The 490,679-nt window shown below is 33.1% G+C and overlaps 36 protein-coding genes, 2 long non-coding RNA genes, 2 other non-coding genes and 2 pseudogenes across 61 annotated transcripts in view; 20 read left to right on the top strand and 22 right to left on the bottom strand.

Annotated features, from left to right (window-relative positions):
• The window catches only part of LOC128166395 (transcription factor AP-2-epsilon-like), a 26,860-nt gene extending 21,385 nt beyond the window's left edge, over positions 1-5,475 (bottom strand). Inside the window, exons 1-2 of one of the 2 annotated variants that reach the window (XM_052831526.1) lie at positions 5,337-5,475; positions 3,969-4,250 (exon numbers count right to left, since the gene is read on the bottom strand). In XM_052831526.1, coding sequence (XP_052687486.1) covers positions 3,969-4,007 — 39 coding nt within the window. In that variant the 5' untranslated portion in view covers positions 4,008-4,250; positions 5,337-5,475. Of the gene's footprint in view, positions 1-3,968; positions 4,303-5,336 lie in introns of those variants that run through there. The other variant, XM_052831527.1, reaches the window with a different exon arrangement.
• Positions 5,476-5,523: 48 nt separating this feature from the next.
• On the top strand, positions 5,524-10,223 carry LOC128166396 (uncharacterized). Its single transcript, XR_008241152.1, has 3 exons — positions 5,524-5,720; positions 7,698-8,052; positions 9,065-10,223. It is a non-coding gene; the product is annotated as an uncharacterized LOC128166396 (long non-coding RNA).
• Positions 10,224-33,709: 23,486 nt separating this feature from the next.
• Positions 33,710-35,202, bottom strand: LOC128166667 (uncharacterized). Of its 2 annotated transcripts, none has more exons than XM_052831969.1 (3): positions 35,064-35,202; positions 34,220-34,405; positions 33,710-33,963 (listed from the first exon to the last, which is right to left on the bottom strand). In XM_052831969.1, exons 2-3 carry the CDS (start codon positions 34,399-34,401, stop codon positions 33,765-33,767), a joined length of 381 nt encoding a protein of 126 aa, XP_052687929.1. In that variant the 5' UTR covers positions 34,402-34,405; positions 35,064-35,202; the 3' UTR covers positions 33,710-33,764. The 2 variants fall into 2 exon arrangements, with proteins under 2 accessions (XP_052687929.1, XP_052687928.1); XM_052831968.1 differs by lacking the exon at positions 35,064-35,202 and adding an exon at positions 34,857-34,941.
• On the top strand, positions 35,200-35,271 carry Trnae-uuc (transfer RNA glutamic acid (anticodon UUC)). Its single transcript has one exon. It is a non-coding gene; the product is annotated as a tRNA-Glu (tRNA).
• A 26-nt stretch (positions 35,272-35,297) lies between these two features.
• LOC128164481 (uncharacterized) lies at positions 35,298-36,070 on the bottom strand. Its single transcript, XM_052828325.1, has 2 exons — positions 35,865-36,070; positions 35,298-35,671 (listed from the first exon to the last, which is right to left on the bottom strand). The coding sequence occupies exons 1-2, from the start codon at positions 36,017-36,019 to the stop codon at positions 35,476-35,478; spliced, it is 351 nt and encodes a 116-aa protein (XP_052684285.1). The 5' UTR covers positions 36,020-36,070; the 3' UTR covers positions 35,298-35,475.
• A 3,266-nt stretch (positions 36,071-39,336) lies between these two features.
• On the bottom strand, positions 39,337-41,110 carry LOC128165645 (uncharacterized). Its single transcript, XM_052830375.1, has 3 exons — positions 40,898-41,110; positions 40,297-40,486; positions 39,337-39,566 (listed from the first exon to the last, which is right to left on the bottom strand). The coding sequence occupies exons 2-3, from the start codon at positions 40,476-40,478 to the stop codon at positions 39,371-39,373; spliced, it is 378 nt and encodes a 125-aa protein (XP_052686335.1). The 5' UTR covers positions 40,479-40,486; positions 40,898-41,110; the 3' UTR covers positions 39,337-39,370.
• Positions 41,111-41,300: 190 nt separating this feature from the next.
• LOC128165641 (solute carrier family 17 member 9-like) lies at positions 41,301-56,107 on the bottom strand. Its single transcript, XM_052830370.1, has 12 exons — positions 56,003-56,107; positions 52,543-52,669; positions 51,709-51,928; positions 50,018-50,117; positions 46,828-46,901; positions 46,219-46,393; positions 45,945-46,041; positions 45,639-45,726; positions 45,432-45,466; positions 44,963-45,134; positions 44,506-44,535; positions 41,301-44,174 (listed from the first exon to the last, which is right to left on the bottom strand). The coding sequence occupies exons 1-12, from the start codon at positions 56,083-56,085 to the stop codon at positions 44,035-44,037; spliced, it is 1,341 nt and encodes a 446-aa protein (XP_052686330.1). The 5' UTR covers positions 56,086-56,107; the 3' UTR covers positions 41,301-44,034.
• Positions 56,108-57,711: 1,604 nt separating this feature from the next.
• LOC128165642 (ATP synthase mitochondrial F1 complex assembly factor 1-like) lies at positions 57,712-61,089 on the bottom strand. Of its 2 annotated transcripts, none has more exons than XM_052830371.1 (9): positions 60,964-61,089; positions 60,012-60,309; positions 59,695-59,860; positions 59,539-59,601; positions 59,091-59,141; positions 58,766-58,813; positions 58,300-58,462; positions 58,079-58,119; positions 57,712-57,928 (listed from the first exon to the last, which is right to left on the bottom strand). In XM_052830371.1, the coding sequence occupies exons 2-9, from the start codon at positions 60,290-60,292 to the stop codon at positions 57,752-57,754; spliced, it is 990 nt and encodes a 329-aa protein (XP_052686331.1). In that variant the 5' UTR covers positions 60,293-60,309; positions 60,964-61,089; the 3' UTR covers positions 57,712-57,751. The 2 variants fall into 2 exon arrangements, with proteins under 2 accessions (XP_052686331.1, XP_052686332.1); XM_052830372.1 differs by lacking the exon at positions 60,964-61,089 and adding an exon at positions 60,724-60,844.
• A 132-nt stretch (positions 61,090-61,221) lies between these two features.
• Positions 61,222-64,613, top strand: LOC128165643 (uncharacterized). Of its 2 annotated transcripts, none has more exons than XM_052830374.1 (4): positions 61,222-61,362; positions 62,161-62,838; positions 63,638-63,701; positions 63,822-64,613. In XM_052830374.1, exons 1-3 carry the CDS (start codon positions 61,293-61,295, stop codon positions 63,652-63,654), a joined length of 765 nt encoding a protein of 254 aa, XP_052686334.1. In that variant the 5' UTR covers positions 61,222-61,292; the 3' UTR covers positions 63,655-63,701; positions 63,822-64,613. The 2 variants fall into 2 exon arrangements, with proteins under 2 accessions (XP_052686334.1, XP_052686333.1); XM_052830373.1 differs by having other exon boundaries at positions 61,229-61,362; positions 62,158-62,838.
• Positions 64,614-67,732: 3,119 nt separating this feature from the next.
• Positions 67,733-71,776, bottom strand: LOC128168145 (protein IMPACT homolog). Its single transcript, XM_052834257.1, has one exon. It carries the CDS (start codon positions 71,476-71,478, stop codon positions 70,636-70,638), a length of 843 nt encoding a protein of 280 aa, XP_052690217.1. The 5' UTR covers positions 71,479-71,776; the 3' UTR covers positions 67,733-70,635.
• Positions 71,777-72,423: 647 nt separating this feature from the next.
• LOC128166856 (substance-K receptor-like) lies at positions 72,424-86,564 on the bottom strand. Its single transcript, XM_052832286.1, has 3 exons — positions 85,227-86,564; positions 74,526-74,729; positions 72,424-74,073 (listed from the first exon to the last, which is right to left on the bottom strand). Exons 1-3 carry the CDS (start codon positions 85,968-85,970, stop codon positions 73,768-73,770), a joined length of 1,254 nt encoding a protein of 417 aa, XP_052688246.1. The 5' UTR covers positions 85,971-86,564; the 3' UTR covers positions 72,424-73,767.
• Positions 86,565-96,315: 9,751 nt separating this feature from the next.
• LOC128166330 (uncharacterized) lies at positions 96,316-110,451 on the top strand (the record flags this gene model as incomplete). The annotated part of the gene is made up of 4 exons (XM_052831430.1): positions 96,316-96,435; positions 106,177-106,288; positions 109,559-109,688; positions 109,790-110,451. Coding segments are annotated over 4 exons (714 nt in total), but the record flags the coding sequence as incomplete, so codon positions are not given.
• A 126-nt stretch (positions 110,452-110,577) lies between these two features.
• LOC128166328 (uncharacterized) lies at positions 110,578-144,709 on the top strand. 2 transcript variants are annotated; one of them, XM_052831426.1, is made up of 51 exons: positions 110,578-110,686; positions 118,481-118,537; positions 118,627-118,683; positions 119,024-119,307; positions 119,537-119,702; positions 119,967-120,095; positions 120,366-120,475; positions 120,598-120,736; positions 121,168-121,276; positions 121,531-121,674; positions 121,939-122,095; positions 122,180-122,243; positions 122,352-122,439; positions 122,815-122,987; positions 123,384-123,560; positions 123,743-124,068; positions 124,456-124,624; positions 124,761-124,966; positions 125,185-125,350; positions 126,102-126,221; positions 127,108-127,183; positions 127,451-127,484; positions 127,699-127,946; positions 128,081-128,239; positions 128,605-128,761; positions 128,981-129,044; positions 129,162-129,249; positions 129,435-129,610; positions 130,098-130,286; positions 130,379-130,499; positions 130,833-130,910; positions 130,999-131,131; positions 131,964-132,117; positions 132,251-132,453; positions 132,844-133,009; positions 133,131-133,250; positions 133,544-133,619; positions 133,733-133,766; positions 134,466-134,607; positions 137,340-137,448; positions 137,749-137,898; positions 138,084-138,240; positions 138,581-138,656; positions 138,830-138,917; positions 139,397-139,596; positions 139,955-140,155; positions 140,763-140,901; positions 141,243-141,320; positions 142,024-142,150; positions 142,298-142,418; positions 143,972-144,709. In XM_052831426.1, the coding sequence occupies exons 1-51, from the start codon at positions 110,654-110,656 to the stop codon at positions 144,107-144,109; spliced, it is 6,876 nt and encodes a 2,291-aa protein (XP_052687386.1). In that variant the 5' UTR covers positions 110,578-110,653; the 3' UTR covers positions 144,110-144,709. The 2 variants fall into 2 exon arrangements, with proteins under 2 accessions (XP_052687386.1, XP_052687388.1); XM_052831428.1 differs by lacking the exon at positions 110,578-110,686 and adding an exon at positions 114,700-114,760.
• Trnas-aga (transfer RNA serine (anticodon AGA)) lies at positions 125,498-125,572 on the bottom strand. Its single transcript has one exon. It is a non-coding gene; the product is annotated as a tRNA-Ser (tRNA).
• LOC128166329 (FMRFamide receptor-like) lies at positions 134,617-137,310 on the bottom strand. The gene has a single exon (XM_052831429.1). The coding sequence runs from the start codon at positions 136,453-136,455 to the stop codon at positions 135,259-135,261; it is 1,197 nt and encodes a 398-aa protein (XP_052687389.1). The 5' UTR covers positions 136,456-137,310; the 3' UTR covers positions 134,617-135,258.
• A 4,637-nt stretch (positions 144,710-149,346) lies between the features above and the next one.
• On the top strand, positions 149,347-163,444 carry LOC128167412 (uncharacterized). Of its 7 annotated transcripts, none has more exons than XM_052833122.1 (19): positions 149,347-149,513; positions 149,896-149,959; positions 150,362-150,524; positions 151,528-151,617; positions 152,036-152,104; positions 152,236-152,364; positions 152,459-152,539; positions 153,560-153,682; positions 154,486-154,545; positions 154,776-154,889; positions 158,415-158,537; positions 159,137-159,281; positions 159,367-159,519; positions 159,888-160,091; positions 160,171-160,268; positions 160,616-161,743; positions 161,832-161,871; positions 161,960-162,157; positions 162,429-163,444. In XM_052833122.1, the coding sequence occupies exons 3-19, from the start codon at positions 150,387-150,389 to the stop codon at positions 163,085-163,087; spliced, it is 3,552 nt and encodes a 1,183-aa protein (XP_052689082.1). In that variant the 5' UTR covers positions 149,347-149,513; positions 149,896-149,959; positions 150,362-150,386; the 3' UTR covers positions 163,088-163,444. The 7 variants fall into 7 exon arrangements, with proteins under 7 accessions (XP_052689082.1, XP_052689080.1, XP_052689081.1 ...); XM_052833120.1 differs by having other exon boundaries at positions 152,036-152,152; positions 159,370-159,519; XM_052833121.1 differs by having other exon boundaries at positions 152,036-152,152; positions 159,367-159,510.
• Positions 163,445-165,893: 2,449 nt separating this feature from the next.
• On the bottom strand, positions 165,894-172,152 carry LOC128165048 (RING finger protein 11-like). Its single transcript, XM_052829246.1, has 3 exons — positions 171,906-172,152; positions 170,547-170,722; positions 165,894-168,941 (listed from the first exon to the last, which is right to left on the bottom strand). Exons 1-3 carry the CDS (start codon positions 172,008-172,010, stop codon positions 168,770-168,772), a joined length of 453 nt encoding a protein of 150 aa, XP_052685206.1. The 5' UTR covers positions 172,011-172,152; the 3' UTR covers positions 165,894-168,769.
• Positions 172,153-172,250: 98 nt separating this feature from the next.
• Positions 172,251-183,996, top strand: LOC128165034 (uncharacterized). 2 transcript variants are annotated; one of them, XM_052829231.1, is made up of 23 exons: positions 172,251-172,606; positions 172,869-173,003; positions 173,732-173,820; positions 175,631-175,759; positions 175,879-176,008; positions 176,392-176,457; positions 176,901-177,018; positions 177,144-177,192; positions 177,283-177,384; positions 178,638-178,791; positions 179,253-179,367; positions 179,754-179,855; positions 180,031-180,150; positions 180,320-180,522; positions 180,639-180,750; positions 181,546-181,706; positions 182,033-182,158; positions 182,358-182,478; positions 182,610-182,766; positions 182,854-182,891; positions 183,212-183,355; positions 183,459-183,510; positions 183,816-183,996. In XM_052829231.1, the coding sequence occupies exons 1-23, from the start codon at positions 172,527-172,529 to the stop codon at positions 183,962-183,964; spliced, it is 2,652 nt and encodes an 883-aa protein (XP_052685191.1). In that variant the 5' UTR covers positions 172,251-172,526; the 3' UTR covers positions 183,965-183,996. The 2 variants fall into 2 exon arrangements, with proteins under 2 accessions (XP_052685191.1, XP_052685192.1); XM_052829232.1 differs by lacking the exon at positions 173,732-173,820 and having other exon boundaries at positions 172,599-172,606.
• Positions 183,997-184,042: 46 nt separating this feature from the next.
• LOC128165044 (uncharacterized) lies at positions 184,043-187,313 on the bottom strand. The gene is made up of 7 exons (XM_052829242.1): positions 187,155-187,313; positions 186,833-186,974; positions 185,854-186,062; positions 185,444-185,752; positions 185,037-185,117; positions 184,580-184,683; positions 184,043-184,317 (listed from the first exon to the last, which is right to left on the bottom strand). The coding sequence occupies exons 1-7, from the start codon at positions 187,246-187,248 to the stop codon at positions 184,138-184,140; spliced, it is 1,119 nt and encodes a 372-aa protein (XP_052685202.1). The 5' UTR covers positions 187,249-187,313; the 3' UTR covers positions 184,043-184,137.
• A 2,267-nt stretch (positions 187,314-189,580) lies between these two features.
• Positions 189,581-201,499, top strand: LOC128165032 (protein qui-1-like). 3 transcript variants are annotated; one of them, XM_052829225.1, is made up of 25 exons: positions 189,581-189,841; positions 189,948-189,981; positions 190,176-190,336; positions 191,321-191,523; positions 191,947-192,046; positions 192,163-192,265; positions 192,399-192,550; positions 192,694-192,768; positions 192,905-194,239; positions 194,320-194,622; positions 195,782-196,015; positions 196,436-196,693; positions 196,785-196,908; positions 197,042-197,229; positions 197,433-197,558; positions 197,787-197,866; positions 198,104-198,283; positions 198,571-198,688; positions 199,152-199,342; positions 199,597-199,790; positions 199,878-200,040; positions 200,165-200,360; positions 200,632-200,862; positions 201,004-201,131; positions 201,295-201,499. In XM_052829225.1, the coding sequence occupies exons 3-25, from the start codon at positions 190,210-190,212 to the stop codon at positions 201,421-201,423; spliced, it is 4,938 nt and encodes a 1,645-aa protein (XP_052685185.1). In that variant the 5' UTR covers positions 189,581-189,841; positions 189,948-189,981; positions 190,176-190,209; the 3' UTR covers positions 201,424-201,499. The 3 variants fall into 3 exon arrangements, with proteins under 3 accessions (XP_052685185.1, XP_052685186.1, XP_052685187.1); XM_052829226.1 differs by lacking the exon at positions 197,433-197,558 and having other exon boundaries at positions 189,581-189,981; XM_052829227.1 differs by lacking the exons at positions 201,004-201,131; positions 201,295-201,499 and adding an exon at positions 200,402-200,477 and having other exon boundaries at positions 189,581-189,981; positions 200,165-200,266; positions 200,632-200,767.
• A 10-nt stretch (positions 201,500-201,509) lies between these two features.
• Positions 201,510-205,991, bottom strand: LOC128165039 (alpha-(1,3)-fucosyltransferase 10-like). Its single transcript, XM_052829237.1, has 9 exons — positions 205,889-205,991; positions 205,296-205,371; positions 204,927-204,960; positions 204,711-204,790; positions 204,071-204,261; positions 203,576-203,797; positions 202,593-202,783; positions 202,242-202,428; positions 201,510-202,107 (listed from the first exon to the last, which is right to left on the bottom strand). The coding sequence occupies exons 2-9, from the start codon at positions 205,369-205,371 to the stop codon at positions 201,574-201,576; spliced, it is 1,515 nt and encodes a 504-aa protein (XP_052685197.1). The 5' UTR covers positions 205,889-205,991; the 3' UTR covers positions 201,510-201,573.
• Positions 205,992-208,987: 2,996 nt separating this feature from the next.
• LOC128165042 (alpha-(1,3)-fucosyltransferase 10-like) lies at positions 208,988-213,128 on the top strand. The gene is made up of 6 exons (XM_052829239.1): positions 208,988-209,164; positions 209,466-209,511; positions 209,707-209,882; positions 210,132-210,541; positions 211,039-211,213; positions 211,502-213,128. The coding sequence occupies exons 1-6, from the start codon at positions 209,072-209,074 to the stop codon at positions 212,018-212,020; spliced, it is 1,419 nt and encodes a 472-aa protein (XP_052685199.1). The 5' UTR covers positions 208,988-209,071; the 3' UTR covers positions 212,021-213,128.
• Positions 213,129-213,354: 226 nt separating this feature from the next.
• Positions 213,355-217,426, top strand: LOC128165043 (alpha-(1,3)-fucosyltransferase 10-like). Its single transcript, XM_052829240.1, has 6 exons — positions 213,355-213,666; positions 213,779-213,821; positions 214,645-214,787; positions 214,939-215,348; positions 215,687-215,861; positions 216,475-217,426. Exons 1-6 carry the CDS (start codon positions 213,574-213,576, stop codon positions 217,009-217,011), a joined length of 1,401 nt encoding a protein of 466 aa, XP_052685200.1. The 5' UTR covers positions 213,355-213,573; the 3' UTR covers positions 217,012-217,426.
• A 2,141-nt stretch (positions 217,427-219,567) lies between these two features.
• Positions 219,568-226,008, bottom strand: LOC128165031 (uncharacterized). Its single transcript, XM_052829224.1, has one exon. It carries the CDS (start codon positions 225,850-225,852, stop codon positions 220,222-220,224), a length of 5,631 nt encoding a protein of 1,876 aa, XP_052685184.1. The 5' UTR covers positions 225,853-226,008; the 3' UTR covers positions 219,568-220,221.
• Positions 226,009-228,048: 2,040 nt separating this feature from the next.
• LOC128165041 (carbohydrate sulfotransferase 10-like) lies at positions 228,049-233,231 on the top strand. The gene is made up of 3 exons (XM_052829238.1): positions 228,049-228,769; positions 230,547-230,719; positions 230,965-233,231. Exons 1-3 carry the CDS (start codon positions 228,676-228,678, stop codon positions 232,132-232,134), a joined length of 1,437 nt encoding a protein of 478 aa, XP_052685198.1. The 5' UTR covers positions 228,049-228,675; the 3' UTR covers positions 232,135-233,231.
• A 5,787-nt stretch (positions 233,232-239,018) lies between these two features.
• LOC128165047 (tachykinin-like peptides receptor 99D) lies at positions 239,019-246,501 on the bottom strand. Its single transcript, XM_052829245.1, has 4 exons — positions 245,582-246,501; positions 241,552-241,652; positions 241,320-241,410; positions 239,019-239,858 (listed from the first exon to the last, which is right to left on the bottom strand). Exons 1-4 carry the CDS (start codon positions 246,359-246,361, stop codon positions 239,628-239,630), a joined length of 1,203 nt encoding a protein of 400 aa, XP_052685205.1. The 5' UTR covers positions 246,362-246,501; the 3' UTR covers positions 239,019-239,627.
• A 985-nt stretch (positions 246,502-247,486) lies between these two features.
• LOC128165046 (uncharacterized) lies at positions 247,487-249,846 on the top strand. Its single transcript, XM_052829244.1, has 4 exons — positions 247,487-247,672; positions 248,035-248,418; positions 248,966-249,166; positions 249,485-249,846. Exons 1-4 carry the CDS (start codon positions 247,606-247,608, stop codon positions 249,619-249,621), a joined length of 789 nt encoding a protein of 262 aa, XP_052685204.1. The 5' UTR covers positions 247,487-247,605; the 3' UTR covers positions 249,622-249,846.
• A 3,227-nt stretch (positions 249,847-253,073) lies between these two features.
• On the top strand, positions 253,074-259,343 carry LOC128165036 (mucin-5AC-like). Its single transcript, XM_052829234.1, has 7 exons — positions 253,074-253,423; positions 256,366-256,749; positions 256,863-256,910; positions 257,003-257,392; positions 257,639-257,836; positions 258,001-259,060; positions 259,217-259,343. The coding sequence occupies exons 1-6, from the start codon at positions 253,363-253,365 to the stop codon at positions 259,026-259,028; spliced, it is 2,109 nt and encodes a 702-aa protein (XP_052685194.1). The 5' UTR covers positions 253,074-253,362; the 3' UTR covers positions 259,029-259,060; positions 259,217-259,343.
• Positions 259,217-265,312, bottom strand: LOC128165035 (inactive rhomboid protein 1-like). The gene is made up of 15 exons (XM_052829233.1): positions 265,195-265,312; positions 264,770-264,870; positions 264,135-264,465; positions 263,788-263,892; positions 263,501-263,616; positions 263,163-263,396; positions 262,925-263,036; positions 262,688-262,762; positions 262,341-262,502; positions 261,981-262,072; positions 261,748-261,814; positions 261,414-261,596; positions 261,203-261,303; positions 260,884-261,037; positions 259,217-260,218 (listed from the first exon to the last, which is right to left on the bottom strand). Exons 2-15 carry the CDS (start codon positions 264,862-264,864, stop codon positions 259,775-259,777), a joined length of 2,271 nt encoding a protein of 756 aa, XP_052685193.1. The 5' UTR covers positions 264,865-264,870; positions 265,195-265,312; the 3' UTR covers positions 259,217-259,774.
• A 2,072-nt stretch (positions 265,313-267,384) lies between these two features.
• Positions 267,385-271,970, bottom strand: LOC128165038 (zinc finger CCHC domain-containing protein 7-like). The gene is made up of 8 exons (XM_052829236.1): positions 271,277-271,970; positions 270,825-270,976; positions 270,332-270,502; positions 270,084-270,119; positions 269,875-269,964; positions 269,515-269,623; positions 269,153-269,206; positions 267,385-269,034 (listed from the first exon to the last, which is right to left on the bottom strand). Exons 1-8 carry the CDS (start codon positions 271,935-271,937, stop codon positions 268,529-268,531), a joined length of 1,779 nt encoding a protein of 592 aa, XP_052685196.1. The 5' UTR covers positions 271,938-271,970; the 3' UTR covers positions 267,385-268,528.
• Positions 271,971-273,339: 1,369 nt separating this feature from the next.
• LOC128165037 (tetratricopeptide repeat protein 30A-like) lies at positions 273,340-293,973 on the top strand. The gene is made up of 16 exons (XM_052829235.1): positions 273,340-273,483; positions 275,964-276,029; positions 277,465-277,674; positions 278,346-278,402; positions 278,538-278,606; positions 278,763-278,934; positions 284,310-284,438; positions 285,639-285,841; positions 285,930-285,995; positions 286,151-286,270; positions 288,323-288,399; positions 290,632-290,842; positions 291,310-291,381; positions 292,397-292,500; positions 292,676-292,884; positions 293,746-293,973. Exons 1-16 carry the CDS (start codon positions 273,430-273,432, stop codon positions 293,868-293,870), a joined length of 1,944 nt encoding a protein of 647 aa, XP_052685195.1. The 5' UTR covers positions 273,340-273,429; the 3' UTR covers positions 293,871-293,973.
• A 46-nt stretch (positions 293,974-294,019) lies between these two features.
• LOC128165049 (uncharacterized) lies at positions 294,020-302,180 on the bottom strand. Its single transcript, XR_008241014.1, has 2 exons — positions 300,562-302,180; positions 294,020-294,400 (listed from the first exon to the last, which is right to left on the bottom strand). It is a non-coding gene; the product is annotated as an uncharacterized LOC128165049 (long non-coding RNA).
• Positions 295,117-317,996, top strand: LOC128165033 (A disintegrin and metalloproteinase with thrombospondin motifs 3-like). 2 transcript variants are annotated; one of them, XM_052829228.1, is made up of 24 exons: positions 295,117-295,538; positions 303,655-303,685; positions 303,945-303,975; positions 304,130-304,485; positions 305,683-305,797; positions 305,962-306,125; positions 306,211-306,294; positions 306,416-306,569; positions 307,551-307,656; positions 307,995-308,138; positions 309,285-309,411; positions 309,675-309,791; positions 310,848-310,990; positions 311,072-311,135; positions 311,215-311,320; positions 311,539-311,675; positions 311,772-311,892; positions 312,047-312,136; positions 312,233-312,393; positions 312,475-312,613; positions 312,734-312,866; positions 313,004-314,567; positions 315,537-315,675; positions 317,577-317,996. In XM_052829228.1, exons 1-24 carry the CDS (start codon positions 295,477-295,479, stop codon positions 317,687-317,689), a joined length of 4,401 nt encoding a protein of 1,466 aa, XP_052685188.1. In that variant the 5' UTR covers positions 295,117-295,476; the 3' UTR covers positions 317,690-317,996. The 2 variants fall into 2 exon arrangements, with proteins under 2 accessions (XP_052685188.1, XP_052685189.1); XM_052829229.1 differs by lacking the exon at positions 303,655-303,685 and having other exon boundaries at positions 295,391-295,538.
• On the bottom strand, positions 317,992-328,232 carry LOC128165045 (uncharacterized). Its single transcript, XM_052829243.1, has 4 exons — positions 327,061-328,232; positions 319,764-319,877; positions 319,359-319,496; positions 317,992-318,823 (listed from the first exon to the last, which is right to left on the bottom strand). Exons 1-4 carry the CDS (start codon positions 327,461-327,463, stop codon positions 318,534-318,536), a joined length of 945 nt encoding a protein of 314 aa, XP_052685203.1. The 5' UTR covers positions 327,464-328,232; the 3' UTR covers positions 317,992-318,533.
• Positions 328,233-351,653: 23,421 nt separating this feature from the next.
• LOC128165030 (cytochrome P450 3A11-like) lies at positions 351,654-359,211 on the bottom strand. Of its 2 annotated transcripts, none has more exons than XM_052829223.1 (15): positions 358,928-359,211; positions 358,683-358,787; positions 358,423-358,519; positions 358,204-358,256; positions 357,896-357,992; positions 357,660-357,776; positions 357,369-357,457; positions 356,437-356,582; positions 356,030-356,157; positions 355,510-355,618; positions 355,259-355,416; positions 355,082-355,170; positions 354,852-354,972; positions 352,032-352,202; positions 351,654-351,902 (listed from the first exon to the last, which is right to left on the bottom strand). In XM_052829223.1, exons 2-15 carry the CDS (start codon positions 358,754-358,756, stop codon positions 351,819-351,821), a joined length of 1,533 nt encoding a protein of 510 aa, XP_052685183.1. In that variant the 5' UTR covers positions 358,757-358,787; positions 358,928-359,211; the 3' UTR covers positions 351,654-351,818. The 2 variants fall into 2 exon arrangements, with proteins under 2 accessions (XP_052685183.1, XP_052685182.1); XM_052829222.1 differs by having other exon boundaries at positions 352,032-352,194; positions 354,835-354,972; positions 358,928-359,179.
• Positions 359,212-364,778: 5,567 nt separating this feature from the next.
• LOC128165897 (uncharacterized) lies at positions 364,779-377,730 on the top strand. Of its 2 annotated transcripts, XM_052830836.1 has the most exons (7): positions 364,779-364,936; positions 365,881-366,165; positions 368,399-368,563; positions 372,285-372,467; positions 375,101-375,184; positions 375,362-375,437; positions 375,798-377,730. In XM_052830836.1, the coding sequence occupies exons 1-7, from the start codon at positions 364,882-364,884 to the stop codon at positions 376,483-376,485; spliced, it is 1,536 nt and encodes a 511-aa protein (XP_052686796.1). In that variant the 5' UTR covers positions 364,779-364,881; the 3' UTR covers positions 376,486-377,730. The 2 variants fall into 2 exon arrangements, with proteins under 2 accessions (XP_052686796.1, XP_052686798.1); XM_052830838.1 differs by lacking the exon at positions 372,285-372,467.
• Positions 377,731-379,042: 1,312 nt separating this feature from the next.
• Positions 379,043-381,689, top strand: LOC128165898 (uncharacterized). The gene is made up of 2 exons (XM_052830839.1): positions 379,043-379,141; positions 380,578-381,689. Exons 1-2 carry the CDS (start codon positions 379,094-379,096, stop codon positions 381,487-381,489), a joined length of 960 nt encoding a protein of 319 aa, XP_052686799.1. The 5' UTR covers positions 379,043-379,093; the 3' UTR covers positions 381,490-381,689.
• A 5,664-nt stretch (positions 381,690-387,353) lies between these two features.
• On the top strand, positions 387,354-392,700 carry LOC128164962 (uncharacterized; annotated as a pseudogene).
• Positions 392,701-392,704: 4 nt separating this feature from the next.
• On the bottom strand, positions 392,705-394,520 carry LOC128168013 (uncharacterized). Its single transcript, XM_052834062.1, has 2 exons — positions 393,712-394,520; positions 392,705-393,362 (listed from the first exon to the last, which is right to left on the bottom strand). Exons 1-2 carry the CDS (start codon positions 393,855-393,857, stop codon positions 392,837-392,839), a joined length of 672 nt encoding a protein of 223 aa, XP_052690022.1. The 5' UTR covers positions 393,858-394,520; the 3' UTR covers positions 392,705-392,836.
• A 7,634-nt stretch (positions 394,521-402,154) lies between these two features.
• LOC128164786 (uncharacterized) lies at positions 402,155-404,062 on the bottom strand (annotated as a pseudogene).
• Positions 404,063-428,086: 24,024 nt separating this feature from the next.
• Positions 428,087-449,237, top strand: LOC128167291 (uncharacterized). 5 transcript variants are annotated; one of them, XM_052832913.1, is made up of 4 exons: positions 428,087-428,217; positions 432,411-432,582; positions 442,607-442,768; positions 448,280-449,237. In XM_052832913.1, the coding sequence occupies exons 2-4, from the start codon at positions 432,525-432,527 to the stop codon at positions 448,510-448,512; spliced, it is 453 nt and encodes a 150-aa protein (XP_052688873.1). In that variant the 5' UTR covers positions 428,087-428,217; positions 432,411-432,524; the 3' UTR covers positions 448,513-449,237. The 5 variants fall into 5 exon arrangements, with proteins under 5 accessions (XP_052688873.1, XP_052688874.1, XP_052688872.1 ...); XM_052832914.1 differs by lacking the exon at positions 428,087-428,217 and adding an exon at positions 431,959-431,975; XM_052832912.1 differs by lacking the exon at positions 428,087-428,217 and adding an exon at positions 431,970-432,095.
• A 47-nt stretch (positions 449,238-449,284) lies between these two features.
• Positions 449,285-463,761, top strand: LOC128167289 (chitinase-3-like protein 1). The gene is made up of 9 exons (XM_052832909.1): positions 449,285-450,560; positions 461,011-461,182; positions 461,322-461,580; positions 462,176-462,300; positions 462,390-462,507; positions 462,600-462,785; positions 462,896-463,024; positions 463,145-463,343; positions 463,554-463,761. The coding sequence occupies exons 1-9, from the start codon at positions 450,446-450,448 to the stop codon at positions 463,715-463,717; spliced, it is 1,467 nt and encodes a 488-aa protein (XP_052688869.1). The 5' UTR covers positions 449,285-450,445; the 3' UTR covers positions 463,718-463,761.
• Positions 463,762-490,679: the final 26,918 nt, after the last annotated feature.

The raw sequence follows: 490,679 nt of genomic DNA, 5'->3' as shown, positions 1-490,679 counted from the left end.
TTATCGTTCTAGATGTGTGCCATGTGTCCGTACTTTGAGGAAAATTTCACCGACTTTCATTACTCCGTAGAAATGGCGTGACATGCGCCATTAAATGGACCAAATTGAAGCGAGGAACACGTAACCCTAAGTACTGAGAGGTTGGATGGAGATTTTATTGTCGTTCATTTGTCTCTAATCTTTTATATCCTATAATTTACAGAAAGAGTAGCGTTTAATATGTAATATCTCAAATATTTTTCCTTCTGTTTATTACAATTTGATTTCACAAAGATAAACTGACGGTCGGTCCGGCACGTTCCAGAGCTGGTGTATCCATACATTAGACAAGTCGCGCACCGGTTGTCTCGGGATTAGACGCTTCCACAATCAGTCATCAAAACCGATCGTCGCATAATAAAAATCTGTTACCTTCAAAATTAGCCCAGGTAAAAGCATTGTCTTTTCTGCCATAACGATTATAAAAAAATCAAATGCGTTGAACAAAATTATTTTTTTTTCTCCGAAGAATTCCGAATTCAACCAGATATTTCCTTTAGCTCAAAATATAAATGATTTTCACAAAATTATATTTCTTGTATTATATTGGTTATATTGGCCTGTTTTTAATGTGATTGCCACAATAATTTAAATATTCTATCATTAATAATAGCAAAATTACTTTTTAATTTTTGCCCACTTAACCAACGTACCATTTCTGCTAATTCCCCCTTTTACTTACAATAATAAAGATGTGGCAACTGACCGGGATTAATACAAAGCATAAATAATTTTAACGATATTGGAGCATCATTTCAGAAACATATTTAAAACCTAAATTCGGAAACCAAAATATCTTTGGGCATCCCGAACAAGATTTGTCAACAAATCTTAACAAATAGACAACCAAAGTGAAATTTGATCAGGTTTATTTACAATGAAAATTAAGCCATCAATACAACACTGATAGAAAGCTTGGTGCCGATGGCCTGGGGAGGATTGGGCCCTCTTGTCAACAGTTTATAAACCATATTGATTTATCCAGCCATTACCCTGGCTTTTTAGTCAACTAGTAGCTCTTTTATTTAATTGTCAGAGAAATGAAACGCTGGATCGTGGAAAAATTACATTAATAAACTACAAAATACGTGATAGGATGAAAAAGATGGCATTAAGATAAGACAAAGCGCGGGTAACCGTTAGTTTTTATAATTCGCGAACTTGTTTAGCTCTAGGTGTTAATTAATGAACGGGTTAAGTGTTACAGATAGGCCTCTAAGTCTTTTCTTGGATGCTGTTCCGCACTGTGCTTGTTTGTCCAATCGCTGAATTTATCATTCTACAATTGACGGGAATTTCTTTTCATGTCGCATCTTTATCGTAACAATTACATAATCTTGAAATAAAATAATTGTTAGATTATTTTGATAGAAAATAAATACCGTTTCCACAGAATAAAGTAAATGCTAGTAATGATGATTATTGAAAAGGGTAAACAGCAAATTTATATTATTTTTGATTGTGAAAGACAAGAGGGTTAAAATGCACGAATTTCTGAAACTTAAAAGAGGTTTTTCCACACGGGTTCTAAAACCGTGTTCAGAAAATGTGTAAAATTAGGCGGTTTTTTTTTTTGATCATGTCATATCTACATCTATATACAGTGATGTTTTGTCTTGTACAATATTATAGAGATTTATCAAATCATGATTAATTAGTCGAAAGCTGCGTATCGCCGCAACAAAGAGAGAAAACACATGTACTACACGGGTCGAGATAGTCATCAAAAAAGTCTAAAACGCGAAAGACAACCATCTGTTGAATTTCGAGAGTTTTGGGATGTCCATTCAAAAGGCTTGTTACTGCAGGGTATGGAGTGACAGGGTCATCGTTACACGTGTCATAATTGGTTGTAAGCTGACAGAATTATACAGTGTGTCTTCATCACACAGACAGAACGATCAGTAATGGTGACAAAGTTAACTGTTTTGCCAGCTTCAAATACACAGCAAGGAGATAAGACGGACCAAAACATATGATCTCCCCAAATCTAAACAAAGACCTACATCAACTTGGAGCTTGAAGCACAAACTCAAAGATGGACCACGTAGACATGCGTTTTCTTTCTCCGGCTTCTTTAAAATGTCTAAATTAATTTTATTTCATTATTCTAAAGGTAAAAACTATGATAGCACTGGTGGTAGTAATGATATTTATGACAAATATAAGAGATCTTGTCACATACGTATTTTATTGCCATTGTATTAACTCCCACTCAGAATTTATATGAAATTTTTCGGGAAGGAAATTTTAATATTTATGCAAACATTCAAACAGCTGGCAATTGAGGAATTCAATATTCGGTTTAATTGCCACAGCCTCTTGTTAATTGTTTAGAATTTGATGTTTTGTAAATGAACAGAGTCACCTAATTAATGAAATGACAAGACAGAGTTAAGACAAAGGTCGCTGTTCCTTTGTGCCGCTGCTTGTTAAACACTTGTAATCAATCAACTTCAGTTTTCAAGCATTTACGATATTGGCTCCTTTTTTGTTTTTTCTTTATTTCAATTCTTTTATAGACGTTTCTACTGCAAAAAGGATAATATATTATTATTCAGACTCTAAAAGGGTTAAATATTTAATTAAAAGGGTCGCTACAATATTTTATTATTATTATTTTTTTTTTTTTACAAAATTACCAGGTATATCATATTACTACAATTTCTTTCGAGTACTTATTGTGTAAAATCATTGTTTTATATTTTACCAGACATCAGAATTTGATTAAAAAGAAAATAATTTAGAAGACGATTTAACATATGTATGTATCATATATAAGAAAATACTTTCTAAAGAAGAGCACCTTTTCTTGTTTAGATATAAATTTCTAAAAGAGAGGATGGAGATTAACGTGCTTTTATTCCAGGGGCAAAGAAAACATCTAGTGTATCTTGTCCGGAAAAATTCTCTAATTCAAATATTTATCCAAAGGATAAGAAATTGTTGAAAATCACAGGTCGCTAGATTTTTGAAATTGAACACCGGTCATGCCATACCGAATTTGTTTTTTGTTCTGCTGAAGTACGAAGCTTTTGAATAATTCGGAATAGTCCAATATGAATCTGGTTAAACATTATCTTTTCAATATCATTCTTTATAACTGTTTGAATAAGGAATTTTGTCTCATTGAAGGGCTCCTAATCTCTTCGTCGACAATTTAGAAAAACATAAACAGAAGAACGGCGCGAAATTTCACCACAGGCGATGAGTAGGAAATCGTTTAAAATAGCAAAGTTAATTCCTTAAATAAAAAATTGTCCATATTCCGGCCGGACTAAGATGATTGAAATTCGTAATGTGCTCGGATTTTCACACTATACCAGACATTGAAAAGCCACAGAATCGTGTATTTGGTTTTTTTGGTCGGGTTCTGATCTATTTAATCGGTCCTTGATTTATCAAAGTTTTTACATTCACGCATCACAAAGGGAGGCATTTATTTTCATGTCAAGGGTTAAAACTATACAGCTTCATCTTGTATTACAATAAAATCGCTTAAGGTCACATAATAGAGAATATGAACCGTGATTGAATTTTTCATTGGTTATTTAATCTTGAATATTACACGAGATCTTTTGATCGCATTAACGGTGACCTATGGGCAAAGAGAAAACAAAATCCTAAATAAAACCACTTTTGCTTAGTGCACCGATATTTGTGTTATGACTGCCCATACATATTAATCTTTCGATAACATTTATTGATTTCGCAGGGGGAAAAAAAGTATGCATAAGTTCCGATTTCCAAATTGAACCCGTATGACAAGAAATATAGAAGTACTCTTCCATGTCTCCTAAATGAACATTTAGAGACACACAAAAAACACAATAATTTCTAAATATTTCCATCTTACTTAGGGTGTTAACCTCACATATATCTGTACAACATTACATGCTAAAGGTGAAAAAACTGAAAACATGACCTACCTGCCAAGGGGAATTGGACTCGATAGCCAAAAATGACATCTTTCTCTGTATCCCTGAAGTTACTCTTCACAAGTCTCACAAACCGATCCTCGAGGTGTACTCAAAACGGCCAATCAACGGATATAGTTAAACCTTAGGATACAGTTGGAGTTTGGGCGCAGGAACGTTCATCTAGATGCGGTTATGTGCAGACGCTAGGAGCAAAACTTGTCTCTGTCGATGTCAGACAACGATTCTTGTGTCGAGCTTGAAACTGAACAAGACAGCCTCCAGAAAATGCTCCTAAAACCAAAAAAGCTGTATTGTTTAAACTAACCTAAAGCATATATCTAAACTTTGTTATCACCATTAATTGAATGTGATTATAATTCAAATTTTATTTTTTGCTGCCTCTCTGTGCTGCGCGCTGATTGGTTGAACGGGTATTTCTCGCATAATGTGGGTGTCACCTATTCGTTCGACTCCATGTATAAATATCATCGTAATGTATAATAAATCTCTCTCCCGTAAAAACCAAAGGGTTCACTCAGCCGTCGCAATTTGCTACACGATTAGTTTTAAGTAACGTGGTCTATACATTAATACACACGTATTAATGCGTTTGACCAACCAAAGGTATAGTGGTTACATACCACAGTAATTGTGCTAATTTGCCTTTTACTACTCTTCATCAGTTTGTCTCGCCCTCAAAATTTGAAAATTAAATAAAACAGAATCTATCAAACACCGAATAAAGAATTCCGAGTATTACAAAAAGAACTATTTAACGGCCGAATTCCCCCTTTCAATCCATTTCTATTGCTTTAATAGTCGAGCTGTCTTTTAAAACGCTGCAAGTTTGTTTTCCCCTCAAATTACCAAAGGATAACAGTAGAAATTTCCTGTCTCCCGTTGTCCAGAACAGAGCGAGGGATGATAATAGGTATGGTCAGTTCAACCGATACTCCACTATGGCAGAAACTTCTGCCTCTCTGCACAAACTCCGGACTTTTGTCACATCAGGGAATGAAAGCAAAACTCTCACCTTTCATCGCGCCCGTGACAGTTAATAATTCCAGAATTGTAATTGGAAACGAAAATGGTAATTTGGAATTTCATGAATACGTCAACTATGAAATGTACATCCAAAATTCTTTGAAACATGATCGAAATACAAATGTTTGTAAAACCCAAACACGTCAATGTTGCCATCTGACAAAAATTCTAGAATTTTAAGAATTGAATCAAAAGATTCAGAGCCAGTGTTAAAGAAACGACGTCGCAGTCGTTCTTGAGCGCAAAGAACGCAATGATGTCGGCTTTTCTTCTGACAGCTTTAGACTGATAATAAATTGTTTCAAAAGAAAAACGATTAGAAAACGATTTTACCTTATGGGGAAAAACTTTGCGGAATCACACCTTTTGTCTGTTCAGGCCCGGGGACACGTGCTAGCTTCTCGTCTGCTTTTGCAAATACTGGGAGCCGTAGGGAGAGAAAATTGTTTGTATATTTTTGGGCTGGGCGTCACTTGTAATCCCTAGCTATCAGCAGACTGGCAATGATAGCGAGCTTATGTATGATCTTTCATCAACATTTGCTTAAGTACAATGGATGGCTATGATTCTCAATGGCAGTTAACCGTTGTGTACATATCTGCCATTGCGCATCATATTGTAATATTAGTAACATATTCAAATATGTTTTACAGTTATATCATGGAAATTAGTTTGGGTAACCTTGTTGCATATATTTATGGGTTAAACATCGACAAGGTAAGATTTATTCTTTTTCTTAGTTGATGTGCTATTACTGTCATATTCAATTAGAAAATTATTTAATATGACATTGATTTATACCTACCAATTATTATTTTTACAGTAATTTTCTCAAAAAATCTTAGGGAAATAATATATAATGTTATATAATGCATACATATCACTTAAAATCAGAAACAATCATTTACAATTTAATTATCAAAAATGACATTGAAAAGACATTGGTTTTCAACTTGGAATTTCTGAATTTGTTGTATTTTAGATATAAAAGATTTTTCCATGTAAAATTAAATTCAAAACTAAACTTGTTAAATACATGTACATATGCATTTTTAACTTAGTTTTGTAAATTATGCATTGTAATTTCGAATTGAAACAGTAATATCGACATTTTTCCTTTTAAATTTATTTTTTTAAAATGAAAGAAAAAAAATGATCCGCCAAGTGCATACCAAAAGGTGTCACAGCTTCCACTTGAATGGAGAGCTGACAACAATGAGATAGGAAGTAGCTGATCAAAAATAAAGTATCAGCCTACGAACCAAGTAATGGAGAACAATAACCTAATCTGGAAACAGAGCGATGAGAAGACATCAGTTGACTCGAGAAATTGGAAATTGTATGGCCAAGTCCTTTGATTATATGAGAGAAAAAAGAGACAAATTGTCTCTCAGAGAACGAAAGTGACAAGAAAATAATTGAAACAACGAGAAACAAAAAAGGGCAGGTGCTTGGAAAATTTATAGGAATTAGTAAATAATAAATGCTGTAGTTAATTCGTTTGTCTCCAATTAATTTTGCTTTTAATTAACCTCTTATTAAGTCATTTTTTTTCTTGAATATTTTTTGCAAGAATCTGATTATTTGGAATATAAGTATAATAGACATGAATATTAAGAATCATCACGTTCTGAAAGTATAGACAGTATTACACTGAACACCGTATTTAGTGCCTTTTGCAATTTGTAGGACAAATAAATTTGTGTATCGTCTCTGAATTCATTTATAACGATCATCAATCTTCCCTGTTGCACCATACAAAGTTTTCCATTAAACGAAAAAGAAAATGATAAGGTTACATGAATTTCTATCACATATATAAAAGACGCTAGAAGTATGTTTATTTACACATAGTTAAAGAGTTACGGCACACGGTGACGAATTTTTTGATTTCCGAGTACAAAAAACAGAGATCAAATTACCGATGCCTTACCGATCGGCCTCAGATGTCGCTTCAGTGGAAGAAACAATAATTAACTCGCCTTTCACACGATGTTACCCATGAAACTTATATGTTTGAAAACCCTTTTGTAATACAAAATTTTCTTAAAAATTAAAATTTTGGCTTTCAGAGCAAGAATAGAAGGGGGTTGGTATTTTTTTGCAAAGCTAATATTGAATTTTGCAATGATAAGTGAACAAAGAGATCGGTAATTGAAGGAAGAAGGCGAATACATTTCAAACGGCAGGGTGTCACTTTTGAATGACGGGCTTTTTCACGAAACAAGACACTGGTTCTTGCAACAACAACGAAAGTGACATCCGATTGTGTTTCCAACAAAAACATTGCTCTGATTGATTGTGTTAACAAATGCAACTTGTTGCAACATATTAATCATAAACACGTGTACCTGTAGTTTAGTAAATTTAAACACAAAAGAAACTATGAAGTAGACAAGAATAAAAATAAAAGTATCAAGTCATCACCTTCAGATTTGTAATGTCATTTCACAGTAATTCTAAACATTTTTATGCCGTTTCATCAAAGGAAAAATGTACATTGGACAGAGAAGAAAAGAAATTCAAAATCAAGTGATTTATGGAAAAGTCTTCGTACAAAACAAAACAATGTCTCCACAGGGATGGGGAATACTGTCTCATCAGTTAACTACATTTTTAACCCTTTAACATTTAAAGTTGTAAAGCTAAATCTGAAGATTTGAATTCTAATCTTTATTTTTTATAAACGTTCAGGTCCTGGAGGGTAAATTCTGGACAATTCAAAGGGACGATAAGAAAGTTGATACTCTCCGCAGACCCCCTCGGGTCCCTGTTTAAGGGCTGATCCCGAAGCGCCATGCAGTACTTCTTTCACAGTCTGTGTTAATTAGACAATCTTGGAGTCGTTCGCCGCAAAGCTTTTAAAGAAATATGCAAAAGAATAAAACAGATTACACAAAGAGATCGGCAAATCTGAAGCGCTTGGTTATGGATATGAGCTAGAAAGAAGATTGTCTCTGCAAGACACCCTCTGTCCTGAGGCTTGGATCTGGGCATTTGAAAGCCAAGCACGTGGCCCTGCATCGGTGACAGGACGTTGTCCAGTAAGGTTGGTATTCGTGTGTTCTATGCTGGGGCTAGACACCGTCAAAGTATTTAAATCTAATTCCTACATTGTTTAGAAGTACCAGTCATCTTTATAAACACATTACACAAAACCACCGTATTTACACAAAATCTCGAAGGAATCCACGTCAAAATATTTTACAAATTTAAGTTTACCCCCCCCCCCCCCCTTCATATATCGTAAATGTTTTCAATGCCGTATTATTTTCATAATATCATTTTTTTTATATATATTTTTCATCGGTTCTGAAAATGGAAAAGTATATGCTACTTATGATATTTAAAATTCTTTTTCAATTTGGTAAATAAGCAGCTAAAATTATAGAATACATTTCAACAATAAAGTTGATGTGCTGTATAAAATATCAAAGAACTATTTTCATCATTATTTTTTTTCAATACAAAATCGATTTCTAGTATAAGAACTATTTGATATACACTTGAACTAGAAACGTGCCCTGTAAGTCAGTTTGTTTATTAATGATGCATGTACTTTAAGCAACAAAGCGTTTATTACTACTCTCATATACTTATTATCTGTTGCTGCATAATATTTTTAATGCAAGATAAACTTTTATTTTATATGTGAACTTCAGAATCTACAATAAAACATATTTCACAATAATTATTTTAATCTTCCTTGTATTTATTATTTATTTATTTACTCAATCATTACTCATTTATTAATTTTTGAATTTTAAATTTATATTTTGTTGATATTTTAATATTGTAAACATAACAGATTATCTGAACAAATGTTATTTTTAGAAATTAAATACAACTCAGGGGAAAAGGCAGGTTTAAAAAAAAAAAATTAAAAAAAGTATGTCTTATTGAAGTGAAAAATTGCATCTATATTCAGAAGACAAGAAAAAATTAAGAAAATGCGAAAAAGAGATATAAAACTACCCTTGTGTAATTAATCTAGATTTACAGGTTTGACTTGTTTACCTTGAACACCGAATTTATCATAAGATTTCTTTCTTTTTTTTCAGTCGGTATACTACAGTGATGGTCTCTGACATTCTGTTTAGACAAATCTATTTATTTAACACGTGTTGTGGTGGGTCCCCGTTTGACTTCTTCTCTTCCAAATGCTCACCTAATGGAAGGCTACTTTTAGTGCATTTGTCTTTCTCTCTCTATTTACTTAAAACAAAACTTCAAAGGGCGACGAGATTTAAAATAATGATCCGTGCATACACATTCCCTGTACTGCGGGATATGTTGGGTATTTTTAGACAAGGTTTCATATAGTGAAGTGACTGGTACGAAGTTTCACTCTCGCTGTAGAAGCAAATATATTTTTCCTGTTAACAGACTCCTCATCGGAAGCAACAACAATAAAAAGAAAGGACGACATTACCTGATTTTCTGGCCTTCCTGGATCTGTTCCTTCTAACGGAAATGCAGCCAAAAAAAAATCAAAAACTTTATAACTCATGATACTGATACAAAACTGACTTTTTATTTTCTTTTTATGAATTGGTACACTTAGCTTTTAGATTGGGTTTTTCATAATTGTCTGTTCAAAACTTGGTCACGGATTTTTAAAATTGATATTGTTTTGTAAAAGATTGTTGATATTCTTTTTATATTTGTGATGTAATCAGATAGGTTTGCAGTTATTAATTAAAATTCTATTTGGAAATTATATGTAAAAGTGTTAATAATTGTTTGAAATGTGACAATATTTGTATTTATTATTTGTTTAATGATAAAGAAATGTTCATTACCATGAAAAGTTTTATTTTTCTTTCTTCTATTGATTTTACCCGAAAATTGTGGAATTTTGCAAAATACAAAATACCTTGTCATCTCATTTATCACTTGTCATATCATTTCCATTAGGATATAAACGGAGTGTTGTTCCAATTTTGGTTTTCAATTTTTTGTAATAACTACGCTATATTATAGGGAACAAAAAGAGGTATTAGTCACTTTAATAATAGCTTAATAATCAAAATATAAGAAATTATTTGAAAAATGAAAGAAGAAAAAATAGTCTTATGAGTGGTCACAATTATATACATGGTATCAAAGAAAATTAAAGAAAAGAAAATTATGTACATAAAATTACAATGAAGAAGTTCTCAAGAAGTATTTACATGTTAGACATTTCTTTCTTGAATAATGTATTAACGTCGAAAAAAAAATTGTACGGGTAGTATGCATTAAAAATGTTATTTGAGTTAAATAAGGCATAACTGATGTAGTTTAACCTGTTATATTGTTGAACATTACGGTTATTTTGATTCGGATCGCACAACAAAGAGACATCAACAACGCATAAAATTTTCACCCTTTTGTAAAAGCATATTACACCCTATTACAGCAATTAAAAGGTCAGTAGCTTCATTACAGCATGTATTAAAACCGCACTTTCAAATTCGACATGTAGGATACCCTTGAGTCAAATTTGTACTTTCAACGCTAATTCATAGTTTTGAAAAAGACTTTATTTCGTCGAACGTTTGTTATCTTTGTTCCGAATGGAAAAATTCTGTCATTTTTACACTGAATCGGAAGGTATGAATTCTTCTTTCATCACCACGGTGACTGCATCTATGCTACACATCGGTAAAACAAATCCCCTGCAGTCATTTTTTCTTGTTTGATAAATACTTTGTAAATAAATGAAAACGTTTTGTTTTAACTGTTAATTTGCGAACAAAAACAAACCCATAAAAGGAAGAACTCGATCGGTAATACACTGTACAAATAGATTGAAGCTTTTGAAGTCTCCTTGACGATGAATATTTCCGGAAGGCATTTTATTATGAAGTAGTTATCAGAGGAAACCTGTCCAGAACTTTTAATATTATTGTAGGATCTAATAACTATAGTTTCATGCCAAAGTTAATGAATCAGGCTGCGTATTGGAATAGGTAGACCAATCTATAGCTGTTGTAGGAGGCCACGTGGCCCATGCTATGATGTTTCCCCGTGTCTCTTCTTGGATATTGCAGATTATACATAGAGTTATCAGATATCGTTTCATCAGATTTCTGTGATGATGACTGGATTTTTGTTTCCTTATGAAATGCTGTGTTATAAAATCTGTGTAAAGTAAATTGGATTTTAGCGTTACTATTTTTCTTTCCGCTTTTCTTCCGAAGGCCTAATTTAGTTGAATTTGGAATTAGAAGTCAATGAGTAAAATTGTCGTCTTTTGGGGTTTTTTTCTAAGAAAGGTTGTAAATTGGTTATTCATAAATTTCCTTGTACAGCTTAATTTTTTCGTGTTTTCACAAACTTATTAGCTTTTTTTGTAACAAAACGCTTTGTTTTCTCCTATTTGTCTTTGTAAACAGCCTTTGTGAACATTCAAGTTATACTTTGATTTGAAAGCATTTGAAGCAAAAAAATCAATTATCAAAGGAGATTTTCTCTCCTCTCAAGTCTTGAAAAATAAATAGCACATTTCATGTTATTTTTATTTCTTTTTAAAGAAAGAAAATGTTATAGTTAATAGAAATCGAAACATTACAGAGCCTATAAGAAATCAGACGAATAACCCTGTAAATCTGTTTTATCTTATTATGGCTAAGTTAGTGTCGATGTTATCATCTTTTATCCTCACAGTGATAATGAACAACAATATATCAAACAGCAGCGTGAGTGGTCAGCGAAATCTCTCTCAGCGAGATCTCCCCGATACAAATTACAGGGCGATTTGTATAACTAGATGTGCTATACCGAGAGACGCCAAGTGGCAATCTCCCGCCCTCAGGGGAGATAAATCCAGCATTGCAACGCTGATGCCTACTGCGCAAGACAGCAAGAAGTCAAGTGGATTAATCTTATTGCTAAACTGTACAGAGATTTGGTTTTGCCATAGTAACAAACAAAATTTTAGAACTCATGTATTTGAATCAAATAAAAAAGTCCATTTAAAGATTAAAGCTATATTTCTAAAGTGTTTGAAAGATATATATCATCACATTAAGATATATTCAGGAATCGTTCAATATGGATGAAATGTGTTTAAAAAAAAACTCCAGCAACAATTCAACAACACTCTTATTTTTAATTATTTACTTGAAATAAGTTTTTCAATTTGATTCAAGGAATATGAAATAAAGCTTTATTTTAATTGTTCATTTTACTGAAAATCAGATTATAACTATAACCACAGTAAGTCCTTTGAATGAATTCGAATCAAAGATTTTCCTCATTTTTTTTTTTTTTTTTTTTTTTGATTTATAATGGTATTGTGTGCACAACATGCACTAGTAGTAGTCTGTAAATTACCAATGGAGACGGAGTATATTCATTATATTTGTCCCAATAACTTACCATAATGTAAGTTTTAATACCTGAATAACTTCAGTCGAAATTCAGAGGTCAATTTATAATTACCTTATTTATCACATGAATATCATTTCTACCAAACTAGGTGTACTGAGTATATGAAAACAATTTAATGTGCGTTTTGTCGAAAAAAGTGTCATAAATGACCGCGTAGTTGACTTATTTGACACCTATTTAATAACGAATAATACTATTCTATTCAAATGAAAAGGCAACCGTTGACATTTATAAAGATAAATTTGCAAACGAATCGTCTAAATCTCAAGTACCAAAAATCAACGACAGTGCAGCCACTTAATTACATTACATGAACAGCGACATCAAAGAAGGATTATATATTTTTGATCGTTTAATTGTTTCTATCGTACCAATTACTCTTGTAGCAAAGTGGCCCCTGGACATCTCTCTTTTAACGAGTTTCCCGACGATTGCTGCTGCATGTTGCCTTATCGTGATTATCGGGTATTCTAAAAAAAAATCTGAAACGGAATTACTGGCGAACAGTAACAACGGTGTTGCTTTTTCCGGAAGGTAAATTTGAAACTCTATAAATTGCCGTTAATTGTGGCGTAATAACACATGTTTTTCATCAGAGAAGACAAAATAAATGTGAAAGAATAATGTGAATATGTTAATATCATGAGAATTATTTTACCTATTATAAACTAATATTCGCTGAACCTTTTCCACCAAGGTTTTTTGATTGGTCTCCGTCGAGATGAATCATAAGGCTATGGTTTCCTATTGTAACAATGTCTAATGTCTCGGTATTACCGATGGTATTTTTTTTATCTACGATCTTCACATGAGTTAAAACGTTATATTGTTAAGCTCTCTCTAAATTGACAATAATTGATATTAATGAAGATATCTTAGATGGCTTTTGATCATAAAACTGTAGAGCCATTGCGTTTCTCGCCCAAACTGTCAGGCCAAACAGTTTACTTGTCAGTAAAAATAACCTTATTAATAATGTCAACTTAATTGGTGTTGCTTTTTACACGGTCTCTTTCATGCCTTGCTAATGCATCTGACAGGAGATTCATATTTGCCCTGGGTCAAAAAGACAAAAGCACACTCCACTTTTTGAAACTAACGTTGGGTAGCATACTCTCAGGAGGGAAGCACAGCAAACAGTAACCAAGGCCTACATTATCCACCTAATATCTCGCCGATCCCTCCTCCTCAGCTTTACAAAGTATTAAAATGGTGTACCGTAATTGAAATTTAATATGGCATTGCATTGAATCATTTCAAAGAGCTTTCGGACTTCGATATGTATGGGCTTCATCATTTCGTATTCTATCGTAAATTATTTATAGTAATTCTTTTTTGGAAATCACATGAGACAACTCATTATTGCGTAATAGTCTGATAAATATGAATTAAAAACTTGGAGAGTTTGGAACAGACTCCCCAGACAAATGAAGATGGTCTATTATTTACTTGATTAAATAAAAATCTGCATTGCAGACATATGAAATTATCGATCCAATCCGCAAACAAACTTAAAAAACGCATAACCTTTGATAAACATCTTCTGAACTTTATTTGTAGAAAGGGCTTGTATGATTGACTTTTATCCTGTCTGGTCCCGTTTGGAGATGAAACTCACGCTAGAAAATAATATGTAAATTACAGAGATAATCCTGTTATACGGATTTGCCAAATCTCACAAGAGCTTAATATATCATTCAAAACAAAGATAAAAAATTGTCTTTGACAACTCGAGAATTAAAATAGAATCTTGTGCAAGATGGTCAAGCAAATTTTGCAAGGTGGTTGTGTTGATATACTGGAACTCCGACCGAGCATCCAAAGATTTTATAGTACAAATTAAATAAAAATATCACATCGTATCTCTTTTCTTGAATTTTATTTTGCCTTCATACATTTTCTATTCCTCTATCAGGCATCATATATTGCATTAAAACGAGTATGGGTCTTCATCTTTTATTTGTCCAGTGCAAAAATAACTACATGAATAGCCAGTAACCTTTTAATTTTTTTTTTATTAAGAATTATTTATCTATTTCATGGAAATATTGCGGTACATTGGATACTAGTATTTTTGGTATAAAAAATGCATGTTTTTAATTTGAAATACCTGTTATGAAATACCTATTATGGGCGAATGATCAAAGTTTGAAAACTTTTCACTTTGACAAATCGCACGGAAATCCTTAAGTCGTTGTGGTGTGAAACATTCAAATTCTATGCTAACGACCTTCCAAATTTTAAAATCTTTAGGTGTCTCTAATGACTTTCAGACTAGGTATTAGTCTTCAACCCTACTCGACTCGGATTAGCGAAATAATTTTTACAAAAACTGACCCCGAAGCAAATCTAGCTCCTGTTCAACCGATCTTAAATCAACTGGATAAGGTGGAGATTATAAATTGTATTTTGGATATAATGGGCCAATTACAGTTAAACTTTGCATTGATTTCTGCATTTCAATTTTGCTTACTTTTCCAGTGTTTAAGCCGATTATAGCAAATTTAGCATTCAGTAACATATATTGCGTACACATTTATAACTTTGATTTATCAGGAATAAGAATGCGACGACTTAATAAAAGTTAAGAATTTGCAACCAATTATACTTAATAGGATTTCCTATTTTAAAAGGTAAATAAAGTCTTGGAATGTTAAATACCAATTAAATAAAGATTACTTTGAGTATCAGAAATACATGGATATTCGCATCTTGTAAAATAATTTTATATCAATTCTTTTCATTTCTCATATATGACTTGTATATGTTCTGCAGTCCAATTTTATGCCAAATTCTGATTCCAGGAGCAAGTTAGTCTTTAATATCAAATAACTCTCCAGAAATAATTATGCCAGGTCTTTTTCAGCACAAGAACACTTACAAGAAAATCACCCACACTCACCAAAAGCTCAACGTTCTCACAACAGATTCTTAAACATGAAAAGCTATAGTTTTTTCGATAAATGCCCGGAAGCCCTGAATATAATTGCGCAGACATGGAGGTTCCACAATAGAAGGAAGAGGGAAGGTTTGGTTCCGAAATCAATCCCATTCTTAATTAAACCAAAACCTAAAAAGCTATATAATTGGAGGAATCGCCGAGACCTCTTGTTTGGACGCCGTAAAAGCAGAGAAACGGATGCTTTTTTTGTTCTAAACAACGAAGCCAAACCATGCGCTACTTCAAATTTCCCTGAAGACACTTTATAAAAAAAAAATTAATTGAGACATTTTTGCTATAGATTTTCTATGAGAGATTTTTAAAAAGATAGTTAAAATGTTATACATCTTTCAAAATTTCAATAACAAATTTTCATTTTTTAAAAATTTCAGCATTATATGCAAACACTAATAAAGAACCAGCGGGAGAAATACAGTATACAGAATACTATTCTTGTCCGCATATTTCCCCTTGGTGCAAAATGGTACTACAAAATTATTTTTGAACGTGATTTGATTCAATCATGCAATTGAGATTCATGAAACGGTGTACTTTCAAAAACTAAGAGAACCTATCTTAGACGATAAATGTTGTCATTGATTACTTTTTTATATGCAATATATCAGAATTTTAATACTTAATTTGACAACTCTAGATTATACCCTGTATGTTCAGCTATAAATCATAGAATTGCAAAACAGAAATTAAAAGAACATTGTACCAAGATATCACAGACTTCAGGGCAGGCTTTCACTGGCTTCTTCCGGAACTATTTTTCACAGCTTCCATTCGGCTTGCAAGAACCAACAGAAGACGGTTGGTCCAAGGTTTATAGCAGTGCATAACTCTGCAAAAAATAAGTCGTTTAAAAGATATTAAGTCTTAGGTTGATTGCAGGAAGTGGGAGAATGGTGTGGACAGAAAGGAAATGAATTTTGAATTCTAAAAATTTTCCAGAAAGAATTTATTATTTTCATATGAAATATTGACATTTAAGACCTCTTTTTTATTTGGATTATTTGAACGCTGACGTCTCTTTTGACGAAAAGTACTACGTAGAATGAAAATGCGTAGGTTTTGTAACACGAAGCTTTGTTGCTTAATATGTTTTGAACAAAACATTTATGTGGCAACAATGTTATTTCAACAGCTACCTTTAACATAAGTGTAGTTAATTTAAATCAATTCAATTTATTGTATGCAATTGGAAAATAAGACAAAAAAAGTTATTGTATGCAATCGTATGCAAAGAAATCTGCAAAACTGTAGAAAAAAAATAGAAAGCTTTAAGCTCTATCTTTGAAGTACCTGCTTGTACTTGTAGAAGCATAAAGTCAGAACAGTTCCTGCGAAAATCTCCAATATATCACTGTTATTGGAGAACAAAGTAATGTGAAAAATGTCCTCGAAGGTACCCATGTTTGATTTTAATTTGCAAAATGATACAAGTATGTGACTTTCTATATATATTAGTTTAGCTTCCAGTTATCAGAAAAACCATTAAATACCTTGCACACGGTATTTTAATATCCAAACATAAAACTCGACTTGCACAGATGACAGATCCTTCAATGGTAACAAAATGTTTTAAGGTTAGTAGGCTTTGTAATTTATTTGAGTTGTATTCGCGACGGATATTTTTTTCCTATAATTCACTACATAGGTAAGTAGTTTTTAAATTCCCCAGAAAGAGATTTTTACTAAACTGTGTTCATTTTTAAAAAAGTGTTATATTTTTATGGGAAATATAGTGTTATTACTGTATTCATTTTTGGTTTGAATTGTATGAAGATACAAAATGAACATGCTGCATAATTTTGAACCATGCAAGATTTATGAATGTCTGTTATCCTTGTTTTGATTATAAAATACATTTTGCGTAGAACAATCTGTGACAAAGATTTAAATCGATGTTTTCTGTTTAACATGTCAACGAAATAGTCAGTAGGAAAAAATCAATATGTTGTCTTATACATATCTTTTAAATATAAATAGTATGAATATGTCAAATAACTATGGTTATGATAATAATAATTCTTTATGTCATATGATATGCAAGATTATATCCAATAATATATTAATTTATATATTTGTAAATTTTACATAATGATGCTTTTAAACTAAACGAAATTGTCATTTTTCTTCATCAAAAATTGCAGATCGTTTTTCCTAAAAAATATTTTTCAAAGTTGTTTTTAAATTTAGATCAGTACAAGGTAGGTACATGTATATATCGAAAGTAACTATTCCCAAAGGCATTGTGGATAAGTACATATTTGATAAGTTTATTTTAGTTTGATTAGCATACGTAACTTTTTGTGAACTTGGGTTTTTTTTTGCTATCATGTAGGTAGTATATTTTGCTGAATTTATTGCTGTAGTTTTTATTCAGATGGCATCCACTAGCTATACGTACTAAAATATAATAAAAATTTGTCAATTTCACATTTTTTCCATGAATTTTTAACTTCAAATCATTTTTGACGATAAACCGTTTAACATGTTCAACACATGTTTCCGCCGTTTCGCCATTAAGTCTGCTGTATATCATTTCACCGCTACTTGGACCAGATATATAAGTAGAAATATACCACACCTAGCCCGCGGACCCCTATCAGTGAAGACCTCTCCATCAACCACATGAGTGTACCTACACACCTTTACAGACCCCCGGGGCCACTGGAATCTGGTCCCTGAAATGACTAAAACAATCATCCAAATGTTCCTGACGATCATCACAACAATGATATTGTGACAGTGCTCCTTAGGGTAGAGGTTTGATAAGGATTTATGGGACCTGGTTTGTCGGCCGTACGCTGTGTGTAGGACCCACCTGAGATAGTTACCTCTCTGTATCCACTCTACAATCTAATCATCTAATGACTCTTGTCTATGTCATTGTCTCGGGCGATGTGATATAACTCCCAGTTTCAAGAACCAATAGAGCTACACAAAATCCTGTGATTTTTATCTTAGCCACTTTCCCACATTTATGCTAAACGAAGCTAAAAGATAATATGTATATGATTCACGCTGTATTTGTTTTATTTGCAACATGTAAACTTTATAGGAATACACTTTTATTAGTAAATTCTGGGTCTTGTTGGCATTCCTCTAATAGTGTTGTTTAGGTAGTGATAATACATTGTACATCATTTTATTTTATTCCTGATTTGAAATAGAATTTTATATAAAAAACACAAACTGTTTTTGTGATAAATTTTGCATAGATAAGTCGTTAGAAATGTACAAAATCATACTTGTTAAAGTTTGGTTTTCTTTGCTTGTTTGCTATGTAGTTGTTGTTGTTTTTGTTTTGCTTTGTTTTTGTTTTGGTTTTTTTTTCCATTTTTAATTCATAAAAAAATATTTTTTAAATTCAATTTTACCTTAACAAATGATGTTGCCTTGGCAAATATATAAGCTTAGCTAAAGAATACAATCCAAATATTTGTATTTATGGTAATAACATGTTAGATGAAATGATGTTAACAATAATGTTTACTTTAAATTTGACCATAATTTTAGTTTTATAAAATTTTAAAATCCAATTTTTTTAAACAAAAATTTGAGTAATTATGCTGTTTGTTTAAATAAGAATGAAGGAACATTGACATAACATTAAGCTATCATTACAATAAATAAAAAATATTTATTCAGATATAAAATTTTTTATGATAACCAAAACAGTTTCCCCCCAGAATTATTTAAAGCGAACAAAAACTCTTAGCATTATAATCTTTAAAATTAATTGGACACTTTATTTTTTTTTTACTTTGTCGTATTATTTGTCCGTGGGAAATAAAGTTTTTGACAATGCACAAACAAAAAAGAGTTGAAACCAATCCAGTGACAAATTAATACGTTTGATAACCAGAGCGCTACCTCGCTTGATTGATAAAATGTCACATTCAACTGTTGTTTCAATATTTGATTTTTTTAGCTCTCGATTTATTTTTAATGATTTTCCATCAAATGTAATGTTCACATTATAATATAGTTTTCTTCAGGGGGACTTTTCTCAACATGTGACTTCAAAATTGATTTGACAACAAGGTGTTGTTGACAGATTAAAACAGTATTCAACATTTCAATAGCTTTCAGATGACTGTTATATGGTTTGAGCAATTTTATAAAATCGTAGCAAAGAATGGATTTTTTCTTATTCTACAAAACTGGAGAATAGACACTGCTTTTTTTAACGCATAGAAAATATTTGTGATTATGAGGTAGACCTACCAGTTTATGTGTTTGGTTAGTTTACAACTCTTCTTCTGGTCATTTTATGTTAAAAATATATCATTAAAGCGAGGAGAAAAAAAATCAAAGTCACGATTTTATGTGTATATTGTGGAGTGCCCTTATTCGTGTAATGAGACAAAACTATTTCACTTGATTGTGTATTTTATAACATATTCTTGTATCGCTTGTGAATTATTGTTAAAATTGGTTTTATAATAAAATGTATATTTACTAATAAACTATTGTGACGATAAATCATTGAAACATTCATTGATTTAGTTGTGTGTGTGTTTTGTTATTTTTGTCTGTGTTTATATTTTTTAGTTTTTAGTTTTTTTAAAGGAGGTGGGTAGGGAAAAATTATATTATTATATATACACAAAATTATATGAATAATTACGCACACTTGTTTTAGTTCATATTCAAAGACAAAAAAAAGGAGGTAAATATAAATAAATATAAATAAAATGGAGCTAAATTGGCATTTTAAGATTGATATCAGAACAATGTAAAATTTTCGTTAACATTGTGATTCATTCCACAATTGTGGTTTGCTAAAATAAAATACGTTCACATTGGTAACAAATTACCAAACCGTGAAAATCTCAAAATTACTGATTATATCGAAGCAAAATATTGACTAAAAATTCTAAAATGAATCTTTCTCTAATTTAATGGGACAAAATGACATTTCCTTGAACCTATAAAAAAATGGGCATCTATAAAAAGTTTTTAATAAAACATATAACCATTCAAAAATATGTAGCCAATACAATACCAAAAGGATTTTTATTTTTTCTAGTTAATTCCCACCAAGAAATCTAAACGTGGAATTACCTGATCTATGCTGAATGAAAAGTTTTCGTTTAAGCTTATTAGAACTCTTCAGTTAATCATAAAAATCTTATCCCTTTTAGGAACATATTTTAAATATAAAATTAAAAAGATACATAAATTAAAAAAGATTGATATAAATATATGTAAATTCTGTATTTATAAAGTTGAAAATTTTAAAAGCTGGGTTGGCTGGTATGTCAACAAGTCAAACCATCAGACCTGCCTGAAACTTTTAAATATGATATTTTGGGCCATCAATTATTACTTAGAAAAGAAAAAATCCAAAAATTTTAGCTTTAAAATTTGAACATTATTCTATATGTCTTAATACAAAGAAGGTAAATATAGCCTGAAAGTGGTCAAGATCGTCCAGCCCTGTTAATTACTTTCTAATGGAAAATGAACTAAGCAAGATATTAAATAAACTATTGATATTATCACAGTAACTATTTATTCATGTATTATTCATGTACTGAACAAATTCACATTTATGATAAAAATTACTTTTAAGATGTTTATTCATATTATCGTCTAATGTTAAAAGGGCATGGTCACGATTTTGGTCAAATTTTATATTTCTGTTTTAGTGTATATAATTCTTCAGTAATGCATTTTAATAGTCATCCATTCCAGTATCAGTAGTTGCGTTGTAAGTGAGATACAGAGCTCACAACCCTTGGTTATGTTAACAAAGCTTATGTAAACAAACCTTTTCGAATGTTAAAAATTCCAGGTTTAGACCTGAAATGAATGTGACAAACGCTAAAAACTGTGTATTTAAGTTCAAAACGAATTAGCACAGGCACGTAGCATCGTTTTGTATTATTCCTTCAATTTCATTGTTCATTTTCTCATTTTCTCTTCAAGATTTTACATGGTCCCAAAAAGGGGGGAGGATAACTTCATTATAATTAACATTCTTATATGTAAATTAAAGAAAAATGGGATGGGGGCCCTCTGGTCCCCCTGATGTTACGTGCCTGTATCAGATAGAAAAATCAGCTTATAAAAAGCTTTTATTGGTAGATTGAACCATTGTAAACAAGTCTTGAATTGTAAGCTCTGTGTTTTGTTTATAACTCAACGACTTACACTTAAATGTTGATTATAAGAAATACATGACTAAAGTATTGTTAATCAATAAAAATAGAAAAATAAAGTTTAACCAAAATCGTGACCATATTCCTTTTAATCAGCAAATAGCAAAAAGCACCATACATTTTTTTTTTTAAAAATATGAATTATAATAACAAATGCAAGATTTGTGCAAGGTAAACATTTTCGTTGAATGTCTTAATTACTTCCATAATTACAGGGGTAAACGAAGATGAAACTTCAAGTTGAAGTTTTTTTTTATTCCAAGAGACAAATATCTCATAGGTTATACATATTTTACATGTAAACATACATATTAAATACAATAGGATAGAAAATATACAAAGTGTACATAATCAATTTTTATTATTCACATTAAGAGTTCGGTGCTTGTTTGCATAATATAGATATTTGGACTTGGACTTTTAATTTAAAGTATTTTCATTAATTAAATTCAATAGCAGTTAATAAATAGGCATAGGCTTTAAATACCATATATTTGAATAAAATAGATAAAAATACAGAATAATGAATGCTTATTCATAATAATATATGATAATTCAGATAAAATAGTTGGAGTTGATTTACATAATACGTATGTTTTTAGTGAATTGCAAAATTCGTAATACTTGTCGTTATTTTTTGTGATATTAAATATTTCAAGATATTTTGACCACCAATAATATATATATATATATATATATATATATATATATATATATATATATATATATATATATATATATATATATATATATATATATATATACAGCAAAACTCGTTTATAACGAATTTGAAGGGACCATAGAAAAAACTTCGTTATAGCCTTAATTCGCTATACGTTTATAACGAATTCGTAAAAACGATTATAACGAATTTGTTATAAAATAATTAAGTTTTTTTCCGGCTAACAGTTTTCTAAACTATCTTAAGTTATAAAATTAGTATTACCGTCATTTACAAAAAATGTCAATATAACCATTTCATTTCAATTTTTAAAAAAAATCCGTATACTATTTGAATTTGAGTATTTTATATATGCATCTTGAAATTGCATGTTTCTTCAATGAAATTTGAAATGGAAGAAATTCGTTATAAAAATGATAAAATACGTTAAAATTTTGCCATCGGTGGTCTTAAAATTACTTCGTTATAGCCGTAAATTCGTTATAGCCGTGTTTGTTATATACATCAATTTTCTTAAGGTTTAAATAAGAAATTTGCCGGGACATGAATAATAATTCGTTATAGCCGTAAATTCGCTATATCCGTGTTCGTTATATTCGAGTTTTGCTGTATATATATATATATATATATATATATATATATATATATATATATATATATATATATATATATATATATATATATATATAAAATCTTTAAAACGAATACATGTAGAGTTTTAAACATCAAAAATATTATTATACTGAACAGCAACTAAACATTTTTTCATACAGTCCTGGTAATAATTAATTATTGTACAAAATGCTGTTTCAATGAAATGTAATGACATGTATTTCGACTGTTGGCACAAATTCTCGGGAAACGTAGTAACACGATAGAAGCCTGGTTTACTTCGAAGTGTCTTGCAGCATATTGAAAACGATGTCACTTTTAAATTGCTACAAAAGGAGGGTATGAAATTAAATGCAAACAAGGGTATTTACAGTTTTATGGATCCCTAATTGTTTCAATAGTGATAAATATACTTTCCTCTCATGACTTTTATATTCATTTGTTAAGCGTAACCACTCTAGTATTCAGAAGCAATAATTGTCCATTATTTTGTTACTAAACACATTGTTTTACCTTCGAAAAAGTTACATTTGCATTTAATTTGCAGAATTGATAACTACATTTTAAATGTGCTGTCTTCTGACATGAAAGCAGTCAGGTTTGGCTTTAGGCAGATCATTGCGATCAGGAATTCTACAGAAACTCCACATCAGATAAGACGAAGTGTGGGTTAAGGATGAAAGGAATAAAGATGTCCCCCCTTCCTTCCACGGAAATTCAAAATGTTCATAATTAAGCATAAATTTTGTCTGCTAAAGTAAAAAAGTTAGGAATTAATAGATAATCATCTAAATGATTTTTAGGAAGAATAGCTATAATTTTCTGATCATACGCTTATTATTCGACGACACATCTTTTTAAGATGTCGTGGAAATGAATCGAAGTTTTATCATTTAGAAATCAATTATTGCGCGTCTTTGTCAAGTTTGCTGTCAATTCTACATGACCCTACCGCACTCTCTCTCTTTCTCTCTCTCTCTCTCTCTCTCTCTCTCTCTCAATTTTAGCTCCAAAATGCATATATCTATACAACTTTATTAATTTTAAAAACCTCGTAAATTGAAGGTTTATATAATTAAAAAGTTACTAATTCAAAAATCTTTAATATATTTCAAGGAATATGCACGTGTTTATTGTGAATTTATAAGAATCGAAGAAATATATGCAAATTTATTTTCCACTTTTTGTAATACAAATGTATCATCAACACATCGCTTATTTAAATTGTAAATATGAAAGCGAATAAAGAAAAAATCTATTATCTTTGAATTGCAATCAGTTCAAACTATTCCTATTAATTCTGTGTAATTAATTGCAGATTATAAAACATTAAGTATTAACATTTCACTGAAAAACCTAACACCAAGAAGGGGACAACTTAACAGGTTTACGCGCTTTACATGCCATTTGTTTTGTAAAAGGTAACAACGCGAGTGATTGGATTACAAAAGTGTGTCAAAATTAGGAATTAAACAATAGCTCCAAATCTTTGGTAAGAATAAATAAGAAGGTGTAACAAAATTCTCCAATTGATTAATTTCGGATTATGAAAAGTGTTACTAATCTAGCCATTAGATTAAACTTGTACTATTTCAGTGAGACGTCAAGAGTCAAGATGTACCGCTTATTAAACGGTTATTTTGTGGATTAAAGGCTGAGGGCAGTTGGTAATCTCGTAATCTGTAGTTTATCTTTTAAATACGAGTTTGCACCGCGTGCACAATACTAGACAAGTGAGTAATATGTAAATTGCGTGTGGGTCAGGAATGTGACTTTATCGCCTCAGACGACGCAGTTATATCTAACACGTACTTGTATTTGTCTTATAATATTTACGTCAAATTGGGTGTCCTGCCCCCTTTTAAAAAAGTGTGGGTAGGGGGTGATTAAATGAGTTTGTTCACTTTAAAAGATAGTAGATAGATGATAGAAGACGAGACAGAGATAATATTAAGGTGTATAAAAGTACTAATTCGTTTTTGCACTGTACATCATAATCAAAATATAATCTATATTGTACAATTTTCAAATTATACAATATTTTAACATAAAATGCATTTTAGATATATAAGAAGAAAGATAAAAATTAATAAAACCTATACTTAATTCCTAACATATAACTTTCAGATTAGTAGCAGAATCTTGCTATACGCTATTATTGGTAGTTTCGAATGAAGGTACATGTACGTCACAATATGGATGTGCCCAATAATCTTTAAGAAGGTATGGGATGTTCCTATTACAAACAATAAATTAACTATAGAACCATTTTAACAAGACCTTTGAGTTTCAGTAGGATGTAAAGATCTATTTCTTGTGTCAAAACAAGTTAAAATGATGCTAGTTTCAAGCGAAATATACACCGATTGCGTAGTCTTCGCTCAAAGGCCAGACAAATCCTGTTGATATCATAAAGCCATAGCTGAGTGGCCAACAATGAAATAGACAGACCTACGTGAAATTGCCGTTTGACTCAACTACCGAAAATCCAAGCTCTTGTTAAAATGGTTCTAATCTTATATAGTTTTCCTTTTGCTCTCCTGATACTTCACAATCTAGTGCAATATCAAATTAAGTTTCAAGTCATTAGGTCGAAATTTGTACTGAGAATTTCTGAATATTGGACGATTTGACTATTTCATAATGGTGATTACATTTTAAATATGATGTACACTTATCAATATCTTGATTAAGGTGGTTCATACAACTATATGAAACTCAGCGGCACTGTCAAAAAGATACGAATCGTCACTACTTTTGAGAATTCTCATCCGTAAGTGTTTTATTATATCTTGGTAAAAAAAATATCAAACACCCCCCCCCCCAAATAAAAAAAAACCAAACAAACAAACAAACAAAAAACAAAAATAAATAATAAAAATATATGATAGATAAACAAGACCATGAAAGCATTATAACTTGAAAAATCGATATAAAAAAAAGAAAAGAAAAGCTCCTTAAAACAAAATAATTATAGTATGGAATTGTGTGAATCTTAGCATAAGTGAAAATTACACGGCAGTTGAAGCGTTGAAATTGGTAGCTGATATAGAAAGCAGAGGAGAATACGGTACCTTAGGCTGTTTCCAGAGAAACAAAGAAATTATTCGAATTGTTTTCTAGGAGTTGTCGCTAGTTTGGGGCTACTGAAAGCCCGAGTCTCTTTTTAGGTTTTCAGTTCAAACAATAGTTGCTTTAGCCGGTGTAAATATTCAAGAAACCATTAATTTATTTTTGGTACAGAAACAACAAATATAGCATTTCTATTCATCGTTTTTAATAATAGTATGCAAAAATATTTTACACTGCGTGATTCAGGGTGTTTAAAGATAGTACAAATTTAATGTTTTAACAATTCGATGTCATCTACATTCTACAGTAAGAATAAAAGCTATAGGGTGCTCAAGTGGACTTAAGATTCCACAAATACATATGTAAATTCTAAACCAAAATGAACATAATAAACAATTACCCTATAAAGTAATTGATAAAAATCCTAAAAATTAAAAGAAAAAAATCAGAAAAACCTAAATCAAAGTGATTCAAAATATTGAAACATTTTTTTATTTTTATTGCAGCCGGGGGATGAGGGTAAGAAGTATTAAATCTGATTTTTCTGGAGGACCGTTTTAAGCTAGAGAGTGGTGGTGGGGTGTTAGGCTTGCATTTCCTTTCTTGCGTTTGGCTCATCATGTGTAAACCCGGCCGATTCTTTCATGAAATCCCGCAACAACAAAAAAATCACCCCCGATCATGTTGTAAAAAATCTCTTGTTTTTTTTGTTTTTGTTTCTTTTGTTGTTGTTATTTGTTTGCTTTTTTGTTGATATTCTATTTTTAGATTCGGTATCAATATCATATGAGCTCAAAAATACATGATATCTTGTCATCAATGTATATACATGTATTGTGTTTGATATATCTCTATTTTATGAAAATCTTGGATGATGTTAAAAAAATATATCATTTATGTAAATGACATGAAAATATGTATGGTAAATACAATCAGAAGAAGGTGAACAGGAACACAAAACAACCCACAATTAGGTAGTAAATGCAGCTACTTTGAGATCATTGACACCCATTAACAATAAAGTTGCTTGTGTTCATCTATATTATTATATATCTCAAGCAATTTCGGTGCTTATAACTTGTTATGTAACTTCGAAAATTCATTTGAATTTAAGATGCGAAAAATGAATTCTATTTTAATTTTATTATTTGAAGACAACCATATCTGGCATTTTTACTGTAGAACAAGAATCAAATAATTGCGTATTTTATAACATCGGAGATATGAAGTAAAAATAAATATGGTAATAAAAGTTCGAAAGAAAAGATCACGAGGCCAATTTATCGATGGAACCAACTAAGTTTAGAACATTCATCAGTCGAAACACGTGCTGGATATCTATTGCAACAACAACAAAAAACCCGATCAAATGAGAGAACCTGCAGTAGCTCGTTCCTGAACCGTATGAATATCACTCTATCTTTTTGAAATAATTGAATTCGAGCGCCATGCTCTTTCTCATTAGGCTTAGGTTTTTGCTTGCCTGGAGGTCTTCGTCGCAATAGCTACCAAAGTTTAGGCTTGACTTCAGAAAGATATTGAAAATTAATTCAATAAAATACAACTTGGCAGAAAAATATGAGTAATGACATCAGTCAAATTTTCACTGTTGCATGAAACCAATCTCGGGGTGGAATGATTACATTCTACATTTCCTCGATGACTTGAACTCAGTGTAATAAACAGGGTCCTCGATCTGATTAGATATATATATATATACTTTTATTGACTAGAAAAGTTCTTACCACCAAGCTTTGTCTCTATTCTTAAAAGACATAATGATATTTCTATTGTTATGAAAAACATTGATCAATGAAGGAAGAAAAATAGCATATCACCCCCCCCCCCACCAACCCATTCCACTGTCTTCATTGTTTGATAATTTGTTAATCTTCTAAAGATACACCCCCTCAAGAGAAGAGATAAAAGAAATTCAAATTGAAATTTAACATTAAGTGAAATTTTAATTGAACCGAAAGATTCAATTTTACGTCAAATGGTACAGGTGACAACGAGTTATGATATCTAATAGCCAATATAATCAGAGCATTTAAAGTACAAACATAATTTACAGAATCATTTATTTCTATCATCAGAATATACATTTTTCCCCAAGAAAAGGAAATTCTTGATTATTTTTCAGAGTTTTATTGTTCAATCAAGAATATTCAGATCGTCTTGTATTTGTTTGAAAAATCATATAAACTATTTTTCTATTCATTATGATTGCTAATTTTTTGCACAACTAAGAAAACCAAAACTCATACAGCAACTTCTTCTTTTTCACGTTTTTTTTTTCACGAATCCAGAACTGTCGATGAGGCTGTGACTAGCACTTATGTATGTTTTATCATTAGCCATGCATTTTATCTATGTATCGCTATTGAATATACATACACCTACTCATTCAAAACACGGCAGTCTTTATCAACATCTATCAGATTTTCTGCTAAGAAAAATATTTTCGCAGTTTCTGCTTTTTCTTTAGTGATATATCCATGAAACTATTTAGGTAAATATGCACTGCGCATGTCAAGATGGTGAAATAAACAAAATGTACTCATACACAAGCATCTCACAAGCTTCTGGCTATTTCAAATAAAAATCTTTTAATTCTATTTGAAAGAAAAGAATTTCTCACGACATTTATCACAGTGGATATAAAAGCGCGATAAGAGATAAAATATACCCTGGAAAATGAATAATTCATTAATGTTTACACCTAATAGTTTACCAATGCTGGTCACTTGTAATTGATGAGAGAGAGAGAGAGAGAGAGAGAGAGATTCATTCATCTTTTCGATTTTGTCTCGTTTCAACTCTATTCAGTCAATTCTACCAAAAGTTTTCGACATCTGGAAATGATGTGATAATTTTTTCCATATGTAATAATTTTCTTATCGTCGACAGAAGAATGATACAGACCACTTCCCCACCTGGGTACCGGGGGACAGGTAAAAGCGGTCTGGGCACGAGGCTCTTGAAACTTGACAGACGTTCAATGCACAGAGGCCTCTCATCTAGAAATTAATGTGGAGAACTGTATTAATCTAAACGGTCTCCCGAGACTGCACGGAAGGAGGAAGGTTTTAGAATTTTTATTCAAAATGAATTGCCAGCGGTGTTTTCATTAGTAAAATGTTTATGAATAATTTCTCTCGATGTTTCTTTTGTTTCAATTTTGATAATTGACCTTCCAACATCCGACGCATAATTTTGGAAGCGTGATAATGCAGTTTTCCTCATTAGTATATATGCAATACGCGGTGTGATGATATTTCCCACACAACTGATGCTGATACTAATCTGGATGAATTGAGTTGAGTGTTTAGAGAAGCAACAAAAAATTCGTCAAATTGTTTTACCTTCTGTCATCAATTTTTTTATTCCTCGGCTACTTTTTAATGAAGTTTCATATACTTTTTATATTACCTTTCCCAATGGTTTTCAGAAAATAGTCGTAATACATGTATATCTGGTTTGACCAAATTGGAATTATAGTTGATTGCATGCAAGTCAGAATTGAATTTATGGGATAGAAATCAATTTTGTCCCGTGTTTTTAACTAAAACCACAAAACCATATCTGTTTATAACTTTATATTTATCAATATATAGGATTTAAACTTGCAAAAAAAAATAACTTTGAACGAAAATGACAACACTGTTGTCCTTTTGACAAAATGAATAGACTCCACATTAGATTTAGACTATTTTGAAAATTCTGTAGTTTCCGCTTTCGGTGAAAACTAATCAATTTTTCTATGGCTTTTGTAATATATTCTATAGAGAGAGATATACATTAGATAAATGCGGTTTTTAAGTCATGGGATGAACAAAATTTTCTTATAAATATTTTATGCTACTTTTATCCTTCCGATGACGAATTCTTAAAGAAGTGACCATTTCCTGATTTTAATCTCACTATAGAGGAGGGGTGGACCATTTAACTTTAATGTCCATTTTGTTGTCCGCAAATATTTGGCCTTGTACCTGTGTGAGTCAGAATTAAAAGTCGGAGAATTCCATTGAACGTCAATTAAACAAATTATTGAACAATGTCAACATAGGAAAATAATTCAAAAACATTAACGCTGAAAATGCTTTCATTGTCTTTCTAAATTAACCTCTTTAAAAATAAAATAGCTGTCTTTCGCCGCCCTCCCCATCAAAATATAATAAAAATGTATATATATTTTTAAATTAATACATGCTTTTGTCCTGTTGTATGTATACTGAAAATATATTTTTATATAATTTACTTGAGAATGAAAATTACGGATTTAATCTACAGAATAAATTTAAAGGATTTAAATATTAGTTATTTAAACAGCTAAAATATGTTTTTCTATCGTTTCACAATGATTGAGAGGACCCTTAAAGAACTCCCAACCCCTGTAAGACCCCAGAAATAACAAATCGAGAAAAGGAGACCCAACCATAGACCTCTCAATTTATTTTCAATTACACCTGCCATCTTTTGAATCAACACTTTAAACATTTTGCAAATGTAACAAAAACAAAAACAGAAAACGAAATCTGCAAAGGACGTTTAGTTCCGGTTATCTAATGGAGGACTAGTGCTCTGTCCTCGCAGCGCCCCCGGGCGGCTTTTGACGACTATGTGAGGGGATTACGACCCACAGAATTCGGACACGTATACAGTATTACATGTGTCACTCCGACCGGTCAGCTTTTGTCTCCTGCCTAATCCAATATCGTGCACATGGCTGCCTCTCTGTAAACACCCACTGTACCGTCTGCTGGTCAATGTATACAGGCCGGGCTTCGGACCTTTGGTTAACAAACCTTACATCAAATAAAAATGGTACATTCTTCTTTTTGTCAAAAACTTCTCCTTATTTTGTCATTAACTGTGCGTCTGTGCGCACAAACAGGAATTTAAATTACTGGTGGTACAGTATATGTATCCATAAATTTAAAACGAATTTAACTAAATACATGTATCTTAAAAGGAAAAACACACACGTCCATACGGAAAACCAGTTCACAGCGGAAGCGGATACATAGACCTTACAAGGTTTATAAAGTTATAAAGTAAAAAAAAAACCATAATATGATTTAGTGGTAAAGAATTATTCTTAGAAAGTATATATTTTTCTGGTATGGGGTTTAAGCATGTAAGTCTATGGCCTAACACCCTCCAATGAAAACAAAACTAAAAATTCAAGTAAATTTACACATCGCAAATTAAAAAAAAATATCACATGATAACAATAATATGTATTTGATATTTATTAGTATAAGATTATTCCGGGGGGGGGGGGGTTAAAAATCGAAGTAACGAAATTCATCCGGGAAATTCATTAGTAGATTAACTACAGAGTAACACCGAGTAAAAAATATTATAGACATAACGCAATAGGATTATAATGCATCAATGATCTACCATTTGTTGGTGTTGGTGATATATCGAAAACGTTGACTTGTCTTCGATAAAAGTTTTTTTTAATAAAAAAAACTTCTTCGGTGTTCTGTCCTGTTGTAAATTTGGAATCTACAGGGTGCGTGTAAATACAAAATTTTCCACAATAATGGCTATAGGACTGAAAAGGGTAAATTGTTTTGGTGAATAATGCTGAACAACTTCATGAAGATACACGATGCTTATAAGAAATAAATGAAAGAAAGCAGAGTACTTTCTTCATCTATTTTTTTTTAAAAGAGGGAAACTCAATACCAGAAATTCCATACTTTCCCTTCATTACCTAAAAAACAACTAAGTGGCTTTATCAGTTGTTTTCTTCTCTTAGTGACGTATTCCGTCTTGCATTTCAACCGCAATTATTTTTTCCATGAAAATTTGTTAAACATAACACGTATTCACATATCAAAACATTTGTAAATAGGTATGAAAACTGTGTGAAGTAGGAGGTGAATTGGGGATAGGCTCACGCCGGCGTGCGTCTGCAGGTGGCGATAAAACCGATTATCTTCTGCCGTATTATCCTTTAATTCACATGTAGGTGGATTGTTGATGCTAAGTCAGCAGCATTTGTGTATATATTTTGTCATATGTCAGATAGGTAAAACGAGCTAAGGGAGATAACTCTAATAGTTTGATAGGCACCATTTCTAATCTAATAGTGCGAAGACTAGGAGGACGAAGAAATGCATGCCAGAGTATTACTTGATTATTTCATTTCATAAAATTTATACATGTATATCAATTATTGTAACGCAGATAATTTATGTGTTTATTAAATAGAACCCTCGACAAGATAAGATCTTCCAGGATAATTTTTGCGCAATCCTTCTAAGTAAGAAAAAAGCCATCATATTACATTCATTCTTAGAACCGTGTAGCTTTATGTGACTCTTGTATCGAGTCATTCGGCAAAGACATAGACCAATGTACACACAGACAGTGGCGAATTTCAATTCTTGTGCACAATGTTATCTCGTACAAAAACATACCCATGAACTTCATGCGAACTTTTAGTTTAATAATTCTCACTCCCCACGAATTCTTGTTAAAGATTTTGCGCTGAAGTCTTACTTTCAGCACTTTTTAAAAACGAATCTTGCCAACGTTTCAAGCCACGGTCCAAAGTCTGCAGAGAGGATTTCATATTGGTCGTGGTTTGCTGGGAATTCAATTGCATGTGAAAATTACATTTAAAGATCGTAAAATGTTAAAAAAATCTATAAGTGTGTTTTAATAAACATTCCATGTTAAGGCTAGTTAAATAAATGCAACTACACTTAGTACATGTTTCTTTTAATCGTATATTTGTTTGCCATGGGTACCGGTATTCGTTCCACTCCGCTCAACAAAAACGGAACGGAACGGAATAACTGAACGTATACACGTATATATTTACATTCTACTGTGTTTTTCCATTAAATTCCGGGACGTTTAAATGCCTCTAAATGCAACACCTATTCACTGCGTATGAATTTACGTGTAATTTACATAAGTAGTTCTCAAACAGTGATTTCTATGTTATTTGTTAAAAAATATATTTCATGAATGTTGTAAAAACACCATGTTTTATAATTATTCAACAAAAAAGTTGACTTTATTGTTTAAAGCACCATTTCAAGAGTTATTTATCACGGATTATATTTTCATGCTCGTCGATCTCATCTCAACAGTCTATGTGAAAACCAGTTTAAACCGGTTTTACAAAACAGCTGTTCCTGCTGTTACTTATTCACTCCCTCCGTGATCTGCACTTTATATCGATTTATTTAAGTAAACAATTGATTTCTTCAGTAAGGGAATGTAAATATAAGCATTAAATGATTCATTTTTGACGTCGTCGTGTCAATAACTGCCGTCAGGTGAGCAGACAAATTATCATAACGCGCTAACGCGCGTTATTCAATTTGTCTGCTCACCTGACGGCAGTTATTGACACGACGACGTCAAAAATGAATCATTCAATGCTATAACAACATACATAAACCCGTCTGTATTTCATTGACAACAAAACGATCTTTTCTTAACAACATTTAATACATATTTCTATATGTGATAGCAGATAACTATGATATACAACTACATTACCCGTTATATCATGAGAATTTGATATAAAGTAAGTACAAAAAAGATAATATAAATTGTAAAAATTGCGTGGAAATGTGCACAATTTAAAATAATGAGATACATATGAAACTTTTATAGAATATATATCATTAAGAGTATTAAGAATTATGTAGAATAGTGAATACAATTATCATATCAACAAAATAAAGATTTCTTTTGATATGGTTATCAAAAGAATTGTAATAGGTGAACAAATCGATTGTCGGATAAAGGTAAGAGTTTTAGGGAGTACACTACAAGTCCCATTCACTAATGGCATTCTAATTTCTTAAAGCTAAATGCACAGTATGAGGTAAATAAATCATGCATTGACTGCAAAGATCTAGTTATCCAAGGTAACTGAAGTAAACCAAGGCCATGGCTATGACAAATACCACCAGGAACTTGTGGACGGTATGGAAGAAAAACCACGAGAAGCTCCGAGAGTCGTGAACCATGTGAGGTCCTTCCAGACACCCGAAGATTGCCGCCAACGTGAGTGCGAGGACAAAGGCGTCCTCCCAGCGGCTGACGGACCAAAAGGAGCTGAAATAGAGTCAAAAACGTGTATAAACTCACCACCTTGCAAAGTGTTGACGTTGTAACAAGATGGGGTCAATAGAATATGAAGTTTTATATAAAGAATAAAAATCCTTTCTACAGTGAAAATATTGATATAAAATTGTTAAAAAGAAAATACATGTTTATCTTTTTTTGTATCAATGAAAACTGGTAAAAAGGCTTAAAATGTTTACATATGTTTAGGGGTACCAACAATACAGCAGTGGGTAACTGGACTTACTCCATAATGAACTTGACAGCAATAACCAGCCCGGCGTCACAGACAATGGCTGCCAGCATGTAGCGGTCCCCGGAGCGGCGCCCCCACGGGGAGTGGTGATTGTACCAAAACACACTGACCACCTCTGCCAGGATGCCTGCTATAATCATAGACAGACTGAACTGGATTCTGAGCTCGGCCATGATTCTGGAAAGATTTATAAAAGTTTCCTATAATATGATCATAATCGAACTTTAGTTCGAATTATCTGCGTTTTCCTTGGCTTTTATTTGACGGACACGTCAAATATCAAAATCGTTAAAAATTCAAGAAAAAAGGGGGGAAAAGTGACTAGTTTTCATGGCTTATTAAAAATTCTTCATAACATTACACATGTTATATATACCGACTTCTAAAAAAACCTTTACTCGTTAGTTTTCTGCATGACAAGCGAGATAACTCAGAAAATAAAATGTACATTGTAAACAAGTGCGCATTGGCCACGATTGGGCGGGGTATTGCACATGATGCAGAGGGTGCATCTCATATCAACTGATAACCTTTACTGTATAGGAATACATGAGTTCAATATCTGTGACTTTTTAAATTCAAAACCTGTAACCGATAAAATATTAACGAAACGACAGTATTTACTTACATGATCAATGGTTCTGTTTACAAACCACTCTGTACACAATAGGTTATAGTTCAAATGTGGATCAATTGACATGATTGGAGACCACAATAAACTATAAAAAAGGACCATCAACTTTAAAGTGCAGAATTAAACACGCACCAAATTTATGTTATTGCCTACTTTAATACTATCATCTGAAAGTTACTAGATAATGATTGTCCTGCTTACCTTGTGAAATTTGTATTCAGCGTGACCTAGATTTACTGGTAATGAAAACCAATGAAAGGTTAGCGTGGGCGTTACGAAGTGGAGGTCACTGCTTCTCAGGCGCTTATTTTATATAAATCGTTAGAGGTGTAACAGCTCCGATGTGGTCTAGTGGTTAGGATTCCTGGTTTTCACCCAGGCGGCCCGGGTTCGATTCCCGGCATCGGAACGACATTTTTTCCTTTTAAATTTTATTAATAGCCATTTATTACATCTACATATTTATAATTTCAAGACAAGACAAAATGTATAGTACAATTTAGTTTTATTCAAATTGATTTCCTTGTGATTCCAGTGCTAAAAATTCACAAAAGTCAACTTTAATAACCCAGACACACAGTAAAAAAATTTTTATATGAACGTGTATGATTTTTTAAAATCGAACTTTATCTAACACCACAACAATAACCAAACTGACGAGGAACTTCTGGGAGACACTGATCAGAAAGAACACCGTGCTAAGGACACCACCGCTGACCTCGTGTGGTGCCTGAAGGCCCACATACAGAGTGGTCACATACAGCGACAGAAGGGCGGAGTCCTTCAGTCCACGCGCCCACCACAGAGTCCTGAAACGTGAATATCAGCTTATTAAACACGGTTTAAAATATTTATAATTATAAGTACATTATTATACAGTATTATAACATACAGTGTATCATACTTTTTTTAAACACACAAAAACATACAAATGAAAAATGATCATGCATACTTTTAAAGCCATCATAAGGAAATACAATGTATATTAAGATATTGCCTTACTCTTTAGTGTATTTCAATACACAGGCCAGTGCACAATTTGCTAAAACCCCGGTGTAAAAAGTTCTGGTCAGGTACCACTGCCATCCCCAGCTGATAACTTCAGCAGCCACCACCGCCACCACCATGGAACCACTTAAAAACTGGGATGTTTTCATGATGGCGGATATCTACATGAACCGGATGTTTCCCTCTGGTGCTGTCTCCAAACACCTGAAGAATTCTGCTGACGTAGTTGTATCAAGGTTTGTTTGCTTGTATGATGAACCCATTTGTAATGTAAGTACTAGTACAAGTAAAATGTACAGGTTTCAGAGTAACGATATACCCGGCAATCAGACACGGCAATTTAAGCAGAATTCTCTGGCAATGTCAATTTATTTTTATTTTTAAAGACTTTGCAATTTTCGATATGCCAGCCTGTGAAGCAAAGGTATCTAAAACGTTAGATATATAATGTTCTGTTAACAAAAAAAAAACCAATAGACTGGTATATAATAGGTGTTCAAGTTAAGATGTATTTTTATGTAAATAAATAAAAACACGGCGTCCAATCACCGTGTACTTAACACAGGATGAATGACCATCTTTAAGTTCTCCTTAAAGACAGTTAAAGGTGCTTAAAGGTAGCTTAAAGACGATCTGTAAACCACCTTTAAGCTACATGTGTTGCCTAAAGGTGACTTAAAAAAGCGTAACGAGGGCTTAAAGGCAGCTTAAAGACTATTTTAAAACACCTTTAAGGACAACTTATACATGTAGGTCCTTAAAGTCCAAACTTCTATAAGCCACCTTTAAGTCACCTTTTAAGTCATCTTTAAGTCATCTTTAAGCCACCCATAATTTAGCAACAAAATGTATAAACTTTATGAAAGAAAAGGTATTAAGGCCGGGTATGCGACATATTTACCCTTATACATTTACATGTATTTAAATAATTAACCCCTATTTATGATCACCGGTACAGTAATTAATTAGCCTCTAGATTTTACTCTTACATACATCTTTAATTTGTAGACGTAACATTTTTAAATCCCAGAGTTAGGAAGTCATACTTTGAGAATGAATTACAAATGCAAATAAACTTTCATTCACTAGACTTTTCGTATACACTTTGATACTGAGATTTCAACGCCATTAGAAACCCTGACGTGCACCTGGGCACACGACACACCTGTTGTGTATATCTTGTATAGGTTTGTTCCCGTTTTGCACACATTTGAAAATTATGTATCAAAAAGATGTGTGCGAAACGGGAATTTGACCAGGTGAGATTATTGCTTAATTGCTATAGTCTATATCACAATTCCTGAGGGCTATTGACAATGAAATAAATAAAACATATGTACTCCCAACTGATGTTTACATCTATTTTATGTTACAATATGAATTGCATAAAAGCACATTTACATAACAATTGACCTGCATGTTTTTTAATTTAATTTCAAACATTCCTATAGTAATTTAGTCATGAACAATTTCATTAATATATTTAAACAAGAAAGATTATTGCAAACATGTTGTATATGAAATGCTTTTCTATAGGAAGTACATATACATGTACATGTTTGACTTTGAAAAGAAAATATATTTTAATAATCAATCATAATTGCTTTTGCTGACACAAAGTGAGGAAATGTGTCTAGTGAAAACGCTGCAAAATATTTCTCATTTATGCTGTGGATTGAATAATCAATGGAAATAGACAAACTTTATGATGATAAAACGGCAATTTTATATGCTTCAAAAACTGTAAAACCTATCAAATGAAGACATAAACCTTCTTCAGATTGAAGTATATCGAATCAATATTCAGATTATTATTTTTGTTAGAATTTTTTGTGTCTATGTATTTAGCTACTGGTTTGAAAAAAAAAAACCCAGAAAATGTACCGCAATGTAAACTAAAGCGGTGACGTCACAAGAACTTATTGAATCAATAATAGAATTATTATTTTTGTCAAAAATTTTTGTGCTTCGTGTATTCAGCTACTGATTTGAAAAATCAGAAAGTGGTCCGCAATTATAAAATGTAATTTATACTAAAGCGGTGATGTCGTAAGAACTACTGTCAAAGCCGCTACTTCGAAGATTGAAATATTTTGTGATAAAGAACTGTTTTTCCTTTCATAATATTCTTTCTGTTGATACCAACCAACCAATTATAAACAAGCATTTTACATACTTCGCAACCAAGTTGTAAAAAGAGACACGGAGTACCCCATCATCTTCACAACGTCTTGACCTGAGTGGAAATTTAGGACAAAAAATATCATTATCTTTATTTTTTTAAATGAAAAAAAAATGGTGATAGTTATTAGTTGTTAGACCTAAAACCCAACAAAATTTCTGAATTCTTCTTGTTTTATCGTTAAGGCTCTGATGAATGAATGATAAAACACAGGTAAAAATCCAGATAAACTCTTTGACTGAAAGCTGACTATAATTGCTATCACAACACAAATCATACCTATTGTTCTATATCCAATTATCAAATGTGTGCAAAACGGACCCTTGTATATTCTGTGTTAGTTCCAGGGGTTTTCTTACGTTGGACAAACAATAGGCTCTAATTAGATATACACAAACGAACAAAACTATGTCTAGACAAACAAAGCAGTACTATCCCACCCGATATAACAACGGCAGTTGAGAGTCTTTTCATCTTTAACATGTGTCTAGCAGATCTAGAATTAGACCTAAAAATAATTAAAATTGAAAAAAAATACATATCTTAAACCGATTATAAAATCAAATCATGCATTATTCGTTCATATTCTATTAATTCGTAATAGGAAACAAGCATACTTTAATATAATATCATGCGCAGATTTAGATATAGAGACTGCGCTCACCCCTACAATAATTTTGAACCCCCCCCCCCCCAAAAAAAAGACTTTAATAACGGTAATCTGTGTCCATTGGAGCGGTGTTGATGATAGCGACCCGTGTTCAATTCAATGGAGCGACAATTAAAACCGCCTGGAACACCCCCCCCCCACCCTTCCTTGGAAATTATATCATCACTCGGATAACCCCCTCCCATTCCTATAAAAGAGCTTTTGCATTTAATTTATGTATTCAAGATGAATCTGTTCAGCTTGATCAAACTTGACTTAAAGGAACCTTAAAGATGGTGTAAAGACAACTTAAAAGGAGCGTAAATGCTTAAAGGTGGCTTAAAGATGGCTTAAAGGTGACTTAAAGAAGTTTGGACATTAATTAAGGACCTATAAGCTCAGCTTAAAGGTGACTTAAAGATTGTATATTCTTTAAGCCACCTTTTAGGACTTGCTAAAAGATTGTTTTTCGCCCTGTGTATATTATGAAAAAAAACTAGTTATATGTCGCAGATTTCTCTGAGCTTGGAACCTGAGGTCGTAAATTGAATAACACCTACCAATTTGTAAGTACTACCTATACATGTACAGCTATAATATTATAGTGCATCTTGTAAAGAAAAACAACAAAAAGCTGCAAATTACTACAGTAAGTATTAATTTATTGAACTAATATCGTTTAAATCTCTCCATTACAAACAACATGACGAAGGTGATGGCGAACTTGTGGACCACGTGGACAAAGAAGTAGGTGAAGCTGTGAGTATTGTGAACCACGTGGGGCATCTGGTACCCCAGATACAGCAGGGCCAGCCACATGCTTAGTACTGCAGTATCCTCCCAGTTCTTGGGGTCCCAGAAGTTCCTATTCAAAAAGAGAAAAGGTACAGACTTTGAAATAGCAACAAAACATTAACAGTATTCATATAGTCTAATTTTTCTCTCATACGTGTTTGCTATATAACCAAAATATTCTTTGAATCCATTGTTTAAAAAAGTTGGTTTTCATGCATGCTTCAAATGACATACGACTTCACATAGGACTAGAAAGTGTAACCATGTCGTAAGAATAGGACTCATTCTACAAAGACAAGCATGTACGACTGTAGACTTATTCAAGGAATTTAATTCCTACGACAGGCGTGGATCCAGAATTTGTTGATGTTCATAGGGTTCAAGGGAGGAATTTATATTATGGGGATGGGGGTATCGCCTTTTTTATGGGAGTTGGGGTCTCGTCTTTTTTATCTGCAACTTTACTGTCTGAATTTAAGGAGGCTGGGTGGTCAACATATTAAGCACCAGATCTACCTCATATTTAAAAGAATTACTTGTTAATAGCTACATGTATATATAAACTATTAATTAGTACAGAAAATTTTAAAATATTTTCACTGTAGAATTTGAATGTTTTTCTTTATATAACTCTTTTTTAAAAGGGAGATTTATAAAGTCTAAAAATGACAACGACCATCAAGCCTCCTTAATTAATCTGCATTTTTAATGTGTGTGTGGGTGGGTGGATGGGGGAAGGAGGATCCTATCTACCCCTTTCAATCCGCGCAAAGACACGAAATCGTCTAATGATCACTTACTCTTTGATGAGTTTCAGTATGTAGACGAGAACACAGTCGGCGATGATGGCGGCGATGATGTTGCGGTGACCCAGGGAGTGATACCAGGGGGAGTAGTGTGTGTACATGACCACACTCACGATCTCCGCGGCCAGCACCGCCAGCACCATGGCGATGTTAAACTTCACCCGTATCTCGGCCATCCTTCAGTCTACAAATGAAATATTAATATAGAAGTCGATTTAAATACAGTAAAGCTGCATTTAGTTATGAGATTCAACATAAAATTATGTACTAAAATATTCGTGATTCGTTTGTAAACGGCACTTGTTGTCAAGATGAGCCAAGAGTGGACAGGATATCTCCTCCTCTGTTTCCTGCTTAACAAACTAGTACTGACAGACAAGTGAAACTCAGCATAGATAACATAGACCACCATAATGTTTATCAGGTAAATCATAAATGCTAGTTCTTTGTTACAAATATGCTAACTTGTGTTACCCTACATTTTCAAGAAAATTGCAATCGCTCGGCTGTTTAGATGATAAAACATACATTAATGCACAAAAATCTTATCAATGCAAAACTTAAGAGGTACCAGATATATGAAGTAAATACTTGCCTCTGTGGTTTGGGTGGAGTATTCTTTTTTTCTCGGGTGTCAACTGGTTTTAAATCGTAGGCGGTATTCTCTGTGAGTATTTGCACTTCGCAAATCTAGGTCATCGAATTCCTATACAATCAATTACTGGGATGACCATTCAGCTCAACAGCGTTTGGTCAGCTTGTGTTTACTTTAGCTCGATGATGTTAACACAGAACTCTCTTTCAGGAATAATACCACATCTTCAATAATCGTCATGGGTCATGGTTTCCCGTCAAAAATGTTTTTTCTGCGGATCATTCAACTATGCAGACCTCGAAAGCACTCAACATACCCTTCTCAAATTAAATTACCCCCCCCCCCAAAAAAAAAAAACACCTTCATTTTGAACATTTTAAAAACACACAAAAGAAAGACAAAGTTGTTAGGATATTCCTTTTATTTTTTTATTTCATTAATATTAGAACAACAATAAAACTACCCAGAATCAGAATTGCCATATACATGTACTAGTGAATCCCCAGATACAAGTACAAAGACATGTACAGATACGGCAAGATTCTCGTTCCAATGGCCTTCCAAATAGTGCAGGGCTTTAACGCCCTTATTTCTCGTACACGGTACGCATGATCGCAATAATTCACATATAACAAAAAGAACAGTTCAAACATTTGATAAGATTTCTTTGAAGCAAAAAGACGTTTAAATGAGTAGGAAAAAGTACATTAATAGACGTTTGACATTAAGATATTTCTGTAACTCGCTAAATGTTATCTTACAGCATTAAAATATAAATACCTTTAAAAAGGTAAATGCAATCGTATTTGAAATATACATGTAGAACGTTTCATAACATTCAAAGGGTGAAAAAAAATCCAGAGATTAAAAGGACGCTAAAATTTAACTACGTTAGATGTTAATTCTTTTAGAGAACCGATATACCAATTAGATTTCTAACCATGTCCAGGAAAACCCGCATTTTTTCCCGAGAATACCGCACTGATATACATGAAGGAATTTAGGCATAAAGAAAATGCTACACAAGCGTAGTCATGTGATATCGCATAGGCGTCGGACCCCCCCCCCCCCCATGTTTTTTGGGTTTTTTTGCAAAGTTAGACAACCATACCTATGATCCTTTTTTTTCTTGCAAAGATTTCTGATATGTCTCACCCCCTCACCCCATTTTCAATTTTCTTCCGACGCTACTGTATTGTTACCTATTTATTCAATAAATAAATCCAAAACATGTAAAACCCATTCTATCAATGGTAATCCCAAACCTTACGTAATGATAACGTCTAAGACGGTCTTTGGACGGTTTACAACATTGTACACAGTTACATTTATGAGTGGAATCTTTCCCTCAGTTATTCATACACATTTACACTGAAGGATGAACTGGAAACTTGCAAACATAAATGAAACCATTTTCCCAAGTCAATTGTTTTTGATCCGCGACTTGTGAGCAGTGAAGCGGATCAGAAACCCTTGACTTTGGAAGATGAAATGAAACAGCAAACAGCCACCTTCCAATCTAAAGTCTTATCATTAGGTACAGATTCGTTGCACCCTTTATTTGCTGCCTAAACATAGTGGGTTTGAGGTGAAACTTTTTGAAACTAAAATCTTGAGCAATGAAGAATTATTGAACATTGTATATTAAGGAGGCTAGATGCATGGTCAACAACCAAACAAAAACCCCATCAGATCTGCCATAAAACTTCAAAAATGATATTTTAGGCCTTGAACTATTATTTAATAAAGGAAAAATCTGAATATTTTAGCTTTCAAAATTAAACAGGTTCCTATATCCTCATACAGAGCTCTTCATCTAAAGGAGGTAAAAATAGCCCAAAAATGGCCACAGCCATCTAGACGTACCTCTTAAATGCAGTATTTGTGATTGAGAAACAGACATAAAAAAATCCAGATAAAGTTTTATACATGTATGTAGTAAATCCCTTGCATTTGCATTTACAAAATACAGTAAAGCAATTGTATTTGCAAGTCCAACTTTGTCTTGTAAAAGCAATTTTTAATGTGACTGAAGCTAATCATAGGCAAAACATCAGACAAGATCAAAATATTTTTTGTATAGACCAGGTTAAAATTCAAATACATACCCCCCCCCCCCCACAACAACAATTTTGCAGAGTTGGAAACTGAAAAGTGACTAAGATCTTATACAGGTAATAGATCAGACTTGGTTGATGACAGTAAACCATATCTCATAATAATTATTCTGAAGTTTGGGGGAAAGGTTGAGGACAGAAAAGTACACAAAAAAACCCTCCCAAAATCTTAAATCTTGGGGCAAAAAATGCAAGTTTTATATTATATAAATGTATGACATATATGTTATTAAACATTAAAAAATTAATAATATACATATTTAAATAATATTAATAAAAAAAGAAATCAAATAATTGCACTCATAACAATTGTATCATACCGGTATACATATATCAAACATTTCAAACAGAATTACAAGATAGTGTACACAATTTTCATGTGAAATAAATTAGGTAATCAGTATCATGTTTTGATAAACACATTCATGCATATTATACAGTATAGACTTGTAATTTAGATCAAGGAATTATATAATCTTTGCTAATACTTGTATTTAATGTACCTAACTCTTGGCCACGAAAACATAAACACCCAACAATACTCATAATTTTCACTTTTTTACTTCAACGCTTATTTAACAAGTTTTAACTACCCTGCACAATTAAGTATCACATTTAATGCAAGTCTTTCATTAAATTTGCACTAAATTCTCAAGACTTAACTGATACATAACACCAGTATATGATTTAATTAAGTTGATTTCATTAAGTTTCTAAAAAGATTGTCTTTTTTAAAAAAAATAAAGTTAATAAATGCATATAAGTTTGTATGACATATATTACAAGTACACATTCTCACAAAAATCACAGATCTTGTAATAATATTAAACAGCTATTTTTTAACATTATCAATTTATCACAGTTGTACAAGAATGAAATCAGCACTGCGCTAAACTTGCCCTCTTTTTCTTTCCTCAGTCTCACTTTCTTACATTACATTATAAATACAAACCACATATTATTATGACCCAATGATTTCAATGATTTTGTAGTGTATGTGAACATGATGGCAGCTTCATCTCAAACAATTTGCTTTCCTGTACCAAAGATCATGTAGACCAGCCATCCAAACATGCACACCCCCGCCGTCTGATTAAATACTGCACTCCAGCTCTTGGTGGCTTCAAGTATATGGCCAGCCATGTACACCCCCACAAAGCCTAGGAGATGATAGACCATCGAAAATGAAGTTCATATACACAAAATCAAATTCTATAGTAAAAAAATTAAAGTCATGCAAAAACAGCCTTAGAAATTTTGCAATTAAGGAAATTTACATTATTTGTACCAAGTATTTCAAAACTTTATTTGCCGCTTTTAAAGGAAAATTCTGATAATACATACACGTTTAATTATTACATTTAATTCCGTGAGAAAATTCCTGATGTATTATTTTCAGTGTTTATGAGATAATCATGACAATTTATTTTCCAACAAAATACATATTGATTGTGAAAATCTAAACAAAGAAAATGAATTATTTCAACATACCAGGAACAGCACCTGCCATATTCATGATACCTGGAGAGAGGAAATAAACAAATTGTTAACATGTACATGTATAATCAAGTCTAACATAGTGATCTTTATTAAAAGGTATTAATTTTGCTTAATACATGTACAGTATATCTTATATACAAAATGTCTACACCAAATACTGTAGATTCCTTATTTTACACGAGTACTTAATTCCTTGATTCAACCGTTTTACTCCAAATCACGAGAATATAAAATCGCGAACTCTGACTCTTTGTCATAGTTTTGTTAAGTTTATATCTGTTTGAAAAATAAAAGCGATGTTTTAAAATCAGCAAGATATGCTTCTCGCGAGTTTATGCATGTATAAATTCCTCGCGTTCAAATAGGAATCTACAGTAACTATATATCAAAATCTATTACATGTATATGACATATTTTCACATTTATATTGCTAGATAAGACTGCTTACCAAAGACGGAGCCAGCGTGTGTGGGAGCGATGTCCTGGGGGTTGACCAGGATCCCACTGTTGTGGAAGCCACAGCACATGACTGCTATAGCCATCAGTACCAGGGCCGACCCATAAGTACTGGTGTAGGACAGGAATACGAGTGCTGAGGCTGTACCACACAGGGCAATGGACTGAAAATAAAGCAGGTCATGAGGGACTCCATCAAGTTTTGTGGAAGCCTGTTTCGTACACAATATGCCAGTAGTCTTGTTAGCAATATTTAGGATCTACTGGTACATGTAACTCCAAGAAATTTCAACCTTTCTTGAACATTCCTTTTATTTCCCAAAATTTTTTTTTTCGAAATACAACAAATAAATTTAAAGAAAAATTCAGAAATCATTAACTTTATGTTCATGAACAGTTCAGACAAAGTTGCATGTTTAGCCATCAGTTTTATTCACAATCTAAGAGCAAGAAAATCTTACCTCCATGAACTTCCTTACAAATGTTACACTCCATCCTGAAGATACAATCAACAAGAAATTGTAAAGCAGGGAGATACATGTAATAACATCTGCAAATGCTCAATAGTTAAGTGAAGATATGCGGAAAAAGTTTCCAGGAATCAGTAATTAAATTATTTTATTTTCAATAGTAAAACTTTTGCACAGTACAGTGTTAATGATACTGACCTTTGGACAACATGTGGTCAGCGAGCCAGCCGCTGAAGACAGAACTAAACATGGTAACCACCCATGGCACCACATTGAACACCCAGCCCTGAAAAAGAAACAAAATCTTAACATACATCCCCCAGGACATACCAACAAAATCTTTCATGAATAGATACATGCATCATCACAAATACAAAGACTGGTAAATGCTAAGTAAAATAAACTAAGGTAAGGTAATAATGATGATGTTTTTAAAAAAAATAGTAATCAACAAAAAATTAAAAATTACACTGACACACAATTACACTGAAAGAATTCTATTACCTTAGCATCTGGAAAATTTTCATGAAAATAAGTGGGTAACCATGACAATAGGATGTAAAAGGCATTGTTTTCACAAAAATGTCCAACTAGGAGAGACCTAAAATCAAAAACACACTTTTTCGGTGGTGGTAAACTTTACATGAATATACAAACCAAATTTACTTTTGCATTTTTACAGAGGCACTTTAACCTAAAGTGTATATCAAAAATCAAATCATTTTACAGTTATCTCAATAAATGAGTACCTGGTATACTGAAACATAAGATGGCTTACCAGAATGCTGGTTTAACAAACAGCATCAGCCATGGCACTGCTTTCTTCTCGGGGAACTTTTCTGCCAGTATCGTGTTGTCACTGACTGAGACAGATGGGGGCTGAGCATACTTCCTCCTGTGTCTCTCTATCACAAGGTACCTCATACACAACATCCACACTATACTACACAGCCCTGAAATTCATAACGCATCTAGTTAGGAATCTACAGTATTAAGTGTATGGTTTATTTGGCAGGAATTAATTTTCCAGCAAGTTGGTCATCTTTGCAGGTCAAGGGTTTATGATCTACCATACTCTGCTCCTCTACAGGCAGAGTGGACTGAAAAACCCTTGGCTAGCGAAGATGCAAGTTGGTGTACCTTTGATTATGTATCTTGTTTTATTTGTGCATGGCAATATAAATTCTTTAAAACAGAAAACAGTTTGTTAAAATTAAGAGAGGTGGGGAAAAATACAAAATCACAAATACCATTACTGAACCAATATACGCTGAAAGACTGAGCAAAGAATGAATGTTTTGCCAATGTGATGCACAATTGATAGAGTGCAAAATGATGAATGCTGAACATGGTGAGAAAACTGAATATTTCACATCTTTGAACTTACCAACAAAATAAAACACACTCTGCCAACCAAATGTTTCCAACAAAATAGATCCAACACTTCCACACAATAGAGTACTGAAAATGAATTTTCATTTGATTTTATGCATCTTAGGTACAGCATATAAATAATATCATTAAAAAATAAAATTAAGATATCATCTTCCATTTAATTATGAATGAAACACAAAAATAAGCTTCATGCTTAGTTAAACAAATTTAATGTAGGGTGTATTTATTTTGTAATGATATGTCATTGTGACAATTGTAACATTGTATTACCCACACATCTCCAATATACTAGTACATGTATATTCATTTTTCACATGTACATGTTTAGACGTGCTTGTATATAGCTGATACATGGTTAGGCCAAAATAAAATTATTGTTTGTTTGGAATTGCCTCCCCCCTATTAGACCCGATAAAATCTATTATCAAAAGAACAAGAGGCCAATTGGCCTTAACGGTCACCTGAGTAGCATCTATGCATCTAATTAATTAGGTTTCATACTGGAGTAGAAAAATTATAAATTTGTAATGACGACCACATTTCAAAAAGAACCGTGAAACCTATAATTTTGGTGAAAAACTAAAAGATCTGGTCTACAAAATCATGAATTCAGTTTTCCTTTCAGATGTGTGGGAGTAAAGAAGATAATTTTTTAACGTTATATGCATTAACATCTATACATCCATTTTGGCCCTGCCCTAGAGTCAAAACCAATCCTTGAGGGGACATGAAAATTAAAATTTCAGTAGTGGACTTCCTGGTAAACATAATTATTAGTCAGATTTTTTATACAGATGTGTGAGAATATAGAAGAAAATTTTTACACATTTATTTATATGCATTAACAATATATTGCCATATTGCGCCCCCCCCCCCCCCCACCCCTCTTCATGTCATGAACCCCTGACCAAGGGGCCATGAATTTCACTATTTAGGTAAAGGAGATTGTGGATATCATAACCATGTATTCAGTTTTTTGCCCACATGTGTGGGAGTAGAGAAGAAGATTTTTTAAGATTTAAAACAGTATTACTATATGGCCATATTGGCCCAACCCTAGAGCATGAACACCTAATGAAAGGGTCATGAATTTCACAACTTTAGTAGAAGCCCTCATGGACATCATAACCATGTATTCAGTTTTTTGCTCACATGTGTGGGAGTAGAGAAGAAGATTTTTTAAGATTTAAAAAAGTTTTACTATATGGCCATATTGGCCCCACCCTAGAGCCTGAACACCTAATAAAGGGGTCATGAATTTCACAATTTTAGTAGAGGCCCTCATGGACATCATAACCATGTATTCAGTTTTTTGCCCACATGTGTGGGAGTAGAGAAGAAGATTTTTTAAGATTTAAAACAGTTTTACTATATGGCCATATTGGCCCCACCCAAGAGCCTGAACACCTAACAAAGGGGTCATGAATTTCACAATTTTGGTAGAGAGCCTCATGGACATCATAACCATGCATTTAGTTTTTAACAAATATATATGGGAGTAGAGGAGAAGATTTTCTAAGATTTAATACATTTTTACTATATGGCCATATTGGCCCCACCCTAGAGCCTGAACCCCTGACCCAAGGGTCATGAATTTCACAATTTTGATAGAAGGCTTAATGGACATCATAATCATGCATTTAGTTTTTAACAAATATATATGGGAGTAGAAAAGATGATTTTCTAAGATTTAATACATTTTTACTATATGGCCATATTGGCCCCACCCTAGAGGCTGAACCCCTGACCAAGGGGCCATGAATTTCACAATTTAGGTTGAGGGCCTCATGGACATCATAATCATGCATTTAGTTTTTAACAAATATATATCGGAGTAGAGGAGAAGAATTTCTAAGATTTAATACATTTTTACTATTTGGCCATATTGGCCCCACCCTAGATCCTGAACCCCTGATCCAGGGGTCATGAATTTCACAATTTAGGTAGAGGGCTTCATGGACATCATAATCATGCATTTAGTTTTTAAAAAAACATATATGGTAGTAAAGAAGAAGATTTTCTAAGATTTAATACATTTTTACTATATGGCCATATTGGCCCCACTCTAGAGCCAGAACCCCTGACCCTGGGGCCATAAATTTCACAATTTTGGTAGAGGGCTTCATGAACATCATAACCATGCAACCAGTTTTTTCCTCACATGCGTGGGAGTAGAGAAGAAGATTTTTGAAAATTTGGCTTTTTTTGCATATTTGGCCCCGCCTGTGGCACCCAAGGGGTGGTAGAGCCATGAATTTCACAATTTAGATTCTCCTTACCATAGAGATGCTTCACACCAAAAATGGTAACAATTGGCCTAGTAGTTTTCAAGAAGAAGTAAAAAATGTAAAATTGTTAACGCACGACGCACGACGCACAGACGCACGACGACGGACGAAGACCAATTGCAATAGGTCACCTGAGTGACTCAGGTGACCTAAAAATTCAGAACTTTCTTTTTTAATATGGTGATTTTTATTTTTTCACAAATTCAGTTTACACTTCAAGTTTGAAAAATATGGCCTTTTACTATTTTTTTAATAATATTTGGTATATATATACTAATAAACAACACTTTTACACCAAAAGTAAACGGGATGTATCATTCAATGTAAAATTTTAAGTGTTTTAGCTTTCAAACTTTGATCTAAAATATATATGTATGTGTTTTATCATCTATATATAGCTAGATGTACCGTACATGTTATCACAAAATTGTGTATATTGTTTCATGATTTAAAAAAAAACCCCATCATACTGGGTACATAAAAAAACACCCCAAAATTACACCTTAGGAGAAAAATTACCCACTAAAGAAAGATATTTACCAGTATATATATGTACATCAAATATATCTTCAATGTAATACATGTACATGTAATGAACTTTTCATGCAAAAAAAAAGGAGGAGAAAATGGTGATAAAGAAAACCACAGGCTGCTCCAACTAGCTAAGCTTTGCTTTCCTCCTAAAAACTTTTCCAGGAGTTTTCACATCTTTTAAAATTATCATTAATCATTTGTAATATGGTCAAATACTTATTCATTTATCACACATATTATTGTGCATGATTCTAAAAAATATAATCAGATTCTCATGAAGTACATAAATGTGATTTGCAAAATTAATGTCCAATAAATGTAAACACAATTAATACATGTACAACAGGTGCTGCTATTTACCCTAAATGAGATCCTGAGCATATAAAACTATAAGTGAAGGATCGCTCCTGCTCAGAAACTTTCCTGGATATAATGGAGCTAAAACTGGGATAATGGAAACCTGTCAACAAGAAAAGCATGGTAAGAAAGGCAAGCATAGCACTACATGATAAACAAGATCAAGGTCTCTATCACACAGAAAAGTGAAAATAAACAGCTAATAAATCAGAATACACAGAAATGTACTAAATGTTGTGTCATCCAGATTGTCCCAATTATCAGACATGTCTTGAGTTAAATGTGCTTCAGATGTACTGGTATAACTTAAACGTGGGTAGCTTTGAAATCTATCCTCTAATCAATCTCAGACTGCATTATAGAACTGGTTTCAGGGTACAGTGTACAGTGTACCCTGCTAGTATTAATACATGTACATGTAGTTATGTAACTTAATGAGTATTGTGTATTCTTAATACATGTACATATGCTGCTAAAAATATTTCTGAATATTCTCGTTCTTCCTTTTGATTTAAATTTGAATATAAAAATGATCATCATTGGCTGGCTGGTATGACTTGTCTGATCATTGTAGTTAAGTAGACTACTGAAATATAGTTATATGTACTACTAAAGTCTGTCCCAAGGTATTGCTTCCATCACTTTTTGATGATTTTTAATTAAAATACACATACCAGTGAAAGGAATATATCTGATATTGATAAAAAGGGAAAATATTCAAGATATCTTCATTGACACATTATCATTAGTTCACTGAAACGAAAACAAATTTGATTAATAATGGGAAATGTTCATCGTTATCATCAGGCTATTTCATGGCTGATGCAATGCAAAATCCCAGTAGACTTTCTATTTTAAGTTATGTACTGAAACCTGAAGCAATAAAGGGGATTTTCAAAACAGATAATCTGGACATTTTTCATATTAGTGGATGAACGTAGTTTGGGCAAGAAGGTATTTATTATTATCAAAATATCAAGTGAAAAGTGACGGAAGCAAAAACTCGGAACAGAGTATAGGAGATCAGATGAGTATATAGCATGACGTAACATGAAGCATTGGACGACCCTCCACGACCTACCCTGCATACTGTCCCGCTGTAATCAGACCACTGTAATAAGACCTGCTGGGGCTCTGAATGAACTGACCCAGCAGACTTATGGAGCTGGGCATGTAACCACCTGTGCATGATGATTAGCATATATGTTGTGTAGTCTTTTTGAATATATATGCATGTAATACCATGTTTAATCTTTGGAAACTAAATGTTGGTAATTTATCTCATTATTCTATAACTTTTGCAATCCATACAAAATCTTTGGAAATATTTTGTAGTTGTAATCTTTAATTTTATATAATGATGCATGCATTTTTTCAAACTGAGACACATTTGTTAAAAGATAAGTTTGCTTTGAAAAAAAGGAAAGAAATATCTATCATGATGCTAACCATGGATCTTTCATGTTAATTTTGAAAGGTACATGTATATTAATTGAGGAAGCATTGTCGTGGTGCTAATCAGAAACATGTTGTTCTATGCACCATTGTGCACCTATTTTACTACACAAAAAAGTACCGATATCAGACAAAATTAATACTGTTAATAAAAAAAAGAAAGAAACTATGTTTCAGTTACTATCAAGAACTGAAATATGGATTACCTACAATACAAAACACAAAATTTAACATCATACCTTGAAACATGCCAAGAAAAACTCGAGATAATACAATGAACTGAATGGTGAGGTATTTGTCTGTTGATAAGTGAGCCAATTGCGGCGTCCAGAATGTTATCATGGACCAGAACACCGCTACTATTGGTAAAATGACGTCTCCTCCAATTCGGTCAGCCAAGTAGCCACCAAGAAACTGGGTCATTGTGTAGCCCCAGAAAAAAGAAGAAAGAACTGACCCCTACGGAATGAAAATTAAGAACATAAGAATTACAAGGATAGAATTTAATATTCTTAAGATTAGGTACAGTGGTGAAAAGAAAATCATTTTGAAAAACTGAAATAAACAATTAATGAAACATATTACTAAAGGAAAAAGGAATTTTAAACCCAAATACACACAAGATATAGAGTAAGCATGGAACATTGACCTCCTGCTAGGTAATCAATTTTGTTTCTTTATTGCACTTAACAACTTTCCCACTCACAAACACGCTTTAAGCACAATTCATATTCCTCCAAAAGACAATAATGCAAAACAAACAACTAATTTTTATCAACACACTAAGTCAACCTTATGGCAAGGATACGTTTTCACCAGCCGTTACGTTTTCTTCAGTGTACGTATTTTCCTGATATGTCTTTGCATGCCATTGTAGCATCAATTCAGTGAATGACTATTGTTTTGCATCTGTGATCATTTTGTTTGCATCGCTGCCTGTTGATTTTGTTTTAAGCTTGTCTGGACGTATTTCACTATATTTTTAAAAATTAGCTGTTCGTTTTGCATTAACGTCTTTTTACCCTTTCCACGCCCCTAGATAATTCAGTAACAAGTATTTAAAGACAACTTACTGACTGAGTTTTATCCCACCCCATTTCTTTGGCCATGGCTGCCACACATAATGGAGTCACAGTTCGACAAGCATACAGGACTGCACATCCTGTAAATAAACCTGCTGCCCACTGTTTTCTCTCTGCCCTAAATAGAATAGGAACAAATTCTATGTTATAGGTTTCAACCAATAGTGTGTAGTAGATAGCTGTCATTTATGAGCAAGATTTAAGATGATTGTAACAAAAATATATAGCAATCCAACAAATCCATGATTCACAGAATATAGATTCTCCTTTCTAAAATAAATTGATTGGTAAACTTACATTTAATATTGAAATACTGCATAAATTTAGTTCTAGAGAATTGATTAATAACAGAGATTGACGTTTCTTTAAATCTTTCTTGTGGACCACATCATATAATATTTTTCAAATCTCCTACTACATGTATTTAAATCAATAAACATTTTTCCTGCGAAACATTTTTTAAATCACTTAATGTTATACAATATCAGCAATTCCTTTTAGGTGTGACTTTTCCTCCTGCGCCATGATTAATTAGACAACAGAACTGTACATACTAGTAAACAATCCAACCTTAATTCTTAACAAAATCAAATTCACAATCATTGATTAGTTGATAGGTGATATCAACAGACACATAAAACTGTATGAACTACAGAAATGTTCATTTTATTTTATCTGAAATTGCTGTAAATGTACATTTACATATAAAGCACTTCATGTACTTGTAATTTCAGTAAATGCCAGAGTCTCATCTTACAGAAAAAATGGTGATTATAGTGATACATCAATACAAAATCTATAAGTAATTTTTCAAATGTACATACTGTTTCTCCACTTATATTGAAATCGCTTATTTTGAAATTCCGCTTATATATAGTAAGTAGAAATAAATCCCCCGTTTTAGCCTCTCATATTCTTTGCGCAAAATTAACGGTTATAATGAAATCGGCTATTTTGAAATATTGCTTTTAATAAAGTCACTGATCGGTCCCCAGAGGTGATAATGAGTTGTTTTCATAAAGGTTATACAAATGTTTTGAATCAGAAGTACTCCCTGACGGCTGTCATCACGGTTGGTGACAGTAATTATGCCGGACTGACCGGTTGATATATAAAGGTGTGAACTGATAACTTCTCACTTTACGTGTTTTTATGCTCTTTTAAAAATAAAATTTATTCACTGTTGAATTTTATGTTTTTACCTATACGGATGTATTTTTGTTAGACGTAATATAGAAACCCCACAGAAAAAAACGTATCTCTGGACACTAATTGTGAACAACTAGTAAGGCGATGGATAAAAAGACAAAGCTTTGACTCGAAAGAACTAAGGATTTTAATATTAATCCGAGTAGACCTACGATGATAAACAAGCAGTGTTCAGCAGTAATTGAAGCGTTCGAGTCTGGTGATTTTTCATTAAAACGTTAAAAAAAAATGTGATTAAGCATTTTGTTGAATGAGGTTAAACATGTTAAAGATTGTAACAAAATGAAACTTACAAAACTCACTGATATTTAATTTCAACTTTTAAGGACTAATATTTCATGTTATCTGTTCACTGTAATTCATAAACGATGACCTATAATAATTTGTTCGGGTTTGTTCTTCTTTATTTTAGATCGGGATTGAATTTTATAAAAATGGTGGCTTCACGTCAGTTGATTTCGCTTTCATCAGTCTGGGCGGACTCCGAAAACCGAGTAAACGGAAGTGATTTCTCAAAAGAAAAAATACTCCGAAAAAGGAGTTCGGCGCATGCGCAGTTAATCAAAATATCCCATTTTTACGTGAAAACAGGGCACTCAGGAAAATTGATTGTGCAAAGCGGATTATTCATATGCAGGTCTGAAAATACGTTTAAATGCTTTATAAGACATGTTTCAACAGAATGTATTTGGCAAAAATATACGTTCGTTGGGCAAAATAAGTTTTAATTGCTGTCAAAGTTTGTCAATTCTGTTTCCAATGACGAAGCCAATAAAGTGAATAAATTAATGTTTTTTCCATGATTTCACTATTATAAAAGATAATTTATGTGCTAGGGTGTGAAATACACTATTACTGTTAGTTTTTATATCCCGTTTGTAGTCATTACACCGTTCTTTTGATCACGCGCTGACTCGCCAAGTCGGCACTTCTTAAACCCTTGTATACATCGTAATTTTGTCGTATTTAAAAAAAAAAACATCATCTATATTAAAGGCTTGAATACTTACATTAGTGCAACAATTAATTCTCAATTTCCATACTTCCAAGTCTTAATTTGAAGTCCGATTTTCTTATCTTATAAGTCCTGGTCGACCACGTATGAGTTTTAATATTTGTATGTATTTTTCCTGCTGTTTATCAAACATTTCCACTTTTTTTTAAAAGTATTTTTTTAAGATTACTCATTTCTGAGTCGTTTCCATATTTTTTTTCACGCTTCTGAAGGATTTCAATCTATTTTTCAATCACGTTTTTACGGGAATGGGAGGCAACTCTCCATTATTTACATTAGCTACAAAACGGAAGTTGAGAAAATCGCAATGCATGACGGTGCCAAATACTCCGTTTTCGGAGTTTACTCCTTTTTCGGAGTCCGCCCAGACTGTTCATTGAATTACGGATATATTGAAATAATTTGCATGGTCCCCTGAATTTCAATATATCCAGAGTAGGCTGTATACAGTATTTTTTGTCACCATTGTCATAAAATGTCAAGTGAACAAACAGTAGAGGGCACTATACGTTAGTTTATGTAGCCGCAGGTCTGTAGCTTCCGGTATGAAAAAAAATAAGATGGATGACCTGGGAGTTACAGTGCAACCCATTGAAAAAGCTTGTTTTGGACTGATTAACATTATCAATACACAAATTCTGTAAAAACAATTAGTACCATTAAATTCTTCAATTTGCGTATAAATAATGTTAATCAGTCCAAAACAAGTGCACATTTCCAATGGGTGGCATTGAAGCTCCCAGGTCGTCCATCAATTTTTTTTTAGATTGGGGGAGCTACAGACCTGCAGCTATGGTTTATGCTACCTTTTCACGAACAATTAGAGATGTAATATACGAAATTTAATGTTGCTATGAATAAGCATTTGATGCCTACAACACCTTAAAGTTTCTAAATTATCAACATGAAAATTCATTATTCCATCTGTCGAAATACATACGTCTTTACATAGTACATGTACATGTAAATGGGTCGATATGCAGTGGATCATACCCAAGGCATATTTGTAAAATTTACATGTCTTATATCACAATGTAAAAAAAGAGGAAATACAACTTTAAATTTCTTATGATCCATTAAATGCGCTAAGTTATGAAAACATATATGATATGCCTAGTTTACGAGGAAATTCGAGTTAAAACATGTAACATCAATTCTTTTTCAGTTCCGATTGTTTTTACACATTATTCGTGCTCAATATAAAGCAATAGCCGAGTAACACTCTACCTGGTCCAATGTTTGCCCTCCACTGGCTTTAAATCGGATCTTTTCGTGACTAGAGGGATGTAAACGTCATCTTTGATCGCCATGTCATCTTTGTCGTGAAGACGCTTGATCTTCTAACACTGACGTTTGTCAATGTATGGTGTGCCGTTTGGTCACTAATCAAATAAAAGTCTCAATAATCTGCTGTTCAGTGTATTTTGGATGTTGGTTATAAGAATTCAAATAATTGACAAGCATTTAAAAAAAAATATGATAGTCCTTATATGCTAACTAACCTGCTGATACCTCCATCTCTCTAACGTTATATCTAGTCAATATCAATCTAAGATTTTGTTAATGCCTTTTTTAATGATTACATTTAAACAAACTATATAATAAATAATCATATAAACACAAAGGTCTTATATACCCCCTCCCCATATCAACCATTGTATCAAAATTCGATTTTTAAAAGTTCAATCAAGTTTTCACAATGTAATGGGTTGTTTTCAATAGAGACAATTTTTTTTAAACCATGAACCATAGTTTGACCCCTTGACCTTATCTTCAACATTTGAATTTAACATCAATTCCAGGAGCTCTCTATTACTTAAACGTCCTGGTCAATGTCTATCAAGCAGAGGGTTCTTAAATTAATTAAGAGGACAATGTTTTCAAATGTTCAAACTTAACCCTTAACCTTCTGATGTCAAAGTTAAACGAGGTCATGAACTATTAAGGGGGGGGGGGGGCTTAATGTATGTGCCAAGTTTCAAGTTCAAGTTCTTTTTTCAGTTTAATACATGTCTGTCCAGTAAAGGATTCTTAAAATATTGATTGCACAATTAACATTAACAGTTTACTGGCCTATATGTTCTAGCTGATTACCGTATATTGACCCTGGACCTTCTGACTGAAAAATCGTAAAATCAATAGGGTGTCCTTCTAATTTTTTAGATATACATGGCCCTGCTAACCAAGTTTGAAATCTGTTCAGCACTGGATTAAAATTCCTATACATGCATGTACAAATAAAATATTTTGTCTGGACAAAATTTGGTCAAATGATCGAAGCAAATGACATGAGCAAAATTAACCTTCTCCCCAACCTTACAACACAGGAGAAAATGTCATTTATTCTTTGCTGGAACTGAAACAATGAACACCTGTGTGAGCTTTATAACAGTATACAAACTCATTATACAAATAACTCAGGTACATGTACATACATGTTCTAGTAGAATAGTATTCATCACATTATTGCACATATAACTAGCTTGAATATATCATTAAAAAACATTGATCAAATTTTTTAACAATTGATGACAAAATATTCTCAAGATATTAATCTTTTAAGGTCAAAGTAAATTACATTAACAGTGAAACAAATTTTCTATACCATGCATCATTATTTACATATTAATATAAGGGTTATTTGCCTGGAAATAAAACTAAAAGGTTTATTACGGTAAGTGTGTTTTCTCAAACTGCCAATTAAATGATTTGAATTGAATATGTCCTTTGATCATCACTATAGGGGTTTTAAAGAAGCTGTGGCGACTTCAAAATTACCGGTACATTATTTTCAGATTTATACGTAGATCATACTGCAGTACAGCACACTATATCTGGCATTGAATAACTGATATGTAATGGCCATTACATGAATATTTAATCTTTTTTTCTTCTATAACTGTCTAAATGATGCACAAAGAAAGATAACGCTGACATCTGATGTTATTTATGTGTTATTTTAATGACAAAACTCAATCATGTATAATATTCTTCCAAGTCTTCCTTCATGAATTTATAATTTTCTATTAAGTCCAGATGATTGAATTTTTCTGGTAGATGATTGAAGACTCTGACAGCATTATATTTATCTGTAGAGGACTTCCCATAGTATATCGACATCTGCTTCATTAAATTCAAAGACTCATTCTTAGTCTGTAAATACAAATTACATTTGTCCTTGTATTGATCAGTAAAAAAGTTGAAAAAAATGTTTTAGAAAATACTTATATGATCATAAAGTGATGTAATTCAATCTACTTGAAAGTTGGCAATGAAATTTCGAATTTCATCAATCATACTCACCAATATCTTCTCATCATATTGTCCAGCCATTAAAACTATTCCTATTACCATAAAAAAAGATATCAATTTCATACTGTTATGCATAAACCTTTGTCGTAATTTCTCAATCATATTCCAAATATTCCCAATCCCCTCTAAATTTCATTTTTAGTTGTTATAACTTCATCTGAAATCTGTTACATCAATTTCCATTAAATTTTGTGTACAATATTTCATTTCACCTTTGTCCTCTTTGAATTCAGTGAAGTGTGCGACTGTCAAACATGGAGGAGAGTTCTCCTTCAGTGTCTGGTACACAACTAAGGGAGTAAAGTAGATGACATTCCCATCAAACTGGGAAAGAATAAACTCATATCCATCACCTCTTGGTAAGGGGTAAATAAACTACAAAATGAATATACATTGTATTAATTAAAGTACACTTCATATATATGAGCATATAAAAAAGATACAATTTTTTTATGCAAACGAAAATCACAGTAACAAATATCACTGCATCCAAGTCTCACGTACATGTAAGATAAAGAAGGATCTGAGTATATATATAAAAAAAAATTGATAGTCATAAGAAAGGTAACCTTTAGAATTGCTTTCCTTTAATAATGGTATCACTTTAAACAATGCAAATTCATTAAAACTTTTCTCAATTAAATTCCACAAGACAACGGAAACCGTTGAAAAACTTACAAGAGGACACAGTTTAGCCTTGAGCTTCACATCATCAAAATCACCTTGCTGGAAAGAAAACATTATATAGTTATATAGCAAAATATAGTACATGTACCAGTAGCCTAAGCTGTAACATATGCCAGAGAAACAATGTTAAATCTGATGGAAAAAACTGTTATCAAGAGTTGAAAAGGATAGCTGATAAATGTATTTGTAAGAACATGTATAGGAATGAGACTTTTGATTGTTAGCCCCTTATGTAAAAAATTGGATAGCAGAAAACTCTGCAAATATCACAATTATATAATTGCATACATTATTGAATTTAAGGGGGTAAAAGTACCTGTATTACACCAAATATACAATCTTTGGTTACATGATGCTCGTTCCAAATCTACAATAAAAACATGGAAAACCCTAAATGTATAAATATATACTACAGAAATATCAAGCAGTAATGTGTACATTGCAACCGTGCACTATAGTAGAGCTTTCAAAGCAACATAAAGTAAATTCAGTTGGATTATGACTCAAGCTTGGCAAAATTCATATCATATCTATAGACAGTTTTAACTTCCTTCTTCTTACAATCAAACAAAATCAGATTCCTAGAAAAATTGTTATATAATCTTTTTTTTCGCAAGTGCTAGTTCCAGAGAGAGAGAGAGAGAGAGAGATATTTTAGACAAAACCGCTCTCTTCTATCAAAAATTGTACTAGAACATAGAAAATAATGTTATAAATGTACATGTATCTGGAAAAAAGTTAATTCAAAGCCATAAATTACCTACCTGTTCAATTTTGGCAGCTGTTTTGTCTTTAATTAAATCGACTTTCATTATTTCATTTAGGCTCTGAAACAATAAAGATGAAGTACATTCTCTATGTATACAACAACTTTAAATTGAGTTATGCCCACAGATATTAAGTCTATGACAAAATTCAACCTTTGGGGGCCAGGAACCACTAAACTTTTCATCATCTCCATCCCCATCCAAAGCTTCCTTATCAATTTTGGGAGGTGTAGATAAGTCTTTTTTCATCTGTTGTAATTTTTCTTTTTCTTTATTCTCAATTTCTTTTATTTTGGCAGCATACTTTTGTGGATCTGATCTAAAAGGAACAATATAATTAAATTTATAAAAAGAGAAATGTCATACAAGTATTTTCTTTGTATTGTTAAATGAATTGAAATACAAGTGTAAAAGTAAAATTAGTATGTGTGAAGGCTGATATTTTAAAACAATAAATAAATAATGATTACTGTTTGAGTGACTCTAATTTTGCTTTGTATTTATCAAAGTAAGGATTTTCTTCCACTTTGAATCCTGTGTCTGATTCTGATGAGGTGCAATACTGTCTATGCATAGCTGTGATCCAGCGTAATCCACAGGTCTTTGAGCAGGTTACCATAGGAACCCTGAAGCCCCTATTCCACCACTCAGCTGGTACCCTAGCACAGGAAGGCAATGGAGACCAACATGAAAGACAAATCCTGAAGAAACTGTAGCGAGGTAGCATGGCGGTATCTATGTGGTAGTTCATTCAGTTCTCTTTATTTCCTATAAGTTAAAGAATCGTGTATACTGGCAATTAAACGACCAATTCTCACCAAGGACCATTACCCGCAAGATCATTGTTACGTCATTTTATCAACACATTAACTTAAATACGAAAAATGATCCTTGACGAGAATAGGTCACACTTTAGTAGTGTACACACTATATACATAAATTGGCCACATTGTACGGCTTATCCATAATAATAATTTTACCTGTGTCTTAAGACATATGAGTCTGTAAGGCAATTTTAAATGTTCTATCTAGGTACAAGTTCAAATTTCCATAATATCTCAGTTTTTAATAACAAGCATGCAAGATCAGATCGTATGTAAAGCATAGTAGAGTAGAGGGTAGCAGGGTAAAACATTCTTTTGTAAAAGGTATTCAAATTAATTTATATAATCTTACACATACATCATGTATTCGATACTTGATTGCAGCAAATCAAATTGAGTATATGAATAACACCGCAATCTTACAGTTGTTTTCGATGTGAGGAATGTAGTGCTAGGGCATGTCAACCCGAATTTTCTCGGAAAACTACACAGATCTGCAGTTATTTCTGTTCTTCTTAAAAGAAGTTAATATAAAATTTAATATGAAATTACAAATTGTACCATTCCATCGATGGATTATTAATGTTATATAGCCTACCTTATCTAATCATGATCCAATTTCAAAGTTAGACGTAACTGTAAACTAACCACTATTTCGTTCAAAGGAAATTCGAGCTTAAGTCAGAGTGAAAATACGCCTTCAACACTGAAGAGTTATTTGAAAATGAAAGTAAACACGCAGAATCAATATTTTTGAGACGTAGAAATTTGGTAAATAAGGGTAAAGCACGTATTATTACAATTCGAGATTTCAGAAACATAATTTTAATATATTCCCAGATGTCTTTTTAAATTGTGATTACCTGGCCAATGTTCAACCAAGAAATTAAGTGTACTTTAAAACCGACAAGAGATTGATCAGTTGATATGAAACTGAGTAAATGTGTCAGCATTTTAGTGATCTACTCCTATGTCTTATTAGGTGTAGTACAGTCAGGTATGTACTAAAATTTGTAAATTAACACGTTAATAAACATGATCTAGAAACTTATTTAATTTGCATTGCACATGAAATACTTTTCTTTTTGCTGATGTATCTGTATTAATAATTTAAGGTATTTGTGGTTTTACATGTACCGTACTGTAATCAACATGTACTTGATTCATTATTTCATCCAGTTGTCAATGAGTAGATATTTCTTTTTGTGAAGAGTTGGTGTTTTCTGAAAATCTACTTTTAAATTATCATGATGTACGTTCTCTCAAGCCATAGTCTTGAGTCTGTATATTGCCAAGAGCTGCTTCATCACAAAGTACTGTAAAGCTGAATATTCACGTGTCATCTGTTACGCTAAGTTTAAACTTGTTTTAATTTTACACACAGCGTGCTGTTACTGCATCAGCATTAAGCAACATGTCTTACGTAAACTGCGATTTGATGATCAATGAGGTCGCATCTATTCTAAGGTCATTTCGTTCTCCACCTATCCTTTACTCACTTTGGTCAATAGTTTAAAGAACTAAGAGATATTCTAAGACTTGTATCATACAACCATGGCCAGATGGGAGAGGATCGTACATATGGGTATTGGTTTATGATGATGGATGCTCTCATACAAATGTTTTGCAGACAATACAGTAAAAGTATAAAGAAGAGGATTTGGGGCACTTATGCTGTGTATGAGTTAATCACAAATGATTTAATTTAATGTTTCATTTGATTAATTATATGAACATACACGTACCATGTACACATGTACTATTATATTTCTTGAATTGGACTTTCTTTTAGAAGATCTGGCTCTTAGCCTTGAACCAACCACATTGTCATCACTGGAATCTCTGTCTTTAGACAAATCACCAGGGGAAGTAACTGCTGCTCAATATGTCCCTCTTCTATACCCGTCCAGTGATCAGTCTCAGATAGACCCATCTGTCATACAACCATCTTTTACAGAGTCATTTAGTGGAACAGAGAATATCAATCAAGCAACATTAAACAGAAGTATTTACCCCTCCCGAACCAAAAATGCTGCTCAAGACCCTTATCAAACCACTGGGGAGGATTATGATTTAACTAAACTTCTTGGATCCTCAAAAACCGCTCATCAAAAGACATCTGCCATTGAAATCAGTTCAAGTTCACCAATATCGCTCACATTACAACCTCATGTTTCATTGTCTCAAGACCCTGTCTCATCTAAAACCTCTGCTCAAGGCACAGAACCATTGCATTCCGTAGAATGGACTTTGTATGACACTATGCTCAAAACTCAGGACTCTCATGAAATTCAGAGCCAACTTGCAGCCATGACTATTACCAGCTCAGTATTTAGTTCTACTAGTACCTCTGTGATGAATACAACAAAAACCAGCAAGGGAAACAATTCATGTATACCAAGGCCATGTCCATTGTCAACAGATATATGTACACCACTAAAAGGAGGAAAGTTCCACTGCTCGTGCAGACAAGGTTTGGAAATTAATTATACATTTTAATTTGTCAATATGTACATGTATGTATTTGCCCCTTTTCTTCTTTCGATGCTTTTTGCAGCAATTTTAAAATGAGAAAAAAGTATGTGGGATGAGAATTGTAAGAACCTACATGTAATTACAACATGTCTGATCAAAGAAATTCATGCTAAGGTATAGGGCCAAAATAAAGTTATTGTTTGATTGGAATTGCCTCCTGCCTCATTGAAATTCACCAATTCACCCTGCTGATAAAATTTTAATGGCCAAAAATTAAGAACTTTTTATTTTTTATATGGAGATTTTTATTTTTTAACAATTTTTAATAAGTTAAACTTCAAGGTAGAAAAAAAAATTCACCCCCTCCCTTCTGGGTCTAGAAACCCCAAGCTACAATATCAAATTTTTTTTTAAGGTTGGCCTTATACCACAGGAGAAGCAAAAACTCTTTAAATGTCTACATGTAAAATATATTCACCATATTGCTAACAAAACTGATTTCTTAAAAAGAACAAAAACTTTTGTGATGTGATACAAAAACAATCTCTGCCCATGTTTTGTAGTAAGCATTTACATGCATGTTGGAATAAAGCACTGAAATATCCTTTATTTAGAGCATAGGGATCTTTCTAATACTTCTTGTTGTCATATTTCTGTCTTTACCCCTCTCTCTCTTTGAACTTATTAGAAATTATTCCCCCATATTTACAAAAATTCACCTGTAAATCGGAAAAGATATTGAATATGTATGCGTGACATTTTGAGTTACTGTAATGATTTGTGTGATTATTTTACAGTTTATGGAAGAAGATGAATACAGCCCATTTATTGTGGAAAACAGATCTCATAAACAGTGAAAATGAAAGCAACTGTTAGTAGAAATAGGTTACATATCAGTATCATATACTAATTAAAAAACAACATATTAGTCTTTTTAATATCAAATATACTTTGTTCTGATATATTATCTATTTTTTCCAGAGACAATGTTCTTTAAGAAAAAACAACTTAACAAGATTTACAAAAGACGGGTGCTACACAAATTTCATACCAACGGAAATTGATAGAATGTTATCAGTTGATATGTGGTATTTTTATCTATTCCTTTTCAGTGTTGAACAATTGTCTTGTTGTTAAAGTCACCGTTAAGATACGGAAATTTAATTTACTTGTTTTAGAGAAAATACTGTTATTGTGTAGCTATAGTTTGACTTTAAAGCTGTAGGTATTAGCATCGCACAGTTATTGATATATTTAAGGAATAAGGAATCAGAAATCATTCTTTGAGTTGTATTAGGTGATCAAATACGGGTGTGATCATATCCAATAACGCCGGAAGGGCTTTTATAATTATGATAAATTTGATCACGCCCAACGTATATGGTCACGTCATGTCATTCAAAAACTGATTCCCTATTACATGTACTTATATTTATATAATTTTCAGGTATTGTTCAAATATTAAATAATTGACATATTTATGGTAATTTTATTTCGTATTATTATGCAAATCAGGCGTGCGCTTCAGAACTCTTGGACTATACGTTACAGAATCGATTTGCAGTGTTATCGCTAAGACTAAGATGCTGAAAAATGTAAATACTCCAAAAGAAAAGGTTATAAATATTTACAAACCACACATTGGATATTTTGCTGTAAAGGTTTATTTTTAATCTGTGTTGTAATTTTCACCCAATCACACTAACAATGTTTCTAAAGGACAAGAAACATGAATGTATATCAATTTTGATTAAATAATAAAATTTATCATAGTTTGTTGGTCTATTTGAAGACACAAATACATTACTAGTATATAGACAAGATTTACGTCATCTTTTTGAGACACATGCGAAACTCTTTATATCTCTTATGGAACAACAAAATATATTCCATTGTTTATACATGTATGTACATGTATATCTGAATTATTCAAATCAGGGACGTGTATACGTCCCTGTTTAAATTGAGTAAAATTACACTTTTGACTTTTGACACATTACTATAATTTTTCACGTAATGCATGCAGTTGTTTCACTGATTTTTTAAATCGAGTTTAAATCAGCTTAAACCATATCTATCTATTTTTGATCATACATCCAGTGTTTTGAGTGATTTTATTGTCTTAAGGTCATTTATTTATATTAATAGGTGTAAATATATATTTAAACAGTAAAAAAATACAGGCTGTGAGGTACATGTAATAATTATCGAAGAAAAAACTCCAAAGGAAACCAATTTCATTGACGCCGTACGTGTTATTTTTACTGCAATGCCCGCTACCTTAATATGTATACTGGAAAGAACGTTTATAGTTTTTAAGGCGTCGAGCTAATGCTCGGCAGCCTTCTAGCGATCGTCTGGATTGGCAATCGTCCAAAAATTCACGCTCTGCACCGCCTTTTAAATGCGCATAAGAAATAAGTTCCTTAAAGTATTAAACGTATTACAAGATTTTTTTCTTCCATTTATTCAACTAAATTGTGTACAAAAAACCCAACTTTGCCTCCCTGGTGATTATGATGAGTTATTGTATTAAAAAAGCACCACTACCTATTTTATTAGAACATATACTGATTTTTGTTTTTAAAGCAGCAGAAAACATAATTCATATATTTTTCTATTCCAAGTCTAATATCATTTGATATGACTATTAGTACTGAAATTCAAATTATTGGTATCATTCTATATAAAAGAAAAAAATGTCAGCTCGACGCCTTCGTGGCCGTTCCGGCCTTTGATTTCAATAACTACTTTTAGCCAGGCCAAGGTAGGATCAAACAGTTCCATTTAAAATTATTGACGTTAATTTAATACTGTACAAGATAAAGCTTACAAAACATTCCATTTAATTAGCAGTATGCCTACAATTATGATCGATTAAAGAATGCTTCATTTTTTTATCACTCTTTTTCTAACACAAGTTTTATAAACACAAAATTATATTTCTCTATATATTCAGATTAAAAAGGCAAACAACTGTATATAGCAGCATGAAATAACGTTTGAAAACTGAACTGACTAAAATGGTTCCAAATATTATGTATAGTTTCGTGCATATTTTTTTTTTTTTTTTTTTTTTTTTTTTTTTTTTTTTTTTTTTTTTTTTTTTTTTGTGAGTGAATATTTTATTGGCTCAACAATTATGGTACATATATTTTTAGAACATAATTCAAAACGTTTCACAATAGAATAAATGATAAATAGCATGGAAACAGATCAATATACGAGTACTTTGGACATGGAGCTAAAATATTAACATGGATCTAAAATATACATGCATCTTAGTTTTTAACATGGTAGAAAGCATTGATCAGCAATCTTCAAACAATCAAGACAATCCATATAATACTGAAAGACTACAGTTTATAAGTTAACTAATATTGGCTGCCATAATTCGTAAAAAATGTGCATTTGATTCTTCGAACAAAGATAATTTTCTTTCGCATGAAGTTTGTTTCTTAGAAAATTTTTAAAAGCAATGAACTCAATTTGTTTGCCAGGAGATTTTGAATGAATTAGATGTATAAAGCATTTTCCAAGTAAAATACAATAATTTAGTGGAACATTTTTTACTTTGTAAATACCAAATATGACATCTTGCATTGTTAAGTGATTGACATTTTCTATATGTTGTTGCCACCAATAAATTAGATCTTTCCAGAAAATTTGTATGCTTTTACATTGGAAATATCTATGATGTATAGTGTCAATTTCATTACAGTTGTCTGTGTTACAGTTCGGACTTGGAATCAATTTCATATTAAAAAGCGACTTGTTGTGTACTATGATTCTGTGTAATATTTTGAGCTGAAGAGATTGTGCGTTAGTTTGTGTGCAACACTGAAAAGGTAAATTAAATATCTTTTTATAATCAGAGACTGGAATTTCTACTTCAAATATTTCTGACCATTTTTGAATACAGAGAGTAATTTCCTTACAACTGTTAATTAAAATCCAATATGCATCTTTACATTTTAATTCACTTAATGGTATAAGTTTTCCTTGAACAGACAAGGAGTGCATTATATTCCCTTCGCTATGGGGAGGATGTGTTTTGTCTTTGACATGTTTTTTCCAGTTATTTGGGATAGAGGAAAGAAGACTGTTGTATTGAAGAAAAGAGGGTTTAAATTTAAATTTTTCGTAAAACTCATCTAAGGTTAAGAAAGAACCATCATTGTTAATAATATCTTTAAAAAACATTATACCATTTTTATACCATTCAGAAAAAAAGATTGATTTATTGTCGATGCATATAAAATTGTTAAACCACAAGCATTCTGTAAAAATGGGTGGGTTTATACTGATTTCATTCATACAATTTCTAAATATTTTCCAAGAAGTAATTATATTATAATAAAAGGTAGGTAACTTTGCTGGAAAACTTGGCAGGCTACATCTTGTTAAGAGAAGATCAGTAATTTCTATTTTACTAAAAAAAGCATTTATTAATTTTTTCCATTTTGCATCACTCTCACTAAAAAATCTTTTGATCCAATTTATTTGAAGTGATTTAACTTGAATTTCAAAATTTGGAGCTTTTAGTCCACCATCAGCTAACTTTTGACAGCTAATAGTATATTTTATTTTAGGGATCTCCGAATTCCATATAAATTTATTTATTTCTTTTTGTACTACATTAATTATGTTTTCTGGTATTGGAATGACAGAGGCTAGGAATACAAGTTTTGACAATGCTAATGTTTTCACAATTAAAATTTTCCCTAAAAGTGATAGATTACGCATTTTCCAAAGATTAAGGGTTACTTTTAAATCCTCTAATTTGGTTTTTAAATTTTTGTCGACAGCGTTATTTTCATTTTCACTATTGAACCAAACACCTAAGGAGAAAAATTCCCCTCTGGACCATTTTACTGGCAGAGTGCCTGGTTTATAATTTCTTTTCGATCCTATCCAGATTGCTTCTGTTTTATTCAAATTTATTTTTAGTCCAGATAATTTATAAAACCTTTGCATAATGTTGAGAACTTCATAACCTGACTCTTCATCACTAAGAAAACAAGTTGTATCATCAGCAAGTTGACTGATTTTAAATTCAGTTTCACCTATTTTGATACCTCTTATGTTTTTATTTTGTCTTATTGCTATTGCTAAAATTTCTACACATAATACGAATAAGTATGGTGATAGAGGGCAGCCTTGTCTTACTCCTCTACTTAAATTGAAAAAATTTGAGGTGTATCCATCATTAATTATACAGCTAGAAATATCAGTATATAAAATTTTGACCCATGACTTAAAACTATTTCCAAACCCAAATATACTAAGAACTTTTTCTAAGTAATACCACTCAACTGTATCAAAAGCTTTTTCAAAGTCTACTAGTAAAATCAAGCCTGGGATATTTTTCAAATTTGTATATGCAATAAGGTCTGAAATAGTTCTGATATTTTCACCAATAAACCTTTCTTTTATATAACCTGTTTGATCAGGATCAATTAATTTTGGTAAACTGTCAATGATTCTGTTAGCTAACACCTTTGCCACTAATTTATAGTCAAAATTTAGAAGGGATATAGGCCTCCAGTTTTTTAAATTAGTTCTGTCTTTATCCTTTTTGGGTACTAGAGTGATGACACCCTTTCTTTGATCATATGACATACACTTTTTTTTAATGGAGAAATTTATACTTTCAAGAACTAAGTCTTTGATATCACTCCAAAAATATTTATAAAACTCTACCTGAAAGCCATCGGTTCCTGGGGTTTTATTAAGTTTGAAGTCGGATAGAATTTTAAGACATTCTGATTCCTTAATTTCACCTTCACATTTCTTTGTCTCTTGTTCAGATATTCTAGGAATATTTAAATTATTGAAAAAGGTTAATTCATTTTTAGTTACATTTATTTCAGATGATTTATATAAATTCTGATAATAAGTTTTTTCTTCTTCTAGTATAACTTTTATATCTGTCAGAATTGTATTGTTTACTACAAGTTTATCTATACGCTTATTTTTATAATTTCTTTTCTCAAGGGATAGAAAATATTTTGTTGATTTTTCTCCTTCTTCGCACCATTTTGCATGAGATCTTAACATGATACCTTTAGTTTTACTGTTATATATCTCTTCTAATTCATTTTTCCATTCTTGGTACTGATTGAGATTTTTAGGTGAGGGTTGTAAAACAATCAACTGCGTTTGTGATTCAAGTTTTTTATTTAGTTCTTTTTCCCTTTCTCTTTCTTTCCCAGCTTTTATTTTTGAGTATTTAATTATAATTCCTCGGAGTTCACATTTTATAGAATCCCATTTAAGATGTTTATCTTCCGTGTCTTTATATTTTTGCTTTAGAGTATTTATATTTTCATGCATGTGATTTACAAAAACATTATCTTCCAGTAAGGAGGCATTAAATTTCCAAAAGCCTGGCCCTCTCTTAGAATTTGAAGCACTATTAATTTGCAATAAGATAAGACTATGATCTGATCTAATTGAGTGTTTAATGTCTGCTTTTATAAAAGGGGATAAGAAAGATGGAACTAGCCAAAAATCTATTCTTGATAAAATAATCGGTTTCTTTTGAAAATAGGTAAATAACTTAGCATCATGATGCTGGCTTCTCCAGATGTCTACTAAATCGTGCGTGTCCATAAAACCTTTTAGATTTTCTCTATAAGTAGAATGTGGTTCACTGGTACCTCCTTTTTTGTCAAATTCTGGGTTTAAAGTGATATTAAAGTCTCCTCCTATTAAAATATTTTCATCACAAATTTCAGACAAATGATTCAACATGAAATCAAGAAACTGATTTTGTTTAGTTTTATGATCTTTAGTTGGTGCATATATATTGATAAAATAAAAGAGGGTCTCATTGATGTTTGTAGTTAGTTTTAAAAATCGTCCTTCCTCATCAGTGAATGTATCCGTAACTTTAAAATCTAAATTTTGAGGTGTTAAGATTGCTACACCACATTTATTTGATAAACCATGTGAGAACAATATTCTGGAACCCCACTCTTTTTCCCACGTGGGGACAACACTTGGTGTGGTATGGGTTTCTTGTAAAAAAACAAAATGATTTTTGTAGTTTAACTTTAACCAATTAAAGACACAGTTTCTTTTTAAGGTAGCTCCTAGACCATTGACATTTAAAGAAAGTAGAGAAAAATTAAGATTCTGATTCATAGATATTGTTGTGTGTTTTCTTTACTAAAAAATATTGAATAAATGCATAAATGTTGAGGATAATATGTCTACATACCAGACATTGAACCAATACAAACAAAAACGGAAAGGGGGTGCAAAAAGAGATGGAAAGAAAAATTAACAAGAAGAGAATATTTACAACAAAATGTATATGACACATTTTAAATGTAGCTCTGCGACTTACTTGATAATGTCGTGTTGAATATTTATTTGAGCTTTACCAATTCAATATTCCTGATAAATGTGTATGCCGTTACAGAAAACAAAACATGTGTATACTCAATATCGGAAACATCAACATGACTATAAAAAAAAACCAAAAATAGAAGCTCGGATATCCGAAAAGGCGGACCGAGTAGGTATAGATGGGGAACTAAAAATCCCGGATTAATGATAAACTTAAATAAATGATACCTGTATCGATACAAGATTATGTATATATATGTATATATATACATATAAATAATATAAGTATGTAAATAAAATAATAAATAAATAAGATTTAAATATCAGCACGAGGCATTCGAAGTCTGGTTTGTGCAATAGAAGTGCATGTGAATACAATTAAGTAGACAAAAATAAAGTAATAGTTTTGTCAGTATCTCACCCAAGTAAAGTATACCAATTAATCACTCAGTTTGCGCAGTGCATCAATCGCTACATTTTCCATAATGGAGAAGCGCCGCAATCCAACGTGTTTTGCAAAGAGTCTAGTGACAACGACGGCCGCGTTCTCTATGTTGTTGTCGCGCAAGGCACCGAGTATTTTGCGACCAGCGCCGTATTCGCCATCATCCTGGTAGTCCTCGTGGATCAGGCCAGATTTATCTCGAAATCGGTACACAAGAATGTTGTGATCCGCTCTGGCGCAGTCTGGGACGCTCACTACTTTCTTGTAGAAGGCTCGGATGTTCGCGTAAGTATTGACTGCGGCAGCTGTTGCGGTGAATTTGTTACCTGCTTCAGTAACCGGATCACTACTCACGACTTCTAGGGACTCGGTCTTCTGTTTCTCGTCATCGTCTATCAGGAGGATGTCTTCTGCTCTTGGTTTCATGACTTTGTCTCGATAGACTGTTCCGTTTTGGAAAACAAGTTTATTTCCCAGGATACGTGTGCGGACGTTATCTTCTTTGTACTTGTTACTCACCTCGATCAACTTTTTGCGGTTTTCAGTTATTTGAATGGGTTGTTGTGGGGTTATGAAAAATGGCAGTTTGGGGGTTCTGTCTTTCCTCTCTCGTTGTGCGCTCAAAATTTTCTCTTTATCAGAAAAGTTAATGAGTTTGCCTGTGATAGAGCGTGGCTTGTCTTGTCTTGTCTTGTCTTGTTTGTTCCAACCATTCCTGTGGATGTTGCTGAATTCGGTATTTATTCCAAAGTGTTCTTTTATTAGTTTTGGTATTTTGACAAAGAGGTTCTCTCCGTCTTCCTCTGCTAAATTGTGGATCATGAGGTTGTATTTCATGGATCTTGACTTCAAATCGACAATGTCGTTTTGGTTTTGAGATACTTTGCGATCTAAACTTATGACTATAGATTTGAGTAGTTGTACCTCTTCTCGGAGCTGAGCGTTCTCCTTACGTAGGGATTCCAAATCGTCAGCGTTTTCGACGTAAGTTTGCGCTAGACAGGATAACCTGTCATGGAAACCGTCCTGTTCATAAAGGTCATCTTGGATTTGCGCAACGTTTTTGGTTAAAGAAGCTGCTATCTCTTCGAGGGGGTTCGCGTCCTGGCTTTCATCATTGTCGTTCCTGAGAGAATCATTTCCCATTCTACGACTACGACCACAACCGTTTGATAGACTACGACCGGAGGGTAGACCACGACCGTTAGACAGACCTCGACCGTTAGGTAGGCCTTTGTATTGTGCCCACTCAGGTATAACGCTTTCCCTAGTGGACTCATGTTTACCAGAGCGTTCCAACGGTGAACAGTTTTTACGGTTGCTTTGTTGTCTTGTTTTCATACCTGACATAATGCAATGTTAAACAAAATCCAGAAATCCACAAAAATCCCACAAACTTGAACGAATACACTTTAGAATAGTTTCATACCACACTACACCTCACTCTTTAGAAAAAGTTTCCGATCACAAACGGCATTTTATGCTCAAAACATTCTGGTCAAGGAGCTTTTTTAAAACATGACCACCTACGTCAACGCATGCGCAAACAAATTATTCAAATCAGGGACGTGTATACGTCCCTGTTTAAATTGAGTAAAATTACACTTTTGACTTTTGACACATTACTATAATTTTTCACGTAATGCATGCAGTTGTTTCACTGATTTTTTAAATCGAGTTTAAATCAGCTTAAACCATATCTATCTATTTTTGATCATACATCCAGTGTTTTGAGTGATTTTATTGTCTTAAGGTCATTTATTTATATTAATAGGTGTAAATATATATTTAAACAGTAAAAAAATACAGGCTGTGAGGTACATGTAATAATTATCGAAGAAAAAACTCCAAAGGAAACCAATTTCATTGACGCCGTACGTGTTATTTTTACTGCAATGCCCGCTACCTTAATATGTATACTGGAAAGAACGTTTATAGTTTTTAAGGCGTCGAGCTAATGCTCGGCAGCCTTCTAGCGATCGTCTGGATTGGCAATCGTCCAAAAATTCACGCTCTGCACCGCCTTTTAAATGCGCATAAGAAATAAGTTCCTTAAAGTATTAAACGTATTACAAGATTTTTTTCTTCCATTTATTCAACTAAATTGTGTACAAAAAACCCAACTTTGCCTCCCTGGTGATTATGATGAGTTATTGTATTAAAAAAGCACCACTACCTATTTTATTAGAACATATACTGATTTTTGTTTTTAAAGCAGCAGAAAACATAATTCATATATTTTTCTATTCCAAGTCTAATATCATTTGATATGACTATTAGTACTGAAATTCAAATTATTGGTATCATTCTATATAAAAGAAAAAAATGTCAGCTCGACGCCTTCGTGGCCGTTCCGGCCTTTGATTTCAATAACTACTTTTAGCCAGGCCAAGGTAGGATCAAACAGTTCCATTTAAAATTATTGACGTTAATTTAATACTGTACAAGATAAAGCTTACAAAACATTCCATTTAATTAGCAGTATGCCTACAATTATGATCGATTAAAGAATGCTTCATTTTTTTATCACTCTTTTTCTAACACAAGTTTTATAAACACAAAATTATATTTCTCTATATATTCAGATTAAAAAGGCAAACAACTGTATATAGCAGCATGAAATAACGTTTGAAAACTGAACTGACTAAAATGGTTCCAAATATTATGTATAGTTTCGTGCATATTGCTATTTTCAGAATTTTTGCAAGTTATTGTACTTGTTTTTCCAAGAATAATGTTGCATTCAGTGATTTTATTTGTGGGGTGTACTCGATAGCTCTCTGATGAGATCTGTATCTGCTATATAATGCAGCAAGCATCCAATAGCTTTGTGTAATATGAGGACCTTTTCACATATGAAATGTCAGTTGTTATTTGTTTAGAGATTCGGAATATTTGAGAGAAAAGGGACAAGATTTAATTAAAGGAGGAATGAATAGATCGTAATTGTGCCATCTATTTTATGATTAGTGACGCCTTCTGTTCTTGATTGCATTAGCCAGATTTTAAGAAATAAATCATTACGGGAAGAGCATTTCATGATCCACTACATTTATTTACTAATAATTACTTAATTCATAAACATTAGACGCAATATTGCCAATAAGCCACACGAAGCCTTGGGTATCACTGGTCGTTGGAAGCCTGCACAGAGCCGAGTTCTGAGACGTTGTCGACAAACAGTTTACACACTAACTCCAGCTGCTCCTCGTCACACGTCATATTGCGACTTCCGGAACATCCGGGCTTTTTCTCTACTATTAACAACTTCTTCTGCAATTTGTCTCTGTGGTTAGAGTTCGTCTTTTTCGGTTTGCTCTGGTGACGTATTAGGTAGCTCTCTTTAGTGACGACACTGTAAGTTCGATTGATCATACCTTTGAGACAGGTGCAGCAGGGAAACCACATGTAGAACAAAGTCAGAAGATCTGCCTGGAAACGATAAAAAGAATGGTTCATATTGTACAGATGGTGTGCCACGATCGATGTAGAAACATTCCCATATTGAAGGTTACAACCTTCAAAATAAACTGTGTTCTACATTTTGCAGGCCTCTAAAGATACTCTGATGGTAAAATACCAAAGTCAACTTTAGCAAACATTAATAGAGACATAATTTGTGTTCTAAATGGTTTATCTTGTAAACCATTGTATATATATAACTTTATGTGTCTCGTTTCTTTATTTTGACGATAAACTACATAAAAGAAAGCAGCTATATAAAGGAAATGCAGTTCATTAGTTGCCGAGATTACTATTATAGAATTTATTGAATTAAGGTAATATTAACAGTCTGCATTGTCCAAATGCTTTTAGGTTGGTAATAATTGCAAAATACGTTATTGAATCAATCAAATTCCATAGAATTCGACAACTAGCCCTACCCTAAAGCTGTCGTTTGTGAAGCTGTAGATGATTGGATTAGCGAAGCTATTGGACATAGCCAGCCAATGAACACCGAGATAAATGCCCAGCTCCAGTTTGTCATGGTGGGGGGAGGGATGGAAGTCACGGACCAGCATGAAGGTGTGGAGGGGCAGCCAGCACACCCCGAACATTGTCACCACGATCACCAGCATCTTCACCACCTGTCAATGGAACACCAATTTGAACGAGACATCAACTAAAATGGACCAACATTTAAGACTTATGTTGTTTAGTAGTTGTTAAGTTTAGTTATGAGCGTATTTTCGAAAATACGTTGTAGTTTGATTATAACATCAATCTTCTTAACTTTTTGTCACCAATCAAAGAAACTTGGTTTTGTCTATAACGTTTTTCTAACATTATCATTAAGAATTATCGTGAATGTGCAACGGTTGTAAGGCATATTGTCAAGGTAGTTGGTTAAGTAGGAATGAAACACATTCACTGAATTTTGGGATACCAATATCCGATATGATGACTAGGTTATGATCTGGTTTGATTATGAAATAATGAAAATACATGTAGTGTGTTGTGTTTTCAATATCTTCTTTATCATATAACCAAAAAGCATGGTGGCAATTTATTTAAGAAATGAACTCAATGTCTACCCAAGTTATACTCGTATAACCTGGGTTGGGGCAATTTACGCTTTATAATCCGCGAAGCGGATTATAAAAAAGCGTAAATTGCTTCAACCCAGGTTATACGACTGCAACTTGGGTAGATATTGAGTTCATTCCTTATAATTTAATTTTCTGTAATTTGCTGTACAAATTGAGTTGTACTTTTAAAAATGATATTAATCTGTTCAAAATTCAAACGTAACGTCAAGCGGATTAGTACGTTTTTGACGTTGGTGCATTGTGACGTGCCTTTTGACGTGCAAACCAGGTTATACAAATTTAACTAAATTTTTCTTTTCAATCAAATGCCGCGTTACAACCAGAATTAAATTATAAAACTAAGTATTTATAATATTAATGGATGCAAGATTATGTGAATTCAATAACTCAACATTTAATTATACTGTACCCCCTTAAGTTTGAGAGAGTTTGCTGTTCGGAGATTGGAATTAGCTACTTCAGTCAGTTGGACATCATTGCAGGTGAGTGGTGTGGCCCATGGACCTCATGTTTCATTTGTTATGTAATAGTTATGGCATGTTTTATTGTTTGTGTATGGGTATTTAAAAAATCGGAAATCGTGGAGTGCTTATCTCTTGATAAGTCGTCCCTGAGTATTTCAAGGATAGTAACACCAAAGTTTGTCTATTGCAGTGTTCTTATCTAATTGTATCACTTAATCACTCGTTTAATTCGCAAACAATTACGGGTAGTTTAATTTGCACATTGATTGCTTATTATTTGCGTGTAGTCTTGTTTTGAAGAAAAAAACTTAATCTATCTCTCTCAAAACATCAAAATTGCATTAAAATTCACATGTACATATTGATTAATCGATGCCACACCCTGTAGGGAATTTCCGATAGCTTTCAAATTCGCCACATAAATTATTCGATGAAATCTAGTCGTAAAGGTTTTGTAATCTTCTTATAAAAATTGGGTTACCGCATATTGATCCACGGCCTTGATCTAATTTTTCTAGAATTCCCCCTGAAAGAGATGATCCTTTTGAACAGCTCGAAAATTGTTTCGGCGGAAATACCGAACATTAAATGCATAATGAACAAAGAAAATAGCCTTAGTATACACAAACTTTCGATGATTCATATTTCCCCTAAAATTCTTTATGATATTCATGATTGGACTCTTCTTGATACAGTTCAACGTTTCAGAGAGAGAGAGAGAGAGAGAGAGAGAGAGAGAGAGAGAGAGAGAGAGAGAGAGAGAGAGAGTAAAATCAACGTTTTAGGAACCACAAATAATATAGAACTTGATATAGATTAAACGAACGATACATTCACTTAAAGGATAGCTTGACATTTTCCTTGTTTCGTTAGGGACTTGGACACGATTTGAGATCAAACATTTTATTTTTATTTTTATGTATAAAATGGTTTATTGGTGCATTTTAAATGATTGACCAAAATATTAAATGTTAAAGTCAAGTTACAAGCGAGATACAGAGGTAAGAGTTGATAGTTATGTAAACAAAGCTCGAGTCTTATAGTTGTTTACATAAAATGTAATGTAGAGAATTATAGACAAAATGACATGTAAAAAACAATTTAAACTTATTCAGTATCTTCTTAAATACTATTATCAACAAAAGAAAGTTACATTTGATGGACATTTACACCAATACAACGAATATGTAAAAAATGACAATATTCGAGCTTTGTTTACAAAACAAAGAATTATAAACTCTGTATCTTGCTTATAACTTGATATTTGAGTTTCAAATTTTGACATAGCATTATAAACTTATAGATTTATCATTATTTGCATTGAAAATTGAAAAATAAAATTTGAAAATTTTAAGTCAAATCGTGTCCAAGTCCCTTTATATTTTCAAATAAAAAAATATTTTAGTTATGTAGATATACCAATTTTCTAAAACAGCTTCAGAGTCACTCATATATATTCATCTTATTATGTGAATTATTGGGAACTTGGACCATATATCAACAAACAGCTTTGTCTACACAGAAGCATACAATAAAATAGTATGCTAAATCGCAGACATATTCCATTTATCATTGCTGAGCCTGACAGCGTACTTCTACCAAAATCTGCAGCAAATAATCTTCATGGTTTGCTGACTGGAACGCGTTCCGAGTTGACGTTGATGGAAATGCATTAAAGTGTCCCAAAAAGCGTTATTTGCTCTAGGAATGGGTGAATTTATCAGCAGATCAGCGAGTCGTTCTATTGCTATCAAATCTGATCGAATTCCCATCATATATCTCTCAGAAGAACAGAATTGTGTAACATCATCATAGCCAGTCTACGAATGACCTAACTTTGCAACCTTGTCAAGAAAATGAGTCTATATTGATTCACCAGTCCCTATTTGCAACACTTTTGGGAAAGCATTCCTTTACTTTCGCAATACGTTAAGTTACAGTTCAAACAACCTTTCATATTTCATATACGTACATGTCCATTAATTGTACAACATGAATTAAACGTTAATTTGAAGTTCTCGAATTGATATTCTAATATTGATCACAAGGTTACTAGTATCTCAATGTTACACTGTCTCCGGTATGTTTATTTTCACCATTTCGATATTGTTTATAAAGGTGATCTATATAATTGTGTCCTTTTTAAATTGTTTCCCAACAAATATCTAATTTGATCCCACTAATAACACGACTAGGGCTAACAAGTATAGTCATCATTCTGTAAACAACAACACAGTTATTCAATATACCCCCGCATCTTTGACGAGTGCTTTCGATTAATTGAAAGCCAAAATAGATTTCTGAAATTGTTTGCACATGTATTCTAGGATAATTGGGAATATAGCGCTGAGTATAAACTATGTTGTTTGAGGCTAGTGAGAACGGAATCGATGACAAGTTAATTAGGACACGGTATCAGCAATCAGTGCTTGTCTCGTACATCCTTCGTACATCAACTATAGGATTGCCTTCTCTAAGATTTCAATTTATTGGCGACTTGTGCCTTTTTAAACCAGTAAATGGGAGAAAGTTACAAATCTATCAGTAAGCGTTGAAGAAAAGGATAGGAGAAAAGCTTAATGTTGAGTTTTACCGATCGAATTTTCTGAACTATTAGGGAAAAAACGAGAAATCAAAATGACTTTATAAATTATGTATTTAATTTACAAAACCTTCAGTTAGCTAAAGATTTCTGAATCGATAGTTACATGAGAGATTAAGATATAACCCTTCCAAATTGACGTGGAAAGGGGTCTTCCGTATGATCGAGATTCTTAAAGAGGTTACGTGTCATTTGTCGCATCAAGAAAAACTATTTTTAATTTTATAGAGATAAATGTACACATTGTTTAATTTAAATTGACCGAATCGAACTATATATTGCAATTAAGTGTAACGCCTTTTCAGAATAGTTCTCTAATGAGTGATAATCCAATGCAAATATGTATAGCATATCTTTTACGATCAAAATACTTTATATCATTTCAATACATACGTAAATATAGAACTTGAATTTCAACCAATTACACATTTGAACTTAATCGCTTTACAATTTTTTTTCCGATTCGAAAAAACAAAATAAATGCTTCAAGATATAACTCTGCCTATAATTGTTCACGTGATTCTAATTAAGGATTATCAACAACATTCAAAGATTGTTTTCAAGTGTATATTTTATTGAATGATCATCTCATCAAGAATATCGTAGAGAAAAGAATGCTAACACACTTGTTCCATTGCTGTTCTCCCCTCGCTCAGGTGCAGCAGTGTTGAATCGTCATGTTTCGTTCAAATTATTGAAACTATCATGGATATTTGTAGTTGAATGCCGTGAACAATTATCAAAATTCACAATCGGTGAAAAGTTTAGTTTTCATATTCATTACACGTGACGTATGTGCAATCAAACCCACATTATTCCTTTAAATAGACAGACAATGTTGTAATTAAGCATCATTGTTCATCAGCATGAAGCTGTTTGCCTTATTCATAAAACTGAATACCAAGTTCGAATTGAGTGAAATATATGATTGCATATCGGTTTTATAATAAAAAGTTCATTTACAGGTGTTTATAAATCTCTTAGTAATTTTCACTTCGGCATTGTTTTCATTTACTTGTTATTATGAACAATTCAAAAATGTTTTTGATCGATATATTGGTACCATACCCCTGGAAATAATTTTTATCTGCCGTCTCTCGCTGCAGTAGTTTCATTTTCCTGTCCACTGTCCTTAGAATTATACGGGTTCAACACAAGCTCTCTTTATTATCACCCGTAAAATATGAACTTACTTGTCAGAAAAGAACATAAACCAAGTAAAGAAAGTTAATTATCAAGTATACGGGGTCGCTGGCCAAAGTTTCTTTTTAGTGAATGATTACTTTTTTTTCTTTTACGACAGAGCCTCGAATCGTAAAGCTGTCTGATGCTTAGCGATTTCTTAAAGGATATTAATGAAGGGGACAGATCGAGTCTGGGGGAGGAAAAGTAGGGCGATAGGGTCGTAAAATAGGGTTGTCTTCATCTTACCGAGACTCTTTTAAGGTTCTTCATCAATGGAATTGCGTCTTATAAATCGCCAAAAAGAATTTTTTTGGTTAATGATGCAATTTATTTAAATTAAGAAATGTCTTAGTATTTTGACAAGCTCCATTCCTTAATAAAAATTTCCATAAGATTGTGTACATGTACATGTATTTAAGAATTTTCTTTCAACTTTTCGATTTTAACCTCTTGATTTCAAAAGGTTTTCAGTTGAATGTATAGTTCAAAATGTAAATTTTCTTAAACCTTCGGAAATCATGTTATGTATTTATAAAGCTTTAAAAAACTCAAAATGGCATACGGTCCTATATCGGCTGATTTAATAAAATTCTATAGCTCATCATTATTTTATCGAAATTAACTGAAAAGTAACATTTGACGTTTTAACGTCAATGAGTTATAGTTTTAACGTCAATGAGTTATAGGATAAATGAGAGCGCTACTTCAGTCTCACAGTATGTATATATGATGTGGAATTTTTAATAACTTCAAAAGGTGTCATAGTAAAGGTTACAGTTTCAGTCACAGAGGGAAATGACTAAATATTTCCCTATAAATAACGAGTTGAATAAATATGAACAGATATCGACAATAATTTTGATATCGTCAATAACGTTGGCAACGTATAATCACATTTCCACATCAAGTGTAGCCTGCTTTAATGGTCTGTTTGCATGCGTCTGGTCGTGTCTTTGATCAAAGATATGCACGGTCGTGCAAATTTCCATATTCTGATAGGAAAAAATTGTACAGCTTAATGGGAAATCCAATGATAAATTTCATAATTGCCTGCAGTGGGTAAATTTTAACTTTAAAATCTGAGAGAGTTTCATATTTAACATTAACTTACTAGTATCTTTACATATTCGTGTATTATTTTGAATCTGTTATTTTCGTATAAAAGAGTTTGAGTAAATTGTCATCACACAGGACAATGAACCTCCAAAACCAACTGATGGAATACAATCGATTCACAAAGTAGACTAATTAAAACGTAACAAACTGATCAAATATTTACAATACTGAAAGTCAATTAATTATCTCATTTATGTTCCCTGTCTTCAACCAAGATATGGACAGAGTTATTGGATTGTATTGGATAATTGAACATCTTTTCATTTTGCAAGATAAAAGCAAATCTCTCTCTCTCTCTCTCTCTCTCTCTCTCTCTCTCTCTCTCTCTCTCTCTCTCTCTCTCTCTCTCTCTCTCTGTGTGTGTGTGAGTGTTTGAGTGAATGATCACCGACTCAGAGGTACTGCATGCAGTTTCGCTCCCTTCATAGCAGATCGTTCATAGTAGAAAAAAAAAGATGGCTCCAAAATTGCAAAATGAGGATTGATAAACAGTTAACAGTTTGAGATGAAAGGTGTTTCTGGATCAGGCTTTGTACGCCGGATGGCCTTTGTTTGGACGCTAGAAAAAGGAACCTTAACGAATGCATAACTATTAAAGATACAAAACGACTATGTGCTCAGCATCCCTAACAGCCTGTATAAACATTGATTCAACTTTACAAGAAAGAATTAAGTAAGAAATGTGTAGCCTTTCACTCAAGGGTTATTTTTGGGGTGGGTGTGAATCTTATGTTTTTCCACTGACCAGCTCTGACGTCATTTGAGGTTATAAATTAACATTTTATAATGCTGCTCAGGTTTTTTTTTACACAACGTCGGCACTGTGATTCTTTGGGTTTTAAAAAGGAGCTCTGAAATTGTCTAACATTATTAGATATACCCAACCCGTGTGCCTATATTTTTTTCTTGTCGACGTGTTCCGCATGAATTGCATCATGACCTGAATAACCTTGCGGTGATTCTCTTCAATTAACAGCTTAAACAAAACAACATACGTCGAATTGACCAAATATTGTTTTGACTTAGAATTTAAAATACTACGGGGCCAAATTTAAAAAGATTTTATTATATGTTTGATATAATGGCATAAAAGTAATTTACACCGAATTATTTTTAGACACAAGGGACAGTGAACCTTAAGCGTTGCCAGTAGCGTCATAGTAATCAATTCATAAATGAAAGGGGCTTCCGATAGAAAATTAAACTTGCGCAGGGAAGAAGATAAAAGGGACACGACTTCATTTATTTCCATTTGTGCGGGAATCCCAAGTTGGGAAACGTAAGGCGACATGTTGTATGTATTCTCCTGATGTGGAGTTTGTATTAGTTTCATAGGTTTCATAGATTCGTTGGCTTTGAACAAGTCTATAATTGTCATATATTTATTAGTAAACCAACTTTGTCACCGTTTTCAATGGCAATGAGTGCTTTTCTGTAAAGTGGAAGATATGAACTTGAAGCAACTTCAAGAAAGAATATCCAGCTCAAAGAAGTATATAATCATTCTAATGAAAATGTCTAAATACACATGGAATTGCATTAACAGTTTGAATTTTTTCCAGATTTCTATGGTAATCAATACGAGATACAGATGACATATATTGTTATCAGATCATAAAAGTTTTTCTGTTCTTGGCAAAATATTTCAGTAATTGTTGTGCGGTAATAAATTGTGGGTAAATAATTTGGTTAATCGGAATTTTATGCATTACATATGCAGTCTCTCTTTCATCGTTTAGTAAGAATAAAACCTGACTATGTTCTTTCATTTAGACTTTAAGCGATATTCAAAGAAACAGGATTCTCCTGCACAAGAAAATTTTTTCTACTCTCTAAAAATTCTTTCACAAACCTTGAAAGTATTTACCTTGGTTATTTTTTCAAAGTTTAAAGTGATTGCAAAGATTTATCGATCTGTCAACTCAAATACAGCAAAGACCGATTTCATGATTGACCATGTCGATACACATCAAATGGTCACTGGAACTACAATAATTCCCGCCCGGAATCTTAGCTTGGTTCTTTCCGGAAGTGAGCCGTCTGAGAATGAATTGAGTTTGTATGTAGATTACAAAGGATGATTGGTATCCAAGTCCTTCAAATCCCTTGAACATTTGTTTCCTGCATGCCTCATTACCATGAAAAATTGCATTTTTGTTTGTTAGATCTCAACAGCTTATCTTTCTCTGATGTCGCGGAACAATTTTGTTTAAGACATTATGCGTATGATTGAATGCTTTTTTAATTTATTAATGTAATCAGTATGTATAAGTTTTATATCATATTACAAATTGAAAAGATATAAACCGTGGAAACACATTCTTGCCCTTTCAATGGAAGCCTTTTCAATTCAGTCTCAGTGAATTCTTTAAGTGATATCTAGAGTATTTATTTGTATGATACCACTGATATCTAGACAACAGTAACGTCTTAATTCTCGTTAAAATTTTTTATTTCGGTGGTCAGGTATTGAACATCACGTTTGAGATAAAATGTAAATGTTAACGCCAAGAACTCAGACCTGAAATAAATTCATAATTTTAAATTCTATATACCAAGCCAGTCAAGCCAAAAGATTTGTGAATGCGGGTAAGCGTATATTTGGAGTAGTGTGATATAGTTTTGAAACTGATAAGTGTCAACCTGAGTTAGTGCGCACTTCCTGAGTTTGAGTGCTATTTTATGCCATCGGCGCGATGAAATTAAAACAGCTAAATTTCATACCTATCATTGATTTTTCTTTGACTATTCAAAAGTGAGAAGTGATAGAAAGGTTAATTGAACTCTCTTTCGTTAATCTTTATTCATTAATATGTTGATCATGAGATTCTGAAATTAAACTGATTCACTTAGCTTGTATATGTGACGGTTCTTTGCATGATAGCAAATAATAAATCTACGAAATAAATTCTTGTACTCAAATTCACAAGCATTATTTATACGTATTCCGGAAGACAACGTAGGCTATTCTAAAGTACATCATCGGCATACATCTTACTTTGGGACTTAAAAAAGGATAATACTACCTTAAGGGTATCCGTTCTTTAGATCTCTGGATGGTAAAGTGTTATCTCTCTAGAGGCTGTGTATATCTATTTACGATGGTTTTCAGGTGTTTAACTAAGTTATACTAGTATTACTTATCTCAAATGTATGGGGAATTGAAAGGGAAGCGGAGATGTATGCAAAATTATGAATGACGGACTGAAAGGCTGGGGAAGGGGTGGACTTACAAAAAGGGTCGTGCCTATCGTGCTGTAAACGTACTATATTGCGATATTTGGCGGAATTTGATTTTTCAACAAGTTAGCGTGGATTTGTTTTAGCGCATTTCTGAATGTACTTGTTTATCTTGCATATTTCGCATTTGGCGATCGATATACTTGATTTAGCGGACGCCGTTTTCCGTCAAAAACGCTAAATAGAATGCACAACCAAATGTAATACGTTTACAGTATGTCTGCATGGAACTACACGTAAATCAGTTATTTATGAGACACGTCATGTAATAAATACATGTGTATCGTTAGACCTTCCACAACTACACTAAAGTCTGTCCCAAGTTATTGCTTCCATCACTATTTGATGATTTTTAATAAAATTATACATACATGTGAAAGAAATACATTTTCGATGAAAGGGAATATATCCAAGATATCTTCATTGAACAATTATCCCTTTTCACTCATAAAATTTCACAGGAACGAAAACAATTTTCTTACGGAGATTTATAACGGGAAATGTTTACATCGTTTCTCCATTCGGAATACACTCGGAATACACCGCGTAATTTTTTAACGTTATCATCCGGGCTTAGTAATGGCTGATGCAATGCAAAATCTCCGTAGACTTTAAATTTTTGGATGTGTATCGAAACCTGAAGCGGTAGAGGGAGTGTTTCAAAACAGATAATCTGGACATTTTTCATATTAGTGGATGAACGTAGTTTGAGCACAAAGGTATTTACTATTATTGAAATATCAAGCAAAAAGTGGAGGAAGCAAAAACTCGGGACAGAGTTTAGACTGTAAGTGTAACTGGAGAAGGCAGAAGCCGAGTGAAACTATTAAAGAGTATTGAACTTGTTTTTGGACAATGACCTTAAACATGAAACAGCGTTAATTCATTTTCCATTGAAATACTTCATTTACAAAGTTTAAAAAATGTAAGTTAATAATAATTATGGTGGCAATAGTTCTAATGTTACAAGTTTATAACTTTGAAAATAAAAAACAAACCGTATTTCAGTCAATATGCTTTATAACATTAAGTTGTTTGACCTTATTGAATATTGTAAGTTGAGTAATATAAACTGAAAAATATCAATATATTTTGTATCAAGAAATAATGCTAAACTGATTTTCTTATCTCAGGCATCCTAAATATTATTTAAGTTATTATTGGTAATTTATAATTTTGAAATGGAATGAGTAGAAGTGTAAAAAGAATAGACAATAGTCAACTTGGATAAAAAACATAATATTCTGAAGTGATTTTCATGCATCTATTATATAATATTACCTGTGTTGATATTTATTGTAAACCTTAATATATTTTTCATTTAGATAAGTGGTTTACATTCAAGTTTTTTTTAATCATAGGTTGATATTTTTACGTTTAGTTGCTTCGTTTCAAAGTGGATCTGTTTGTTCATTACCATACATTTACCTTTATTTTCGATCTCCACTGTAGGAAGTCTCTGAAGTGGTCCTTATTCCCAGGCGGTGTCCTCTTCCATAGTAAGAAACTCACCACAACGTACGCCACTGAAATGATCAGTAACGGCACGATGTAGGTACACAGTAACACAGTGATGGTGTAAATCTTTCTGGACCTTTTAGACGGCCATATCTCGTCACACACAAGGTGTCCGCTGTCCACGTCTATGTGGGCACGCCCCACAAAGAACTGTACAGATGACAAAGCCGTCGCCGCTGTCCATATCACGAGAATGACGTACTTAGAACGTTCTTGTGTAAAGCGATGTTTCAGTGGATATGTTACCACGAGAAAGCGGTCCACTGCTATGGCCATATTTGTAAAAACGCTTGCTGCAACTGAAATAATCTGAATAGATAAAACTATGGGACATACAGGCTCAGAAAAAATCCACATGTTGTGTATAGCATCTGCAAAGGTAAAAGGCATACAGAATAATCCCATTAATAAATCTGCAATTGCTAAATTAATAAGAAAATGACGCAAGTCCGTCCTTGACCTCTTTCCTCTTATAAAAACCACGATCACGAAAAGGTTGCCGACTATGGCTAAAAAAGTCGTAAATGCATACAAAACGGTAAGACCAATGAAAGTTTCTCCCGATAAATTCAAATTGGTCTGCTCTGACTTATTTGTCTTGTTTTCAAGACTGTTGTTCCAAATTTCATGGAATTGGTAGCGAGAGGAAGCCATTTTTGGACTTTCTTAAAGTTAGGTTGACCAATCAAATTTCACACATCGATAAAATGGAACGAATTCCTCAGCCTTCCTCATACCTTGTAGTGAAACATAAGGAGCACAGCGCCAGTGTGATTGGCTTCAATTGGAAAGCTTAAGCGACTGATCGGCTCGTCAAATTGAACAGGGATTTAAATAAACCTGTCCGCCGCATCGACGTTATCACCAATATTGTCATAAGAGCAAAGTGTGCTCTCTATAAAGCAAGGCATGGCGATCTCCCGCCAACGTTTAACGCAGACGACTGGTGATGATGAAGATGCCGTTACTCATTGTAAGTGATCTTAGCCTTTGGTAGCGTTTATCCACGGCATATAGAACCTGTTATCTCTGCAATATAAACAAGCGTCAAGATATTCTCCAATAACTCTTACATTAAACTCTTCATGGTTATACAACTGCAAAGGCGTAATGGTGCTTCGGGTTCCAAGAAAACATATTTTTAATTTGATTAAAACCTGCCGAACAATAGTTCAACATAATTTAGCTTTTTGTGTTGCCGCGTAAAACATAATTAATACCAATGGGTTCATACTCAGTGTTCACCAGCAATTCTATTCATCGCGAAGTAATTAAAATATTATCCCAAGAGTGCGCTATAGCTTTACAAGCAACGAGATATTGGGCGATTGCTCTATTGAGCTAGCCGCGTCAGTGGACTTCATATCATCTCTGACCATCTCAAGAGTTCGCTACAAGTATTTGTTCTCTTGAATGTGTTGACAACCCCATTACCATGTAGACATCTGTAGTAAGGGTATTACACTGTACATAAACAATATCAGATATGGATTCACAAGCTTTTTAAGACTCTCCACGAAAAATTGCTTATTAGTTATTTAGTATAAACATGTCGTGCAAGTAATGTTTAAAACTATTTGTAGCCAATTTGCTTTATTCCTCAGCATTATGTAAGATATAAAATCAATGCGCTTGGGGAGAAAAAAAAAACGACCAAGGGCCAAAAACATTGAAAACTGAATAGCGTGCACGGACAATTTTCCTTTATACCTGTTTATCAACCCATACACAATTTCAGATGTGAGAGAAATTGGAAACCATTCTCTCGCTAAAGAATATTTTTGAAACCAAAGTAATTAAATGAAACATGTAAAACCAATCACTTTAATAATCAGAAATGAATGTGATAAATTTTTCCTTTAAAAATGTCTTTCCTCGCTGGATTACAAAGTAGATTAATTTTCGAACAATCCACAAGTTCCAAATTGAAAGCAATGTGACTGGAACATTTATGACTAACTTCCGAAAGCGCTATAAAACCTTGATGCGTTTGCCTTCCCTGATAGAAGTCTCACTGCCAGTATGTTTTAGTATCGATTCAAATGTCGTGCCAACCCAACGTATTAAGGCTGTCTGCGCTGTCCTCCCTTTGGTTTGATACCCATCCTCCACGGAAAATAATTAAACAAAACAACAAGATTTTAAAATAAGATAATCCATATAAATACTTTTCAGTTTGTTAGAACATGTTAAATATAACACTTTTGAAAATGATAAAATGGAATTATTTAACAATTTCAAAAAGAACGATATCCAGAAGGAAAAAAAAACCATTCAAAATTTCTATTTTATTCAAGCTGAATACATGTATGGTCACTAGAGGTAGAAAACTTAATTTTGATGTACTGGTACTGTACCAGTTATCGGCTAAGACCAGTTATCGGCTAAAGTGAGAGTTCGGGTTAATAGCACGCGACAATCAAAGATTTTCTAATTCAGTCGTCTTTTTCGAATAAAGAAATGTAAGTTTGCTTGAAAACTTTCTTGAATATGTTTTATACATGAGCTTAAATGATCATTGTTTACCGCTGATTTTACATCTTTTCACTTTCAGCAGTGGGGGAAGTGACGTAATAAGTTAAAATAGAATATTACCTCTTTGTGATACGTTATTATATGTCTTCTTTGATTTGACATATAAAATAAATACATTTAACATGTATAAACAAAAGGAATTCACAAATTTCCGAGAGATTTGTAGCGCAATTGAACGCCTGATTGCACAATTATGTATTGAATAGTATACAATTTGGTGTATTACCGTATGATAATAAACGAATTATTTTATGAGTTTTGTTTATAATGTATCATGACCCCGATTACTTTAGTCTGACCCCACAAGGGGCATAATTCAAACTACATTTAGCAGAGTATAAAATCAACATGAACACGGATTTTACTATGTTATTATCACGAAGCCGATAACTGGTACAAATTCGGGGCGTGCTTAAAAGCACAAAACAAGATGTTTTGGGTTCTAAATAATGATTTAAACTAAAAGATTAATAAATAAGGAGTTCACTTTTTAAAGTATGTCAATTTTTTTCCAAAAATATCAAGAAATAAGGAATTACGAAAAGAAAACGTTAAATTTTAGCCGATAACTGGTACAGTGCCAGTACCACGGTGGATTTAATTTACTTGGTATGACTGTGTGAAATTTGAGGCTGCTTTGGAATCCCTATTCTATTTTCACGCTACAAGATAACTGAAAAACAAACATTAAAATCCCCATTAATCCCTGCGGCCTCTCGCTCCTTCGAACACCTCCAACAAGTTATACTCACTATATAAAACAATCTCTCACTGATTTGTTGAATTATAAATGAGACATTCAACGATTTCATCTTAATCTCAGCGAGTTCGTTCATTTGTTGTACGGAACAAAAATACCAGCTAATGGTTTCTGAAAAAAAACTAAACAATCGACTTTCACACTTTGATAAACAATGGAGGTGGAATTCTTTGTTAGCATTGACAGTGTTATGGCAAACAGTGCTGTTTTCACTCGATGTGTGACGTTTTCCCTTCCACAAACATCGTGTACTCTAGGCGTTTTTACACAAGGTTTTGCTACGATATCTATATTTCATTTAAGATGGATAATTTTTATTAGACGTTTTATACACGTGTAACAATATCCAAAACACGGCAAAGCTTTGAGAATTTAAACGCACCAAGAGCTGTTAATTCAATCATATTCGACAATGAATTTTAGGAACAAACCTCTCGCATACTAGTACTAACGTTTGGTTCATGAAATAATTTTGCCCCTAAGATTTCTACATGTATATATAATTATCACAGTATATATATTACCATAATATCAAAGAATAAAAGCACGAGTGTGTTGCTCAGAACTTATGACCAACACGTGGGAAATATATCTCAAACTCACACTTTTTGTATCGGATTTTCAATACCTGATTCGTTCGTGAGCACGTGCACCTATGAAAAGCAGCTAAGATATTTCAACGCAACTGCACACTTCAAAGAATTTGTGTTAACTGCATTCCAGGATTCTGTTATATAATTGAGCTTGAATATGCCAATTGTTAGTCCAATCCACGTTTAGTTAAGTTTGACATCGAATTTTAAAATTAACTGCTAGAAAAAATGCGGCATTGACTGCTAGAAAAAAATGCGGCATTGAAAGAACCTTGAACAAATTGCACGGTTTTGAAACACTTTTTATAAAATTTCACGTCAAAGAATAATAGAAAAAATTACTCAATTTACAATTAAATGTTTTTAAAAAGGAATTTTGCATGTTTATCATTAAAACAGTTATATATTTACTGCTCCGTTGTTGACAGTGCATTTATTCTTAAAAATGGTCAAGATCTACGACACCTATTTTTTAGAAAGCGAGTTAATTTATCATGAAAACGTGGAGACTTTTTTAAAAGAAAAAAACTCACATGAAGTGAATTGTTCATCTTTCATCATTGTAACTGCGCCTCATCTGTCATGAACAGGATAGCTTGTAATTAGATCGGACAGGTTACAGCGGGCATATAATTACAACATGACGTCATCTATTGTAATCGCGGAAATTGCTTCTCTCATTCTTATTTCATCTATAAAACAAGGCTGCATTTCTACGACGATTTATTTTGAATTTCCTCTAATTCCGCATGTAGTACCCAAATTATGAATCACAGTGCATTTTTTTTAACTAACCTGATCCACGGGCTTGAGTCGGTGTTTTATCTCGCGGCTGTTGTTATCGCCACCATCGCCTGCTTTCTCAATACCTTACAAATGATATCTATATCGAAAAAAATCAACCAACCAACCAATCAATCAATCAATCGATTGAAATTACATTGTAATTACTTTATAATCAATTACCATGCACGTGTTACTATTTATTAACGTTATAATCGAAAAAAAGTTTATATCAAAAATTGTAAGGATTACTTTTTGCCATTATTATTATCATGATTGAGAGTATTGTTGTTTTTATCCATGTTTCTTGTTTCCTATCCCAAAACCATCCATGCCGAATATCTGTCTTTCGAAAGAAGAAACGTACATTATATAGATTTTCATGTATCTCACAAAATGCATTTTGAAATGTATATTTAGAGAGAAAAAATATCAAACCTGTGTGTAACATATTTTGTTTGTATTTTTTCGTGTTTTTCTAATTATTATCATTACTAGTAACTACAAATTATAATATTATAATAATAAGTATTATTATACCTATTGTAATTTTTGGTCATATAATTCAAATATACATATATGCGTATATTTATCAATATAATATCTATTGTAATATTATTGTCAATATTGTATGGCACTAAATCTTGTATATATGATCTTGACCTTGTTTGTCGGAGAGAATTATATAGGCAATGCTTGCTATGTAGTTGAGCAATGCAGGTCAAGGGCCTTTTAATCACAATAATTTCATTTGTTTTCCCTTGGACTGAAATGTCACATTTTCATTGGTTTAAACATAGCACGTGATTGCCTCATATATCTCTATATTTGTTCTGTGAGAAATAATATTAGGCAATATGGCCGTCATTGGTCGACGCTTCGCTTATTCATTTCGACATTTCGTAGTATTTTATACATAAACTGCATGCCGTAAGTTCTTAAAGTATTTGGAGTAGTTGCCCCTCCTTAGAATATTGACGTCACATTGTTTTGTCTGGAGCAGAACAAAATGGCAGCGTCGAAATTTGCTCAAATCTCTGCAGAAGAAAGGGAGAAAACATTTAAAATTCAATAGCAACAAAACATTGTAAGTAAACATGGGTGAAGCAAAGATTTTGAAAGAGTATTTGTAAGGTGAGATTGAAAATTTTGAAGAGTTTAAATGAGATAAATTGGACGAAATGTAAGGCATCTTGTACATGGCTTTGCGTAGATCATCGCTATTTGTGAATAAATATGTCGCTTGAAAGTCCTCGAGAAAACAAAACACTTATTAGGTTAGTTACTGACTCACTACGGAAATATATTGGGTTGATCAATCTCATAGAAGGCTCGGCTTCGCCTCGCCATCTATGAGATTGATCAACCCAATATATTTCCATAGTGAGTCAGTAACTAACCTAATAAGTAATAATATTAAATAAATAGACAAGAACTGTGGCTGTATTTTGTGTACTTTTAAAGTCCATAGTTCTTATCATACATCATCTTGCAGACTGAATTCGACATGGCTATTCACACAACATTATTGTCGACTAAACATTAAACTAGAATCATTCACTCCAAGAAACCGATGGCCAATAATGTACATGTACACTTCAACTTTATTGGTTTGAAATAACTTGATAGGGTCATCACAGAGACATTGAAGGGTAATAATGACAATGACATTGTAATAAGAAATGTACTTTTATTGAAGTTTTTTTGATTGTTTGAGAGAGAGAGTGATTGTTTGAGAGAGAGAGAGAGAGAGAGAGAGAGAGAGAGAGAGAGAGAGTGTATGTGCAAGTCAAATCCAACTATTCAAAACGTATCAATTAAATTTAAAAAACATGATAGATTAAATATGAAATACAAATTTTAGTGGCCGTATCTTTATGATGAGGATTGTAAACATTTCTTATAATCATCTTAAACACAGCAATTAAAGTTCTTAACAGTGGTAAAATCAATTGATGTGTACCGTAATAATAAATCGAAGAACTATATACGATATAAGTCAAATTAGGCCCCCATAATTCGCCATTTTTTAAAGTGTTTCGCGTAAAATAAATTGTTATGATATTTTATAGCAGAGTTGTTATAAAATACATTTTTCACCCATTTATTCGATTTATTTGAACTCTGTGGCACTATATGACGTCAGAAGTGACGCTATTTTTCTTTTCATGAATTAATCAAAATCAGTCTTAAACAAGGAAAATTTTTCTGTCACTTATAGGTCTTGGCTAGGTACATCTCTGATTAAGGTCAGACGACACGTTCCTCAATTTTATATAACTTTTTCCAGGAATTTGTTGATGGTTTACTACTATTTTGACAGGCTTTCTTGCAAAAAATTAGGGTACCTTACCAGGCATTTCTGCAAAATACTAGAGTATGCAATTTCCTATACAATCTTCTTGAAAATACGCTTGAATTGCTGATATAAAAATAAACACATATACAGCACTAGCTGCAATAATGTAGCCCTCTCCGATTTTTTATATCTGATGTTTACTGGAGAGGGCTACAATTCCACAGGATCTCCGTAATGGTGCAAAATTAATTTTTTAATGCGGCTGACTTCGGTCTGAAAAGATCGATTTTATATTTGACTTCCTTTAGATAAAATGATTTTTTAATTCAGGTTGAACAATTTAACCGTATAAAAACCAAAACCAGATAAAACACATCCGCATGTTTACCAGTCGTCTTTTTCAGCAGCCATGACAGTTCTCGCGTGATTTTATGGGATGTACGCTTGGAGTTTTGATGGGCTTGATAACGTGAATGTCAGTGTAAATAATCGATCTTACCTCGTTATATCACTAAAACATCATTTAAGGAAATGGTATATAATGGAAAATTCATATTTACCGCGTTAATTATGTTTAAAATAGGGGAATTCCTATATTCAGTTCAAGATCCGCTCCTGAATTCTCATTGGCTGTCCAAAAATAAAACTGGTCAAGGTCGGTAAACATGGCGGACAAATTCAACTTTCGTTGTTGACATACACGAAAAATAACCGATATATGGACTATACTTGATATTTTTGGATTAATTTATGCCATAGACATCTACAACGTTTGAGTTCAGGTAAGAAATGCAAATGTTATTGTCATTTATAAACGATTTGACACGAAATCGTTGCGGGAGTGAATCACTCCCGCACTTGCACCATTACGGAGATCCTATGGAGTTGTAGCCCTCTCCCCAAAAAAAAAAACAAAAAAAATTCGGGAGAGGGCTACATTATTGCAGCTAATACAGCACAGCAAAATTCACTACTTTATCTCGGTCGGGGCGGGGATTCGAACTCATGACCTCTAGAACCCATACGCTTCTGGCAGAGAGCGGCCACGGTTCTAGCCACTCGGCCATGTAGACCCATTACCACATTGACTTAAATTTTAATCATTTTTAAAATAATTGTAAAATTAATATTTTTTTATTGGAACTCTTTATTACGAGGAGATACTAAAAAGATTTTCGAGGAACGTGTTAAAATATTTTGTTTGTTCAATCAAGCACTCTGTTTTTTGAAAGAAAAACAGCCTAAAAACAAGCCGTTTTATCATAATGCTAAATTGCAAAAATGGCGGGAAAATTTTATCTTTACGATGTCATACATGTATTTCTAATTGTGGGCACTTAAATCAAAATGAAAATTATGACAAAAAGTCACGCATATATCTGTACAAAGAAAACAAAGAACTATAGTAAAAAGATGTTCATTTTAGGGGGGCCGTTTTAGGCCCATATCATATGTAACAGGTTTGTCCGTTGATGTAAAGAAGAATGTGCATTCTGTAATTAATTATATAACTATTACACTATCATAAAAGTAGTTTTAATTAAAACACATTTAGGGAGACTTCAGTTATAACTATTTTAACTTTAACTTATTATTTCAAAAGTCTCTCTCTCACTATTCATTCAATCAGAGAAAGTGCAACAGAATTATAAATATGATTAAATACTGATTTGACATTTAGTAGAAATATTATAAATGATATCAATATTAGCGATATTAGATTAACCTACCAAGAAGAGATGTAATTTGTCAAAAACGTCTGTACACTTTTTTTACAGTCTGCTTTCTTCAAACTCTTGACAATGATTAAACTAAAACCCATAGAACTTTTGGAGGGAAATCGACCAACCAATAGACAAACAAGAAACAAACTAAAACACCAATGAGATTAAACGACACAACTTAACTTTGACCAAAATATAATTACTGCCCTAAAGGCAACTCTGGACCTTTCTACAAATTAAGTTGTCATGACTGAATGCACACTAATGTATTTTAATATCAAATAATTTAATTCTGGTTGTAACGCGCTTTCTGATTGGCTAAAAAATTATTTTATATCGTATAAAGAATGTTGCCTACGTCATAGTAAGACTAACGTCAAAAACGTATCAATACGCCTGACGTTACGTTTGAATTTTGTACAATTTTACGTCATTTTAAAGGTCAAATGACCGGTTTTATCTACAACGAAGAATAAAAAAAATTAAATTATAAGCAATGAATTCAATATTTATTAGTTTTATACGATATAAAATGGTTTGAAACAGTTTACGCTTTTTTATAAACCGCTTCGCGGTTTATAAAGCGTAAACTGCCCCAAACCATTTTATATCGTATAAAACAAATAAATATTGAATTCATTCCTTAATTAGATAATTATAGAATCCAATATATATGCATTCAAAAAATCATAAAAATATCAAAATGAAATGATGCATACGTAATATACATGTACTAGTAATTAAATCATAAAATATGAGACTGCTACACATATAATGATATGTAGTACATAATATTTCATTTTGTGCCTCATACGAGCTTTTTTCGACAAGTTTCGCTCCATATCTGCAGTTGAAACCATGACATCATTGCAAAAACGAAGCAAGAAAGATGACGTCACAATGCATTTGAACGTCGGCTCAGTGGACAAGGCTATATTGGGGCATTGGCCGAAAATAGCTGTGGTTTATTGGTTTACCTTTTTCGGTTAATCCAAGGGGTAGTTGCAGGATAAATGTATTTATCCCATGTTTATCTCAATATACGGTATATATCACTCATTTGATAAATTTTTGATATTCCACTGAGTGTTCTTACGCCACGTGACGTCATAGTTAATCATTACGTAGGTTTAGATGGTTGATTGACGTAGAATGAAAAAGTAAATAATTAATTCAGTTGAGGGGTGTTGAGATATAAATTTGAAACATTTTATGCTGTTTCAGTTATTTGTCAGGAATTCATAAAAAAAATGTTCGAAAATGAATGTCTGTTTGTTAAACTTCAAGGAACTTTTTTCAATGCGTAACGTTGTTGACGTGTTGTAAATAATGTGTTGTGCGGCTCACAATCACAATTTTTACAGGAAAAGTTTGGATTATCAAAATACTTGGTAAAACATGTGATAAAAAGAATCTCTCATGATTTGCAATGGTATATGATTTTTATCCAACGAGTTGTGTGTTTTCTATCCCCGAGCCTATATACCATCGCAAATCATGAGAGATCCTATATTTATCCCATGTTTATCTCAATATACGGTATATATCACTCATTTGATAAATTTTTGATATTCCACTGTGTGTTCTTACGCCATGTTACGTCATAGTTAAACATTACGTAAGTTGAGGCGGATGATTGACGTAAAATGAAAAAGTACAAAAATAATTAATTTTAGTTGAAAAGTGTTGAGTTGGACATTAAACGGCGTTTAATGTCAATTTATTTATTTCTTTCATAATATGTTCGAAAAAGAAATGTTAACGTTTCTTTGAAACGCCAAGGCTCGGGGATAGAAAACACACAACACGTTGGATAAAAATCATATACCATCGCAAATCAAGAGAGATCCTATATATATATTTACATTTTCCAGTGTCTTTGCCTGTGATAACACTACGTATTGATTTTGTACTATATAACCCATAATACAAATGACGCTAAATTGAGGCGCAAGCTGGGTTTGCTTATTTTTATTTAAATATTTAATCGTACGACGGCTTAAATTTATATAAATATAAGTAATAAGGAATCATTCTTTAAATATTATGAGGTGATAATTTCGGTCGGGGGGATGATCAAATCTATCATAAAGCCCTTCGGGCTTTATTGGATTTGATCACGCCCCGACCGAAATTATCACCTCATAATACTCAAAGAATGATTCCTTATTCCTTATATCAAACCATTTAGGTTTAGCACTAAGATCTTGAGAACAAAATCCATTATGATAATTATGACGTCATAAAGGAACTAGCACATCAAATTTTATGACGTCATAATGCCTGATACACTGTGACGACACAATGTTGTGGATTCCATGTTTGCGTTATGCTTGTTGGACAGTCTATAAGGAGAAGCAACATTGATCTACCGATCATCTTTAATCGGAGTAACAGGAAATATGATGGAAATCATATGTTTAAGGTGAATATCTCCATTTATTTTAAGTTAAGCTAGCTCACAATATTTGTAACATTAAGGACGTTGTTTACTCAGGGTTTGGGTGCTCAAATTCGGATTGTAATTATTAATAAGTTAAATGTCATGAGTAAAATTTGTTTTAAACATACAATTTTTTTATGAAATGAATTGTCATTGACAAAACATTCGATATTTTTACTATAATATGGAATTAGGCTCAGACAAAGTTGACAAAACAGAAGAAATTCGGACTAAATTTTTCAGATTTGGTTTTTCAATGAAATACTTATAATAGTACTGTAATATTCAAAGTTAAGATTTTATTTCTTAGTCATATAATTTTGCATATAATCTTTTGATTTTATCTCACTTTTTTATTTAGATAATCGAATGGCACACACTACAAAAAAATTGAAAAAGGCTAAAAAACGATAAAAGACCATATCTCAAAATTTTTATCATTGACCTCATATAAATTTTATGCCAGCAGAGTAAGGCCAATATAATTAAATCAATATTATAAATGTTTTAGTAATATGTAAACGGTGTGACCGTTGGACCGAGCGCAGATTTAACACAGTGCAGTTTGATTTTTGTATAATAAAATCTATTTAAAACGCACACAGTAGGATCCGCCAGCATGATTGCCTTCTCAAATCATTCGTCAGAGTTAAACTAAATGTCGCGTGCTCAGTCTACATTATGACGTCATAATTCAGACGTAAAACGTCTTCGGAAATAGCCGAAGAGACTTACGTGATTCGGAATTTGTTTTTAATTCTTCTTTCATTGTTCATCAATTTAATTCATATGAATGCCAATGTAATAAAATTGAATACTTGATTCAGAATCTTAAAGATCAGTTCCTTGGCGTTAATGTTTTCATTTTCCATCTGATAATTTGATAAGAAATACATAGAACAAGTCGTGTTTCTTGATTGAAGCACTATTAAAACTTATTTGTTTTCTTTTTTAATTTCTTTTAATTCAAATTACCTTCTATTGAAACATTGGAACTTATTAAATCGAGTTTAGGGGCAATAAACATCGATAAGTACCAGTCAATCAATGATCGAACTAACTTTTCAAAAACAAAATGGCGGCCAATATGGCGGCGCCCATGGCTGGAAGAAAATTTTTTGGGCCTTAGTACCCCTGATTCAACTTTCTTTTTTCACTGATTTTCTTATATATACGTGTTACCATTAATCCTCGCTTCGCTAAGGCGGGCTTCGCCCGCCTCTCGCTGCGCTCGGTAATATGTAAATGCAGATTTAATACAGTGCAGTTTGATTTTTGTAGAATAAAATTTATTTGAAACGCACACAGTAGGATCCGCCTGGTTGCCTATTCAAACTATTAGCCAAAATTTAACTAAACGTCGCGTGCTCAGTCTACATTATGACGTCATATTTTAGACGTAAAACGTTCAAGTTTTGTCTTCGGAAATAGCCGAAGAGAGTTACGTTATTCCGAACTTTTTTTTTATTTCTTCCTCCATTGTTCATCAATTTAATTCATATGAATGCCGCTGTAATAAAATTAAATACTTTATTCAGTATCTAAAAGATCAGTTCATTGACCTTAATGTTTTTATTTTTCATCTGATAATTTGATAAGACATACATAGAACAAGTCGTGTTTCTTGATTAAAGCAGTATTGAAAATTATCTGGTTTCCTTTTTAATTTCTTTTAATTCAAATTACCTTCAAATGAAACATTGAAACTTATCTAATCGAGTTCAGGAGCAATAAACATCGATAAGTACCAGTCAATCAATGATCGAACTAACTTTTTAAAAACAAAATGGCTGCCAATATGGCGGCGCCCAGGGCTGGAAGAAAATTTTTTTGGCCTTAGTACCCCTGATTCAACTTTTATTTTTCACTGATTTTCATATATATACGTGTTACCATTAATCCTCGCTTCGCGAGGCGGGCTTCGCCCGCCTCTCGCTGCGCTCGGTATTAATTTATCATAATTCAGTTTTTTGTTAAATTGAATTAAAAATGGTCCGGATTTGAAAACTGATAGAGGAAATTCGAACCGGAATATTTATAAAAATTGTGAATAAAAACTTAATGCTTTGTTTCTCTTCAGTGTCACTGCCATTCATAAACTGTATTTAAATTTTAAAAGAGTTTAGCTGTTTGTATTTTTTAACGATTAAGAAATCTCCATCATAGTGTAAAATTTTTAGGGCTTTTGCTTAAGGTCAGACGACACGTTCCTAAACTTTATATAACTTTTTCCAGGAATTTTTTGATGTTTTACTACTATTTTGACAGGCTTTCTTGCAAAAAATTAGGGTACCTTACCAGGCATTTCTGCAAAATACTAGAGTATGCAATTTCCTATACAATCTTCTTGAAAATACACTTGAATTGCTGATATAAAAATAAATACATATACAGCACAGCAAAATTGGCTTCCTGATGTTCGCGCATGTTTTAATGGGAGCTCTTGAGGGAGTTGAGGATACACTCTAATTTATCACTTTTATTAATTATTTCTGAAACTTGACATTAAATATCGATTGCAGAGCTTAGGAGTTTGAAAAACTGGTTGAGTTGAATGTATAGAAGACGTTGTTGTTAGAATCTAGAATGAATTTTATATTACTTTGTGCCTTGTATTATACATGTATGTTGTAAAACATGGTATTTTAGAGTTGATTCTGAACTTTTAAAACTGAACTAAACACCCGTTCAGGAAATCTTAACATTAAAAAACCTCAACTTGAGAGGAATTTTATGTAAACATGTACATAAGTAAAGGAACGCAGTGCCTTCTATATGTTTTAATTTTAATTTGGTGTAAGAATTTACCAACGCAGATTAAAGTCAGCATTATTGACCACGACAGCTAGTACAGGCAATATTATCACGAGGGCAGATCCATCTATGACTGTGTTGTTAAACTCTGATTCCAAATCACATGAAAGGCAGTACAATAAAAAGACCGTGATCGGTCACAATCTCTCTGGGTAAATCAAAGTACTGAGAGTACTGAAAGGCGGGGTCTTGAAAGTGTATACGTTTTCCTCCATTATGTTAATTCCAAAAATTATGAGTTTGAATTAGTTGTTTCAATCTACATGTAGTATGCTAAGTTCGGATTTTTGTAATTGCCTGATACTTTGTCATAATTTTGCTAAATCCCGACCGGGACTGTTCTTCATAATTGTAGAAAATTGACACAACGGTATATTATGTGAAATAAGACCCCAAGAAAATTTTTAAAAAACTACAACTAACTGGGAAAATCAAAACAAATATATATAGGTATATAATTGAAATCATTATATTTATTTATTTTGTAATCAAAGGGAAAATCTATAAGTCGGACGGTATCTGTTATACAAGGTAAGGTGGCATATCTCTGTCCCTTGTATGCAAGTTATTTTTCTATTAATTATGTCGACATGCAAGATAAAGATGTTGACATGCAAGATAGTTATGTCAACATACGACATAACTATGTTGACAAGCAAAAAAAATCTGCAATCAAATAAGAGTTATAAAAAATATCAAGTATCGCCAACATGTGACATCCAAGATGCTAGATACGCTACCTATTGATGTCAACATGCAACTTATTTATGTTAAAATCGAAATTCTTTATGTAGACATGCAACTTCTTTATGTCGAAATACAACTTAGTTATGTTAAGATGCAAGATAAATATGTTAACATGCAACATCTTGACTTATAAGTTGCATGTCAACATATTTATCTCGCATGTAAACATAACTAAGTTGGATGTCAACATATTCATGTTAACATACGTAAGTTTCATGTTAACATAAATAAGTTGCATGTCGACATAGATAAGTTGCATGTTGAAATAAATAAGTTGCATGTCAGTATATTTATCTTGCATGTTAACATAAATAAGTTGCATGTTGACATAAAAAGGTAGCATCTAGCATCTTGGATGTCACAGGTAGGCAATATTTGAGATTTTTTGAGATTTTGTGTAATTCTTATCTGATTGCAATTTTCTTGCATGTCAACATAGTAATGTTGCATGTTGACATAATTATCTTGCATGTCAACATATTTATCTTTCGTGTGGGACATATTTGAAAGAAAAATAAATTGCACAACAAGGGGCAGAGATATGCCACCATAACAAGGTTTATGAAAACTCTCTAACTGTTGAATTACCGAACAAAGTTAACATTTGTATACCGATAACAAACACAGGCATCTGACGTTAGAATTATTTCTTTTTTACAATAAGATTATTCCAAGTACTATAACAATAAAAAAAAGTTTATCGCGGTAGCCATTTTGATTTTTTAGACCTTCTTACCTGTCATGATTTTCTTGCAGCGATTCATATAAAATAAATAGGTAAAAAATAAATTCGTTCGCCACTTACAACTATTTTGTGTAAACTCTTGCATAATTTACACGAATCACGATATAACCGTTTCTGAAATTTTATTAAAAATCATACTCCAAATCATCGAGTCATCTGCTTTTCAAATCGATAAAACTAGAAAATGGAGACCAAAAGTGAATGAATCACGTCATATTTTATATATTTATTTCCTGATTGGCTGTTATATATGAAAATTGTTAATTGTTAATTTTAGCTATTAATTCAGATTTATTTGATTTTAAAATTTCTAAAAATATGCAAAGTTTACGCTTTTAACAGTAAAATTAACAAATGTTGTAGGACATTGTCATTTCAGGGATCTTTGTCCTTTCAATACACTCTCGTTTATTAAACGCACAATTTAATGCGTGTCTTGGAAAAATGAACTTAATTTCTAAAGCGATTTAATTTCAAATTTTTCAAGGAGCTACAATAAAGGATTTGTAAATCAGATTTTAAAACTACGATAAAAACTTACTTTTTATCTTTTTAAAACTGAAATAAGTCCTATTCATTTACATGTACAACCACACGATAAATTAAAAATTTAAAACATAACAACCATGCATTATCTCTGAATTCATAGATCTAATATTGGTGCGAGATATTTATCAATGGGAGAAAGATCAGCTGAGTTTCTGATGAGAGGCATTAAGATATTGATAAAGAATTCTTTTAAATCATGAATATGACTGGTTTTGTCCGTTATAAAGTTTAGAAAATGTCTCATAACATTAAAAAAAATTACATGATTGTATATTCCAACTAAGCCGGACAACTTGAACATTAACATTTAACTTGGTTCTTCAATCGATAAGATTGTATATATCAATTAATCTATTGGTCACCCAAAATGTATAATCTATATAGATTTTGCTTACAATGTATTGTTCAAAATCTAAATTCAGTTTAATTAACTAAAGAGTCAATGAACGAGAAGGCAAATTCAGACTTGTTTTTATTTTCTATGTACAACTTGTTTTTAAGAGACGAACAGCAGTCATAACGGGTGTTAACTGGAAGCCAATGAAACACCTATTTAATATGTAGGACATCTGTGTATTTTAACCTCGGCCCGCGCATGAAGTTCGGTTATGATGGCATATTTCTGCCCCTTGTGTGCAAGTTATTTTTCTATCAAATATGTCGACATGCAAGATAAATATGTTGACATGCAAGATAGTTATGTCAACATGCAACATAACTATGTTGACATGCAAGAAATTGCAATCTGATCGCCCACCTGTGACATCCAAGATGCTAGATGCTATCTTTCTATGTCGACATGCAACTTATTTATGTTAACATGCAAGATATATATGCTGACATGCAACTTATTTATGTCAACATGCAACATATTTATGTCGATATGCAAGTTATTTATGTCGACATGCGAGATGAATATGTCAACATGCAACTTAGTTATGTTTACATGGGAGATAAATATGTTGACATGCAACTTAAAAGTTGCATGTCAACATAACTAAGTTGCATGTTGAAATAAATATTTTGCATGTCAACATATTTATCTTTCTTAACATAACTAAATTGCATGTTGACATAAATAAGTTGCATGTCGACATAAAGAAGTTGCATGTTAGCATAAATAAGTTGCATGTTGACATCAATAGGTAGCGTATCTAGCATCTTGGATGTCACATGTTGACGATATTTGAGATTTAACTCTTATTTGATTGCAGTTTTCTTGCATGTCAACATAGTTATGTTGCATGTTGACATAACTATCTTGCATGTCAACATATTTATCTTGAATGTAAACATAATTATTAGAAAAATAACTTGCACACAGGTGGCAGAGATATTCCACCATATACTTGGAATAATTTTATTGTATTAAAAAAGAAATATTTCTAACGTTAGATGCCTGTGTTTGTTATCGGTATACAAATGTTAACTTTGTTCGGTAATTGAACAGTTTGAGAGTTTTCGGAGTTTCCATAAACCTTGTATAACAGATACCGTCCGACTTATAGATTTTCCCTTTGATCACAAAATAAATAAATATAACGATTTAAATTATATACCTAAATATAGTTGTTTTGATTTTCCCGGTTAGTTGTAGTTTTTTAAAATTTTTCTTGGGGTCTTATTTCACATAATATACCGTTGTGTCAATTTTCTACAATTATGAAGAACAGTCCCGGTCGGAATTTAACAAAATTATGACAAAGTATCAGGCAATTGCAAAAATCCGAACTTTAGCATACTACATGTAGATTGAAACAACTAATTCAAACTCATAATTTTTGGAATTAACATAATGGAGGAAAACGTGAACAATTACAAATTCAAACTTTAAAGACCCCGCCTTTCAGTACTCTCAGTACTTTGATTTACCCAGAGAGACTGTGGCCGATCTCGGTCTTTTTATTGTACTGCCTTTCATGTGATTTGGAATAAGAGTTTAACTACACAGTCATAGATGGATCTGCTCTCGTGATAATATTGCCTGTACTAGCTGTCGTGGTCAATAAAGCTGACTTTAATCTGCGTTGGTAAATTCTTATACCAAAATTAAAATATATAGAAGGCAGTGCGTTCCTCTACTTATGTACATGTTTAAATAAAATTCCTCTCAAGTTAAGGTTTTTTAATGTTAAGATTTCCTGAACGGGCATAGGCGTCGGAACCGGGGGGGGGGGGGGGCTTGCGGGGGCTGAGCCCCCCCCCCCCCCCCCACTTTTTTTGCAAAGCTATACCTAACCATTAGGCACATAGCAGGATAGAGTTTCAGCCCCCCAGGAAAGGTTTTTGTTTTTAAATTTACTTTGAAAGGTTGAAAAGTTGGATTGAGAAGCATACTAGCTACCCCCCCCCCCCCCCCCCACGGATTAGGAATTTCATGATTCCATGATTCGGGAAAAGAAATTTTTTTTTGGTAGATAAGGTTTTTTTTTTTTTTTGGAAATATAGGTACCCCCCCCCCCCCCCCCCGGATTAGGATTTCCATGATTCTGGGAAATACTTTTTTCCTCAATATTTCTGAGGATTAGTCTAGCCCCCCCCCCCCCCCCCACTTTCAATTTGCTTCCGACGCCAGTGACGGGTGTTTAGTTCAGTTTTAAAAGTTCAGTATCAACTCTAAAATACCATGTTTTACAACATACATGTATAATACAAGGCACAAAGGAATATAAAATTCATTCTGGATTCTAACAACAAAGTCTTCTATACATTCAACTCAACCGGTTTTTCAAAATCCTAAGCTCTGCAATTGATATTTAATGTCAAGTTTCAGAAATAATTAATAAAAGTAATAAATTAGAGTGTATCCACAACTCCCTATGAAAAGCTCCCATTAAAACATGTGCGCGCATCAGGAAGCCAGGTTTTATCTGGCGGCCGCCAAATAATTATGTGGCGGCCGCCAGAAAACCCTGCTGGCGCCTCAATTTGGCGTCATTTGTATGATGGGTTATAAAGTACAAAATCGATACGTAGTGTTTTCACAGGCAAAGACACTGGAAAATGTAAATATAACGGAATAAAATAGTCTGGTGTTCCTTTGTCAAATTTATGTATAGTAATCAAGACCAACCAAATAGAATAGAATGTGCGCGATGAAAAACGACACTATTGCTCAACATACTATTTTTTTTTAGCTAAACTACCAGGTGTATCCATAATATCAAAATGATTGTGCAGCTTTTGAAAATTTGTTCGTTTTGCAGGAACTATATACACATTGACAGTCATTAATTAATATTTACATTCACTTTCTTTCCCCCTATTAAATTGCATTGATTGATTTGAGTGATATTTACGCATTTTTACAGGGGAAGACCCAATTACCAAATTTGGCGCGTATGAATACATTCAGTCCTCCTTTATTATTTCCCGGAAAACGTGACCGACTCTCTTCGCGATTTCAAACCGGATCACGACCTGATATTATGCATACACTGATTGACATTTCATTGGTGTAAATATATAACAGATAAATGAATTCAATTGATTAATTTCTTAGTATGCCAAATGTAAATTCATAAAAATACATACTTAAAAGTAGAATTGTGTCACTATAATTTAAAACGCTGTGGACTTTTTTTGTCAGCATATTTCCGTTAATTGCTCATTACTCGTTGAAAATGACAGAGATTTTTAAAAATAAATCATATTTGCGGGAAGGAAATAAATATTAAAAAACATAAATATATGAGACCACATCTTTAAAAAAAATAATGACTCAATGCTTAAATAAACATTTGGCGCCACTGTGATGAGGTCATTCATTATAGCCTAGGTATAAATAATATGATGTAAAAAAAAAAAAACCCACCAATGAGTAGACTCTAAGTCGTAGACAAAAATGTCTAATCTTCTGGCCGTTTTCGGACTTCCACCAAATATTTTCCAAATAAAAGATACACCTTGAAAATGCAAGGTCATAGCTGGTTCACTTGGTCGTCAATTTGAAACAAACTTAAATTTTCGGTTCTGCATTGGTCTTTGGGATGAATAACACTAAAATGAAAAACCACTTAACATGAATTGCAGGTTTCTGTACATGTATTTCCGATTTGTTTTACCATGCAATTGGAGCATTTGAAAAGGCGCGCATGTAAACATGCACAAATTGATTTTTAATGTGATTTTAAGCTTAAAGTTTGAGTATTTAAAGGATGTTAAGGGGAATACAGATTCTAGAACTTTGGTTCTAATGTTGTGTTTTCCTATGAAAGAAAGACAACTACGCATTATAATCCTCGGATACATGTACAGTTTTGACACAATTCATACAAAATTTCTATGACTCCAAGAAATTATCACTTTTAATCAAGTAAGAGATAACGAGTTTGGTCCCTTTACGTTAGTTGTCAAGACCCTCTACATCAAACTTGAAATATTCAAGCACTGCTCATGTCTGGTTGGCACACTTGGTATTTTTTGTACCTGGAACAATATAAGAGTTCTGGTTCTGGAATTAAGAATAACACAATACAAGTAGATTATACCGGTATTGCGTATATTACAATCTTAAATGCAAAACAAATCAATCACAGTTTTTTTCATCTGACCTAACAACTGTCTTTAGAAATAAATAGCGACCAATTCCTTGTTTATGGAAAACAACCCAGTTGTTGCTTTGTTGAACCGATGGACTATAGAACGCTAAGGTTTGCAGAAAATTAATATATAATACATGTATATGTTCATCTAATGAATGAAAGCGGCATACGCTAGACAACAGAAAGCGAGAGATCGTTACACTTGCATTGCTAGGTAACTAATCTTTGTCTACTCAGTAAGGACATGCGCTGCAGCATAAGGATCAGGGAAGAAACAATATTAATATCAATAAATTAACTGAGTGTTTGTTTCTTATCTTTCAGGGATCTAGCTTACGTCGTCTGTACCATAGACTAACTGAACCTACACAGCCGGTGTCGGTGGTTCGAGCCCGATACATTGCACACCGTGGAGCATGGACCCAATTATACCAAGGTACATTTTAAAAAGGCCAAGACTTGCTAATAAAAATATAAAATTCGTTAATGGAAATGTATAAATCTGTAGAACTCACACTTTAAAGTGTAAAATTCACACTTTAATCTGCAAAATTTACACTATAGTCTGTAAATTTTACACTTTAATCTGTATAATTCACTATTTAAAGTGTAAAATTTACATTTTAACTGTAAAATTCACACTTAATCTAAAAATGTTGCACATTTATCTGTGAAAATAACACATTAATCTGTAAAATACTGTGCAAATACCGGCTTAAAAAATAAACATTGCATTCAACAACGAGATTTTATTACCAGTATTTGATTTTCCAAAAAGTGAAACAGTGATGATTAAATACTCTTAGACTAAATGTTTCAATTCCGCATGACCAAAAATAAAAATGTTCAACGCTAAGCGCTTTTTATAATACAAGCCGTTTCACTCACTGGCTATGATTTGCAAATTTAAAAGATGACTTTGTTCGTCAAACATTGCGACTGCCACATAAAATGTAGAGTTCTCTGTAACCATTTTTGTGGATTTTGACTATTTGTTTACTTTTATGCAAACATACAATCTAAAAGCCTGCCATAATAAATGTATATCAGACGTCAACTTTTACTGTAAATTTTACAGATTAAAGTATGAATTTTACATTTTAAAGTGTAAAATTCATAGATTAAAGTGTAAAATTTACAGATTAAAGTGTGAATTTTACAGATTAAAGAGTAAATTGTACAGACTAAAGTGTAAAATTTACAGTAAAAGTGTGATCTTTACAGTGTAAAATTTACAGATTAACGTGTGAATTTTACAGATTAAAGTGAACAATTTTCAGATTAAAGTGTAAATAAAATTTACAGATTAAAGTCACTGTATGAATTTTACAGATTAAAGCATGAATTTTACAGATTAAAGTGTAAAATTTACAGATTATATGTATTTTACAGATTAAGTGACAAAAAGTTCGTTCTTGTTCAAAGAGTCACTCTATATTTCCCATTCGAAAAAAGATAAGTAATATATCAATTTTTGACTGATTTGGATTGAATAATAAAAATACTGTCATTTCTGCAAGTGAGTGCATATAAATTCTAATAAACAGCTGAAGAACACATTTTATATAAACTCTTCTAAAAAATAAAACAACAAATTAATGTACCTGAAACACTAAAAAATGGCGAGTTATGAGGGCCAAAGACTAATATCATATATAGTTCTTTGCACTTCAAAGAGTGAATTTTACAGATTAAAGTGTAAATTTTACAGATGAATGTCTAAATTTTACACTTCAAAGTGCAAATTTTGCAGATTAAAGTGTAGAAAATTTTAAAAAATGTGAAGTGCAAATGTTGCACTAATACGCTTCTGTAAATTATAAGAAACATGAAAAACTATAATTTCATTTTATTTATAATACTCATTATACACAAGCTCTTTTAATTTCAACAAAGGCATTTTACAACGGGTGTTTGTTATCATGTATAAAGGAAAAAAATCAGGCTGTTGAAAAGTAGTCCTTGATCAATTGTCAACATTAAAAAATGACCACTGGGTCAAATTTTAACCCGGGTCAATATTATTTTCACTCACCGTTTAAGGTTCAAGAAACAACAATTGGCAAGCAATATATTTTCTGCGCATGCGTTAAAACTTGTTCTTGATTCATTGTGTTATATTTTTAAAAAAGGATAAATAGGTATCCAGAAGAACTTTTTTCATAAACCAGTTGTCTGCAAGTTACCTTAAATCAGCGCGAAATATAGCTGAAACTCCAGATACCTATCTTACTGAGATGGTACACGTACGTCATCATTTCTATTCAATGTTGCAGAGTTAATATATATATATATATATATATATATATATATATATATATATATATATATATATATATATATATATATATATATATATATATATATATATATCACTGAATAGAATCAACAACACTAGGCATCTTTAAAGTGTCGGATCTAATATATAGATACTAAGCCAGTAAACTGAATATAAAAAGCACTAAAAATGGCTAACGACACGAATAAAAGAAAATGTCAAATTTTCGGGACAACCAGTCCCTTCTTCAGGACCAAAAAATAAATTACATGAGTACAAAACAAAGAAAACAAAATCTTAAGCTACTACTAAACTACTTAAGAAACTATAAAAAAGAACAGCTACATTATAAACATTTGTTCACATTCTTAAAGAAGGTGTTATACATATATATATATATATAGAGTGAGAGAGAGAGAGAGAGAGAGAGAGAGAGAGTACATACCTTGTTCCATATCACAGCCAGTATCAGCCCGAGACTCCAATATCAGCCCGAGGGCCGAGGGCTGATGCAGGCTGTGATATGGAAAAAAGGTATCTATTATTATATTTATTACATACTTAGTAATAAATTTTTAAAAAATATCAACTTGAACAAATTGATTTAAGTATTATTTGAAAGTAGTCTGTACCTGTATTAAATAAAAATCTGAGATCTTATTGTTTTACCAAACATATAGGTACATAACCGGAATTTCCTTAATTTTTAAAATTAACTTCTCTAAAATATTTACTAGCATTTGAAGTTTTCAACTGCACTTAGAAATGTCGACTGTAAGAAATGTTTTATTTTTTCGTCTGTAAACATGCACAAATGCTGAAACGAAAAAAAAGGCAGAGGAGTTCCGCAAGGGTTGTGATACGGATCCGTATCAGCCCTCGGGCTGATAACCTGTATCAGCCCCGGAGGCCGATACGAGTTTTGTGATGTCATCTGTATCACATATGCAAAACACCTGTATTTATTACTAAGTATGTAATATATATTTTTTTATTTTTGCTGGTGAATTTTGTAATACTCTGTAGATTTCAACACCAGGCATTTTAACTGCAACTCAAAGAATACCTATGATCCCCAAAATGAGAGCACAAATCTCACTATGAGGTCGATAAATAAAAAACCATATCAATTGACATCTCTTTTGTGAAAGGCTTATATGTTTGCATTGCACATTTTATAGGTCTGTTTTGTTGTCGGTTAACTAATTTTATATAGCCTTGGAATGTAACGTAACGGTAACCATTGAGTTTTCAAAGTATAGAGGAAAAAAACCCAGGAGTAGACAGGGATTACCAGGCACTTGTTACTGCTATGAAAGTTACTCCATTGCTTAATGCGATGATATAAGTAAAATTGGGTATTTCATCACAAAATTCTATATTTTTATATATTTTTTTTTTTTATTTAAACAAGATTTTTTTTTATAGATACCAACTCAAAAAATTATGAAAATCCAAGATGCGCTTGTTATGGAAAAACAAATAGGGATCGAGAATTGTGCATATTTACTCCACAACCTCAAAGGTTCACCAAAGATGGCCAACTAGATCCAGTAAGGTATGTAAGGCTAGAGTGAGAGATGAGCTCTGAAGAATCTTAGATACTAACTATACGAACGTGATGTTGTGTATAGACGAGTTTACTCGTTTTTCTTTCAGATTGTTCAAACAAGACAACCTGAATAAAAGATTACAACTCCCATTATCAACCCTGGTCGTCAGATGGCAACCAAAAAGACACGTGTGTGGGTACACTCTTTCGGATCTTCTCTCCGTCTTTTCTCAGTTTGGAAGCATTCAGCAACTTCGTCTGCTAAGCCTCAATAGCGCCCTGCTCGTGTTTGAAGAAATTGCGTCTGCGTGTAGAGTAATGCAATATCCATATTTAGGAGATGTCTGCAATAAAATATGTTCTAGTTGGTGGCACAGATGTATGGAGAATAAGTATGTTAGGATGTCTGAGCGAGGAATCAAAATCAAAACTGACCGATTTGTCAAAATCTTATTGTGAAAATGTCATAATATATGTGCGTCTGCAGTTCCCAGAAAGTTTCAGTTGTTAAAATGTCCTTTCGTTTGTTTGTTTGTTTGTTTGTTTTTATTCCTTAATTGAATCAAGTTGCAATAATAAACACTTTTAGAGTATCTTGGATATCGTCTATTATTTTTTTCACTAAAACTGAAAAGATTCTTATGAATGACACAAACATGAGAGTGTTAATGATGAGAGCAGGTCTGATAAATATGAATGTGAGAGGGACAGACAAACATGCAAACAAAGACAGTGCAAAAACATTTTGCAAGATTTACGAAGTAAACATAGAATTACGGATGGTATCTAAACCCATAAATTGAGCTTTCAGCAGCGAGTTTTCTTTTGGGGAATAACATTTGTCATTTTGGTGTCAATAGTACTTGATGATACTGGAATTCTGGTGAAGTGTTCGGTTATACGACGTTACCCCCAGATAACAGGGTGCGTTCCGTTCGCTAAATGCATGGGATATAGCATGTTGTAAAATTATGTCGGGGACCAAATACAACTTCGTTTTACAGGTAGGTCAGAAAAATGGCTATTTATATTTATTTTGTGCATTTTTCCTGCAGATAAATTAAAATTGCAAATTTTAATTTTGTTTTTGGTCTCGCTTTAATATTTTGTCATTTTTTCCCTCTTGTTATGAAATTTTGACCCGTATTGATAAAATTTACCGTGGAAGAAATGATATGACCTGAACTTTTCCACTGATAATTAGCACAGGTTAAACCATCCAAACAGATTATGTTTACTTAACGGAGAGGATGACAAACAATCAAAGTTTTATCACGGTGAACAAGGAGATAGATTATGCATAAATGAATTTTCTTCAGTTAAATTCTTCTTTAAAAAAGAGGTTAATAAGACAGAAAATTAATCAAATAATTGTCTGGTAGTTATATGATGAAATCCGGATTTCAAATCATTTTCTTTAAAGTGAAAGATTACAGGTACACATGGTACATGTTTAAACATAAGTTTGATAGGTAAAGATGCCCAATTTTTCAAATAAGACAAGGACTGCTGCAAATTTGGAAGCAACTGGTATTCAGGGGATATCTTGGCATCTACAAAAATGCGCAGAAAACTGTTTTGTTTGACCTTCGTGCGAGCAAAGGGTAGAAAACAAACGCGGTATACTTTATTCAAATGCTTGTGCGAGTTTTCGTAACAGGGTTCTTACTACACGAAGTATATCGTTTATCAGTATGATTGAATGTTTAGTTAATCTGTAGGAAAATACGCAGTTAGCTTAAGATATCAGTAGGCTATCAACAACTTATGGAGGGATTTTTTTTTTACTAAAACGGTTAAAGGTTGGTCATTATGATTTTGAAATGAAAATGGAATGAGTTCTTTGAATTTGATTTTACCACATTCGGGTGATATTTGCTAAATATTTTTCCATTATTTTAATTAATTTACGTTTTGCGAAGAGGGTAAATATGCCAGAAATAACAGTTCAATGAAAGTACTGGTTGAGGATCAGGGAACCCGGTAAAATTCCCATAGGAGGATCTACTTCTGTCATTTACACCTCAGGGAAACTGTTCCACTCCACCCCCACCCCCCCCCCAAAAAAAAATCATGGTTCGCGATCCATCCAATTACTGTTCATATTTGCCATGTTCAATAAACAAAATATTGTTTACAAACACAGGCACCTTACGTTATTTGTATTTCTTGTTATGAAAAAAATTATTCTCACCTAAAAATGTAAAAAGATGTTTATTTTTTTTCATGAGAGAAAAATAGATAATGTTATGCCTGCTTTAAAAGTAATTTTGCATTTTTTTTTTTTACTTTAATAGCTTTAATGAGGGCAATATTAAAATCATTTATTGGATAATGAATGCAACTGATAGTTGTAAGGTATAAAGAGCAGGGTGCAAATAAGATTTAGTAACGAGTCTATGATTTAGATGCACAGCTATATGCCCGAAACAGGCTTGTTTGGGAAGATAGATATACTTCATAATAAAAAGTACAACTACATGCACACAGTTTATCATTTCCTTTAACTGATGACGTTTACATACAACTTACTATAGTGTTTATAACATAAAAAAATAATAGTAAAGGAATCGAATGCTAGGCAAAGATGTCCTAATTCTTATATATGTTTCTGTGTTAATCGACTACTCATCAATAACCCCGAAATTTATGTTCAATTAGAGACCTGTAGGTAACCTGTAAGTAAATGGTCTTACAGGCCTATCCTATCAACATTCACAGATAACGGTGCTAACCGTCTACCACCTTGGTTTCCCTGAGGTCTCCTAAACCTTAAATTGCATGTCACAATACTAGTATTTGCTGTGCAGGAGGTTGGATTTGTTAAGAGAGAGAGAGAGAGAGAGAGAGAGAGAGAGAGAGAGAGAGAGAGAGAGAGAGAGAGAGTTTCTATATACTATTTATGCGATAGGCATCTTTCATCTAATTGAAGGGGCAAGCTTATTATTTACGAGTATTTGTCACATTTTTTGTGACCAAGAAGAGGCAGACGACATTTCTAGTTCTTTATTAGAGTGTCAAAAAGGTGTCAGGAAAACAATCTGTAGATAACATAAACAGGAACACAATAAGTGATACAGCTATATATAATTACACAAGGTACATATTTATACTTATCAATTAAGACATGTTGCCAATAAACTAAAACAACCCTGCACTAGAGTAACTGCTTACACCTTTGGTATTTCATCACGTATTTCATAATATGTTCGTAAGCTATAATTGAATTTTACCTGATAAGTAATTATGGTAAAATTAATTAAAAACTTAATTTCATTTCGATAAACCAGCCCGAATTAGCAAAAATGAGAGTAAGGTGGTGGACACGCTTTAGCAAAAATTGTGTTAATACCTCTTATAGGCGTCGGAACCGGGGGGGGGGGCAAAGTTAGACCTAGTCATTGGGCACATAGTATTAGAGAGCCCCCCCCCCCCCCCGACTTTTTCTGGCAGCAAACATAATTGTTCCTAAATTTACCAGGAAAAGATTGAAATGTTGAGACGTTGGAGTCATAGGTATACTAGCCCCCCCCCCCCCCTACGGATTAGGAATTTAATGATTTGGGAGAAAATTATTTGTTTTGGTAGGTAAGAATTTCTGGAACTATAGGTATAGCCCCCCCCCCCCCCCCCCCCACACACACACGGATTTTGAATTTCATGAATTGGGAAACCAATTTTTTTTGGTAGGTAAGAATTTTTTTGGAACCAGAGGTATACCCCCCACCCCGGAATAGAATTTTCATGATTTTGAGATATAGGGGTTTTTTTTTTTGCTTGTCAAGATATCTTAGGATAAGTCTAGCCCCCCCCCCACTTTCAATTTGCTTCCGACGCCACTGCCTCTAGTATATCTATATGAATAAATTATGTAAGCATAAAACGGAGACGTTGTATCGAGGTATGGGGGTGAATTTCATTTTAGATTTTATTCCCATCCGCTCCTTTAATATCCAGCCATTCGATTTTAAATTCCAATTTTGAAAAAATAGGTTGAGAAAATAAATTTAAGAAAAAATTCGGACACAGTATAAAAAATGAAGAAAAAAAAATCTTTCAACATACAAATTCAATAAATATGTAAACCGCTATTTCCCGCGCTTGCGCGGGATATTATTTAGTATCTTCATAAATGAACATAATTAAGTGATAATCTGTACAATAAAATATCTTTATGACATTCACTATAGAAACAAGTTTCACTTAAGAATTTCTTGTAAAGTGTACAACCATAATAAATAATCTAATCGCTGATCTAATGGCATTGAACATACCCATAATACATTTGCACAAAATGATGGGTTACTTAATGAAGTGCACACAAATGTACAAAATATCATATTACACATTAAATTATAAAAGTGGGGGACCAACTCCATGATAATTCAATTTTTACTATGTTATTTTAAGAAAATTAGTTGCTGCGAGAAAAAGTGGGGGGGGGGGGAGCAGTCCCCCCTGCCCCCCCCCCCCCCCCAACTAATGCTACGTGCCTGCAATGTATGGCGGTCTTGAAGTTTCTGGCAAGTAGTTGATCAAGTTCATTTATTTCCAAACAGTGAAATATCATATAACATGTAAATTTAATTATGGAATTACAAAGTTGAAAATCTTCACATTGGGGAGATAAGATTATATACACTCAAAACATAAATTATATTACATGAGGTACAGAAAAGAAATATTTACAAAAGGGTACACAATTTAGTTCCGCAGGGGTATAAAGTAAAGTAGCACATGTACTTTAAAGCAGGTTCCAGTGTATTGTTGTTAATACTAAATAGGATGCAGTAAATCCGGAATACACTCGTGTATTATAGACATACTAGTATTTAGTACTTAAAAGTGACTCGCTTTTAATTGTACAGAATGCATTGTGTCTATCTATGCATGTTATGCCGAACAGCTAAGCCGGTGTCACACCTATTTGATTTCTTTTTGTAAACATGACTTCTGTTTACTGGTACGGCATGGAAGTAAAAATATAATAACAAACCATCCTTAGTCATTCATTTTCCATAATACCACGGGCTTGTAAAACTGCCTAAAACATGAGCTCGTACAGCTTTATGGTACAGGTAAGTTCTGGACAGATTTGCATATTCATTTAAAAATAATTTACCTTGTTCAACTTAAACTGTTCTCAAAATATTCAAACTGATAATGAAGATATAATTATTCCGTTATAGAGATACATGTATAAATAATTAAACAATCTTGTACAAATTACGCAATGCCGTTGTTTACATTTTTGAGAGACAGGTCGCCTTCTGTAAACTGAGAAATATGAGTTCCGCTCTGACAAACATGATGTTCATTCGTTTTGAAATACAAGTACATTGGAACCATGAATTAGGGCAATGTGCAGTGACATCGTTTGTGTGTGTGTGTGTGGGGGGGGGGGGGGGGGGGTCGACATTTTTATCTCAATTTTGGCTACGGTACTTAAAAATAGAATTTAATGTTATTCTGATAATAAGATGCACACTCGCGATCTTTGCTATCAAATTCTAAAATTAAAATGCTACCTTGCCATCATTTTTACGTTATTTCAACAAATAAAATAGCACTTACTTTTTTTTTTTTTTATCTCTCTGCTATATGTAAATTAAGTAAGTATTACATGTAACACACAAGTAATAGTGCGTTAACGGCATGCAAAGGCAACAATAGAAATTACATGTAATAGCCTGTCTGTTACCTGTAGTTTATTTAGGACACATGTCAAAATTTCTGCTGACATTGGCGGTCATTTTGAAGCCGAATACATATGATGGCCCTATGTGCCGCAAAATTTTAAAATTCCGATAATATTGATTGGGTCCTTGATAATAAAAACGGTTGGTCAATATTAGTTTTGTATATCAGGACACCATACTCTATAGCCACCAATTCTTTGTAAAGATTTACAAATTTTATACATAATGTAAGATCAACCGTCTTAAGTAAGATATCATAATCATAATATAAAGATTGATGATTGTCCCCTACAAAATAAACATAAAAGATGATTATCATTAAAAATCTGAATTCAATAAAATCTTATACTGAAATTTTTAAAATTAACGTCAAATTAATGTCCAGTTCTAACAATTAATAAGATCACTTTTTGAGACCGCGCTTTTCATTGCTATGTCGGCTCAAATTTTTTTTTAACTTTCCTCGATCTGATTTGATTTTAAGGCAGGCTACTAATATCCATAATGTTTCAAACATATTTTATTCTGTACTTAACATAATTGGATTAGGTCGCACGTATTTCCATTATTAGCTCTCTGCAATGATTCCTATCTATCAGCTTTATCAGTAAATTAATGTTGAAATAAAAACTTCATCCATTGTAATGTTCGAAATGCCAAACTTAAATCAGCTGGAATCGCGGTATGCAATGAATAATCTCGAAATGAATCCACTAATGAATTTTGCATCTCAAGCTATTGATTACTTCGTACAAGCATGCGGGGAAAAGAATCAAATCATTTTTACTCATGTTGAAAAGCAAAATTCAAGATTCGGCATCTCCCTGAATCTGCTCCCTTCACTTTCTCTAACCCGAATAAGGAGCCTGGGTGGTCAACAAATTACATGTAATTAAAACATCGGAACAAGTTTGAATTTTTAAAAACGATTTGGTTATAGCCATCGGAAAAAGTTTGAATTTTTAAAAACGATTTGGTTATAGCCATCGGAAAAAGTTTGAATTTTTAACAACGATTTGGTTATAGCCATCGGAAAAAGTTTGAATTTTTAACAACGATTTGGTTATATAGCCATGAACTATTACATGTGTATTTAGTAAAGAAAAAAATCATATATTTTTAATTTTAAAATCGAATGTTTCATATATCTTTATAAGGAGACCCTTCATAAGGAGATCTATAAATATGGTCTAAAAATAGTCACGGCTTATCCAGTCCTCTTAACCTAGCTTAGCGATCGCTTTAAAAGTTTAAAGATGTACCCATATCACATGTTTACCTGAACACTAATAAAATAAATGGCCAAGTAGTAATGTTAAAAATGAATTTCACGGAAGTTTTTTTCTCGATCCCCCATTTCATTAACTTTTCCTAGAAATAAGAGATATTGTATATTGACTACAGATACTACTGAAGATGAAGATATGTGTATTTAAATATCCTCTTTATAGCCAAATGCGAAGTGAATATATGTGCACTTTTCCTAATATATATAGGCCTATAATTTAACATTTTTCACACCATCCATTTATGAATTTATTTTATATGCTAAATATTAATTTTTAAAATACGCACTCGATTTTGCGGTGAAGTTCCCATCACCTGTGATTAAAGGGCAGATCACTCTATATCAGAAACTGTACAAAAATACCACGGCTCTTCAGCATTGTAGAAGCTAGGTGTTCATAAGCAGTGCTAGGCAGAAATTGGTACGTGTATATTAAAAAATAATAGCTTTAGGTATGTTTTATGAAAATTTTTGCTGAGATACATGTATGTATTGGATTAACGATGTACACGTGAAGTAATTAAGTTATCTCCCATTAGGCTTATACTTCAAAAGGCATTACAATTTTATGGAACGCCAAATTAACATATATTCAAATATTTCTACCTATCTTCAAATAATTGTACCTATCTTCAATTAATTGTACCTATCTTCAAATCATTTGAAGATAGGTACAATTGAATTAAAGATAGGTACAATTGAATTAAAGATAGGTACAATTGAATTGAAGATAGGTGTAAATAATTATACCTATCTCTAAATAATTATACCTAGGTACAAATGAATTATACCTAGGTACAAATGAATTATACCTATCTTCAATTCAATTAAAGATAGGTTCAATTGAATTCTACCTATCTCTAATTCATTTGAAGATAGGTAAAATTCATTTAAAGATAGGTACAATTGAGTTGAAGATAGGTTCAATTCAGACATATCTTCAAAGGATTTGAAGATAGGTACAATTCAATTATACCTAGGTTCAATTCGTTTTGTGTATTGTTGAAAATAATGAACGCTCCCTTGAAGACATTTCAACATGGAGGGAAACGAGGGAAGCACCAACAACCCCTCTATTTGATGGGGTATTAAGTGCCTATAGAAATTGTTGAAAATAAAGATAAAAAATATTAAAATCATGCATTATGACTGTATTTTGATCTAAACGTTCTACATAAAACAATTAATTTAAGAAATGAAGATAATTTTTCTATTGATCGACGTATCGCATTGATGAAAAAGTTTTCCGGTCAATTTTTTCTTTGATACGTCGATCAACAGAAAAATTATTATCTTCATTTCTTATCATTTAATAAAACATTTTCAAATCAAAAACTTTGAAGTGTCATTGATCAAAAATGTAAATAATGTAAATGAAGCGTCGCGTATGAATACAAAACAACAACAGCAACAATATTTAAAATGGATGCGTCATCATACAGGGAGTATTCATTATTGCTAATATTTTAGTAATTGAAGATAGGTTCAATTCAATTGTACCTATCTTTAATTCAATTGTACCTATCTTCAATTCACTGCATTTGTACCTATCTTCAAATCAATTGTACCTATCTTCAAATGAATTAAAGATAGGTATAATTGAATTGTACCTATCTCTAATTCAATTTGAAGATAGGTACAATTGAATTGAAGATAGGTACAATTGAATTGAAGATAGGTACAATTGAATTGAAGATAGGTACAATTATTTGAAGATAGGTACAAATATTTGAATATATGTTAATTTGGCGTTCCATACAATTTACAGCGGCACGGTGCAATACATGTGATGTTTTGTTACTATTTTGTAGGACTCGGATAACGAAGCCAGCTCGTCAAGTTTTGTTGTCAACACATCCACCACAGAGGTGCATAATTCTTTAGACATACTTTTGATCGATTTCTTCATATGATCTTTAAAATAATGATGATCTCAAATGAATTCTTATCATTTCAGTTATTTGAGGGTGCCAGAAGAAAGAAAAAATCAAGATATATCATCTATGCTGTTGTTGTAAGGAGAGAGAGAGAGAGAGAGAGAGAGAGAGAGAGAGAGAGAGAGAGAGAGAGAGAGAGAGAGAGAGAGAGAGAGATGTAACTAAATAAATGATGTTGACCCTGATAGTTGATGTAGTAATGACAACACTAGCTATAGTATATTAATCGTTAAGGTCAGTTGGTAGAGCTTTAGTTTTTTAAAAACTTAAGGATATTAAGTTTGAGCCTACATGTATATGGGTCATCCTCCCTATCTGTTATGATATCATGTTTTATGAATTAGCCAATACAGTGATTGAATATAGTTAAATTTAAAGTTTCTTTTAGAAGATGATAATGTTAACTTTATTTTTTAGTTGATAATTGGGATTGCTGTCAGCCTTGGTGTAGGGTTAGGTGTAGGACTGAGGAAGGACAAGGATGGGTCCTCTGACTCCCAGACTGACACTGATGCCCACAAACAAACTACTGCAGTCCCTACATCCACCATCTCCACCCATCCATCCAGTGGATCCACATCATCAGCAACCTCATCCACTAATTCATCTGTTCCATCATCCACTACATCTCCACCGCTAAATAACTGGATAGATGAGCCATGTATACCACATGACGCCAAACCAAACACATGTCCATGGAGGTTTGTCTCTCTTTAGAATTTGCTTCATTAGTTCAAATGATTTGATATTATTAAAATATATTGGTTAAAACATTAAGAGCAGTTGGTGAGATATTAAATGAAAAGGGTGATTATAGGAAAAAATCCTCTTTTATGACAGATACTGTTTATAGCTTGATAAACAAATACAAGTTATACCTGTAATTATTCTGAAATACATGTATGTGACATGTGTATGAACTAATTTCAGTACTCCTCCGCTGCTGTTGGTCTCAATGGACGGCTTCAGGGCCGATTACCTCACCAGAAACCTCACCCCCACCATTCAGAAGCTGGGTCAGTGTGGGGTCCACACGCCCTACATGAGATCTGTTTATCCAACTCTGACATTCCCAAACCATTACAGCATTGTCACAGTATGTCTATCTTTTGTTTACAAAGTTTATAAATCATGTATGTGGCTGTACTCATTTTATGTTAAAAAAAAATTAGAAGTACCTGTATATATCAAATAAGATATCAATATTCTTACTGGTAACCTTTGATGAAAAAAAAATGCATCAAAACTCACAATTTATACCATTGTATAATGTGATCGAAGCTTCACATGCATAATTTATTTTGGAGAGTTTTACAATTTGATAAATACTATGGGCATGATTATCGCATGTTAATTTCAGGGTCTGTATCCAGAATCTCATGGAATTGTTGACAACAACATGTATGATGAAAAAATCAATGAAACCTTCATGTTATATGGTGGCAAACCTGAGGTCAGGAGCAACCCAGCCTGGTGGGGAGGGGAACCAGTAAGTAAAGACGGAATCTTTTATAAATTACCAAACATGCTGTTTATTAAGTTTATTAACTACAGGAGAAAAATGCCTTGAAACGAGACAGACTAAAAGCCAAAGATATATTTTTGAATCATAACTTAGGAGGATACAGTATAGTTTTTCTTCTGCTTAATATGAAACAATTTAAAAACATTTTTCATTCATTATGATATTTAAAAAAATGCTGCAATAATATTGCCTGTACATTCTGATATAAAAATTGAATCCTTTTGTTGAGAATAGTTGTGGATTACTGCTCGCAAGCAAGGGAAAAAGAGCGCTGCATACTTCTGGGTTGGATCTGATGTTAACATAAGCGGCCATTACCCTGATATATGGAAACATTATGATGGGTAAATATTTATTGTTTAATCTTTTAAAATTTGAATTGAAATTAATCTTTTCATAACTTAATAAGGTAAGCCCTAACTCTAGAAATTTTGAAGGAGAACCTCACCAATAACGTTTGTTACAGGGATATTCCTTATGAAGAGAGAGTGGACACTGTGATAGACTGGCTCAGTTTGCCTGACGGTGACCGGCCAGACTTCCTGATGTTGTACTTTGATGAACCAGACCACACAGGACATAACGTAGGACCGGACGGACCGGAGGTTAGAGCAGTCTCACAGTTCAGGCTTCAGCATTGCTCCTGTGTCTTTATTTTTAGAACCATTTTAACAAGGTGATGGACTTTAGGTAGGACGTAACTGTCTATTTCTTGTCACAAAACAAGTTAAAAATGACTCAGGTTTCAAGTGAAATATGCACCGATTGCGTAGTCTTAGCTCAAAAGCCAGACAAATCTTGTTAATTTCAAGGAGCCATGGCTGAGTGGCCTGTAATGAAATAGACAGGCCCAGGTCACATTGCCGTTTGAAACAACTACCCAAAGTCCAAGCTCTTGTTAAAATGGTTCTATATTTTTGAACCATAGTTGAGCACATACATGTAGTAGTTACAAGACTTTTAAGTAATAAATATAAATATAGACATAAAGTACAAAAGGTGAATAAGTTTTCATTTTAATAATTTCTTGTGACAGGTGAATGAAATGCTGAGGAAGATGGACAACATTATTGCTTACCTTATGAACAGACTATATAGAAAACAAATCCACAACTGTGTCAATTTGATTGTTTTAGCTGACCATGGTATGAAATAAGGATTATGTAGTAGTAATTTTAGTAATAAAGCTTTAATATGAATTGATTGTAAATTATTATTTTTGGAAAAAGCATGCATACAAAGCAAAGCCCTGCAGGGAAATAAATTCATCTTCATATGCAATTACACGAAGTTGCATGATTTTAAACCTTGAAGTTACATGTAAATACATGTAAGTATGATAACCAAATTGACTGCTGATGAGTAGTTATTCAGTTTTACCAGTTGTGTTTATTTGCAGGAATGGAGAAGACATCCTGCTCTCGCCGAGTGTTCTTGGATAAATACATTAAACCAGACGACTATCTGATATTTGATGGAATCATTGGCAGCCTCCACAAAGACTTCTACATGAAAGACAATGTGGTGAAGAAAAAGGAGACCCGTAAGTTTCCTCTTTTAGAAGTCCGGTTAGGTCTGTTGAACTTTTACATCAGTTCATCTTTGATATCTTACACGTTGATATTTCAAATATTGAGTACCAATGTTAAAGTGAGTTGGAAGTCCTACCCAATGTTTTTTCTATGTATACTAACCTCTATATATCTCAAATCATTGGACATATTTTAGAAATATTTTATTAAGTGTTGCAGAGGTACATGTATTATCGTGTTTTGCCTGCATGCACTGGATCTTTGCTATTTTTCAGCAACACCCTTGGAGGATGTGATGGGTTTATTAACCTGTAAGAGCGGACATCTACAAATGTTCTCCAAGTCTGATATCCCTGCGAGACACCATTACACCAACAATAGGAGGATAGGAGATATCATCATAGATGTGCAGGCCCAGTGGATGGTGGGAAAGTAAGTGTGGTTTGTTCACTCCACAACTACGTAATATTAAGTATAATATTAATTCACTTCTGAAACATTATTCTTCTCTTCCAGAGATAAACATGTATACTGCATAAAAGGAAACCATGGATATGATAACTTATATCGAAGCATGCAGGTGTGTATCATCTACAATATCATAATACATGTACATTTATCTCTAATTTGCATACATACTGGTATGTGTATATCAAGAATAATCTTGTTTTTTTAACACTATTCGCAGGCTTTGTTTTTGGCTCATGGTCCAGGCTTCAAACAAAATTACAGTTCTCAGCCATTTGAAAATATTGAGTTATATAATCTTATGTCAGGTATGTTCTTATTCTGTTTGTTTGTTTTTTTTTGCAAGCTAACTCTCTTAGATTGTTAGTTTTCAAATCTTTTTCTTCTGTTGAATGGTAATTAAAATCCAAAATTAAGAAATACTCCCGATACAATGTACTAGTAACTGTCATATTTTTTTTTGTTAACAATTGGCATGTGATAAACTTTGGATTTTTGCAAATTACAAAATTGTTCTAAAAAATTTAAAACAGAAAGAATCATTTTGAATAAGTAAGATTTCAAGAAAATCAATGGAAAAAATATAATCCGTCTAGAAAAGATTCAAAAGTAAGAAATACACTTACTAAAACAGTTCAGTAAAGGATCAGTTAAAATTTAAATTTGGAAACAATTTTTACCAGAGCTGATTGGGATACGTCCAGCGCCCAACAATGGGACACTGGGAGCTCTCCATGACATCATGCACCGCCCTCCATCCTTAGGTGCAATGGTTCCTACAGTCAACTACAAGAACTGTCCTGCTGTTCCAACAGTGAGGGCCTCTAATCCAAAGAACAACTGTAGCTGTGATGCGGTAATGCAATTTGTGATACAGGATTAAACTTGTTGTGATGATGTGACCTTGAGTCATATAATGTACCCAGTATATAAAAGATGCAAAATTTGTATGCATGTATCTAAACCTTCAGCATACTGTAACAAAAATTATAAGATATATTTAGTTTTGTTAAATGCCGGTACATGTATAGAGTGTCTGATTTAGTGATTGATGCACTGTGATACTGTCCTATATTATTGTAAGCTGGTGATTATTACTACAGTTTTAAGTTTACATTGTAAATGTAATTTACAGATATGAACGTATACCTTATTGAATACTGCTATCTTGTTTTTTATGTACAACAGTTGTGTAAATTCACTTTGAAATTTGATACCCTCCCACATACATTGTCCATTTTGTTGCATGCAGAGTTCTGCTGTACAGTATCCTCAGCAGGTTGATGAGAGCCACTCCCTGCCCCTGGGGGTGGTACAACAGACCGAGGACCATGAAGCCTGTGTCCTCCACAACACTGACTATTCCACAGCCTATAGCCACAAGTACAACATGCCTGTGTGGACATCTTATGTACTGAGGGACGGTCAGGTACCCACCAAGCAAAGTGTTGCTCCGCAAATCATCATATGCAATTAATAAATCTCAAGTCATTTGAAGAAAATTACTGATTATAAAGATTTGATGAAAGAAATGGTGTACAGGTATTATATTTGTATTGGTATGCATTGTACTGTACTTGTATTTATACCCTATATAATTTTCTTTTACAGAATGTCAGTTTGGTTGACAACTGTGTCACCACTGATGGAAGAATTCCAGCCAACAACAGATTCCCATGTACTATGTACCAGACAGAAAATATAACATTTGCCTCCTTGTTTAATGATGGATTCAAGTCTCAGAGTGGGAGCCCTGAACCAAGCTTCAGTTCCAACATCATGCCCATGTATCAGGGCTTCAAATCAGGGATTTGGACCTACTTGTGGAGAATCATATCTGATTTTGCTGGACAGCCTGGAGACCTTAGTGTGACCCTTGGCCCTGCCTTTGACTATAAACAAGATGGACTTTATGAAGGAATCATTGACCAAACAAAGTAGGCTGATTAAGTTTTCCCATACATTGTTATATCTTTATGGACAATATTAAACCTAATACAACTGTAGCTCTGGATCTAGTTGAATTTAAACTGGAATGCAATTTATATACGGTATGAGGGATACATGCATTTTATGCCTGGAAATTTTTTTGCATTTTTCAGGTTTATAGTAGCCACAAAATATTTTCACAAAAAATATTATGTTTTGTTGTTATAAACTGAAAAAGTTAAAATTGGTACTTATTTTGGAATAAAAACTCATAAATTTGCACCTGCAGAATAAAAGGAATTTGTTTTTCTTCTCTTGTCTTCTTATCTGCTCTTACTTCACTAAAATACTAATTTAAAAGTTACAGATATTTAAACTGATTTTATGTTCTCCAGGTTTGTTGATAATGATACAAGGAAGATACCCCTCCCTACACATTTCTACTTGATTTTGATCCGCTGCAAAAACTCATCTCACCAATCTCCTCTAACAAATTGTCCCATAGAAGATCTGGATACCATATCCTTCATTCTTCCAAACATACCATCTATTCCAAATTGTATGGTAAGTGTTATATTTTATGCAGTACATGAAAAAATGTCTGAAAGTCTTTGACCCAATGACGGTTTTAATGTGTATATGTATACATTGCTTTTATGCCTAGACATTTCATTATGAAAATGTAGTAAATTTTTATTAGCCAGAAGAGGAATATTTGCGTGAAAATGTGGCAAGAATCCGAGACATTGAGCTGTTGACAGGACTGAGGTTACTTTCAAAGTTCAATGAGGAGACCTCAGCTCGCCCAAGAACACACCTAACCACAGCACTCTGGCCCACTCAGAATATTGCCTACAAATGGAGTGATCTCCCTTGTGATGCCAAGAGCCAGAACACTTGTCCAGGGTATCACTCAGTGTTACATATTATTTACTTAGAATTGTTGAAAAAATATTTCATCAGCAAGATTGACAAAATAAGACTGATTTCTCTGTAACACAAGACTATAAGTAGATTAATCAGTGTGCCTCATATTTTAAGATTAACATTCAAGACATTAATGACTGAGTTTAAAGAATGCCATTAGTACATTAGAGATATTTGTCTCTCTTTGAACCTTGCAGTAAGATACCCCTGTTGCTGATATCACTGGATGGATTTCGAGCGGATTATCTGAAGCAGAGGCTGACCCCTGTGATTCAGAAGATGAGGGAGTGTGGGGTCCACGCTCCGTACATGAGGTCTGTGTACCCCACTGTGACATTCCCCAACCACTACACGATTGTCACCGTAAGTTAAACTCAGAAAGTTGATTTATATGTTTTGATATAATACAGATGGAAAAAACTTGAGTTTTGGATTCAGTTCTTTCTTACTAAAGAGCCGAACTCCATTTTTATCCATTATACAATGTGTAACAGGATGGGAGAAATAATGACGGACCAGACCGGGATTCGAACCCGGGCCCCCTGAATCTCTAGTCAGGTGCTCTACCAACTGAGCTATCTGGCGCCGGTATTCGAACCGGTCTGACCGTCACATTCCCCCCCCCCCCCCAAAATGATCTTCGTCTCCGAAGATCACCCCAGGCTCTTCCCCTGGCAGGAGTTCACCTGTCAGTTCCAGGGGTTGGTCATGGCACCAAATGTAATGGGATGGGAGAAATAATGATGGACCAGACCGCGTTTCGAACCCGGGCCCCCTGAATCTCTAGTCAGGTGCTCTACCAACTGAGCTATCTGGCGCCGGTATTCGAACCGGTCTGACTGTCACATTCCCCCCCCCCCCCCCCCCCCCAAAATGATCTTCGTCTCCGAAGATCACCCCAGGCTCTTCCCCTGGCAGGAGTTCACCTGTCAGTTCCAGGGGTTGGTCATGGCACCAAATGTAATGGGATGGGAGAAATAATGACGGACCAGACCGCGTTTCGAACCCGGGCCCCCTGAATCTCTAGTCAGGTGCTCTACCAACTGAGCTATCTGGCGCCGGTATTCGAACCGGTCTGACCGTCACAAATGTATGTGGATATGTTTATCTATAGGGCCTGTATCCTGAATCCCATGGTATAATATCCAACAACATGTATGATGCTGAGATAGGAGAGGTGTTCTCTCTGTCCAGTAAAACCAAGGCTGATCCGCGATGGTGGGGAGGTGAACCGGTAATTCAACCTACTATAATACTCACAGTCAAAATTTATGCATTTCGTTCAAATTATTTATCAACTCTTTATCGAATACATGTAAATGCATTTCATGAGGATTCTCAATTATAAATTTACTAAAGGACTATATATGATAAGGGCCTAAAACGGCCCCCTAAAATGAACATCATCATTTTACTGTAAATCTTTGTTTTCTTTGTACAGATATATATTTGATGTTTATACATTATGTTCATTTTGATTCAAGTGCCCACAATTTAGAAATATGGTATCACGAAGACAGTCTTTTCCCGCCATTTTTGCATTTTTAGCATAAACCAGCTTGTTTTCAAGCAGTTTTTCTTTCAAAAAACATAGAGCACACGCTTGAACAAACAACATATTTTAATCAGAGATGTAACTAGCCAAGACTAATAACTGACAAAAAAATTTTCCTTGTTTAAGCATGCGCTCTATATTTCCCATTCGTTTAAAGATAAGAAAAATGTCAATTTTTGACTGATTTTGATTGAATTATAGAAATAGCGTCACTTCTGACGTCATATACTGCAAGTGAGTGCAAGTAAATCAAATATAAAGGTGAAAAATATATTTTATATGAACTCCTCTAAAAAATAACATAACATTTTAATATTCCCGAAACACTTTAAAAATGGCAAATTATGGGGGCAAAATTCAACTCATATCATATATAGTTCTTTAAGAATATTATGGTATATGCATTCTTTTCGCAACAGCTTGATAACTTACATCGTCAGAAACCCATGTTCAGTCTGGCTTCTCTTATCTTGAGGTAAGTGAAGCGAGACCGACCGTGGGTTTCCGACAATAGATAACTTAACGTGTATTTTAATTTGAAGTGTCAATTCTTTTAATTTGAAAGCTTTGGATAACAGCAAAAAAGCATAACAAGAAGACTGCTACATTCTTCTGGCCAGGATCTGATGTCAACATATCAGGTTTGTCGTGTCTTCACATTGATATGGCGATTAAGTAATGTACAAATGTGGGACTTGTGTACAGATATATATTGATTTTAAAGAATTTAGTTTAAGATGCATAGCTGTTTCTTTAACAACAATTATAATTGTATATCAAATCCATTTTTGATGAGATTAATCTTTATAACAATTGAGGAGGAAACCCATTTAAGATGAAAAAGATTTATGCCAATTTTTTAACTGATTTCTAGAACATCTTTAAATTATTTCTTATTCTACTTGCAGGGATTTATCCAGATATATGGAAAATGTATGATGGGTAAGCACTTATGCTTTAGCTTAGTTCTCCAATGCAAATGGTAAATGATGACTGTTTCTAGACATGATAAAAGACTTTCTGCCTGGGGTTTTAATGGAATTCAGACTCAGTCTCATTGAATTTTCCTGTTAATTCTATTAACCTGATACTTGTTAAAAGCATTTAATCTTTAAAATCAAACATATGTTAATTCTTTATCATTTTTTTCTAACAGTAAGGTAGGGTTCCCGGAGAGAGTGTATGAAGTCATCAGTTGGCTGACTTTACCCGAGGAAGAGAAGCCCGATTTCATCACCTTGTATTTTGATGAGCCAGACCACGCTGGACATGGGGGTGGGCCAGAGAGTGAGGGAGTCAGCGATCAGCTGAAAAACGTGGACGATATGCTGTCCCGATTAATGGACACATTGTACCATAAAGGCCTCCACAACTGTGTCAACATAGTGGTCATTGCTGACCATGGTAGGGCATTTTCCAATTTTTCTTTTCTAAATACCATTGCTTCTTCATGAATATGTACATGTATAACCAGTAGTGTTTTAAAAATAAAACTTGTATATGTGAGTTTTGTTATCTGTTCCAATACTCTTTTTTAGGAATGGATGATGTTAGCTGCTCACAAGTTGTGAAGCTTCCTGACTACATGCATGACCTCATTCCTGACCTTGCCATCTTTGGTGGGACGTTTGGGAGAGTGGAGACAAAGTACCACAAAAAGTCAAAGTACAAAATTTTTCCAAATGATCAGAACAGTAGTAAGTTTTAAATTCATCTTCATTTTTATAGAACTTGTAGACAGGTGTTTCAGTGCTTCGTGCAGATTCCTTATTAAATGTAAGGAATTCATATTGTGAAATCACGATAGGCAATCCTTTAGGATTGATACAAAGCTGCAGAGTCGGGGAGTTAAGTACTTGTGTAAAATAAGGAATCTCCAGTTTAGATGCATGAATGTTTACATCAGTTTGCAGCATTGTCATTTTCAAGTTGTTTGTCATGATTTACAATTTTTTTTATCAATTTCACAAACACATTTCAAATTTATACAATGTCATGTCAAAATCTGTGTAATCCTGTTACCAGAGTGTGCTTATGATGTATGTTGCCCTTGCTGTTTAAGCTAAACCAGTTAGTGAAGTGACAGGTAAGATCATGTGCCAGCACCCCAAGATGAAGGTATTCACAGGGGACACAATCCCCAAGCGCTTCCACTACTACAACAACCCAAGGATGGGAGAGATTCTACTGGATATGCAGGACCAGTGGCTGGTTACTGAGTAAGCTATGCTTTGGGACAAGTCTAAAATATATTGTATAAGTCCATGTAAAATTTCAGTTTGATTCCCTTGATAGTAATTAGTTCTTTAATACATGTAGATCACAGATCTAAGAAATTGTTAAGAAATTAAGATTCTCTATTTTTTTATGTTTTGATCAATACATATTGCTAATTGATTAAATTTATGAATTTGATTTTGACTATTGTGATCTTGCAGTTCAAATTACTTTTACTGCAATGGTGGAAACCATGGATGGGACAATTTGTATAAATCAATGCACGTAAGTAAAAGCCTTCTCCGACAATTTTATATTCATGACAAATGCTAACTATGTGAATTTGAATCTGTGGTCCACTATGGTAATATACTTATTAAGTGACTTGTTTTCACATTTTAGGCTTTATTTCTTGCTCATGGCCCAGGCTTTAAGGAAAAGCTGCAGATAGAGCCATTTGAAAACATTGAGTTATACAACATGATGAGTGGTAACTTTGTTTATATATCGTATATCAATTTGGTATAAAGATTACTCTAAGAAAGTTAGTATCGAGACTTCTTTTATATTGACTACAATTTAATATGTGCTTACATTTAGAATAAAATGTTGACAGTTCTGCATGCTAAGTCTCAGGTAAATACACCAAGTTTAACCTGATAATTCAATCTACAGAGCTGTTGGGAATAACGCCAGCTCCAAACAATGGAACTCTGGGATCCTTACACCACATCCTGAGGAATCCCGCACCCCTGACAGACACCACCCAGACAGTGGACCACAAGTACTGCCCTGTATCTGGTAACACCGGCAGTGCATGGGTCCCTGTGTGTGGCTGTACCAACCAGAAGGTACCACTCTCTGTCATGCTAGTACTATGGACTGCGTGTTAATTAAAAAAGAACTTGCAACAAAGTCATAAATATTTTCGGTATCATGGAATGATCTTTGATGAGCAAAGTTTATATTAAAGCATTATGTCCTTATTTTGATCCCTATAATTATATTTTGCAGCCATTAAATTCAAATATTGATCAGTTGGTGACTATAAGCATTCATTAATTTTGTTGTAAGTCGGTGTATGTTCTTTTGTAAAATGTAGCCCTGTAACTTTTGTTGATTTAACTTTATTATTGGATTGTGATTTTTCTGATCTCTGCAAGCTGTGCAACATTACTGAATTTACAAGTTGAAGCTTATAATAAACCAATAAATACAAATAATGATGTCATAATTTCCTTATTGAAACAAAGAGTACAAATTTTAGAACAATAATTTTCAGGAAGTAAAGTGAAATATTGATCTAATGATAAAATTATGAATTTCCATTTATTGTAGAACCAATCAGTGAATGACTTGATGTCAGAACATTTAACCTCCTCTCCTGACTTGTCCTCTCCCCTTGGTCACCCTGTGGGGTCAGGGAACCTGTCCATGTGTGTCCTGAACTACACCTCCATGTTGACTGGCTTCAATACTGACCTCCAGACCCCAGCATGGACACAAATGGTGCTGTCTCCCAAACAGGTAACATTTTTAAAAATGTAATATGCTATCAAATGAATTCTATGTAAAATTGCATGCAGTTTGAAAATGTTAAACTTATATCACAATTTTAGAATGCAATGAGTCAAAACCAGACCAGTTGCATTGTAAATGATCCCAGAATTCCACAAGGGTCTTGTGATGACTTCACTGATGATTCCAGAAACATTACCATGGGTTTCTTATATGATACTGGTAAACTTATTTTTTCATAATTTGTATTATAACTTTATATTATGACTAACATCATATCTGATTATAATACTGATCTTTACAGAAACACAAAACACAGAGAGATCTCACTTTGCACTTATGTAGAAATATCTTGTTAATATCTCTGAAAACTCACTCTCCATACTTTCAAAACTTTGATAAAAAAAAGATACAAAGAGGGTTATTGAAAATTATGATAGATGTTTTAAAATAAAGGAATAGCTGAATTAATAATATCTTTTATTCAAAAACAGGAATATTGTATGGTAACATGAAACTGTACCATTACAAAAAGACTTTTTTTTCTAATTTCAGAAACCTTTTATCCTGGTAGTGTGGGAAATTTTCATTACAGATCTAATGCTCTTCCAATGTATAAAGGCTTCAAATTAGGTACAGTTTAATTTAGTTTGATGATTGAAAATAGAAAAAAAAGAAGATTTTAATAGTTTCCTTCATTTGTTTATGAACTTAATTTCAGGAATCTGGAAGATGACATGGAAGCTGGCAAAGGATTATGCCGTGAAATTTAATAACAGTGTCAGTGTAATGGCCGGACCAGCTTATGATTACAACAAGGATGGACTAGCTGATCAGTCGTTTAATGAGTCAAGGTGCCTTGCAAAATGTTTTGTGATTTTTTTCAAAAATTCAAACACTAACTGTTATCAACTAACTTGTTACAAAGGCAGTAAGGCTCCTTCGTTATCATTATTGTAAATATTAAATCGGTATCTGGAAACATTTATTTCTAAAATTCATAAAACTTTTAACTTAATAATTATACCCCCACTCCGAAGGAGAGGGGGTATACTGTTTTACCCTTGTGTGTCTGTCTGTCTGTCCGTCCGTAACAAAAATTTCTGTCGCATTTATCTCAGCAACTATTTATCGCAGATGCTTATAATTTTTACACAGTGTTTGTTAAGGCATGCCATATCGTGGGATAAATGTTAAATGACGACTTTGCTTTTGTTTTAACCAAAATTTTCAAACAAATTTTCCTCAAAGATTTCTCAGCAGCTAGTTATTGCAGATGCTTGAAATTTTAACACACTATTTGTTTAGGCATGCCATATTGTGGGATATATTTCTTTGCTTATTTTGCATATTCACATCAGAGCGGGGGTATCACTAGTGAGCATTGGCTCACAGATATCTTGTTGAGCTTTGTCAATATTGTACTTAAAAAAAATATCTTTAAAATCATAGCATAAATTGTTAAGAAGTATGTAGGGGTGTTGCTCCTATAAAAATGATAACTTCAAAGAGGATCAATTTGCAACCCAGTATTTTACTACTGGTACCTAGAAAAATTGTTCCGATATAAGATTTTTTTTCTAGCAAAATCATCAGTGATTAATTACAAAATATTGAAAATAAACCCTGATATATCCTAAACAGCTTTGAGTTTAAATTTAATATTATTTCCTTGGCATTTGACAGCTACATTAAGAATGGCAGCTCTATTGTGCTCCCCACTCACTTCTTCATGACCCTGGTGAAGTGTAAGAACCCCAGTGACAAGTTTCCTTGTGGAGATGACTTTGATGTGATGTCATTTATTCTGCCTCATGTGGATACAATTCCAAACTGTTTGGTAAGAGTGTCATTTTTAGAAAAACAGATCTGGTTTTTGTTGACATTTGTTTTATATAACGGTACTTTTTTCCCATTTATGGAGAGAATAATATCCTATTCCATCAAAAATGTTGTTTGCATTCTTTATCCAGACAGAGGAAGAATATCTTACAGACAACGTGGCTCGAGTTCGTGACATTGAGTTGTTGACAGGACTCAAGTTGTTCTCCTCATACAACACCTCCACTCGGGCCAGATTATCCACCTTCCTTCCTGTGAGCTTGTGGCCGTCACTGAGTCAAAAGTGGATTGACACTGAATGTGGATCCCCCACAACAGAGACTTGCAACTCTCAGTAAGTGAAACATAGTACAAACAGCTCATTATTTTACATGTGTGATTTAAATATTGTAAACCAACTTTTATTCGCAAGCGAGAAAATTTTTGTGAGGTTTGTGAGAGCCCCGTTGTCGCAAATATTTCTCGCTGCGAACCAGCCTTTGACGTTTGGTTGTGATAACAACACGAGTTTGGATACGACAAATTGTGAACATTAGTTATCACGAACCTGTTTATTTTCAGAGAATTGCAAAAGTATGTCGTCATGAATAAAAGTTGGTTTACAGTAGTAGTTTATACTTAATGATGTAAGTTACTGTGCTTCCATAAAAAACTTGAATTTAAAAAAAATGATCTGAGAAAGAGAATAGTGAATGGCTGTAATGACATTCTATTTTGTGAACAGATATCGGCCTCTTGTGTTAATCTCCCTGGATGGCTTCCGAGCAGATTACCTCATCCGTAATTTCACTCCAAACATCCGACGGCTGAGTCAGTGTGGTGTTCATGCTCCGTACATGAGATCAGTGTACCCGACCAAGACATTCCCCAATCATTACTCCATTGTCACTGTAAGCATCTAATGCAACCTCAAAATGTTATAATTGATTTCGGCAAAGATATCTAATGTGTTGGAAGTAAATGTTAAATGACATTTTGCCAAAAATGATACGTGACGTATTCTTTCTTCAGGGTCTGTATCCTGAGTCACATGGTATTGTGGATAACAACATGTATGACACCGAAATCACAGAAAAATTCAGCCTCAGTTCGCCAAATGCGACTGACCCGCGATGGTGGGGTGGGGAACCAGTAAGTACAACGATCATATTTTCAGATTGTATACCTATATAAATAATGAATAATTATGTATGTTTATCTATCTTGAACATTTTTTCAAAATATACACAATTAAACCTCGTTATCTCGAATTAGATGGGACTTGTTAAAAACTTCAAGATATCCAAGTATTTGAGATATCAAGGGTAAATTACTTAAACTATAAGTGGGTGGGACTTACAAATCACTTCGACATATCCATTGTACTTGAGATATCAGTTTCAAGATATCTAAGTTCAACTGTACATATTTTTAAATTTAATTAGATATGGAATACTGTGAAAAAGCACAACAAGACATCTGCAACTTACTTCTGGCCCGGATCTGAAGTAGAAATAGAAGGTTTGTAACTCATAGGCATGCTAAACCAAAATACAAATATTATTTTTGAGAAGAAGACAGATGAAAAAAAAAACCACATAACAGTTGCTGTACCCTGACTTGTTTATTTTCAGGCATGCGTCCAGATTTTTACAGGGACTATGATGGGTATGATCATTTTTTTTCAGTGTAGTTAGATTTTGTGTGGTACTGTGATTTCATATACACAACTTTGTTGGCATCAAGTTATTTTGATGGATTTAAAAAAATTTACAGTTCGTTCTTGATCATTGTATATACCAATTAAATAATTGACTTGTTTCTTACTTTGATTAACAATTACTGTAAATTCCTTATTTTATATGAGTACTCAATTTCACAAACCCGCAGATTTATATCAAATTGTGAAGTGGAACTTCTCTCTTTTTTTCTTTATATAATAATATCTCAACTCTCAGAAAATAATGGCAAGATTTTAAAATCCCCAAAGAGTCCTTCTCACCATTTTACACCGATATTATTTCCTCTCGTTTAAGTAGGAATGTACAGGTAATTTTGTTATCACATGTAGATTAATAAATGAAGTTCCTATTAGTGTTCTATAATTAATGATATGATAAATAATAATAAAATCATGGTACCCATTTGTACAATGTATATTACAATACTTTTTTTTATAGCTTTTAATTTTAAACACATCCTTTCAATTTGATTCCAAGTTGAGAGGAATACATGCATTTATTTCAATCGCTAGTACTGGTCCAGCATTTAAATTCAAATTAGATATGTACAGGCTAAACTATATAGTCAAAGATTTCTCTCAATGCACCGCATTGAAACACCATATGTTCTTATTTCTCCTTGTAGTAAAGTTCCGTTTTTAAAGAGGGTTGATACCGTTTTGTCCTGGATGGATTTGCCGGCCAATGAACGGCCTGATTTTATCACACTGTATTTTGATGAACCTGACCATGCTGGGCATTCATACGGCCCTGATGACATTGTGAAGGTAATCTAAGAAACTAGGCAGTCAATTCATAGCTTCTTATTTAATCTGGCTTTTATATATTAACTATACATGATATTTTTTAACCAACAAAAAAATATATTTTCTCCCTTGATGCATGAAGATAGGAGATTTTCTTGATTTAGAGAGTATTAGATGGAGGCTAGCTAAATAAATGAAGTTTGATTGACAATTTATTAAAATACAGATGAATTAGTAATAACATACATTTCCAATTTTTTGCACCAACAGATAGACAAACATGAAAATTGATTCTTGAGGTTTTATAAAAGCAGACAGAAATTAGTTATCATTCCATTTCAATAACCACTTATAATTAAAATAGTGAATTTTTATCATACTGGAAATTTAGCTGTCAATATGATTAAAATTTTAGTAGTGTGTATCAGAGATACCAAAAACTACTGACAATAACTAAATTCATTCTAATTTGACCATTAGTACCTTAATTATTCTGATCATAGAATATGTAGTCATATATTACAGTAATAAGTTTATCTCTCAAATCAACTGTAAGACACCAGATAAAGATTCAATGATTGTTGATCAATTGTTGTTGGTTGCATGGTCTCTTAAAATTTAAATTATGCACTTATAAATGTATCAGGATACACCAGCTATGTATCAGCTATACTATCTAGCAATGCTGGAGATGACTTCTGTAGTTGTGTCCCTTGGACGGTTATGATAGGAGTAGCTAGGCACGATGCGATTATTGCGCTTCTTTTTACACTTTTCACACAGAATAAGTCTCTTTAACTCCCTGCGAAACTTAGTTCCAACAACACAGTAGACAATGAAGTTTATGCAGCTGTTAAATACGTTCAGGATCTCGCCAATTACTTCCAACACATCATACAGTTTTGTGGTTTTCGAGAGAAGTCCCTGGGTCTCGTGTGTACAGACATCGTTGTCCATTGTGTGATGGACCAGGTTATAGAAAACGATGATGCAGTTTGGGAAGTTGCAGATCAGAAATAACACCACAATCATAATGATGAGGAGTGTCAGGTTCCTGTTGGGGTTGGGTGTGGCTGGAATGTCGACACGGATTTTACTGGATTTGCGGACATTCTTGGAGAGCAGAGTGCTAAACACAGCAAGCATGATCCACGGTAAAATGTACCATAGGAACGGAATGAGATAGCTGTGGTACACACAGTGGTACAGGGTCTTCTTGCCCATCTCTGTCAGCATGGCTACTGCCACATAGGATTTATTGTCTCTTAAAAACATCCCCACTCTGTAGGCAAAGAAGTTGGGAATGCTTATGATGAGGACTGTGGTCATTATGCCTATTATGACTGCTCTGACTACCTGAAGAGTACAGGTGCGCTTAATTCTGATTGGATACCTGACGGCCAGGTATCTCTCCATAGACAGAGCCAGTGTGGTGAAGCTGGACACTCCTAGTGCCATCCAGTGAATAGGCTCCACATAAACCTGTACATAAGGGTCAAAGTAATATATGGACCACTTTTCTCCCTCATCATCGAAGAAAAGTTTGTAGCTTCTGTAACGGAAAATAGCCGTTAGTAGGACAAAAAAGTCAGCCATCGCTAAGCAGCGGAGGTAGATGGAGATGGTGGTGGACCTCACTGCTTTTCTGGTCAGAGTGGCCAGGGATAGAACATTTCCAATGATTCCAAACAGACAAAGTGGAAAGAGTATATATCCATGCGAAATCTGCCAGAGTTTGATCCGAAAAAGAATTTTGTCCAAAACTGATGGATCAATGATAATAGGAGTCCAGTCTGTGGAATTAACGGTATTATTTCCAGTTAGGAAAGTCATGTTATTAAATGACAGATAGTTCCCCAAAGCAGGCATGCTGACCAGTTATGAATGAATTCAATTGTGAGGAAATATTTTCCCAATTAAATGGCCAATGATCGAGAGGTAGTAAATTTTATGAGCTGGCATTTATTTGACCAGGAGTGCAATTTGTCAGGTCATTTGGTACTCTAGAGTTGTAATGCACCCTTAATCAAGAAATTTCCTTTGGAAGATTGATTATAATTTGAGGGATTGTTTTTATATTGTCTAACCTTTCTTAGTTTCTTTATAATTATACATTATAAATCTTTCAGAGTTTTACTAATTTGACATTATACAGGACAATGTTAACAAAAGCTTAGACAGTTAAATGCTAACTTTTCTAATTAGAATGTTGCAAATTAAGCAAGCAGAGAGATGATAGTATGTTCTTTATTTAAATGACAAGTTCTGAGATCTAAATTAAATAAATATTCAAAGAGATTATATCCAAGTAAGGAGGGCATTTAATGATTCTCACATATCCAATAATATGGTGTGTTTGTGTCTGATAAATAATCTCACCTTGATCAACATAGTAATCTGGATATGTCGTAAAATATTGAATATGAGAATTACAATGGTAGTTTATGACCAAAATTATCTCAAACAAAACCTGGTAAACATCTGTGTCTAGTTAAGAGATCAAGAAATGTGATGAACTAAATGAAAAATTTGATGCCAATTGTTAGTCAGTTTCCAATGAAAAAAAAATAGAATTTTGTTTTAATATTGTACATGCAGTTATGTAATAACATCTTAAATAAAACAATGAAAATGAATGAAGCAATGTGTGTAATTTCTTTAACAATATGCCAGGTATTTTGAAGGAATTACTGTAAATAAATGCACTCAAAATTTAGCAAGGATGTCATCACATGTATCATTTTCTCCTTTAGATCGGGCAAGCCCTGACCAGAGTGGATGAGGCTGTTGGTCGACTGATGGAAGGACTTTACAAGAGAAACATGCACAATTGTGCCAACATAATCATCATTGCTGATCATGGTATTAGAATTTAGATTACATTTTTTGAAGAAAAAAAATATCAGATTAGTAAGTTTTTGTGTCAGTTTCTATTAAATGTAATGATTGTTGTTACACTGGAATAGAAAAATAAAACACTTTGGCCCCTCAGTGGATTTGAATGTATTATTTAATTGAGAAGTTAAAAATAATACCTTAATTAACATAGCACATGAACAAATTCTATTGAAATAAACATTTCTTTAAGGATTAAGTTTTGTTGATGAATGTTAATTGCCTTAGTGAATATTTCAGCTTTCATTGTAAATCTTCCTTTTTTAGGCATGGCTGATAACAACTGTGACAGACTGATTAGTTTTAGGGATTACATCACCAATGTGAACAACATGTACATATATGAGGGAGCCTTCAGCAGGATAGATCCACTCCACAAGTATTCTAGCTCAGGACTCCATCCAGTTACCCATCCCTGTATGTACAGTTCTGCCACATGCTTTAATTAACATTTAATTAGTTACCATAATGTACATGTATTTATCACATAAGACTTAAGTACTACTAATATTTGTTCTTATGATAACTTTGATATATTAACTTTACTAAGACTTGGATTGCGCATGTTATATCTAATTGATATACTCGTGTTTTATTTCCAGACTCTGTGTCCAGTATTTTGGCCAATCTAACCTGTAAGTCTCCCCACTTTAAGGCATTTGATAAGAATCTCCTACCTGTCCGACATCACTATGTCAACAACAAGAGGATTGAACCAGTGGTTGTTGACGTGGAGGACAAGTGGTTGGTGACCTTCAGGTGGGTCAAAGTTCATGTCATACATAATTAGTTATCATTTATAACTAATGTAGGGACAAATTTGAAGAAAATTTTCAAATCTACATGTACATGTATATACTTTATGCTACAAGATGTGATGTTTCTAAGCAAATATATAGCCTAGATTAGAATAGAGTCAAATTGGGGGGGGGGACCAATGTGGGACATTGGCCTCTAATGGAGTGTGTTTGTGTGTGTGTTTTTGGTTTTTTTAGGGGGGGGTTGTTTTTCAGATAAAAATACTATTTATAAGCTTCAACTTTAATGAAGCATGAATAAATGTAGTTTTTACCATTTCAAACTTTTGCAATTGTTAAAGGTCTCTGCATGGTTACAACAAGAAGTACTGCCAGGGAGGTAACCATGGTTACGACAATATGTACAAGTCTATGCAGGTGGGTGGAGGGTCCTAGCCCAGTCTCTATCATTCATTTATTCATCTTCTAAATTGATTGGACAAAAATATGAGAAATTAATGGTAAATATGAATAACAAATCTGTTATCTTACTTATGATCAACACATTCAGGTGTTAAAGTTGATCTAATTCTTCACTGATCATTTTACAGGCCCTTTTCCTGGCCCATGGACCAGCTTTCAAGCAGAATATGACAACATATCCCTTTGAGAACATTGAGCTTTATAATATGATGTCTGGTGAGTCTTTTCAAATTCAGTTGTTGTTTATTTTTTATAGCAGCAATTTATAGATGACTAATTCAGAGTTAGATAAGACACTGTGATTGGTTAAATATACCTTGTAGTCTATAAAATATGATTTGCTCTTGTTTGTCTGCAATGAGAGTGCAATTATTTGCTATTTAACTGGAAGCTTTTATTAAAATATATGTTTATTTAATATCCCTCTAGATCTACAAGGTGCAGAAAAAAATTATGGATCTTTTAGAATTCAATTGGGGTCAATTTTTGTTGATTTCTTGGGTACCTCTAAGCCATGAATTATCATCCGCAACAAATCATGAAACTGTCTTTAATCAGTACAATGTACACGTACAAGTGTATCCGCAAAAGTACATCCAATTGAAAAATTGGCAAGCCATGGCCCACTATCTGTTTTAGCTAAATAAATTGTTGCAAAGGAATAAAATATTAAAGAAATCATTGTTTATCATTAGTAATTTTGAATCTCACCTCCCCTGCTCCAAACAATGGATCCTTTGGAGCCCTGCATCACATACTGAGAAATCCTAGCACTGTCGCCAGGGTTCAGGGCAATAAGAATGATGGAAACACAACCAAAGTGAAGGCCTCCGAGTTTGTCAAAGCTGTGGACAATGCTGCATGTCACAAACTGTGCTCTTTCCTGCCAGAAAAGGTAATGCGCAATACTTCTGAAAGATGTACAAACAAGAACTCAAAATCATTTATTCCATATTTTTAAGATATTCTGCCATTTAATATTTCTAAGCATGCTCTGGTTCATTGTCAGTCTCATTTCTCTTACCTAAGAGAAGTGAAACCAACATGGGTTTATGACGATGGCTGTGGGTCCACCATCACCAACTTTACTCAAGTCCATACTCAGCCTCAAGTCTTCTTCCAAAGATAAGAGTTAAGGATTTGAAAATTTTGGTGATGGTGAGACCAAATGGTGCTCAAGGATAAGATTTTTATAATGTATATCATTGTTTTTCCTGTGCATACTGTTGATGGTATTTTGATGATATGTACAGATGCAGACTGTGGGGAGATACCTTGCTCTCACCTCAATGATCACAGACATGGATGTATCCGAACAGCTTCCGTATGGATACCCCTCTGTTCAACACTCTGGAGTGTTCTCTAAAATACTTTACCAGGACAAATTCATCACTGGCTACAGTGAACATCTAAAGCGCCCCCTGTGGATTGCTTATTCCTTGAATCAAGCTCAGGTACAATTAAAATAAATGTACTTCTTTATTTTAATCTTTAAAGTACATTATTTTCAAGGATATTCAATTAGAAGAGCCTTCATGCATTTATGAACCTGAAGGAATTATCTTGTTTTATTATACTTTCATGTTAAATACTGAAATCTGATTGGTTTAGACGCAGTTGGTAATCCGTTCTATTACCCTCAGCGTTAGCAACACACTTGGCAACGGGTAACACAATGAATTGTTACATGGGCGTAAACTTTGCGCCTACGGTTCGCCGTAGAATTCACGTTATTTCTATATAAAAGCAGTAAAAAATTCTCTAAAATTAAGACATTCAGTATAATAAAATAAATAGTGCCTGTTTGGGAGGATAACAGTTGAAAATGATACCCCTCGAAAAAAGCGTTGTCAACCTCCGCTTCGCGTCGGTTGACAATGGTTTCCTCTTGGTGTCAATTTCAACTGTTACTCATCCAAACAGGCACTATTTATATACTGCTACATCGTATATGCATCTACTTTTTTTAATGCATGCTTGTTTTAAATGATTTTTATAAAATGCCTCAGCTAGTTACTAGAAGTATACAAATTAACAAAATGTTATCTTATTATCTTCTAGGTTAGGGAGGTTGGTAGTGATGACTCCGCCTGTGTGGTCCCTGACCAGAGAGTGTCGGGTCAGTTTGAGGGGGTGGGGTCCTGTAACACCAGTGGTTCCTTAGACAGCCAGTACAGATGGACCTCACTCATTGGCCAGGGTAGGCTATAGATTTCATACACAGCAGTGGTTAGAATCATTATCTGAAATAATTTATCCTTAAAATATTGACCATAAAATATCAATACCAAACAGTATTTTGTTGCATAATGAATGAAATTTTATAACTATTTGAGAGTTTGTTTTGCATATGCACAGCATTTTAAAAGAGATTGCTAGAAATAAAATCATATAATCTTACATTTACATAATTACAATGTATGCAGATTAATTGTGGACACTGTTTTCATTAGCATTTCCAACTTGTCTAATTTTTTTTCTTAAATTGATATACAGAATGAATTACAGTATTGTAAATGCTAATGTTTGTGTCCATTGTAGTTCCTTCATCAATGAGTCAGTCTGAACTGAGTTCCTTCTCATCTATCTATGTGCCGATGTTGAATGCATTTAGAAATGGTAAGTAACTTAAATAGATCTGAGAAATTCACAATATGATTTCTCTTAGTTTGAAGTGGAGACATACCATAATTGTAAGCGCAGTCTCTCCACATTTCAATTGTGAATTAATGAATATAGAAAAAAATAGTTTCCAAACTAATTGTGTGTGTGCCTGTTGATAGAATCCTTTCACATTAGTTGCTTACTTTTTTCATATGCGAGAAAGAGAGATTCATAAAAAAGGACTGACTTATGGAAGAGTCAGACAACTTCATTAAAATGTGCAGTTTTGATGTCTTGTTGCAATTATATATATATATAATTCCTCTTAACTTTTGCATAAATAGGAAGCACATTTTGGAATTTGAAATACCAAGGAGTAATCTTTCTCTTTTAGTTGAGCCCCTTTAATTCCACATATTCAGCTTAATATTGTGTGCGTCTGAATTTGAATAATAAAGTTACCTACAATACCTGATGTGACTGACATAAGATTTTAGTTCAATAATACTTTACAGACATCTTCCATTTTACTAATTAAAATAGCCTGTACTACTGTAGTTTCATAAATATTGATTTTGTTGAATGTTTTATATGGATTTTGTTGTTGAGTTGATAAATAAACATTTTTTAATAATAAATGTTCACTGGAGTGCATCCATTTATTTTTTATTGATATTATCTTAAATGGCCATTTACATCATTTTGACTTTCTCAACAGGAATATGGAAGACCTTGCATAAGAAAGTTGAAAAATGGACCACTCTATATAGCAACATAAATGTAATCACTGGGCCAGTGTTTGATTGGAATCACGATGGACTGCCAGATCAGTTCAACCAGTCCCAGTAAGCTTTAGCTCACTAAATATATATTTGGATGAAATAAATATTCAGACTCAGTGTTGTATTACTGTAACTAGTCTTAGTATAATGTACATGTATCTCTATTTGGGTAAACAGTGACTATGAAAACTGTATATAATTATCTTACAGGCCAGTTCCCAGTCATATCTACATGGTCCTCTCCCGCTGCCCGACCTCTGTCTGGCCCTGTGAGTCTCCTGTCACTCTGTCGTTCATCCTACCCCACATAGAGAAGGACACCAACTGTCTGGTAAGACAACATCCTAAATTAAATTGTTGGAAATGTGTTTACTGTATAAAGGGAAATATTTGCCACCATTTAATTTTGTTCCTTTTGTCCTCATTGTCAATGGGCGAATTTAAGACTTGGCGAAAAAAATATATAAAAAAGAGCATCGTGGCCAATTTTCATAGTTGAAATTGAATTGCATAATTCTACCAGAACGCCAAAGATCTAGAAATGCGTCGCTAGTGTGTGGCGACTATCCTTGCTTCACGCTCTACATGATATATATTATCTTCAAAAAAATTCATCATAATGCATTAAAATTTTCAGGTCTGAATTGAATTAGGTAGATATCTCTATGTCATGTCAAATGTTGCAATATACAATCTTTTCCATTTGTATTTTATAGATATTCATTTGTATTGTATCATTTTTTATTTGCATTGTATAATTTTCCATTTTTATTCTATAATTTTCCATTTGCATTGTATAAAGTTCATTTGTATTGTATAATTTTCAATTTGTATTATATATAAATTTTCAACTTGTATTGTTTAATTTTCCATTTGTATTCTATGATTTTCTATTTGCATTGTATGAATTTCATAAGTATTGTATGATTTTTTATTTGGATTCTATAATTTTCTATTTGAATTCTATAATTTTCATTTGTATTCTATAATTTTCAATTAGTTTTGTTTAATTATAGAACACAAATAGAAAATAATACAATACAATTATTATACAATTCAAATGGGAAATTACAGAATACAAATGGAAAATTATAGAATACAAATAGAAAATCATACAATACAAATGAAAAATTATACAATACAAATGAATATTTATACAATACAAATGGAAAATTATAGAATACAAATGGAAAATTATAGAATACAAATTGAAAATTATTGAAAACAAAAGAAAATTATACAATACAAATGAAAAGTTATACAATTCAAATAAAAATTATACCATACAAATAGAAATTAATAGAATAAAAATAGAAAAAAATCATACAATAAAAATGGAAAATTATACAAAACAGATAAAAATTATACAATACAAATGGAAAATTATACAATACAAATGGAAAATTATAGGATGCAAATGGAAAACTAGAGAATACAAAATACAATACAAATGAAAATTATACAATACAATATGAAATTTATAGAAAATCGTACAATCCTAATGTTTGATATGCCATATATCTCAAAGCACAAGTTTTTTGTCACTTTACGCGGATTTTTTCACGATTTTATCGCATCTGTGACGTTTCATTTGGATCAACCCTCGTACAACTTGCCTGGGCAAATTCAAGATGGGGCGAAACTGTCTGCAAGTGTAGAAGGGCGATAATAACAGGGACAAAATAATCTTGTATACAATATTACTCAAAACTCATTGATAGAAGGTCTACTTAATCTTTGATTAGAATGGACACCTTATTAGTGTTTGAGCTACTTCAATTAAAGAATACGGTAGCTTTAGAACTAATGTCAAAATTGTTTCGATGATCACTATATGTATGAACAAGTATGATTGTTGAGAATGATGGAGTACTTTTATTACAGTCACCTGACGACTATCTGAGTGACAATGAGGCCCGAGTGAGGGATGTGGAGATTGTAACTGGACTAGAGTTCTTTACCGGCATAGCTTTTGACAGTGCAATAAGGACTAGGACATACCTACCTAGTGGTGTGTGGTGATCAATAGGATTCTGTGATCTGTGTAAAACTGAAGGCTATTGTATAATTATTACACATACAAAAATAACTGAGTGGATGAACATTGATGTTTGAATGCCTTGATGGTGCGAAATGACTAAATATGTTATCAATTAAAATTATATTTTGATAAGAAGAAGAGAATGTGATACATGTATATGCATGTTTTGTTAACACATAAAAATCATTAATGATACAGAATACATACGTTGAAAACTTGTTCCTTTTAAATGCTGTGTTGTCCTTTAAAATCTCAGATGGTCAATGCGATCAAATCTGAATTAGGATTCAAATCATATTTTCTTCTCAACTTCAAGATTCAGGATTCAAATTATTGTGCTTCGTCTTTGAGATTTAAATGTCTATCATATTTGTATACAAAGGCAGTCTTGCAGGAGACTACGGCAAAACCTGAAAATCTCCCCATGGAACCTGTTTCCTTTTCGCAAGACAAAACTCATATAACCTCTACCACTAAGCTAGTGAACTGTCTTTTTTTAATAATGTTGATTTAAGGTGGTATTGGACACCTCTATGTTGTGACGCATTGTTTATCGAAATAAACAAGAAAATGAAGTGTAATTAAGCATTTTTTTTCTATATTGTCACCTAATAGCGTAGCACAGTGGGTTAGAGGGTTTACTACAAATCTGCAAGTCATCGGAAACCGCTGAGGGTTTTACATTTTTTACCTCTCCGAAAATTTTCAAAATTCTAAACCGGTGAAAGTATTCAAATGTTAATGTTCTTTAATTCACAATTATATCGACAGATGTCCCATACCATCTTTTAAATTACTCGTGTACTAAGTTAATTGACTGTAAAATATAGTATATGGTCCATAAATTATAACTAAATATTCGTAGACTAAAGTTTTTATCCGTAATAATGTAACTTTAGAATAATAATCTAAGTTTATCTCTCTCTAAATTAAAAAACTTTAAATATAATTTACTGAAAACTAGATTCAAAATTGCCACTAGGCAAGTTAGTTAAAATCAACTACTATTGTTAACTAAAATTTTCATCTGTAATATTATACCGATATTAACTTTAGAATATTAATCTAAGTTAACCTAATAGATTCACTTTATTTTTTTACAAACTTGAATTTACACTATCTGAGGATACTTGCACACGAGTGATGGTCAAATGATTTTTTAGAAGAAATTTTTTAAAGATTTTCTGAATATATTCCTATGTTACAGTTACCCTCCCCCCCCCCATTGTGGCCCCACCCTACCCCCAGGGACCACGATTTGAACAAACGAAACTTCCCTACCTAAGAATGCTTTCACACAGGTTTCAGCTTTTCTGGACAAATTGTTTTGAGAGGAAGATTTTCGAAAATCCAACAAATTTTCCGTAATTCTAAATTAAGGTCTTTCGATTGTCGCATGACGTCATTGGGAGCATTCTGGAATATTTTACCGTTATCGGTTATAATATTAGAGTTATGTGGTGTATGGTTTTGCCAATATTTCTTAATTTAACTTGAGTTTTACACATTTTAAGCTGTGAAAAGTGTAATTATACTTATGTTTAATACTTTATAGAGGGTAGTTTGAGTTAAAATCGCTGAATTCAATAAACCGTACTTAGGAAAAGTTGACAGAGACTAAAATTCATTATTTTTCACCTGGCAAGGTAAACATTGCTTTGCAGATTTCGATAGGATATACAATCAGTTATAAATGTCCAATTTTCAGTGAGTTTGCACCATTATTTCAAAAGTTATAGACGTTTTATTTTGCTAAACTGTACTTATTCATGGTTGAAAAATTGTATCAAAATTCACTCTAAATGTGATGGCTTTTATAATGGCCTTTAAGGTGTAATGTCCCTCTGATAAGAGAGATAACTCCTGCAGAAAAATTCTCATTTTGTTTCTGTTAACTCACAATTAATAAAGCATGTAGCAACAAGGGAGGCGGTGCTGGGCCCTAATTTACGTTTGAATGCGAATGGAAAAGTTTTATTTCTTTATTTATAGCTTGTTCACATAGGTGAATGAATTATAATTGGGAAAAGTGTGACCAAGACAAATGCAAACATTAGACTTAGTAACATATCATCATTTAAAACTTATAACATTTCATTTGTTTAAAATTGAATATTGGGGTTTCTATTCTGAGAGAGCAGATATGGGAAAACAAAATTTAAAAAACAATTTACATTTTATTCAAGACAATATATCACTATATTGAGATGATTCCAATTACTGGAAGACCATTCATTTGATCTCCTTTTGTGTTATAACAAAATGCTTTGGTTTACATTTTAAGCATTTTTAAAACATAATGATATGGATCTATTTACTATTATGTTATCCAAACTTAAAAACAGAAAATCTTTTCTGAAAAATTAGAACCTGTGGCAAATTACCATGTACTGTATGTAAAATGCGTATGTAAAACCTTCAATAGTCTATGATAAAGAAAGGTAACTCTAGCTGCTTGAAGCAATTTTTGTTACAAACCTATACAATAAAATGCTATTCTGATCTAAAAAGCAGCGCTTCACTATATTAGGTAATATGAATTGACATTGTATATAACCGTATATTATTTTCATATAAATTTAATATTTTTAATTTTATGCTGCAATAGTAAAATTTTGCTTTCTGTAACCACTATGTCTAGTTTTCTTCATATCATGATTTGACATATTATCAATTTTTGAAAAATCTAGCAGCGCTTCATCACATCAACGTTGTTTCATCTGAATCTATTGATATTGACTTTATTGAAAATCAATATGAAAATTTTTTAAAAATATATAGTGAAATTAATAGCAGAGGGATATTACACCTTAAATGTTAAAATACATAAAATAAAGGATTGCGATTAATTTATTTTAAAAATTGCTTTATTATATAGAAATCAGTAAAAAAGATGTGATGTTTGATTGGAGAGTAGTCGTCGCTATAATTGCCTTGATAGTGTACCTGTGTTAGCTCCTACAGCATGAACAAAATATTTGCAACATACCAATATTTAAGTTCAATTTAAATGTTATCATATTAATCTTCAAATTAAAAAAAAATATTTCACGGATTTAACCATAAAAACATCAAGGGTGGAGAAACCATAAATTTACTTTAAAGAGGGAGTTACCATTCATTTGAACGAACTGGAATTCCCCTCACCAAACGATGCTCTGTGCCAAGTTAAAATTGGCCAAGTGGTTCGATCTGAAGAAAAGGACGAAAATGTGAAAAATATACGACAATGAAGACTACAGACAACGGACTTTTGATTAAATAAGCTCACTTGATCCTTCGGCTCTGGTGAGCTATGAAGAACGTGTCACAAAATATAAACTATAATTATCACTAAAAATAAACAGCTACCATTGCAAAGAATTTTAACTGATAATGGCGGTTTTATGGTTTGCATTCTACCATTTTATTATTTCACTATATAGTTAACGAATGCTAATAATAGTGTAGCAAATCATAGTTTATGGACATTTTGAACTCAGAATTCACAAAATGTAAAAAACAAAATATCGAGAAACAATAATTCAAAACTCTAAACTAAATGTATAATAACCTGTGTAAGGAAGAATTGGATTTAAATTGACCGGGGGTCATTTTTTGAACGTTGAATCTTGAGACGAAATTTGTCGAAATAGACCAACACCCGTTAAAAATTGACCTGCATTGTGAGATTTCGATCATGAAACCGGTTTTAAATTTAACAACAAATAAACGAACATAATGACTTGATATTTGATAAATTGATTTATTCAATCGAAAAATTACATTTTTCGTATCTTTTCTTTAGATATATACATGCATGTTTACCTGAGTGTCTTCAATTTTAAATAAAAAATCTGTCGAATTTTTATGATTAGTGTCTACTATTATCTTATTAACCCCAAAAATGTTTTACTTTTTTTTCATGGTGAACTTTTTACGTATAGTCGTGCTGTTTTATGTGATATTTATTTTAAATATTTTTGTCTATGATAAGAATATTGGTATACATTGTTTAATATTCGATAAAGATGTACATAACTCTTTACATGTTGTTATATTTGTTGAATTGTTTGGTGTAATTACAAAATTTATAATTTGTCATATTGTTAAATTTAGTATCTACAGTTAACCAGTTATTTGAAATTGTAGTTTTGTAAATTGTAAATGTTTTTGGTGGGTGTAAATAAAAAATATTACGATACGATATATATTTTGAAATTTTCTCTGACATTTTAAATGTAATGTTTCCTATAGTGATATTTATAGTTTACACTTGTGACACGTTCATTGTGGTTTAAAGATTGGATATATTGATTAACTATAGTTCACAGTAAATAAACCCAGTTATAGTCCCACTAAACGTTCGCAAATTAATCGCACGTATGTAAATATACTTTTTAGCTCACCTGAGCCGAAGAATCAAGTGAGCCTTTTTAATCCAAGTCCGTTGTCTGTATTCGTCATTGTCGTAAACTTTTCGCATTTTCTTCTTCTTCTTCTCCAGAACCAATGGGCCAATTTTAAACCAATTTGGCACAAAACATCGTTTGGTGAATGGGTTCTAGTTCGTTCAAATGAATCCTTTAAAGAGGATTTAATTTAGAATTACTGAAAATTTGTTGACATTTTTAAAAAATTTCTTCTAAAAACCCATTTCACCAGAATAGCTGAAACTTGTGTGGAAGCATCCTCAGGTATTGTTGATTCAAGTTTCTTCAAAACACGATCCCCAGGGGTAGGGTGGGCCCACAGTGGGGGGGGGGGGGGGGCAAATTCTTACGTTGGAATCTTTAAGTATCTTCTCAAAAACTATTGAGCCAGAAAAACTGAAAGTTGCGTGGAAGCATCATCAGGTAGTGAACCAGAAAGTCACATTATTTTGGTTATTTTTAGCATCATCACCAAATCTTTAGAATCAAACGCAATTTATTCAGTTGCAAACTATGAATATTTTCTCGATTCTACTTACAGACGTTCAATGCTAGTATTTTTGCATACGAGCTACCTTTTCAATTGACCGTCGTCAAAATAGACTTATAGGCCCTATGGTGATACCATATATAACTATATATTATGCTATATAATTATATATTGTAGATTTAGTTAGTAAATGTCCAAAATTGGCAAACTATCTTTATTGATTGCAGAGTTTGTTTTACCACTCGCATTCTTTGATTAATTACATATTATTAATTATTATGTAACATCTGAAAAGTGCAACTGAATACTACCACGGGGTTTCATACACAAATATGGTAGCCTCGTTCTCAACTTTTCTGGTTTACCATGAATTTATTTTATTTTACTTTTAGTTTTTCGTATTCTGGATTATATAATACTTCTTAACATTATGTGCAAAGTGATGGATAATCTGCCTACTTAAAACTTATTAGTGACAGAAAGGTAATTATCCAGTGTTAATTCAGTTGAATTCACATTCATCAATATTTAGGCTAATTGTTACCTATAACAACGGAACTTCCTATAAATAGAGCGTTTCATTCTTAAGAGTTCCAGTTAAAGGCTTGATGAATAGTAATTATAATGTGATATGCGAGTTAAGAAGGTTTTAAATTACCATCGTTAACAATTAAAGGCATTTTGTTTAAAATCTATTTTTGTCAAAAAGTCACCATTTTGGAAATTTTGCGACACTATTTATAGACCAATGTATATAATTATAGAATTATTAAATCAATTAGAAAATTCTAAAAAAATTATCTCATGATTTCAAATCAGTAAACTTGTATGCAAGTAATAAAAATAATTGTTTTGAACTTGAAAGGTTTGAAATATCCATGCAAGGTCACCATCGGAACCTACGATATGACCTTCATCTTACTTCAAAAGTAACTTGTTTTATATCATTAATTATATACTTATATTTTTTTCTATGATTTATTTATCATTAAATTATATTATTATTTTTTTTTTACGATAAATTACTCAATAATGTTACCTTTTTGATCTGCGATTATTTTTTACAGCTCTTGTGATATTTTTAATGAAGTGATATAGGCCTATATAGCTATAGGCTACTTTGTAGTCAGATTCAAAAGATATGTACTTTATCTGTAATTGAATCGTTAAAATCATATTATTTTCTAATTTTTGTTTAGTCAGCAAGTGTGTGATTTTGTGAATCAAAATAATTTGGCCATTTGAATATACTTTATTTTTTTGAAAAAAAAAATCAAAAACATTGTGATTTGTGGTGTTAAACAAGGAAATCTTTGAACATTTGCATATAGATTCATAAACTTTTGAAAGTTTAAAATGGACAACAGAGAGAAGAGGCCTATTTTTGATTTAAAGAAATCAAATTCGTTGATCTCAAGTATATCAATAAAGGATCCGAAAACTGGAAGAAATGTCTTGGATGAAATTTTACAAGAACCTGCTGAAAACTATAAGGTAGGCCTAATTTAATCTTTTACACACACTACATGTAACACACACACACACACACACACACACACACACACACACACACACACACACACACACACACAATTGATTGTTTTTAAAATGAAAATGCTAATGATTGACACGTGCTTTTATTGGTCAAATAGTATTTACACTAGACTACTTTTATATGCATTGAAAACCATTTTAATCTTTTTTGATCGATATTTGGGAAACAATGTTGTTATTTATGATTAAACAGACATTCTTATTTGATTTATATGGCTGAGTTGAAAGTTAAAGGTTGTAAACGACACGTAACCATATGCACGATAAATACTTTTAATAAAAAATATATTTTTATTTTCTAAGGTCAGACGACACGTTCCTCGGGCATCTGTTTTGTATCTCCTCGTAATAAAGAGTTCCAATAAAAAATATTTATGTTATAATTATTTTTAAAATGATAAAAATTTACTTATGTATGGTTTTATTTCTCGATGGCCAAGTGGTTAGATCCGTGGCCGCTCACTGCCAGAAGCGCATAGGTTCTATAAAGTAGTGAGTTCGAAGCCCTGCCCCGGCCGAGATAGAGTCCCAATATAGTGAACTTCGCTGTGATGTATATTTATTCATTTTTTATATCAGCATATCAAATGAATTTTCAAGGAGATTATATAGGAAATTGCATTCTCTAGTATTTTGCAGAAATGCCTGGTAAGGTACCTTAATTTTTTTGCAAGAAAGCTTGTCAAAGTAGTAGTAAACCATTAAGAAATTCCTGGAAAAAGTTATATAAAATTGAGGAACGTGTCGTCTGACCTTAAATTGGTTATACATTTATCAGGAAAATGCTATTTTTGTCAATACTGCACAAAGATTTGTGTATTATAATATATTTGTTTTTAAATGCCTCTTGTTAATACATCTTGTACATCAAATTTTATTCTTTTACAATAAATAAAAAAAAGAATGTTGTGTGATCCTAAAGCATGACTTTTGGTAAAACTAGGAACAACTTGCTAGGCGTACCCGCTCAGCTTTCAAGGAGCAAGTATTAGCAAGGTTGTCGGAAGGAAGCTTTTTTGAAAGTACACAACAGGTAACGCATGATTAGTTTTCGATTTAGCATATCATACCACATCTTATCAGAAACAATTTTTTTTTTATTCATTCTAAGGCGCTTAATATCTGTCTTATAGTGATAAAGAAACTGTAAGAATTTCACACTGTTGAATTAAGTAAATATACGGTTAAACGGAAAATTTTCTTTGTAATTTTTATATTTGGTTAAAATATAATTGACAAGAACAGAACACTATTAACTCTATTCTACAACAATTGACAACCAAGTTTTAGAACTTATATTTATAATTGTAGTTACAGTTATAAATAGAACGGAAAATACTACCCAATTTTTCCATAATAGAAATTTTTGTTTTTATTTCCTTTTAATCAATTCGTTCCTTTGTACATTAGTCTGACACACTTATATGTAGTTTAATCTTCTTTTTTTTTAGATTGAACACATTCAAGACTCTAAAGATGTTTTACCTTTAAGTATAGTCGATCCGAATACGGGAAAGGATGTATTGTCTGATATTCTGAAGACTTCCAAAATTAACAAAAATCAAAAGGTTTTTCGTTGATTGTAAATTCGAAATCGATAGTTGATGTATATTTTGATGTCTTTTAAAGATTTTTCTCTTTTTTTCCCCAGGTCTTGTTTGATGATATAACCAGCTGTGAAGAAAGAATACATCAAAGGGCAAGCATTGTGGATCCTTCAACAGGAGATGACAAGTGGATTGACTTATTTAAGAACGAAAATATCAAGAAAAATGCACAGGTGTTCAACCTTCATACATGAACTATTACCATATGCTTGAAATTTTTATATCGGAAATGTGCATATTAATTCAAATATCTGTATCATTTTTCAGGAGTTAGAAAACAAACGAAAAAGGAACAAATTTATAGAAGGAGTTAGGCAGAAGATGTTACACAGTCGTAGTGATGAAGAGGTAATTCTCTAGGGGTGCTCTTCACCAATATTAAAGTTTCGCTTTTTCTGATATAACAATAGCACTGGTTTTTTGTATATCATTGTATATCGTTATGAAAAGTATATGTGGAATGACATTTGATATATTAGGTAAAATGCATTTGTAAATTAAATAATCTTTTTAAAATCAAGATTGATTTTTATAGAGTTTTAAACAATCATTGCACAAACAAAGTTCTTGATTAAGGTCGTTGTTGTAGTTGTCCGCCACGTTAACAAAAATTCACTTATTTTCTCAACCATTGAACCAGATTTAATGAAAGGGAGATCATTATGAAAATTGTAAAAATGTCATGATACGTTTTTGAAATTTTGTTACAAACAATATATCTTATATCTAAATTTTGCTTGAACTTCTTTAACCATGTAATTATGCATGGTCGTTTCAAGTTTGGTCAAACCACGTCCTAGTAGGACAGAAAGGATGCTAATATTTGGGTTTATGTCATAGTTATTATACAAGTTTATACAAATCTCTGAAGAACAGAGAGTTCATAAGTTAATTTATTAATCAATGTGATAGTAAGCTTGCATATAGAAGTTTTGAATTTGCGTGATCCAGAGCTCAAGGTGTCTGAGAGTGGAGAGTGGCATTTCAGAAACTAGGAAAGGGGGGTTAATCTAACAATTAGTTTTAAAGAAAATTGTTTAGCAGCATATAGAAAGTGTAATACGTTAACCCCATTTGTCAGAAAGAGAAAACGACGGAGTGGAAGGGTGGTTGTTTAAAATATATCAATAAAAAACAAACCATACTGTAATATCCTGATATAGAACACGGACGGTATGTTGGTGGTAGCTTTTTGAATCATATATGGCATTTCAAATCAGTTAGTGCTTAGGTGATCGCATAAAAACAATTATCATGAATAACTAATGTAATATAAATACCTTATATAAACAGTTAAACACATATTAACTGTATATCCATACGATCATAAATAAAACTTTGCATGACATTTTTTAAAATCATTAGCAGTTTCAGTCTTGGAATGACTATGTGTACCAAGATAATGAAGAAGAAAACTCAGACGCTTCATTTTCAAGTGATTGGGGTCAATATGAATACCAAGATATTTCGTCCGTCAGCCAAAGATACACGGTATATATTTGAATGATTATAAAAAACTGTTTCACTGTGTTTGTAATCGACTTGCATAAAGACCATTATAAGGAAAATTCCCACTCAATGGATATTGCTTGTAACTCAGCATCTGACGTTTCGAATTTCGGTAACTCATTAGAAATACCTTAATAAATCAAAGTACTAAAATACTGAAAGCCGGGCTCTTTTGGTGTGTCTTTATGCAAACTTTGTAGTGATGACTGAATCTCTCTCTCTCTCTCTCTCTCTCTCTCTCTCTCTCTCTCTCTCTCTCTCTCTCTCTCATGCTTTTGATATCGGCAAAGCGTCAGATATTTTTGTAAGCAGCTATTAACAAAAATATGTTCAAGGCAGTTGCTGCCTTGAATTTTGCAACAAGCGTTATATATTCAATCCCCATTTCTCCTACGCGCAGCAAAGTAGTTCATGGAAATTCATGCGCATTGTATGTGTCCAAAATGCATAGTCTTGTTTTTAAAACACGGTATTAATAATAAAACTAAAAAAGATAGACAATTCTCTCAAAATTAAAAAAAAGAAACAAAATGCCAACACTTTTGACAAAACTTGGCTCTTTGTGTAACTATTTGGTATAGCGAAAGCTTTTACTTTGACGCTATTAGGTTTTTTGTTTACTCTTGAAGTTGTGCTATTTATAGTAACATTGGCGATTTGCCTGCCTACAGCCAGGACTCTGCTTTCAGCAGAGCCCGGCTAAAAATCATATCAAGTTAAGTCGTGACCATACCCCTTAAAAATCAGTTGTTTATTAATCTTCTGTTGAATTTTACTTTGACAAGGATACAGAAACATACACAGCAGATCAGTCTCAACCATTGGAAGAAACTTATTTCGAACAGGTTCTCATATGTTATCTAAATAATGTTCTGATTTAAATAAATGGTATCGGTGTTTATGTAGTTCCCCCGTGACATTAGAGAAAATTAATTCCTTATTCGAAACATTTTTTTCGGTAAACAAAGATTTTCTCTAAACCAATATATAAATTTTAAGTACTTGTTATCCCTGAGAAAGAAAAAAAAGAGAGAGAGAGTTTTTTTTATCTTTGTGTTGGTGTTGTTTGTTTCAGACTTTTAATGACTATATCCACCAAGAGGAGGTAGATGCAGACACGCCGTATTCAAGTGTTTATGCATTTGGAAAAACCAATGGTTACGTTTCAGCATTTAGCCAGGAATACGCGGTATTTATCTTTTTTGAAATTTGTGAGTCTTCTAAAGTCTCTCTTTTACTATTCATTATATCCCTAAGGTTATTAATTTAGTTTTTCTGATCACCAGGTGTTGTCCATCTTTTATATTTTTCCTCCATAAAACCATTAGGTCAATTTCAATAAAAAAAAAAGGCAGACACGTTCGTATGAGAGGTAAAATCTTAATTGAAAAAAAATAAAGGACTGGTTCATTTCAAAATAGAGTCTTAAACAATTCTTAAGCTTAATAAAAGAGTGTCTTCAAAACAAAGTTTATTGAATAGTGTAGATTATTAAAAAAAACCCACCTCATTACCTAATGATGTGAAAGTGTGAGGATGGAAGACATGCGAGAATATTACCATACAACATCTAACCAATATTTTGCACAATATTTATTTACAACCAAAATAGAAACGAATTTATAAAAACTTAAAAAAGTGCCCTTCCCCTTTGTGGATCTATCATGGATTCAGAAGGTGGTCTAACTGAAATATGATAACATTCAATCAAATCGATTGATACAAACAATTTAACAAAACATTAAAATAACCATCTTCTTACGTTGTGTCATAAAAATTATAAGCCTTGTTTTGATTTACCTTAAATGATTTAATTAAATAAATAATAAAGATTCATTTACAATAAAAAATCCAAGGAAAACTATAAGTACCTGTTTACCTGTTTACGAGGGGCGTCCAATAAACAATATCACAATATCATCGTTATTACAAATATAACACAAGAAGATATATACCGGTATATACATTGTGTATATATATATATATATATATATATATATATATATATATATATATATATATATATATATATATATATATATATATATATATATAATGGTTATGAAATAAAATAAAATACTTTCCTTTGAAAGACACACATAATTTCAACCGATTTATCCAAGCTTTGAATGCATTCATAAAATTTTTAAGGGAATGGTATTCATGTACTGATAAATGACAGTGCCCAAAGCATTCCGTGAAGCATATTTTCTTCCTGATGATTGCTTTTTTAAATCTAGGGGAAAAAAGACAAAAGTCACACAAGTCGGGTGTGAATAGAGAAGATGGGGCAAAACATGGACCTTTTCTTTCCAAAAATGATCTCACAATCTGGGATTTATGTGTCATGAAGAAGTCGAATGTTGCAAATTCCAGACTTTCGTAATTTTTCTACTGTTCTTTAGCACGTAATTTATGTATACATGCACGGTGAACTACGGGTTCTTCACTATGAAAGAAAATTGCCTACGATACTTTCTTTGTACTTTGGCATCGTTTTGCTATAATAGAGCGATTTGTCTTTTCAGTCAACCACATCTTCTTATCAATTTTCTTCCGAGGTTCAAAATAATGTATCCAAGTTTTATTTCAAATAAACGTCGCCCTTCGCATTTATTGTAGATTTTTTGTAGTTTTCTATACATTTCAACCCGCAATAGTTTTTGTTTTTCTGTTAAAAGATGAGGCACTAGTATCCATTTTGCACTAACCTTTCGGAGGCCAAGATGTTTCTTCAAAATTTAAATACTGTCCCTGATGAAATGCCTACTAAATCTGCCACTTGTTTAATAGTTAATCGACCATCATTAGTAATGAAATCGGTTATGTTTGCAAGTATTTCATCCAGTAAAGCTGTACGAGGGGCTCCAGGACGTTGCTAATCCTAAAGGTCTGGTTGGACATTTTTGAATTTGCTGACCCACCTATAAACTTGTCTCAATGACATACAATTGAGAATTACATCACACAGTTCTTTAAATCTTTTCTTTTGAAATTTTTACTAAGTCTGAAACATGCCTTTATGTAGCCTCTATTTTCAGCCTTATTGGATGATGACTTACCCATCATATTTTCATACAGTGTCTCGAGTAGGGGTTATATGTCAGCTTTTTAAAGGAGTAATCGATGATAAAACGTAGTTAAATAAACGGCCATAAATAGAGTATGAACTTTTCATGCGTGAAAAGAAAATCAAAGGTCAATTGAAACTTGTAATTTATGCAATCTAATAACTAGTGATAAGTGACATTATTTATTAATGTAAATAATATATGCAAGGAAAACATTACATGACCTTCCCTTTCCGTACGTAGCAGAGAAATGTGATCGCTTTAGTTTGTTTATTTCTTGATAACTGACTTTAAAATGTGGCATATCGTTCAAATTCTAGTTTAGCAATGTAACGATGAACAGTAAAAATTTAAATATGTTTCGCTCGAATCGTGGATATGCTTTTTTCAGTGAAAAAAAAATTAATTCTTATATATATAAGGACGATAAATTAAAGATGCTCATTTTTTTTAAATGTAAGCTTCTTATGTAATGCAAGTTTGATATCGTTCAAACCAAACTAGTCATTGCTTTAGCAACAAAACATAAGTGAAAGTTTCTTAAATTGGTCTCAGGTCCTACACTTCTTAAAATTTGATATTGTGGGTATCTCTATGCCAACATCTTTATTAACACGTAAACTAGATTAATAAATGGTGACCATGAACCTCTGACTAATTAAAGATAAACTACTTCTTTTATGTTCATAAATATAAATGCCTCGTATTATATTCGGATAATTGTCAAATTCTACATTGGGCTATAAAAGTGTAGTGCAGAAGACATGAAATACAGACAGAATCATGAAATACTGGTCTTGAAACGTATAATATACCGGATTGTTTTCTTTTATGATTAAAATTTAAATTATATGACCGTGATACCTAGGGCGCATCTACTTTGTAACTCCGGTTAGCAATGTGGCACGTTGGCCTCTTGTTTATTTACAGTTAACTATGATATTTTCAACTAAAATATATTTTGAACTAAAACTTAAAAGTATACATGATTTCAATTTTCATAAATTGTTGTCTTTTAAATCAAAGGATCAGTTTCAGGGTTATTATTTGTTGTATTATAGGGAGCTACAAATTATGAACCAGCTTGTAATCCTTTGGAGACTTTGTAATTTGTAAATGTTTAAAGTAATATAAGTAAATAATAGATATATAATTTTGAGAAAAGTCTTTAGACAAACAACTAACTTATAAATGCAAGTTACATATTGGGACCAATTTTCTTAATGGATGATAAATTAAAATACCAAAAATATGCAAAACAGCTAAAATATGTTTCGAAATAACAATTTTTGACGCTTTCGATTTACTGAAGCATCAATTTTGGGTATCGTTAAAGAAAACATTTGAAAGTGTTATTTTATTTTGTTTAGTGATAAGTTTCATACATAATGTGTTTGATATGCAAGTTTGTTTTATTGATAATTAAGTGCTTCATTTGAAAATTTGCACCATAAGTTCCATGATCTCTCTGGTCATTGTATAGGACCCATCCCGCTACAGAACCGGAAAACCCTGTGGAAGTTATCAACAACTGTTGGCACTACACTCAAACCAATCTTGTGATGTAATGTACAATGTTTATCTTTTATCGATTCTAAATTCACGAATGCAAAATTTATAAAATTAATTTTATTGCATTTCAGTTTGATGACGACTTTAATAACCAAGATGATGAATATGTATCTGAGACATCTGATTATCCCTGCGCCTCAGACTCGGAGAAACACAATGATGGCAATGCTGTTGCAGTTAAAGACGACTCGAAGGTTTATCGTTTGTTTTAATCTATAATGCAGCATGTGACAGATTTTCCGGCGTTCATTTCGTCCTCAAAGGGACCTACAGAATTTGAGCACAACATTTTCAAATTATTCTTTCCATCTTTGGTATCTAGAATGGTTAATATGGGTATTTGTAATGCTCTGTCAAAATTTGAGAGAGTTCAAGTCTTGTAATTGTTTACATATCTGTTGTATTGGTAAAAGTTTCGATCAATAGCTGCTTTTTTGTTGATAAAATTACTTATAAGCACATTGAATCGGTTTATCTTGTTTTCCTTGGGTCATTTTGTCAAAGAAATGGTAATTTATATGCTGTACATTATTTGTAAAGAAATATGGTTCGAGCTCTGTTTACATAACAATGATTTCTTGGCTCTGTATCTCGCTCGATCATATCTTGATTTCTAACGTTCAAATTTTGGTCAATCATTCTAAATGCACTAGTAAAGCATTTTTTACATAAATTTGACCAAAAAAATATTTTTTTTGCTATCGAATCGTGTTTAGGTCCCTTTAACCAGTTCCTTGATTTCATAGAAGATGAAAAATAGAAAAATTATATTGATTTGTTTTCCTTTTTTTAGTCAGAGCATTATGAGGGAATAATAGATATGCGTGAATCAGGACAATTTCTTGAAAACGGAGATAATTACGAGGACACGAAAATACAGGTTACGGAAATAACAAAAGAAAGCACATTGTCAAATGAAATTGATAAGGAGTTGCCAGGTAAATATCAAGTACTGTACTATAATCTTTTATCATTTCTATAAAAACTGACTATTTTAATAACATAATTGTTCCTTTGCTCAAGCAGGGGCTGAAATTACCAATACAAGTGAACCCGTTTTATTCAATCATCAATCTTGTGTCATCGCTGGTTGGAAGGGCTCAGGAAAAACAACAGTTGTGCAACTCCTTGAATCCGAAAGATGGGATGATATTTTTGAAGATAACGGTAATGGATGTACGACTTCTGCATTTCTTATTTGACAGTTCAACTCAAAAATATTATTTTATCTTGGAATTAATTACTGTAACCCAACGACGCGACGACTTATTTCGCGATTAGTAGGCAATAAACTGGTTCTGTTTTATTTCCTATTTTATTATGAACCATTTTATAATCATGAATATAAGTTAATGATATTAAATTAAATTGGTATACAAAAACTCTCTTAAGGACTGTTATCGGAAAAAGCGATTAGGTCCATCGTCTCTTGTTGTTTTGATGCTTACTGTATTGCATGTGTCGTATAATTTTATGATTTGAACTTAAGTTTTTATATCAGCAAAAAAAAAAGGTTTGGGTACAAATATTGATCCTTATTACAGTAAATGGAAAAGAAAAACCAAATAGCATGCAGAAAAACAGCGTATCCTTCGTAGAGATATCAAACAGTCCTCTGTGCAAAGTTCTTCCAATTTTGTTAGCTCCTGTAACCGTTGGGATCTTGGTTATTGATATGACCAAGACGCTTAAAGAAACAATGGATTCTGGAAGCAACACAACAGGATTTTCAAAACTGACTTACAGAGGTATGAGAGAAATTTGAAAAGTCTTTTCAATGAATGTTATCGGATGAATTATTATTTGTGAGGATTTTGTTTTTAACAGATTATATCGCATCTTGGCTTCACATATTCCAAAATATTTGTACATCAAAAGTGAACATCATTCTTGTTGGAACACACGCCGATGGATATTCAGAGACGGTATGTGATTATGAAGTAAATCTGGTTTGAGAAATTTTAAATGAATTGTGATTCTAATTGGGAAGGTGTTTCAAGCACTGTAAAATGAAAAGATGGACCCTCTTGGAAAAGATACTGAGAGAAAAAATATGGCACTGTTTCATAAGTCAAAGTTTATTGGCCTTCCTGCCGCCGAACAGGTTTAAAATATAATTTTCTTATCCACTAAAGTACTGGGTAACCAAATAATGTAATTTCATACAAATAAGCTATTTAGGTCAAAAATTAGTGGTTTGGCATGTGTCTCTCTTGATATGTTTACAACACTGCTTTAAATGGGTCCTTTTTATTCTGCTTTTCACTTCTAGGATGCAATCGCATATATGGATGAAATTTTAAAACTTGTCGACAATAAATATTTAGACAAGATTTGTTTGTCGAAGGAGATGACATTTACCATATCCTCGCAAAAGGCAGGGAAGGAAGAGTGCTCTTTTAATAAAGAAAAACTGAAAGCATGTGTCCAAAGTCAATTGCTCAGTTATGGCCATCTTAGAAAACCGGTTCCAATGCGATGGATTTCGTGGTTTGAAGTACTTGTAGAAACGTGCCAACAAGAAAATAAAGTAACCAGGATTGACAAACTCTGGATGCTTAATGAAAAATTCCCCAAAGAAAACAGGTTGACATCTTTTGACGAGATGAAAGATGTTTTAGCACTGTTCAGTGATACTGGAAAAATTATTTTTGAAGGGCAGTACTGCAATATCGCAGTATTGGATATTCAGTACATTGTGGACGTTGTTTCAATTATAATGTCAAGTCAAATCAAGACAGGAGAAATAACCTCTCCAGTTCTACAAGACATGTTAATACAAACTTGTAAACCTTACTGCGAGGAAAGTGCTTTATACTTGGAGGCGATTGGGTTAGCATCAAAATTTCCTTCTGAAGATGTTTGGTATTTTCCGACTTTAAACGCGCACAAATTCCCTATCGAAGATTTCAAAAATTTCAAAACATCTTCAGTATTTTGTTTCAAATTCAATTGTCATGCAAGACTAATATTTCACATGTTAGTTTGTATGTGTTTGAGTATAAACAAATGGAGTGTCCTACTTGATGGGAAAATGAAATGCGTTTACAAAAACGTTATTGTTTTTTCGGTGAAAAGTCATAATATCCTTATCAGAACTCGTGGGAATAAAATTCAAGTTCAGATACTGTGGTTACATAAAATCAACGTGGATACTGTTTTAATCTCTGAGATAATGAAAAAAATTGGTTCTCTTCTCGATACCATTAAAGCGAGAAATCATGCAAATATCAAATTCGAGACGGGGTTTGAATGCGGAAAAGAACCGTTAGGAAAAGACGAGGACACTTTCATATCTTTTGAGGAGGCTAATGGAAGTCGTGTTATCCAGTGCCCTCGGTGTCCTGTAAAAAAATCGCACCCAATTGATGTGCAAAGTATTACAGAATTTTGGATGCACGTGAGTATTGCATTGTTATTGTTATATTGAATTTTGAATTAATCACAAAGTGAATACCAGAATGGTACCAGAAATCGTTAAATTCCAGGGAGAACAACAGAATAACATTGTCCGGAAAAAGGATTCTTGTGAGTTTTCCCTTTTATCATAAGAATCGAATTTTTATTTCTAATTCTATATTTAATGTAATTGCATCGAGAAAACATTTCATTACAGGTTCCAAAAAAATAGACGGAACTCGCTTTAAAAAGGCATCCTTAAAGACCACTGATGCTAAAGTTTCAGATTTCAAATCTGAAATCTCTAAAAGGGTTGGCATGATAAGACACCAAGACAGTGCAATAGGTACTGGGTTTCGAGTGGGTAAAAACAAAGTGATGACATGTTGGCACGTAATTGGCCCCTACATCACAGGTAATTTAAAAGAGAGAGAGAGAGGGAGAGAGAGAGAGAGAGAGAGAGAGAGAGTATGTGTGCAACAACTAATTTATCTTGAAAGAATACACAGAAGATGAATGGCTGTACTGTCATGGCTTTATTATTAATAAGTATCATTATTTTATGACATAATTAAGCACAGTTAATTTAACACAGTTGATAACAGATTACACAAAATATACAAGCAATTCAGAGATTACAATGCAAATGTCAAAACAATGGTTCACTTATTTTCTTTTTTTTTCAGAAAACACAGCACGCGGATGTGAACTTGACGTTAAAGGACTAAATCTTTTCAACATATTATTTCAATTCAAAGATCGTAATGAAAAATGCCACCCAAGAAACTATTTTAGATTCATTCCATATATACACTTTTATGACAAGGAGTTAGATGTAATCGTTTTAGAACTAGAAAGGCATCAGTTCACAGAAGTTGAATTCCCTCCTCCAATCAGATTTTTTGGTGAAATAGATTTTAATAGAGAACTTCATTTAATTGGACACCCAGGTGGTGTTCAGATGAAAGAAGACAGCCAGGTGTCTCCTATGCCACGCAACGAGCAAACGCATCAGTTTATTTTGGAATTAGAGAAATGGAGTGTTATGCATTTTCCTAACAATGAAAATTTTTATTCGCCTCTTCATGATGCTTGCAAAGTTCTTCTTCACACAACATTTGACCGCGGTTCATCTGGCTCACCTGGGATCAATATAGACCACGAAAAAGCAATTGTAGTTTTGATGCTTTCTGGTGGTGTGCCTACCTGTTTTTATGATGGAATATACACCAACATACCGCATGATAAGCTTGTGGAATATGGAGTCTCTATTAGTGATATATATAATAAGATGGAACCTGAGAACCCAAAGCTTTGCAATGAAATCTTTAATACATGTAATTGAATGATAACAGAATTGATATATATAAGCTTTAATATAATCTACCTGATGTCAGATATTCTAACTTAGGTAAGTGAAAGTTAAAATCCTCTCAGAGCCAAGAAGACGCTTATCTCCGGTTTCCATGTGTTAAGCGGATGAGAGTCATCGACTCCCCTTGGATGGGGCGCTAGTTTATCGCAGATCAGCCATCAGCGTAAGCCAATTGTGGCTAGATGAACTGAGACAATGTAGATATAGTGTATTTTCTATGGACACAATACATGTGACTACAGTGGGGCTCGAATTTGCGACCTTTGGATATTCATGCTAACACTTATAAGCACTGAGCCAAGTGACTTCACATATATATTCTAACTTTAGAAATTTCATTATACATGTAACTATGTACTTTATAATATCATACCTTTTATGTTATGAATAATTTAAAGAAAATATTTTGTTTACCGTTTGAATTAAAAATTTTCTTTAGAAAAACATGCTATATTTTGAGCAATGTACATAGTACATTATTGTCTACAACACAAATTTATTTAAAGTGTTAAAAGTATCGCTATAAGGCTGTTACTTTTAGCTGCGTGTTTTTTAAATTAAATAAGTTTTTAAAGACATATTATGTACATAACTGCATTATGATTCTTTTTCTACTGTTGTTGTCATTCAATTAATTATTATACTTGCAGTATTTATCACGAGAGAAGAATATAATTCAAATAATTCTTTATATAACGACACCAATATTGCTTCTATCACTGCATTGAATAAAACTTGCTATTGTATATGTACATGTATATAGAACATGTATATTATGTATTAAATACCAATCATTTTTATCCTCTTTTCTATACCTTCAGAATGGAACGTAATTGTGAAATCCATTAGGTGTTCCCCTGAAAGGATTCTTTTTCAAGAAGAAAAGGTCCATGATTTATTTTCAGCAATTTTCAAAAATCCCTTTTGTTTAGTCCAGGTGAACTGAATATAGCAAACAATCCAAACAGAGTAATAATCGAAAGGGTGTGTGTGTCTAAAATAAGAATTTGGAGATCAGCGATTCGGGGGTTCTATCTTATTTAGCATGCAGTGTCAACTGAAAAAGCGAGTATTCCTAATATATAATATATGAAGACTTGTCGATTTCTTTTATTTAACGTGTTTATGTACATTAACAATAATTTAGTTACTTTTACCTACTGTTTACAATCAATTCAATAATTTATTACAAGAAAGATGTAATTATACATGTAAACAATAAAATGTATTCTTTGCAGAAATAAAATTACATGACCCGTTAACGCGGGTTGTGTTTTTTTTTTCTGCAATGTCGCTACCTTCATATCCCGCATGAATCACCAAATAAAGCATTTTATTGTTTAAAAAGCTACATCCACTTAGTATTTTCCTCTATTTTACCAAAATAGATTGTAGTTCATATATGCATGGCAAGACAGACATCTACGCGATCCAGTGTAACGACATTTGGCTAGCTGTCTGTGTAAATATACGCATTCTAAACTGCTTTAAGAAGTATTGAATACATTTTTTAATTCTTGTAGCTAAATTAAATTTTTTTACATCGTTTATTGATGTCTTCTAGTATGCACTTTTGCTATTGACTTTTCATGGATTATTTTTTTCCATTCACCGAAACTAAAGCTACATGGAGAGCAGGACGGACTTGCAAATCACTTGGAATCACCTCAAACATCAAAGTAGATCTAGTTACCATACCTTCACAAATATGGAAAATAAGCTGATTCTTTTGTGTAACATTCTAATCGACAAAAATTACAATTCACGTACTTTTACTTACTTTTTTTTTTTATGGATAATTGATTATATACATGTAAATGATTAAGAGATATGTGTAAGTATAAACAGTAATCTTTATACCCTCATGAAGCACCAAAGAAAGCATTTTATTATTTAAATCATGAGCATAGAGTTAATTGTTTTAGGTCATACTCAAGAGGTCTGCTTAGCGTTCTGGACCCAACCCCTATCCCTAGACAAATCAATTTTATCATTTGACATAGTTAAAATACCGAATGTACATGAACATGTACATGTAGATACTTGAGAAAAAAATAAGACAAATCTTTAAAAAAAACCCCACAATTATGCATTATATACAGTTTGATTAAAATTTAGGGAAGGCTTCCAGCATGATACGGTAAAATACGGCTTCGGACCCCACAACCCCAACCCCCGCGGACAAACAAAATTAATCCACGGACCCCTCTGTAAAACAAAAATCTGGGTCCACACATGACCACAAATTAGATTCAAAAACTATGTCAACTAAGAGGCAAATGAACAGGATATATCTAGTAAAATTTCACCTTGTGTAGAAATAAATAAAACCAAATTGAAAATACATACCACAAATTCTAGTATGTACGTTCCGTGTTTAAATGGGAATGTAGCAAGCTATTATCATAGACAAGTGTCACTACTTTTATAGAGGGCCAATCTCTTCACACATTAGAGGCTCTTCTCCAAGTCTTCTGTGGTTTTTATTTTTGTCAGACACGACATATTATAAAACACGGGTTCTATGAAATATGTTAACATATACATTATTATGTTAAAAATCAAGAAGATCCTTTGTACAGAATTCTTATCAAAAGCTCCATATTGTCAGTAATTGAGAGAGAGGGAGAGAGAGAGGGAATGAACAATAACGTATGGCAATGCAATGTATAATGGTTAGCCTTTGCGCTCAACTACTTCATTCAGCGAATTTGCACTTGCATCATACATTTTAACTGGATTTACAATTACGTAAAATACCAAAAAAACGTTGATAGAGTTTTGTAAAGTTTATTTGTGACAGTGGCAGTATAGTTACTGAATAATCATAATAAATATAACAATGTGGAGATCTTTGTCTCAGTGTTTAACAATAAATTCTTTAATTAACATCAATTAACAACCTCTTTACAGGACTCCTTGACTGAAATAAATGAAACCTGTTATGTCAAAAATGTGGATAACGGGGTAATTTTAAATATAAGTTCTTATATTGGAACAAATACACAACAAGTCCTTAACAGTTAATACTTCAAATTCAGAATTTTTCAAAGAAATGCTATACATGTACTATAATTATAGTTTTAGGCACTGAATGTATATAAAACATTAATGTTTTCATGAATAATTCGATAAAACGTTCTTTGGTCTATTTAGTGTTTCACCACAGAAAAATGATATTTCTAACTTAATAATTATTTTTGTTTGTTGGTGTATAACCATGAACTGCCATGGTTGTAAAACAAGCACTACAAAACTATTCCGAACATCATATATCACACATTTACACAAACAAGTACATGTATAACAAAGCACACAAAAAGCAACATGTAGCTTCCGAATAAATAGATATTTACATTTCATGTATTTATTCTGACTTTAAAAAGTGAGCAAATTTTAAAGTTTCAATTATATAGCTACTTATTTCTATTTTTAGCTATATGTATCAAGATGACTACTTTCTCATTTATGACTAAGTTTAACAACAATGATTTAAGTCTTATATGCCCCCTCCCTACATTTATTCATTAATACCATCATTCATTACCATCATCCTAACATTGATCCTTCAAATAAAAAGTTACCATACATTCACTGGTAACTACCCCCTTCTTTTATTAAAATATCAAAGTAATATCAAGTAATTGTATTGAGTAAATTTAAATCAAATCTAGTCATATACACATGATTTAACTGTATAATTTCCTTACACTGTACATGTTAAAATACAATTTGTTTTTCTGGATAAAAACGAGGTAAGGTTTTGTCTATATAATTTAATACTGTGTATAAATTCTATTAATAATGACACAATGGGACTAATAGACTCTTTTGATATATAATATCCAAGAACAAAGAGACAATATCCATTTAAATTTGCCATTTTTTCGGTATTTTTTATGTACATGTATAGGTACATATATATTATAAACATGAAATTTTACTGATACCCCTAAATACGGGTAAAATGCCTTTGAATTTATCTAGTATACTGAAATTCAAAAAAAAAAAATCTTTCTGTAAAATACAGTAACAAAGACAAAATATATGATGTTGTTAAAAACAATTTAGCATCAAATTCATTTAATCAAAATTAAGGCTTTCTTATAGTTAAATGTTGCAGCATAACCCCCTGAAAGTGTATTTTGTACCAGCATTGGTGATGCTTGCAGCTATAAATCTAGTGTTGTGAGACACTTGAAAACACTTGGCAAACAAGGAAACCAAACTTAAATAATGTGTGTGTGTGTGTGTGTGCATCTGTACAAAAATGTACAAAAAATCACAACAATTCATTAATAAACATTTTGTTTAAATTAAAATAAAGATAACAAACCTTTGAAATTCCAAAGGAATTAGAGTTACGGTTATAACGACCTACAGGTATAGATCTATAGATGAGAAAATTCACTCAATATCATTGAGAAAAAAAAATCTAATATCTATCATTTCTACATTTAAAACATTTTCAATGTCCTATACACATTGTTTATGTATATAAACGAGGTTTTCTAACACAAAGCTGCTTACAGATAAATGCCTTTTTTAAGCAGGAGAATCCCAACAAAAACACAAAGAAACGGGAACATTTTGCAAGCCTCAGCACCAGTCTACAAGTATAATTATTCTTCCCCGCCAAAATCAGATTCAGCAATGTATTGATCCACTCATTCAGTACAATTAGATACTTGTATAGATATTATATATTATACCTTTCCAACTTTAAAACAATGGATGAATCATGAGACATACATGCACATACAGGGAAGTGTAATTTGGAGTTTCAGAATTAAAAAAAAAAATCAATATGTACCCTCCTGATAATGGCCAGTCTTGATGATAATTAATCCAATAAAACAAAATTCAAGATTAGCAAATTTAAACATTCTTTAGCATTTTAACAGTTCTGTTTATCAAATTTCGTGATTGCATTTGCCTTTTAAACCAAAGTTGATGTATTCATTTTATATGAATAGTCATTAATTGAACAATGTCACAAAGAGGAAGGGTCCATAAATGTTAGAACACATATTGCAACTCAAACACTTATAAAATATGCATAAACTTTATCCCACACAACCTTCATTCTTTCACCATGAATGAATATACTATGCTCAGAGAGAAAAACGGGACCTAGACCTTATTTTAATCAATACCCATGCAGCCATTAATCAAAATAATTACTTTTTTTCGTGTACACAGACAAGCTTACTGCTTGGCAAAAGGGTTCATTTAAACTGGAGATGGGAGGGTACAGTATGCCAGTCTAAATCAGCAGTGAATAATGACTAGCTCAGGAATCTGATATATTAAATGCAAGATAAAGTATAGATAATAAGATGCAAAAAACGAGAGAAAAAACAACAAATACAAAACAAACAACAAACTACCAAAGAAAACTCTGAACCCAACTCCTAATTAAGGAGGTTTATCTACTTGATTAACAAATTTATCCTTTGAATGAACATACATTATAAGTAGTTATCTTAATTTAAACTTGTCACCTGACAGTGAGGGATAAATAAAACAGTAACCTTAATGAGACTAGATAGAAACCTAATGGAACTTGATGACAATGGCAATGTTTGCCATCTACGTACATTATCACAATGAACTACATGTATATCACGTACACCCCACCAACACAGAGGGTCAGTTGGACTGGTAGGAGGAGAGAAGGGCAGCATCGACTGGTTCCATACAGGAAGGGCACGTGAAGGCCCTCATCAGCCAGTCATCGATACAGTCTTTGTGGTAAATGTGCATACACGGTAAAAATCGTAGAGATTCTCCTAACACAAAATCACACATACATATTGCACACCTGAAATTTAAAATACAATGGTATATGATAATTGACATAATCACACCATTTAACTACAGCAAAACTCAAATATGAAAAATATAGATCTACTAATCTATATCAATTAAATTTAATTCATGGCTGTAAAAAAGTACAGTGTAATTTTATATATTTTCACATACTTGCATGTATACCGGTATATAAAATTTTAAAATGAGTATACTGGTATATAACAAAATAATTTTATACCCCTTCTAGGCATATTTTGATACATATTATATTTAGCTTTATTAAGTAATAAATTTCTTTGTAGGATATTATGAGATTTGAAGTGAATTAGAATAGCGTACACATTATCTTTGAATTACATCATTGACATTACTGAGATGGTAACCACCTCCAACAGCCCTGATCTAATGAAGGCAAAAAGGGTAAATACATTTAAGAGGACTTTACTTTTACTTTCATCTCGGACTAAAAAATTTATTTTATTACCATTGCACAGCTTTTATCCACCCAATAAGCACTCTGTAAATTTGTTTTAAGGCAAACAAGCCAAGGGAAAAAAGACATGGCCTACTATGACATTGACCTTTGACAAATTGATTATGTTCAACGTCAATGCACACCTCTTGACATTTGACCTAAAAACTTTATTAAAGTCACTGCATACCCTATATGCAGAGGCATTCTGTGGGTGAAGTACGAGTCAAATTGGGCAAAGGGGACACATGACACATAGTTTGGATGAGGATAATCATGCGCGGATCCAGAAAATTTTTCCAGGGGGGGTCCGAAGGATAATTGTGTTTGCCAGGGGGGGTCCGAGGCATATTTTCGCGATAATTTTACTATGTAAATTTAATAAATTTTCATTTTCCAGGGGGGGTCGGGACCCCCCCCGACCCCCCCTCTAGATCCGCGCATGATAATACTTATAGGTCTAGTATGACCTTAACCTTGGACCTTGGAAATTTGTTCAGGGTTACTTTGTACAAGTATTCTTTACCCAAAGGCACTCATTGTGTATAAAATATGAGCTAAATTGCACAGGGGAGAAAATATTCTGCAGACAAGTGAAGCTGAATGGACAAATTGATAGTGTACCCTTACCCCCCCCCCCCCCCCCCCCCCCCCCTCAATTTTAACATCCATAAAGAGAGAGATCAATTCACTGTGAAAAATAATAAACTAAACTTCCTTAAAAACAGATTTCCTGGAATGGTGATAAACATACTGTGACATTGGCATTAGCTTTTTAAATTCAAGCATTCTTATCAAACAGGAAAACAACTATCTTCCTGCATGTGTGACATTTCCTCTTTCACTTGCAACAAAAAATGGTTAAGATAATTTTTTTTTACATGAGAATAACCAACACTGTATATTTGTGAAACATTTAAGTGTATAGTTGGTGTATAGCCATAGAATTAGCTTTTCACAATACTTGTTCAATGATAAAGCAATGAAAGTTCTACCGACGGCATATCTAAAATTATTTATTCAATTTCTTTAAAACTACTAGGCAAGCCAAAATATTTGAAAGTACAAAATTTATAGTGTAACACTTAACATATTGAACTAATCCCTTGCATTAACATTATTTTTTTTACTGAATATACATACTCTTTGCCCTTTTTAGAACTGCCATCGTAAACTCCTAGAGGGAGGTGACTGATGAGTCCCATGCGTTTTGCAATCTTGATCTGTTCATCTTCTGTCAGCTGGTTTGCTGGTCTACTGACATTTGGAGAGGGGTGGTACATAGGTACTCGAGATCTCTCTATAGGCCTCTGTCTTTCCTGTACAATATATTATTTAATCAAAATTAAGATTGAAAAAAAATTCATTGTAATTGCAATATCATTCTCAACAACTAAAGTACTATCATACATGGAGACATAGGCTATGCCTGCTGTCCAACCCTATTGAATTTATTTAAAAAATGTGTTTAAATTAACTCAAGTATGCATAGAGAACATATGTATATAGAAAAGTACAGTGAATATATTTATCAAAATCAGCCAATTTAGTTTAATTTCAATCCATCCTATACAGAATCTACTCTTAAACTGCATGCATGAGGTCAGTTCCGTCCTCTCCTAATCTTAAAATGCAATTATAGTATACATAAGTTTATTAGATTTATCAAATTACATGTACATTAATTCATAATAAATGATAATCAGCATTCCATGGAACTTGGCAATAAGTTTCTAAGTATGTGAGTTGTTATAAATGTTGAAAGAGCTATCACATCCTCAAGTACGAAAGATGGAAATCACTGGTATTTTAATTTTTTTTAGACATTTAAAAATTGCAAAATTTTGGTGAATTTTTCAGGTTGTTTTCCTCACCCCCCCCCCCTTTTTTTTTTTTTAGACTAACTAATATGAACAACAGGATGTAACAAATATGTATACCAAAGAAAATTTTTCAACCTAAGATAATTTGTTAAATTGATACATACTATATATGTACCTGGGTAAAATCAGATGATGTGCTCATCCAAACATGGATAATCTGCACCAGTCAAACTATTGAAGAATATGATTTAAAAACAATACACGACTAAAAGCTCCTCCTTAAATATTTCATAACCAAAAAGGATCCTGTTATGATGTAAAGTATAACCTGTTGTGAAACATTGTAATTTACTGTTGACTTCTGTTATGCAGATATTTATCATATATATTAATTAAATTGTAAACTCAAAATTTTATCATTGATGGAACTGGATGGCCATAGTAAAGGATGAACATTTGTCCTTTGTTCATGTTGTTAATCTTCGTGAACAAAGGCAGATCAGCTGTTTTTCTTTGTTTTGGTGACGGTGATTTAGAACAAAGAAAAGAGTTGAAGTAACCCACTCACACAAAATGATAATAACTTGAAATATTAAGCCATTAACGAGATGGTTAATATACTTTACAACCGTTTCTTTTCTACACAATACTACAAAGGTTGTAAATTTGTATACGTTACCTGATATGGTGGAGGGGGGCCCAGGTTGTCTGGTCCATCTTGACCTTCGCTACCACGCAGAAGAGAGATGTCGTCATTATTGGGTGTTTTCAAACAATTCCCCATCTTAGGAAACACTGTTATGAAACACCAAAACGTCTTTACATTTAATATTTTTTACAAAATACTGACGTTTTCATTTATTCCTGTCATCCTCGATCAAAACAAGAACCGATTTACTCATTCGCAATCGCTACTGACGTAATGAAATGTAGTACCAAGTATTGTAAAAAAAATCCTGTACTTTTTTAAAATAAGATACTGATAAATGCATTAAGATAATCCTTTAGCATAAAAAATAAGACAAAAAGATAATCAAACACATTATTTGCAATTTAGCATCGCGGAGGAATAAATGTTTTGTTTACATCTGAGGTTACTTTCATTTTCAATTTGATGGGGAAAAAATAATTTCGGAATTTAAAGAAAAAAATCCATAAAGAAATTGTTTCTAATTTTATTATTTTAATATTTAACCTCTTACACAAATAATGGAATCTTAAAATAATTAATTTCAATTTTATCGTTATCACAATAACGCTTAAAAAATATAGGAAAGAAGTTCTTTATAACAAAACTTATATGCGACCAAGTTCTACTTTCGTTTCATTTTCCAACGTTTGTTTTGTTATGGAAGTTGATGAGGTTGGCGATGATGATTGGCAAGTATATTTTCAGCAAATAATGATCTGTTTTATACTTTAACTGGAGAATTCATGGGTTTAACAAATTACTCTGGACATAGAAAAAGCTAGGGCATAGAAAGAACCGTCCATTGACTTTATCGTTAGAACATGTCTTGAACATGGCTTTTTCTTGTCTGCTTTATCATGTTTATAGTACCCATGTAAAAAAAAAAGACACTTGATTATAATTGTCAAATGATTATGTGAAGGGTTACTGTAATTTAATGAATTTCTTCAGGTATGATCATTTATTGGTTCACCAACCAGCTGGGATTTTGTATGAAATATTTAAACACTTGGACTGGATGGACCTATGCAGCTTGGCTCAGACATGCACAAAATTCAGAGATCTCATCAAAAGAGCCACAATATGGTTGTTATAGATACTGTCATGGATAATCAGTGCTTTTATATGGTTAACTTTTTGTGATGTCCATATATACTTACACACATACAATGTATATACCACAACTTATATAACATTTATCACTTTTCTTCTATGAAAAGATTCAAACAGCGAAATCAATATATTTATAATTGTTTGTAAAATAAACTAACATTTAGAGGTGACACAGGATCTATTTCGAAATAGCAATTAATACGACATGCTGAAAATATAACAGTTACGTTGTTTTGTAACAGTCACAATTCAGAAACAACAATTGCCTTTGATAATGTGTTGGAAGGATAACAAAAATACAAATCTAAAGTAAATAATTTGAAAATCAATGGGTATAAACTTTACAAAGGAGCTTAAACATATGAAAATTTGATTAATTTATTTTTCAATATAAAAGCGCTGATAATCCATGATAAAAATAATGATCTGTTTTATGCTTTTACTGGAGAAGTCATGGTTATGACAAATTTCCCAGGACATAGAAAGAGCTAGGGAATGAAAAGAGCTGTCAATTGACTTAAGCTTTAGAACATGACTTTTTCTGGTCTGCTTTAATAGTACCTTGTGAAAAAACAACACTTGATTATAATTGTCACATGACCCACAATGAGGGGCATATATGATATTAAGAATGTGAATTATAGAACACCTTAATGACTCTGTGTACTTGAGGTGTTAACTTTTATGTTTTGTATATTTAGGATGCAGATGAAAACATTAGATTTTACAGAATGTCTTTTGCCATTGGCTGATAGAATCCTGAAAATCATTAAGCGTTGTCCTAATGCTGGTATTGTATTAATTTTAACAATTGATGATTTACATGATGCAAGTAATTTTCACTTAAGATTAAATCTGTTGTGCAGGAGAAGTCTATTTTATACATGTATCACTCAACTTTTTCTGTGATCATCAAACTATAACATATACTGTAGAATGTAAAAAAAACTTGATGTAGAAAATCTCTGCAAAATTATTTAAAAAATTGAACAAATTATATATATTCTATTCTAATTTCTCTTCAATTTTATGGTGGCATATCTCTGCCCCTTGTGTGCAAGTTATTTTTCTATCAAATATGTCGACATGCAAGATAAATATGTTGACATGCAAGATAGTTATGTCAACATGCAACATAATTATGTTGAAATGCAAGAAAATTGCAATAAGATAAAAATTATACAAAATCTCAAACAATCTCAAATATCGCCCACCTGTGACACCCAAGATGTTAGATGCTACCTTTTTATGTCGACATGCAACTTATTTATGTTAACATGCAATATAAATATGCTGACATGCAACTTATTTATGTCAACATGCAACTTATTTATGTCAACATGCAACTTACTTATGTTGACAAGCGAGATGAATATGTTGACATGCAACTTAGTTTTGTTTACATGCGAGATGAATATGTTGAAATGCAACTTATAAGTTGTATGTTAACATAACTAAGTTGCATGTCGACATAAATATATTGCATGTCAACATATTTATCTTGCATGTTAACATAACTAAGTTGCATGTCAACATAAATAAGTTGCATGTCGACATAAAGAAGTTGCATGTTAACATAAATAAGTTGCATGTTGACATCAATAGGTAGCATCTTGGATGTCACATGTTGGCGATATTTGAGATTTTTTATAACTATTTTTTGATTGCAGTTTTCTAGCATGTTAACTTAGTTTTGTTGCATGTTGACATAACTATCTTGCATGTCAACATATTTATCTTGCATGTCGACATAATTAATAGAAAAATAACTTGCACACAAGGGGCAGAGGTTTGCCACCATACAATTATGAAGTCTGTAACCTAAACTTAGCAGAGAGTAAACTTTAACAGAAATTTGTGAACAACTAACAAAACTACAGAGGGTCTCAAAGCTCAGAACTTACAAGTCTTTTAAAAGTGATTTTCATTTAGAAAAATACTTTTTTTTGGACATGCCCAAATCTCAGAGATCTATACCGGTACTTGCTCAATTTAGGTTTGATGTTTTTTCTATCAGAATAGAAACAGGACAATATAGGGGGGATGAAACAATAGAGTATGTATAATATACGCTTTAGCAAAAGCCATAGAAGACGAATTTCACTCTTTATTGCACTGCATGTGCATCTTATTCAAACCTTTAATTACCATTATTGGCTATGACCCTCTATTACTTAACATGTCAGACTTGGATTGCACTAGGTTTTTTTTAAATTTAATTTTCATGGACAAACTGCCAAATTCTTATATTAAGTGTATATGTGCAGACGGTTTATCCTATATTAAAAAAAAGCAAGGTGTAAATTAATGATATATGTATTTGATTTGTATTTTTATGTATAAAGTGATATACAGGTCTAGGTCTGATTGCCAGGTGTTTATTCCCAATGTTATTATATAATATACATATCTCTGTATTGTTTATGAAACACATGTCACTATAATAAATCATTTTAACACTTACTTAATTTTTAAGTGAGTATGCACATGTATTTGTAAACGTATTTATAAAACAAACCACTCTACTGCATTGATGAAAACTACAGAAGGAATTATATTTGAAACTTATTCTTATTAATAAAAATGGATCTTTATTACAGAGTATATCAAAGTTGGAGCAATGGTTTTAGAAAATTCCACTTTGGATCATTTTCTTGCATCAGTTTTTGGATGTTGCCAGCACTTGAAAAAGATATTCATTGATACAGACTCAGTAGACAATGAGACTAGTGAGTTCTTGGTCTTTTCACAACAGTTAAGTCATAAAAGAACAAAACATCCTCCTAAATCATTTTACTATTAGTTTCAGGAAACATATTATTGATTTTTTAAATTGATTTATTCATAGTTGAAGTCTTGCATGAGAAGGGAGATAACTTGGAATATTTGTCTGTAAATCTTTGGGACAAGCACCTTGACAGCCATCACTTGACACAAGTGTTAGCCCTTGGACGCTTGAAAGAACTCAATATTCAACAGTAATTAAACTTCCCATTTGTCATGATTTCTTTATAGTGTAGTTTAGACTCAGGGTACTCAATGAAAGTGAATGAAAGGTCAAAAAGAAGAAAAAATATTGTTTGAAAGATCACAAAATCATGCATATCAGATCAAGCATTTCATATCAGATGGCAGTTGATGCATGAACTAATTATACTGAATAAATACATACTCATGTGTATATTTTGATATGTACATGTATCTAAAAAAAGATATTAGAAATATGGATGATAAATGTACTTTAAAAAATTACAAATTAATTGCTCTGACAGTACAGTGAAAATATGCAAAAGAAAACCTGTATCAAACAAGATACTGTAATAAACAAGATTGTCACATATTTCTTGAAAAATCTTTTCAGGTGCAGATCAAACATTTTTGTCCACAGAGTAGAAGACAATCCAACATATAACATCAGAAAACTTGTGTGAGATTTTGTTCTTTGTATTTACTGCAAGATTTGAAGAATTAATATAAAATCAGTTTGCTTGTTTTGGTTTTAGTATACAGTAATACCTAATGTACATTAACAAAAATTAAGTCATTCCATTTTCAAAATGATAATTTATTAATATGATAATCATTGAGGCAGCATTTGAAACAATTCATTGGTGCCTAAGAAACTAATCAAGGATTTTTTTTTGGCCTTATGGGAGTGTTCGGAAATTAAATCTTAATCTATTACACATATGTAGATTGTATTTTATTATAATTATTAAATCTCACTGTAAGTAAAGTGAAAGTAGCCATAGAGTCAAATTAAATGCAAATACATGTATATTTATTCCTACATGCATGTTATTTGTGCAGAAACAAACGTCATGTATCATGAGAATGTGAACACCTTTCTGCACGAGTGTTTATTTCCAGATTGAATTATTCAAGTCTGCAAGAAGGAAATGTCAGAGAAATTTTACGCTCATGTGTTCATTTAGAATACTTGGATCTGCAATATTCAGTTTCAAAATTCTCAACAAATAATTTACCTGTAAGTCATGCAAACAGAACCTGAAATTTTCATAGAAATAGCAACATTTTCTTTCGAAATATATACAAGATGTATTTTATGTTTGTTGATTAATTTTATTTTTTTTTTAATAAATTTCCTTGAAGGTTAAAAGTGGATTAAACACCTTAAAAGTGTTAAATTTAGGACATAACTGTAAGTATTGTAGGAATCAACAAATTTGTGAACAGTTACATAAACATTTATAGATAAGCAAATTGGACACTGTTTTCATGTTTATTACAGATTTACAAAGTCTTGAGACAGAACAACCATTTCCTAGTCTAGAGACTTTAAACCTTGATATGTGCCAAATGTTAGAAGTTGTTAAAGTAGAAGCGCCTCTTTGTAAGTAAATGTTATTTAAAAGTTACTTAAAGAACTATATATAATAAGAGTTAAATTTGGCCCCCATAATTCACTATTGTTTAAAGTGTTTCGGGTACAATAAAATGTTATGTTATAATTTAGAAGAGTTGATATAAAATATATTTTTCACATATTTGTTTGATTTATTTGCACTCAATTGCTGTATATGACGTCAGAAATGACGCTATTTCTATAATTCAATCAAAATCAGACGAAAATTGACATTTTTAACATCTTTTTACGAATGGGAAATATAGAGCGCATGCTTGAAACAGGACAAATTTTTTGTCACTTATTAGACTTAACTAGATACATCTCTGATTAAAATATTTTGTTGGTTCAAGCATGCGCTCTATGTTTCCTGAAAGAAAAACTGCTTGAAAACAAGCTCTTTTATGCTAAAATGCAAAAATGGCGGGAAAGGGTTGTCTTTACAATGCCGTATTTCTAAATTGTGGGCACTTGAATCAAAATGAACATTAAGTAAAAACATCACATATATATCTGTACAAAGAAAAAAAAGAATTACAGTAAAATAATGATATTCCCTTTAGGGGGCTATTTTAGGCCCATACCATATATTGTCCTTTGAAATTAAAATTTGAAATCAAACATTTTACGTTGATTGAATTGTCCATGTACATCTCAAACCCTCAATGTTGTGAGGACTTCTTTGAAATAGGTATTACTCAAATGATCTAGAGTCATTTGCATTTTTGACCATAAATTTTCATTTACCAATTGCCATCTGTTTTAAGATACCGGTACTTACTGATTTCTTCTTCTCTAAAACCACTGGATTGGCCAGCTTCAAGTTAACCCGGTACAAAGATATATTTGATGTTAGACTTGTAATTTTTAATCTTTTGGTGTAGAATTATATGTGAGAAAAAGAATGACACACAATTTTTAGAAATAATTCAATTTGTTCTGTAAGCCCAGTGAAGGAAAACAAAGGAAAAAGAGGCTCTGATTTGCAACTGAGATGAAGCAAGCTAATATAAAACCATTTTCAATTCTATTTTAAAAGGGGTATGAGAATTATGTAAGAAAAATGTACACGATTGTTCATTTTACATACATCACCTCTAGATAATAGAAGATTTAGCTTGAAAATGATTTCAGCTTATTTGAATTGATAACAGGTAATCTGCTATTAATACCATGAATTAAAGCTTACTTTAGTATTGTATTGTCGACCGAATAAATGTATAATACAATCTTTTTTACAGTGCTCAACTTCTCCTGCCTTTGCTGTGATGCCTTGAATAGACTAGAGTTGTCCCCATGCAGCATTAATTCTATACATCTTGAATTGGAAATGCTGCAGACTTTACACATCAACAGCATATGTTTACAAGAAATGGAGCTTTTAAGTAACAAACGGTATTGAATATTATTTGTTTTATCACTTGGTCAAAACTTATCGCGAAGTTTTTCATATCACCTAGATTTGTATGCATGCTGTCTTTCTATTGATAAGTCTTATCACTGTTTTTAGTACAGATGAATAGGAAATCATTAAAATGGAAACATGTACTTCTTAAAATTCTTTGTAAAAGTCAAATTGCCAGAAATGACAATAATTTTTAGCAATGCACTATTTCAAAAATCAAGAAGCCCTATGTGTGGATCTTAAGGGGTTCTGTCCCCCTCACCTTGAAAATTTAAACTTACCCGGTGATATGAAATTCACATAGTAAAATTTTCGAAAATAAGCTTGGCCATGGACAAAAATCCTTAATGCACTATTGAATTCAATATGCACTATGCAATTCAAAATCCTTTTTTTGTTATCATAGTCATAAAATAAAACTTTGTGATATTCATTTTTTTTTATTCAAAAGGTTGTCTTGTGAGTTGTTAATGGCAGCCATTCCACACAAAGACCTATTGCAAGTGTTATCTCTGGACAGATGTAATGGAATATCAGCAAGTGATCTCAGTGAAATAATGACTGAAGTAAGGTACCGGTATTAGAAATCACGCATTGGCCCTTTGGTCCATTCAGTATTCATAAACCAAATTCTTACTCATATACATGTACATGACATATGAAATCAAATTAATTTATGCTGATTTGTTTGAACAAAAGAAAAAGAATAGTTTTGACTTTTGTGCTGCTACTCAAAGTTCATTACCATATGTTATTTCTTCAAAGCAATTTTTAAACATGTTGACTCAGTAAAAGTGCAGTATGACTTAGAATTTTTTAAAAAATGCAAAACATTAGTACATGTAACTCACAAAAATTTTGGTAAACTGCACTAAAGTACTTTTATTTTTTTCTTTAATATCCAAAATATTTAGTGCCTAACTAAACACACCCACCTTTATTTTTCATAAAGTTCCCAAACCTGAGAGAGCTGAGGCTGAGTGTGGGTGAACCAAAGGTCCCCTGGAATCAGGCTGAAGTCAGATCGGAAAAACTAAGAACCCTGCATTTTGGTGTATGTGATGTGTATTGTCATTAAACAATGTTGCTATGTGGAAGTACATGTAGTAGAATTTTTTTTACCCTGGCACTTGTATCATTAAGTTAACAAAACATTAGAGGAACCTCTATTTCAAAGTCTATAGATTGAAATGGTAATGGAATAGATCTTCATTGTTCCTCTTTTTCAGGGCTGCAACATTCTGCCTAGTCTTTTGGTCAGTGCTCCAGCTCTCCTCTCTCTGCACCTACAGGGCTGTAGAGATTTTGAGGAGGCTGCTCTCTTTGATGGCCTGCTGTATGGCAAAAAAGTATGTGGACTTTGTTAAGAAAATTGTTATAGAAGAGAAATTGGAGTAGGGAATTTCCTTAAAACAACATATGAGATTTTTTTATCACTGTAGAAATTTGTATTGGTTTTAAACATCTTGAATATCTCGTACCTTAATTGATGACTATGGGTGGCTTTGAAATCCACAGATAGAGAGAGCAAGGGGTATGGAATGTCTTTGGAATCGGAGGGTGGATCAAACAATTTTTGAAAATCACAGTGGTGTTGAGAACTTGCAAGAACTGTACCTCACAGACATGAAGGGCATCAAAGGAACAGTTCTCTCATCTGCCATTACCAACTTTAGCTTCCTCTCTAAACTCGTTCTCAAACACTGCAACTTCTTATCACAGTAAAATTTGTTATAATTATCTAATGTTTTAACACTTGTTTCATCAAAATTATTTGATATTTGTACTGCAGTGTATGAGAGGAATGTTCATAGCTGCTATTTTTATTTTATTTCAGACTGCCTCTTTCAGACTGCTCCAGTATAGAAGTTCTATGTATAGAGAGCTGCCCCAAATTTTCATCTCTAGTTATTTCAAACTGTTCAAATCTACATATAGTTCATGTTAAGGTAAAGGTATCATTCTTTATAGGTGATAAATTTTGTATACTTTAAAATTATGAGGATGCTATTATATAAATAGTGCCTGTTTGGGAGGGTAACAGTTGAAATTGACACCCCTCGAAAACCATTGTCAACCGACGCGAAGCGGAGGTTGACAATGGTTTTCGAGGGGTGTCAATTTCAACTGTTATCCTCCCAAACAGGCACTATTTATTTTGTTATACTGAATGTCTTTTTTAAAAAAATTTAAGAAAATTTTACTGCTTTTATATAGGAATAACGTGAATTCTACAGCGAACCGTACGCGCATAATTTTCGCGCATGTAACATTTTTTAATGTTACCCGTTGCCAAGTGCGTTGCTAACGCTGAGGGTAATAGTAAATATTATTAACTGCGTCTTAACCAATCAGATTTCAGTATTTTACATGAAAGTATAACAATAATGGTTGGGATAGCTATGCTAAACAAAAATAATTTACCATTTAAATAGGGATGATGGAACTTGTACTTTTTCTGATACCTTCTAGATAGATACTACATTGTATTTTTAATAAACAATCATGTAGATAGTATAAAAAAACCCATCAAATAAATTTGATTACACTTACCAATAGTCTAGATGTTTGAGAAAAAAGCTGTTTATCTCCTTATATCAGTTTGCACACTGTGACACAATAAGTTGAGAATCAAATGTTAAATAAATATTTTCAAAAATATGTACAGTAGTTTTTCCCATTGTTTATTTGCACAAATGACTACAGAGGAAAATCAACCTTCATTATTATTGTCTTGTTTTTAGTACTGCAGTATGATGCAGCAATGCAATGTGGTAGCCAATCAGTTGACAGAGACTGATTTCACTGGGACCAACTTCTCCCATTTTAACCTTTCATCAGCAGAACTACAACATCTAACATTACAGGGGGTGTGTACAAGAGAAACCAACACTCTCAACCTCAGGTACAAGCAGTATTTGTTAAGCTTTTTTGTAAAGAAAAATGTATGACCTGCAATCTACATGTATGATATACTAGCTTGTATATTAGGTGCTGAGATATAGAGAAATAGAAATATATGTACCTGTACTATGTTTTAAGATGAACATGAAACTAAGGTTTTAGGTATTCATACGTGTCAAACGTGGAATACCATTTAATACATGAATATATGCTCTCATAATTAAGAAGTTTTCATGAATTTTGCAAAAAAGTTTGGTATGATGTTAGTAGCTCTGCCAAAAAGACAAAAATATCTTTATAATGTCACTCCTGTTATGTTTGTATTAGCTGTCCATCATTGGAATCCTTAGACATTCAGAAGTGTGACATGCTTTCAGAGGAGACAGTCAAGGAAATATTTACTTCTTGTCCAAAGCTGACGTCACTTACAATTCTTGGAGGTCACCAGATAAGGTAAGCAATGTTTCATATGTACAGTAAGTGAGAGTTAGGAATCAGATTTCTCTGCGCACTTTTGTCTACAAGTGAAGAACCAAAAATTTGTCTACAATTAATAAAAATGTGTAACATTTAAAGTCTTAAAATAAACTTGGGTGAATGTATGGATTAATGTATCATTTGAAAACAATGTCAAGATTTTTACTTTATACAGGAGTCTAGAAATACCAAGGTTGCTTGAAGTTCTGAGTTTGACTGGGCTAAGAAAATTGCAACATATCAGAGGAACACAGCCAAATAAACTATATCACTTGACTTTGAATAATTTGCCAAAGGTAAAGGAAAATTATTATTATTATCTCGGCTAAAACACAGTCTCTTGAAAGGCCCAACCTTAATACTAGTTTATGTATACAACATCTATGATGAGCTTCATTTTGAAATCCACGGATTGGTATCTGTTTAGTTTACCCCAGATCTGAGGATGGAGCTATTGAAATGGTGTGAAGAGACTCTGGAAGTCTTGGAGGTCAGAGCTATACCAGGGGAAGTTGAACTCTCCCTGCATCTCTCCCGTTTGAAGTCTCTGACTCTTGATCAGGGCATACATCTATCCAAACTATGTAAGTTTCATTTTTGTTTAATTCATCATTGAGATTATCATTATTTGTAGCACCAGTTAACAACCCAGTTATTATTCTTTTCTGTAGATATCAAGTGTCCAAAACTCTCAGCTTTAAGAGTACAGGTAGGTGTAAAATCCAGAATTCATGTATAAAGTGGATTTTCTTTTCTTCCTTTATTCAACCATTGCAAATGTAATTAGGATTGGTTTTGAAACAAGTGATATCATAAAATTGTTACAACTTTAGTCCAGAAATCGTGAAACTACAAGTAAATATTGCAGTGACCCTAGCTTTTAGTCAGAGCAAATTGGTGCTATATATTATAGTGTATAATTGAATGCTGAAATGATATATGTACCTCATACATGTACCTGTAAGTATCTGTGTTTTGTTAAAAATTTAATTTTTAAAAACCCCTACATATAGAATTTTCTTACTGTAGGGCTGTCCAAAATTGTCTTTCCTGGAAATAGACATGGAGACTCTGTCACAGATTCAGATTCACCACAGTGCTCGGCTCATGGGTCTGCGTCATATGAGCATCAACATTCCGTCCATAAGGCACCTCTCTACCATACTCTCCTATGTGAGTACATGTAGTACTGTACTAGTACATAATTCAATTGAAAACTTTATTATGATTGGAATTCAGAGAGTTTACTTCATATGAAATCACTTTTTCCTTCCAGTATGCCCCCAATCTTAAGACATTGACCATTGAAAAAAGTTGGATTTCAAAAGGTATTTCATAAAAAAATTAACAAAATAATACTAATTTTAAGCCATTATTCATTTGATACTTTAATATTAATGATTCTAGTTCAAGAAGACAAACTTTTAATCAAATAGAAGCTATTTTGAAAAAAGATTTTCAAACTGTGATTTAGCATGTAAATACATGTATTTGTAAAATAATTATTTTAAAAGATTTGTATAGATCACCCTAATATACAGTTGTACAAAGACTTATTTTGTGTATATAACACAAGACTGAAACAAGGTGTCTAATAAAACCACTTTTTACTGAGTTGACATTTTATTTCCAGAGGAAATTGTGAAACTTGGCAGGTGTCTTTCATGTTTAGAAGTTATACTGGTAAAGAACTGTGCTGGAGAAAATTTTTGTGAGGAAACATTCGATCCTGCCTTTCTCGGACGGACAAACAAAGTTCCACTGAGATTAGAACAAATTTAAAATGGTGCATTTCCCTTAATATTATTTCAAGATTAAACGAGAGGTGTTTTTTCCCAATTCAAAAAAAATCATACTGTATTGTTCCTTTTGTAAGTTTTATTCAAATATTATTTTACTAATATTGAATCATTTTTAACATAAAAATCACTAGGACATCAAATGATGGGACTCGATTATATATAGGATTCATAGATTTCCATGGATACCCCCTCGGCCATGGTTGGGAGGTCCGTGAGTCGGAGGGGTGAGGCGGGCCTGTATCGTCTGCTATGTCCGTTAACCGAGTACGTGATATAAACGACCTTGAACTGCACTCCATGAGTGACATCAATGGAGGTTGGGTCATATTCAACCTGGAAAAGAAATTTCTTTGCCATGTACGTTTTTCGCAAATATTGGAGTTACACTTTGACAAAACTTCTGAATATCCATGTGCTTTGAAAATTTAAAAAAAAATTACGTTTGAGACTTAGCCAGAAGTCGTCGAGAACAATTTTTGCGAGGGAAATATTTTTCTACGCTGCCCTTAGATGGACGGTGCATGTATACACGTATCTGCGATTATAACAACGAATTTTCGGATAGACATTTCGAACAGTACTACCTCTACCTCACCTTTTGTATAATAGTGGTGTTGACAGCAGCTGAATATATATCTCTCATGTGGTTGATTTCAGTGAGGACGGCATTGTGGCGAGTCATGAAGTCGGACCCACACACTATTTAATGTATTACAATTAACAAGCAATACATGTAAATGCTTTACAGACACACGGAATTCAAATATATTTTGTATGCTAGACAAAGCGTTAACCGCGGCACCAGCTGCAATTAAATTGATGAAGTTGCTGGTGTTTATTGCATTGAATGTATATTACAGAATGTTATTATATCAGCCCTTTTATTCAAGGTAATGAATTGATAAATTGAGTGATAAATGTTACACTAACAGTTTTGATTGAGGAATGCAATATGATTTTGCCAATAAACTTTAGGCAAAGAACAACGATTTGATACATACACACGCCTGTTACTTTATGCTACAGTACGAGTACTTAATTAATGTACTCACCATTGGACACTATCTCGTCTCCGTTTTGACTGTTGATCTTATCACAGTCGGGACAGGCGGAGCGTTTTCTTCCAAAGATGTCTAACAATTAAAGAAAGTTAATGGAAAGACTCTAAGACGTTAAGGAAATAAAACATGACCTCTAAAACTGAATTTTCCTAAGTTTTTCGGACGGTTGATTGGCAATATACTTGTATGTGTAATTAAACACAAAACCGTTTCAATTTATGATGTCATGTTGACAAAGTTAAATACTGTCCTTTCTGACATGTATTATTTTTCAAATAATATCTGAGAAGTCATATTGCAGATATTATTTGAATAATAGTATATGTCAGAAAGGACAATACCAATGTACGAATACATGACACTAATTGAAACAATGCTCTCTTTCTGTCTATACTTACGACCAATGCTGTGACCAATGCTACTAATTCCACTCCCGATAGTGTTGACCACGTCTTTAGCTCCGCTTGATATGCTGTTGGCCACGTCTGTGGCTCCGCTAGAGATGCTACCCCACACGTCTTTAGCCCCGTCCACTAAACCGGTGCCGACATTTGACAGGGACCCGCCGATCTGGTCAGTGAATAGGTGATCCAGGCTTCCCGCGGCGGATTTCAAAGAGGTTCCGATGTCGGAGGTAAGAGATGTTAATTTGTTACCAAAGTCTTTGAGACCGTTTATTGATGAATAGTATGCGCTTTTGGCACCGTCTGTTATATTTAACAATTTTATAAAGTTTCGCTCGCTGCATAAAATATACATGTCTATTGATGAACATGAAAACAGCAAACTGACAATAATTTTGACATACCAAGCAGAGAGCTTCCAGCATTTTGTGCTACACTTCCAATATCATTTACAAGTTTTGTTGCTTTTTTCCCCAGTAACTTGAGGCTCTCTGGTGACGCCACAGTGTTTGCGACATGTTCCAAAAATTTTCCCGCGGAAACAGTTGGCTCGAGAATTATGGGTATCACCTGCTCAAGAGGATTGCCGACTTGGTGGTTTGTTGGGGTGTGGCTTGAGAAAAAATTGGCGTGTACCGTTTAAATAAAAGATGAATTTTTATATTATTACATTAACTAAATGGTTATGTACGCCGCTGTAATGAAGCTATGGAAGCAAAATTACGCGGAAGAAAAGTTTTGGAATATTTTTCAGTACTAGCTAGTATGTGTAGTACTATTGTCTTTTCGATCAGAATGCCAATGAAAATGAAATATACATGTAGTCATTAATTAATCATGTTGTTTTAAATGACAAACAAGATATTGCTTGTTAAACGCAATTTTGCTAGCCAAGGGTTCGGATAAGAAACTCTTGACTTAAGAAGATGTTTTTCGATCTACTCCGCTCGTTGTAGAGGAGCGGAGTAGATCGTAAACCCTTGGCTAGCGAGGATGGTTATACGGGATACCCTGTCTTTTGCGTCAAGAGTTATAATCAGAATCGAGATTCATTCAACGACTATCTTCTGATGATACATACTGTGCTCTGAAAAATAATGAAAACAAGTAAATTATAATATGAATTATTAACACTAATCATGATTATCACGTTAGAATTTTTATTGTGAAAATAAACTAATACTATTAATGAATTCAGCAATAGCAGTATTCTTCACAAAAGATTTAGTCAATTTAAGAACAAAAGATACACACATGTATACATTTATTTTCATGTAAATGATTTTAAAAAAGCATAATGCCAAAATGAACTCATTGTGAATATGTATGTATCTTTGACCATGAAAAATTATGACGACCCCTTAATAAAACGCCTTCTCTTACCTTTCACAAGATTTACAGTTATCCGCCGTATGGTTGACAAGACTTGCACAGTCATGCTGCATTTGTCTCTGTTCGGAAATGGTACCGTTGACTCGATCTACCACCATAAACACCAGGTTCTGGCGAACCAGTTTATCGAACTCTAAAAGAAATGAATTATAGCTGAAATTTAGAACTGATTTCAAAATATCCGGTAAAATGAATAATAATAATAATTATGAAGAATAGCCGCTTGTCAATCAAGTCAAGAATGTGTTGATTTGATATTTGATTAAAGCATGTGTGTCTTTTAGATATTTCTAAAAATTTATTTAAATCTTACCCTGCAAAGAATATGCATCGAGTTCAGTCAAAGCAGCCTGGCATGATGTACCGGCCAAGAGAAGATGAAACGCGGCTACTAGAAATGGAGTCATTTCTGAATACTAATGCCGTATTATCAAAATGTACTAGATTGAGATATGTGGAACCACTATCTTATCTTTTTGTACTTCGTTGTACGGATCACAGCATAGGTCAAAGTTGAAGGTTAACTTTGATATCGATAAGCTGAGGAATTAATGCGTTAAATATGCCCCCGTTCCGTCTTACGTGCAATCATTTATCATTAACTGATACTTTTTAAAACAATTTTTCCAGTTCTTAAGTTTACTATACACTGTACATGATTGTACATAGGTAGCATAATATGAATAGGTACACTACATTTGAATAAATCGATACCATTTTGTCACTTCAGTTTGATATAGTACAATTATAAGATTATAAGCAAAAGGAAAGAAATGAAAGATTTCTGAACCCCCATAAGAAAGTCTTGTTTTTTTTTTTCGTTTAGCACACTGCATGCTTCGATAAGACAAAATATTTAGAGCTGGATTGAAAGCTATCATATATTTTGTATCTCAATCGGATGATTACAATTAATCTTGTAGTTTATTTATTATGTAGAAATCTTGTTCAACAGCATGTTGCTTTGGTTTGTTGGCTAGTTTTTTCTGTCAATGCCTTGTATTCCTCGTTACTTTCAGGTCTGTTAATAGTGACATTCTGCTTAGAGCTGGTCCTGTTGTTTCTTTCTAGTCTTTGCTTCGTTGTAGCAAAAGATTTTGTCATTGATCTTGAGCTGTAATCCTTGATTAATTAACCTTCAAAATAACAATTAAGTCGTATTTGTAACATGTACCTAGTTTGTTGTTGTGTTTGGTTATATGTCGGGTTGTTAAAGATTTCCGAGGAAGACACTTTGTTATTTGTCCTTTTCATTACGTAGGATTGCAATAATATATAATATACTCCCCATTTACTGTATTAATTAAGACCATTTTGTTAATAATAATTAGCAGTTCCTCTAATGTTAATTCTTTTGATTCGCATTGAAGATGTTCGTCCTGTTTTAATGAAACAATTGCGAGTGTTGGGGCAGAACAATGGTTGGGACAGCATCTCAAAATTTTAAAACATTTAGACGTTTGAAGATTTCAGATCGGTTATTGTATATTTTTTGAATATGCTTGAGTATTCTTCACTACCTTAAAACATCATTTAATTGTAAATACTTAGAAATTCAATTATTTTCAGTGCACATAATTTTATATGAACGCAAAATTCAAATAACTTGAAAACCGTCAAATTTTAGCTATCTTCGATTAAAGTCTCTTGCTGATGCTTCTGGGGAGCTAGATTCCCTATCTTGTTTTAGCCGTGTGGGGTCAATTCAGGGTGTTATCTCGTTCTTGTTCAACAAGATAGATAATTTCTTTTTTTAAGCTAATTTAAGCTTTTAGTTCAAAACGTATGTTCTTTAGTATCTATGACGTATGGCTTGAAAATGTCAAACTAAGGTAGATCTACTCCAGTCGTCTGCATTGTCTCCACGCTTTACCGGTATTTTTCTCTGAAAGTTTTGTATCTTCATTCACTTCATCAGTGTATTTGTACACTCATATTTTTTATACAACAATATGTAATTTTCAACATTTTCAACGTATTTTAACAATTATGAAAGACCTTTTTTTCAATGGAGGATTTCATTTCCATCGCTCTGTTCTTGAGAACTTAAAACCTTCGGCGAAAGCTGGAGAACGTCAACCTTATCACACTCTTCTACTTACGTATTTAACCAATGTTAATTATTTTCCACAAATTGTCGATCCTCTTCTGTGTTAAATCCCTCTTATTGCTAATTCAAACAGGTACACACTGTAATATACTTGTATATGTACTTAGCTGGTGAGTGTAATAAATAAGTCCTTATTCTGCATTCGAGACATATTGGTCGTAATTAAACGTAAATAGGGTAGTTCTTGCAGTTTGATTTTGATGGAATGGAAATGTACATAACATGATTTAAGAAGTTAGTCCCCTTTTACGGAAAACCCCTTCAATTTCTTCTTTACAACTTAACAACAAAGTTTAGGCAGTATAAACACGTCCCTGCACCACAGCCTGTCTCTATCCTGTACTCGATTTGATGGCAATCGAGAAGTCCCGTTGGTTTTCACTCTTTACCAATTCCTTTTACCATAATCGTTCACCACCTTCTTTATAAAATGAAGTACCAGTACATTTGCATACATTATTTTCAATATCTATACATGTCATTAGAGTGTCAGAGCATATTATTTCATCATCATGCTCACGCATGGGTTCTGCTCCAACAGAGTTCTGTTATATGTAATTAAGACAAGAACGAGTACATTTATGGAATTTAATTCATAATTATGCACGTCTGACATTATTTACCAGACCGCTTAATGGTGAATAAAGGCAAAGACCTGTATCAATATGAACCATGCGTGTGAAAAGCAATATTGTACAGGTATAGTATAAGTCGGAGATTGTAGCAAGTATCCATAACAACCACGCTGCGTCTTAGTTTCTATTGATGTGAACAAGACTGGTGATTCAGGCATTGTCGCTTACCCTTCCTCGTGTACCATCAGGTGTACAAGCGGATTAAATCACACCGGGGTCTTTCATCTACAGGCAGAGAGATGGCTGAAATGAAATGTATGATCGATTTCCACCTTTGTGTGTCATTTATTCCCAATTAATAATCATTATACAGAAACGATGATGCTTATATCATATCCTTGTTCCTCTATTCAACGCCCAGGCTGTGTTCTTTGATGTTCTGTGCTGGACTGACAGTAAGTTTCATTTTCACGGGGTTCTTCTAATGAATAACGACTTGAATTTTGATTTTTTACCGAGGTCAGAAATCCTGTACAAGAACAGTTTTTATTTTCTTCTGATAATCTCTTTAAATGAAAAATTAAAAAGTAATATTATTTGATTTTTTAACTCTCATTTTACATATATTAAGATGTTTCTCAATTGTTAGGTAGTTTTATGAATCGGATGATGACAGAGATCAAATGGCAACAACGGACCCAAGAGCTTGTTACAAAATAGCCGTGCAGAACATACTAACCGGCAAACTACAGGACATCCCAGAGTTACCGAGACAGACGGTCAACATTTATGTGTGCTCCAATTATTCAGGTAAGAATGAACTTTAATTTGCTCTCTGTAGTTTTATCAATACGCCATTTTCAAAAAAGAATTATTGAAATCAATGCATTTGTTCGTCTGTGTTAATAAGAATATATTGGTTGCTTAAAGTACACGTCACTTTGATGTATGCCTACCACGCAGTAATTTCGTTAATGCGATTATATAAGAATCCTTTTGCATACCATCTTTCAATTACCTCGCTGGTTTAATAATCACAAACTATTGATTTCTGTCTTCGTGATAAAGCTGATGAAAAAAATTAAGTTTTTGATCTAATACACCCATGTCGGTTCAGAGAAAGAGTATTATACACTTTATGAATTATTTTTAATTCAGACATCCTAAGAATTCCCATCTTTTGTAAATTAAGTGATATATAGCTTTCGATCATTATATACCCGTTTGTTTGGCATATTCTCACATTATGAATATTTGATAATATCTAACAGTCTAATGGATATTGCACTTCACTCTGCTGCCATTAGTTTGATCTAGCCTTATTTCCTTTCAAGGAATGATGTTTATGTTGTTTAGCCAAATATAAGTTGTTATTCACAATTGGGGAAGGTTCGAGCAAATAGTATTTTTTATTGAATTTTTAATAATTTGTACATAATTTCACTAATGAATTTTAAAACATACAGTCTTAAAGGGGACCATTGAACATGTATTTCATTAACATCATATTTGTTTTACTAATGATGAAACGTAATGACCAATGGCACACACACAGATCATGCGAATATTATGCAAAGGCTGTTGTTTATCTTCGTTTAAATCCTAAATACTTTTTTTAAACTAATAAACAGTTTTGATTGGTGTATTCTTGAAAATATGAATAATGAACAACGTTTCAAGGAAAAATCATTAGTACTGTCTCATAATGAAACATTCAATTAAGATAAATTAGATTTTAGCTATTTTTTTTTTAACTTTTAAAGAATATTGATATAAAGCATTTTGATAACGCAGAGTTTGAAGTTGAAAGAGCGGCACTTCTGAAAGACACATTTCCTACTCTCCAGTATCATTGCCTGAAATACGGCATAGACCTGCACTGGGTAGACGTTCATCATGCAAATCAGATTGACCATGCCAAAAACACGCACATGTTTCAACGTCATATGTCCACTTTGGAAGAATGCCACAGGAAATCATCCGGACCTTTCTTTATTGTAAGCAAGAGACATCATTGAATGTAAAACGAACCAAATACATGTAATTATAATCCTTTGTTGCAGAATGAGACTTTATATATTGATGCAGTGCCTGTATACATGTACATATATATTCCCAATAAACGTAGACAAAAAAATAAGATAGTTTTGAATAACATACTGCCGATATTAAAGGCATGTTGCTGTCTGTTGCAGCATCATCTTACTTTCAGTGTCTTACAATTAATTTGCCGTTGTGTTTTTCATGATTGTGTATTTTTATTTCTTGTTTGGTTTAAAAAAATACACGACCTCTACAGAAGATAATTGCAGATGTTGATGTGAATTATAGTAAAAAAAAGAATAATTGATACTATAGTATCCTTTATTTCGTTAAATTATACCTGCTTATGGTTGTATCATAAGATTTCTCTATTGAAGTGCTTACTTGGATCAAAGTATGGTAAATGTCCATTGCCAAATTACCTTGACGAAGCCGAATTTACACATATTAGGAATGAGGCATTTGAAGGTGGAAAAGGTGGGTGATTTAATATTCAATCTTTTAAAAAAATTGGTTGAGTGTATTCATATGTGCAAGTGTGCATTCGATTTTCAAGGTTTCAGTTCATAAAAGGGTGTTCGTTTTCTTTATAGACATTAGACAACTTGATGAATGGTACGTCAAAGATGAATACTCTGTTCCTGCATTGTATAAACTGAAACCAATCCAAGATGTCTCCAAAAATAGAAAGCTGTGGTAATTATTCGGAAAATAAATGTCAAATGTAAATTTGTGTTCGAATAATTTTTTTCTCAATTTCTCCTGCTTGCCCACGGTTATCTTTTTATGTGAATCTCAAAGATTACAAACGTACATGTATAACTTGAAGTGTCAATCAGAGGGAACATCAGCAGTCTGTGGAAGAAGAATCTATTTACTCAAGTTTATTGGACATCATTCAGTATGGCGCCAAAATAGCCCACGACGAAGGAAATATAAATCAAGTTCATATCCAAAAGCAAGAAAGATTTTTTACTTCAGGTGTGAAAATAGTCCGTTTTTGGTTTTTTTCATTTTTTCTTTTATTTTTTTTCTCTGTGTTAATTTTAAGCGCTATGATCTTAATTTTTTTTATTCATGAACTCTGAACATGTTCAAAAATATTTGTTATATAACGTTTTTAGCCTTTGAACAAGAGGTCGCTTTGGCTCTGAAACTTAACTGCAGACAAGGAGTTTTCATCTTTAGAAATATTGACGGTAACATGTTTGATATCAATTAATATTTCTTTAATATTTTTTATTCTTTCTTTTTTTTATTTTTTATTTATTACTTATTTATTTATTTTTTGCTTTTCTTTTAAAGACATTAAACGTTCATGTATAATTTTGTCAGAAACCAAAGATAAAGATGACAAAGTCTCTTTGGCTGACCTTTCTCAAAAGGATAAGGAGGACCAAACCAATCAGGAAAAACTCAACAATCTGAAATATGAGGTAGACTCAAAAGTTCCCAGGACAAATGTGTTTTCTTTTACGATTGCTGCAAATAATTCTGAGGTTTCTTCAGAAAATCCGGAACATGTAACTTATCTAGAAAACATGACAGCTGCAGTAGCCATGCGACTGAGAGATTTATTTGATGAAAACGAAAAGACCAAGCTTTGTTTTCCATCGACGAAGAAAGGAGAACTCTGCTTAGAAACGTTAGTACATTTACAACATTGCAATGAATTACTAAAAGTATATAACGGAAGTGGGTTGGAGATTATCCTATCTAAGATACAAATGCTACTCATGAATGGAACTAAGGCTGAACATCAACTTATCATTGTAAAAGGAGATCCTGGTTGTGGAAAGTCACATTTTCTGTCGAAAGTTTGTTTTCGTGCAAGAGAACTTTTTGGCAAAGACACAATACTTATACCAAGATTCATCGGAATTACTCCTAAATCAAAAGATAAACAGAAGATTTTGAGGGATATTTGTGTTCAACTCAATTTTGTTTTACAACAGAACATTTCTCTTGATGAATATGATGACTCCCACCTCACAAATTACTTTTATGGTCTTGCAAACCGCATTTCCAAAGGCCAGCGCAATCTGGTGATAATGTTGGATGGCGTTGAAAATTTAGAGAACCTAGTAAATGGTGAACACCAGTCAATGATTGACTGGTTTTCGGTCAAACTACCCCCAAAAGTTCATCTCATCATTTCTTACAGACCGAGCGGAAATTACGTTTTCCAAAAACTTGAAGCCAAAAGAAACAATGTAGTAGATAGCATGATAATTTTTCCGAGTTGGACAAGCGAGCGAATCCGAGATGCTTTATTGTTTATACTTTCAAAACACAAGAGAGTGATTGCCAAAAATAAAGAAAAGTTGATAGTAAGTCATCTTCTTAAAGCGTCTCCATTTGTACTCCAACATGTGCTTTGTCTCATGAAAGACGAGCGCGTGGACAACAATGTTATTAACAATCATTTTCCTATTTCGAATGAAGAAATAGTGCACAAAAAATTGGACCAGCTGGAGTTTAAATTTGGTAGTGAGATCGTGGAAGCGGTGTGTCGATATATCACTCTATCAAACCTTGGATTAAGTGAAACTGAACTCTTAGACATATTGTCCTGTAACAATGATGTTGCATTGTCAATTTTAAGGTCAAGTAATTCCGAGTTCTTTCGGTTCCCTTGGTACATATGGATACACCTTAAAAACGAGATAGGTATGTATTTTTCGACCTAAATCTTTGGTTTTTGTAGTTAATACTTTGTATTGACACTTTTTCTGTCATCTTCGTTTCAGGTTTGTTACTAGCGCAACGTTATGTGCACAGAAAAGTTGTATTTTGTTGGTCGCAAGGATTTGTGGAAGATATCATTCGAAGAAGGTACATGGCAAATGTAGACAGCATTTGTGGTATACACTCGGATCTAACCGAACTGTTTTTGGAGACGTGGATAGAAGGAAAACGAGTTCTTCTTAAGGAGAATGCAACATTGAAAGAGGATGTGCAAAGATACGTTTGTCATCAACCCTTATTGTACAGCGAGACAAAATATAACAAAAGAAAAATTAACGAACTTTGGATACAACTTCTACAATTAGGTAAGCGATATGAAAATTTACAAAACTCTTTCAAATAAATGGTTGTAGGACTATTTAATTTTTAAAACTGGTAAAGTATTATTTAAATCAAAGTACAAAAAAGGTTTACGTTTAACAAGTTTTGAATAAGTTAACGAAGTGGAAGGTTATGGAAAATTGAATATTTTTGAGAATGAAAAGCCTGTTCGTTATGATATAGGCCAGGTACTTTCATTCTGTATTAATAGAATTGATATTTTCATTAAAACTTAAAACTAAAATGTTTGTATCACATTTCTATGATATTGGTATTGTCATTTTATGTAAATCGGATTGATTTTTTCATTAAAACTAAAACGTTTGTATTACATTCCTATTGATACCGATTTGAATGAGTTAGTTGAACTCAATTATCATTTTCGAAATTACTACTCTATTTGCATAAACTAGATTTATATATATTATATAGTATTATGATACTTTGTAATTTGAATCATAATTCAGTTTCATGAAGCTTAAAAAATATATAAAATTCTGTTTAAAGTTATCAATAATAACATATTTTGATGTTTACTTCGTATATTTCGTTCACATATCATCTTCTAAACATTATCGACGTACACAGATGTCAGCTAAAGGTTATCACCCTGCTGCCTGGAGTCAGATAATAAAATTATTATTTTAAAAACAACAAAAACAATAAACTTGAAACGGAATACTAGTATCGATAATGATGATCGAAATTAGTACATTTGTTTAAAGCAACAGTTAAGATGGTATGAGAAATCTGTTGATATTAAAGTATATTAAAGTACATTATAATTAAAATACTTTCACTAGTTAGGAATTTTCAAATTTTACAATTTTAACCAAAAAATTGTTTTAAAATTTTTTTGGAAAGGTGAAAATTTTTAAATCCCCATCGGAAGTCGATGACTTACAGATTCGTAGTAAACCCTCTAACTCACTTCTCTATGCTGTAAAGTGACAATTTTTGGAAACTATTTATAGAATTATAATTGATTTTATTGTTTATTGCGATAAATATAACGCCACAATATGGCGATGTCCCTTACCAAATTAAATGTGCAAAATTGATGCTATTAAAAACAATGTCGTTGTAAAATATTGGCATTGCCTTCACATGCCATAATTAACCTGTAAATCCTTTTATGTGCAGGTGATACTAGACGTCTTAAGGAATACACCTTGTGTAACTTTGAGTATTTGCTGTCAATGATCGATTCTTCGTCAGTAAACACGGTTCTTCAGAATTTCCGACTAGCCATGTCCAGACTCGTTGATGCTGAAATCTTCCTGATTTATAACTGCTTGTTAAAATCATGCCCCGTGCTGATGCGACAACCTACACAATTAGCCAACGAGCTAATTGGTTACTTGAAAGAAATCAAAGGTGACATTATCGGTGACATTAAAGTCAAGCATTCTCGTGAACCCCTAGAGACCATACAGTTATTTATCGCAATTTTTCACATGTAGAATGTATCAACTACGCGGTTGTACCATTAATTTAATAGTTTATAGAACAGTAAAGTACATATTTATGATTAGAAGTTGTGTTGTAATAGGTTCCGTTCTTGGTCTCTTTAAAACTTTACATCAAATATCCTATATAAATTATGATATTTCAAGCTGAAAGATTGATAAAGTTTTAATTTTATTCCATTAAATATTCTTGTTTTCTTTAAAAAAAATATTACGCAAATACAGTAAGAAGAGTGATGAATATCTATAAGATCAATGTCCTGAGAGAAATTAAATGTCTTTCAATGAACTTTAAAAAATATGTATCATATTTTCAATATTTTTTCAGACTATTTTCCATTATATGTTGAACCTCTTGTGACCCAAAGTATGCAGTGGTGTGATACATATAGCGAGCCATTATTCATTCCTATGACGTCATGGTTACCCAGTCCGTACCTGCCTCTTGTTGCTTCATTGGATTGTGTAGATGGCGCCAACCTTATCGCACCACTGCGCAATAATCAACATATCCTCTGTTCATATGGTCTCCTTGATATTGCGATGTACCATGTACCATCCAAAAAGTTGCTCAAGTTGTTTTCTGGTAAATATTATTGCCCGTTACTTGTTCTGAATCTTTAAAACAGATTAATTCTAGTTCGATGTATTTTAAAAGTTCAATTTGTCTGAATCAGGCCACAGAAGCAGTGTAAGATGCATTATTCTGTCACACAATGAGCAATATTGTATCAGTGGTTCAGAAGATTGCACCATCAGGTTCTGGAAATTTGCTGAAGGATTGTGCACTAGAGTCATAAGGTAAATAATCTGTACAGGATAACAATAAAGGTGGCAAAATATAACTTTTCAGTATTTAAAACTTTGTATGTGTAGCCTGTACATGTGTTATAAAACGCGATTGGCTATCATACATTTTTAAAAATCTTTTTAGAGAACATCTTGGGGCTGTTCTTTGTCTGACGATGACCTCGGATGATGACATCATAATAAGTGGGTCTGATGATACAACGATTGTCGTGTTCTCAGTCATGAGTGGAAAACGAATCGATGTTCTGAAAGGACACACGAAAGCTGTGACGGCATTGAAGCTGAATAGCAATGCTGACCTTCTAGCATCAGGTAAACTATGGAAGTTGTAGCACTTGAAGCATGAACAAAAATATCAATTATCAATTAAAACGATTAAGTAATCCCAATATCAAAATAAAAGCGAGGACATCTGAAGGGTGACTACGGCTACACGATAAAAAATATTTTAAAGTAAATTTAAGATAAACATGTGAATAAGAAAATAAATAACTAATTTAATATGTATCTTGCAGCATCTCGTGACACTAAGATAATTGTTTGGTGCATGCAAGAAAAGGTCCAACTGCTGTCGGTGGATGATATTCATTCACCAATTTCTTGCATGGATTTGACAATGGATAATACATTTTTGCTTGCAGGTATTACTTATACCCAGTATCTTTTATAGACATACAAAATGAAGAAATTTTCATTTCTCTAAAAAAACAACTAGTAATGAAGCCGAATAACTTGTATCAAGGTTTTAAGGAAATAAAAAAATCATTTTCTTAATATAGGAATATCAGTTAATGTTCTGTCATAACCATCACTGATTTCATTAATATATGATGTAATATAAAAATTGATTACACCTTAATATTTTAAAGGCTGCGAGGACAGCAGTCTAAATGTACTGTCATTCACCACGGGGTCTTGGATTCATCAACTTAAAGGCCACAAAGGATGGGTGAGCATTCAAAAATGAATCCTACTTGTAACAACAGAAACTTTGATATTAACAGTGTTCCTGTATTTCCTCCGAAATAATCTTATACTTCAATGTTATGGGAACCGAAAAGTTGTGTTGTATGATGTATTCTTTGTAACACAAATGAATATTCTTTTTGCTATTTAATATCCATTTCTCGAAAATCGGAGGAAAAGATTCAAGTCATAATGAAATATTGATTGGTTATACTTAAAGGTAAGGTCTTTAGCTCTGGCTAATAACTGTAACCACGTGTTTGCTGGCTGCCAGGACAACCTGATTTACCTGTACAATTTTCGGACCACTGAACTGTTAGATGTCTTCAACGGTCACACTTCCTCGGTGACGGATATCAGAATTTCCAAGGATCAGTCGCTCATCTTCACAGCATCCGAGGTTGTGAAAATCCTATATCTAAAGATTAACTGTCCATTAACGGCTAAATTTTGTTTCATCTTCACTCCAAATAAATCGAAAATGTTGCAAATTAATATTAATATTCCGTGTATCTTTGTTCTTTGGTATGATGCTCAATGAAACGTTGCAAGAATTGGATTTTCAAATCATGAATGTGCAATTGGCGTGAAATATTTTCCACAAATTGACAACGATAATAATAAAATAGTTTATTTTTGGTTGATGAAAGCAAAATTTATTGTTAATTTTCAAAGCTATCATTTCAGGGAAAGATAAATTTATGGAGTTTTTTGCCCAAAATGACAAAGCACATCAAAAGTGACGAACATAAATGCATGATAACATGTGTGGCAGTTACGAGTGATGGAAAAATCGGAATGTCAGGTACACACTAGTTATGGGCGATTTCATTTCCCTGAGGAGGGCTGGATGGTACCACATAGCTTATGTTAGGTTAAAGAAATCTCCTCAGACAAAGAGCTCTATAATATAAAGTAACATGTATAAAAAAAATATTCAATTTAACCTACAAATTTTTGGATTTTTTAGTTCTAATAAAAAGCGTTTCGCCAAAATTATCAATGTCAACTTTTAAGGCAGGTCTGCTCGAGAAAATGTAAAGAAAATAACATGTAACCTTAACGCTTTGGTAAAAAACAAACGTTATTTATTTCACTAAGTGTTATCTCTCTCTCTCTCTCTCTCTCGTTAACTTAGGACAAGCCGAATGTGTTAAAAGTACATTTAATTCCTTGATTAATGATCAATTAGTCTTGCTAAATAGAAAAAGAAGGCTACGTACAAAAATATGTTTAATTTCATTGTGCTTATGTATCTGGCCTTTTAGGGGGTACTGATGGCGAAGTAAAGCTATGGGATCTGGAGACAAATACTTATTCAGAAAGCTTTCTTGGTCACAGCGGAGCTGTTGCTAGCATAGAGCCTGCTTCTAATGGTGCGTTTACAGTCACATCAGCGGAAGACAGGAAAATCAAAGTCTGGAGTATGACTCTGGCTATCGTCATTACAAACTATGAGGTATTTGTCGAACTTTGATAACGGAAGAAAAAGCTTGTTCTAGCCATTGATTTCCCATTTTTAAATCTGACTAAGACTTTTATTGCATATGCTTGCAAATTGGGTATGATGTTGCCATAAAAGTCCAGTTTATGCTTATCAATGGTCGTCAAGTTGCGGGTGGCACACTTATATGAAACTGTATATGACAAATAAATTCTTCTTTCCTTTATAGTAAAATTGGCTTTCTAATGGAAGATGTCTATATTTTGCAGAAACATGACAGTTTTGTTCGACAAATTAAGATAATAGAAAATGATATGCAAATTTTATCCTACGATGTTATGGGGCATTTCCACTTGTGGCAAGCTGAGGATGGAGCGACTCTTATATCGTTTGACAGACATGCATTTACATTCATTTTATCTACAGACTGTCAACTTCTTGTTACAGCAAGGGGAGATAACTGGTACGAGATCTGTCGTGGAAAAAAAGTAACAATTAATGTAATTTTTACGTTTTTAATGCTTTAATGTATTTTTGACTTCTTAACAAGTGCACGAGTTTGGAAGACGAAATCAGGGACTTTGGTCACTGGGATATGTCATTCGGAGAAGATCACGTGCATGTGTTGTGATATCAGAGACAAATACCTTGTGACCGGGTCAGAGGATAAATCTTGCAAGGTGTGGGACCTTACCACTGGAAAACTCACACAGGTACACATGAACTATCACACGTGTCAAAACTGAACATTACGCAAGAACAATACTTTTATAGAGACAGATGTGTTACTCTTTCTTTTCCCAATTTGTTGACACATGTGATCGTTATACATTCCAGGTCTTAGTCGAGCACAGTACATGTGTAATCAATGTAACCATCAAAAGTGATAGTAGCACTGTCATATCAGGGGCCAGCGACGGGTGCATCATGGTTTGGGAGGTATCCAGTGGGGAGTGTATACATAAACTAAATACCCACACGTCATGTATTACCTCGCTTAAATTTCTGTCCAACGAACAATTTGTCATATCATGTAAGATTTATTACAGTAGTTTAACTTTTTCAACTTTTTAGAAGAACAAGATGATTACATTTGAAGCAGAAAAGTAACTTTCAATACCCTCATTAAATATGATGACCAATGGAATCGGTAATGAATTACATATTTTTAAACAAATATTTTAAAACTTTGCTTTTTTTACTAAACGGTGTCAAGTTACCTTTTGGATATAATAAGAAAAACATACATCTTCGTCTGCAATAAGAATCTACAGTTGAATCTATAATTTTTCCTTCGTTCACAGCGTCCAAAGATGGAACCATTAGACTATGGGATGTGGTTTTGGGTCTGCATGTAGCAATGATCGACATGCATCACCCGGTATTGAGTTGCAGTATGTCGGAGAACTGTTGTAGATTCGTCGTTCATTTAGAGAACTGTAAGCGTGTGCCGTTGCTATGTCTACATAACTGTCCGGAACCTACCAACTCCTCTACGTCTGAACCGAACTTCAGCTATACCAATAGAAATGAAGGTATGTTCCAACATTTCTGATATTGACGTGGTTAAAATAAAAACCGTTTTAAGATTGTGATGGAACCTTGTTCGCCATTCATTTAAAAAAACGAACTACTTTTTACATGTTGAATACTGATGAGACTTCATTGATTTGTAGACACGAGTCCTATCTTACCAATACATCCTAAGATTTCATCCTGTGATCGGTACTCTATATTATACCCGGTACCCAAAAGATCTAACCCCCGCGTGTCCACCGCCTCACCTTTACCTGAAATAGTCAGAGTATGTGTACTATCATTCTTTTCTCTGTCGTGTTCAGTAGGTTATGAATACTAGTAATTATGATAAGAAGAAGATGGAAGTGTTTTAATACTGAGTGTACACACTGTCCATAATTAGTTTAAATGTTTACAGTGCTGTTGTATTAATTCTTTTATTTTCACAGCTTTCGCCAATCAGGGCACCAAAAAAGTATCAGACTAAGTCAACAAAACGAACGCATCTTAGGGTAAATATGCCCAGCCGAAGAGGAAATCCGAGCTCCAGTGCTTCGGCGCTGTGTACAATTGTTTGACTGGGCGACGATCGACGCTACATTACATCAATATGAACATTTTTGCATGATAATAAAAAGAAACTAATCTCTCATATTTTCGTTAGTTTTTTTTGTCAAAATGTATTTATTGAACACAGACTGGGTTAACACAATTCCATTCTAATGAAATTATCCATTTTTATCATCTTCTCGTAATTTTTTCGCTAAAGTAGTCAAATCATCATGGGTGAAGGCATGGTGATTGCTGTCGTAGTATTTCTGGAATGCCTTAGCAAGATATTTTGAATAAAACCATGGTTCGGCAAACCATGCGTCAAAAACTCCGTATTGTCCATGTTTATCAAAACGTCTAGGAGCTGGGCATCCATAGTGATCTATATTTGCTGTTCTTGGCGTTATAGGTTTATTTTGCGCACGCGCATTTTGTATTTCGTGGATTTTACGGCATATAAAACAGTCAAAGCCAGCCATGTGAGAATAGAACTTTTTAGGATTTTTCTGAACGGCACTGAAATCTCCCCATTCACGTGCCTCTATGTGTGAAATTAGGAACTCGTTGTCAATTTTATTGGTAGATTTGAATTTTAGGAATTGGTTGTATTTATCGTTGTTCTTATCTAAATCTATTAGATATTCGGCCAGGTCTTTCGCACTTGGAAAGTCCGATACCAATATTGCCGATTTGTTAGAGGGAAGAAAGTCCTGGAAAAAGTTTTGGTTGTTGCACATTAGAAACAGAAAAGATTAAATAAAAAGCAGTTTTAATGTAAATATAATTGTTGATTTAAAAAAAAATAATTTAAACTATATACCGTCATTTGAAAATTAATTCCTACCTTGACTTTGGGAGAACCAAATACTATCGGCACGGACCCAAGTCTGAGTGGGCGCCATAACTTCTCTGTCATATAGTCATCACAAATAGCATTCTCCATGGCCAACGTGAATTTGTATTTTGCTGCAAGTTTGTGAAAATCGTCATGATGCATTCCAGCCATGCTTTTACCAATATCAAATCTAATGCTACAAGACAAATATATAAAACAAACCCTAAAAATTGTCTAAAGAGGAGAAAAATGAAAATCGCCAATTCCTAACTTTATGTCACTTTCAGACAAATGAAAGGAAAACCAGTAAAAATCAATACATATACTATTACTACTCTTCAACTAGTATATTATATTTACTGTTCGGGTAAGTCCTTGTTATGCAGACACCTCCCATACGAGTCTACAGGGATGTACTTCTGGAGGAGTTTAACATACTCGTCCCTGTCTGACGGGGCGCCACAATCACTCTGGACGTACAGTACAGGGGCCAGGTTCTCTGATCTCCTCAGCTGAGACTTGGTCTCCGTGTCCACAACGTACCGGGTGTCCTATACCACAAAGTTAAACAAAGCTCGTAGTGGCGTAAATTACATTCAATTTGATGTAAAAAATAGATCATACATTTAGAACCATTTTAACAAATGCTTGGACTTTCAATTGGACGTAGTACATCTAATTTCTTGCGTGAAAACAAGTTAAAAATGACGCGGTTTCAAGCGAAATATACACCGATTGCGTAGTCTTAACTCAAAAGCCAGACAAATCCTGTTATTTTCAAAGAGCCATGTTTGAGTGGCTAGGAATGAAGTGGATAGGCCTACGTCACATTGCTGTTTGAAACAACTAACTCAAAGTCCAAGCTCTTGTTAAAATTGTTCTAATAACTGCTAGCTTCTTTTCAGAGGGTTCGATGTTCTTGGCCATTTTTAGACTGTATTGATTTCCTTTAGAAGTAGAGCTTTATTTTTAAAACAGGAAAATATCCAAATTTAAAAGGTAAAATACATAGGATTTATTCTCTTTACTAAATACATGTAATTGATTATACCAGAACATATCATATCTTCATAATTTTAGGCAGAGCTGATCGGTTCTTTGTTGACCACCCAGCCTCATTAATGCTCGAAGCTTTTATCAACATGGATTCAATGTTTCTACAGACTGTCATGGTGTAAATTTTGAATTTACTGGGTGGTTGTAAATATAAAATTTACAACATGACAACTAAAAAAATTTTGTAATTACACCCACCCAGTAAATTCAAAATCTACAACATACTACATGTCTAAATCATAGACTTTTGTCCGGTGTCTAGCTGTATGCACTGTGTGGGTACTCACCAGCAGGTAATCCATATTGGGTAGGTGTTGTGTAGATAGGGGATAGTCAGACTGGCGTTTAAACGTGGATGTGTAATTAAATAAAGAAATCACTTCCTCGTGGGAAAACATGTAATCGTTGTTTTTGGGAGATTCTTCGTGTTTTAATGCCCAGATTTGATTTGGCTTCCGGGGAAGTGGCATATCAGCAAGCTCTAATGAAGTCCCATAAAAAACTATTGCCTAAAGAAGAAATAATAATAATTTCTGTGAATTGTGAATGTATCTCTCTCTCTCTCTCTCTCTCTCTCTCTCTCTCTCTCTGATATACAGTATATATATTATTATTGTGTGATGGTGCAAATGCCTTTATTGATCTATGTCAGAATGATTATGCCTTCATTGATTACTGTTTCGTAAAATACAATCTCTTTTCTCAAAATCTCAAGATGCTAATAAGTCGTTTATCAATGATTCAGTCGTAAATTGAGCATAAGTTAGAGGACCCAAACTCACCTGGACATCGTTCTGAAACTGCAGTGATCTATCAACACTGACTCGACATTGTACGTTTCCACAAGTAATCTCCTCATCCGATTTCCCGCCATAAGTAGTCCACCACAGTATAATAGGTTTATCAACGATCACTATTGGGTCGATGTTTGAGCCAAATGAAACTTGATCATAATGTAAGACTGACGTAAAGACTAGAAGGAAAAAATACTCACTGATCAAAAAGTTGTACATCAAAATCAATGTGATGTATATTTCTATTTGTTATTTCATATTGTAGTACAATTTTACCAATGCATGTTCCTAGTACCACACGACATCCAATTAAAAGGATACTTAATTAATACAGCGCGGTAAGAACCATCGTTTTCAGTTTCTCGCAGACATACCGAAAGCTAATATCAATCTAATCTGTGTCTAAAATGGGAGAGGATACCGAATCAATATCAGGTAATTAGTCATAGCTTTAGATGAGGTTCTGTTAGATAAGTGTCAGCTAAATATATATAATTAACAAGCATGCATGTTGTTTATGTACCAGAAATTCATTACATTGTCAACAATTTAGAGAATGTTTTCATTCCCATTTTAAAAACAGGCTTTGGAAGAAACTGTGAATGTATATAAATACTTGTAAATTTACCATAGTATAGGACAACCACCAAAGGAACTGATAATAACCAGCATAAATACGAGTTGCGCAGTTGGTATTTTCGCAGTTTTCTGAAACAAATATCAAAAGTTAACTTATTAAAATTAAGGAAAGCGAAATCAAACAATTCATGCGTACGTATCTAGTTAGCATCGATTACTATTTATACATCTTATTCACAAATAAATGAAGTTTTTAACGCCATACCTCATTAACCACGTCATCTTGCCAGTTTTGACTCCTGAAAAGTTAACATTATATTATCAATGAAGAAAAACTGCTAAACTATATTCACGTGGCAAAAGGTATCGCTAAATTGATAATTATTGTGCTCAATTTTTTTTTATACAGGTACACTTTAAATGATTTTTCAAAATCAATCAAAGAGAAGATGTTCGCTTTCGATTGACAATAGAACTATCCTAACTTTTCAGTATTTAACGTAATTCAAAAGTGTTACATCTGATCATAGTAATGACAAGATCTTGCATTTGGTTATGAATGTTGTTTTATGGTTAACGTGTTAGAGGATGGATAACATGCACATTAATATTACTGAATTTTAAATAAAAGTACCGTCTGCTTTCGAAAATTGACGACTCTCCGATTTGTCCTCATCACTGTCTCCTTTGCTGTGATGTCCTCTTCTCATCTACAGAATAAAAATTATTTTGACACAACAGTGTTGAAAAATCTGAATACGTGACGTTCTTCATTTTGCTACAGAGTTATCTGTCCTAAATCATTTCAGTTGGTGTGAAACAATCAATGAAGTTCATCTTACTTAATATTATACATGTAATATTTAATCTCTCAAATACGAGTGAAGATATAAACGTTTTACCCATATTCAATGAGAAAATCTATTTTCTTCTGGTTGGAATTCATACAAAAATGGATATATTTTCAAACATGTATAATTCATGTCTCAATAAGCCAGTAAATAATGCGTGAGGTTTATCTATATGGCAAAAGGTTGTATTGATTAGATAGTCCTGGTTGGTTTATTCGTAACTAAAACCATCATATATTTTTTTGTCCGCGGTCAATACTGCGCAACAGATGTTCAAGACAGTTACAGGGATTGCTTAGCGTCAACAAAGGAAATGCAATGAATCAAATATAACACACTTAGATTTGTTTACAGTTAAAAATGACACTTGATTTACCTGAGTTTTGTACTGGTGATGACACGTGGTCTTCCATGTAGATAATGACTTGGGATGGCAAATTTGGTGTTGGCAACTTTGGAATTTATTGACAACACCATGCAGGAAATATATGAATTGAAAACAAACGGCAAACCAAAAGTTCTTGCATCAAAATTTAACATTCAAATGCCGAAAACACCGAGCTTAGAGTATAAATTTTTATTTTTGATAAGTTAATTTACTCTTGAGCTAAATACTTAAACTAAATGGATTTAATTTTTTTTTTATCATTTTAGTACGCCAGCATAGAGACGAGGATCATACGAGTGGTCGCAGTGATTCATCGCTAGATGGTGTTCTTGTTCAGCAGACTGTTCCCTGTATTACCTTTACCTGCTTTATACATATTGCACATACCAATGCTTACATGTACATGCGAAAGAGTTAGGAGAAGGGAGGGGGTATGGTGGATTTGAGGAAATATATATGAAAAAGGGGGTTTAAAAATGGGTTCATTTATTTTGATTGTGAACTCATCATGCAAATATTGATTTAATTACTTTATTTTAAAAAAGAAACGTAATATTTGTGATAGTTTGTGTCAATATCCGATTAATAAGTAAATCAATTTGATCATATATTTCTATTTGTTGCACTTTTGAAAAAGATTTATGATGCCATTCTTTAAGGGTTCATTGAAGAAGAGTTAACTTTACATTTTATTCAGAAAAATAAGATAAATGTATCAAAACACGGTATCTCATTTTATGACATATGATGAAGCGGTTGCTTCTGTGCATATTTTTCAATGTTAAAGTTATTACGCGTTTTTCCGCACTCAGATTACGCCTAGCCTTTTATAAATTATGCTGATAGGATTTCGTAGAAAAGAGGTTTTGAAGTTCCCTGAACTGAAAAAGATGGAAATGTTTACTTCGAAAAAGAAAAAGATATCGCTTGAGATGAATATATACATGTATGATGGGGTTTTCTTAATAACGAGAAAAGTCCTTTTTAATTGTCTAAACATACACGCGTAATCTTTCCTGTTTAAAATAAAAACGACCCTCCTATAATGGAAAATGGTTTTCCACGAGCGCCAAAGACGACTATATGTAGCGATCTACACGCATCTACATTAATTTCAAAGTTCGTGTATTGTGTAGAGATAATTTTAAAATACAGGTATTAATAAATGGTACAGTCGTATGTAAGTAGCCATTCAGTTAGCAGAGGCGGATCCAGCAATTTGGAAAAGGGGGGGGGGGGGGGTCCAATTGATGATAATCAATACGTGCAAAATTCATTATTTTTCAACAAACAAGGCCTTTTGAACGTTTTCTATGCGTAAATTTAATTATCAGTTATCTCGTCAATATCTAATGCATTTCATACCTATTTTAATATCAGAGTGCACTGCATTTATTAAGCGTTTTGGGTTAGGTAAGGAAGATTTGCACAATTTCTAGCCTTAGTCTCCAGCCATGAGAACGTGCGTCTATGCTTAATAGAAAAAAACACTAAAAACAAAACAAAAAATGATTCAGACTTATTACGATTATTATTATTATTATTTATGTCTTTGATGTTTAAATTCTGAACTATTTATCGATTTTGATTTCTATTGATTGCCTTCTTAAATAAAGGTCTACATGATAGGATATGACAAAAAAAATGGGGAGACTTTATCTGCTGAATAGAGTGTACATGTGTAATACAATGGTACAAGCAACAGTCGTCCCAGGGAACTTGATGTGACCTCTGTAATTGGTGCGCAACATCACCCGGCACTAGTACGGATGCGATCATATTCAAGAAAGTTGTGAAAAGTTGTGCATTTACATAATGGTTTACATATAAACCCCTTACACGGTATTTTTGTAACGTAATTTCCGATTCTTGGGGGGGGGGGGGGGAAGGCTTCGTTTGTGAATCAGGTATGAAGGTAGCTAGCATTCCAGAAAAAAGCATAACCCGCATAAGAAATTCTTTAAATGAGCAATTTTAAAAGCATTTATTTGAGATAATTAAAGTATTTATGGTATAAATGGGAAAAATTGCCTTTAAATAGGCATTACAAGTTTTCCAAAAAAATCATATGTCCCAGAGAAAGGGGGGTTCCGACCCCCGGAACCCCCCCCCCCCCCCCCCCTCTGGATCCGCCGATGGTTAGTCACCTCTATCAGACATGATCAACTGCTAAAATTTATTACATACATAATTATCATAGGCGTCGGAACCGGGGGGGGGGGGGGCTAGGGGGGGCTTAGCCCCCCCCCCCCCCCCATTTTTTTTTTGCAAAGTTAGACCTAACCATTAAGCATTTAGCATAATAGAGGGTTCAGCCCCCCCCCCCCCCACTTTTTCTCGCAGGAAAGATTATTGTTCCTAAATTTACCTTGAAAGTTTGAGAAGTTGGATTCAGGGGCATACTAGCCCCCCCCCCCCCCCCCCCCCCACCACGGATTAAGATTTTCATGATTTTGGGAATTAGTTTTTTTTTTTCAATATTTCTGAGGATTAGTTTAGCCCCCCACTTTCAATTTGCTTCCGACGCCAGTGATTATTATTATCAAAATAGTTGTAATGTGATACATTATTGGTTTAATTATACTGCAAATGAACACAGCTAGGTCTCTGATTTTTGGAAGTTTATGCATGTGTGTGTATGTGTGGTGGGGGAGGTGGCCGGGGTTTGGGGGGTGGAGCATTTAAAAATTATGCATTTTTGTGTTTCAAATGTGCTGCAATAGACGTTAGATATTCCTAGAGTGTAATTTCTTCAGCGGATGAAGCGTACTGTACATGCATGTACATGTATGTATACCAAATAAGCCAGGATACATGTACATCCTAGCCTACACATGTTTTTATGAATTGGCTAACGCATCCGATGATAGCGCCGATTTGGCATAATTGCCGAGGGTTTAACTTTGAAATAAAATACAATTTTCTAAAATAAAATTGAATTAAATCATACTAAACTACACAGTTTAACGTTTTGTAGTAGACACATATTCAGACTTTTCCGATTACAACAGTTCACCGGCGATTTTGCCGTAACATTGCGTGTCGCCTGTTTTGGGTTCACACTTTACAAAGATCTATAAACTGGTTGCCGAAGTCGAGGTGAACCAGTCGCACAGCTGACGAATTTTGCACATCTTGTCAAGTTGGTTTTTTATGTGATACCCGTCAAACATGCTTATTAAGACGAAATTCAAACTTTTCATGTTGTTTACTGCATTTATGTTTATTGTTCTCTTCATTGCAATGATGCTTTTCGCTGGAGAGGTAAGTTATACTTAATAGTCTATTTTCACTTTGGAAACAGTATTACCATATTACATTTGAATTTCCTCCCTCGTATATATATTTAAAAAAGGTTATTATATTGTAAGTTCTGTAACACTAAAACCTCTTCTAATCAAAATGCATCTTCGCTTGCCAAGGAGTTCTGATCCGCACCGCTTCTAACGAGAAGCGGTGCGGATCAGAAACACTTGGCTAGCGAAGATGATCAAAATGTAGAATTGTCTTAGATTTTCAATTTATTTGTAATTTTACTTCCTCATTAATTTATGATGTGTTGCAGGACATCTACATTGACGACACCTACAATTACCAGTCACATCACGAAGGTAAAATTTGTTTTTTATTACTTATGGTTTAGCTCATGTTTAAATAAAGAAAGGCACAATGTTATGACCTTTAGATATTTTTATATTTACAATAAATGCTTTAATGGATGGAACATTACAAAAAGAAAATTAAAGAATGCTTTGGACAGATTGTGACAAAATCAATTGATTTCGACAACGCCTATTATATTGCAGATCCAGATGCAATAAATCCAGATGAGGAAAAGAAAAAGTCAGGGGAAAAAATAACAGAACCGTTAATACTGTGGTGGACACCATTTACAGGAGAACGTGGGAGATACAAAAAATGTGGAAATGTCAAGTGTTTCTTCACTGTTAACAGGCATTATATGAATAATCCACAAACTAAGGTACCTCAAATTGCAGCACAAATGATTTACTAGTTGAGATGCATGTAATACGTAATACTGAATTACATAAGATACATTCAGATAACAGAATTTCTATTCAGCAGACTGTGTTGCAAAAATGTTATGATTTATTTTCATTAAAGTTTATCCTGCCATGTTACATGGATTATTTTGGTTATTGGAAATTTCATCTCACAAGTCATTAAAGTGCCCATTTTTCAATGACGATGTATATTTTACTGTTTACAGGTGTTCATGTTTTATGGGACCGACTTCAAGTACTTTGATCTACCACTACCACGAAAACCTCATCATGAGTGGGCATTACTTCATGAAGAGTCTCCGAAAAACAATTATCTATTCTCCTTTGAAGAAGTTATGACATTATTTAATCACACTAGTACATTCAGGAGAGAATCGGACTACCCTATCACCACTCAGTATGTAGACAGTGCTGCCTGGCTATTCAGTTCCCACTATCTACTATCTGCCAAAGAGAAGACAATACAATCCAAAGCCGAGGGCCTGGCCCCAATGATCTACGCACACAGTGACTGTGGCACACCCTCTGACAGGGACGGTTATATTCATAAATTGATGAAGTACATTAACATAGACTCCTATGGATCATGTGAACATAATAAGAATTTGCCAGATCAGTAAGTGGACTAATTATTTGCACGAGTACCTGTTGTTATAATGCATGAATATTAACCATTAAATATCATGTAAGCAACCTGTGATTTCATCTGTAGTTCATTTCTGCATAAACTTTAAAAAAATATAAACAAATGTCTATGACATAAGAATTTTATTGAAACAAAAACAGATATGGTTTGCAAATTTCAGAAACAATGGTGTAATAATTTTGAAACCATTTACTAAACAGGTTTGGTTGCGGTTGTCACAAAAGTATACCTAGTTCAAAATTGGATTTTTATCCACACACAGCTAATGATTGCTACATTGTATCATAGCAAATATGAATTCGAAACATTATGTATTGTAGGTCAAACTTTATATGAAATATATCTGAAGACTCATTTATAAGCGTTCAAGAATCAATATCTGTTTATATATCAGGTCAGTTTTGGCATTTGAATTTTTTAATGTGTGAAATATATACTGATTTCATTTCATTATTCCTTTTCTTCAGTCTCAGAGATCCCTTGAAAGGCATGTTTCATGAGGATTTTTTCAAACTCATTGCGAAATATAAGTTTGCTGCTGCGATGGAGAATGGTATCTGTAATGACTATGTAACTGAAAAACTTTGGAGGCCACTGTTTGTTGGAACAATTCCCATTGTTATTGGATCACCTAGAATCAAGGTAAAACAGACATAATTAAATAGATGTGCACACAAAAAATTCCATTTTTCATAAAATCAAATTTTTTATTGTTTTAAGCTGCATCTAAAATGTGTTGCCAAAAAATAATCGAAAAGTATCTATTAGACAATTTGAAATGCATGAAGCGTGTAAATGAAATAGATATTTAACAGTTTATTAAAAAAAATCAATATTATGAACATACTACAGCTGTTTTGCACTTAAAACATTTTTTAATAATTGTACATGATGTTACCATTCACACTTGTATCAATTTCTATTGAACAGGATCTCCTCCCCTCCAATAAATCAGCTATCATTGTGGATGACTTTGATTCTATAGAAGAATTGGCCAACTATCTTAAATTTCTTGATGAAAATGACGAAGAATATGACAAATACTTTGAATGGAAGAGAAGTGGAATAACAAATAAGTTGTTATTAAGTCTTTTGAAAGACAGAGAGTGGTCCATCAATGACTATGTTTCCAATAATGCTATTAATTTTATCGATGGTTTTGAGTGTTTTGTTTGTAAAAGGATACATGAAAATATACAAAGGGAGAAAGAGGGGAAAAAAAAGTTAAAATTTCAGGCAACTATAGATCATTATGGTTGCCCAGCTCCTGCAAAGTTTGATGATAAAGGAAAGAGAACTTTATATAATGATGACTGGGATTATGAGTACAATCACAGTAAATATTATGCCAAAGCTCTTAGACATCACTTAGATTCTAATAAAACAGTAGATCGTGGTAGTGTAGCATCAACTGCAAACCGATTCCGAGCAGCGGGAGATCTAAGATGACAATTAAAGTAATGTAGGCGATTAAATTTTTTTTTTGCATTTATAGTTTGAAATTTTTGAACCTCGATTTACTGACTAGGTTTTTTTATACATATATTTTCTCACTTATTAGAAAACTTTAACATACATCTACATTTATATCAATCCATATCTACATTGTTAGCATATATATACATGTATATAGATGTATATGTGGGATATAAAATGGGTGTTGGAAAAGAGTGTCATATGCAATTGGTCTGAAGAGGAGTAACTGTGCAATATTATTTTTTTTTATTTGTAAACACTGAAAATGACGTTGGATTGCAATATTTGGGGTCTATTTTCTATCGATGGATTAAATAAGTTTTTTTTTTCAAAGGGTTGGGGGTTGTAAATATAAATATTTTGGGTGCTAACATCTATATTTAGAAGGGTGCCCTTTCATAACTTTAGTCAATTTTGCTTACCTTTATGTAGAGATATAATTATCTTTTGTTCTGACAATGGTAAACAGTCACTTGTCAGAAAACTTAGAAGACTCTTTCAGAGGGCTTTATCACTTAATGTTGTTTCAATATAAAATCACCCTTCGTATCTATGATTTTTTTTGGCTTGTATTATTTTAGATTTAATGTTTCATCTTTTACTGTTTTATGTATAATTATCATACAAATTCAAATGTTGATTTTATGAGAATCGCATTGTTTTAGCCATTATAAATGGATTTTTTTTAGGTTATTTATCCGTTATCATAATTTTTCTAAATCATTACTATCCACTTATATTTTTTTTATGTCTAAAGTTGGTATATCCATTTCTTGATATAAAAAAGGAGTTGACCAATAAATGATTTTTACAATTTTTAATCTGATTTTTATGATCTCGACTTGTGTAATCTGATTTTGTTTAAGATATTTACACGTATGGTGTATTAATGGGCATATTCATGTCAGAGGTTTCAAATTACGTGTAGAATCAATGCTGTAGTATTTGCGTATTTTACAAATATTGATGCTGTCGTTCAACTGTCTTCCTAATTTTTATTACTATTGATTATGGTTATTTTTAAAATGTTAATCATATTGTTGCCCATTTATAATGATTATGAAAATAAATGTGTTAATAATAAGAAAAGGTTTTATTTTGAATAGCTTTGAGAAAGCTGGAAATTCGTCTCAGCTAAATACAGTGTTTATCAAGCAGTTGTCTCTCTTTGCTAGAGGTTAGGAGAGGTTATTTTCCAATTAGGCAATACACCTAAAAGTTAGAAAGAACATGTGACGACCTTGTCTGGAAATTGAACACTCCCCAGAAACTATAATCAAATTGAATTTATAAGTAAATAGATAATACATGTATCAAGTTATTGATGTATTACTTTTTGAGAACTTGTACAGTTTGAGAAGTCTTGTACAGAATGTTTAACATGGCGTGGTGCTTATCAAGTCGACAACACGACAGTCCTATCTCGATACATCTTTGACCCTGGACTCATTTCTTTTGGACAGAAGATACTCTAAATTTTATGACATATAAATCATAAATTTTAGTATTATGTTTATGTTTGGAAAATGAGAATTGAGCGCGCTTTCAGATGTTTTTCACTCTGTTTCTTCATACTGTTTGTCGCATTACTGATTCTCTTGTTTGTTCTGGGAAATGAAGTAAGTAAATATATATGTAAAACATTCCAAAATCTATTTTGAAAATGAAATATAAATATAACATAAAAATAAATCATTTTTCAATTATTTGAGGTCTATATTTTTTATGTAGGAGCCTCGAATTTGGACAGACATGGATGATAAAACTTCCCAAGGTTAGATATGAAGTGATAAGCCATATACATGTGTCTCTCTGTGAGAGTGCATGTTATCAAAACTAGTACCGTTTGACTATGTTTACTAGTTCACTTACATGTATATAATGCGCGGATCCGGTTCCGACGGTTATATGAGTTTGCCAGGGGGCCAGGTGGGGGGTCCGAGGCATATTTTTTCATTATTTTATAATGTACACGGCCGGTTGTGTCTTTCGTGAATTTCACGTGAAATCGTTCATGTGAAATTTCATGCGAGGCACACATGCCTGTATAATTTTGAAAAATTTGAATTTTGCAGGGTGGGTTGGGGTTGGGGGTTGGTACCCATGACACCCCCCCCCCCCCCCCGGATCCGTGCATCTATATGTACATGAACTGTGGTGACTTGGCGTATGTTTCTTTTTAAACGACTGATTGCATTAGCCACAAATGCCTGATTGTATTGTCTTCTAGAATCACTATCTACCGCCAAAAGTTAGATGGGTGTGAATGCATTTATAACTAAAGAAACTGTCGATTTTCAGTATTTTTAGCGTTTTACGTTTATTTTACGAAGGCTGCAAATCAAGAAGTTCTACGTGTTGATTATATTCTGAGTAATATATTATTTAAAGAGAACTGCAAAGTATTGCTAACATAAATATCAAGCATTGGAGGATGAATTTCAAAATTTAGTACATAGATTTGCAATATTTTTGATCAAAGCATCTTCGTTAGCCAAGGGTGACGACCCGCTCCTATATATTGTGATTTACTTTTAAAAATCAAAGGAATAATGTATATGTTAGAGCTGACACTAGTTTCACTCTTGACCATGCAGATTCACAACGACCGGAAATCAGGGAGCCAATCATACTGTGGTGGACGGACGGCGACGATCAACTAAACGAGTACTTAGACTGTGGTGACGTCAGATGTTTTGTCACCGGAAATAGGAATCTCACCAATGATCCTCAAACAAAGGTCCCTTATAGAACTTCGCGAATATGGCATTGATAATCATTATAGGAAAGACAAATTCTCAAATTTTTGTAAACGTATATTTCATATCAATTTATCATGATACTTGAATTGATAGTAATCAGTGTCTTCCATTTGCTATCTTCATTTACAGGTGTTCATGTTTTACGGAACGACATTTAAGTACTACGACCTGCCTTTACCCAGAAAACCCCACCATGAATGGGCCCTGGTCCACGAGGAATCCCCTATGAACAACTTTCTCTTTTCGTTTGAGGAGGTCATGACCTTGTTCAATCATACCAGTACATTCAGAAGGGAATCGGATTACCCTCTCGCCACTCAGTTCCTGAAAAGCGGCGAATGGCTCGCCAGCACAAAGCATCTACTCTCTGCGAAAGAGAAAAGCATCCAATCCGAGCGCTTGAAGTTAGCCCCGGTGATATTTGTGAACACAGACTGCGGTACTGGTTCTGACAGAGACGGTTATGTACAACTTCTGATGAAGTACGTTCAAGTCGATTCGTATGGACTGTGTCTACACAACAGAGATTTACCTCAGAGGTAAATGAAGATTTTTTTTTGGATTGAACCAATCATTAATGATATTTTTATTATTATTAAGATAGTAAATTATGGTCTTGGAATTTCAAGAGACGAAAAGTACCATCCTGTTTCTTGTATGTTTCTTTCACTCACAAAAATGAAAGGTGCTTAAAGGTGGAAACTTTTTCTATTGCCTAAAATTTTGCAATACATAGTACCGACTTTTCAATGCACCACGATTTATAGTATTGAACCAAAATCGAACCGAATCTAGCAAACCCAGAATCGTTCCAAATTCATAATCATATGAACTGTTTACGGTAGTCTTAAAACTCAAATTAACATTTGTCCTAAAGCTTACGAGATCCATTGGAAAACATGCTAGACGACGAATTCTTCCAGCTTATCGCAAAATACAAGTTTGCCATCGCAATTGAGAACGCTATCTGTGAGGATTATGTGACGGAGAAACTGTGGAGACCACTACATGTCGGGACCATCCCTATCGTGCTAGGCTCGCCCAGAATAAAGGTTAGTCACTTTTACTTTCTCTTTACGATAAATTCGTTAAGTTTTTAAAAGAAAGATGTAAATATAAAGAATAAAATAGTTTCTTTGATTATTAATGCGAGTTATGAATGTAGTGATCATTGCCAAAAAAAAAAAAAAAAACCCCAAAAACCCACATATAACACGCGGGTTATGTTTCTTTTCTGCAATGTCGCTACCTTTTTTCCCGCATGAATCCCCAACGAAGTATGCTGTTGTTTGAGAGAATTTCTCAAAGTTCATAGCGAAGTCAAATTTTTGATTTGTAGCTTAAAAACCGTAAACAAAAAAGAATACTAGTATTTGATTGACGAAGATCTTTTGATTAGACAATGAAGTAGTAGGTTATGTTCTAAGCAAGATAGATTTATATAAAGTAAAATTTTAGCGATTAAAAAAGTGCCTAGTCGTTTCGCTCCCTCCGCCTCATTCTTAATTGCTAAAATTTTACTTCATGTAATCTAACTACATGTATTACATAGAAAATTCTTTTATTAATTGTACCTCTTAGAAAAGCTTTCTGTGAAATCGAATACTAGACAGTAATGATGTTAATTTTAGTTTCACCCTTTAACTTCTGTTGCTTCATCTCTAGGACTTGCTTCCGTCCAATAAATCCGCCATTGTTGTGGACGATTATGACTCTGTAGAAGATATCGCTAGATACATCAACTATCTTGACACAAACGACGAGGAATACGACCAATATTTCAACTGGAAGAAGACTGGAATAACTAATGACTATCTGCTGAAACTTTTGGCAGCAAGAGACTGGGAAGTCGATTATGGGCCTGATGTGAAAGGCAAAGATTTTTTCGAGGGTTTTGAGTGTTTTGTATGCCGAAGAGTTCATGAAAATATAAGAAGAGAGAAAGATGGAAAAGATCCATTGAGATTTCAAGCTGCACTAAACCACTATGGATGTCCAGCTCCAGTGAAGGTTAACGATAAAGGACAAAGAACATTGGAAAACGATATTTTTATGGAATCATTTACCAAACACATGTATCTGGCAAAGGCCCTTCAATATCATTTAGATAAAAACTTGCTAGTTGATGAAGAGAGTATTCAACAAACAGCAGACAAAATATCAAAAAACACTGGGAAGCTTGCAACACAAGAGACAAAGTAGAGTTTAAAACCAAGTTACCAATATTTTACATCCTATTTTGTTGGTATTTCATCAATATAAATGGGTTTCATTAATTTGCATTTCTTTAAAAAAAACTCTATTTGTATCTGCGATATTAAGCTGGAGGTTAATTCTTCAGCCTTAAGATGTACCTGTAAGTTGATGGTAAATGTACACTTACTATATATTTGGATAAAATGTTAAACAAATATCACGAAGTACACGGTAAAACTTTCACATTCCTAAAATTAACAAATTATTCATACAAATATTTAAATAACTTCTTTTGAGGCGTAAATACATGCTATGACGTAGCTATCATGACGAGAAAAACTCTGTAAACCGCTGCTGATTCGTATTTGTATGCAATATTAGATAGGTATCTTTATACCCGTATGAACCATCAAAGAAATCCTTCGTTTGTTTGATTAAATATATTCTAAACTTCGAATGGAGAGAACGTGTTCTGGGTCATCCATATGCATGTTGATTTTAACATAAGAAAGGGAAAATATCACTCTACTTTCAGTTATTAAACCGTGAAGCCAGTTATGCCAGTGCCAAAATGGCATTTTAGCAGCCGTCTAAGAAGCAGTTTCAAATGAAAATGATATCTGCCAAGACTGCCGTAAGAAAGAACATTGCCTGTACAGTATACTGTATTATTACTTCTTTAGGGTATCTGACACCTGAGGGGTATAAACCTTATCTTTAATCAAAGTACTGAAGAACTGACGGGAGTTGATTTTTTTTATGTTTATTTATTTTAAAATCGATGAATGTTGTTTTGCATGACAAGTACATGTATGTACGTAGTTTCTAATTTGAATTACGCATATTTTTATAATATGAATTTTTAAACTTGTTCGACTAGAATGTCGAGAAACCTCCATATGAATCATGTTAAATAATATTTAAAGATAAAATTAATTCAATCATACTATGTAATAGAAATATTTCTCGAAAATTGTATGGATCCAAGCAATATTGAACTCTAGTCTCGTTCAACCAAACGCTCGGCTGACACCGTAAATCTCCGACAAGGATTTACGGAGACAGCCGAGCGTCGAGTTGAACGAGACTATATTGAACTCTGGCGTAGGAATACATACGACTACAAAAAATATTTAAATTGTTCGTACCATTTTAAATCTGACTATTTTTAAGGTATTTGTAAATAAGTTTCCTTGAAAAACAATGCTTTAGCATACATTACATCGAATTCATCAATTATTTTCAAGAACTAAGTCTTGTCAGGAGCAATGATTTGTGCTGAGGTCGAAACACTGTTTCCCTTTCGGTTTGTCCGAGTGACTGCATAGGAGAGTTGATTAAAAATCAACTCCCCAAAAATTAAAATCCCTTATGAAATGATAATTTCTATTGAAGAAACAGGTTTCTTGCAAGATGAATAAAAATTACTAGAAATTGTCGGATTTTCTTATTCAATTCCTATCGGCGGTTTTTTCTCCTATAGGATATTGCATTGCTCTTAGGATTTAAATTTTTAACAGTAAATATGTCACTAAAATACATGTGTTTAAGTAGCCTCTATGTAATGCTTATCATATGGGATACTAGTTGTTGATTTAAACAAAAAAAAACCTGCTCAATACAGGCACGTAGCATCGTTTTTGAAAGTGGGGGGGGGGGGGCCAGACCCATCCAAAAAATCTTGACAAGCAAAAAAAAAAAAAAAAAAAAAGAGAAAGGAAATTTAAAGTTTCCCAAAATCTTCAAAATCCTAATCCGTGGGGGGGGGGGGGGGACTCAACTATACTTCCCAAAAATCTTCCCTACCAAAATTGTTTTCCCTCCAAATCATGAAATTCCTAATCCGGGGGGGGGGGGGGTTCAATTTGACTGCTCATTTCTTCATTTTCATCTCAATTTTTTACTAACTTCCAAAAAAGTGGGGGGGGGGGGGGGGGCAACTCCATTATAATTCATTTTTTATATGTAAATTTTAAAAAATTTGTTGCTCCGAAAAATTCAGGCCCCCCCCCCCCCTGGCCCCCCCCCCCCCCCGATGCTACGTGCCTGCAATAGACGAGTGCAAAATTGCTTAAGTATGGGCTGTTTATACGCAAACCCTCAAAACTCAGAATCTCATGAACGCGCACAAAGTGTTTCTTGCTCTCTAAAATACAACTGAAAATTAAAAAATTATATACATGTATCATACGGATCCCATTGATTAAAGTTACGAATATTATCAAGATGTTTTGTAATAGTTTATGGTGAACGTTAACGTTACTTTTCCTTTTTTTAAGTATATGATTATACATCGTGAAGCAGTGTACATTTGACGGACGATTTTATTGTTTTCTCGTCTAGAACAACGTCTAGATATCCCCAGGTCAGTCAGAACAAATGAGAACCCCAGTTCCATTTCAAAAAGCCCTTAAGCTTTCTTATACATTCAAGTACACCAATTTCATATCTTTGTAACCATTAAACGATTGTAGAGTTTTTTCTCTTTTGTCAAACAAGTGAATGAATAAAACATTGAATGCTAGCTAAGTTAACCATGGAAGGCAATGTTACAATCTTCTAAGCTTTATTGATAAAGCGTGTGCCAACATATGGTAAAAGGCTGTAACAAAAAATAGAACACAAATAAAGACAGCATTACAATACCATGTCATACAATACACACACAGTCACATGCATTTATATTCTAGCAAGCTATCTTTAAGAGTTAATAGAGAGAAATTACATATTCAGAAAACTTAATAAATTCAAGATCTATCAATAAACCAGAAACTTTTAAAACAAATTGTTGATACTAAATATACAGAAATAGCACATTTAAAAATGGCCGCCAAAGTATCGATTAAAATATTAAACCGTGTTCGATTAAAAAGAGTTGATTTACACATAAAAAGCAATCTAAGAAACAGGGATATTCATAACTATGAGTTTATATAATCAGTCTTACATTTTGAGCAGGCTAGGATAGCAAAATCAAGAAAACGAAGGTGGAGCACCTCGTGTATTTCGACTAGGTAAAACGTTGGATCAACGAAAACATTGAAGAGTTCCAAAATACAAAAACATTAGATAACTCGTACAACAAAGATAAAAAAGGGGCATAACTCTTGTTTGATTACAGCACACTCCCCGTCTGGTATCTTACTGATACCACTATTACATTTAGTAAAGAAAAATAATACAATAAACAATCGATGACAAGGTTCGACTAGACTATTACTCTAACAACACGACAAGTTCTTGCACTGGTCTGGTATAGAAGGTAGGTTTCCCGTCACGGATGGTTCTAACCTCAACTTTCCGGACTAAGTCATCTTCACTCTTAAAAACTCTCGAGACAATGCCGACTGGCCAATTGTTCCGATGCTCCGAAGAATCTCGAATAAGTACAACATCATCAGGATTCAGGTTGCGATGTTCATGCTTCCATTTACGGCGGGTTTGTAGAATGCTCAGGTATTCCCTCCTCCAATGACGCCAAAAGATATCAGCGAGCACCTGCACATGCTTCCATTGCGCTCGATAGATGTCTGGAAGATTCAAGGAATCGGACACAACAGGTAAGAAATCCACTTTTCCTGTCAGAAGCATGGACGGACTAAGAATCATGGGCATCTCTGGGTCTGTCGATATTGGAACAATTGGGCGCGAATTAATAATGGCGCAGACTTCACATAAAAAGGTAGCAAGAGTTTCATGTGTGAGGGGTTTGGATCTGGATTCAAGTAGCATAGAGTCTAAAATCTTTCTGGTCATCCCTATCATTCTTTCCCAGATGCCTCCCATATGTGAAGCATGAGGAACATTGAATATCCAAGTAATTCCAGAGTTGCGCAAGAATTCTTGAACGGGTCCTTCCTCTACCTTTACTGTATTCATCTTCATTTCTTCAGCTGCTCCGATAAAATTGGAGCCTCTATCAGAGTGTATAAACTTCACAGGGCCACGGATTGCCAAGAAACGACGGAAGGCGTTTATAAATGAAGAACTTGACATCTCCTCTACAATTTCTATATGCACTGCCCTACAAAATAGGCATGTAAAGATGATTCCCCATCTTTTGCTGTTAGCGGCACCTCCTCGAGTTTTGCGTGTAGCCACCTGCCAGGGTCCAAAGGCATCAATGCCGACTGATGTAAAGGGGGGTCCTGGGGTTATCCTGTCTGTAGGAACATCAGCCATTTTCTGAGTTTCTAAACTGCGTCTTAGTTTACGACAAGTCACACACTTGTGTATGAGAGAAGAAATCAATCGTTTGGCGCCAATGAGCCAATATCCTCCTGTGCGCAGAGCTCCTTCCGTAATAAGTCTTCCTTGATGCTTGGTTTGTTCATGAAAGTGACGAATAAGTAAGGTGGAAATGTGGCTAGCTTTAGGTAGGATAATAGGGTTGACTTCTCTTGCAGGTATTTGTCCGGCTGCTCGATTGATCCTGCCTCCAACACGAAGTAGCCCATTCTCATCAAGATAGGGTGAAAGTGTCGCAATACTGCTGTTCTTTGCCAGAGGTTTATCATTGGCCAGGCATTTAATGTCTGTAGTAAAGTGTTCTTGCTGAGTTTCCTTCAGAATGAGAATCTCAGCTTTTCTGAGGGCATCACACTGGCTAATGGGTTTGGTGTCATGATATCCATCGCGTCGATTCCAAACTATGCGTTGAAGAGATGCGATTGCGGAAACCAGAGACTTCCAGCTAGAAAAACGCTCAAAGCGCTTTGTTCCGAGACAAGCAGGCACCGGGGAAAGATGGTTGGTGGTGATCTTTGTCATCAGTGGCCTAACTTCCGCATCATAATCAGGTTCAATGAGTGGAAAATACTCCGAGGTACCAGTGCATTCTGATGTACTTGTATTGCTTAACCACTGTGGGCCAATTATCCAAGGAAGCTGCATGATATCAATGACTGAAGTGATACATCTGGTGCAGGAATCGGCAGGATTCTTGTCTGTAGGAACATACTTCCATTGATCAGCAGTGGAGATTTTCAGAATGCGGTCCACTCTATTACTCACATACGTATAAAAACGACGAGTACGATTGCTGATATATCCCAGCACAACTTTGCTGTCTGTGTAATAATGCATAGAGTCCAATGAGATGTCTAGCTGTATGGATATTATTTCTGCAAGTTCTGTTGCCAGAACAGCTCCACAGAGCTCTAAGCGTGGAATAGTGTGACCTCTAGGTGGGGCTAGCTTGCCCTTGCCCATCAAGAACCTAACGCTGTTGCGGCCTTGGTCATCTTCCACTTTAATATATGCTGATGCTCCAATAGCTTTTTCAGATGCGTCGCAAAATATATGAACTTCAGCAGTCTTGGCTAGGCTCACAGACATGTGCGATAACATCCGTGGTATGGCGACTTCTTTTAAGCTCTGAAGTGAAGACTGCCACTCTGTCCACTTCTGAAGGTAGCTGGAGGGTAAGGGTTCATCCCAGTCTACACCAGGGGGTGTTGCATCTCGAAGGAGGATCTTTCCACTTATAGTAATGGGTGTTATAAATCCTATGGGGTCAAATAAACTATTCACCGTTGACAATAGACCACGTCGAGTGAATGGCTTTTCCTTCACTGGCACTGTAAATCTAAATGTGTCATCTTTCAGGTTCCAACAGAGACCAAGGCTTCTATGGACCAAATCGTCGTCGTCAAACTCCTTGAGTTGTTCACCATGGTCACTTGGATCAAATGCTTCCATCACTGCCAGTTTATTAGAGGTAATTTTGTGTAGTCTTAATCTACCTTCTGACTTCATGATGGACTGGGTGCGTTTCATGAGGTCGATAGCGCTGGCTTCATCAGGCAAGGAAATGAGTCCGTCGTCAACATAAAAGTTACGATTCACAAAGTCCTTCAAATCTTCATCAGCATTCTCTACTGTCTTGCGGATTCCGTAAGTTGCTATGGCAGGCGATGGACTATTGCCAAATACGTGTGCACGCATTCTGTATTCAACAAGGATGTCGTCAGGATCATTCTCTCTGTACCAATAAAAACGTAGGAAGTCCCGATGGTCCTCATCCACCCGAAAACGATAGAACATTTGTTCAATGTCCGCAGTAATTGCCACTTCATCCTTCCTGAAGCGAAGTAGGATTCCTAATAGGCTGTTAACCATGTCTGGACCAGACATAAGAAGGCTGTTGAGTGAGATACCTTCATGAACAGCAGATGAATCAAAAACACCTCTAATTTGTTCTGGCTTTCTCGGGTGGCGAACTCCAAATAACGGTAGATACCAACAAACTGCATTTGAAGACGAAGGAGCCACTTCTGCTGCTCCACTGTCCAGTACTTTACGCATGAATGTCACAAACTGTTCTTTCTTAACATGATCTCTTTGCAAGTTTGTATGAAGTATTTGGGCTCGGTGAAATGCTTGTGGTTTGTTGTTGGGTAAGTATTCAGGAAGTTGTCTAAAGGGCAGAGGGGCTGTCCAATAACCTTCCTCGTCCTTCTTGAAAGTTTTGTCCATAAGCTTTAGGAACAAACGATCCTCAACTGATAAACCAACTTGGTCATCGTCAGGCGTCTTTGTGAATACATTATCACCCCGAAAGTCACGAGCACAAACTAAACTGTTAGAAGTTGAAATCTGTTCTTTGATATGCAAATGATTTGGACAAAGTTCATTGCATGTCACTCTACCGTCATTCAAAACTGAGACTTTCTTCACGTTAAGGGACGTTCTCTGATGAATCCTCCCAAGACAGACTTCGCCAATAATGGCCCAACCAAGAACGAGTTTCTGTGCGAACGGTGCTCCTCGGGGTCCAAGGATTTGCTCTTCAACATGATGGGCTTCCAGTAGATCTCTGCCAATCAGTAAGTGAACTTTTGAGTCTGGATCAAACTCAGGAATCTTAGATGTGATAACACTAAGATGATGATAGGATTCTGCAATCTCCGGTGTTGGGATTTCAGATAAATCGTTAGGTATGTCCTCGCATTCGAGAGTAGATGGAAGGTCTAAAGTAACGTTCTTGTCAATAGATCGCACTTTGAGTCCGAGAACATTTCTGCCATACATAGCTGTCTTTCCTGAACATGTAGTTAGGGTGAATTTGGTAGGTACACTAGAGATATTCAGGATATCTAACAGTTCGGGTGAAGCAAGTGTCTGATTGCACTGATCGTCCACGATCACATAAATACGGTGCACATTGTTCGGGTTGTTTTCATGAAACACATCCACAAGAAAGGTTTTGCTGCAAGATTTTCCTTGGAATCTGTCCCCGCAGAAAGTCGTACACTTTGATGTCACAGTACTACTTGTCGAAACCTTGGACGTTGAAGGTAAGTTTGCTTGGCCAGGTCCAGAGGAGTGTGGTTGTGTAAAGGAGTTGCGAATTCCCTCCCCGCCATGAATGCTTGGGCTCCAAGATGAAACTTTATCCACATGTAGTGCTGTGGCGTGGTTGGAATACCCGCAGATTTTGCACTGAATTCTCACTTGACAGTCCTTAGGTAAGTGTTGGGTTGACAAACAACATCTTGTGCAAATGTTTCTGCTTTGTAAAAAGTTTTTTCTCTCAGTAAGTGGCTTTGCACGAAAACCATAACAGTCATGTATGCTGTGATCAGCCTTGTGATAAGGACACCGGTTCGGATCAACTCGTCCAGGGTCAGTCACCTCTGATTTACGACTTTGCACCATAGGAGTACGTACGGGTCTGTTCTTATTAGCAGGAACTGCTGGTCTGCTATACGCAAATGCAGGGTCATTTCTTATAGCACACATTTCCTTGAGAAAAGTAACAAAAAAGGAAAAGGGTGGAAATGGGACTTGATTTGTTCTTTTGTGGGCAGATGCTCTAGTGATCCACTTTTCTTGGAGGCTGTAAGGTAACTTGCTGATAATGGGGTTCACTCCTGAAGATGAATCATAGTAGGCTAAGCTTGTGGCAAACTGGGGGTTTGTTTTCAACGATTCAATCTTGATTAAAATGTTCAGTAGGTCGTATAGTCTACTATTTTCACTCGAACCTATTTGTCGAAAGTTCTCTAATTGTGAACGCAGCGAAGACTCAATCAGTTCAGGTCTACCATACATCTCGTCTAATCGTTCCCATATCAGTTTGACAGCACGGTCGGCATCACCAGGGTTGGCATTACGGATGCTGGAAGCCACTTCCTTCGACCTTCCTGAGAGACGGTTTACGAGCAATTCAAGCTCTTCAAATTTTGACACTTTTATTTCAGCCACAATGCTTTGAAATGAAGATTTCCAAGAATTGTACGATTCAACTTTATCGTCGAAATTAGAGAATCTTTCTGGAACAAGCTGTTTTCGCATGAGGAATAATGTCAACTCTGACAAATGTGAGTCCGCAGATGACATCTGGGTTTGAGGGTTCTGTATTTCAACTGTATTTGACGGAGGATCAACAGGAAAATGAGCTGCACTATTGTCTGCAAAATGTTGTCGCTGGATATAAGACGGGCGATAAGGTGTGGGAATTGGAACACTTTCGGCAGGAATCGGAGTACGAAGGTCTGCATCTTCACGTTCAATGTCATTATCATGTGAGTTCAAGTTTTCAACGTATCTTCTAGTTCGGTCCTTTCTATTGTCTGTTGTAACAGATAACGACACATCATCCTCTTCGTCCTCTTCATCCATCATCACAGCACTTTCTTGTTTGAGTAGATTCAGATTTATCTCTACTTCTTGTTTCTTTCTTGCTGCTTCCGCTTTGTGGGTAATTTCTTCCTGTTCTAATTTCAGCTTTTCTTTCTGAAGTTCTGCTTCCTTCTTCAGGTATTCTAATTTCTGCTCTCCTCTTCTTCTTCTTTCTGAACTTGAAGTCGTAGAAATATGTGATGCATTTTCCACCAGGTCCATTCTTAAATTCTTTATTTCTTCTAAAGCGTTTTCTACAAGTTGTGACGCTCTTGTATAATATGCTTTCAGTTTCTCTTCTTCTTTTCTTGCAAGTTCATTATTAACTCTGCGTAAACATTCTCCATACACATTGACTCTTTCTGTATATTCCTCAAACACAACACGAATATCATTGTCAAGTTTTCGTAAAGATTTCACATCTTTCTCACTATCTTGTATACTAAGAATAGAATCTTCAACAGAATTCCAGGCTCTGTCTATAAGTTTTCCATTTTCCTTACACAATGTTTCAAAGTTCTCTAAACCTTTCTCTGTAAACTTAATTTCACGTTTAACTTCTCTTTCTTCTTTGTCTGCTGACTTATCTTCTTGTTTATCTGCTGACATTTTTTCAAGCTGACTGTATCACACTGTGTACTGTATGGGGTAATGTGAGTTTCAATGGATCCATAAACCTGGTAAATCCTTTTACTGTGCTGTTAGAAGAACAGCTAAGTTAACCATGGAAGGCAATGTTACAATCTTCTAAGCTTTATTGATAAAGCGTGTGCCAACATATGGTAAAAGGCTGTAACAAAAAATAGAACACAAATAAAGACAGCATTACAATACCATGTCATACAATACACACACAGTCACATGCATTTATATTCTAGCAAGCTATCTTTAAGAGTTAATAGAGAGAAATTACATATTCAGAAAACTTAATAAATTCAAGATCTATCAATAAACCAGAAACTTTTAAAACAAATTGTTGATACTAAATATACAGAAATAGCACATTTAAAAATGGCCGCCAAAGTATCGATTAAAATATTAAACCGTGTTCGATTAAAAAGAGTTGATTTACACATAAAAAGCAATCTAAGAAACAGGGATATTCATAACTATGAGTTTATATAATCAGTCTTACATTTTGAGCAGGCTAGGATAGCAAAATCAAGAAAACGAAGGTGGAGCACCTCGTGTATTTCGACTAGGTAAAACGTTGGATCAACGAAAACATTGAAGAGTTCCAAAATACAAAAACATTAGATAACTCGTACAACAAAGATAAAAAAGGGGCATAACTCTTGTTTGATTACAGCACATTCAAACTTAAGTAATTTTGCTCAAAGGAGGCGAATTAATATTCATATGTACAAATTAAAAGCTATACCACAAATTTCAGGAGACAATCACATCTCGCACACGATAAATTTGACAATAAAATAGTTTATGTTTTCCAATTACAATAAATAAATCAATAAATGTTGGATGAAGAATCGGGACGAGAACGTTGGTTTTTGGTCATTGAGAATGTAACCGACGGTCGTTTAAGACAAAAATCAGGGATGATTAATTTTATGTTTTATGAACAAAATTGTTTAAATGTTTTTCGAAATATGCATATCTCGACTTGAATGTATGCACACAGTAAATGAAAATCAAGGTTGCTTGCCGTGTGAAAACGTAGGTGGTTCCACGAACATAATTTATATGGCATTTTTGTTTTGTAACATATTCGCATACAAACTCGCATTATGAACATGTTACTATAAAGATCAAGTTGTTTTAACGATGCAATTTTGCTACACGGATACTCTGTTTTCCTTATAATGGTTTCTTTTTTATTTGTATTATATTGTGCGTTATTATTAATTAGATTTTTGTTAATAGTCTTAAGTGCTTTAAAGTTGTATTTTGTCCAACGCTCGCGTTTAATTTTGCTTTTCGTTTTCTTAATTGATGTTTGTGGTTGAATAAGGCAATGATTTATTCGACCTTTCTGTAAAAGGCCATGGTTACAATATGTTAGAAATGTCTTCATAGCTTTTTGTGTTTATCTTTTTTTGAGGGGTATAGGGGAGGCGTGTCATTCGACAAATTTTCATTCATTCAATATATACATGTACCTTATGACATCTTTATCACAATATTTCTTGTTTTTTTATAGGATACGATCTACCTTTTATTAACGATGACGGTGGTATTATTAAATGACTTACCTTGTACGGATGAAATAAATTTTTGCTAAAGGAACTCTTGAAACTGAAGTTACTGAACACATCAAATTCATTTCAAAGCTTTTTTGATAAAATAATTTTGGGGAATCTAACAGCTCATCTTTCTATGTCCATTTGAAAGCTTTTCTTTCTATAAAAAAATCATTCTATAAACTGTTTTAACTTTTTGGACCTTTTAGACATAATTTATAACATTAATAGCTCCTCATGATTATATACAAACCTTTCATCTCAACAATATTTTTATAAAGATTTTTTTGACGAACTGCAATAAATGCAATATTCGTTATTAAATGTAATGTATTTTCACAAGCAATTCACATCCACAAAGACTCCAAAGAAAAAAACGAAACATTTTCTTTCTGAAATTATCACAAATTTGCAGTCTCAGAAATATTTTTTAATTTTCCCTTATCTTTGATGGTCTGATTTTTATTACTTATCAAAAGAAAATCGAATTGATTGACAACTCTATTTGCCTGTATATACATAATTATACTTACAGACTACGCAATATATTTCATTCAGGTAGAATAAAAGATGTCATGCGGGATTTTTTTAAGTTATAAATTGGACTCTTTTCATAACTGATCATTTATCACCCAACCTACAAGCGTCAAGTTCACTTGTGCGGCTTAGGAGTTGTGATTGGCATGCAGTCGTATTTTAAAGAATAAACGGGACATGTCCGGATCTTTTGTTATCTAATTAGCATGGACCGATGAACATTAGATCAACCTAGATTTACCAACAGTACACTGAAAAGAAGAGGGTACGCCTAAATTACTTGCATCAGCTGGTTGGTATTGAGGGGAAAATGGTACTCTGCAGAAGGAGACGAATCTTCAAAGGAAAACTAGCGGGAATTGGTGTTGTGGTCCTAACGATCGTTGTCTTCACCCAATATCAAGGTAAGATTTCATGTTATATTTTTAATCAGAATTATAATTTCCACCTGTCCAAATTAATCATCGCTGTCATATAATTCCAGTTTATTCCAGTTTTGGTGTCTTGTTTTGTTTTACTTAATGCATTTCATTATGTTAATTGAATCAAAGTTCATTAAAAGTCAAAGCGAACAAGTGAATTTTATTTGACATTGAATTTTTATTCATAGAAAACATAAAAAATGTGTTCATACAGTTAGTTATCGCTAATCCACATTTGTATGGCTAACATAGTAATTAAGATTTGGTTTAAGAAATTTCTATGGTATAAAAATATAAAAAAATAAATATTGTTTACCTCCATTATCCCTTATCTTGACAGTAAACTTTAAATCCTGGAGTCCACACCAATCATTATCGCAATGATTTTTTCGGTTCGAGGCACTAACACAAAGTTAGCAGTGGTTCACAACACTTACATATAATGTTCGTACTACCGACAAAATTATCACATAGAGTCAGACATTTTTTTTATCTGTTTGCTTTTTATATTTCACGTAATGATATAATTTACTTTGTGGACAAATTGCATTCAACAATGCTGCTCAATTCCAAAATGTCTGAAATGACAAATAAAAGTTCGGAATTTTCAATTTAACGTCGGAAAGGAAATCTGACCCGTCTTGGTGAACTGAATGGCTTGATATAGTATCATTATACCACTATGAATATAAACAACTATATTTCAGAGGTGGGTTCTCACCTGTGAAATTACACCTTTTCACGCTTATAGTAGTTCAAGATTTTGTGTCGGTAGATTGTTTTTTTTATTTTTTTTAATTATCACAATATAATAGTTATTTAGTAGTAGAATAAGCAAAGTAATGCTGCGGGAACTTTATCATGCTAAATAGAAGTCCTTATTATAAACCAAAGTGTCTTAATGGCCCTTTAAGACAATAATTAGAATAGAGGATTGTAAAATAACTTGCAAATCAAAGTACAACTATCACGCGAGTTTTTTTCTATTTATATCCAAATTTACCCGTTAAAATGCACAGCAATAGAAAACAATTTTTCTTGTCACTCATAAACTATAGTATATATATTTGTTAATTAGATTGAATAAAGGGTCAAGTGGCATATAAAATTTAATTGATAAATGCAACATTCATGTCAAAGAAACAATGTAAGGATATCACGTTTTAGAATATGAAATGATTTCACTTAGTTTGCATGTCATCTAAAGTAAATTGTACAAAGATTTGTAAATGACTACGATTTTAGAAAGTAATCATAGAATTAAAGGAATTAAAGAAACGAACATAATTGCATACATTAGCTATTTTGTGCTTTGCCGATATTCCATACACCCTACACTATACATTGAAAAACCCTACGTAAAATCCATATTGAGAATATGCATAGCCCAATGTACCAGAAATATAATGACATGGTATATATATCAAGCAACTAACAGCAAATCTCAGTTGCGATTTACTATCCTTTGTCTTTTATACTGGGTTCCAGACTAAAGTTCCATTTCATCGGTTTTCTTGCACAATGATATGCAAACGATAGTTTGCAGTAAATTCATAATTATATTGGTTTTCCTCATTATTATAATGTATTAGTCTTTCATACGAGGAATAAATTACACACATGATCTTTTCTGCCTCCCATGCATTTTACATGTATTATAAGTGTTGGTATGAAACTAATCATGAAACTATTGTATGGAACGTACACATGTGAATCACATATGGCAATGATGCAAATTATTTTATTCTCTTCATTGTAGAGTTTTTGTTCCTGAATTGCTGCAACAGCACACAACAAAAGAACTACGAATGGCACCTAACTTCTCCCTCTTTTATGATTCGCACAACAAATTTATCAGAGATTTTTGTAGAAGTAAAGCCAAACAACAAGAATAACATTTCAATATTTAAAGCAGAATCTTCGAAAGTTCTTGTAAGTACAGTATAGAGTAAATAGTGTTTTGAACACCATCAATAAATTATTAATAATCAGAACCTTAATTGTACCATCTGTCAAATATGACTATTGTTTGATATTTGTATGAAGTATGTACACTTTGTTAAAATGGCGGACTCAGGGCCCCGTACATATCTCACAACTGCGATGAATAATTACAAGAAAGTTCATTTTCCTTACATTAGTAAACCTTTTAAAATATGTAATCGATTTTTTTCCAGATTCAAACGGCTGCACGAACAGAGACGTATATAAACAAGAGACTGCAAAAACACCACCAAGCATGTGTGGGTAAAGAGTTTATTATTGGCCGAGAGCCAGACCGTAGCATACCATTTCATTTTCAAGTTAGCAAGTCCCATCAACTAATATACTGCAGCATAGAAAAGGCAGGTACCACCTTCTGGAGGAGAGTGTTGCAAGTGTTGGACTCTACCAACCTGGACAATCCTTACCAAATCAAACCCTTAAATGTTAATACACATTCTCAATCTCTAGCTAAGGAGGACATTTTTCGTATGCTGGCCAAACTACGCACACATGCAGTATTTATGTTTGTAAGAAATCCATTCAGTAGACTTTTATCGGGATATTTAGATAAAATATACACAGCTAATCCTTATTATTGGGGCATGATTGGAAAAGAGATTCGGTCCCCTGAGATGAATAACGCCATAATGCGATTGGACAAGATGAAAACTCTGCGAAGAATTGAAAAGACACAAATACCTTGCTATCACGATATCACTTTTGATGAATTTATCCAATATGTCATTGATGCAGAAAACACAACAAGTCATAAGCGAGATCCCCATTTCATGTCCATGTACGACCTGTGTAAACCGTGTCAAATAAACTACGATTTTATTGGCAAAATGGAAACTTTTAAAAACGATTTTAATTTCATCATGGGAGCTTTAAACATTTCTAAATTTGATGTAAACGATTTGGAAAAGATGACAAGCGACGACATTTTTCTTGACGTTGCCACTTCACTAGATGAGAGACGGAATGAAATTGTTAAATGCATGTCAATGCACGAAGCATATCTTCGCTCTTGGAAACATATGCAAATTAGAGGGCTGATAAGCAATCAACAAAACTATCCATATAGCGAAAAACAGTCTCAGTATCTAAACCCTATCAAATTTGTGCGGACTCTGAAAACAGCCAGGAGTAAGTCAACATCTAAAGAGGATCTAAAAAGACAAAAGGAACAATATTTCGTTGATATATATAGAACAGTTGAGCTGAAAAAGTTAGAAAAACTAGTAAAAGTTTTAAGAAGTGACTTTGAAATTTTTGAATATGAAGCATATCCCGAAGCTGTTTTTGTAAAGAATATTAAAGAAAGACTGAATCATTCTGAAATATTCGATGTACTTCGATGAGAATTCATTAAAATAAAACAATACATGTTTTGAAAGTGCTGAAATGAATATGAAACCCCGCCTTTTGATTTCGTCCATATAATGAAGACTAGGATAGCTTTTTTTCTTTTTTGCATTTCTTTAAAACTTTAGTTTAAAAGCTTATTTTTAGCAATTTGTTGTAAGGTTTGAAATAAATTAGTTTTTGAATATATTATCTCCGATTTAAGGACCGATGGAAAAGTAGGTGAGTAATTTGATACGGACATGCACAGAGTTCAAGATAAAATGAGTTATCAAGTGCTTGTAATTTACGCCATTTCCACTCGATAACTGAAATTTAAAACTTATTTTATGGGAACGCTTACTCAATTCAAAGTCATTCTTGCTGAATAATAACACCAATTTACAAAAAAGAATGTTCGTATTCGGAGTGGTGTCATAATTCAAGATATTTGTTTGTGACATATTATTTATTTATGTGACTTCTTTGTTTAATTTTTTCTGCTTAGCATTCTGTTAGGATAATGTTTATGATTAATCCTTTAATATATAACCGGTATGCTATAAAACTCCTGTTTCAGCTTTTGTACATTCAGATTTTTATTGCGACAGTTATTATTTGAAAGCAACTAAGCTGTTTTATTAACAGGTGTTAAGGCTTTGGTGTTTCCAATTGTATGTGCTTTCCCTATAATTGCAGGTATACATGTACCACCCATCTTAAAAATGCAGATAAGGATGCATAAGTAGGTAATCATGAATGTTTTTAATTAAAACGAAGAGTAATTTTTTCGATCAATTGACATTCTATAAGTTAATACATGACTATTTAAATTGTACATGTTTTTTTTTTACTTCTTCACACATTAAGTTTGTATTTAAACACTTTTATAAAAGGTTAGAAATAAAATCTATCTGTAATAGCGCTTATGCTCACCAGACTCAAAATATTTCAAATAATGTAACAAAGTTCGATATAAATCATTCATGACGTACTAATAACAAGGTGAAAAGGAATGAACTAATTGTTAAAATGTTTAGAGACAGTTTAAAGACAATCAAAAGACGTAATATTTAATGTACAACTTCAGATACTGTTATTTTGTGCCAACCACTTAATATGTTAACACCATATAGTGATCGTAAGGACTGGTTTTCCTGCTTTATTTAAAAATAAAAGGTTACTCATTTACTAATTATAATATATTAATTATATGAAAATGTGGCATGTTTACGTGTAATATATTTAAAAACAAAAGAAAAAAAAACAAACCTCGAAGATACAGTTTTAAGCAGTTTACCTGTTACATGGGGCACAATTAAAGGCTCGAATACAAAGCAAGGTTCATGTGTGCTAATATCATAATGTCAATATACCACATGACTTTGTTGACGTACATGCAACATTAATAAAAGTATATTAACATGCAAGATGTGATTTCTCAGAATTAAGAAAGATTTGATAAACAAACATATCATCTCCTATCCCTTTGCTTGACGAGCAGTTAACATGCACTTTTTCAAAATGTATTAAAACACAGTTTACAAGCATGTTGGCACTTTTTTATGTTCATTAGCAGTTTATCATACATTTATAATGCGAGATATTTAAAGATTAATGCTTTAATTTTTATATGAAATCCGCAGTATTTTTCAGTAGGCGCGTATGAACATGAAAAGCTTAGATGACAGCATTGTGGCAAGGGTACGTCTTTTGGGGTTTCATTGGGATAAAAAGACACACCGTTGTGGCAACGCAATTTGAAAAAATTATGCACTTTGCAAAAATTTTCGTTCGTTAAATTTGGGACCAAATCAATGCACTTTGAAAATTTTTTCAAAGTGCGTTAAATTTGTGACCAAGTTAACCAACTTTGAAAAACATTTTCGAAGTGCGTCATGAAGGTACATCAACATTTTTTAGCATCGAGACACTTAAAGCACTTTGAAAAAAAAACAAATTATGGAATTGACTTTCTATTTTGTTGACAGTATGGTGATTTGTAAACACCAGTGATTCTCATTTAACGTCTTTGAGAACTAGGTTGAGGCCGGGAGTGGGGTTTAACCAAAGATACATGTCAATTACGAGTACCCCATTTAACTGATTACGGAAAAAAGCTACCCTGCCCTTCATTTTTTCTTCCAAAACATATGATATTCAGCTTTGTTATGAATTAAGTACAGTACTGTAGTAATGAAAAAAGGGCTGACCAAACAATAATTTTTCCATTGGTATGTTTAAGAATCTATAAGTGTTTTAACATAAACCCTGTTTTTAAATTCTAATGAAACAATTCACTCCATTTTAATACAAAGTTACATTGACAATCATTATATTATTATAAACTTTAAAAAAAAGCAGAAGGGTGTGTTTTTTTCGCACTGATCTTCTGAAAGATCATATTGTTTTTAATAAACATAACTAACGTATCATTTTTTCCAGCTATGTTTGTTTATTAGCACATACAATTGTTCTTTATGTGTAAATTGTCAAACTAAGTAAGCTTATGAGAAAAGAAAAAGTAATTCTAATCGAGAAAATGTTTATCAAGTTAGCTTAGCATTCATTGGGTTCATATTTAGATATATCCCACTGAGCTAAACAAGGTAAAATCAATCATTAATTGCACATAAAAGAATCAATTATATCGACTAAACCCTGAACATTTTTGTCAAAGTGCGTTAATATCGACGAAATTAACGCACTTTGAAAAGAATTTTTTTTGCGTTGACAAATTTAACGCACTTTTAAAAAACTTTTTCAAAGTGCATAATTTTTCAAAGTGCATTGTAACACAGCATGAAGAAATTGTATTTTGACGTCATATGTAAGAAACATGCCGAGATAAACAAACTGCACGTCAAAGTTTTTAACTTGCATGTTGACATGTACATGGTGCATATTGCAAATGTGATGTCACTTAATTATCAGCACTCATGTAAATGGCTTTCATTCGTCCATTTCTGGTTACATTTAACATTCATGTCAACACAATTAAATTGCAAGTTTGCATATTTGTGTTGCTTGTCCTTATAATTATCTTGCAATCTAGGTGTAGAAAAGTAGAGTGCAGAAAAAGTGTACTTACGTACAAAATAATGCTAAAAATGTCCACAATCGTGATCAACAATGTATTTTCTAAGAAAGACAATCCAAAAGCGAGCACCTTCAAATGATTGTGTTATCTAAAGTACGTGTATGCATACTCAGCAAATGTTTTATCTGTGTCACAAAACTACTCAGGATTCATTTCATAAATGCACGATGCCTATATCAGCGAGTCTGTGATAACCTTACATGTATGTCCACCAAGAATTAACTCATAAACTCATAATTAATTTTTTTTTTAAGGAAATGAAGCATGATTTTGATTTTATAACTGTTTGACGAATGAAATCAGTCGGTGTACAGTAACTATATTTCATTTTTCAGATTTTAATCTTGGATGATTATTGTGATCTTACTTTTTCAAAATCTCTTTTGTTTATAGGTTGGTAAAAACAAACATAGTATATATACTAGCTTTTGATTGGATGTTGGACATTTTGTAATAACTTTGATTGGATCGGATGATTGGATTGATAGATAATAATGTGAAATGACAATCATTTCAAGTCAATGAAATAAAAACTGTTGTTGAAATTTATTAAAAAAATGTGTCAGCTCATAAGTCATACGGCTTAGCCATTTCGAGAAAAATACAATTCAGCCATGATGTTACAAGTTTTGTCTCATTGCAAACAGGGTATACTATATCTTTGTAATAAGTAAAAGAACTTAACTAAATTAATTTTGTTGTGAAAGTACTCTCATTCCTTAAAAAATACATATTTCTCGACTCTTGGGCATTGAGCAGGTAGGTTAAAATACATAGATATGGTTTATCTGGTATTGATCACGTAATAGTAAATAATTTGACAGATAAACTGGTTGCAAATATATCATGCACATCATATATTATATACATGTACTTTCTTTTGTCAAAACAAACAAATAATGAACTGTTATACAATGGCCAATCGTTTAGCTTACACAAGGCACTTGGTGTTGGTGAGGTACACTCAGATGACCTTAAGGTTGAAATATAAAAGTTTTGAGTCTCATTTGTCGAACATATCAAATTATTTAAACTTTAAATAGGCCACAAACCCCTGTTGCAGTGTCTTTTTTATATAATTTGTGCGTGCCTTAGCAGGAACACAGGAAGGTAAAGTAAGAATATTATAGTTCCTTACATATCAGTTAAACACATTCTAAAGACCTCGTGTATATTTTCCAACGGTGATGGTGTTCAATTTCATAAAGAAGATTGGAGGGTTGTGGCCATTAAAAGACACTATAAAATCATACCTAAAATTATGATGTAGATCTCATGGGTCATGTCCTTCTGACAGATTTTAATCTTAATATTAAAAATAAGCATTATCAGGGCTACTTTAAAGTAGTCGTAATGCATATTTTTAATGTAAAAATTGAAGTAAACACAATGCATATTTTTATCAGAAGGACAGTATTCTGATATTATGATGTGCTACTGTGACAACTCTACCTTTAAATGTGATTATGAATATATTTAATGAAAAAGAAATGAAATCTGTCCATATTTAAACTTTTATTTTCCTTACAACTTTACAATACAGCACATGGACAAATAATTCAATGAAACATACATGTATGAATATCAAAGGAACACATGTAGGATAAATATATTATACATATCAAAACAAGAATACTGAATACAATATAAGAAGCATTTTTACAAAATTCTATTTTGCTGAATTTTGCGACTTCACCTTCATGTCGTTTGTTTTATGAATCTTTGTGGTCAAACAAACAAGGACATATTTGCACAGGATGACACTATTGGTATACCTGGCTTCAAATAGATCCTCTAAAGTGTTCCCCAATAAAAAGGTATATCGATGAGACTCTGAGGATTAACATTAACTGCAATTTGTCAGCATAAGAATTGCAGTTAATATTTGTTGTTGTTTTTTAAAATCTTAAACAAATGCGTAATTTGACGTCCTTCTTTAACAACCTAAATTTTTTTTTTTAGATTAAATTTAGTTTGTATTTTAACATCTATTACACTAAGTACTCTTGAATAATAAAATAAATGAAATCAGGATGCTCAAAGTCAGTCTCTGCAGGCCTACAATATTAAACTTTTGTCTCTCATATATTGTATTCACATAATTATTTATTCTTGGAACATCATGGTATCACAACACTTAAGCGTTTTAAAACGTTGAACATTTAACATAAACTAGACTTTGACCCGTGCGTGCACGGGTTGACACTGTATATTATATCGAACAATTACGAAATAGATACATCGACATACGGTATTGTTGCCATTTACATAATAAAGCTTTAAGCCTACAATAATGCTATTAATTTTACTACATTCTGCTTACTTAGAATAATCTGTGTCTCGTGACAGGCCTATACCACAGTTAAAATGCCTCCCATATACCCGTAATATAGCAAAAAATTGCAGAATCGCTCCGAAACGATTTTGGAGAAAATTAATGAAGCTGCATTGAAAATAAGTCAAATTATTCATAATAAACCATTTTGAGGCTGTAAATACCTCTCATCTAAAAAATTTATTAATATTAATGAAGAAGCAATGTTTTTCACTCGCTTCAAGTTGACTTTCGGAACTATCGGGATTTTTCATATGAAATGCACTGTTAGAGCTATCTCCCGTATTTCCTTTGAGAATATATATATGTCAAATTTTCAATGAAAATTTACACGTATTTGTGATATTGTTTCTGAGTTCATCCATGCAAATGTGATATTGTGGAAACAAAAACTAAAGAGCCTCTCGTGATTTAGCGTTAATGTAATGGCATTCGCAAGATTGTAAAATCCAAAAAATTCAGATGATTTCCGGATTTGTAAAGGAATTTTTGTTGATTATTAATTAGCGAAGCTTGATTAAGAAAAAAATATAAAAAATTGGTAATCTTCAAGTGCCAATAATGTTTAAATTATATAAAACAAATGACAGTACTCTTCCGATATCTCGGAATTAAAGCCCAAAAATTCGAGTCTTATTCTATATTCTAATATAATAGTATAGATATTGATCATAAATATTTTGTCTACATTGTTATTTTAGTCATGAAAATGAAGTTTAATGGCATTTTCAATGTTACTTGATATTTGCAAGGTTTTTTTAAGTGTAAAGGTTTTTGACAACCTCATAAACTCAATAAAAAAGTAATGATAATTTGTACTTTCTGATAATGAGTAAAAGTTTGAGGTGTTTAAATGATCTTGGACTACGGCAAATACCTCAGTCATTTAACAGATACCTATGAATTATAGATCAATACTTGAAATGTGTTGGCACATGCAGCAACAGCACAAAGAAGCAACCTTTGTTTGCTTTTTAAATTTTTTTTTCTATTTGTCAATGAAATTTTAATCTATACTGCCTGTGTAGAAATTTAAAGTTAAGCCAGAGGCGGCTTCATGATTCTAAACCCTAATTATAGCGAGCGAAGCGAGCTTTAAGAACCAGTGCGCGCGGGAAAAAGAACGAGTTAAACAGATTTATCAAGAATTTTTTTTGGCAACATTCCATAATGCCGTAATTAACGATGCCTTGAGGTTTGAAGCCACGTTTTGACTAGCGCACGAGCTTTGGTGAGACCCACAATTTTTTTTACTTGCTTCCATTCGTTCAGATACATAAACAAATGATTATAGAGTTTAATGTATGACGTCCCTGTGGTCTTGTGCTATTTTTTTTTTTTTGTTGGGGGGGGATGATATATATATATATATATATATATATATATATATATATATATATATATATATATATATATATATATATATATATATATATATATATATACACAAGCAATTTGGTTGATAACTGTCAATATCAGTTGACAATGATGCAAGGTATGTGTTATTTTTGCTGCGCTCGCCACAACGGCAGCACCGTCAAACATATTTATTTCAAAATTATGGGGTTTTTTTGTTTGTTTTTTTACAAAGTTCACCAATAGCAATGGTATCATGTTTGGATGTAATTTAATGATTTTAAGATGACAATATTTATAGCTATTAGTTATTGGTATCTAGTTTTCAGCAAAGTCTTTGGTATCAGCTTTGATTTTCATGATTTTTTTTCAAAATGACGTATTTTCCTTGTAATCTAATGAAATTTGGAAAGCTCTCTTAACTTTGCAAGAACATTTTAGATTTAAGATTGCATTGAAGAATTATGATCAAACATTGACACAGAGCTTTTTTCGCTTTGACATCACAAAAATGTTGCATGGTATCGTACACGCTGGTTCTCTTGACTTTTAACTTTTTGTAACATCATACATATACCCGTACTGACAATCTCTATCATCCAAATATACGTTCAGTACATGGTACGCAGAGTTATACAATGATCACGGTAGGTGTGCAACAATAGCAAATTAAAAATAAAATGAAAGTTGTTTTCTTTATTAAGGGTCGGAGAAGAAGGTTAGAATTGAGAGGTACTTGATGAAATTTTCTTCAAACTCATTAATCTTTCATTATTTTCGTGTTGGAAGCTTCCGTTCTTGATGGAGGAAATTTGTGTTCCGCACATCTGTGCTCTTTGCATGCTTCCGGCGCTGAGATCAGAGTAGTCTCCCGAATCTCGATCCCGAAACAATTTTCTGCTACACTTCACGCAAGACAGTAATTTCCGATACTCTCGCTTGAACTTTGACTAAAATATAAAAGCTAATTTTTATTATGGAGTAGTGTAACGATTTTCCAAAATTTCACAATGAGTCAATTTCCCAAAAAATACCAATTTGCAGAAATGTTTTATTTTATTTTGAAAGAAAAATATACACGAATTTCAGGTGAGCTAAGCCATTGTCTTTGCAAAGTTAGACACAACCATAACCATTTTCCAATCTCCTTTTTTGCCTTGTCAAGGTTTCTGATAGAACGAGTTTCCCCTCTCCCTTCAAATTGCTCCCGACGAGACGTGCTCAACTAATGTTTTATATGAATTTGTCGAAAACACCAATGCTATGATTCTGACAAAACTGTTTAAGATATGTCTTACGACGATTTTAAGATTGATTTTACTTCTGATGATTTCAAATGATTTTTGAAATTTGTGTTCTACTGGTTTTTTTTGTGAAATATTTACTCTAGTAAAGCAAATACATGTAATGCTGCAATAAGGCACATGGGCAACTCAACTGAATAAGATGTACTACATGTCATTGATGTTTCACAAAACTATATCAGCTTCAACTTATTAAATATGGCTTTTAATTCAAAAATCGATTGGACCTATCACAGACTAAAAAAATACAAAATTAGAAAATACACCTACATGTAAACTGCTGGTATTTTCATCTCTTAAAATGCAGTGTAGAGTTAAATTGTAACAGAAGTTGATGAATTAATCATACTACTCCCTAAAATTTTTTGCTTTTTTCATGTCAAAAGGCCTTCATCATTTTTTCATTAATTGTCAATTTCACTATTTCAAATGCAAGTGAAATTGGTTTGTTGGTGAATGTCCTTGGATCAAAGATCAAATGTAGCGGTAGGCAAAATTTGTCTATGATGTCCATTTCTTTCATTATGTCTTTATCCCCAATGACTTATTCCCTTCGGATAACATAAATCAATCTATCAATCTTTTGACATATTTGCTACAGCTAAGTTCAATATACATGTAAAGATACCAAAAGTCATCCTTGGAAACATACGACCAGTCTCACAAACTCTTATTCAGTACAGGTCTTCGAGATCAGCTGTAAGTTTTTGACGATGACTTAAGACAACTGTCTGAATATCTTAAGATCATTAATTATCTTTTCTTAAGATCACTAGTTTATGTATTGCTTTGTGAAACCTGTAATAAATTTTATAGAAGGAGCGTTATCTTGCCACCGAGGTGTGTTTACCTTTCCTTGTATGTGATGAAGGTGAAACCCCGGTTAATCATCGCTTTAATCATCGATTTATGAATATGCTATAATTACAATTTATATCATAGCCAACCTTGCCTTACATATCTAGATCTTTAAAAACCGAAACTCAGACAAATCATTCACCTATTCCTACTGTTTAATCAGAGTGTGTGGAAATCCTCTACTTTCATTCTCTTTCTCTCACTCTTTATACTTACATTAAGTTCACCTTTCTCTCACTCTCTACTTACATTAAGTAGACCATAGACAAAGGGGTTGTAACAAGAGTTGCTCATTGCCAGCCAGTTGCTACAGAACCATATGATATGGATATTTTCAGAGCTGAAAAAAAATATAGGACAAGAACAATAGTATTACTCCATGTATAATTTATTGGAAGTATTGAAATGAAACAGTCATAAAAGTTGGCAAAAGTGAGCAAAATTCTGTGTCAAGACAAGAGTACTGAGATAGATACGTTACCTGTTGATAGCAGGATGTATTTGGGAAAGAACCTGGTAAACGTGCAATGGCAACCAGCAAATGACGAACAGGCAGACCACAATGATCAGCATTTTCACAACCTAGATAATATTATCAAATAATTACTTACAAATACCAAATTGCTCTGTGAGTAAGGAATATAAATTATCGGAATACAGCAATTGCAAGTGCTACCAGACATTAATGAAAGAGACACCAATTAATAATACTTAAAAAATAACTTTTTTCGAACTATATTACACTCTTTGAATATTGAAAACGGTCCACACAATAAGGTGCCAAGAAACTAGAGATTTTGCAATATTTGTGATAAAAAAGACTTTAGTACAAATTATACTCATGTGTCCTTTTTGCCCTGAATTACAAAAAATATATAAAGAGTTTTTATTACAAGAAACCAAGTGATTTTAAGTAAGTTAAACTTTTAAGTGTTAACAATACAAAGGAACTCAACCATTCGGGTAATAAATAAATTGTCTAGCGCTCAGGATTGTTACAATACTTTAGTTTAAGCTTCAAAGCATACATATATTATGTCAATTTTTATTTTATGTTGCGTGCATGATTTTTTCATACGTCCGATCACCTACTTCGCATTGCAAAATAGTATTGTACTATACTTTGTAATCTGAGGAGTTGTACAACTCAATGACAATAAATTGAATTGAATTGACAATTAAAGTGGACTATAATTACCTTCGTTAAAATTGAATGCATAACAAACTTGCGTACCAAGAAAATTAGACATGAAGTTAACAAAGCATATAATTATTTCATTGATTGATCAATGCGGGTATAAAGGTAACGAGGCATGCAATAGAACACATGGTATTCACATTGGCGGATCCAGAGGGGGGGGGGGGTTCCGGGGGTCGGAACCCCCCCCCCCCTTTTCTCTGGGACATATAATTTTTTTTGAAAACTTGTCATGCCTATTTAAAGGCAATTTTACCCATTTATAATATAAATACTGTAATTATCTCAAATAAATGCTTTAAAAATTGCTAATTTAAAGAATTTTTTATAATGACCGTAATTTACATATATTTCTTATATGAAAAACCCTAATGATTTTTTTTCGAAAAAGGTATTCCCCATTGGCATCCGGTGTTCACATCCATGAGTAAACTTGTGGAAAATTTTTAAAAAAGTTAACTTAGCAGTGTCGCTAAAAAGACAGGTTTCTAATAACATCTAATATGTATTTTCTGCTCTATTTCTTTAAAAAATCGATTTTAGTTCATAACAGTTTTGAACTGATATTAAAGCCATCGAGTAAAACGACGTTCAAGTACGAGTACGCGCATTTGTTTTACTTTTAACAGTTGCTTTCAAATGTATTGTTTAGTTAATTAACTTAATTACAATAGAAAAGTTTTACTTCGTTTCATACGAAAAGTACAAAGAAAATCGACCCGCTTATGCAAGTTATGCTATTTTTCTGGAATTCTAGCTATACCGTACCTTCATACCCACATGAAACACAAAAGAAAGCCCTTTTCTTGTTTTGTTTCCAAGAATCGGAAATTATGTTACAAAATACCATATAAGGGGTTTATATGTAATCCATTATGAAAATGCACAAATTTTCAAGACTTTCCTGAATAAGATCGCATCTGTACTAGTGCCCGATGATGTGGCGCACCCATTATACAGAGGTCACTCCAAGTTCCCTGGGACGACTGTTGCTTGTAAATTGTATTACACATGTTCCATCTATTCAGCAGATAAACTATCCCCATTTTTTGTCATATCCTATCATTTAGACCTTTATCTAAGAAGGCAATCGATAGAAATCAAAATCAATGAATAGTTCAGAATTTAAACATCAAAGACATAAATTTTTTTAACCAAATATTCATTTTTATAATAGCTTGTCGTAATAAGTCTGAGTGTAGATACACGCTTTTGAAAGTTTTAGTGCAAAAAGAAATTTCCCAAATTCGCTGATATAATTGTTATAAGCGACGTAAATGTACGCCAATCAAATGTCGCAGACAAGTACCCTTAATCAACGGGCTAGATAAATGGGGCATTCACCAAGATAGATTTCCCTTGTTGAAACTGCATAATGAATCTTTCACCGATTCGATTCCATTCTTTTTACATTTGGTTTATGTGAGTCCGTCCAAAAATTAGGAACGTGTCAGTCTTATAATGCACAAGGATCCAAACTACTCACAGAAGAGACACATAATTACAATATCGAAATTGATCAAAGATTCCGTATTAATTTAAGAAGCTCTGAACTATGAGTATTTTTGCGAGTACTAGTATTCTGTTTAGCCAGCAATGTACTCCGTAATAAGTTCGATTTTCTTGAATACTCTTGATCAAGAGTATTAATCAAAATCGAACTTAATACTAAATCATTACACATGTACATAATAAGATCGTCAGACAATCCCTTTAAGCTATGAGATACCGGACGACAAAGTCATTGATGTCTTCCATAATATTTTAGCATTAGCAGAAACAGACGAAGATTGATGACTTGTCGTCTGCTCTGATTAAATCTGAGCCTGAATTCTTGGAGATGCAACAAAGATATTGAAACAGCCAATGAAACGGAACACATAGTTGTCTACTGTCCAGTAAAAAGAATAGCCACCAAATAACACAGAACACAGAGTAGCTACTGCACAGTAAAAGGAACAATCATTTTGTTTAATTTGATTTTGTATGACAGATTTATATCATAAAATTTAAAACTAATTAATTATTAAGAGATCTATCAAGGATTATTGAAATTACAATAAATTAGTTATCATTGATTTCATATTTTCTGCAAATACAATGTAATACAGAACGTGCTAAATGATGAGAAAATTAAAACATAAAATATTTTGGGTACATTTAATACAACAGTTATTTGTGTTCTGTACAAGAAATATAGTCATAAATCACATTTAGAATAGGGAAGGGGGTTGGTGTTATCGAAGTCGGCATTGATTGATTTGTGTTTTTAATTCGGCTTTAATAAGATACTTAAGACCATGAAACCCATCTAATGCTGTTTAATTTCCGCGAGACATGCGTTAGTGTCAGAGACGTAGCGGTAAGGAACATCCATTGCTTAACTCTATCATGTCTTCTCTCTCTTCCGTCGATCCTTCTACGGTGCTTTAGACGAACGTCCTTAACATCCCTTGCATATATAAATATTTAAATAATCTACAGAAAGTTTTGTTGCTTATTTTTCAAATGGGGTGATGGCCAAATGTCCTATAGCCCGTGAATGCATCTTGTGGTACAGTAATTATCTAATGACTCTACAAACCTTTTGGATATGAGGCAATATCATTCATTTTGCATCGTTTCATTGCATTCAGAGTTGAATTCTGACATGATCTCGACATATCCCGTCATCCGAACTCTGTTAGTTTAATTGGAGTACTAGTTTGTTAAAAAGGCTCCTTCTGTTCCATTTACTAGATGAGCAAGTCTAGCCAAACTTTGGAAAATAATTATAAGCCCATGTTTCAAACAAAGCTTCATTTTGTTACTCGAGACCAATGAACCAAAGCTTTTATCAAATTAATGGAGAAAATGTAACTATTTTTTTTAGAAAAATTTCTACAATTTTGTTTATATTCGTTTTCAGTGAAGAAAAACATGAATTGTTATATTGTATTCAGTATATTGTCCTCTACTGGTACCTGTTTAGGTTGGATTTGTTTCCCTTACCCCGAGAGTTTAGTACGTGTATATGACAGCAACCATCTATCCATTCGATAGTACTGATATGCACATTATATTATATGCAAAAAAAATCGTTAGACGCATTCCTTTAAATTTAACACATACATGCACAAGTTATTTCTTTTACCTGAATCTAAATAAAATACAGATCTACTAAGATTAAATAGATTAAAATGTTGTGAATTTCCGATATATTTTTTCTGCTTTCTTTTTCATAAAATCACCAGCTTATTATGGTACGTGAACGCCTTTGACTATATTTTTATATAAAACTTGGTTTTCATTGATTGTAAAGATTTGTTCTCACCTTCTTACGGTTTCTGATTCTTGTGGTTTCCTGGCCTTCTAATTGCTGTCCAGGCGCTTTTGTTCCCCATATTTTAATCACAATGCGAAAATATGTAAAGTTTATGACCAAAAGAGGCAGAAAGTACTGCATAAGTGACAAGTAAAAGACGTGAACACTCATAAACATTTTGGATGGGTAGGCATGTGCACAAAAAGGCATCGTTTGATTTTTGAATTGGATATCAGGAATATCAATAACTTCGAAGAAAAACAAATTTGGAAGACTAGAGATGATGCCAAATAACCAAGTACTTACAAGCACAAATGTGGCGACTTTCATTTTTATGCCTGCTTTAAGGGGGCGCATTACAGCAATGTATCTGTCAATGGCTATGATTGTAAGTGTGAATACGGACACACAAACAGTCAGGTTTTTAATGAAAGGAGCAACAGGACATAGAAAATATGGCACCACCCACCGTTGCAGCAAAGCGGCCTGAAACTGAAAGGGTATGGAGAAAATCCCAATGAGAACGTCACCTAAGGCAAGGTTCGCAATGAAGATGTTTGTAATTGACTGCATGTTCTTGTTTTTCAAAATCACAATGATGACAAGCAAGTTTCCAAAAACGGCTAAAATGGAAATTAATCCATACAAAACAGCCAAAAGTGACATTACACCAACAGGAACTTGAAATGGACTTTCCATATTTTCCATTTGATTGGCAGTCAAGTTTGAAATATTATTCACAAACATATCAAAAGATGTATCATTGTTGTTTACACAGTTTATATCCATTATCAAAAAGAACAAGTTAAACTGTCTATCTTCCTTTGGGCCAATACGTTGTTGTTGTTTTTTATTATCGCTATCACTTTGCAGTGATTGGTTAAACCTAATGGGTCCAGATGATGAGCGATGCTCAGTATCAATTGATTCTTGTTTTTTATCCTACACGTTGTGTGTACCGAGGCTATCCATTTAACACAGCAAGAGAAAAATATCTAAATGTACAATGTTCACTCAGATAAAAACAAAACAAAACAAGAAATGATCACTCGGGTGATAGAAATTTATATTTGTGCAATTGTCTTCTTTGTTTGTGAGCGAGCAGGTCATCATTCAGTTAGCCTTGGCAGTTAAACTCATTCGTCTCAGAACTGAAATTTGACTTTTTCAAAACCCTAGAACAAACGATTTCAAACTAATGAGGTAAGCCACACATGCTTAATATACGAAACATGATACAACATAAAGGGATCTCTTCTTAGAATAGATAAATTGTAAGCATCGCAATCTGCCATGCAGGCAATGTTGCGTATTTGAAGCCAGATTGGGATCAAGAATGTATGTGTTGTATTCCTGAAATCTCGTCATAATATACACCTATATAGACAATTTCCTTCGATATGTGATATGCAAAGAATTGGTAAACAATGATAATTTCCGTACATTGACCGGATATGATTTATTAAATGATCCGAAAAATGATCTCTGTAACAAAGAAGTTATAAATGCGTCTTATCCATATATCAGCATTTTAAACAGAATATAACTTAGAAATATCATTTAGAATAAAAAAAAAACCGAAGAAATCTAGGAATCTTGTAGGAGAGGTTCTTGTTTTTTGGTTAACGTATTTTTAAAGATATATTTTTAAAACAAAAATGCCAGTGATATAGTCAGTTGGGGGATTCGTATTTAAGTATGCATGTTGTGCATAGAATGAACATTCATGTGTTTACCCCCAATTGAAAGTTAAAAAAACTTTTTCTTAGGAACATATTTTCAAGCAGATAAGATGATACAAATGAGAGAGATCTCCTCTTACAAAGGTATCTTAAGAAATAAGTCAGTCTTTATCATATCATTTATCTAAATGTTTATCCATCATTGCCTTACTGAGACAGCCTTTAACTAAAGGAATGTTTGAACAAGACCTATAGAGAGAAAAGGAAGGTTTCAAATCAATGTGCACATGATTCATTCATTTTTCGAGGTATAAGAGATATTTCACTTCTGGTTTTGGTGTTATCTGAAATATGGATTACAAGCCGTTGGTATTCCTTGTCTTTATAAGTCTAGCTATCGCTAAAAAGGAAGAGAGGGGTAAGATACCATGTTCTCATAGTCCTATTGGGTAAATTAGTGGCCATGAATAAAAAAAAGTAATTGAATGGTATTGTTATGTTTTTCAAACGAAATTCAAAAATTAATTAATTGATTTGAATATTTAGTACAATCTGTTTATGCGTGAATATTAAAAAAAGATTTAAATATTTTAAGGAATTCTCATGACAAATCATCCGTAAAATGCCATTTCCTAATTCAGGTACTTTGAAAAACTTTTTTTTAAAAATGTATATATGTTATTACAAATGATAAGAATACTACGTAGCAGAAATTTCCCTTTTGGTTGTTTTCTTATGTAAAATAAGATATCCGAATTATAACAAGTCATGCACTTGTAGAGGTAGTTCTCGACATCAACAAACTGAGTGCCTTTGTTGGGGAGACTGGTCTACAAATCCGATGTCACGCCGATGGGAAGACAATCGTGGACCCAACATGGATGATCATCGAGTTCGCCGGGTTTCAGTCAAAACGCCCGATGTTGTACCTGTTCAAGAAAGGAGAGAGTGAGACCATTGAATGGGGCCAGGAATTCAATGTCACTCAGCTACAGAGCCATATTGCTGTCACTGGTCAGCTAAAGGGATCCCAGTCCTTTCTACAGCTAGACTTCAGTCACGTAGCCTGTGGGGATGGCGGTCGGTACACGTGTTCATATGGAGGCCTCGACAAGCAGGGGAAACTCAGGAAGTTTTCCATGTCCGGGGATTTCATCGCTCAAAGTTTGTATTGTTTTATCTTAAAAGACGTCACGAGTGAAGGTAGACGCGGTGTCTCGTTAATCGATATAAACATGTAGTTATACTGTATGTAACAAACAGGTGTTGATAAGTCATTCTAGACTGAACGGAAACAAGAGAGTTGTCCCTTTTCAAAAGATATATATTGAAATTTTTTTAGATAAAGATATGCAGCAAATTTAATGTTCCCAGTTAGATGTCAGTTCTTAACCGTTGAATTACGTGCATGTATTAATCCTTCAATTCCGGTTTAATACGAATTAAAAAAGGAAAAAGAGAGAATTTGAACTGGTTATACTTTTTATTACAGCAAAAAAAATATCGTAATAACAATACTTATAATTAGTCAATACCAATTTCAGTAAATTAGAACTTCACCTGTAAAACACTGATCATGACTAGTCGTTGCTATCTCTCTGTAAGAATTATCCGATTGGTGCTAATTCATGGTAACCCATTCACGTTGAAGGTCGCGGCATGTGAAATGGATTCCGGTTACTGACATGTTGTGTTTCTAATTTTTTTGTAGCTATTGATGGCGGGCCACCCCAGGTTACCGTTAATGACAAAGTTACCAAATCTTTCGAATCGCTCAAAGTATCTCCCGGCGAAAAAATTCACCTTGTTTGCGAAGGTGACGTGGGGAAACCACGCATTCCCGTGTTTTGGATTCTAGACGAGATTCCTAAACCTCAGAGAGTTTTAGACGAGAAAGACGGCGTAAAACAAGGTGAAAATCATCAGTAGCTTATCGAGAGAATTAGAGAATGTTGTATTGTAAGGGGAAGGGGAGGGGGGTAGAATACGAGAGGAGTAGAGCAAGAAAAGTACAATTTTTCTGATCCATATATTATCTTCATAATATTCCAAAACAATTCTTTGAATTACCTAAGGGATTTTATATACAATTGCAAGTGCAATAGATAAATTGTCTTTGGCGTTAACATTTTTAACATGATCACATACTAGTGGCAATTGTGTTTTTTTTAAACAGATGTTGAACAATTGTTTTGGTTCTTTTACTTGTTATAATTCGTTCTCTTTTCAGGTCTTTCGATCATACCAGATGATAACCTATGTTCGTTCAGATCACGGGTACATCTTTACTACGAAATGAAGAATAGCATGGCCATAATAACGTGTAAAATAGCTTTCCGACAGGTCCATATTTTTCTTCACCCGTAACTTATTTCTCAGCAAAGGCGACAGACTTTGGACAGTACTCGGATGGAGGCAGTAGATAATCTTATAACCAATTATCGAGACACTGATTGAGAAAACTGTGGCGGTTGTGAATTCTATTTAGAGTTTACAGTGGTTGAATTATTCCAAATATTGTAGCTGATGGATATCGGAAATAGATACCCGTTTTAATTAATCAATATTAAACATTGATTCCTTCTTGCATTGTATCTGCATTGATCAATTTTTTTTTTTGTCTTCAAGCTGTCGAGAGTGTCATTGAGGCAGATCGTGAAACTCTTGATATTTTCGCAGTCCTTTCTTTATTTAAATTTCATAGCGAAAGAACTATTCTAAATTCACATTATCCTATTGTAATTTATTAATTAAAACTTCGATTTCTATATACTCACAGATAAGATTTATGATTTATTTTTTCTAAATGGAAGGGACCAATTATCTTTTTTTAATCATTTTCACCCAAGATTCTCTTTTGAACGACAAAAGACACACATTAGGTAAAAATCTGTTAAAGGGGCATGGTCACGATTTTGGTCAAATATTATTTTTCCGATTTTGATATTTACAATGCTTCAGAAAGGCATTGTTAATAGGCAACCGAAATTTGAGTGTCATTTGTCTAGTTATAACAGTTACAGAGCTTGAAATTCTTCGTTATGTAAACAAAGCGTTTGTTAACATTTTGAACGTTGAAGTAAAATTTTCAGTTTTAAACCTAAAACGAATGTATTAAACGTTTATGCTTAAAATAAATAAAAAGATAGACAAATAAGCAGGAAAAGGATTTTTTAATTGGTATATTGAACCAATGTAAACAAAAAAACAGGCTAGCCTTGTTTACATGACAAAGAATTATCTTGCTTGTTACTCTACGAGTGACTCTCAAATTTTATTTGATCATTAGAAATGCATTTCTGAAGCATTGTAAATAGTAAAGACATAGAATAGAATTAGACCAAAATCGTGACCATGCCCCTGTAAGTTGAAACAAACACATGATTAGAGTGTGTGACGTGCTTTTCTACGAAAAAATATATTAATAAGGAATTTTATAGCTTTATCAGTCTAACACTTAAAATTAATTGAATTCTGAGGGACAGCAATTGTACCTAACACTGATGTAAAAAGATTGGCAATTCATGTGTTCATTAACGTCCTTCATAGGTGTATAAACAAACTGGAATATTAATATTGAACTATAAAAAACACCCGCTTCTCACCGCTGCGACCCGGGTTCGATCCCCATGATCGACAGTAGTTGGGGGTCGCCCGCTTGGACACGTGGGTTTTTCCCCGGGCACTCCGGCTTCCTCGCACATCATTATCCTCTCGCACTAACATCCGTGTCAACGGGAGATATTGATTTAAGTCCAGGACCCACGTCACCAAGTTTCCTCAAGTCAATACTCAGTCTTAAGTCTGATATTTGACCCCAAATTCTTGGACTTTTCTTTTAAAAACTTGAGGACCGAAGTATATTTTACTTGCATACCTCCTACTAAAACATACACTGCCAATTCATCGTTGATATTTCTATTTTTGTCTTCTTTGTACCCATTTTAATAACAAGTGTGATATTTAGTAATAGCATCAGATATAATGCTGTTAAGATGTGAAAATGTAAGGACTCTCTGCCTTAATTAACTGAGCTAGTAATGTCATTTTAGTTGGCGAACATGAAGTAAGAGTAAAGTCATGACGAGGAAAGAAATTACATTTTGTAAACTGTTGATTGGAATTGTAATAATATTACACAAGAATGTAACATCAACTGTAGCTTAAATAATTTTTGAATGGGACATTTCCTCTTATTATATAAGTAAATCATTCGACATGTAAATACGCTTCCAGTTGCAGTATGTGACCATATGGGATTTTAACGTACAGGTACTTGCGATACTCGATATCTTACTTTTTGCTAATTTGAAAGAAAACAATGAACCGAATGCGCGTGAGGTCATGTATATTCCCTACAAAGTCAGAGCAAAAGTTTAGTTTAGTTAATTAGGCTAAGCACCAAAAACATACATGGTTTACTGGCATAAATTAAATATGAATAAATGAATAATCAATGTATACATTCATAAACGTACAAATATGCACTCATACCCGCCATAAACAGATATTGCTTAACACAAACATTTTCCGTTAAGTTTGTAAATATACAATATAGTTGAATTACAGTTAAAAAAAAAATTATTTTGAAGAGAAGCCCATATATTAATTACTTCTTATTTCTTGAACTAAGAGTAATTGAACAAGCTAGAAATTAACAAAATAATACAATATTTTCAGAAGTACTTTTCTTGGGATAGTAAAATGTAGACCAAAGCGTCATACAGATGTAAGGAATAAGGCATCATTCTTTGAGTATTATGAGGTGATAATTTTGGTCGGGGCGTGATCAAATCCCGAAGGGCTTTATGATAGATTTGATCACGCCCCAACCGAAATTATCACCTCATAATATTCAAAGAATGATTCCTTATTACTTATATTTATATAATTTTAAGCAATCGTGCGATTAAATATTTAATATAAATAAGCAAACCCCGCTGGCGCCTCAATTTGGCGTCATTTGTATTATAGGTTATATAGTACAAAATCGATACGTAGTGTTATTACAGGCAAAGACACTGGAAAATGTAAATATACTTGTATATGTAACATTTGGATAAACTTTAAAAGAGTTCCTTATTGCATAAAAAAACCCCAAAAATATCATGCAGTTTGTTAAACTTCAAAAGTTAAAAAGTTTAATAAAAGATAAATGGCAACAGTTCCAATACATTATTATGATTTCTTACATTTCATAGAACATACTCTAATTCCTATAGTTGTGTTAACCCGCTACCAATTAAACATAATGATATGAAGTGTCTGAATGATGTATTTCTTACAGACGTGGATTGTAGTTGACCTAATATGGTACAAACCTGCTCAGTATAGAACCTATATGGAGATTTCAAAAGCCTCGTGGAATTTACTGACCATATATACATAAATCATTTAAGGTCAACTGCAATATGTCAGAAAAAATTGACTTAAATCGATGAACAAACATCGATCATACCTTGGTCTTGGACTTGGAAACACAGGACTTGTTGAGGTGGGACTGGCGTTTGTTTATACCATGGCCCCGGATGTAGTCACAGTCGGGCGTCCTCTGATCGGAGAACTAGAACCAATGCAATTTATTAAACAGTGATCCTGGGGGTGTTATTTGGACCAAAATATTAATATAGCGGTCACGTGACATGCAAGAACGTGTTGATAAAGCTTCCAGTTTCCACCTAAATAACTTCATAAGATTAGAAATGGGTCTGAAAAATACACATACAATTCGACGAAATAGTAAATCTTAGCACACTTTCGCTCCAATTATCTCTCCAAAAAGATGACATATAATTATTCGAAATACAGTAGATGCTGTGTTAGTGTAAACATTAGTCTAGTTTATCGGAATGTTTTGACCGCCCATTCAATATCAAGGGATTTACACCTTGTAAGCATTTAACCCCCTTAATTAGGAAGTGATTACGTTTTCGTGACTTTGCGAACAATCTCTTAACCTGCATACCCTGACTTAGATTACGAAAGTTTGAGAACTAGGTCCTCCATTTTTTGCTATTCATCATCAATCATAAAACATGGTCTTCTCGGTGTAAACTGTTATACAACGCCACAATAACACATGTACCGATAAGGCCAGTTTCAGTGACAATGTTTTTGATTCTACTTTGTTTGACCATAACGTCTGTGTCCAGTAGCTGGACAAACCAGGGTAAGAAAATTATTAACATATTTTCATTCCAAGCATTTTATTTCTATTTGTCTTGAATCAAGTTTAAATTGTATGTCAAATATAACTTGATATGCTTCCATAAGAAAAGTTTTTAATGGCAATTTCTATTATCCTATTTCATGTGGTTTATTATATTTCAGAAATTATTAATTGGTATTTTTTGGTTGGCAAATTGCCTTGTATTGATACATTACAAATACCTAAACGATGGAATGTTACATGTATAATAATAGTATATATTTATAATATGTGTTATAAATAGTTTATAGATTTGATAAGATTGCGAGAAGTTGGTATACGAAATTTCCAAAATTGGGTTATGTTATACAGAATATGACCAAGGACTACCTGCGTTGCCTAAATATAGACGTGCATTACCTCAATTTAATATTTATCTAATGCTTTAGTCCGGATTAAGATGATGTATGATTTTAGTCTGGATTAAGATGATGTATGATCTTCAAACATAGAAACATGGGCAAAACAAGGTACTTATAAATTAAAAGACAGCGTTTTTAAACCTCAAAGGTTCGTGGCAACTGGGAAAGGCCGTGGGGATGGGCGACGACCCCCCCCCCTTTTTTTTTGCATTTTTGTGTGCAAATCTACCTTTTACTCAAGTGACATACATAAAAGCTTATTCAAAAGCAAACTAGGATATCATTTCTTTTGTAAATTGGAATGTATATAGATATATCGAAATGCATACTGATATAAATCAAAATAAGAGAGTTGTTGATAGTGTAGCACTCCTTGTCACATTTCTTTCCTGGGGAGGGGGGAAGGGTTCGAGCTCGAGATTCGAGAAAGAGGGTTTTTTTCCAAGACTTTTGGGGATAGTCTCTCACCCACCAACTTGCTTAGAACTGTGATCACGTGACTGCATGGGAGAATGTCAGTATATGGGTCAATGACACAGCCTTCAGTATTCGGCCATACACGTATATCGAACACACAAACCGATTAGATCTCACAGTGGAATCGGTCATACAACATCATGTATATAGTAAACATAAACCGGTCAGATCTTACAGTGGAATCGATCATACAAAATCATGTCTAAGTAAACACAAACCGGTCAGATCTTACAATGGAATCGGTCATACATGTAAATAGTAAACACACACCGGTCAAGTCTCACACTCGTGATTATTGATTAAACCGTAATCTTTTTTATTTTAAATATTTTTTCAAAGTTTGTTTCTAGACAAGCAACATCAACTGCTTTTTGGCAGTGTGGGTGGGGGTAAATAAATAAATATGTAAACTTGTTGGTGTATGACTACATCGAATGACCCCATAATTTATCTCGAAACTAAAGGCTTTCAAAGTTTTCAAAACATTAAACTTTAAGACGGTTACATTTACTATTTCATGATGTTTTTTATTCAATCTTTAATTTGCTTTAATTATATGTTAGTGATAATTATTTTAATAAAACAATGTAATTTTCTTTAACTTTGATAAAGTTACAATTCAATACAATTCTTTATTTCTTTAAGCTTTACAGCTTATCAGTATAACATATGTATAACATGAGGTGGTAGTGTATTTACAGGAGAACTTGTGCACCTACAGATACTAACATTTACTGTTACATATACAGGTTGAGAAAACAAAAGACTACAATTATGTAATACAGTTTTCCCTTAATAACATACTTTTTGAGATGAATTTGCTAAGATTACAGAGATCTTTAACATTGTCAGTATTAAAAAGTTATTAAAAAGTTGAATTAAATTAAACATACAAGGTTTTTTATAATAATATTCTTTCATGTATAATCTGCGCAATGTTCTGTATAGAGGACAAACAAATAAAAAATGGAATTCATCTTCAACACTAGTTTTGCAATGTGGACACAATCTATTTTCTCTATTTGCGATGTGACGATAGTCGTAATTTAGTTATATATTTCTGTAATTTAATGGGAATAGATTTTCTTAAATAGTATTGAAGATGTATACCATCGATAAGATATTTGTAAAAAGAACATTTTTTTGAATTTTCAACATTTGCAAAAATATCTTGTTTTGCCTGATAAAAAATTCTTTGTTTTACAAGTTGTAAAATACCATTGTTTATTTTTTGGTTAGACCATATATCAAAGAACCCGAGGTCAATGAGAATTTTCTTTACATCGAAAACCCAGTTTTTATAACCGTGTTCTTCACAATTAATATACATAACTTCGTAGCAATGTCTAATTATACAATTGTCACTAATTAAGATATTTTTCCAAAACTTAATAATGTTAAACATTCTATAATGTACAAGGGGCACACGGCCTAATTCAGCATATAAGTAAGCAGTATATGTACTTTTCTTCACTCCGAGAATTTGTTTACAGAAGTCCGTATGAAGTTTCTCGATATTGCAACCTATATTATTTCCCCATATTTCTGAACAGTAATTAACAATTCCACCAATTAAACAATCAAAAAGCGACAATAAAGTTTCTATATTAAATGACATTTCCCCTTAAGTTGTAGTATAACTTGCAGCCCTGCTCTCTGCTTGTATTAAAACACTTTTTTGTAAATGCACGGAGTATCTCTAAAATCTAGTACCCGATATTCGGAGAGTTATTTTTATTTCGTAAATGAGAACGCGTCGCTACAAATCAATGGTCTTTTTTTTCATAAAACTGTGCATTATGACGGTCAAATTTCCACTGCGGTCAATTAAGAAACAATGTTAGCTTATAAAAACGTCAGTTTATGAAAGCATTATAATAAAAGCAGCAAAAATAATCAGGAGATCATAGATCAACGTGTACTATGAATTTTTTTAATACAAATGCAGATAACACAATTCTCTCTTTTCTTTCTCTCTCTCTCTCTCTCTCTCCCTCTCTCTCATACAAAAATATTTTTATCATTTTCTATATACATGTATGTGAATCCGTTTTCTTTATCTAGATGTTGCCATCAACATCAACCATCCATTTGCCTACATTGGTGACGGTGGAATCAGAATACGATGTGAGGCAATTGGCACAAAAATCAGAAAGGCAGAGTGGATGACGATTCTACTGGAGGGACATTTCTACGAGAGACCTTTGGTTAACATGGTGAGGACCCCAAACAATAGCCACACCTTTGAGTGGGGGGATGAGTTCAATGTCACCGATCTACAACAGAGGATGACGGTGAACGGAAGCTTGGAGGGTCTTCCGTCCTTGGTATTGGACATTTATTCCGCTAAAATTGAAGATGGTGGAAGATATACGTGTAATTATGGAGGTTTGGATGCCAACAACCATATGCTAGAGTTTCACGAATCGGAGGATTTCTTTGTACAGTGTAGGTAGACATTTTTCGTAAATAGGTAGACGAATTAAGCATTCTTTGTAAAGAGCAGGATAACTTGTAACTGAATTGCATCAAATGTTCAAAAAATATTTTTGATTTTTTAGACCATATAATTCAAAGCAATATAACTGGTGCTCTATCATTAAACAAAGGTAAGTTGTTTTATGTTAACAGTGTAATCTTCAAAAGACCAAATGTACATTTTCAGTACGAATTCCATTACTTTCAATGGCACTATTTGCAGATGTGGTTATTACCATAAACATGCTATCGGCTTACATTGGTGAATCTGGGCTTCGTGTAAGATGCGAATCGCCAGGCAATGTGATCAAAAAGCCAGAATGGATATCAATAATGATCGAGGGTCACATGTACCAGCGACCAATGGCCTACATGTTCAAAGCTCTAAACAGCACAAAAAGCACGTTCGAATGGAGCGAAGAATTCAACATTACGGATCTAGATAATCGAATTGCCTATTCAGGAGATTTGCAGAGTCACAACTCCTACATGGAACTAGAGTTTAAAGAAATAAAATGTGAGGACGGCGGTCGCTACACGTGCCTATTCAACGGTTTGAACTCGAATGGAAACGTGACCCAATATATCAGCTCAGGCGATTTTGTAGTCAAATGTGAGTGTTATTAAACGTGTATTGACAAACCTTCTCTATATAAATCAGGTCTATTAATCATACGTTCTGTTCATGTAGAATCAATATGTTATAGGGTTTTTTGCTATAGTTTCTTTTTTGGTCCAGTTTTAACTCGCAGCTGTTAATATATATCGACTCACGTTTCAAAGGCCATTGGATACCATAAATGTTACAGTTAATCTGCATTGCAACATGCTGTATAGATTTGATTCTTTACTTTTGTAGCCTTAAATGGAAAACCATCAATTAAGGACAACAAAGGCCAACTAATTCCCAATAACACTGTATACCATATAAATCCGGGTAAAAACCTTTATTTCAACTGTGAAGGGATAACTGGAAAACCAAAGATACCCATCATATGGACAGAATCCAACGGAACAACTGAAAGAGTGTTAAAGGGGGAAGATGGGGTGACACCAGGTACTTGTTCAAATCTGGGGTTGGGGCAGGGGTTGTTTAGACTCCCCTGAAAAAATTCTTTAGCCGCGCATAAAATAAAAAGACAATTTGTTCAGAATCGTGTATTACCTTTTTTTATATTGCATTGTAAATTTGACTAATAAAACCATCATTTTCTTTGACAGAGATGGATAACATTCCTAATGATGATCTCTGCAGATTTCATTCCACAGTCCATCTGTATTTCACAATGCCTAATACTAGTATTCCCGTAACACTCGCTTGCAAAATAGCGTTTGCAATAACTCAGATTCAATTAGTGCCAACGGGTTATCATACCCAAGCACCTCATATCACCCAAAAACCAACAACATCACAACCTACGTCCACTACACCAACAACTTCAACACTTAAAAGAACGACAACAATAACAACCACAATAATGCCACCTTCTACAAAAACAACAAGACCTCAAACAACAATTTTGGCCACAACAACAACAACTACTACTCAAACAACATCAACGACTTCTCCACCAACAACGACTGCTCCAACAACAATAATGACTAATCCAACAACAACATCAACAACTACTACTTCTCCAACAACGACTAATCCAACAACTACGACTAATCCAACAACAACACCAGCAACGACTACTACAGTTCCAACAACTACTGCTCCAAAAACACAACCAACAACTAACAATCCAACAACAACCATAACTAATCCAACAACTACGACTTATCCAACAACAACACCAATAACGACTACTACAATTCCAACAACTACTGCTCCAACAACACCACCAACAACTTCCTCTCTAACAACAACCACCAATCCAACAACATCGAACACTCAAACAACGAATTCTCCAACAACAACAAAGACAACAACCACTACAAAACCAACAACAAACACTACTTCTCCATCAACAATAAAGAATTCTTCACAGACAACACTGACATCTACACCAACAAAAGCATCTCAGAAGGTTCCATCAAAATCCCAAACAAATACTTCAACATCAGTTACTAACAAACTTCCAACTCTGATACATACAACAGACCCGACAACCCCGTTAAAATTGGTCCCAGGCAGCAACCCAGCTGCATCAATATCCCATGCATCAAATTCCACCCATCATAAAATGAGAGACTTTGAAGGAAAAGCACCTTTACTGAACATACTGTCAGCCAAGTCAAAGAAGTAACAGGTCCTCCAGCATTAAAAGGGGGGTTTTCTGTAAGAAATTAGATGGAACAGTTTTCTGTCAGTCTTAGTTTGTTTGTTGATGGTCCTAACATTCTCATCCACCTACAAGTTATAGTGAGATTATGTTACTTGACTATGTAATAAATCTACCACATATTCAATGTCATATATTTTTTTCTTTTCCAGGGAGTCCATGTTTTGAAGAAACAGAAAACAGAAAGACACAATGAATGAAAATTGTCACAGAAGCAGTTTAGATGAAAGTCAACTTCATGAAATTTATCTATTTAATTTTCAATTAACTTATCCCATTATTTTCATGACAATTCATGATAATGGACTTATAATGATAATGCATATTTCAATCAATGGATTAAATCTTCTTAGTGAGAATTTTTCCTTCCTTTCAAAGTGTAAGAAAAAACAACAGAATTTTTCACTATTTCAAAATGTTTATCTATTGTAAAAATACAAAAAACAAAAAAAAACAGAAAGGGTAAAATCATAAATAAAATATCAAAAGAAATTTTGCAACTCTTTGAATCTCTTCTATAAATATTATGCATACACAGCTATATTACTGCCTGCTTTAAAAAAATGCATGTTAGTGTACAACAAACTTGTAACTAAATTAATAAAGTATTTGTCTACAAAACCAACAAAAATCCCTTGTAAATACCTAAATTTGTGTAGAAAGTATGTGATCAAAGCCACATTCTGTATTTATTCATTACTAAGAAAATGTCAGAGATAGGAACTGTAAGTGGATTCCCTTTGATTGTTGACCTCCATGTTTTTACAAAAGTCATCAGTAAGCGGTATACAGTTAAAGTACTGACACCCAGGACAGTCGTACAAAGGCAATACATAAAACAACACCACAAGAATGATAAACAAGAAAATGGCCCCTCCCAGGGATAAAATAATTCCGATGATCTTTCTCCGTCTGTCAAACTCCCCAAAGGACACGTACGGGAGTAATGAAAATGCCAGCAGGAATCCGAACAGGAAACCACACACATGGGCCCAGTTGTCAATCCAAGGGAGCAAGCCAAGAATGAATAAGAAAGCAATAAAGCCTCCGATTTTCAGGATGGCTAGACATGGTCTCTTTAACATCTGAATGCTCTGTAGGACCTCCACTAATAGACAGGCCAGGATTCCAAACTGGCAGCCAGCGGGTCCAACCTTTAAAACATCAAAAAGATAATCAGTATTTTACTGCAAATAAAGTGTCACGATTTTGGTCAAAAATTATTTTTTCGATTTTAATGTTTACAATGCTTTAGTAAGGCATTTTTAATAGGCAACCAAAATTTGAGTGTCATCTGATGAGTTATAAGCGAGTTACAGAGCTTACAATTCTTTGCTATGTAAACAAAGCGTTTGTTTACATTTCGAATGTTGAAGTGAAAATTCCACTTTTAGACCTAAAATAAATGTGATAATCCTTAGGAACTGTTTATTTATGCTTTAAATGAATAATAAGATAGACAAACCAGCTTTAAAAAGATTTTTTACTGGTATATCGAACCTATGTAAACAAAAACAGGGCATGAGCCTTGTTTACATGACGAAGAATTGTGAGCCCTGTATCTTGCTTAAAACTCAACGACTGGCACCCAAATTTCATTTGATCATTAGAAATGTGTTCCTAAAGCATTGCAAATAATAAAAACAGAAAAATAAAATTTGACCAAAATCGTGACCATGCCCCTTTAATATTAGAATCAACAATGCACCAATTTTACTGCAAATAAAGTGTTCTTACATGTAATGTCAGAATCAACAATACACCAATAGGATTTATTTTCATTGAAAACAATATGCAATTTTAGATTTTAAAAAATCACCTCAACATGATAAGGAAGGAAAATGGAGCTGGCCAAATTCCCTGCTACTCCACTTCCTAGGTATATAATGGCCAATCTTATACAGCCAGTCAGCTTCTCAATGTCCCTCATAACGAGGAACTGGAAACCGATTGTAATTACAAGATGGAATAATCTGAAATATAACAGTCTTATTTATACATATTGAACATCTACTTTTTTAAAATTACATCAATGCACACAAAAATAAATGATATATGGTTCAAATGTTTGTTCAATTCAAAATATGACATATATCATTATAATTATTATGACAAATTAAGGTAATCCAAACACTTACCCTCCATGTAAAAATAGAGAAGTCCACAATCTATAAAACTGGTCTGGATTATTTTCATCTGCAAAGTCCATCATTCCACAGATTTGTCCCAAGCAGTTGACCTGCAAAATATAATGTATATCAATGTCATTCTTAGTGGGATATTTTGAAGCATCTAAAACACAGTGTACAATGGCATGCAAAAATATAAACAATAACGCTTTTTTTTTACCTGAGAGCAGAGATATTTGTCTTCATGGTAGTACCCTTTAATGAAGTTGCAGTGCTCCCTGGTGGTGATCATGCACTCTCCTTGGATGCCATGACAACATGGACGTCCCGTAATGTCACAACTCATGTGTCTATCTATTTTGGAGGATACATTGGACACAGGTTTTCCAGTGTCTTCACAATACTGCAGAAAAAAGGCAATTCAGCATTCAATAAAAATAAAATACAGTAACTGCTTCTTCATAAAAATAACAAAACTTAAGATTTAAGGAAAATGCATACAACAGTAAAATCAAACAGGTTGCTTGTTGCTGTGTTTTATTTTGAGTACTTACCGGCCATTTAGTAATGTCTGATTTATCCCACTCAAAGGGTGCTACAGATGCTGGCTTATTACAATACCTGAAAGAAATATTCACATGATGTAAATACACACGTGCTGATATATTTGATTTAACTAATTCAATTTTACTTACACTACATATTCTTTTGAAATACAGTTCAGTAGTTATTTTTTCTGTACTACAATTGAGTCTAACATTATTAGTACACATTAAGTTTTACTTACTTGGGGTCTTGACCACACACAGAGCCTGCAGTAAACCCATTGTTTGTGGCAGCAGTAGTAGCATTGTACTTGTTAAATGTTGACAGCACAGTCTAAAAGAAATAACAAAAATACTGATCAAAATTTAACAGATTGAGCAACAATTCATTATTCTAATGCTAGAATGTTGAATAAATTTTATTGAATAAGGTAATGTCATTAACAATTTTAGAGATAAGTGTTAGTTAATTGTTATCATATCGAACATTACTTCACGGGAAACTGATTAAACAGTATTTTTAATACTTCATTTTTTCAGTAGCATCTATATATAATATATATATATATAAATGCAAGTGTGTTCAAAGGGGCACAACTCACACTACATTTGGTTTTGACAGACTGTACACATCCTGATCCGTCGTCCCTGATACAGCACGCCGATTCTTTCTCCTCAGCTCTATCCTTGTAGATTCCTTCCCATATATTGTCATCTCTTCTCATACATGGAGAATACTTAGCCCCTAAGTGTATCAAGTCAGCCTACAAGCAAAAGTAAATAATTTATAGCGGTGCTCTAATTCATTCTTATCTCAGAAGTCAGTATAATGCAGTTGTCTTATTATCAAAATATTCTGTTCAATTTATCAAAAATACAGTATAAAAGAAATATTCTAATAATAATACAGACATTTTTAGTGTGAGTGAATAATACAATTTTTACACACCTGTTTAGGTCCAATCCACAAATTATCTTTTTCAGTATATTTCACCGTCTCAAAGGCCAGATTGGGTTTTAATACCTGTTAAAGAGAATGCATGTTACAGTTCCATATAGGTAAGGCAACTACAAGTAGATTATTCAATCAACCTGTAATAACTGGTTGTCAGCCAGCTGGCATTTCTTAAATCTAACAACTTAATAATCATTAGGGGCATACATGTACCTGTATTTGTTAACTTACAATCTTTCTGGTCTCTGTCTCTGAAACTCCAATTGGAGCAATGCCATATACAGCCACGGACACAATGAAGATCAGGGTCTGTACAAAGGTCACCCAGTACGTAAAGTATGGCCTGCAAACAGAGGATATAGATATTAAAAGTATACAATGACAGGAATGTAAACCTAACAACTATTTCACATGGAATAATATTTAATTTGCATAATTACAAAATGGACATTGTGTAGTGAATATGTACCTGTGGTCATCAATGCTGTCAATTTGGGTCTTCACATATGAATTCATTCTCTCACTCCTGTAGCTCCTGTTGAAAAGTCGACCCACAAATCCCATTCCTACTTCACGTTTGTCATTGGCTGTAATTGAGTTCACGACCTCTGGTTCCATTCTGCTGAGTCCAAACTCTCCATCCTCATATCCTGATGGCCTACCTTTAGGTTGAGTCCTACTTTTACCCCATCCACCTCTAGGGCTACAAAACAATACATTTTCATTCTCTGACTTTTTGTAAATTTGAATTAAAAAGTTATTCTGTAATAATATATCTCTTTTATAACAGAAATTAAATTTGCTAACAGTTCATATTCTCCTTCCTCTCCAATGCTAGTCATCTTATGAAAAGGCTTCTCTGGTGGTGCTATTGGTTCATCGTAGAAAACATCATCCACCAAGCTAAATGCATCTTCATGTTGCTATTAATAAAGAGACATATTTTGAGCTATAAATACACATCCAAATATATGTACTCGATACCCTGTCTTGTATTTTTTTGATCATTTTTTACAAAAAAATATAACTTTTATACACATATGTAAGATATAGTAAGAAATATTCTTTAGCGCAATTTAAACCAAGTCTCTCACATGATAATTGATACTAGCTGAGAGATCATCCGGGTAGTCCCCCGTGTAACTTCCAGGTCCAAAACTTTTCTGCTGGGGCTTCTTTCTTAGCTTGTTTCTCATCCCCTTGTATATCAAAAACAATCATCCATAAAAATGAAATCAAACAGACAATATTCATAAAATTATTTAAATACAATTAATATCCTTTGATCCACTTCCTTATTATCACTACATACAATCATGTAAATGAACACTAATTATATTAAAATAAAAAAAATTGTATTTTCAGTTCATGGAGCCAAATTAAGTTCCTTTCATTAAATAAAATCCAAAACTATTTTTTAAAGTAAATGTATTGTACATACAGCCACAGTCAAGATGCCTTTGACAGTCATCTTGGCAACAGATTCTTTTCTGAGTCTCTTAGAGGGTCTATTGACTCTGGCATAAGTGCTGGTGCTTGACAGGGGAGTAGTTCTTCTGGATCCTGGCATTCTGTATGGATCATGGATGTATTTGATGGTTGAGTTATCCAGTTCATCTTTCAGTCCTAAATCCCTTTTTTCCAGCTCTTCTGGTTTGATTTGCTTTTTGTAATAGTGGAGTCTTCTGTTTCTCCATCTTTCCTGGTGAATTTTGGACTTTTCTTCATCGTCTTCAATACCAAAGAAGCTTGCAACACTGCTTCGGATTTTTCTGTAAGGATTAAACACTCATACATGTTAAAATAAAATCATTATTAGCCAACTTTGTTTAAATGTCCACTGAGCTTTTAATAATTTGTAAAATAGTTATTATCTGTATTCACTGATTGAGACTTGAATCTGATTCTAAGAAACATGATAAGAAACAAGCAATAGTATCGCATTATTAAATTTTGTCAATTGTGTGTTTTTTGCGACATCAAAAAACTTTAAGTCTAACTTCTTAATGATGCGGGCACATATAGCTGATAAATGTATATAACCCTTTCAACAAGCTAAACTTGAATAAAATGAACCTTGCAACACTTTTCTTTTCCTTTGAGTCTCCACTCGCAGGTGAACTTGCTGTTGTCATTTTTGACGCTTGCCTGTCGATGGCCTTGTGGCTCATGGTTGTCTACAGGTAAACAAATGCTTATATAATTAAAACATGCATTCATTTTTCTTCTGTTTGTTTGGCCGAAACGAAAATAGTACACAAAACTATACTTTCAATTTTTTTTACTATTTTTGAGAGAGATAGAGATATGTTTCAGCGAAAGATGTCTAAGCAAATAAAGATCGCCGAGACTCAGTTTGGACAAGTTGCAAATATTTCAGCAGTCTGTCCTTGAATCCAGTTTGCTCTATCAAATTGCACACAGTGAAGTTAAAATCTATAGCTTAAATAATATATTGATTTGTTTTATATGATACATTTCTAAAAATAAGTTTTATTTACCTTTGTAATAGACTTCTTGCAGAGTTCTCAGATTTCTGTTTATTTTCCGAGTCAATGGCGACAAACCGGAAAAGCACCTGCTAAACTTTCGCAATTCCGAGCCCGATTCAATAAATTCACAAACCATATGAAATATGCTATTTTTTCCCCTAAATTTTCAAATTTGAAAAAAAAATCAATCAAACAAACTAAAATTAAAAAAAACAAAACAACTAGACAATGATAACGTTAGGATTCACATACCACAGGTGCTTGAGGACAGGGTTGACCCCCCTTCCACCCCACCCCAAGTATATAGACCCCGGGACTTTATTTTATTTTTTTTTTATTAATTTATCCTTTTATGACATTATTCTAATCTAATTTATTCATTCATTGCCTGATTTTTTTTTAAATGTTTGTTTTAGGTAATTTTGTGTCACATACGTGTATATATTAATCATATTATACTGGGATGTAAAATCGCTCATCTACAACATATGATACAAATACAATTCAAATTATTGAATTATATCGTTTAGGAAACTTATTTTGCCAACAGGAATTACTAGGTACATGTATTATCTTACCTTATGAATATTAAGAGAGATAAATATCTCACTTCACAGTTGAGATGCATCAGTAACCAAATTGTCTATAAAATCAATCGTTTAGCTGTCGACTATATTTGTGTCAAAAAATAGCCCGTTATTTGATATATTTGAATTTTTAAGAAATTGCGACATAGTCGGCTGGAAAAAAATCCACTTTTAAAAATGGTACAATTCCCTGTTTTTTTCCTGTTAGGAAGGGGGTTATCAAGATATTGTCGTTTTCAAAGGGGGCATATTATAATAATATTACACATACATGTATAAAAGTGTGCTATCCGCAGAAAATTGATGATACATGTATTTTTAAAGTTACAAGAAACATGCATGTATCTTTAAACTCCCCCAAATGAATTTTCAAAGTAAAAAAGTAAAATAATATTCTTTATAACGAAATTCTAGATATACATGTAGAATTTGGACAAAACACAAATAAATTAAAATAACTCAGCATTTTTTTTATATTATTTGATTTTAAAACGAAAATAATATATGTTGGCTTTAGCATTGTAAATGCATAATGACACCCACTTTATCGTATCATTCAGTTTCTCGATGATACGGTACGTTGAATCTTTCAATCATGAACTGATAACAAAACAGCTTTCCTCGATCTGCAGTTTTCACATGTAGCAAAAAATAATATGTACAAACATTTTAATATGTATACTGGCTGTGTCAGAATGTATCGGAAGGAGAAATATACCGGAATAATTCCATGCAAATGCAAATAACTACAAAGGTTTCCCTGTATTATTTTATAGGCAAAGGGTACATGTGTGCGCTTGGGGAAGGGGGGGGGGGTCATAGTTTGCTCACCGTTCAAAATTTGAAAATTCGCACGAAATCAACACAGAATATAGCAAGTATGTTTTTCTTCTTTAATATAAAAACATATAACAGTCTGACCAAAATCGCAAGATACGTGAATTCATTAAAACGGTAAATTCGGTACCAAGAGCGGTAAATACATAAATGATCATTTCGTAAATTTATAAGGACTAAATGCCTTAAACATTTATTATGTATTTTCAAGCAATAAATTTGCATTTCAAGAGATTTCTTAATTACATACATCAAAGTTCAAAACTTGACTTTGTAATCTATTCATGTTTGTATGATTGTGGCAGATTCAAGTTCATGTATGTTACTGAGAGGAACGCGAATCAACAACTTGAACATGCATATTCTAAGACTACAATTTTTTCTAAAAATATTTTTATTTTAAAAGTCAAATAATATTATTATCTTGAGTATACTTTTATGTGTAAAATCATTTGGGTGACTTAAATGATATTTGTACACCATTATCGTTAGAAGTTAAATCCTTCCCTGAGCCATAAAGACCCTTATAGAGCTGGTGTTTCCCCCTCAGCTTCCATAGTGCTAATTATAACCCCCCCCCCCCCCCCCACAAGCCGGTACATTATTCAGCTGGGTGGACCGAGACAATGTAGATAAACTGCCTTATCTAAGGGTTCAATAAACAACAATTAAGTAACCACTATGGGGCTCGTACCAGCGACCTTTGGGTTACTGGCCTAATATGCCCCATGAACAGCATTATATTCTACTTGGAAGGAAATGGTAGAAACAAATATATTGTTTTATTTCGTTTATTCCTTTAATTAAGATTCTTCAACCAGAAAAGAATCTGGTTCAAGTGAAATTACACATCAAATACTTTTGCAATAGGATAAAGTAAGTAAAGTCATGCAGATGCATTTTTAACAGTGGAATAAGGTGTATCCTGTTTGGATTATCATTCAAAAATCAAAAAAGCATACTTGTGTTATATGGTATGTTGATTTAGGAATGTAACCTGCAACATACTCAATAGTTTATAAGAAAGTATCACAATAAATATATCTTTTAAATAATTATAAAACTGCAACTCAACAAAACTTAAGTTACATATTTTCATGAAAAAATACTCATACATGTAACTATCTAGAGCAGTATATAACAATACCATTTAGATGTTGTTGATTTATGTACCGGTACATGTATGTTTGGGAATTTAAATATTCCTTAAGATTTACTGTATGTTTCTTAAACAATAACTTTGACCAGTTGTCCTGAATTTCACAAGGTTATTTCAAAGCATAAAGGTCAGTGACACACCATAATTTATTCACCCCTTCCCCTTATTTCCATGTATTGTACATTAATGAACCTGAGGTTGTTGCAAACAAACAAAAAACCACAACTGAAGTGTTAATTATAAACACCAAATGACATTATAATTAATAGTACCAGAAATCAATGTATGAAGGTACTAGTATTAGCAATGTAGATTCCTTGATATTATTCACATGGAATTAATCTTTTTCTAGCATAATATGTATAACATTAGTTATTGTTTTAACCAAACATTAGCTAACGATTGCTGCATAATATGGGGAAGTGAATTTGAGATTTTTAAGTTTCATGTGTAACAGTATTTGCTGAATTGGGATTTAACAAAATTCAAATAAAACAAGGAATCTACACTCAGTAACCTACAATTAAAATCTAATTAACTTATCAACCATGTGCATGCATATAATGACTTCTTCATTCCCTTTTTCAATTTTTTCTTACAAAAAAAATGTTAGTAAATCACTTGAAATTGGTAAATAAAGAAATATTTATAATCACAATCAGTGGACATCATCCAAAATAAATAATAATTTTCATACTCCTTTTAAGGAAACATAATAACCTCTCTGTCTAATTCCATGAAGAATAAAAAAAAAGACACACTATTTTTGAACGGGTAATTTTGTTTTGAAACCTTTTGAAGAATTCATTGGATTGACAGGCTCTCGACTCTTCCAGTGTGCTTTGCCATTCTTCCTGACGTTTTGACTTGGTCCAGTTGAACCTTTCACCTGTTTTTTCATTTTCTGCCAGTTTGGATTGCAGTTCCTTGCTTCTTCTTTGCCTGCCTTCCTTTTCATTGTCCCATTAACCCGTTGTTGCTTCTCAGTGTCAATTCTATCGTATATCCTTTTCAGTTTTTTGTTTTTCTTGGTTTTCTTTTGGGTTACAGTATTTCTATCTAAACTCTGGCAGTCTTTGGAAGTCTGCTTTATACTAAACAGATCAGGCAATGCATAGTTTTGTTTACCAAATGTGTTGGAGTTTTCAATCTTTTTCTTCTTTCTCTTGGACAATTCTTTTTCTGTCTCCAGTCTGTCATAAATCCTTTTCAGCTTTTGACTCTTCTTTTTCTTTCCTTTATTTGAAGAATCTTTAGGTGTACATTCTACAAAATGAATTTTTCTCCTTTTATTTAATTTCTAAAAGATAAAATTGATATTTAGATTTTAAGAAAATACCAGAATAACACTACAAAATGATGAATATTCATGATTATAGCAGACCTTGGTTTCCTGGTTTGCTCTTTTTTGCCCTTTGCTGATATTGTTCCTCAAAATCTTTAAAACAATGTAGAAAAAGGATTTGTAGTAAGTAATGATGTTCCTTTTTTCTTTTTTTGGTTTTACGTAGCTCATATAAATAGTGCATGTGATTTTTCATTTATCTATTAAAGATGCAGTCATTAATTAATTCCAAAACAGTATACCATGTACAGCAAATCTAGCTAGAAGAAATCTTAGTTAACAAATGATTTGATATTGATTATTATACAATTCTTATTACATCGTTTTCACCATATTATATAAATTTGCCCTGCAAAAGAGCAGTGCACAGTTATTGCCAAGCAGTCTGTGGATGTAAGTACCTTGGTCAGGACCTCTCTTGTTGGAGACATTGATCCCTGGAAAGTCATAACTACTGATGAAAGGATAGCTGGGGAAGCAGTGGTTCTCCATCCTCTCCTCCTCACACTCCTACAACAATCACCGCATAATTCAGCTTATGTGTACATTCATAAATAATCATAAAAGTACATCTGTACCAATGGAAAATTAAAGCAAAACTACAGTAATGTAGGGAATAGAAATAATGACACGTGCAAATACTGGTACATGTAGCTAGAGCACCTAAACTGTGAGTAAAACAGGATATCACAGAAGAGAAATTATGACTTATGGATTTCAAAAGTTTTTTTTACCTACTAATTAATCAGAAGACTACTTACAAATCCATAATGCCCCTTTTCTGCACAGTTGTAGCAGTGCTTCTTGCGGTTTTTCTTCTTTTTCCCTTTTCTTAAACTGTCACTATTAGTCTGTCAAAGTTTACAACTAACTTTAAAAACTTAAAAAAAAGTTTTTTAACTACTGATATATTAATGCACTTATCAGATTACATTTTGATTTTAAATTGTATGAATGTATATACACATACTGTTAAATGATACTGTCGCCATTGCTCTGGGCAAGTCTGCAATGAAATTGTAATATTTCAATTATGATAAAGTTTATTGTTAAATTTGATAAGGTAAACTGACAAATTTATTTTGGTTATTGTCTTGCTTCCCCTTGTGGATTTTCAATTATATCAATTAGGAAAAAATTGTCATACTTTATAAATCTTCTTTCAGCCAAAAAAAAAACAAAAACAATTTCATATACACTTGCACAAAAAACCATTACCTTTTTGTTGTGTCCTTGCATGCCACATCGAAAACAAGGGTGCCATTTTGAAAAAGATGGTTCGGTGCAGTCCCTGGTCATGTGACCTGGACAGCCACACCTGAAACACCCTCGCTGATGACAGGTCCAGTGAAGGTGTCCAATGAAACCACACAGAATACATATCTTTAGCTGCCATTGAAATAAAAATAATGTCAGTGACAAACAAATGAACAAAATACATGAACATATTGTTCATTTGGACAAATTGCTTAGTACTAGCATTTGTAAACTGCACATGCCAGTAAACATAATTGTAATGTGCTTTGCACTATACAGCTGACATGAATGTCATCAATCTCTACAATTTGAACCAAATTAAACAGTAATTCTATCTTATTTTAGTCACTCAAAAAAGAGTTATTTTAATGCTAAGATGTGTATGTCAAGTATATATCTTCTATAGTTATTAAGATTTGTCATTGTATTTAATAACATTTATTTTATATCTTACTTTTGGCTTAGAGCAGCTCCTTGCTAGATGTCCATTTTGTTTACAGTTTTGACACGTTTCAAACTCTGAGCCATAGTAACGTCCCTTAGCATGGTGAGGGACTGTCCCATATCTGTCTGCATCAATTATATGCCATGTTTTCTGATGTTGGGCTGAAAATATACACAAGTATATTAGATAAACTGTAAATCCTTATCCATTCATTTATATATGATAATCTTCAGTAGTTTAATTTGATCCAATATCTGTTACTCAGGTATGTCATTAAATGATAAGATTATTAGCAAGCTTTTGAAATATGAAAGAATTCTAAATGTCTTCATAGTACAGCTCTGCTTTATTTCTTACTTTTTTGTGGGTGGGGGAAAAAAAAGAAAACCAGTACAAGAAATCTGAACAAAAGTGAAATGACCAAAAAGATGTATAGATCATATTATTTCAAAGGCTCTCACCGAAGTCATATTTCATGGAGAGCTTGGACTGGTGCTCTCTCTCAACATTTACATGTAGACCCTCCAAGTCTGAGAGTTCCTCATCTAACAACATGTCCTCACTGTCTACAGAGACATTCTCTGAATCACTATTAACAGTTACATGGTCACTCAGCAGTATAACACTATCCTCACTGTCCGATTCTATCTCTATCACAGATTTCTTAGAATCAGCCTGGACTCTACTGTTCCGTTCTTTGGACACCACTTCTGTTGCTTTTGAGTTTTCCTCTTCACTGCATTCCAAAGAGTCACACTCTATCATTACAGATTTACTAAGACCATCTAAACTTAAAAAGCTCTCTAGTCCTATAGCACTGTCTTCATGTAATGTACTTGCAGAATTAAATTTTCTAGATTTTTCAAAAACACCGTTATTCTCTTTTCTTCCAGATGAACATGTCTTTGGAGAGGAACATTTTGATTCCCCATTGTTAACACATTTAACATTGATGTCATATTGTTCATGAACGTTAGGGGTACTCTGTGGCTTTTCACAAAGATTGGTTTGAATTTCAGTAGGATCAGATTTATTTGACTGATAATGAATTTGAGAATACAAAGCAAACTCCAATTCTTCTAAATCTGATACATCATTTTCTTCCTCCTCACAATCCATCATACTGGCCTAACTTTCTCTTTATTATATGAATATCTACAAAGAGAAAAATATATGTTTATATGAAACTGGTGTTGAAGTACCTAGTAAACATAATCTTCCATAGATTTAATGAATTTATAAATAAAGGCTTAATTTCCTGAAATAGTTGAGAATTGCTTATACCTATAATAATAATAAATAAATTGGTTGAAATACCTTTGTTATGTTAGTTTGAAAATATGTGCACAATGTGACAATTTGCATATTTTGGTGTTTACAAGGTATGATAAACTCAATTTAATAACATCCAAATTTAAATAAGTATGGTGCTGTAAGTACACATCATGCGTCCTCCGGGGCACGGAGAGGATAAGTAAGTAAGTGTAAGTACACATGACACTATAAGATACCCAAGCAAGTGGGCACACTTCAAGTTCACTAATGCTTACATGTATTTCAAACATTCCATTTTCATTACATGTATAAGGGTAGGCTAGCATTTATATATCTTACTGGCACCAAGAAAATATTTTTTGTGCTTTAATTCTCAAAATGAACTATACAAATTTACTTATTCATCAAAAACTCTTAAGAGTATCCAAAAGCTTCATTGTATAAGGCATATCTTTTGTTGTATGTGGTCATAAGAAAAAAAGATTAATGATATAAAATATTTCAGCTAATCAATTGTAGTAGGAACAAAATCATGTTTATTTATAGTCTGTCCAAAGATATTTATGCAGAATATTTTCTTAAATTATTTGAACTTATTTTTATTAAAAACAGCCCAGATGTGTTGTCTAAATATCTTGGGAGAGACTATAGACAGTTTAAAAAAAAAAAAAATAGGTGATGATATCCTGAAGTGAATGAAGGGAATTTATAGCATAAGGGATATAATTATGACCATTTTACTATCCAATCTGTTGACAATAACTTCAGGTATCTGCTTTATTTGGTAAAAACTAAAATAGCTGACGGTTCGTATTTTTTAAGTGCCAATTGAATAAAATAGTATTTGTAAACAGCTGATGGTATATCTTCAACAATTTAAAAGCAGTCTATTCCGTTTTAAATGAACAGACCAATATTTAGAAAAGAGTATTAAGAATGAGAAATGGTCTAATGAAATGGCTGGTGGTTTTGTCAGTTTCTCAATCAGCAAACTTAAACACTAAGAAAAACAAAACATACCAGTCAGTCAGGTCCATGCAATGTGCTCTTCAATGTCAATATGAATCATGACAACATGATTTCAGTTTGCTAAGGTCTAAACGTTTAGAAGACTACAAAGTTTTTACATTCCTCGGGTATTTATATATAAGGTAACGATCAAGTCCGAGAGAGAAAAATCACTACGTCAAAGTCACGGAAACGTTTAAATAAGTATCAGATTGTACCGTTCCTGTTTTGACCTAGACGACATTCCTTTTGGAATTCGTTGCTATCAACTGACACTGAGTATTCCACGGTGGACTATAGGCCATAACCATACTTGATCACAAATTAAATCATGACACACATACAGCTAAAGGAGGGCGAATACACATCGACAATTTACTCTTTGGTAAGAACAATCTCCTGTTTATGATCATGATATTTGATATATGACTTTGATTCATGTGTGTTGCCCAAAAACTCTTGCACTTAGGCCATCCTTAAAAAATTGTTTGTTTGGAATTGCCGCCTGAAGGGTTTCAGACACAGGAGGGAGGGAGGAAAATTATTTTTTTTTTAAATTGAAGATAAATTTTTGATAAAAATCTCGGTAAACAATAAATACATTTTCTGACTTTAAAAATAAGTATCTACCATCAACAAAAAAACTACCGGTAATTGTACATTGATCAGACACAATATTTCTGTGTTTTGTATGGTGAATGTGATACATGAAACGGGCAAAAAAATTGATTAAATAAAAAAAATCTTCCTACTTTTGGTCAATAAATTTTTTTCAGGAGGGGGCATTTCAATGAGGCGGGAGGCAATTTCAAACAAACTATAATTTTATTTTGGCCTTACTCAGCATGCTCAATAGCTTTATTTTGTTTCCACTTCTTCATTGGATGTTCAAATTAGTTTTTGTTATGTTTATAGGTTTCACCCTATTCTCTGAGAGGTGGACAGACATTGCCTTCATTAAATGAACTTATAAAATCTATGCCTGTTCACTTCTGAGTTTTCAACACAGGCATGCTATATATGGTTATTTAGATAATTTATTGTAGAAGAAAATGGTACTAAACACTTTTGCATTGCATTTCATATAAAAGCGAAAACGACTACAACACACGGGAGGGGGTGGTTTACGTACCTCATTCGGAGTTAGATACCTTGTGTTATTATTATACTATAGGGTAAATTTTTTTCTCAGAAACAAGTGCCTGTGGTTCTCAAACATTCAAAAGAGAATATATTATATTGGAGGCCCTAAATTGGTAATGTGATTATGTCGTGTCCCATTGCTTTCTTCGTGAGATGAGGTCTGCTAGGTTAATATGAAAAAATAATGAATATAATGTAAAGTCATTCTAAGAAATTGAAGTCCTATATGATATATACAGTCATTTTACCGGTAACGAATATTTGCCAGTATCAAATAATTTTTATAAAAAATATTGGAGAAAAATGAAGTTAAGGTTTTATAAAATCCTAGCTAGGTAATTATAATACAGAAATGAATATTCTATCCGTGAGTGGAGTTGTTTGACATTTGCATGATTATTTACCATATTATTTACAAATTAAAAAGGTGACCCAGATATGAGTTGCCGGAAGTGCATTAGGCAGAAAAAATGAAAGTGTGAAAACAATTAAGCCTTACTATGAAAATAAGATTGTTATTGACCCACATTTAGTAGATTATTAGTAATTATAATCTATTTAATAAGATTATAATCATATCAAATAATAATTGAGCTTTGAATGAAATTACGACTTCAAAAAGAATCATGTGTAATTTTTCCTAGTTTTGGTTCAGTGTGATAGAAGTATTATTTGGCTAGATATATTGATAGATATACGGGCAAAACAAAGGGAAATTGCAATTACTTATCATCAATTACTGTTATAAAGTTGTATTCATGAAAGTTTAATTTCGTATATTCAAGACCAGTTAGAATTTGTTGGGAAAACGGTACGATAAAAATAACCAACATATAATTTGTTTAAATAACATATTCCCACAATAATTTTTCCTTCTTCATTTATAAGTCTATTGACATGTACCTCTGGTGTATTTTTTAAATTGATCGTCCCCAAAATATTCTGTCTGAAGTGATAGAGGGCTCTTGATTCGATACCGGAAAACGAATTCGAAACTAGGAAAATGGAGGGGGTGTTGAAAATTACTATCTCCGTAATTCATCCTTCATATTTTCGGAAGTTTGTAACCACAGTTTAGAAGGACAAAGAAACATGATTGAAACAAAAAATAAAAACAATTGGAATCCCGACAATAATAGTCACATGCACGATGAAACCGCATACTGATTCGTTACCGGTAAAACGACCGTTTGTTATTTTTGATTTTGTGTAACAAGATTAAACATGGGCCTTATGTTGCAAAAATACTTATGATAAGACTTATCAGGGCCTCTGAGGATAATTACGTGATACCCCTATATGATAAATGGAACTTTACATAGATTAATTTGTTTATATCTGATTTATCTTGTGTGGAGACATTATCACGTTAGTCCATTGAAAAATGGAAAATAATTCATTTTATCTGTGTGAATTTTGCTGAGATAAGCCTTATTTAGACTTTTAACTAAGATTTGGAGAACCTATCATGGTTCTGTCAGGCCATGTTACAAACTGGTACAAAATCTTGTATTCTGTGTATCACTAATATTCCCTATCAAATGTAAAAATGAATATCAGATACATGTACATTGATCAAGACTAAATAAGAGACCCAGTCCTTATTGCAAAAACAATACACATACATTAATTAATTAGTATTGGTGATTGTGGAATGGTCTTTTTGATACAATTAATATGAATGATCTTATTTATATCTATCAAATGTATTTAATTAACCAGATTAAAGACCAAAGGTACAACGATGCTGTTCATCTTCTTAGCAGTCAGGTTCAAGGACACACCAAGGTAAATTACTTTGAGAAAAATAGTGTCTCTAGTCTATAAAAGATTATCTGTTGATTTCAAACAATACCAGTTGAAAGAGTTATGTAACCTTGGTAAATATCTTCACTATGCAACTATGTTCAGAAATTCATTGCTATAGTTAAAATTATACAATTTTTTTTTCTATTACAATTGGTAAATCATAATTTCAGTATTATATATATCTATTGTACCTCACAACATTTTATATGATGTAAACATATAAGAAAGCTCTATGTTGTTCTCCATAGCGATAGTGCACACTCTGCAGAGACTCTGAAGCCTACTGGCTTCGTATTTTGCGTGCCTCACATATGCTTATACATGTAATGTTTAATGCTGATGAGCGTACTGCTCAAAGTTGAAATGAATAATAATAAATAAACAAGTTGCTGTCCTTTAAAAAAGGACTGCAATACGTGGACCATTTGCATGTGTTTCCAACGAAAGCCTTAAAATTATCACAGATTCCACCGACTCTAGCGCCCTGCTTTTAACCACTAAATGTGTATGTTGTATTACGTATATATATCTATAGTTGACTTTTAATCTCAGAATTTAAAGGGTTCATACTTCTAAAATAATTATGATCTATATTGATGAAGATTGCATGTATAGTATCAGGCATTCGGCGAATTCTAATTTTTGCGCACACATTACGCTTCGCACTACTTTGTTACATGTAACTACGTTATGCAGTGACAGCTATACTATGAATGTGTAAATCAATTTCATATTTTGATGCATCTTTCTTGAGATTTAAACTTTTATACAGTGAAATAATTAATATTATTCAATCATACTTAAATGCTTAAATAATTTTAATCGGGAAGTACTCTAGCCTTGCCTTCTATAAAAGTAAAGTTAAGCTACATGTGTATTTGGAAAACAACAAAACATTATAAATTATGCTATTTAATGCATGCTGTAGTTTCGGCATAACATTACCTAATACTGACAGTTTATCACATGCCGATCATTTCTTTAAGAAGAATACTTTGTTTCTGTAGTGTTTATCGACAACTTTACAATTACAGCGCCTTTGAACTTATATGTGCATATGGCATGGAATCCCAATCCCGATTCAGATAAACCTGTGCTTGCCTGGTTTCCTGAGCTATACCCATTACGCACAGGAACCAGGCTAGCTCATGCGCAGGCTAAATTTTCCCCATAGCATCCGGTTTAACCTCGCTTATATATTTTCTGCGTGGACCTCAGGGTCCACGCAATAATAATTATAACTAAATTGAACACAGCAAGAAATATTTATAAAACGAATACATGTACACATCCTAAATTTCCTCAGTCCAATAATCACGCCATAATAAAGTTATCTAAATCAAGAATTAATATTTAATTACATGTACTTAGTCTAATCTGTAAAATTTTGAAAAAGTTTTTTTCCTTTGTTTAGTCCAGAGCTGCATTGTCTTTGCTCGGCTACTGCTACTTTCAAATGCAAGACTTTGTTAATGCTGCTGACTGCTATGAAGGACTGAGTATGATGCATCCAGAGATAGAAGACTACAAACTGTATTATGCCCAAGCTTTGTACAAAGCCTGTCTCTATCAGGAAGCTATGAAAGTGGCCTGTCAGATTGATAATCCTGAGTACCAGAGTCAGGTATTTTATGCTTTTCTATCCCTGAAAATTTATTTTTTAGGTGTACATGCATTCATTTGTCTTCTCTTTAGTTCCATAATTTTGTTGAAATCAGCCTTTAAAAAAAAGAAGAATTGAAATATCCTTGTAATGAATTCATTTTTTTTACATTACAAAATAATGTTTGAAGTTGAATGGTAATACAAGAAAGAAAGACGATGTAAGTAATGGAGTATTATGGCCATGCAAGTCAATTTATGATTTCCAACCTTTAATAATGCATCGTTAATTTGTTGTTTTTGTTCTTTGTTTTCATCTATTGAAAGGTGGTCATTCATTTTTTTTTAGTTATTTTCAAAGTTATTTTGAATTGGTATCTATTTTGACATGCATCATATTGTTAATTGATGAAAAATACCACTTTATGAAAATGTAAAGGTTTTGAATTTCATACAAGAATCATCATGATCTTTCTAATTTTGTAAAAAAAATAAAATACAGAAGAAGTCATGTTATATATGGGAATGAAATTGTAGCAATATACATATGATATAATGTGTATTCAGTCATGAAACAAATTGTTATGTGAAATCATTTGTTCTTTAATTTCATACTACATACAACAAAAATTGTGATGATTTAAAATGAGAGAAAAAAAGATTTATAATTAAACTTTCATAATTTTTTTTCAGATAACAAAGCTACAAGCTGCCATTAAATTTGGAGAAGAAGACCTACCAGGAGCTAAGGTTAGTTGCATGCAGTACATATATGACCCTAAATATTCATATATTTAGAACATTGAAATATGTTGTTCAAATCATATTGTATATTAAATAGATGTTTGTCCAGTATATAATTTGGAGTATTTGTTTTCACAACAGAGTTTAGTGGAGCAGTGTCCTTCAGATGACCCAGATACTGAAATAAACCTGGGATGTCTGCTTTATAAGGTAATGTAATATTGACGAGATGGTTAAAGAAAATAATTCTTATATAAGAATGAAACTGTATGGCTGTATAATATGTGTAAAAAAGATATATTTCAGGTATTAAAATTCAGAATTTGAAATCATTAGGGTATATTTGAGATGTTTTTGCTTGATCAGGACAAGTTATACGAAGAAGCTTGCCAGAAATTTACCACAGCAATGGCAATTCTGGGCTACCAGCCCCAGCTCTCGTACAACATCGCCTTGTGTCACTACCAGATGAAACAGTATGCCCCTGCCTTGAAACACATTGCAGACATTATAGAGCGAGGAATCAGAGAGCATCCTGGTATATACCTCAATCTATAATCATTTTGCAATGTTGAATATTGCTTATGTGCAATTTTTGATGTGACCTTTATATGCTTTCATGAATATTTATAGTGTTATACATTCTATGTGTTTTGTCTTGTGAGAAAAAAGTAGGTTGTTTTAACCTATCACTGAGGTAGGGGTAACAAGTGATGTCTGGTTATCCAACTGGCTGTTAAAATTTAATCCATCCAAAACAAAAGCAATATTTTTTACACTCAAAACAAATTTTTATTCTCCCAAACTCCAATTCCAAAATAGTCGATTAGAATATGTTTCATCACACAAACACTTAGGATTACTTTTTTGTCAGAACCTTTGCTGGTCAGAGTATATCGATAATATTGTTAAAAATGCATACCAAAGACTAGGCCTGTTGAAGAAGCTCAAATTTAGCATAGGAAGAAATACTGTATCAAAAATGTACATGACTTAATTCGACCTTTAATTGAATACTGCTGTTGTCTGGGATGGTTGTTCGTTACAAGATGTTGAAAAATTAGAAAAAGTTCAACTCTATGCAGCAAGAATCATCACTGGCTTACCCATATTATCTTCAAGAGAGTCCCGGCCTTTATTTAGAAACAGGTTGGATGCCTCTTTCAGAGAGATGAAAATTAGCAAAATTGAGCACAATGTATAAAATTCATAATAATTTGGTACCAGATTATTTAAAAAAGAAATTTTCCCTTCTATCAGGACTTTAGAATCGAATTACTGTTTTGTTTTATTTAGTTATTTTTTAACAAACTTAACTATATATTAATTTACTAAAGAGAAACTAAAGGGGAAAAGTAGAAAACAACAACAACAACAAATTACAAGACAAACAACGCTTAGACTTATACAATTGTTCCAGTGGATATCGCCGACATATTGAAAGGCTTAATCGAAACACTAATAATTTCTTTTTTGTTTAAATCATGTTTAAGTCACTTTGTAACTATAAGATTGTATACGCAGTAGTCTGATCAATTTAAATAGCGCATAGAATTATAACGGTAGAACATATATTGTCTCCCCTAATATTTTCTCACGAACTCTACTCAGCGAAATCAAATCTAAGGGCTGATGAAAACAATTGTACTTTCTCAAAAAGAATAATATAGTTTTATATTTTGTGTTATTTTAATTTTTTTTTCTATAATGCATGTTTGTGATGTACATGCACATGTCACATTGTAGGTACGTAAGTGTATAGTTTTAGGTAGTGATGTTTGTCAAAGCGAGAGAACAAATAGTGCTGCGAACAGTATTTAGATCGTACAATGTACATTGTAGATGGAAAATACGTAAGAAACTAATATCTTGAGGGACAGTATCGTGATTTTTATACGGTTGTTAACTAGAATAAGTTAATCTTTATGCTCGTCATTTCAATCTTAAAATCTTAAAATATCTCCTCGGAAAATATTTTTATTGGATCAAAACATTGCAAACATTCAATTAGAAATCGAATCAATATTTCTAGAGAAGTGTTTCTCATTTCTTTCACAAAACATGTTTCTTGTTTTGAAAATATTTCCCAAATACGATATCTTTCAGATAAAAAACTACATATATGAAGGAAGCAATGCATTCTTTGAATTTGAAGGGGTTTTTTTTGGGGGGGGGGGGGGGGGTCTTTTGTTTTTTAACATGCCTCGATATTGCTCACTGTACGCATAGCTCTTATAAGTATGTACGGGTAGGTCTAATTTGCAGATGAACATCTGTTTGCATAGCTTCGAACATTACAATGAGCTATAATATTTTTTTTGACTGAAATTATGTTTTGTAAGACTCATTTTTTAAAAAAAGGCTAAAAAAACAATTAAGAAAAAAATCGGCCACAAATGTATACAAAAAAAACAAAGACCATTAATTTGTAAAATGTTATTTCCCACGCTTGCGCGGGATGTCATCTAGTTATCTATACTACTATTTTAAAATAAAAGACTCGAGTTTTTGGGCTTTAATACTGAGAAATCGGAAGAGAACTGTCTTTTGTTTTATATATTTTAAACATCATTGGTACTTGAAGATTACCAATTTGTTTTTATATCTTCCCAATCAAGCTTCGCTTATTAATAATCAACGAAAATTCCTTATAAAAATCTGGAAATTATCTGGATTTTTTTGATTTTACATTCTTGCATTACAGGTATATGGGAGCCGTTTAATTAATCCAAAACCTATAAAGTTGTTTTCAAAATAGCAGTCGTTTGCATATGGCAGCTATGTAAAAGGATGTGCAATGTCGATTAAAAAACTATTAATTACAAAAAACTGCAGCAAAAATTTTTGTTTTCATCACTGAAATTTTTTGAAGTGATAAGTTCATTCATACAATGGTCATTCTATTAAGATAACTTACCATTACAAACCAATGCTTAATTATAGAACTATGCGTACAGTAAAATTCTAAATATATGCTTAAAATTGCGTTACGCGCACAGTATGAGATAATGACAACTCATGATATTCTGAGGATTTTTTCTACTTTTATTTACAATGGAATCAAATTATCAGATGATTCTCTTAAAGTATATATCTACCTCCACAAGTCCCCTATTCAGTCATAATATATTAATGATCATTTCAATTTTGGCATATATCTTCAATTTATATATACAGCTACTTGAGATATATTGACAAAAACGCCAGTAATTAAAGATATTTGTAAGAAAATGCACTAGTAGCTGACTACATAAAGAGAGATATCTGAGTAATTGTGTCGTAATATTATATGGATGACCTGATACAATGTTGATATTAACAATCCTTGAAGATGTCTTCAATCCTGATGTACGGCTTCTTCAGTTGCATGAAAAAAATTGTCTTAAAAATAGAGATAGTTGAAACGAAATTCACTGGTAGCTGACCAGATTAAGAGAGATATCTGAGTAATTTTGTTGTAATATTAACCGGATGACATGATAGATTGTTATAATTAATAACATTTGTTGATTTTTTCAATCTGTAATTACAGCTACTTGAGTCCACTGGACAATATTGTCTAAAATAGAGATATTTTAAACGAAACACATCAATTATCGATGAGAGTATGTGAGAAATATGACTAAATGATGAGATAGTGGAATGTACATATTAAGAACACAAATAGATATCCTAGGTATGTTTTCTCACTTGGACAGTAACTAGTAACTAGAAGCCAAGTTTCTTTCATCTCGTAGCCAGTTACTAGTAGCTAGCTCTTCTTACTTCTCGTAGCCAGTTACTAGTAGCCAGTTACTAGTAGCTAACTTTACCTATCTTGTTGTATATTTGTTTTTATAGAAGGAATCGTAGAATCAGTGGATCGATATATAAAGTTCCTTCTGTGATTTTGTCTTAAAGTTTTTTACTTAATCTTTATAAGACACTTTAAACGTTTAGATAAAGTTCCTTCCATGATCTTGTCTTAAGGTTTTTGACTCCATCTTTATCAGACATTTTAAACACTTAGATAGAGTTCCTTCCATGATCTTGTCTTAAAATATTTGACTTCATCTTTATCAGACAATTTACAATTTAAACATTTAAATAAAGTTTCTTCCTTGATCTTGTCTTAAAATTTTTGACTTCATCTCTATCGGACACTTTAAATATTTTGTTCAGACATCATTTATTTGAAAAAACTGAGAGAGAGAGAGAGAGAGAGAGAGAGAGAGAGAGAGAGAGAGAGAGAGAGAGAGAGAGATTTCATTTGTAATTCACTAATATGTTATCGTTTAAAGTAATGCACAAAAGCAGTTTCAGTCCACATACTACACCTGTCAATCAAATCAGCCCGCGAGCTGCTCCACGTGCTCTTTCCGGGATAAAGTTTTTTAAGTCCGAAGAAAATAGAAATATGTTTGACAATAAAGTATTTTATAGTGTTTTTAATTTATAATATGATTCTTAAACTATGCGTGAAAGTAGATTTTTTTTACATACTTCGTTGTTTAAGCAGAAAACTACATGTGTAAAATCCGTCTCACTCTCTCTCTCTCTCTCTGAGTGTAGATTTGGGTGCGAACAATATTGTGAAATATGAACGGATCCAATTTCTTTTTAACATCTTTTAAGTCCAGTCCAATCATTCCCAATTTCATTTCTTTTTTATCCAATGATATTTTTTAATTGAGATTGCTTATCAAACTTTCAGAGAGTCGAAGACCCCCCTCCCCCTTTTCTCCTACCTTCTTCAAGTTCATTGTTCATGCATTTAAAATTAAGACTTGTTATCAGAGAGATTATGAAAGCTTTTGCTTCCTGTACTTTAGTGAATAACCAATGGAAGTCGTAAGGTACTTGTATTTACATGTGACTGACTCACTACACCTTGGAATAGTGTCTCAAATCAACAGAAATTTTTCTTGATTAGAAAAGATACAATGTGGCATAATGCATCAAAAGTATATACATGTAAGTCATGTAGGCGAAAATATATACAATTTTGTATTTAAACACTTATAATTTCAAAAGTTCAATGAAATTGAAATGAAACGCATGCAAATTTAAAATTGTTATCTGCAGTTCACAAGCCCGAAACTCATGCACAGATACCAGTATATTTACAACACAGGTAGACTTACTTCTCCCTTAAATATGCATGGTTCGCGTTTAAAATTTCGACGTCTTGCTAAAAATGGAACAGTTTTCAACATAAATTTCATGATATATATGTTTAAGTCACATATATAAGTTATATACCATTGGATTTGATAAATTCAAGGCTTTTTAAAATGTTTGGTGCTGTGCATATTTGAATCACGGCAAATTTCGGCCATTAACGTCCCTTGTTCTTAAACCTCTGTCCTATTTTTGCTTCGGCAAGAGACGACTTAACATCATACACACAAAACTTAGACAAAACTGTATCTTAAACTTCGACCTTTTCAGAAAAAAATATTATTGAAAGCCCTAATTGCCAATGTGGATTACCAGAAGATTCTTATCATTTGTTTTTTGGTTGTAAAAATTATACCAATGCACGAAATGAACTGTTTTCAAACCTTTTGAACTTAAATCAAATTAACATTATTAATTGTCATTTACTTTTGTGGGGAGATGAATCTCTGAGTGTCAATTTAAACCAACATATTTTTTTTAGCTATTTATAAGAGCTTGTGGCAGATTCTCGTAATTTCAATTTTACTGCCTAGACCAAATTCAAACAGAACTGTTTTTACATGTACGTTTGTTCAATATCTTAACTATATTAGTTATATCCATTTCTATGTACTTTCCATTCTAAACTACTATACAGTTGTAAATTGTTATACTTGGTAAGAACCTCGTAAGTTGTAAGAACTTGTGTTCGAACCTTTTGTATATGTTAATGCAATAAAATATGTTCAAACCAAGTGATGTCTAACTTTGTAGAGTTGAGTGTTGGAATGACCACGGAGGGGATAGATGTGAGGAGTGTGGGGAACACCCTGACCCTGCATGAGACGGCCCTCGTGGAGGCCTTCAACCTCAAGGCCGCGATAGAGTATCAGCTCAAAAACTGTAAGTCTGTCTTAATGCATGCACATTTTATTCAAGCCTTTATGATGAAATTTTTTTATACTAGTATTATGTCTTTCATAATATATTTCAACTCAAATCAAGTTATATGATATCAACAGTGAACAGAAGCTGCATCTTATGTGAAGAGTTAAGGAAGTAGTTTAAGCATACATGTACCTTAGTCAAATCAAATATTATGAAAATTTGAATTCTATTTCTCAAACTGCATTATATATATAGTAATTGATAAAACTAGTAATCTGGATTACAGATTATGGTTCAACAAATTGTAAGTCCAAAAAACAGACTTAGTTCAGTGAAATCTTTGGCTCTTCTAATTTATCTCTAGCAATCAGCTGATTTTTTTTAGATGTGTACACTCAGATATTAAACTGCTAGAGAAACATCACTTAATGAATAGCTAATGAATATTCATGGACTGAACCTGTTGAATTGTAGTCCAGTTTTGGAGATTTGCTTTTTTGGGCATATTTATAGCATGTTTTCAAATATCACCTGCCCATGCAGTTTCCAAAAATATAAGTATTTCACATCATACTGTTTGAAGTGGAGCTGAATATCTGTGAATTTTGCATATTACCCTACCTTCAGATTTAACTTGTAGTGCAAAGGAGGGAATATGGAGGTTGAATTGCTGTTTTTGATTTTGATATTGGTCAATCATTTAAAAGTTTTCTACCCATGAATTCTCCAAAGCTTTATTCAACTCTAAAATTCTCCATATTTAAAGACTAATACAAACTGTATTATCTAATGTAAAAAGAAATTAATGTAAAAAAAAGTATTTAATATGAATAATATATTAAAGCTATTCATGCATGACTGTAGATTGCTGCAGAGAGCTCTCAATAACTGCGTTTTTAATTTTCAAGTCAACAAATTAAATTTTTGGTTATATTAATCAAAACTGAAGGTTTGATGTATCGTAAAAAGAAATGATGCTCAAATCATCATAGATCAATATTGTTAAAGAAATAATAGTATATGTACAAGTAGCCATGCATGTATTACCGTATATATCCTTAGCTCCATACGTAGTATTAAGTTAGTATTAATAACAAAGAGTTAAACAAAAGGTAGAAGTTTGTCTAGCATGTAACAATAATTCTGCCCAATGTTAACGTTGGTGTAACAATGACTTATTAGGTTGGTGTTTTACCCTCCGTCTCTTTCTTCCAGTTGATGCAGCCTGTGAAGCACTAACTGATATGCCCCCGAGGGCTGAGGAGGAGCTGGATGCTGTGACCCTCCATAACCAGGCCCTGATGAACATGGAGCAGCACCCCACCCAGGGATTCGAGAAACTGCAGTTTCTGCTCCAGCAGAATCCTTTCCCACCGGAGACATTTGGCAACTTGCTTCTCCTCTATGTCAAATATGAGGTTAATATTGTAGATGGAAATTAATGTTAGTTTTACATCCAGAAAAACATGGGGTTTTGACAAGTATACTTTATCTCTGTTGTTTTAGTATTTTGACTTGGCTGCCGATGTACTTGCTGAGAACTCTCACCTGACTTTTAAGTTTTTGACACCTGTAAGTAAAGTATTATATTCCATATTATATATACTCTAATGATTTTACATGTATTTTGTAAAATAAGAAAGCTGAATATTATAATCATAAATGACACTGCATATGTGATTTGAGGTTGGATTCATGACAATGATGGTACCTGACCTTTCTTTCAGTATATGTACGACTTTCTGGAGGCTGTGATCACCAGCCAGACATCTAAGGAGGAGGCTTACAGGAAGTTGGAGGAGATGGCCAAGAACCAGACCGAGACCCTCAGTAAACTCACCAAACAGGTACTAGCAGGCAGGGGCCACTTAGGGGACAAACTTACCTTTTTACCTCAGTCTTTTAAAGTCAGTTTGAAATGATACAGTATATTAAATGTCAATATTTTGTATAATGTATCAAATATGGTATTAATTTTATAGTTTACTGAAAATTACAGCATGTCGAAGTTGGGCTCTAAAATTTTAGTATGACAGTCATATTGTATAGTGAAAACACAAATGTAAAAGTCTTAATTGTATTGAAAAAGAAGTTCAACAATAGATTGTCATTAAACATTGAAAATTTAAACACAAACTAATCAATATGTAGGAGAGAATTTAACAACAAAAACCCCCCACAAAAAACAAGATCGGTGCTCAAATTGATTTTGAAATTGTGTTTATATCTGCCATTTACAAATTTAATTTATAAGGAAATAGATGAAATAGAAATTTTCATGTGCATCTATAAACAAATTTTGTTTTTTTCTTCTATGTAGTTTTATGTTGAAAGTTTAAAGTCCTTTAAAACATGTATGATGTAGTAGTTTTATATAGGAATGACTGCATGAATTAATTTGAAAATTTCATCTCTATGTTATAAGGAATAAATGGTGTTAGTAAAAAACTGTAATACAGATCATGCATTTACATACATAATAAATTTATTCTGTCTAGACAGTGACAAATTGAATTTGAACCAATATAGAAAAAAATTCTATTCATCTTCGTAATCAATATATTTTATTGGATTTTAGAGAAGTTATTATGTTTCGCAATGCAAAGGCCAGGGATTTATCATGTTAGAAAGCATAAAATTAGTATGAAAAAGAAATTGAGCAGGGTGTCAAAATAGTATCCTAATGATTTTTCATTCACCACTGAAACTAAGTTTCATTGCAAAACTTGCCTTTTAAAAACACCCTTTTCTTGGCATCATGTGATTTCAATCACAGCTGCAGCATGATTAAATCCCTCCTTGCATCTTTGGAAGCAAATCATAAGGAAATCTGTATTATAAAGCTGGAGATAAATGCTAGCTAGCAACACCTATTGACAGAAAAGACTGTTTTGATAGGTTCAGGCAAATTTAGGAAAGATGTGGGAGGTAAATTATAGATCTGTGGTGATGCACATCAAACGCATTAATTCTCTTTCTGAATGTGTGGATGGAACTAAAGCTAGCCAAGAGAAACAATTCAAAAATACAGAATAATGATAAGACTTTGATGATTGACAAGAGCCAAGCTTAGCATATACCTGCTGATTTATGTCAAGTGATTGAAATCCTGTGATGTGTTAGCATTCTATTTGCACTATGCAGTGTTGCATATTTTAACCAAAATGGTCACTTAACTCAGCCACTTAGTTCATCTTCTTATTTATGTAATTGCTCTTTTTAAATATTTAAAGATGATTGAATCAAATGATGATTTGTATTCGAAAGTACAAAAATATAAATCTGATAGGATACTGGTTTTCTCTATGTGTATTTCCCTTTTTCTTTACCTGGAAATTCAAAAAACCTGTGTATGGACAGGTTTTTTCTTCATCAATTGATGCAAAGTAATTTGCAATAAATAAAATCAATCAATTATTTAGACAGTTGTAAACAGAAATTTTGATGATACTTGAATTTAGATATCTGTTCACAGTTTATTCACCAAAACACAGAATCTGTTGAAGCTCACAAGGTCACACTTTAACATAAAAGAATGATTTTATAAAGGAAATACGTACAATACAATTTTCTCATTGAGAGAGAGAGAGAGAGAGAGAGAGAGAGAGGGGGGAGGGAGAGCATTTTAAAAAATTGTAACTGAAAGTGCTTTTACGCAGAATCCATGTTATGTCATGATATTTAGAGCAACGTGATTACTATAATGCAAATAAATGACATTCCCTGTGGAAAATAAACAAGGGATTAAATCGGTTGTAAAATGTAATTGAATCTTGAGAGAGACAAGGAAACATGCAGTTTGTCTTCATTTACCAGAAAATTATAAATCACCTTAGTGTGCATCATTAAACTGAAAGTGATGGATTTTTGAGACTGTGGTATTCTTGTTTTTATTCCAGGTTCAAGAGGCTCGTCAGAACCATGATGATGAGGCTGTCAAGAGAGCTGTCAATGAATATGATGAGGCGCTAGAGAGGTAGGGACTCTGAGCAATATGAATATGATGAGGCGCTAGAGAGGTAGGGACTCTGAGCAATCCAGGGCTCTCAGGAAAACGCATTAAGTGCCGTGTAATAGAATGTTATGAAGAGAATATCTTGTTAGCGATTGAAAGACAGAGAAATGAGAGTTCTGATTGCACCTTAAAGAAGGGGTGCCTATGGCATTAACATTTAGATTGAAGTTGTGGCTTGATTTATACTTGTATTTTTGGCCATTAAGTATATTGAATGAATGGTTTATATTTCACGAGAAAAAGAATTGGATCCATGCAACCAGGAAGATGATAATACTTATGTTCAGATGTCACTCTCACGATAGGTTTTGAGTTTGTATTATGCCTATAAGACTTAGAGAAGATTGAAAGACTGTTCTTTCAATAACAGAAAGCTCTAGATTTATTTCTTGTCCAACAACTGCGGAAAATGTTCTTGAAACAATTATTATACAAAAAAGCATCAGAACTTTGTACTCTTAGAGTGCTATGAACATTAAATCTATCAATAACAAGCCAATCCTGATTTTTTTTTACGTTTTCCTATATCTGGTAATGGCTGGTGCAACTCCCACGGCTTGTGACACTAGATCTGATGATCCTGAGGCGAATGGTCAGTCATCTCTGTTTATCTGTCTTCTTTTTGTGGCTAATCAAGCTGAGAGATGGAACATTCTGCTCACTGGCCTGTGTTATCAATAATCCCGCAACTGTGACAGTCGAAAGATGCATACAAAATTAATATTGATCCAGAAACTGAACTGCATTGGACATAGTCCAACTTTTGATTTGATTGACAGCATTAATAGGAACATCATTTGATTTGAATGGCACCAATTGATATGAAAAACAGCTCCGTGCATACTGAGAAGTATCAATATTGAAACAGTGTGGTTAAAAACTGCTTGGTAACCAAACGACTGAATGAAGAATAAAAAAAAAAATAATCATCTGAGTTTTGTAGCAGCTAGAGAAAGAAACCAGACCCAGTCCCCATGGAGGAAACACATTTATTATAGATGTGTCACTGTGTATCTAAATGTAATTAGGAAGAAAATTACAATAAGTTATTGTTGCATCTACAGCGATACATTAATTTGTAGATGTAACAACATTTTTGGATTTTTTTTAAGTGGCTGAAAGATGAGTCTAACTATATATATTTAAAATGATGTTTACGTGATATTATTGTGTTATTGCTTAGACAATTTCGTGACAACGTTTCCTTGCTAGCAAATTGAATAGGCACATCAAATGGGATTAGAAATTACCTAATATGCAATACTGAAAAATTGAAACATGATTAATTTTTTATGCATATCCAATTCAACACTAGCCTTTTCCCCCTCACGCCTGAATAATGTACGTAGCAAGCGGTGTCTGTGCAATGACTGTGCTCATATACTAAATTAGTTGACTTTGAAACACAGTAATGATAAATACTGACATTTCATTCAATAATATTTAAGGACATATGGTATTTTGGTAAGCAAGATCTAAACAAATGACTTAATAACCTCTCGGCTATAGGACTTCTGTACAGGACTTAATTCACTCGTCAACACGCCAGGCCTTCTGCCAGTTTGTTTCAGTCTCTAAGTACTAAGATTCAGAATCCTTGTTGTAACCTGGACCAAGCTCCATAAAGCTTGCCATCTTGATGGATTGAGCCAACACATTAAGTGAAAATTGACACCATTATCAAGAGCATCATGCGATGACCTTACTTAGTTATCAGATGTTTGCCATATCTTGCTTTTGGGCTAATTAAGGCAAACTCCAGTCATGAAATAGGTAATATGAAAATAATCAAGATTGATTCATCCTTCCCTTTACAGCTTTGTATTGATTCTCAGATTGGCTGCTACAAGGGAAGGAGACCGGCAGCTAGAACAGAAACTTTTATAAGAGCTTGCTCTGTTTTGTTATACACTGAAGATTTGACGTATGAAAAGTCTGACCCGTCTGACTTATGCATTCATTTCCATATTTTGCAACTGCCCTTGAAACGATTACGGTTTTCTAGCTTGGAAGATCCCCGCCTGACTTTAGTACAACCTAATAGAAAAAGAGACAGAGTTTCTCCAATCAAATGTTTATAATTTGTAATTTGTAGATCTATGTTCTCAAAACACATGCCTTTAATAACATGACATTTATTTCTTTAATATGAATATGAACCACTTATAAAGTTTGAAATGTCTTGTTAACTAGGTATATACCAGTGTTGATGCAACAAGCCAAGATTTACTGGGACATGGAGAACTACCCTCATCTTGAGAAGATCTTCCGCAAGTCCGTGGAATTCTGTAACGAACACGATGTATGGAAACTAAACGTGGCCCATGTGCTCTTCATGCAGGAGAACAAGTACAAAGAGGCCGCAGGATTCTACGAACCAATCGTCAAGAAAAACTATGATAATGTAAGCTCAAAAACTACCGCAATGAAAGCTTAAGTCTACTTCGAAGTAAGCTAAAACCTATCGTTATGTAAGTTCAATAGGTGCGGTAATGTAAGCTCAAAAGCGAGGATAATTTAAGATTTAAAAATAGCAATATACATGTACATATATATATAAAAAAAAACCAACCGCAGTGTAAGCTTAAAAAATAATGTAAAATCAAAAACTTGTTCAAACTTCTCTATTAAGTAAGATAAAAATCATGAAAGTCAGGTCAAAATCTCTGACACATAAATTACATTGTAGGATATCATTGCAAAGTGACCTATTCGAGTGTGATTTTTGGCTTCAGTTTTTTTTTCCAAAACAAAGAAAAGAATATATCCAACTGTTTCATTGCTTGTTTTTTTGTGCTTATTGCACAAAAGACATGGATAACTTATCAAAAGCATTGTTTTTGATTGTGAAATCCTTCTTTGTTCTTCCAGATTCTAAGCGTCAGCGCCATTGTTTTAGCCAATCTGTGTGTTTCCTACATCATGACCAGCCAAAACGAGGAGGTTTGTATCATTTTTTCATTGCATAAAAAAGAAAGCAATTTACTACAACAAAACATTATTAAGTTATTACCACACCACACAATTATATTGTGCATTTGTTAAGTTTTGTTTGAAGAAGTATTGCACGAATTCAAAAATTCTGTTAAAGGTTTGTGAAAGGTTGTCCCTTGAGCTATCATAGTATGCTATGACAACAGTGAAGTCCAATTATTTTTGTCATGCAACATAAGCTTGAATCCATTACAATTATCCCCGTAAAAAAACACATGAAGGCATTGATCTTCTCACCATGATGGTGTTTACATTTTCAAACGGAATATACAAGGATAATTTGGTATTTTTTCTCATCCAAAACATATCACATTAGTTGTTCCAATAATGATTAATTATTCATAATTGTGGTAAAGAGAGTTTTTCCTCACTGTCATACCATCATTTCAGAAAAAAAATCGGTAGACAATTTTAATAATTTACAGCTTTTCTTAATCACCGGGCATATCCAATGTTTTGTTTTTTATTTGGATTTTTTTTTTGGTTTCATTGATTTTTTTGACAAGATTGATACGAAGAAGGCATTTCGTCTTCTTGCGATGTATATGAATATACTAGAGTAATTTGTTTTCTGCTTACTATTTTATCCGTGGTTCATCAATTTACTTGTCGTTTCTTCGACCATTTCTAGCGGTAGATTAGTTTAGTAATGAAAAAGTAAGCGCAGCAAGAATGAGAGAAAATTTTCAGTTTGGCAATCGTAAATGTCTAAATAGAGGCGAGTCTCACCTATCATAGCTGTATGCATCGAAACTAAATGTCACTCAGTTATACGGTAAATTATCCCAGCTTAATTCAAAAATGTGCGGAAGCTTTGGAACTATGGTCTCTTTGTATTTGAAGTCGTGATAGTGCATCATTTTCATTACCAGAGTTCTCAGATTTACAAAATTGTAGTATCTTCCCACCTCCTCATCTTTTGTCGTAGATTTTAATGGCTTGAATTCTGATCTTTAATGTCTAGGCTGAAGAACTAATGAGGAAAATCGAGAAAGAGGAAGAGCAATTATCGTACGATGACTCCGAAAAGAAAATCTACCATCTCTGTATTGTCAACCTAGTTATAGGGTAGGTACCGCAAAGAATCATTTGTTTAAACGTGGTTGGGAAATGGGAAAAATTTATGTAATATTTCTTTTGTTAAAACAAAAACTTGCAGTGGTAACATGTGCTCGTATCTATGCTATTTTTGGATACTTGAATCAAAAAGATATTTTTTAAAAGTTCAGTCCCGTTTTTGTAGAACTTTGTATTGCGCCAAGGGTAACTATGAGTTTGGAATTTCCCGCGTGATTAAATCCTTGGAGCCCTACAACAAGAAACTGGGGACGGACACGTGGTACTACGCCAAGCGCTGCTTCCTGTCCCTGATTGAGAACATGGCCAAGCACATGATCATGATGAAAGACCAGGTGGTTCAAGAGTGCATACAGTTCCTGGAGTGCTGTGAAAGTAAGTAACCACTGGGACTCAGTAACAAAGGGCATTCATAGACAAGTACACACTCCTCGTAGCCTTAAGGTCAGGTATCTCATCTTGAGATAGACAATGTTTAACCCCCTACTCACCCACATCATAAAGGCCAAGGGTGTTTCTCACTTTGAGATTTCCATATAAAATAAAAGACTTTGTATTAAAAAATATTACCACTGCTTTAAGAAATGTCAAATCGTAGCATTTTTTGTTTGTAATCATATTTAAAATTTTCTTTCTAAGTTAAATACTTCAAAAACTCGCGCCGATTTCAAACTCAAGATTCTTATAAATCAAGGGATGACACTGTTACAAATCAAGCTACTCTGTTAAAAAATGAAGCTCACAACTAAGGTCCTTGCAATAGTATGTTTGAAGGCAATCCAAATGCTGAATCGAAAATCTACCGTAACCAAGGATTTCTTCTTACTAACGAGCTTGTTTTGTTGTTTCTATGGTAATAATGAGAGATTTTAAGAATGAAGTATCTTGTATGATAACATCACGTGCCACTAATAAATCTGGTATTCCCCTATTTGCAATTTCCTTTTCGCTGACTATTTTCTTGTTATCTATTGAGCAATGGTAAAAAGTAACTTAAATCTGTTCCTCCTTTATAAGCTCAGACCTCAAACTGTTGTAAAATGTACTTAAGTGGGATCTTCCAATGGTGTTAGTGGTATTCTCTATAAATCGCTTCCTCTGCTGCTCTGCATATCTCCAAGCCATTCTCTGTCGTTTTTCCAGTGTCAGAGCAATGACCATTGATCTTCTGTATGCAGATAAAACCCAAAAGCAACGAGCCTTTTTTTTAGTGAGTGGATTTTTTTGTTATTTTAGTGTACGGAAAAGACGTTAAAGCCTTGATTGAGCAGCCATTGGAAGCCGAACCGATGCATCCTGGGAAAAACACTGTGACGTACGAAGCTCGTCTCCTGAAAAGTTTATTGTTGCAACTGATTTGAAACACTGCTTATTTTTTAAGCATTTCCAGATTTATTTGAACTGTGATAGAAAACTGATGACAATTTGTCTAAAATAGTTTTGTTGAATAAATTTGAAGAACATTTTTCTGTTTTTCTTTGCACAAAAAATTTCACGATTAAAAAAAATGGAAGAAGTCTAGAAGAATTTATTTGAAACCTTTGTCTTTCAACAGTGTTATGCATTCGTGTATCTTCAGATATATATAATACACATAGTTTGTTTGTAATAATAAAGAGATGGGTCCAAAATTTTTCGATCTAGAAAATACATTGTAATAATACAACAGCCACTACTAGGTAAACAAAAAAACCCCATAAAAAGGCCCTATATGGACAGCTAATTTCGCAGAATTGTCAACGCACAGCTGCCTATAAAACATTGTCCGTGTGTGTGATTCAGTCTTTACAGAATGGCGCACTTTCTGTTCTCGGCCCACGGATTCTTCTTCTTGTCGGGTGTAACAACCAGTCCATCCTCGGGCATCTTCTCATCTATGAACTCGATCAACCTGTAAACGATAACCACTAAATGCAAAAACCATGATCTCAAACGGTAGAAGACAACAAAGAATTGTAATGCACAGTTTATGAACTCTTATCAACTTATATTTACATCTACCAAGTATAATTCCCTCAATTTTTTACGAAAAGTTAGCTAATTCATAGCTCTATAGAAAAGGCCAGGCTGAAATCTACACCCCCGTTTATCGATTGGTCGAGATCTACAGCGGCTGGAACTGAGAAGAAATTGACAGGTCTGAAATTGACACGCCCTGTTTATCGATTGGTCTAACCCTACAGCGACCTATGTAATACCACGGACTGCACGAAATAATCATGATGATGTCAGACTAGCTCAAAGTCTCACAGAAGACGATTTGGCTGTTTCTTTTAGCTAACGTACTTATGTACATAAACAGTAATTTAGTGAATTTGAATTACTTTTCATAATCAATTTATTAATTATCTAAAAGAAAGATGTTAATATAACCAATAAAATGCTTTCTTTGATGATTCATGCGGGTTATGAAGGTAGTGATCATAGCAGAAAAAATTTATATAACCCGCGTTGCGGCCGGTTATTTATTTTTTCTGCAATGTCGCTACCTTCATATCCCGAATGAATCACCAAAGAAAGCATTTCATTGTTTAAATAAACGAAACAACAAATCATGAACTCAATCAACCTGTAAACTACAACGAATTAATCAACAAACCACGAACAAACATGTAAACAACAGCAACGAATTAATATTTAAACCATGAAGTAAACATGTAAATGAAATCAACGAGTTTTAAAATTCACAAACCATGAACTTGATCAACCTGTGAGCGACAGCAACGAATAAATGTACAAACTATGTATTATAAGAACTCGATAAACTTGTCAATAAACATTGAAAATTTGAATTCTATTAACCCGTAAACGAAAATAGCAAATTAGTTTTTGAATCATGAACACGATTAATCTGTAAACATCAACAGCGAATACACGTTTGAATCATGAATGAAGCCAACGACAGCAGAGATCCTGAGCTATATCGTCCAGTAAACGACAGTATAGCGAAGTACAGTTAAGGATTGGATGATTATTTTGATACTAAAGTTCTTAGATCGTCACGGCTACCGCTGTCTGCAGATGACAAGGTATTTACATGTAATTTTTCATTTCTGGACACCTACATGTATCCTTGGGAATATTGATTCTTTACTCGATTTTATTTTTATATAAAAAAACAAGCTAATTGTAAAATTAAAGTTGTTTTGACATTATGTATTCAAGTGAAATGAATACCATAAATGTATCTTTAATAAATAAACGCCATGTTGATACTTTATATGTCTATTGCTATCTGATATGGGAATGTTTTATTGTTGGCATTGATTGCCAATCTTCATTACATAAAATTGGTTTTATTCTGAAATAAATTATACTAATAATTACTGAATGGCAGGAAAAATCTCCAAAGTAAATGTTAATAATGATCTTTGTTAGACATGGATGTAACGTTAAAAATTTTCAGTAGCCACGTGATTATAATTAACGTGTAGATCGAACAATTCATATCTTTAATCATATATCCTTATCTTATCTTGGCCAAGAATTTAGTTTTTTGCTTCCTTAGGGAGATAGCGGGTTATTACCCCTAGCAAGAGAAGACAGATTTGATAAACTCTGAGGACGAATCAACGACAGTTCATGGGATCATTTGTCCCTAGCTTTTTTGTCACGTTAATGTTATCATCATTGTTGTAAACTGTCTGAACTTTTCTGTAAACGTTGCAAAATTTATCTCAATCCGGATGAATTCGACCGAGTAAACTACCAGCGCTATCAGCTCGCGTGATAGGGACACCCCGAACCCCCGCATGGCTGATACCACGTAACAATAAAAAACAATTAAATTGAATTCTAATAAATTTGCGAAAGCTTGTATCGCAAGTAGCTAGGAATGTTATCGAACATTGAATTTTCTATTATTGCTCGGACTCAAATTTTCTTACTAGGTTACTCGTTTTAAAGATCATCAAATTGAAAAAAAAACACGATTTATTTTCAAGATTTAATAGTAAAAGTAAGACTGAACCGGATCGATGTCATGATTGATGATATTTTTAAATGTATACATGTCTGAATACCTTATTCGAATCTTGGTCGTAAAATATGCATGACTTTAACCTAAGCCAGTGCGAAGACTCGATTGTAGCAAAATCTCATGAACAGCCAAAATACATGCACTAGCTATTGTGAGTGAAAAAGTTCATATTAATTAATTATGTAGTTTATCTTCAAAACAATAAGACCAACTATAATCATTTAAACCACTTTATTAGTTCAAATATTTTAATGTATATGACTACTCTTTAATGATCAACATACAATTCTATTCAGTGATCCACACTCGAACTAAATGTACATGTACGCGTGGACCCGCGGATCCAGTTCTGTATCTGATCTGTGATAACCGTGAACTTATCTTAATTTGATGAAACAAAGGTCAGGTAACGACTCGCATTCAAAGAAAACCCTTCCTAATTTATCAAATCTTACGTTACCGACGTTAAAGTATCTGAGTTGAAAATTTCAGTACACGCGTCAATGAAAAAGTTGTAGAACTTAATTGAAAATCTCCCAAATCCCTTGATGCTTCCGCAAAAAACACATCCGATCAAATGAGCTTCTAATTGAACGAACGTAGTGGTTTTTGATTATCAATCCACTCTAATTTCACGCACTTCAGGAATTAATCACAATTCTAGGGTAATCTAGACTAATTGACAAACCTTTAAATTCTTTTCTAAATGAGGTCAGCCTCTTCGGTTGTAGAATGAGCATTTACTTTAATTTACTTTTTTTCATTATTGCTTTTCGCTCTGATGTACACAAATTGTGTTGTTGATTAATGATCCTACTAGAACAATATCATACACTTCATGTACACGATACCTCGATGCCTCGCGAATAGTATGTATTGTGTGTCGAATTAATTAAGTCCAAATTAAAGGTTATTTTCTATTTTTGTATACATGTAGCTTTCCATGTTGTTGCCCGTTGTATTTTAGAATCTTTCACGCATTACGTAGACATGACGTCGCAATGTATATACGAGGAGTATGGTATTGACGGATTGTAAAAATTGGGGACATGCATTGTTATCACGCATTTGTTCCCAGTATTTTGGTACACTGACTTTCAATATCAACAGAAAAGGGAAACGGTTAAAAAATGGAGTTTGGTGTAAAATGGTGATTAAGTACCATTTTATTAGAGTAATGTTTTCAAGAGCCCTAATATTATTGATGATATCAACACGTTAATGATTTCTCAATTTGTTAATCAAGCGTAGATTTGAGACTCCTTGCTGGTAGCCCAGCAGCATCGAGAAGACTTCAAAACTAAACTAAAACACTTACACCTGGAAATAATATAAGACACATTATTTCTAGCGGAAAGGTGTAGCTTCTTTTTTATTTACTAAACAGTAGCTGTCATCAAAAATGGCGGTCAACATGAAAGCACTCTTGATCCTTATAATTATTTTGACTATCATATTGTTTTACTGACATTTAGTAAAACCAAACATATATATCACTCAATTATGCCTATTGTTTTAAGTTGGCAGACGTTGATTACTGAGTCGGTGTTGTTGCCTGATTTGTTTTTCTTTAGACAAAAGTCTCTCTAAATTTAAAAACTGAATGACGCGCCAATCTTATTTTAACCAATAAAAATCATCAACAACTTTTCTCAACATACATTTTCAACCAATCACAAAGAGAGAAAGTGCATGGTGAAAAAAATACCTCTCTACGCCATCTATTTAATTTATATTTTACACGTAAAAAAGTGGTCAATGTTTAGATTTGATCATTAATCACAGGTTTAGACAACTATAGTAGTTTTTCATGCGCATAAAGCCGATATATTTTTTTAAGTTGACAATATGAGGGGACAAACAATGAGCTAAAAAAACTGATTGAATTCAATACATTTTGTTTTGGGTATTATTTTCGAAACAAAATCACTCCATTAAAGTTTCTGATTCCTTGACTTTGATGGATTGTACATTATTTCAAATACACTTTGCTCTCTTTATAAATCAGCAAAGAAAATATAAATGATTGAGCTAGATCGTTAAACTTTCCAAATGGTTTAGATCACATTTTCTAACTGTCAAATAATTCATCTAAATGCATTCGAACTAATACGACTCTCAAATAATTGCTTTTTTACAGTAGTTGTATTGGAATATAATTCATCTCTGAAGTGCTCCCCCATTGCCAGTATTCAGAAAGCTTTCAGATACTTGTAGTTCTACGAATGCTGAAGGGCAATTTATAAGGGAAATAATATAAAGTGTCAAAAGTGATGCTTTCGATTATTGGATTGATTCCACAAAGTTGTATTCCGGCATCAAAGGTTGGCCAAAGCCGTGAAGAGGAGGTCATTAAAGAATGCTAAAGCAATCGGCTTAAATTTACTGAGAGAGAGAGAGAGAGAGAGAGAGAGAGAGAGAGAGAGAGAGAGAGAGGGGGGGGTGTTTAGGTTTCTGTACTAAGATATAACATTGCCTTTATTTTATTGCTGCTTTTCTCGTCAAACACTTATATCAAAGGTTGGCCAAAGCCGTGAAGAGGAGGTCATTAAAGAATGCTAAAGCAATCGGCTTAAATTTACTGAGAGAGAGAGAGAGAGAGAGAGAGAGAGAGAGAGAAAGAGAGAGGTGTTTAGGTTTTTGTACTAAGATATAACATTGCCTTTATTTTATTGCTGCTTTTCTCGTCAAACACTTATTTCGTCCTCTTCTTCACAAGAAACGGTATTTGGTTTGTTTTGTATTTTGTAAATCAAAGATTTATAACCAAAAAATCTCACAAATTCCTAAACACCAAACACATGTAAGCACTTTATTTCTTTTATTTCTGTTTAGTTGGCACGTACGATATCTATTGTATAAGCAAAGTGAAGGTTGTCATCTCAAAAACGATCGTTTGTATTTACGATAGAAACATTTAGTGCGGTTTTCAAGGATTTTTCTCATAATCTGCCAGGGCGCAAGTTTACTTTTTTTCTTGATTTGTTAATAGTGTATAGTTAAAATGATTGACAATAAAACTAATACACTTGAATAACTCTCCGTCACAGCTGTCAACCTCACTTTATGGTCCAATATGTTGCTACTATTAGATGCATAGAAATAAATACTAGTTTTATTGAGGTGGAAATTAGTGTTTTCTAAAACATTTATGCTTTTTTTAAACTGAATTTTCAAAGTCAGGAAACAAGAGAACACCTTAGTAACAGAAATAGAAAAAAGGTAGTTCATACGGCTCACAACAGACAATGATGATTTCGATTAAGATTGTGCTGATAAATGCTGTGATTGTTCATGTACATTGAAACACAGAATTTCAATTATTCATGAAAAAAAGGATTGGTTCGACAAATTTTGAAAGAAACAGAAAACCATGATAGTCAAGATACACATGTACGTTTTTTTTAAATGAAAAGGAAGTACGCTTAAAACAAGTTATCATTAATCAAAATTGGTAACTCTACAGAAAAGATAACTTTCCCCTCCACTAGATATTGATATTGATTAAAGTAAAGAGGCTTTTACGACTTGCTACCGTGTAAACATTGTGGCTTCCGTGTAAACAGTCCAGACAGATCGTATGTAAATCTAACAGGATCCCAAAGAGGATGAGGAAAGTCACTCACCTTACCTATGGTCACGCGGCAGGGATGTTAGCTGAGCGGATTGACTAAATAGATTAATACAGTGTCACAAAAGACGCATCGGGTTGAATTTTGTGATAGTTTAGCAGACATCACTGTTTGCCCAGCAATCTGACAGGAATGGAACGATTCCCATTACATGCAAGTCCGGACACACTGTGTATCAAGTATCATTACTAAAACAAAAGGCCACTTAACATAAATCAGGATTTCAGCAAATAGTCCCCCGCAGCACAATGCATCAATTATATGTATGACTTGCTGCAGAAAATCGGGATTGATAACAGTCATAGAAAATAAGTATGTAGGTAATTATAGGCGCCGACTGCATGTTCTGTGATAAGAGTATTCATAAGGTACCAATAAGAGACACAGAATAAGAAACAGTAGTTTAACTAGAATACATTTTAACAAAAAGTGTATACTGACCGTTTGATGGCTTCGGATACTGGTATTCTCTCTAGACTCTTGTGGTAGCGTAGGGTCTCCACCTGTCTCTTCAATTCGTCCCTGTCCATTCTCACCTGTAGAAAAATTTCTTACGTCGTCTTTGTAGCACTTTGGTAATTCTCAGGTTCTAGCAGAAAGGTGAGTCAACAAGTATGACAGTATTATGACATGATACTGTCTCACGGATGTCGACATCAAGATTTAAAAGTTGATGTATTGCATGTTTCACAGAGTATCTTATGAACACTAGATTAAAGAAAAAATCAGTATAAGTACCCAGACACACCTGCGGTTGTACAATTGTTACCGTGATGTACACAAGGCGTGTATAGTATTACACGCCAATTTCCTATTTCTAATTCCTAGAAGTGAGTTTCATGCCAGTTCCTGCGTCGATCCTACTAGTAGCTATGTAAATGATCTGAACCTATTGATCTTGACGTGGCGGAGAGGCTGGATACACGCGTTGTCACTTCACCATCAAAAACCCAATGTAGTGGTCAGTCATCGGAGGAGCCCCCAAGTCAGCGCGCGCCACACTCTCGCAACATAAATACAAACCTGGTAAAGCACAATCACTCCTTTTTTATACAATTATCGATCGAACAAAACGAAAATATAATATAGGGAGCAAAGTTATCACTACTTTTTCCACGCTGCTATAATTGTTTTTTTCCTTTCATGCGTGCGATTCAAAATGGATTATGCTGGGAACAATGACTTAGGCTTTGTAAACCACTGGGAAAAGATTGATATTGTGTGACAAAAAGTCATTTGCATCGTATGAAAAATGTTTTGATCAAAATACTCCATTTTTTATGCTCTGTGTTGCTTAAAGTACGATACCCATAATTTTTGTCCCTTTTCGTTGGAAAATAGCGGAAATTATTTCAAATAAAAGCTAAAAGTCTTGAGAGAAATATAATCTACTTCCTTAACACAAGAAACACATTTTGATAACTTGTGACGTTTAGCAAGTGAAACTCAATATTGCATCTCAGAAAGAAATGTCAAATCAACAAGGAGGAAGCAATTTTGTCTTGAAACGACAGCAATTTGTCGATGTGTTCTCTTTCCTCCGGATATACGTACATATATACGTTTGATTGCAAATGTCACAAACATCTATCAAAACTAGACAAATGAAATTGCTTTAATAAAAAATGGTGTAAAAAAGAAATGACTGTTGGTATGTTTCAAATGATTTTTTTTTTTGCAATAATACTAATAAGACTTAAATCCCTGAAGTCTTTTGTTATTTGACAGACTTGACATTTCAGAGGAAAAAGCAATTTACATTTTATAATTATGTAAATTGCACTTCCGGTGCAGAAATATGATGTAAAGGGCACCGTAGAGCCTATATCTGCAGGACTGTAGCTCCCGGTCTGAAAAATGCGGATGGACGACCTGGGGGTCCATCGAATTTTTTCAGACCGGGAGCTACAGAGCAGCAGCTACGTAGCGCAGAAATAACTTCAAACAAGGGTACTGAATAGCCTACAAATCGCCAGTTATTTTTTTCGAATTTTTGTTTAAGCTGACTGCGTATATATATAAAAAAAAAACCCTTACAAAACCCTTTATCGACCATGTAAGACTTTTGGTTGCAGGATGTAACCCTTTAAATGTAATTTCTATGACTGGACAGTTAACGTTATTCTCCATTAAAGCAATATGAGCTGCAATTTTTATGTTGAATTTGTTTTTGTTTTTTTGTTTTTTGTTTTGTTTTTTTTTTGTTTTGTTTTTTTTTTTATAAAAAAAATGTTATTTACTACTAAAATGACAAAAAATATCATGGTTTTAAAATTTCTATCAGCCATATTTTTGTGGAAAAAGCCGTCAAGAAGCCTATATTGGAGAAAAATTGAATTATTGTCGTCCTGTACAAAAATTGATTTGCTATATATTCCTTAGAAGAGAAATCTTTCTTTTGACAAAAATAAATGATGTTTTCAAATCTTATTTATCATAAACGTTTAAGTTACATGAAGACTTATCGTAGTAGCAGGTTTTTGCAGCAAAATAAAATTCTAAAATATACAGCCCATTTTGCTCTAAGTGTGTTTTCCTACAAACTTTGAAAGTCTAAAGGGTCTGTCCACAACCTAGAACTTGTACCTGCATTATACATGTATTCAGTCAATTTCTCTGCTTTTATTCGTTTTCTGCTAAAACAAATGATATTACGGTGGTATAAGACATACGTCGATTCTAATGTGCATAAATTTACATTATAATCAAAATACTTTTTATCAGTTTAGAATTTTTGAATTTTATAGCATTTGGCCAAAAGCATTTAAAAAAAAAAAAGATATGTAATTAACGCTCTAATCCATTGCGCTACGCAGTTAAGGTAACAAAATTACGAAAGAAAGCAATTATGAAATCATATTACGTGTATTGTTTATTTGATAAGAAGTACATCACTATATGGAGGTGCCCTATTCAACTTTAAAGTAATTCTGCCAGCATTGCAAAAAGGCAGTCAAGTGCTATTATATATACTAGTAAGAAAATATAGAGTTATGGTTCTTACAACAAATATACGTGGACACTGTGCCTAGAAAGCAAAAAAAAAAATGCTTTATACCCCGAGGATTTAATGTAGATTTGAATGAACATGCACTTAAAGCAATCGATGAAAAACAACGGATTAAAGCATCGATAACTTTGAAATGGTGAAATTTCTTAAGGTTCGGAAAGTTGAAAGAGGGCAAAAAATATACGCCTCACTTTTTCCGTGTCAGTGCTGTTTGGGTGATAAACATTTTCTCGTTTAAACGGGAGGAGTCTCTGCTCCCCTCTAAAAACATCCTCTCTTGCTACGATTTAGATGGCTATAGGAGATTAACTTCTGCTGATTCTGGCTAACGCTGTTATTTAGCTCAAGTGTTTACAAAATATTGCGTAAAATTGTCGGTTTTCATTCGTCAAACCCATCTCTATTCAGGATTTTGATTGCTTCTTCTTTTTGTATATTAAGAACTTTATTTCCCTTTTGAAATGAGTCCTGCTGACTTTGCATTCGAAACGTAAAGTTGTAAGAATGAATGCTGAATCTTTCAGGTCCGCATTATTCCAATTCTTCTTTATTTTGGTAAGTTGTTTTTTTACTTAAAGCACTTTCTTGTAAACGATTATTATTCTTTGATTCTCTCACGTCTTTACTACTCCAAACCGTTTATTATTTGAAAATTTTCCCCATATGTAATTTAGTTTTTGAAAAACTTGGCATTAATGGTTGATATTCCATGTGTTATATATTAGTTATTTAGCCATTTTAATACGAACATGTATTTTTAAAGATGAAATACGATATATCCATAACGTCTTTATCTTATATCTTTGATAAACAGATGATCATGTTGGATATAGAGGCTACCTTAGGTGAGTATTTCTAAGCTACTAGTATATGATAAAATTACCATTATTTTGATTGGCTACTTCATGCATTTCTCACTGAAATGGATTTAAAACGGAAATATTTTCTCTTATGCATGAAGAACTGTTCTGAAAAATGATCTACAAGATTTGTTTTTAGACAACCATAAAATCAGCTGCCAACAAGAGCAACACCATGTCATCATCCCATTTATTGCCACCATTAGTGGAAAATTTGTGTCCAATATCTCATTGGGTTCGGAAGACTATAAAACGGGTCCTAATGCCGATAAAAGGACAGCATATCCATCAGATTTATATGTAACTATTCCGCTGGGGGATGTCGAATTTACCCTGGAGCTACATAAACACAGCATCCATACCAGTGAGCGACACAGAAAGTGGACCTCTGGTAATATCACGTACTCCCAGCTCTTGGTGGATGACTGCTTTTACCAGGGATCTGTTATTGGTCAAGATAGGAGCTTTGTTGCCGTAGCTCTGTGCGATGGATTGGTATGAAAATAAGCACTTCTCCTTTGATAAAAGAAAATATTTTCATTAGAGTTTTGAAATCATAGTAAGAGGGGCTATTAAAAAGTTCGTGGACTTTAATTTGGTCGTAAAAACTCATTCGATTGCAATCAATAATAGTGCTTTTCGTTGCAATAATTGTTTTGGAAATGTGGATGGTTTAATTATAATGTGAAACGTTTAACTAAAAAGTAACGACATTCATTTTTATAAACATCAATATTAGTTACTCCGGCGCAAACTTTATTAATGTACATGTAATTTGATATTATTGCATAAGGCGGGATTCTCAGAGAATTCTTCCTTGGTATCAAACAATTTCTTGAAAGAAGCAAAAAATTCGATGAAACTCCTCTTTGTCATAAGTTACAATATCCGAATCAATGTGTCTCTTAGATGTCTTGAAAATATTGCGAAATTACGAAGAAACCCATTCATCTATCTGACAGCGTTGATCTGGTTTTTCACATCATCACCAGCACATTTCTCCATAAGACTTTTGAACAAGCTATTTTTCCTTTGTTATTGATGCTCTTTCTTTTTTAAGAGTAAAAGTCATTTAATGAATAGAGTTAAATCACTAATTATTATACATTGTTCTCGTAAAATGTTTAAAACTTTTTGTGGGTATTTTCAATTTCAAGAAGAAAAAAATTACTAACGCTTCGAAAAGACCATCCAAAACATGATTGTTTTACTTATAGCATTTAGAACATTAGCACTTAGGAAACAGCTGAATTGTTCTTACAATTTCAAGCATTGTGTAATTATTGTATGGCATTTTTTCCTAATGTTTTACAAACTTTTATTGATGGATACAAAATTTTTTTATATGTAATGATTATTACAAAAGCAGAATATTTGCACATGTATTAAGTTTTAAGGTAAGACATCATCAACGTAAGACATATTAAATGAATTTTAAAATGCACATTGTAAAATTGCAGCTTTAATCATTCAAGGTGTATGCCAAATTTCATTCTTGTAGCTATGTTATTGATGACTATATAGCATCAGTTCACGAACTTTTTTATAAATCCTCTTAACTTTACTCGATCTCAAAAGCACACCGAGGTATTTTCAAGGGTTAATGAAGAATCCCGGGCTTTATATTCAAACAAGTAACCAAAAAGTTAAAAATTTGTGTAGTTGGGGTTATTATTTTATTTATCTCAACAGAATGGTTATATCCAAACCGACGAATATGAGATGCTAATAGATCCCATGAGGCACCAAAACAGAGAATACAGCGACAATGGTCAACACAGAGTTAAAACTTGTTCCATCCCTAAAGGTACCATCAAACATTATTTTACAAACTTTTTATAAAAAAAAAGTATTGAGTTGTAAACCCTTGTCTCAGTTTAAAACTTCAATTATTCTGATATGTTTTATTTTTCGTTTTCGCGATCGCGTAAAGCAATTTGGGTTGTATCATGAATAAAAATCTGTATTAAGACATAGGACGAATGCGACCAAGAGAAAGAGGCCACAGAAGGGAGAAAAGGCAAGCAAGAAGTGGGAGGAAATATCTGGAGGTTCTTATTGCTGCCGACACGAGTGTTACCGCTGTCATTGGTAAAGACAGCCTGGATACTTACCTACTGACCCTGATGAATATAGTAAGTATATTCTTACATCCCATCTTATTAAAAAAATTGAATTTTAACAGCTAAATCAATTTTCACTTTTATCTTTCATTTGTAGGTGAACAAGGTTTACAAACATGATACATTATCCGCAGACATTGAAGTTGTCACCGTAAAAACCCTGGAACTCGACAAATCAATGGTATGCATTTAAAGTTTTTAACAAAAGAAGAAGGTTCTGATACTAGACTATTTGTGTTTGCAAGCAAACTGTTCAACAAATGTAGCATATTAATCTGCATTTTAATTGTTTTAATTAAAAGGAGGACAATATCATCTCTAAAAACGATGCGAGAAAAACGGTAGATAACTTTTGCCAGTGGACAACCAAACAGGCATACAACAGGATGATCAATAAGGGAGGATACCATTTCGATGTCGCGGTGCTTTTAACAAGAACTGGCATAGGCCCCGCAGGTGAGGAAAAAACCTTATATTTCATTTGATACATGTTTCTCAAATCTGTTGTAGATTTGTTTTCATTGTTTTGCCTCAGCGAACTCAAATTATGTCAATTAACAAATACTGAGGAATCAAATAAAAGGATGTGAGATTATCTGAAGCTATCTCTCTCTGGGGATAGATGTGAAAACTGTAATGATCCATACGATTTTGAACTAAATTCATTCCAGTTACCAAGCGAGTGTGGGTATATCACCCACGGCGTGGATACCGGCGTAGGAATATTACTAAGCTGATAAAAGTTGAGAATTAAGTAGACTTTGTTTGATGTGTTACGCTGTGTTGTGCAGCTGCTTCAATGTTAGATAATTCCTGTAATTATTGACTTCGTGTGCAAGGATGCAAGGATTTATCATTTTGTAAAATCACATTGACCGGAAAGTTAGATCTAGCTGAAATTAAAGTTAACTCTCATGAACTGATAAATTCACGCTTTTTATCCCACCATGAAGTCAATAAGTGAAGTTTTTATTGTTTGATTGCATAATCTAGATAGCAGACTGAAACATTTTGCGTAGTTTCTTTCTCATTAAACCCATCCGCCAATTAGTTGTGAGATTTACATATAATTGGAGTGAATATTTAATTACATGGTTTCGAATTTTATTTGCATGGCCGAAGTATTTTGTCGTTATCTTACATATTTAAAGGGTACAGTAGATAGATATGGTTTGGATTAATGTTGTTGCTGATTTAATTGCAATTGTCGTTCATTTCTGTCAGTGAGCCCCTCCATTCCCCAACCCTGCAGATCATCATGTTAAAATTGACATATATGTACAAAATTATACAAATCTAATTCATACAAATATCCTACAAATTTTAATGCTGTGCGAATAAGCGTAAAATTCATCAAAAGAAGTTTGGTGTTTAATACAGAAAATCATGAGAGAAACGTCCATGATGGTTTCAACAACGGTTAGATTGTGTTTTCAGGTTATGCCCCAATCACCGGAATGTGCAACCCAGGACGCAGCTGTGCTATAGTCAAAGACGAAGGACTTACCTCTGCCTTTATAATAGCCCATGAAGTGGCTCATGTGTAAGTTTATTTATCAGGCTCAGGACGTATCCTTATGCTAGAAGAAAATAAGCTCATTTTGATTCTATAGATAGTATTTTTAAAAATTCTAACGATCTTTAAACACTCTTTTTGATGGCTCCACCTTTACTCCACCAAAGTTACTTAGTTTGGTCCAGAGAGAGAGAGAGAGAGAGAGAGAGAGAGAGAGAGAGAATGAATAAGTCATTACAGTTCTTCAGTTAGATGGAATCCTTACCTTTCAGTATTAATATCAAATGCATTTGTCGCGTATATTATCGAATGTCTAACGCAAAACATCGTCATTTATTATGTATTTTTTTTTTATCTTATTCAAGTTTTGGTTTGTACCACAATGGTCATAGGAACACATGTTCCGGACGTCAATACGAGACAAGCATCATGGCCGCAATGGTGAAAGCAAACCTACAGCAGTACTGGTGGACGGACTGCAGCAGTAAACGCATGGACGAAGTGCTTCCGTTTGTACCATATGATTTGCTCTATTTTAATCATAATTTGCAGGCACGTAGCATCGTTTCTGAAAGTGGGGGGGGGGGGGGGGTCAGACTCATCCAAAAAATCTTGACAAGCAAAAAAATAAAAATAAAATGAAATTATGACCTTCCCAAAATCTTTAAAATTCTAATCCGGGGGGGGGGGGGGGGCTGGCGTAGTATATAACTTCAATTTCAATCCTAATTTCCTATATATTAATTTTTTACTTGCTCCCAAAAAAGTGGGGGGGGGGGGGCAACTCCATGATAATTCAATTTTTAATATGTAAATTTTAAAAAATTAGTTGCGGCGAGAAAAAGTGGGGGGGGGGGGCAGGGGGGCCTGCCCCCCCCCCCCCCCCCCCCCCGATGCTACGTGCCTGATTTGTTGCAAAGAAGATCAAAATTTATGCTCTGCCATTATAACCAATTCCATTGAACATATCAATGAACATCTGATGACAGGCATACATACATGTATCTTTATAGAAAAGATCAACGCATTATAGTCATTAATATACATGTTATGCTAGTGTACGAAATGCTGTTGTAATGATATGGTTATTGCGGCTATTATCATTATTACCTTAAATACAATCGAAACAAATGTTGTATTTCTAAACCTTTAACACGTCAAAATTTAAACTTATTGAATGATGGGAATTATAGCCGTAGAAAACCTAGGAATACCTAGTGCACTTGTTTATACCCTGAAAGATGCATGATTTGGATATTAGAAGACCTTGAACAATCAGTTATGTACATGTATAAAAATATAATTTTAACTGATACTCCGACATCTCACATCTGTAGGTACTACACATTTTTGAAACCAAAATTAATACTTATACGTAATCAAATTGATGTAGATACTACCCATGAGGCAAACGAAGCTTCAGTATCTACAATCAATGCTTCAGGTTTCGAAGATGTTTTTTAAAATCTTTCATTGGCTTCTTTTTGATCCCTTTAATTTTTTTTTAAAAATTAATGGCTATGTGTAGTTTAAGAGGTGATTTGATTTTCAAGGAATATGAAACTCTGACAATCAGACTGATAGGTCGGAATATTTGACACTTTTTCATTGTTTGAGATGTAGTTCCGGTAGTACTTATTTCTTTTATATTCCAGGTCATTAACATGCCTTAATAACAAACCGTCTGCGTCGCACTCCGTTGATCTTCCTCTTGGAGAGAAGTTTTCTTTGGACAAGCAATGTCGTTATGAATTTGGAGCTGGGAATACTTTATGTCCGCATGTATTTAATGAAAACTTATGGAAATCTAAATAATTATGAAATACTAATAACTATTTCTGTTAGACTTGGTTGTTTTTTATGTTCTCGTAATTCTTCTTTTTAACTGACGATCAAGCTAGACATATAGTAATTCAGTAGATATAAATGTGCAATATTTCTCCAAAATTACAGTTTTTAAAATACATGTAATAAAAATACATTTCATAGTGGTAATTTCATAAAGTGAACCTCTTTCTATATAATAAATTCTAACCACTGTCTAGTTTTTTGGACAACCATGTGCCATGTTGTGGTGTTCTGGGCCCAGTGACCGTGGAAATAGAATGTGTAAGACAAAGCGGGCACCCCCTCTAGAGGGAACTCCTTGTGGCACAGAAAAGGTACAGTTGACATGTATTTCAAGCATCTTAAATCCATATTCGCATATTTCAGGTTTTTTTTTCTGATATGAAATGATAAAAAATCTTCATCTCTTTATTCTGAACAAAGAAGATGGGTGGATAAGGCGTGTAAAATGCCCATACGCGGTCGGACAGACTTCTGAAAAATTAAAGTATCTATAAATCAGATGGTTTTTTTTTTAAATCATTTAAAACAATACATGTATATATTTAACGAATCATTGATTTTTTAACCTAAAGGTATGTTCAATACTTGGAATTTGTTGATTCAAACAGGCGTGCACGTATCAAAACTTGCAAATACTGTCATTTTTTAGAACTTCAGGGCATTTTTTTTTATAGAGTGGGTCTGTGCTCCATATATTTCTCATAGTCTAATTAAGGTCTATTGGAAAACAAACCGATTTCAATCAACAAAAACGTGGAGAAATGACCCACTATACATGAAAAATATCATTTTATATCCCAACAATTGAAAGTTTTGAAAAATTAATACAAGTCCGGTAGTTCGTAGCCTTAGTCACACATAATATTTAAAAAGCCCACTTTGTTGTGTCTGAAATGGCTCAGTGGTTAGAGCACCTGTCATAAGCTAACCTTATATATCTAGGGTTTTTATGTTACGGGTTCGATACCACCAAAATTTCCGGCAATATTTTTTTTCTTATTTTTTGTTAAATATATTAAAAACTGACTATAGTTAGAAATTTTGCTTTCGCAAAGTTTTATTATAATATATTTGAATAGATTTAATTGGGGAAAAGAAAATTCAAAATTGTATTTCACTTCTAGACCGAATGGGCATTTGCGCCATCTTATTCCCCCATCTTCTTTTCATGTACATTTAAATGTAAAGTTACAATCAGCAAAGTACCCATTTTAATTTAATTCTTGAAAAACAGATAATAGTGCCCTTGAATATGTATTATAAACATGTTTCATCGATATTTTATATTTTTCTTCGTTCCGAGCACCAAATAATCTTCGTCTTCATCTTAATGTATATTTTACGTGCGGATTATATTTTTTTAACAGCAATGTGAGAATGGTCAGTGTGTGTACTTCGGTCACCACACGCCGGTGAATGGAGGGTGGGGCGCCTGGGGTAACTGGTCCTCCTGCTCTGCCGCCTGTGGGATTGGACTTAGACAGAGAACTCGGGACTGTACCAATCCAAGGTTAATTGCACCTACCGTGGTTAAAAGTTATCAAACATTACTACAAAATTTAAATATAACTAGCCAAACTGTATTTTGTAGACCTCAGTACGATGGAAAAGACTGTACGGGTGAAAGCAATGAGATGGATACTTGCAAATCTACGGTCAGTAAATTTTAATTTAAAGGTAGTGAAAAAAAATCCACTATTACTCTAGTCCATAGCCGATTTCTTTGCTTTTCAGACATGTACCTCATTCACTGATGTCCGTAGGGTACAGTGTTTTATGCTGGACTCTATGAGGATCAGACCAGACCGACATAACTGGTTACCATATCAAGTCAAAGACCGTAAGAAAACACTCAAACGTTTATGTTCTTTTTCAATCGTAAATGTGAGAAAATTATAGTAGTTATTAATCTATTTTGTTTGGCTATCTTCTTATGAAACAGACACTGAGAGTTAATGAAAAATATCAACTTAGATAAGTAAAGAATATCCATTTTGCTATGTGAACATCTTTAGTAAACACTTAACATTTATATTCTATTAATGTATTTTCTTCTAGCAAAGAAGTTGTGCGTTCTTTCCTGTGTTTCAAATTTGACTGGGGAGATAGAAACATTTGACAACATTCCAGTGGACAATGGTGTCCCATGTTCTTATGATGAAGCAAATAACATTTGTGTTGATGGCAAATGCATGGTAAGTGTCCAATATATACAAACATTTTTTCCAATGTCATTGTGAACATGAAAAGCAAATTTAAATGCAATGATGCCATTTTCTATTTTCCTTCAGCATGTTGGTTGTGACGGAAAAATGAATTCCTCTGCAAAAGAAGATGAATGCGGAGTTTGTAATGGCGATGGTTCACAGTGTAAAACAGTTAATGGAAGATTTCAAAAGAAATTTACTACAAGTAAGGAAAATTGAAGACAATTGACAAATAAAAAAGAGAATTCATTCATATTTAAAATTTAGTTTGTTAGAAATTTACTACAAGTAAGAAAAATTGAAGACGATTGACAAATAAAGGAGAGAATTCATTCATATTTTAATTTTTTTTTGTTCAGCTCACCGCGACTATATGGATCTCCTTGTGTTACCAAAAGGCGCCAGAAATTTTAAAATTACAGAGGTTTCCAAGGCATCCCATTTTCTTGGTAAGAAATTAGTGTATTACATCCAACTATCTTGTTCAAACTTGAACACCCAAAGTACAAATGCAATTATTTTCATTCAAAGTTGTACAATTTAAGCTCTTCAGGATCCAAGGTATGGTACATTTATACTGAATGGCGGACGAACTCTCGGGAGATCGCGCGAGTTTGCTGCGGCAGGAGCTTGGTTTGTGTATGAAAACAACGGTATAGAATCACTGGAATCTAAGGGCCCAATTCAGACGGATTTAGAAGTAAAGGTAAGAAAAAGGTTACAGAACTTGAAACATGGTTTCATGAATTTTGCAATAGTTATGTTTAACACGATAACCAAATTGTAGGTTTTTCCAAGGGATAAGCATTCTTTTGCATCATATGAATACCAGTATACCATTTCAAAAGATGATAATACTCATGAAAAGATGCTGTATTACTTCAAATACGAAGGCTGGACAGACTGCTCCGTCACCTGTGGAACCGGTAATTACCGGTATTTCTACGAACAGTTCTTGAACATTTTCTATTTAGAAAAACAGTTTGCTTTTACCCCATTGAACTGGCTTTTATATGAAAATTGAAATCTGTAGTTTGTTCTTTCAGGAGAGCAAAGCTTGATATACGGGTGTTACAGTAAGGAAAATGACATCAAGGTTGAACAAGAACGGTGTAAATATCTGGAAGATCCAAGAGGAAAACCGCATAAATGTAGAAGAAGTAAATGCTCAGCAGAACAGTACGTAAAAGAAGACTCCATTGTTTTAAAAAATAAAATTGTATTAGTTATGAATAGCTTCCATGTGAGTGTGGCATTATCAAAAATGAACAGCAGATAAAGAAAACGATAGATAAATTGATTTTATCTAATTGTAGGTTGAGATGGGCAATGCTGAATGACTGGACAGATTGTAACGAAACTTGTGGTGAACATGGCATGCAATACCAGCTATATAAATGTGAGAGAGATACACGAGGCCAAATAGAATACATGGACCTCTCGGTATGCGACGAGGTTCTTCCTCCTCCGACCTATACCAGGGCGTGTAACCGAGTTCCCTGCCAAGTCTATCAATGGATGGACTCCGGTAAGTGGAGCGAATGTTCCGAAACGTGCGGAAACAATGGGAAGAAAGAGAAACTGTTTATTTGTAAGGATCATTTAAGGAAAGATGTAGATGACAGTTATTGTACGGGACCTAAACCAGAAAAGACGGACAAATGTAATGTAAAACCGTGTGAAATATTTAAACTTGTTTCTACGGGGTCATTGGGGCCTTGTTCCGAGACATGTGGCGAAAATGCTTATCAGACCATGTTAACAGAATGTGTTCGGGTTAATTCTAGAAACAAAACTGAAAAAGTATCGAAGTCAGAATGTGAGAATATTTTAGAGGAGGATGAAATCAGGCCTTGTCCTTATGTACCTTGCTACAAAGCCACTTATAAATGGATAGTTTATGAAGACTGGTCTGAATGTTCCAGTGAATGTGGAAATGGGGGTGTTCAATTTCAGATAAACAAGTGTTTTGATGTAACTTATGAATATGCTATGAAAAATGTAGAAGACCATTATTGTGATAAATCCAAGAGTGCTAATATGACTAGACCATGCAACAGAGTAGATTGTTTTGACTATAACTGGGTTTCACAATCTTGGAGTGATTGTAGTTCAACATGTGGAACGGATGGAATCCGTAAACAGTTGTTTTCATGTGCAAAAGTGTACTTAAACAAAACGGTAGAAGATGTAGATGAATCTCTTTGTAGTCATCTACAATATCCTGTCATAACAGAGGACTGTAATAGGATTCCTTGTGAGATAAGAGTGTACAGCTGGATAATGATTCCAGAATGGACAGAATGTTCTGTATCCTGTGGAGAAGGAATCCAGTCGGGCCTTGTTGGATGTTTTGAGGTTTATAAGAATGACACTATGACTCGAGCTGAAAACGAAACACTTTGTCAGTTCGTCGAAAAGCCCAACTACCAAAGATCTTGCACCAAAGGGCCCTGTGAATCCTATCAGTGGAGCAAAGAGTTCGATTGGACCGCTTGTTCTGAGTCTTGTGGAGAACAGGGTATCCAGACCACTATACATGTTTGTGAACGTGTTTTACCCGATGGTTCGATCATTCCAACTAGTTCTTCTTTATGCAAAGACATACCAGATATTTCTCGTAGTCGGTCATGTAACAGAATACCTTGCATATCTTGGCGTTACAGAATAATACATTTAGGCTATCTTTCCGAGTGTTCCGAGACATGTGGAGAAAATGGCGTTCGGTTTTACCATTATGTATGTGAAAGAGAATTTGTAAATGGCTCTACAGAGGAGGTGAAAATGGAAAACTGTGCCGATATTGTGTTTCCAAACACCACCTATCCCTGCAACAGAGTGTCTTGTGGTCGGGAATGGGTCACCGATAACTGGAGTCGGGTATGTGAGGATTCCTTGTCTTTCATTTCTTGACTAATGGTGTGCACTACATGACTCAAGCCCTCTATTCTTACTGCTATGCCAAGTATTTGAAAAGAGCGTTAACACGTGAAACTAAACTCAAATAGATCCATTTTACGGATATTTAACATTATAGCCTAATATGTGTTTATTTTCTACATGTGATTTTAAGGAGAAGCATTTCTTCTCTATATGTATTTGAATAGAAATTTAATTGATAATGTAAATCTAAAATAAGAGACGGTTTTCATAATTCGGAAAGCTCAATATTTACAGAATAGAAATTCAAAGTGGGTGTATTTGCGATGAAGCAATTGAAGTAATAGTTCATTTCTTTTGAAGTTAAGTTATTGAGTCTGTAATGTATAAAACACATTGTAAAGGGTCACTGATCAAACAAAGCAGACCTGAAAATGTAATTTCGTTAAAGCGGTGTCAAATACTACAAACAACTAACACCATTATCGGATCACGTTTACACGTGTTCGAAATGATTAAGTTAATGAAATTCGACATTGAATATATGAATTACTATTGCTATTATTCCTAAGGAAACAGCGATTCATGAAGGCAAATAACTAGGTCATTAAGTAATTGACAATGATTGACTAACACAAACATGATTTGATTATTTGAAACCCCCATTCCCAGGCGATATCACATTGTTTCGAGCAAAAGTGTTCCAGATTCTGACTTCAGTGCATGCTTTCTGTCATATTCTCAGATTTTATTTACTTAACTTTCAACTTAGCTTCCAGAGCTAGTGTTTGTTGTTGATATATTTAGTTATTGAATTTTTCACATTTTAATGTTCTGTAAAAATTTGAACTATCTTAAAGACATTTTGGGCGCCAACTACTTTATCAGATACATTTTCAGTTGTCTCCTTTGATATCGTTGTTAAAAATTCTGATTTTGATTAAATGAAATATTGTTTTTATCTTGAAGTGTTCCGTGTCTTGTGGAGTGGGAGTTCAAAAGAGATACATCTTTTGTGGCTCTATCGCTGAAAACCTCAACCCTGCCGAATGTTCCGCGAGCCCACCGGCAACAACAAGGGTGTGCAGTCAACAAAACTGTCCTCCAAGTAAGTACTTGTAGCTATCGTTCATATACACGATTTATGGAATTTATATTTAAAATTTAAAGGAGCCTTGTCACAATTTTGGTCAAAGATGGGTGAATAAGGCGTGTAAACTGCCCATATGAGGATAGATAAGACACTATAAAATTGAAATATCAACAAATCTCATAATTTCTTTTTACATTATTGAAAACAATGTATATTTAACATAACATCGATTTATAACCATCAAATATGTTAAATATTTGGAATAGGTTGATTTAAACTGAGTATGCGTAGCAAAACCTAAAAATAGTGTCATTTTTAGATCTTCAACGCCTTTTCTTTTGTAGATTGGGTCTGAGCTCCATATTTTTGTCATAGTCTGTATAAGATTTAAAGGAAATCGAACCGATTTCAATCAACGAAAACGTGGAGAGATGACCCAATTTACTTTAAAAATGTCATTTTGTATCGCAACAATTGAACGTTTTAGAAAAATAATAATAGTCCGTAAATTCGTGGTTGAAGTCGCATATAGCATTTAACAATGGTGTTTGTTGTAACTGAAATGACTCAGTGGTTAGAGCACCATACTTTAGGTAACATTATAGAGCTAGGGTTTTTAGGTTGTGGGTTGGATACTACCAAAACTTTAGATTTTTTTTTTCTTTTCTTATCGTTTGTTAAAATATTCAAAACTGAATATTGTTAAAAATTGTGCTTTTGTAAACTTTTATTATAACATCAAGTTTATTTAATTGGAAAAAATTAGATTTGAAATTGTATTTCACTAAATCAAATGGGCATTTGCGCTATCTTGTTCCCCCATCTTATATTTTTTGGGAGTTGATTTTAATCAACTCTCCTATGCAGTTACTCTGGCAAACCGAAAGTGAAACAGTGTTTGGACCTAAGCACAAATCATCACATCACCGCTGACAAAACTTAGTTCTTGAAAATAATCGCTAAATTTGATGTAATGTGTGATGAAGCATTGTTTTTCAAGGAAACGTATTTATAGATACCTTTAAAATAGTCAGATTTTAAATGGTACAAATAATTTAGAATTTTTTGTAGCCGTATGTATTTTTTACGCAAGGGTTCAATATAGTCTTGTTCAACCAGACACTCGGCTGTCTCCGTAAATCTCCGACCAGCAGAGAGTCTCTCTTTTGATTGTCGGAGATTATCGGAGACAGCCGAGGCTCTGGTTAAACAAGACTAGAGTTCAATATTGCTTGGATCCATACAATAAAAAATCAATCAATAAAATCAACTCCCGTCAGTACATCAGTACTTTGATCTATTTTTAGTGTTTATAATGCTTTAGAAATGCATTTCTAATGATAGAGTTATAAGCAAAATAACAAATGACATACTAAAGCGTTGTAAACATTAAAAACGGGGAAAAAATTGACCAAAATCGTGACCACGCCCCTTTAAACAAAATTTAAATCACATTTAACAATAGTTAGGTAAATACTATAGATGTATATGTGCTGTAAGTAATTACTTTAAGAGGCTTGTAAAATGTGTTTAAGTCTAGAAATAAAATATTCAGGTGGTGTGAAAATAAACAAGAGGGGCAAAGTTCTTCTTGTAAACTTGTTTTCAGTATATTCAATCAGAAGAAAATTTACAACTTTGAAGCTTCTTTGTGAAGATCTACCTAGAAGTTAATTAGAACAAATTTCTATAAGCTCATGAAAGCCAAATGAAAAATGTTCAAAGGTTGCACCGTTTGGACAGTCAGTGATGTAGATTGATAAGGGTATTATATTCTATAACACAACTTTTACGCATACATCAAGATAATTATCCTACACTTATGACATACATTTACAAGCTTTTTTGCAACAAACATTACAAATATCGTTAAGATATCATTTGTTTTGTTTTATTTTTTTCCTTTGTCGTTTTAGATGCCTGCGTAGACAAAATCTCTCTTTGCACAAGGGGCGCCACTGAAAGAACTTGCAGATATAGGGGTTATCAATTCATGTGTTGTGCTACTTGCAGCAAATTCCAAACTTGAAATGTTTTTGAATTGTTCCTTTCTAACAATTGGCATAAATATATCCAGAGAAAAGCAATCGAGGCTTTTCACATCATTTTTTGTGTATTCATGTAAAAACACAGTTTCATTTTAAATTTTTATGCAAGTGTGACATATAAAGATGTTTATTGATTTACATGCATACCTTGTGTCAAAAGTTATCATCTATATAATACGAGTAAGAAAGTTGCACACTAATCCCCGACGTATTCTTAAAACACATAATTATGCCGAATTTAATCAAATGTTGATGTTCTTTGATTATAATACAGAATTAATACTAAAAGATTTGAATGTATTTTTATTTCATTTGCATGTATACGAAGAATACATTATTGAATTTCAGGAAAGTAAATAATGCGTGCAATAAATGTAAATGTAGAGAAAAATAAGGTGATTAAAAGACAAAAAGAATAATTCAATAGTTAAAGATAGCGAGAGATATCAATTATTGCAATATACCATGTACAATTTTCGGACACCCTTTTATGCATACATGTATTATTATAACTCCACATAATCTATGCATATAATGTGTCGAATCGATGTTATCAAATCTATGGAATTACTTACTTTCGTATTTTCTTTGGTTTCTATTTTGATTTTTTCTTCAATCGTATGAACTTTATTCACATTTTTATTATTTGATTTCTTTGTGTTTTCTTTGAATTATTGCATGATGTTAACAAAGGTGTAAAGGCATATGATTGTCTAAATGTAAAAAAAAAATCTAATCTATATAAAAATGTAGAATAAATTGTATTTCAAAGTTAACAAAGAAGAAATATCATTCAATTGTTTTTTGTACAAAGTACCTGAATGTTCAATCATCAAAATAAGAGTATCTTCCTTTCCTGTACCTGTGTCGAATATAGTTTACTCCCGGTATTCGGGTCTGTTTTGGGTCTTGCGCTTTGTACAACCATACAAACGAGGATATAAAACATAGGAAAACGCAAATCCAGGCCAGGTAAAAGGACCACCCAAAACTGTACGTCCTTGATTCGTTGATAATTTTCTTGTGAGGGATGCGATATCCGTGTAATAATTCTGTCCGACGTAATATGTAACACTTCCCGTGGAAAAGTGCTATAGCAAGAGTTAGTAAGATACCTGGAAAAGAGAGAACATTTTTGCATTCAAAGCTTGTCAACAACGGTTATGTTTCGCATTCAAGTCAGATTAAGTGTAAACGTGTTTTAGATTTAAAGATATTATTAACATGTCTAGCAGAAAAACAATTTATTAGTTCAGTAAATACGGAGTATTCTTGAATGTGATTAGAAAATAATCTAGTGATTGAAATAAATAATTCCCCGGATAACGACATTAACTCTATTTTGTTGTGTATTTCGTTTTGCTAATGATTGCTAGATATGAATTATTTATTGCCAATTGTGTCGTGTGACAAACATATTTCTCAGAAAAATTGGCAGAAGTGATTAATCATTCAGAAATCATTTCTTTGAACAATTATTGACCAATTGCAAACCCGATTCTTAATTGGGTTATCTGGGGAAATTCAAGTATCCTTTGAGAAAAGAGTGGCCGAGCTAAGCGTGAATAATGTATGATCACACATTTAAACGTTAATACATGCTTAGTGAGCTTTCCAAAGGAAATGGGAAAGGTTAAAGCGTTTTCATACCAGAAATTAACGAACAACATGATGCCCACACGAGGATCCGTGTATGGTGACCAAACAGACCACATGCACCTGTAATAAGACCGGCTCCCATGGATACCAAGCAAAGCACAGCAAACGCACAAGCTGCTCTCTCTAAATCTGAAAATTTATAATAAAAATTTTATCGTTGACCTTGAGAATAAATAAGTTGCAATAAACAAACTGTATGTTTTTACAATAAAAGTTGTTCAACAATAAAGATAACTCGAAATATATAATATGTTTTTCGAATTAACATTGTAAAAGTTAAATTCGCATAACTGAATTTTTATTCTTTCTCTTTTGAAAATTGGAACAGAGAGATATAATGTGGTCCCTTTAATTTTTAACAGTACAGTTATAAGTTTAAATTGATTAATAACTGACGTTTGACGGCGATGAGTTGTGTGACGTCACTTGACGCTTCGATGTCCCTCCCACTGAGATACTCGCACCTGTGTTCTCTTTTCTGTATCAAATATAAACGTTGGCGTACGCCCTCTGTAAAGAAAGAAAATAAATATAATTCTGAAATCATTCCAAATCCTAAAATGTGTCTGAGTATCGTGATCAGTATTATTTATTGCTGAATTAAGACTTTGGATTATTTCCTTAAGAGATAAGCATGTTTGTAAATTCATTCGCAAACTCTGTCTCATGTGGGCTTTCGGTATTATATAGAACAAAGAATATGCTAATCGATATCCAACGTAGTTTGTATGATATATAGAACAATGAAGTGCTGAAAAAAATCAAGCGCCCCTACCCGACTTCTTTAACTAAACAGATATAAAAGAATTAAATGGCTTGTTCTTAATATTTACTAATTTTTTAGTTATTAACTTTAAATATTGATTGTAAACCTCATAGTTTGTAAATGTGGGTGTGAAATCAAAGCCGATTTTTTTTAAATCAAATCAAGAACGTGCTTTATATTGTATGATGTATTTAGGATGCTCGTCAAAAAATATTATCCATTGCATTTTTTTAAATAAACAGAAAATGATATATAGCAACGATAGACAGTCTAAAAATGTCAATGCACTGCATTGCATTTTTAGAGTTTTTGAGCTAAAGAAATAAAAGTAAGCGGAGAAACATGTCTTGCATGTATTTGGGGGAAAAAGAATTATTTTCACAAACCATTTGGCTCCAAAGAAAACAATCAAACTGAGACGGTGTATGGCAGAAAATCCTGATGTATTTGCAGTCAACTTACAATTATATCAAGCATGAATTTCTTGCTGAAAAAAACCCCCCAGAACTGATTTCCAAAAATGAAAGCAAAGTATACATGGTGTTTTTTTTAAAGAACAAGCTGTGTCTTATTTGTCTTATAAAATCTATTTTAACAGAAATTGAGTAATTTTCATAAAATATCACAGAGCCAAGTCAAATACATTTTGTAGATACGTGTATGTTACAAACTATTTGAGCAAATTCTTACATTTTTCATTTCTAATGCGAACAAAGCTGTAAAAAATAAATCGAATGACCATTTTCATGTTTGGTTACTGTTTGTATAAAGTATATCATTTGAATAATTTTAGTATATCTATTTTTCTTACACTTGATTTTGAACTGGTTACCTGTTAAGGTGTCATTGAGATAAAAAAAATTTGCCATACACCCTTTTTCACCTAATTACGGTTGTTGAGTTGAAGGGAATTGTCGTTAGTCCAAAACTTTTGTAAAATTCATTCAAGTTCAGGGCACGTATAAGTCATCGATCAAAAAAAGTAATAATATCCTATAAAATATTACGAGTTCTCATTAATATATGATGTATATGTAGTGACATTTTACATAACTTTCTGAACAAAATAAAAGCCAAACAAATTGAGAAAATGTCAAAAGGTATGTATTTCAAATTCCTTTTCAGGGTAAGCTTTCGCAGAGAAGATTAACTTATTAGATGGTGCGATGGCCGACAAACAGAATGCAATATATATAATAATCTCTAGAGAGTTAATTTTCATCAGAAAAAAGACAGCTCTTCTCACGAGAGCTTTGGAAATTGCTTATTGTAGCAATTTTCACGTTTTTTAAGACCAATGCATTTGAAGAAGTATTCAGAAATAGAAATGTTCTGTTTTGCAAATTATTCTTATTCTATAATGTTTTGTCTTAATGTGTATGTCTATTATGTAATGTTTATTTAAGTAGTCAACTTTCATTTTGCACTAACTGCAATAGCAATTGAATGATTTTTTCCTTAAGCTGCCGGTAAACTACGAGATCTGAATGCCTTTGATTTTTGACTGTTGTAAAAGTAAAAACGTTAACTGGACTATTTTAAGATGAAAGGAAAAATGAAATCGTACCAGCAATTATTATATAAATAGTGCCTGCTTTGGAGGGTAAGAGTCGAAATTGGCACCCTCTTACCCTCCCAAGCAGGCACATTTTTTTATTATACAAAATGTCTTAATTTTAAAGAAAACTTTACTGCTATTAAATAGAAATGACGTGAATTCCATGGCAAACCGTACGCGCATAATTTATATATGCGCATGTAACAATTCTTTGTGTTACCCGTTGCCAAGTGCGCTGAGGGTAATAGAACGGATTATCAACTGCCTCTAAACCAATCAGATTTCAGTATTTAACATGAATGTATAATGAATGTACATGTACATGTATTTATGCTTACGTATTGTATAATTGTCACTTTTGCAATCGAAGAATATAACTTTAAATACTTTAAAGAGTATTTATTGCAACCATAAAAAAGCGTTATAATCAGCATCTGGTTGTTTTAAAATTTAATTTTACAATTTTTAGTTTCTAATGTATTGTTATCATTTGTCAAATACAGCGGCTCGTGACCTTTGGGATTAGAGTTCTACGAAATGTGTGCGCGATAATCTCTGACTAAAGTCATTTCAAAGTTATCTGATGGCGTTATGATTTTTCCCAGGACCAAATAATTAAATATTGGTGGATATTATGTAATTCTGATAAACCTAGACGTGGTTATCCACTCACGAATGATTAATGTCTGTTTACTGTGGAGTTTTTTTTTCTGTGTACCGAAGGAAAACTGCACTCTTGCGAAATACGAATTGGTATGATTAGCAAATAACAAGAATTCTTTGGGGTGCAAGAAATACGAATTGTCTAGCACTGTTTTCTGGTGGTGGAAAGTGGGTTTGTAAATTATTTTGGGATTTTGGTGAAACACGATATGTGCGTTTATATCACTAGAATATTTTGATAATTATCTCCGTTTCGTGTTATCGAAAATAATTTAATGCAGTGAATTAAAGGAAAAGTTATCGTTAAGCCATAATATAAGCTAAAGATCATGAGGATGTTGGTGGATGGTGTGCTCTTTCAGCTTTTAGCATTCATTTAGTTTATTTACATGTACATATGTACCATTAAAGTACATGCCCTGAAATGCGAGTAATTTTTTCAACTTCAACGAAACGATGCGTTCTGGTGTATTGGGGAGACGAATACACTTACTTTTATGTGACCAAAACTGTGTCTCGCGCCTTTGCCAAATAAGTTCACAAAATGTGCTTAACAGTACAGCAAGTCAATAAAGGTTTTATTTTTACAACGCCCAATGCTCAACTGTTAGGCGTTTTATCTAACACATCTGTGTCTCGCTGCAGGTCTGTAGCCCCGGTCTAAAAAAATTCGGATGGACAACCTGGAAAATATTGCGCTATTTTTGGTCTGATTAACCTTATTTACACAGAATATCTGTGGAAAATATTAGTACCATTAATTTCTTCAGCAAATTTACTACTGAGATCGCAAATTTTAGGTTTAATGTGAAAAAGTTCGAACCTGTACCACAAGATACTATCAAATGAATTTTAACATTCCAATACGAATAATTAAATAATCCCGATAGCAGATATCGTCCTTTATTCATTATCAAAATGATTATCAAATGCCATTGATTATCTAACACCGTACTATTGATGACATTTTCTTCATGTCCTGTCTAGGGAATTATGGTAGATTTACTCGTATTACATTGAAGGCTTAAATAAACGTACAAATCGCATGATCAATTTCTTCAACAGCATATACTAATGGAAGCTGGAGAGTGCCTGTAGATGGTATCGCATAAAATACGCGGAAATCCAGGGGAACAAGTTGAAGGGTTTTTGTGGTACTTTAGTCAGTGGTTCATAGCTTATCGCTGCAAACTCTTTTGGTACACTTCATTAAATCATTGCAGCTTAAGAAGCGTCTACTAAACAGCAATGCATTTCTGAACAATATTAATTTTTAAGATGTTTTGATTTTATTAAAACCGATGAGCATGATGAGGGGGGATTAATGACGATAGATTATAAGATATTTAAAACGTTTGAAAAAAAATGTAAACAGGCAAGTCCTCTCGGATTTTGTTTGCTAACGTGAATAATGCACATATTAAGTTATAGATGGTAATGTTGGATACAGAATAAACATATATCACAAATTACGGTTTTATTTCCCATTAGAAGCATTTATTTAACATCGTCAATAAATGTAAAAACCAAACCTGAAAAATTGCAAACATTCTGTATAAAGTTAAGGCGTATTTCAATAATCTTTAATTATTCACATTTCTATAGATCTCTCACAACTCATCTGGACAGATATAGAAAATGTCTATAAATACAGATGTATAGAAATGTTGCCTGTTTTTAGTTATTTAACATAACCACTAGCAACAATAAATTGCATTAATTTTATGACGTTAATAACCAGATTTAAATATATATTTAATAATTAAATCATCAATTACATGTATGTGACCATTTACAAAGGTCCAATAAAATTTTTTGGAAAGAATCGTGTCTATGCTTAAGACTTTATCATGAATTGAATTACATGAAAAGCATGCCCAGTTAGCTCTCTAAAATGTCTAATTTAAATTCAAAACAATTAGGAGATATTTTTACTGCCTTTTAATTAGGAACTCTACAATAATTGCTCGTGATTATTAAGTCATACAGTCAGCATATGAATGCATCCTTTGCCTTAAAATAGAAACTGATATCAATATTTAAAAGCTGTGCCGTAAATCATCCAAAGGTATATAGAATAATATGCATTTAGGTTACAACATTTTAAAGAATATACAAAACCATTCAGTAGAGGACATAACATGAATATTTTAACGTTATTGTAAAACTTTGTGATTGTTATCAAAGGAACCTCTCGCGGAAGCATCGACTATTTGCAATGGTAACAATTTCATTTCATGGTTTGTAAACACCAACTATCGATTGTATCATTCTATTTAAGGAAATGTTTTCTTAAATGAGTACAACGTGTCGCATTGGGTTAAATACCAACCAGGAAACGATATGGAAGAGAGAGAGAGAGAGAGAGAGAGAGAGAGAGAGAGAGAGAGAGAGAGAGAGAGAGAGAGAGAGAGAGAGAAGTTTGTGTGTGTTTTTAATATCCTCTTGATTCTTATACTATTTCGATATTATCTCAATCTCCAGGCAACTTGTCTCATTGGGCTAAAAATAACAATCTAGGAAAATAAAAGGGAGATTTTAAAAGAGGCTTTAACCTTTGGATACCCCCTTGACACCTTGGCTACTTTGATATCGCTGCAGTCTCCCGGCCGGATACAGTTAATCTAATTCCTGTCGTATACGCGCTGGTCCTTTTAACCATGTGTGTGTATCTTATTCTGTGTTTTCCATAATTGCTTCTTATTTGCCCCCCTACTATCAATTAGTTTTATGACGATTTGATGGGTAGCCTCTAATAAGGAACTCTCTTGAGGCCAAAAAAGAATTACTCTCTTGGCCGAGCCGTGAGCTATTTTGGATGTGTCTAATTTACTAAAGCTTAGAAACCTACATGATAAAACATGAACACTGTATGACCATTCATTTATCGCAAAACTTCGAAACATTTCCTAAAACATTGAAAGGTATATCATATTGCTATTTTTGAAGTTACAATTCATATGTCTAAAAATACTTTTAGGTACATGTATATTTATTGCATATATTTTAGTAATAATATGTTAGAAGAATTAAACGATTTATTCTAAATCTGATTAATTCATTGACAAAATGAAGATTTAAACTTACTAGATTCTGATATGAAAATTGTGCAGTGCTAGTTTGATCAAATGACATCAGAAGACCGTGACTGTGTGCCGTTTTGTGCAACTTATTTATATGTACAATGTACTAAAGTAAGTGTTTTACTTAAATGTAATTGGATTTAACATAAACCGCATCATGGTATACAGAGTAAAATACATAATGTTAGGGGGAAAATAAATTGTGTAATGATTTATGAAATAATTACAAAAACACACACTGTTGGTACAAAACACTAGATGTGCGGCCTCTGCATAAAAATGTCCGCATCATTTAAGTTATTTTTTTTTTCAAGATTTCTTTTATATGTTCCAATCATCATGATATTAAATTTAATTGATAAAAATAAATGTAATGTAGTTTCAATGGAGTTTTTGCAATCTTGTCATCTTTTTTCAAAGGGTGGAAAGATATTTTGGTTTAGAAAGTTATTCCATTTTTTTTAAATGCAAATCGTTTTGCAAAGTATCGGATATGTTTTATTGTCGAGAACTATCTTCAAGCCTTAGCCCATGTCACGGTATGTGTCAGCCTTTGTAATTCTGCAATTCACAACGTTAACAGGCAAAACGGTCCACATCGATAATAAAACCGAAATAAAATTGAAAAATGTCAGTTAAATCTCCTTGTTTGGTTTTATTATAAAGTTAACGATACAGCATTTAGCAGAAATCAATAATTGGTGGCAACAGTCATAACCTATTAAATAGGTTATCAGAGAGGTGTACGAGCCAAAAGTTGTAAGGTCAAACATAAATGGAATGATAGACTGTATGAGAATAGAGTAACATCATTCTATAAACTGTTTAATGTTCAAATCCCTCTTCTTGGTCGTGCTAACTATCATATACTGAAATATCGCAAGTTTTAAGAATTTCAGTTAATAGCTATTTTATTACATTTGTTTGGCGTAAGCTAACAGAGCACGAGTCAGCAACGTTTTCTTGCTCAATGTCTGTTTTCAACAAGACCATTAAATGTCTTTGACGTAACTGCACAAAGTCTCTAGCGAGTTGTACGACCTAATGACATTTTTAGTTGACGTTTTCTCTAAATCAAGGCTCCGAATTTGTCTAAGTATAAATAACTCCATGTTACATTGTCTTGAAAATGATCAAAAACCTAGACGTAAAAACAGGGCAGTTTGCCACGGCAATGTATCAACTGTTCTCTGCTTGTCTAGTGTTGGGTAAAGTAATTCATTTCCTGAGGCTTGATTCATTTCTTTTACTACGAAAATGCCTGTTTCTGATACTTAATGAATAGAAATGTATGCATCAAAATCAGGAAAGTGTATGCATTTGTTACGCTTTCCACTTCCGCGTGTCCATCTGTAATACTGATTTCCTCTTCAATTCCAATGGTATTTATTTGAGCTCTATAGAATGCAAATAAATCAAATATTGCTTTACCTCCTTCAATAAGAGATTCCGTCGACTATCACAACAATACACTGACTGGTCAGTAAACATAATGTTTGCTGTAAATCTAAAAATGATTAAGCCATGGCTGAACGACAGGAAACCGACGATGAAGTTTACACACCGTTACAGTTGATGGCAACAATGCAAAAAAGAAAAATTAAACTTTAATGAAAAACCTACCTTCAAGAGCATCGCAATCTCGAAAAAGATTTCCATATTGCTTAAATAGAACCACCATTCCTGCGAGCATGTCTGAATGAATGTCCGCGGAGTGTTGGGTATCGTCAGTTATGTTCTGAGCCACAACAAAATAATTTTCCACTAAAATTGGAGGTTGGTACAATATCTCTTTTTTCACCGAGTTTCTTTGGGACGTAAGCAAATTTCTTTTGTACCAAAGAGACACGTAGGAATTCGTGTCCAAGGGCTCGATGAATTCTGTTTGGTTTGCCTTGTGGAGGGTTTGTTTCAGCATAGTTTGGTTAAAGCTTCTGTACTCCCAGTAATCTGTAGTCATTGAGACCATAAGTAACACTGTGACATTTCCAGCAAATATGAGACTGCTGTAATTACATATCTGCATGCCCGGTCATAGCTGAAGAAGAGATCTTATATCCAGTGCTGACACATCAAACGATCAGAATACTTTGTACTACCAACACCAATTCGTCCGTACAACGCCTGAGTGAAAAGGTTCGATCTTCGATAAAACAATCCTGTTTCATTTAACAAATACCTACCTATTATCGATCAACAATGAGCGAAACATAATTAATTTCGCCTGAGCAATATCTAGACTCCCATGTTTACATCGCGTCAATTCAAACAAAATCACTCATTTGAATCGCCTATTTTTTAACTTTTTTCTCGACATAAAAGTAGATTAACATCAGACGTTTCCCCCCGAAATGTTTTCATGCCAGCAAGTTTGTTTTCACATTTCACTCCTAATGCACACGATTTTCGATTCCAAATTCATGAACTCGTGAAAACAATTAATTAAGCAAACTGGTACGTCTTGGTGGAAGTCACTTGACTTTGAGTCTCTCTTTTCGATCAAATTGATAGCGGTTCTATATTGGTCAGAGAGACTTCAATTCGTGGTGATAAGTTATATCTGTTTTTTTATTCTCGGCATCCAAACCATCAGGCGGAATCAGCAAGCACACTATTCTGACGTAGTCGGTGATCCGATTGTTTCATCGGCCTGCGTTTTGTCCAAACAATAACCGATACAATGTCAAATTTCAAATTAACTTTGAGATGATGGCGGCAACTTTTGGCTACCGTTACATCACCCTCGAAGAAAAAGGAGACCCCGCATGTTCACATAGTTATTCGATGTTTGTCAATACTGTCAGATCTAGAATTTGTTCTCATATCTCAAGATTTGGCCTTATACTAAGCTCTGCTTTGACAATCAAGTGTCAATAATATGTGAATAATTTACACCAAAACATTAATACTGGTAGTAAAGGGGCTGCATCCGCTGCGATCATTTCCTTGAAAATGACGAAAAGACGACCCCCTAGGGAAATCTTCCACCCTGAACAGTAATAACTTGGGAGACAGGACGGTCTCACGACACATAAATCCCTGCTTTATTAACTTCTTCGACAAAATATTCTGGAAGCTCTTTAGGAAATATATTATCTGATTTATAAAACTCTGGATAAAATTAGACATCATTTCACGAGCATGCATGATATCGTCTTATTAAGCACGTGTGATATTACCTCCATTATTATTGTAGCATGTTGGCAAACTTCAGTATAGAAGATAAAAAAGTTAAAGAATCTGTCAATGTGACAATTTCTTTACAACTTGTCAAACCTCTGTATGATGTATTTTCATTTATATCAAAGGATATTAAAAATAATTCTGGATAAAAAAAAAGAAAACAAAATTTCCAGCAACTAAATGTATAAATCGTCAGATGATATTTTTGTATTTCAAAGAACTAGCTATATATAATGTGAATTTGTCATCTCAATGCAATACATGTAGCTCTACTTTTGCATCTTATTTAGCCTTGACACTGATAAAACAGCTATCTGTTTTGGCCATTAATAAATCTTTGTTTGGATTAAAAAAAAGATGTAAATAAAATAATGGTTATTTTGTTCTGTACGAACAAAATCAATGGTTTTCTGTAGAAACCATTACTCTTGAAAGCAGAATTATAAACTACATGTACTTTAGTCTCTCTTGCATGATTGATTTTTAGAAACTTTTTTATAGGGAAAAAAACCTTTTTTGATGATATATCGGTCTTTGCTTTGACTTTCTGATGTTCTAAGAAATCTGACTGGTCTTACCATTACTGCCAAAACCGAATCACGTACATTAACAAGATGAATAAAGCATTAATTAGTTGTAGGAAAAGACGTTCTAAGACTTTAAGAACTTGTGCCACAACTTTTTGTTCACACCAGCAAACAACAAAATATGTCAAATCAAATCAATCATTCCTGACAGGGTATACGTATGAATATGCGCATGTCTTAAACTTTCAAAAATGCCTTCAAACGCATTATTTTGAGTTGGACATTAAGTGACAACGTTTATTTAAATATGTATATATAAGATGTTTGACTATGAGTAAATTGTTTCGTAATTGATAATATAGTAACACTGAGAGTACGCAATGCACAATCTGACGTCATACTTCCAAATACTTTTAAATTGGCCGTTCTTTCTATGTAACATACATGTATGTACTGTTTACACAGGAATGACAAAAATCACTGTAATAATATACTGGGTTTTGTAAACAAAGTAACAGATTGTTATGGATAATTTTGAATTCTTTGAATTTCAAAACTTTAATGTCACATACATATACACATAATCCAGAAGAAGTACAATTCATGCACGCGTACGGAGCAATAGTATATTATAATAAATAGATATAATTTTTTAAGCTGTTATCTGCAACAGATCCTTATACTATTATTAGTAACCTTTAAATTAATCCGGGGACACTTAATCTTTATCATTTTTTTTTGTCTGTCGGTCGATCAATCTGACTCTCTCCCTATTTTATATTTTTATCGAGTTAGTACTTCACTAAGGAACGTGATGCTTGATTGCAATTCCAAACAACATCAAATGCGATCTATTTTCAAGCATTAGTTTTAAGCATCTATTTAGTGCATGTAGGCAGGTAGCGTATTGTACATTTAATTGTAAATGAGATTTTGTTTTATCAAAACATAACTTCCTCTGCATTGGCAGCGTTCTCCACAGTCTTTACTCTTACATGAAAAGAAAATTGACATAAAAAAAATGAAATGCATTCATTTGATGCGTTTCGTTCCCCCAGGAACAAGGCCCTTTATATTGAGAAAAAAACCTGTAGAATAACTCATTATGAAAATTACAAATATAATATTCCGAATTTCCTCGAAACAAGTGTCGCACGTAGAACAACATTCCTGAAGTAAATTAAGTTGGTATGCAGGTAGACAGCATGTGCAATATGCAATTCACTTAAAATGCTTGTTCTAAGAGAAAGCAAAGGTGCTGAGTATTGAAATTGTGAACAAAACTGACTAGAAATGTCAAATTGTTTAGGTAATAACTTTTATTATCTATCAGTTTTTATCTTTATCGGTTGATTAATAAAAACGGCAACTGATTGTAATAAAGTATTTGATATGTGATAGATTTGGATTGGTAATGGTTTCTTGGTTGTTGTGTTTAAGAGATTTTGTTTTGTTTTGTTTTTGTTCGTTTTGGTTTGTTTTTTGGGCATTATATTATATTCTGGTCAGAAATTTTTGCAGTCTAAAAATTTATTTGCACATTTATTACGCAAGCATATAGTAACTTTAATCAGAGTAGCATGACATTGTTGGTTTCTAGACCAGTCACCGAAGGTAGCAGACTTTCCAACTGCCGCTTTTGCCCAAGGTTCTATATAAAAATTTGTAAATTGGTGTATTGCCATACCTTGTTTGCAACAAGTGCAATATTGTGCAATTTTATAAATAATTTTTTTTTCAATTAGTTCAAAATCGCCCAATTAAGGCGACAAACGCATTTTACCTAAAGCATGTTTAATTAATTTAATTACATGTATTAGTATCATGGTTTAATATAAGTTCAGTTATTTTTTTATTCAGTCTGAATCATGCAACGTATATGTTGTTTTTGGTACTTTTTGCATACATGCTTCCAAAAGGTCATTGCATATTATAGTGTTAATTTGTAAAAGGTGCCTCAGTTGTGTACAAAAACCCTCTTAAGGAAGGAGTGTTTTCTGGTTTTCGACTTGTCAAACGTTAATTTGATTAATTGTTCATTAAATCAAGATGAAAGGAAATTAAAATAGTATATTTTTCTTTCTTTTTTACTATCATACAACTTGGCATAGAAATAGTAATCACTGTTTAGAATCTAACAAGGAACATATTTTTGGCGGAATATTGGCATAGGAAAATATCACGTTTCACAATTCAGAATGCTGTAGATTAATGAGACTGTTTTAGCATTTTCAAAACAATACTATTAATGTTTGATTTTTTAACTAATGTGAACTAATGATATAATATTTGGGTTTCAGAATAATTTTTTAAAATGTGATTTGCCTATCAAATTACATTTTTATCAGCTTTTTAAAGCACCCATTCTATATACATTGATTTGTGTGAAAAAACCGCTAAAATCAGTTTATCTCTTTTATCAAACGGTCAATATATCAGTTTTTCTGTCAATTTATATATTTATATAAAGTCTTCATAATATGTAAAAATCAGAAACATTTTAGTATTGGAAGCTTAAAAAAATTATCAAAATATCTTCAAAATTTAAGGAAATTAGAGAAATGCGGGCTAATTTAGTAATGTAAGCTGATAGACATTCTTCCATTAAAAAATAAAATCTTCATATCTTAAACAGATGTCTACATAACTGCAAAGAACTACACTTATTTTTTATCATTCTTAAGTTGAAGGAAAAGGTAGTAACCTTCATCTGACCTTTATTCGAAAACAAGGAGGTCAAATTTGATTAAACTGATATAATCATTTGGTTGTATGATCTGTTTAACTGAGTCAAAATTTCATGAATTTCTTGTTCTTAGAAGCATGTTTAATAACGAGAAGACCCCTTCCTTAAACAAACGAAACACGATTAAGTGCGCTCTTTTCATTGCAATAGTCAGATGGTCTGGGGCTCCTGAATAAAGTCGGTTAAGCAAAGACCATAAAAAAGTATAATATAAGGTATGATATACTAAAGTGGTCAATTGAAACTATAAATATGTTGCCCTTCCTCAAATTTATAGGAAGCCTTTTGAGAATTATTGATAACTTTAAGTCCATTTCTATATAATTTATAAAGCGGACGTGCAAATTTGAAATAAACAGGTTGAACGGTCAGTGAACAAGTAAAACTATTTTTTAAAGATTATTAGATCATGATTTTTTGGACAATGAAATGTGAAGACAAATTTATAAGGATTTAAAAGTTTTTCACATGCATGTACATTTTTAACAAAATACAAATGTTTATCAAATTCCAAAAAGAGTTTCGGCATATCTTTTGTGGTTTTTGCTTCCTGTTCAGATCCTGTTTTTATAGCCACTATACAAAAGATTCAATGAACCTTTGATTTCAAATGTTCTAGATAATATATAGATTCTAATTTTTTTTATACTGTGAACGAAAAAAAACCCTTAAATATGCAATGTGCAGCTAAAAAATTCATGATCACTTATTTCTATCAGGATTGGTTTTTTTGCATGTTTTGAAAACAAATAAAAAGAACCGGCATAATGAATTTGACCTGGGAGAAAAATTCAATGATGTAATTTTTTTTCAAGGAGATTGTAAAACATCAATCGTTATATCTTTAGCGCTACATATACATTAATTTTCTAAAGTGTGTTAAGAAAAATAAGGAATTCAAATGTTCTAAATCTAGTACATGTATTCTCTCTCTCTCTCTTTCTTTCTCTCTCTCTCTCTCTCTCTCTCTCTCTCTCTCTCTCTCTCTCATAAATGGATATAAATAATGTTTCAGTTTCACATTTTTTTGTGATACGGGGGTAAGTTCAAATTGGTTTGTGTTGTCATCTCGAAGAAGTTGCTATCGTTGGCAAACTCTTCAGCAAAATCAATATCTCCAGAGGACCAACACGTTAGATTTCGTATCCAAAGAGAAATGGCCAATAGCCACATTAGTTATACTCAGATTTCATATGATGTATTCGTATTGCTTTCAAAGTGATCCGAATCAATATCTGAATAAAGTCAGAGTAAGACATAAACATATATAAAATGATTCTCGAAAAATCTTTTTAGACAATAAATGTTTACCAAGTGTCCAAATCCTGTGATGCAAATAAACTATTAATATTTCTTGCTGGATGCTATCAAATTTAGAAAGAAATTTTCAGTATAATAACAATATTCCGGGCGTTGACTTTAGTGGAGGGTTATTTTTTTAAGTCAGCATCAGCTGTTACGACCGTTCCGTTGACGCAGTATTATAGCAATATTGTGTTTCCTTGTCCAACACGTCACTGCAAACCCCCGTTTAAATAACATCATTTACCAAGTGTTGCAATGGTATTCCTTATATTTTCTTTTTTGTGAAGTTTGTATTCTCAAACATGAATGACCGTTTGAGGTAGCTCTATGCAGCCTTATTTTTGGTCACAACTATGTTATATTTATCGATTTTTTTTCGTTGTTAAACGTCCTGGTGGAACATTTTTACACATGGTTACATACTGTGCTTCTAATTAATGACCTTCATATCATTTGAATATAACAATATACATGTACAAACGCATATAAATACCTGTTTAAATGGTTTTGTCTGCGTAATAATATATCCATTCTTTGAACTTTTATAACATACTTTCAAACCCATTATTTATCAGTGCTCAGTTAATTAAAAAACTGACGTTAACTTTTATTCAAATACCTAAAATAAATAATGTTTATATTGTTTAATTTCACTGTGTACGAATTCTGAATTTTAAGAATTAAAATTTTTATAAATAATAGTTTGACTATTTACTCCTACAAGAGTAGCTTACCGGGTATTATGGTGAAACAGAACGAATTACACGGAATCAGTTCTAAACAGGTATACAATATGAGTAAAAGTCTATCAGAAGAAACATTGTCTGCATAATTATAGACAACATATCATAGTTAGAAGTTAGGTGAACGTGTACTTGTTAAGATTACTGATTTACTCTGGGGGTGTATCTACACATTTTAATCATTGATCGGATGGACTTAATCTACGTGTATTTACTATAGGGACCAAAATCATGAATTGCATGAAAATTGTGTATTGATACGGCGGTATTGAGTTTGTGCACTTTTGGTGGTATCTATACATACTATATACACGCAATTTTTCTGGCCGCTTACATAAAAGGAAATCGTTTAGAAATAACACTTATATGTATAATATAATTAAATCTTTTTAAATTTAGTTTTAACATCAGAAGGGTTTTGGACAAATTTATAAGTGAGCAAACTTATAATAGACTATTAATAGACTATTTCAATTCACTCAAATTGAATTCACTCTGTACTAAAGTTAATAAAAATGTAGACGTACATAATGTGTACGACTGTTGCTGATCCATGAAGAAAAATTGTTTTGGCACGTAAAACTTTTATCAAAGAATGAAGGGCACCCAAATGAAGAACTTTTCAATGAAGAAATTTATCTGGAACAGTGATTGGCTGTTAATTAAGTGATTGGGTCAGAATTGATCGATCCTTCTTTAAACGACATTCGATTTTTCTTGACCCTATAAAAATTCCGACTTTTAAGGATCATGGCTTAATTGGTGTTTATCTCATCAAGATTTACTGGCAGACATTGGAATCAATCTTAGCGCTATGGCGATTTACTTGGATGTGGCATTATTCAGTCAGGGTGGGGGTGTACTTTTCTGGTTGGTAACTGATATGAAATTTTTATTTGGCTTCGGTTTTTTGTGGGAAGACATAAGAAGATCGTATAAGGGACAGTATTAACAAAAGGAAATCGAGTTTGTAGGGAGATCAATCTTAAGCCGTTTAAAAAAAGAATACCTAGAGAAGTAAATTGTGAGAGAGTCTTTGGCGTCATTCGAAAATCAATGTTCCCCAGAGTGGGCCTCAGGTGGCAAGCTGTGAGTATAATCAAATATGGTAAACCAATCAGTGGGAACATGTGTGGATGATGAAATTATGGAATTATAAAATTCGCAAAATAATCTAGTCAATTCAATAAATGGACTCTATTGCATTCCTATCTCATTAGGAAAGCTGGACCGTAAAAATAATATATAATTAGACTTCAGCTATGCTAATTAAGATTTTTTAATGCCGGAAAGATGCCCTACGACAAAAACTAATATGGTCTTTCAATGTACAGGTATATCTAGTTTACTAGATATTTCTTTCTACCAAATCCTGACTTAACAGTTATAAATAGGTATGTAGGGGATCTCATGCACCTTACGTATTCTCTACCCTTCTTTAAAAACTAAGTGATCTGTCTTTTGTTACTATTATAGAGGACTGTTTATGTAAAAAAATGAATCATTTTTGATGACGTTAGAAGCGACATATGGAAAATTAACCGCATGCTTGATGCCATGTGAACATTCTCCATTTATCCACAAACCCTTCACGCTTGGGCTGAGAGTAAGCATTGGAACATATATGACTAATAATTACATATTGTTCCAAAATTTGGTTGATATGATTCTGCATATGGAATGCTATCATGACACATGTTTATTGGATGATGGGTGTTGAAATATTGATGTACTAATATCATAAAATGAGTAGTTCCAATTTTCACTTATGATTAAACTACATGTATATTGTAATGCCATCTCTATACATGCATGTATAATGAATTTACTACAGTGCATGCTCAAGGATTGTGATAACGACGAATTGAATGGAAAATTTTTGTCAACATGGAAATCAATACAGCGGAACCATGTAATTTAATAATTTAATACGTAGTCCTCTTTTTGCGAATGATAATGATCGAGTGTTTATGAATACACAACATACTGGTAAAATTACACCAGTACTTTATTCAGAAATTTAATTTGATGTTGGATAAAAAGGACTACATGAGGATATAACCACATGAATTTGTACCATAGTTCTAGAAGCAAGACGCGCTGTCCTGATCATTCTCACACATAAGCAAAAACCATCATGGTGATAATTTTGATGGATTCCTGAAGACGAACGTGTCAAAATTAATTCTAGCTTGATTTCCCTTGAGTCCCCTTTTCCGGCCAATAATGTAGTGATTACTTTTATAAACAATTTTCTTTGCCATATACAAAACTAGATATTTGCTATCTCATGCGCATGACTATTGAACGGGGGGGGGGGGGGGGGGGGGGGGGGGGTGGGGGGGGGGTATGTCCCTGCCACGACATCTTTCTTGTATAATTAACGAGTTGAAATTAAAGTAAATTTGCCTCTCCAATTTATTTTTACAACATAAAACTGTATAAAAATGATGTTTAAATGAAATGGAAATTATAAACAAAAAATAGAAGGTAGATACTTTAAGCCTCCTTGATATTTTGGATTTTTTTCAAGGAATTTTTTATTTCTTTTATCCTTTTTTACAATATTTGATATGTGTGTGGAGGATTCTACCGCTCACCCCCCCCCACCCCCCCCCCCCCCCCCCCCCCCATAGGGAAAACGATGCTATGTGTGCCTATTTCTTACAAAGGTTTGTTCGGTGAGTGGGTTTTAAATAAACGAAAAACAGCCACCACACATATAGTAACCCCCTCCCCCTTGAACAAAAGCAAAAATTACAAAACAAAGCAAAACCAAAAAACAAAAAAAAAGAAAACAAAAACCAAAAAAAAAAAAAAGAAGTAGAAGAAAGAAGAAGAAAGAAAAGAAATCAACATAAAACAACATAAAACAAAAAAACAAAAAATTCCCAAACAAACTATCCCCTCCCCCACAACAAAACCTATTCAACCCTCTTAAAACCAATACACTATAGATAATATATATAATATATGTATTCTGTCTAAAATTCGTCGTTCTGTACCATACAGAGGTAAACTAGTCGATATATAATTACCGTGATATGTTGATGTTTGAAAAAATACCTATACCAACTCTTCATTAAGGTGGCTCTATACACCCACAGTTTATTCCAATTTTCAATAGAAGACCACAAAACATACTTATCAAGTATTAAAATGATGATAGGGATACTATAGGTATTTTTAAAGAATTTTTTAATGTTTTTTCGTGTTTTGTAAAATAATTTTTAAAAAGTTAATTATTAACAAATTGAGAGAAATTTTTTGTCATATGATGGATATTTCCTTTGGACATCTAAAAATAAAATCACACTTCTTACGTTCAAAAATGTTATTATTGCAATTTTTTTTTTACTTTCACCGGTTTAGAATTTTCTTTCACAGTATTCAATAAAAAAAAACGTTTTAGAAAATTTTGGAAAGTTAAAAACTTTATTATCCTCAACGGGATTCGAACTCTTGACCTACAGGTTTATAGTGAACCCACTGACAAACTGCGCTACGCTGAAATATGACGATTATGGGAAAGAAACTATTTAAAAAATTATACTTGATTTTATTGTTTATTTCGATAAATAAAACGACACAACGTGAAGGTGTCACATACCACATGCATTACCTGTAAATAATGAATTTTCCAATTATAAAATTCAATCTATTCATTTAACAAATTTTTCAAAAGAGCGGTCCCCACACAATTCGCCTCAGTTTAAATCAGCCAGTACCGGAATTGCATGCTTCCAGATTTACTTTTTTGCGTACTGCGTCATCAAAAAGTGGTGTATAGAGCCACCTTAAAACCATCATGGGCGGTATGAGTAATTTTATTCTTGGGGTATGGTCGCGATTTGAATGAAGAGTCAGGAGTAACTAATGACAAGCGCGATATACAGAGCTAATAACTATTTCATATCTCAAGAGTACTTCCGTCACAGAAAATTCCACTGATTTCTTGAGTCACAGACCTGAGAAACTGTGTAATAGCACTAAATGTTACTCATGTAAATAAAACATAGATTAAAACTCCGTATCCTCTCGTATGTAACAGCACACAGGGTCCGCTTTACAAAACGTTGAAAGTCATACAAAATCTCGGGTTACACTGAGCCGTTTTACAAAGATTAAATAGGACTAGCTGGTTGCAACGAATTTTAGTCAACATCAGCAATGACACAGTTGGAACTATGAATATAAAGCATTCAAATTTAAAATATAGAATTTGAAACTTTTGAGCGGTTGAAATTGTAACCGGAGTACTAGTATTTTATGAAGAAAGTAATTATTTTATACCGAGCGCAGCGAGAGGCGGGCGAAGCCCGCCTCGCGAAGCGAGGATTAATGGTAACACGTATATATAAGAAAATCAGTGAAAAATGAAAGTTGAATCAGGGGTATTAAGGCCCAAAAAATTTTCTTCCAGCCATGGGCGCCGCCATATTGGCCGCCATTTTGTTTTTAAAAAGTTAGTTCGATCATTGATTGACTGGTAGTTATCGATGTTTATTGCCCCTAAACTCGATTTAATAAGTTCCAATGTTTCAATAGAAGGTAATTTGAATTAAAAGAAATTAAAAAAGAAAACAAATAAGTTTCAATAGTGCTTCAATCAAGAAACACGACTTGTTCTATGTATGTCTTATCAAATTATCAGATGGAAAATGAAAACATTAACGCCAAGGAACTGATCTTTAAGATTCTGAATAAAGTATTCAATTTTATTACATTGGCATTCATATGAATTAAATTGATGAACAATGAAAGAAGAATTTAAAAAAATTCCGAATCACGTAAGTCTCTTCGGCTATTTCCGAAGACGTTTTACGTCTGAAATATGACGTCATAATGTAGACTGAGCACGCGACATTTAGTTTAACTCTGACGAATGATTTGAGAAGGCAATCATGCTGGCGGATCCTACTGTGTGCGTTTTAAATAGATTTTAATATGTTTTACGGTGCGACCGTTGGGGCGAGCGCAGCAGGTGATCAAAAATGAATTATGATAAATCAATAAAAATAAAAGATAGTGACGTAAAGTAAATGAATTTGAATGCAAAATAAAATAAATATACCTTTTTTTCCAGTAAATTTTCATTATGCATGTCATAATTCATAAGACTTTTTATTTATTTATATACCAATCTGATTAAATTCAGATCTTTGTAACGCTCCGAAATTCTGATAGTCGCTGAACAAAGTGTAGCGACATCAGAATTTGTCGGAGCGGATCAAAGATCTGATTTTATATAATCAGATTGTTTATATACTGGTCGTACGCCAGTATAGAATTTATCTCAGATAAAATGTTGTTGAATAATAAAGATTTTAACATAATGTACATTGCAGTTTATTTCCTCTTGTCTTGCAGCAGACATTTTTCTTAAACTTACAAATAAAAATTGACTTATCACAGCCCCCCCCCCCCCCCCCCCCGTTTAAAACAAATCAAATTTAGGTATAAAAAAAATTGTTGATCACATTAGGAAAATGGATCCCCCGGGAGCATGTAATACCGTAAATAGTAGTGAAAATAAAGACACCTTTGAGCAGCTAAAGAGCTAAAGGCATACCACGCACTCCCCATTCCTCACCCCGATTAGAATTTTCCTGATTTTGAGAATTTTATTTTTCTTTTTGCTTGTGAAGATTTTTTGAATGATGTTGCCACGCCCCATTTAAAAAACGTTCCTGGAAATTACCGTAAATATAGTGAATAAAATAAATGTGAGCATTCATCCAAATAAGAGCGAGTTACAGTTGTTTCCTGTCTCTGAAGAACTAGTGTCCCGAATCGTTTGCTCTGCAAGATTTTGAGAAGATGTTGGTATTTATATTTCAGCAGATTTACAATAACTACTTAGAGTAGTTTCCCCTTATGGTGACGTCAAAGTTCACGTCGGTCAAGTGTAGTCTGTCTCTTTTAAAACACACTAGAAAAAACTACGCAAAAAATACTGTTTTGTTTATTTAAAAAGCATGATGTTCTTGAAATTACACAATTTATCTGTTTCTCAAAAGTTTTACTTTGATTCTCGCGAGATGGTATCTAGTCTAGTGAGATCGGCCGACATTGAGGAATTGCATTGTGGGTCGAAATTTACTGACTCCGAAAAATTCTGTCGGATCAATGTGTAAGAAATCAATTGTGACGTCACTCGAAAGGACGATAACTCCGTTAGTCTTAGAAGTAATGGAATTTGGCGTTGTGTTATTTACAATGCATACATGTACATAGTCTTTTATCTTGTTCTCGTGAGAATGTGAAATGGGAAACCATAATTACAGGGAACTACTGGGACGATTAAAACAAGGCATTATTGGTCCGATTTACTGACGCCAAAAAAATCCGTTGAATGAATGTGCAAATAGTCCGAATTTTCTATTCACACACGCCTTGCCGGTAGAGCTCGCTTCGCGCCGGCGCTGCGCGCCGGCGAGCTGCGCTCGCTATTATACAAAAATCAAACTGCACTGTGTTAAATCTGCGCTCGGTCCAACGGTCACACCGTTTACATATTAATATTTACATTCTACTGTGTTTTTCCATTAAATTCTGTGATCTTCAAATGCCTCTAAATGCAACAAGTAGTCAAAGGTCAAATTGACGAGTTTTATTATGACGTCACAAACGTTGAACGCTGTAAACTGCAACGTCACAAGCGAAAATCAAAGTGCACGCTCGTGGCTGTTACTGTGGCTCTTCCATTAATATTAACTTACCCTTAGGATAAGATTCGAATTTTAAGGTATAATTCACATTTGCAGACAAGGCAAGAAGTTAAAAAATGTAAATATAAGCATTAAATCATGATTTTTTGAAGTATACACTCTCATAACTGCCGCGGTGTGTGCATACAAATTTTCATAACGCGCTAACGCGCGTTACTCAATTTGTATGCACACACCGCGGCAGTTATGAGAGTGTATACTTCAAAAAATCATGATTCAATGCTATAATAACATATATATACTCTCAAGTTTTTTCAGTTCTTATCGAACAAAGTACATTGTAAATGAACGGAAAATGCATCGATTCTAATTTAAATGCTTCTAATTATGATTAGACCATCTTCTGAAAATTAAAAGCATTTTTTCTAAAATAAACGGGTCAGAAACACTTGGCTAACGATAATTTGCCAGATCCGAAATATTTATCCGGGAAAAAAAGAGTTGACCCATTCTCAAATCAAGAGTAACCCCCCTTCTCTACTTCCTTTTCCGCCATCAATATCAAAGCGGTATGTGTCTGTGAATAATCGCAGCTACAATCAATTGAAATCAACTTAAACGTTCGAGAAACTCATTTGCGAAGAACTGAATTGAATGAAGAAAACATTGTTTATTGATATTTTTTGCTGATTTCATTTGATTATTGTCTGTAAGTCTACTAAAATCAAATGTTTACATGCATCTCCAACCACATAAATGTAAACATGATTAAAATTTGGATATATTCGTTGTAGGTTGCATCTGTAAGGCTTAAGAATGGTAAGTAAGAACTGTTATTCAATGTACCTGAGCAGTGATCAGGTCAATACAATGGCGTACATTATGAAATCGTTTTATCACGTTTGAAGACTGCGCCAAATTTGAAGTTTTAACACGTTTAAAGACTGCATTAATCTTGACGATGTTTTGATGAAGGAAGGAGATGTTTGGTAAAATCACAAGAAACTCATGATATTGGGGATTTGCTTAAGATTTGGACTGCTATTAGATAGCTTTGTAAAACTTCAGGTACAGCTGAGATATTGTGAGTAGTTTTCGGTGCAGATATCACAAGATCATTAAATTTTGCTGTATCAGGCACGTAATATCGTGTTTGCAGGTTAGGAGGGGGCAGACTCATCCAAAAAATCTTGACAAGCCAATAAAAAATATGCAACTTTAAGAAAAATGTTCATTGCTGCGAGAGAAAGTGGGGGCCTCCTCTTGTAGACAATTACACACATTATACAGGGTTTTCATGAATGAAACTATGAAAGACTGTGTAATGGATTATTGTTGAGAAAGCAACATAATCAAACCTTGAATTCTGTAATGTGTTCTTGGATGCATTATAATTGATGAGCCAATTTGGGGTCAGTATATTTTGATAATAAAGTAAATAAATATCTATGAGTACCCAACTTCAGTGGTTGTTTCAAACCTTAAAATGTTGTGTAATGTGTTTCAAATTCAGCAAAAAAGTGCATGTCAGTTGAAAAACGATTGCAGCTTGCATGTAAAATGCAAAACTTAAAAAAAAAAAATTCTTTAAGATGAGTGTAGTTATGTGATTTAAAAGCAACATCATGTTTAATTTTTAAAATGTTTTATTAAAAAAGAATTTCATACTCTTTGCTGTAACTTCTGCATTCTGCACGAGTTTCATTTGGTGAAATGACATTTCCAGTTGGCAAGAAATGCTTTGTCTCTGTTTACTCATGTATTAGATGTTACACATAGAGAATAATCATTTCCATGTATGAACTGTAGTATCAAAGTTTTTAAACTACATTTGGTTCTAATTTGATTTTTCAGCCAAAGCAGATTCAAGAAATCAAGGATTTCCTTCTGACTGCAAGGAGAAAAGATGCTAAATGTAAGGAATTGTGTGTCTCTAGCTGCTTATCTAGTGTGTTGAATGCATGTTAATTATTTGCCAGAATTGAGAATGTTAAAGAAATTCCACATTAAACAATTTATTTTAAATGGGCCCTCTTCATGGTTCAGGGATGTCAAATCTTTTTTAGGCCACATAAAATTAATTTTTAGATTATTATCCTGATGTGCAGAAAAAATACAGAGAGTGGGCAGATTTTATTTATTGAAAATTGAGAATATTTTCACATTCTTCAAATAACAACTGCTGTATTTTTTTTTCATCGTAAAATGTTAATATGAGTATACAAATCGGTTTGAAATCATTTGATTCCAATTTATTTCAACTGTTACTGCATGTAGACATTTGTATCCTTATAACAAACATAAAATACTATTCACAATGTAAGAAAGTAAACTATGGTTTGAAAGGTTGTAAAGCTATCAAATAAATTTAGTAAACCTAATACATACAAACCTTGAAAGAATAATGAAAGTTATGTTATAGACTCATACACTTTTCATTCCATCAAAAGCTTGCTGATTTGTAGAAATTGCAGCATCTACATGTATTGCACTAAAACTGATACTGATATAAATTTTAAAGAAAGTGAACAGAGTAGATGTATACACTGAATTTGATTTTTAGCAACTATAGACTTGTAAATGATGATATGAAAGCTTCTGACACCTCTTACGTGAGTGTTCTCACACAATGAGTATACTGAGCTTTTTCTATCACTCTGATACAAGTTAAGTTGTGATAGCAACATTTATGTGGAAAAGATGTGTTCTCTGTAATTCACTTTGTTTCTCTCTAAGAAGGAGTTATGATTTGACACCCAAGATTGTCATTCAAGTTAGAGAGTATTAAAAGCAAGATGAAGTATTTTCAAATCAAAGCATTGTTTTACTTTCATTAACCAGGTTTTCCAACAGAGAAATCCGGTTATTAAAATGGCGAAAATGGCAGGCAGCTGCCAAAAGGGTACTCTCATTGTATGCATAACTCCTCCTACAGTTTTCAAGAGAGGAAGTTGTTCCTTTGCAGATCAGTTGTACATATATCAGAGGTGTGCATATTGCTAGGATTTTGATTTCTGATAATTTGTGAAAAAAATACCAGCTTTTCTCCTTATCCATCACCTCTAAGTCAAAACCGTATGTTAATGTCAAAGCCATTTGGGTATTTACTCTAATACAGATTTAAGCCCACGGATTTGTTTGAGACTTACCCATTGTCATGGTATTGAAAGGATTGCAAAAAGGTAGTCATTTCTTGGCAAAATATTGCAAAAAGGGTACCCTCATTGTACGGATAACTCCTCCTATAGTTTTCAGGATAGGAGGTTTTTCTTTTGCAGATTAATTGTACGTATATCAGAGGTATGCTTATTGCTAGGATTTTGATTTCCAATTATTTATGAAAAAAATACCAGTTCTTGAACTTCCATCATTTTTTGGCAAAATATTGCATACAGGGTACTCCATTTCACTGGATGCGGTAGGTGTTTATCAATTTAGGGTTGACATGAATTATGAATACAGTTCACATTAAAGAAAACCCGGTTTGCTGTCACATTGACAGCTTTTCACTTGTTTCATTTTGAATGTATGCTTGAGTAAAAAGGTAATCGTTGATTATCAAGAAGTGTTTTGGTCTGAATTGAAAATTTTTAATACTTGGTGCTTGCAAATAAGTGTATGATTTTTATATTAATTATCAAGTAGATATGAGCTGTAACAGCTTTTTGTTTGTTAAGTTGACATTGGTAGTCTTAAGAATATATGCAATTTAAATCATAGCTGTCATAACAGCAAAAAAGATGAAGAAAGACAATCCATACATTTTCTTTTAACGGTAGACTGACAATTTTATTAACGATTAAACAAGCATTCTTTAAATAAAATACATTTAGTATATTGATTATCATAAAGAAGACTCCTTGAAGCATTTTGATTTTTAACTTGTAAATGATGATATGAAAGCTTCTGACACCTCTTACGTGAGTGTTTTCACACAATGAGTATACTGAGCTTTCTCTGTAAATGATGATATGAAAGCTTCTGACACCTCTTACGTGAGTGTTTTCACACAATGAGTATACTGAGCTTTCTCTGTCACTGATACATGACTTACACATGTACCCAAGTTCTATATATACATTACAGAATGACATTAGATAAGGAAAGAACTTAGTTGTTATTTTGAATGTTGAAAGTAAAGTTGAAATGTAGTGTTTACTGATTTGATCCTTTTTATGTATTCGAAGTTTATCGGACTTCAGGTCTCAGGATCACGAAGCAATTTTAGACTTAGGTCAAAATTTCAGTCTGTCAAAAAATGATTGTTCATCATAAAATGACGATGTTGTATCAAGACACCTATTGTAGTATTTCAATATTATCAATGTTTTTAATGAAGGGACATTTAATAAGACAGTGTACAATTTTTAACTGGGACCAGGTTTAAGCATAATGAACCTTTTGAGAAGCTAAATGGATAGGGGGCCTTTCTTCAAGCACTAGTGCCTGATGCATGCTGTTTTGGATGCTCGGCTTTAAATACAAAATGAATTGATAATATCAAACATTTTGTAAATGATGATATAAAAGCTTCTGACACCTCTTACGTGAGTGTTTCCACACAATGAGTATACTGAGCTTTTTTCTATATCTGATGCAACACTGTAAGCTTAAATTTATATTTTCCTAATTATACAAAATGCACAAATGTATCCAATGCTTTTGATGGAAGTTGAATTTTCAATTAATCCTGGAATTGCAACTTCTTTTTTCAGCTGTCAAAATCAAGAAAAACAAAGAGAATGTCAAATTCAAGGTCAGATGTAGCCGATACCTGTACACCCTCGTCATAAACGACAGAGAAAAGGCTGACAAACTCCGCCAGTCTCTACCTCCAGGTAAGAATGAGATATCTTTTTAAAATGAGTCAATTCCAAATATGAAATTAAATTGAGAGTAACTTTATTTTAAGATATTTACTTAAATGCACTATTTTCCATTTTTCAGGACTTGCTGTGAAAGAGCTTAAATAAATGGTGTACATAAATTTCTTTTGTTATTTTATTTTGAAGATTTGAATGGTGCATATGTTTTTTCATTGAAAGACGTTGGAAGTGTTTACCTGACTTCGGTTTTTTATTACTGGTACACTGTTAAAGCAGAGAGTTCTATAACAATATGTCCGTCTGTCCATCAGATATCACATGTACATGTACAATTTATATATATTTTTCTTCCTGATTGACCCAAGCTGCCTCCAACTTACCCTTAGTGTGTTCATGGGTAGAGTTGCTGTGACCTTGGCCCAAGTTTCTTGGTCAGCGAGATCCTTTTTCATGGCATTATTTTTTCACTTCGCCCCACAGGCATTATAAATGTAATATAAGGGTACACTTCAATGCTAAAATCTATGTCTGTGTCTGGATCATGGGGGAAAAATGATGCAGCGACAAGTTTCCAAACTGAGAATGAATGTAGGATGGGGTTGCGGTTATACTGCATGCAAAAAGTTATGAGGAATTTTGGCATACATTGAATATAGTAATTACATGTAACAGTTTGTAAGTGAAAGTCGTCTTTGTCCACTACGAAATTCTGTGGGTTTTTGCCCACTTGCTTTCATTTAAACTGCTCAAAACCAAAAAGTATCCAAACTCTCTTGTATGTTTCTACAAATCTGCATCATTTGAATTGTGCTCAGAATTTTCAAATTTGAGTCATTTCCAATGCTTGACCAAAATTTTGATAAGTCTGTAGTAAAGTTTGTTTTCAGATATAAAGCTCAGTAGCCAAAGCTGAATTTATTCGTCAGATCAAACCAGTTAAAAATTCATTTAACTGCAAGTTAAAAAGACGTTTTAAACTAGTTAAATATATTCTAAGCAGAAGAGATGCAAATTATTATGTCGCATTCGAAGCAGAAGAGAGTATAAAGAACTTTTTATAAACTGATGTTTCATATCGATAATTGCTTTTGTTTTCACTGGAAACTACAGAGGAATTATTTAAATTCGTGGTAGCCAATTTTCCTGGATTATGAGTTTTTTGCTTATTCATGGGGATGTAATTTCGTGGATGCCTCATTTTTTAGTTTCTGTAAGAAACTTCAAAGATATCTCTTTCTAAAAGATGACTGCACTTGGCGCCGGGTTTTGGGCCCTATTCGGTCGCTTCTGGATATAGCATCGCTGCTGTGCTCGTATGTATCTATGGATGTGTGTCCATTTCAGCCTTTTTAGCAAAATTCAAAGAAAACCCTCGCATGCATGTGTATCAAACCTCGTACACTTCATAAGCATGTTTAAAGGACAAGCCCTATTTATTTTCAAGGAATTCTGTTGTATATTTTTTTAAAATATCGTTAAAATTACAACGCAAAGAAATTTTATGTACGACTTCCGGTCGTGAAAGTAAACATTTCAAATCAACAACTTGATATTTTGTTGGATGTAAGCCCTGTAAAGGTAGAAAGCAGACGTTTTTATACCCCCCGCAAACGAAGTTTAGGGGGGTATATTGGTTTCACCCTGTCCGTCTGTCTGTCTGTCCGTCTGTCCGTCCGTCTGTCTGTAGACGCAACTTTGTCCCCCCTATAGAATTTTTTATTACTGCATGGAACAGTTTGAAAATTTGTACATATGTTGAACACCATCTGAAGATGTGCACCTGCAATTTTTTTTTAAGATCAGACAAGATTTAATGATTTTATGACATTTTTCATTTTCCTTATTCTATATATTGTACACTAATGTTGAAAAGTAAGGGAGGTAATCCTAACAGATTTTATTAATTAATTAATAGAAAACACTCTAAAATATATTTATATAAATACATCCAGATGGAGTTTTTTGTCTTTATGTCTTAATTAATAAAAAAAAAATTATTTTTTTAAAGTATTTTATCAACTGACAATGCAAAGTTTTAGTTTGTCAATGATAAATTCTTAGGAGCTAATGAGAACATCAAAGACAAGTGTGGCTGAATTCATTTGTCCCAAGGGAGCCATTATCTGAGCCATGGTTCAGATGGAGCATGTGTTTAGGGGAAATTGATAATCTGTAAAATGGGTGATGGTTTTGGGGCTATTTTAAAACTGTTTCATGTAAACCAAAAGGTCTATCATTATAAGGAAATAAATAATATAATTATTAATAAAGAAGTTAAACTATTTTTAGAGGTTGTTTAAATTTATTTGTCAAGTAATTTGATGAAGTGACCCTATTGGGCATTAATTTAAATGAAATTCAAAATTACTGATATGATTGTAGTGTTTTGGCAATTCAAAATTGTTAGTAATATTAAATTTTCTTTTTTTTACATATTTTTACATAGTATGGTAATTATGGTAATGTTTTGGGAGTTTATTAAATTTAACAAGCTCATCAAAGAAAATCATAGTCCTATGGGATCAATTTTCTGATATGGAGTTCAATTGTGCCATAGGAGAAAGTGAGGAATATTTGAAACAACTAATTGCATCTGTCAAGACTCTTGAAAGTTTTATCAACAGAAGAGCATTGCTTGGCTACCGGTATTTCTATTCACTGCAAAGGGAGGGGTTTTTGTCATTTTGTTGGTTTTTCTTTAAATCAATTAAATTAAAAAAATGTATCATCAAATACATACATTTGTAAATGTATTACTGTTATAGATATGTATTTACAGTGAAATTCTGACAATTTTGATTTTTCTTTGTTAACTATTTTTTTATTTTTACAATTCTAGAATTTTTTTTTTTTATGTGTTCCAAACCTTAATTATTATTCAATTCAATTATTTGTCCCATTTGAAATTAGCCTAGCGGGGGTATTAGTCCCAGTAGGACAGTTCTAGTTAAGAAATGGGGAGCTAAAAGGATGTCGTCCAAAGTGAAAAACTGAAGCAAACAGGTGATCAAGTTCACCTAATTTAATCGAAACAAGGAGCCGTCTGAGCCGAATTTCGGGCTATATTTAAGATCACCCGGGAATTCACTTCATGTTAATCGCTGAAGATATATATATTTTTTTTAAGTATTGGGGTAATTATTACGACATGTTAACTCGAATTTTCTCATTCAGCAGACTGTAAATCGCCAGATCTTAGCTACGTTTCCTTTTCAATATGAAACCTAAATTTGCCTACACCAATTGTCTAAATGCGTAATGTATGTCACTGGATAAAGAGAATTTATTAAACTAAATTACTGAAGTTTAACGTTTGTGGTGTGTTTTCCCTATTATCATAGTAATGGGAGCAATTGTACAACCACGTAAATGCACCCATCCCCAATAGATGCAATAGATAGAGAGCGTGCATGGGGATAGGAATAAACGAAATATTTTAATTCAAATGGTTTTTAACAAGTTAAATATTTGATCTCTTCAATTACATGTTTATTTCTGAATAATAATGCATTTCCCCGCACAATATTTTCATTTCGCGAGGGGATGCTCCGCTTTGCGGTGCCCTCAGGCTTGTTAACCTAATATCACTTTTGTTAAATTTTTCAAAGAGTCTAGTCAATTTCCAACATCAATTACGATTTTAGACTGTAATACAATAAGCTCATTCTATGTTCTTCTCCTCCAACTTTCGAAAAAAGGAGAATTTTCGCTTACTGTGGAATCATAAAATTTCATCAGGGCCAATTTTCGTGGATTGCTTAAATTTTACAGGATCTTGGGGACGTAATTTCGTGTATTCTTTTAAACCTGTAGAGGAAATATGACTTTATTGCCCAAATATATTAATTCGTGGAGAATGTTAATTCGTGGATGAGAGGTATCCACGAATTCCACGAAAATTGAGCCACCACGAAATCTAATGATTCCACAGTATCTGTCCTTGATCAAACATAAGATTGATATTAATATGCATAAGAGATGGAGCTGACATTATCAGAATGGTACTAAAATTAGACTAGCATGCATGAATAGCATTGCCATGTATAAAGAAGGTGGATGGATAAGGCGTGTAAAATGCCCATTCACGGTCGGACAAGCTACTGAAATATTAAAGTATCAATAAATCTGATATATTTATTTTTTAAAATCATTTAAAATAATATACATTTAACAAATCATTTATTTTTAACCTATAGATATGTTTAATACTTGGAATATGTTGACCCAAACGGGCGTATACGTATCAAAACCTGCAAATACTGTCATTTTTTAGAACTTAAAGGCATTTTCTTTTATAGAGTGGGTCTCTGCTCCATATTTTTTCTCATAGTCTGAATAAGGTCTATTGGAAAATAAACCGATTTCAAACAACAAAAACTTAGAGAGATGACCGACTTTATATTAAAAATATCATTTTGTATCCCAACAATTGAACGTTTTGAAAAAATAATACAAGTCCGTTAATTCGTGGCCAAAGTCACACATAATATTTAAACAACCCACTACGTTGTGTCTGAAATGGCTCAGTGGTTAGAGTACCTGATATAAGCTAAACTTATATATATATATATATATATATATATATATATATATATATATATATATATATATATATATATATATAAAGGGTTTTTATGTTATGGGTTCGATACCACCAAAATTTCTGAAAAAATATTTTTTCTTATATTTTGTTAAATATATTAAAACTGAATATAGTTAGAAATTGTGCTTTTGCAAACTTGTATTTTAATATATTTAAATAGATTTAATTGGGGAAAAAATAAATTCAAAACTGTATTTCACTACTAAACCGAATGGACATTTGCGCCATCTTATTCCCCCATCTTAAATTCTTTATGTGATCACTCTTTCACCATAACCCTCTCTGTTCTATATGGAACAAGTATATTACTATTTACTATCGTTTCAACAATTAGACCACGCCCATGTTAGTACAGAAAACTTTGAATCAATGCTTGACAACCATTATTTAAACCATGAGCGCATGTTTGTCTATTAATCTATAAAGTGTCGGACTTGTGATCCGTACATCCCGAGTTCGAATCCCGCAGGGGCTTTTGTTGTTACATGTACTTACTGGAATAATTATTTTAGATATTCATTTTATATCCCCAAATTGCAAATTTTTCGATTATATGACATTTGTACAGTTTATTTATCATTATATCTTTCATTATCAAAAAATTTCCTGTTAATTTTAGTGACTTTTTCCAGGTGTGCTATTCCACCTTAAAGTGGGCGTCATCAATATCGTATGTAGATTGAAGAAATCGTGATGACCCCCGCCTATAAAAACAAATTCAGACTTTTATTTAACACAATTAAGTAAATGTTGATCATTTCTGCAGTTGAAAGAAAAAAATATTCTTTTAAAAGTTTGTGCGCCGTTAATTTTTTGTTTTGGAAGAAACTTGAGCTCTTCGGAACGTAAACCCGAATTTTCCAATGGAGCTGTAGCTGTGCAACTTGCTACAAAATGTGAAGTCGTCACAGGGGCTCATCATGAACTTTTTTGTCTTCATACTGTGTGAATGACCACCACTAAACATGTACTGTACAATACACAAGGGAGGGACCAACACTCAAAACAATCGCTACCTCGGAATTAATTTGTTCGGCTCATTTTGATTTTTCTCGGATGTTAAATCTTGCCTACTATAGGTATCAATATATAGATCTGGAAAGGACCACAGTTTTCAGAATTGACTGCAAAATGTATGCATAGGCTATTGACGCGTTTGTTTTAAAAAGATTTTACGTGGTTACATAGTAAGAAGACAAAAAGCTGTGAGCCCATCCAATAAAAGTCTTGTTCGTCGGACATCCAGTGAAAAAAGTACGAGCGGGCGAGCGATTGAATAATAAAAATTATTCTTTATTGTAGGGAAAATTTTAGGTCATAGTACTGCTGCAGTACATTAATAAATTTGTGCGGACGGTTATATATTTTTCTGTTTGTTTCTGATTTATAAATAAAAACTAATTAAAATACGAAAAATAGAGCGGAAATAGAACAGAAAACGGCGCAGAATTTATTGGTTGCAAGAAATTAATGATAATATCATTTGCACAGTTTTATTATAATACGAGCGCGTGGGGTCCGACGAACAAGAAATTTTATTCGTGTGACCTGATGACGTTTAAAAAGAAATCATATAAGGCAAGTTCTTATTTCTGAACAATTTCATAGTGAGATCTTTTAAGTTATCTTTATTTCTACAACAAACCAAAAAAAAAAAATATATAGTCATATACTGTATTAATATTGCATTTTTGTCATTTCATTATATTATCTATAAACATTTGTTCAAGAAGGAATGTGTATAGTCATATACTGTCTTAATCGTAACAATTTCATCCTAGTCAGTTATCTTTTTTTCCAGCTTTAACTTCACCCCATTGGCTGGTTTCATCAGGGCATCTTTGCTCAATTCTAATGGTATCTGAAAAGAGTATCGTAGATTTTCGATTATATTTATCGATAAAACTTGGTAATTTGGTTTTGATTTGGAGTTTTTTTGTTAAACATCATCCAATGAAACATACATTTATGAAGCATTTAATTAAATTACCTCTGTTTCGCTGCATGTGACAAAGCGGTAGTGTTGTAGAATATAGACGAGGGCACACTTGGCCTCCATGGCGGCTAGACGCTGGCCAATACAGTTCCTGGGACCGTGGCCAAAAGGTAGGTACACGTACGGACTGCGCTTGGCTTTGTTTTCAGGTGTGAATCTGAATTTGAAAATATATAGTTTGGGCACACAGTCTTTAGTTTTGCATACACAGTTATATCACGATTAAATAATTCTGTGCTCATAGGTTAACAGACTCATTCGAGACAAACTTTCGTTTTAAGGTGGAAGGCTACATCGTCATAAACATGTCTGACTTCCGTTCGAAACGCCATTGTGTTCCGGATTGATAACATTATGCCGTCGTGGTACAAAATAGCTATACACCGTTTAATTGAACTCTTCTAACTAAGGAGACGAGATAGGACTGAAATCACCAAAACGCTTAGAAAATATGTCAATTTTCTTCCTGTTTAAAGCTTTTAACTAACATTGATTATCAGCTGTTATGTACGGAAAACGTGGACTCTAAATAATATACCGTTTCCCTGCTCTGCTGCTATTGGCAATACATTTTTGTCATGTCATCTGCAACAGACGATCATACATATGTGGCGGATTATCGATATAGGTAAGCAGATGTCAAATTTTCATTTAAACTATATACGTATGATGAATATAAAACGAAAGTACCGTAGTACGATCTCTTGAATTGATCCTAACTTCCCAAATTAAAAAAAAAAAAAAATTGCAGTAAAAGACTTTCACTGAAACTTTGACATTAAACTAATGTATTTTGATTTAAATAGATACAGCTCAATAGCAGTGGAAGCCCGGATTTGCAAGCAAAATGAGGGAAAGAGGATTCTGAAAAGGAGCATGTTTTTCATTTCCACACATGCATGTGTATCACTATGGACATCTAATGTATGTATTAATATGCGTATGGTTGTTGTTTATAATTGCTATTGTATATAAAAAAGTAAAAGGCAATTTATAATATAATTAACTACTAATATTTTGTTCTGAAGAGTTAAATATATATAATGCATTCATCAATAATATAATTTTTCAGCTTCAAACATTATCATAAGCACTACTTATCTTATATCTACATATTTAGCATACACTTGTTCCTTTTTTAATTTTTCTTCGTGATTTTTGTTAATTAAAAAATTGATCCCAAGATATTTGAGACCATGTAAAATAAAGAAAGACAAATCTTAAACAGGATCTTTCATACCAAGATTTTTGCAATAATTAAGTATTTCCTTTAATTTTTCAATTTCTTTCAATTTCTTTTCTTTATCCCATTTACCAACGAATATTGTTTATATTTTCAGGTTTTTGTGGGATTTTGTCCAGCAGTTTGCCTTAACAGAATTTTTTTATATTTTAGTTTCATATTTATGTGGATTCCAATAAAAATCATACAAACTTCATTCATGATTTTTTTGTTTTTCATTTCTAAACTTAATAACATTTCACTGTCATAAGAATTTTAAAACAGAAATGTTTAAAAATTTGATAAATAAGGGGTTATCTGGAACCAGACTGATATTTTAAAAATTCTCTAGAAAATAGTGTATTGTATTTTGAGGTATATTATTGTTGAATACTGTGCCTAGTATTGGTAACAAATGCATGCAACAAATATCTCCTACACTTATTTGGTGTAGAGATCCACCTTAAAAAGAAATAAACAACAAGTTAAAAGTTCACTGAGATATGAACTTGGTTGATCACGTGATCAAATCCCGCGAAGCCCGAATATTTGATCACATACCAACCAAGTTCATATCCCGGTGAACTTTTTAACATTGCTGTTTATTAACAGGCACGTAGCATCGGGGGGGGGGGGGGGGGGGGGGCTACCCCCCCCCCCTTTTTCTCGCGACAACAAATATCATTGGTTAATATTCCTGATAGTCCAATCAGAATCAGTCTTTCTCGAAGACGTCAAAATGGCCGGTCTGGTCAGAAGTTGATGTGGCTGCAGAGTAAAAGTTCATTATGGAGAGTATTTAAGGAATTTTATCGGAGTTTTTGTATGTAAGTAGCGTGCATTTGATGTAAGATTTTCAAAGATTAGTGAGAATGTTTCTCGACTTGTTGCAATACTGCTGTTGTCAGAGGCAAAATCCCATCGTGAGCCCTGGACCGGTAAATGTCCTAGTAAAAATAAACTGGCGACTTCGAGAGAATAATGACGTATATCTCCGCTATTTTAAGACCCATCAACTTGAAATTCGGCATGAGTGTATCTCAGACATTACTTTTCTAAAAAATACATGCATATTGCGAGTGTTTTAAAAATTAATTGATTTTTTAGGCTTTTGAAGCGAGCTGGTAGTTTTTTATTTGGGTCAGAGTTCGACCCCTTTCTTTATTTATGGTTACATTGAATTTAATGTTAAAACGGGCTTGGCCCCTGTGATAAGCGCCATAAATGGGGAGCGGAATGGATCGAAAACCCTTGGCTAGCGAAGATGATCATTGTGACGTCATAAAAAGAATTCAAAATTTTCGCTATTCTATCTATTACGTTCATAAAAGGAAGCACATTTGCAAATATGAATCTATATTAAAAATATCACTTTTCAAAAAAATAAGGTGACATATTTATTTGAAATGAAAGTAAATTTTAAATAAACTATGATTCTGATGTATACAGCTGTTTTTGAGTGATTTTTAAAAAAAATTATGTGAACCATTTATTTGATAATGGGATGTATTTGTTCATCAATTGACACAAGACGTTGTATTTTTACAGCTACCCGATTCGTACATTATTACACACCTTTCTGGATCAAATTTCTCTGGTTCTTCCCAAAACTCGGGATCTCTATGGATCGCAAAAACGGGAAACGTCAGTTCGGTTTCCTTCGGAATTTTTATCCCATTAATGTCCATTTCATCCAAATTTGACCTGTTAATTCTAGTAACAAAATATCTTTTTTTGACATTTTTTTTCAATATTTAGATTATAGGAAAAGTTTGCATTCTTATATACAGGTATACATACAAGAAATTATGGTTTTACAAACCTTGTTGCCGGAGGGTACAAACGTAAAGTCTCACAAAAGACCATATCTAAGTACTCTAACTTCTGTATATTGTCGTATGTAGGCAGTTCCTGCAAAATGAAGGACACGAATGAGCACCTTTTAGAATGACCATTCAGAGTTAAAACAGTTAACATGCTATGTCTTAAACATGCTCACTGTTCCTAATACAGAGTCGATTTCCTCAATGAGTCGGTCCTGGCATTCCGGGTTTGTAGCAAGATTGTACGTCATAAAGGTCATGGTGCTGGCTGTTGTGTCAAATCCGGCCAGGAGAAACAGAATGGAATTTCCTGTAATCTCTTCTACAGTCAAACCTACAGTGGTACACGACATGTATCAAACTTGATCACAAAGATGCTTATACCTTTTTGTTTCGAATATACGTCGTGTCTAATGTTTGTAAATACCTCTTTTTTTCCATTGTTCCGGGTTCTCGTAGGTGTGGGTTTCTTCTATTTCGTTCCTGTCTGTGTCTTTGTGAGCGTTGAGCATAAGCTGAAGCATGTCTTTTCTATCCTGTAAAATGGGACAACACATTAAGTAAACTCGTATATATATTACAAGGGAAGAATGTTGCATTTAGTTCTGATAAAAATGTTATGAGTATTTCTATCCTCATTTTCAATGAACACGTTTGTGTTCATACAGCAATTGATAAAACCGAATCACAATTAATATTATAAACAGTTTTAACAATCAATTCGAACGCTTTAGAAAAATAAACTTTTTGTTGTTGAAGATTTAAAATTGTTCAGTGAATTAAGTGAATATTTTTCTAAAAATTGTTTTGTGATGAAATTTATCAAAAAGTACATGTATATACATGTATAATAATATAATAATGTTATTAAATGTATACTAAAGAGTGAACACTTTTATATTTTCTCTCTGTATGTCTGTCTCTGTCTCTCTCTCTCTCTCTCGCACCTTGTCTGTATCATCGCGCATCCCCACAGCCTGATGTACCGCCGATTTATAAAATTCCATCACTTTACGATTATTTAGGGGCGATATCTTGAAATAATTCAAAACAGCGTCAATCTTCGAGCTCATTGCTGTAAGTAGATATTTTGATTATACATCTTAAGATGGCTCGATGCAATATGGTCGTGCTCATTTTAAAATAATATAAATCTCCTTTTAAAGAATAAAAGTTTCGTAATAGATAAGGGAAAATGATAAAGGAAAAAGTAAGGAATAATGATTTTTTATTTATTAAATGATAATTGATGGCTTGAATAAACATCTCTAAGATCTAGATCTGATAGGTAATTTGTTATCCATCCAGCGCGCCTCCTTTATACATTAAACGAAGGTGATGATAAAACCTTTACCAGCAAGAATAAGGAGGGGAGTGAATTTCACGGTAAACAACTCTTTGGCGTATTTGACAAAAGTGTTGTCAGGATTGGTCTGGGAATCTATTTCCATTCCAAACCCTAAGGAGGCTATGACGTCCATTGTATAATTCCCGTATACCCTAAAATCAGGACAGCATATCAGATAAGTAGAAAATTATAATGTTAGAACATGTGCATGTATAACTATAGCCTATCCCAAGTTATTGCTTTCATTACTTTTTGATGATTTTTTAAAAATTAAAATAAGCATACCTGTCAATTAGGTACAATTCAAACCGATAATAAGGGAAAAAATAATCGATATATCATCTGTTTTTATCGCAACGAAAACAAACAGCGTATGGAGATTCAAAATGGGACATGTTTACGTATTTTCTCCAATCGAAAGTACTTAGGACATCTTGCACAATTTATTTACATTATTTATCATCCAGGGAATTTCAACTCTTTGTCAAAGCAAAATGCCCGTAGACTTTCTAATTTTGGTTGTGTATTGAAACTCGAAATTTAAAATTCGTCCAAATATGCTGCATTAATATCTTGGGACAGACTATAGGGAAAGAGATATATTACTAAAATACCTGCACGTTTTTTTTAGCTAACGACTTTTCAGTATTTCAGGTATAGTGTACATATATACATGTGTATATATTGAGATTGAGATACTAGTACAAGATTTAAGGTTGACACCATGCACTTTGTCCATAATCACATGTCTGTTTTGTCGATTTTCAAGTGATGCAATATATAACGCAATAATTGGCCGTTTCAAATTTAAATCTAAATCTTAATTTTTTTATTTAAAAAAAAAACAAATGGTTTGCAGCCATTCTTGTGCGTCTCTTTCTAGTTCTGTTTGAATGTCATATATTTTTGAATAGTTCTGAAATAAAGTTGATACTGACTCTTTGAATTCAATAACTTCGCCCTCTGCAGCTCTTTTGTTCAAAGCGTCTAACAACATCTTATATTTTACTTGTAAAAGGGATGACATCTGTGAAACAAAATAACGTATCAATACTACTTGTTAAAATCTTAAAATGAATATTTCTGATGAAAACAGTGTTTCCAAACTTAACATTTCCCCGAACGACTTAGGATAAAAATGAGAAATCTAGTGACATGAGATGGAAATGAATGGATTTTTGTAATCTTATTACAATAATTCATTTAAATACATTATTGCACAACCTGACCTTTCTCATTTTCCCACTAGAAAAGGTCGGAAGAATAGTGTTTCGTATGAACCTCCAGTGATCATCGACAACATCTGTTAACGAGTATTTCAACTCGTCACGCCGTGTGATCAGTGCCTTCAAAAGTAAATACATTTACAGCGTCGACATATTTAGTTAAGAAAAAACTTTACTGTTTCAAAATAGTTATTGCAAGAACTTCGAGAAACATTTGCAAATATATTCTACATGCATACAAATCTGTTTGGAGCTTTCGAAAAATCCTTGACCATGATGTTTTTTATGAGTTCTGGGTCAGAAATCATAAGAGAGGGTGTGCTTCCGAAGAATAATCTGAAATAAAACGCAATTATTAATTTCATTAATAGTTCATACAAATTAGAAATTTAAATATGGTTTGTTGCAATTGTCACAACTCAGAAGAGATCAAGTAAAATTTTAGCATATCTGAATTAATGAATAAGGTTATGAATAAACATGTAGAAATTGCTAGTTATATGAAAATACAGGCATCAAATGCATGTATAACTTCAAAAATACTTGCCCAACTAGTCTTCCATATTTTTGTACCAGCTCTACATCCAATTGAGCCAATCCCTATTTAGTAAAAATAGTTGATACGAAGATAAGTGGGTTAGTTAACCGAAAAAACATTTGTACCCAAAATCATTCTTGTATGTAATAAACTGCATTTCAATTCGAACACACAAATGACAGAGTTGATTTTTACGTATGTACACTTTATCAAATTTAACGGTATGACCTTTTCCCTAAATTGCTTCATCTGTCCAATATAAGGCATAAAGTCTGGGCCTGGTATCCTCAAGCGATGCCAAATGCCAAACTTCCATTTGATGTACCTACATTGTATTGGTAGCAAGTTGATTCATGTGTTCTAAAGAGTCTAAGGTATGATTTACATATTACATGTACATTGATATTTATAACTGTGATAGAGAGAGAGAGAGAGAGAGAGAGAGAGAGAGAGAGAGAGAGAGACTTAATGCGTTTTATAAAACTTACATATACATTGTCAACAGCAATGCTATTGCTAACAAAATCCATCCCTTGATATCCAGTAAACACTGCACATCCATTGTCCAGGTTCGTGTACTTGACTGATTTTTACTGTATAATACTATGCATATGTAGTTAAATCATTTTACAACTACAGGCACACTGTCATCCAATTATATATTCTTTAGTAACATTGATAGATTATAAAATACTTGTTAAAATGAATAACATCTAGAGCAATAACAGCTTACCTGATTATGTTTTAGTAAACACTGGCGCGCATGCACTATCTCAGTTTTTTTATACTGTCGTTAGTCAATGCACAGAAAAAAAGCTTTAAGCTGATCACTTTAATTTGTCTCTCTTTTTATATCACAGTGAAACAGTTTATTTTGATACATGACACACTGTTACACAATCATGAGACATATTTGGAGAAAAAAAAAACTGTTTAACATTTATAGACGACATTAAGTTCACTGTCCTGGATATTGACATGCGTATGTAGATAGACAAGGTAAATATGCGTTCATATCGATTGTAAGAATGAGGGTTACTTATCTTCAGTGTAGCTACAGGTATGGGTACTTTATACACGTATGTAAATCTCAAGCTGCAGGCTTTACAACTGTAATATATTTTTTTCAATGGTTTATATGTATGTGTCACCATAAGTTTTGAATTCCATAACAGTGTACAGTGTAGCATGTGTATTCTTGTTATCTCATCGCTACGAACCTTTGACATTTGTCGAATTTGTAAACACTTTTTGATATAACCATATATGGAAAAGGTGGGCTATAATCGTCATAGACAAACTGTGCATGTCATGTTGTAAATTTTGAATTTACCGGAATGCAGTAAATACAATCTACAATATGGCAAGGTCAAAACTTAATCATCGGTGGATGTGCACTCTGTACATTATGAAAATAATATTCTGGGCCTTCTATTTTGTCATGTTACTGTTTTCTAGGATTGTTGTTATCCGCACATTTTTCTCTTATGAATCTTTAATTCTTAATTATCAGGCGAATTATTGAATTTACTTATTTACATGAGAAAGAATTGAGAGCTTTGTATCTTGCTTAAAATCTACGACTGACACTCAAAGAGGGCGATGCAGTTTCCACGCTATTTTAATTACCTAAATGCGTTGCAGATAGATTGAAAAAAAAAATAAAGTCACTCAGAATGAAGTGATTTTTTTAAAGATGCAACTTTATATACAAGGCATTCTAAAATTATGTTTGGAAACTTCACGTTGATTTAAATTATACACGTACCGCTTAATGAATTGTAAATTCATTACACAGAAGAATGTAATATATTTCATCACCTTTAATAGTGGAATCTTCATTGTTCTGAAAGACTGCCTCCTTGAAACAAATTTAATTTGATATTGCATTAAGAACCATACATTTTCTTGAAAACTGCTATTTTTGAATTTTGTTTCAAAGAGGCATATTTGTTAAAAAAACTGACTTTTCAGAAAAAAACAAACATTTATTCTGTCGAAAAGCAACAGCGGTATGCTATTTTACAGTAAAGTTTCTTATGTCGACTTGGTGGAGTGTTTAAGCAAATGGTCCTTTAAATGCGAGAACTCTTTTTTGTTTAGGTTGGAATCCTGATATGTTTGGTATCAATTTTGTGCATGATTTTTTGTAACGTATTGATAAAGGTAACTAATTTAAAAAAATCTAAAGTGAATAATGTCGATTTTTAATTAAAATGTTTAGAGTACGGTTGAATTAATTTCTTTGTAACTGCATGTGATCTCGTATATGTACTTTCTGTGTAATGTACCCAACATATACGTACATGAATCAACTGTCCACATATACATGTAAATATCACATTGTATAGAGGACTTTAACACATCGTACATATGCAAGCATCTATCAAGAAAGTGAGTGTATGTTCCCTGAAAAATTATGCCGTTTACAAAGACACAATGCGACCTATGCAGGTCATTCAAAGCAGAAGGCCAAACAAACAAAAAACCAAAACGTATTAACCAGTGTGAGTGGGCAGCGAAGCAAAAAGCAAATATAAATAGTAATAGACACCTATTTCAAAGTGTTTATCTAAATACTATAGAGACATAAAATCATTATAGTATAAAAAAAGTATCAACCTTTAATGACATTAAGGAACCAGAAAGTGTCAAATTTGAAAAATGCATTCCTCTTCCGTTTCAGCGCGCTGGAAAGTCAAAATCAAATCGTTTTATATGTAAACATAAACCGCTGGTCTTTGTAAAGTACCAGCGGACACAAGGGGTTTTTTCTTGCAATGATGCGTTCTGATACCGTTGGGTGTGCGTTGTTGCAAATCACATTTGCAAAATTAGATTACATTAAACCTGATATAAAGGTAAATGCACAACCAATACCAAGTAAACATGACAGAAAGACCGTCACTGGATGGTTTTGTCAGTGTTCGATATGTGCAAGAACTATTAGTACATGCTCGCACATAGCCTTAGTGATTTGGTTTCTAGCTTATGCGAGATATAACAATTGTCTTATTGTAAATTTTGAATGAACGACAGTTGCCATGTTGTAAATTTTGTACTTACTGCCACCCGGAAAAATCAAAATTTACAACATGACACAATTATAAACCCAAAAAGGACAAAATATCGCCTTTGTTAGTGAACGCTGCGAGCGGACATAAAAAACCGGACATGGGTTAAATAAACTGAAAGTACATTGTAAAATTGATAACCTTCATGTATATATTATATATACGTCTTCGCTTGCCACGAGTTTGCGATCCGATCCGCTCCTTAAGAGAACGCATTGGAAACCGTTGGCTTGCGAGGATGTTTGTTTGGCTATTTCTTATTAATGGTGTGTGTGTGTGTGTGTGTGTGTGTGTGAGAGAGAGAGAGAGAGAGAGAGAGAAAATAAAAAAAGTACTTTTCATAGCCATGCACAACAGACTGAAAGGACCATGCAAATGAGATATCAGGTTATTGTGCGCATGTACATGTATATACAAATTATATATATACGTAGTATTGAGAGTCAATTTGTTGATAAAAATGTATTTGTGCATACTTTACATGTACATGTACATTTCATTTTAACTTCCTTTGACATGTTCCTTTTTATACAATACTGAAGCAAGGACAACAACTCCGCTGTAATGAGTCGAATACAACTTTCGCCATGCAGTCATTCGATATGTTTGATGAAAACAAAATCATGTTTTACATAAACGTAGAATGTTATGTATTTTGCCGGAATAGAGGACATGTAAAATATGCAATGTAAAATAATATAATCGTCTACGTAATGTGTCTATGTTTAGAGATAACTTTTTATGCGTTACAGGTATTGAAATGCCCTTTACAGTATAAAGGTAAAATTTCTGCATTTCTGCAACATTCTCTTTGTTAATTCATATATAAAGCATTGTAAACAATAAAAATAGAAAAGCAACGATCCTCGATACACCTGTGAAAACTTTGCATACAAACCCGAACTCCTAAATTACATCCATTAGATAAATGGAATTCTAGTATCTGTTTTACTTCCACTTGAAAATGAAATAAAAATAACTTTTAAGGGTGATGTGCTGTCGTCTTGTACACTTGAGAATAAAAATGTAAGCATTTCTTGACCTTGCTTGTTTCTGCCCAAAGCTGGTCAAAACTCTTACCAAGATATGAATAAGCAATAAATATGAGGTTCTGCATATTGTTTTGAATGCAAATTACGCATACAAGAACAGGACGCCTTTTAATCACCTATAACAACTGCAGAACTGTGCAGCTGCAGACTTATTTTGAAGATTTAATAATTTGAAAGATAAGAAAGGGGTTCAATCGGGTCCTCTCTAGCTACAACCATTTGTTGAGAAAAAGGTCTAAATTGTAAGATGAAAAGATGAAAGTATGAAGAAATGTTTATGAATTGATATTTTCTATCGATAATTGTTTTTGTATGCATTGGTAACTATGTATAGCTCAAAGTGTGTAACATCAATCACAGAAAATTAGAAGTATATCAAATATATGGACATCTTGTTGCTAAAATGTTTTCATTCAAATATCCAAATATCTGTGGTAGAATTGTCGAAAAAAAACATCAACACAAAAAAGGAGACGCAGATCTGTAGCTTTACGGGTGACATGCATGATAACCACAGTTGTTCCCAAACACACTTGCGGAAAAATTTCAGTTTGATGAATCGAGCTACAGTACACAGTGGAAGTTTCAAAATATATGTTGCTAACCGAAGCTTTACTTATATAGTATCTCTTAAGGTGCAATATCCCTCTGCTATTAATTTTGCCATATATATATTTTTTTTAATTTCATATTGATTTTCATCAAAGTCAATATCATTCGATCCATATGAAACAAAGTTGAAGTGATGAAGCGCTGCTAGATTTTTCAAAAACTGATAATGTGTCTAATCATGATATGACGAAAACTAGACATAGTGAGATTAGATTAGAAAAAGCAAAATTTTACCATCGCAGCATAAAATTAAAAATCTAAAATGTATATGAAAATAATATATAGTTATAAACATTTTCAATTCATATTAAAAAACACATTGAAGCGCTGCATTTTAGTTTAGAATAGCACTTTGTTGTATAGGTTTGCAACAAAAATTGCTTCAATCAGCAAAAGTTATCTTTCTTTATCATAGACTATTTGAAGGTTTTTCATACATGTTTTACATACACCGTGCATGATAAATTGTCACAGTTTCTAAATTTTCAGAAAAGGTTTTCTGTTTTTTAATTTGGATAAGTTGATAGTAAATGGATCCATATCTTTAAGAAATCCTAAAAATGTAAACCAGAGCATTTTGTTATAACACAAAAAGGGGATCAAGTGAATAATCTTCCAGTAATTGGTATGATATCAATATATTAGGTATATATTGTTTTGAATCAAATGAGATATTGGTTTGTTTTTTTCAATTTTGTTTTCCCATATCTGCTCCCTCAGAATAGAAAAGCCTTATTCAATTTCAAACATTTGAAATGTTATAACTTTTAAACGAGGTTGAAAATAGTTTTCTCGGGGTGTCAATCTCAACTGTTACCCTCCCAAACAGGGTATTTATTAATATAATACACAATTTCATATTTTGCAATTCTTTATCTAATGCATGCATGGAATTCAATGTTATGAATTATTTTGCAAAATTTCAGTCAGTTGATTTGTTTCTTAATCATTTAAAACTGTGCCAGATAATTATGCCAGTGCCAAGGTGGCATTTTTGCACCCGTCTAAGCTGCATGCACATATCGAAAAATTCAATTTCTAGTATGCAATAAACAGCAAATTAAAAAGTTAATCGAGATATGAACTTGATTGGTCACGTGACCATTTCTGTGAAGCCCTTTTGGGTTTGGTCATGTATCAATATCCTGGTGAACTTTGTACCATTGCATTTTATTACTTAAATTTACATATGAAAAGGCAAACCGTTTAAAATATAGTGAAAATTACATAGATTTTATGTTTACAATAATCCAACCGACAAGCGTTAAGCGCGTGCTATGATCATCTTGAAGTCATGAAAAGTTCACTCAGAATGCTTGGGACTCAAACATATATTCTTCAAGACATGCAACTATAACTGACGTACAATATCAAATTTGATGGATACATAACTTTAAAAAATATGCTCCGATTTTTTTTCGAATCGCAAAATAATGGACTCATGCAGGTATGTGAATCCAGGGACTGACGTCCCTGGTGGATCGGAGCTCATGATACGACCAGAATGAGATAGAAATAGAAACTATATATATACTATACTGGGTGTAAAATATAGGAATGGGGTTGCTGCATTGTCTGTAGTGTAGCTCCCGGACTGAAAGAATTCGGATAGACGAATAGTACGTCCATCCAAATTTTTTTCAGACCGGGAGCTACAAACCTGCAGCTAACGAATGGGGATGAACCACTGGTAGCGACTGACGTTAACGTACGTACGTTACATAAAAATAAAATAGAGATTTTTGGTTTCGTATATGAGTGGAGAAGGATAAGTATATATACATCTTTCTCCTCTTATGATCCACCCTTTCCGTCCACTTGTATTCGCAGTACTTTGATTTTTATAGGGGGCGCTGCTACTTGTAAAAATGTAAATAGGTAGGGCCTATGGAGTGATCAACAGCTTAATTGCGATTGTTTACTGTAGCTAGTGTAACACAGACAGATTCATGATGTTACCATCGGCGGGACACTGTATAATCTTATGGATAGCTTTCTTATATGGTGAGTATAGTTTATTGATGATTAAATAAATGTAAATGGTTTTCTAATCTCTTGAGAAATGTTAATTATAACGTAACGATAACCGTACATTAAGATAATTTATATTTATACTATGGGACATTTTTTAAAACAAGATTTTTAAAATGTTAAATGAATAATCTTGACCTGTTGAATTATGTTCATGGATAAAAAATTAGGCCTTTTTTACGTTAATAACTGGAAAACTAAATATTTGTTACTGCAGTAGACCAATTAAAACTGTAGAAATGAAACTGGAAGTACTTTATAAGTATTGTCTGGAATCGTGTTAAACAGAAAGTTCAGGTAAAATTTAAAAGTGACACACCTGTGGTAACAGGTAAAACACAATCAGACAATAGCTTAAAACATGTTGACGTAATGTTGTTAAATACTTAAAATGTTTTTTTTAAAGCTATCAGTGTAGGCTATAGGTAAACCACAAACATTCCCCTTAAATCTAAAAAATGAAACCTAATCCATGCATTTTATTGACTTATCAGACAAATAACTTCAAGAGCTTGAGGTATATGTCACATATCTGAACAGTTTGTGATAGACAATTTCCAGAATACATCCCATCTAGGGATGCCACGATTATCTATTTACATTTATTTAGCTAACTTTAAGCAAATATTATTGTCTTTACAAGAATATAACCACACAGGGTCTTGGACTATACAGTTGAATTTCAATATCTCGAACACTGATATCTCGAATACATTGGATATGTCAAAGTGATTTGTAAGTCCTAATCACTTATCTTTTATGTAGTTTACCCTTGGTATCTTGATTACTCAGATATCCCGAAGTTTTGAAACTGTCCCATCTAGTTCGAGATAACAAAGTTTGACTGTAATACCTCAGTTTAGGTCTGCATTGCTCAATAAAATATTTTGATGAAAAGCTTTTCTGTGGTTTTACAGGCTCTTTAGCAGGTTCTTTAGACAGGTGCCCCAGTGTCTTCAAACGAGTTGGGGAGTACAAGACAGAGCATGGTGATATGTGCTACATTTTTATAAACACTGAGAAAACATGGGTAGATGCTCGACAACATTGCTGGTCATGGGGAGGAGAGCTCATCATGATAAAAAACCAGGAAAAGATGAACTTTGTCATCCACACAATGAATTCTGTCTTGAGATGGCGAAATAATGGAGTGTGGATCGGAGCTCATGATCGAAATGGAAAGGGATGGGAATGGACAACTGGTAATGTTGGAATTATTTCGATTGTTAAAAATTTGTAACCAGATACTCTTGAATTAAAATTCTTTTTTGTTTAACTTTTGATATTTAATTGCTACCCTTAATAAATGTTAATTCATAATAGGGACACCAATCGTAATCTCTCATAAAATAGGCTTAATATTATGACATAGGACTGTGTCAAATGGTTCAGTTTTTGTTAAAGTATACACATGTTGTCACTCATCACCACTGCTATTGTCATGTTATTTGAGCATATATTTAGATTACAAGGATAGTAAGCATTCATTATAAAAACTCAACAGTGTGATGTTCATGTTGTTCACAGAACAATGTCATTTGAACCCTTGGATTAAGATGTCATCAACCTTAAACTTGGTCAAAATGAATGATTGATTTGCAGATGCATATCACAGATTGATAAATCAAAAACTATTTACATGATCCGAATACTTAATACATATATATGGGTGCGTCTTTTAACCCCAAGGAACCCCATGGAAACCCCAAGGAACCTCAAGGATACCCCAAGGAACCCCAATGACAATAATTAATAAATTTTAATACACAAGGGGTCTTATTGGACTTCAAGGGTCACCTCTTGGTACCCCAAGGGTACCCCAAGGAACCCCAAGGAAACCTGTAAGAACCCCATGGAACCCAATTGATAAAGTTATTAACCAGTGATACCCCAGGGGTCTCATTCGAATCAAAGTCTCACCCCAAGGTACCCCAGTGATAGAAATTAATAACTATTTATACACAAGGGGTGTCATTTGAATCGTGGGATACCTAATGGTGTCTGGGATATCAAAAAGCCCCGAGGGTGTATCCAGAGATATAAAATTGTGTTATTAGGGTATCCTTGGGGTTCATTTGGGTATAAAAAGTTATATTAATGGGTATCCTTGGAGTTCCTTGAGGTATCCATAGGGTGTGTCAGGGATAACAATGGGGTATCTGTATAATTACTATTAGAGTACTATTAGGGTATCCTTTAGGTTTCTTGGGGTACCCATGGGGTTCCCTGGGATACCTTGTGATTTGTCTAGGATATCGAAGAGACCCAAAAAGTATCAAGAGACATAGTGTATCCTTGGAGTTCCATAGGATATCAAGAGTTATAAAATTTATATAACCAATACATGTATAAGAGTATCCCTGGAGTTCCTTGGGGTATCCGTGGGTTTTGTCTGAGATACCAATGAGTCCCTACGGGTATCAAAAATTTAAATTTGTATTATTAAGTTATCTTTTAAGTTCCTTGAGGTATCCTTGGGGTTCTGTGGTGTATCAAGAGTTATGAATCTGTATTTGTAGGGTATTCTTGGAGTTCCTTGGGATATCCCTGGGGTTCCCTGGGATTCTTAGAGGTGTATCTGGAATACCAATGAGTCCCCAGGGTTATCAAGAGTTTTAAATTTGTATTACAACGTATTACGGTATCCTTGGGGTTCTATGGAGTATCAAGATTAATGATTCTGTATTATTAGGGTATTCTTGGAATTCCTTGGGATATCCCTGGGGTTTCCTGTGATTCTTAGAGGTGTATCTGGAATACCAATGAGTTCCCAGGGTTATCAAGAGTTTTACATTTGTATTACAATGTATTAGGGTATCCTTGGCGTTCTATGGAGTATTAAGAGTTATGATTCTGTAATATTAGGGTATTCTTGGAGTTCCTTGGGATATCCCTGGGGTTCCCTGGGATTTCTAGAGGTGTATCTGGAATACCAATGAGTCCTCAGGGTTAATAAGAGTTTTAAATTTGTATTATTAGGGTATCCTTGGGGTTCTATGGAGTATCAAGAGTTATGATTCTGTATTATTAGGGTATTCTTGGAGTTCCTTTGGATATCCCTGGGGTTCCCTGTGGTTCTTAGAGGTGTGTCTGGAAATACCAGTGAGTCCCCAGGGGTACCAAGAGTTTAAAAGTTGTATTATTAGGGTATCCTTGAGGTTTCATGGGGTTCTATGGTGTATCAGGAGTTATAAATCTGTATTATTAGGTTATCTTTGGGGTTCCTTGGGGTATAATTGGGGTACCAAGGGTAAGGGGTGACCCTTGCACTCTAATGAGACCCCCTTGGGTATCAATAGTTATTCATTTCTGTTATTTGGGTATCCTTGGGGTTCCTTTGGGTTTCCTTGGGGTTCCTTGGGGTTAAAAGACGTGCCGCATATATATATATATATATATCTATTTGTATATATGCAAGTATGGCTTCTATTGTAGGAGAGAAACTTACCTGGGGCTATTGGGCCCCTGGACAACCCAGTACCACAGCTGGAATATCGATAGAGGATTGTGCATTAATGAGGCGGGGGGATGGATGGAGATGGCATGATTATCACTGCGACTCCTCACTCTTTTTCACCTACAAGTTTATCTGCCAGTATCGTAAGTAAATCATTGCAGCATATGTATATATTATTAATATATAACTTTGATTGTTGTGGCGTGAATGTGGTATTCCATTCCAAAAATCCTTTGTCCCAGCACTAATTTGATTTTTAACATGTTGCACATTTTACAGCTATGAAACACAACTAACGTATATTCTAGACAAGCACTGACAGTATCCATTTAATATGTTTAATAAGGTCAAAAGTTTGCCACAAACTGATTGAATGGCTGCTTTAATTGGCATTGCTCTTGTTGCTTTAATTATTCAAACTTTTTTTGTTGGGAAAGTTATAGGAAAAGCACTAGAGTAATGCAGAATGTCTGTAAGTTATTTGTATTTGCCTACAAAACTATTTTTTGAAATACTTTAAATTGTCAATTGTATTCAGTAAAGAGAATTTTTTGTTCCAGATATAGTGCAAGTACAAAATTTATGGAATGTGTGTTAAGTGTTCCGAGATTGGTATTGACATGTTGATGTTTTACGCATTATTGAGTTGCCCCCGCATCTTGAAAGCTTGTGTTGATAACATATTCTGGTACATGTTCTTGCACAGATGTTCCGACCTTGCTCACCATATGTCTTAGGAGGTGTGTTCATGGCTATAGACATTATAATATTCCATTAAATTAGCTGTATTTTATTCCCATGGCTTCATTTTGACCTCTCTCATGTTTTCTCAGCTCAGCAGGTCTTGTTTTGCATTTGGAAAGAAAAAGGCTTGTAATCACTTGCCAAAACAACATCTGTAATTTTAAGATTATCAAAAAAAATATGCCATATTTTTTTTATACATGTATGATTATTGATTGTCTGAAAATGAAGTTAAAGTCTGCATGAACAAATAAATCAATCAAACTTCATGATTTTTGTACAAATTTATAAATTTCACCTTCACTGTATTATTATGCTTTAAATTAGTCTCTTGGTTTCATAAAATTTATTGGGTATACATGCAAGTATTGTATTGACTCTATTCATTAAGGTTTATATGAAGACATTTTATATTGTTGGAGCACAATTTAGTCAAGTGTAATTAACAAACAGTAGCTTTGATAAGCATGAAGGTTTTTTTTTACGACAAATAACTACATAAATTGGCCAACTCTTCTCAATCAGTACAGAATTTCATTGACTTTCTGATTCACATTTCACATTTGACTTACTAAGCCAAGCGACTCAAAAACGCCTACATTGCATGATAAAGTCATTATGTATTGGCTGGCTCACAGAGCCGATTCCTCATCTGGGATTTCACAATTCGCCTGACCTCACTCATGATGTTTTATGTTCAGCTCGTTTGTTATTGATTGGGTATGCCAAACAGCTATTAGTGATTCATACGCAGAATCCTTAGTAGAGTTCTTTCAGTGATGGTGTCATAATTGTGTAATAACTTTATATCTAATCAATTCTCTTTAGACAAATAATAGAGGTCAGTGAAATGTCAACGTACCATTATTTTGTATTCATCGTTTGTTACATCGCAATTCAGAAACTTTAAAGATGTGTTGTAGGATGCCTTTTATTTCTGATCTAATTTGCAATGCACAGAAATTTTGCAATTGAGTTGTGTTAGGAGAGAATTGTTACAGTGCTACATGTTGTAGTCCAGAATATTTTTATAAAACGTGTGTATATTTTGAAGTGTTTGACACTGTTAAAATCATAAGATAAATATTTGAGCTTTGTCACCATATGAAACTAGCACTCTAAAGTCAAGTATTGTTTCCTTTATAACTGCAAGGTTTAAATGCGAGACTTTGGAGTTATAGTTTCAAGTAAAATTATGTTCATGATGTTGTGGTTTTTTTAAAGTATGTGTTTCTGTCTAACCATTTAAGTGAACTTTTGAATTATAACCAGTACAGTGAACCGTTTAGTAACCTTTCTCAGAAAGATCACTTCTCATTGGCAAATGAAAGTAATGATGTATCTTGTTGACTGAAAATCTATATCATTTTCATAAATAAGTCTCATGTACATAGAAATAGCTGTTTTAAATGCCTGTGAAATTTTATATATTCAGTAAGTTTTTAGTAAAACAAATCCAAACCGAGCTCTCAAATTAAGTTATTCAGATGTTTTTCTTAAGTGAAGTTTAATTCTAAAACATAATTGCTCTTGGAAAACCAAGTTCAGTACTGATGACACTGTACCTCTTAGTCATATCATTTTCTTGAAAGTCAGAACCAACACCTTATTTCATGCACAAACATTAAACTCATTGATGAAAGAATTCGAATTTCATTCTGACCAGTTGATTAATTAACAGGTATCTGTGTTACCCAATTTTATAAGCATTATATATTGTCACTACAAAAACATCTGAAATATAACATCCAGTTGACATATTTGAAAAAAAAAAATCACCTTTTAATTATATTTCACACTTAATATTCTATTGTGATTATTGTCTTGATAAACCATTTGACATCAAGTTTACTCACAATTGTTAGAAAATTAAATGTAAGGTGGTTCTTCTGCTTTTTCATTTGACTGTTTCATGGTACAAAAAATATTGAAACCCTGATGATCTTATTTATTATTTCTCCATGTATCAAATACAATGATTCATATTATAATCACCATTGGATGTACATAGTGTCTACCAGCCCTAAAATAATTGCCATTGATTATACAAATTTCCGAGAACATTTGACATACTTCAGGCATAATTCACAGTTTGTATGGATGTTTTCCTTATTTGAATCCATTTTTAAATGTAACCACTTCTTGGCTTTTTTTTATTTCCTGTGACATCATCTTTATAAGCTCCTTTAAATTAACTAATACTATTTGTCTTTTGTCAGTGATTTCTATATAAAGAAAGCCCCCTCTGTTATAATGTCATATTAATTCCCATTTTGATTTTTATATAGTTTTTACATGTATTATTTGGTTTTATTCCTTTTCATAAGGATATATAAAACTATCAACATGATCAACCTAACATGTTTATTCTTTGTACATGTATAATCACGATAATACAAAACTATGATCTGTAAATTAAAGTCTACTTATTTTGGATTGACCTTATAGCTTACATGTAGTACATTAACTATATTAAAGTGGATTGTTCAGTATGTTTTAAAACATTAATGTTTATAGAAACATTTTGTGATTTTTGTGTCTCTAAAATAATTGTATATTTTTTTTTATGCCAGTTAGACCTTTTTTCTGGCATATAGATGATTATCTTGAATAGGCTTTATGTATTTAATGACCAGTATTGAGGGTTGTTCATAATTTTATACTCTGAGGTATATTCCTAGACACATGTACATGTGTAGATGTGTCTGGTGTTTATGTATCATTAAGACAAGAATTGCCTCATCACAGTGTTCTGCAATAATTGCTTTGTTGTATATCAGCTTCTATCTAGATTACATTGCTAATAATGTGCCCTAAATACCGCTCCATGCCAATGGGCATGTGCACTCGTATGCTTACCTCTCTATGGATGCAATTGTGTGTCTCTAATTCAGAAAAAAATCCTTACTGATAGCTTTAATATACTTGAAGATATATATATATAATATCTATTACTCAAACTTAAATGTACTCTTTAATATTGTATCAAACTTTATTCTCCCAAATTTTATTAAAAATCTTTTAAAAAATCATCTGATTTGAAAATTCTATCAAGAAAAGATTTTAAAAAGTAAAATATAATTTTTGAGCTATATAACCTTGACTTTTGACCCCTATTAGATAAGCTGCCACCAACCACCACCACTAGTACCACTACCACTACAACGGTTACACCTCTCCCTAGTACAACCACTAGTACAAGTACCACTACAGTTAGTTCCACTACTACAACAAGTGTTCTTATGACTGATGAAAAGATTGAGCCTGAACTCATTAAGTTTCAAAAGGCGGACTTTATTGCAGGTAATAATGAACATTTTGTGAAGACTCACAGATAGTGAGTTTAAAATTCCCTGCCCCCCAAAAAGCTTTCTGTTAATTTATGGTGTGATGAATATAGCATGTTTATGGCATGAAGACATTATGTACCAACTGCAATTGCAGGTCAAACTATACTACGTACATTAATGTATCTTGATTATTTTGCAAATATTTTATATCTACTTTTCATATATGCATGATCATAAATGCATTTTGTTGGTAAATTTATCAATGACATACCCTGGTATCCATACACTTTTTTAAAAATGAAAAGCTACCAAACTGAGTATTGGTTAGCATATTGTCTGAAAATCGATTTGCATGCATGTTACTTTTCAATTTTTACCTTTAAAGTACTGGTATTAATATAATACTTTTCTACATACTGGCATTACGTATAATACATGTATATTCTACCAAGGCCGAACTTTCAATCTGCACAGTGCACACAATTAAATAAGTTGAAAAATTGTTTTAATTTTTCATAGATTTTATGGAGTCTATTTTACTAATAGTATGGATGCATGTAAATACACATAGATGTTCATACTGAAACCCCTATATATATAGTGTGATTTACATGATTTAGCTAGTAGACTGCTATGTTTGTTGTACATTTTTGTGTGCTTTTGTGATAGCACACTGGTTTTATATTACTTACAACAATTCTAACATGCAGGTGACTGCACTTTATATTGGTGGTTGTTTGATGTTCTAGAAAGTAATTTGTATATGTTAACATTTTTCAGGGAAATGTTTTGTTAACTGTCAAGTTTTTGATAATATTGACCCACAGTAGTTGACTTGGAAGAGTGAAGAGTTTTGGTTTTAATATAAAAAATACATGTACACTGTACGGTAGGATATCAAGTGTTATGTAGGTTCCCAAGCGTCATTTGTTTATTAATTATATATTGGATGATAAATCGGAGGACAAAGTTGTATTGAAAGAATTTTTTAACTTCTGGGCTGCTTTATGAAAATGGTTCATCATATGTTCTGCACTTAAATCACCATGATAAATATTTCAGATTTTCAAGTCCCAAGTACAATGCAATAAAAATTACAAAACCTTAATGATATTTTTGTATTGCTTAAATGTTTGGTAGACAGGGTGTTTTCATTTACTGAAAGACGACAGGGTCACCAGTGTTTTCCAGTGTTTAATATATAGGCCATGTAAGATTTTCATAACAAAACTCCCACACATTTTTAGGAGGGGCTGCAGCTCTGACAATTTCTAGTGACCTTGATTACTGTAAGATAAACCCTCCCACTCTCCTACATAAGCATTGAGCTGATGCAAAGCATGATAAACTAATTCTTTACAGACATGTCAGTTTTGAATTACAGTGCATGCAAAATTTGTAAATAAACTTAGATGGTAATCATGATTAAATCAAAACATAAATCTTCTATGTAACTAAAATACTATCAAATGATGCATTACTTTTCTTAGAATTGTTTTCCATTGGAACGTTTTGCAGTCAAAGTAATTTGATTGGCAAACCACTTACATGTATTAATAGCTTTATATGATTCAAGCCTATATAATATTTTGCACTAAAAGTCACCGTGCCATATTTCTGATATTTTGTATTTAAATGGAAGTTTAGCATTTCAAGAATACAAAAAGGTTGTGAATATGATGAATAACTAATAGACCAGGACTCGTAACTGCATGTTTCTGACCAATTGTTAAAATGTTTAATGACATGATCAAATCACAGCAGTAGAATCACAGATTAATTTGTTATAGTTTACTTGAACTTAGGGTTTAATTGTTTGTAAATATCAGTATTGGAAGACAAAGGAAGGTTTTGAAGAGGGCAAGATAAGCATTATCTGAAGTTATCAAGTTACTGCTCTAGGGTTTGAAATGTATCAATATCCGAGACAGAAATAGAACATGTACATGGTAACTCTAAGTAATGAAGAAGTCTGTTTATCAATATGTGACAAATAATGTTTTTACCCTAGGCCATCCTTAAGTTTATTTTGGAATTGCCACCTTGGGGTTTTCAGACTAGGGAGGGAGGGTGGGGGAATTTTTTTTTTTCAAATTAGAAGCTTGCTTGATTAAAAATTAATAAAACATTAAAAAACTCTATAAACAGATCGAGGAACTGTTTATACTTCTTTTCTTTCATTGAACCCAATTAAAAAAAATTATTTTAACGAATGAACTTGCTGGTAGGCATTGTATCATGAAAAATTAAAGGAAGTTCTTTACTTTTTGCCATTAAATTTTATCAGCGAGGGTATTTCAATGATGAAGGAGGCAATTCTAAATAAACTGTTATTTTATTTTGGCCCTATTGGGTGATATTTTGAAACAGGCGTATTAGAGTTTTAGAATAATTTACAGAAATTTAATATAAAGATATTTAATGAACAATGAAAAAAGAAATTATATACATGTACAATTTATAATTATTATTTAAATATACCAGTACATATATACATGTATATATGTATATAGACTGTGTGTGTGTAAATGAAATTGAAAATTCATATCATTATGTTTGATATAGGTATTGGTTGTGATCTTGATTTGATGAATATGCAGCTTCATTTCTATAGTAGGATGCTTATTTCTGGGTTTTATATTTCAGACAAGTTGAACCAAGGAGAGGGATCTGTCAGTAATTCTGTTGTGGGTGGTGAGTCAGGGGCAGATAATTCCAACAAAGACACTGGTAAGAAAAATATAAAACATCAAAAAGTTAATTTTTTTTTTTTAAAACTGTTCGAAGTGCAAATTAATGTATGAAATGCATACATACATGTATGAATTATTAATATTGTATTTTTAAACTATCTCATTGAAGGTATTGAATATACATGTACTGATTAACTTTATAACTATATTGCAGGAATTCTTGCTGGAATAATTGTTGGAGGAGCGATTCTGATTTTAATCGTGGCTGTTGGAACTCTTCTCATAAGAAGGTAATACATGTAATCTATCTATCCTGTACATGTTTAAGAGTTTTATATTATCTATCTTTTGCTGACAGACATTCTCTTGCAGACATATACATTCTGTTAGTGTTGATATATTTTATAAAAATATGCAATTTTTAGAGTTCAACATGTTTTCAGGTGGGTTGCATATTTTTGTCAGTCAAATTATTGATTTATGGAACATACATTTCCACCTCTTTTCAATGATATGTTGTAATGAATTTGCAACTAAGAGATATTGCTTATTTTAGGGTATTTCATTAGTCTCAAAGTTTGAAGATGATTAGAAGGTAAATAACTACTTTGTTATTCATATATATCTTTGAATCCTTTATCAATTTGTAGAAGAAGACGGAATAAATTTGAGGATCTATCTGTGCAGTTCCAAAATCTATCCTACTCAAGAGTATCTCAGAGTGGACAAGATGGAAATGCTGCTAGCAATGTGTACATGGACACAAATGAAATGAATCGTCTTTATGAGGAAGTGAACAAACAGGTTAACCATGGGGTGAATTGCTTCAGTGGAACTGTTTTGGATATTCCCGTGCCTGGGGCAACTTATTCGGAGGATAACCAGGACGACGTTTGCTGCGGAGGAGTTGCAGAGGAGAGTGATCTTAAAAAACTGAACAATGTCGCCTATGTAGCCATGCCAGCAGACAGTAAGAGTCCAGCTGAGGTGATGGAAAATCATTATGTTGATATGAACACTGGGAACAAAGCCAAGGAGACCAATCGCATGATGGAGGCCAGCCGAGTGAAGGATCCAAGCAAGCCATCCAATTTGGGAGGGGATCGTCAACCAATGCCACTTCCATTGTATGCCAATAGTGCAGAGAATCTCCATGAGGGAACAATGGAGCCTGGTAGCACACTATCGAGCGACTCCACCTACATTAACAGTCAGGAAAGGTTTGAAGTGGATGAAGAGGGTTACATGAGTCCAAGAGCCACCCTGCAAGTAAACAGTGAGAGTGAAACAGAATTATCAACCATAGATAAAGATCCTTTGTATGATGAGATTCGTTAAGTTCATTGAACATTAAAAGTCATAGTGATCTGTATAGTATCTCCCATTTGTCATATATACTTGAACAAGAAAACATGTGTTTAATCATCATTTTTTAAATAAGATCAAAGGACATTACCTGTTTACAAACTTAAAATTTATGCATTAGTTGTTCGCATGTTGATTTTGTGATTTTTCAAGCTTTGTTAAGAATATTTTGTTTCATTTAAAAGGAAATGTTGTTGGCAATTATAGATCAGGGAGGAGTTAGATATATTTATTAGTGTTAATAATCTCCACTTTTGATTATGTAGAGAGCCATATACAAGTATACTTTGGTATATTTATATTTTATGTATTATATGTTTATTTATTTACAAGCACAAAGTGCTACAACTTTACATATTTGATATACCCAAAATAAAACTATATGCTGCACATACATGTACATGTATAAACATGGCTCAAATATTAATACCAATGTTTCAATTTTTTTGTGTTTGAAAATTGTTAAAACAAATAGTGTATTGCTTGTGGTGTTGTAAACTTGCATGGTTAAAGTTTGAGATTGAACCGCTTGTATTAATTTTTTGTATATACATGTATGTACACATGTACATTTATCCATCTCAGTGTATTGTTTATAACAACTAGGTTTGTTCTAAATATCATTAGTATAAATGTGAGGCAAATAAAGAATGGCATATTTTTTGCATTAAAATAAAAGGTAAATTATTGTACATTGACCTGGTAAGAGAGTTACATGTAATTCTCCCTGGGGTTGATGAATTGTTAGGTGGTAAAATTTCAGAAGAGTGTGTGTATTTCAGTTATACTGTAGATTTCTTTAAGAAACTTATTATCTTGGAAGCAACATTGTATATAAGTGCACAGAGGGTTGATGTACTTTGAGTCACTGACTACTGAAGTCAGCTGCATCTTTGTCATATAGCTAGGTTGTACCAAAACTAGATTTAAGGTTACTGAACAAATGAGAGCATCAAATTATAAGGGCATCTTATCTTAGTATAAGTGACAATTAAGCAGGGTATCAAACTCTCTATATTATATTTATTTACATGATATTTACTAGGTTTTTTTATTGGATCATTATGTTGAACAGTATTAGTAGATTTGGACTTGCTTTGAATTTATTCATTCCATTTCATTTGTTGAAAATGTTTATGAAACAATGTACAATTTAGATATTGTGTTCACCTTATGACCATTCGTGTCAATGATTTCAGAAGTAAAATCAGAAATGATTCCTCTCATTTGAAAAATTGTCATTGCTTAGTGCTTGTACATATGTATTGTTGTGTTGTAATCATTCAATTCAATGGAGGCATTTGTTCCTTTATACCAAAGTAAATAATGGTAGGAAAGTAATCATAATTTTTTTTCATGATATGAACATTTTTTTTGTTAGCAAATAAAAAATATGGTTAATATTTTACGTTGTTCATCCAAACCAAAAGAAAGAAAACCTTATTTACTGCTACATGTATCTGTATATATATGCGTGTAAACATCTATGTCTCTTCTTACATACTTGTATGTCAAACATTGTATTTACATACTTATGTCAAACATTGTTTTCCCTCATTCAAATAAACAATTCAATTTATAGAATTTTATCAATTTATCAATGTTCTCCAGGATTTACCCAGAAATATGCGACAAACACGGTACCAATCACACCGATCTGAATGTGACAATACATTTAACTTAAATCGCATTAGTGATAAAATACAATTGTCGTTTCATAATATATATGCTTACTTATGTTTACGTCCGAACTTACGCCTACCTAAGAGTGGACGTAAAAGTTTGGCTTAATAGTCGGACGTAAAGATGCGCTCTTTACTGAAACGCATATATTCGAAATAGTCCCTTATTTACACCGGCGCAGCGATAAGTCTGGACGTACGACCCTTTACGAAATGAGCCTCTGGTCCCCTAATTTAAGGGGTCAGCCTCTTTGTCTTAATATCAAATGAAAGGTCATATAATTCTAAACACATTCTGTTCAACAAGAGATATATGGGAAAGAACGTTTTAGGGGCCGATCCCTTATATCCTTATAGGGGCCGTTTAAATTTTTGTTGAAGATTACATATTATTTAGTACATCATTTTGAGCATCTTTTCTTCAATACTGCATTTCAAAATATTTTTCCCTTCTGAGATATGGGTGATCAAAACTTTTGACTTCTGACCCCTGTTTTTGTTTTTGTTGGGTGCGTCTTTTTTATATAATATATGTTTATATAAGTAACATCAATAAATGATTAAAAAAATTTCATGCTTCTTGCGATGCATTTTCAACACTAGGTTATGAGATGGCTGAGATAACATACATAGATAACAAGGTCACATAACGGTATTTATATCATTTTTTTACTTGCTTTACAGATTCGCCCACCATACTTCTCAAAATATTAAAATTGTTATTTAAGATCATGTTTAGAAATGTAACGCATTAAATTATGTTTCTACTCTTCATTATACATGTAGGCTTATTTTTTCTGTAAATATTTATCGCTGTTTATAATTATGTCATTCAACCTCACATGTAGCTTCAGTAAACACCTACTTTCGAAATCCGTCGCTATTTTATCGATATATATATGAGGTTTAAATGGCGGATAAGTGCAATTGATTTGGGTCTTGTGAAAGTAAGTGTGTTCATTAGCTACAACTGAGTAACATTTAATTTTGTATTGTTTTAAAGACAGTTCGGATAAAGCTTTAAATACTGGAGTCATTATTCATGAAATTTCATTTTTATTATCCCTGTACACATAAAAGAACTAAACTATTCTATATTTAGATGAACAAGGCGGAAATGCCATGATGACAAACAAAAGCATAATTTAATTTAATTGTATTTTGACAAATTATGTTTCGATTCTAATGACCGTACTTTTTGTAATGTTTTTTTTTTGCATTTAAAGCCACATAAATTTAAAAATTAAGATACATGTATATGTGGACTTTCGTTTATATAGGCCACACTGTCACTACAAAACTGGTGATATTCCCATTTATTGATATTGCATCGTACGAGTGCTATTCGATATCTAATGTGTGTTGCAACACAGCGCAATTATACTTTGCAGGATTTCGTAGATGATGCTACTATTGAATGTCTCTATTCAATACATCTCAAACGATATTATACAATGATTTAATGGCTAAGCACTCTAAAGACCTGACAAATTTATTTTCACTTGGTGTAGGAAAGATCTAAGTGTGTTTTATTGTTCTCGTGAAAATATTTCATCTATAATATATTAACGAAATCCCTTTGAATAGGTCATAACAATTTATAAACAATAGTTTTAAACTTGAAGTCACTTTAATAGAACCAGTACTGAGTCACAATTGTAAATATGGTTGGCAAACAGGTTAAGGATATTGAAAAGTTAGAACTTATATAAACGTTCGCACAAAATTCTTCATTCGGTAATGCAGATTTTTGTTTTTTAATGAATTGAACAAATGTATGGGTGTCATATTTAGGTATCTTATGAGTTAGTTCGTAGGTAAAGAAAGAGAAAGTCCGTCAACGATTAAGCAAAATCTGGCTGACTTGTGACTGTAACAGGCAATTAAGGCATATGTCAGGAAAAAAATTGAAAGTGATGGCGGACACACGTTTCGTGATATTGCAAAAGCTGTAAGCATATCGCTATAGCGGGTCAATTTTATTTTAAAGCGTATTTTGATAGTAAGAAAGATTTCTGCCAGATGGATAACACATATATTGACAAATGACAATAACGGACAAGTAAACAAACCGCTAAGCAATTGCTAAAAATGTTCATTAAATTTAATCAAGGACAATTTGAAAATATAGTTATTGATGTCAAAAAATGTGTTCACTTTTTCAAAACCAGTAAAAAATTGGAAACAAAACATGGCTAACTAAACAGTAGAAACTGAAAGCCTCTAGTTCCCAAAAGAACAATAAGCACAAGAAGCTTCTTTATTGCACGTTTTTCTCGTGTAATGGTATATATATATATATATATATATATATATATATATATATATATATATATATATATATATATATATATATATATATATATATTTTCAAACTTTTCAGACCAGATTTCTTCTTCCACACACTCCAAACACCAAACTTCGAACAAACAATGTGCTGACTAAACGCTGGAGAAACTTTATTAGTTTCAAAAATTACGTGTTCGGGATAATGGCACGTACGTTAAGGTTCGAAGATCATAGGATTCATCTTTTCATTCTGAAAAACGATGATAATGAAGAAGTAGAAAGATGGATTAATGAACTTATTCAAACTCTAAAAACAAAAAATATCGTATGTATAAAGGAGGGAAACTATGAAAAAGTCGGAGAAAATGTGTACGCTTCTTTAGAACGTGCAATGCTGTCGGCTGAAAATGTTATGGTTGTTCTGTCAGATGGATTTGTAAGTAGCAAATATCTTATGTTCAGATTTCAACTTGCTCTTCAAAATTGCTTGGAAAGACAAATACCTTTCTTGCCTGTGATCAGCATAAATTTTCTGGAACCACCGCTTGAATTAACAACAACAGTATGCCTGAAAGTAGACTTTTCCGAAAAATTAAGACAGACTGATGTTAAAAAAATTGAACAGGCACTGAATTTAGCAGACAAAAGACCCACCACTTTTTCCGACTTAGAGAACGTTATGCTGATTTTTGATGAAAAAATTAGAGCAGGATCACCTGCAGAGCTTTTCCAGTTATCTTCATTACCAGAATTTAAAGAATTGCTATCATTTCTCAATGACATCAACAATAGATATAATGGTCAAGACAAAGAAGAAAACGACGGACATAGAAAAAGAATAATAGTCAAAAGATCAAAATCGGACGCATCAGTCATTAAGTCAGTAAAAGGACGCAAACCGAGAATACATAAAGTGTCGAAAAGCAACTCGTTCAATTACCAAAAGAAACAATTTACTCTATATCCATGTGATAGCCTGGTGTTAACAAAAGTTAACTCTGGCTAAGGGTTTAATCATGATGTTTATTCATGAAAATCACAAAGGAACTATTAAAGTTCAAACCCTGTCATACGGATAACATATGTTACCATAAATAAATAATTATAAATTTATCAAATAAATTATTAAATAAATCAAACTATTATTTACTTAAGTACCATGGAATATCATATCATATCATTACATATTTTATGTAATAAATTCAATGCAAGAAAGATATATCTTTGTTTCATATTTTACAGATAAGCAAAATACAAGCCCCTTAACAGATTAGTTTTAAAAATATAAGTTTATAATTTATATTATGCATAAAAAATATTTACAAAATCCAAATAAAGTTATATCATAACTTTTCATTGTAATTGAATGTTACCTTTAAAAAAAAAATAAACATATGATTTAATCACCTGTTTGTAGAACAAGGTTCCTTTAATACAGAAAGTCTACTATCTGCTGATCACTGATACCGACTTGATAAAAAAGACTGAGATTGTCTACCATAAAAGATACTTGTACAAAACTGGCTGTCATATAAATTTACTTGTTTACTCCTCTGAAGACTTCTTAGATATGAACAAAGACAAAGGGTAGAAAAAGAGGGAAAACCATGTAAGAATATCGATTGGTTTTGATGAGCATCTGACTTAAATCACATGTCTTGAAATGACATACAGGAGAAAAATGCTTAGGGCTAAAAAGAGACCATAATACAATTCATTAAATTAGTAGAGCATAAAAATAACACAACACTTGCAGTGTGTTACAAGTTAAATGACAATAATAATTAAAAAATACTTTTGATTATAAGTACTGTATATTCCTTATATTACGCGAGTACTTAATTCAACGACCCCCCCCCCCTCCCGGTTTGTATCAAATCGCGAGAATATAAAACCGCGAACGTGGAATTTTGCTCTTTATTTCTTACAGTTTTCAACTCTCAGAAAATAATGGCGAGATTATAAAATCCGCTAAGGGTGCTTCTCGCGATTTTACGCGGAAATTAATTAATTGTGTTTAATTAGGAATCTACAGTACTGAAATGAATATTATATAGAATAATCAAATGACATATAAATTATGATTTAAAAAAATATATTAAATTCTTATCTTTCACTGAATAATAATTGCAATGTGCAATTAGTGTGAAAAATATTTAAAAATCACACCCTACTAAATTCTCGTCTTCTTCGTCCACATTAGAATTGATGTTGATGTCATGTTCTTTGTCTTCTTCATCTACCGGTATATATCTGAAGTGAAGGCTATGTGTTGTACTTTATCTTCGTCTTCTTCTAACTCAGGATTCTTCACAATATCATTATGATGGATATCTTTCTGATTCTTCTCGGCTGCAGCCTGCCGGTTCTCTTCGACATCTTCTACATCAGATTCTGTGTCTTCTCTAATTTCATGTTGAGGTTCCTGCCTGAAGTCAGTTGGTTGATCAATGTCTTCAATCACCTCTCCAGTAGTTTCTCCGATCGTCTTTATTCGATAACGAACAGTGCGGTGGGTAACCCGTTTCACCAGGTTATCTTTAATGTCGGAGTCGGATTCACCTTGGACTGACCGCAATGGGAGTGGATGTATGTTGTTGGTATTCTTTCATGAGTCTTTCTAGGAATGGTTTGTGGTACTTTCTGTCTTTGTGTAGGTAGAACAATATTAACTCATTATTTAGGAATGAAGCTTATGGGCAGTAATACATCTGCAGATTTCTATTGAAGGTTCTTATTTTCCCTGATTTGTCTTCTCTCTGAATGTTGTAGACTGGGATATCTTTGGTCAAGATAGAATTATATAATTATGGTTCACTTTGCCACTTGTCTGCTATGTTGTGTTTTTTTCATAACTGACAAATTTTACAAGAATTCTATCTCCATTGTTCAATATTGCACCTCTGACTTTTCCGTTGTATATATCTTCCTGTTTTGATTGCGAGTCTTTGAAATTCTGGTGTGCTTCCTGATAAGTGATATAATTTCTGTCTCAAGTTTTCTACAAATTCTGTTTATTCCTTTTTGTTTCTTTCGGATTTGTTTTAAAGACTAAATCGACTTGCAATCTTGGCTCTCTTCCAAACATTAATGAATATGGGGTATGTCTTGTTGATGTTTGTCTCATGCGGTTGTAGGCATGTACTAATATATGTTGAGACAAACCTCACGGAACTGTACATTGCAGGTGAGAGTTGGGCAATTTTCGGCATAGCACAAAGAAATGGTAGGATGCTGCCATAAATTTCTTGATAAATCTGAAGGCCTAGCTCGTTCTTTTTCTTGCGTAATTGTTATTTGAGCTCGCTATAAGAGTATACAGGTACAGTGTATATATAACTTTATTTTTTTCTTCATGTTTTCTTCTTCAAGAAACTGTTGATTGTAAATTAGAATACTTAAATAATTGATATATTACTTTGATGTGAAATTTGTGTGTGAAAATGAAAAACAAGTATAACTATTTCATAACTGAATTCGGAAGTATATAACTTAAGTTTGCAGTAGGATACAATAACAAGCATTAGTATGTTTATTTTCTTAATTCTCATAAAAATATAACTCGCATATTTTTTATCACATTTTTATAAGTCACACATTTTAATAGTTTATCTTAAATACAAATACGCAATGATACTGTATATGGAAGTTGTTTTAAAAAACCAAATTGCCAATACTGATGCTATAGTAGAAGTGTGGAGAATGCGTTATTCTTGGAAGTACCAGAGAACCGTAGCCCGTAGATGATCCTGTATTGGAGTCTTAATGTATTTGCATTTTAAAGCTGACATGAATTAATAAATACGCATTATTTCCCTTTTATCTCCGACTGCCACCATATTAGTTGTCGATTTCTATTGTTCTGTTCATCGCTTCACCCCCCTATATAAGGCCGAGAGGACTATTCATGCTTCACCGCATTCAGGAATTTCATACACCCGAACACGTTACCTTGGACGAAATGACACATAGAAAAGCGTTTTGAAGAAAAATAATGACAACCACTGCACCGGCAAGATATATCTAATAAACGACGAAACAAGACAGACTGAAATCCAGGCGCAGATACTTACAAAATTCCTCGATAATTGTGGACCTTACTCCTGTGTATGTTATAACATTGCACATGCACAAACTACACACTGTTGCAGATCGAGCAATGTCAATGATCCCATGGATTTTAGAAACGGAGCGTTTTTGCAGGAATGGATGTTACGTTGTTACTTTCTTGGATTTACTATCATTTAGCTTCTGTGTTGGATGTAGTGCCGCTGGGTTTTTCAAAAAGATGCAGACGTTATGCACTCTGTATGAACGACACACGTGTTCGATGTGCATGCGAAGTAAGGCAGCACTGTCAGTGCAAAAATAATATGGATACCTGCGAAATCCTTTCAAAGAATAAATATTTTTTTGTATTTCATTGATTGTTGTTTCCTTTATTCTTTTATTACAAACATTTTAATACAATGATATGATTATGCATTTAGAAGTCCGTGCAACCTGAATGCCTCGATCGGAAAGCAACCGACCGTAACTTAACCGGTATATATACCCCAGTAGCAGTAGAGGAGCGATCAAAACTAATATGGCGACCAAATGCTTTTATGAATTCATGTCAGCTTTAAGTTTCATTCTGGAGTTTCTATCCCAATTCGAAACCCCGACTGTTACCCCCCCCCCCCCTTATAATTCCATAATTGCTAACATCAATTCATAAACTTTGAAGGAGAGGAGGCAGGACTTGCAGGAATCTAAATAGTCTATCAATATACACGAATAAACAGTCTACAACATATCTAATATTAAATTATAAATTTAAACATTTTTTGATAAGCGACCACATTCACTCAATAAAACTTGTACAGTTTTGAAAATACGAGTGGTTTGTGTATTTGTATACTTTGTGTGTATTTGAATACATTTTCACTATATGAGGATATTGGCCCCTCCCTTTGGCCTCGGCCTCTGACCCAGGGACCATAAGTTTCATAATTTTGAGAAAAGGCTTCTTGGAAATCATAGCCATGCATTTAGTTTTTCTCAGAGTTTTATGGGAATAGGAAACAAGATTTTCTAAGATTAAATACATTTTCAAGATATGTCCATATTGGTTTTTCACCTGGGACCTCTACCCCTGACCTAGGTGTCATAACCATAAATTTCACAATTTTGGTAGAGGGCTTCATTGACATCGTAACTACGCTTTGGTCCAACATGTGTAGAAGTATAGTAGTTAATAGGAGTTAATAGGATAGAAAATTTGGCCTTTCTCTCTTATTTGGCCCCCTACATGAACATGAGGCTCCGAGTGTTTTATAGTCATATATTTCACAATGCATATTCTTTTAAAATAAATGGTAATATTTGGCCTTGTAGTTTTGAAGATGACGACGCACGACAACGGACGTTGACCGATTGCGAAAAGTCACCCGAGTGACTCAGTTAGAAAAAACGCCGAGTTATTGCCCTTGAAAGATTGGTAGAAGAAATTTATAACATTTCTGTTGTTACATATTATTTTCAGTGTACATATAATCAGTACCAACCAGACACAACTTAACACCAAAGTAGACCCCAAAAACTGAACCGGGTCTACTTTTTAAAAATATTGCCCCCAATCGCTCGGGGTCTATTGAATCAGACCCCCCCTTTTTTTCTTATCGCCTGTAAGCCCACCCTTTGTATATTCCAAATACCAATATAAAGACATTTGGTCATTTTTAGTTGTGATTTTAGGGCCTGCTTATGAAATTGGGGTCGGCTTTCTATGTCTGCTTGGGGTCAACTCTGGGTCCGCCATAGCATAGTTACCCTGAGCGAACACAGAAAGCAGACCCGTGGTTTGCTCTCTGTTAGGGTTGGTTTGGTCGGTACTGTACGATTAATTATTTTTACCGGTATATTAAATCTATATTCTATGAGGACATGACGCATTGATTACAAGACTTTGGCCAGTAGTCTTAAGATTGCTACTTTAAGCCTGGATGCATGTACATAATGATGTCCTACACATGATGCTTTAGCTGAAAAGGGAATGATCTTGTAATGGGCTAATAATCTGAAATCGAAGAATGTCAATGATTATTTCCACTTAGCAACCTACCGGTAAAAATGTTCCGTATGAAAAGCCGCTACTATTCTCTGTCCCAAGATTAACATTTTGCTTAATTATTTGAAATTTATCATTTAAACGATGTTAATTCAAAGGTATAAAAATATTCCTAAATTTCTAATTTTAAACGGTCCCTCTGGCTGATAGGGTTTCAATGCACGGCTGAAAAATGATGTCTACGGGGATTTTGCATTGTAAAAGACTTTGAAAGCGCTTTGATGATAACGTTAGAAAAATTTTGCAAGGTATTCCGAGTGACTTCCAAAAAGATGTCAACATTTTCTGACTCCATCATAAATTAACGTAAGAAATATGTTTTTTTTCCTGTAAATTTTTTCGAGTAAAAAAGTTGTGGCAATGAAAATGTCATGCATATTTTTCTTTTCATTAATTTAAATTGTACTCATTCCACAAGAATGTGTAATTTTATTAAAAATCGTCCAAGTGTGCCAATACAACACATAACTGCATGGTATAGACTGTTTCACGATAAATTCCACGCATGCACATAACTACTTCCGCAGGGCAACTGCTATGTAGATCACTATTTCTACTACGAAAGAACAAAAGTTCACACGCATAAAATAAAGTATTTTTAAGTGAAAGTGTGTTTGTTTTTTATTTATAAGTAATCATTTGTATCCAAACCCCACGTTTTATGAGAAAAATACAAGATATTACGCTTTCTAAATTTAAAACTAAGAGTCGAACTTCATGCACTACGGGCACTTCCGTGTTTGTATATTTCATCGAAGATGGCTACCCGGGAGAATTCAAATGACCAAAAGAGGAAAAGAAAGGGTTCACTGACTGATTTGGCTATCAAGTACCAGACTACAACACTTGATGGTATTATTCCAGATATACCTGGTCATGAAAACCTCCCCCCTTTGCAGTTAGCGTCTTATTCTGCCATCCCTCCAAATTCCCTGCCCAATATCTCCTTTCAACAAATCTACCATCACATGATTTTGCAGCGTACAGTTGATGGGAAAGAAGTTAATTACTACAAGGGCTTGGACAGGGCTGTGAAACATTTTGAGCGGGAGATATTTCTCAAATTGGTGCTGCTCAAGTAAGCAAACATATAATATATATATCCCTGATTATAAAGTATAATTTTTTATTTTTCACACCATGGATTTACATGTGTGACGGTGCGCATTTCTATATTTTAATAATTATGATACAATTAATAATATTCGATATTGCAGCTAAATATGTGAAATAATTTAGAAAAAATATATCATTGCCACAGTTTCAGAAGTGCATCATGATTCAATTGTAGAATTAAAGCGAGAACTCAGGAAGAGAAACCGATGGTCGCGAACATATTTACCGATAATTTTGAATACATCAAATTTGACTTAGAAAAATGCGATCTGACATTAAAACAAAAAGAGCAACTACGGGTATTTTTGCATCAAAACAAGTCAGTTTTCTCACCTAATTTATCGCTGATCGGTAAAAGTACAACTTCTCGACACCATATCGATACGAGCGATGCACCTCCGGTTCGCGGACCCAATTACCGTTCATCGCCCGCAATGAAAAAAGAAAATGAGCGACAAATAGATGAAATGCTTCAGAACAATATTATCGAGCCTTCTAACTCTGACTGGTATTTTCCGGTTGTTTTGGTTCCAAAGGAAAATGTAGAGTTTTGTACTGCAATAGATTATCGAAAATTGAATAAAGTAACGAAACCTGCATCATTTCCACTTCTGAGGTTAAAAAGATGTTATAGATGCTATCGGTGAAGCAAACGCTAAAATTTTCTCTGTACTTGACCTTGTGAGCGGATTTTGGCAAATTCCGACGGATTCTTTGACAAAACTCAAGGTTGCTTTTATAACACACACACAGGGATATATGAGTGGACTTGCATGCCCCTTGGACTTCGTAACGCGCGTTTCACTTCTCAAATGGTTATGACGCAGGTACTGAGAGATCTGCATTGGAAACAAGCACTTGTGTATTCAGACTACATCCTGATTTACAGTAAGAACGAACTGTGAAGCCCATTTACAACATCTTAAGCAAGTTTTTCAGAGACTAAAGGATGCAGGACTTGCCTTGAAACCGACCAAATGCCAATTTGTAGTCGAACAAGTATCATACTAGTATCTTGGACATAGGTTTTCCAAAGAGGGAATCATGGTGGATCCTTCCAAAGTCAATTTAGTACAAGACTACCCAGTTCCCAAGAATCAAAATGAAATAAGAAGCTTCATAGGACTCTTTAATTACTAAGTTTGTTCATTCGTACTCTATCATTGCATCACCTCTAAATCAGCTTCTGCTGAAAAATATCGCATTTGAATGGACACCTGACTGCCAAAAAGACTGTCAACAGCACCAGTTCTTGCATACCCAAACATGTCCGAACCATTTATTTTGACCTGTGATGCTTCCTTATCGGCAATAGGATTTATACTTGGATAGCAGCAGAACGGCAAAGAACATCCAATAGCATATGGTGGACGATACTGAACAAAGCCAAACGGAAATGGGGGTAACGGATAGAGAATGCTTAGCTGTTATAGAAGGTATCAAGCATTTTCGCGTCTATTAAGCAAACCATCATTTCAAAGTAATTACAGATCACAGAGCTCTCAAATGGTTGCAAAATCAGAAAGACCTTACCAGTAGACTTGGGCGATAGGCCGGAACCAAGTTTTCCCGACTTCTATGATATTGGTCAGCTACAATGTGTGATTGAGACTAAAATACAACATCTGATTAAATATTTAGAAACACAAGAGTTATCCGAGGATGAGAAACTTTTAAGAGCTAAGAACAAAAGGTAAGAACGAAGTTGACATAACAATCAAACAATTGTGGATACCAGAGAGGATGCGTTCCGCTGCCCTCCAAGCCTACCATGATAACTTAGCAGGAGGATGTCACTTAGGAATAACCAGAACTCATCGAGCCTTGCAACAAAAGTACTTCTGGCACAGTATGAATCAAAACGTTCATGATTACATCTCCGCATGCGATGTCTGTAAAAGAATCAGACGACCTACAAACTAACCGAATGCACCATTGCACCTCTTCCGATATTTGACACATTAGAAACATGTCATATTGATTTCCTTTCCTTTAACCAAACAACTGAGGGATATCAACATGTACTGGTGGTTACGGACAGTGTATCAAAATGGATTGAAGCTTTCCCAACCAGGACACATGAAGCTTCGGAGGTAGCCAGAATTTTGACGCTGAGGTTTTTGCGAGATACGGAGCACCTATCATTCTTGTGTCAGACAAATGAAAGAACTTCATGTCGAAATTGATGACTACTTTATGCGATTTTTTCAGAATTAAGAAAATAAGAAAATAGCCACAAGTCCATATCACCCGCAGTCCAACTCACCGGTGGAGAGATATCACAATGTCTTCGGGACTATATAGATAAGGAACAGAACAACTGGCCTAAACTTCTACCAAGTGTGTTGATGTCTCTTCGACGCTCTCCCTGCAAAGAATCAACACAGTTTTCGCCCTACAGATTGCTCTTTGGAAAAGTTATGAATCTTCCTTTCGATTCACAAGTCATTCTGGAGGAAACCATGGGTAAAGATGGAAACATCATTTTGACGAGCTTCTTTGAGAATTGGGGATAGTTGAAAAAACGGCAAAACAGAACGTTTCTCAGAAACGGGAACAGACAGCAGCTACCAACAATGCAAAATCAAAAGAACAATCCCGCCGTATGTTTCAAACAGGTGCTCGTTAAAGTTGAAAAGACGCCAGTTGGGTATTCCAAATAGATACACGCAAAGTGGGAAGGACCATACTACATTGTCAAATCACTGGAAATAGTAGTAAGACAGTATTCAGACAACAAACTACTGAAGGCTTCAATTCATGCAAATCGTCTAAAAGCCTACCATGATCCATAAGACCGACGTCTACAGCCTAATGAACATCAATCTACAGGTATAGGTACGAATGCGAATGCGCAGGATGAAAACGACGGGCTGGTACAAGATCAAACCGAACAGCTACAAAATCGCGAAATCGTTGCTCCTCATCCATCTCTAGAAAGCACGCTAAGCAAACCGCGATGTCGAACGATTCAAGCATTGACTGGTTTCCAATTAAAAAAATTATCAAGTGAAGGTATGTACAGGGTAAACGCCAGTACTTAGTACAATGTGAAGGTAACTATCCTAAAAATTGGTTGCCAGAAGAAGATCTTGGACCTGGACTCATACGTGAGTATAATGCGACACGCACTATGGCAGGTAAAAAGCGTAAGCGCAAAACGACCTATTTTAGTAAGCATCAATAAGTTATTTTGAAGGTCCTATCAGTTGCATTCTGTATTTATTTTTGAAAAGTAATTTTATATTTAAGCATCCTTCATTGTTTGTTACCTTGAGATTTTTCTCGTTCATTAGTGCTCAGTGTGGTGGCCAAGACACATATTAATCAATCAATTTAGTATCCTTCATTTTCATTTTTTATAACAAAAGGTACAGAATGCAGTGGTATCTACAATTCATCATTCTTCTTGCTTGGTGGGTTTCATCTGTCGAGTGCAAAGACAAGATCAAACTTAACTATGGTGTTGGACATACTTTCATTTAAATTTTATAATCATCCTATGTCTACTATTTTTGCTAAAGATCAGAAAGAGCATCTGAGTTTGAAGAAAATGGTTAAGGCTGTTAAACACAACTCTGTCACTTTTCAATCATAAGCCGAACCACTAACAAATGGTGATTTCACTGTACCATCGGCCATTTTTGACACCTTTAATATTTTGACTATAGTTTCCCTTTGTTTATGGGTATGTTCCATTCTTGGTATAGTTTATATAATATATAATTTCAGAGCACTAACAGCAGCACTGTTATTAAACACCAAAGCAACCTCTGTCAAAGCGTCAACTATTCCTGTATTTAGATATAGACTTGAAATTGTTCCACCCGAGGATTCGACCTCTACATTATTACTGTTAGTTCAACATTTTCGAAAACGTCACAATTGCAAAATCCTTCTAGAAGCAGCATCAGGTTCCTTGTGTGCTTTAGTGCCAGTAACATTCTTGTCTTTGTGTCCTTCCTATTTGAAAATTACCCCTCCTACAGATATTTGTTATATCCAGATTTCGGGATACATTCGACCTGTCTTAAATCTTCAATCTTTTTTGTTGTTTATCTTTTACAAATTAAATAGCTGACCCTTAAAGAAGATACAATGACAATCTGTAGGATAGATGTGTGTATTATATACGATATATGATATATTGCCTATTTGATAATCATTAATCAAATCATTTATTCTAGATTGATGATTCTGTTGAATACGTTAAAGAATTTTGTCTTGGCTCAATAAAAGAAGCAAAATACAAAGTGTATATTTGCATCGAGGACAAACAGAATGTGTGTTTTGCCTACTGTGAATGCCCAATTTGGTAGGAGCTTTTTGCCATTCAGCTCTTTAAATTCCATAAAAATATTTCATTTGATGCTTTCAAACTCTTTAAAATAAAAATCATTCAAATCAAGCACCCTGTAAAATATAGGCAATGCAGGAATCTTGGGCAAATATACTGGTGGATCAATTGAACAATATGTATTTAATTTGATGAATAATTATTGGTTCAAGTATAACATGAATATTAATGAGATGAAAAATATATAATAACATATCAATCAATAAATTTAATTTATACTATCATTACAGATTAGCTTAATCTTGCAGCCATATTGGTGGCCTCCTATTCCATTTGCACCATCTCCATTTACATGAGGTTTTGAAATCGGACAGTGCCACTTCGAAACATGGTATGTGGAACGTGCCGAGACCAAACAAGATGGACCCTAAGCCCCTCAAGGAGTGGAATTTTGCCAAGCAAAAACTGCAAGAGAGTGGTCAGATTGAGCTCAGGGCCACAGATGGAAGAAAGTTGGATTTTGATCCGCGTCATCCAACACAGAGAACGTTCTGCCACTATCTCGAGCAGCTTAGATTGCTCAAAAGCATATTTCCCAATACTGGCCAGTTAACATACTCCAAAATGATCTTGGTTTAAAATTTAATTTTGACTACATAATTAAGAAAAATACGTTTATAACAACAACAACAGATAACCTCAATTCCCTGACACCTTATATGATGGACAAACTTCTTATATGATAGACAATTTGAAATTTAAAACAGATAACTATTAAAATAGAGAAATTCTTTATTTAAATTCACAGTTCATTATTTTTGTATGTGTCTATCTGGTAAAACATTCTAAAAAAGGAAGATTTTCCAGAACTGTAATTTTAAAATGTGAATTTAGAGTGTAATCAGTAATTGCATTATTATGTGTACCGTCAATAGCACCATACACACCTGGGAAGTTAGCTTTCCTTTCAAAACCATCTAAAACTTCTTGCCTGTGAACTCCTTCTTGGGGCCACGTAATGAATTTGGTTTTTAAGTAAGTCAAGAAAACATGAAAAACACGATATCTACATCGTACCACAGAAACTTCAGCAATATCAAATCTGTCGGCAATACGGTTTAGTGTTTCTTGGCTTGCAACGTACCATAATACGATTAGAAGTTGCTTGAAAATAGGTATATGCTCTCTGCCTCCTGTCCAACTTGAAAGAAGCACTTGATACATCTGAATATTTTCACAAATAGTTTCAAAGGTTGTTCTTGTCACTCTAAAGAAACGTTTAAAATCATCCAAAAGGTACTGAGGTACTACTTCATCCACGTATCCACTTATCTTAATTTTCTCCTGGCGGGCACTGAAAGAAAAGGTAGACTAGAGGTAAAAATGTTATTATTTTTTCAAGTAGTTGCTAGGTTCTAAAATATAAAATTTGAGTATAGTTGTTGTTTTGTACATTCACTTTCTAACCTACTATACATGTTTTAGTTGTGTAAAAATAATCTTTTATTTTCAGTTTCGGTTAATTTATTATCATTTTTGAAGAATGCAAAAATGGGAGGGGGGGGGGGCTCAACCAACTTTCGCCCCCTTTTCGAAAGGAGACAGTAACCCCCCCCCCCCCCCGCCCCTCGAAATTACATCACCTAACAAAAGCTCGCTTTATAGTTAAGCAAAGCGCATTTATTAAAGAGTCATGCACTTACGTTGATGAAGCAACTATTGCAGTAATTGATTCAGCATCGTAGGTGTTTTGATTATCCTCATCGTCATCATCCAGTTCAGCGACGAGAAATAAAATCAATGTATTGTCCACCATGATGTGTACCCGGAATATCCTCGTGCATTTCATTGGTACAGTGCGAATAGGACGTTCGGGATGCGTTCCGGACAAACGAAAGAAATACACCCTTGGTTACAACAACAGCTGTGACGATATGTTCCCCCATGTTCTTGCTATGTCGTCATACACATCAGTTTCAACCGCTCGGAAAGTAAGATTCCATCAAGGGAACACGTAACTAGAGTTGATTGACCATTACAAAAATAACGACTACAGCTTAGATGCGGATGAAAACCTTTGCATAGTTGAGCGGGTATTACCCAGTGGAGAAACTGAGAAGGGTGAAGGTATTAAGTTTCTAAGGGACATCTTCACCGAGTTTTGGGATGGTTTTTATTCCAAATGCGATGGGCATGGTGTTAAGAGACCCCTTCTTATACATAATATGGGTGAGAAGAAATGGAACACACTTATGGATTATTTTCCGATCAAACTTGCAAAACCATTGTTTGAGGATGCCCGTTTTGGAGAGAGTCGAGCAGATTTAATAGAAGAATTTCTTCATACAGATCTCCTGTGGAACAATAGGTCCTAAGAAATGCTATGGGCAGTTTTAACGACGTCGACTTAGAGGAGCTTTCTGACATTATGAGTTCCCAAGTTCAAAGCTTGACGCTATCTATGATAAAAAAGTGGCCACAGTGAAAAATTTGCTGCAACTCATGAAATATAGACAAAATCAGTTCATGAATGGAATATTCTGTTACTCTTTCCTTTCTCAAAAAAAACTAAACAAAAAAAAAAAAAAACAAAAAAACAAAAAAACAAAAAAAACAAAAAAACCCCACAACATTTGTAATATATTTATTATTTTACACAAGCTTATAGTTTTTATTTTTATGATTGACACACAAAATATTTCTTCAAAACGATGATTTTTATTGTATTTAGACAATATGTTTTATTATATAATGTAATATTCGTTATTAAATTTATTACATGTAGCTAACATATGTTTCTGATTTATGTTTGTTTGCTTGTTTCTTTGGAGTTTGTGCACGCATTACTTATATGGTTTACTCGATATACGAGAAAAAACTGGAAAAAATGCAATAAAACGTGTCAGTATCTATATCCAGTGGATATTACTCATGTAATAAATTTTTTGTGATTACACTGTTCTTACGCGGCGTAGCATCGTCTTTCGTAAATTCAGGTTTGAAAAAATGAAATTGTAACGTAATCACCAAGCAATTGTGTTTAAAATTCTAACATAGTTTTACAGAATTCAAGAAGATAGGGCCCGCGAGGAATATGATAGCGCAAATGTCCATTTGGTTTTGTCGTATAATACTATTTAAAATTTATTTTTTTCCAATTCATTCCATCTGATATTGTTATAAATCAAGTTTGCAAAAGCACAAATTCTATTTATATTCAGTTTTAGATATTTTAACATACAATGAAAAAAAAAAATTGCCTTAATTTTAGGTGGTATCGAACCCACAACCTAAAAAGCCCTGCTATATAATGATACATAATGTCTGGTGCTCTAACCACTAGTGGTGGAAATCGGTGAGATTTTCATAATCGATAATCGGTTTCCCGCAACTAATTTTCAACTACAATCGGAAGTTTTTATATTTCATAGTAAAGTGCCAAGTAAGGCCTTTTAAAATTCTAATTTACATATAGTTTGTCCTAAGATATTTTGCCGCATATTTTCTTAAATTATTCGATATTTATAAATACCTCTTGATTCAGATGATGTTCATTCAGTAGTATGAAAAAATCCCAAGATATCCCTTTTGAAACGCACCCTCTAGCTTGTCAGGTTTCAATACGCGGCTAAAAATAGAAAGTCTACGGGGATTTTGCATTGCACCAGCCATACCAAAGCACGGATGATAACGTTGAAAAATTGTGCGAGGTATTCCGAATGACTTCCGAATGGAGAAAAGATGTCAACATTCCCCATTATGAATCTCCGTAGGAAATCTGTTTTCGTCATGTTAATCTTTACGAGGATAAAATGATAATGTGTGAATGAAGTTATCTCGGAAATTTTCCCTTCCATCGATTTCAATTGCATTTCCTTCACAGGTATGTGTATTTTTATTAAAAATCGACCAAATGTGCAGCATAAATATCTTGGGACAGACTATAGTATTCCCTGCCATAAAAAATGTTATATTCAAAAAATTTTCTGTAGTAGGCGGTCCAGTATAATTTTCATGAAACCAAAATATGTCCAAATCCGAGAACGTGCTTTATTTTCTGGGTAAGAAAATGGAGATCATCTAATATGTCATTTTTAGTCCACGCACTTAATATGTTTTGGATAGTTTGCGTCTATAATATTCTGTACATATTCGCTCGTTGAAAGGAAAAAAACCTCAACCGATTAATCTTAATGAAACCGCTTAAAATGCGGTAACATTTGATTGGAACATCAACACTAACCACTGAGCTATTTCAGTCATAACAATGTGCGCGATTTAAATGCTATATACCACTTAGGCCACAAATTTGTGTACTATTGGACTTGTATTTTTTTCTGAAACGTTGAATTGTTTGGATACAAAATTATATTTTTGAAGTATAGTTGGTGATCTCTCCACGTTTTTGTTAATTGAAATCAGTTTTTTTCCATTAGACCTTTATTAAGACTATGAGAAAATATGAAGCATAGATCTACTCTATATTTTTTAAGAAAACACTGAAGTTAAAAATGACACTGATTCTGGGGGTTTTGATGCGCAGTTTAATTAACATATCCCAATTGATTTTGTTAAATATACATTGTTTTGAATGAATTTTTAAAAAACATCATATTTATTTGATATTTTAATTTTTCAGTAACACATTCGTCCTTATATGGGCATTTTAATGCCTTATCCACCCATCTTCTATTCAAAATGCATGCAGTGGTTTAAGAGGAGTTCTGTATGCTTACAAAGCGTTCTGTACTACAATTGAACCTCACTTATCCGAAACCTTTCGTTCCCAAGTCTAATCATCCGCGTAGGTGAAGCGTTGGGGCAACTGAAATGTTTCTATTTAAGTCATTAGTTTATAATGGCCAAATGTTATTACTGTTTTGTTTGCCTTTCATACTAAATAACAACAAATTAGAGTTGTCTGTTGACATTTTAAATACAAAGAACCCAACAGCTTTAAATTGTTATTTGTATCCGATCCATAATAGCCTCGGATTCAATGAATCTGGGTGCATAACAGATATGTATGGGCCTAATACTCAATATATTTGGACATAATTTTCCTATTTAAGTATCAATATGTATGAGTGGAATGTGTCCCAATTAATGACCTTTTCCTTTTTTTGAAGAGTTGCCCCCCTTTGTTTTTATTCTATAAAAATTAATTCTAAAAAAATCTACACGGTATAAAATTTATTTCAATAGTTTTTGTGATCCTTATGATGAAATACATCTTTCCACCAAAGCATTTTTTGATATTCCTAGTAATTCCTTTTTTAATCTTAAAAAATGTGCTCGTCTCCATAGACCTTAATGCAATCTTAACTAATTAATTACTGCTTAGTTAATAATATTTTTGAAAATTTCTCTCGGTGAATCTTTTTCTACTCTTAAATGCTTTAAATAAATATCAAAGTATTAAATATATGATGGATATTCAAGGATGGAAAAATTTGGTCCTAATATGGATCGGATACCTTAAAACTGTATAATATTTAAAAGGATTAATTAAAAGAATCTCAACTTCATTTCCGTGGCTGAAAGAAAATGCAGCAACAACACCTGTGGTATGACGGACAGGAGCACTGCGTCTTTCACACAAGCCATGCTCTCATTGCATATGAAGTTCTGTTTGAGTTCATGGACTTGTTTAAAAGAAATAGGGGAATAACCTGCAATAAATATTAGCCGTAAATGAAGTGAAAAAGATGTCTCAATGCATTCAAATGTCAGATAAGCGCCGAAGCTCAATATGGCATTTGGGGGCGCTGAAAAATGCACAAAAAACTATATTGGTGCATTGATTGAATATATAGCCTTAGTCTACTGCATTCCTATTTAAATTCCATTATCATGGTCTATACTAAAATGCATTGAATGTTATCAAAAACAAGAGCCCTATGGGCCAAATCGCTCACATGAGCAACAATAGGCATGATCAAATCAGCTTAATAGAGTTATAATACAAAATATCTGGACAATGTAGTATAATACATGTAGATTCTGTACAGATAAAAATCCATTTTATCCCTGGATGTTTATAATATATTACCTTTTCTTACAGGATGATTTAATAGTCATATCACATGTTGAGCATTGCAGTTCTAAAAAAAGATCCTAAACAAGTCTTTATATAATAGATGTAAACCCATCCTTGTGGGGCCCAAGAATCGTCCAAGGGCCAGAGTCTAAACAATTTTAAAGAATCAGCAATGTCAAAATGCTATGTGAATAATCATAATGTTTTCCTTTGTACGACTGGATCCCCAATGTGGATCCACCATATTCTTAAGATTTTGATTTTAATGAATTTGAATCTACACTTACTGAAGTCGCTTTCACTAAAGTTACCGCTTTTCTAAGCAGATGGTTTTTAGAAGAAAATTTTTCTCTATATATTCCTATGTAAAAATTAGAGATAAAATGTTTTGAATGGAATCAATAGATTTTAATACCTGTCCGTTTCTAAAAGGCTGTTAATTACAATCAATTGTCTTAAGAAATAGAAGGAATCATACTAAGTGGACATGATACAAATTTGATATATTTTTTTTGAAATTGTAAAAATATGGACATGTCTTACTTTATTCAATGCAGTTCTTAGCTGGACATGTACAAAATGCACACTGATACATGTATGTAAAATTTGTTAAGAACTTGCACAATAGACAAGGTGATATTCTGGTAAATGATGAGCCCTGTTTTAATGAAATTTTCCCATATTATTGATAAACAATAGCATATACCATTTTTTAAAGAACAATTCTCTACACCTACTTTTGTCCCTGAGAGACAGCCACGAGAGATCAAATGACCTTTGTTTCCAAAAGACCTTTCCATATGCACATTTGAAGCTTTCTGGAGTTAATGTGTTCCACAATCGATTTTTAGAAAGGGTTTCAATGTGGTCAGTGTGGGTCATCTCCATTAAATGTCATTATGGATGCAACAACACTTGCTTAAAGGAAAGACCTCAAGCCTTCAGAATGCCACATCTGAAAAAGTTCAAGTCCCATACACGTAAGTCAAAGATAACATTTTGTAGACAAACTTTTACAATAAAAGCATATCTCAAACAAGATGAGTCAAATGGTAACTACACTACAAAGTCGTCATTTAATAGGAAATTAACGTCCAATTGGTAAAAAAAATTGATGCCGACACATTTAAGAGTGCATTAATATTTCAAGCACCTGCAATAAATAGTTGATGGGAAAAAGTGAATGAAATTTTCGTTACAGACAGAAAAACACACAGGAGTAAAACATAATACACCCCTCCATCGGAGTGGGGGTATACCAAGTTAAAAATTCGAAGTTTAAAAGGGACAAAATTCTTAGATGTAATTGGATAGCAATTAGTCACTAACGCAACTTGATCAGATCTGTACAACATTAATCAAAATTAAAGACAATAATAACTAATATTTTTTTTCTAATTCTAGCTGTCATAGAGACCTTGTGCTGATCTCTGATCCATATACTAATGGCACGCCAAATTCAAATGAGGTAATTATAGTTTTACAGTCGATAAACTAGGTTTAACTGTTAGTTTACGGTTAACGCAATTAGTCTAGTTTATGTTTCACAACTGTAAACCATAGTTAACGCGATCATCTATGTTACAGAGATGTTAAACAATAATTAACACTGAAAACAACCATTTGCGATTGCAAAACATGGTTTATCTAATAATACAGTTTCACAATTGTGAAACTATGATTAAAAACTCTTAAACCATAGTTAACGAATGTAAATTATAGTATACAGATGTGAATCTATATTTATCAGCAAAATCTATCGTTAACGTTATTTGCAGACAGATAAACTTAGATTATTATTCGTTAACTTATGTTTACAACCGTTAAATATAGTTTTACAGATGAAAACTATAGTTTACGGATCGTTTATTATAGTTAACGAATCGTTATCTATAGTTTACGAACCGTAAACTATAGTTAACAGTCAATAGACCTAGTTATCATCTGTGAAAATTTATTCGCCAAAAATTAGTACTTTAAAATATAACTAATTTTCAAGTACATGCATGATTTGCTTATTCATTGCTATGTTTGGGGCCTTTGTACAATATTTACAAAATACATGTAGCAATAGTTTCCTAAAAGTTTTTGTTTAAAACAATTCACAGATTAATAATGATATTTCAGGCTATACACAAACTGACCTACGAAACAGGAAGTGAGCGTGATCCTTGCACCATGTATTACTATTGAAACCTTCTGAATGCAAGAAATGTAAAGGGACATGTGAGGAATTCTTACACCCTACAAGCAGCTCTATCATACAGTCCTTGATGCTTTGTGCACTGTACAATCTTTTATTAATCATTTTCATCTCGCTGATCTGGATTCAGAAATTCCATTCCCACACAATTTTATGCAAAGAAGACATTTTCTCCTCGAGAAAAATACTGGAGGATCCAAATCATGAAGAAAACTACTGGGTATCTTGCCGCCAGAATCAGTGATTTCATTGTCATTTCTGTGACAGAAATTATGCGCGTGTAGGATCTCTCAAAGCACATGAAGAAAGAGTCCAGAACTATATTGATGGGGTGCATAAAAAACCCAGAGCAAAGAACAAAGAAAACTAAAGACTACATCAGTATGCTGTTCAAATGAATTTTGATTCACAGAAACCTGGATGAAACCGTAGGCATGGGAGACGAAGAACGTTCTACAAGATCTGCGAAATATGAACTTCCCATTTACCACAAAACGGGTAAAACGAAATACACAGTTGGATCTATATACCTCACTGCACTTTTTTCAGGGCTGCTTTTACCACACCAAACTGAGCGTCCAATCGCAAATCATTTGTGAATGTGCAAAGACCTGCCAATAACAATATTGCTCTTGATGAATATCTTGAGATGCTCAATATTGACAGCAAAATTGCATGCAGGGGCCACCAAACAAAGAAAAGTATTCTCAAGCATTCAAAGGAATACCCTCTTCTTGTAGAAATGACCGAAGATGTAGAAAAAAACAGCAGTGAAAGTGTACGAAAAGGTTTTCACCATTTGCCATCATACGAAACTGATGTGCAACTTGTCCTGAAGGACCTGCTGGAAAGAAATGCTGTTCAGAGTGAAGTGGAAATCAAATGTAAAAACTTAATTGCAGAACGAAACCCATTTTTCAAATGTGCAAGTCAACTATCAACAATGATTTAAAGGCATAACCCTACATCCCCATATTGCAGACGTCGAGACCCTTATGTTTTAATGCCTATGTATGTACAGTACCGATCAGACCCAACCTAACAGAAAGTAAACCCCAACTAAACCCAGGGTTTACTTTATGGGTTTACTAGAGTGGACCCAGAGTAAACCCAGAGTGGACACAGAGAGTAAACCCAGTTAAAAGTATACCCCTTAAACCAGACGCTAACTGTGTATTCGGAATATACAAGGGGCAGAAATTACAGGCAGTAGGATGGTAAGATTAAAGACGGGTCTGCTTCACACTTCAGTGCGTACTGTTGACCTCAAAAGCAAAATATATCCAAGTAAACCCAAAGTAAACCCCGAGGGACCCAAATTTTCAAAAAGTAAACCCCAGGTTCTGTTGGGGTTTACTCTGGTGTTAGGTTGGGTCTGATCGGTACTGTTCATAGTAATTCATTTCTAAATTTATCTGAAAGAATGCAGTTGTTTATAATTATGAATTATTACCAAATCTGCAATAGACCGACTGTTTAAATTTTAAAAGCAAGTTGATGTTTTTTACTTCATAAATTAATTAACAAGATGATAGTGACTATTTGAACTTTATAAGTACTTAATATCACTGTTTTTTTGCAGAATGTGCAGAACAGTGATTACACTGTAATTCAAAATACTGCTCAGATAATCAAGTACATGTACTACATGTTGAAATTTACCATTGAATAATTGCATAAGCATTTGAACTGTATGTTAAAATCATGCCCTTGTAAAGACTCATTATTAAGTACAAGTATAGATAAAGAAGTAAATCCTTAACTAATTCTCTTTATTAACATGAGCAAAGGATGTAAAAAATTAAAGATTACAAGGATAAGTTTTTAGTATTTTAATCTTTTGAGACAATATAATAGGTGTGTTTAATGTCATAATTCATCTAATCACCCGACCTTTCAAAATCTGTCACCTCAGATTCAGAATCTGACACATTTTTATCAGTTTCAATATAACTTCTTTTCAAAAGTCTTTCCAATTGTAACTGTGTACAATCACCACATTTACATTTATATTTACATATGTCACAACAGAAGTGTTTTTCCATGTCGCTATGAATTTCCTGCAGTTCCGAGTCCTTTAGAAAAGATTTGATTCATAATGGATAGTCTTCTGCAACTGGGATCACGAATAACACATTTCACATCAGTATCAATGTTACGCACGTTGTATGAATTGTGTAGCAATACAGCACAGGATGGAATACCATCTTTACCAAACTGACCGATACCTTGGATAAGGTCTACTGTTGTTAGTTAAGGTCCTTAGAGAACAAGTGAATGAAACCCTTGAATATCCACTCCCATGCCAAAGGCACTTGTGGCAATAATTATTCGTATATATGGCCTTCTGGGGATTTCCTAAATCAAATTATTTTGTTTTTAGTCTTTTCTGCAGACTCTGAATGAAACATTGCAACACAGTTAATCAAATTTGGACATTCTGATAAAATAATGGAAGCGTCCTTAATGGAATTGCAATACACTAAAGACTTTGGGAATTCTTCCTTAAGTGACTCAAGTCCATCAACAAGCCACAGTAATGCCATCTCGACTGAATTGTGCACTTTTTCACAACAAGTTTAATGTTTTATTTATTTGGTGACAGTATAATTTCTACGGGATTATCCAAATTCAAAAGTTTCAATGTTTTCTTTCTAATTTTTTAAAGAGCAGGTTGCATTAAGGGCCAAAAGTGGTGCATTTGGGTAAAATGTACGCAATTCTCCTAATCGTGCAAACCAGCCTCTAAATGCTTCATTTCCTTTGTTTGACTGTAAACCCATGGAAAGAAGTTTCAATGCACTTTTATATAACTAGAATGTTGGTACAAATTGGTAAAATGTAGTATTGGGTAGTAAATCATTTTTAAAACTTCACAAAATTTAACATTATTTTTCAATGCATCTGTAGGAGGAAGGAGATATTCCAGGGGCCTTCATTTCATTCTCATTTATTATCTGCCAATTATTTTTAAAAGCTTCATATTGTGGACAGGTAAAACCTTTTAAACAGATATTTAACTAGAATGAATGTTCAGTGTTATGATTATATGCAAAACCCTCTTGAGGAACATGCTGTCTTCCATTATATTTGTACCAAATAAACTATTGTCTTTTGAAAGCATGAGGTGGAAAAATGTTTTTTATTTTTAAAACTGAAGGATAATGAATATATCCCTTGAATGGCATGAAGAATGGATGTTTTTTTAGGGGCAATGTTGTTGTAGTAATTTAAAACTAATATATTGCAGTATTTACTATTTAAAAAAATGATAAGATTGTATTGCATATCAACAAACATTTCATACCGTTCATAAAACATACCATGTATATATTGTGTGAAATTCATTCACCACTATAAGGGTAACATTTAGCCTCTGGAAAGCTGTTCTCCATTCTGATTCTCCAACCAATGTCTCTGGTGATGCATAAATCAAATCGATGTCTCCTCGTTTGATTTTTTCATCCATATGTACACTTTCACCAGACAATTTGATATCAATAACATTTACATATCACTAAGTACAAATACAACAGTACAATATACAGGCGCAGAAACCCCCCTCCACCCGTCGTTTAATTGACATTCCCTTCATCAAAGCTATCAAAGGAGAGCACACTAAAACGCGGACTTAACCGGGCCCCTGGTTCATTAGCTTCTGAGCGGCTGCGTAAAGCTGGAAAAGTAAAGACCTTCCAAATCCTGTTGGCAGGACAGCTATACAATCCTTCTTTCTGTTCAGGTTTAAGTACACTTACGCCAAATATGGTAACATTTCCAAAACAATATATTCCAAACTAGGCGCCGCCATTTTTACGATACAACCGAGAAGTAGTTTGAAACAGATCATCTGATTGGCTATCTTTCTAAAATTTGACTGGCTGCTATTCTTTTTCGCAAAGTTCAATCTGAGATGACCCCGTATGGGATGTTGTTAGATCCTCACAGCGCCATATCAAATACGGGAGCGTGAATGATCTAATTTTAATTAGATGGGAGAGTAAAATACAAAGTTATTTTCTTTTGAGAAGTGGAAAGGCATAGCCTACATCCACTTCTCTTCGCAAGCCATCATATTTTGATTCTGGAAAAGATGTAAATGTCGGAACCGAATACGGTCTATGCTTCAATCCATGTTTCGTCTCCAGTTTCCCTGAATTTTCGTAACACACTCTTTATTTCTACATTTTAAACAATAATTACATCTGATAAAAGCCCATTGACTATTTTTTCTTTTCTTGTCCACTGAAAGAAGGTTCTTTGGAAACTTTGAGTATGATTTCTGCTTTATTCCTTTACACTGGTTCTGATACAGTCCCTGATTTTACTGTATGACGAACTCACCGGTCGTAAGCCAACTTCCTTTGGTTTTGTCTTCTTGAACGATATCCTTGTTTTTAATTTTATCTCCTTTCAAATCGTCTTCTTAAGAATCTTGATTTTCGTCTTTTTTGTATACATTAAAACCAGTGTTGATGTTCATGTACTTTGTCTTCTTCATCCATATCAGAAGTTAAGTCCATGTGTTGTATTTTATCTTCGTCTTCTTCTAACTCAGGATTCTTCACAGTATATGATGGATATCTTCCTGATTCTTCTCTGGAGCGGCTGCAGTCTGCCATTTCTCTTCTTTATCGTCTTCGACATCTTCTACATCAGATGCTATGTTTTCTCGAATTTCATGCTGAGGTTCCTGCCTAAAGTCAGTAGGTTGATCAATGTCTTCAATCACCTCTTCAGTAGTTTCTCCGATTATCTTTATGCGATCACGAACACTGCGGCGGGTAACCCGTATCACCAGGTTATCTTCAATGTCGGAGTCATATTCACCTTGGACTGACCGCAGTGGGAGTGGATGTATGTTGTTGGTATTCTTTCATGAGTCTCTTTCTAGGAATGGTTGGTGGTAGTCTGTCTTTAAGTAGGTAGAACAATTTTAACTCTCTATATAGGAATGAAACGTATGGGCAGTAATACATCTGAAGATTTCTATGGAAGGTTCTTATTTTCCCTGATTTGTCTTCTCTCTGAATGTTGTAGACTGGGATATCTTTGGTAGAGATGGAATCATATAATTATGGTTCACTTTCCCCACTTGTCTGCTATTTTGTGTATTCCATCATAACTGACAATTTTTATAAGAATTCTATATCCATCATAGGCGTTGGAAGCGGGGGGGGGGGGGCACTTTTTCCTGCAAAGTTAGACCTAACCATTAGGCACATGGCATCATAGAGGGTTCAGCCCCCCCCCCTCCCCCCATTTTCCGCAGGAAAGGAAATTGTTCCAAAATTTACCTTGAGAAGACGGAAATATTGAGATGTTGGAGCCATGCTAGCCCCCCCCCCCCCTCCCCACGGATTAAGAATTTCAAGATTTCGGAAACATTTTTGGTAGGTAAGAATTTTTTTGGTTCTATAGGTATACTCCCCCCCCCCCCCTTGGATTAGGATTTTCCTGATTTTGGGAATTTCTTTTTTGCTGGTCAAGATATCTGAGGATTAGTCAAGCCCCTCCCCCCCCCCCTCCACACTTTCAATTTGGTTCCGACGCCACCTGACCATTGTTCAATATTGCACCTCTGACGTTTCCGTTGTAGATCTCTTCCTGTTTTGTTTGCAATTCTTTGATATTCTGTTGTGCTTTGTGATAAGAGTGTTATGATTTCTGTCTCAAGTTTTCAAGAAATTCTGTTTATTCTGTTTTGTTCATTCAGGGTTGTTTTTAAGACTTAATCGACTTGCAATCTTGGCTCTCTTCCAAACATTCATGAACATGGAGTATGTCTTGTTGATGTTAGTCTAATGCGGTTGTAGGAATTCACTTATGGAGTTATATGTCGCGACAAATCTCACGGAACTGCGCATTGTGGGTGAAATTTGGGCATTTTCGGCATAGCACTACGGGTGCTCAAAGAGTTGTTGGGATGCTGCCATAAATTTCTTGATGAATCTGAAGGCCTAGCTCGTCCTTTTTCTTGCGTAATTGTTATTTGAGCTCGCTATAAGACTTCGGGGTTTTTTTATGTTTTCTTCTTCAAGAAACTTTTGATTGTAAATTAGAATACTTAAACAATTGATACATTACTTTGATGTGAAATGGGTGTGATAATGAAAACAAGTATAAACATTTCATAATTGATTTCGGAAGAATATAACTTAAGCTTGCAGTAGGATACAGTAACAAGCATTTAGCACTAGTAGTATGTTTATTTTCTTAATTCTTATACAAATATAACTCGCTACCTAGTTTATTTAATTAAAATACAGTTTTTATTTTTTTTTATTTTTAACATAACTATTACCTTTCGATTATCCTCTAATGCAAATGTTTTACATTTGGAATGAAATTAAAAGATAGCTAGAGCTATATATTCATTCTAAACATCATTTCTATAGAAATACAATATCTGCTTACCTTTATAATCGCTCACGTATGTATGATCGTGCGCTGTATACATGGTAGATCACAAGACAAGTGTACAAAACAGCAAACCAAAACGATATTCACTCTCGCAGCAATTTTAAACAGCTGATGATCAAGGTTGGCCGAACGCTTTGTTTGGAAGATATTGGATGGAATATATTAAAACCAAATTGCCAATACTGATGCTATATAGTAATAGTGTGGGAAATGCGTTATTCTCGGAAGTACTTGAGAACCATAGCCCGTAGCTGATCCTGTATCGGAGTCTTGATGTATTTGCATTTTAAGTTTCATTCTGGAGTTTAAATCACAATTCAAAACTCTAATGACTGTTACCCCCGCTCTTATAATTCCATGATTGCAAACATCAATTCATAAACGTTGAAGGGGAGAAAGCAAGAGTTGCAGGAATCTAAAAAATCTATCAATATACACGAATAAACAGTCGACTACATATCTATATTACATTATGAATTTTAACATTTTTTGAGAAGCGACCACATTCACTCAATTAAACTTTTACAGTTTTGAAAATTCCAGTGGTTTGTGTATTTGAATACTTTGTGTGTATTTGAATTCATTTTCACTATATGGGCATATTGGCCCCTACCTTTAGCCTCGGCCCCTGATCGAGGAACCATAAGTTTCATAATTTTTAGAAATCATAATTTCACAGAGTTTTATGGGAGTAGAAAACAAGATTTTATAAGATTTAATACATTTTCACGATATGTCCATGTTGGATTTTCCCTGGGACCTGTACCCCTGACCTAGGTGCCAAAATCATAAATTTCACAATTTTAGTAGAGGGCTTCATTGACATCATAACTACGCTTTGGCTTTGGTCCAACATGTATGGGAGTAATTAATAGGACTTTCGAAAATTTGGCCTTTTTCTCTTATTTGGCCCCCTACATGAACATGAGGCTCCGAGTGTTTTATAGTCATAAATTTCACAATGCATATTCGTTTAACATAAATGGTAATAGTTGGCCTTGTAGTTTTGAAGAGATTAAAAATGTAAAATTTGTTAACGCACGATGGCGACTCACGACAACGGACGTTGACCGATTGCAAAAAGTCACCTCAGTGACTCAGAAAAAACGGCGGGTTATTGCCCTTGAAAAATTGGTGGAAGAAATTTATAACATTTATGTTGTTATATATTATATTCAGTGTATATATAATCAGTACCGACCAGACACAACCTAACACCAAAGCAGACCCAAAAAACTGACCCGGGTCTTTTTTTCTGATCGCCTGTAAGCCCGCCCTTTGCATATTCCAAATACCAATATAGAGACATTTGGTCATTTTTAGTATTAATTTAAGGGCCTGCTTATGAAATTGGGGCCAGCTTTCTATGTCTCCTTTGGGTCAACTCTGGGTCCGCCATAGCATACCCTGAGCGAACACAGAAAGCAGATCGGTGGTTTGCTTTCTGTTAGGGGTGGTTTGGTCGGTACTGTACGATTAATTATTTTTACCGGTATATTTAAATCCATATTCTCTGAGTACATGGCGCATTGATTATAAGAGTTTGGCCAGTAGTCTAAAGGTTGCTACTTTAAGCCTGGATGTATGTACATAATGATGTCCTATACAAGATGCTTTAGCTGAAAGGTTAACAGCTTACTCTAGGAATGATCATGTAATGGGGTGGTAATCTGAATTTAAAAAATGTCAATGTTTATTTCCACTTTGCAACCTACCGGTAAAAAAGCTCCGTCTGAAAAGCCTTTACTATTCTCTGTCCCAAGATTAACATTTTGCTTAATTATTTGAAATTTATCATTATCTCAGAATTTAAACGATATAAAAATATTCCTAAATTTCTCTTTTTAAACGGTCCCTCCAGCTTATAAGGTTTCAGTGCACGGCTGAAAAATATGATTTCCACGGGGATTTGCATTGCTTTGAAAGCGCTTTGATGATAACGTTGGGAAATTTTGCGGGGTATTCCAAGTGACTTCGCAAAAGATGTCAACATTTTCCGACTCTATTATAAATTAACGTAAGAAATATGTTTTTTTTCCTTCAAATTTTTGTGAGTTAACAAAGATGTGTCAATGAAATGAAATAAAAATATTAAGATAGCACATTCTAGTATTACAAATAAAATAAATGTACATGTATAATGTAAAAGTTATATTTTACTTTTCAACAACAAATTGATTAAATTTTCAGAGGAATTGGAAGATTAACTTAACATGAGACCATTGTAAAACAATGACATTCAGCATGTGAAAATTAACTGAGAGTAATCAACAAAGACATTTGGATAATTAATGTTGATTTGAACACAACGATTTCTAAAAATGTGGTCTAAAGTTCAACAATCCAACTGCATACATACCCATCTGATTCTGAATAACTGATTTGTTTGGACCTACACAGCACTTTTTTGAAAAGATCCCCAGATGTTTTCCTTGCACCACAGTAAAATGACATATTCGACTGGAGAGTCTTTACAATTTGCTGACATTTCACTCTCGGTTAAAAAGTCTTGAAAATATTTCATGGCCACTTTCATCGATATTCTTGTGTTTACAATGTCTTTTTCGTTTATTATGTACGGTAACATCCTTCTTGTTTGCTTGTAAACCCTCGTCATCTTTCGATTGTTATCGTTTGCGTCACTCTGACCTCTCTGAAATTTTTCGTTTTTTGTAACTCGAACCGATAAGTTCGAATAGGTGAAACACGATGGTTTGTTGCAGGGCGGACACTAGCGTCATCAGCCAATCTAAATGAATTCTGTTTACTAGTAACTAAAGAATATTTATATTAAGTACAAAGCAAAAGTTTGACTAACAAATAACTAGACATCTCATATTATTTTACATGAATATAAAATCTAGTATGTAGTTTTAATACAAGTCTCTTTTTACCTATCGAATATACGATTGCATGTAACATTTGTCTGAACATACAAATTCTTCAAATTGGAAGATGCATTATATTTCTTCTTGTCCTCTTCCACTGAAAGAAACCCTCATCATAATCACACTGCACACTTTTACTCTATATCCTCTCATCCCCATCTTCAAAAACAACTTCACTCTTACTGAATTTAATAAAGAAGTGCACTGCACAGTTGGTATCTAATGCTGGAAATGCCCTCTACATTCCTAATATTAAATACTAGAGCTTTTTAAAACTCACCCTAAAGGAGACCAAAGGCCTTCTATATGTCCACTTAGTTGTGGGCACTACAGTATCTTTTCCCCTTAAAGGCAAGTGACCGTTGTAACGATAGGAAGTCATCGGGCTAATTGATATGTTGTATACAGTACGGAAAATTCCCTAACCTCTTGATAAAGGGGACTGTTTCTGTTTACACTGACAAGTGATCAAATCCTGTGAAGCCCCAACCAAGTTCATATCCTGGTGAACTTTTTTTTAAAAATTGCTGTTTATTAATCATGTTAGACATGTTGTTCAGAATTGTGAAAATAACCGAGATTTAAGATTTACAATAATCCAAGCGATAAGGGCGTCCTATGATTATTGTTACGTCATGAAAAAGTTCATCCTTAAAAATAATGGTCTTCTCAAAAGATTTTATCATGTACCAACCAAATTCATATCAGAATGAACTTTTTAGCATTGCTGTTTATTACTTATATTTACGTTTGAGAAAGACAAATCATTCAGAATCATTTATTTAATAATGTAACGATGTTTTTACGTTTACAATAATGAAACCGATCGAAATAAACAATCAAATGAAGTATAATTTCATTAACCTCTTCTTTCCCGTAATTGTTGTAGCACAGTGGATTAGAGTGTTAACTACAAATCTGTTAATTATGAGTACGAATCCCGCTGGGACTCTTATAACTTTTACCTTTCCCAAATTTTTAAGACATATATTTTCGTCAAATACTGTGAAATTTAAAAATTCTAAAACGGTGAAAGTATTTATAAGATTATGATTATCGTGTAATTTTATCCTGATTATTGTGTTATTTTATCTACTTTAATATTCGCAGGTGTCTCATACCTCCTGAAGTGCACGTAAACAAAACAAAATAGCTGTTTTGCTATAAGCAGATGATGCTCAACAAAGTTTTTGTCGATAAAGACAGGTCTTTTCGAATTTTTGAAAGGAGTTGGTTCATGAAAATATAGAAAGGGCTAGAAAAACAAAGTCATCCGTTCGTTGACTACTTCACATAGGTAATGAATTATTGCACGAGTGCGAGACTTTCTATTAATGAGTTATCTTTCTTTTTTCACGATGCACTGCCTAGACATTATACCTCGCTCAAGAAATACATGTTTATGTTAAAAACCCCAAAACATCGGCAAACTATAAATTGATTTTGATATAGAACATGTTAAATCGTCAGCAGAAAATACTTGCATAAAAGTATGATTAAAATCGGCATTTGACTAGATTTAACCTGTGCACGTACAGGTTGATATAGTTAGATGAAAAGAATTTAAGAAAAATGGCTAAAGGGTCACAACCGTGCCCTTTCTACTACTATAAATATTTCTCTCCAAAGGATTTTATGGGTGAAGACCATGCATGGGTGCTCCTCTAGTAGGATTGAAGGTCTTCATCGTATTTAGGGTGCAAGTACCTTAATTTTTAAGGGGCATGGTCAAGATTTTTGTCAAAAATTATTTTTTCGAATTTAATGTTTATAATGCTTCAGTAAGGCATTTTTAATAGGCAACCAAAATTTGAGTGTCATTTGTTGAGTTATAAGCGAGATACAGAGCTTACAATTCCTCGCTATGTAAACAAAGCTTTTGTTTATATTTTGAATGTTGAAGTGAAAATACCAGTTTTAGACCTAAAATGAATGTGTTAATTGTTAGGAACTGTTTATTTATGCTTAAAATGAATAAGAATATGGACAAAGCATCTTGAAAAAGATTTTAAGTGGTATATTGAACCTATGTAAACAAAAACAAGACACAAGCCTTGTTTACATGACAAAGAATTGTGAGCCCTGTATCTTGCTTTAAACTTATTTACGGGCACTCAAATTTCATTTGATCATTAGAAATGCATTCATAAAGCATTTTATGTACAGTGTAATAAAAACAGAAAAATAAAATTTGACCAAAATCGTGACCATGCCCCTTTAAATGACTGATGGCATATTTTCGTTCACAAAATTTCAATTCATACACTTAAAACGTCTTAACTAAACAGTTTCAAAACAGATTTACATGTAAGAGTAGGTGATCTAGACAGCATTCATTATGTCACATGATATTTGCACAAATCTGTTTTTGCATTATGTATGATATGTAATATATACCATTCAGTATTTTATCATCCGAGACGCGTATTTTCTGGCTTTAGTTATTTTATAAGTTGTTCGAACTATTCAAATTTAAAAAATAATTTGGTTTGACATAAATTTCTAAAGCACCGAGTCTTTTTTAAAGGATACGTTCATGTAAAGCGTTGGATTTTCCTCATTTTGGGAAATAAAGACAAGCGATTTTCATATCATCTGCCAGGTATTTATAAAATGGGTACAGAATTAAATTTTGCAATACGGCGTTTTATGACTTAAACTTAATCATTTACTACAGCGAATAATTGTAAGTTTTGAGTATGACTGGGTCAAAACTCTATCTCAGAAACGTCTCACTTAATGATTGTTTTTGAAATATAAAATCCATAACCCATGGACATCTTAACCATGCATTTATTTTTTTTTCTCGCACGTATGGGAGTAGAGAAGAATATTTCTAAAAGTTGGCCTTTTTAGCAAAACTTGTCCTATCGATGAGGTTCCAAGGGTTGTTAGCTCATAATTTTATAGATTTCTTTTATTCTATAAATGCTTCAAATCAAAAATAGTGGGAAATGACCTTGTTTTCAAAATGACAAAAGTAAAATAGTTAACGGATGATACATGTCGCACGACGACGGACTAATCCCAATTTTAAAAGGTCACCTGAGTGACAGTGAGTGACCCAAATGTAATTTACCCTAACTGAGGTTTTTTAAGTCCCCTACCGGTTTTCACCGGAAGGGGACTTTAGCTTTCTTCTGCGTCTGTCTGTCTGTCCCACTTCAGTTTTCCACACTTTTTTTCTTTATGCGTTTGAGGAATAATGTGAAATTTGCTGAACAGCTTCAAAATGTCAAACTACAGATCATGTTTACACTATTGTAGCGTCTGGTTGACGTATTTTTGAGAAAATTAATTTTTTATATTTCAATTTTTTAATGTTCGGGTTCGTTATCGGGTTCGGTGTGTATTGATTAAACGAGGGAAGTATGAAGTCAGTAATAATAATAATATCGTGCATTACTTGAACCATTCCTTTTATTAACAAGTTCTGTAAAATAGTGTCAAGCATTGTGTTGTAAATATAATCGACAGGTTTTTTTTTGTATTATTACAATCGGGTTCGTTATCGGGTTGGTCTGTTGATTCGGCATGCATTGTTTTCACAAATTTCTACAAACCGTCAGAGGACGTGTATTGCTAATGCAATACTCTCAGAATGCTTGTTTTATTTGCCCTCTGCCTAGTCCAGGATATGGTTTTTTAAAGAAGACGAAAGAAGAGCCGTTGTTTGATTGATTTTCCCCCGTCAGCATTTTATAGGTTTTCATTCCGTTTTTCTTCCTGTATATGGAATCTTGTTTTAGCCATCTGCAGTTTTTAATGTAAATGTATCAATATCAGCAATTACACAGAGTTAAGTTGACGAGTTGTCGGAATCATCATGGTCCCTTTAAAGGTTAACTTCAAACGAAATTATTTTACTTTATGCAGAGTGCTTTGAATTTCTTTGGCAAAAGGAGCATTTTTTTTAATTCACAAATTATTAGAAACATAATACATGAGTTATAAACGTTTACATTATACATAATTCCTCTAAATGTATGATTGTAACAAAGAATTGTAACCTTTAAATTTATCTTGATAAAACTCTACAACGGACACTGAAATTTCGGTTGAACATTAAGAGTTCATTTCGGAAGCCTTGTAAGCAATAAAAATTCGACCAATAGCTAAAACGCGGATCGGAAACCAGAACGAATCGGAATACGGAAAAATATCGCTTTCATATTGTGGACACAAACTAGTACTTTGTATCATTTATTCATATTTTATAAATGTTTATTATTAAAAGGTTGCTTTATTATTTGATATCATCCTTACGAATGTCTATCAACTAAATCATTGCACTCAATTTGCTTTATTAGTCCCCTACCGGTTTTCACCGGAGGGGACTATAGCTTTCCTCTGCGTCCGTCTGTCTGTCCGTCCGTTTGTCTGTCCCACTTCAGTTTTCGACACTTTTTTTCTTTATGCGTTTGAGGAATAATATGAAATTTGCTGAACAGCTTCAAAATGTCAAACTACAGATCAAGCTTACACTTTTGTAGCGTCTGGTTGATATATTTTCGAGAAAATTAATTTTTTATATTTCAATTTTTTAATGTTCGGGTTCGATATTCTGCATAACAGTGCATTGTTTTCACAATTTCCACAAACCGGTAGGGGACCTGTATTGTTTACGCAGTACTCTCAGAATGCTTGTTAAGTACGAAACGGAAAAATGAAATGTACACAAAATGTGATTAAAAATAAGCTATTATTATAGCTTTTTAAATTAGTTTCCTTCTGTAATATTTTTAGTGATCCATTCTATTTTAAGAATTTGTGAATAGTATTATTGATATCAAAAAAATGGGACCGACAAACAACATCCACTATCATTGTTACGAGGTTTTGGTGCAACATCTGTTTGCTAAACTTTTCGTCTCGCTATTTTAAAGATCATTTAATAGAAAACAGAATCATTTTATTGGGTCACTAACGCTCTACGTGTCCTGCAGAGTCTCCTTTCGTTCTTCTATTATCGGCGTTTGTTGTCTACATCTTCTACCGTTTTAGATTACTTCTTGTATTTTAGGTCAGACAGTTTCTTTACGTTTACTTATGTGATTGTACATTCCTGCCACTTAATCAAAATAGAGAGCTAGATATGTGGTTTAGTTTGATAAACTGGGACTTGTGGTCAATATTTTCTAAAAAAAAAAAAAAACAACTTTAATGTGTATACCAGTTTTAGCAATATTGAAATATTACATAAAGTATATCGTTTTAGCTTGTTTAACACATATATATCAAGTAAATAACATTATATAACATTTTTCGTATTCCATTCCGTTCCGTTTTCAGTTCCGCGTTTTAGCAACACCCCGTGAACATGCCCCTTTAACGTCAAACCATAGATTGACACCACCGGGTCTCATAAATGCTTTTATGGATGCTCTTTTGATGATAAAAGAGGCAATGATCCATTCTTGCAATGTGTCTGGAAAAAACTCTAAATCGTTAATAAGCAATCAAATACAAGTATCCAGAGTAAGAAGTAATAACAAGTATACAAACCTCTGTACTCTATATACACTTTAGTTAATACATAGGGTTGGCCTTAGTACATTGTACCTTAAATATACATCAGAATACATAATCTAATTACAAACCATATCAGATTACTCCCGATGGCCAGTAGTTACTGTCTAAATATTTCTTTTGTCTAAATCAGACGAACACTTGGATCTGGTGAAAGGTTCATTACCCAATGGCCTACAAAACTTTGGTCTTACAGAGGGTAATACCCTCGCAAATCCATTATCCCCAATACGAATGGTTATAATTGTCGATTTGATATCCAAGAGTTTTATATGCTTTTCATTATATCCGGAAATAAAAAATAACATATTTATGTTATTACCCACAGGGAACCAAAAGTGTCTTACGGTGCAAAGAACTGCAAAAAGAGCAAACTAATAAATAAGCTGTATTAAGCAACAGTTCCATACCTATATACTAAAGGTAACATTTGTAATACTTTTACTGTGTAAAACGGGGAAATAGATAGTTTTGAGTACCTTGTCTGAATCGATTCATGACTTTATGGTTTTTAATGATAAAACTCTTTGTAGCATCTTCAATACCTTGAATTTTGCAATTAGCTGATTCATATGATTAAGCTGTTGAGGAATGATTTACACAAAGTACTACTTTCACATGAGCCTGGTAACAAATACATTATATTTCATTATTCTCTAACACAAACTCGAAAGTCTTCTTATTGATTAAACTAACTGAAGAGGTATTATGCTATAAAAAAATACATTTTCTTCACTATCATATGCCCTCTAATTTCAACGCATATTTCAATAAAGGTTATAGCGTATACTATAGTTGGGTTAGCATTGGACTTCGTCCATAGTCGAGCGTCATTCGTTGTCATTTAACAATTTTACACTGTTAACCTTTCGTGGAAACAACCAGTTCGAATGTTACCATTTTGGGTGAATCTAGTCCAGATTATGACATAACTATATGTGAAGTTTATGACCTTAGATCCCAAAAGCCTCATGGACAGGGCCAAAACTGAAAACATACATTTTAATAGTTTTTTCTACTCCCACACTTGTAAGCAAAAACGAAATGCATGGTATGGTGTCCATGAAGCCCTCTGCCTAAAATATAAAATTCTTGACCCCTGTGTTAGGGTTCAGGCCCAAAGGCAGGGTCAATACGGCCATATTGTGAAACATCTTTGCACTTTGGTTAATAAGAAATGCTCTTCTTAACATAGTTATTTACTTATGAGGTGTTGTTTCTCAGTAGAAGAGGAGATATAAAATAAAAGAGAAATAAAGAATAAAAGCCGAAAACTGTCCATTTAGCAAGAGAAAGAATTAAAATCCCTACGGGCTTGAATCAGTTGTTTCTCATTTCTCAAATTTTATTTTTCCATTTTCAATGTTTATACTGATAAATATAAAAGTTTAAAAAATGAAAGTCAAATATCAAGTTATAAGCAAGATACAGTGTTCATAATTCTTTGTTTTGTAAACAAAGCTTGAATATTGTCATTTTTTACATTTGTGGTGTATTGGTGCAAGTTTCAATCAAATGTATCTTTCTTTTGTTGATAATAGTACTTATGAAGATATTGAATTAGTTTAAATTGTTTTTTTACATGTCATTTTGTCTAAGAAATGGTAATTCTGTACATTATATTTTTGTTAACAGCTATAAGACTCGACCTTTGTTTACATAACAATCAGTTCTTACCTCTGTATCTCGCTGGTAACTTGACTTTAACATTCAATATTTTGGTCAATCATTTAAAATGCACCATTAAACCTTTTTATACATAAAAAATAAAAACAACATTTTTGATCTCAAATTTTGTCCTAGTCCCTTTGAGCTATTGCCATTGCTCGTGCGTCATCCATTGATAATTTTATACTTCATCTTGAAAACTACAAGTTAAATATTTAAATATCATTGTCTTCACGTTATATCAGATATTTTAAATATTTTCATTTAAACCGGTTATTTCCGTTTACTTTTTATTGATTTTACATCGACGTTTGATCATGTCAGACAGATTGGTTAAACGGTGACGCGGTTTTTTTTAAATAAAAAAACTATAACAAATCAATTCAAAATGAATTTATTTACTTATTGCCGATAATTCTGATGCTTATTCAAACAAAACAGCATTCACGCTGTATTAAATAAATTTCATGTCCTTATTATGAACCAAGCTTATTTTTGTTTTCATGTTTCCTTAGATGGTCTTCTCCGCTTCGAAGTTCCGAAAAGCACTGGCACTATGAATTAAACCTGAACGGTGGACGAACACTGAACGACTGCCGAGCGCATACTGAGCAGTTTGTAAACGATAAACGCGAGCGACACACGGAAACGAACATGAGTAGCAAACCAGACCATTATATGAGATATAAATAGTAACTTTTGCCAACAAGATTACTGCATACAATTAATGCACCATTTTTTAAATTTAAAATGCAAATGCTACAAAATTATGGTAAAATTCCACGTCAATACCAGATGTTTCAAGAAATATTCCCTCAACTCTGAAAATGTATAGAGTTAAACAAAAGTTATTAATTCCAAGTATTATAGTAACATGATTTTAATGAGTAAGGGTGCCTATAATTTATCAAAATTGTAAATGTGTTGGCCTCTTCGTTGGGTTCATTTGTTTAAATGTGGTACTCTATTGATAATACAGTGAAAATGCATTTATTTCATGACCATAGCCCAATTAAATATACCTTTTATGTTCTGGCTAGTACTGATATCAAGACAACAGACAATTATGATTCAGATATTTACCCTTTTATTTACTTACTTTTGTTTGTTTTGCGTATTTGTCAAAGCCGTTTAATCATATATATATATATATATATATATATATATATATATATATATATATATATATATATATATATATATATATATATCAGTCAGATATATAATAGTACATACTTTAACATCAGATAGATTTCATACATGTACATTGAACTCACCATGCGCCGTTCAAACAATATGGCAGCATATATCAAATATAATATACTAGAAATACTCTCTCGACCCGAGGGGCCCGGGAAAAACAGTGCCCCACGGAGAAGGTATTCTAATCAAAACTATGGACTTCATTGCTGACAGTCTTTGAATACAAGTGAATTGCAAAACCATTCTCTGTCTATATTCATTTTCGAGCACATCTTTCTTCTACTTCATGGTCATATGCCGCTGCAAAAGAAAACTCAACCAAAACAAGAGGCCAATTGGCCTTAACGGTCACCTGAGTAGCATATATCCAATACACAAACTTGTCATGGAGTCTCATATATGCATCTAATTAATTAGGTTTCATACTGGAGTAGAAAAATTATAAATTTGTAATGACAACCACATATAATTCAAAAAGAACTGTGAAACCTATAATTTTGGTGAAAAACTAAAAGATCTGGTCTACAAAATAATGAATTTAGTTTTCCTTTCAGGTGTGTGGGAGTAAAGAAGATAATTTTTTAACGTTATATGCATTAGCATCTATACATCCATTTTGGCCCTGCCCTAGAGTCAAAACCCATACCCCAGGGGACATGAAAATTAAAATTTCAGTAGAGGACTTCCTGGTAAACATAATTATTAGTCGGTTTTTTTATACAGATGTGTGAGAATAGAGAAGAAGATTTTTAAACATTATATGCATTAACACTTAATTGCCATATTGCCCCCCCCCCCCCCTCATGTCCTGAACCCCTGACCCAGGGGCCATGAATTTCACAATTTAGGTAAAGGAGATTGTGGATATCATAACCATGTATTCAGTTTTTTGCCCACATGTGTGGGAGTAGAGAAGAAGATTTTTTAAGATTTAAATCATTTTTACTATATGGCCATATTGGCCCCACCCTAGAGCATGAACACCTAACAAAGGGGTCATGAATTTCACAATTTTAGTAGAGAGCCTCATGGACATCATAATCATGCATTTAGTATTTAACAAATATATATGAGAGTAGAGAAGAAGATTTTCTAAGATTTAATACATTTTTACTACATGGCCATATTGGCCCCACCCTAAAGCCTGAACCCCTGACCGACGGGTCATGAATTTCACAATTTAGGTTGAGGGCTTCATGGACATCATTATCATGCATTTAGTTTTTAACAAATATATATGATAGTAGAGAAGAAGATTTTCTAAGATTTAATATATTTTTACTATTTGGCCATATTGGCCCCACCCTAGAGCCTGAACACTTGACCCAGGGGTCATGAACTTCACAATTAAAGTAGAGGGCTTCATGGACATCATAACCATGCATTTAGTTTTTAACAAATATATATGGGAGTAGAGAAGAAGATTTTCTAAGATTTAATACATTTTTACTATATGGCCATATTGGCCCCACCCTAGAGCCAGAACCCCTGACCCAGGGGCCATAAATTTCACAATTTTGGTAGAGGGCCTCATGGACATCATAACCATGCATTCAGTTTTTTCCTCACTTGTGTGGAAGTAGAGAAGAAGATTTTTGAAAATTTGGCTTTTTTTGCATATTTGGCCCCGCCCGTGGCACCCCAGGGGTGGTAGAGCCATAAATTTCACAATTTAGATTCTTCTTACCATAGAGATGCTTCACACCAAAAATGGTAACGATTGGCCTGGTAGTTTTCAAGAAGAAGTTAAAAATGTAAAATTGTTAACGCACGACGCACGACGCACAACGCACGACGACGGACGAAGACCAATTGCAATAGGTCACCTGAGTGACTCAGGTGACCTAAAAACTATCCACAATAAACATCGTACAAGACAATTACACCTATGCAACTATTCATAAGCAGTTTAAATAGAACAATTTAATAAGTTATAACCATGAAACCCATTTTCTAAATTATGGGTGTGGTGAGAGGGGATTGTTTTGTGACTGACTCAGGGCACAGTTAAAAGTTCATCTTAATTATTGTAAAAACATACTTGATTTTAAAAGGGGCACATCTAATGCAGTTATTTATTGTGAATTCGGCAGAATGCCTCTGCAATGTATCAGAAAAATACGTATTTTAAGATACTGGATGAAACTTTTATCATCAAAAAAATTGCATTTTGAATTCATGTTATGTTAATATATATAATAAAAACTTTAGGTATGACAAATGTAAAAACTGGGCTGCGGAGATCAACATTTTAACAAGTATTGGGCTAATGAACTTATGGGAAAACCAATTTCTTGAAAAGCCAGAAGTTATTTTAACAATCGCCAAGCAACGTATTTTTGATAATTTTAAACAGTCTCTACTAGCTGACATAAATGCCTCTTCCAAATGTACAATCTATAAATATAAAGTTGATCATTGTACCTTGCAGTCATATCGAACAAAAAGAATTTCTTTAGAATATAAGAAATTTTATAATTATCATCTCATTGTCTTACCATCAAAACTGGCAGATATAACAATGGTCCGTTACAAAGACGTTTATGTCCTCTATGTACTTTAGATAAAGAAGATGAATATCATTTTATATTAAAATGTCCCTATTACTGTAACTTAAGAGAAAAATTCCTTAAGAAGTTTTATTATATTACACCCTCTGTCTTTTAACTGATTCTATTATTGTCAACACAAAATGTAAAGGATTTGTGCAATTTAGGTAAATATATTAAGAATGCTTTTGTTATCAGAAAACTTCATGTATAAACTTTCCTTTTTCAAGTGACCAGTATGTGTATTGTAACATGTGTATATTAGTTGTATATGTCTATGAGCTGTACAGCTGTTGACCAATAAACAATACAATACAAATATAAAAGGAAGAGCTTAGCGGCACACTCCGAGACCAGGAAGTGTTGAGCTATTGCCCTTGAATTAACATTACAAGAGTAATAGTTCTTGCCCTGAACAATATCCTTAATTGCATGAAATAACAGGGTTTATCAACACGTGATAAAACCTAATTATTTGGGATTAATCTTTTCTCTATCCAAGGGAAGGTCTCAGACTATCATCACGTAAACATAAACAATTCTTCCAAATCATTTTATCCGGGTTTTCCAACCAAAAAATCAGAAATTAAGAAATTAATCAGAAATTGTTATTAAGATGGTGAAAATGGCGGGCGGGCGGCTGCCAAAAGGGTACCCTCATTGTACGGATGACTCCTCCTACAGTTTTCAAGATAAGGAGTTGTTCTTTTGCAGATCAATTGTTCATATATCAGAGGTGTGCATATTGACAGGATTTCGATTTCTGATAATTAATGAAAAAATACCAGCTTTTGAACTTAATCATTATTTGGCAAATTATTGCTCATAGGGTACCCTCATTTTACGGATATCTCCTCCTACAGTTTTCAAGATAGGAAATCGCTCTTTTGCAGATCAATTGAACATATATCAGAGGTGTGCATATTGCTAGGATTTTGATTTTTGATAATTTATGAAAAAATACCAGCTTTTGAACTTAGTCATTTTTTGGCAAAATATTGCATATAAGGTTCTCCATTTCACTGGATATGGGAGGTAGTGTTTATCAATTCAGGGTCAACATGGATTATGGATACAATTCACATAAAAGAAAACCCGGTTTGCTGTCACATTGACAGCTTTTCACTTGTTTACTCGTTTTGATTTCAATGCAGAATATACAGTTATTGAAAATTCTCTTCTATTACCATTCTAATCCATTTTGAGCTATCGATTTATCTTATAAAATAATTTCTGTTGAACTAACAAAATACACAAAACTGTCCAATTTTACGTCAAATTTTCTCTTCAGCAAGCATCTACATGTAAAATTATTTTTGTAACGTCATATTAAATGTGCATAAATTTAGCGCAAAACAAAAAGTGTGGATGATCAGTCACATCAATCAAGCATACATTTATCGCAGAACAAAATGCAATATCATATATCTAAGCATACATACATGGAATCGTGTCTTCTTGACGGTAACGAGTATATATAAGGTAGATTTTTAAGACCAACATTGCTATAACTATTTCATTGACCGTTTATTTACTGACCGTTTATCACCCTGGCTTTGTTTATCTTGGGTGACTTTAAGACCTTCAATATTCAATAATTTCAAGCAAATTACTAGAATTACAAAAATATCTTTTCATAAAACAACGCGATTCATTTAGGTATATAGCCTATAAAGAATGTTTTTAAGAATGCAAACTTGCTGATGATTCTAGTATCTAAGCATATTTGTAATATATTCTATATTGCGTAATGCATACTGCTGATTGATACAAGACAGACCTAACTAAACAATGGGGAAAGCATAGATAAAGTGCAGATAAAACACAAACTATTAGTTTACTTTTCACCAGCTAACAGCACAGGAAAAGACGGGAAAAAGCAATCTATTGAGAACATTTGCGTCTGTCAAATGCTTAGAAGAGATATTTTGCATTGCTTGTTTAAATTGCCTCTTAAAAACAGCAGGTTTGAGGGCCGGTTTTCACGATGTGTGTTGAAATCCTGCATGGTTGTGTAAACAAACGTCTTTCAAACATCGATGTTTTATTGTTTGAACTGTTTTTGTTTACTGTTACAGACTGTTATACACAAAGTCAGCTTAACGTATTTTGTAGAACTTGTTTAGATTACTGATAATTGATTCTATAAGCTTTATTTTTTACAGAATTTTAATTTATAAATTAGATACCAGTAAATCTGTTATACAAACATTAAACTTTTTACTTGGTGTATGGTGTTTTTGTCTCTGTGATGGAAAAGTCCGTAGACAATTGGGTGATTAATTTTGGTCTAACAATTAGTATGAAAAACGTCGGTCAGCATGCGACCAAGTGGAAGATTGTATTTGCTGACAAGGTGGTTGTATCGACCATAGAACTTACGAAAAGATGACTTCAAACGAGACTGTGTTGATAGCCCTGTATTATCAACTTGTTTGTCAGTAGCTTGCTTCATCTTAGAAACTGTACATAAGAAGAGCATGCCCTTGCGTATCGAATCAACTGAGAGACAAAAACACCATATGCAGGTGATGAAGGTATATTGCTACATATTAAGTAAGGAAAGTTGACTATAGGAAAATTAAACGTATTTTGTCCTAAACTAACAGAGATACAATTACATATCAAATTCCTTCGCATGTTTAGGTCACCTGACATTCTGCTGACCTATTTTCAGTGGTCTACTCCCAAAGGCACGTAGCATCGTTTTTTAAAGTTGGGGGGGGGGGGGGGGCAGACTCATCCAAAAAATCTTGACAAGCCAGAAAAAAGGGCAAAATTAAATTTTAACTTTCCCAAAATCTTCAAAATCCTAATACGTTTTACATCCTCCAAAAAAGTGGGGGGGGGGCAACTCCATGATAATTCAATTTTTTATATGTAAATTTTAAAAAATTAGTTGCTGCGAGAAAAAGTGTGGGGGGGGGGGGGGGGCAGCCCCCCCCCCCCCCCCCCCCCGATGCTACGTGTCTGACTTCCATGGTAGAGGGAGATAAACTGAATTTATAATTATGAATTTCATGAAGCCCTTCATCAAAATTGTGATATTCATTGCCCCTGGATCAGGAGTTCAGACCGTTGGGCAGGACCAATATAGTCAATGCCTTGAAAATACATTTAATCATAGCGATCCTTGAACTAAGGTATAGATTATCCGACATTACTCCGACTCTTACTTCCCCCTCCCTTGCAGTTGTGAATTGATATTTGAAAAAGTAGTGGTAACAGTTAATTTAAAAGCAGTCTCGGATATGTGTGGAGACTCCGAAATAAAGCTTTAAAATGCAAAGATGGGACTTCCTACCAGGTCCATCTACAGGTTATGGTGCTCAGGTGATAGTCAATGCCCGTGTGTCCCTTGTTTCCTTTATACCAGCACTATACAGCGCAGTATTGCTGTTGTACAATGTATAAATCCAATTTGTAGACATTAAAGAGACAGTGCAGCTGAAAACATATGTGTGAATAACTTCAGATTTACCTATTGTATCGTTAGGAAATAAGAAATAAACGTTGGTTTTAATAGTTGAAATACATAAAAATGTCTTTCACATATTTAATTGACGTAATTATGAGCTTCCGGAAATTTAAGGGTCGTACAAACCGGAATTATCTGATATCGTTTATTTGTACCACGTGGACTTTGATTGACAGTAATTGACACGTGCTGAAAACTACAAGATCTTCGTCGGAACACGGTCATCATGGTATACGAGGTTAAAGGGACTCTCTAAACGGAACACATCCTCACTTACTCGATAATTTATAAATGGTTTACCAATCTGGTTCATTTTAAAATGAACAGACATAAATATGTCAAATAACCCCTCAAGGGCCTCATTTACAAAAATGAATTTAGGTTGTAGCAACTCCTATGATAAACACGAAAAATACATGCTAACAAAATAATAACTGTGGTTATTTTAAAAACTTTGAACACGTATTACCTGGGATAAGTAGAAAAGACATATTTCATCAATAAACATGTCCAGGAGATTCTTCGCGAGCCCTGCATGTGTTTGTTTACAATAAATACGCATGCGTCATAGTATAGAAGCGCTAAACCCCGTAACACGTTGCGATGTAAATATGTGATAGATTATACGTAATTATCAATTTTAATAAAATCATTAGATATATTTCATGGAGAAATTTGTTATTTTCTGAAAGTTAATACATTCATGTATAGTACAAAAATACCGAACCCGATCGGAACATTTTTCAAGTCTTTTTTTTTATAATATGCGCCGTACTGTCTCTTTTAAAAGAACATATCCAGTAGAATATTCTTGAAATCATATTGGAATTAATTTTCAAAGCTGAGTGAAGTTATTTACTGTAGGGATTTCATATGGACAGGTTTTTAAGAGTATGAAATTAAATTTATTGTATGTATTTTAAACAATCCATGAACAATTAATCATATTCTATCGGAATTTATATTCTTGTAGGAAATAGTTTTGTTCCGGAAATATTTTTTATTCATCTTGTAGAAAATTGATTGTGCCAAAGGAATTATCATATTTCTTTTGAATTTTGATTTTAAAGGTAAATATCATACCTCACAAGTGAGGTTAGGTATGCTGCTACGAAAACAAGTTACATACTATATAGGCATTGATCTAGTATCATTATGCACACTTGATTCTCACCTTGTCACTGACAGAATTATCCCGCAGTGTTTGTTAAACAAACGTTTAATACAATGGGTATTTTTTAAAACACGGATATAATGCTGAGTGAAATTTAAAGTGATACCAAAATGGAACTAAAATACGTTAGACTGTACTGCCCATCTATCTTTTTAATATGCATTTCAAATTATACTGGGACTCGTTTCACAAAGCTATCTTATGACAAATATCTGTCTTAAGACCAAAATGTGTCATAAGTTTTTATCATAGCTGTTTCACAAATGTGTCTTAACTTAAATTGTTCAAAATCTTAAGACACCCAGATACTTCTTAAACATGGCGGCGGCCTATGTTTTGATAGAAATAGGCGTGGGCGTGTATTCAGGAATCAACCCATTAGATTATATGGACGATTTTAACATCTTAGAGAAGTTCCGTTTGCCACAACATGTTATCTTTGACTTATGTAATGAGCCATAGAATTCCCTCAAACTGCATGTGTAAGGCATCAGTTGGTTCAGGTAGGTCCAATAATGCTTGCATATAAATTCGAGTAATTTTGTGTGGCTGTCCATACCTCTCTTTCAGTAGATCAATGGCCTTTATATAATTGGCATTGGTAAGCGCTAATCCTTCTACCACTGATAAAGCCTCACCCAGGAGCAGTGATTTCAAGTTATTGAACTTCTGAACATCACTTAAACTGATATTGTCATGAACTCAAGAGTTGAATGAATCCCAAAATGATTGCCAATCTAATTCTACCATAAATCACAATGACCTTTTCAGAATGTATGGAAGCCGTTTGATTTCTGTCCTTACATATTTCAAAAATATCATATCAATAATAAATATATTGATGATTACATTATTTATTTATTACATTTTTGATATTATCACTAACTACACAGGATTGGTTTTGATACTCGTGTGAATCTCTGGTTTCAAAGTTTGGTTTGTGTTGAAAGAATTGCTGTCTTCTATTGTTAGTTGGCTTTCCCTTAAATGCCTTTGCATAAAAGTTTGCTGTTCTCTGACAAGTTGAGTCGTTGTAATACCAATATTCATCAGTGTTCAATCCAACTTCAAGAATTGACAGCTCATGTCCTATGGCTTTCCTCAGATCACCAAGTGTCCAGTCATCTCCTCCATGGGTTCTAGCCAAGTTCTGTCTGATTTTTGATGGTAGTTTTCTCAAGACTACAGGTACCAATAAGTTTCCATAACACTCTTTAGTCTTGTTCAGAGTTTCTAATCCACGGATGTATGTTTCCATGTAATGATCGTTTAGAGCACCCAACCAAAAAATCACATGCCCTTCCAACATTATTGCATTTTCATGCAATACCGGTATAGTTGCGCATCGCTTTTATGAAAGTGGAAGTTTTCAAGCTGTATATATGCAGATCTTCATGGTATAAGTAAAGCAAGTGTGTCCAGAATTGTTTACGCTGTTACATCTACTCTAGTTGCCTTAAGTCCTGTCTACATTAAATTTCCATTTACTGACAGAGAAATAAACAATACTATACTGGACTTCGCTCATAAATGTAATTTCCCAAATGTGATAGGGGCAATAAACGGGACACATATTCCCATTCAGGCACCTTCAACTCGTGAGTATTTGTTTGTTAACAGAAAAAAACTTTCATTCAATGAATGTGATGGCAGTTTGCAATTCCAATTTGAAATTTTTGAATTTGGTAGCAAAGTGGCCTTAATCATCTCATGACGCATGCGCATATGTGTTCTCAAATTCTGTTTTGTGTCAAATGTTTGAGAATGGCAACATTAACAGAGGTTGTCTAGTTGGTGACAGTGCGTACCCGTTAAAGAATTACTTACTAACACCCCTCTTGAACCCAAGCAACCCCCATGAGGAGGCATACAATGATGCCCACGCTAAAACCAGTTCTTCAATTGAGCTAGCGTTTGGTGTCCTTAAAATGAGGTTCCCATGCATCGATCGCTCCGGAGGTACCCTACTATTCCGGCCCGAGAGACCTTGTGTAATCGTGACTGCTTGTGTGGTGCTACATAACATTTGCATCAAAAACAACGTCCATCTGCCCCGAAACATAAACAATTATATAGTTTTTCAACAACCAGACAATGTTATATGCCAAAGAGTAAACAATGACGGATTAATTCAAACTCGATTCTGAGAACTAAGAAATTGCCATCTTTCCTTCGAATATTGTGTTCATTCAAATTGTATTAAAATTTTTAAATTGTTTCTGTTGTTTTAGATACTGGTAATGATATAGTAATAGTAATTTAAAGATATATCATTATTTTAATGCGAGACATGCATTTGTATACAGGTATTTCATTCAAATTGTATTAAAATTTTTAAATTGTTTCTGTTGTTTTAGATACTGGTAATGATATAGTAATAGTAAATTAAAGATATTTCATTATTTAAATGCGAGACATGCATTTGTATACAGGTATTTAGGAGGCCAAATGGTCAGTAGATTACGATTTTGAAATACTATGGAAAAAATTAAAATTCTATGGTTTCAAAATTATCATTTTACATTTTTATAGATTTATCTTTCAAACATTCAGCCTCCTTATTAATCATCAATCAATAAAAGAACACTATTTTCTTCACTGATTTTTCTTTATTGTTCTTATCAAAAGAAAGTACAAAAACATACGGTACATTATAAAGTATCCGGCTACCAAATGTTATTAAATATATATTTATAATGCAGATTTCGTAAATAAATTCTCTACTTTACAATTTACTCATTGAATTTTATGCAATCGCTTCTATAATAATTATCTTAATATTATCTTAAGATAAGTTAAAGTTATGACAGCTTTGTGAAACAGCTATGACATATCTTATGATAATCACAAGTCAAATCTTATGACAATCTTACATGTAAGACATGTCTTATGATAAATCTTATGACAGCTTTGTGAAACGGGCCCCAGATTTATAAATGGGTTTGAGTTTTGCACGTTTACACACGTTATGATGTATTCCTCCGTGATCGCTCAAAAGCTGATTCTTGTTAAATTATACGATAAAAATATGGGTATAGTAAATTGATGAAACTGGTAAGTATAATATTTAACATTTCTGAATGATTTTATACGCCCTGTTGACTTTCGGAAGTCTTTGGACTATTTAAGGTAAATATATATATTTGAGTTAACTACCTTTGTTTTTTTGGGTTGTATTTTTTTTGCTACGTTGACAACCCACTGCACGGGACTGATTGTATCGTAAAATTAGGACCTTTAGACAATAAATAACAGCTATATATTTTTTATCTATAATAATGAAACATAGATGTACAATCATCGATGTTTTCAAAAAATATGTTCGAATACCAGATTTAAAAAAAAAATAGAAAAATGGCCGATCTTAGTTCCTTTGTGACTTGAAATTTAGTTCAGTTGTCTAAATTGTATTGATAATTATATCACTTAAATGTATTGTCTTAACATATTCGATTGAAATCACAAAATGTTCAACAACGCGAATGATTTTTTTTTTTTACAATATTATATGATAGGCAGTTATTATCGATAAGCTTTTTTGCGGAACTTATTTTGTTCATGTAAAAATATCTTTCTTTCTTTTTTTTTATAGGAAATTTTAACTTACTTATTTTGTTCAGCATCAATGCGTGTTACCAATGTCCTTTGTTTTACGAGTGAAACTCGTAAAAAAACGAGAAAAAACCCCAGCTCTCCTTAATAGTTAACAGGACTTTACTGTCTGGAATATCATTATAAGATTTTTAAGAGTGGATTTTAATGAACTCTCATATGCAGTTACTCGTGCAAAACAAAATGTTTGAATCCGAGCACTAATCATCACCGCTGGCAAGAATAAGTACTTGAAAATAATCGATAAGTTTAATGTATGTATTCAGAAGCATTGTTTGTCAATAAAACTTGTTGAAGAGTAAGATTTTAAAAGATACGAACAATTTAGATATTTTTTGTAGTCTTATGTATTTCTACGCCAGAGTTCAATCAGACTGGTTTGCTATCATTGATTACTAAAGCGCCATTTCTAAAGAGGTAGCGTTTGGAATCAAGGGCAGACTATCCAACCTAAAAAAAAATAGAACCAGCACTTTCGTACGTCGTAGACTAGACTTCATTACCATTTGTTTGTTAACAAAAATCCTTAGATACAATTGTCCAGAAATACTTCGATTTTTGATACATAATGCATCGTAGAGTTTGTATGCGTTAATACTATCTTTAAATATTACACAACATGATTCATATGGGGTCTCCCGTCCATAGCTCGGGTTTTCGTTTAAAAAAGCGAGAAAATTCATATTAGAAAAAATGTGCGTAATTGTTCAAATGCAGCAAAGAAAATACTTGCCATGCAAAATAACATATCGTTGATTTTAAAGGGGCATAGTCACGATTTTGGTCAAAAATTACTTTTTCGATTTTAATGTTTACAAAGCTTCAGTAAGGCATTTTTAATAGGCAACCATAATTTGAGTGTCATTTGTTAATTAAAAGCGAGTTAAAGAGCTTACAATTCTTCGATATATAAACAAAGATTTTGTTTACATTTTGAATGTTGAAGGGAAAAATCCAGTTTTAGACCTAAAATGAATGTGGTAAACGTTAGGAACTGTTTATATTTGCTTAGAATGAATAAGAAGATAGACAAATCAGGTTGTAAAAGATTTTTTACTAGTATATTGAACCTATGTAAACAAAAACAGGGCACGAGCCTTGTTAACATGACGAAGAATTGTGAATCCTGTATCTTGCTTAAAACTCATCGCCTGGCACCCAAATTTCATTTGATCATTAGAAATGCATTCTTTAAGCATTGTAAATAATAAAAACAGAAAAATAAAATTTGGCCAAAATCGTGACCATGCCCCTTTAAAATAGATACTAGTAATCAATAAAATCAACTCCCGTCAGTACTTTGATATAGTTCCGTTCTGTTTCGCTTCTGTTCTGTACCAACATCAACCACAACAAACCAAAGTCAAACAAGATTGTAACATGTAGCTCTTCCACTTCTCAAACGTTAGTAGAGTTTGGTCATTCTGGTGAGACATTAACTTGTCATGACTGGTGTTGATAAAGTTCAGTAACTCTGAATGCAGGAAAAAAAGCAAAAAACTAGCATCATTTAACGGTATAAATGCTTGAGGATGAACTATTTTTTATTCTTGAAAGAATTCAAGGATGGATAGATACGTGTAAAACAAGTTTAAAGCGTAATCACAATCACATAAAACGAGAAAAATAAATTGAAAAATATCTTTGACGTTTAGTCGAAGTCCCAAGGTACATGTAGTAGTATACTGTTTATTTTGTTTTACTACACAGTGGTCTCGAGGGAAGGAAGGGTGAGGAAACTTATCAAATTTTTTCAAAGAGGCACGAGTATGATGCACGCTAAGTGGGATATGAATTATATATAAGCCAATGAGCAATAAGACAGCCAATCAAACACCTAGAAAATATTCATTGCGGAGCTCAGGGATTGGAAAATGCAAAGTTTAAGACATATTGTCTCCAGAAAGAACACAATTGAATCTATACCCGCAACAGTTTCTAAAGACAAAAAGTTATTTTTCAAATAATACATGTAGGAACATTTTGAAACATGTGTTAGCGAGACATAAAATTACATAATAATGAATAAGCCCATTTTGGAGCGAGATGTGTACAATTTCACAAGAAAAGACATCATCATTTAAACCCTGTTGCCGAGGAAATGGTATATAACACGCAAAAAAACTTGCAATAAAACTAAATAGTTATTGTCTATGCCTGTATGTATTATTTAAGGAAAATGCAGATTATTATATTTATGTTTCGTTATTAATAATGACAGTACTTCTAAACAAAATACAATAAAAGCCTTCTAGATTCCCTCAGACGAAGCGACGTTTACAGCTGTTTGATATACATGTCCTATACTAGCGTTTTATTTCTAGCTAAAAATACGGCGGGAATGTTATCTGCACAGAATGCCGAGTTACATGGAGGGTAATCATACAATTAGTGTTCGAAGGCTTTTTACAGAAAATGCACATAATAGACCGCCATTAAGCTAGCACATATACTCTGCACTAGGTTTATCTTAACACATAACTATTGACAGTTTGATATGACAAGTTCTTCATCCCGTTTTCCGGAATATGAGAGTTCGCGTCGTGTCTGATGGAGAATTTATATCATAGCTAGGACTTAACATCACAAATCTTATTTCTTATAATCCATAATAATAAAATCTTCTTCTACCACAAACTTTTTTACAGTCTTGTGTTGAAATCCAATGTGGATAGCCATGTTAGATTAGTTTATTTTGATTATTTTTAATTCTTTGTGCAATAAAAAGCCAATGTTTTCATCATTTGATAAAAAGAAACCTTGATTTGCATAAAACATATTTAACTTTATTTAAACTATAATGAGAACAAATGCCATGTAGAAAAAAGTAACTTAAAAAAAACACCAGGTATCAATGTTTTCTCTATTTCTGTGCTCCTTTCAATATACTACCAAATACGTTAAGGGATTAAGCAGAAGCCATAAATAATATTGTAAAGTAAATAAAATGCCTAATCATGGTGTCAGTTACGTTTTGTTAAAATACCTATCCAGATAGAATTTTCTTCTGAACACTATATCTATTCGTATTAAGTGCCAGAATGGTGGAATGTGTATTGATTTAGCTTTTCATTTCAGGATAAAAACAATATTGATCCGCATTCTATATGATGCATTAATATAACATTTGCATAATATAAAGTCACCAGCGGTGCCCCTTTCGCTGCTCCTGATACTTGATGCACGCACCTGTATTGATTGCAAGTGCTTTCAATATATCTTTTTCACATAAAAGCAATCTATTTTCTCGGAGATAACCCAGATACATAGAATACGGGGGTCAGTTAGCCGATTGGTGTCTTTTCGCTGTATCCGTGCTGGTATCTTTATTTACCTGCTCTGACTATCCTCAAGAACAACATAATAGAATGGAAATTTTGTATACCGCTGCTTACATGCAGATTGCGCGAATAAGTTCTATTTGTTAAGAAAGTATCGGTCTTGCAGGTAGAGTTTTACTGCGATTAATAATAGATTCATCCCTTTAATCAATAGCAATCTTACTTCGTCCTTTGAAGCCTTAAGAATGTCGCGCAAGTAAGGAAATCTAGAATTACTGGCTACTCACTCTCCAGGAGTCGAAATGAACGATGTTTTCCCGGAAATGTAGTCATGTTTTCCTTTTTTGTTTTCAGACCTCGCCATAAAGTGTGCCGGACTAACAGAGAAAAATGTGTTTGAGTGTGTAATGATTATTAAAGATTGGACTAAAGGACATTCAAAGTCTAAGGAATGTGTTTCTTTTCAAGATGAGGAGCAGAGACATTTTACTGTGGCAAGTCTCCGTGTTAGTGTCAATCAAATATGGTAAGTAATCATATACTGATTATAGAAGACATATCAAAGAAAAGAAAAATAACATTGGTTATTTGTATAAAACATGCATTGATGTGGCATTTCACTTTGAACTTAAAAGTGTTAACAAAAATCTAACATTGAAGCCAAAGATCCCTTCTGATTAAAAGGGAAAACCAAAAAATCATCAACACAATTTCAATAGATTTTGATTGTTTGAATTACGCAAGCTACAACCATATATTAAAAACGTAAAATTTTGTTACGCTTCATTATGTGAATATCTGGGTAAAATTACAGATAATTGCTATATAGCTAAATTATCATTGTATAGTTGTATCATGCTATTGAGAAAAAAATATCACTTCAAACTACATTCTTCAAAATGCATGTTGAGTGGTAAAATAACATTTATATTGCAAACGATTTTTTTTTCAAATGTTACAAGTTCATTCTTATTACTGATATATCACTGCTTTAAAAAGTAATTTTTAGCGTGCAGATTGAAGACGTTTATTTACTAGTTATGGGACTGTGGTGTTAATGTTTCATCGCTTCTAAGGCCTTTTTTCTCTTTATATGCCAAAATATTTTCCCATTTTCATTGTTTTTGGCGTCGTTTTCTAGTTATGATACTTAAACAATCGATACGTGATTATACTGAGAACAGAAACGTCCTCCAGGGTAATTTTTATTCTACTGACTAATGTGGATTTAAATTACACTCTAAGGCGGATAATGAGGTATAAAAAGGAGAAAATTTAAACAGCTAATGTTTGTTTGAAACTCTTATTCAAAGCAGTCAAAGAAACTACTGATTTGTGGGCTAAAGTTTAAAAAAATCGATAAGAAATCGTTAGGTCACGCAATCAATCAAGTGAAAGAAAACTTGAGAGGACATTGCATTTAACTTCTATCGATAAAACAACAGAACCTCATAGTTATTTTAAGGTATAGAATGCAAACACACCACGAAGTTCCAGTTTTCATTCATTCTTCTATTAGACATTGCAATTTTAATTAAGCTTCGCTGCTAAAACTACCAAATCCAATCACACGATATCGATTGTTGATATTGCAGGCATCTCACTGATTCTCTCCTCAGGCGATTTTTTTCCTGGTGGTGCTTTCTATAAAACATTACATTGTCACTTCAGCTTTGGCTGCACTCTTAACCTACGCCAGGCACAGTTTCTTTATTAGCCAGCTATATTGGCAGCTTTGGATCAGAAACACTGACTTTAGTCAAAGACATTGGGTATTTGCCGGGTTGGTTATAGTAGCCTTTGAAGTACACAAATCAAAATAGGGTTTCAATGTATATTGGTTGAAAAATGAATTTATAATAAATAAACTCGTTACAAATTGAAACGACTGGATTCTTACTGAATATGTAGTTTACGAATTTGGGCAACTGAGCCATGTATAAACGATGAGCAGGTTTGTACTCCCCTATAAAGAAAGATGTAAGACATGCCAATTGCGACATTTGGTCTCTCCTAATCAGCTTCGCTCGTTCAAAATGTTTAGCATTTATGACTATTATCTGATCATGAAACGCATGTATTGAATCCAGAAAGTGATGAGCAATAACATATGTCACCATAGAATGACCTTTCAGGAAACTGACAGTCAATAACTGTGTAAGCTTCTGTCCTCGGTCTAGCTCCTTGCCGACTGTGTCATAAACGTTGTTTGCATACGAGAGATATTTATTTTCTTTAAAATACTTTTCTACGTATATCTAAATGGTGTGAAACTGAATACAAATGAAACGGTACATTGAATAATGTTTCCTTCTTGAACTTTTGACGCATTGTGGACATTCGATAATTATTACACGCGCAACACTCACCTCATGGGGAATATCTGAGACACAAATGTATAGACATTATAATTGTACTTAAGTTCAATTGTTTTTATCTTTTTTGTCTAAATCATTTAAAAAAAGAAACGATGAAAATTGTTCAAAGTCTGATTGACCATGAATTCCTCTTTCATGGTTTCAAATTTTAAAATTCTGCATCGGGTCTTTACAATTTTTTTACTCTTTAGTAACATTTGCGATCCTTTTGACAAAACTGTTGTTTGTATTAATTATATTTGTATTAAGGCAGTCAACAAGATACCATGCACGCTGTAAAAATTAACGTATTCAGACGTGGAGATACTAGGATATCGTTATTGAAACATGCTAATTTACATAATACGTTTCTTTTTTCATCAAAAACACCCTTTCCTTTTAAATGCTATCATAATGTTGATACTTGGAATGTACTTATATGAGCAGGTTTAATACTTTGTCAAGACATTATGATTTTTGGATTATAATTAACGGACAATAGATAACTAGAGGCGATTGACATTGTGAAAAAGAACTGCTGAACAAATTTTAGTCCGTTCATGTAACACGTGGACAGACCCCTCCCTTCCCCCACCAGAAAAATTATCTGGATCAGCGAATGGTATATCATAGCATTTGAGTACACTAGATATGTGTTAAATAAACAACTTTGTTGTTGTAAGGGCGTTGGATTCAAGTAATATTGAATCGAGCTTTAGAGATTTTGGTTCGTGGCTTTTATTCCACAGAAATCATCAAAATTTTACAATCTAACAATTAGGAATTAATTCCAAAGCTTATTTACGCATGTTTTTAAAATATATTTATACGATATATTGTTATCCCTGCCATATACATATACATGTTTACAAACTATTTTTAGTATTCTTTAAACCAATCCTAAAGCAATCCAAAAAAAGTATCATCCTAGAATTGCAGACAAGCTAAATAATTTAAATGACCTGTGATGTAACTCTCCTTTATAAAGTGCAGCAGGATCAAAGTAATATTCATCATTATTTAACCCACGCATCCAGTCAAACTAATTACTAGGGATAGTTATGACCAGCTCTCAGCCATACATCTTTATTTCTGCCAATACAACCAAATAAGCAAAACCCTACTGAACCGCAAAACGGTAGGACTAAAGACGATGATTTCCAGCTCAAATATAAAACGTTCCACAGATCCATTTGGCCTCTGAAAAACACGACCAGCCACAACAGCACCTAGAAATCCCGTCTCTCATTGCAACTTATTTGTCAATACTGACATGGCACTAACGAGACTAAGCAGATTGCTTGACAAATGTGACGACTTTCCAATAGTCGAGTCTACACCGAAGAGATTCAGTCCGGATCTGTCATCCATAATCCTCTCCCACTTTTAGCTATAACATATCGACTTGCTTATAATTTCTGATAGGTTCTTTATAATTATATTATTATATTTTTTAAATTATTAAAATATTTTAGTTGAATGTTAATAAGAAAAAAAACCCTTGGTAGTCTTTTACCATCATGTTTTAATTACAGATAGAGTCATTCCCTGGGAGTTTTTGTATTTTACTTTTATTAGGGCATCACGCTTTTTGGGAGAAGATTCCAAGACAAAATAGAAAAACTAATTTGATCGTATCTTTTTTCTTCATTTATGTGGTTATCTATTAGAACAATCCAATTATATAATATTTTACTTGGAATGTAACGGCGTCAGAAGTCAATTAGAAAATCGCAAAAATTAAATATGATGTGTATTTTATCTTTTAGAATGAAAGTGTATTTCGAAATGAAAAGCGTGAGTAACAATTTCAACAAAAATCATGCCTAAGCAATAATGCCCAGGACACCTAACAGCATAACATTAACGACACGTTTAATCGGAAAAAACCGTCTAAACGCATTCAATTTCATTCGTTAGATGTCCTTTGATGAAAGTCAATTTCGGTCGAATTACAAGTTTTCTATCAGAGTGTTGATTTTTCATAAAAATGATAAATGAACTGTCCGTAAAAGCATCTTACTGACTGCACTGTTTGAGTAAATGTTTACGGGTCACTTCAGAAAAAGTCCAATTTTACATTGGTACATAGCTTACCGGTGTAAAATAGTCCGGTCTGACCTTTATTGTTTATATTCAAGATCAGACTGTTCCCTATAAGAAAAGGTCCTATCCGGAGATACTTATTCTCGCAGAGTTGTTTCCTTTGCCCATGTACATGTATCTAAAAAACGTCTGTTTACATAAACCAGTCGCCCATTTGCGCACATGGTACATGTATGAACGTAGTTCCCGGACATTTTAATGATCGAGCCTTTAATTATACGACACCGGAAATGACTCGGTATCAACTTTGCACACCGTCGAAAAAGTTCTGCAAAAGATCTAGCTTCACGCATTCTAACGCGTGTCTTCCGTAATTTAAGCGAACGCCAAATGTTGTTGTCCGTATTTTTGTCGCGCGTTCATCGAAGGTATTCGTCGATCAAGAAAAGACAAGAAACTTGAGCAAACGGATTGATAGATTGTTCATCCGTTGCAGTCCTTTTGTGTTGAGGGTTTGACTGAGCCTATAATAAAAGATCTTCATGATCAATTTGCTGTAAAAATGACGTTTACTTTAAGTACAATTTAAACCGTAAATCTAAGAACATTGGGTTTCATTGGTTCTACATGTAGATAGGTCAAGACTGATAATTTGTTAATGGAATGCGGTAAATTTTTTAAAATCGTTTACGGGTATTAGAATGCGCTAAAGTACAATACCGTGTGTGTGTGTGTGTGTGTGTGTGTGTGTGTGTGTGTGTGTGTGTGTAAATTGGACGAATGCCTTCTAAGTTGAATGTTTGTTTGAACCTTTTGTATGTTAAATGAAATTATAATAATATGCTAAAGCTAACGAGTTGCCACACGGTCCCGATTTTCCTCAGTAAAAATTATAATTTACTATGCACAAATGCTTTCAAAGACCACTTTCCTAGAGCATTTTAACTTCTTCATACACATTACCGGGAACATCTAATTCGGCGTCTAAAAATATTTGATTTCAATTTAGTAAAATACATTGCGTGAACTATATTATTTATTTTTTCTTGATTGCATTCAGTTTCCTAAAAACCCAATACAGTTTAGTTGCATAAGATACAACATTATTTGTTTGTTCTTTCAATGATTTTTTACGATTTTCACCAGACATAAAGAACATGTTGTATGTACATTGATAGGCAGTGGATACTCACACAATGACACGTTTACACCGATATTCAATCAACATGCATTCACACAGAATCCAAAAAAATAAAACTTTTATAATGCAGTAAACACACACACACACAAATATAATATATATATCAATGCCAAAAGAGTTCTGAGACAAATAAATACTATAAATTATCTTCTTTGAAAATGATATGAAGTATTAATTTCGACAAAACATTTCATGCTTCATACATGTACGATAAGAAACTCCATAATTTATTTTGACACAACACAGGCACCTGACGTTATATTTTTCTAATAATAAAAATATAAAACCTTCACCTATTAGCAGACTTATATATTTTTATTACGAGAAAAAAATAATAAAATTATAACGTCATGTGCCTGTGTTACACACTTAATGTACAGAAAGAGAGAGGGAGATATGTTTCTAAAAAAAACAGTGCACAGTAACGTTAACAGCAATTTGTCGAATTGCGTTGTTTGAAAGAATGAATTCTATTTCAAAGTTGCCATGCTATTGATTTTGGTCATTAGATGCTTGGATGAAGAGGGTCCAGTGATGAAATACAGTTCGTGTAGAGCTTATTGAATTAACAATAGATTAGGCATCTTCATTAATCTTGAATGAAATTAGCGCCATTTTGATCCGAGTAACACAATAATGGCTGATTGAATTGTCCGACAATAATTCTCTTTGCCGAACTCCCTTCACCTTAGATATACATGTACACTATGAATTGGACACTTACGAAAGAAGAGAGCTTAAAAAAATCAGCCAAATATTTTTCAAACCTTGCATTTATGACAGTATTTTTCCTACATGATGCTCAGGTTTTAATGTGTTGTTGAAGATGGATGTAGATTAGCATGTACAGCAGCACCTTGCGTGTTGAATGTATTATAATTCAGCATTTCATTTACATGCCTGCCTACTTTATACAATGCCTTATAAACTTTTTGCATACATGTGTTCGCAAACTACTGAACGTGCTACATATGAATTTTAAAAAACTTTTATATATACTGTTTTTTTTATTGAAAATATTTTAAATTCCTTAAGTTTACCCACTAGTGTTAAGTAAACAACAAACCGCTTCTTCCCGCAATGAGGATCTCATCGCTAACGTATCTTAATGGGTGTAGCAGAAACATATACACAGATTCATGTTTATTTTACGCCAGGGGTTTTGTTACCGAATTGCGATAACAGACAAAGCCGTGAGTCTAGCTATTAAGGAAAACAATAAAACAATGCCAATAATCAAAACTAAAAAATCCTACAAATCAAGAAGTCGTTCTGACCTCCTGATCTTGATCGCAATAAGGCTTTTATTCAATGGCTGGATCTTAGCAGCAGTAAATGTCTTAGAAGCTTTAAGGAGATAACGACACTTTTTCTCCACATGAAAAGATATTGCCATGCCACAGCAGAGTTATTTACTGCATGGAGTCCGATTTATTTTTACTTAACGTATCCTGAAGAAAAAAACCAAATAGCCCTTCCCTTCTAGTCGTTAGAATAAAGTAATAACATTGTACATGGCGCCTAAAAGCATATAATGGATTTATTTGCGGGTAAATGAGATTTAAGCTTAGAAAATTGGTCTTTTGATATTAATTATTAATCAATAATGCATGAAAAACTAAATGTGGTTAAAGGCAACAATCTTTATGTATAATTTTGATTACTTTGTAATTTGACATCTAGTATCAAGGCACGAGTAATTAGTAAGACAGTGTGCAATTAGTTTCATTCCGACATTGCTGATTCCAGATCGATTCAATTAAAGACGATCAGATAGGCAAACTTATATAATAGTTGATCATCTCGCATTAATTATGTCTCGCTCTGTGGGCGCCTTATAGTTTTCAGTCTGTCCGTCCGAAATCACTTGTCCGGGGTATCTTCTCTCCCCTTGGTCCAATCTAGCTTATACTTCACATACAGAGTGTCTTTGGGTAAAGGTTGTGCAATTAGCTTAAACCAAGTTTCTACGTCAAAGGTTAGGGTCATAGCAGAATTATCCGAAATATCCTTGTCCGATCACATATACTCTTTTCTTGGTCCGATCTGACTCATACATAACCCAAGGAGTACCTTTCATCTTAAACGACGGGCCAATGTCATATCAGACCACGCAAAAAATTATGTTTTAGAGCCTCTTACTGTCCCCTTAGTCCTATCTTGGTCATACTTCATATTAAACAAAGCTTTTAAGAAAATGGTGTGCAGTGACCTTAAACCAAGTTTCAAGTTCAACTGTGAAGGCCATATATTAAGTTCTCTTTAAAAGTTAGTTATAGACCACGGTTTATTTCCCATTGGCTTAATTTTGCTCATATTAAACCCCAAAACGCCTGTTGGTAAGGGATAATGTGCTTGACTTAAAAGGTTTTTTTTTCCAACCAGACCAGGAGATTTCTAAGTCATAGGTCATGTCAAAGCAAAATCCTCTGAAATGCTTTTATCTTGTTTTCCATTTTGTAAGTGGGGCCATTTCAGATGGTCGCCATCTCAAAAATGTTTAACTATTGTCATACTTCACTTAAGAAGAAGAAATTATATTAAACTAAAATACACTTAAAATAATATTGGAAAAAAACACAATGCCTGTAAGAAAGAAAGAAAAGAAAATACAATTTACGTATGTATTCTGGTTGACAAAGAACTTACAAGGCATGTGAATACAGTTTCCAAAAGACAAGTTTTCCAAATATTGATTATCTTATTTTCAAGGGGCTGTTATTCACGAAGATTTCAAAAGTAAGTCAATAATATAGATTGCAAACAGGAGTTAAACTATCTGTTAAAGAAAGAAAACTACATGGCGCGTTATCAACTAACTAAACCGAGATTTCCTATCACCCTGGTCATGACGTACATCCACATTTTCGATTTCTTCTAAACAACCGCTTGGTAAAGTTACAAAAATATGGTTAAACTCATATTGTTGAAAAGACAAAGATAAAACGATATTTTGTAAAGAAAAATTCTTCTTAATATTTAACCTCAACTGTCTACACTTTTTAAAATTATTATGAAAGCAACATAAAGCCACCATTAATAATGTTTGTTTGGAATTAAAGCCTGGGTTTTTTTTACCTAGAAGGAAGGGAAAGTTTGACTTATGAAAAATTGGTAAAAAATAAAGATATCCATGTAAAAAAAAAGTTGTCTATTTTTTGCTTATAAAATTTTACCAGCGGGGGTATTTCAATAAGGCGGGATATAATTCCAAACAAATAATAATTTTATTTTGGCCTCATATATGTGAAAACTGTCGCCAATAAAAAATAGTTGTGCCCACAAAGGGAGAAAAGACCAACATTTGAATATACAGAAAAGAAAAGGTCTTTTGAAATCTTTAGATGCTAAGAATTGTTATATTGTATTTGTATTCTGGACCCAATGATTAAACAAAAGTAAAATAAATGGGCCTTTTTGTAGTTTCTTGTTCCTTGGGGGTAAACGAGAGAAGGTGTGTATGTAACATCAAAATAAGAAACTGAAGCCATAAATTGACATGGAAGCTTCTTTAAAAATTTCAAACTTTTTCATATCCTTATACCTTAGCGTTGCGTGGGAAAGCCCACAGCGAGGGTAAGTTTTTCAAACGAGACTTTTGCAAAAGAACTTTGAAAAATTCTCCTTATATGTGAAAGTTAAATAATTGCAAAATAAAATAAGTGTTTACCCTGAGGTCAGAAAAAGAATACTTTTATGTCATGGGGTGGTCAGGGATTTCTTCTTTAGAATGTCAATAAAGTACAATCATATTGTTTGTCAGTCTGTCTTCCTTTCCCTTTCCATTGTATTAGGTTTATAAATTAAAGGTCAAGGTCAAATTGGGCTCAAACGCCAGCCATTCAGTGCCAAATGTGAAGATGTGGGGTTTTGTATATTAAAAGTCGAGGTTAAACAATTTCTCGGTGTAAATTACTTATCACGATTCTCCTATCGACCTAGACTGAAACTTAAAGTAATTCAGGGTGTTTGTAGCTAGAGGATGTACAATGAACATCTATAATAAAGGGCGTGTGAAATCATTGTTAGAACTTCTGTAGGTGCTAAAGACTCGTTGAGATGGAGAAAGTCACTATTTAACGATGTTATTTCCTGGTAGTTGCTTCTTCGGCCAGGGTATGACCGTAGTGATTTGTTTTGTCAACATATCTTTATTGCATTTTGAGTAGAATTCCTCCTTTATAATTATAAATTAATAACCTTTGACATATTACATAACACATGTAATCACTTAGCATGGAGTATAAAATTTGCCAGATTCAATATCAATGTTGTAAAACATTGAACGTTCATATACATAATGCTTCGTTGGACAAAATAAAAGCCTAGGGTGGCGATCATTATGTAATTTTTGGTCCTGTTAAACACGATAGAGTTCTTAAATTACACCTCTCTATTTGTATAATGCCGACCAGGGGCACGTAATTATATAGTGTAAACACCTCTCACATAAGTTAGGTTTCTCTCTCTCTCTCTCTCTCTCTCTCTCTCTCTCTCTCTCTCTCTCTCTCTCTCTCTCTCCATGTAACTAATATATGGAAAAAAACCAATTTGTTCTTTTGCTATGTAAGTTAAGAAGCTAATCCTTAAAGTTTCCTTACTCTTTCCCTATCAATGGAAATGCAGAATTTGCATCTCATTACTGGACAAAATACATTTTAAAGATACAAAATCCGTTATTTAAGGTAAAATCAAATATATAATACAGTGTATACGTACACGTTTTAAGTTATCCTACAAAGAACATATTCATTGTGTAAATATAGCCAAACCAATTAAATTTTGTGACCCGGCATGCAAGAATATAATTTGATTGAAAATTGAATGTTAAAATCATTTGGTTCTTCTTTTACTTGTCCTTTTCAAGCAAAATATTGTTTTATGGAAAAAAATCAGAAAATAAAATTTCGAACAGTTGTAAATATCATATATTGGTCTCTTTTCAGCATTCTCCATAGACTGCTATGTATGTACTTCCCTAAATGGTAAAAACCAACCTTGTGAGGATGAGTTTCAGAAGGATCTGAGCACTTCACTCTTTATCAACAGGACGTGTTTCTTTGCATATTTCAAAGGCACACACTGTATAAAGCTAAAAGGAATAAGAGGTAACACTAAATTGTAGTTCCATTTTATAAAAACAATTTTTATTTGAAAAATCGATGTTATTCTATACACTAAATTGATAAAGTCGTCTTAGAGTCATGGTGCTAGTATATTGAAGTCATTTCACAAGTTATAATTTCCGACCCCCACCTTCACACTTACAATTCATTGTTAAGGAAACTACATATACATATAAATTGATAATAAAATTGAAAATATTTCAAATCAACTGGGGGGATATTAAATCTACCTCTTTTATGCTTCTGGAAGTAACGAAGTAACAATGTTCGTAAATTTTATAAATCAAAGTGTTTAGTACAATAACATTAATTTCCCAATATAAATTAAGTTAACATTTACACTATAAAGCACCATGACTCATTCTATATCAATTTCTTTATTGATTTTACAACTTAGGACGAATTCCTTATCTGCAGTATTGAGAGTACGAGTTTATCGCTCATCTTGGTTTTGATGTCTTTTGAACTTCTATCTTGCTCAATTTCCTCCGTGTTGTATTAACTTTCTCTTTTGTCATAGGTTTACCCAGTTTAATAATTTACTCCATTTTGAGAACATCAAACACCTTACTATGATAAAATTTCACCGATTATGAAATATCCGCCATCGTCATTCATGCATACGAGTAAAATAAGTCAATATTTGTATCCCGGGTAACAATAGACTTCATGCTTTTTTTTTTTTACAAGTTTTGTCGTATCAATACACATGTAGTTAAACATACAGAGCTAAACTGTTTAGGTATATACATTTGTATATAGTCGTTTGGGTAAATATTTAATGAACAGCTCCTTAAATAGTATTAATTAAGTAGAGGTAAAGTTTTGAACATATTTGAACATATCTAAATAATCAATACTGCCTGTTTAATTGGTTTTGATGTTCAAAGTCGTAAACCTGACCTCTAAAAAAAGACTCCTAGTTCCATTGTTAATAGTTTACAAACCAGAAAAGTCATACTTAACAGCTGGCTTTTTTCGAAGAGTTCTAAGTAAACATTGAACTTAAACCGGATTACAGTTTCGTTGCTTAATGGCCTATTGACTTGCGTCACGTATTGGTTGCAAGTAATTACTATAAAGAAAACGACCCATTTATGTTAAAAATCATTATGACTGCTATCAAAGTACTGACTGTTTGGACGTTCCTTTTTCAAATAAATATGAACACATAATATTTAAATGAACGGTTACCAATAAATCAGCAAGGTGATCAAATCATAATTATAGATTTCTTACCTCTATATCGTCTTTAATATTTGATTGCTTTGTAAAAATTTAAACATTGTATATAAATTCAATTTTGAAACATTCATATACATGTATTATCAATATATTCTTTTTTTTAAATGCATCGTTCTTTTCGAAAATCTGACGTTTTAAAATTTTAGAAATTCTTTTTCCATTTTTTAAAATTCTTAAACAAACAACTCGAAGTGTTTCTAATAAAAATTCGAAGATGGTAATCGTACGTGCTCGTTATCATCTTTTATGCTTGCGTTGCTGCATTTTTTGAGCTCAGTTAATTATGCGATTTTATTACACGAACTTTTGTTCAAAATTAGTTTTCAGGATACACATAAACTTATTCAACTCCTTATCTTTTCACCTAATTTCTCAAAAACCTCTTTCATTGAACGTTGTCTTTGATGCCAATGCTTTGTTCCGCCTATACTTGCTGCTATCGAGTTCCGATTACTGCCAATGTCCTAAATCAGCGGCATTTCACATAAAACTATAGCGGAAGCTCCTACTTTCCCACTCGTAACATTTTATGACAAAAATAAGGTTCAAATAGGAAATTTCCAATCTGGGGATAAAAGGGCAGCTGAAAAGTTGACCGTTGTTTATACAAACAAAACATCTAAAATTAAACTTAAGTGGATAAAAAAATACTGTATTGACATTAAAATTATATAAGGATATTATTCACACCAAATGAATGAAAACCAGTCAAGCAATGAACAGTTGGTTAGATATTTTAAATATCTATTTAACAATATTTATAATGCATTTTCCTATAATTTTTTCCTTTTTTTAAAATTGTATATATTTTCGGTATTCCTTAAAAGTTAGGGTTCCACAATTTTTTGTGTTTTTCACCGGGTTTTCCAAAATAAAATGGTTATTAAAATGGTAAAAATGGCGGGCGGCTGCCTAAAGGAAAGCCCTATGGTACAGATAACTCCTATTACAATTTAAAAGACAGGGAGTGGTTGTTTTGCAGATCAATTGTACATATATCAAAGATGTGCATATTATTTGTATTTTTATTTTTGATAATTTATGGGAAAAGAACTAGCCGTTGAGCTGTTTTTTTTAGCAAAGTATTGCGTATTGAGTATCCCAATTCTTTGGATAGGTACGTGTAGGGCCTATTATTTATCAATTCAGGGTTGACAAATGGATATTATATACTAGTTACACAAAAGAAAACCCAATTTGCTGTCACAATGACAGCTTTTCTCTTATTAAGTAATTCAAAGCCTGATAATCCAAAAGATTCCAGTACCAATAGTCCATTTTTGGAGGAAAAAAACAATGTGTTACTGAAATTGATACATCAAGCTATCGCAACAACATCAATGTGCTAGACTGACAAGTAAAATGAGTACATGTATATTTCAGTGGCCTTACCATTCGTTCGTTAAGTGGATTTATTTCGTCTATATTGGGCATTGGGGAATGTTTAGATCTATACTGATGAAGAAAAATCTAAATAGTCACTCTCGAGATGTACCGAAATGTACAAATTCTTGTATTTTTCAAGGCGCACAAATTCATTCAAATTTATTATTGCCAAAAATTACTTGATTAACTGTTAAAAAGAAGTGTTTAGCAACGTGAGGATCATAGATATGAGCTGAATTAAGGGTGTCTCGGTACAGATACATGTAAGCCAGGAAGCAAGAGACAAAGTAGTATTATCCCTGTAATGTGGAGAGAGCTCATTTTCGATTACCGGTACACGGTGCAATAATAGTATCAATACACAGTTTTCTACGTACATGTTAGACTTTTTCTCTCATTATTTTCTAGACACCAAGCATTTTTACCGACACTGTACTTAAACATTTGTATTTGACAGTTTTGTTTTCCATTTTGAAAATAAACGAACTGTTTATTAGATGTAGAGGCCTCGGCCTGCATTTTACAAGTACATGTAACACGGAGTACAACATATCCCATTTTTTTGCTGGTGTTGTTTATAGTAATTTATATGACCGAAAATAAAATTGCAAATTGCATGATTGTGCGTTCGCTCAATGGTTAATGAACTTGTTTTCAACTTTTCAGAAAATACCATTTTGACGTTAATGAAACCGATAAACAAATAAGATGTGTCTGCTTTTCAGTGTTGTTTGAAAGCACTCAACAAGCTTGAGATGGAGTCCCGCTGTTTTTCACATTACCTCTAATTAACAATTTTGATCCTGATACTGGCTTCAGACTTGCGATTTAACAGTTTTTGATATCTTAATTTCGAGGGGAAAAACAAGAAACGAACCACTTCGCACTTACAACAAGAAGTAAATTGTGTCATTAACTCGCAGAGAATGAGCAGTGTATTGATCCCGTCTAAGGCTGATTAAAAGCGGATGCAGAGCATCACATCGTCTTCCTTCAATATCGTTTTTATGTGGAAAAATATTTTTTGAATCGGTGAATATATCAATCTACGATTCTTGTATGAATAGCTAATTGAAACATGCAATTTGCAGATACTGTCGGAAAAAATCTCATCAACGCCAGCACACAGACCTAGTCTTATTTTTTTAGAAGTCGGTCCTACTTAATTTCTATGTTCAATTTGGACCTTGTATGTTTTTAAAACCAAGTTCAGTATCTGCGGCCACCAGTATCTGGGAGGATAATCAATTTCAAAATATTTACGATCTAACTTCAGTACAAAAGTCGTTCCTCGCTATATGGAGGTTTAATACTAGAACAAAATAATCGCACCTTCGGTTAAATTCATCAAACTGATTATTTGTCGTGATAGAATAGCGAGATCTGTCACCAGAATATAGCGACATAATTGGTTCATGTATTGATTTCTGGTGTTCGTATAAGTATCCTCCTGAAATTAACAAGTTTCGAACTCGCAGTTGGAATGCCCGTCGTTAACTCCGGGGCATACATGGATCCTCTTTCTCTATTCCGATTCATCACTATAAAATACTTCAAAATGCAATTATAAGAAAGAATTTTTGCCAGAGGATACTAAAACTAATTTAATAATACACGAATTATTGCAACTACGGTCATAGAGAAATCGAAATGCTCGGTCTATAATCAAAAGTATCCCAGTCCGACTAATCGTTTAAACGATTCATCTGACGCATATTTTGATACATTATCACTCTCAAAGCCCTTAATTTCCTCGATAGAGACTTTATGATTTTTTTATGAGGCCCATCAGCCAATTTCAACAGAAATTATTCCTTCTTATTCTGTCCAAATTATTTAATATATTTTAAAGGAGATTTTTTGTTGGACAAATTAAATGAAGGAAAACAAGATAAATATGCTTTGCAAAATGAAATTTGGTAACAAAAATGCAAATTCAGCAGATTGTTTTATTTTTAAACCCACTAAACTTTATGCACTTGAAACGTACAGACGTATTAAAAGAGTAACTGAGGTTTGCAGACCCAGGTATAATTATATATATTTAAACTATTTGTAAAAAAAAGTTTTGTTTGTTCGCACAAAATGCCTCAGAAAAGAATCCGGGTAGTTACAGCAGAAGAGACTGTTGATATTTTATAAAGTGTTTTTAAATTGAAAAAGTGAGCCAAAAAAGTAAGACCTCACATTGCTTTCACAATTCAATGACAATGAACATTATATTTATTTTATTACTGTCAATAATATGCTCCACTCATACAGTAGAACAAAAGTACATTGTATTTATTTAGCTTTACAGAGTTTTATTTGAAGTGATTGCTTTTTTAATTAAAAACCTTTTTTCCGAATGAACCGTTTATTTGTTAAGTTTACAAGACACGTCTTTTTCAATTTTTTTCACATTTAAATTGGAATTGGAGGGAAAAAATGAATTCATTTCAATTTTTTTCCACATTTGATTAAGTGGACTTTACCCGGGGTCGTTTATGGTGATTTGCTTGAATTAAAAAATGATATGGATGCAGCAACGTGCATATGTAAATTTCGCCCTCTTGAAACTAACAAAAAAATGTAACCACAGTAGCACACTGTAAAATTTCAAACACTAGCATGTAACTGACGAAGTTTAACGTTTGAATATCAATGATGAACACAAATTCAAATTATAAGTTTCTTCAATACTAGGATATTCAAACGTTTTCCGTTATAATTAAAAGCACTTCATTTAGGTTGATTATATTACGCCTCTTCGTCCTTTGTTTACTTGCATTTGGACTATTTTCATCTTCGTGCATGCATGTTTGAATAACACAAGATGTGTTGATATATGAAAATTTAATTTCTTTCGTTTTTCATCGACAGCTGATGGTACAAGCATTCTGGTTCGACAATGTGGGGATTACGATTGGGGAAGTCATTGTGGGGACATTCTGTACGACTCGGGGGACGGGCGCGGGGAAGAACTGATAGACGGGTGTTTGGAATCGTGCGACCATGACGGCTGTAACTTAGCTAACCGGAGTCAATGGAGTGGGACACTTTTCACTATTTCTCTGATTTACGCGTGTTTCTTCCACATTGACTACAATTTTTAGTACAAAGTGCTGACTTATATAACTTTACACAGAAAATGCACTATGATTTACTACACACCATGATACACAGGAGATATATTTGTAAATATATAATATTTGCTGTATGTACATAGTTTATAATAATCCTTTATAAAATCCCTTCTGTACACTTCGATTTTAATTTCCAAATATTCCACAGTGTTTGTCCACATCTAAAAACCGATGTGGCTGAACTAAATCTTGATTTAATTTCGCCATATTACACTTTTTGTTTAAACCATATATACTTATCTTTTATTTAGTACACATGTTATATTAAATCGATTCTAGATTATATTTAAATGTTTTTCACTTAAGATGCATATGTATTGGTTATCGACAAGATTCATGCAATGTGAATTTAATATAACTACAAAACACTTTTTTAGAAGTCACTTATTAGTTTTCAATTTGTTAATTGTGTGGTTAATTATACCGTGTTTATTGTTTTGAATGCATCATCGAAAGTGTGAGAATAAACAGTAACTTCAAGAAGAATTCGTAATTATATTCACCAAAGCTGGATAAGGTGTCACGACATCATAGTTTTGCAACTAAAGCAATTATATAATCATCTGATACCCTTTCAGTTTAAACATTTATATTAGAGAAATATTTCGAATAGATTTTCATTCCGAAATGAGGACCCTTTTGATATTGTTGGCACGAATAGATACGATTTGCGTGTGTTTGTCAGGCACATACACGTAGCATCGTTTTTGAAAATGGGGGGGGGGGGGGGGGGGCAGACTCATTAAAAAATCTTGACAAGCAAAAAAAACAACAACAAAAAACCAGAAAACCCAACAGTGAGAAGGATACCGAGATATCCTCACAACTTCACAGTTCATTTCCTTATTTTCGATTTAATTTTTTACATGGTCCCCAAAAAAGTGGGGAGGGGGGGACAACTCCTTCATAATTCTATTTTTTATATGTAAATTTAGGAAAAATCATTGCTGCGACAAAAAAGGGAGAGGGGGCTAGGCCCCTCTGCCCCCTCCCTGATTCTACGCCCCTGTATGTATAGGTACGTGTATGAATAGGTACATGTTTTTTAGACTGACACCGCTTTGTTAATATGTTTGTGAGTGGACTTGTTGTTTTGCAATACAATGACGCAATCTTTTTTACTTCAAATCCAAGTATTTTAGAAACATGCAACACTGTGCCGGATAATTTTGCCAGTGCCAAGATGGCATTTTTCCACCCGTCTAAGGTGCATGTATCGAAAAATTCAAATCTGCCATACGATAGACCATTGCTTAAAGAGTTTATAACCACCTTATTAAATTTGTTTCTTGTGTATCATTGTTTTTGAAGTTGGCGTAAATGAATGGATGGTTTATCAGATGTTTATCATTAGAATGTCTGCTTTATGTTGAATAAAGTAATTAACTGTTTGTAAGCGCAAGCCTTTATAAGCTGCTGCAGCGAACTGATTTTTCTGGAAATTCGTCCTTTTTTGAATTCAGAAGAAGATGTGTGAATAAGGCGTGTAAAATGCCCATATAAGGAATGATAAGATACTGCAAAATTAAAAATATTAATATCACTAAGTCTGATAAATTTTTTTGGGAAATAATAAAATTCAATGTATATTTAACGTAACATCGGTTTGTAACCCTTAAATATTTTAAATACTTGTAATAGGTTGATTTAAACTGGCGTATGCGTGTCAAAACCTCCAAATAGTGTCATTTTTTTAACGTCAATGCCTTTTCTTTTATAGTGTGGGTCTGAGCTCCATATTTTTGTCATAGTCTAAATGCGGTTTAAGGTATTCGATGTATAACGAGATCGTATTTCCCGCCCATTTCCGTAACAACTCGGAATCGGGGGATTCCCCTAGAGTTATCGGTCTTGTCGATAAGAGTTATCGTTTTGAAGCGAACAAAAATGGGCGCCAAGAGGGATGGCCGAGGCCGCTTTACGAGCAATCTTCCGAAACGAATGCGATTTAAGAAGACTTATGTTACTACAGAACATAATTACCAAAGCAGACATCAGTGCCCTGGGGATTCGTGCACGTACAAGAAATGTCCTTTATTTAATAACGTAAAAAATCTTGGGAAAAATGTCAGTCGTGATTGGATGGATGGACGGCGGGTGATGGAGTTAGGGGTGCTGTTGGAAAACTTATCATCTTGTTCGCATTGTCGGATGGGTCCCATCCCTCTATATAAAGAGAACATTGTTGGAGAGAGACGGAGGGGTTTGGGGGGATATTTATACATAATATGTATGAATCCCGAGTGCGGAGAAGTGAACATGGTTCCCTATGGTAAAAATGTCATTTTGTAGCCCATTAATTGAACGTTTTAGAAAATAATACAAGTCCGTAAATTCGTGGCCAAAGTCTCATATAGCATTTAAACAACACATTTAGTTGTGAATGAAATGGCTCAGTGGTTAGAGCACCAGCCATTAGGTAACTTTATTGAAGTTTGGTTTTAAGGTTGTGGGTTCGAAACCACCAAAACTTAATGATTTATTTTTTTATATCGTTTTATGAAATATTTCAAACTGAATATAGTTAGAAATTATCCTTTTGTAAACTTGTATTATAACATATCAAATATATTTTTTGAAAAAAATGTTAAATTTGAAATTGTATTTTACGACTAACCAAATGGGCAGTTGCGCCATCTTATTCCCCCATCTTCTTTGTTGCTGTGAATGACAAAAGAATACAATCATGTAAATGTGCATATTTACAGAAAGTTTTGATCGATCTGATGATTTTAAACGAGTTGTGCCCTTAATCAAATAATTTTGTGTACATGTACAATTTAATTCATACCCTTACATATATTATGTGGAGCGTTATCAAAAAATGAGAGACCGTGAGTATGTAAGCTTGTGCACATTTTTTTTTCATTTTACTTTATTTGGGATATGGATTATATGTTATCATAAATATAATAAATACTCGATTGATGACATCGTCAAGATAAGACAGGCTATTTTAAAGCAGTGCCTAAGAACTAAGTATAACCCCTACAGGCAATTCAATTTATTATGATGTCGTTTTACGGGCCACACATAATTACATGTATCTCTGGCGCTTGTTGTCGTTATTAAGATAATTGATTGCAATTCAAAGTAACGTATGTCTTTAAAATAGTTGTTTTGGAATGAGTTTATTTTCATTTCATTACCCTTCATTATATTCAGCTTTTTTTTTTATTATTGGTTGTACTCACAGTTATGTACTGTAAAATACAACTGTTGCAGTGGTGTATGCTTAGGGCGAATATTCTCTTTGTCGTGTTCAATGTGTTTGATCGTCCATCGAAAAGGAAATCGCATCTTGAAGTAGAACTTTGATATGGCAGTAAGAGTGCGCGTTTCTATGGTAAATAAAGATGAAAGAAATTATGTCATTACACTTGACAAAGAAAAAAGTACCTGTACATTAGTACGTTTCTTTATTCTTCCGACTCGTTTGAAATTTAATTATCACCAGTTTTGTTTTAATATTACCAGATATAACCATTATACTTTTGGAGCTTCATCGCTTTTTTAAATCGATTTGATTTTTTTAACTTGTTTTGAAAAATTGCAAGTATCATCGGTCTTCACCTCAACTGGAAATTATATCTTAACTATTAATTTTGCTAAAGGAAGTTTAAATTCTTATTAACATTAAACAAAATGTAAACTAGTTAACGAGATTATCAATCCGTACATATTTCTATGAGTATTTTCTTTTTCAATAACAGATGCTTTTATCAAAAACACTAAATATACTTATTCATTACATGTACCTGAATATGTAAAAAAAAATCATTTACGAGAGCATAAATACTTTGGGAATTTATTCCTTCAAAATATAATTAGGGCCCCGCAAGGATTTGCGGGTGCCCTATAGTAATCACTCTGTCCGTCCGTCCTTCTGTCCGTCCGTCCGTCTGTCACTCTTCCGTCCACAAATTTCCTGTTTTTTTCTAATAACTTTTTTTATGGTTGCCCAATCAAGTTCAAATTTGGTATGGTAGTTCAGTAGGCAGAAATACATATTTTGATGCTAAGTTTGGTTCTCTATGTCTTCTGGTTTGGAGCTGGGGTGGTGGGGTAGATTCATAACTATGCATAAGAAGAATGGGCAAAGAGAGATAACTGCTGAGAATGAATGGGCAAAGAGAGATAACTGCTGAGAATGTTACCATTGTATACATGGAAGGCTGTGCAATATTTGTCCTTTGGGATTAATTAACCTTCCACAGGAAGAAAATCCTAAGCTTTATCTTTATCTGTCACATTGAGATTAATTACTGCACTGCCTGTGTCTGCAAATGAACTTTGTTTTGAAGTTAAGGTCAATTTTAAATGATGTGTAGTATTGTGTACATTCTTTGAAATATGGATTTGAAATATAATATTCATATTTTTTGGGGTTAAAATACCGTACACAATGATTTATGATAGTTTTATTGAATAGAGGCAAAGCCTAGGTATCATTGCATTGGTATCAATTCTTTGTTTTTTTAACAAATTTTATTTCATCCCATGTTAACCCACTTTATCCCGTGGATATGACTCATTGGATATTTTTTTGATATTCCAGAGTTGTGACTTTACAATGGGATTTGCCTAGGCATAATGAAGTAAAAATAATGTAGAGTTTTATAAACAGTGTAAACATTGATTGCGGTGTATAAAATATGGGATAAATAGAATCTCATGATTTGTAGTATAATATGATTTTTATCCAACTTGTGTGTTTTATCCCCTCACTAAGGCTCAAGAAAAAAACACTTTATATCCAACTACAAATCACGAGATCCTATATATTCCAGTTCTTTACATCTTCTGCCGGGCATTTATTTTTCATCATTGTTAATATAAAGAGGATGGAATTCAAAGTTTTTTTCACTTCTCTATATTAATTGTCATAGCGGGGCCCTTCCTGACTGGTCAGTTTTCTAGTTATCATCAAATTGAGTGTATCGTATCGCATTTCAACAAATGGTGCCACATTAACACTGAATATAACCGACTATAATTTCAAAAATAATTTACGAGAGCATAATACTTTTGGGGTTTATTCCTTCAAAATATCTTTATCATTGTCAGAAAATTGAGTGTTTCGGATCGCTTTTCAACATTAGGTGTCATATTAATTGAAGTTTTGATATATTATCTTTTATGAGGCATGTCGTTAATAATTTATAGATACATGTATATTTAATTCAATGTACTATTGTATAAAGAGGTTTTTTGTTCATCAATATCGGAAAAGCCATCGACTGAATTAAAGCGTAGGATTGGGCAGAATTTATTCCCTAGCACCATTTCTCGTAAAATGTCGTGCCTTTTTTAAAAAGATAACTAGGCTAGTAAGAACCTAACTTCTGAATTCGGGAATATAACTAAATAAAAGAACCATTTCAAAAAGATCTTGGACGTAACTAGGAAGTAACTATATTTTTCTTGCGTCAAAACAAGATAAAAATGACGAAATATACACAGATTGCGTAGTCTTAGTTCGAAAGCCAGACAAATCTTGTTGATTTCAAAGAGCCATGTCTGAATGGTCAGCAATAAAATAAACAGGCCTACGTCACATTGCACTTTGGTATAACTACCGAAAGTCCAAGCTCTTGTTAAAATGGTTCTACATGTAATGATATCGTTATGCATCTGATATAGATGAAAGAGTAAGTCAAGAAATAAACTCAAATAATTGTTAAGTTAGACAGAATGAAATCTAGATCAATACAATGAACACGACTTAGAGTGGATGAATTAATAGATGCATAATTTTTTTTAAAACTTGGAATATAATGATTTTATAATTTTATTTTTATAGTTGTTTATCCTTTAAAATTCATGACGAGAAGATAATAATTAAAGATATTACATGCAAATTAACATTTGTGGAGTTAAATGTGCCCTTCATTAGTCAGCATAACACTACCGATGCAAAACTGTGTCGATAATCAAAATATTTGCCAAGTGTTATATTATAACAGAGGATTAGCATACATGTAACTGTTGAAATAGCCAAACGTGGGGCTTGTACAAGAACGATAATTGCTTCAATCAAGTTTTTATCAGGAGTTCAAAAAAAGAAACCGCGAACACCCCATTCCCCTCACCCCAAAAATGAAACAGGTTTTTGTATGTTTGAAAGTGATAATAAACACAGCTTGTCTATTGAGTTATATATACATGTTACAATATGCTCATAGGCTTTTACGGTAGTCAAGTATAGTACAGACCTACTTAGCGTTTTAAGTTTTGCAAAAGTTACCAGTTCACTGCTTGATTGCTATGCATGAAGTGATTAAAAAATGCATGGCTAGAGCTAGCTGAAGGCTTTTGCTCTACAGCCCCCCCCCCCCCCCCCCCCCCCAATGAAGAAAAATAACAATAAGCTTCTTTCGGTTGGAGAAAAACAGTTGTCGCATTTTATTCATATGTACGCATTCGTTGCTTGTATGATGCGTTCGAGTGATTTCTGTTTTTTTATACCAAAAGAATATCGGTAGAGCATCAAATTTTCATATTTTAAAAAAAATAAACATGACTGGATGGTCGAGGCTATTTTCAAATTACACCATAACAATCTCTATAAAATGAAGAGTAATATATTGGAACGTTTAAATTTAAATCAAAAATATAAAACAGTAAGAGTTTACTTCACTAAATGAAAATTATACTGTAAATTCCTTATATTACGCGAGTACTTAATTCCGCAATCCCGCTGGATTGTATCAAATCGCGAGAATATAAAATCGCGAACGTTGAACTTTTCTCCTTTTTTCTTATAGTTTTCAACTCTTAGACAATATCGAGATTTTAAAATCCGCGAAGGATGCTTCTCGCGATTTTACGCAGATATTAATTCCTCGCGTTTAATTAGGAATTTACAGTATCTTAAAATAAAGGAAGATCTGGTAGTTAATTTGTTGACCAACCAGCTTCGTAAAGAGGGGTTTCCATGAAATAACAGGATCAACGAATGGCTAACTATTGGCAGACCGATGAACAGGTCAAATACTTTACCTTTTGCAACGTGTTGTGGGGACTTTTTTTTAAAAAAATACTAAAATAAACATGCAAAACCAACGGCTTTGATGAACAAAACTTAATTCTGACGGGTTGTCTCATGGTAAATTCTAACTTTTAATTCATTTAACGAAACACGTTCTCGTTATCTAAACGTGCATTGTTTTTGATAGGCAGTCAGTATCTAAGGATCATTTAATAACAAGATTACTGCAGTACAAAGAAGTTTACATTAATGTCAGTGAAAGTGCTGTGTGTGCGTTTGCGTGCAGCACTCTTAGGTTATCTGCCTTGATCTTCACAATGTACTAAATCTTGTTTTTCTGGTATAGTTTCGAAACAAACAGACTGAAACTAATTGTATGTAATAAATTGAACAGGACATGTTTACACAGTATGTTCACGTAACCAATTTAGAATAAAAAGATATGACCAAATTTCAATATAACTGTTACGACTGTATCCATGATGGTGAAATTTTTGTATGGTATAAGTCTAAAGTTTGTTTGATATAAGTTACATTGTTAAGCTGAATGATGTTACCCGTCAATGAATTATAAATTATAATTTGTTTGTACATGTATGCCTACATTTGTTTTAGCACTGTGACTTACCTTCTTGTTATCGACATGTTCTAGATTTTATACATTATAAGCATATGTTGCAATTGATTGCTGAAATGCAAAGACTTCAATTGACTTTTGAATCAGGCAAATTTAATCAAATTATGATAATAGAGAATTAAAGCACATTTTCATATTAGTATCGGTAAGATGAATATTTTCATGTTCAGGATGTTTATAATTAATTTTACCCAAACTTTAATGACTTTTTAGTATACTGTTAGATGGTTTGTAACATTATTCATTCTCTATTCTATCATCTCATCCATAAGAATTTTATTTACTATAATTTTGATTCGTTACAGAAAAAAAAATCAACTATTGCAAAGATGATTATAGCTCTTAAATTGCAAGGCATAAGATTCATTGAATTATTCTATTCACAAATAATCTAAACATTTTAAGAACAACTCTCTTTATTCATATAAAGCGAGCAAATCTGAATCCCGTTTTCATTGAACTTGTTATTGTTTTCTTTTCAGTATCCTGTGTTCTTATATAAAAACTACTGGGGCATTAACACAGATACAGTTTTATATGTAGTCAAGGTTTAACACAGTATGACACCCAAATGCTGTTTTGACAAAATAAGCGATAAATGTGACGATAAAGGGTGTTAATTTGTTTTCATATATCCGTTGCAGGTACACGTTTGTGACAAATATCTGAAGATACTGGCTGATACCATGCGTTCAATTGGTGAAAAGAAAAACACCTGCCACAGCAATTCTTAACGTAACGGGCACGCACAAAAATTTATATGTAGTTCTTTAACAGACACTGGAAAATGTTAAATTAATATATAGCTAAGAAACTCATGTATGCATTTTTTGTCTTACCGAAACAACATTTCTCCAAAGCATAAAATTAATTCAAAACTGCAATCGTGTATTGTTCAGATCGTGTTTATTAATTATTTTGAAAACATTGTGTATGGATTCTTTCGTTGTATGTCTAATAGTTGGCCAGTAAAATTCAAAAAGAATAACAATAATTATACATGCATGAAGACAAAAACTGATCAAGCAGTAATTGATCAATCACAAATGCCATTGCCCTTATATCCCATTATTTTTATACATATACCGAGCATTCTTTCACAATAGAATAACAGTTCTACTCTAAAAAAATATAAATATTTGAACTTTTTATATAAAATAAATTGATGTTAATATAAATTAAACCATCCTCATAATACATTTAACACAGGATAAATCTCTGCCATTCAGTCAACTGAATAGTCTGGAAAGGTGACTGAATGGCCTAGCTATACCATTCAGCCACCTTTCAGCTGACTGAACGGCAGAGATTCATCCTGTGTAATCCATTGTTTATCCCGTCTGTCGGGTATTCCTAGATTTAATTAAACCAAACTTTACACAAAACATCCATGGGTAAAAAGGAGTAATGGAATAAAGGAATATCAATTTTATAAATCCCCTATCGGTTTCACCGGAGGGGACTATAGCTTTCCTCTGCGTCCGTCAGTCCGTCTGTCTGTCTGTCCCACTTCAGTTTTCCACACTATTTTTCTTTAAGCGTTTGAGGAAAAATATAAAACTTGCTGTACAGCTTCAAAATGTCAACCTATAGATCAAGTTTATAATTACACTTTTGTAGCGTCTGGTTGACGAAATATTTTCTAGAAAATTAATTCTTTATATTCCAGTTTTTTAATGTTTGGGTTCGTTATCGGATTTGGTGTGTTTTGAATAAATGAGGCCAGTATGATTGTAGTCAGCAATAATATCGTGCGCTACTTGTACCATTTCTTTTATCGTTTCTAACAAACAAGTTGGTTCTGTTAAATAGTGCCAAGCATTGTGTCGTAAATTTAAAAGGCAGGATTTTTTTTTGGTATTATTAAAATCGGGTTTGTTATCGCGTTGTTCTGTTAAACTGTTTGGTTTGATTCGGGTACAGAAGACGGTAAGCAACGATATTGTGCATAACAGTGCATTGTTTACACAAATTTCTACAAGCAAATACGTTATAGACTTGGCGAAATTACAGGAGATAACATAAAGAGTATTAGAACCATTTTAACAAGAGCTTGGACTTTGGATAGTTGTGTCAAACAGCAATGTGACATAGGCCTGTCTATTCCATTGCTGGCCACTCAGCCAAGACTCTGTGAAATCAACACGATTTGTCTGGCTATTGGTTTAGACTATGCAATCTGTGTATATTTCACTTGAAACCAGCGTCATTTAAACTTGTTTTGAGACAAGAAATAGATAGTTACGTCTTATTGAAAGTCCAAGGTCTTGTTAAATGGTTCTATTTTACCCATTTTGTATTTAATTTCTATATCAACTATATAGTTTGAATTTCTTCTGCTCTTTTATCTCTGATTAAAGCATAACATCTCGTTTGTAATAGTTTTGAAATAGTTGTAGACTTCGAAGCCGTCAAAAAATAATACAGACCGGTAGGGGACGTGTATTGCTTATGCAATACTCTCAGAATGCTTGTTTTTAAAAGGAAGTAAATGCAATACCTACATAATAATAACTGACAACTGTTCGTTACGTTTGGGGGTCGATAAAACGGCGGTTTATAAACTAAGCCAGACAACTCTCAAAGATAATTTTGTAAATCCGAGAAAAAAAAACGATAAAATAAAAATATTACATAATAAAGTTTTGATTTTTACAATTATCTTTGAATTTAAATATATGATATTGTTAGAAAACATCACATTGTAATTGTTTTCGGTCCGATCTTTTGGTATTAGCTTGCATTCTTCGTGTTTGGGTCATGCAGGGCCAAAATTAAAATAAAATTAGTTGATCACACTAATTTGCGTCTTAATGTTTCGCTATAACATGTGACATTATAAGCCTTATAAACTGCTCTTTCACATAGCAAGATTTACTTATATTTCCTAAAATGGATTTCATATTTAATTGGGAAACCGAATATTATTGGTTGCAGAGTTGGTTATAAATAATTTTTTTTGAAATTATGCAGTCCGATGAAAAGTCCTTTGGCTACTTTCGATATCTGGTCATTATTTTGTGTTTGTGAAACGTATCTTGTTTCAGACAGTTTTCTTCAAGGATATTAAGTTTAAAATCATATGGGATGTTTGCTCAAACTGTATTGAAATTTAAATTCCTAAAGGAGGCTATTTTATTCCTATACGAATTTCCAACTATCCTATAAAAAAGGTGATTTTCCTGCAGAATTTATTTTTAAAGGTACATATCTCACCTGACGGGTGAGATAAATTAATAACAAAAGTAGTTTTAAACTCCCTAAGCAATAGCCTATCATATGACATTTGAATTGTTCAATACTTAAACGGGTGCAATAATGCCTCCTTAAATAATTAGCACCCTTTTAAATACATCTCAAAAACATAGCTTTAAGTAAAACATTCTGTTTCCTTTTATATGTTGTCTTAAAATTATACGATAATTTAAAATGTACTTATTTTTTATCGAAATTTTCCATCTACGTGGGTTTGATCGTGTAAAGAGAGTAAGAACCCGGATCTAGAAACACGGTTACGATGACACAATAATAAATGTTATTAGATGACTAAAGATGATTGAAATAATATTTTATGTACTTTTAATTGAAAATAACAACGGTTATCAGATACCAAAAACATATAAGAACTCCAAAATTTGATGAACATTCATTAATCGACAATTATCACTTGAAATATGATGGTGAATTGGACTTCAATAAGCTTTCTTGTTCTTCTCTTTTTTTCTTCAGGTAAGACTTTATAATTTATAGTTTGTATAGAATTCTCATTAAAACACAAACATTTTCTTTAATGTTTAAATTGCAAATTTTTCCTTATTGTTATAGTCTTAGCTATAGAGTGTTATAAGGTTTATAGTATCTGCAGGTCTGTAGCTCCTTGTCTGGAAAATATCGGATAGACGGCCTGGAAGCTACAGTGCAACCATTACAGAAAAACATGTGTATCTATTGCGCACAAAAACGTGCGCTATTTTTGTACTGACTATCCTTATTTATACGCAAAGTATGTGAAAACAATTAGTACCATTACATGTAAATGTTCAGACCTGCAGCTAGGTTTATAGGAAAAAAGTTTCAACTGTTCAGTCCTGCAGCTAGATTTCTAAGAAAAAAGTTTCAACTTGTCAATCTAGAAAGACTAAGTACATGTGTATAAATCTAATTCATTGGGTATAAGTCTTAAGAGTTTAATTTATTTAAAAACACAACTCACATGTTCCTATTGATTAACCGAATTCTAAACGAAAACGTCTTTGAAAGCATTTCTAGTACATGTTTAAGAAGAAACATGATTTTTTTAATTTCTTAATTGAACAAGGGTAACGCAAAGTCACAGGTACAATAATTCATTAAAAGTAGGCGTAACGCAACAACGTTTCTACTTATTTCAATTCAGATCTGATTTTAATGCATTATTATTATAACAAACTGTGTAAAGTATGAAATAAGGATAGCCGTCGCCGGCCGGTGACGTTAATTTTGGATTTTAGCGAAAAATTATCGCTATGTATTAGAAACCTATTTAACGTAAAATTAAAGCTCAACTACAAATTAGAATTATTTATCAAAAATCAATTAAATTTTGTTTTCTACATATCTTTAATTTGAGAAGTCTCCTTTAATGAATCTGTATTTAATATACTCTTAAATCAAATGATTTCTAAGGAATGAGTTATGAATTCGACTTAGTAATAACATAGGCTGCTGTTTGTACTGTACGGTTTATTTTTTATATGAGAATACAATATTTAACAGAAGTAGAAGTCTTCAATCATAAAAAAATCCATTGATTTCATCAAGTTTCAGTAGATAATTGGTCCAAACGTAATTTTATTTATAGGTTATGGCATGTTGGTGTGCTATTTTACTAACTGGTCACAATACCGACCCGGCAATGGACGTTTCACACCTCAGAATATAGATCCACACTTGTGCACGCACATTGCGTATGCATTTGGCAAACTGGGTTCTAATAACAGAGTAGCTACCATAGAACAAAACGATGTCACTCTGTAAGTAACATCATGAAAGGTTTTTAAAGAATAGTCTATAGAATTGAATAAAAATCAAGACTAAATTTCAAATTTAAAAGATCAGTTATTGTACAATTACCATCTTTTATGTATTATGCTTTGCAACCTTGGCTTTCAGATACTCACAGGTCAATGCATTGAAGAGCACAAATCCTAACCTCAAAACGCTTCTAGCTATGGGAGGATGGTCCGCAACAAGTGGCCCATACTCTAATATGGCTTCCTCAGCTTTGACGCGCTCTGTCTTCATCAATTCGCTGATGGCTTGGTTGAGACAACACAACTTTGATGGAGTAGACATGGACTGGGAGTTCCCCGCCTACGCTTTGCGTGGTGGCATACCTGCTGACTACACCAACTTTGCTCTTTTGATCAAGGTCTATATTACTTTCTTGATCAAGGTCTATATTCAATGCTACTTCTTGGGCCTTTCAAACTATTGGAAAAACAACCTCAAATGCGTTAATTCAATGCTACTTCTTGGGCCTTTCAAACTATTGGAAAAACAACCTCAAATGCGTTATAAGGGTCCATGACAACCATCTGTTATAAAACTTGATAAAAATAGATCATTATAAGTTGAAATTTAAGCATAGTTTCATTTAAATTCAGTTTATTATATTAAATTATACCATATTTTGTGTATACCTTCCTCTTGTTTGTAATTATACCATCTAATGATGTCGATACATTGAAGGTGTGGTATATAAATCCACTGAAAAATCTTCATCCGAATTACATAATTATATTGTTTCTAAAGTTTATTAAAATGAAGGATTACAGAACAATGGCCCACTTATTTAAAGAAATGCCATGGTTATACATGTATAGTTAGGTGTTTAATGAATTATATGCATTTTACATGTTCCCGTTGCGTTAGATAAAAAAAAGGTGACTTATTGTTCGGGTGTGAGGTGTGGCCCATGCACTTTTTGTTTGGAAACTGAATACAATTTTTATGATTTATTTTAGGAAATGAGACAGGCATTTAACGCAGAAGCCCAGTCATCCGGCAGAAGTAGACTAATTATTTCTGCCGCGGTTTCTCATGCTAAAACCGTCATCGACGCTGGTTACAACGTGCCCCAAATTGCCATGTAAGAAAATACACTTGAAACTATGTAAAAAATGTCCGAAATCTTAATATACATGTTATATACTTGATGTTCAATTGTTTTCGATACAGGTATATTGACTTTATATTTATAATGGCATATGATATGCATGGGCCTTGGGAGGGAAAAACAGGACTACATTCCGGATTGTATGCTTCCAACAACGACCCAGATAAAAAGCTGAATACGGTAAATAAAGTTTTATTACTGCTTTGTAACGTACTGTTTTGATGCATACAATCAACTGATTCGTCATATTTTACAATTTTTTGATAAATTAGGCATGGGCCGCTAACTACTGGAACAGCAAAGGAATGCCTAAAAGTAAAATTGTCGTTGGCATTCCCACTTACGGCAAAAGTTTTATCCTTGACAATGCTGTCAACAACGGCGTTGGGGCTCCAACAACAGGAAGGGGGCCTGCCGGGAGATTCACGGGAGAAGCCGGAGCATTGTCCTATTATGAGGTTTTCAAAACCAAATATTGTCTAATAATATTGTCAAATGTTGCTTTGTCTAAAAGATTTGTGAATGCGCGTTGTTTGCAAAACGTTTTCATGATTTTTTCCCCCCAAAGATTTGCGAAATGCAACGAAGTGGATCAGGAACCACACGAAGAGATTTAGCCGCTAAAGTTCCTTATTTTGTCAATACCAACACTAAACTGTGGGTAGGATTTGAAGACAAACAAAGTGTACGAGATAAGGTAAAAATTTTGGAGCATTGCATCTTGTATGAATATAAATGACAAATATAAAACTTCAAATAAGATATTTTGTCTTGAGCATAAGTTATTATTATCGTTTGATTTGAATGCTACGTGCAGATTCGAGAGCTTGTGGTAGGACAGGGTTATGCAGGGGCTATGACGTGGGCCTTGGATTTAGACGATTTCGGTGGATCTTTCTGTGCTCAGGGCTCCTATCCTTTGATTTCGACCATGAAAGTAGAACTGGGATCAGGTGGAGGAAGCAGTTCGTCAACATCGAGCACCACAACTATAACCACTACAAGTGGTGGCGCAGGTAAGTGAATTCTGATTTCTTTTATAAAAAATTTCGGTAGAGGAGGAGGTGTCAAAGGATAGTTGTATATGTCGGGGGTGCGTGGGTTAATTCGGCTGTAAGAACGCATTAATTTGATTTAAAAGGAGTCAGGGCCCCGAACACGAGAATCTCAACAGTTATGATTGATAATTTTCACTAAAAACTGTGGTGTTGTTTTTTTTTTTAAAGTTTCTTGTGTTGGCAACGAAGGAGCATTGCTACCTCATCCTGATTGTACAAAGTACTACCAATGCGTCAATGGGATACCGATGGAAAAAAGCTGCCCCGGAGGACTCCATTTCTCTGTCACAATTTCTGCATGCGACTGGCCGTCCAATGCTGGTTGCCAGTAACAAAATTTTAATCCGTTCAATAAAAAACTTTTCTGTCATCCGTCTACTCTCGAGTTGTTTTTCTTTTTACATGTTATTCGTAAGGCAGCTACATGTATATGATTTTAGAAATCAGTTGCTTGTGGTTCTACTTCTATGTTAAATTTGTAAGTTAAACATGACACAAGCATTTTTAATTTACAAAGAATTTTGAACTTTGTTCCTCACCTGTAATTTGACTTTGACGTGGATTTTAATTGCCAAGCAATAGTAATGCTCATGTGGATAATTCTAAAGATATAAAAATGGGAAATTTTTAAAATTTCAGTTAAAACAATATCTATGCCACTATCTAGTTTTTGCTTCCGTCTATATTGCAGCCAGTTATGATATCAGTTGCATATAATGTACCCTCTCTTTCTCTAAATTCCTTTTGTTTACAGGTTAGGCCTTTAAAATCTTCCTTGTCGGCTGAACTTTTCACCTTATGTATTTCAGAGTTACGAAAGTTAGAGAATCCAAATGTTTCGGACATTTCCATTTTTAATGCAGATATATATATTAAACATAGTAAGAATTTATGTTTTCCCCCCAGAATCTGTGTGCAAATTAAAACAAGGGCCAAAAGGTCCGAGCGGTCACCTGAATTCTATAGCCCCTACGCAGCCCTGTCGAGGAATCTCATATATGTATTTAATTAAGTTTCATTCTGGAATAAAGAAAAATTAGATATTTTAATGACAACCACCGCTCTGCCTGAGGTCCTTCAAGAAGAACTATGAAACAGAAAAATTAAAGATAATAACTTTCCCATATTTTACTATCATGATAGGTTTATGTGTATACGTTTTTATAGATAAACTAAAACAAGAGGGCTAAAATACATGTTTTATTTTAAAAAAAAACCCTTCCCACATGGCCGGACGAAAACTGTCCTTAAAAAAATCAACGTAGATCTGGTGGATAATTTTTGACCACCTAGTCTCCTAAACAAAGGCGTACACTGGCATTTGGTTCTTTTTTTTGGATTTTTTTGTTAACCTTCAGAATTCAAAATACCAGACTTATTTTTTTTCTTTATCCGGTCGTAATTATTTCCTCTATCAGTTTATTTTGAATTATCATTTATCTATGAATTTGGAATTATGTAAATTCTAAACAATTAAGATTGCATCATACACGACTGACTGTTTTGGCCCTTTTGGCCTTTCATAGTTTTCTTTATCTCAGAAAAAATACTGGGATAAAATGACTATGGGTTTTGAAACAGGTAACAATGAAAAACCAGATGCTCAGTGGCCACATCGCTTACATGGGCAAGAATGGCAATTACTCTGACTATATCAGCCTTGTGGTAAGACATACATACAGTGTAATATCTTACAAATAAGGCAATAAAAGTAGATTAATCTCCACATATTTTGGTTATTCAGTTTCAGTGAGAAGGTGATTTTTAAGATAATATGCTTTAACACAAAATTTAACTTTTCTGGACAAATATATTTTGATAAAAGTTTTGGAAAATTTCAAAAAAAATTCAAGTATTTTGATTATATCACCGACATAGACGGAGTGGCTTCTCCTTTGACTAATAATAAATTCTCGTCATTACTTAAATATGTTTTGTTCTAGGTTTGGTAGAATTGGCAAACTGTTTCTAGAGTAGAAAATGAAAATATGAAAAGTCTCCGCCGACGACAGCAGACAACGGACATTTTTTTTTTATCAGAAAAGTTCATCTTTAGCTAATCAATCTGACCCATTTTACAATAGATCGACTAATTTATTATTTTAGTGTCCAATTATTCTTTGTAAAAGTGGTTTTTGGTAGTATCAATCTGGGTAAAGTAAAGAGAAAATGAGCCCTACGACATGAGATTTGCTTTTCGTTATTAGCTCTCCTGAGCTGAAACTCAAGTGAGCTATTCTGATCCCATTTTGTTCGTCGTCTGTGAACATTTTACATTTTGAACTTCTTCTCTAAAACTGCTTGGCAAAAAGCATCCATATGGGAAGGCAAATATAAATGAAATGAATGAAAGACCGATCTTTATTCAAATGGGTAAAAACCTCGAAACTGTAGAAAAGGGGGGGGGGGGGGGGGTGGGCGTATTTTAAAAAATCTTCTTCTCAAATACTACTGAGTCAAATTCAACTTAGATTAGCATGAATAATCCTAATGGCTAGGAAATATAAATTGCCAAATTAAAAGCTAATTTTTTTTCAAATCTGAGTTATTGCGAAAATAATAGTAAAAGAAAGGCGTGTTTCAATAAGTTTATAACTTCGGGTTCTGTACTCCATGCTTCTAAAACATTGGAAGTTTTTACTTCACACAAATATTGCTTATGACCTAAAGGTGTGTCATGACCTTGACCCAAGGTCATTTGGGCAAGTTCAAGGTCACTGGCAGAAAAAGTGCAAAATTCATGTCCGGTCCTTATCTTTCTTATGGAGAAACATTGGAAGTTCTCAGTTCACACAAAGATTGCCAATGACCTAAGGGTGTGTCATGACCTTGACTCAAGGTCATTTGGGCAAGGCCAATGTCACTGGCAGAAAAAGTGCAAAATTCTTGTCCAGTCCATATCTTTCAAATAGATAAATATTGGAAGTTCTTAATTCACATCAAGATTGCTTATAACCTAAGGGTGTGTCATGACCTTTCCAAAGGTCAATTTAGGAAGTTCAAGGTCATTGTTTTAAAAAAATGCTTAATTAGTGTCTGTGTCATGTCTTGTATTAATGGGAATAATAAGAAGGTAAAATTTGACACAAAGCTTGCTTGTCTCAGGCCACATAAAATTATTTTTTAGATACTCATCTCTGTCTCTCTGCAAATGGCCTGCCCCGATGTATTTTATTTTTGGAGAAAAAATGTGTGGAAAGAAAATTTCGGAAAAGAATCGGTCTCAGTATACCAATAATTCAAAATGCTTATATTCAATAGTTGCTTGACATGTAGAATTTCGTTTGATTCGAGTCATGTTCGGTAACAACATAATGCAAATGTCCTCGTACATTAACAGTTAACTTGAACTAAAATGAAATTTAAAGAATAGAAATTGGTTTGTAAACTCATATATGCATTAACAGTTTTAAAAAATAGAGCAGATGTTATTTATAGAAAATGGACGGTGAAAAAGATTCATCTAATATTTTCTGTAAAAGAAAAATACATGAGTTATGATTTTTTATAGCGGGGGGTATCAATTGTGAGCTTACTCACAGTACATGTACCTCTAGTTAAGGTCTTTCGTTTTCCAACGGAAGACCTTATTGTTTTCGCTCGGTTTCTTTTTCCCTATTATTATTAAGGTCTTCATTTCGACAATTCTTTTAACAGAAGATGAGACTTGATGTAAACTTTTTACATTTTTGAGATTTTTTTCTGTCGTCACTTCCGGTACAGATTTATCGGCCATTTTGAACAATTTTACGACCTATTTTGTGCAGAGCTGATCTCAGAATATTATCAGAGATATGACTATGAAACTTTCAGGATAGGTAGCCTAGTTTGAATTTGTGCACAATTATGTTGCTTTACGCCAGTGGCGCCATTTCTTTGAGCTGGCCTAAGCATGAAAATTGGGTACGAATTTTCATTCAAATTTTTCATACGTTTTGATCTGAATCTTTTTATCAGTTGATATTTTGTTATGACATATATAACAAAAGTGGAAGAAAATCAAAAGTTCTTTCCAACAAAATCATGAAAAAGGGGCTGGCCCCCTTTTTAAGGGGCCAAGACACTCGTAAACTCTATTATAGATAACTTCAAAACGATAAAGATTTTGTTATGCATTATAGAAGCAAAGTTGTTGATCGGAACAATATCTATCAGGTTAAATCATTCCCACGCCTATTTATTACGTAATTAGGGATTTAAAGGGGCCAAAGTACTTAAACTTTGACACAATATATCTAGAGAAGAAGACATATTTTGTTAAGCAATGTAGAAAACAAAATGTCTTTATTGATGATTCTAATCGATTCTACTAATCAAAACAGCAATGTCTGTCCCCATTAAGGATCTAGAGGGCTTGCCCCTAAAATATTCAATTTGTATTTAAAAAATGTACATCAATTTAGATAGATATAAGAACAAAAATGTTAGTATTCGTGAGACCTTTCGAATGAACTGAAGGAAAGAGGGCTGGTCCTTTAAATTAGGGGCCAAGACACTCGTAGTCTTTTACACATACCTTTAAAATGATCAAGAATTTGTAATGCATCATAGAAACAAAGTTGTTGATCGTAACAATACTAATTTGTAAAACTCATTGCCCGGCCATTGATGACGTCATCAGGGATTTTAGGGGACTAAAATCTTTAATCTTTCATGTGCCGAATGTGAAAAAGCAAAACGCTTTGTTAAGCAATTTAAAGGATATTGACAATCGTATACATTATCTGAAAGAGAGTGGTTGAGAGAGAATTCTAAAATTTTATTGATATTTTAATCGTATCGTTTAAAAATTGAACGGAAGACCTACTCGTTACTCGTAACGAGATCGTATCTAGTTTTTTTTTTTCTTACAAAATTTGTGCAGGCGATTTCTCGGAAATGGCCGAACCGATTATCGTGAAACTTTCAGATCTAATAGATATTAATCCGAACTTGATATACATTCCTTTATTTTGATGACGTCATTTCCGTTCTTGAGAAAATGACGTTTTAGCGATTTTCAGAGGGTCGGCTTGTCCACGGATCTCCTCCTAAACGGTAAAAAATATTGAGTTCAAACTTTCAGGAATTGTAGACAAGAGATTGCGGATGTGCAATTTGGCATTTATCTTTGCCATGCTCTAAAGGCGTTAAAATTTACAAGACTTTTCATTTGATATCAAGAAAAATGGACTTGCCCCTAAAATTAGGGAACCAATGGGCTCAAAAGTCTTTTATCTGTAGCCCTTTAGTGAGGGATATTTGGTGAACGGTTATATATTTTACAGTTATGTATCCAAGCAATGTAATGATTTTATCATGTGTTACGAAATTAGTGATTTTTAGGGGCCAAAAGTCCAGAATTTTGATCACATATATCTCAGAAAGGAAAAAAATGCAGTATAGAAGAAAAGATGCTCAGAATGATATATTAAATCATATGCATTTTCAAAATTTCGTTAAGGGATCGGCCCCTAAAATGTTCTTTCCCATATATCTCAAGAACGGTAACGAATTTCTAAACAGCTGTTGAACAAAATGGGTTGGGTTTTAAATGACCTTTTCTTACAAATTTTGTGCCTGCGATTTCTCAAAAACGGCTCGGCCGATTTTCATGAAATTTGCAGATCTAATAGATATTGATCTACACTTAATATACATTTTTTTTATTTTGATGATGTCATTTCCGTTCTTAAGATAGTGACGTTTTAGCGCTTTTCAGAGGGTCGGCTTATCCAAAGACCTCCTCCTAAACGGTAAAAGATATTGAGTTCAAACTTTCAGGGATTGGAGACAAGAGATTGTGGATGTGCAATTTGGCATTCATATTTGTCATGCTCAAAAGACGTTAAAGCTCGCCTGGTCCCGAAAATTGAGACTTAAAAAACGTCGTAATTTTTCATGGTTTTCTTTGTGAAATGTCATAAAAGCAAATATGTTTATCTTAGAGTTATCTATCAAAGCAATGTAATGATTTCATCATGTTTTACGTAATTAGGGGTTTTTAGGGGCCAAAAGTCCACAATTTTGATCACCCACATCTCAAAAAGGAAATATATTTTGAAATGCAGTACAGAAGAAAAGTTGTTCAAAATTTCGTTAAACGGCCCTAAAAGGAGATAAGGGATCGGCCCCTAAAACCTTTTTCAGATATCTCCAATACGGTAACAAATTTCTAAACACTTGTTGAACAAAATGTGTTGAGGATTATACGACCTTTCATTTGATTTCAAGAAAAAGGGGCTGGCCCTTTAATCAAGGGACCAAATACAAATGTAGCTCTAAAGTCGTTTATCTATAGCCCTGTACTGAGATCTATTTCGTGAAAGATTATTGCAGCTAAATTAGGTATAATACGTTTATATATCTTAACAATATAACGATTTTCTCTTGCGTTACCTAATTAGGGTTTTAAGGGACCAAAGGTAAAGAAGTTTAATTTTTTCTTTCTTAATTAGAAGAAATGCAAGTATTTAAAAAGCAATGTAAAATAACTTATAAAAGGCGATACAAAAAGCCTTAGTACCTCACTTCTTTTTCCATATCATGTTTTGTTGTTAAAAGTCAAAGTCGATGATGTCGTATTTTCTTCTAAAAGACCTCCTCGTTGCTCGCAACGAGATCGTGTCTAGTTTTCATTATTTATGCTTTGTAACATAGGGAACTATCGCCTGTAGTTTGTAATTTTTACGTATCAAATCAAACGTACACTTTGGTAAATCAGACAGTCCACTGTTTACCTGCGCTAAATAATCCGATGTATTGACAGAGTACTAAAATACAATTCACTCTATTGGTAATTCGGTGTGATCTTTTGCGTAATGGTTGATTAATGCAATGTGTTTTATTAAGTTGCTCAGCATTTGAGTTTAAACATAGTTTAAAGAGGTTCACTCCTTAGGTGTTGGGTAGCATTTTGGGTCACCTCTAGTCTAAAATTTCTGCCTCACATATTAATTTTAGGTGTAAACCTATATTTTACAGTGCCAAATAAACTATATCGAATACAATTGGTTTTTTTTAAGGTCAGACGACACGTTCCTCGAGAATCGTTTTTGTATCTCCTCGTAATAAAGAGGTCCAATAAAAAAATATTAATTTTATAATAACTTTAAAAATGATCAAAATTTACGTGGATTTGAATAAATGTCGAGATGGTCGAGTGGTTAGAACCGTGGCCGCTCACTGCCAGTAGCGTAAAGGTTTTAGAGGTCGTGAGTTCAAAGCCCCGCCCCGGCGAAGATATAGTTCTAATATAGTGAATTTCGCTGTGCTGTAGATGTATTTATTTTTATATCAGCAGTTCAAGTGTATTTTCAAGAAGATTATATTGGAAATTGCATACTCTAGTATTTTGCAGAAATGCCAGGTAAGGTACCCTAATTTTTTGCAAGAAAGCTTGTCAAAGTAGTAGTAAACCATTAACAAATTCCTGGAAAAAGTTATCTAAAATTGAGGAACGTGTCGTCTAAACTTAAAATACATTTTTACAGAGTTTAGTAAGGGACTATATTTTGTGGCGGAAGGTTTTCAGGAAGGGAAAGAACAATTTTCATAACTCACTAGTTACATGTATAGAGTACTGTTACTTTAGATTCCTAATTTTCAGCGCAGACCAAACTTATAGATAGTTTGTGTATTACGATATATTTAAGATATTCTGAAAAACATATTTAAACAATATTTTGATATTTCTATCGATATATTTTGGCATTATTAGCTTATATTTTATAGAAGTTAAGAAAAAATTAACTCTAATTTTAGCCTAAAATTTGCTTATTTCATGCTATATCTCAATTTTTTAAAATGTTAACCCTAGTTGTTTTACTTTTAAATGAGACATTAAATGTATATCTATTTGTATGCGCAATTGTAGAAAGATGACATTAGTATAATTTTTTTATTTGCCTTATAATTTGATTATTCTAAAACTTTGTAACAACTGTTGTTGTGTTCATTGTGCACTGATCTTTGAAGCCACAAGTAAAGCAACAATTTTTAAACTTTGACTTAGATTTTACTTTTATAGTTCAACGTCATACATGTACTGTATTAAAATCATAACTACACAAGTAATAGCTTTCCAAAAAGCTTGCCTGACTAAACAAAATTATTCAATGGAAGCATGCATGAATCAATTAGGCTATCTTATCAGAAATGAATTTAATTTTCGCTGCTGATCATAAATCTATAAATGGAACATGCAAATTCAAGACGAAATGTTAGTCTTTTCTTTGATCTAGAACATGTACATATCTATCACTTGAAATTCATTTATTTTATTGATTCAATTTTTTATAATTAGGAATGCACACATATCATATAAGTACATGTAAGTTCGAAAGCTGAAAGTAAATAGTCGTTTTTTCAAATTGTATTTGTTTTATTAATTGCAAAATCAACTGAAAAGCATTTTTTAAAACTTCCAACCTTCTGAAATATGAGAAGGTATACAAACACGTATTGTTTTTGAATGTGTGTGGGCAGCTTCATTAAAATCATCTTGACAAGCAATTAAAAAAGGGTGAATTCTCAAATTCATGAAAAAAACCATAACTGTAACTTCAATTCAATTATAATTTCTTATTTGTAGAACTTTTCATTATTGCATGCTTCTACAAAAATAGAGGGGGGGGGGGGGGCAATCCATGATATTTTCATTTATCCTATAAAGTTAAGAAAGTGCCAGCTGTCAAAAGCAGCCTCCCCCACCCCAACCCCCGATGCTACGTGCCTGTGATGTAAACACATGGTGTGCTCTGGGGTATTTGCATGATCCCAACAGACTCGTCAACTAATCGACGCACAAAAACTATGAATGATACATTTTGACGCGAAATCCTGCTTTACCGTTCACACAACGAATGAACTCATCCATTGGCAGACATCCATGGGGGGGGGGGGGGGTGTCAAGATGAATTTTTTGACATTTGTTTTGTAACAGCTACATATATGTATATTATACTTTGGATCGGATGTTTTGGAAGAAATCTATCGAATTAAGAAACACACTTGATTAGTAATTTTTAAATGTGGTAATGTACATTTAGTAAGAAACGCGAGTTATGTTCCTTATTCAAGATTAATGAAATCGCCCAACTAAACGAAAATAGGGTCACACCCCGCTTTGGCGATTTAGTTCCTCCAGTAAATATTCCAGCTGTATAAATATATATTTGTTTTAATCCAAACTGATGACTCTCTTGTTATAATGATAATCCAACACCAATTATTTCTTACATTGTATCGTAATAGACAATATGTTACAACTTGTTGCGATGACCCCCTCCCCCTTTTTAACCGTTCAAATATGGTGGAATGCTGATCTATTTTTAAAGCAGGATTACACACGTGCTCTGCATGGTGACCGTCCCTTTTACTTGAAAACTCTTGCTCGCTGTTGTTATCACATGCCATATAACATTTTCATCAATTATGAACGTAATTGCTGACATTTTAAACATGCATCGGTCAATCTTTTTTTGTGAAATATCATGATTTTGCTTGTCCCATTGTCTGCACTGTTTCGGAGATTGCAACTTTTAAACCTTAGATATGCCTGACGTCATGACGTCAGGCAATAATTGTTCAAACTATAAATATTTGTTTGATTTCTTCAAATTATCAATTTGTATGTAAAATTGTAGCAAAAATTCAGGAAAATTATTATTTCTGTTTGAGGCCCTATATTTCCACAAAATAGCACGTGACATTGGTACAAATAAAATAAATGAACATTTTAGGCCCCGATCTTTATATCTAAGTGGTTTTCGGATGATTGACATTACTATTATTTTAGGAGCCAAACTCCTTAATATCGCTTACGAAAATATGTAGGTAATTATATAATTATATGATTCATTTTGAAAAATAAATGGTGCCCTTTGTTTGTTTTAGTGCATCGTCTTCTCTTTAATTGTTTAAAATTTCTATTTACTAACAAGTTTTGAGTGTTAGGCTTCGAATTATAAGCAAGATACAGAGCTTTGCTCACAATTCTATGTTTGTACACAAATCTTAGGCCATTCTTTTTTTTTTTTTTACATTTTAAATGCTGAATAGGAAATACCAAGTTAAAAATCTTAAGCTGAATGAAAAAATGACAATAACAAACCGTGAATCATCTCTTAAATCCATAAAACGAAATACAAATTCAAAGCAGAGCAACACGAACCTCCAAATAGATAGAGAAGGGATCATGTGCATAGGAGGAATGAGCATCTTCTGTTGACCGGTCGCACCCGTCGTGTGCTCCTTGTCACAATTGGGCATGTCAAAATCGAGGTAAATGTCAAAATCGGGAAAATGTCATATAGGAAAAAAAACCCGAAACGTTGATGAGTTAGTTTGTTTGTGATGGTCAACATACAAACATTGAGCCAACACGGACATCTATTACATTAGAGGTAGGATCAGGTGCCTAGGAGGAGTAAGCATCCTCTGCTGACCGGTCACACCCGCCGTGTGCTCTTTGTCGTTATCGTGAAAAAAAAAATCTGAAAAGTCCATAGACAATTAGGCGATTAATTATGGTCTAACAATTAGTATTGAAAACGTCAGTCAGCATGCGAATCAATGGAAGATTGTATTTGCTGACAAGGTCGTTGTATCGACAATAGAACATATGACTTCAAGCGAGACTGTTAATAGTCCTGTTTTATCAACTTGTTTGTCAGTAGCTTGCTTCGCCTTAGAAACTGTTCAAAGAAGAGCATGCCTTTGCGTATCGAATCAACTGAGAGACAAAAACACCATATGCAGGTCATGACGGTATATTGCTACATAAGTAAGGAAAGTTGACTATAGAAGAATTGAAGTCATCGCGTTTATCATAAAGTTTGTTCTTAGTTGGTTACCATCAATGTCCATGTCCAGTAAAATATCCAAATATGAAACAGATGACACAGACTCTGTGGTATCCTTTATTTCAAGTTCCCTGGGATATATCGAGTCGACGTTAATGGAAATAACAAATGTTATGTCGTCGATATACCTGAATGTTGAGTTGGTCACAGCGAGTGATTTATTTTTTTCACGTACAAGTTTTTGAATATATTCTGCTTCATAAGAATACAAAAATAGATCTGCTAACAATGGGGCACAATTGGTACCCATGGGAATTCCCACGGATTGTCGGAAGACTTGATTTCCAAGAACTACATAGATGTTGTCTATCAAAAATCAATAATAAAACTCATGTGAACAAAATATGACTCAAACCTAGCAGAATCATGAGCTTTGTTTCTTGCTTATAGTTCTAAGATTGACGCTGAAATTTTGGTTGATCATTAGAAATGTCTCGCTAAACGTTGAATACTAGTACAAACAAATTAAAGGGACTTGGACACGATTTGACTTAAAATTTTCAAATCTTATTTTTCCATTTTCAATGTTTATACTGATAAATATAGAAGTTTATAATGCCATGTCAAAATTTGAAACTCAAATATCAATTTATAAGCAAGATACAGAGTTTATAATTCTTTGTAAACAAAACTCGAATATTGTCATTTTTTACATATTCGTTGTATTGGGATAAATTTCAATCAAATATAACTTTCTTTTGTTGAAAATATTATTTAAGAAGATATTGAATTAGTTTAAATTGTTATTTACATGCCATTTTGTCTAAGAAATGGTAATTCTCTACATTACTTTTTTGCAAACAACTATAGGACTCGAGCTTTGTTTACATAACAATCAATTCTTACCTCTGTATCTCGCTTGTAACTTGACTTTAACATTTAATATTTTGGTCAATCATTTAAAATGCACCAATAAACCATTTTATACATAAAAAATAAAAATAAAATTTTTGATCTCAAATCGTGTCAAAGTCCCTTTAAAGGATGATATGCTGTAACTACTGTACTACGATGAATAATATGAATTCTACATCAATTTTGCTATATAGTTTTTCTGACACAAGTAAATAAAAACGACACCGTTAAAACAGTTTTAATAGATTTGACACAATTTGTTACAGGGGTAAAGACATTGTCACTATACCTAAAAAATATTACAGCGGAAAGTCATCCTGGTTTGTAGCCATTTGTTGTTTTTGAATACAGATGAAAATATCTGATGGGCCTTAGTAAAATAGAGTGATTTGCCTCTCTAAACATTGGTTATAATAGCTCTTTAACATGTCACGTGACAACAGTATTCATCAATCGAGTAAGGTTATAAAAGTCATATGAGTTTACGCCAGGTAACAGCAGTCATTTATAATTGGGAGACCAATTAAATGTTTGAATAATTTAATTTGAGGAATTGAGCGCATTGAGGAACAATTTTATTTTCACATATATCAGAATTTTTTAAATTAAATACAATAACTATTATGATATTTTTTTCAAAAATACAATAACTGAAGAATACATATATGCTCTCAAATATTTTGATCGCTTTAAAGTGTGGGAAGGGGGGGGGGGGGAGGACAAGTTTTGTTTTATATCTTGTATAGGCTTTTTTGATATTCCATAAAGGTACAATGTCAAAGATTAAGTGAATGTAAAAATAATTGTAAAATGCAGTACTTTACAATATTTTTTTTTGTTCTTCTACTGAGGGGTCATATGGCACAATATCTTTTGAACGCCCATTTATAGTCATTGTTGCTCAGGTGAGCATGTGGCCCCATGGACCTTTTGTTACACAATCTTGCATTAACGCAAACTCATCAGTCACCGGAGTTAAAGGAAGGTCACTGACCGTTCGTGTTACACAAAAGAACATTCATAAGTATCATCAATGTCAACTTTGCTACAGAGAGATGCTTTGAATAGGGACACAGACAAAATTACATCAATCGATACTTCGTCAAAGAGCACGATCTGTGGATATGCGAGACAAATCCGGAAATCCCAAAAGTGAAGAGGACAGCAAACTGGTGTCATTAACACAGTTTTGGCGATTAGAGATATAAATTGAGTCTAAGAACTATTTTACGCAGTTTAAAGCAATATCGTAAATTGTGCACTTTGACCAACTGCCATCAGCATCATAATTAGGACTTAGTCTAATACAATCAATTGGACACGCAATGCTAATAAACGTTTTGTTTGGTTATATTAATGTTCTTAATAATTATAGACTATTTGTGAGGATGACTTTAGCATGTCTATAAACATTATGAAATGTAATGGAAGTACCTTATTTGCTTTGCGCTTATTTATCGCGCACTTTAAGAACGTGGTTGTTACAAACACTGTATTCTCAGTATTACGTCACTAACCTTAAATGAAAAATGGCTTATGACGAAATATATAGCTGTTCTCTATTATCCATACACGCTTCATATGGTGTATATGGTGACTGACCTTTCTATAATTGACCATGCTAATTCTAAAACTACGCTTTTCAACATGCATACAGTTAATATTTAGTTGCTAATGCATTATCGGATTATATATACCCTAGCTCAAGGGGGCCAAAAGTGTATACTTTTACTTGTTAATCTTTTATTATATTCCTAGTTTTATTTTAAAAGCACACAACATTCATCCAGTCTGTTGCTACTAGCATACACTGAACAGAAAATTGGAAAAAAAAGATTTCTTAGAGTAGAACACGTATTTAATACCATATGGTCACTGTGACAATTTGCCTTGTATTTTGAGATAAACTTAAAACTGTAAATTTGTTGACATACGACGCACAACCAACTGCAGCAGATTCCCTGGTGACATATTCACTACATGGACATATTTGTCATCCCCTCCCACCACCAAATATAGAGCCTCAAACACTGCTAAATAGACAATGTATTTAACGATGATTTTAACAATTTTGGTAAGGGGCTTTATGGGTATCATAACAATGCATGCAGGAATAGAGAATTTTTTTTGAAAATTTGGAAATTATTTTGCATATTTGGCCTTTTTCACTCTGTATAATGTTCCCCTCTTAAAAACATCGACAAAAAACAGTCGATGCCATTTTCTTTTTTTAAATGATATTTACTAAAAATTATCATAGGATTATCATATTTCAATTAGGATAGAAAATTTATTGCAGATTCAAAACAAATGTTATTAAACTTATCTTTTCTCTCCGAAGAACGCTTTCTGCCATTACATGTATATATGTTCAATTTGAAAAAAAAATCTACAAACAGTTTAGAAATTGTCCCTACTAAAAATCGGGTTTAATGGGTCAGTCGTCCTTAATATAAAGAAGTAAACTTTCATTTAATACATACTCATCAAAGAATCGTTTTATCTTTAAAAAAAATATTTGAATAGAGATACATGTATCTCTATATCTTAACAGTTATCTAACGACAAAAACTTGAACAGTAATTTATGAACCCGAAATGTAACGACAAAAACTTGAACAGTAACTTATAAACCCGAAATGTTATAATTAGGTTTACTAAACTCTCTTCCGGGTACTTAATGACGATTTAAAAAGCACATACCTTGCAATGACAGTACAGTTGAGATCGATATTAGGTAAAACAAAAATGTGTTTCTATCTCTTTCTAGCCTGATAACTTAACAAAAACAGATGTAGATCTTTAACGGGGATTTTTAAATGGTACATCCGACATCTTTTTTACTCACGGAAATTTTTGGAACATTTTGTATAATTTTTCAACATTAATCTGTATAAGCATCCAGGATATTACATGTCATTTGCAATCCAGATCCCCGAAGTCTTTATATTTAGTCGCATTCTTCGATCTGAAAGGTTAGAGGGGAGATTTTAATGAAGTCCTATGATTATCAATAATTGTAATATATTTGTAATCATATATGCATCGTTTGCACCCTGCAGTATTTATTATAAATACATGTATTGAATTTTAATGATGATATATGTGCAGCACAATCACCATGGGCTATAATATAAATTCAACGACATAAAATACATCTTGCTTTGACTTCCACTTTTAGATAACGTACTTAAAAATTTCCACAAACACACTAGAAGGAAAATATGTTGTCTTGAAAGTTTTTTTTGTCTAAAGATTGCCACGCTACATTGCCATTATTCTCATTTGTCTGAAACTAAAAACGACATAGTGAGGTAATCAGGTACTTTTCCCTTTTGATAATGGGCTTCAAGCTCTTAATGTCTAACCCCAACCATAAGCTAAGAACACTTGTCAAATATCATATTGTAAAGATCGTGATTCATTTTCAAATAATATTAGGAAAAATTGCTAAGGTGTTTTCTTTTCAAAATATGACACACATATGGAACATTTTATTTAATATCAAAACACCAATTAAACATTTTGTTTAATTTGAAAAGTTATATAACTAATGAAACATACAACTAAATTATAACTGTAACACTTTGAAATTTTAAGGTTGAATAAAACGTTAGGTTACATCGAGCTTACGAATACTTTAATAACTGTTCTTCATCGTGTTTTTAAATTTCTGTCTTTCTCATTTAACGATTCATACGTCATCGTAAGTTGTTCTTAACCGTTTAAGAACAATACCCAAATAAACTGTAAACACATTATAAAACAATTTTGCCATATAATCTTTTCATAATTTATGCCTCTTATAATTTCTACCTCATCGACAAATAGCGTGACTATGATAAAAAGTATTTTCCAAACCTTTATAATTACGCATTGTTGGGCAGGTGGTTCAAATTGCCCCGGTTTACCAATTTCAAACAAACTAGACAACATTGAGATGGTGACCTTCTCAAAGAGCCCCGCTTTAATAGTGGACAATGGGTTAAAAGAATTTTGGGGAATTCTGCTTTGACCTTGACCTATACATGTAACTTTTACAGCTGGCATAGAACTTCTAATTCAATTTCATTACCCCTTATATTAACGGTATTTTTGTTCAATTTGATCGTATTAACCAAATCGGAAATAATCAATTGTCTTACAATGATTATAAAGAGAGAGATCTGCTTTGACCTTCACATTGACTATGTTCAAGGTCACTGCTCGCAATCGACCCAAATACACTGTTTAAGCAAAGTATTGGCTAATAAAGGGCTACATGGAGAGTATAAATATGCTTTTAAAAAAAGGAATCTTGTTTGATGTGATATGATCTTGACACTTGATCTACAAACATCATTTAAGGTCACTACATACTCTTTGATCAAAGGCATCATGTTTGTGATGTATGAACCAAATTGGAGCAAAGAAACTGAAGGTATGCTTCGAGCAAGGAATTTTCATATAATTCTGCGATGACTTTCAAATTTGACCTTGAAAATTGGTTCAAGGTCACTACAAACCCGTTATTCATAAGCTTTGTTGAAGTGAAGTATTCTGGCAAGCTTTTACTTGGAGTTCTGAATGAAAAAAAACCTCCTTGTTCTCTTTTCACATTAAATAAACTTAATATAAATGAATCAACAATACAACACAATATAAGACTGAAAACAATAACATGAATAACTTTACATTGTTAAAGATAACTGACACATTTATACACATACACCTATATATACAAACATCTTTATTCGCTAACCTAAACTCTATCTCTATTAAACATCTTCAAACCATTTCTTCTCTCCTCTCAACTTGACTCAAGCTTCTGCTCTCGCAACTGTCTTCTGCTTAACCTACTTCCTGTAGTAATGTACTGACAAAAAGTATACACTCGGATAAAAACGGAAAATGGATTAAACATGAACAAAATACCTTGATCTGACAAAAACGGACATACATTAACACTACTAAAAATTAATCAAACTTATAAACACAAAAAGGTAAACATAACATTTATGTACATATTAAAAATAAACATGAAACTGTGATATATTCACAACAAGTATGAGCTTAATAGAATAAAGTGGAAAGCATATATGCGCTGAAAAATAGATTTTTGCATGGTTAGATATGACCTTGACCTACAAAATTTATTGAACGTCGCTGCACACCCTTTGACCATATACATCTGTGAGTGAAGTATGAGCTAAATTGAACCGTCCTAGGAGAGAGAAGATATGCTTCGAACAAGGATTTTATTAATAATTGTGCTATGGCCTTAAACTTGGACCTAGAAACATGGTTCAAGGCCACTGCAGATCCTTTACCCAAAAGCTCTCTGTGTTTAAACTATGAGCAAGATTGGGTCAAGGGGAGAGAAGATATGTTTCGGACAAGCATTCTCGGACGGACAGACTCGTAGTGCGGGGCCATAATTAGTAAAACTCATCACAAGGATTCAGGGAAGTGTGTAGCAAAGTATGATGTTTCCTGGTTTAGATAAAATCAGCCCCCAGATTGGTTTTCTTATTAAATTATTTGATCAGAATAATGTTTTTTGTTTGAAACCTCTGTCTTAAGAACGCTTGCTTTCACGTCGGGAAATAAACGAATGGAAACTCTTACAACCTTGTTGTTATTCTAACGTCTATCATGATTTAAAAGTACGTATCAAATCGGAACTGTTTTATTTTTATTGGCAGTACTTCCATGTTACCGTTAGTTATTATTTTTTCATCAATTTCTCTCAGAAAACACACATTATTTTACCCGCAGAACTTTGGTCAAAATTGATCTGGGTGGTATTTAATGACGCAGGGCAATTTCGACCACATACAACATGCAGCGAAAGGCCTATCGTTCAACAGTATGTTGAATCACATAGTAAATAATCTTCGAATTTTGGAAGAACATTTATCTCAAATTCAGACATATCATGTTATCTATAAAGATGTATAGTAATAAAATTTATGTTTACATGTACATAATGATGACTAAAAATATCCAGACCTTTGTCAGACGAATGTTACACTGCCCATGTCATGATCTCGATGTTTTCGCCGGGGTTGGAAGTAGTTAAACTTGGTCGGTACTGGTTATCAAAGACTTAGACCATCAGAAGAATTGAAAGAAGATGCAGGAGAGTCAAGCTATCAAATTTATTAAAGAACTACAATGCAACAAACAAGTGAATATTAAATTGCCCGACAGTACACTGTACTACGCATATCGGGAGAAATCGTCAGGAACAGAATTTTCATTGTAGACGCAAAACACTAAAGATGTACATTATGAAATTCAATGATGTCAGGTGTATAATCGAGGGAGATAAAGGCTTTAATTCTATGAATGTTAATAACTTGGCGAAGTGTTCTAAGGCGGGGGTTGTCATATGCCTACAAGAAGTGGTAAACGTTTTTAAAGGGGCATGGTCACGATTTTGGTCAAATTCTATTTTTCTGTTGTTATTTGCAATGCTTTAGAAATACAATTCTAATGATTAAATGAAAGTTGAGAGTCAGTCTTTAAGTTTAAGCAAGATACAGAGCTCACAAATCTGTGTCATGTAAACAAGGCTCGTGTCCTGTACATAGGTTCTATATACCAATAAAAAAACCTTTTTCAAGCTATATTTTCTATCTTCTTACTCATTTTAAGCATGGATAAACAGTTCCTAACGTTTAACACATTCATTTTAAGTCTAGAATTGAAATGTTTTTCTTCAACATTCAAAAAGTAAACAAAGCTTTGTTTACATGGCAAAGAATTTTAAGCTCTGTAACTCGCTTAAAACTCAACAAATGACACTCAAATTTTGGTTGCTTATTAAGAATGCCTCATTGAAGCATTGTAAACATTAAAGGGACTTGGACACGATATAAAATAACAATTTTTTTTTTATTGTTTATGTATAAAATGGTTTACTGGTGCATTTTAAATGATTGACCAAAATATTGAATGTTATAGTCTAGCTACAAGCGAGATACAGAGGTAAGGATTGGTTGTTATGTAAACAAAGCTCGAGTCTTATAGTTGTTAACAAAAAATGTAATGTAGAGAATTACAATTTCTTTGATAAAATGACAAGTAAAAACAAATTAAACTAATTCAGTATCTTCATAAGTACTATTATCAACCAAAGAAAGATACATTTGATTAAAACTTACACTAATACAAAACATATGTAAAAAATGACAATATTCGAGTTTGTTTAAAAAACAAAGAATTATGAACTCTGTATCTTGCTTATAATATAACTTGATATTCAACTTTCTAATTTTGACATAGCATTATAAACTTCTATATTCATCAGTATAAAGACTGAAAATGGAAAATTTTAAGTCAAATCGTGTCCAAGTCCCTTTAATATAGGAAAAATATTTTTTGACCAAAATCGTGACCATGCCCCTTTAAGAAGGGTAAGTAATTAAAAAAAATATTATTTTCGCAAGTCAATTGGATTTCTTTTTAAGAAATACATCAAACATACAAAAAAGGCAATTTTTCAAATGAATATTTTAGCTACAGTTGTATCACACGGAACCGGCGTGGGGCAACTACAAAAACAGGTTTTGAAATCTTTAAGTTAGCATTTTTCCCATTATATGTCTAACAATTGTTTGTTCAAAATTTAACAGTTTTGAGAAATATGAAGTTGATTGATCAACTACAGTTTTGTTAGTCATTACTAGGCTAGTCTTAAATGTTTAACTCACGCATTCAACCTTCTGCTGGATCCAACAACATCAAAGCATGCACTATTTTATACATTTAAAACTTGTTTCGGATATTAAAAAATAAATACATTTAACTTTATAGGGAAACAAATTTTCTAACTGAAATGAAAACACCAATTGTTCTATTAGGCGCCCATAATTCAACAATTGCCTTGCATTAATACTTTAAACTTAGTTAATAATTCCCTAGAACAAGATATACATGTACACATGAAAGATTTGTCAATCTATTAACAATAAAGCTAATTCTATCATTTACCTAGAATCCAGAGTGCTAAATAGAGGACAGCGGTTTTTGTAAGAACAAGAAAAATATGTTGAGAACCTGGACAAGGCTGTTGATGCGGTAAAAAATAGACATTATATCATATTGAAAGACTTGCGAAACATTTAAAATACCCAAAACAACAGTCCTAAACAAGGTAAATGGAGACAGGGCAGTCGATAGGATTGTATGTTTTAGGAACAACATCCCAAGTGACGATTGGTGAAGGGGATTTTGTTCTCGGCATCCTGAAATATCTTTGCGGAAGCCCGAACCTCTTTCAACAATGAGGTCTAGAATGATGAAAGGGTGGTGGTGTCCAACTATTTCTCGGAATTACTGAAGCTGATTTCCGACCACAGTCTTACACGTGACCTCATCTGGAATATGGACAAAACAGAGAAACAGTTTGAGCATCGGCCGACCACAGTTGTTGGCAGGAAAGGGACTAAATCTCTTCCAAGGACAGGCAATTAAGAAAATATCACCATTCTTCCTTGCGTCAATGCGTAGGGAAGAGCTATCCCACCGATGTGCATAGTGAGAGGCAAGACTCCGCGATGCCTGACGTCCGTCGCTACTATGGATTCACCCAGGCACTCTCTGGACTTACAAGGAGAGGGCTTAGATGTGCGACCTCTAAGAGGAGTCGTGGTTTTCTCAGGTGTTTATCCCAAACGTCCCCAACACCTAATCTACACGGCTGAAAATAAAAAGTCAATGGAGATTCAATAAGACATGAAAATACCCTGATGATAACATTGAATCATTATGCGCGGTATTTTAAGTGACTTCCGAATGGAGAAAAAATGTCAACATTTCCCATTACAAATTTCCGTACGAAACATGTTTTCGTTCCTGTGATTTTTTTCCGAGTGATAAATGAGAGTATTTCAATGAAGATATTTTGGATATTTCTCCTTTTATTAATTTCGATTGCACGTCTTTCACAGGCATGTGTATTTTTTATTAAATCGTCCAAAAGTGCTGCATAAATATCTTATGGCGGAGTATACTGTTTGAACGATATTTTATTTACGTTTCTTTAATTTTGTAAAATAACCTTACTTTCATATCAGTCTACCATGCTTTTACAAAAAGAAGCAGTCTTGTACAAGTTAACTTATAATTTTAAACTATAAGTAATTTTAATTGATAAATACTTTTAAAATGAACGAATCGTTGTTGTTTGACTTTGTTTTGCTATGCTTAGGGTTTAGCCTGGGTCTTTCTCATGGATCAATTTAACATTTTATTAAGCAAACACTGAAATTAGTGACATGAACAGGAAGCAATATCGCCTTTTTGCTCAAATCCATTATTTCTTTTGGTTAAAGTACACCAAAATATATATCTTGCTTTAATAAAGACATTTTCGTAATATTTGTCGCTTTAACATCAAAACTATTTCCTTTCTTGCTCAATTTGCTAAACGATATTCACGATATAGAGATAAAAGTTCTGATTCATCACAATTAACGTCTTGTCTACCAATGCTACGTCTGGAAAGTTTTGTGCTATTTCAATGCAGTGATTTATATCAATGAACCACTTTCGATTACACAAAAGTCTGTTTTCTTATCCTCTTATTGAAAAAGCCTATTATAATTATGATTTATTGTTTGGAGAAACTGAATTTATATTTTATTACGCAGAGAGTACAAATTTAACTGACTTAAGAAATAAACTTTCTTTTGAAAGAAAACACAAACTGGATATTCTAGTATAATTAAAGATAAATATTGATTAAATGAACAACTTTGGTCTCATGTGCAGTGCCATCAAGCAAAATGAAATCGCTAATTGAAATTCATTAATCTTTGCTTGTAATTGAACCTTCCCACAGACTCATTAATTTGTCTCTCATTGTTCGAACAGTTATCAATATACATGCATATAGCTGCTATTCTTTGTGATTTTTCTTGAATCTTCAACGCTCAAAGATATCCCATTGTGAAACAAATAGTGTTTTAATTGTGGTGGCGGTTTCCTTCTCACGATATCGAAGAAAAGGAACACATTTGTTTAAGCAATATCTTTCAATATACTAACTAAACGTTGTACCAGAATTCAGTAACAAATAAAGGGTAAATAGCATGATAAATGCTAGAAGACAAATTCAATCCATTGCGTTTGCCATCGTCAGGAGCACTTCATTTTCGAAGTACGAAGTACATTGTCAATTTCAAATTATCTATTACATAAAACTTTACATTTCTATTTTCCACATTAGGTGGTTAAAAGCACGTAATACTCACCAGTGTCCATAGATACGTTTTGAAGAAGTATAAACATAGAGACATAGAAAAAGAAACATTTACAAATAGAAAATAATTTAACAATTTCAACCGAGTATATGAATAAGAATACTGAAAAAATATCAAACCAAGTATATATAAGGCCTTCAACATTCCTTACAAAAGACATGTAAACGTAGGATTTTCCAATGGGGTTAAAGGGTACATTTCATATTGGGTGGTTTAATTGAGAGCTTCACAAGGTTAGCTTGCGCAGATTGACCCCAGTTTCAAAACTTGAACAAATTTCACTAACACGGAATATCTAATTTCTTCCCAGAATTCCAATTTACGCAGGCGCAATTTAAGTTTCATCCTAACTTAATTAGTCAGCCCGCGGTAACTAAGCACACATATTTAGTCTTTTTTTAACTGCTTTTGATATTTCACATTCTGTACAATATTTTCTATTTTTGTATGTCATTTTACATTAGTTATTGTAAGCAAAGAGAATAATTGTTTAGGATGGCTGGCGATAAGAAAACTGAACATAACAGTTTATAAATATGAAATAAACGTGTTGTAACATTGTTTGTCACGCGATAGATCTCAACCGAGATTAACGTCGGAACGGTCAGTGGTTATAAAAGTACTAAATCAGCTGATTATTTTACAGGAATAAAATCATCGATAAATGGAGATAAAGTTTTAAGTGATACACCGCAACTTCCCGTTGGTTTGTTTTAATGGGATAAACAGTAACTATGTAAGATATACAACCATGATTAACCTGAAATATTGACAATTAATTTAACTTCAGGGATCTTTTTATGCGATCCGAGTCTTTAACCGACATTACTGCAGCCACGCATAGGCGTCTAAAGGCTTTCTATATCACATGGTATAGCAATAGTTTAACAAAAAAAAACTCTTTAAATTTTAAAGTTTTAAATTTGAAAACGGATATTCATCGATTCAAAATATTCTTGGATCAGAAAGGGTAAGGAAATATTCGGGGGACAAAGTAATACAAAAGTAAAATATTAATGCGCATTTTATTTTAAGGTCATACGACACGTTCCTCGAGCATCTTTTTTGCATCTCCTCGTAATGAAGAGTTCCAATAAAATTATTGTTTTTATAATTATTTTTTTAAATGATTAGAATTTACTTGTCTATGGATGTATGCCTAGATGGCTGAGTGGTTAGAGCCGTGGCCGCTCACTGCCAGGAGCGTTGGTTATAGAAGTTGTGAGTCCAAAGCCCGGCCGCTGTGCTGTATATTTATTTGTTTTTATATCAGTAATTCAAGTGTATTTTCAAGAAGAATATAGTATTTTTGCAGAAATGCCTTGAAAAAAGTTATATAAAGTTGAGGAACGTGTCGTCTGACCTTAAGAATAAGAGCCAACGAATTGATTTTGTTAACTTTTAATGTGTACATTCCTTAGCAAAGGTTATCTGGTGATAAGCCAAATTTTGAATATCAGTTGTCTAGTTAAAGTAGAGAAATATAGCTATAAAATAAATTCTTAAATAATTTCGAGTGTATTCAACAATATCAAATGAAATTTCCTTTGAACTCTGTGGTAGCGCACTTGTTCGTTTAAAATTATACATGTATAACTTTTGTAAATAAAACCAATTCAATTATGATATTGATCAGGAATCTTTAATTTGCTTTGTCTTTGCTGTGAAAGCTACCATTCCAAGAATTTAATTAAGATAATTTAGGTCGGGCGTGGTAAAATCCAATGAAGCCCGACGGGGTTTATGATATATGATAGATCACGCCTCGCCTGAAATTATCACCTCATAATTTTAAAGAGTAATTCCTTATATATATATATATATATATATATATATATATATATATATATATATATATATATATATAAATGAAGACTTTTTTGCCAATAAACTGAAAAATGCCTGCACCCACTTCACTGCTTACACCTTTGGTATATCAACATGATATACCAATTGATATATGTTATACATGTATGATGCCCGTAAGCTACGGTAAAATTTTACCTGATAAGAAATTATTGTTAAATAAATCGAAAACCTACTTACATTTTCGATAAACTAGCTCGAAATAGCAAAAATGTGGGTAAGGTGGTGGACACGCTTTGGCGGATCCAAGTCAGGGGTAGTTTGCATCAAAATATATGCTTGCAAGGAAATAATATTGAATCTTTAATAATATTGAATGCTTGCGTAAACAATGCATATATTTATTACCTGAAGAAACGTACCTGGATTACAAATACAAGTTAAACTAAGATTTGACAAATGTTGAATAAATGTAATAAGGCAAATCGTATCTTGGGTTGGCGATTTTAGTTTTGATAGATAGAAGCTAATGAAGCCCGACCTCTAGCGAAAGAATGGATTAGAACTTCCCAGAATGAGGTAATTAAGACCGCGGTTTGACTAATTAACGTAATGGCGAAAAGTATAGGACGGGTCCATCATGCATCGTAATCAGAAATTTATACTTTGGATGGACATCTTTAATTAATACAAAAAAATAATAAAATGGAATAATTTGATGCAATTTTAGTTTTGATCGAAAGAACTTATTTTCTTGAATGGGGTGCCCAAGAAAGCGCTTTGATTAATTGATACAATGGCGGAAAGTGTAGGGCGAGATGTTTTGATATGGCAACTTTGGTTTTAAAAATGCAAATTGATATGCATAAATAAGCGGGTTTTTTTAAATTCATACAGTGAAGGGGGAGGGGGGCACCCTACCCATTTTTTTAACAGTCTTTCATCTGAACTTCACCTATTTGACAGGAATAAAAAAGTTTAGTGAAAAACCTAATGGAGAAAGTTTTGACATATGACGTCCTAAATACCCACTATTTGGTTTAAAAAAAATAATTGTAATCATTGTCTACTCAGCTGCAACAATAAGAATTAGGGCCATGTTCATGTACACAATGTATATGTCATTCAATTCATTTTAAATTTTTCATCCCTTTTCTAAATATCCAGCTATGCAGTTCGTTTGTTTTTTTTATTTCAACTATAAAGAAAAGGTTAAAAAACAATAAAGAAAAAATTCGGAAACAATATATGCGAAAAAAAGTAATGATTCAACATTATAGCATAATGTCATTCATTTGTTAAGTGTTAATCCCCGCGCTTGTGCAGGTTATCATTCTATTTGTTGGTAAATTAACGTTAATTTACCAAAAAGCTAAAACTAAAGAAAATGTTCGCAACATGCAAAATATACAACTATCACGGTTTGGCGAATAGATTTTAAACTTCCTGCGAAGGTTCATAATCATGACCTACAGATCAAGTTTTGTCCATGTTTTAACTAACCAGGTGCTCTATTTCTTTAAATTAAATCAGACCATGTATCTTTTTCAAACTTTTTTACAATTGTTCAATTCTCTATGTATCTTCTGATCATTAAGATAATCTTTTTTTTTTGATAAAGCATAATCATTACATTACTTTTAATCAACAGGGTCATGCATTTACGTAATTGCTATTGAATGTGATTCACATTTACGACCGGCTTAATGCTGCACTCGATCAGTGTTCTAATCCTTTGGAACGTTGCATCCAACATAGCAGTTAAGCCCGACTTCAGTTATTTTTTTAACAGGTGTATAAGTTATTGACTGGTTACGCGGTGCGTCGAGGTACCCAACTGGATCCAAATGAACTCACAGATGATGAGGACGAGTCTGTTTTCTGACTAATCGGGTTCGTCCTTTAAACATTTCTTCCACCAAATTTTTTCCAGACCTATTTAGCAATTTAAAATTGAGGGTATAGGTAGCCGTAGGGGACATGTATTGCAATACTCTCAGAATGCTTGGTATTTGAGGAAATACGGTAACAATTTGTTGAACATACTGGAATTTGCAAAGATAAAAAATATATAAGTGATAAAAAAGAAGTTGACTGATAATATATCATGATATAAAAATTTCTGAATTAACTTTTTTAGAATTGTAATGTCATTACATGTATTAGATTATAATCAAATCACAAAAGTTATTCGAGTTTCGAATCTTAACAGGGACGATTTGTTTAATATCCCATTACCAGTGATTGACGTCAAATTATGGTACTGCATCGTTATAAAGTCAATTTTTTTTAATTATCGGCTTTAAAGGGGCATAGTCACGATTTAGTCAAATTCTAGTTTTTTGGTTTGTATTATTTACAATGCTTTCGAAATGCATTTCTAGTGATTAAATTTAACAGTCAATAGTTAAGTTAGAAGAAAGATACAGTGCTTACAATTTTTTGTCTTGTAAACAAGGCTAGTGCCCTGTTTTTGTTTACATGGGTTCAACATACCTGTAGAAAATCTTTCTTGAGCGGATTTGTCTATCTTCTTATTCATTTTAAGCAGATATAAACAGTTTCCAACGTTTAACACATTCATTTCAGGTGTAAAATTTGAATTTTCACTTTAATATTCAAATTGTAATCAAAGGCTTTGTTTACATAGCAAAGAATTGTAAGCTCTGTAGCTTGCCTATAACTCAACGAAAAACTCTCAAATTTTGGATGCCTACTACAAATGCCTTACTAAAGCATTGTAAATATTAAAATCGTGACCATGCCCCTTTAATATTCCTTTGCTTTAGACTCGATGTGACAGACTAGTATTCGTTTATCATTGTTAGTGAATATTGATACGATTTTCTCACAGTCATCCGAGCGTCTATTATTTACTTTAAATTTTGTAATAGATGCAAACGATATCACTGGTGAGAAGGATTCTAAAATTCCTTCGGACATCTTACTAAAGATGTCGTAACTTAACTTGCCTCTGATATTCTTTTAAACACCATCAGCAGCCCCCTGAAGTGAAGTGGTGCAGTATGTTTACATGTAAAAATGATTTTTTTTCATGAATTCACAATAAAACTTGAGTATATCTGTAAATATAGATGCAATGATTTTAGGGGAAATTTTCTATAGGATTTTTAAATGGAGGTTAAAAAATACTTTTTTTTCCAAATTGAAAACAACCGAAATCAACTACTGAAATTCTAGAAAAAGGACCAAAAGTATTGAAGCTTATCAATGATCCATCTAAACAACTTTATGAAAATTAATTTTTGTAATAAAAGTATGCCTTGAACTGAAACAGAGGAAAAAAGCTGTTGCAATGACTAGCGAAATTCGATAGTTAGCCAGATTGATATCTGAAAATTTTAAGAAGGATTAAAAAAACATATCAAATACTCTCAGAATGCTTGGTATTTGAGGAAATACGGTAACAATTTGTTGAACATACTGGAATTTGCAAAGATGAAAAATATATTTTTACACCTACTGACAATTCAAACACTCAATTTTTGAAGTCAGTTAGCTTGTTGCAGAGAAAGTTTG

Source organism: Crassostrea angulata, chromosome 10 (genome assembly GCF_025612915.1).
Source record: "Crassostrea angulata isolate pt1a10 chromosome 10, ASM2561291v2, whole genome shotgun sequence".
In the NCBI taxonomy this organism is placed as follows: Eukaryota; Metazoa; Mollusca; class Bivalvia; order Ostreida; family Ostreidae; genus Magallana; species Magallana angulata.
This window is presented reverse-complemented; position numbering and strand designations above follow the sequence as displayed.

Coding starts and splice junctions, on each gene's coding strand:
- LOC128165897 (XM_052830836.1), top strand. CDS start 364,882: ATGATGTTACCATCGGCGGGACACTGTATAATCTTATGGATAGCTTTC. Junction 368,564..372,284: donor CAAGTTTATCTGCCAGTATC/GTAAGTAAATCA, acceptor GACCCCTATTAG/ATAAGCTGCCACCAACCACC. Junction 375,185..375,361: donor TAATTCCAACAAAGACACTG/GTAAGAAAAATA, acceptor ACTATATTGCAG/GAATTCTTGCTGGAATAATT.
- LOC128165045 (XM_052829243.1), bottom strand. CDS start 327,463: ATGCAGATATGTAATTACAGCAGTCTCATATTTGCTGGAAATGTCACA. Junction 319,878..327,060: donor AGATTGCGATGCTCTTGAAG/GTAGGTTTTTCA, acceptor CTTTCTTTACAG/AGGGCGTACGCCAACGTTTA. Junction 319,497..319,763: donor ACAACTCATCGCCGTCAAAC/GTCAGTTATTAA, acceptor ATAAATTTTCAG/ATTTAGAGAGAGCAGCTTGT.
- LOC128165898 (XM_052830839.1), top strand. CDS start 379,094: ATGAGGTTTAAATGGCGGATAAGTGCAATTGATTTGGGTCTTGTGAAA. Junction 379,142..380,577: donor TTGATTTGGGTCTTGTGAAA/GTAAGTGTGTTC, acceptor CAAACTTTTCAG/ACCAGATTTCTTCTTCCACA.
- LOC128166856 (XM_052832286.1), bottom strand. CDS start 85,970: ATGGCTTCCTCTCGCTACCAATTCCATGAAATTTGGAACAACAGTCTT. Junction 74,730..85,226: donor AGTGGAGATCGAAAATAAAG/GTAAATGTATGG, acceptor TTCCATTGACAG/GTGGTGAAGATGCTGGTGAT. Junction 74,074..74,525: donor TCACAAACGACAGCTTTAGG/GTAGGGCTAGTT, acceptor TATCGTTTCCAG/GCAGATCTTCTGACTTTGTT.
- LOC128167412 (XM_052833119.1), top strand. CDS start 150,387: ATGGACAACAGAGAGAAGAGGCCTATTTTTGATTTAAAGAAATCAAAT. Junction 152,153..152,235: donor AAATTAACAAAAATCAAAAG/GTTTTTCGTTGA, acceptor TTTTTTCCCCAG/GTCTTGTTTGATGATATAAC. Junction 162,158..162,428: donor AATTGGCCCCTACATCACAG/GTAATTTAAAAG, acceptor TTTTTTTTTCAG/AAAACACAGCACGCGGATGT.
- LOC128166328 (XM_052831426.1), top strand. CDS start 110,654: ATGTCGGGGACCAAATACAACTTCGTTTTACAG. Junction 124,069..124,455: donor GGAATCATTGACCAAACAAA/GTAGGCTGATTA, acceptor TATGTTCTCCAG/GTTTGTTGATAATGATACAA. Junction 132,118..132,250: donor ATACAATTCCAAACTGTTTG/GTAAGAGTGTCA, acceptor TTCTTTATCCAG/ACAGAGGAAGAATATCTTAC.
- LOC128165046 (XM_052829244.1), top strand. CDS start 247,606: ATGGATTACAAGCCGTTGGTATTCCTTGTCTTTATAAGTCTAGCTATC. Junction 247,673..248,034: donor CGCTAAAAAGGAAGAGAGGG/GTAAGATACCAT, acceptor ATGCACTTGTAG/AGGTAGTTCTCGACATCAAC. Junction 248,419..248,965: donor CGGGGATTTCATCGCTCAAA/GTTTGTATTGTT, acceptor ATTTTTTTGTAG/CTATTGATGGCGGGCCACCC.
- LOC128167291 (XM_052832913.1), top strand. CDS start 432,525: ATGAGGAGCAGAGACATTTTACTGTGGCAAGTCTCCGTGTTAGTGTCA. Junction 432,583..442,606: donor GTTAGTGTCAATCAAATATG/GTAAGTAATCAT, acceptor GTCTCTTTTCAG/CATTCTCCATAGACTGCTAT. Junction 442,769..448,279: donor AAAGCTAAAAGGAATAAGAG/GTAACACTAAAT, acceptor TTTCATCGACAG/CTGATGGTACAAGCATTCTG.
- LOC128165038 (XM_052829236.1), bottom strand. CDS start 271,937: ATGATGGATTGTGAGGAGGAAGAAAATGATGTATCAGATTTAGAAGAA. Junction 270,977..271,276: donor CTCCATGAAATATGACTTCG/GTGAGAGCCTTT, acceptor GTATATTTTCAG/CCCAACATCAGAAAACATGG. Junction 269,207..269,514: donor CAAGAGAGGTCCTGACCAAG/GTACTTACATCC, acceptor ATTGTTTTAAAG/ATTTTGAGGAACAATATCAG.
- LOC128166329 (XM_052831429.1), bottom strand. CDS start 136,455: ATGCCTGCTTTGGGGAACTATCTGTCATTTAATAACATGACTTTCCTA.
- LOC128167289 (XM_052832909.1), top strand. CDS start 450,446: ATGGCCGAGGCCGCTTTACGAGCAATCTTCCGAAACGAATGCGATTTA. Junction 461,183..461,321: donor GAACAAAACGATGTCACTCT/GTAAGTAACATC, acceptor CTTGGCTTTCAG/ATACTCACAGGTCAATGCAT. Junction 463,025..463,144: donor AACAAAGTGTACGAGATAAG/GTAAAAATTTTG, acceptor TGCTACGTGCAG/ATTCGAGAGCTTGTGGTAGG.
- LOC128165039 (XM_052829237.1), bottom strand. CDS start 205,371: ATGAGAAGAGGACATCACAGCAAAGGAGACAGTGATGAGGACAAATCG. Junction 204,791..204,926: donor AAGATGACGTGGTTAATGAG/GTATGGCGTTAA, acceptor TATTTGTTTCAG/AAAACTGCGAAAATACCAAC. Junction 204,262..204,710: donor GGTGGTTGTCCTATACTATG/GTAAATTTACAA, acceptor TTTTCCTTCTAG/TCTTTACGTCAGTCTTACAT.
- LOC128165641 (XM_052830370.1), bottom strand. CDS start 56,085: ATGGCGATCAAAGATGACGTTTACATCCCTCTAGTCACGAAAAGATCC. Junction 45,727..45,944: donor AAAATTTTCCAGATGCTAAG/GTAATAGAATTC, acceptor TTTCTTTTTCAG/GGCTGGGTGTTCAATGTGGT. Junction 45,135..45,431: donor TTGTAAGGAAGTTCATGGAG/GTAAGATTTTCT, acceptor CTTTATTTTCAG/TCCATTGCCCTGTGTGGTAC.
- LOC128165048 (XM_052829246.1), bottom strand. CDS start 172,010: ATGGGGAATTGTTTGAAAACACCCAATAATGACGACATCTCTCTTCTG. Junction 170,723..171,905: donor GCCCCCCTCCACCATATCAG/GTAACGTATACA, acceptor TATATTGTACAG/GAAAGACAGAGGCCTATAGA. Junction 168,942..170,546: donor AGTTCTAAAAAGGGCAAAGA/GTATGTATATTC, acceptor TTTAAATTTCAG/GTGTGCAATATGTATGTGTG.
- LOC128165032 (XM_052829225.1), top strand. CDS start 190,210: ATGGCAACAACGGACCCAAGAGCTTGTTACAAAATAGCCGTGCAGAAC. Junction 199,343..199,596: donor TCGTCATTACAAACTATGAG/GTATTTGTCGAA, acceptor TATATTTTGCAG/AAACATGACAGTTTTGTTCG. Junction 200,361..200,631: donor CGAACAATTTGTCATATCAT/GTAAGATTTATT, acceptor CTTCGTTCACAG/CGTCCAAAGATGGAACCATT.
- LOC128165036 (XM_052829234.1), top strand. CDS start 253,363: ATGTTTTTGATTCTACTTTGTTTGACCATAACGTCTGTGTCCAGTAGC. Junction 253,424..256,365: donor CAGTAGCTGGACAAACCAGG/GTAAGAAAATTA, acceptor TTCTTTATCTAG/ATGTTGCCATCAACATCAAC. Junction 256,911..257,002: donor TGCTCTATCATTAAACAAAG/GTAAGTTGTTTT, acceptor CACTATTTGCAG/ATGTGGTTATTACCATAAAC.
- LOC128165031 (XM_052829224.1), bottom strand. CDS start 225,852: ATGGACCTGGTGGAAAATGCATCACATATTTCTACGACTTCAAGTTCA.
- LOC128165047 (XM_052829245.1), bottom strand. CDS start 246,361: ATGGATATAAACTGTGTAAACAACAATGATACATCTTTTGATATGTTT. Junction 241,411..241,551: donor ATACATCCTGCTATCAACAG/GTAACGTATCTA, acceptor ATTTTTTTTCAG/CTCTGAAAATATCCATATCA. Junction 239,859..241,319: donor TTGTCTATGGTCTACTTAAT/GTAAGTAGAGAG, acceptor TTTATATTTTAG/TCAAAGTTCAAGCGAGAGTA.
- LOC128164481 (XM_052828325.1), bottom strand. CDS start 36,019: ATGAAAACATCCCAGTTTTTAAGTGGTTCCATGGTGGTGGCGGTGGTG. Junction 35,672..35,864: donor GTATTGAAATACACTAAAGA/GTAAGGCAATAT, acceptor TTCACGTTTCAG/GACTCTGTGGTGGGCGCGTG.
- LOC128165642 (XM_052830371.1), bottom strand. CDS start 60,292: ATGAACTACCACATAGATACCGCCATGCTACCTCGCTACAGTTTCTTC. Junction 59,142..59,538: donor CAGCTGCCAAAATTGAACAG/GTAGGTAATTTA, acceptor TTTTTATTGTAG/ATTTGGAACGAGCATCATGT. Junction 58,814..59,090: donor GTATATTTGGTGTAATACAG/GTACTTTTACCC, acceptor TTTTCTTTCCAG/CAAGGTGATTTTGATGATGT.
- LOC128165041 (XM_052829238.1), top strand. CDS start 228,676: ATGGTACTCTGCAGAAGGAGACGAATCTTCAAAGGAAAACTAGCGGGA. Junction 228,770..230,546: donor TGTCTTCACCCAATATCAAG/GTAAGATTTCAT, acceptor TCTTCATTGTAG/AGTTTTTGTTCCTGAATTGC. Junction 230,720..230,964: donor CAGAATCTTCGAAAGTTCTT/GTAAGTACAGTA, acceptor ATTTTTTTCCAG/ATTCAAACGGCTGCACGAAC.
- LOC128166667 (XM_052831969.1), bottom strand. CDS start 34,401: ATGGCCGAGCTCAGAATCCAGTTCAGTCTGTCTATGATTATAGCAGGC. Junction 33,964..34,219: donor GCTGTCAAGTTCATTATGGA/GTAAGTCCAGTT, acceptor ACTCTATTTCAG/CTCCTTTTGGTCCGTCAGCC.
- LOC128165033 (XM_052829228.1), top strand. CDS start 295,477: ATGATTATTTTGATACTAAAGTTCTTAGATCGTCACGGCTACCGCTGT. Junction 312,137..312,232: donor CAAGGCATCCCATTTTCTTG/GTAAGAAATTAG, acceptor GTACAATTTAAG/CTCTTCAGGATCCAAGGTAT. Junction 312,614..312,733: donor CTCCGTCACCTGTGGAACCG/GTAATTACCGGT, acceptor TTGTTCTTTCAG/GAGAGCAAAGCTTGATATAC.
- LOC128165643 (XM_052830373.1), top strand. CDS start 61,293: ATGAAACTGAGTAAATGTGTCAGCATTTTAGTGATCTACTCCTATGTC. Junction 61,363..62,157: donor ATTAGGTGTAGTACAGTCAG/GTATGTACTAAA, acceptor ACTTTCTTTTAG/AAGATCTGGCTCTTAGCCTT.
- LOC128165037 (XM_052829235.1), top strand. CDS start 273,430: ATGACACACATACAGCTAAAGGAGGGCGAATACACATCGACAATTTAC. Junction 278,607..278,762: donor TGGGATGTCTGCTTTATAAG/GTAATGTAATAT, acceptor TTGCTTGATCAG/GACAAGTTATACGAAGAAGC. Junction 292,501..292,675: donor ATTGTCAACCTAGTTATAGG/GTAGGTACCGCA, acceptor CCGTTTTTGTAG/AACTTTGTATTGCGCCAAGG.
- LOC128165044 (XM_052829242.1), bottom strand. CDS start 187,248: ATGACTCCATTTCTAGTAGCCGCGTTTCATCTTCTCTTGGCCGGTACA. Junction 186,975..187,154: donor CGATGCATATTCTTTGCAGG/GTAAGATTTAAA, acceptor CATTTCTTTTAG/AGTTCGATAAACTGGTTCGC. Junction 184,684..185,036: donor AGACGAGATAGTGTCCAATG/GTGAGTACATTA, acceptor TACATTAAATAG/TGTGTGGGTCCGACTTCATG.
- LOC128165030 (XM_052829222.1), bottom strand. CDS start 358,756: ATGGATGTGCAGTGTTTACTGGATATCAAGGGATGGATTTTGTTAGCA. Junction 355,171..355,258: donor TCGACTCTGTATTAGGAACA/GTGAGCATGTTT, acceptor TTCATTTTGCAG/GAACTGCCTACATACGACAA. Junction 352,195..354,834: donor GAGAAATTTGATCCAGAAAG/GTGTGTAATAAT, acceptor TTTCAAATTCAG/ATTCACACCTGAAAACAAAG.
- LOC128168013 (XM_052834062.1), bottom strand. CDS start 393,857: ATGAAATGCACGAGGATATTCCGGGTACACATCATGGTGGACAATACA. Junction 393,363..393,711: donor GCAATAGTTGCTTCATCAAC/GTAAGTGCATGA, acceptor CTTTTCTTTCAG/TGCCCGCCAGGAGAAAATTA.
- LOC128165042 (XM_052829239.1), top strand. CDS start 209,072: ATGCTTATTAAGACGAAATTCAAACTTTTCATGTTGTTTACTGCATTT. Junction 209,512..209,706: donor TTACCAGTCACATCACGAAG/GTAAAATTTGTT, acceptor ATTATATTGCAG/ATCCAGATGCAATAAATCCA. Junction 209,883..210,131: donor TGAATAATCCACAAACTAAG/GTACCTCAAATT, acceptor TACTGTTTACAG/GTGTTCATGTTTTATGGGAC.
- LOC128165043 (XM_052829240.1), top strand. CDS start 213,574: ATGAGAATTGAGCGCGCTTTCAGATGTTTTTCACTCTGTTTCTTCATA. Junction 213,667..213,778: donor TGTTTGTTCTGGGAAATGAA/GTAAGTAAATAT, acceptor TTTTTTATGTAG/GAGCCTCGAATTTGGACAGA. Junction 214,788..214,938: donor CCAATGATCCTCAAACAAAG/GTCCCTTATAGA, acceptor CTTCATTTACAG/GTGTTCATGTTTTACGGAAC.
- LOC128165034 (XM_052829231.1), top strand. CDS start 172,527: ATGCGACCAAGTTCTACTTTCGTTTCATTTTCCAACGTTTGTTTTGTT. Junction 173,004..173,731: donor ATCAAAAGAGCCACAATATG/GTTGTTATAGAT, acceptor TTGTATATTTAG/GATGCAGATGAAAACATTAG. Junction 181,707..182,032: donor ACCAACACTCTCAACCTCAG/GTACAAGCAGTA, acceptor TGTTTGTATTAG/CTGTCCATCATTGGAATCCT.
- LOC128165035 (XM_052829233.1), bottom strand. CDS start 264,864: ATGAGCCACAAGGCCATCGACAGGCAAGCGTCAAAAATGACAACAGCA. Junction 263,617..263,787: donor CAGCTAGTATCAATTATCAT/GTGAGAGACTTG, acceptor CTTTATTAATAG/CAACATGAAGATGCATTTAG. Junction 261,815..261,980: donor GTGTGTGGTCAAGACCCCAA/GTAAGTAAAACT, acceptor TATTTCTTTCAG/GTATTGTAATAAGCCAGCAT.
- LOC128168145 (XM_052834257.1), bottom strand. CDS start 71,478: ATGAAATACAACCTCATGATCCACAATTTAGCAGAGGAAGACGGAGAG.
- LOC128165645 (XM_052830375.1), bottom strand. CDS start 40,478: ATGGCCGAGATACGGGTGAAGTTTAACATCGCCATGGTGCTGGCGGTG. Junction 39,567..40,296: donor ATACTGAAACTCATCAAAGA/GTAAGTGATCAT, acceptor CTTTTTGAATAG/GAACTTCTGGGACCCCAAGA.